We start from the raw sequence: 576,716 nt of genomic DNA on the forward strand, positions 1-576,716 counted from the left end.
GTGGAAGGTGCCCCTGGGGGCTGGGGTTGCAGGGGGGCATGCATTGGTGGGCAGTAGTGCAAGGTGACATGTGGGTTGGCTGGGGGCATGGGCATGGTGGATTGGCTGCCTGCGGGACAGGTGCAGGGTAGGCCCCTGTGGTGTGGGCTGCCTGCAGGGGCCGTGGAGGGTGTAGAGGGAACACCTGGGAGGACCCACACGTGCAATTCACGTGTGGTGCTCCCTGCGCACCCCTGGAATACACGTACCCTGATGGAATCGCGTGTGATACTTCCTGCGCACCCCTGAAATACACGTACCCTGCTGCTTTTGCGTGTGATACTTCCCGTGCACCCCTGGAATACACGTACCCTGCTGCTTTTGCGTGTGATACTTCCCGCGCACCCCTGGAATACACGTACCCTGATGGAATCGCGTGTGATACTTCCCACGCACCCCTGAAATGCACGTACCCTGCTGTTTTTGCGTGTGATACTTCCGCGCACCCCTGGAATACACGTGCCCTGATGGAATCGCGTGTGTTACTTCCCACGCACCCCTGATGTACACATACCCAGGACAATCGCGTGTGAAACTTCCCGCGAACCACTGAAATACACGTTCCCCGCTTGGCGTTTGCTGTTTGGCAGCCCTGTGAACTGGTCCAGGGTTAGCGCAGCCCTTTGCGATGATTTGGGAATTTTGAAGGCTTTTCTTTGCGCGAGGGCGTTCTTGGGGGCGTAACTGGCGCTGCTGCAGGGTCGCTGCACCACTCTGCGCCACGGCTGGTTTCGGAGGCTAAAATCCATGAATACGCTGTGCGATGAAAAGGATTTTTTCGCACGCGGCTGGCGCAGTGTATCGCACGGGGACACTGTGCGCCAGCCACGTGCGCCACTTTTGTGGGAATTTCTATGAATTACCCTGTATGTATTGTTTGCATCATGCTTTGCTGTGAATAAATAAATGTATTCTATTATTATAATTGAATTGATTCATGTGTTTTCTTTGTGTCTTATGTTATTGTGTCTATAGGAGTATGTTAGGAGTAATCTAGAAGTAACACAGTGCACAAAGGCCCTGAGATACGAAAGCAGGGGGGTATAGTGATCCATCCCCCCATAGGAGATTGTCTAAGATTGGCCAAGACCAGTGCATGGTTGCCCAACGGGGGCTAGACCATGGTAGGATTTGTTTTAGGACTAACACATCCATCTCAAAGGTGCAGCTATCTCGTCTTAAAGTACTCCGAAGCTAACCTTGGCTCTATGGGCCAGCTGGGGGTCTCCCCAGTACACTTGGTAGCAGAGATTTGATGGTTACCGACTATCAATTATTGATTAAAGTAAGACACCTATTGACCGTCGACGTAAAGTAATTCTAGGTCTTCGGCAATATCACAAGTCACTTTCCATTCGGCTGAGTACACCGTGAAGCTCTCCGTAGACAGTGGTAATTTATTTTTTTAAAACCTGCAGAAAGGGCCTGAAGGGAACCGTGTTCCCCACACTTCCCTTCCCATTCCTACGGGCAGCTGAGCAGGCAAAAAGCTGAAGAAGGCAGTAACAAAGGCGGTGATCCCGAGGGTCCAGAGAGGAAAACACAGTAAGACACCTATTGACCGTCGACGTAAAGTAATTCTAGGTCTTCTGCAATATCACGAGTCATTTGCCATTCGGCCGAGTACACCGTGAAGCTCCCCGTAGACAGTGGTAATTTACTTTTAAAAAACCTGCAGAAAGGGCCTAAAGGGAACCGTGTTCCCCACACTTCCCTTCCCATTCCTACGGGCAGCTGAGCGGGCGAAAAGCTGAAGAATGCAGTAACAAAGGCGGTGATCCCGAGGGTCCAGAGAGGAACCATGCGAATGGTAAGTGAAACAAAAAATGCAATGTTTTGGCAAATATTGCATGCCTTAGAACAAGTAAAGGGAAAAGGTAACGGAGGGAGGAGGGAAAACAAAATATAGTTAGAAGTAGAGAAGACTGAATATATATAAAGGGATAATAACTCGAGAATAATAAAAAAGGTTACCGGGGAAGACACCCTAGAAGAGAGAGGTTACCGGGGCAGACACCCGAGAAGTGAGAGGATTAGTCTTATTCCTACGCTTTAATATAGTGGCTAGAAGAAACATGTACCCAGAGTTCCACATAATGGGGAACAAATAGACTACCACAACGTTTAAAGACGCCGTGAAAGGGGTAAGTTTACACTCCATGAAGGGGTAATGATTAGAGGCAGAGATATGTGTCCAGCTGGTGTCCCTCTAGTCTGTCAAGCGTCTGTCTTACATGTTTTGTTGTGACGTCATATGTAAAATATTTTTCTTAGAGAACTGATTTAAATTTTGTGCGATTTAATAGCTGAGATAAAATGGCATGTGAATTGATGTTTTTTGAGTAAATCAGAAGATATAACATTTTGTGGAAATTTGGATTGGAGCTTGCAGTGTTTGGTGCTCGATCATATTTTTAGAAGCTGTTTAAACCACACGAAAGCCTTTACAGGTGTTATATAAGAGGAAAGGGAACAGATTTAAGCATGGAAGACATGACTCCGTTGGCACACTTATGCAAACAGTTGCCAAAACACGCACCCAAGCTAAAGAAATATAGTACCGAGTGGGTTAAAGGCACCGCCCACAAGATGTTTATGCCTTGGCCACAAAATGGGTCTTTATCTAAAGCCGTTTTACAACATATGATAACATATTTGCATGCCACATATACAGGCAAGAAGTTAGAAAAATGCCTTGCTGTTCTCGAGTCATGGAAAATGTATGAACAGGGAAAGGAGGAAGAGCTGCCAACGGATTGCATACTTAATGTATGCACAGAGGGGGGTGAGACGCCTACCGCACCACCTGCCCTACCCGAAACGAAAGTTGAAGAGAGTAAGGACGAGGAATTATACCTGTTGAGGGAACTTAAAGCAGCCACGGGATACAGCAGCCCCACATATGAATCACCTACACATAATAGTGACGAAAATCAAGGGAAAGATAAGGACAAGAATATTACCTCTGCAGTCCCAAGGGACAAGGGGAGACGCGATGACGAAAGAAGAGATCAGGCACAGAAAAATGCATCTCTCGACAAAGAGAGAGAAGGGAAGAGATGGAAGGGAAGAGAAGACAGAACTGATGAGATAGCATTCGCAAAGGACGAATGGATGGGAGGACACATTTTATTGCAACTCGATGGCAAAGGCACCGATGACGCGGAACAAAAGGAGAGGTTAGATGAGATATGGAGAAAGTAGAGAGAGACGAAGTTAAGAGACGAAAAGGATATGGAAGAAAGACAGACAATGCAAGAACAGCTATATCGCGAAGAGCAAGAAAAACAGCTCGATCGCAACCCAAGAGCAGCCAACGATCAAGACAGACAGAAACAGCAAAAGTTAGAATAAGAGCAAAGGATACGTGAAAAAAGAATAAGGAGATGAAGAGATGAGGAAATTCGAAGGGCAGATGAACTTATGAAAAGAGAAAGGAAGAAGATAGGGTCAGAGAAGAGGCAAGGAAATGCAAAGAATTCAGAATTCAATGACGATGTAGAGAGTAAGCAAAGACAGAGAGCATGCGAACTCGAATATCTGGAGAGAGAGGTTAAAAAACCCGCTCCAGTTGTAGACTGGGAAGACATCGAAGAATTTTTTCCTGCGTACGATTGAGTACCATGCACATCTAGGGCAAATATTGACGATGACTTTGACACCAGAAGCATCAGAGAAACGATCGATAGAATATATGATGAAATGGGGCTAAAACAAATACCCAAAGGGGAGGGGGAAGACGAGTGCCTAGTGAGCACCCAGCTCTATGACACTGAGGATGTCACCCAAAGTAGTGGGAATAGGGAACTATCCCTGGACAGATTAAAAATCAGTAGAAACAATGAAGATACAAAGAGTTGCGTGAATTGGGGGCAGAGAGTGTCTGACTCCGAAAGGGAAGAGCACGAGGAAAATGAAGAAGGGAGGCAAAATGAAAGACGACTCCCAAGGGAGAAGGAAATAAGATGGCAAGACACTAGTGAGTCTGCACCAAGAGCATCAGAATCAGTCACACAGTCAGACCGGCATGGAGAAGTATCTCACGGTCAGAGGGGGGTGTCTTCACTGCCCTACGTGGACCGACTTAGGTCCCTACTAGGCAGGTGACAATGTGGGAATATTACCCCTGCCTTAGATAGGAGAACCATGTGGGAAGAAAGAGAGAGCTACACATTCCAATTTCCGTTGCTCGGGAAAAGGGGGAATAAGACTGCAATATATCCCATGGTCACACTAGGATCGAGAAAATCTGAAAAACAAACTTCCCATGCTGACATCGGGAGCCAGAAAACGGATACATGAGTTAGAAAAAATGACAGGAGGAAACATGCTAGCCATAGGGGACATCAAAGGTCTCCTGATCGCCATACTTGGTGAGAGAGCAGACGATGTGTGGGCACGAGCAGGCTACCCTGGCGTAACCACAATTAATACCTCGCAGGATGGAGCTCCATTTAACAATTGTAGAGCCGCACTATGGAAAGCTCTACGAGTACTAACCCAGATAGTTCTGATATGGGGGCTATAATGACGCGAAAGATGAAGGAGTCTGAAGATCCGATAATTTATATACAGAATTTCCAAGACGCATGGGTGCTCGAGACTCATGAATCATGGACGAAATCTATACCTGTGTTTTACCATATACTGTGCCAAGGGCTGCCAGAGCCGGTGCAGAAACAACTCAAGAAATTGGTGGGAATTGGAGCCAAGCTTTGGGCTGAAATACAGTTGACCATCACACATTATTGATACTGTTGCAGGAAAAGAATCGCAAAAAGGAAGCAACTCGAAAAGGTGAGGAAGCGGAATTGGTTCAAAAGAAATGGTCAAAATATGCTCTTGAGGGAGCCATGATAACTAGTACAGCTGAATCAAGCATGCAGCAGGTGGCTAGTCCACAGCAGAATAATCAGGGCAATACTGGATTTTGTCCAAGGGGAAGAGGATTTAGGGGAAGAGGATGGCAGAGCAATCAGGGAGGTTTCAAAAACAACCAAGGAGGTTTCCAAAATATGCAAAATGGTAACCAAGATATGTCAAATGGGCAAATGATCCGACACCGCCAGTTTGTTGGCTGTGCAGAATGACAGGGCATTTAGCGCGCACATGCAGAAATCAAGGCATGATGCAGAATGGCCAAGGAACAGGAGCAGGCATGGCAAATCCACCTGCAGTTTTACAGCAGGGTGTTGCACAGAATCACGCGGTGCAACAACAAACACAAGGAGCGCAGCAAGGGGTTCAGCTACAAGGACAATCCCAGCAGGCACCACTGCAACTATCACAGACCATGTACCCTGGAATGGGAAGTAACAATGGGAATGGGGGAATTCCACAAGTGCACAGTGAGCCAAATTTGTATATAAACTAGGACAGCTCACTGGGAACCCTGATGTGTTCTATCCTATCAGTGACACCAGACCCTGACAGGGAACCTAGGGTGGATGTCGTTATAGGGGGGTAAAGAATATTTCTTCTTAGTTGACACAGGTGCAACACGCTTGTGCATACGTGAAAGCAAATTTTCCTTGTCCGGCGAGGCCATAGATACTCAGAGTTTTACAGGAGCTACCAGTCGAGTTCCCTTCACAAATGCACTTCCAGTCTCTATAGGATAATGTGAAATGAATGTGCCTTTATTATATTCTCGGCAGACCCCGGTAAATATTTTGGGCCAAGATTTAATGACAAAGTTGAACATGACAATCTCGTTCACAGAGGAGGGCATAGTATGTTCCACCCCATTCATGCACTACTCAAACGTATGCGAAATGATTAGAGCATACTCAGGACACATAGCCATGAGGGCCATACTATTAGAGCCAGAAATGTTTGCATATGGTATGCATGTGCTTATGGCAGGATTGCCAGGCCTCGGAGACAAAGCCATGAGAACCCCTAATGAGTTCCTATTTAGACCAACAATACCAATGCATGAGGAAGAGGGACAAGTATTTCTCTTAATGATACTCACAGCTGCAATACGAGGGAAAGTGGCCTTGGTTGATGGTTACGATGACGAGGGAAGACAATGGTGCGCGATAATTACTATTGAAGAGGGATATCGAGTGACTGACGTCACCGATGACGATCTGTTTGAAGAACAATCAGAAATGGGAGAGACAATGGTGGAAGTAAGTCTCACCTTTTGGGTAAAGATGATTAAAAGAGAAGTACATCAGAGAATGATGTTGGCACTAAAACGTCCTGAATATTTTGATGACGACATATCCAAAGTGCCTGTCTCAGTGTGGACTATAGGACCCTATGACATAGGCCTCTTGAAGGGGGTTGGAGAAGTAACGATTAAACTGAAACCAGGAGCAATTCTACCGAGAGCCCGACAATATCCCATGTCCAGAAAGGCAGATGAGGGGATTTTCAAGACAATTTCTGCCATGATGGACCAGGGCATTTTAGTGACATCAGAGTCACCATATAATATGTCAGTGTAACCTGTGAAAAAAAGTAAAGTGGTGTCATGGAGGCTCGTGCAAGACGTAAGGCCAATAAACGATATTGTTGAGGCCGTGTTCCCTCTAGTCCCGAACCCGTCTACAAACCTATGTCACATACCCGTTGAGGCAAACTATTTCATGGTGATTGACTTGAAAATTTATTTTTCTCAATCCCGTTGCACCGTGACTCCCAAGATCTGACGTCATTCACGTTCAGACAAATGCGTCTGAGAAGCACAAGGCTGGCACAGGGGTACTGTGAGTCTCTGTCTATTTTCAACAGAGTCCTGCAGATGGATTTAAGCAATATTGCATTAAAAAGTGTTGTCCTGCAGTACGTGGATGACATCTTAATCTGCAGCACAACAGAAGAGCAAGGCAGGCACGATTCTGTTCAGCTATTGACTATACTGGCTGAAAAAGGATATAAGATTGACAAGGAAAGGTTATGATATTTTCAACAAGAAGTGCTGTACATAGTTCAGCCGATCTCACATGAAGGAAAGAAATTGACCCCAGAAATGACTGAAGCCATACTGAACACAGCTGAGCCTCACACGATAAAGCAGATTCAGAGCTTTCGAGGCCTATGCAACTATGTTAGGGCATGGGTCTTTGACTACAGCTCCTATACTAAGCCTTTACTTCAGGCCCTAAAGAAGGCCAAAGTGACAAAAGAAAAGATTGAATGGTCTGAGACCATGGAGGAAGGGTTTGCTGAACTCAAAAGAGCTATTTACACAGCACCAGTTCTCAGGATTCCCAATTATGTAGAGGAATTCTACCTGTTTTCACACATGAATAGCAGCGTTATGATGGCAGTACTCACACAGAGAACCACATTGGGGTACAAGCCCCCCTGGCATACTACAGTGGGAATTCGGACCCAGTAATGAGAGGTCATTTTCCTTTGCGAACAAAGTTTAGCTGCCGCAGCGTTCGCCATAGAGAAGGCTACAACCATTGTGATGGGATGCTCAATGACGTTGTATGTCTAGCACTCGCTATTTGCCATTCTAGAGAAACCAAAGGGCACACTGACATCTCAAAGAGCTTCTGCTTGTGAAGTGATCATATCAAACCCATTGATTAAAATAGTCTGATGTAAAATAGTAAACCCAGCTACGCTTATAGCAGAGCCAGTCACTGAAGGGGAGCCGATACAGGACTTTGCAAATTATGAAGAATTCTATGATGAAATCCCCAGGGTGAAAGAAAATGCCTTGGCAGAAGGAGAGATCGTCTTTATTGACAGGTCTTCGAGGATCGATCAAAGTGACGGACAAAGATATACAGGCGTTGCTGTAATGAAAAACACAGCAAATGGAGAATTTCGAGTGCTTCTTAGTGCACGAATACCATCTCATTATTCAGCATAGGCTGCAGAATTATTGGCGTTGATACTCGCCATTGAAAATCACACAGACCAGGAAGTACCGGTGTACAGTGGCTCCGCCTATGTGACGTCAACAGTGCATGCAGAACTAGTGTGCTGGAAAAGGAGGGGCTACCTCTGAGCAGACGGCACCCCAGTGCAGTACGTGGCCTTACTGGACAGGCTGATTAAGGCACTACAGCTCCCAGTGGGCATAGCGGTCGTGAAATGTACCACCCACACGAAAGGGACAGATTTTATCTCACGCAGAAATCAAACAGCAGACACGGAAGCCAAGCGTATGGCATCCAAAAGTGAGACGATTATGGAAGTGGAAGTTGCCCATACCAATGAGAGAATGATGGTTGCACGAATGACACCTGAAGCCTATAACAGTATTGGGCAAACGCAGTTAATGGCACTCCAAGTGGAGGCACCACAGGAAGAGAAGAACCTGTGGCAACATCGAGGGTGTTCTTTAAACCCCTCTGACAGCTTGTGGTGACAAGACAGCACTGGTAAACCAGTAATGCCTGTAGCCCTATTGAAAATACTGCTAGAGCAATTACATTATCCGGCGCATATGACAAAAGAGAATCTAGCAGCAACGCTCGCGGAAGACTGGTTCATACCGAACTTAGCTGAGCATGTTGCATTCTTTATGATGAACGGCATAATCTGTCAGCAATTCACAGCTGGGCACACACTAAAAGTAATGAGATGGGTCATCCCAAGGCCAAATGGGCCTTTTCAGCACTTGCATGTCAACTACGTCGACATGATTCAAGTATGTAACGGGTACAGATACTTAATTGTTGTGGTGTGTCCATTCTCTAGATGGATAGAGGCAGGTCCATGTACACACCCAGACTCAACCTGTGCGGGCAAATTCTTAGTGAGGGAAGTTTTCCCAGGGTGGGGGTATGCAAAGTCATGAGATCAGATAATGGCCCTCACTTGGTTAATTCAATATTTGAGCAGATTAGCTTGCTGCTTGGTATAAAGCACAAGTTCTCGTCTGTGTATCATCCGCAAGGTAATGGGATCTGTGAGAAGTTCAACGGCTTGTTAAAAGAGAGAATAGCCAAGTTGAAGCTACTCTAAAGAAGGGATGGTTGCACTGCCTTCCACTGGCACTGTATGCACTTCGGAACCAACCAGGCTCCGACCATCATCTTACGCCACACGAGATAGCCACGGGAAGAAGAATGAGAACTCCCCTGACACCCCTAGATAGAGCTAGCTGTGAAGCCCAGTCAACAGGCGAGGTTTTAGGGTCTGAAATGCAAAATTATTTGAGCTGCATGACATCTTGCCTTGCTGTAATTTCCGACCAGCTGCAGCGACGAAGAAAAGGGTACAGCGCAGCAAAGAAAACAGAAGGAGACACTACAACAGACCAAGTTCAAGGTCTACGTGTTCCACTCATCTTCCCTGGAGATGCCGTCCTTGTGACGAACCATACAAGAAAAAGTGGAATGAGCCAAGATTCAACGGTCATTTTATAGTGGAGGACTGCACTCCGTCTGCAGTGAAACTACAAGGCAGGAGAGTTTGGATTTTTCTCGGTGATATCAAACCCTACATCGGAGAAGGCCCCCCTGCCTGCACCCCAACGAGAGGAACCGACAAGCGACGGGGAAGAACCACAGCAGGGACAGACGAGATCCATGACGAGGAAGAAGGACGCATGACCAGCAAGACAAAGACAAAGAACCTTTTGCAAATTGTGGCTTAAATTGGACACTTCCTCTAAAAAAAAAATTAAAAAAGGGGGATAAGGACATAAAAAAGGACACTCTGTGTATTCTAGTTGCAGGGTGAAGAAGAAGATTGCATGTATAAGCCACAACATAATCTGTTGATTCGAATTTTGTACTGAGGCACACTTAAGCCTTGTTGAGAAAAAAATATGCCAAATTTTGACCGAGGACACTTACATTGGAAGCAAATACAGTATCCCGACTCATTCCACACCGAGACCCTATTCGGAATCACATATGGTGTCCCACAGTAGAAACATCACAAAGGACCTAGTCACCTATTTCGACCTAGTACTAAGATCATACCCGTCATTGGTAGGGAGGCTCAGCAGCGTCACAGACTTTTTGCAAGATCCTGAAAATGAAAAGACAATAAGACAACTCCTCATTGTCATTGCTGAACAACTTATCCTATTCCCTGAGTACAATGAGAAAGAAACAAATGTTCCCAACACAAGCAGAAATAGATGAGCTTATCAACACACTGTTCTTTCGCATAATCGAAGACTGTCTAACTCTTATCGGAAGAACGACACACACACTTACGTTTCTTTTTAAACCCAGCAACTGAACATTTAAGCCATGTTTTAAATAAGACCGTAATTCTAGTCGCACTCCACGCGACCGGACTTTGCAGACATTGTTCACATCAAGGAAAAAGCATATAATCCTGAACCCAGCAAGACAGGACAGATGTCCCTATCACCAGAAGACAGCAGATTTGAACACAATGTCCGTTTTCGTCTAGTCACTGACTTTCGTGAGCTAGTTGGGAGACCTTTCGATGTTGACGTCCTCACATTCATCAGAGATCTAGCTAATGTCGCACAGATGGGGAATGCTCCTGCATGGAATCGTGCTTCAAGTGGAACTTTCTAACCATCAGAGGAGCTATCTGAGGAGATTCTAAAAAAGCCTTCCTCCGAGGGACAGATCGAGGAAGCAGTGTCAAGAACTTCACGTGTTATATTTGTTGTTGTTTTTCCCTACTTCTTCATACTGATCATAGTACAATATGTCCTCAGGATTGAAACAAATTCGAGGAGTGGATTGGGAGCTTACTTACTTTGAACATGCACAGTAAAGGGACTTACTGATATGTTATTTTATTCTATTTTTCCCATAGTCTAGCAAAGGAAATAAAATAAGAGACAATTTGTCACTCCCAAGAGGGGGGACACTTGTGGAGCACCTGACACTCTTAACACAGAACTCGAAGGACGATATTGGGTGAGGGAATAAAACATTGACATTTGGCGAATGATCGAGATGGGGGTCCAGAGCAGCAACCTGGTCCTCCCACAAGAAGAGAGACACCCCTGCTTCTCTGGATAAAATGCTGCCGCCTAACGTATAGAACCGTAATGTACCTATGTATCATATTCATCATTATTTTATTGTCATTAACGATCAGAGCTGCATTCTTTATTGGTACACAAATCGTTCAAATTTCAGTACACCCACCTAATGATGTACACATGAAACCCACAAAAGCCCCCAAACCTAATATAGTCATTCCAGTCCCTAGAAGATCTGATGGTGGAGTGAATTAACTCGAAATGGATTTAATTAGCAACGATACACACACACTTGTGGTAACAAATGAAAAGGAAAGCCAGAGGCAGGGTTGGCACGGAATGAATGAAGTCAAATCACTGAAATCACTGACACGCACACAAACACTGAATATACACGGAACAGGCCTAGTGTCAATGACTGCAGAACCACAAACCAAAGCAGCAGAAAAGAAGAGACTGCCCGCCATAAGAAACTTCACAGAAGATGTTATGGGAAAACAAGAAGAGTTACGAGGTAAACCAACAGAAGCAGTCATATCAGAGACTCTCCAGAAACTAAGGGCCAACTCAGAAAAACTCTCTGCAAGGACACAACTAATAGTAGACTCATTATTTCCACACATAGCCAGAGCAAGGAAGCTGCATGAGGAACTGAAAAACAAAACCGCAGTGACTGTATTGCCAAGCATATATGTTCCCACACAAGAGTCATGTACCAGTTCCACAATACAGCCATATACCGGACCAGCGTCAGGCTGGTTGGCGTGGCCATTTGCATCCAGCAGGGAAAAGATGTATGAAGAGAAGGAAAGAGCTGCCAGACTCTTGTCCACTCAAATGGCACAGGTGAGGAGGCTTGCAGCATGGACCGGAATACCTGAAACTCCCCCAGCAAGAAAAAGCCATATAGACGCATTCAGAGATGTAGTAATAGCAAACTACATGAAAACCTTAAGAATCAAGAGAAGCATGCATGGAGATGACAATGAACTGAATGACTACCTGGATAGTACAGCACATCTGGGAAACAACATTTGGTACCAGCACATGAAGGAAGTTGGAAGACAAAATTCTGAAGGAGAATGCTTTGTTTACGCACTCGTACCGTACATCATGGGGAAGTCCAAGATCTTCGTGGCTGTAGAAATTGATGTCCCAACAGCACACTGTCTTTCACACATAGCAATGTGCAAGATCAGAGGCCAGTTCATGGGAAGTGATGCCTCACTGATATGGGCAACTGAAACAGCTTATCCCCATGAAGGTGATTATGTCCAAGACATTAAGACAAGAAACAGAGCTCATACTAGGTACCATTTGATCAGGTACGAGAAGCCTAGAGTTAAAGGAGCAGGAATAAGATGGGAAGGTAACCCGAGACTAAATGTCCAAGGAAAAACCCCAGAAGAGGCCAAATGCAGATTTGGGGAACAGTGCTTTCACCAGACGGATGGGAGAAAGGAGTAGTGATCTGCAGAGCATGGATGGTCCTTGGAGCCTGCAAAGAAGCAATTGAAAATTCACAAAGACTGTGCAAGCCATTATGGCTGAAACTTGAAACTTGCAAAACTGCTGACATGGGTCAAAGACAGAGGAGGACCCTTGCAGATAGTGCCACTAGAAAGCCAAAAATTGTGCTTCAGGAACAATGGCACAAGGAAGATGGGAGGAATGGTACATGGAACTGCAGTGATCATGGATCATTATTGGGTATGTGGATCCAAAGCAAAATCAGACTGCCGAAAAATTGGGGAGGCATATGCACAATAGTGACTGTCCCCGTTCCAGCATTGGTGATCCCAAAAAGTGATGTGAATATTGACAGTTTCCCAAAAGCAGATGCTCACCTAAGAAACAAGAGTCTGTGGAACTGATAACTCGAATGAAGAGAGAAAATTACTTCTCTGCTAAATCAGAAGAATCATTTCATGCAATCCCATATGAACACAGGCTGTTCAGCCTCACCTCATCAGTGTTCACGACGCTCTTCGTGCCAAGAATCCAAGTTGGAGTAAATACTAAATGCTTGCAGAAAACCAGATGGGAATTACTACAGACAATCAACACGACCATAAAAGGATTCAATGCGACTAAGGAAGAGTTAAAACAAATCCGACTGATGACTCTCCAGAACAGATATGTCCTTGACATGATGACAGCTATGGATGGAGGAGTTTGTGCAAAAATTGGAGAATCATGTTGCACATTTATACCATCTCAAGAAGAGGAAAAATGGAACTTTAACAGAAGCAATAGGTATGTTGACAAACTTGCAGAACCAGATGATCAATGAAACAGACAAAGTTGACGATGACAGCTGGTTTTGATCACTGTTCTCATGGGTTCCATAATGGATGGCAGATGCATTCAAGTTCTTAGGAGCCCTGCTAGTGATGATATTACTAGGATTTTTTGCGTTATGAAGATAATAATCTCACAATGCCAGAAAACTACAAAGAAAGCAATAGGGATGACGATCATGATTGATGTCAAGCCAGGATGGAAGCCCAAAGATCTAACTGATGAAGAAATAAGAGACTTTGTGAAGGCCAGCAGGCACGCACCAGAAGGTACAACGTTTCTTTATCCCAGGAAATGCAGAAATTATGTGGGAAGATGGATTTACTGCAGCCCAAATGGACAATGTCAACTGATGACATGGAATAAAGACAAACATGTAAGTACAGCCGGAAACCTAAAAGGAGTAATAAAGATATGGACTCCAAAAAGACACTTCTTCACACCATCATGTACAGACCCAGAAGATGAAGAAGGAATGAACCCAGACAACAAAGTGAAGATGAATACAGAGGAACAAAGTAAGATGAATCCAAAGGAGAGGTGAAAGTGGTCGATGAATCGCCCAAAGGGGGAGTGTAGAGGATGTCCCAAATAAAGCCTGCACTCCCATCGCCCATTATGAAGTACCAGGAACGTTCACACCAAAATATGTGACATATGATGAGCAAATAAACCAGCAGAGAGCCGCAGTAGGGCTCTGCCCAGTGTCTATCAGAAGAACAACACCTGTTGAAGTACCAATACCCTGAAAACCATGGACAGTAAGGTATCCATTGAGAAAACCCTACCAGCAAATGAGATGAAATGAAGATTGCCCAAGTACCGCCCCGGAAGAAACCAAAAAGGTCTTAATGGAAGACGAATGGTGATGTCACAAGAGCCCGGACGGACTCACAGATAGAACAAATGACGAACCAAGAATGACACAAGGAGACGAAACGCCATGATAAAAGAGATTGTGAGCTTAAGGTGATAGAAAACTATCAAAGTGTAAGAGAGTTAAGCTGTAAGCAGGATGAAGATATTCAACCAGCTAACGCCTGTATATATGCTTGAAACCGCAAGAAAGCTAAGAAAACAGTGCGGCTTGCTATGCTAAGTAGAAGAATAGAGCGGCAAGTGCCATTATACATAATCTACTTCAAAACAAAGCACAGTATTATAAGTGTAAGTCCACTTTACACAAAAAGCAGAATCAACTCAGGTTACTAGAGGCCAAACAGGACAAGATTCGTATTCCACCTAAACGAGAAGAGACGGCTGAATCGAAACTCAGCAGAGGCAACTTGCGCAAGGAAGAGTCAAGGCCAGACCGATAGAAGGAGCGAACAGTAGCTTCATATAACTGAAACTTAAGAACAGAATATCCTGTCTTTGGAAGGTCGAGATAAGGAGGCGTAGGCAGGTGGCTAGCCGAATAAGAATTAAATGCACAAATTGAGAGAAACTCGGAAAATCCACGGTGTGTGTAGCACCATCTTCTTGGCCAACCAACAACCGGCAGGTGTTAGCCAGCCTCCACCACTAAGGCCGACACCAACAAGGCGTTCGGCCTGTCCCTGCCTGTGCATTGCCTGACAATTGCCCCTTGGCCAAATGTTCTGCGTGTTCAGCACACAAAAGACTCTTTACATAAGGTACTGTGATTCTGTTCTTTTGTGACTCAACACTATCAGTCATCCACTACTACTTCTGACTAGCTTGTCTTACTGTATACTCCCTACAACCACCAAATTAAGACAATTATACACCAATTACCTTCTGTATGTTATTATCACCTTGCCGATTACCTGCACTTGCTTTATGCACTTCTCAGCATGTAGCCTCTCTATTTTGTGCGAGCTCGCGCTCAACCACGCCTCTTAAGGCATTGCTCTGTCTTATCCTCATATGTGCATGCGATTCAATGCTTACATCCCCTGCACTGCCCGGTATCCGTGCCTACAGCTGCCGGTCGCCATCTTGTATAACATACTAAACTAAGACTGTCTCAGGACGCCGTATTCCGTTGTACCCTGCGCATGTTACCCAACCTGTACTGTACCATTTTACTATATCCCCTTCCGCACTGTATCGCTTTCCTGGGACACCATGCTCACACAATTGGGTGTCCTGCCTCTAGTGGCGGCACCACCATTGCCCATCCTCATCGGCACCCTACTAGTCCATGCCTGATACTTGCTATGCTAAGTCGGCAGATCGCCCCATCAGCCACTGTTCCTGCGTATCAAAACAACTAGCGGACACAACTCACTGGCACCTCACGGCAAGTAAGCCCTTTTAGCCTGGATGCCTGGCCTTGCTATGTATTTCTATCCACACGCTGTCTGCCCTTAGTCGGCCCCTACGCCCTGCCCTGTTTCTCCAAACTATCTATTTAACCGTGAGTCACAGCTGCGTTCACCACCCCTAAAGGAGCATCTGAACCTGTTAGGTCACTCCTCACCACATTTCTCTGCGGAACCACTGCCTGCGTCTGGTGCAGTACCTTGCCGGCATACCAATCACACTCCACCTGCACAGACGCACACACGTATTTCACACCTAATGCCCAGGTGCTTACCTTGGCCTACTGCGCTTTCAGTACACAGCAACTTAACACCCAATATGATTCACACTGCTGATACGTACTACCCCAAACGCTCTATGCAGCCCAGCACTCCCAAACCCGCACACCAGCCATTGCCTCACACTGGCACACATGCACTGATCACGGTTCTAGTCCTAATTTGGGCACTGTCTAGCACCAACGTTGTGCCTTCATCAACATCCACCAATACTACATTACCTGTCCAACGGCACGTTGCCACCATGACGGACCCTAACCCTTACCTTAATTCGCCAGCCCTCTGGCTACACCACTTCACCACCAAACCCATCCCTAATCAACTGTGCACGACTCGCGTAAGAAACACGAGGCTCGGCGCTCGGCTACACCACTCAACCCCTTCCACTTGGTCTCAGGGTCATAACACCACCAATTGCCCTACACAGGCTCACTACGATATGTCATCTGCAGTTATACAAACTAGTTCACCTTGTGCCTTAACCACTAGGAAACAAAGACTAGCCTCTAGATGCCCACACTGGTCATACCATACCAACAGACTTGCAACTGAGAACACTTGTAACGCCAGCATGAACAAAGCACATCCTCTCCCGACTCTCATTACTAATAGCCAGACACGCATCACTAACATTGCCCCTAAACTTAAAGGTGCCCTCATTAACGCACGCTCTATCCCAGCTCACGCCAATCGATATAGCTGATCTCATTGTCACAGAAAACTTAGACTTGCTTGCAGTCACGGAAACCTGGCTGCATGCAGCCGCAGGTCCCACTCTGTCACTGGCCATTCCAGACAACTATTCCATAATCAGGTGTGACAGGGTTACCAACCAAACTAAGGGAGGCAGTCTCACCATCATATTCAAGACCACGCTCAACATCAGAATCGCCAATAGCCTACAGCTACCCTCCGCTGAATCTCTATCCGTCAAACTGCCTATATCACCGAATCACACAGCCGCAGTCCATCTCATATATAGGCCTCCTGGCTCAACCTCGTCTTTTGTAGAAGACATCTCATCTATCCTTGCATCTAGCTCTAAACCTAGCTCTCAAATTATTATCCTGGGCGACCTTAACTTAGGCTATCTGGACAAAAATGACGCCAAAGCTATAAGCTTAGCAAATGTTCTGACTTACTTCGGCCTCACACAGCATATCAAGGAGCCAACTCACATCAAGGGTCGGACTCTCGACTGGGTCGCCGATATGAACTGTGCCCTCAGCGATATCTCAGTATCACCCTGTGCATGGTCAGACTAGCATATTATCTCATTCTCCATTAACAGTAGACAAACCTAGCCTCGCCTCCCCTACTTACACACGCAACAAAAAAGACAACACAGTTGAGAAACGTATACCTCTCATCCTCCCTTTACTGAACTCGGCATCCGAGTCCTGCTCTGACCCCACAGTGCTAGTAGACACCTATAATCGTGTCATGCTAAAAGCCCTCAATACTATCGCCCCGAACAAATTGCACAAGCAAAAACTGAGACCCCACCTCAACTCTTGGTTCACACCACATTTGCGCGACCTCCGCAAAGAAAAAAGAAAATCTGATGCTTTTTGGAAAAACGCGCCCTCCCCAGTAAACAAAAATAACCTCACGTCAGCCTCCATTACCTACAAAGAAGCTATCTTCAATGCAAAAAAGGAAGCATACAATAACAGGATCACCCAAGCCCAATCCAGTACCAAGGAGCTATTTAAGATACGCAAGGAACTTGAGTCTCCAATTTCTCCCCTTGACACATGTACACCGGACAAGGAATGGTGCTCAAACATCCAAAAAGCACTGGACAAAATCTCAATGCTCCAGGTTAAAATGAATGCAAAAAAAACCACCTGCTATACTCGTCTGGTGCCACCCCTAACTACAAAATCCACCCCTCCAAACACGACATCAAGCCATTCTGCTTCTCACCACTTACCATTAAGGAAGTAGAAAACATCATAAACAAGCTCAAGCCTTCCAACTGCCAAGGTGATGCCTGCCCCGCAGCTATCAAGAAAGAGGCAGCACCTGATCTTGCCCCTTTTATTACCTCTTTCATAAATGCTTCCTTTGAATCAGGCACTGTGCCCGATAACCTCAAGGATGCGTGGGTCATACCCCTAATTAAAAAAACTCAATCTTGACCCTAGCAACCCTGCCATTTATAGGCCCATCACCACGGTGCCATACTTGCTTAACATCCTCGATCGCGCAGCATATCTCCAAATCCAGTATTATCTCGAGTTTAACAATCTACTTGGGCTCAGACAGTCTGGCTTCTGCCCCAGGCACGGCACAGAGACAACGCTTTAGATCTAAAAACCCAAATCGAAGACCTGAAAGACAAAGGAAAACTGGCGCTCCTGCTACTCCTTGATCTTTCAGCAGCCTTTGATTTGGTCGACCACCAAATCTTCTGTCACCATCTCAAAATAGCCGCCCACTTTTCTGACGCAGCTGCATCCTGGATCAGCTCATTCCTGGCTAACATAACCATGAAGGTTTTCTCCCCACTAGCTGCAGCTGATCCAGCCCACGTCCCGTGTGGAGTCCCACAAGGATCCTGTGTATCCCCCACTCTATATAACGTGTTTATCAAACCCCTCTTTGATATCCTCGACTATCTGGGTGTCACCTACACTAATTATGCGGGTGACACCCAGATACTCATCCCTTTCACTGGTGATTACGTAACTGATTCCAAATCTCTTAATGCAGTCTATACCGTCATCCAGGCCTGGATGGCTAATCATGGACTTTGCCTTAATGATGAAAAAACTGAGTTAATCATCCTAGGCTCACAAACAAAATTTACTAATCTTGACCCTATCTACAAGTCCTTCTCCATTGACGGGAATGATATCAAAGTTGCCACTGTTACCAAAACTCTAGGAATATACCTTGACTCCACTCTGTCCCTTAATCGTCAAACTAACGCAGGTGTCTCTGCATCATCTTACACCTGCAAACTGATTACAGCCTGCCGGCCCCTCTTGACACCGGACAACTGCCTGATACTCTCCAGAACCCTCATCCTCTCAAAAATTGACTATTGTAACGCCCTCTACTTAGGGACCAGCCAAAGAAACCTCGATAAACTCCAGATCACGCAAAACAATGCCATAAGGGCAGCACTCAACATACCTAGACAGTGTCACATCTCTAGTACGAGACGTAACATCCAATGGTTACCTATCTCGCATTGCATATCACTTAAATCCTTGGTACTTACCCACAAGGCACAGAACCATGTTGCTCCTGCCTACCCAGTAGCTCGGTTCACACAACATACAGCCACCAGACCTTTGAGATCTGCCCTGTTACACACTCTGAACATCCCCAACTTCAAACTCAAATCCGCAGGAGGGCGAGCTTCCCTGTCCTGGCCGCTAAGCTTTGGAACTCCCTTCCCAATGGCCTAAGGAACATTCCGCACTGCCACGCCTTTAAAGCCAAAACCAAACTTTGGTTACTTGAACAAGATGCATCAGCATCTTCCTCGGCAGCTGTTAGCGCAACTCGTTTGCTTCTATATGTGCACAACCTGATTGTAATTTATTCTGACCTTGTTGTAAATATATCTGGTAATTTGTAACGGCACACTACTTTTTACCTTCTGCTGTAAATTGTAACCTAACTCTGTTGTAAATATAACCTGTAACGTTTGTATTCTTTTCCCGCTATGTAACTTCCCTGTAACCTAAACATGCGCCCGCAAGCCCTTGGGCAAGGTGCGCAATACAAATAAATAAATACAAAATACAAATACAAATACGTGACCATCTGAGCAGGAAGGAGCACGGGTTCACACCCATGCCTGGCATCCGCCCAGACAAAGATATCAGAACTTTTCGAGACAAGAAGATGCAGTTTCGAGGCCAACCAAAGTGAACTAATTGACACATAGCCACGAAAGTAATGATTGATTGAAGGAAGGCCGGGTGAATCAAGGGGCACCACGTATTGGCTGACAGTTCTGCGTGCTGCTAAGTGGAAATTTATGCATGGGGTTGATGCCAACCCAATCACAATGGACCAAATAATCTAGGGTCCTATAGATAGTAGAACCAATTGGACGTCGTACTCTTAATGCTGTCTACGGTAGTCATGTTTGAAGAGAGGGCTGAGATGCCCAACTAATAGTGTTTATCCAATCCCCTCACTCCGGTATCATATACAGATAAAGCACCTATATTAAAGTTACCTTTTCCTAACCAATAGAAATGCATATTAACTTTTGAGTGTTAGACGTCACATTATGACGAGTTTTGAGTATAAATGGCACTGTTTGTATGAAGTTCATTGGAGTTAAAGCGAGACGGACTATCACATCACTGCTGATTTCCATGACTCTCCGTTTTTTGTTCTTGTCATTAAAAAGAGTCCCAACCATTGAGTTGTCCTTATTGATTGGTGTTGGAGAAATAAATCTGCACCGCCATCCATCTGAAAGGTGCAGCTATCTCATCTTAAAGTACTCTGGAGCAAACCTCGGCTCTATGGGCCGGCCGGGGGTCACCCCAGTACACAGTCTTATAGCTTGCAAATCTTTCTCATCTGGCCCTGAGTCTGCCTGCGCTTTCCCCTAAAACCCACTGTCTCCTTTGCTTCTGTTTCCTAGGACCCCTATCTCCACATGCTTCCTCCTATGGCCCCTAACTCCCCAAAGTTTCTCTCTATGTCCTATAGCTTGCAAAGCTTTCTCATCCGTGGTGGCGCGCGCCTGTAATCCCAGCATGACTACGGGAGGCTGAGGTTGTGGATGGGGGTTCGCGGCTGCTGTTCGTATCCACAGGTGATATGTGCTAGAGCTATCCTGAGTATATTCTGTGTAACCCCAAGTCAAAATGCCTGTGTTGTGTTCCTGGTGAACCCTAAGAGAAGGGGACTTGTTTCTGTGTCCGGTGGGATCTACAAAGTACACGAGCAGTGAGCTGCGCCTCACAGACATAACCTCCACAACAACAAAAAAAGCTTCCTCACCTGGCCCTCTATTTGGCTTCCTCTTCTAGCCCATCTTTTCCTCCACTTTCTCCTTGTACCCATATTGTCTCCATGCTCCTTCCTTTCGCCTTCTATCTCCCCACGCTTCCCTTATCCCCAATGTCAGCATATTTTCTCCTCCCGTCACCTCTCTCCCAAGCTTCTGAATACAGCCCATATCTTCATAATATTCTGCTTCCAGCCACTATGTCCCCATGATTTCTCCTTGGGTCCCCTGTGTCGCCATGCTTTTTCCTCTGGTCCCTATCTTCCCATGCTTTCTCTACTACTTTCCCCATCCCCCCATGCTTTTCTTCTAGCCGTCTATCTCGCCAAGCGTTCTTCTCTGGACCCCTATCTACGCAGGCTTTCACCTTCGGCTTCTATCTCCCCATGCTTTCTCATCCGGCCATTATCTCCCAATGCTTACTCTTCCAGCCACTAGGTCCCCATGCTTTCTCCTCTGGTCCCCTATGTCCCCATGCTTTCTCCTCTGGTCCCCTATGTCCCCATCCTTTTTCCTCCGGCCATTATCTCCCAATACTTACTCTTCCAGCCACTATGTCCCCAGGCTAGCTCTTCCACCTCTATATCACCTGGGCGTCCTTCTCTCACCTCCTAACTCCCCATGTTTCCTCCTTCAGCCCCTATCAGCCAGTGCTTTATACGTCAGCCTCATCTCACCATGCACTCTTCTCTGGCATACCATCTCCCCATGTTCCGGCCTCCAGTGCTCTCTTTTTCCATGCTTCCTCTTCCAACCCACTATCTAACGATACATATAGCTGCCACTCCTTGAACTCTTTCTCCTTTGGACTAAAATCTCCCTATGCTTCTGCCTTCTCTGACCCACGTATCCCCATCTTTCGTTCGCAAATCCCATAGTTCCCCACACTCTCTCTCCATGCCCCTATTTTGGGAATCTTCCTTCTTCAGCTTTTCGTCTCTCCATGTGTCCCCTGTTGGCCCATTATCACCCAATCATGTAGCCCCCCATCTCAGCATGTTTTCTTCTCCAGGCACCTATCTCCTCTGGCTTCCTACTCTGACCACTATCTCTGCATTCTTTTGCCTCTCGAACCCTATCTCTATGTGCTTTCTCCTGCGGTCCTTTATTTCCTAATATTCTCTGCTCTAGCCCCCTATCTTCCCATGCTTTCTTCTCCCGTCCCCTCACTCCCCATGCTTTCTCCACCTGTACCCTATGTCCTCATGATCTCTCCTTTAGTCCTCTATCTTGCAGGTATTTCTCCACCATCCATTGCCCCATACCTTCTCCCTCTGTTCCTTTATCTCTCCATGCTTTCTCCTCTGTCTCCCTGTGTCTTCGTGCTTTCTGCTCTGGTTCTCCTATTCCTCCATGGTTTCTCAGCTGGCTTCCCATCTCCCATGCTTTCTCTTCTGGTCCCTGTCTCCTTGTGCTCTCTACTCTGATTCCACATCTCACCAGGCTTTCTCCTCTGCCCTCTAGCTCTCCATGCTTTATCTTCCAGTCCTCTAGCTCTTCATGCTTTCTCTTCTGCCCCCTTGCTTTCCACCCCAGTCCGCTATCTCTCCATGCTTTTCCCTATGGTGCCATTTCTCCCCATGCTTACTCCTCTGGTCCCCTTTCTCCCAACACATTCTCCTCTGGTCCCCTATCGCCCCATTCGCTCTCTTCTGGTCCCTACCTCCCCATGCTTTCTCCTCAGGACCCCTATCTCTGCATGCTTTCTCTTACTGTCCTTATCTCCCAATACTTCCTCCTCTGGTCCCTTTCTCCCAATGTTTCTCCCCCGGTCCCCTTTCTCCCAAGGCTTTCTCCTCTGGTCTCCTATCTCCCCATGCTTTCTCTTATTGTCCTTATCCCTCCATACTTTCTCTTCTGGCCCCCTTTCTCCCAGTGCTTTTTCTTGCAGTCCCCATCTCCCAATGCTTTCTCCTCTGGACCCCTATCTCCCCATGCTTTCTCATCTGGTCCTCTATCTCCCAATGCTTTCTCCTCTGGACCCCTATCGCAGAATGCGTTCTCTTACAGTCCTTATATCCCAATGCTTTCTCCTCTAGTCCCCTTTCTCCCAATGCTTTGTCCCCCGGTCCCCTATCTCCCCAGGCATTCTCTTCCGGTCCCTATCTCCCCATGCTTTCTCCTCCGGTCCCCTATCTCCCTGTGCTTTGTCCCCCGGTCCCCTATCTCCCCAGGCGTTCTCTTCCGGTCCCTATCACCCCATGCTATCTCCTCTGGATCCCTTGCTCCCAATGCTTTCTCCTCTGGTCCCCTATCTCCCTTTGCTTTCTCTACTGGTCCCTATATCCCTGTGCTTTATCTTACTGTCCTTATTTCTCCATGCTTTCTCTTCTGGCCCCCTTTCTCCCAGTGCTTTCTCCTCTGGTCCCCTTTCTCTGCATGCTTTCTCCTCTGGTCCCCTTTCTCCCTGTACTTTCTCTTATTGTCCTTATCCCTCCATACTTTCTCTTCTGGCCCCCTTTCTCCCAGTGCTTTTTCTTGCAGTCCCTATCTCCCAATGCTTTCTCCTCTGGACCCCTATCTCCCCATGCTTTCTCATCTGGTCCTCTATCTCCCAATGCTTTCTCCTCTGGACCCCTATCGCAGAATGCGTTCTCTTACAGTCCTTATATCCCAATGCTTTCTCCTCTAGTCCCCTTTCTCCCAATGCTTTGTCCCCCGGTCCCCTATCTCCCCAGGCATTCTCTTCCGGTCCCTATCTCCCCATGCTTTCTCCTCCGGTCCCCTATCTCCCTGTGCTTTGTCCCCCGGTCCCCTATCTCCCCAGGCGTTCTCTTCCGGTCCCTATTACCCCATGCTATCTCCTCTGGATCCCTTGCTCCCAATGCTTTCTCCTCTGGTCCCCTATCTCCCTGTGCTTTCTCTACTGGTCCCTATATCCCTGTGCTTTATCTTACTGTCCTTATCTCTCCATGCTTTCTCTTCTGGCCCCCTTTCTCCCAGTGCTTTCTCCTCTGGTCCCCTTTCTCTGCATGCTTTCTCCTCTGGTCCCCTTTCTCCCTGTACTTTCTCTTGCAGTCCCTATCTCCCAATGCTTTCTCTTCTGGAACCTTATCTCTGCATGCTTTCTCTTACTGTGCTTATCTCCCTGTGCTTTCTCCTCTACCCCCCTATATCCCCAGGCATTCTCTTCCGGACCCTATCTCCCCATGCTTTCTCCTCTGGTCCCCGTTCTCCCAATGCGTTCTCCTCTGGACCCCTATCTCCTCATGCTTTATCTTAGTGTCCTTATCTCTCCATGCTTTCTCCTCTGGTCCCCTTTCTCCCAATGCTTTCTCCTCTGGGCCCGTGCTTTCTCTTATTGTCCTTATCTCCCCATGCTTTCTCCTCTGGTCCCCTATCTCCCCAAGCTTTCCCTTCCAGATCCCCATACTTTCACTTCTGGTCCTCTGTCTCCCGATGCGTTCTCCTCTGGACCCCTATCTCCTCGTGCTTTCTCTTACTGTCCTTATCTCCCTATGCTTTCTCCTCACCCCTATCTCCCAGGATTTCCCTTCCAGTCCCTATCTCCCCAGGCATTCTCCTCTGATCCCCTTTCTCAAAATGCTTCCTCCTCTGGTTCGTAATCTCCCCATACTTGTTCTTGTAGTCCTTATCTCCCCATGCTTTCTCCTCTGGTCCCGTATCTCCCCAGGCTTTCGCTTACTGCCCTATCGCCCCACGCTTTCTCCTCTGATCCCCTTTCTCTTCATGCTTTCTCCTCCAGTTTCCTTTCTCCCAAAGCGTTCTCCTCTAGTCCCCTATCTCCCCTTTCTTTCTCTAGCAGTCGCTATTTCCACATGCTTTCTCCTCTGGACCCCTTTCTTCCAATGCTTTCTACTCTTGTCCCCCATCTCCCCATGCTTTCCCTTCTGGTCCCTATCCTCCCATGCTTTGTCCTCTGGTCTACTTTGCCCCAATGCATTCTCCTCTAGTCCCCTATCTCCACATGCTTCCTCTTGCAGTTCCTATCTCCCAATGCTCTCTCCTCTGGATCCCTGCTTTCTCTTACTGTCCTTATCATCCCATGCTGTTTCCTGGGGTCCACTTTCTCTCGGTGCTTTCTTCTCTGGTTCCCTATCTTCCCAGACTTTCCCTTTCGGTCCCTATCACCCCATGCTGTCTCCTCTGATCCCATTTCCCCCAATGCTTTCTCCTATGGATCCCTATCTCCCCATGCTTTCTCCTCTGATCCCCTATCTCCCCATGCTTTCTCCTCTGATCCCCTATCTCCCCATGCGTTCTCCTCTGGTCCCCAATCTCCCTGTGCTTTCTCTTGCAGTCCCTATTTCCCCATGCGTTGTCCTCTAGTCCCCTGTCTCCCCATGGTTTCTGCTCTGGTCCCCTATCTCCCTGTGCTTTCGCCTCTGATCCCCTATCTCCCTGTGCTTTCGCCTCTGATCCCCTATCTCCCTGTGCTTTCTCTTGCAGTCCCTATCTCCCCGTGCTTTCTCCTCTGGTCCCCCATCTCCTTGTGCTTTCTCTTGCAGTCCCTATCTCCCCATGCTTTCTCCTCTGATCCCCTATCTCCCCATGCTTTCTCCTCTGGTCCCCTATCTCCCCAGACTTTCCCTTCCGAGCTCTATTTCCCTATGCTTTCTCCTCTGGTCCCCTATCTCCCCATGGTTTCTCCTCTGGTCCCCTATCTGCCCAGACTTTCCTTTCTGGGCCCTATCTCCCCATGTTTTTTCCTCTGGTCCCCTATCTCCCCATGCTTTCTCTTGCGGTCCCCATCTCCCACTGCTTTTTCCTCTGGTCCCCTATCTCCCTGTGGTTTTTCCTCTGGTCCCCTATCTCCCCATGGTTTCTCCTCTGGTGCCCTATCTCCCCATGGTTTCTCCTCTGGTGCCCTATCTCCCTGTGCTTTCTCTTTCAGTCCCTATCTCCCCATGGTTTCTCCTCTGGTCCCCTATCTCCCCAGACTTTCCCTTCTGGGGGCTATCTCCCCATGCTTTCTGCTCTGGTCCCCTGTCTCCCCATGGTTTCTCCTCTGGTCTCCTATCTCCCCAGACTTTCCCTTCCGGGCCCTATCTCCCCATGCTTTTTCCTCTGGTCCCCTATCTCCCTGTGGTTTCTCGTCTGGTCCCCTATCTCCCCTTGGTTTCCCCTCTAGTCCTCTATTTCCAAACGTTTTCTCCTCTGCCCCTCTTGCTGTGTTCTCATGTCCCCCATCTCCCCATGCTTGCTCCTCCAGTCCCCTACCTTGCCACTCCTCCTCCTGTTAACTCCAGTTTTCCGCTGCTTCCTTAAAGGGTCTCCCTCCACTGGCTCCCACCGCCTTGGTTCCCTTTTTTATCCATACATTACACCCTTCACTGACTGGAATACACACCTGTCCATTCCAGAACCCGTGCGCCAGGTCTTTTCTTGCGCCGGTCCTTGCATGGCAGTCGCTCGGCGTTCCGGCATCTGTCGTTCTCCCTTCCCTGGGAGGGGAGTCGGCATCGAGCACCAGCCTTGCGAATGACAGGCGGACGGTGAAAGGCTGTGACAGGGCCTGAAAGGGGTCCGGCGGAGGTCGGGGCTCCGGTTTCCAATAGTAAAACTGCCGCTTTCAGTGTGTCCTGAAGCAGGCGATATCGAAACTCTTTGATGACAAGCCAGGACGCTGTCACCCATGCTTAAGGCGGGAACACCTGGGGCAAATATGGCAGGCCAGGCTTGTACAATGGGCACCTGGGCTGTCCCCGCTGAAAGGGCACCTGGCATAGAGGCACCCTCTGAAACAGAGGCCCAAACAACCTCGTAATACCCATACGGGTCCATGGGGTGTGTGAAGGAGAGGGCCCGGGTGGACTGGGAACCACAAACACGTAGCACAGAGGAACCATCCAGAGTTTCCTGTAGGCCAGTGCACGACTGGCAGAGGTGAACTACCTCTGTGGAAGAGCCTGGCACATACCTTTAAGTTCAATGCACCCAGGAGTCCTGGCACTGAGCGGTGGCAGGTCAGCTGACCCAAAAGGAAGTGGGGCCTGGCACACGAGCACACCACACACAATTCTAATCCTGTTTACCTCCCAGGGTCCATGCAGGGAAGCAGGGCCGGGGGGTTAGGCTGAGCTGCTGTGCACTCACAGCAGGGGTACCCGGCGCGGACCCTGGGTCTGAAACACTGCCAGGTGCGCGCAGTGACGCAGGGCCCACAGGACCGACAGAGCTATTCCCAGTGCAGAAGGCTCTGCAGACCACGCCGGGCTGCCGAGTGCAGAGCCAGGAAGAGTTGCTGTTATATAGTGCTTCGTAGTGAATTTCTTCTGCTTCTAAGTGCTGTAATAACAGGTTTTATTGTTAAAGTGCTTGTTAATTATTTGTGAATATCTAGATTAAGAAACACAAATACCTTTCCTTTGGCCAGGCAGATGTCCACGCGTTGCAGTAAACAAACAGCCTAATTTTTAAATAAATTGGAGCAGGACATTTATTTAGTTTTTTATTTATTTTAATTGTTTTTTTTTTTATAACGCACTTAATATCGGAGTTCGATTTCTAAGCCCGGATCCGGATTCGAACCTCTGTTGCTCTGCGTGGTCTTGCTCGTTGCCCCTGTGCTATCCGTTCAGCGTAAAAGCGAGGCATAAGGCGTCTACTCCTCCATGTCCTGGTCGGCCCCATTTTGCAGCAGTGACGAGGTGGAGCAGGAGCATGGGCCAGAGATAAGATCCCTCCGCCGTGGAGCAGGAGCATGGGCCAGAGATAAGATCCCTCCGCCGTGGAGCAGGAGCATGGGCCAGAGATAAGATCCCTCCGCCGTGGAGCAGGAGCATGGGCCAGAGATAAGATCCCTCCGCCGTGGAGCAGGAGCATGGGCCAGAGATAAGAGATCCCTCCGCCGTGGAGCAGGAGCGTGGGCCAGAGATAAGATCCCTCCGCCGTGGAGCAGGAGCATGGGCCAGAGATAAGATCCCTCCGCCGTGGAGCAGGAGCATGGGCCAGAGATAAGATCCCTCCGCCGTGGAGCAGGAGCATGGGCCAGAGATAAGAGATCCCTCCGCCGTGGAGCAGGAGCGTGGGCCAGAGATAAGATCCCTCCGCCGTGGAGCAGGAGCATGGGCCAGAGATAAGATCCCTCCGCCGTGGAGCAGGAGCATGGGCCAGAGATAAGATCCCTCCGCCGTGGAGCAGGAGCATGGGCCAGAGATAAGATCCCTCCGCCGTGGAGCAGGAGCATGGGCCAGAGATAAGATCCCTCCACCGTGGAGCAGGAGCATGGGCCAGAGATAAGAGATCCCTCTGCCGTGGAGCAGGAGCGTGGGCCAGAGATAAGATCCCTTCGCCGTGGAGCAGGAGCATGGGCCAGAGATAAGATCCCTCCGCCGTGGAGCAGGAGCATGGGCCAGAGATAAGATCCCTCCGCCGTGAAGCAGAAGCATGGGCCAGAGATAAGATCCCTCCGCCGTGGAGCAGGAGCATGGGCCAGAGATAAGATCCCTCCGCTGTGGAGCAGGAGCATGGGCCAGAGATAAGATGGGCCAGAGATAAGATCCCTCCGCCTTGGAGCAGGAGCATGGGCCAGAGATAAGATCCCTCCGCCGTGGAGCAGGAGCATGGGCCAGAGATAAGATCCCTCCGCCGTGGAGCAGGAGCATGGGCCAGAGATAAGATCCCTCCGCCGTGGAGCAGGAGCATGGGCCAGAGATAAGATCCCTCCGCCGTGAAGCAGGAGCATGGGCCAGAGATAAGATCCCTCCGCCGTGGAGCAGGAGCATGGGCCAGAGATAAGATCCCTCCGCCGTGGAGCAGGAGCATGGGCCAGAGATAAGATCCCTCCGCCGTGGAGCAGGAGCATGGGCCAGAGATAAGATGGGCCAGAGATAAGATCCCTCCACCGTGGAGCAGGAGCATGGGCCAGAGATAAGATCCCTCCGCCGTGGAGCAGGAGCATGGGCCAGAGATAAGATCCCTCCGCCGTGAAGCAGGAGCATGGGCCAGAGATAAGATCCCTCTGCCGTGGAGCAGGAGCATGTGCCAGAGATAAGATCCCTCCGCCGTGGAGCAGGAGCATGGGCCAGAGATAAGATGGGCCAGAGATAAAATCCCTCCGCCGGAGCAGGAGCATGGGCCAGAGATAAGATCCCTCCGCCGTGGAGCAGGAGCATGGGCCAGAGATAAGATCCCTCCGCCGTGGAGCAGGAGCATGGGGCAGAGATAAGATGGGCCAGAGATAAGATCCCTCCGCCGGAGCAGGAGCATGGGCCAGAGATAAGATCCCTCCGCCGTGGAGCAGGAGCATGGGCCAGAGATGAGATCCCTCCGCCGTAGAGCAAGAGCATGGGCCAGAGATAAGATCCCTCTGCCAGTGGAGCAGGAGCATGGGCCAGAGATAAGATCCCTCCGCCAGTGGAGCAGGAGCATGGGCCAGAGATAAGATCCCTCCGCCAGTGGAGCAGGAGCATGGGCCAGAGATAAGATCCCTCCGCCGTGGAGCAGGAGCATGGGCCAGAGATAAGATCCCTCCGCCGTGGAGCAGGAGCATGGGCCAGAGATAAGATCCCTCCGCCGTGGAGCAGGAGCATGGGCCAGAGATAAGATCCCTCCGCCGTGGAGCAGGAGCATGGGCCAGAGATAAGATCCCTCCGCCGTGGAGCAGGAGCATGGGCCAGAGATAAGATGGGCCAGAGATAAGATGGGCCAGAGATAAGATCCCTCCGCCGGAGCAGGAGCATGGGCCAGAGATAAGATCCCTCCGCCGTGGAGCAGGAGCATGGGCCAGAGATAAGATCCCTCCGCCGTGGAGCAGGAGCATGGGCCAGAGATAAGATCCCTCCGCCAGTGGAGCAGGAGCATGGGCCAGAGATAAGATCCCTCCGCCAGTGGAGCAGGAGCATGGGCCAGAGATAAGATCCCTCCGCCGTGGAGCAGGAGCATGGGCCAGAGATAAGATCCCTCCGCCGTGGAGCAGGAGCATGGGCCAGAGATAAGATCCCTCCGCCAGTGGAGCAGGAGCATGGGCCAGAGATAAGATGGGCCAGAGATAAGATCCCTCCGCCGGAGCAGGAGCATGGGCCAGAGATAAGCATGGGCCAGAGATAAGATCCCTCCGCCACGTAGTCCCCCTCCGCCGCCTCGGTGCGCTTCGTTGTAAGCCAGCACGAGAGTTTCATGCAGGTAAATACCCGGTGCACCCAAGAGGTAGACAGCTGAAAACCCAATGTCCCCCCCATGTACCACACACGAAACATTGGTTGAGTGTTGGCAATAAAAAAGGCTGTGGGTTTTTATTGCACACCATTATGTGGTAAGAAACAAAATGGGCACTTTTGGGCACAAGGTCCTGAGGTGGGGCCCTCTGCCCTGTGCCACCTTCTTGGTCCCATGACAGTGTGGGCCCTGTACGGGGCCCTGTTCTCACTTCTCCTTCTCCTCTCCCTTTTTCTTGGGTGGGAGGATTTCGGGAAAAGAAAAAGTACGCTGCATTAGCAAGATACTTCTTTGGTGCTCTGTGCAGAGTCCCAAACAGATTTGTGGTTTTTGGCTGCAACTGCAGCTCCTTATATTGTCCAAGAGGCTGGCCCTGAGCTTTGTCTGCCTGTGTGGGGGCTGTGTTCGGCTGGCGCCAACGGAATTTTGCACCCTGAGGGGCTTCTTTTGTTGTTACCTGATGTTTACTGCCTGCCCTGCCCTGGGGTGCTTACCACTACCTTGGTGGACTGACCACGGTGTTGCTGCCACCTTGCCCCTCATCCTGCCTGGCTCCAGGAGTGGGGGGGGGATTGAGGGGGGTATGCCTTTGCTTTCCCCTAACTTTGGCTGTGCTGTTGACAGCCACTGTCCTGACCCCTCTCCCTATTCTGCCTTTCTTGGGGCACAGGTTACTGGCCCCCACTTTCGAGCTGTGGGGTTCCTCCTATGCAATGCTGGCTACAACGAATGGATTCCTATGGAATCCGCTGCAAGACCAGGCGTATTCCGTAGGAATCCATTACTGAGACAACGCCTGGAAAGTGCCTTTAAAGGCAGCGTTGCCGTGTCCACGAGATGGAGAGGGAATTGGGAAGAGTAAGAGAGAGTTCACCTTGCTTTTACTCTTTCCGTGTTCAGTCCAACTTGTGGCCCTGTAAAATTGCATGCAGGAGACCCCGCAGCACGTCAGTGCTAACTGTGGTGCCGGACTGTCCTTAGAGGCCGCAGCGCCCTGGGCAGCAAAACTCAAATTTGGTGCCCCCCCGTAGACACCTGGTCAGGGGGGGGGGGCACTATTTTCAATATGTGCTGCAGTGGCGTATTGTTATTAAATGCGCTCCGCTCCAGAGAGCGGGACACATTTAATTTCAATGGGGCGCCTGCCACGCAACCTCAGGGGAGACCTTGAAACACTCTCCCGAGCTGGCGTGGCGGGTGCTATTGGTGCCCCGAGAGGTCGCCGGGTGGGCTTGCCCTAAACGCGGGCTTGCATTGTGGTCCTCCATATGTACTTTAGATCTTTTCTACAATGCCACCCCCCCTCCCCCCTGTAATACTACTTGAAGTGCATTGTGCGCAATCTAATGTGGCCAGGCTCCCACCAGACTCCTGAATCCCACGTCCTAATTCCCATAACAAATCATTGGAGCCCAGGCAGCAAAATAAAAATGCCAGACACCTGAAGACAGTAGATGCCTGCGCTCCTCTGGCACCAACTCCTTGCGTGTGAAGTGGTTTGCTAAACATAGGGCAGGTGGTCGATCGCTTTGCTCAGCAGGCTCCCTTCTTCGGAACAGCCTCCCCCTCCCTCTTCGTCTTGAGCAGCAACTCCTTAAATTCGGAAAAGCCTCAAGACCTTCCTCTTTACCTCCTCCTTCCCTCCCTCTCTGCCCGACTAATCGCACAGTAGCTTGACTGGTGTGCAGGGCCCTTATGCATCCTCAGGGCCCTGATCCCCCACATTTTATCACCCCTGCTGCTGTCTACCCTCTGCACTTGCCACGGCTCACCCTCCACCACTGGAGGATGCACTTACCTTTCTTCAAAGCACTTCACCTGCTGCTCTCCATGAGCTCCGCAGCACCTATCCCATACCCCTCTCCCTCCTGCATTTGCACGTTCTGAACACTCACAAGGCATAGTAGGTTTGTCCCCCCCCCCCACTGGCTCTTCTTATATTGTTATATTTAATTATTTAACAGCCTTGTAAGTACTTTGTCTATCATCCCCTGTCTCCTCCCCGTTGCCCTGCGGGCTCTTTGAAACAATGTTCTTCGTGTATAAGCGCCTAACAAGTGAACAATAAAATGAAAAATAAATAAATAAAATATTAGTGAGCCACATACATATAGTGACTCACACAAAAAAACTGTATCAATATTCAACAGCTTAAAATAAAGGGCAGGTGTGATTGAGGACTTAGGGGTGTGGCAGGCACCCTGGTACACACTTTGGTGCAATATGGCCCCAGTTGTGCCAGGCCACCACGCTTGATCCAAGGGTTTGTATTTTTCAGTGTCGGGAACTCAAGGTCCCAAGTCATTTTCCGCATGGGGTTCAACGTTATTTAAGTAATAAGCCCTGAAGTGGGTGAGCATTACTGGTCAGGTAATGCCCGCCCACTGAGAGGTTTATATCTATTAGCACCCTGCCGTGTTTTCTGGGTGGGCGGTGGGGGGGGGGGAGGGCTAATAGGTTTTTTAAATTTGTGAACCGGTATGGTTGACGTTTCTCAAGTTACAATAAATTACAAAACCAAATGGCCACCATGAACGAAATCCCTTCGCCCTATCCATGGTGCCGTTTACATGGTGAGAAAGAGGAGGGTGGACAGCGTGGGAAGCCGGTGGGTTGCAAGGTAAGTGGGTGCGCGTGTGTGTGATGGGGATGCGGGATACGTTTGGTGGAAAGAGGGGAGACAAGGGGTGGCAAGAGTCCAGAGCATCGGGTGGTGAACTTGGAAAGTGGGCAGTCCCATGAGGTAAAGCCCGCCTCTCAAGCTCCCTAATTGACTGGGAGTTCCAATGACATCTACAACCAGATACTCATGTGACGTTAAGCCCACATTCCAAGGGCTGGAACGGAGGGGTTAATGACCCCGGAAGCCCAAGTTATTGGCCTGAGTGAAGATATAGACATCAGTAGTGTATTTACATCTGCAAATGATCCACTAACTCTCAGAAGACTGCTAAGAAATAACACTGGCAGGCCAAAGTTTCACGTTCCTGCTCGATAGCTCAAATAGACCCTGGGGGAGGTGTTTCAGCAGGGAGGGGCAGCTAGTGGGTGGGATTGGTCATAGGGATTAGCATCGCCATGGGCAGTCAGGAGGTGGTTAAATAACCAAACAACACCCACAATCTCTGTGTCCTTCTTCACCTCCCATGTCATCTCCCTCCTAGATGTACGCCGATATAATAGTTTCAGCTTATTGGTTGGCACTTCTGCACCACTTAGAAGCCAAAACTAAAAACACTGACTTAACAGGTACTCTCAGCTGTGATGTCAAGGAGAGGTTGTTATCCCCAAAATACCCAGTTTCTTTACTGTGTCTTCAAGCTTAATATTGTCACTCGAAGTAAGAGAACCTACAAGAGATTGTGTTTGACCTTTGGCTCAACAAAATAAACCGCCTCCGTCTTCCTGGACTTCAGTTGGACATGATCCAGTACATTACAGAAGTCTGCAATCTGCCACCAGGAAGGCAAACTTCCTTCAACCATGAGTTCCGAGCACAGATTCTTGCTGACCAGAGTCCCAGGAAGTGGCGTCGGTTCGGCATAGAGTGACATACTGTAGGCTGCGTGGGTGTACGCGTGTGCATAGTCTTTAACCTTACCCTGCATGCTCCCTCTCTTAGTGTTACAGCTAGTCTCTGTGAAAGGTGCCAGCCAGTGGAGAGGGGGCACCATTTGCATGCCAATGATATCTGGCCTGGCAACATTCTTCTGCAACCAGCAGACCACCCAGCCTGTGGTTAATCTAAATATCAGATAGCTCTCATCGCAGATTATCCTTCTGGAAGATGGGTCCCAACCATGGGTGGCCTAAAAGGCTCATAATATGGTGCTCTGAAAAGGTAATAACAGTGGCTCTAGCCTAAGAAGATCATTGCTGAAGACGGGCCTCACATGTGACATGGGATGTCCATAATAGGTCCTATGAAAGGGTATTACCATGGCTGCAATCAACATGATCAGTGCTGAAGATGGCTCCCACACATAGCTTGGGAGGTCCATACATGGTCCTACGAAAGGCCAAGAACTTCAGGCATAATCCAAGATGACCATTGCTGAAGATGGCTCCCACACGTAGCATGGGAGGTCCATGATAGATCCTACGAAAGGCTAAGAACTTCAGGCGTAATCCAAGATGACCATTGCTGAAGATGGCTCCCACACATAGCATGGGAGGTCCATGATAGATCCTACGAAAGGCCAAGAACTTCAGGCATAATCTAAGATGACCATTGCTGAAGATGGCTTCCAGACGTAGCATGTGAGGTCCATGATAGATCCTACGAAAGGCTAAGAACTTCAGGCATAATCCAAGATGACCATTGCTGAAGATGGCTCCCACACGTAGCATGGGAGGTCCATGATAGATCCTACGAAAGTCTAAGAACTTCAGGCGTAATCCAAGATGACCATTGCTGAAGATGGCTCCCACACATAGCATGGGAGGTCCATGATAGATCCTACGGAAGGCTAAGAACTTCAGGCGTGTTCCAAGATGACCATTGCTGAAGATGGCTTCCACACATAGCATGGGAGGTCCATGATAGATCCTACGAAAGGCTAAGAACTTCAGGCGTAATCCAAGATGACCATTGCTGAAGATGGCTCCCACACATAGCATGGGAGGTCCATGATAGATCCTACGAAAGGCCAAGAACTTCAGGCATAATCCAAGATGACCATTGCCGAAAATGGCTTCCAGACATAGCATGTGAGGTCCATGATAGATCCTACGAAAGGCTAAGAACTTCAGGCATAATCCAAGATGACCATTGCTGAAGATGGCTCCCACACGTAGCATGGGAGGTCCATGATAGATCCTACGAAAGTCTAAGAACCTCAGGCATAATCCAAGATGACCATTGCTGAAGATGGCTCCCACACGTAGCATGGGAGTTCCATGATAGATCCTACGAAAGGCTAAGAACTTCAGGCATAATCCAAGATGACCATTGCTGAAGATGGCTTCCAGACATAGCATGGGAGGTCCATGATAGATCCTACGAAAGGCTAAGAACTTCAGGCATAATCCAAGATGACCATTGCTGAAGATGGCTCCCACACATAGCATGGGAGGTCCATGATAAATGGTCCTACAAAAGGCTAAGAACTTCAGGTGTAATGCAAGATGACCATTGCTGAAATGGCTCCCACACATCGCATGAGCGGTCCATGAAATGGTAAGAACTTTAGGCGCAATCCAAGGTGACTGTTGCTGAAGATGGCTCCCACAGGTAGCATGGAGCTCTCTAAAAGTACAAAGACTCTAATCCATTCCATTGCCAATGGCATCCATGGCATGTAGAGTAGGCTGAGCAGGAATATAGAACCTCTTTGGGCAAAGTGGAACCATGCTATGGCCAGGACTGCAAGGCTGCACCTGGAGAATTGACTATGCTGTAGAGAGTCAGATGTGCACGTCATCTATAGAGCCCAACCCCTCACCTCTGTCATTTTGGAAGAACAGCAAGAGAACATTGTGCATGGAAACTGGTATCATTCCGATACCACATTGAAGGTATGAGAGATGTTATGCACTGAGATAATCATATCTAATGTATCCCCAAACTGATGCGGTAGACATGAGCCTGCAGACATCACTGGATATAGAGGAATTATAAGTAAAGTCTGACAGGTGTGAAGTGACGACATGAAGAAGAGAAGACACATGGGAGCACTAAACCTGATGTATGGATATCTAAAGGATGAAGATGTGACGAGGTAAACACATTTGTGAACATGAAGAAAACCATATACACTTAGAAGATAAGTAACAAGAGATGCAGTAGATGTATATACACAGAAACGCAAGGTAGATAATACAATGTAGAAGCTTGCTAAGGAACAAGTTACTTACCTGTAACTGTTGTTCTCCAGCATGGGGTCTGGCATGGATTCACATGCTCATGAATATTCCCCGTCGTCAGGCTGGGAATCCTCAGTAAAGAAAAAATCAGTATCAGTTTCGTTTCTGATCTGTCTTTCGTAGTAGTAACCAATCACTGATCTATGCGTCATACTGACCACAGCCAATGACTGCCATCTCCCTAAGCCCCGCCTCTGGCAGCCATCTTCAGATTTGGTAGCACGTGAAGTGGCAGTATGACCAAGTGAAGAGCCGCAGAGGGGTAGGCGGGAGGGTTCGCATGTGAATCCATGCCAGACCCATGCTGGAGAACAACAATTACAGGTAAGTAACTTGTTCCTTCTCCAGCATGGGGTCTGGCATGGATTCACATGCTCATGAATAAGAGAATACATAGCAGTACACACATGCACAACCACGGGAGGTGGCAAAGGCTCAACATTAAGCAATACAACAACTCAACATTAAGCATCTCTTACCTCCTCACCAGGCTCACCTTAAGCGAACAGGTTGCGCAGCACTGCTTGGCCGACCCTGGACTCCTCCCTGGAATCCCGATCGACGCAGTAGAATCTCGTGAAGGTGTGCGTCGATCTCCACATAGCAGCCCTGCAGATGTCCAGCAGGGGCACACCAGATAGGAACGCCGTAGTAGCAGCGATCGCTCTGGTCGAATGGGCTCTCGGACGGCCTGGCAGCGGTCGGTTAGCCAACCGGTGGCAGTGCATGATGCAGCCGGAGAGCCATCTGGAAATAGAAGACTTCGAGAGAGCCTTCCCTTGATTCACAGGTCCAAAGTTCACAAACAGCTGTGATGTCCTCCAAAAACTCTTTGTGCGGTCCACGTAGAACTTCAGCGCTCTAGCCACATCCAGCGAGTGCAAAGTCCTCTCGGCCAGCGACGAAGGAGACGGGAAGAAAACAGGTAACACCAGGGGCTCGTTAAGATGGAAGTCCGACGGCACCTTGGGCGTAAAGGAGGGGTGCATCCTAAGCACCACCCTCAGGCATGGAAAGTCAAGTACGGTGCTTTGCAGGATAGGGCCTGGATCTCTCCCACTTGTCGTGCGGAGGTAATGGCCACCAGGAATGCAGTCTTCCACAACACAAACTTCATCGGTGCGGAGTGCATCGGCTCGAATGGAGGCCCCATGAGCCTAGTCAGCACCACGTTAAGTTCCCACGCCGGGGCCGGGGCCTTCACCGACGGGAACGACCGGAACAGTCCTTTCATAAACTCTTTCACCAGTCGATGGGACCACAGGGACGTCCGTCCTGTGGTTCTGGTATATCTGGAGATCGCCGCCAGATGAATCTTAATGGAGGCATGGGCTAGCCCAGCCTTTGCCAGCGATAGCAGGTACGGCAGCACCTGAGGGGCCGTAATCCGTAGGGGGTTGATCTTCTGTGCTCGGCACCAGATAGAGAACCTCTTCCACTTGTGACTGTAGCATTTGAGAGTCGAGGACGCCCTGGCCTTTGCAAGAACCTCTCTGCAGTCGGCCGGTATATCGTACCCTCCAAACTCTAATGCTGCAGGAGCCAAGCCTGCAGGTTCAGCGACGCCGGGTTGTGGTGGAAGATGGCGCCTCCTTCTCTGGAGAGAAGATCCGCGTCCGCCGACAGCTTGATGGATGGGGACGTTGAAAAGTCCAGAAGGTCCGGGAACCAGATCTGCCTCGGCCACGCCGGTGCGACGAGGATCATCCTGCACCGGGACCTCTTGAGCTGGTTGATGAGTCGAAGCAGCAACGGTAACGGAGGGAACGCATACAGGTATAGGCCGTCCCAGGGGAACGAGAACGCATCACCCATGCTTCTCGGCTGGGGAAACCTGCTGGCGAACCTCTGGCACTTCGAGTTTGTCGCTGTTGCGAACAGGTCGATTTGGGGTTTGCCCCATCTTCGGAAGAGTTGATCCACCTGATCCTGGCGCAGCTCCCACTCGTGACACGCACGCAGCTCCCTGCTGAGCGAGTCGGCGATGGTGTTTCTTTCTCCTGCAAGGTGGAAGGGAACCAGGAACATCCCCTGGGCGACCGCCCAGTGCCACAGATCCTGCGCCTCCTTGGATAGGGCTGGGGATCTGGTACCTCCCTGCTTCTGTATGTAAAACATTGTCGTGGTGTTGTCCGTGAAGATCCACACCACTTTGCCCTTGAGCGATGGGAGGAACGATTTGAGAGCGCAGAACACGGCTCGGAGTTCCAGGATGTTGATGTGCAGGAGCTTCTCCTCCGCGAGCCAGAGGCCTCTTGCGTGGAGATCTCCGGTGTGGGCGCCCCAACCTTCCAGGGAAGCGTCCGTCATCACCGTCTCCTGGTACGCCGGCGTCTGAAAGTCCTTGCCCGCCGTGAGGTGCGCTCGAACGCCCCACCACTGAATCGCCCGCCAGAACACCTCGTTGAGGGGGACCCTATCTTCGAAGGTGCCCGTCACCTGGATCCAACGGGCGTCGAGAAATTCTTGAAGAGGGCGCATGCGTAGTCTGCATAGGCGCACCAGGTAGATGCAAGAGGACATCATCCCCAGGAGGGTCTTGATGGACCTCACCCTGGCCACGTCCGTGGCTAGCAGGCGCTGCACTTTGCCCAGAATGGTTTTCGTCCGTTCTTCCGACGGTGCCGCCAGGCGCCTCACTGTATCGAGCTTCGCTCCCAGAAACAGGGCCACCTGCGACGGCACCAGGTGGGACTTTGGGTAATTTATGGCGAATCCCAGGTCTGTGAGTAGCTGGACGGTCCTCGCAGTGTGTTCGACGGCGAATTCCCTCGTCCTTGAGCGGATGAGCCAGTCGTCCAGGTAGGGGTAGACGTGAATCCCCTGCAGGCGCAGCCGCGCCGCCACAGGTGCTAGGCACTTGGTAAAGAGCCTGGGGGCCGACTTCAATCCGAACGGCAGTGCTCTGAATTGGCAGTGGCGTCTCTGGACGAACCTGAGGAACTTTTGGTGACTTCTGAGGATGGGAACGTGGAAGTATGCATCCTCCAGGTCCAGCGACGATAGAAAGTCACCTTCCTCCAGCTGTCCCAGCACGTGCTGGAGGGTGACCATCCTGAACCTTTGTGACCTGATGTATTTGTTCAAACGTCGAAGGTCCAGGATGGGGCGCCAGCCGCCAGTCTTCTTCCTGACGAGGAAGTACCTTGAGTACTCCCCGGAGCCCCTGAGCCTCTTCGGGACGGGCTCGATGGCGCCTTTCCTGAGCATCGCCCGTACTTCCAACAGCAGTTGCGGGACGTGATTTTCCTTCCTGGCCACAGGTGGAATGTGAGGGCACTTCTTCAAGAATTCGATAGTGTGTCCTCTTGCCAGGGTATCCAGCACCCAACGATCGGTGGAGATGGACTTCCACACGCCGACGAACTTCGTCAGCCGGCCTCCCACCGGGGTGCTTCGGTGGGGGCCTGAGGCCACGGCCGGTTCAGTCCTGCTTGGAGGTGGTGGCCTTGCCGCCCTGGCCACCTTGCCGACGGCGGCAAGGCGCTCCCTGCTTGCCGCGACCCCTGTAGGCCTCCTGAGACGAGGAGCGTGCCGCCTGGCGGTAGGACGACGAGCCACCGCTGGATCCCTTGGAGGCCCCCTGTCTGCCTCCGGAGCTCCGAAACGGCCGTCGTTGCTGAAGGGCTCCTAGGGCGCGGGCCGTCTCCGTGTCCGTCTTTATGGCTTGGAGGGATTCGTCCACGGCCTTCCCGAACAAGTTGCTGCCGTCGAACGGCATCTCCAACACCCTTGTCTGGACGTCCTGACGGAAGTCGGTCGCCCGGAGCCAACCCCGTCATCGTAGGCAAACTCCGTTGCCCAGCTGGCGGAACCCGGTATCGGCAATATCGGTTGCCACTGTTATGGCGTGGTCTGACGCCACCTCGCCTTCTTGAAGTATTTCCAGGGCCTCGGACCTCTTGTCGTCCGGTAGGAAGTCCAATATGGGGGCCAGCTTAAACCCGAGCTCCCTGTCGTAACGGGCCACGATCGCCAGGGCATTGGGCGCTTTGATCGTCGTCGTCGCCGACGAAATGACCCGTCGCCCCATGGCGTCCAACTTCTTTCCCTCGCCGTCCGGAGGGTAATTCGACGTTGAGGCTCCTGCCCCCGCCGCTTTCTTCTTCGCCGCCGCCGAGACGACCGAGTCTGGTGTTGGCTGGGCCCTGAGGCACAGGGGAGCGGTCTCGGGGACCCGGTACTTCTTCTTGTACCGGTCCCGTTTGGCTGGTGCCTTGGAGGGGTTCTTGAGTACCGACAGGCCCTCCTCCCAGATGTCATCGATTAGAGGCACCGCGATGACAGTCTTCCTCTTGGCCTCCCGGCGCTGATAGAGGAAACCGTCCTTTTTCTGCTCCTCCGGGCAGAGCTGGAACAATTCGGACGCCCTGGCGATCATGGCGTGGAATGAGCCAATCTCGTTGGGCGGAGATGCCCGTGCGACGGGAGACCCGTTCCGTCGTCGTCGCCCTCAGAACCCGTCGTCGAGCCCACCGCACCGTCATCTCCCGATTCGTGGGAGGTTGAGGAGGGAACTGCAGGCCTTACGGGGGCGAGCGGAGGAGAGGGTTGGGTCCTCCGTCGTTTGTTCTGAGGACTTCTCGATGGGCCAGGTTGCGGGTCCTCCGGCCTGGGCCGTGGTAATCTCGTCCTTATCTCAGAGCATAAGGACTGGATCGCAAACAAAATGGCCGCCGAGCTATCCTGAGGCCTAGGTTCCGGCTGCGCTGGAAGGGAAGGCTGCTCTTCCTCGCCATCGTCGTCTTCCTCGGTTATCTCCCGAGGATCTTCCTTGCGGGACCGAACCTTCTCAAATTGTACTTCGAGATTCCTCGCGACCTCGGTCAGTTCCCCCTCCAAGGCTGACTCCGAGCTCGAGGAGGCTACCGTGCCCCCCCCCCCCCTTGTTCCATCATGGGGGCCATGACGATGGGCTGAAAAGAGGATTCCCTCCTTGGCGGCAGGGAAACTCTAGTCCCGGAGGCAGTATCCACTGGCGGGGTCTCTGCCGGCTTGGCCAGAGTCGCCACTATCGCCTCGATAAAGGCCTTTGCCTGCTGGGTAGGGGCCTTCACCACCTTAGGTGCGTCCTGGGCCTTCTCCTTAGGGGGAGGGGCGACGCCTCGCTCCCCCTCTCCTGAGATCGGAGGGGGCTTCTCCCGAAGCTTACCCGGGGTCTCGAACTTCCTCTTCCCCAAACCGGAGTGCTGGCTCGTGGTTGACAGTGCCGGGGAAGGTGCGCCCTGCCTGGCGACCGAAGAGCCTGACCTTTCGGCGCTCCCGGAGCCAGCGGACTTGCGGCGCTTGGCCTGGTGTTGGGCCCCCGTCGCCGGGGCGCCCCACAGGACTTAGAAGCCCGCTCGGACCCTTTCTTCTTCTTCTCACCCGTTGAGCCCTTCTCCAACCAGCTGGCGAGACGAGATCGACGGTCCCTCATGGTCCGCTCCGACAAGTTCTTGCAGAACTGGCAGTCCTTCTCTACATGAATCTTGTCCCCATGAAGACAGTAGAGGCATCGCAAATGTTCGTCCTCCTTAAACACATTCTGCAGCCCGCATCCAGGGCAGCTGCGAAACAGCTTGGGTCCGGGTGACAAACTCGCGTCCTGGGCCATCTCGAAGTAGGCCGCGAATCTTCTGGAATCCTCCAAGAGGTTGATTCGACAAAATCTTCACCCTTGAGGGGCGTAGGAAAATCCCGCAACGGGTACCCGTTAACGGGAGTAGAAACGGTGGAGCTTGAGGCTCGATTAACCGAAAAAATGTGAAAATTCACCTGAAAAAGCGCGAAACACGCAGTAAAAGCTCGAGAGCTAAGCACGAGGACTCCCAACACTTGAACGTGCGGTAAAAATCTGAAGATGGCTGCCAGAGGTGGGGCTTAGGGAGATGGCAGTCATTGGCTGTGGTCAGTATGACGCAGAGATCAGTGATTGGTTACTACTACGAAAGACAGATCAGAAACGAAACTGATACTGATTTTTTCTTTACCGAGGATTCCCAGCCTGACGACGGGGAATATTCATGAGCATGTGAATCCATGCCGGACCCCATGCTGGTAAAAGTAGGAAATATAACGTGAGTAAAGAAAGCCATGTTGAGAAAATGGACGTTAGCATTGTATAATAGTAAGCGAGAAGCCTTGAGAAGGGACACCAAGGATGCAGAGCTGGCAGGCGCTGCAATACAGAATTGTACAAGAATAAAGGATATTTGCTTGGCTTAGAATCAAGGATGCCGCGCAAGAAGCAACTGCAAGTCACGAAAGGAGTTGAAGAGGATAAACTACATACACAGGACATATTTCTCTTAGATTTAGGAAAGGAGTGAACATTTGTGAGTGCCAAATATTGAACAATCAAAGATGCATAAAAGCACATGCAAGACAGAGCACCAAGTCTCCAGATGCCAAGTAGGGTAATAGCACCCAATATCATTGAATCAAATTGCACTAAATATAAGGACACAATGGACAAAATCATGGTTTCCTCACACATGGTGTAGGATCAGAAGACCAGGCCTATTCATAAAGCACCAGACGAAGATAGCAATGTACCTTCACTCCCTTTTAAATTTCTGCAGAAGAGAACAGTCAGCAAGGTCAACTACAAAGAAGCCTTGGCTTAGGGCCTAACTGATGAGAGATGGTAGGCTAATTAGCTAAGAAGGGCAGTTGTCTAACATTGTTCCCTTGCACCTGGGTTTCATTGCTTACGTGCTGTCAACGAGCCAAATGTCCAAGGTAGGAAGAGAGTGCCAACCAATCATAAGGGCCTATGTAATGGTGGACTTTACATTGTTGCAGAAGCCTATCTGCTGCTGGTATTATTGAATTATCAGTATTTTACGTAGTTAGAGGTTGGTCAAAGTGTGCCTACCAGATAAGGGGCAGCCAATAATGCTACTAACACTTACATAAATTATTGGTATATATGTTCCCTCTGCCCAATAGGTTTTTAGGGTTTGCCACGTAGGATGACATCAGAGCTGACGTACATCGAGGTATAAAACCTTTTGAGTAATTGAAATGCGTTGAGAGTGTGTGAGCTACAATCTGTTTGTTTGCCAGGTTTCCATACTTTACTGAACTGACAATAAAGTTGTATTTTGCCATATTCTTTGAGTCTTTCCAGCTGTCTGGCCCCGAGATAGCTTATTTGGTCATCCCATTCGGCACTTGGAACGCTCAAGGTGCTACTGCACAGCGCCTTCATTGTACAGTAGCAAGTTAGTAAAATGGAAGTGAGATGGGGAGATAAATAAGCAGTGGACTATCCAAATGGATAGACTTACGGGTACAGGAGAGAAGGAGGTAACCTGGCCACCAACCCTTAAGTTCAGAAATCTGCTGAGAGTTCTACCCCACTGCAAGGGTCCCAACAGTTCCCAAAGTAGATTCAAGGTTCCAAAGATTCTAAAGAAATCCAAAAGACCAACCCTGGGCTGATGGCAACAGCAGAAGATCAAAAGTAGAACATGAGGAGAATCCAGTAATCTCCCAGGCAGTAGGCCAGATCACCTAAAGGTAAGATGAGGTCAAAATAACTCACCTAGGAGATTCTGAAACAACCCCATAGGACAGGCAGACATCAGGACAGGCTGTTTCAGGGAGTGTCTTCAAGGTTTTCACAGCCCTAACTGGAGCATAGAAAATGGAGTGCCCTCAACTCTTTTGTTTCACGCTGCACGTATGGCCAATGCCTTGAATATACAGGCCTTAGGAGAGGGCCGTCACCATGACTTTGGCAGGACCTCTACATTTGTGCCAAAGCCCAAAACAGCGACGCTCCTGTGCCAGCAAGCGAGAGGAGTCCATAGCCGAAAATGGGACCTCTCACTGCAGAGTTAGGGCAGCCCTGGTCCACCAGGACGAAAAGAGCGAGTGGAGTGACTTATTGGCATGGACAACACGAGGGCGGGAAGTCGTGGAAGTGGTTGAATTGTGAAAGAGAAGGATGTGCTCACAGGCGGCATGAAGAAAGGAGTGTAGTAGCAACAGGTAACCCAGGCAGAACGGGAAAAGGTAGCATTCATATAGAACGGGTATTGAGGGAAAAGGAAGTTAAGCAAATGCCAGAGCTCCATAATTGCAACAGTTTAAACAACTGTTCCAGGAGTTACAACACACATCATTGCTACTGTGCTAGTCAATTATATACATTGACAAAACATATAATGCAGCAGAAATGACTGTTGTATGCAATGGTCCTGTAAGCACATGTTAGGGTAATGTTACCATGATTTCTGTAAAAGTACTTCTGTTAATATCAGGGCATTGCTCACATTTTCCAGGATGCTGCTTGTAAGGGGATCCTCAATGTGCCATCCTGCCTGGGATGCTGCTCAAAGAAGGGAAGGTGCCAACCTGATAGGCATGCTGCTCAAATATACCACAGTATTCTAAATAAGACCATGTGCCACCCTGCCAGGAGTTCTGCTCAATGTGCTAACCTGTCAGGGGTGCTGCTGAAATAAGTTAATGAGCAGCTCAATGTACTACCTGTCAGGGGTGCTGCTCTAATAAGGCAACGAGCAGCTCAATGTGCTAACCTGTCAGGGGTGCTGCTCAAATAAGGTAGTGTGCTGTACAATGTGCCAACCTGCCAGGAGTGTTACTGAAATATACCACAGTACCCTAAGCCATGTGCCAACCTGCCAGGAATGCTGCTCAAATATACCAAATGATCTATAGATTTTTGTGAAAGTGAGTTTGTATGTTCGGGGGTGGCTCCAGCTCCATAACAGTTGGTGGGCGAACATTTTGGCACAAGGTTGGCATACCAGTCTGGGGTGTACTGGTGAAAGTGAAATTTGACCAACCCCACCCATTCGCCTTGTGCAGGGGGGGAGTGAGGTCCGGCCCTGTGCTATCAGTATGGGAGATTTCGGGAGATTGCTGAATTTGCAATTTCTGAAAATAAAACATACACAAGGCTATAGAAGACCCCCACGTGGATGTTAGCTACAGACCTGTGCAAAGCCGGGTGGCACCGCTAGTTCTAAATAAGACCATGTGCCACCCTGCCAGGAGTGCTGCTCATATAAGGCAATGTTCAGCTTAATGTGCCAGCCTGCCAGGAGTGCTGCTCACATAAGGCAATGTTCAGCTTAATGTGCCAGCCTGCCATGAGTGCTGCTCACATAAGGCAATATACAGCTTAATTGTCTAGCCTGTCCGTTTAAACATTGCCAAGCAAGTTTCAAGCGGCGCCAGTAAGTCACATATTGTCATGCTAGGTTGAACCTATCATTCTAGTGTTGCTCTAGTTAAATATATTGTTATGCTAGTTTCCAGAATATTCCTGAGAATACTTCACCATTCCTGTTTCACATTGTCCCTCACTCACTCCCCCCTCCCTCCATTGGCATACTTGCCAACATTCTATGACCAAAAAGATGTAGGATTTTTCAAGTTTCAAAAATAATACTTTGCATAACAATGACATCACAGGAAAATACGAAACATACATTGTTGGCACCAATGGAGCATTTTAAAATTCACAACCCATCAAACAGCACAACTTAGAAAGATGTTCAAATGTTTAAAATGTATCATTGTGAATGGTAAGTTATCACCGAATTCAATTACCTAACTACACAGAAGGTAATCACACAGAGCTGGTAGGCAATGCTTGCCACTGCCCTGTAGCAGCAGCCCGGGCAGTACATATTTATTCCTGATACCCTCCTGTCTGAAATGCAGATGCTGTGTGATGGTGGTACTTTCTGCCACTTGCCTTCACTGGATTCACTTAAGGCCCGTCCCGGCCAGAGTGCAGGGCAGAGTCACGTAGCTGTCAGGTCAGTGGATTGGTCTGAGCCCATCACTCAAAATAAACTCTTACCCACCCACCGCACAGACAGATTAACTAATGTGTTGCATGCTTTGCCCTGCAGCCTGCCTTAGAGTCACATAAATGACCCGCCACTGTAAAAAGCAGTAGGATCTGTCACCCAAATCTGTAGGCGGTAGGACTGCTTAAAAAGCAGTAGCCTACTGCCTGACTCTGTAGGGTTGGCAAGTATGTATTGGATGGCTTCCACACCTGAGGTTTGGCTCCTTGTAATCCAAGCATCCCAGACCCCCTCCCCACACACACATTTTGGCATGTGTTGTGGTGAGTCGGTTCCTGTGGGAGCCAGGTAAAAACACAGACACACAACAAGTCATGTGACACTGCCTAAAGCATGCTAAAATGCAGTGTGACACAACACTATGCACATACAGGAATACCTGCACATTGTATGCAGTCAGCCACTTAGCGCCGGTGGCAGTTGGGCACCAGTCCCTCTACCAGGTCCAGGGGAGTCTATCGCCTGCATCACTATGGTGCGTGAGCGTGCACCAGCCAGCGACTACCTTTAGACACGTCCCAAGTTGGTAATTCAGCAGACCGCTCACGCCTGTCACAGGCAGAGACTGAAGTGTAATATACATCATTGGCAAGCCGTATGACTAGTTTGCTTGCTTTTTCCCGAGCGTACCTTTAGTTCAAAGGCTCAAGAAAAGCGTTTGGACACTTTCTCTTTCTCCCGAGCCAAATATAGAATCGGTTCAGGCCGGACATTCAAGCACTGCCCGTTTCCCAGGTCTCAACTATGCAGACACACACACAGCGTCCTGGTTCTGCATGTCATTAAGGTGCTCAGGTTACAAACACGTTTCCATTATCAGTGGCAGAGCCTTTCATATGCATTGCATGGTGGAACATTTCCAACTCAAAGAGCTCACAAAGCACCAATTACTTGGCAAAGCGCCCATTTAAAGATTTGTTTATGTCCATGATGTCTACTATCTTGATATGCAAAACAATAAATTTGCTCTAAGTCACTACTCAAATGTTTTCAATATCATGAATAACAACGAGCTGGAAGTTTGTGACAAAGAATCTGCAGATCTATCTTTGTTTATTCCACAACTTCTTTTATGACACGTCTTAAATCACTGAAGGTGCCGTGGGGTTAACTGGAACTTTCAGGTTGTCATTAACTTGCATTCTGGGACTTTGAGTTTACCATTCAGCAAGTGACAAAGCCACAATGCTATTCTTTTGGCTTAGCATGTTGATATAAGTATTTACATGCTTTTGTGTGGCTTTATTAAGCAATTTGTTTTTTGTAAGTAAACTCGAATAAGGCATTATTACTGTAGAGCTTGAAATCCAACTATTTGAGCCAAAGTTTGTGATCCTGGTCCACAACCTCCTCAAACCCTCCTTACCCCCACCCCCCTCCCCAACTATCCCACTCCCTCCTTTTTGAAAGCAGCCAGATTACCACTAGTTCCATTTTTTCCCACTTCCACCCCTGGTCACAGGACAGTTTGAGAGCTCTCTCGAAGCCAGCAGGGTCACACTTCTCCAAAAAGACCATAGGCAGCAAGCAACACGCAGCCAACGGTACAAAGAAGGGCTAAGCTGCGTCTTTGTTAGTTACAGAGAAAAACTAACCATCGTCGAAAAATCCAGATTTCGACTGCTGCATTTCCTGCATTTTTAGGCATTTAATGAAATGCTTTAAAGGCATTTCCTGTTGATTTAATGTGTGTTCTCATGACAGGTTTTTGGTGTATGCATGCAGAGGTGCTTTGACAGATGGTCCCCCACTTCTATTGCTTTTGCTCTCTAGGAGTTGTAGTGCTTGGTTTATAAGGGGGGCATCAAGTGTGATGGCTGCCCCTTTAAGGGCGTACACATGCGGTGGAGTGATGCCACTCCGCTGCGTGTGCTATAAATAAAAGGGCGTTCCCGGCCGCAGCAGTGCGACCGGGGAGCCTGTGTGTGTCTGTGTGCAGTGGGGAGGTCACAGGGGGGCTGGATCAGACTGGAGCCTTGTAACGGTGGCGACGAGGCGGGACACCAACCCGGTGAGGGGCGGTGAACTTTTTTTCTTTGTTCTCTGCATTCCAAATGCCACGAAGACGGTGGTGTCCACGCGGCTTGTCCGCCATTTTACACACATGCTGATAAGGGTCGCAGCTCTGTTCAAGAGTGCTTGTGCGCACATCCACATGTAATTTTTGGATTCCCTGCTGAGGGGACAGCTGATGCTGCATTTTTATTACCTTTGAAGTGCTTTGGGCACTTTCGTTATATCAAGTGTGAGGCGAGAAGCTGGGGTAGGCCTACCATCTTTGTTCTGATCGCCTGGGTCCACCCCACTCAATTTCTGGAGCCACTAGTGTGGCATGGATGATCCTTCTTGGTTATTTTGGATATTGGTGAAGGAGGGCTACTGTGTTGAGTTGGAGGAAAGTCATCAGAAGTATTTGGGAAAGGGTGCCTGGCCAACATTATCACACTCAACATCTGTGTGCAGCTGTGCCTGAAGAAGCATATCAGTGAGTTGCGGCCCCAGTTTTTTTTTTTGTGGGGGATGCCTGTGCACTTGCTGCCATGGATGCCGCTGCCCAGGCTGCTGCAGGGTCCGCTGCTTCCCAAGCACCACAGGTACCAACACAGCAAGGGCACTTACACCAATGCCCAAGTTTGACATCTCAAGGGCCCCATCCAGCCTGGGACTCAGATGGAGGATGTAGATTGACAGGCATGATATGTACTTCGGGGCTATTAGGGAGATAGATGAGGACAGCAAGGTGGCTACGCTCCTGTACTCGCCAGGACCAGCAGTTCATGAGGTTTTCCAGTCCCTGCAGCCGGCAAATGCAACCTATGCCGCAGCTAAAGATGCGCTGTTGGAGTACTTTATGCCACTGGCTAATGCAGATTACGAGCGCTTTGTTATGTGTAGTGCCCGTCAAAAGGAGGACGAGTCCCTGGACAACTTCTACAGCAGGCTGCGCCGCATGTCTTTGCCGCGTGCCTGGGATAATGTGGACACGATGATACGGAACCAGCTAATACAGGGATGTTCGTCCGGCAAGCTGCACAGGCAGGTTCTGCGAGAGCCTGGAATCACACGGCCTAGCATACTGGAACTCGGACGCTGCCAAGAGGTGTCCGAAGTGAGGGCATCAAGAATAGAGGCGTCTGTGCGCCCAGGGAAAGTGGAAGATGTGTGTGCTCTCGGCCGTGGTGAAGGTGGTAGAGGAGCAAGACATCCAAGCGGCAGTCAGCGAGACCGGAGTGCGAGAGCCATGGACTTGTGTAGGAAATGTGGGTACGATCTCCCACACCCCGCTGAATGCCCAGCACAAGGGAAGTCATGTGGACGCTGCGGGGCACTGGACCACTATGCCCGAATGTGCAGAGCGCCAATGCCGGTGGTCATCCCAAGGGGGCCAGTAAGAGGGGGTTCTTCAGGTTACAGCGCCCGCCCAATGTCTCCCAGATCGACCAAGGTGACGATGGTGCCCCTTACAAGGAAGACAATGAAGAGGAGGAAGAGAACATTTTCTTCATCTCAAGTGTCAGTGCTATGCGGTCCACCAACAGGAGACAGCCACAGTGCTTTGTGAGGGTAAATGAGTCAACGGTGCCGGTGCTGGTGGACACAGGGGCATCTCTCAATGTTATGGCGAAGGTGCATTACGATACCATGGTGGTGCCGCCCAAGCTACAGAAGCCAAAAGCATGCATCTTTATGTTTGGCGGTGAGCAACCTATCCAGCTGGCTATGGCATTTGTAGCAAACGTGGAGCATGGGGGGTCAATCATCAAGGACCGGTTCTATGTCGCAATGGTCAGCAGCAACACCCTATTGAGTTGTGCAGCAGCGAAGGCATTTGGAATTGAGAGCTTCGCGTATGCAGTGTACGTTAGGATGTGCAGGGGCTCCTGGCGAAGTACACCCAGCTGTTTGATGGCATTGGCCGCATGGCAGGACATCCGATGAGGCTCCCCATCGACAAGTCAATGCAACCCATCGCCCTGAAACACCGCAGAGTTCCATTTCATCTGCGGGACCTAGTGGACAAGGAGCTGGACAGTCTGGTAGAGTTGGACATTATCCAGAAGGTTGATGGCCGAACCCCTGGGTGTCTTCTGATCATCATCGCCAGAAAGCCTAAACAACTGTACTCTGTGCATCTGTGTGGACAGGAGGCTCCCGAATAAGGCGATCAAGCATGAACGTCACATCACCCCCACGATCGACGACATTATCACTGGACTGCAAGGGGCGCGTTTCTTCTCCAAGCTCGACCTTCTGGCTGGCTACCATCAGGTGGTGCTATACCCGGACTCTTATATATAACAACTTTCACCACACACCTACAGGTACAAGCGTCTGAGCTTTGGTGTGTCGTCAGGAGCAGAAGTCTTTCAGAACATCAGTGACGACATCCTGGTGTTTGCAAGGACGGAGGCGGAGCACCTGGACAGGCTGATCAAGACATTGGAACGGCTCCAGACTCTTGGATTAACGTTGCACAGGGACAAGTGCAAGTTCCTTAAGAAGACTATTAAATTCTTTGGGTTTTGGTTTGTGTTCAAGGAAAGGGGCATGTCGCCGGATCCTCAGAAAGGTAAAGGACATTGTGGAGGCACGGCCCCCGGAGAGTGTATCGTAGGTCCGAAGCTTCTTAGGAATGGTCACATATTGTGGCTGATTCATCAGGAACCTCGCGTCCCGGTCAGAACCATTGTATGCATTAACCAAGAAGGACATTGCGTAGCAGTGGAGACCCCATGAGCAGGCTGCGTTTGAGGACGTGAAGGGGGCGCTGACAGCAGAGGACACAATAGCCTTCTTCGACCCGGCCCTATCATCAGAAATTGTGGTGGATAACAGCCTGTTTGGTCTGGGGGCAGTTCTTACACAGATTGATGCCAACGGTGAGGTCTGGCTGGTCGACTATGCAAGAAAGGTGCTATCAGAGACGGAACAGCGGTATTCCCAGATTAAAAAGGAGGCCCTGTTGGTCCTGTGGGGTGTCGCCACGTCCGCCTATATGTGCTGGGACGGCCGGTGACCGTGGTCATGGACCACAAGCCCCTTCTGCCCATCTTGGCTGGGTCGTCGTCTAAGCCTCCAGCCCACATCGAAAGGTGGATGTTGGCACTGCTTGAATATGGGGTCTCCCTGGTATACCGTCCCGGCAGCAACAATGCAGACGACTACTTGTCTAGACACCCGCGGTGCGAGCAGGAGGGACAAAGTAACATCAGTGCGGAGGAGGCCGACGAGCATGTGAGACTTGTGGTGGAGGCGGCCACTCCTAACTCAGTACTTATCCACGAGCTGGAACAGGCGGCAGCCAAAGACCAATGCTTCAGTAACCTGAAGGCAGCCCTTCAACAGGGCTCATGGAAGTCGGTTGTGGACATGCTGGCTCTGAGGACCCAGGAAGCGAGATAGACGCTGGAACAGCTATGGAAGGTCAAAGGCGAGCTGGCGTTCGTCACGGCTGTTACTACGAGGGGAATGAATAGTGATACCGCAGTGTAAGGTCCTCCAGGTCATTGAGTTGGCACACCAGGGGCACCAAGAAATTGTCAAGATCAAGGCTTGCCTGTGGCAAGTGTAGTTCCCAGACCTTGAGAGGCGGGTCGAGGAGTTTGTTGCGGCCTGTGTGTGGTGCCAGGTGGCATCCCCAGCCCAGATGGAGCCCCCGATTGAGACCATGCAAAGAGGGACCAAACCCTGGGAGATTGTCCACGTCGACTTAGGGTACACAGGCTGGGATACGCACTTCCTGGTGGTCGTGGACGAATGGTCCAGATATGCGGAGGTGGAATTCATTGAGTCTGTGTCATTCGAAAAGGTGACCATGGCGTTGGAGAAGATTTTTGCTACCCACGGCCTGCCTCAGACTTTCTGTTCTGATAATGGATCACCATTCCAGGGGGGACAATTTCGCCCCAACTGATGGAGGAGTATGGTATCCAGCGCCGTAAGATCACCCCTTGTTGGCAGAACGACTTATGAGGATGCTAAATAAGGTCTTCTGCATCGCTCATGGCCAAGGACATGGTTTGCAGAAGGCATTATATCAGTTCGTAAGGGAGTACAGGCCCACCCCACATTCGTTTACAGGAGTGGTCCCGGCTGAAGCCATATTCAGGCAATCTCCGAGGGTCCTTATCCCGGAAGTGGGAGAGAGAGAGAGCCGGCTGTCATTGACAATGTGCAGGTAGAATGGGAGAGGAACCTCAGGATTGAACAGGAGGACATCAGGAGAGGACTTCGCCCCCAGCAGCTAGCCCCGGGAGATGAGGTGCTGGTAAAGAACCGGCACCCTCAAGGCAGACTGTCGTTAACATATGAGCCTGGTCCGATGGACGTGGTGGCGGTGCGCGGCTCAATGGTGACTGCTTCAGATGGGACTGCCTCTGTCATCCGCAATGCCAGCTTCTTTAACAATGTCAGAGAAACCAGGCCGGAGGTGTTGCAGAGAAGGGACTTCGGTGACATGCCGGACCAGGGTGGTGGCCTGGCCCATCCTCCGAGTCTCCCAGATCAGGGGAACACAGGTGAGGAGGGCCCAATCCGGGTAGCGGGCAGGAGGTATCCCCAAAGGGTCAGGAGGGGGAAGCCTGACCACTTGAGTGACTATGTTTGGGACCCCTGAACTGGTGGGACCAGCCCATGGACTGGAAAGTGACTCATGGGTCTAGAGGTGGCTGTGATTAAAGGGGTCGTTTATTTTGTGTGCAGTTTGTTGTTATGCCTTGTGTGTACTTTCCCTCTTTGCTGTTTTTGTTATGAAAAAGGAGGAGTGTGGTGGCTGCCCCTTTAAGGGCGTACACACGCGGCAGAGTGACGCCACTCAGCTGCGTGTGGGCTATAAATAAAAGGGGTGTTCCCGGTAGAGCGACCGGGGAGCCCGAACCGTACGCACGTGTCCAGTGTGTGTCTGTGTGCGGTGGGGGGCACACGGGGGCGCCGGATGAGACCGTAGCCTTGTAAAATCTAGGACTACAAGCCCCAGAATGAAAAGTAAAAATCAGAACTGGACTTGCCTGAGCATCCCCCAAATGGAATGCTGTATGTTGCCATGTTTGATGATGTTAGTTTCTGTTAGTGGAATGTATACATCAAACCCCAGTCAGTTGGATGGTCTCCAGGTGCTCCGGTGGTCGAATGGCATCTATTGGATGCCATTTGCATTTTTTCTTTCACCCCCAGGAAGTGTTTTTTTCAGCTGGGTTTACAGACTCCAAAAGCCCATACGCCCAAACAATCCAGTATTAACAATTTGCAAATGGACCATGGGCTGGGCAATTTTCTGCAATCTCATTTAGAATGTGCAGGCTCTTGTTTTCAGTGACACGTGCTGGGGAGTCCTTGCCGAGTTCCAACAAAAACAACAACGGCTGTTTGTAAAATGTTTCACAAGGCATGCTGTGCACCCCACCCTGGCCCAGGTATGCACCCTGCTCCGACAGATACCTGAGCCCAGAGAGGGGGCTGGGTATCCAAAGAGCACATGGCCTGTCCGGCTCTCCCCAGCTGCTCTTATCACCCCGTCGAGCACGACGACGGAGTTACCTCGAAAGGCTTCCCCCAGAAGGAAGCACGCGAGCAGAGCTTTCAGCGCCCCCGGGAACTGCTGCCCTGAGGACAATTGCTCCGTTTAAGGGCCCCGCTGCCGGCTAATCCCAGCGAAGACAGCTTTATCTCGGGGAAAGGAAGCGGAGGATGTGGGCGGGGAGCTCTGACTGCACCGGACAGGGCACGAAGGGAGGAGGGTCGAGAGACTGCGGCCCACAGGTGCCGGAATGGACTGTCAGGCCTCTGAGGCGGCCATTGGAAGCTGTGGCAGTCAGACACATGTCTACCACACCCTGCTTTCACTCTCAGTGCACACACCTGGAGTGCACTGTCAGGCCTCTGAGGCGGCCATTGGGAGCTGTGGCAGTCAAACACATGTCTACCGCCACCGGGCTTCCACTATCATTGCACACACCTGGAGTGCAATGCCAGGCCTCTGAGACGGCCATTGGGAGCTGTGGCAGTCAGACACATGTCTACCGACTCTTTGCTTTCACTATCAGTGCACACACATGGAGTGCACTCTCAGGCCTCTGAGGCGGCCATTGGGAGCTGTGGCAGTCAGACACATGTCTACCGCCACCCGGCTTTCACTATCATTGCACAAACCTGGAGTGCACTGTCAGGCATCGGAGACTTGGAAGCTGTGGTCGTCAGACACATGTTTATCAGCGCAAAAACCTGGAGTGCACTGCCTGGCCATTGGGAGCTGTGGCAGTCAGACACATATTTACCGACACCCTGCTTTCACTATTAGCACACAGACCTGGAGGCACTGTCAGGCCTCTGAGACTTGGGAGCTGTGGCAGTCAGACACATGCCTACCGACACCCTGCTTTCACTCTCAGTGCACACACCTGGAGTGCACTGTCAGGCCTCTGAGGGAGCCATTAGGAGCTGTGGCAGTCACACACATGTCTACCGACACCCTGCTTTCACTCTCAGTGCACACACCTGGAGTGCACTGTCAGGCCTCTGAGGGAGCCATTGGGAGCTGTGGCAGTCAGACACATGTCTACCGCCACCCTGCTTTCACTATCAGTGCACAAACCTGGAGTGCACTGCCAGGCCTCTGAGGGAGCCATTGGGAGCTGTGGCAGTCAGACACATGTCTACCGACACCCTGCTTTCACTCTCAGTGCACACACCTGGAGTGCACTGTCAGGCCTCTGAGGGAGCCATTGGGAGCTGTGGCAGTCAGACACAGGTCTACCGACACCCTGCTTTCACTCTCAGTGCACACACCTGGATTGCACTGTCAGGCCTCTGAGGGAGCCATTGGGAGCTGTGGCAGTCAGACACATGTCTACCGACACCCTGCTTTCACTACCAGTGCACAAACCTGGAGTGCACTGTCAGGCATCGGAGACTTGGAAGCTGTCGTCGTCAGACACATGTTTATAAGCGCAAAAACCTGGAGTGCACTGCCTGGCCATTGGGAGCTGTGGCAGTCAGACACATGTCTACCCCCTGCTTTCACTATCAGCACACAAACCTCGAGGCACTGTCAGGCCTCTGAGACTTGGGAGCTGTGGCAGTCAGACACATGCCTACCGACACCCTGCTTTCACTATCAGTGCACAGACCTGGAGTGCACTGTGAGGCCTCTGAGACGGCCATTGGGAGCTGTGGCAGTCAGACACATGTCTACCACACCCTGCTTTCACTATCAGTGCACAAACCTGGAGTGCACTGTCAGGCATCGGAGACTTGGAAGCTGTGGTCGTCAGACACATGTTTATCAGCGCAAAAACCTGGAGTGCACTGTCTGGCCATTGGGAGCTGTGGCAGTCAGACACATGTCTACCACACCCTGCTTTCACTATCGGTGGAGAAACCTGGAGTGCACTGTCAGGCCTCTGAGACGGCCATTGGGAGCTGTGGCAGTCAGACACATGTCTACCGACTCCCTGCTTTCACTCTCAATGCACACAACTGGAGTGCACTGTCAGGCCTCTGAGACGGCCACTGGAAGCTGTGGCAGTCAGACACATGTCTACCTACACCCTGCTTTCACTATCAGTGCAGAAACCTGGAGTGCACTGTCAGGCCTCTGAGACTTGGGAGCAGTGGCAGTCAGACACATGTCTACCACACCCTGCTTTCACTGTCAATGCACAAACGGTTTGTATCCAGTTGTTCTTCAAGCAGAAAGGCTGCACTATGAGGGTCTTCACCAAATGGCAATGACCCTCTGCCTTTAAAAGGGGGCCAAGAGATGTGTTGCCCTCATAATGGCTCTAGGGGGTAGGGCATTATTGCTATTAATTGAACACATGCCATTCAGTGAAAGGAAAGACAAATTAATAATATCAGAACGTTGGGACAGAAGGCGTGTCCCAGCCATTGTCCCTCTGCCACTGGATTGCCTGCAATGAAACATTCCAGTATTGTAACCAAGCGTATGCAAGCGTTGGATTATGGGCCCTGAAGACCCAATTAAAGGCCCTGGCGCATCGTGGGAATTTAGCCAATTTACAGGAGCGTAATGCCCAGGAAGGCTGGAGGGTGGAGTCTCTAAAGCTACCATGACCTGTGTCACTTGTTAGCATGGTACATAAATCCACCCCGACGGGCCAGGGACACGCTCCCCCTGCTAGTAGCCTTGGCATGCAGTGTTCTTAACAATATGTGGGCTATACCAGCCAACCTGCAGGCTATACTGCTTCATAAAGCCCGGAGGTTGTCCAATGGAACACTCTATGATAGGTTATTTATAACGTGCTTAATACTCAGAGGTTTCTAAGCAAGGACCCGGGGATCGAACCTGTGTTTCTGTGTGTCGTCTTGCTTCCATGGCGAGCACGTTGCCCCCGAGCTATCCTCCCGAGACAATTCCTCTATGGTCATTTCAGGGAATATAATATGGAAAACCTGAGCTGATTTGTTTTTCTGGAACAACTGCTAAGTAGCCTTGAATGGCCAGCCTCCAACAACCCTCGACTCTTATGCGCTCTTAGGGAAGGCCTTGTTAGCAAATTCTCCTGGATACGTCCACCTGGGCTCCCTTCTCGGTACACATTACCCACACGCCCTCACAGAAATGCACCCGGAAGCATACATGGCCTCCTCAGGGCACACCCAGACCGCGTCTCAAAGGACTATGCACCAAAACACCCAGAAGAATAGGTCTACTCAGAGCCCATTTCCTTCCAATCTGCACACATCAACACAACAGCGATGCAGTCTTCAGCGCTGCCTCTCGTCCCATACTCTTACCACACCAAGAGCAGGGCATGGCCTCAGCAGCGGCAGCGCTCTGGGCGGCTAAACAAAAATGTGGCACCCCCACGCGCCCTTGTTCATGCTGGGGCACATTTTTAAAGAGGCGCTGATGCGGAAGTATCAACGCCCTATTGTTATTAAATGCACCCTGCTCTCGTGAGCAGGGTGCATTTAATTTCAATAAGGCGCCTGCTGTGCCTTCTCCCACCACACCAGCTCAGGGGAAACCTTGAAAGACTCCCCCGAGCTGGTGTGGGGCTAATGGCGCCCGGGGTGGCCCTGTCCTAAGGCGGCCCTGGTGTGGGGCTCAGTAGACTGCTTAGTCAGTCCGCATTGCTGCGCTCTTGCGGAGCAGCGGCCATTTTGTCACAGCTGCCGTAAAATGAGCTGGAGGGCATTTCAAGGAGCGGTTTCAATTGCTTCTGTCCGTGAACCCCCCCTCGCCCTCGTAGTCTGAGCTCAGCTAATGTTAGACACTTTCAAAAGGACATTTTTTTTTTAATGTTCGATGCTCTTTCTCGATAATATGAAAAACGTTATTTGAACCGACTATGTGGAGTAAGGCCCCAGCAGAGGCATTGGCTAGGCCGCCCCCCTCAGCCCAAGCTCGTGCACGGCCTGAATTCCCACCAGAAGAGCAAGCTGGGGACCTTTCTCACAGGCTGCAAATCTAGAATGTTCTGGGCCCGGCCTGGGCCAGCTGCTCCCTGCCTCCCAGGGAGAGCGGGAAACGCATGTTAGCCACACAGCCTGGAGCAGGTGGGCCTCGGGGGCTTCACCCGTATCCTGCTCGGTCAGCCGTGCTGCTCCTTGGGAAGAAGGCTTAACACGATGGTTGGAGGACCTCTGCGGGGGCGGGGGGTGGAGGGGGTTGATGGGGTCAAAGGTCGGCCTCTGCTGTGCATGGGGACCGTGAGGAGATTGTGGCCAGCAGAAGCTCTATAGCAGGAAAGATGATGGAGTCCATGCCAGGCAGCAGGGCTCTCTATAGTGCTTGGAGGGCGTCTGTGCTATACAGGGCATAGAGCAGACTATTTGCTGGCCATTGGGAATGCTGATAGGGGGTGCTTTGCACAGGGAGGCCACTAGTTTGTATGGGATATGTGTTAGGGAGACCTGTGCATGAGGGGGTTCTGTGCGCAGGAGAGTTGTGCTGTGTAAGGGACACATGTAGGAGAGCTCTGTGCTGTGTAGAGGGCACGTGTGGGGGAGGTCTGTGCTATGTTTACCTCAGAAACATAGTAACCACCTACTACGGACACCATCTCTGATCACCAACCCTAGCTTTACACGGGCTTTGTCTGTCCTTTGGAACTCACTTCCCCCCAGGCCCTGAGACAGGGACAACATATCACAAGATTCCGACAACAGCTAAACATCTTTCTCTTTAAGCAATGCCTCCCCTGATGGAAATCATGACCTCACGCGGCTGCTTTCTGTCCCGTCTTCTCTTTACCCCGGCGCCCCAACGCCTGCGGGCTTTCGGCGCCAGACACAAATAAGGTAATCCCACTTTGGGAGGGGTAGGACCGGGATGAGAGAGTCCAGAGTCCCCCCACGCTCCCCCATTAGAGATCGGGTTTCAGAGGTTCTGTCTCTCAGCACCCATAGAAGACAAAGACTGCAGAATGATCTGCCTATGTTTAAAGCTGAGGAGACCGCTGTTCTCTCTAAAAACCCAGCACAAGAACCTTCACATCAAGAGCCTGATAAACTTTCACCAAGTGCTAACCGCGCTGCTTCTATACTCCCGCAGACTACCTTCATAGCTGACAACTGCGATATCCATCATACCAGGAAGCACAACCCTACTCCCTGCATCTTGGGCCCCGGAAGGATCCAAGAATCACCCAGGTGACAACACAGATCATCGTCCATTGCATAACACTACTCCGAGAAGGGGTATATCTGATCCCCTCTTGCGAACAAAACCATCTGACCATGTTCACTGGCAGGATTTTATGGCCAGTATAGCTAAAGAACTACTTTTATGCTGAAGCTCTTTTGATTTGAATCTACTGGCGGACTCTCTCAAGAACAGGGCAGTGGACCTACTCTCATCCAAAGTGAACGTTGACCACCTAATAAATGATTCCGGCAACCGTAGTGATATGATTCAGGTATCCAACTTGGATAAAGCTGTTCAAATTAGCTCACATAAGGAGCAACTAAATCACGCCACACAAAAGAACTCCTGGAGTGAAACCACTAATATGGATACTATTGTCCCGGTAGTGGAATTACGTGCGTCCACCCCAGAACTGGCTCAAGGCAAGATCAATTATCCTATATCGACGAGTATTACTCCTAAACCAGGATCCCTACTGAACATGTGCACAATAAAATGTTTGATGTCTAAAATTGAGGACACGAGTACTCATGACTTTGTGTGGGACCAGAGAAACCTTATCACAAACATTGCTAAGGTCAATGGTAAAGAATCTAAAAAAGCCTTGCGGTACAAGGTCCTAGCCGGGCTTAGACAAAGAACTGGGCCGGGGTGGTCAGACTTTCGGACCGGAAGATTGTCCGCAGGATTGACTTCAAAGACTGGTGTTCGCTACCTAGTAATGATTGTGTCCTAGTGGGTAGCGGCACTAGCACATTACCTGCATTTCTAAGACATTGTCAATACCTGCCCAGAGGATCTTCTAGTTGTAATTTAATTCTCTGAGGCTTCTAGTCATGTTCAAATCATCGTTATGTCTTTTTATTTTGGCTTAAGCATAGCTTACTTTTTTAATTTATTGTTTCTCCCTAGCACTTACATTTTATGTCAATGTCTATTTGTTTCCTGTATAATTGTTCTATGAGCGCCCCTAAGCCTTCAGGTACCGTGGCGCACTCTACAAATGATTAAACATAAACGTATGTGTGGGAGAGATCTCTGCTATGGATGAGTATGTGAGAGTGAATCTTGTACTATGGAGGAGGTATGTGAGAGGGAGTCCTGTACTATGCAGGGGGTATGTGAGAGGGATATCAGTGCTATGGAGGGGGTATGTGAGAGGGAGTCCTGTACTATGAATGGGGTATGGGAGAGGGAGTCCTGTACTATGAATGGGGTATGTGAGAGGGAGTCCTGTGCTATGGAGAGGGTATGTGAGAGCGAGGCCTGTACCATGGAAGGGGTATGTGAGGGGGAGGTCTGTTCTATGGAAGGGGTATGTGAGGGGGGGAGTCCTGTTCTATGGAGGGGACATGTGAGAGGGAGTCCTGTGTTATGGAGGGGGTATGTGGGAGGGAGACCTGTGCTATTGAGGGGGTATGTGGGAGGGAGTCCTGTGCTATGGAGGGGGTATGTGAAAGGGATATCTGTGCTATGGAGGGGGTATCTGAGAGGCAGTCCTGTACTATGGATGGGGTATGTGAGGGGGATATGTGTGCTATGGGGGGATATGTGAGAGGGAGACCTGTTCTATGGAGTGGGTATGTGAGAGGGATATCAGTGCTATGGAGGGGGTATGTGAGAGGGAGTCCTGTACTATGCAGGGGGTATGTGAGAGGGATATCAGTGCTATGGAGGGGGTATGTGAGAGGGAGTCCTGTACTATGAATGGGGTATGGGAGAGGGAGTCCTGTACTATGAATGGGGTATGTGAGAGGGAGTCCTGTGCTATGGAGAGGGTATGTGAGAGCGAGGCCTGTACCATGGAAGGGGTATGTGAGGGGGAGGTCTGTTCTATGGAAGGGGTATGTGAGGGGGGGAGTCCTGTTCTATGGAGGGGACATGTGAGAGGGAGTCCTGTGTTATGGAGGGGGTATGTGGGAGGGAGACCTGTGCTATTGAGGGGGTATGTGGGAGGGAGTCCTGTGCTATGGAGGGGGTATGTGAAAGGGATATCTGTGCTATGGAGGGGGTATCTGAGAGGCAGTCCTGTACTATGGATGGGGTATGTGAGGGGGATATGTGTGCTATGGGGGGATATGTGAGAGGGAGACCTGTTCTATGGAGTGGGTATGTGAGAGGGAGTCCTGTGCTATGGAGGGGGTATGTGAGAGGGAGTCCTGTGCTATGGAGGGGGTATGTGAGAGGGAGTCCTGTGCTATGGAGGGGGTATGTGAGAGGGAGTCCTGTGCAATGGAGGGGGTATGTGAGAGGGAGTCCTGTGCAATGGAGGGGGTATGCGAGAGGGAGATCTGTACTATGGAGGGGTATGTGAGAGGTAATCCTGTTCTATGGAGGGGTATGTGAGAGGGAGTCCTGTGCTATGCAGGGATATGTTGAATAGAGTCATGTGCTATGGGGGGGCATGTGTGAGGGAGTCCTGTGTTATGGAGAGATATGTGGGAGGGAGTCCTGTGCTATGGAGGGGGTATGTGAGAGGGGGTCCTGTACTATGGACAGGGTATGTGAGAGGGATATCTGTGCTATGGGGGGGCATGTGAGACGGAGTCCAGTACTATGAAGGGGTAGGTGAGAGGGAGACCTGTGCTATGGAGGGGGCATGTGAGAGGGCAATCTGTGCTATGGAGAGGGTATGTGGGAGGGAGTCCTGTGCTATGGACGGGGTATGTGAGAGGGAGACCTGTGTTATGGAGAGGTATGTGGGAGGGAGTCCTGTGCTATGGACGGGCTATGTGAGAGGGAGTCCTGTGCTATGGAGGGGGTATGTGAGAGGGAGTCCTGTGCTATGGAGGGGGTGAGAGGAAGATCTGTACTATGGATAGGGGTATGTGGGAGGGAGTCCTGTTCTATGAAGCGGGTATGTGGGAGGGAGTCCTATGCTATGGAGGAGGTATGTGAGAGGGAGTCATGTGCTATGGAGGGGGCATGTGAGAGGGAGTCCTGTGCTATGGAGTGGGTATGTGAGAGGGAGTCCTGTACTATGGAGGGGGTTTGTGAGAGGGAGTCCTGTTCTATGGAGGGGGTATGTGAGAGGGAGTCCTGTGCTATAGAGGGGGTATGTGGAAGGGAGTCCTGTGCTATGGAGGGGGTATGTGGGAGGGAGTCCTGTACTATGGAAGGGGGTATGTGAGAGGGAGTCCTGTGCTATGGGGGGTATGTGAGAGGGAGATCTGTACTATGGAGGGGGATGTGAGAGGGAGTCCTGTGCTATGGAGGGGGTTTGTGAGAGGGCGATATGTGCTATGGAGGGGGTATGTGAGAGGGAGTACTGTTCTATGGAGGGGGTATGTGAGAGGGAGTCCTGTGTTATGGAGAGATATGTGGGAGGGAGTCCTGTGCTATGGAGGGGGTATGTGAGAGGGAGTCCTGTGCTATGGAGGGGGTATGTGAGAGGGAGTCCTGTGCTATGGAGGGGGTATGTGAGGGGGAGTCCTATGCTATGGAGGGGGTATGTGAGAGGGTGTCCTGTACTATGGACAGGGTATGTGAAAGGGATATCTGTGCTATGGGGGGGGGGTAATTGAGAGGGAGTCCTGTGCTATGGAGGGGGTATGTGAGAGGGGGTCCTGTGCTATGGATGGGGAATGTGAGAGGGAGTCCTGTGCTATGGATGGGGCATGTGAGAGGGAGTCCTGTGCTATGGGGGGGGCATGTGAGAGGGAGTCCTGTGCTATGGAGGGGGCATGTGAGAGGGAGTCCTGTGCTATGGAGGGGGTATGGGAGAGGGAGATCTGTGTTATGGTGGGGGAATGTGAGAGGGGGCTCTGTGCTATGGAGGGAGTCCTCTTTTATGGAGGGGTTATGTGAGAGGGAGTCCTGTGCTATGGAGGGGGTATGTGGAGGGAGTCCTGTGCTTTGGCGTGGGTATGTGAGAGGGAGTCCTGTTCTATGGAGGGGGTATGTGAGAGGGGTCTCTGTGCTATGGAGGGGGTATGTGAGAGGAGTCCTGTGCTATGGAGGGAGCATGTGAGAGGGAGTCTTGTGCTATGGAGAGGGTATGTGAGAGGAGTCCTGTGCTACGGAGGGGGTATTTGAGAGGGAGTCTTGTGCTATGGAGGGAGTCCTCTTTTATGGAGGGGTACGTGAGAGGGAGTCCTGTGCTATGGAGGGGGTATGTGAGAGGGAGTCCTGTGCTATGGAGGGGGTGTGTGAGAGGGAGTCCTGTGCTATGGAGGGGGTATGTGAGAGGGAGTACTGTTCTATGGAGGGGGTATGTGAGAGGGAGTCCTGTGTTATGGAGAGATATGTGGGAGGGAGTCCTGTGCTATGGAGGGGGCATGTGAGAGGGCAATCTGTGCTATGGAGGGGGTATGTGGGAGGGAGTCCTGTGCTATGCACGGGGTATGTGAGAGGGAGTCCTGTGCTATGGACGGGGTATGTGAGAGGGAGTCCTGTGCTATGGAGGGGGTGAGAGGCAGATCTGTTCTATGGAGGGGGGTATGTGGGAGGGAGTCCTGTGCTATGAAGCGGGTATGTGAGAGGGAGTCTTGTGCTATGGAGGAGGTATGTGAGAGGGAGTCCTGTACTATGGAAATGGTATGTGAGGGGGAGTCGTGCTATGGTGGGGGTATGTGAGTGGGAGCCCTGTACTATGGAAAGGGTATGTGGGAGGGAGTCCTGTTCTATGTAAGGGGTATGTGAGAGGGAGTCCTGTGCTATGGTGGGAGTATGTGAGAGGGTGTCCTGTACTATGGAGGGGGTATGTGAGAGGGTGTCCTGTACTATGGACAGGGTATGTGAAAGGGATATCTGTGCTATGGGGTGGGGGGGTAATTGAGAGGGAGTCCTGTGCTATGGAGGGGGTATGTGAGAAGGGGTCCTGTACTATGGACAGGGTATATGAGAGGGATATCTGTGCTATGGATGGGGCATGTGAGAGGGAGTCCTGTGCTATGGAGGGGGTATGTGAGAGGGAGTCCTGTGCTATAGAGGGGGTATGTGAGAGGGGGTCCAGTACTATGGAGGGGTAGGTGAGAGGGAGACCTGTGCTATGGAGGGGGCATGTGAGAGGGCAATCTGTGCTTTGGAGGGGGTATGTGGGAGGGAGTCCTGTGCTATGAAGCGGGTATGTGAGAGGGAGTCTTGTGCTATGGAGGAGGTATGTGAGAGGGAGTCCTGTACTATGGAAATGGTATGTGAGGGGGAGTCGTGCTATGGAGGGGGTATGTGAGTGGGAGCCCTGTACTATGGAAAGGGTATGTGGGAGGGAGTCCTGTTCTATGGAGGGGGTATGTGAGAGGGAGTCCTGTGCTATGGTGGGAGTATGTGAGAGGGAGTCCTGTGCTATGGAGGGGGTATGTGAGAGGGAGTACTGTTCTATGGAGGGGTATGTGAGAGGGAGTCCTGTGTTATGGAGAGATATGTGGGAGGGAGTCCTGTGCTATGGAGGGGGTATGTGAGAGGGTGTCCTGTGCTATGGAGGGGGTATGTGAGAGGGTGTCCTGTACTATGGAGGGGGTATGTGAGAGGGTGTCCTGTACTATGGACAGGGTATGTGAAAGGGATATCTGTGCTATGGGGACGGGGGGGTAATTGAGAGGGAGTCCTGTGCTATGGAGGGGGTATGTGAGAAGGGGTCATGTACTATGGACGGGGTATATGAGAGGGATATCTGTGCTATGGATGGGGCATGTGTGAGGGAGTCCTGTGCTATGGACGGGGTGTGTGAGAGGGAGTCCTGTGCTATGGACGGGGTATGTGAGAGGGAGTCCTGTGCTATGGAGGGGGCATGTGAGAGGGAGATCTGTGCTATGGAGAGTGTATGTGAGATGGATTCCTATGCTATGGAAGGGGTATGTGAGAGGGAGTCCTGTGCTATGGAGGAGGTATGTGAGAGGGAGTCGTGCTATGGAGGGGGCATGTGGGAGGGAGTAATCTACTATGGAGGGGGTATGTAAGAGGGAGTCCTGTGCTATGGAGGGGATGAGAGGAAGATCTGTACTATGGAGGGGGGTATGTGAGAGGGAGTCATGTGCTATGGAGGGGGTGAGAGGCAGATATGTACTATGGAGGGGGGTATGTGGGAGGGAGTCCTGTGCTATGAAGCGGGTATGTGAGAGGGAGTTTTGTGCTATGGAGGAGGTATGTGAGAGGGAGTCCTGTACTATGGAAAGGGTATGTGAGGGGGAGTCGTGCTATGGAGGGGGTATGTGAGAGGGAGATATGTGCTATGGAAAGGGTATGTGAGGGTGTCCCATGGTATTGAGGGGGTATGTGAGTGGGAGCCCGGTACTATGGAAAGGGTATGTGGGAGTGAGTCCTGTTCTATGGAGGGGGTATGTGAGAGGGAGTCCTGTGCTATGGAGGGGGTGAGAGGCAGATCTGTACTATGTAGGGGGGTATGTGGGAGGGAGTCCTGTGCTATGAAGCGGGTATGTGAGAGGGAGTCTTGTGCTATGGAGGAGGTATGTGAGAGGGAGTCCTGTACTATGGAAATGGCATGTGAGGGGGAGTCGTGCTATGGAGGGGGTATGTGAGTGGGAGCCCTGTACTATGGAAAGGGTATGTGGGAGGGAGTCCTGTTCTATGGAGGGGGTATGTGAGAGGGAGTCCTGTGCTATGGAGGCGGTATGTGGGAGGGAGATCTGTGCTATGGAGGGGGAAAGTGAGCGGGAGATCTCTACTATGGCGGGGTATATGAGAGGGCGGATAGCTCAGCGGCAAAGTGCGCGCCTTGGAAGCAAGACGACACGAAGCAACAAAGGTTCGATCCCCGGGTCCGCACTTAGAATCCTCTGGGTGTTTAAGCGCATTATAAATAACACAACTAAGACAAAAGAAACAATTATGCAATTAAAAAACAAACAATTCCTGTAACAGCGCCTCGATTCCTGTGGGCTATGTGAGCGCTTTAAAAATGCTAAAAATAAAAAATAGGGAGTCCTGTACTAAGGAAAGGGTATGTGGGAGTGAGTCCTGTACTATGGAAGGGGGTATGTGAGAGGGAGTCCTGTGCTATGGAAGGGCTATGGAAGGGGTATGGGAGAGGGGTCTCTGCGCTATGGAGGGAGTCCTCTTTTATGGAGGGGTACGTGAGAGGGAGTCCTTTGCTATGGAGGGGGTATGTGGAGGGAGTCCTGTGCTATGGAGGGGGTATGTGAGAGGGAGTCCTGTGCTATGGAGGGGGTATGTGAGAGGGAGTCCTGTGCTATGGGGGGGGGGGTATGTGAGGGGGAGTCCTGTTCTATGGAGGGGGTATGTGAGAGGGGTCTCTGTGCTATGGAGGGGGTATGTGAGAGGGAGTCCTGTGCTATGGAGGGGGTATGTGAGAGGGAGTCCTGTGCTATGGAGGGGGTATGTGAGAGGGAGATCTGTGCTATGGAGGTATGGAGGGGGTATGTGAGAGCGAGTCCTGTGCTATGGAGGGGGTATGTGAGAGGGAGATCTGTGCTATGGAGGGGCTATGTGAGAGGGAGTCCTGTGCTATGGAGGGGGTATGTGAGAGGGGGCTCTGTGCTATGGAGGGGGTATGTGGGAGGGAGTCCTGTGCTTTCGAGGGGGTATGTCAGAGGGAGTCATGTGCTATGGAGGGGGCATGTGGGAGGGAGTCGTGTGCTATGGAGGGGCATGTGAGAGGGAGTCCTGTGCTATGGAGGGGGTATGTGAGAGGGAGTCCTGTGCTATGGAGGGGGTATGTGAGAGGGAGTCCTGTGCTATGGAGGGGGTATGTGGAGGGAGTCCTGTGCTATGGAGGGGGTATGTGAGAGGAGTCCTGTGCTACGGAGGGGTATGTGAGAGGAGTCCTGTGCTACGGAGGGGGTATGTGTGAGGGAGTCGTGTGCTATGGAGGGGCATGTGAGAGGGAGTCCTGTGCTATGGAGGGGGTATGTGAGAGGGAGTCCTGTGCTATGGAGGGGGTATGTGAGAGGGAGTCCTGTGCTATGGAGGGGGTATGTGAGAGGGAGTCCTGTGCTATGGAGGGGGTATGTGGAGGGAGTCCTGTGCTATGGAGGGGGTATGTGAGAGGAGTCCTGTGCTACGGAGGGGTATGTGAGAGGAGTCCTGTGCTACGGAGGGGGTATGTGTGAGGGTTGGAAGATAAATGTACTGGGTCCAGGACAGGGCCCAGGTGGTGCACCAAAGGATATTGAGGTGGGCGAAGAAGAAGGTGCAAATCAGGCTTCGGTGGGTTTGGCCAAGTGAAGAATGGAGTGAGTTCAGGAGCTAGGGCGGATGGGAACGTACTCCACTTCAAGGCAAAACCTATCATTTGGCGTGACGGCATTACTACCGCAGTGCCAGATGTTACGGAGTGAATTGATGTTACGCATGCGTGACCCAGAACGAGGGCGCGCATGCGCATTGGAATAAAGAGGATCCCTTGCTCGGCATTTGCCGCCAGTTACCCGTAGCAATCAGACCTGTGTCTGCGAGTTCTTCAAGGTACTGGGGCTGGGGGCCTGACTACGGAGGGGAACCGGGGCTCTGATAACCCTTCAACACCAGATATGTAATGAGGCGCTATGTGCAGTGATTAACCACACATTGGCGAGGGCCACGGTGCCAGGCAGCGCGCACTGCAATGGTGCTTGTGTCCTCTCTTTGCAGTGGGGCAGCTATGCCGCCCTCCAGAGTGAGCAAGCATGCGCTCCTCCAGGCAGGGCACGCGGGGAGTTGCTCGGGAGCGGGCCGCCGGGGAGCGCGCAGCTCGACAGGATCAATAAGGCATAGTAAGGACTGGCCTCCACGCTTCAGGGGCGCAGCGCAGCGAGGCAACACAACGCCACTTCGTCTATTGCATCTTCTTTGCTAGTCATCCCTCTTGCGTCAACATCCATTAAAGTGACAGAGACCTGTTGTATTGTAAGTCTTGTCCTGTCACTGGCCTGGAGTGCTTGCTATCAGAATGTTGATGTATGAATGAGCAGCTCAGTAGAATGTTGTGTGGATCTGTGAGTGAATGTTCTAGGAGTGTCAGTTGGGGCCAGAACAGGGTATGGTAGGATGGCCGGTGGGTCTACTCCTCTGTATGCAATGTTATTACCCATCCCTGTTCCTGTCCTAGTCATATGTTACTGTATATACTCAAGAGTAACTGGATTATGTACATACTGTACATTCTGTATAATAAAGCTCTACCTGGACCAATCTGAGACTCCACAGCCGGTCTGTGTCTGAGTGCTGAGCCGAGTGACTACAGAGAGACTTTATAACAAGACCCAGGGTGCCCGTGCGCAGGTGGCGTAGAATTTGTACAGGAAATGATTGAAATGCTGCACTTGAAATCCTGCTGATGTGACAAGTACAACAGACACTAACAAATACAACAGGCCTGAGGTTTTTGTAAAGATAAAACCATGCGTGTATTGATGTTGAGTACGTCACCAATAGTTGTTGAAAGGGACAGACCCAACCAGCGCGGGGACACGTTCCCTTTTTTGCGCCTTTTCCGCACATGGCGCCGAGAGAATCCCTGTAGACAAAACCGTACTTCTTTTTAGCTGTCTGATAAAAGGCAAGGAAACCCTTGGAAAAACCAGCCGCAGAGATGGCGGTGGAACATGCAAGCCAGAGGTTCAAACCCTAGCAGGACCGCAGAGCAAACCCCTTGGAGTTTATGTTAAGTGGTGCAAACATTATCTCTTCTGAATGATACTCATTTCATTCACTTTCCAAGGATAAAATGCTGAGCCATCCTCAAAAGTTATACGTAGATCTTTGGAGTCGGTGCATTCGCCAAACTGTCTTACTAAAGAAACTCACAGCAAGAAGAGTGGGAGTGGGTTATTGATAGAGCAGGACGTGGACTGGATTTTCACGGGTTCGGGTTAAAGAACGCACTGACCCTGAATCCGGGAAAACAAACAGCGGCCCGATACTGCCTGTCCTTTTCTTTCTCGTGTTTTAAACATAAACATGTAAAAGTGCAGTAAAGGTTAGATGGATGCAGACACAGCAGCAGCAGTGAATGATCAGAAGTGGCTATTGCCTCTTAATAGGTGCAATTGGTGGGTGATTAAAATATGCTTAATGATGAATGCTGTGGGACACCAGGAAGGCCTAAAAACAGTGGCTTTTTCCTGCACTTTCTCTCTAGATTCAGAGACGCACAATCTGCCATAGGCCTCCATTTAGAATGCGAAAAACAGTATTGTCAGCTTGGTTTATTATGTGATTTCAACATATTTCAAGTCCTCCCTCTTATTGTAGTTCTGTGTTTTTACACTGTTTACAAGCCTGTCCCTGGTCTACTAGGACTCCCCCTAACCCTGGTCCATCACAGCCCCGTGTTCCCCCTCATGGGTTCCCACAGTAATTGCTTCAGAATTCCAGCACTGGACATTGGCACTTATGTAGTGCTCATTAGAAAGGAATTGTCTTTGGTGTTTTTAATAAAGTTGTTCATTTGACCCAACTGAATCATACCCCAAAGTTGAACTCTTGAGGTAGATAGACTCAACCAACATGTGACTGACTCTTTGCATCTCAGAAGGGGGAGGGCCAAAACCTTCCTCCTGTCATTGTAGGCCTAATTAACTGTCAAAGGCTGCATGGATCCGCCATGTCTGTTTATTTACCCTCTGCATATGGTGGTGGCGATTAACATATTTAACATACTAATTGAGTATACTTCAAACAGGCCCACATGCGCCTGGCTGCAGAGGCTAAAACAAAAGAGACAGGAAACCCCAACAACCTTTTATATGCACAGCGTCAATCTGAAGCCAGCTCCCGCCTCTCAGTATCAAGGGCGGTGACCTGTCAAGTCTGGGACTATGTGTTTATAGTAGGCAACCCCTGCAGGGGGACCCCATTCAGAAGGTACGAGTATGTGAATTGATGGAGACAGAAAGTCTGTTCTCGCGATAGCCTTAAGGGAGACCTGCTGCTTTATTTGGGAACCACAGGGAGCTCCATTATCTAGAGAGACCCTTTGATCCACAACTTACAGGAAGATGGGAGGAACTTAGTATTACATGTTTTCACCCCTTTACCTTTTCTGTTGCAAAGCACTCTGGTTATGACCTCATGCATACAGGAGATTGTTGGTGGGGGTCCATGATTGGTTCATAAAGGTAGGCTTAGCCTACACCAATCACTGTGGCGCATTTGGCTTTAAAAGAGCTCTGAGCCTCTCTTTTGGAAGATCATCTGAAGGCTTCACCAGAAGCAGAAGGAACAACTCATCATTGTACCCTGGCTGAAGGTACAGTCTGCCTTGCAGCCTCTGTGAAGAAAGGCCAGGATTTCTAAAAAGGGAAGCAAGATCCCTCTCCTAAACATCTCCTAGGGAGCAGAGGCAGATACTGAATCCAGAGGACCCTCCAGCAGCTCCAGAACCAGTACCCCGCCAGCACACACAGTGCCCCGCTACACTTGCAAGCAAGCTTCCTAGGTGGAAAGTGCCAGAGAGTCTCTGAACCAAACCAAGGACAAGGCTGTTGGCTGTAACACTCTCAGCTTTGGGCCGTCAGCCTTAAAGGACGACACAAGCCCAGTGAAGAAGCTAGGAGGAGTGCATCGACAAGCATCAACCAGCGTGCACCTTAAAGGGCATTTTTGAGACAGTCCAACCCCTCGAGATGCAACCGACTGCACTGCTGACTGTTGTTGCACTGAGGTAGCTCACGCTGTCCGAGATGCCTCGACCAGTGCTTCAAACCCACCAACCAGCACTGAGACCATGATTCCTGACCCAGAGCCGCTGTGTAGGCCAGCCTGCAGCCGTCCATCCACCCTCGCTCACGAACTGCCTGCTGCCTGATACCTGCAGCTGTCTCCCTTCTTGAACTGTGTCGCACAAGCTGCAAAGTGCCCTGAAACCGATTTGACGCTGTCAAGCACCAAGAACCTCTACAAGCACAAGGTACGTTGTGGTTCTGTCCCCATGGTCCTTCTCCGAAGGCCCCTGGTGAAATTTTAAGACCCATTACTCCCTTTGTGCTGAAGCCAAGTATCCCTGAACTGTTGCGATTAATTACTTTACCGACTACCCTCCTGACAGCATCCAGAGTGCATTCCCTTTCCTTCTTGAAACTGCCTGCCCTCTGCATTCCTTTACAGGGTGAGTTGTATTTTGTAGTGTGCTAGAAATGTCTGTCTGTTGTGATAATAATAAAGTAGATATTTGTATACAACCTTGACTGGAATGTCCCTTTTATCATTGGGTAATTGTATTTTTGCTGTGTTGCAACTAACCAACAATCCACGACCTTGCAGCGATAAGCCTGCCGTTCCGTCCACGTTACCAAAATTGGACAAGGAGGTTTATAATTTTCTTGTTTTTCCAATCTGTTCGGATGCCTTCTGGTGTACTAGAGGTGCAGGGCAGATTGATGGTTTAGAAACCGATATTTATCCCTGGAACACTGGTGCCCGGGAAGTTGATTTGTCACAGTGATATCTCTCGATTTAATATTTGCTTCCCCAGTGGTAGTTCTTCTGTTGCTCTGCAAAGCTTAAAAGATTGAGCCAGGCACCCATGAAATACAACTTCTTTTGTACCAGCCCTCCACAGACGCAAGATATTTCATACAACCATTTCAATGGCACCAACTGTATTACTGTATAGCTGAATAGTGTCTGACTCTGCCCCAGCTCCAAGGGCCTTTATTAAGATATGCCATTATTTATTAAATATTGCAATTACATATTATCCACCTAATTAATACTCCTTTGGTCCACCTGAGAAGGGTAAAAGGCACACCTGATATGTGATTACTCTTCCCCAGAGCTCCTGCGAGGTAGCGGCCATTTATAATACCTCTCCATATTCACATTAGACATTTCACTGCTTAACCCCTTTAGAAGGATTGCCAAGATCATAACAAGGACCCAGAACATCTTCCAGTGTGGAAAGCACCCTGTCTTTGGGGGGGCTCTGGGGGAAGGGATCCTGGTAGCAGCTCCCCAAGAGCGGGGAAAGGGATCCTGGTAGCAGCTCCCCCAAGAGCTCCCCAGTTGGCCCAGGTCATGGTGAGCCGTTGATACAGGCCATGCACATTGAGAGCCCACTAACTGTCTAGTCCAGTCGTCTGCAACCTTTGGCTCTGCAGATGTTTTTGACTACAACTCCCATGATCCCCCAACATTGACTATGCTGGCTCAGGCCAATGGGTCTTGTGGTCCAACTGAACAGGACAGCCAAATGTTGCACACCCTGGCATAATCCCTGAGCCACAGCACGAGGGCAGAGGGAGATAGGCCCACAGGACACCCCAGCTCACTCGGACTGGCCTGTAGGGCAAAGACCAAATGGCCGCCCAACAGCCTAGTCTGGACTCGTTTTGTTGGTCAAAGAGTGCCAGTTTATTTAGTTACAGCTCTGTGCAGCTGGTAGCTATGCCTAATGTTACTGACGAATACGTGTTAAAGGGCAGAATTTGGAATGCATTTTATCAAAATGTCCACTTTGGGTAGTACTCAAGTCTGTCACGATAAGTAAAAATATTGCCAGCTTTCTGTGGGTCACTTCTTCCATCGGTGCCCGGGCCGACTTTATGTCCTCGTCTGAACCCGCGTCATCCAGGGAGATTGTTACTACAAAGCAGTCATATGCAGCTGCTGGTGCCCCCTGCAGCGGGGCTCCATTTTGAACCCGTGGATCTGCTGTATGACCTTTCATTTCCATAGTGCTTTATATCTTGGTGCCGACTTCTAAGCGCTTTCGGTACACACAATGGTTGTTACACAACGAAATTGGTCATCATTTTACCGACTTCAAAAGGATGATAAACAGAGTTGAACCCACGTGAGAAGACTAGGTTCCGTGGTCTGCCACCCTCTTAGCCGAGCTAGCCTCCTGGCATTTAAAAACATCAAATCTGCCCTCACCATATTTTAGCCAAAAAATAAACTTTGCTCAGGGCAGCATAAACCTGTACACTGGCCCTGCACTCGCACAAGGACTTTGCAATTATACACCTATAAAACAGTGACAGGTTTAGGCTGAATCCAGTGAGGTATAATTACTTTTGATAGTTTTAAACTTCAACAAAAATCAATGTAAAGCTATGCCAAAGGACCAGGGTTCATGCTGCACAGTCCCCGTGCGGCAGAGTACCCAGGGCCCAACGAACCCTCCCCCGGCAATGACAGAGGACCCAGCCAAGGGCCAATTAGAATGGTCCTTTATTTTCCAAAACAGACAGGGATCGTACAGGAAAAAAAAAAAGAATATCTCCAGCAATCCCAGTTTCTGAGCCTGTGCCACAAGCCAACCTCTCCCCAAAAACCTAAGAGCCCATTCTATTGGGTGGTTTGAGTGGTGTTACCGACGGAAGTAGCCTATATGAGTGGCCTAATTGGTCAAGTGGCCTCGCCTGAGACTTCCCAAAACACGATCTATTACATTGTTGCAGGGTCGCAGGACTGTCATTGGCCCTTGCCCTTTACCCACCACTCCCCGATCGGCTGGGCCCTGCTCTGTTCACAGCGCTCAGTGTACCTTCTCATGGTAATGAGAAAGACTGCGTCCCAATTGTTGCCACTGGTACAACCACCTAGCCTGAGAGAGTGCCTGCAGATTGCAATGTTTGTTGGGCAACACATGCATCAGTTCTTGTCTGCTTCGCTGGGAACTGCTTCTCTTCCCACCATGGGTAAATGCTTATTGTTCGGCTTGGCCATGTCACGTGGTTGAGGACAGCAAAACTGAACTTTTCGGTCTTTAATTAGTGAGGATTTATTCTGTCATTTTGCAGGAGGCTCCTTGCCCATGGAGTCAGGAATGTTCAATCCGCCTTTGTCCTTGGCTGTGAGCACTGGACCTGCGCTTAATGTTGAAGAATCTGCTTCTCTTCGTTCCTTATTCTCAGGCCTATGGCTTGATGTAATTTCACTACAGCCATTCTATGGCTTCTCTCTATATTTATATTGTAGCATTCTCCTTAGGGGTAGTAGTATTTGGCTCTTCCACGCTCCTTATACGTCCTCGAAGTTCCATATGGTTACTTGCAATAAACGCTTGCAAGCCTGCTCTGTGCGACTCTTGCTTTCTTGCGTTTCTGTGTTTGGCTAGTTAAAGGAAAAAGGCTTCCGATAGAATGTACATGTATCTGTCCTCTGTCTATATAACTGTGTATGCATGCTCTTTGTATGTGTGCATTTGTCTGTCTGTGTAACTTCGTACAGGGATGCAACTTCATGACTAACATTACTATGTTTTGGTGTCACTAGTGACGTCAGCACAGCTGGATATTTATCATTAGTCAACCTGGTCTAGTGACATGGCACCTGTATCCGCGAAGACATCAGCTGGATAAGGTTTGAATGGTTGTCTAAGAGAATATCTGCTTGCATACAAAGGCTATACTGGCCCACCTGGGGGCTGGCCAAACAACAATGGGCATCTCTCGTTTCTCAGTCTTAGGGCTACGATGAGTATAGGGGACACGAGGGCCATTCCAGAGACCCTCTTTTCATCAAGTTAAGAGTTAAGTCTTAAGGTCGAATTTATGTTCCAGACCCCAGAATGGAATGTTTATTGCTCGGTTTGGAAGAAAGACTGACGGAGCAGCCAGGAGTTATTGACCTACAAGGAGTTACTTAGCGGCAGGCGAAGCAAGCAGGCAATTGTGGTGGTGGAAAGTAATGGGGAGAAACATATTTTGAGGCTTAAGAGGAATTCTGGTGTCTGCATTGCTGCAAGGGGGTGATGGACACCTGGTCAAGGTGCATAAACAATTGACTAAAGAGGTAGGCTCAAACCTTGACAATCTTACAGGAAAACCTCTCTATGAAGTGCCAAGAGAGAGCACCAGCCTTAGAAGCACTGGGGGACTGTGTCTCCCTGCAAAGATAAGAGGCCTTACTTGCAGTGCCACTCTGGTACGAAGACTGGTTTTCAGGGCACAGGGATACAACATCCTGATTGTCCTCAAGCATAGTGTGGCCCCTACAACCCGGGTAAGATCAGAGCCTTCCTCGCTTATTGGTCCTGAAAAAAGAAAAGGAGAAATAGGAGGGAGCATGAGGAAAAAGAACACAAGACAAGAACTGGACGAAAGAACAGAAGAGAGAGAGAATAGAAAGGATGAGCCGATATTACCTGTGGCAGCAGGCTGTCCCCGTTGGTAATAGTCTATTGCCTCACTTAAGGACAAGAGCAAAGAGTCAGGTAGTCAGTGGCTCACAGCAGTTCAATACATCTTTGCACATCAAAGGTAGCCACAGGGATCCTGGTCTCAGCTTGAAAGCCGTTTAAGGTTGGAAACAGAGCCAGGGCTATTCCTTGGCTTCTTGGTTGCTGGGGACCCGGTTCAGGTTCTCTGGGAATAAGAAAGGCCATTCCTCTGTCCTGCACAGCCAGGAATGTTGCCAGGCAGCACTTACAGGGGCAGCCTTCTCCAGTGAGTAGGATCCTGTTTACCAGTCTTCAGGCTGCAAGAAGGCCTTGTTCAAACAGCAGGTTTGCGCAAATGGTGCTCTGTAGTCCAAAGATGGTGCAACTAAGGTGGGGGGTGTTGCACCGTCCCTATGTAGTTATTTTTCCACAGCAGATTGATCAATTTCAAGCTTCTGTAAGGGTCTAATCCTAGTTGCTGTGACAAGAGTATTTTCTTTGTGATGCCAGTCCCAGAGAGTGCCTTGCCCACAGGAAGTGGGGATGGGGTACAGAAAGTGTATGTGGCCTCAGAAAGTGCAGGATAGTGGAACAGCTCTCTTCCTTGTAACGTGTCTCCTCGTCAGAAGACTACCTGGCGTCAGGATAATTGGCCTTGCGCTAATGCACTCAAAACTAGAGAGATCTAAAGGACATCTTACTCTGTATGAACATCCCGGAAGGCTGTTACTGTAAAGAGAATATCAACCCAAAATGCGGGCGACAAAAATAATCCAAGAGATCAAATAATTACTGCACCTCTTTGCAAGGGAAAACAAGGTTTGTTACATGCAACAGGTCTCAGACGGCCCCGTGGAACCAAACTGACACAGAGCACGTCACTTCTCAAGAACGTACAGATTATATATTAGAGAAACTCACAATTTGAATACATAGGTTACAATGTTATCCCACCACCCTCATTGGCTACCACCTATAGAACATGCTAATATCCCTCTATAGTCTCTGGACCAATTGGCAACACATTATCTAAACCCCATTTCCCTAGACACGTGGCCCACTACATCGTCACTACTGAATTCAGGTACGGGATTGGTAACTAAGATATTGACACACTAATAAATCATGACCATCACTTGATGTGCACCCCTCCGATCCAGACGCGTTCAAAGTAAACTGGCAATGCCAACTCTGCATAGGCACAAGTTGCACCCCAACCTTGTACTCAATTTATTGGCATCACCTCTGTTCCTCCTATCGCAAATCATGGAACGCTCCAGACATGGCTCCCCTATTCTCATGAATTTGTCCTTCAAAGGGCACATCCCTACCAGCTCTCAAAGCAGCTAACATTCCATTCCCAACACGTTCAGGGCCTGCAGCCGGATACAATTGGCGTTTATCAGTGCACCACAAGTGCCTCTTCCCTAGACTTCTCTCTTGGTGGACGGAAAGGGGATTTGTCTTAAGACTGAGCTGCTTCACATCAAGACCTGCGTTCTTCTATTCTGTTCATGGTCTACTAGGCCTTAAGCTCCAATATGGTGCTACTATTGCCATGTTAACACACTGACCCCGCTCCTACCCCGGTATCTTTCTGACTCCATCTTCCACCTGCTTCAGCCCTTTCCTCGAACCTCACTAAAGAACATAACATTTGTATACAACTGCTAAACACAGGGCCTATTCTCTGCCCTATCTATGACCTCTGCAACATTAGTATATGTGTTGCTCCTTCTGTGTTGCTATATCTGGGTATCTAATGTGTGCCAAAGCTAACTACAAGTGGTGCGTGCACCTTCTGTCATGCTAAACTCGTCCTGCTCACACTGTGGTTCACGCTAATACGTTTTTCTCAGCCTGAAGCTTTTTTTCTGGCTGGGATGCTGTACACGCATCCCAACATTACATAGCGTACGGATTAGACATTTCTACGATTCGGAGTGTGGCTCAATAAAAAGTTTAACATTTTTTTACTTCTTGTGTTTTTCTTATGACATAGGCAGCCCGTGACAAGTAGTTTATCCAAATGAAAGATAGCTGCTCATCCATTAAATTATCTACATGAGATATCAGGTCATAAACGGGCCCCTTTATTCATTGTTGTTTTCACTAAGTGACATAACCTTTATTACCCTGTGTCGTTTGCTCTTCTGTTATGTTGTAAAGAATAGATGTTATTACCATAGGGCCTTCACCACAGAGGCCTATCTGATCAGCCTTCTAAAACGGAATGAAAGTCATCAAACTACCTCCAGAACAATTGGCGTTTATCAGTGCACCACAAGTGCCTCTTCCCTAGACTTCTCTCTTGGTGGACGGAAAGGGGATTTGTCTTAAGACTGAGCTGCTTCACATCAAGACCTGCGTTCTTCTATTCTGTTCATGGTCTACTAGGCCTTAAGCTCCAATATGGTGCTACTATTGCCATGTTAACACACTGACCCCGCTCCTACCCCGGTATCTTTCTGACTCCATCTTCCACCTGCTTCAGCCCTTTCCTCGAACCTCACTAAAGAACATAACATTTGTATACAACTGCTAAACACAGGGCCTATTCTCTGCCCTATCTATGACCTCTGCAACATTAGTATATGTGTTGCTCCTTCTGTGTTGCTATATCTGGGTATCTAATGTGTGCCAAAGCTAACTACAAGTGGTGCGTGCACCTTCTGTCATGCTAAACTCGTCCTGCTCACACTGTGGTTCACGCTAATACGTTTTTCTCAGCCTGAAGCTTTTTTTCTGGCTGGGATGCTGTACACGCATCCCAACATTACATAGCGTACGGATTAGACATTTCTACGATTCGGAGTGTGGCTCAATAAAAAGTTTAACATTTTTTTACTTCTTGTGTTTTTCTTATGACATAGGCAGCCCGTGACAAGTAGTTTATCCAAATGAAAGATAGCTGCTCATCCATTAAATTATCTACATGAGATATCAGGTCATAAACGGGCCCCTTTATTCATTGTTGTTTTCACTAAGTGACATAACCTTTATTACCCTGTGTCGTTTGCTCTTCTGTTATGTTGTAAAGAATAGATGTTATTACCATAGGGCCTTCACCACAGAGGCCTATCTGATCAGCCTTCTAAAACGGAATGAAAGTCATCAAACTACCTCCAGAACTCTTGTCCTAAATGCTCTTATAACAGGTATGATTCTCCACTCTCTTTAACTGATAGGTATGGCGCGAATGCCACAACACAATAACGAGGCCAAAGCACATGGCACAGCGCACTGCGTGCCAAGAAACAAGCCTCTGGCTCCTAGAACCTCTTTTCAGCTTCGTTTACTGTCGGCAGGATGGAACTTACACTTGGGACATATGCTAAGAGCAGGTTGGAGAGGAAGGTGGAATTACAAATAAGCATAAAAAAGCCATTTCTGTAACCTGTTATTCTGATGTCCAGCTACAGGTACTTAATAATGTGAGAGAAGATTGCAAAGCATAAAGGCACTTTGCACTTAACCCAGGGCCCTGCTGGAGTGGACGCACTTGTTCCCTTCCGCCTCCCTTTCATTTTCTGTCTGTGCACTTACATTACCCAGAATGTACTATGCCTAGTTCGCCAGGCCAAGTACGGTAGTTTTTTGTTTCTGTATGTTCTTCTCCCACTCCTCCCCCCCCTTATCACCTCACTCTATGTCACGCACTTGCACTATCTGAAACGTAGTTGGCCTACTATGGTAGTTTAAGGATTGTATGTTCTTCTCCTTATCCTCCCCCCTTTTTCTGCTCCCTTATTGTTATGCACTTGCACTAGTAGTAATGCTAACAGGCCTAGTTTGCTAGTCATTTTTTGCTAGATCATTTGGAAACTTCAAGGCCTAAGAATGACTCTGTATTCCCTGGTTCCTTGTGTATAACCGCTTAACAAATAAACAATTACAATTACTTTGGGAATCGCAGGAATGGCAATCTGAAAGACGATAGCAGAAGGTTTTCCGTAATATGATCCAAATACCCAAAGTGAAGGCTTTTGATCTGCCACCCATAAACAGTGTGTGTAATGGGTGCAATTGGAGCAGATCACTTTTAAAGCACTCCCCAAAGTGCACTTGGAATTGGCACGCAATGAGATGAAAGTGATTTGCCTGGGATCACAACAGTGTTGAAGCAAGTATTAGAAATAAGGTATTCTAGCTTTAGAGCATTTGCTACTGGTCCACCGTCATTAAAGGGACACGTGGTAGATTGTCTCAATCGCTCTAACACCCATTAGCTTGTTCTGGCAATTCCTTACAATCTGCTTGGGTGAGAGCTATGTTATCATCCAATGGGCATAGCACAGTTGCAGATTAAAGGCTGAGAGACCAGGCTTCCAAGTTTATGAATAAGTGGAGAAAGCCCTCATGCTTGAGGTGGTCATTCCTTAGAGGTTTTCCTCTGGCAGAATAAGTGGTTCTTGAAAGTGAATTGGTTGCATCAAGGGGTGCTACCAGGATCACTAAACAAGATGGGCTGAATCTGACATTGTGGAACCCATTTCAGAGTAACAGTGTTGATGGCAAGGCACATTGGAACGTCCCGGACCAGAACACACTAAAGAACAAGTTACACTCTTACCTGGTAACGTTCTTTCGATGGGATGGTCCGACGACGTATTCCATATCTATGACAGGTAATCACCAAGGCTGTGCTGCTTTGGCAAATTTTCGGCGTCTGCGTCGATGACGTTGATACGCTGTCCTCGAAGGCCTCCGTCGAGCCGACGTCACCGGATGTTATAAGTAGGAGGCACGACGCCCGTAGCCTCAGTTGTAGTTTTTTCCCCAGAACGTGTGCCACCAATCTTCTGCCAGTATGACCACAGAAAGTCTTGCGGAAACGTAAGCTGTAATCGCATAAGAAATTCTGTAGCGGGGCAGGTAGGGAGCGAGCGATATGGAATACGTCGTCGGACCATCCCATCGAAAGAACATTACCAGGTAAGAGAGTAACTTGTTCTTCGAGAGGATTGGGTCCTCCGACGTATTCCATATCTATGACAGACTCCCAAAGCAGTACCAACATATGGAGGAGGGAAAAGAATTTAGAATATAGCAATTTAGAATGCCTGTTAGGCAGAATCCTGTGCATTGCCCTTAGGGACCACTACACACAATTAAGACTACAGGTGGCAATACAAGGTTTACCTTTGGTACAAGCCTGTACCGCTTTGTCAGAGTGGTAGCAGTGGCGGAGCAGCCAGGCTTATCTCAAGAATATATGAGCAGTAGCAGAGATTACACAAAGGGACCACAATTACTGTGACTCAAGCAAACACTGACTGAAGGTTTCAGGTAGAAAAATAGAAGTACATTTATTTTTAAACCATTCGTTATAAACACAACACTTCTATTAAACTTAAACAAAAACCACACGTTAAATATACTACAACTAACCAATTCACTTTGTACAGTATGTCTCAAGGTAAATACCCCGTGTTTGAATGAACCGGTGTTACGAACAAAACACGTTACCGCGAATACGATTGCGATCACTTTTTGACAGTTCAGTCTACTAAATAAACACGTATCCGTGACATGAAATGCTACCGGGGGAAAAAGACACTTAGAACCTGAGATACCCAGAGGGAGTTGGAGGCAAAAATCACAGGCAATATTTTTGTTAGGCAGACAGAATCGAGAAACACTCAGAGACAGGAGTTCAAAAGTCAAAGGGCTGGAGCCAGCGTCAAGTGACACCGGGGGCCTGTTGCCGAAGATCACACAGTCAGACAGTTCACTATTCAACGTAGCCAAAAGTACTTCGATATTGTCAATGTTCGGAAGCAAAAGTTATAAGAAGGAGGGAAGACAAGGGCAAGCCTTGGAGATGAAGAAAAGGGGTTCACCCAGTTTCCTCAAGCAGAACACAGTACCTTATTCCAATGATGAAGCTGGTGCCCTGGCAGTTGTTCCTGTTGGTTTCCCGCAGACCCACGTTTCCTGGAGCTTCGTTGTGAAGGAGGACGTCTGAAGGGGGTCTGCACCACACAGGGATGAAGCCAGCAGCAGCGACAAGGAATAAAAGGATGAGCTACTTAAAAACAGGAGAGGCTCTTCAGGTGGCTATCCGGATCACTACAGCAGCGTGCAGCGATTTCGACCACGAATGCGATCTCTGGCTGAAGAAGATGAGCTGGTTATCCCCACCAGGCTCAAGGGAAGACGACTCCGGACTGGATCTTCCCTTAGTCGTTGAAGGGTAGATAGCTCAGGACTGCAGCAGGGCTTCACCGGGACGGGGTAGTTGCAGCAGCCGTCGGTCTCTCCGCTTCTCTTCGGTTCCTTGTAGTTCCAGTGGCAACTCTCTGACTTCTAGCCTAAGAGACCTGCCTTTTATGTGCAAAACCCCCATTCACACGGCCTGGGTGTCAATCACCCAGCAGGGGGTTGTCCAGCCTGGACACCCACCTCAGCCAATCATGGCAAAGTGCGACTTGGGTTTCCTAGGATACCCTGTGCAGGGGGTGACTACAGCCCTCCTTCACATTCAGCCCACCTAGACACCCAGGCGCTTGGTGGAGGGCTTCTGAGCAGAAGCCCGCCAAAAGAGGGTGAACAAAGAAGGCAAACCTAGCTTGCAGCGCAAAGTAAAACACAAGAAGGACTAACAAAAAGAAATGGCGAATAAACCCAACCGGAGCCAAAAGAAAGACGATTTGGTCAAGCGGGTTTATGTTCGAGGCTAATATAATAGCCAAGAACAATACCACGTTTATCTAATATAATCGCGGTAGAAAAGTTAGGGTAGATACCACTGCCACCAGCCAAGTCTAAATGTTAAAAGAGCGAAACAATGCTCTAGGAGGTACAGATAAAAAGGTATACAAATTAACCCTTTCCAGCACGCCATGGAAGATGGGGTGTACTGGATCTGTGGTAGAATGGCAACTTTACCCTTTTCTGGGGGACTGTAGTCAGCCTCAGAAATGGAGTCGGGTGAAGTCTCAAAGACAACCCTGTGCCACGGCACTGAAGGTGCTGTGTGACGCACAAAAAAGAAGGGGGCTACTGAAGTGGTGTACTTCAGAGTCCACAATCACAAAAACAGAGAAATACACATGGCAAAACACAGGTAAGAGTGGGGGAAAAGCTCACACTCTTACCAAGTGGAAAGAAATAAACTCCAGAAGTCCAGCAAAGCTGCTGGGGGACTCACTAGGTGAGGGAAATTAGCCATAAATGAGAATTCTCCCTAACAATGCCCAATCAAATTGCAGAGTAAAGGACTGCCTTGCCAAAGGCCAGATCCTGCCCATGGATAGAATCTAGGGAGTAGTGTCTTACAAAAGTATGGACCGAAGCCCAAGTGGCTGCTTCACAGATGTTATGAATAGGAACACCCCTCTGCAGGGCAGTAGAGCCAGCCATACCCCTAGTAGAATGGGCCCGTAAGCCTACCGGAGGGTCCTTACCCGCCAAGCGGTAACATTCAGAAATTGCCAAGGTAATCCATCTAGACAAAGTCTGCTTAGTAATAGCTTGTCCCAAACGCCTTCCAGCGTAACCAATAAAGAGCTGATCGTCCACTCTGACCCCGGACATGCGTGAAATGTAGAAACTTAAAGCTCTCCTAGGATCCAACCTATGGAGCCTCTCCTCGTCCCTACCAGGATGCGCAGGAGGATAGAATGCCAGGAAGAATGACCTCCTGGCTTAAATGAAATTCCGATACAACTTTCTGAAGAAACGAAGGACGGACTCTAAGGACAACCCTGTCCTTATGAAACCCCGTGAAGGGTGGCTTAACATGAAGTGCCTGCAACTCACTCACTCTGCGAGCGGAAGTAACCGCAACTAAAAATACAGTATTAAGGGTTAACAGTCTCAAAGGACAGGAGTGTAAAGGCTCAAATGGAGCCATTAGGAATTTTAGAACAAGGTTCAAATCCCAACCGGGCACCTGGAAAGGTGACGGTGGAAACATATTAGTGAGCCCTTTCAGAAACTGAGAAATTAAAGGAATTTTGAAATAAGAACACTCCTCAGACGAGCGCTTAAATATGGACAGCGCCGCCAGGTAACCTTTAATGGTACCCACTTGCAGGCCCTTGTGGGCTAAAGAAAGCAAAAAAGACAGAACCATAGGAATGTCACACGAAAAAGGATCCACATTCTTAACCCTGCACCAGTCACAGAACTTTCTCCAACGGCAACGGTACAGGGACTTTGTTGCAGGCCGTCTGGCCGAAAGCAACACCTCCATCACGTCTTCAAGGAGGTCCCAATCCTTATACCTCAACCTTTCAGAAGCGAAGCATGAAGGTTGAGAGATCTGTACTCTGGATGTAGAACCTGACCCCCCCCCTCCCGTGAGAGCAGATCGTCTCGGTAGGGAAGACTACGTGGAGGGCAGATGGACAAGTCGAGAAGGTCCGGGTACCACGTTCTCCGGGCCCATGCCGGAGCAATGAGGATCATCTGGGAACCGAACCTCCGTAACCTCTGCAGCACTTGCGGGATGAGGGGGGCTGGAGGAAACACGTACAGCAGTTGGAAGGACCAATCCACCACGAACGCGTCCCCTAAGGCTCCTCTTGGAGGAAATTCCCGCAAGCAGAACCTTTCGCACTTCCGGTTGACACTGGAGGCGAAGAGATCCACTTGTGGGGTCCCCTAAAGGGCGAAGATCTCCAGGAGAATCTCCTGAGCCAGCTCCCACTCGTGAGAGATCACGCTCTGCCTGCTCAGAGCATACGCCCTCTCGTTTTCGTCTCCGCCAGATGAACTGCTGAGATCAAAATTTCCTGCTGGATGGCCCAGAACCAGAGCTGCATCGCCTCCCTGCACAGAGGAAGTGACCCTGCCCCCCCCCCTTTTTGTTGAGGTAGTGCATGGCCACTGTGTTGCCCATCAGAATCAGGACTTCCTTCCCCCGCACAGTCGGCAGAAAAGCCTTCAGTGCTAGCCTGACGGTCCTCAGCTTCAACAGATTGATATGCAGTCTGGACTCCGATTGAGACCAACGACCGCTGACTGTCAACTCGATGGCATAAGCTCCCCATCCCGTGAGGGATGCGTCCGTCACGATCGTCACCTCCGGCCAAGGTAGCCAAAATGGAGCCCCCCCTCATCAGATTGCCGTCGATAGCCCACCACAGATGGTCCAGGGCGACCGAGGCCGGCACCTGAACGGGGTCCGACATCCTGCCCGAGGACTGTGACCACTGCATCTTGAGAGCCCATTGCAGAGATCTCATCTGCAACCTGGCCTTCGGCACCAGAAGAATGCAGGATGCCATGAGGCCGAGCAACCTCAAGAACTTGAACGCTGGGAGACTCTGGGCATGTTGATACTTGTGCACCATCTGCTGAATGTGATGAGCCCTCACCTGGGGAGGGAAACACTGCCCCAGGGATGTGTCGAGCACTGCTCCGATGTATTGGAGCCGCTGTGTTGGCATCAAGTGGGACTTCTTTAAGTTGAGGGAGAAGCCCAGCTTGTGAAGGGAGTGGCAGGTGACTGACAGATGATCCAGGACTTGCTCCGGAGAGCGCACCCTGATCAACCAATCGTCCAGGTAGGGGTAGATGTGAATCCCCCCTTTCCTGAGATATGCTACCACCGCCACCATGAGCTTGGTGAAAACCCTCGGGGCGGAGGTCAATCCGAACGGCAGAACCCGAAACAAAGTGCGAGTCGCCAACCGCGAACTTCAGGTACGTCTTGTGCTTGGGATGGATCGGCACATGAAAGTAAGCGTCCTTGAAGTCGAGAGACACCAACCAGTCCTGGAGTTGAAGGGCCTGGAGGACTTGAGAAAGAGTAACCATCTTGAACTTGTCCTTCCTGAGGAGCTTGTTCAAAGCACGCAAGTCCATGATGGGTCGCAATCCTCCGTCTTTCTTCGAAAACAAAAAATAAGGGGAATACCATCCCTTGTTCCTCTCCGCTACAGGCACCAGTTCTATGGCGCCTTTCTCCAGCAGGGATTGTATTTCCTGCGCAAGGAGCGGATCCGGACTCTTCAAAGAGAGATTCCCTGGTGGATTGTCGTGAGGCCTCTGCCGGAAAGGAAGACAGTAGCCGTGGGCTATGATCTCCAGAATCCACACATCTGAAGTAATGGCACACCATTCTACAAGATGCTGCGCCAGCGTTCCCCCAACCGGCGAACCATGGGACATGGCCTCATGACTGAGCTGAAGCGGCATTGCCTGAGGGTAAAGAGGCAACTGCCCGAGCGGCCTTGGCACCTCGAGTACCTTGTTTTCCACCTCTGGCACTCCTACGGTGGCCCCTTTGACTTGCAGCTCCTCTCGATCTACCAAAGGATGAGTAATATCGAAAGGAACCTCCCCTCCATTGCTGTCCCCTAGGACGAAAAGGTGGAAGTTGGCGAACTGCAGCGCTCAACGACTTCGCTGCAGCCTTTGAGGTCTGCAACCTCTCTTGGCTCTCGTCAGCCTTGCTGCAAAAAAGATGTTCACCATCAAAGGGCATGTTGAGAAGCCGGGCTTGTACATCAGGAGCAAACCCCGACTTCCGCAACCACGCAAATCTGCGCATTACGGTGCTCGCCGCCATGGACCGGCTGACGCAATCTGCCATGTCCAGACCCAACTGAACGGATTCACACATGGCGTCCTTGCCATCTTGAACAAGAGGAAGAAAACCATCCCGTTTCTCCCCTTCGGGAATATGTTCAGCCGCCAAAGAGACATAATTCCACAGAGTAAGAGTGAAACATGCTAAGGCACACACAGAGTTGGCTGCCTGTAAAGCCATACCCCCAGAAGAAAACACTTTCTTTGCCCAGCCATCAAAACGTTTGTCGTCCCTATCAGGAGGGATGGTAGGGTACGACGCCTGTTTTGCCGGGGCCGTAGCCGTCTGCACCACCAAACTCTCCGGAGTGGGGTGCATAGTCAAGTAGCTGAGGTCGCTACTGGCTGGACGGTATTTCTTCGGCAAAGACTTGCTCACTGCCGGGACTCTCCGGAGCAGTCCAAGCCGCTGCCACCCTTCTTTGCAAGGCCATATGGAATTGCAGTACCGGATCAGTTGGTGGACCTTGGTCAAGGCTATCAGTCAGGTCATCCTGCAGAAAATTCACTGGTGGCACAGACCACCCCAAATATTCCGCTACCCTTGACATAAGGTGCCGATACGAGGACTCGGCGTGCGTGCCAGGCTCAGGCCTACCGAACACCACCTCCGGAGAGGTGTCCAGACCACTGGCGTGGTGCAATGCTTGACGCAGGTCTTCAATCTGGCTATGACCAGACAAAATCTCGTCAGGCACCTCATCAGGAATCAAACCTTCTTCCTCAGACCCTTCTTCCACCTCAGAAATATAATCCATAGGCTGGAATGGGGGCACAGAAAAAGGGACAAAGACATTTTTAGACTTGACCAGAGCCTTTCTAGGAGGTTCCACCGTGCCACGGGGTACCTCTGACAAAGCATCCTCGAAAGGCTTCGAGGGCGTCAATAGAATCGGAATCTACGTCGAGCGTGGCGCCGACGGCTTCAACACAGTCCTCGAGGGCGGAGCCCCGAGTGTGTCCTTCGACAGCCTGGGACCCGATGACATCGACGGCTTCCTCAGAGGCGGAGCCTCGAGAGAGTCCCTCGACGACCTTGCGGCCGTTGTCTTCTTCGAAGACCTCACAGGCTCCGACGGTCTCGAGGTCGTCGAGGACCGGGACCTGGAGCAGGCATGTCTAGAGCGATCCGCCTCGACCGATCGAGACCTCGTAGGTGCTCGATGATCGCGCCGACCACCCGAGCCCGAAGGCGTACGAGTGGTGGCCCTAGCACGGTCACGGCCGGCGTCTTTCAACGGCGCAGACGGAACTGTGCCCCGCGACTGAAAAATCACCATCATCTCCTGACGAAATGAATCCCATTCCACAGGAGTCGAATGCTTGTTGGGACAAGCAACCCGCTGACGGGCAGAGTCCTCGGACGAGGAAGGGGACCAGTGACGGCGCTTCCGTGAGTGCCTCGAAAAGGCAGAGGAATGGCAGGATCCACTCCGGGACCGAGACCCCCCTGGACATACGACGACAATGCGGAGAGTCGCCCCTCGAATCGTCAGTGGAACGTCCAGTGGATTTCGACTTCCGGGGCTTGGCCGCCTTACCGACAGAAAGCTTCTTCTTATGATCCCGCAAGGCCTTCGAAGTCAACGACTGGCAATCATCACAATCGTCCATGGCGTGGTCCTCACCGAGGCACCAGAGGCAGGCGTTGTGCGGGTCCATCAGCGACATCTTGGAACCGCAGTCGCGACACTTCTTGAAACCCGGCCGCGGGGTAGAAGAAGACGAAGACATCATGGAAATCTTCACAAACAAACCGGTTTGAAGAACCGAAAGAATAGAGCTCAGAAGAACCGAGGCGCGCCGTGAGCTCCGAAGCGAACACGTTCGTGGAAAAAACGGAACTGAGGCTATGGGCGTCGTGCGTCCTACTTATAACATCCGGTGACGTCGGCTCGACGGAGGCCCTCGAGGACAGCGTATCGACGTAGAAAATTTTCCAAAGCAGCACAGCTGTGGTGATTACCTGTCATAGATATGGAATACGTCGGAGGACCCAATCCCCTCGAAAAGCACATACTACGACCACCTAACCTTTAACTAACCAGAAGGGACATTAGAACTTCATCCGCAAGCAAAGCAGAGTCCCTGCAGTCAACCCCATTCGGCAAACACCTTCTCCATTTCTGTGGGTGGAGAAGCAACACTGTGTGTAGAAGGTGGAGCAGCCACATCCACCCGTATGTTACCCCCCACCCCCATGCCCCCGCCAGGAGAGACATGGCCCAACTTGCATGATGTGAGAAGTGCAGTATGAAAAGGAACTGAAAATGTGCAACCTTCTCTTAATAGCAAAACATGAGATACACAGGGGTTAGCTGGGTTACGCAAAGATGGGTGGAAAGATCAAGTGGAATGGGGGCTATGTTGGGGCAACCACCCTTTACGAACAAAAGCAGGGTGCACATTTATACATATCAAATTTCACAGATGTCGGCACAGCCTGATAGGTAGGGCATACATAAGGGTACAAGGACTACTTTCTATACCATTCCTTTTGCTTCTCCACCACCTTGGCATTAGGGCAGTTTCCATCATGAGAATACCTAATGGATTGCGTGCTTTTCCCTTCAGGTGCTTTGACCGTCCCGGTTGTATACTAATTGACCTTTTCACAATTGACCTCGGGAGAATTGACCTCGGGAGAATTTACCTAATTTAGAAGGTCAATTAGGACATATGCGGGGGGAAACCCTCCCACCCAATCCAAAACCTCCCGCAATTCCCCATCCAATCCCCTTATATTATTTTTAATCTAAAACCAACCCAATACATATATAAAATAACTAAAATAATATAAAGGTCAATTGTGCAGGTCAATTAGGACCGCTATAATTAGGTCAATTGTGCAAAAGGTCAATTGTAAAAGGTCAATTTGGGTAATACCACCGTCCCATCTTATTCCACACAATGCAGAGCCATGCTACACCTCTGCACACGTGTCCTCGATTATCGTACAGGCGTTTGAAGGGCCTTCCCTTTGCAGTTTGGCAGTTATGTGACTAGGTGTGGCTTATTTAAGAAAGTGTGCAACAATAACAGTAAATAAAGTTGACTGTTATTAAGTATCAGTCCTTAAAGCACTTCATGAGGAAGCCCCCTGCGAGAACCTAGGGGCTGCCAAGGAAGGGACTCTAGGGGCGGGAACCACAGAGGGACTGTGAATAGTGGGCTCTGTGGTGGAGTGAGGATTCCAGGGTCACTATGCCTAGTGCTCCATCGCACAGCAGACGACAGACATATGCTACCAAAGTCCCACCTTTACCCATATAGGGCCCCAGAAACATGGTGGGTGAATGCTCCGGGAGTCCACGGATCATTAAAACTGATTTGGCAAGTCCAACAAAGCCTCTTGGACCAGTTTGCATCTATGAGCCCGGCCTGAGAGACCGGGGATGTGCCAAACAAGCACAGATCTTACCAGGAACCCAAAGCAGGGTTACAATCATCCTAAACCTCCCCACCGTAACTTGTCTGTGCAGCGTCCCCGTACAGGCTTGTTTCTCCCTCATGCTACTCTTCCGGACTCTGCCTATAAACAATTGCCATTCAAGATTGCCACCAGGGTTCATATAGGCTTATACAGGCTCCCTCAGCCTCATTCTGAAACTCAGGAAATGAAGGGCCAGAACAGTCTCAGCCCTCAGACTCTAGCAGACCACCTGTGCAGGTCCTCAATCCAAGTCCCTCCCTGCAGGGTTTTGGGCGGGAGGTAATCCCCCCAATATAAGATAGGCAACTCACTCTAAAGGTATGGGTTGTTGGAGCGGGTTGTGTCTAGCAGATAGAAGACCATTGAGGATGCTACAAGCATGGCTGAGGAGTGCAGGCTGCTGCAGGCGGGAGGGTGAGAAGAAGCCAAGAGGACGACGGAGATCAAGAACTGGAAGAGGAGGCCGCGTTAGGTGCGCGTGACCGTTTCGAAGAGAGGGGTAACATCAGGAGGTGGTGAGACATGGAAGCAGGAGAGGTGACATTAGGTGAAGGTGGTGAGAGTTTGGAGGCAGCATCAGGAGGAGATGGAGGCCAGAGCAACAGCAGGAAGGAGGAAGGTCCGAGGAAGCAAGGGTGGGCCAAGACAGGTGAAAGAGGCAGGATGTGGCATGAGCTCCAACCAGGAAGATCAGAGCAGTGAGGATTCTAGAAGCTACAGGAACCTAAGGTACTCTCTGAAGAATGGAGGGGGGAGGCTGGAAACTAGAGAGTGGTGCAGAAGCTCCCAGCTCCACGTGAAGTTGCTGAAGGAGATACAGAGGTGCCTCAACCATGAATTCCAGGGAAGCGATCACCGCACTGCTGAAGAGCCTCTTGGTATCTAGCCACGTGTACGGTACCTAGGAACGCCTGCATAGAGGTAGTTGGCCAAAGCAGCAGCAGTAACCATGGGACAAGAGGGTGAGACACGTGCGTGGTGGTCCCAAGGAGCTCTTTCATTTGTTATGGTCTTTCGTTTTTGTGCACCATGTGAATACAAATACTGAGACCATACTTCTTGGATCCCGTCATTTGTGCACCACAATTGGCCGTCCGCAACACTCTTGGAAACATAAAAGCAGTGTTCCACAAAGCCACTGATCCTGCTTTTCAATAAACGACAAAGGCAAATTTACATTCTGTTCTACAGCGTATCCTTTAATGAGCTACATTACCGTGTACACTTCTTACAACTCTTACACGCAGGTCACAAAATCACATAAATGCTGGTACAAACTATTGTGGTAAAGTCCAACAATCCCTCTGCACCGCCATTTATTTCCGCCCTGGGCCATGAAGTGCTACAATACACATATGTCCTCAGAGACCAGGAGAGGAGCAGATCTGGGCTCTTGTAAGTAAAGTACATCGGCTGCATCATGCAAGTGTATAGGGAAAGCCTCTCATCCTATGCTGTGGAGACATCGATGATCCACCTGCTGCTGATACCATTGATTATCCTTCATTCTCCTATGCAAAGTTCCCATCCGAGTAGAGAGAGAAATCCTCCTTTGCAAAAGGGATCAACACAGCCATATGGAGAGTAGAGTTCTGTGTTGATCCACACAGACCCTGCGCCTGCCCAGAGCCCGTGTCTGGTAACAGTGGCTGAATAGCATTGAGCCCTCTGGAACATTCAACACGGTCCATTCTGCGATCGAGTCTCTCTCCATGAGACGGTGCAGAAGCAAATTAGCAACAGACACATGATTATAAAAGATCGAGAACATAATTACGAGAAACATTTACATTCATGTCAAGATATACATTAGCTTAATCATCTGGAACTAGTGCTCAGGAACAGTCTGCTGGTGTAGAGCACTGGAAAGTTACCTTGATGTTCGGTCATTTGTTTTTATTCTGCGTGGATCAACACCTAGTGGTCGTAAAGCACTGAAATGTGACCCCACCAAGAGTGAAGACCCGACCGTGGTCTGTGGGGTGAAAAAGAAACTGGGAAAAAGTAAGGGAGAGATAGCAAAGAGGGGGTGAGTCAGAGTACATAACTGTCAGACATAGGTCACACCACTGGGAAAAAAATAACATAAGGTTGAGTGATAGTGACTGCTGGGATACATGTATAGAAGTATGGGTTCAGACCAAAAAAGGTCATGAAAGGAATCAAGAGAGGTCCATATTGGACCATTTCATTATCTGATCAGTTAGCAGTGCAATGTGCCGTTGATATCATTGCAAACCCAGTTACGTCTGTGTGATGGCCTTGAGATGAGCTCAAGAGTTCCTGCGACTTGTGGAGGCATTTGCAATGAGGACATGATGAACGGAATCCTCTGGGAAATAGACGTTGCCAGCTACTTGCAGGCTTCTTGGAGATACTTCCTCTTATAACAACCTCCCTCAGCTTCCGGAGAGAGTTCAAAGAGGCTGCTCCACAGACAGGTGACACAGAAAATACATCAATGGGATCCCAGTTCATGCAGCACATTTAGTTGATCCGACCAAGGGGATAACACTGGAGGAGTGTGCGTCTAGTTAAGGGGAAACTGCCTTGATCCAAAAGGGGGGATTATGATATATCTCAGTTCCGCAATGCGAAAAACTGGGACAACTTAAAATAGGCAAACTGCCAATATTTAGCGATAGATAACAACTGAATCATCTCCAGACCTAGCTTTAAAGTGACTGCGGGATGCGCGGAGAAGCCGGAGGAGCACATTGAATTCTGTGAGCCCAGGCAATCCCGAATGCCACCTTTGGGAGACTGATTGGCCCTCAGGATTCCATAGCACCACTCTGGCTGCTAACGTGAATGCTATATTATACATTAAGACTCATTTTTTATCCCTTTGACTGCCGGCCACTCTAGGCCACAGCCCAAAAATATGTGTTGGCCATGGGTCTCTGGGACTTGGACGTAAGTAGATCAGCCCCCACCCAAATATATTACAGAGGGCAAAAGAGAAGCACCTTATGATGGCTGTCAAAGGGTTAACCCCTAAGAGACAAGTTAGTTTCTTGTATGTGTTGTAGAAGTTCAGTCTATGTATAAATAACTGTTTCCATTTGCAAGGGGAACATAAGGCATTATTGTCTCCGTAATAACACTTGCCGTGCCTCCCTTCCCACCACATGAGGTGGAGGTCGCGCGGCATGCACATAACTAGCTGCAGTTGCGTGTATCGAAACTTGCCATGAATACGTTCGGCCAGTGGCCTGGACAGGATGAAGGCGATTGTGTAGCAAAGACATTTGTGCAAAATAGTAAAATGCACAGCTTCAGGGCCAGGGTTAGAGTCAAGGTTTGCAAACCTGACAAAGAAGATATTCTGCAGCCCTGCCACAAGCAACGGAACCCCAAAGCTACCCCAAAGCATGGGCTGAAATAATCCAGACGGTCCCTGGGGAGACATTTGGTTCCTATCCACCAGGTACAGAATCTTTCCATTTACGCAGGAGGACAGCGAGCCGTCTCGGCCTCGGCAAGTATATGTTCTCTTACGACAATGGAAGGACCACAAGGATACCCAGACTCCAGATATTCTGGTACACAAATGGTATTTTGCCAGATCACTATATCCGTATTATATTGAAGAAAACATCAAATGTTTGATAGCGGGAGGCGTGCAGGAGGCAGATGGGGTGAGAATGCAAAATAAAGGGGCAAAGCCCGAACCTGGCTAGCACACACCACTACATTTCTTCCAGGATGAATAGAGTATTCCAACAAAAGGCCTTGGATAGGAAAGAGTAAGTAAGCAGACAGCAGCCCAGATAAGCTGGCAAAGCAACCCCGAGCTATTTTGGAATGAGAAGTAAAATTGGGGCTGTAGGGAAAAAACAGATACATGTTGAGCTTGCAATGGAATACCACAATGAAGGTATAGAACGGGAAATTGGAAATGAAACGCAAAGATAGATTTAAACAATTTGGAAAAGGGTGCGATTCAGAAGGAAATACATAACAGCACAACTTGAAAGGGTTGAGGTATGATGCAACTGTGTTAGGCTCACTAAGGTTTAACAATAGCACAGTGCGAAGTAGGGCACATACATGTTAAAAGGGGGAGAACACTGCAAATGTTGCTTGCAACTGAAATGCAGCAATAGTTTTAATGAGGAAAATGTTAATAGACACGTGGGAAAACGCACAAGTCAAATGTGTTGTGACTGATCAAAACTTGTTACACATGGCATGCGCCTGACCTGCAAAAGTAAAGGCGATGCAAGGAGCAGCGAGACTGGAACGTGTCTTGAGCTGTAGGAGTCACGCTTGCATGGCTTGGTGAAACGAAAGATTAAGGTCAAAGACACAAAACATTTCCTGAAATGAATCCCAATGGGACAAAATGGAGCAGCCACTCCTGGAAGAAAGCGCAGCTTCCTGGTACTGCTAGCCAATGCATGGAACTGGAGCGTAAAGCTATGGCGGGCTGGTAGTGCATAGAAATCTGGACCAATTGCCGTGAGGATAGCTCAGGGGCAACGTGCTCGCCTTGGAAGTAAGACGACACGGAGCTCCACAGGTTCCATTCCCAGGTCAGCGTTTTAGTATTAAGCGCGTTATAAATAACCAATTACAATTATAATGTCATAGAAAGCAGGCAGTGGACCTTGAAGGCTAAATGCTTTTCAACTGGGGCCAATAAGCGGAAAGATGACCTGTGGATGCATTCTCATGAGAGGTCAAATGCACGCTTCCGGGAATGTAGTCTCATGAGAGGACAAATGCACGCTTGCGGGAACGTAGTCTCATGAGAGGACAAATGCACGCTTCCGGGAATGCATTCTCATGAGAGGACAAATGCACGCTTCCGGGAATGTAGTCTCATGAGAGGACAAATGCACGCTTGCGGGAACGTAGTCTCATGAGAGGACAAATGCACGCTTCCGGGAATGCATTCTCATGAGAGGACAAATGCACGCTTCCGGGAATGCATTCTCATGAGAGGTCAAATGCACGCTTCCGGGAATGTAGTCTCATGAGAGTACAAATGCACGCTTGTGGGAACGTAGACTCATGAGAGGACAAATGCACACTTCCGGGAATGCATTCTCATGAGAGGACAAATGCACGCTTCTGGGAATGTAGTCCCATGAGAGGACAAATGCACGCTTCCGGGAATGTAGTCTCATGAGAGGACAAATGCACGCTTGCGGGAATGCAGTCTCATGAGAGACAAATGCACGCTTCTGGGAATGTAGTCTCACGAGAGGACAATCTGCTCTTCCCCATGTCTTTGGAGCATAAGTGGCAGTCAAAGGATTGGAGGACGCGCTAATCTACTTTTAAAAAAGGGTGGCATATAAAACAATGCCCACATCTGTAGCGTGGCAAAGAGGCTCTGGCCAGGGAACCAGGATTCCAAACCAGGAATCTGAGTTCCTGATGTTCTCAGCCCTTTTAAACACTGGTATTTCCAACTCAGAGACTTGGAAATGTAACCTGTTGTGGGCAATACAAGTAGCCTCTTGAGGACTTATGAGACTACGGAGTTATATTTGGGCACACACGTAAAGCAGAGTGAAGAACTGATTGCCAGATGGCCCATATGCACATTGAAAAGAAGTGGTGACAGGGCCGAGGATGTACACGCGCCATTTTCTGTACCGACTTAAATGAGGGTAAAGCTACCAAGGAAACTTTCACTCCAGAAGGAAGCTACTGGTTATACGCAAGTGTCCTCGGTACCAGTTTAAGCTAATCCACCCAGGGGGATAAGGCACACCAGTGTCTAGTGCTGCAGACAGATCCAAAAGCAGCTGTGAACCAACACGGTCTACCTCTGCCATCGTCCTGATGCTGTTCACCAGCTCCAACAGATCCAACTTCATGTTTCCGCCTTCGCCACCGCCACCTGAACCGACCTCATTTACTTTGCAGAGGCTTATGATTGGGAAGACATTTTGGCAGGAAAGAGAAGCCAATGCATTGGTCTTAGAAGGATTTGAAGGGTCCGAAGACTGTTCATTTTTAGAAGTGTTCAAGCACTGCCTGTTTAATAATCGTCTGAACTGAGTGCAACGCCGACCAACAGCAATCCCATGGTATCCCCCCCAGGTGTAGAGGCTCTTGGTCCTGCGCATGGACAGACGGGGACAGCAATCCATGGTATCCCCCCCAGGTGTAGAGGCTCTTGGTCCTGTGCATGGACAGACGGGGACAGCAATCCCATGGTATCCCCCCAGGTGTAGAGGCTCTTGGTCCTGTGCATGGACAGACGGGGACAGCAATCCCATGGTATCCCCCCCAGGTGTAGAGGCTCTTGGTCCTGTGCATGGACAGACGGGGACAGCAATCCCATGGTATCCCCCCCAGGTGTAGAGGCTCTTGGTCCTACGCATGGACAGACGGGACAGCAATCCCATGGTATCCCCCCCAGGTGTAGAGGCTCTTGGTCCTACGCATGGACAGACGGGACAGCAATCCCATGGTATCCCCCCCAGGTGTAGAGGCTCTTGGTCCTACGCATGGACAGACGGGACAGCAATCCCATGGTATCCCCCCCAGGTGTAGAGGCTCTTGGTCCTACGCATGGACAGACGGGACAGCAATCCCATGGTATCCCCCCCAGGTGTAGAGGCTCTTGGTCCTACGCATGGACAGACGGGACAGCAATCCCATGGTATCCCCCCCAGGTGTAGAGGCTCTTGGTCCTACGCATGGACAGACGGGACAGCAATCCCATGGTATCCCCCCCAGGTGTAGAGGCTCTTGGTCCTACGCATGGACAGACGGGACAGCAATCCCATGGTATCCCCCCAGGTGTAGAGGCTCTTGGTCCTGTGCATGGACAGACGGGGACAGCAATCCCATGGTATCCCCCCAGGTGTAGAGGCTCTTGGTCCTGTGCATGGACAGACGGGGACAGCAATCCCATGGTATCCCCCCCAGGTGTAGAGGCTCTTGGTCCTACGCATGGACAGACGGGAACAGCAATCCCATGGTATCCCCCCCAGGTGTAGAGGCTCTTGGTCCTACGCATGGACAGACGGGGACAGCAATCCCATGGTATCCCCCCCAGGTGTAGAGGCTCTTGGTCCTGTGCATGGACAGACGGGGACAGCAATCCCATGGTATCCCCCCCAGGTGTAGAGGCTCTTGGTCCTACGCATGGACAGACGGGAACAGCAATCCCATGGTATCCCCCCCAGGTGTAGAGGCTCTTGGTCCTACGCATGGACAGACGGGACAGCAATCCCATGGTATCCCCCCCAGGTGTAGAGGCTCTTGGTCCTACACATGGACAGACGGGGACAGCAATCCCATGGTATCCCCCCCAGGTGTAGAGGCTCTTGGTCCTACGCATGGACAGACGGGACAGCAATCCCATGGTATCCCCCCCAGGTGTAGAGGCTCTTGGTCCTACACATGGACAGACGGGACAGCAATCCCATGGTATCCCCCCCAGGTGTAGAGGCTCTTGGTCCTATGCATGGACAGACGGGTAGGGAAAGTCTCAGCAAGACGTTCAGCGTTCAGGCAGAAGATGCATCTCCCTGATGGCATCAGCACCCTGGCCATCAGCAATGGAGTTAATTGTGAATACAGAATTTGGACCGGTACACGCTTGGCGCTGTACGACACATTCCCTATGTGCCACGTTAGGGAAAACGTCAACTCCAGCTTTTTGTCTTGCCTTTGACTTTCACCGTTGAGTCTAGATTTCCCTTTGGTGATCTGGATTGCGACTCAGGACGGTTTTCTTTTTTTACACTTCTCTTTCCTGTATAGGTCCAACAGCATTATAACATGAAGGTATGGTCTTTGCTCAACATCAGGCGTGTGGGGGTCCTTTTCGGCAGGAATAGAACCGCACACCTACCAGGGTGTAATCCAGAGCCAGCGCTACCCCAAAGGGGGACAGTGGTAGTTGTCCTGTCTGCTTCCCATGAGCCACTTTGTTCAAGTGCAGTACCAAACCGCAGCCACCCATGCATTGGTCCCTAAATGCTGGCAGAGATTTCTCTTCTCATTTCAGAGAAACAACAAATCAGAAAGGACAACACATACGAGGCAGAGGATCAGCACTGCCCCATGTGGAGACTCCTGAACATGTCAGTGGAAAAAAAAATCAAATGGGACAGAGAGAGGGAGAGAAATAGCTGTCTTATCAGCAAATCTACGTAAGCAGGATGCAAACAGAGCTAAACGAAGGGAAGCAAAAGAGACAGGAGCTGGGACTCGCAGGAGACAGTCTCCGAAGCCATGCACTGCCCGTTAGCATCAGGACAGTAGAGAAGGAGGGCATGGAGCATCCCACCCTCCCAATATTCCCAAGGACTTGAAATATAGTGGAAGAGGTTCCAACCGACTATGCTTACTGTGACGATTTGTCACTATTCCCCAAGGGGAACCGCCCCATGTGAGGCGAGTCCGCTCCGTAACATCCTCTCTAGGGATCGAGGCAAGTGGGACCTCAACTGGAGAGACTCCCACTTTGGGGGAAAGGATTCCCCTTCCAACGAGGAATTCCCAGATGCCCTCCATGTGGTGGCCTATATGGAACTATTCAATACACCCAAACAAGTTCCATGACTGGAGTGAAGATAAAGTGAACGTATGCTGTTCCCAAGGAGAAGGCTAAACTGTATCTTTAAATTAAAATCTCCAATGGAGTGAGCCGGGTTGGTTGAAAAGGGATGACAGACTAAAGACACAGAGAACAAGAGCAGAAGGCGGAGAGAGAGATAGGGTAAGCCCCCCTGTTCGTAAGTCAGCTGTACCAAGTGTAGCTGACGTAGACCGCGGAGCCCAACGAATTCAGGATGGTTCTGAGGTGGAGCGAGGAACGCTGGAGTCCCCGCGTGTGCGCGAAGCAGATAGCTGGGAAGGCTGGACCGCAGAACTCAGTGGTGATGTGACCAAGCAGAACTTGTGGTGGGCAGGTCACCCTCTCATCTACACCGATACCACCTCAGGGAGAAAGCAACTCCTGAATCGATCGCCCGCCGCGATACAGAGAAGTCAAGAAAGAGACGAAGGGAACGCGCATGAAGCAGACGTCGCGAGGAACGAAGCAAGAAGCAAACCGAAGGGAGAAGAAGGTTTTCAATACCCACAGGCATTTCAGACATTCCCCTACATGCATAAGGTAATCGGGAGAACAGGAAAACTGGGAAGCCACAGTGAACTCATCATAGACTCAGATAAACTTGTCCCAGTACTGATGATGAAAGTGTGGAAAGTAAGTGGATAGCTTTGAACTTTGTTGATGTAATAAAGCGAACCGCAGAGAACACAGAGTGGGAGGAGTAGAATTGGGTTACTACTACCCTGGGAAAAGGGGAAAATCATCCCACGTAAAAGAAACAAGGAGTCGAGTCGAACATGAGAAAGAGAGACACTTGTGTAGTAAAGACCAGAGAGGTCTCAAGGATAAACTTTATACAATAAAGAGTACCACAGGAAAAGGTGAACTATAATGACTTGGCCAACACATTTATTTATTTGTTTACATTTATATAGTGCACAGACAGCCCAGGGGCATTGTGGCGCTGTTACTTGTAGGAGACTTAGTTACAGTAGGCATACGTTCAGTGCATTAGAAAGCAGAGATGTTATACATGTTATGCATATAAAAGCATATACAGTTCATCGTATCTCGGGGAGGGATGGAGGTGATATCAGAGGGTGGGGTGGTCAGGCAAACAGGGTGGTTTTCATGGCCTTACGGAAGGCAGTGAGTGATGGTTCGGCTCGCAGGGCAGTGTGGAGGGCATTCCAGTGCAGTGCGGCTAGGTAGGGGAAGCTGGTGCCACCTGCTCTAGCTCTTTTTACCATGGGTACGGTGAAAGGTCCAGAGAGAGACAATGTACAAGAGTTTTCCAAGAAAGAGAAGAGGAGTCTCATAAGAGCAAGAAAAGCCAAAAGATAAGAGGAGCAAAACACAGTTAATCCCTAACCCCTTAAGCGCCAGGCTATGATGCAGGTCTATGCAAAAAGGAAAAGCATACTTGTCCTTGGCACTTAAGGGGAACTTCAGAGGATAAAGAGACTATTTACAAATAGGATATTGAGCAGGATGTAGGATTAGGAGAACATCAGTGCAAGATCACAGCCACCAGGAGAAAGGAGTCATTCTCCTGGCCTTGGTTGATTATATTAGTGCTAGGGTCAGTTAGGTCACTTCACAGCGAAGGCCGCCATTGCTGCCGCATGGTGACCCAGTGTGGAGAACAGGGGCAGGGTTTAACTGGCATTTTGAATCATTCTGTAACTCTGATTCCGCTGTGGCGAGGAAGACTCGGCCAGATTGGCCAGGGTCAGAAAACCATACACTGGACAAAGAGGGGATTAAGAGACGCAGTAGAAAATAGTAAGACGTGGGTTGTTCGGGTGTGGCCAGGAGAGGAGGTGGGAGACCAAGAGACCAGCGGGAGGAAGGTTCATGGAGTGTGTAGGCAGGTTTTGGAACAGGTGAGGCTTTGGCTACTGAGTGCAAGTGGTACTGCACTGTGAGTGTGCATGAAAGAATAGTAAGTGCATTTTAGAAGGGTAGTGAGTGTGAAGTGCTTGTGTGATTGGAAGGAGAGTGTTAGAGTAGCATGCTGGGTGTGGTAGTAGCAGTAGTGTGGAGGAGGGAGTAGTAGTCCGGAGGAAGGAGTAGTAGTGTGGAGGAGAGAATAGTGTGGAGAGGAGTAAAGGAGAGCGGAAGAGGGAGAAGTAGTCAGGGGGATGGAGTAGTAGTGTGGAAGAGGGCAATAGTAATGTAGAGGAGGGAGCAGTGTGGAGGAGGGAGTAGTTTGGGGAGGAGTAAAGGAGAGTGGAAGAGGGAAGTAGTGCCATGGTGGAAATAGTAACAATGAAGAGTGGAAGCAAGGCTTAGAAGGAGCGAGAGACATCAGAGGGACAAGGGAAGATGTAAGGAGTAGAAGAGGGGGAGGGTGGTGTTAGCAGAAGGAGAGTAGCAAAACGAAAACTGCAGGAAGGAAGAGAGGAGAGTGTGGGCATGACAGAGACACGCAGAGTGTGTGAAAGATAAATGGAAGTTTTGGAAGCCCCTGAGGGAGATTATTCAAATAAGACCCTCTGGAGAGAGAGAGGAAGAGAAGGAGAGCGGGAGAGAGGGAGAAAAATAAAAATAAAACACAAATGAATACTCTCAAACCGTTTCTGCAACTCCTTTCTTGGGCCACATTTGACACAGTGTGCCACCAGTTTTCTCCTGAGACGCTTACCTGATGTGTATTCCTTCACACTTACCTGCAGTGCAGATATTTCTTATCTGTAAACGTTATAGGATTGAGCATGTAGATTCTTGAACCCCTGGGCTAGGTTCTATTAGCGCTTGATGGAAAGGATTGAGCATGTAGATTCTTGAATCCCTGCGCTAGGTTCTATTAGCGCTTGATGGAAAGGATGAGCATATAGATTCTTGAACCCCTGCGCTAGGTTCTATTAGCGCTTGATGGAAAGGATTGAGCATGTAGATTCTTGAATCCTTGCGCTAGCTTCTATTAGCGCTTGATGGAAAGGATTGAGCATGTAGATTCTTGAACCCCTGCGCTAGGTTCTATTAGCGCTTGATGGAAAGGATTGAGCATGTAGATTCTTGAATCCTTGCGCTAGCTTCTATTAGCGCTTGATGGAAAGGATTGAGCATGTAGATTCTTGAACCCCTGGGCTAGGTTCTATTAGCGCTTGATGGAAAGGATTGAGCATATAGATTCTTGAACCCCTGCGCTAGGTTCTATTAGCGCTTGATGGAAAGGATTGAGCATGTAGATTCTTGAACCCCTGGGCTAGGTTCTATTAGCGCTTGATGGAAAGGATGAGCATATAGATTCTTGAACCCCTGGGCTAGGTTCTATTAGCGCTTGATGGAAAGGATTGAGCATTTAGATTCTTGAACCCCTGGGCTAGGTTCTATTAGCGCTTGATGGAAAGGATTGAGCATGTAGATTCTTGAATCCCTGCGCTAGGTTCTATTAGCGCTTGATGGAAAGGATTGAGCATGTAGATTCTTGAATCCCTGCGCTAGGTTCTATTAGCGCTTGATGGAAAGGATGAGCATATAGATTCTTGAACCCCCTGCGCTAGGTTCTATTAGCGCTTGATGGAAAGGATTGAGCATTTAGATTCTTGAACCCCTGGGCTAGGTTCTATTAGCGCTTGATGGAAAGGATTGAGCATTTAGATTCTTGAACCCCTGGGCTAGGTTCTATTAGCGCTTGATGGAAAGGATGAGCATATAGATTCTTGAACCCCCTGCGCTAGGTTCTATTAGCGCTTGATGGAAAGGATTGAGCATTTAGATTCTTGAACCCCTGGGCTAGGTTCTATTAGCGCTTGATGGAAAGGATTGAGCATTTAGATTCTTGAACCCCTGCGCTAGGTTCTATCAGCTCTTGATGGAAAGGATTGAGCATTTAGATTCTTGAACCCCTGGGCTAGGTTCTATCAGCTCTTGATGGAAAGGATTGAGCATTTAGATTCTTGAACCCCTGGGCTAGGTTCTATCAGCTCTTGATGGAAAGGACAGCAGCAATGGCGCAAGTATGGTGGCTATTTTTTGCTCAATGCCACAATCAAGAGCTACAAAAGGTGATGTGTTTGTGCCTCGTATGCACCCATGTCCCATTCACTCTCAGGACTGGCTCTATATTACATGTATTCTCAAATACACATTATTTTGTCCAATTGTGTTTAATAGTACTATTGAAGTTATTTGTACCATAAAAGCCAACACGTGTTTCGAGCCAGGCGGTCTTTCGCATGGCTTAAATATTTTCAAATGTGCATCAATTAAAATGATGCTGTAATCGTGATCATTTCCCAAAATCAAGCAGAGTAGGAAGAGAACATGTACATCATTTGGGCGTCCATAGTGGATAACATTTTGTCCCAAATATAAAAAAATATATTTCAGAATTAAAGTCAAGTTATGAGAAGTCAAAGGAGACTTGCATAAGTCACATTGGTGCGGAACAATGTCTGATGAAGTATAAAATCAAAGTCAGACCATATCCCAGAAGCAAAAGCCAATATCAGAGAGAGCAAGAAGAGAGAAAAAAGAAAGTGATCATTAGTGGTGTCCATTTCATATTCACGATAATGTGTTCAAACATGCCGGACACATGGAAACCATTCCGCTGCGTATCCATAGAGCGCTATGAACACCTGCGTCAAACAGATACCATGGAACGAACACCCAATAGGGATGTTTCCAAAGAGGACCCAATCTTAGAATCCATGAAAGAACACATTATGATACATTTGAAATGGACAACACTAGTGTTCACTCTCTTTTTTTCTCTCTTCTAACTCGCTCTGATATTGGCTTCTATTTCTGGAATCTGGTATGACCAATGTGGCTTACGCAATTCTCATATGACTTCGCATAACATGACTTTAATTGCGAAATATATTTTTTGATATTTGGAACAAAATGTCATCCCCTACGGACGCCTAAATCATGTACATTTTTTCCTCTTTCTCTAGGTTTGAGTTGGGGGAAATGATCACAACATCATTTTAATTGATGCACATGTGAAAAGATTCAAGCCATGAGAAAGACTGTCTGGGTGGAAACACACATTTAATAGCACTATGAAGCACAATTGGAGACATTCATGTGGTTTTGAGACTAACTTGAATATAAATCCAACCATGAGAGCCAATGGGGTATGAGCACATAGGACCATTTGCAGATATTTCTTAACCTTTGACTTAATAATGAAGAGTAGATTTTCTGCAAGTATAGACTGTGTAGACTGGCCGTCGTCGCGTGCTGCCCTTAGTTCCACCTCTCTGCCCCTACTACAAGTAGAATCTGTCTACCACTACCATTGTGAGAGTCAGCTCGCACCCTGTGGTAGCCCAGCCTAACACTACAAGTTGGCTTTGATAAGCACTCGCCAGGGGGCACTTGAAAGATCAGCCTAACAGTCGCCAACCCATGGCATGCCTAGGCGGGACTCTCCAGGAGTTGCACCTCTAAAAAGACTTAGAAGCTTAGCCACGCGCATACGCCAGGTTCTTCAGCCCTGAACACAACACTGCAGAAATAGCACCCATGCTTTCCTCTTTCTACTCCAACTAATAGCCCATCTCAAACTACATCTCTTGCAGCTAGCCTAGCGCCAAGAAGCCATGAACATTAGAAAAACTGCATTATATAAAAGACTCCCATAAGATAACATCTATTCCTGCTGCATCCCCCCCACACCTTGGGTTGAGGGCTTTTCTCCTGGCTCCAGATTCTGGACTCTGCCTCCATGCCTGTACAGACATAGTGGGACTACTGGGGAGCTATGCTCTGCTTTCTTCTCTAGGTCTTCTTGTCAGTAACATCCCCTTCTGCAAGCTTCTGCTGTGGAGCAGTTGGGTGTTCCATGGGCCGGACCCCACTTTACTGCTAGTGCACTATTCAGGTGCTGATTTATACAAGCATGTATGTGGAGTCGTTTTTTCTTCATCCCACAGCATGCATCTGGCTTTTTGCTGCAAAGACATATTGATCCCTGGGGTAAGGGAGACATTATTTAGCACTAGTCCTGTGGGATGGAGTACTTCCAACACAAATGGTTAACAAGCCAGACTACAGAGACGAGTTTATTTTCCTCCTCAAGTCTTCAGAGGCTAAATGGCTTATTGGTTTTAAACCATTTTCAAAAACAAAGATCTCACTGCATGAGCTGGTTGCCTTACACAAGACACCATGCCAAAGTTGGTCGGAGTGGCTATAGAAGTGTTCATTCTGAATAACAATATTAAAAGATAGTTATATGCGGTGGGGGCTTGGATATGCTGCCTTCCTAAAGTTGGCGATGCGTTGTGACAACAAAGGTAGATAGATCACATAGGACTTGGAGGGGAATAACGGGGCAACAAATGAACAGAAGAGTTCTCAGGACTGCAGCTCATTATACCAAACATGTCTTGCCTAGCATATTGGAAGAGAAAATATTTACCATCGTATTTTATTTCGGGTGAATTTTCTAAAAGTCTGCATTCATTTGAAAGGTGAAGGATCTATTCAATTTTCCCAAGACAAGATAAGGCGTGTTTACAAACGTGTGTCCACAATGTCATCCTTCCTGTTGAAGGAGGCATTGATTAGCCTGCATTAAAAGGAGAATGGGATGCTTGTGTGACAAGTAAACAATTACAAGATGCGCTATAAAAGAGCTTGGAGTATTGGAAAGAACTAATGACGAGGCATCCAAGAAACTAGCGGGGTGGGGGAGAAGACTGGGGCAGTGGATCCCACAATACAAAACAGAAGACAGTAAACATATGCGATTGCCCCATGGAGATACTGCAACTGCCTATATAATGTTAGACTTGAAGCGAAGTAAATTACAGAACAGCCCACGCAATAGTGAGTTAATCGACTATTATGTTATATCAAATCTGACACTTCAATTGTTTTCCTAAATACATTTTTGGATGAATGTTCACTACTGCACTTTAAGTTTCTGCTCAAACGTTAATAAAGCCTCTTGCCACAGACACATACAGGGAGTGGTTGGATCAGAAGGCAGATATATTCTAACACACAGAATCTTACAGACAGATGGAACCCTCCACATTAGAAGAGTGACTACAAGTAAAAGGGGACTTTCGCAGACTTAAGAAGGGTCCCATTCTTGGGATGGCTTTCTGGGAGTAAGACACTGGTTTTGCATGCTAACAAAAAAGGGATGATTGATAGAAGAGGCAGCGGGTGTTCAAAAGAACTTGAGCACTCAAAATAACTATGCTCTGTTTGACTCCAAGGGGCTTTATCTCTGAGTTCCAGGATGAGGTGCCTGCTTGCCTATTCTTTCAGGGAATCAATACGAGAAACTCTGGAAAAGTCAAGATTGGGTAGTCCCGCTTTCTACTCAAATACCTAGCTCCTAGTCCTGGTCCTGGTTTAATTCGGCAGCGAGAAGATGGCAGTCGGTTTTGTCTCCACCCACTGGATAAATATTGGATGATTCAATAACTAAACATCAAGACAAAGAAAACAAAGGTCTCGCTCCACCAAAGGCCGGTGACGTCAGCACTGGGTTAGCTGTGTCAAACCTTTTGACAAGGAACAATACTAACAGGAAGGTGAAAGCCAAGTGGCAAGGTGGTAATTGAAACATCTAACCAACTCTTGATCGAAAAGGCATCGATTGTGGTATGGAATGAAATTTCAAATGTCCAGGTAGAGGCCACAGCAGACTCCTGGACATTCACCCACAACCCCTGCAGCTGAAACGCTAAACACAGACACGTCGGCAATGGTGAATGGCCCAATCTGATCTGCGTAAGTCTTCTGGAGGGTAACTATGCAGTTTTAAGAAACCCATAAAAAACGACCCCATGTGCACTATAAGAGAGAGCCATAACTCACTCACTTGGACTCGCAGAAAGGAGGACGGCAAAAGAAAGAGGATCAATACTAATGCAGTGAACACAAACAAGTTACAGGGGTCAAGTGGACCCTTGCTGGATGATATGATATGATAGGTTATGTATAACACGCTTAATACCCAGGGGTTTCTAAGTGCGGACCAGGGGATCGAACCTGTGGTGCTCCATGCCGTCTTGCTTCCAAGGCGAGCACGTTGCCCCTGGGCTCTCCTCCCGAGACGATGCTCCATGAAGGTCTGTACAGCTAAAATATCCAGGACAAACAGGATTATTTGATTAAACACCAATGATGTCCCAGAAATCGCTACTCTGGTCCTTTCGGCTGCTAAGATGAGGTACTGTGAGGCTTATCCAGAAAATCAAGTTACATGTAAGGGTAGCAGGTATCTATATTTGCCCACATTTTGGTTTCATAGAGTCCCACCAAAGCTTGCCTCTTGTGCCTTGATTCTCAGGAAAAATCTTCTAACAAACGATTGCATGGAGGGTAGTTTTTTAAAGCAGATGTCTCGTTTCTGATTCTTTTATAAAATAATGTCAACGGTGCTGTATGTGAGGCAGATGAGCAATACACCTAGCCAATTGTTGCGCAGCGGCCAAGGAGCCTCGCAGTGGCAAATAGGTTGGCTCAGTCAGTGCACATGAAAGAACCATGAAAAGGCAGAGGACCTACACAACGTGGGCCAAGCAGGAGACTGTGGCCATGGACTACAAGTATTTCATCTGTTAAAATACTGAACATCTAAAAGCTATTTAAATTATGTTTAAAAGTAATCAACTTCTATCCTTTTCCTCGAAACTGACAACTGTGCTCAGAGAGGCTCAGCTTCACCTCACTGATGAGGCCCAACAAGGCTGAAACACGTGTATGGGGTTGCTTTTGGTACTCTTGTTTAGAGAGGAATTGCTATAGCATTTCGGTGCTGGACTGCCCATGTGGGCGGGACAAAGACTGATATGCGAATGGATATTTCCCATCTGTGAAAGGTACAGTGAGCAAAAAGCGTGTGCTGCAAACTCTCACCTCAGAACAGGTTATCATGCCATGTTCTTTCTGGAGAGGAGCGCCTGCTACCTTTTTTGAAATACAAGTAATGGATTGAGATGGGGCAGGGACAGGTTTAATTTTGGAGAGAAAACACAACCCAATATGCCGAGCTGATTTGGAAGCTCTAAGACACTGTCACAAGGCCTGCAATGGTTTCATTGAGAAAGTGTTCAGGTTTGATTAGAAGCAGGAAGCACAGTCCTCAGAGGAAAGGCATAATCCTGTCCTCAAGGCTGGGGAGCTGATGAATAACACAACCCTGCTGAGGACCAGCTTTGGGGGGAAAACTTTCGTCATTCTGTCGCTATTCTGCAATAGGAAAGGATCAGTCAGGCTAGAACATAGAAGGTGGGGTTGAAACACCCCCAGAGGAACGGGCAGAAAAACTGGACCAATCAAACATTTCATACAAACCATCAAACACTACCCTACCATAACGGAAATAAGAGCGGGACCAAACAGCTTCTATACTCCTTCAAACGTCCCCAAAATAGTGCAGGTAAGAGCTTGGTCATTCAAAGAGCTTCATTAGTCCTTTGATAACTGCTTCATGGCCAAGAAAAACACACCTTTTAATTCCTTCTGCAATCTTGGAAAGACTATTTGCATAATTTCATGGTGAGAGCCCTGGGTATTTTATAGTTTCGCTTTGCTTCCAAGTATATTGGATATGTAAGGGGGTGCATAGGCTCTGAGTATTTTTAAGTGGAGGGCCACAGTATTTCATGCAACCAGTTATCAGAAAGCCGGGCCTCCCATACAGGAATAACATGTTGCTGCTTGTCAAAAGCATCAGACATGTTTGATGTTATTATGGCAATTATCAGTGAGGGTGGGGTGGGGGTTGTGCAACAGTGGGGGGGGGGGGCAAAATCACTGCTGATGCAGGCATGCTGACACCATTGTTGAAAAGGTGGGTTCTTCTCTGCAGTTTTAAGGATTTTACTGACAAGGCCGGCAGAAAGGAATCAATCAGTGATATCAGTCCTAAACCGGTGACCCAATTGTTGGAAGTACTGAAAACACAAATGAAACTGACAGCTGATGTACTGCCGGGGATTTCGCAGCTGGGATTCGACAGAAGAAGTAGTGACATCAAACTGTATAGTACATTGCAGGCACTGGATGTTTACGTATAACCAGGAAATAAGAAACTGATAACGTTTCAGAGGCAGTGTGGCCAATACTGCAACAGCAAAAGGATTTCTGAATCTGGGATTCCATTGCTGAATTATTTACAGCAATGTGGAAGCCGTGATTCCAATGAAGAAGCATTGTCAGCAATGCTGAAGCAGAGATCACAGTGCTGAAGCTGGCATTGCATTGCAAATCAGCAACAGCAATATGGAAGCCACGATTCCAATATAGAAGCAGCAACAGCGAAGCAGGGACTGCAACATAGAAGCAGAGACAATAGTACTGAAGCAGGGATCCTATTACAGCAGCAGCAGTGAATGCAGTACTGAAGCTGTGATGTATTTGCAGAAGCAGAGATTCCATTGCAGAACGAGTGGCAGCCATACTGGGACTCAATTCCTTTTCTGACGCAGTGGCAGCAGTGCTGAAACCATGATTACATTGCAGAGCTGCAATACCTTTGCCACAGCACTGTTGGTAATACTAAAGCTTGATTCCATTGTGCAATTAGTGCGATCAATACTGAGGATGTGACTCCACTGATGAAGGAGGAAGTTCAGTAGTGACAGCAGTGCTGAAGCTGTGAATACACTGCTGAAGGAGGGATTCTATTTCTGAAGCAGTGACAGCAATGCTGAAGCCATGACTCCACTGCTGAGGACGGGAATCCATTGCAGGAGACTTGACAGCAATCCTGAAGACATGACTCCACTGCTGAGGACGGGAATCCATTGCAGGAGAATTGACAGCAATATTGAAGACATGGCTCCATTGCTGAGGAAGGGAATCCATTGCAGGAGAATTGACAGCAATACTGAAGACATGACTCCACTGCTGAGGAAGGGAATCCATTGCAGGAGAATTGACAGCAAGCAATACTGAAGACATGACTCCACTGCTGAGGGAGGGAATCCATTGCAGGATAATTGACAGCAAAACTGAAGACATGACTCCACTGCTGAGGAAGGGAATCCATTGCAGGAGAATGGACAGCAAAACTGAAGACATGACTCCACTGCTGAGGAAGGGAATCCATTGCAGGAGAATTGGCAGCAATACTGAAGCCATTACCCCACTGCTGAAGAAGGGATTCTATTGCAGAAGTAGAGATAGCAATGCAGATTCCATAACTCCACTGCTGACACCATTCATTCATTGTTAATGGGGGCAGAAGTGCAAAGCCTGTGATTTTATTGCTGCAGAACGTCACTGTTCCTACGGAGATACCTACTCCACTGAAGCAGAACATCGGCCCTGATGCAGTGATGCCAATAAACGGATGAGTCCAACGACGACATCCTGATGTCGCAAACGACGTGGTCATGCAGTCACTAACGTGAAGGTTCAATCACTGCATTAGGTACACTTTAAAAACACTGTGGTGTAGTGTCACTGGAGGGATGTGGTCATACAGTCACTACGTCAGTGATGTGATAAACAACACTACAGATGTAGCAGGAGTGACAGGAGATTCTCCCGGAGGCGTGGACGGCTCATGACTTGCAATGCTCGGAGCATGGCTCAGGTCTGGAAGCTGCATGCAGGCACATGCTACCATGCTCAGAGCTCTTCGAGGGCAGCAACTGTCCAAAGGCAAAGACTGACGCATCATGCGCCCTGAGATAGGAAGGGGTGATAGAAAACCCTGCAGTCCTCCCTGCTCAGACATCATTGCCCCTCTGGCTCGGACCTTGACCTTTCTCTTGCGGCATCTTGAAAAAGTGGCTCATGGTGCTGGCGGGGGGCTTCGCTGCTGTCCCTTGGCTTGCTCGGCTCGGGGCGTCTGGATGTAGGGCCCTTGGAGCCACTGTCCCAGGCTGTATCTGGTCAGGGCAGGACATCTGCGGTGATAATGCTGGAAGGGAAGAAGAGGATAGGATAAGAGAATTAAAGGCACAAAGACCTGCCTACAGAGTCCCAAACACATACAGACCTAAAGACACAGCTGCTTGATGGGAGCCAAAAACAAGCCAATAAGTGACTCCGGTGAGTGCCAAGTAGAACCAACTGTATATACATGCATATTTATATATAAGAGATGCGCGCCCCCGCGCGCACACACCCTTCAAAAGAAAGTTGCCAGTTATTATCCCTAAAGTAACTAATCATGGAATCATTAGGTCACGACAATACACATTGTACTGACAACGGATATGGTCTGTTGGAAATACTTTTTACAGCTCATTTAGGGTTTATTTTGTGTTGGGCCTCCACTGCGGTTCATGGTACTGCTGTGTTTTCGTTCGCTCTTTTTGTTGCTCAAGCTGCTGTGAGTCAAGGTCAGCTGCAATGTCGGGTGTAGTGTCATGAGCAGAGCATGCCAATGGCCGAGGTATTGTTACTTAAACCACAACTGGCCCCTTTTTAGGGAATACGGGCACGCATTCTCCTCATCCCATTTTTAGGGAATACAGGCACACATTCTCCTCATCACATGTTTAGGGAATACAGGCACACATTCTCCTCATCACATGTTTAGGGAACACAGGCACACATTCTCCTCATCACATGTTTAGGGAAAACAGGCACACATTCTCCTCGTCCCATTTTTAGGAATACATGCACACTTCTCCTCATCCCATTTTTAGGGAATACAGGCGCACATTCTCCTCATCACGTTTTTAGGGAATACAGGCACACATTTCTCCACATCCCATTTTTAGGGAATACATGCACACTTCTCCTCATCCCATTTTTAGGGAATACAGGCACACATTCTCCTCATCACGTTTTTAGGGAATACAGGCACACATTTCTCCACATCCCATTTTTAGGGAATACAGGCACACATTCTCCTCATCACGTTTTTAGGGAATACAGGCACACATTCCCCTCATCCCATTTTTAGGGAATACAGGCACACATTCTCATCCCATTTTTAGGGAATACAGGCACACATTCTCATCCCATTTTTAGGGAATACAGGCACACATTCTCCTCATCACGTTTTTAGGGAATGCAGGCACACATTCTCCTCATCCCAATTTTAGGGAATACAGGCACACATTCTCCTCATCACGTTTTTAGGGAATACAGGCACACATTCTCCTCATCACGTTTTTAGGGAATGCAGGCACACATTCTCCTCATCCCAATTTTAGGGAATACAGGCACACATTCCCCTCATCCCATTTTTAGGGAATACAGGCACACATTCTCATCCCATTTTTAGGGAATACAGGCACACATTCTCATCCCATTTTTAGGGAATACAGGCACACATTCTCCTCATCACGTTTTTAGGGAATGCAGGCACACATTCTCCTCATCCCAATTTTAGGGAATACAGGCACACATTCTCCTCATCACGTTTTTAGGGAATACAGGCACACATTCTCCTCATCACGTTTTTAGGGCATACAGGCGCACATTCTCCTCATCCCACTTTTAGGAAATACAGGCACATTCTCCTCATCCTATTTTTAGGGAATACAGGCACACATTCTCCTCATCCCATTTCTAGGGAATACAGGCACACATTCTCCTCATCCCATTTTTAGGGAATACAGGCACACATTCTCCTCATCCCATTTTTATGGAATACAGGAACATTCTCCTCATCCCATTTTTAGGGACTACAGGCACACATTCTCCTCATCCCATTTTTAGGGAATACAGGCACACATTCGCCTCATCACATTTTTAGGGAATACAGGCACACATTCTTCTCATCCCTAGGGAATACAGGCGCACATTCTCCTCATCACGTTTTTAGGGAATACAGGCACACATTCTCCTCATCACGTTTTTAGGGAATACAGGCGCACATTCTCCTCATCACGTTTTTAGGGAACACAGGCACACATTGTCCTCATCCCATTTTTAGGGAATACAGGGACATTCTCCCCATCCCATTTTTCCGGAACACAGGCACACATTCTCATCACATTTTTCCGGAACACAGGCACACTTCTCATCCCATTTTTAGGGAATACAGGCACACATTCTCCTCATCCCATTTTTAGGGACTACAGGCACACATTCTCCTCATCCCATTTTTAGGGAATACAGGCACACATTCGCCTCATCACATTTTTAGGGAATACAGGCACACATTCTTCTCATCCCTAGGGAATACAGGCGCACATTCTCCTCATCACGTTTTTAGGGAATACAGGCACACATTCTCCTCATCACGTTTTTAGGGAATACAGGCGCACATTCTCCTCATCACGTTTTTAGGGAACACAGGCACACATTGTCCTCATCCCATTTTTAGGGAATACAGGCACACTTCTCATCCCATTTTTAGGGAATACAGGCACACATTAGCCTCATCACATTTCTAGGGAATACAGGCGCACATTCTCCTCATCACTTTTTTATCAGTAATTACAAACCAGCGGGCACAAATCAATACTGATTAAGAAGGATTTCGAAAAAAATTAATTTGTCCAAATTATATTTTTTTCTTACAAAAAGCTAACTGCAGTACATCAAACTGCACCTTCACCCCAATACAAATATTTACTTTACGGCCTCGGCTAAAATATATCCCCTCACGCTTTGTTGCACTCATTTGAGTTCCTTACAGTCGCTTCTGGGGTCTAATCGCCTTCAGCCTGCGCCCGCTCCCAGCACTTGCCTTGGCATCCACTGGCCTATGCCACCACAGGTCTGCACTTATTTATTGGCAGCTGACCACTCCCTAGCACTTTCCTCTTGGTACGCCCGGCACTTACCCCCCACTCCCTCATCCCTTCTCTGTCTCTGCACTTTCTGAATGCTCACAAGGCCTACTGGGTCCGCCTCCATCTTTAAATATTAGATTTGCTTTCTTTCCCATGTTCCCTCCCCGCTGCCTGCAGGCGCTTTGAAGCACACTTTACCTGATGTATAAGCGCCTTCCAAATGCACAATAAATGAATACAAATAAATGCCATGGCCCCATTTGACAATGAGCCTTTTTGACTTGGGCAAAATGAAGGTTACCGTAGACAGGAGATGTGGGGGAGGCCCAGAGCCGTTCATGTTTACAAAATGTTACACTACATAAGGGGTACAGGCTACTTTTTAGTGCGGCCTCATGGGGGGGGGACTTCACATTGGAATTATTTTCTGAACATGTTCTATATTAATGTGTTTGAAATGTGGGACTTTCTCGTGGGATGTCTGCCGTGGTTGTGTCCAAGGACATTGGCTATCCACAGGACTGTACGAGGGCGGCCAAGATCTGGCATTCTGGGCGAATCCATTCAGCAAAGATGTGAAATAGTTCTGCGTTTCCGTTTGTGTTCCCATCAATCACTGTTTCCTTGCACCTCCATGCCTCCGGCTGGACCATGGCTGGAAGGCCCAGTGAACGGCCTTTTCTTTGATAAAAGCAGCTGTTAAGAGCATGGCAGTATGCGCTGCCCGGCTGATGTGGCCTTTCCTAATGGTTAATTCATACATTGAATACATACATAGGCTTGCTGGCGAGATCTCGAGATAGCGGGATACATATGCATGCGGCGGCGGAGATAGCATCACCCGCCAGTGGGCCGCTACAGCGGCGCTCCATCTGTCCATACGTCACTTCCTGAGCGATGATAGTCACTGAGGAAGAGAGCGACGTCACAGCACCTGAGGAGGGCAGATACCGGCTGCAAACAGCCAATGTTACGCTCAAGGGCAGACTAGGCTGGGGATGGCTGCCACCTCTGCGGCTGGCTGGCAGGCTGGGCTGGGCTGGAGAGCCTCCTATCTGCGCATCCGTTTCCACAGGGCACTGCCAGGACTGGGCAGCTCAGTGCTCCCAGTGTGCCCGAGGGCACAGAGAAGGGCTCTTGGGAATGGCAGGAAGGTGCAGAACTTGGCACTTCGAGAGCTCGATACGATTAGAGGGAACTGGCCTAGAATAGAGAGATGGTCACCTCCAAAAAAAGGGGGGCGGCGGGCTTTTAACAATATAGAATTGGGTTTGGAACTTCGCTTGTAATGGCGCTGGAGATGGCAGTTGCCAAGAGGTATAGTATAGCCTGTTGACATGCAGCCAGCATATAGATAATTGGCAATTGTAATCATATATGTCTGCTCACACTTGGCAGTCCTTGTGAACTGCCCACTACACCAATAACATCAGACTAAGCTCAAGGATCTGTGTCCAATAACCATTGGAAAGTCTAACTAGGGTACTAGTATACCTCTTGGCAACTGCCATCTCCAGCGCCATTACAAGCGAGGTTCCACGCCCAATTCTACATTTCCAGAATCATTGGGACTTCAGGAGCTCTGTCCCACTGGGACCTCAACACCAGGCTGCAGGAAGAACTATCCTCAAAACCTGAGAAAAACAGATCCGCGCGAGGGCCCACCCTTCCTAGAAGCTCCTACCATTCTCAGGCTTTTATCAATAGCACAAGGAAAGTGAACCTATTCAGAGTATGGGCAAAAGGATACAGAGACTATAACTAACAGTATGTGCAAAAGGACAAACAGGCGGGCAGCCCAGGCATTCCAGAGAACAGGGGCCAACCTGACCAATTGCAACCAGAGATGGGCAACAGGGTGAATAAGACCTGGGTGCCATGCACCGAAGTAAGCAGCAAACCAAGATGGGCACAGCGAAAGCAGTAAGTGCCGCATGCTAGGAGGGTATGCCGTGATGTTAACAAATGAAAAACAAATTCAATTTGTAACAAACCCAAAACACCTCATAAAAATATGAATTTGTTAAAACTATATATATATGTGGTTGGGAGTGGGAATAGTAGTTTTGGGGGTGAGGGGAAAGTATTAAAAAAAAACAGGGTTGGGGAGGGGACACACCCAAAAACAAGGGGAATTTATTTGAGGTATTTTGGGTTCGTTAAAAATGCATCCGTTGTTTTGTGATTCATTAAAATCACATGTAACCGCTAGAAGGCAGTAAGCTTGGGCACCTGGGATGAAGGGACCAATTGTGCGCCCATGAAAGCAGAAAGGCTTTATGGGCGCCCTGAGAAACAATGAACAGCAACCCGGAGACCAACGACGGTGGTGGGGAAGAAGAGAGCAGGCATGTGAAAGCAAGCAGGAGCTGCCGGGCCAGCAGAGAGCCAGCAATGATGCTCTGTCAAGCGGCCAGTAACCCTGGCTATCCAGAGAGCCAGCAATGACACTCTGGCAAGCGGCCAGTAACCCAGACTATTCAGAGAGCCAGCAATGACACTCTGGCAAGCGGCCAGTAACCCTTGCTGTCCAGACGGCCAGTAACCCTGGCTATCGAGAGAGCCCGCAATGACACTCTGGCAAGCGGCCAGTAACCCTGACTATCGAGAGAGCCAGCAATGACACTCTAGCAAGCGGCCAGTAACCCAGACTATTCAGAGAGCCAGCAATGACACTCTGGCAAGCGGCCAGTAACCCTGGCTGTCCAGACGGCCAGTAACCCTGGCTATCGAGAGAGCCAGCAATGACACTCTAGCAAGCGGCCAGTAACCCAGACTATTCAGAGAGCCAGCAATGACACTCTAGCAAGCGGCCAGTAACCCAGACTATTCAGAGAGCCAGCAATGACACTCTGGCAAGCGGCCAGTAACCCTGGCTATCGAGAGAGCCAGCAATGACACTCAGCGGCCAGTAACCCAGACTATTCAGAGAGCCAGCAATGGCACTCTGGCAAGCTGCCAGTAACCCTGGCTGTCCAGATGGCCAGTAACCCTGGCTATCGAGAGAGCCCGCAATGACACTCTGGCAAGCGGCCAGTAACCCTGACTATCCAGAGAGCCAGCAATGACACTCTGGCAAGCTGCCAGTAACACTGGCTATCGAGAGAGCGAGCAATGACACTCTGGCAAGCGGCCAGAAACCCTGGCTATCCGGAGAGCCCGCAATGACACTCTGGCAAGCAGTCAGTAAACCTGGCTATCCAGAGAGTCCGGGATCCAGCATGGGTCCCTCAGAAAAAGAATGGAGTATTTAGGCACCTTCTGAAAAAAGAAGATAGCAAGAGTCAAAAGAGGACTTTCGAAGAAAGAGCTGAGTAGGAAGGAGCTGGTACAGAACATGAAATGACATGCAGGCGGCAGATATGAATACATATGCATGGAAGCCACCAGGATCATGCAGGCAAATCTGCGTACACGGCAAGCAGGGAACTAGTATTATGCACCCATGCAAGCCTGAAGTCCATAGAGGAGGGCGACAGTGAGCAGACTCTGCTTTCACCGCATCAAGACACTAACCATGCTGTAAGTTTTGGCTGGAGATGCCATAGCATAACATGTACACCTTTGTAAGAAAGGAGCCAGTGTGAAAACCTGGGAAAACAGAGAACAGGTATGGACCAGGAGGAGCAGCATGGACACCAGGGAAAATCTAAACTACGAAATGGGTTCCATTGGCAAATGGAAGGCTGCTTGCACACCCAGAAAACCACTAAGCAGGCATGCGTGTCCAGGCAAGCACAAGTGAGCAGAGCCATGTAGCAAAACAGGGAGCAGGCATGCACGTCCATGCAGGTAGGATGCCAGAACAATTTCCTGGGCAAGCAGAGGGCCAGCAAGGGTATCCAGAAGAGCCCCTCGCAGCTAGGTAAAGTCAGGCCTGTGAGAGGCCGTCACCGAGCACTAAGGCCAGCAAGAGCTCGCGCACGCATACACACACACAGCGAGCCTCCATCATCAAGCTGACCCTGTAGGGTTTGCCTCTATGAGCTAGGCTGACATAACTGAAAGCAAGGTCTATTCTCGGAGTACACCTGTTCCGTACAGCCAGTGGTCACCGTTTTCTTTTTTAAAAGAACAACTTGCCGCTGGTTGCAAATGTTTTATTTTGCTTTGTGGTTCTTAAGCCACTTATGGTGCGGGATACAATCAAACATATGATTACAGATTTTAACCCGTTTACTTTGGTTTGGCTGGTAAAGGTTCTGTTCAAGAAGGCCTTTTTTGTGTGTGGTCATTTTAGCATGATTTAATCCCCCTTCTATTTTATTTATTTATTGTGCTTTTGTAAGGCGCTTATACAACAAGAAATTGTGTTTCAAAGCGCCCACAAGGCAAGGGGGGAAGGGAACACGGGAACAACAGGTGGTTATGATATGATAAGTCGTTTATAACTCGCCTGTACACGAGTGTTTCTAGGCGTGACGAGACAATGGAGGGAAGACAGAGGGAGGACAAAACAACGATCTAACTAGGCCTTGTGTCATTCTGATCATGCGAGAGCGAGAAGTACAAAGGGGAAGGAGGTGGTGTAAGGGAGAGGGGAGGGGAAAACAGGGCAGCACTGCTCTGAGTAAGTGCAGACAGGGCAGCGCAAGGAGAACAAGGGACTGTAGGATTACAGTTACAGCCCCTAAGTGGAAGGTCTGGAGAGAGTGCAGGGGTAACTGATCATGAAAGAGCTTGGTACCCAGTAAGACACTGAGGGTAGCCAAGCAACCAGTCGGTGCAGCAGACAGGTAGGACAGCAGGGGAGGCTAAGATAGAAAGCAGAGGAGAAGAGGCAACTTTTGAGCTGCTTCCGGAACTTCAGGTGGTCCAGCTCAAATTTGAGAGGGGCTGGGAGGCCATTCCAGAGGGAGGGACCTGCAGAGGAGAGAGATTCTAATCTGATCATACTTGAAGGCAAGCCCTTTCAGGTGGAATTCATTCTTCCAGTGCAAGCTCTTCCCTGCTCTTTCTCCAGTTCTCAGCAGCAGAGCTTTGAAGTGGCCTTTGGGTGATACAAGTGACAGATAACATCATTTGAAGATCATTTACTTTTGAACGCAGCCGTGTGTGTGTCCACAAATGTAAACCATTCTGTTCATTCCTCAGTGATGATATGAACACAAATCAACAATGTGGCCACTTCTTTCCTGCAACTCAAGCTTTTTCCCCTCACCACGAAATCCTGGAGTGCATCCAGTGTTTCATTCTCGTGGGAATCCCAAGTCTCTTATTAGTCCAGTTGTAGTCATTTGGAATGTGGTCACTGCAGCTGCTTGATGCAAGAATGGCTCAGGTCAGCAAATTATCACAGGTATCAGAGTTTGGTGCTTCCCTTACCTTTAAGAGGACATGCAACCAATGGACTGTAAACAATCATAGCAACACTGTCTGCAGCCTTCCTACACTACACAGGGGCAGGCAATGGGCCCATTACAAGCCTGGCGGTCCGGAAATAAGGGTGCTGTTAGCAGCGCACCTGCACCCTCTCCAGACCCCCAGGTGACAAGTATACCTCCCGACAGTTCTGACCTGCCGGCAGCACCGGCCCCAGCAGGCAAGGATTTCACAGAAGCATCGGCACCGTTGGCAACGCTGCTGGTGCTTCCGTGTCCCCATACCTGTGGAGTCGAATGGGGACTTACACTTTCCGCCGCCAGACATCCCGGGCCACAGGGACTTGTAATGTCCCTCTCAGGCGGCGGAACAGTGTTACGAGGGTTACCTCCGACCTTGTAACGAGGCCCAAATGTGTCCTGGTTGATAAGCCGGTGACTGCCAGCACAGAGGACTGGGTTCATTTATACCTGCCTGCACCATATATGCTATGTTTATCTTAACATACCTCAGTTTCCTTATCTGTTAACACTGCAAGTGCTTAGAGGCAGGCTGAAGGCAATAGCAACATACATATAATGAATAGGACTTTAAGAAGCAGAGACGGCTGCTGCACCCATCAGGCGGTGGGCAGATGCACTAAATACAAGCCACTTGCTTTTTGTCTTTGTGGATTTACCAATGATAATCTTTTTTACGCTTTTATAACATTTCAATGGTATAGGTCAATATAGAATTATATTGCCAAAAGCCTCCTGGCCGGAGAGAGAACACATATGTTTGTTTAACAGTTTGGAACTGGAAGGACAAAAGAAGCAGCACATATCCAATTCTTTGGGATAATTCTCTGGGAATAGAAAGCCTTCCTAGTTTTGAAATAGAAAAAAACACCAGACTGAAAACAAACAAACCAATTCTACACTCCCTAAGGAAGTTCTTGGGAAATGTTCTTCCCCTCTTTCACTCACTTCAAACGACATCCACTAACCCATGCATCCCACCGGTGGTCAGGGTGGCAGTTTCCGATTTACTGGGAAGGATGTGGCTAGGGGAACAGCATGCTAATAACCAAACCTACTAAAACCTCACCCTCTGCATACACCTCTCAAACTCTAACTAAACACAACCACACCTCTAAAACCACAGCAACCCGCATGCACTTCACTACACTGCACCAACAAAAAAAACACACATACCCTTACACAACAGCACACAACAGATACCGACCGGATAGCACACCAAAAAGCTCAGCGAACGGTGTTAACCGAACTGAAGCTGCCAACAGCACTTCACAGCTCCCTTGCCCTTTCTCCAAACTTTGTCCCACTAACGTACCCCAACTGACCGCCTTTTTTTCAAATCTGCCGGAGCGCCAGAGGACCACTCCGGTGGGGATAGTGGGCGGTATAAATATCCTTTAACATTAGCATGTGTGCAAGCTGATGGGTAAAGAGGCGAGTCTCCCGTTTAGTATGACGAGAAGCCCTATAATAATGAGTGGCTGGATGTGAGGAGAGGCTTAGAGGTGGGGGAACGCATACAAGTGCAGATGGCACATGTAAGAAGGCACTGGAGGGTGCGAAGAGGTGCGGCGGGGGCAGTGGCAGTGGAATGAAAGTATCGGAGTAGCCAGGGAGAAACCAGATACCCAAGCCAAACTAGCATCTGAAACTTGAATCTCACTGCATTTTAAACAGGTTGCGTTGCATCTTGGAAGGTAAACTTCTCACCATATGTTTGTAACATGCCGTATAAGACATTGATATTCATGTAATGGTGTGCACATATGCATGTAAAACGCTGCCACAAGACAGTGGGCATCATTACGAGTTTGCCTGTCCGATACAACGGTAAGCTTACCGGTACCGTTGTGTCTGGACCGGCAAACTCGGAGTTGTGCTCGCGGGTGCCCTATGGGGCTCAATGGGAATGGGGATCTACCGGCTCTGGCACCCGCGAAATGGCAATTATGGGGTCCGGCGGGGCAGGAATACCCCAGTAATTGGCCATTCGCGGGTGCCGAGTTTTCTTGCCAGTTTGGAGGTAGCCTTGCCGGTTTTACCGGCAAGGCTACCTCGAACCTTGTAATGAGGCCCATTGATATTTACACAATTATGCAATGGAGCGGTATCATAATATGTGACACCATTGCGTATAAGGCTGCACAAGGTGAACATACATCGTGAACCTGGTGTTCTCAATCTTTCCCCTGCAGCATTTGGATGCGAGGACAAGTTAAGCCTCCTGGCGGTACTTACCATATTACAGACGAGACAGAAGAACAAGTTACTTTCTTACCTGGTAACGTTCTTTCGATGGGATGGTCCGACGACGTATTCCATATCTATGACATGTAATCACCACAGCTGTGCTGCTTCGGAAACTTTTTTCGGCGTCTGCGTCCTGCGTCGATGACGTCGATGCGCCGTCGTCGAGGACCTCCTCCGACGTCATCCGATGTGATAAGGAGGACGCACGACGCCCGTAGCCTCAGTTGTAGTTTTTTCCCCCAGAACGTGACACTAGCCAACTGCCAGTCAGACACAAAGCCTTGCGGAACGTAAGCTGCAATCGCAAAGAAATTCTGCAGCGGGGAAGGCAGGGCGGGAGCGATATGGAATACGTCGTCGGACCATTCCATCGAAAGAACGTTACCAGGTAAGAAAGTAACTTGTTCTTCGAGGGGATTGGGTCCTCCGACGTATTCCATATCTATGACAGACTCCCAAAGCAGTACCAGAGCAAGGAGGAGGGAAAGAATTTAGAATCAAAATTTAGAATAGCCAATCAAATAGCAGAGCAAAGGACCGCCTTGCCAAAGGCCAGATCCTGTGCTCGGATGGAATCGAGGGAATAGTGACGTACAAATGTATGTACTGAAGCCCAGGTGGCTGCATCACAGATGTTGCGAATAGGAACACCCCTCTGCAGGGCAGTAGATGCAGCCATACCCCTGGTAGAATGGGCCCGCAAGCCAGCCGGTGGGTCCTTACCCGCCAAGCGGTAGCACTCCGAGATGGCCAAAATAATCCAGCGAGACAAAGTCTGTTTCGTCACAGCTTGCCCTAAACGCTTTCCAGCGTAACCAATAAAGAGCTGATCGTCCACTCTGACCCGGGATATGCGTGAAACATAAAAGCTTAAAGCTCTCCTAGGTTCAAGCCTATGGAGCCTCTCCTCTTCCTTACCAGGATGCGGAGGAGGATAGAATGCCGGAAGAACAACCTTCTGGGCCAAATGAAATTCCGTCACTACCTTCGGAAGAAAAGAAGGACGAACTCTAAGGACAACCCTGTCCTTATGAAACACAGTAAAGGGTGGCTTAACTGAAAGTGCCTGTAACTCACTCACTCTGCGAGCGGAAGTAACCGCAACTAAAAACACAGTTTTCAGAGTTAACAGCCTCAAAGGGCAAGAATGTAAAGGCTCAAACGGAGCACCCATAAGAAACTTAAGAACAAGGTTTAAATCCCAACCGGGCACCAGGAAAGGTGACGGAGGGAACACATTAGTGAGCCCTTTCAGAAACTGTGAAATTAAAAGGGATTTTAAAGTAAGAACACTCTTCAGACGAGCGCTTAAATATGGACAGCGCCGCCAGGTAACCTTTAATGGCACCCACTTGCAAGCCCCTGTGGGCCAAAGAAAGTAAAAAGGACAGAACCATGGGGATGTCACATGCAAAAGGATCCACATTCTGAACTCTGCACCAGTCGCAGAACTTACGCCAACGGCAACGGTACAGAGACTTTGTTGCTGGCCTTCGGGCCGAAAGCAACACCTCCATCACGTCTTCAGGGAGGTCCCAATCCCTATACCTCAACCTTTCAGAAGCCAAGCGTGAAGGTTGAGGGATCTGACCTCTGGATGGAGAACCTGACCCCCCTCCCGTGAGAGCAGATCGTCTCGGTAGGGAAGACGACGCGGAGGGCAGATGGACAAGTCGAGAAGGTCCGGGTACCACGTCCTCCGAGCCCACGCCGGAGCAATGAGGATCATCCGGGAACCGAACTTCCGTAACCTCCGCAGCACTTGCGGGATGACGGGGACTGGAGGAAACGCGTACAGCAGCGGGAATGACCACTCCACCACGAACGCGTCTCCTAAGGCTCCCTTTGGAGGAAATTCCCGCGAGCAAAACCTTTCGCACTTCCGGTTGACACTGGAGGCGAAGAGATCCACTTGAGGGGTCCCCCAAAGGGCGAAGATCTCCAGGAGAATCTCCTCAGCCAACTCCCACTCGTGAGAGATCGTGCTCTGCCTGCTCAGAGCGTCCGCCGTCACATTTTCGTCTCCGGCCAGATGAACTGCCGAGATCGAAACTTCCTGCTGGATGGCCCAGAACTCGAGCTGCATTGCCTCCCTGCACAGAGGAAGTGACCCTGCCCCCCCTTTTTGTTGAGGTAGTGCATGGCCACTGTGTTGTCTGTCAGGATCAGGACACTCTTTCCTCGCACAGTCGGCAGAAAAGCATCAGGGCAAGCCTGACGGCCCTCAGCTCCAACAGATTGATATGGAGTCTGGACTCCGACGGAGACCAACGACCGCTGACTGTCAGCCCGTTGGCATGAGCTCCCCAACCCGTGAGGGATGCATCCGTCACGATCGTCACCTCCGGCCAGGGAAGCCAAAATGGAGCCCCCTTCATCAAGTTGCCTTCGATGGCCCACCACAGAAGGTCCCGGGCGACCGAGGGCGGCACCTGAATCGGGTCCGACATCCTGCCGGAGGACCGCGACCATTGCGTCTTGAGCGCCCACTGCAAAGATCTCATCCGCAGGCGAGCCTCTGGCACCAGAAGAATGCAGGATGCCATGAGGCCGAGCAACCTCAAGAACTCGAACGCTGGGAGCGTCTGGGCATGCTGAAACTTGTGCACCATCTGCTGAATGTGAAGAGCCCTCACCTGGGGAGGAAAACACTGCCCCAGGGAAGTGTCGAGCACTGCTCCGATGTACTGGAGCCGCTGTGTTGGCGTCAAATGGGACTTCTTTAAATTGAGGGAGAAGCCCAGCCTGTGAAGGGAGTGGTGGGTGACGGACAGATGATCCAGGACTTGCTCGGGAGAGCTCCCCCTGATCAACCAATCGTCCAGGTAGGGGTAGACGTGAATCCCCCCTTGCCTGAGATCCGCTGCCACCACCACCATGAGCTTGGTGAAAACCCTCGGGGCGGAGGTCAATCAGAACGGCAGGACCCGAAACTGAAAGTGCGAGTCGCCAACCGCGAACCTCAGGTACTTCTTGTGCTTGGGATGGATCGGCACATGGAAGTAAGCATCCTTGAGGTCGAGTGACACCAACCAGTCCTGAAGCTGAAGGGCCTGGAGGACTTGAGAGAGAGTAACCATCTTGAACTTGTCCTTCCTGAGGAGTTTGTTCAAACCGCGCAAGTCCATGATGGGTCTCAATCCCCCGTCTTTCTTCGAAATCAAAAAATAAGGGGAATACCATCCCTTGTTCCTCTCCGCTATAGGCACCAGTTCTATGGCGCCTTTCTCCAGCAGGGCTTGAATTTCCTGCGCAAGGAGCGGATCCGGACTCTGCAAAGAGAGGTTCCCCGGTGGATTGTCGCGAGGCCTGTGCCGAAAGGGAAGACAGTAGCCATGGGTTATGATCTCCAGAACCCACACATCTGAAGTAATGGCTTGCCACTCTACAAGATGCTGCGCCAGCCTTCCCCCAACCAGCGAACCATGGGACATGGCCTCATGACAGAGTGGGAGCGGCCGCGGCGTTACCTGAGGGCAAAGAGGCAACTGCCCGTGCGGCCTTGGCACCACGGGTACCCTGTCGTCCACCTCTGGTACCCCTGAGTTGGCCTCTTTGACTGCCAGCTCCTCTCGCTTTACTGAAGGACGAGTAATAGCGAAAGGAACCACCCCTCCACTGCTGTCCCCTAGGACGAAAAGGCAGAGGTTGGCGAACTGCAGCGCCCAACGACTTTGCTGCAGCTTTTGAGGTCTGCAACCTCTCAAGGCTCTCGTCAGCCTTGCTGCCAAAAAGGTGTTCACCGTCAAAGGGCATGTTGAGGAGCCGGGACTGCACATCAGGAGCAAACCCCGACTTCCGCAACCAGGCAAACCTGCGTATTACGGTGCTCGCCGCCATGGACCTACTGACGCATTCAGTCCAAACCCGACTGAACGGACTCACACATGGCATCCTTACCATCCTGGATCATAGCAAGGAAACCATCCCGTTCGTCCCCTTCGGGAATATGTTCAGCCGCTAATGCAACACAGTTCCACAGAGTGTGTGTGAAACGAGACAAGGCACAAATGGAGTTGGCCGCCTGAAGCGCCATACCACCAGAAGAAAACACTTTCTTCGCCCAGCCATCAAAACGTTTGTCGTCCCTATCAGGAGGGATGGTAGGGTACGACGCCTGCTTTGTCGGGGCCGTGGCCGCCTGCACCACCAAACTCTCCGGAGTGGGGTGCCTGGTCAAGTAGCAGGGGTTGCTACTGGCTGGACGGTATTTTTGCGACAAGGATCTGCCTACCGCCGGGAGACTCTCCGGAGCAGTCCAAGCCGCCGCCACCCTTCTCTGTAAAGCCATATGGAACGGCAGTACCGGATCAGTTGGGGGACCAACATCAAGGATGTCCGTCAGATCATCCTGCACAAACTCCCCTGGGGGAGCAGACCATCCCAAGTACTCAGAAACCCTAGCCATAAGGCGCAGGTACGAGGAATCGGCATGAGAGCCAGGCTCAGGCCTACAAAACTCCACCTCCGGAGAGGTGTCCAGTCCACTGGCATCATGGAGTGACCGTCTCGAATCGTCAAACTGACTATGGCCCGAGACAATTTCATCTGGAACCTGACTAGGAACCAGGCCATCAGAATCCTCATCCGCCTCTGAAATATAGTCCAGGTGGCGAAAAGAAGGCACCCGAGAGTGCTTGCTCTTAACTAGAGCCTTCCTAGGGGGTTCTCCCGTGCCACGGGGTACCTCCGACACGAAAGGCATCGATGGCGTCGAGCGAATCGGCGCCGGCGTCGGGAGAACCAGCATCGGCGCCGAGAGGACCGGCGTCGACGTCAGATGCAGTGCCTCCAGCATCGGCGGCGTCGACACAGCCCTCGAGGCCGGAGCCCCGAGCGTGTCCCTCGACGACCTGAACGTCGACGGCTTCGACGACTTCCTCAGAGCTGGAGCCTCGAGAAAGCCTGTCGACGCCCTCGACGCCTCAGACGTCGATGTCTTCCTCGAAGACCTCACAGGTGCACACGGTCTCGAACGCGTCGAGGACCGGGACCTGGAACGGGTACGTCGAGAACAAGTCTCCTTGTCCGAACGGGACCTCTCCCGTGACTCGTGCCGACCACTCTTGCAAGCGGTGTCTCTCGACCTCTCACGACCGACCCCACTCGGGGGCGCGGACGGCTTAGTACCCTGCGACTCAAGCATCGCCAGCATTTTCTTCCCGAAGGAAGCCCATTCCTCCGGCGTCGCACGGCTGGTGGGGTAAGCGACGTGCCGGGCAGAGTCCTCCGAAGAGGACCTGGAAGACGACCGGTGTCGGCGCTTCCGAGAATGCCTCGAAGAGGCTGAGGAGTGGGGAGACCGACGCCTAGAAGGAGACCCACGAGACTTCCGACAATGACGCGGAGAGTCACCCCTCGAATCATCCGTCGAAAGCCCCGCAGACTTCGACTTCCTGGGCTTGGACACCCGACCTACCGACAACTTCTTCTTACGTTCGCGTAAGGCTTTGGACGTGAGCGAATGGCAGTCGATACAGTCATCCTTGTCGTGGGCCTTCCTGAGGCACCAGAGGCAGGCGTCGTGCGAGTCCGTCACCGACATCTTGGACCCACACTCCCAGCACTTCTTGAAACCCGGACGCGGGCTCGAAGACGAAGTAGAAGACATCTTCACACGAAGGATTTTCACAAAACGAACAGGTTCGAAGAACCGAGAACAACAGAACTCTAAAGAGTCGAGGCGTGAACTGAGAATCACGAAGCAACACGTTCGCGGAAAAAACGGAACTGAGGCTACGGGCGTCGTGCGTCCTACTTATCACATCAGATGACGTCGGACGTCGGAGGAGGTCCTCGACGACGGCGCATCGACGCAGGACGCCGAAAAAAGTTTCCGAAGCAGCACAGCTGTGGTGATTACATGTCATAGATATGGAATACGTCGGAGGACCCAATCCCCTCAAAGTAAAAATATTACATAATCTCTATTCGACTCCACAAGTGACCATACAAATCCCTTGCAGATGACTATGGTCACAAATGCATCAATGGCACTATACCTCAAATATGAACGATATTCAACGGCGTGATATATGGTGTATTTTATGGTGTGCAGTCATTTTTTCGAATGCAATATTTTCAAAAGTCATAATTTCGAAAATATTTATTCGAAAAACAAATGTCGAAAATACAAAATGTCGAATTTTTTTCTACTTTTTTTCGAAAAATAATAATACATGCAATACGAACATTAAGGATATACAAGGTAAGGTAAGTATTTATATTTTATTAAGCATATGTAATTTAATATTGAAACATTGCAACATAGTATTACAATATTTATGTTTTTATAATTATTTCTTTAAAAAACTTTTTAAGTTTAACTGTAACAATAAATATTAAATAAATAGGTACAATGCATTCCTGATGTTGAACATTCAGGTGAGGGATATGGGGGGGAACCCCCCCCCATTTAAACGGTACTATTGATGATACTTTACATTTGTATATTACCATTGTTGGTCGACTTTTTTTTCGGCCTTTATTTTTCGAAAAAATGACTTTCTACTATATGTATATGTTTTCGATTTATTTGTTTGACATTTTATTTCGACATTTTTGTATTTCAGCATTATTTTATCGATATTTTGACTATAAACTGTATATTATATCAAAATGTGCGAGAGCTAGGCCATACTCTTCACCATTAAGTAGAACATTGGTAACGGTACTTCCAAACAGCATTCAATGTCTGCGAATTAACGAAGCAAGACATTACCACTTTCCTATAAACAAACAAATAATGCAAATATGATGAGGAAGAAGTACATTTGGTCTATCTTCTCCCCGCTGTAGGTGTGAATGATCTGAACTCCCCGGATAGCACCATAAATGGGGAATCCGTGAAAACTACTTTACACACTATCAAGAATTGAAAGGTCAGTCAAACGGGAATACAGCCCATGTCAACACAATACAAATGGTCTAGGTTTAGCCTCTTGGGTTAAAAGAAGGCTTTTTAATATATGACCCTGTTATTTTTCATTGGAGTATCCTTTGCCCGTGGTTACGTGCGCATGGACATACGTGCTATCAGCTCACGTTCCATTTACAGCAAGTGTCCTGAAGACGGGCTCGAAGGAGCACATAAAATAGATTGGTTCTTGACGGTGCTCTCTCCGAATCCAGAAACACTAATACATGTAGACGCCACATAGAGAGGGCTAATGCGTGTATGTGTGTACATCTATGTGGAAGCAGCCCCTCACTTGTGTCCCTAATCTCACAAAGTCCTCTTTCATTAAGAGAAGATGGACAACATGTTAGTCTGTACTGTGAGACATCAACTGAATATGTTTGTTTGGATACAATCATTTCTCTGTGTATTATTTTACCTTGTTTATATTATGATTTTTACATGTGTATCTTAATTAAAATGTGTATATTTCTACTGATCTGTTATACTGCTGCTTAATATGTTGCAGATCTGTACAGTGTGACCGGTGGCCCCCCCACGACCTAAGTGTGTAAAAGCAGGGTAGCTATTTCAGGAACCTGTATGTTGGCTGTACTCTAAGGGAGGCATGGGGAGGTCACACCCTGTGAGATCCCACTTGCCCTGTCCCCTAGGGAGTGTTAAGCTTAGCAGGCTCACCTCCTTAGTCCCAAAGGGGGTGCCTCCCCCCACCCCCCCTGGTCAGACGGAGCACATTCCCAGGATTTGTCAGAGCTGCTGATAAGGAAAGGTAGAAACCAAGGGAATGCTTGCAAGTGTGAAATGACCGAAGGATTGGGGAGAAAGAGGAACCCCTAAACATGCTCAGACATTACCTATGGAGGTGGAGCTGGTGGGGGAGGGGGCCGGCGAGGCTAGAGTGGCAGTGGCGGCGGGCTTCCGTTTCCGCTTGATGTCCCTGGAGCAAGGTGGGCCAAGGTGAAGGTTGGCTTGTCTGAAAGAGAATTGCAAAATAAGACACTCCGTCAGAAGCTCAGCCAAAGGAACACAGCACAGTGTTAAATCATAGAAATACATGGCATGAAAGGTACAGTACAGGTTCCAGATGGCACTGTGTCTCTGCAGACATGAAGCTTTGCTGTGCTATTATCAGAAAGTCTGCCATGGACATAGCGGGCACACTCTGCCACGGACATGCAGCTCAGCGTGACAGCGGGGCAAACTGTGCCATACACAGCTTCGAGGCAAAGTAGCCATATAGCCAGCTCAGTCTATGCTACAGACATATACATTTTTTAAATCATTGCAGGGACCTGACTGCTGACCTGTAACACCACCAAAGGAACCTACCATGAGGATCCTACAGCAGAATTCATGCGACTCCAGCAATCCGGACATCCACCGGTGACAGTGGACCTTAAACTGTGATATCAATTTAAGACGTGGATGTTCAATCCAGGAACTTCAGAACTATGGCAACTCTCCAAGAACATGGCACCCAACTTAGAAATCACTCCATGATATTGACATTATAATATAAGAACCTTAAACCATTTTGTAAAATCACGGTAGAAATCTGATCAGAGACAGACATAACTCCATGAACCTGATGTCAAGTGACAATCACATCAGAAGCCACACTCATCGAAACTAGAGGAAAACTTGGAGGTTAAAACTAGAACTGCAATCCGGGGTATCCCGGAGTGCCAACACATTATAAAGGATGAAAAAAAGAAATATAAATGTGACCTTAAAGGTCTGCGAGTGATGGAACTTCAGAAAGAGGGTGAGAGTGCACCGAGCTGCATATTGAAAAAGTCTGAGAAGGACTTTTGACAGATCCTGAATGAGAGGCAGATCTCCCAACCGAAACATGCAAGAATGTCCCATTGTGAAGAAACACGGCAGCCCATTCCCCTGGGATAGGTCCGTAAGCACTATACCAATCCGCATCCCCCTGGGATAGGTCCGTAAGCACTGTACCAATCCGCATCCCCCTGGTATAGGTCCGTAAGCACTATACCAATCCGCATCCCCCTGGGATAGGTCCGTAAGCACTATACCAATCCGCATCCCCCTGGGATATGTCCGTAAGCACTGTACCAATCCGCATCCCCCTGGGATAGGTCCGTAAGCACTATACCAATCCGCATCCCCCTGGGATATGTCCGTAAACACTATACCAATCCGCATCCCCCTGGGATAGGTCCGTAAGCACTATACCAATCCGCATCCCCCTGGGATAGGTCCGTAAGCACTATACCAATCCGCATCCCCCTGGGATATGTCCATAAGCACTGTACCAATCCGCATCCCCCTGGGATAGGTCCGTAAGCACTATACCAATCCGCATCCCCCTGGGATATGTCCATAAGCACTGTACAAATCCGCATCCCCCTGGGATATGTCCGTAAACACTATACCAATCCGCATCCCCTTGGGATAGGTCCGTAAGCACTATACCAATCCGCATCCCCCTGGGATAGGTCCGTAAGCACTATACCAATCCGCATCCCCCTGGGATATGTCCATAAGCACTGTACCAATCCGCATCCCCCTGGGATAGGTCCGTAAGCACTATACCAATCCGCATCCCCCTGGGATAGGTCCGTAAGCACTATACCAATCCGCATCCCCCTGGTATATATCCATAAGCACTATGGGGAGTTGGGACCTGCTTTTGGATCAGGAAGACATTGACCGGCGGATTCGTCATCTTAGTCAGTCTAGAGCTCTGGAACCCAATGGTCTTCGTAATGCTGTTCTGAAAGATCAATCCTCCTTGTTGGCCTCTCTATTGGTTGGGACGTTTGAATCGGTCCTTTCTCATCAAAGGCTGCCAAGTTTATGCCATTCAGCTCTAAGTGTCAAAAGGTTTAAAAAGGGAGATACGCAGAGCCCTCTTAATTTTAGCCCAATCACTCTCCTTGACGTGGATTTCAAAACATGTGCATCCTTAGTCCTGGATGAGCTATGGTCTTGGGCTACCAATGCAGGAATTCGTAAACCAAATCAAATAGGCTTTAGAAAAATGGTTGGGACTACAACAGTTGGCTTCAATATTGATTATTTGCAGCAGGCTTCCTGGCATAAGCGTACCCCAGAGATCTATGAAGTCTCGATCGACCTGTTGATGGCATTCGACAAAATTAAAGAAATGGGGGCTTCCCAATCACTTGCTGTTAAACTTGATAGAATTACACTCCTATATGACATTAAGAATAACATTAAGTCAAGGAGGCAATTTGTCCTCAGCCATTTGTACACCAAATGGTCTGTGCCAGGGCTGCGTTCTGGCACTCTTATTACTTAACATCTATGTTGGATATCGGAGTGGCATTGACAGGGGAGGCATTAATTTAACCCCTTGGTGTTGGGTATTAAACATCCCGTCTCACCTATGCGGATGACATCCTGCTATTGGATCAATCCAAGTGGGTATCCAGCGCCTCCTGAAATCTTTTGGCTGGTATGCAAAGGAAAACGCCCCCATAATTGGCACAGGAAAATCTAAAATGCTGGTAATACAGGCGGGCCGTAGGAAAGCCTGGCGAAGCCGGACCATAAATGCCCAAGAAATTGAGGAGGTCTAATATTTGGGGTTCCATATTTGTGGAGCACAAAGGAAGGCATTTCTGAGGAAGCATATGTCTAGCAAAACTAAGCAAATGGTGTGCCAAACGAAAATCCTACATCAGCGCTATGGTACATTTTCCATTAAACCTGTGCTTAAGTTCTAGAAGGTGAAGGTGGTCCCTATGATCGTCCATGGCCTGGAAATACCCTGCGCCCCGAAGCTCAGTGCTGGAACATTTAGACCAAGGTAAGCTGGGAAGTGACGATCTACTGGTGCAGCACTGTGGAGCTCAATTGCAGAAGGCCTTTAGTAGTATTGGAAAGGCAGCCTTAAACTCTAGACTGGCAACACAAATCATCTTCAACCTTGCCCAGAATAAGACCAGTGACAAATCGTATAGTTATAAGTAATATAAAGACCTAACCCGGGCAAATCGGAAACTAGGAAGATGCGCTTTGTACCCGTTATTGCATCCTACATGGTTCTTTATGCGCTACTGCCTAAATCTTCTGCCAACTAGGGAAAATTGATTACGTTGGAAAGGCAAGGAAGTGAGGGGTGCAGCATGTCTATATTGCAACACGAGTGCAGAATCACTGAAGCACTTAGTGTGTGAAGGCATTGAATTGTTAGTATGGAGAAACTGCATTCTGGGCAATTAATTGAGGGTATAAACTGGACCCCCGAGATCGTATTTGGGATCGTTTTTACCAGGATTACTGTTCAAAATCATTTTTAAATTGCACGGTTTTGTTATCTGCCGAAGCTGGGTTTCTTTTAAATACGCATGCGTTTTTAAATGTAATGAATTTGCATGGATTGTATTTATGATATTGGGCCTCATTACGAATCTGGCGGTAATCGAGCCGGAAAAACCGCCAGGTTACCGCCGGACTCGTATTAGCATTCCGCCTCCGTGATTCCCGGAATCACCGGGGCATTACGACCCCGGTGACCCGGGAATTCCAGGGGCGGAATTGTGTAAGTCCCCATTCCCATGGAGCCCCATAGGACTCCATGGGGATGGGGACAATGGAAACACCGGTTCCGTCTATGACAGAGCCGTTGTTTCCATGTCCACCTGCAGACAGGTGGTGTTAAATCCGCCAGGTCAGATGTGGCCGGAGTGACAGCTCCCGTCTGCAGGGCTCTTAATCAGCCAGTTCGGAAAGACTGGTGCCAGAGGTTTTACCACCACCATTCTTTCTGGACCGGCAGGGTCGTAATTAGGCCCATTGTATTTACTATTGTATGTAAATGAGTGGTGTTAAAGGTCTATTCTTTTAGACCAGAAACACAAATAAACAAATACAAAACTAGAAAAACTTTTTGAGGCGAATGTGGACCTGTGCGATTGTTTTGATAGTGGAACATGATTTATATATTAAGCACTAGCTGTTGCCCGCGGCTTTGCGCATGTGGATTTTGGGATTTGGTACAATTGTTTTCAAAAGACACGAGTGTTTTGTTCAAACTGTACGAAATATAATGTATAGGTTGATGCCTTAACGTAATAAGCAATGTTCATGGCAGACGTTAGTCGGGGCATATTGGCTACAAAACAAAGATAGTTGTTCCATTGATGTGCATCCAGAAATGTTTTTGTGTTGTAATTATAAACAGACAATGAGAGAGACAAACACACATTACTTATTTGGCATCTGCAACCTACAAAAAAAAACTATTTGAGTATTTCTTTATGAGCTACATTAGTGGTTCTCCCTTCAGGTGCTAGGATTATCAGAGAGTTGAGTGAGCTCACTATGGAAGAGGCCACATAAAACTGCCCATGCGAGAAGCAGTCTTCCCAGAGTTTAATCCTTGCTACCTTTAAAGTCTGCCCCTGAGATTTCACTCGCAATCTGGAGCCATTGCAGAGCTCAGGTGGGTTGAGGTTCCACAATAATATCACAGGTGTTCCCACATGAGAAGTTTGTGTCAGGAGGATTTAAAGTGTTCAAGAACTCAACGGGGTTGTGGAATGCGTCATCACTTTGAACCACTGAGTTTACAGATGTGTACTCCATTTGGACTCCTCTGAAAGAATGAATCAGTATCTTATTGATTACGTCAGCGATGCTGTTCTTTGGCGTTAAAATGGCATGCTGTCATCGCCATTCTGCAGATTTCGTCATCAGATTTTTTATGTCAGGGTGCGTTTTGAATGTGAGATCTGCTAGGGAATTGGCGACTGTGCCTAGGTCGGAGGGGATACCAATTTTGCTCTCAAATACAGGATACTCTCTGTTGCCAATTTTAAGACGCTGTTTGGAAAATTACTTTATAATGAAGATTTAAAATGTGAATTTTTACTTTTATAACATCTTTGGTTTGTGAGATATGGGCATCATTAAAAAAAAAAACTTCACCCACCGCCCCCTTTCCACCTCCCTTAACTGGACTTTGGAAAACGATGAAACACGCGTTTCTCTACTTTTTAAAGAAGAATCTAAATACCAATTTTCACATCTGTAACATCATTTTCATGCACTTAGGGACAGAATTTCCCAAAATCCTTCCTTGGTGGGTGCCTACGTCATGTAAACAATGTAACTTCCAAATTTCATGTTCCTAGGTTAAACCTTTTGAGCTGGGCGTTGATGAGTCAGACAGTCATTCAGGACAACTTCTTTTATATATGTATAGATTACTTACCTGTAAAAGTATTTCTGCACTTTGCCCGTTGTAGATTTCCATACTGTGCATTGAATGCTATCTGGTTGTTGTCCCGGAATGTTACAATATCGCTAAATCCTGATATGGCTGTCAAGATGGGTGCATAAGTAAATAGATGCAATATGACGTGGGTGATCCTCCCATCTTGATCCCCTAAGTAGACGTCATCTTCAGATCGTATTTTACAGCTACTTTAGGTCAATCTAATTTCTACTTTTTGCCTTTTTATTACATATGTATATGTGTATATATATATTTTCGCACCTCTAGAAAACAGAAATGATCAAGTTTTTGTTTCACATCTATTAAATACTAATAATATGGGACGGACATATAAACCTGTAATATACATATATAGCTTAACTGCCTATCTTATTTGGATTGACACAACAACAACAATATATAACATCTCAATATCTTAAATTACGTATATTAAAATGTGCAACTTCCCAGGTAGATCCGCCAGTGTCACAGTATTTGGATTTGGATTTCTTTATTTGTAAAGCATGCCTGGCCCGAGGGCATCTGGGCGCATATCTTAGGTTACAGGAACCAAATTAAAATGCAGTTGCAGAGCATAAAGTGCAGAGACAAATAATTACATGAAGATTTACAAGATGAATTTACAAAAGATCTATACAATGGCAGGCACGCAGTGCAAGGTTACTTGCAAGTACAGATTATGAATGAATTACGTGTTGAACTGAATCTACAATACATCTATATATGAAGGATAAAAGGCAGGGCAAGGTGCAGGGCACACGTAGACTACTACTAGTGACGGTGTGGTGTATTGGGCTGGTCTTGAGCGAGGAGCAATGATTTGGCTTTATTCTTGAAGGCAGGGAAGGAGGGTTCTAATTTGAGTGTAGTAGGCAGAGAGTTCCAAAGTTTTGCTGCGAGGACAGGGAAACTGGCGACCCCAGATTTCTGTAGTTTGAATCTGGGAATGGAAAGGCAGTGTGTTTGAGCTGATCTTAAGTGTCGGACAGGGGTGTGTGGGGAGATCCGGCTTGCCGGGCAGTGGGCCGCTTTGTTAGCAAGGCATTTGTGTATGAGGGCGATGGAATTCAGTTATGTGTTGGTTTCTAGGGATGTTCAAGGCGGCTCTGATAGCATTATTTTGGGTAACCTGAAGTTTTCAGAGGTTGCGTTGGCTGGTCCCAAGATACAGGGCGTTGCAATAGTCTAGCTTGGCCATGATTAACGTTCTAGAAAGGATAATGCAGTTGGTAGTGGCAAAGAAGGGGCGGCAAGCTGTAATGAGCTTACATGTGTAAGCAGAGGCCGATGTCACAGCATTGGTTTGTCTCAACAAGGGTTGAGGAGGAGTCAAGGTAAATGCTAAGAGTTTTCGTGACATTGGAGACCTTGATGGTATTGACGTCAATAATGAAGGTTTTGAAAGTGTGGTTACGTTTGCTAAGTCAGTTAGAGGAGCCCAGGATGAGGAGCTCCGTCTTTTCGTCGTTGAGGCAAAGCTCATGTTGAGCCATCAGGCCTGGATGACCTGATACACGTCATTTAAGGCTTTAGTGTCTGCAGTGTGATCACCCGTGATAGGTATGAGTATCTGGGTGTCGTGCGCAGCAATTCGTGTACGTGACATCCAGATAGTCAAGGATGTCAAATAGAGGTTTTGTGAACACATTGTAGAGCGTGGGTGATACACAAGAACCTTGGGGGACCACGCAGAGAACTGGGGATGGTTCGGCGGCGGCGGCTGTAGGTGAGAAAACCCTCATGGATCTATCAGCCAAAAATGAACTGATCCATGAAGTAGAATTGTCGGAGAAGTGGGCAGACGATTTAAGGTGTTGACACAAGATTTGGTTGTTCACAAGGTTGAAAGCAGCTGAAAGATCAAGAAGAAGCAAAAGGGCGATCTTGCCTTTGTCTTTCAGGTCAATAAGGGGAGTTTCGGTTCCATGCCTGGGACGGAAACCTGATTGTCTAAGACCTAGGAGATTGTTGCATTCAAGATAATCCTGAATCTGTAGGTAGGCTGCACGATCGACGATTTTGAGAAGGAATGGCACTGTTGTGATAGGCCTGTAGTTAGAGGGTATGTTTGGGTCCAGTGTAGTTTTTTTTTTTTTTTTTTAGGAGGGGGTGACCCAAGCATCCTTGAGGTTCTCAGGTACAATTCCAGTACTGAATGAAGTGTTTATTAGCGCAGTAATAAAATGGTGCTAGTTTGTGTGCGGATTCCTTGATAATAGGTGCTGGACATGGGTCTCCCTGACAGTTCGAAGGTTTAAGTTTGCAGATGATATTTTCTACCTCAAGGACAGTTAAGGGCGAGAAGCTGAAAGGTTTGTGAGTGTGATTCGTTTTGATGGGTATGTGGTTGACCTTGGGGTTGGATTGGAGACTCATTTTTTTGGCATTCATTTTAGTCTGCGGTGTTGAAATTTTGTCCAGGAGTCCATTTTGGATGCTCGAGCACCATGTACTGTCTTCGCTGCAAGCATCTGGAGATGAGGGCGTTTTAGTTCCTTAAGAATATTAAAGAGCTCTTTAGTATTGGATTGAGCTTGCACAATGCGCTTATTGTAGGTGTCTTTATTGGCTGATAGGATTACTACTTTATAGTTAAGAGAGGCAATGATAAGGTTGTCTTTATTGGCCGCCGAGGGATGACTTTTCCAGGGGGTTTCACTTGTTCTTTTTTCTTTGCGTAAGATCCTCAACTGTGGGGTATGAAATACATTAATACTGCCTGCCTGACCACAGGGCTTTCTATAGTTTACGCATCAATACAGTAATGTTTTGTGGAAGTGTGAGCGGAATGCCACGTGGTTGCTTTGCATATATTTAGCAAAGGCACACATGAAAGGCAGACTTGCCCTTGAAGAACGAGACGGGACACTAGCGTCTTGTTTGATAGTGCATAATACAGATGTGCACATTTAACTATCCACTTAGCTAATGTACCCTTAGTTATAGCTCGCCCTAACCTTTACTGACTGTGGGGTACGCCGATGACTTGTCTTTATAAATGTACATTGTTTTGTATATATAATACATAAAAAATGATCTTTGTACATCTGTGTGCATAATCTTTTCTCTGCTTCAGACTGCAAATTTGTAAAAACCACACGAGGCTGGTCACTTTCATTTACATGCAACCTAGCAATGTACGGGTGAAAACCACAGCTGCATTATACGCATCACCTGATTCGAGTGGATGTTCATAAATGCTCTTCCAACAACAGATATGGTAGTTTCCGTACTCTTAAGTGATCGCCATCAGAAAAGCCACCTTTATAGCAAATCAAATTTATGAACTTGTAAACATGGTGAAAACATGGGTCTGTTTAAAACCCCATTAAGGCTCTGTAATTTGCAAGTCTGGCTATGGGTATGTTCATATTTATAACCCCTTCTAAAAATGCTTTAAACACTGATATCTTAGACCACGATACCTCTAATGTGCCAATGAGGTTATATGTATCTTAAGGGACTTACTTGACATACTCTGATCTGATGGTTACGATAAATACAAATGACTGACTTTTTCATGGCATTGTAGTGGATTTACAGACCTGTTTTACACCAAAGAACAAGTTACTTTCTTACCTGGTAATGTTCTTTCGATGGGATGGTCCGACGACGTATTCCATATCTATGACAGGTAATGTCCACAGCTGTGCAGCTTCGGAAAATCTTTGGCGTCTGCGTCCTGCATCGATGACATCGATGCGCCGTCTCCGAGGACCTCCTCCGACGGCCGACGTCACCCGATGTGATAAGTAGGACGCACGACGCCCATAGCCTCAGTTATAGTTTTTTCCCCAGAACGTGTGCCACCAGTTTTCTGCCAGTCAGACACACAAGGCCTTGTGGAACGCAAGCTGCAATCGCAAAAGAAATTCTGCAGCGGGGAAGGCAGGGAGGGAGCGATATGGAATACGTCGTCAGACCATCCCATCGAAAGAACGTTACCGGGTAAGAAAGTAACTTGTTCTTCGAGGGGATTGGGTCCTCTGACGTATTCCATATCTATGATAGACTCCCAAAGCAGTACCAAGAAAGGAGGTGGGAAAGAATTTAGAATACAAATTTAGCATGCCCAATCAAATTGCGGAATAGAGAACTGCCTTGCCAAAGGCCAGATCTTGCCCTCTGATGGAATCGAGGGAGTAGTGACGTACAAAAGTATGTACTGAAGCCCAGGTGGCTGCATCACAGATGTGACGAATAGGAACTCCCCTCCGCAGCCACGCCCCTGGTAGAATGGGCCCGCAAGCCAGCCGGAGGATCCTTACCCGCCAAGCGGTAACACTCGGAGATAGCTAAAATAATCCAACGAGACAAAGTCTGTTTCGTCACAGCTTGTCCCAAACGCTTTCCAGCGTAACCAATGAAAAGTTGATCGTCCACTCTGACCCGGGACATGCGCAAAATATAAAAGCTCAACGCTCTCCTAGGATCAAGCCTATGGAGCCTCTCCTCTTCCTTACCAGCATGCGGAGGAGGATAGAACGCCGGAAGAACAACCTTCTGGCTCAAATGAAATTCCAAAACCACCTTCGGAAAAAAAGAAGGAAGAACTCTAAGGACAACCCTGTCCTTATGAAACACAGTGAAGGGTGGCTTAACTGAAAATGCCTGTAACTCACTCACTCACTCTGCGAGCGGAAGTAACCGCAACCAAAAACACAGTTTTCAGATTTAACAGCCTCAAAGGGCAAGAATGTAAAGGCTCAAACGAAGCACCCATAAGAAACTTAAGAACAAAGTTCAAATCCCAACTTGACACCAGAAAAGGTGACGGAGGGAACTCATTAGTGAGCCCTTTCAAAAACTGCGAAATTAAAGGAATCTTAAAATAGGAACACTCTTCAGACGAGCGCTTAAATATGGACAGCGCCGCCAGGTAACCTTTAATGGTCCCCACTTGCAAGCCCCTGTGGGCCAAAGAAAGCAAAAAAGACAGAACCATGGGAATGTCACATTCAAAAGGATCCACATTCTGAACTCTGCACCAGTCGCAGACCTTTCTCCAACGGCAACGGTACAGAGACTTTGTTGCCGGCCGCCTGGCCGAGAGCAACACCTCCATCACGTCTTCAGGGAGGTCCCAATCCTTATATCTCAACCTTTCAGAAGCCAAGCGTGAAGATTGCGGGATCTGACCTCTGGATGGAGAACCTGACCCCCCTCCCGTGAGAGCAGATCATCTCGGTAGGGAAGACGACGTGGAGGGCAGAGTCTAGAAGGTCCGGGTACCACATCCTCCGGGCCCACGCCAGAGCAATGAGAATCATCCGGGAACCGAACCTCCGTAACCTCCGCAGCACTTGCGGGATGACAGGGACTGGAGGAAACGCGTATATCAGTGGGAATGACCACTCCACCACGAACGCGTCTCCTAAGGCTCCTTTTGGAGGAAATTCCCGCGAGCAAAACCTTTCACACTACCGGTTGACACTGGAGGCGAAGAGATCCACTTGAGGGGTCCCCCTAAGGGCGAAGATCTCCAGGAGAATCTCCTGAGCCAGCTCCCACTCGTGAGAGATCGTGCTCTGCCTGCTCAAAGCGTCCGCCGTCTCGTTGTCGTCTCTGGCTAGATGAACATCCGAGATCGAAACTTCCTGCTGGATGGCCCAGAACTCGAGCTGCATCGCCTCCCTGCACAGCGGAAGTGACCCTGCCCCCCCTTTTTGTTGAGGTAGTGCATGGCCACCGTGTTGTCCGTTAGAAACAGGACACTTTCCACGCACAGTCGGCAGAAAAGCCTTCAGGGCTAGCCTGACGGCCCTCAGCTCCAACAGATTGATATGGAGTCTGGACTCCGACAGAGACCAACGACCGCTGACTGTCAACTCTTTAGCATGAGCTCCCCATTCCGTGAGGGATGCGTCCGTCACGATCGTCACCTCTGGCCAGGGCAGCCAAAATGGGGCCCCCTTCATCAGATTGCCTTCAACAGCCCACCACAGAAGGTCCCGGACTACCGAGGGCGGCACCTGAACAGGGTCCGACAACCTGCCGGAGGACTGGGACCACTGGAGCTTGAGTGCCCACTGCAAAGATCTCATCCGCAGACGAGCCTCTGGCACCAGAAGAATGTAGGATGCCATGAGGCCGAGCAGTCTCAAGAACTCGGACGTTGGGAGATCCTGGGCAAATTGAAACTTGTTCACCATCTTCTGAATGTGAAACGCCCTCACCTGAGGAGGAAAACACTGCCCCAGGGACGTGTCAAGCACTGCTCCGATGTACTGGAGCCGCTGCGTTGGTGTCAAATGGGACTTCTTTAAATTGAGGGAGAAGCCCAGCCTGTGAAGGGAGTGGAAGGTGACGGACAGATGATCCAGGATTTGCTCGGGAGAGCTCCGCCTGATCAACCAATCGTCCAGGTAGGGGTACACGTGAATCCCCCTTTCCTGAGATGCGCTGCCACCACCACCATGAGCTTGGTGAAAACCCTCGGGCGGAGGTCAATCTGAACGGCAGGACCCGAAACTGAACGTGCGAGTCGCCAACCACGAACCTCAGGTACTTCTTGTGCTTGGGATGGATCGGCACATGGAAGTAAGCGTCCTGGAGGTCAAGAGACACCAACCAGTCCTGAAGTTGAGGGGCCTGGGGGACTTGAGAAAGAGTCACCATCTTGAACTTGTCCTTGGAGTTTGTTCAAACCGCGCAAGTCCATGATGGGTCTCAATCCCCCGTCTTTCTTTGAAATCAAAAAATAAGGGGAATACCATCCCTTGCTCCTCTCCACTACAGGCACCAGTTCTTTGGCGCCTTTCTCCAGCAGGGCTTGAATTTCCTGCGCAAGGAGCGGATCCGGACTCTTCAAAGAGAGGCTCCCTGGTGGATTGTCGTGAGGCCTCTGCCGAAAAGGAAGACAGTAGCCGTGGGTTATGATCTCCAGAACCCACACATCCAAAGTAATGGCGTGCTACTCTACAAGATGCTGCGCCAGCCTTCCCCCAACCAGCGAACCATGGGACCTGACCTCATGATTGAGTGGTAGCGGCTGCGGCGTTGCCTGAGGGCAAAGAGGCAACTGCCCGAGCGGCCTTGGCTCCTCGAGTACCTTTGTTTCCACCTCTAGCACTCTTACGATGGCCTCTTTGACTGCTAGCTCCCCTCGCTTTACTGAAGGACGAGTAATAGCGAAAGGAACCTCCCCTCAATTGCTGTCCCCTAGGACGAAAAGGCGGAGGTTGGCGAACTGCAGCGCCAAACGACTTCGCTGCAGCTTTGGAGGTCTGCAACCTCTCAAGGCTCTCGTCAGCCTTGCTGCCAAAAAGGTGTTCACTGTCAAATGGCATGTTGAGGAGCCGGGACTGCACATCAGGAGCGAACCCCGACTCCCGCAACCACGCAAACCTGCGCATTACGGTGCTCGTCGCCATGGACCGGCTGACACAATCTGCCAAGTCCAAACCCGACTGAATGGCCTCACACATGGCATCCTTGCCATCCTGAACCATAGCAAGGAAACCATCCCGTTCGTCCCCTTCGGGAACATGTTCAGCCGCTAATGCAACACAGTTCCACAGAGTGTGTGGCCGCCTGAAGCGCCATACCCCCTGAAGAAAACACTTTCTTCGCCCAGCCGTCAAAACGTTTGTCGTCCCTATCCAGAGGGATGGTAGGATACGACGCCTGCTTTGCCGGGGCCGTAGCCGCCTGCACCACCAAACTCTCCGGAGTGGGGTGCCTGGACAAGTAGCAGGGGTCGCTACTGGCTGCACGGTATTTTCGCGACAAAGACTTGCCCACTGCCGGGAGACTCTCCGGAGCAGTCCAAGCCGCCGCCACCCTTCTCTGCAGAGCCATATGAAACGGCAAAACCGGGTCAGTGGGGGGACCGAGATCAAGGATGTCCGTGAGATAATCCTGAACAAACTCCCCTGGGGGAGCTGACCAACCCAAGTACTCGGTGACCCGAGACATAAGGTGCTGATATGAAGAATCGGCATGAGTGCCAGGCTCCGTCCTACAGAACTCCACCTCCGGAGAGGTGTCCAGTCCACTGGCATCATGCAGTGACTGGCTCAGGTCATCAAACTGGCTATGGCCCGAGATAAGCTCATCTGGAACCGAAACCGGAACCAAGCCGTCATTAGAGCCTTCATCACCCTCTGAAATGTACTCCAGGTGGGGAGAGGAAGACCTCTGGGGACCAAAGCAGTGCCTGCCCTTAGCCAGAGCCTTTCCAGGGGCAAACCCCATGCCACGGGGCCCCTCCGACACCACCGCCTCGAAAGGCGTCGAGGGCGCAGAACGAGTCGGCGTCGACAGAAAAGGCGTCGACGTTGAGCGAATCAGCGTCGACATCAGCTGCAGCGCCACCAGCATCGGCGGCGTCGACATAGGCCTCGAAGCCGGAGCGCCGAGCGTGTCTCTCGACGACCTAGGCGCCGACGGCGTCGACGACCCCCTCGGAGGCGGAGCCTCGAGAGAAATCGTCGACGACCTCGGCGCCACAGGCGTCGACGTCTTCTTCGAAGACGGCACAGGATCACGCGGTCTCGAGCGCATCGAGGACCGGGACCTGGAACGGGCATGGCGAGAACGGCTACCCTTGTCCGAGCGAGACCTCTCCCGCGAGCCGTGCCGACCACCCGAGCCCGAAGGCATACGAGGGGTGTCTCTCGACCGGTGCCGACCGACCCCACTCGGAGGTGTGGACGGACCGGTGCCCTGCGATTCAAGAATCGCTAGCATCTGCTTCCCGAAGGAAGCCCATTCCTCCGGTGTCGCTTGCATGGAGGGATAAGCGACCCGCCGACGGGTGGAGTCCTCGGAAGAGGACGGGGAAGGCGACCGATGCCGGCGCTTCCGGGAATGCCTCGAAGAGGCGGAGGAGTGGCGAGACCGATTCCTGGAAGGAGACCCACTGGACTTCCGACGATGACGCGGAGAGTCGCCCCTCGAGTCATCCGTCGAAAGCCCTGCAGACCTCGACTTCCGGGGCTTAGACACCCGGCCTACAGACAGCTTCTTCTTGTGTTCCCGCAAGGCCTTTGCCGTGAGCGACTGGCAGTCGACACAGTCGTCCGTACCGTGGGCCTCCCTGAGGCACCAGAGGCAGGCGTCGTGCGAGTCCGTGACCGACATCTTGGACCCACAGTCCCCGCATTTCTTGAAGCCCGGACGCGGGGTTGAAGACGAAGTAGACATCGCCACGAACAGGTCTTCACAAACCGAACAGGTTCAACGAACCAAGAATTGAAAACAGCAAACTCCAACGAGTCGAGGCGTACCGAGATTCACGAAGCGAACACGTTCGCGGAAAAAACAGAACTGAGGCTATGGGCGTCATGCGTCCTACTTATCACATCGGGTGACGTCGGCCGTCGGAGGAGGTCCTCGGGGACGGCGCATCGACGTCATCGACCCAGGACGCAGACGCCAAAGATTTTCCAAAGCAGCACAGCTGTGGACATTACGGTCATAGATATGGAATACGTCGGAGGACCCAATCCCCTCGAATAACACATGTCCACGTATTTGCATGACAAATATCTGTCTTAGGTGTCTTAGCTTCTCTGTGGACCTTACTGGAATTAGCAGGGGCGAGTAATTCTTAGGTGAACATGAAGGGCATGCTTTGTTATATATCTTTCTACTACCATTTGCATTTGATGGGAGTAACAAACTGACTGTGCCCACGTTAGGGTGAAGAGGATCGATGTCCTACTGGAGCACATTATATTTTGCCTGATCATGTGAATCTCTGGATTTGGAGGATGCCCGTAAGGAAACACACTGCACTCATTTATCAGTTGTGCATTGTCCTTGAACACCCTTGAGGGTACATGGAAGTGTGGGTTTGGGCATAGTCACTTCTCCCTTGGAAATAGATCTGCCTATGTTGTGCGACCACTCTGGAATATTGTCTGCAGTATCCCCTTGACCAATCCATATTTTGGGTTCATCCATTAGCTAGTGACTACATTTGTAGGCCAGCTGATGGTGCATTCCTAGAAGGGGTTCTGTTATTACATTGATCTCCCCATGAAGGCACCATGTCCATATTGCTTATGCTATTTTGGAAATCTGTGGGCAGTGTCCCCCCGCTCTTTGTTGATGTAGAGTATCCTTGCAGTGTTGGCTGTTCGGATCTGTGCATGTATGTGTGTTATTTGGGTGTGAAAAGGACTTAGTACCAACTCTACCATCAACATGTGTAGGACATTGATGTTTCAACTCTTTGCGGTGCTCCTTCCTAACTGTCCTGTAGTACTGGGTGGTTTAAGTGTACTATCTATCCCTATTGGGATGCATCTATTGTGACTGAAACTTGGGTAGAAGGGTTAATGAAAGGCCAGCCTATGTGTATGTTCTGTGCATTCCTCCACTGTACCGATTTGATGACCCTTTTGTCCACAACCAATGGACCATTACAACTCCTATGTGTAACCTTTGACCTGTGAGCCATTCCAGAGTTTGTCTATTTGTAATCTGACATGTGGACTAAATTGATCCATGAAAGCATCATTCCTGATTACTTCATCACATTCATTATTGCACGACAAAGAGACTTCCGTCAATCATGTAAAACTGTGCTCAGCCTCATTGATGCTGTGTGACTTCCCCCAACTGAGAATGGAAGAATGGAAGTCTTGCTGCTACAGTGATGCTTGGATGGAGGGTATGTGACAGTGATTGTTTAGAGTAAAAGGCTCCTCATCCACAATCCTGCTTCCAGCAAAAACTTTGTCTAAAGGTCTCATAAAAGGCGGACTATAATCTTGTTGTGATGATGTTGGTTTGACCCTCCTTTAGTATGCGTCTGTCGCAATCTATGAAAAAAGGTGTACTTTTAATGCTATACAAAAAAGGGACTCCCTCCAGGATTTACTTTTAGCTGCAATAAATTCAAAGCATTCCATTGGTGTTCATGATTCCGATGTGATGGGCAACCTTTCACTAGGACCCGTTAGAATTTTCAAAATCAGGAATTCTGGCAACACACACATATATTTTGACGATGGCTTGTTATTATTGCTTTTTGCCTTGCAAACTGCAAACCTTTCTTATTGCAGAATATAATCTCTTCATTTCTTTTCGTTTGTAAAAAAGACAAACATCTATAAAAAAAAAAAGAACTATTACTCAATGTGACAACATAAAAATGCTTAGTGCATAAAAAGAAATATCAACTAGTTGTAGGAGAGGCAATATAGTGACAGAGTCTTCCTAACTAAATAGCTAGATTCAAACATTGTACAACAGAAATCCCATCGACAAATTCAATGACTCCGGGGTCTACATATATTGCTGTTATGTTCCGTATGACTGCAAAGCCTTGCAGTGCGGATTCCATTACGCTATACGTTTCGGCAGATATGTAACTTGACTCTGCCTTCATCAGGAACATAGGAAACCCCCTAAACCTACTGAAGGGTTAGAGTCTTCTGATTTCGGAAAATAATGAACAAATCATTGAATTGTCAACTGAGTTATAGATATACCAGGTTTCCTAGCTCTCCGATGTCGGTGTAGTTGCATGCTTCTCCTCATAACAATGGATTGGCCAAGTGTTTTATGGCTTCCCGATCGTCGTTAATGGACTCCCAGCCAAAGAAAATGTGCTGATCCAGGGGACTCAAAGCCCTTATGCACCGTAGCTTCCTTCTGAGCTCGTAGCTCACTGGCTGGAGTGGCAGTACTTGTAATGCTGCCACTGCTCTTGGGGCCTCATTTTATTTTTAGATGACTGATTTGACAAAGATCTTGACCCTCACAAAGAATATCCGATGGCTCTACTTGTGTGTCTGGTTTGAACCTAGAGATGCTTTTCCATGAATGTCTCTTGATAGTGAACCATGTACACATTTTTCTTCCAGTTGTCTGCAGCCTCCAAACCTGCCTCGATCACGGCATTAGGTGCTATCTGGTCTTCCTGCACAATGATATGATATGGCATTTATAACGCGCCTATACACAAGTGTTTCAAGGGTTTGTGCTGTTGCCCTAGCCTCCTCTGGAAGTATTGTACTCACTTCTTGCATCTCAATCATTTCCTATGGTTATACTGGGCTAGCATGACGGTTGTATTTGCAATTTTCGATTGTTGCATGCAACAGAGAAAGTAACCTTTCATCTAGTTGAATACCATCTTTTTCTTACCAGAATAGGCGGTGCTACAGAGGAGATGGACCAACTGCATATTTTCTCTTGTCATTTCTATCGAGGAGTAAGGCTTAGGAGGTCCTCTCACTACATGTCTTATTTATTTATTTCTAGCATTTATAGAAGTGCCCAAAGCCCATAGGCATCTAGGCGCTGTAACAGACAGTAAGATTAGGTATCAAGTAAGAACAGGAAAGACAGATGATCTGAACAGAGGAAGCAGTTAGTTAAACAGGTGAGTTTTCCGTTTTACCCGGAATAGGTGGAAGGAAGGATGTTCTCGTGGTGGGAGATTGTTCCAGAGAGTGGCAGAGTGCACTGGGAAGCTAGCGTCGGCAGCTCTTTTTCGCTTGAATCTCGGTATGTAGAGGCAGCGGTGGTAGATCGGAGGGGTCTGGTGGCCGCAGGTCTCTTGAATGTTCGGGAGAGGTATGAGGCATTGATGGACAAACATTGGTGAGCGATGGTGAGGATTTTGAATGTGATTCTCTCTTAGACCGGGGGCTGATCTTCTTGCCTCTGATATGTGGTCATGCTTCCTAAGGTCAAGCGCAGCATGGAGACCATTGGTTTTAATTATTTGTGGCTTGGACAAGTTTTTATCCGAGGTGCCGTAGAGAAGTGTGTTGCAGTAGTCTAATTTAGACAGGATGAGTGCCCGTGCAATGGTAAGGTGGTTGTCAGAGGAGAGGTATGGCTTACAGGCGGTGATGAGCTTTGTGGCAAACGCTGAATTATACTGTGAGCAAAATATAAGGAAGTGAATTAAATCCTCTTTGATTTCTGGGTGGAACTTTTAAAAAGAATCTGTTTCCCATTTTCTCCTATTTAACAGGGTACCCAACCTCATCTTCTTGTAGAGATGGGTAGCCAAGAAATGTTCCACGTCATCTAAATATTATTCCAATCCGAAACTATTTTTCATTAACAGGTAGTGTTGCAGAGATTCTTTGGCCAGCAAATTCTTTATGATATTAATGTTTGTTGCAATGATACTTGATCACACCTGCAGTTGCTTTCCTTTTAATGTTGCTAGGGTCATCCCAGCGATAGGCCATATCCAGCACTGTACTCATCTCACGCATTTCCGTAAACTATGGCAGTGACAACGACCCTTGGCACCGGTCTACATCTTCCATATCATCCCTGTAAGAGGTCTAAAATGGCAAACGCTATACTTTTACCCAATATAAAAGGGGTTTAAGTCTTGCCTCATGCCCAATTCAATGCTCATTTCAGCATTTGGTGCACTTGCGGGGAGGGATAGCATTGATTTTTTAAACAAAATCTGTCATCTCAAGTGGATTCACACGGGCAACACCCCAAATCTCTGCCCCATTTCTGGCATGCCTGTAACTGGTTCTTGGTCATTAAAAGTCTCTTGCTTACTGAACTGCCCGGAAAGGGGACTTGCACAACATGGAGAGGTCATGTGCCTTGCCTGTGGAGGGCTCCAGCCTACCTGGAGAAAGTCCTTGCCTCCAAGGATTTGGAAACGTGCTTGGTTAGACTGGAGAGCTGAGGGCCGACCTGTTTAAGCTTGTTGCCTTCTTAGAAGAGTCTTGTTATTCCGCTTGGGAGAAGGATGTGGCCATCCCAAAGAAAGTCTATGGGAATGATCATGAAATGGCCTGCCTGGAAGTAGGTGATTTCGCTATGAACCATTGAGAAAGCTGCTGGGCTTGGCAAGGGCTCCTGGTCTGCTAGGGAAGTTCTTGGCCCAATGACAGAATGCTCTGCACAGATCCACAGATCTATAAAGACTTGGATACTGTCTGGATAATTTTTTTTTAATTTTATTCAATAGGTCATTTGGTTTACAATTCGAAAACCTTTAACCCTTTCAACCATTTACCACAGTCTCATCAAATCCAGATCACGTTGGAGTCTCATTTCAGTTTCTAAGAGAATGGTCATCCCATGCTCTGTTACATCTTCCTCATACCATCTGAATCTGATACCTCTAGTTTCTTGAACATTCTAATTATCAACTTTACGAGGGCTATGTTGATTTTGGTTTTCCCTCCTTCGATCAATGTTATCCACCAATCGTCCATACTTCTAGTCGGATAGCTTCTAAAAATGTCCCCTAGACAGTACTCTCGTTCCTGCTTTAGGCCCCGACAGCTTAGGGTTAGATGTTTTAAAGATTCTATCTCACCAGGGAGTTCACACAATCTACACCCTATGTCTCTACTCATAATGTTTCTTCTTTGCAGTATTTCTCCGGTCGGCAAGACATTAAATCTATATCTCATTAGGAGTGACCTAAAATACCAGTTTGGAAACAATGTCAAGTATCCTGGTAACAAGTTCAGTTTCTTTGGCTGAGCCCAGAATTCTTCATAGTTCTTATATTTCCCGTTGTGCTCTTGGGTTTCTATCCAATCCATTGTATACAGTTTTTTTTTGTTTTATCTGGATTGTTTAGCAAATCCTCCTCCGTTTCATTGAGAATTGTTAGCATTGCTTGACCGGTTTCTTGCCATTCCACTAACACGATGTCCGTTTGTTCTTTCAAAGATGTTTTCAACACACTAAAGCCTCCAGACGCATTCTCCTCCAAACATTTACAGTAGAAGGACACTTTTTTCCAATCGGCTATGGCTTTCAGCGACGTCAGTGCCAGTTCTCTCTTTATTACTTGTATTGGAACAGATTTAGGGAGTTGGAGCACTTTCCGCCAAAACATGCCCTCCAGGCTCAGCCATACTTGTGCCGGAAAAGATGTTGATGTTTCGGCTCCGTAAGTCAGTATGGGTACTACTTTCATTCTGTAAAATTTTATCAGAGGTATTATGGTGAACCTACAATATCTTCTCAATAAGCTTTTCCCCTGCGCGGCTAGATTGATTGCTTTCCTTCTTAGCCCTTCAATTCTTGGGGCTTCACTTTTGGTGGTGTTAATGCAAACTCCCAAGTATGTAAATGGGTTTACTTCCAAAATGTTCTCTTTTCAATGTCCATTCCATCTTCCTGTTTTTACAATTATTCCCCCCCTGGGGAAACCTCATTGTTCTTGAATTTTCTGGATTAATTATTATGACTGTAAGGTTGTTAACTGTCGTTGCAACCTATCGGAGTCTGATCTATCAGAACAATATCGTCTGCGTATAACAGTCTCCCTATTGATGACCCCGCAACTTTTGGAGGAAAACTGCGTGTGAAATCAAATTCTTCTCCCATGTCTGATCTAAACAGATTATAAAGTTCTGGCGCTAGGGGGCAACCTTGTTTCAGCCCCGTTTTGATGGAAATTTGGTCCGACAGAGTCCCTGTCTTATCCAGCCTTACTTTGATGTTCTCGACAATGACTTGAGGACATTCCCACATCTCAAGTTTGTCCCAGAGTTTCTTTCTTCTAATTGTATCAAAGGCCTTAGACAGGTCAATAAAGGCGATGTACATTTTCTGTTCTTTGTTTTGGGCGGTTCTGGCTTTCAGTAGGTTAATCAAAAAGATGTTTAAAGCGGTTCCTCTTCCCTTAACAAAGCCAGACTGCCAAGGGTCTCTTCAACCTTTCTGGATGCTCCATTCTGTTAGGGCCTTCAATAATGTGGACGCAAACACTTTGATTGCAAATATGATTGTCAGCATATGCCACACTTAGATGGAATTTCAGAAATGTTTGTTAGCATATGTGATTCTTAGCATGCACCACACTTAGAATTCCGAACCTAGCTTGCATCTCATCTAGATAGAAATGTGACTGTTCGCATGTGCCACACTAGTATGGAAATCTGAACTTTAGCTTGCGTCGCATCTAGATAGAAATGTGATTCTTAGCATGCACCACACTTAGAATTCTGAACCTAGCTTGCGTCGCATCTAGATAGAAATGTGACTATTAGCATGTGCCACACCTAGATGGAATCCCACAATTGCAAGGACAGCAATGCCAACTAACCAACCAACAATTCCATCCCTCTGCATACACCTCTCAAACTATAACCAAACACAACCACAAGCCTAAAACGCAGCAATCCGCACAAACTTCACAACAATGCAACAACAAAACAAACCACACATAGACTTGCACAACAGCACACGACGACTACGGACCATAAAACAACCCAAGCCCAGCCAACGGACCCACCGGGCTGAGGTTGACAAAAGCACATCACTGCTCTCTTGCACTTTTCCAGCTTATTCCCACTAACCCACCCCCTTTTTCAGAGCCGCCAGTGCGCCAGGGGACCACTTCGGTGGTGATAGTGCGCAGTACAAATGTCCTTTAACATTAACATAGTTGTCAGGAGAAGTTCTGAATCCTTTTTTATAAATGGAAACGACCACTGCTGTCTTCCAGGACTCCGGGATTTTTTCGGTACGTAACACGTATTTCAACAATTGATGCAAGAACCATGCCCATTCTGGTATATTACTATTTAGTATGGCATTTGTCAGCCCGTTTGGTCTCGGGGCTCTAGAGTTTTTTAGGGGTTTATAGTCATAATGTCGAAAACAATAATGTCGAAAAAAAAATGTCGAAAACAATAATGTCGACATCCTATACATATAATGTAAAGAGTCATTTTGTAGAAAAAAAAATGTCGACAAAAAAATGTCAATTAGAACTATCAACACCTCACCCAACACCCCCCTGCCACCCCCCCCACACCACCCCCACCACCCTCTCACCCCTCATACTCAACACATTCTAATTATATATTTATTTATTCAATAAATAATTAAACAAAAAGAGTATCATTTACTATGGGGGGGGTCCCCCCCAACCCCCCCTCACCCAACACCCCCCTGCCACCCCCCCACACCCCCCCCACCACCCTCTCACCCCTCATACTCAACACATTCTAATTATATATTTATTTATTTATTTTTTTTTTCAATAAATACATAAACAAAAAGAGTATCATTTACTATGGGGGGTGTCCCCCCCAACCCCCCCTCACCCAACACCCCCCTGCCACCCCCCCACCACCCTCTCACCCCTCATTCTCAACACATAGTAATTATATATTTATTTATTTATTTATTCAATAATTAAATAAATAAAAAGAGTATCATTTACTATGGGGGTGTCCCCCCAACCCCCCTCACCCAACACCCCCTGCCACCCCCAAACCCCCCACCACCCTCTCACCTCTCATACTCAACACGTTTTAGTTATATATTTATTTATCTATTTATACAATAAATAGAAAATTTCGAAAAAATGTCGACATTGTTTGTCGACATTTTTTTTGACATTTATTTTTCGAAATTTTGACTGTTGACATTTTTACTGTCGACATTATGACTTCCCACCTTTTTTAGGTTCTTCAATATGATTTCAATTGACTCTATACCAATGCTTAGTCCGTCCTTCCTTGCATTTACCAAGGACCTACGTTGTAAAGAAGTCAAATTGCCCTCTTGCTGCAGCGTGTAAAACTCACACCACGTAGTTGCACTTATGGGGTCTGACAGCGACACATCTTGTCTAGTGTCTGTTTCATTGATAATTGCCCATATTTCTGCCGTATTTTTTTATCTTATTTTATCCAACATTCTCTCTGTCTTGATTGAGCATGGTTTTCTTATGTAAATATAGCCAGTTCCGGTATCTCTTGTTTCAGCTTGTGGATCTCCTTGCTGTTATCCGGGCACCGGATCTTGTTTAAACGTGTAAAGTTTTTCTTCAGATCTTTTTTCTTTTTCCATACCATTCTATCATACATATGGGCATGGACCTTAGTCAGTTGGTTTTGGTTGATTTTTCCTTCTGCTCTATAACCTTTAAATAGCGGGATATAATCAATTCTTTGGTTTTTTTGTGTTGTGTTCCAGGTCCGCAATCAAATCTTTTAATTTAAGGTTTAGCCCTTTGATGTTAATCGGGACGGATCTTACGTTTTATTCCTCTTCTTAATGTCAGTATGTCATGGTAGTAAGTAATGATCTTATTGTTGCTGATATTCCTACAGGTGAGTTTCATCAGGTTATGGTCGCTGGCGGTAGTTGTAATCACCTCCAATGTTAGGATGGAACAAGTTACTTACCTGTAACTGTTGTTCTCCAGCATGGGTCTGGCATGGATTCACATGCTCATGAATATTCCCCGTCGTCAGGCTGGGAATCCTCGGTAAAGAAAAAACCGGTATCAGTTTCGTTTCTGATCTGTCTTTCGTAGTAATAACCAATCACTGGTCTCTGCGTCATACTGACCACAGCCAATGACTGCCCTCTACCTAAGCACCGCCTCTGGCAGCCATCTTCAGATTTGGAAGCACGTGAAGTGGCAGTATGACCAAGTGAAGAGCCGCAGAGGGGTAGGCGGGAGGGTTCGCATGTGAATCCATGCCAGACCCATGCTGGAGAACAACAGTTACAGGTAAGTAACTTGTTCCTTCTCCAGCATGGGGTCTGGCATGGATTCACATGCTCATGAATAAAGAATACATAGCAGTACACACATGCACAACCACGGGAGGTGGCAAAGGCTCAACATTAAGCAGTACATCAAACTCAACATTAAGCATCTTACCTCCTCACCAGGCTCACCTCAGGCGAACAGGTTGCGCAGCACTGCTTGGCCGACCCTGGACTCCTCCCTGGAATCCCGGTCGACGCAGTAGAATTTCGTGAAGGTGTGCGTCGACCTCCACGTAGCAGCCCTGCATATGTCCAGCAGGGGCACACCAGAAAGGAACGCCGTGGTAGCTGCGATCGCTCTGGTGGAATGGGCTCTAGGACGGCCAGGCAGCGGTCGGTTTGCCAACCGATGACAGTACATGATACAGCCGGAGAGCCATCTGGAAATGGAAGCCTTCGAGAGAGCCTTCCCCTGATTGACAGGTCCAAAGTTCACAAAGAGTTGTGACGTCTTCCGAAAACACTTCGTGCGGTACACGTAGAACTTCAGCGCTCTAGCCACATCCAGCGAGTGCAAAGTCCTCTCAGCCGGCGACTAAGGCGACGGGAAGAACACAGGCAACACCAAGGGTTCGTTGAGATGGAAGTCCGACGGTACCTTGGGCATGAAGGAGGGGTGCGTCCTGAGCACTACCCTCGTGTCGTGAAAAGTCAAGTATGGGGCCTTGCAGGAAAGGGCCTGGATCTCTCCCACCCGTCGTGCGGAGGTGATGGCCACAAGAAACGCTGTTTTCCACGACAGAAACTTCAATGGGGCCGAGTGCAGAGGCTCGAACGGAGGTCCCATGAGCTTGGTCAGCACCACGTTGAGCTCCCACGCCGGGGCCGGAGCCTTCACCGGCGGGAACGATCTGAACAGTCCCTTCATGAACTCTTTCACCAGACGATGAGACCACAAGGACGTCCGGCCCGTGGTTCTGGTGTATCGGGAGATCGCAGCAAGATGAATCTTGATGGACGCGTGTGCCAGTCCAGCTTTGGCCAGCGTCAGCAGGTACGGCAGTACTTGGGGAGCCGTAATCTGTAGAGGGTTAATCTTCTGTGCGTGGCACCAGACAGAGAACCTCTTCCATTTGTGTCCGTAACATTTAAGAGTCGAGGACGCCCTGGCCTTTGCAAGAACCTCTCTGCAGTCGGCCGGTATGTCGTATCCTCCAAACTCTAGCGCTGCAGGAGCCAGGCCTGCAAGTTCAGCGATTTCGGGTCGTGGTGGAGGATGGCGCCTCCTTCCCTGGAGAGTAGATCCGCGTCCACCGGCAGCTTGATTGGCGGGGACGCTGACAAGTCCAGAAGGTCCGGGAACCATATCTGCCTCGGCCACGCAGGTGCGACGAGGATCATCCTGCACCGTGACCTCTTGAGCTGGTTGACGAGCCAGATTAGCAGTGGCAAAGGAGGGAATGCGTAGAGGAACAGGCCCTCCCAGGGGAACGAGAAAGCATCGCCCATGCTCCTCGCCTGGGGAAACCTGCTGGCGAACCTCCGGCACTTGGAGTTCGTCGCCGTCGCGAACAGGTCGATCTGGGGTGTGCCCCACCGTCGGAAGAGGCGATCCACTAGATCCTGCCGTAGTTCCCACTCGTGGCACGAGCGCAGCTCCCTGCTGAGTGAGTCGGCGATGGTGTTCTTTATCCCTGCCAGATGAAACGGCACCAGAAACATCCTTTGGGCGACGGCCCAATGCCACAGGTCCTGCGCCTCCTTGGACAGCGCTGGGGACCTGGTTCCGCCCTGTTTCCTGATGTAAAACATGGTGGTGGTGTTGTCGGTGAAGATCCTCACCACCTTGCCCTTGAGGGACGGAAGGAAGGACCTGAGGGCCCAGAACACTGCACGGAGCTCCAGGACGTTGATATGGAGGGACTTCTCCGTCGGGAGCCAAAGGCCTCTCGCGTGCAGATTTTCGGTGTGCGCTCCCCACCCTTCCAGGGAGGCATCCGTGGTCACTGTCTCCTGGTGGTCTGGGGTCTGAAAGTCCATGCCCGCCGTCAGATGCGCGCGGTTGCCCCACCACCGGACCGCTCGGCGGAAACTCTCGTCGAGTGTGATCCTCTCCTCGAAGCCGCCCGTCGTTTGGATCCAGCGCGCGTCCAGGAACTCCTGCAACGGGCGCATCCGGAGCCTGCACATGGGAATGAGGTAGATGCAAGAAGACATCATTCCGAGGAGGGACTTGATGGACCTCACCTTGGCCGCGTCGGAAACCAACATCCGCTGTACCTTGCCCAGGATGGACCTGGTCCTTTCCTCCGACGGGGAGGCCAGAAGGGACACTGTGTCGAGCTTCGCTCCCAGAAACAGTGCGTTTTGCGCGGGTACCAGGTGGGACTTGGCGTAGTTCACGGAGAATCCCAGGTCCGTGAGAAGTTGGACGGTCCTTGCCGTGTGCTCCACGGCGAGCTCCCTCGTCTTGGCTCGGATGAGCCAGTCGTCCAGGTAGGGGTAGACGTGGATCCCCACGCGGCGCAGCTGCGCCGCCACCGGTGCCAGGCACTTGGTGAATACCCTGGGTGCCGACCGTAGTCCGAAGGGGAGGGCTTTGAACTGGTAGTGACGCCCTTGGACCACAAACCTGAGGAATTTTCGGTGCCCCTTTAGGATGGGAATATGGAAGTAGGCATCCTCCAAATCCAACGACGACAGGAAGTCTCCTTCCTCCAGCTGCCCCAGGACGTGCTGGAGGGTGACCATCCGGAACTTCTGCGCCTTGATGAACTTGTTCAGACGTCGCAGGTCTAGGATGGGGCGCCATCCTCCCGTCTTCTTCTTCACGAGGAAGTATCTCGAGTAAACTCCGGAGCCCCGAAGCCTCTTTGGGACGAGCTCGATGGCGCCCTTCCTGAGCATCGCCTTTACCTCCAGGAGAAGCTGAGGGACGTGAAGCTCTTTCCTGGCCACGGGGGGGACGCGCGGGCACCTTCTTTGAAACTCGAGCGCGTGGCCCCGGGCTAAGGCGTCCAGCACCCAACGGTCGGTGGAGATGGACTCCCACACGCTGACGAAGCTCGCCAGCCGGCCTCCCACCGGGGTGCTTCGGTGGGGGCCCGACCCCACGGCCGGTTCAATCCTGTTTCGACGAGGCTTTGCCGCCTTGACCTCCTTGGCGACGACGGCGGAGTCCGCCAGACTTGCCTCATCCTCTGTAGGCCTCCTGAGACGACGAGCGGGCCGCTTGATGGTAGGTGGAGAAACCGCCGCCGGAACCTTTGGAGGCGCCCTTGCCTCCGCTGCTCCGAAAGGGCGTCCGTCGTTGCTGCAGAACCCCAAGGGCCCGGGCCGTCTCAGTGTCCGCTTTAATGGCCTGAAGGGAATCGTCCACTGTTTTCCCAAACAGGTTGTTCCCATCAAACGGCATGTCCAGGACTCTGGTCTGTACGTCTTGACGGAAGTCCGTAGCCTTGAGCCATCCACGCCGCCTAAGGCACACGCCGTTGCCCAACTGGCGCAACCCAGTGTCGGCGATGTCCGTCGCAATAGTGATGGCGTGGTCCGACGCCACCTCACCCTCCTGTAGGATCTCCAGGGCATCCGCCCTCTTGTCGTCCGGTAGGAAGTCCAGCAGGGGAGCCAGTTTGTACCATAGCTCCCTGTCGTAGCGGGCCACGATAGCCAAGGCGTTGGCCGCTTTAATCGTCGTCGCTGCAGACGAGATGACCCTGCGTCCCATAGCGTCCAATTTCTTTCCCTCGCCGTCCGGTGGGGAAGTCGATGTGGAGGCCGCACCCCCCCCCGCTTTTTTCCTGGCCGCCGCGGAGACGACGGAGTCCGGGGTAGGCTGCGCCCGGAGGCACAGGGGGGCCGCGTCCGGGACCCGGTACTTCTTCTCGTACCGGTCTCTTCTAGCTGGCGTTGTGGAAGGGTTCTTGAGGAGGGCGAGGCCCTCATCCCAAATGTCGTCCAGTAGAGGCACCGCGAGGACCGTCTTCCTCTTGGCCTCGCGCCGTTGATAAAGGAATCCTTCCTTTTTCTTCTCCTCAGGGCAGAGTTGGAAAAGCTCGGATGCCCTGGCGATCATGGAGTGGAACGATCCAATCTCGTCGGGCGGAGAAGCCCTGGTGGGAGGTGACGACGGTAGATCCTCGTCGTATACCTCGTCGTCCGTACCCGTCGCTGCCGTGTCAGTCCCCGTATCATCCCCTCGGGTGGACGGGGAGGAGGGCTGGACGGGGCGCGACGGCTGAAAAGGAGGTGGAGGGTGAATCCTTCTTTTCTTGGGCGGAGGAACACCAGAAGGTCCCGGTTCAGGATCCCCCGACGGGAGCGGTTCCTCCGTCGGCAACGGTAGTCTCGTCCTTATCTCTGAGCATAAGGACTGTATAGCCAACAAAATGGCCGCCGAGTTGTCTTGCGGCGCTGGCAGAGGGGAATCCGACGGGCGATCAGGGGCCCCGTCGGCACCCTCGACGATGTCGTCGTCACCTGCGTCGGGATCCATCCCGACGGGCCGGTCTTCTTCCACGCCAAGGCCGTGGCTTAAGACCTCGATCAGCTCTTCCTCTGAGGTTGAGGCCGAATCTACGACGACGCCCTGCCCCCCCTTTTTATTCCCCGCCGGGGATTTCACGGGGGTCCTATCGATGGGCACAAAAGAGGACTCCCTCCGAGGTGGCAGGGAGACTCTGAGCCCCGAGGTCGCCACCACTGGTGTAGCCTCCACAGGCTGAGCCAGGGCCGCCGCGACAGTATCGATAGAGGGCTTGGCCGGATGGATTAAGGCCTTCACCACCTTAGGTGCGCTCACCGCCTTATCCTTGAGGGGGGGGACACTGCCTCGCTCCCCCTCCGATGGGGCCTTCGAGCTCGACCGGGGCCTCTCCAGGAGCTTCGCCGGGTGCTCGCCCTTCCTCTTACCCGACCCAGAGCGTTGGCTCGTGGTTGATGGTGCCGGGGAGGGTGCGCCCTGCCTGGCGCCCGTAGAGCCCGACCGTTCGGCGCTCCCGGTGCCAGCGGACTCGCGGTGCTTGGCCTTGTGTTGGACCCCCGTCGCCGGGGCGTCCTCAAAGGTCTTAGAAGACCGCTCGGATTTCTTCCTCTTCTTCTCGCCTGACGGGCTCTTCCCTTCCAGCCAGTTGGCGAGACGTTGATGGCGGTCCTTCATGGTCCGCTCCGACATATTGCCGCAAAACGCACAGTCCTTCTCCACGTGCGTCTTGTCCTCATGTAAGCAGTAGAGACAAAAGGAGTGTTCGTCCTCCTTAAAGACGTTCTGCAGCTGGCATCCAGGGCAGATCCTGAACAGCTTTCCGGGCGTCGAGCTTCCCTTCTCCTGGGCCATGTCCGGGCCTGAGAAGCTTCTGGAGTCCTCCAAAAGCGTAGCTCGATGAAATCTTCACCCTTGAGGGGCGCAGACGAATCCGACACGGGTCCCCGTTGATCGGATGGAGAGTCGGTGGAGCTTGAGGCTCTTTTGACCGAAAAAACGAAGTATTTGAGAAAAAACGTGAAAAAATTAGCACCAACGCTCGAGAGCAATAGCACGAGGATCCCAACACATGAACGTGCGGTAAAAATCTGAAGATGGCTGCCAGAGGCGGTGCTTAGGTAGAGGGCAGTCATTGGCTGTGGTCAGTATGACGCAGAGACCAGTGATTGGTTATTACTACGAAAGACAGATCAGAAACGAAACTGATACTGGTTTTTTCTTTACCGAGGATTCCCAGCCTGACGACGGGGAATATTCATGAGCATGTGAATCCATGCCAGACCCCATGCTGAAGAAATCTGTCGACAGATTACTTGATGTACATATGTCATCTAGTATTTCATTTGTTTGAGCCCCCTTCCATGTTATTTGGGCATGAATGTACCCTTGGACCATTCCATTTAATATCCAACAATCTCTGGATTGTATCATTTCTCTCCACCTTATTCCTCTTTTTTCTTTTGTTGTTGCCAACAGCAGATCGTGTACCAGAGCCTGATCGCCTTTATCCAGGCAGGTGCAGTTTAAATCGCCCACCATTATACAAAGCGGATCCATACACTTCTCCCGCTTTTCGTCCAATAAGCGTGCTATTTGTTCCGGAAAATTCTCATTAGTTTGACTTGTAGGATTCCAGTACAAATTTATTATGATCAAGACTCTCGTTTTGTCACCTTCAGCTTTGTCCAGTTTTACGACTACCGTCTAAACAAAAGGGGAGGGGTTCTTGATCACCACCACCCTCCAATTTAGGTCGTTTTTAATTGCAACCTGAAGTCCTGACATAGGACGACCTCTTATTCCTTTCATTGCTGGATTATCACCAAATAACCTTCCAGCATAGGCGGTTGTTGCAACCAGGTTTCTTGCAAACAAAGGACTTTCAGGTTCTCCTTTTGTAGTTCTACTGGAGTGAAGAGATGGTAAAAGTCTCTTGTGTTCCAGCTTCCAAGCAACCAAAAACCATCCTTCTCGTTTTCTGTTATTGAGTGTTCATTTTGTCTGCAATTAGGTTCTTTAACCCTTTCCATCTAACTGCTTCGTTTTCATTCCTAGTGCTTGTTTTTTCCAAGTTTTGACTCCGACTGCCATTATTATGGTTTTCTCTTGGTAATGACCTGTAGCTCTCCGATATTTGGTCTCTTTGCCTTTCGTATTGTTCGGCCTGGGCGAGTGCTTTTTTTGATCTTTTAGTATCTCAGCACTTTCTGGAAGATCAAAGCCCATTGGTCTTAACTGATGTGCTTCCTCCAAGAGCAATTGCCTCACCAAATTTGACACGGTGTGTAAGATGACTTTATATGTACATGCTTCGTTGACGAATTCCACTATGGCAAAGTCAGCTGTATCTCGCCTGCCTGCACACTGCCACTTGTTAGTTGCATTTAGCCTGTCTGCATACTTGATTCTCTGTACTGTACTGCATCCTTGTACTTATTGCCACTAATCTGGGGCATTAACCTGTCCGCTCTTCATTAATAGCGCAAGACTAGTGCCCTCTCCGGCAAGCCTGCTCGATCTCTTCTGTGCATGTACAAAATCAGCCTCTTATTTGTACCCAAAATTGTACCGTTCTCCACTGCCTACCTGGACGAGGCCTTGCTTCCTCCCCCTGATCGCCTCACTTCCACACCAGCGGCCTGTACTGCCTATGCCTAATTGCCTTGCTGATTTATTGTTAGCTCTGTACTCTGACAGCTAGTGCCTTTCGGTGCCCCACCCCATTGGCCTAGAATTACTGGAGTCTTGTATGCATTATATTACTAGCTCAAGGCCAGTGCCCACAGACGCCTGCTCCCTTTATCCTATGTTCTTTCTTGCATACCTTTTGTGCACTTCTGAACGAGGTTAGTACCTCTTGCAAACGATTGCTACTGTGCTACCCTTGGGATCCTGTGTTCTCAGCCTACCTATCTAGACTTATTTTTCAACGCCATATTCATCTGACTGCAAAGTTATCTGCTGTGACCCTCACTACAAGTGGGTGCCCCCCTGGGTCTCATTAATTGCATCCTGAGCCACTAGCGCCTGACCTATTCGTCTGGGCCACACTCAACTATTCTTACAAGACACTAAGGCTCTGCCAGGCCCCGTTAACCAATTATCCTATGGAACCCTGATCCCCCTGCAAATGCTGTGGATCATAATAAGTGTTACTCCCCACTACCTTGGCACTATTGAAATGACCCCAGCAAAGTACTGCCTTGGCTATCTTTTAATATGCTTTACTTAGGTTGCTATACCCTGTGCATCTGAGCTACTTGTGCTCAGCACATCCGCCGGCAAGCGGTCACGCCGGCCATTGGCGAAGGCCAGACAAAGGCCCTGGTTGCCGCTGTTCGCCGCTCGACACGGTATACTGCACCCTATATTTGTCACCATATGCTTCTGACTGGCAGCACTGAATAAACAACCTCAGGTAGGAGGTTATGGTATTTGTAATTGCACAACTTTGTAATCTAACCACCGTTTACTGCTATTTTGTCTCACTATGTCCAACACCTCTTAAACTGTCTTTCTTCCCTATAGTTATGTCCTTAGATATATGACCCATTGCCAGATCTTAGCAGTATTACGCTCCTTGCTCCCCTGCCCTGTGCTCTAACGTCACCTTACTTACTGTGCCCAGCGCCACCCTACCTCCTCTCTGGTTTAACTACATTGCATAATCTGCCTGGTCATGTTGGTCTTCTGTTTGCTCACACTGAATTAGCTGCACTTGAACATGTCTAATAATGTCTTACATTCTACTCTGCTGCATCCAACTCATTTGCAATTGCTGAAATAGACCCTCCCTACCTACTACTGTAACCCACCTGACAGAACCCGAAATCTCCAGATCCTAGCTATCCTAGTATTAGCAAGCCTACCCTAAGATTGCCCACTATCCCTACAGTATGCAGGTGTTGCTAACCTTAATTATGTGCCCCCTTCTGTATAATACCCCATGCCACCCCCTGCACCAAAGGTCACTACATTAAGATTGATGAAGGGGTAGGGAGACTGAGATGTCCGCGCCACTACCCCATCCCTTGCCCTACACCATTCCTCCCCACACTTCCCACTTTTCCCATACTAACGACACCTAAATCATATCCAGGCACAACCACATGCACTACACAGGTTAAGTTAACCCCCCTGCCTATAGTCTCACCTGCCTCAACTCCTGACATTCCTAAGCATAACGAGAGACTAGCCAGTAGACTACCGTCCATCAGCCACTCAGTAGTAGAACACTCCCATAAGTTCACATGCTCAGATCGCTCTGGATCCACCTTCAATAATCTCAGGCGAAAAAACAAAAGGCATACAGTCGCACCAAATAACCAAGATGACATTAGTCCCTGCTTACCATTGAAGGGCTCACAGATACAGCCCACCAAAGGAGCACTACTGAACGTTAGGTCCCTTGTAGCTCACGCAATAGAGATCGTCGACATTATTCCAAACAATAACCTCGATTTTCTTGTAATGACAGAAACTTGGCTGCACGAGGCAGCAGGCCCTTCTATTGCCCTAGCTGTCCCGGATAATTATTCCATTCTCTGTGCAGACAGACCCACTGCTTGTGGAGGAGGAATAGCCATTATCTTTAAAGCCACTCTCAATATAAGACTTGCCACCCCTACGTTGCAGGCATCGTGTGAACTCCTTTCAGTCAAGTTCCAAACTTCACCAAACAACACTATCACACTACATATCATTTACAGGCCTCCAGGACCTCCTGGATCCTTCGAAGAAGACATCACAGCCCTAGCAACTGACACCACTAAACCTATGGCGCAAAACATCATTCTAGGAGACTTTAACCTTGGTTATAAAGACACTAGTGAGCCACACGCCACCTCCCTAGCCTCTGCACTATCAGAACATGGCTACACCCAAATTAGCTCCAAACCCACCCATGAAAAGGGCAGGATAATTGATTGGGTAGCCGTTCTCAACTGTAACACCACCCTATTAGATTTCACTCCATTAGTATGGTCAGACCACCACCTTATCACCTTTGAAATGAACATCAACAACTTGGAAAAGAAAAAGCCCATTATTGCTCCCCCATGCCTCACAAGAAATAAACGCAACATCACAGCAGAAGCCTTGGTTCCTTTGGTAGCCCCCCTACTCAATGCCCTACCGGACACCAATGACCCTAACACTCTGATTACCGCCTATAATGAGACCATGACTAAAGCCATTGATGCTATTGCTCCGCTAAAATTGCGCAAAAGTAAACCCTTAGCCCATCTCAACACGTGGTTCACTCCAGAGCTAAAAATACTTCGTACTGAAAAAAGAAAATTGGAATCACGTTGGAAATCCTCCCCCACACCGGAAAAAAAAAAAACTAACCTTGCCATCATCCCTGCCACTTACAAAAATAAGATAATCCAGTCCAAAAAAGAAACCTACAACGACAGAATAGCGCAAGCCAGTTCCAGTACTAAAGAATTATTCAACATCCTAAGAGAACTAGAAAACCCCAACCCCCCCGCCAGACACATGCACTAAGGATAAAGCCTGGTGCACCAGTATACAAAACGCCCTTTCCAACAAAATTAAAGGGCCTCAGACCAAAATAGCCGACAAAAGATCCCAACTTATAGTCAACACTCCAGTACCTACCCCCACCTCACACATTAACTCAGGCTTCATGTTTAAAAAAGTTACCATACCCGTAGTTCAAAAAATTATTGCGTCTCTTAAACCGTCCAATTGCAAGGGCGACAGTTGCCCGGCTCAGATTATAAAATATGCAGCCAGAGACCTAGCCCCATTCATTACTAAGCTCATAAATTCCTCCTTTTCTAGCAACTCCGTCCCAAGTAACCTCAAACAGTCCTGGGTTCTACCGCTACTAAACAAACAGACCCTTGACCCGGCTATACCCACCAACTATAGGCCAATTACGACAGTCCCATTTTTACTGAAAATCTTGGATAGAATTGCTTACTTGCAAATACAAGACTATCTTGAAACCCACAAATTACTCGGAATCCGTCAATCTGGCTTCAGACCTTAGCATGGCACAGAAACCGCCCTTGTTGACCTCAAGAGCCAGATCGATGAATTGAAAGATAAAGGTAAGATGGCCATCCTACTCCTTCTGGACCTCTCAGCGGCTTTTGATCTGGTGGACCATTCTATACTTTGTGACCACCAATCATCAGCAGCTCACTTCTCTAGTTCTGGAGTCTCCTGGATCCCATCTTTCCTCGCAAACAGAACAATGCGTGTGTTCTCACCTTCGGCAGCTGCTGATCCCATCCCCATCACCTGCAGAGTCCCCCAAGGATCATGCGTCTCGCCCACTTTGAATAATATTTTTACAAAGCCACTATTTGACAAATTGAACCGTCTGGGTGTCACCTACACAAATTATGCGGATGACACCCAGATACTCTTACCCCCATCAGGAACTCATGACTTAGATGTCGCAATGATCAATGAAGTCTACACCATCATTCAGGCATGGATGGCCACACATGGCCTCTGCCTGAATAAGACAGAGCTACTCCTAGTTGGCTCACCTAACAACCTGCTCAAACTAAGCCCCTGCTAAACAAGCATCCTCATTGATGGGAATAATATACCCGTAGCCAAACATGTAAAAACTCTAGGCTTTTACCTCGATGCCCAGTCTAACCTAACTAAACAGATAAACATGACCTCATCCGCCACTGCCTACACCGGCAAGCTGATTAGAGCCTGCAGACCTTTACTATCTCCCACCACCTGCCTTACACTGGCGAGAGCGCTTAAACAATCTAAATTGGATTACTGTAACAGTCTCTGCCTAGGTGCCAATAAAGCCATTCTAAATACATTGCAGATCATGCAAAACAACGCACTCAGAGCAACGTTAAATATTCCCAAGAGAGCACATATCAGAAATAAGAAATCAACATAAGTGGCTGTCTATACATGATAAAATTGACCTAAAAACTATCTGCCTCACTCACAAAGCGCTTAACCACCAAGCCCCCCCTATTTCACAGACAGGTTCACATGGAAAGTGTCCAACAGAACCACTAGATCATCTAACATACCATGCCCGGTGGTGCCCAGATATAATCTAAAAAGAGTTGGTGGCACTAGCTTCCCGGTATTAGCCCCCCAGCTATGGAACAGTCTCCCTCGGAATATTCAAACGATTCAAGCACTCAACAAATTCAGAAGCCATGTTATCACATGGTTACTCAATAAAACAAACACCACAGTTGAGATACCACTGACCTTGTGGGACTGCTTAATGTGTACATATGTTGCCCTGTATTATTGCTATGATCTTTAATGTCTATTGCATAATATGTATAATATGTATATACCTACCTTTGTAATCTTACTGTTGACTGTTTAAACTGCATCTCTCATGCACACAACCGTCTATACTTTGCCATGTAACCATTAATGTCCTACCAGCGCCCAATTACCTCTGGGTCAGGTGCGCGATTTAAATAAAATAAACAAAAATACGTCACAGTATATGGCATAACATCCCCTACTCCAGCAGAATGCATTTTAGCACGACTATCAAAATGCATCCCACTGCTGTTACTACAATTAATACTGGTAACTATGGACCAATTTAAACACGTACCCTGCCCTACCCTCCATAGAAACTCTAGGCTTCGCGCCAGACTCTCCACCCTCTATGAACCGCAGTTACCTAGCAATGCCTATTTGAACCGTCGTACTCTTCCCAAAAACCAGACTAGGAACTCAACGCATCCTAACCCACAATTACCTGTTAGCACCTTAACAAAAGAACCCATCCCGGTTACCTCTAACACCAACTGTCTACCTAAAACAACCTCCATAACAGGAGCACTGATCAATGCTAGGTCAGTCGTGGCCCACGCCACCGAAATAGCCGACCTCCTTACACTAGATAACCTCGACCTCCTAGCAGTCACAGAGACCTGGCTACATGAAGCAGCAGGTCCAGCCCTCTCCCTAGCAATACCCAAAGAGTACCAACTACTAAGACTAGACTGCCCAAACGCCAGAGGTGGTGGCTTAGCCATCATTGCCAAATCCAACCTGAATGTTAGATTAACAACACTGCCCACCCTAAAATCCTGCGAACTCCTGATCGCTAAACTACCGATTTCCCATGCCAAACCTTAACTATCCATCTCATTTACAGGCCACCAGGGCCCTTAGGCACATTCGAAGAGGAATTATCTAGCCTCTAAGCGAGTAACACAAAATCATCGCAGACAATGAACCTTGGTGATCTTAACCTAGTTCTTAACGACCCAGACGACAAACAAGGGCAAGTTATTGCTATCATGCATGAGGGACATGGCCTCACTCAAAAAGTTCCACCTCCACCCACGACAAAGGGAGAATATTAGACTGGGTAGCCACTTCCAACTACCCTACTATTAACAAAATGACACCCCAGCCTTGGACTGGCCACTTCCTCATCAATTTCTACTTAACATTCAATAAGATGCCCAGAATTGAAAGAACAATTGCACCATCTGTTCCCACTAGATCCAGAAAAAACATCACCCCTGACAATATCTTACTCCTGCTTCTCCCTACCATTAATGCCTTGCCAACTGATTCTGACCCAGACACCATGGTCAAAATATAAAACAACACCATGGCCATAGCCATGGACACCGTTGCCCCACTGAAGAACCCTAAAAGTAAACAATCCCACCTCAATACCTGGTTCAACCCCGAACCTAAAAGAACTGAGATTCGAAAAAAGGAAGCTTTTAAAACTGTATGGCAACACACCCCTACAGCTGAAAATAAACAAACTCAAACTATGCGCTACTAACTACAAGAAAGAAATCATCCAAACTAAAAAAGACGTCTATAATGATAGAATCTCCAAAGCATGTTCCAATACAAAGGAATTATTTGCAATCCTGCGAAAACTTGAATCTCCCATACCACCACCCGATAACGTACCCAAAGACAAGCAATGGTGTACCAATATCCAAAATGCACTCTCAAATAAAGTGAAAACATTACAATCCAAAATTACTATAAAAAAAGCTTTGCTCCCTCTTAGCGAAACGCCCAGTACGCCCACGCCCAAACCTAGCCTAACACCCTTTAAAATCTCCAAAGTTTCCACTCATGAAACTGAAAAAATCATTGCCTCACTAAAACCATCCAATTGCAAAGGCGATCACTGCCCGGCCCAGATAATTAAGGATGCCGCTAGAGACCTTGCCCCCTTCATTACTAAACTCATCAATGCCTCCTTCTCATCTAGCACTGTCCCAAGCAGCTTAAAAGAGTCCTGGGTTCTCCCCGTGCTAAAAAACAAACCCTAGACCAATCCATCCCCACCAACTACAGGCCCATCACTACTGTCCCTTTCCTCCTGAAGATAATTGACAGAGTGGCCTATCTCCAAATCAAAAAATACCCAGAGACTAACCAACTCCTCGGCACTCATCAATCGGGCTTCAGGCCTCAGCACGGCACTGAGACCCCACTTATAGATCTTAAAACACAAATCGACGAGCTCAACGACAAAGGAAACACAGCTATGCTACTCCTCCTTGATCTGTTGGCGGCTTTTGACCTAGTGGGCCACGCAGTACTCAGCAAACACCTAGCGTCAGCCACCCACTTCTCAAGTGAATTTATAGCCTGGGTCCAATCCTTTCTCGACAATAGAAGAATGCGAGTCTTCTCCACCATAGACTCTGCAGACCCTATCCAGACAACATGTGGAGACCCACAGGGCTCCTGTGTCTCGCCAACGATGTACAATATCTTTACTAAACTTCTATTTGACAAATTGGACAGACTGGTGACACCTACACAAATTATGCAGACGACACCCAGATCCTCATCCCCCTTTCGGGCAATTTCACTACGGACACAGCTTTAGTAAATAAAATGTACACCCTCATTCAGGCATGGATGATGAAAAAACAGAGGTCCTTATTCTAGGTTCACCCAACAACTTAAAAAAAACTTGATTCCAACTACAGCTCCTTCAATATCGATGGCAATATAATCCCTGTCACCAAAGAGGTGAAAACCCTCAGTTTCTATTTGGACTCCACTTTGTCCCTAAGAAAACAAGTAAACTCCCTGGCCTCATCCACCGCATATACTGGTAAACTTATTAAAGCATGCAGACCCTTCCTCTCACCAGCTAGCTGCATTATCCTAGCCAATGCACTGATACTCTCAAAATTGGATTACTGCAATGCACTTCATGCAGGCACAAATAAATACATCATCAATAAACTTCAAACCCTACAAAACAACGTGCTCAGAACAGCCCTGAACCTCCCAGCCAGAGAGCACATTTCGAATGTACGTAGACATTACAACTGGATAAAAATTACCGATAGGATCACCTTCAACATTGTCACACTAACATTCAAATGCCTGAACAATGCAGCCCACCAATACCCCAGGGACAGAATAATAAGAAAAACCTCTGCACGACCAACCAGAACAGCCAACTCTTTCCGCCTCCAAACCCTGAGATTCCAACTAAAAAAAACAGGAGGCAATAGCTTCCCTGTGCAAGCAGCTCAGTACTGGAACGCCCTACCAGTTGAACTAAGAAGGGACCAGTCCTACAACAGCTTCAGGCACCATACCCACACCTGGCTTCGACGCAATGACCTTTGAAACCTGCGACCATGCGTATTGTGATCTGATGCCATACGTACCCCTGCACACTCACTGGTAAAATGTACATTATTGTATCTACTGTTATAATATGTTACCCTCTATCCTTACATGTAAGAATGTACATAATGTAATTACTGTATTTAATATATGATACCAACAACCTGTAATATGCAACCTGTAACCAAATTCTAAGCATTCTTATTATTCTGTGCGTCCAGCTACCCAAGGGTTTTCTGGCACCCTATAAATAAATAAATAAACAAACAATTAGCCTTAATGTCAGGATATGATGTAACAGGTGTATTACATTCACCCTATTTAGGATCAAACCATCCTCAAAATGTAGTATATGCTCCAGGATGAGCCCAGGTTGCCTACAGATCCGATTGTTGTCAAAATTGGCCCGCTGTCGCTGTTGGTTTGCGATTTCCCCGAGGTTAACATCCGTCCCTTGCCCCTTCACTTGGGCCGCCGATTTATCATCGGAGATCGTTGGTGAAGGGACCAGCCTCTTTTTTAGGGTTCTGTCCCTCAAGGGTAAGTTTGCCAATCCTGGATAAGGCACTTGGGATGTCAGTCATAGGATCTTGGGGTCTGTCGGAGGAAGCAGCTGCACTGCACCTAGTACATTCCTGATCTGCACGATGACCATAGCTGGCCTACCTGCCGGAGGAAGGTTGTTGTCCCGCCAGGGAAGTCTCTTTGGCTGCTTGCCCGTGAACATGCTTGTGATGCGTGGAGAAGGCTACAGGTCTTCCTAGGGAAGTGATGCTGCATCTGCACTTTTTATTAAGATCTAGCACCTTTTCCTTCGTCACATCTTGAGAAAAATATTTTTATTAAAATACCTTTTCAGTCCTTTCCAAAAAGAACTTTAATAAGGTCAATTAGGGGAGAGTGTTGCAGGTGCAGGAAACTGCATCCATAGATAGAAGGGGCCAAAGCAAGGAACAGGGGAGGTGGGACAATGGCTTCCCGGTTGTCTAACTCTGTAACTGTGACTTTGCAGGCACAGGGGTCACAGTAAAGGACATTTCTCCAAGATGACACCCGTTGAAAGATCAAATCCTTGCACAATTGACAGTGGAACCGACACGTTCGACAGCTGTGGCTTGACAGCCGTTTAGATCACCGACTAATGCAAATGTCTCTCTCTTTCCTCCCTATTGATGTCGGGCATTGCAGGTGGTAAATCGGCCACATATTGATTCCCTCAAATGCTGGGGGCGCGTCGGCTAAGACCCACCTGAGAATTAAGGCGTCCTTAGGAACGGAATCAGGCAGCAACATGAAAGACGTCAATCCCGAGGCTGGCCTGCATTTGGAGAACATCTGCACAAAATGCTTTTCTTCACGCTGGCCCCCTTCCTCCATTTCAGCCACCTGTAAAGGCATTCGCCTCCTCTGCTTCTAGCTCCGCTGCCATGCTAAAGTGCTCATGTATCCTATTGTCCTCGCAGCAGCCATGGTTTATTCTAGGCAAACTAAAGCCAAAAGACCAAATGCATGGTGGGAGCCTGAGCCCTCCTTGAAAAGGATCATCCTTGAGAATAAAGGATGCCATGAAGACCCAAGCAGAGGGGGTGTAAAGTCTAGCGGGAAGCGCAAAGAAGGGGAACGGGATGTCCAGGTGGTCTCTGGCAAGTTGCGGTGTGAGAGGGGTAAAAGGCATGCGGTATCGAAGGTGTGCCCGGTGGAAGGCGGAGTGAATGCTGGATATCATGATTTACAGGAAAATTGCCAATTTTTAGAGAGACTGCTTTAGAAATAGACATTATTTAGATCAGCTTTATTTAAAGGTATATTTATGTCAACATTTTTTAAATGAAAATAATCAAGCAAAATGTTGCAATTGAAATGACAAGTAACCGAATGAACACAGAGATCGCCCTTGAGCCTATGAGAGCGCAAATTGGGGCACCGTGCCAAAGCTGGCATCACTGTATAAATGGCGCTTAAGCAAGACGTACAAGATGGTGAAGGATCAGTGTGATGAACTATGGCAGAAGTGCCAGCCAGGTGCGAAGACAGTTTGACTCTGATGCTTAAAATGGCCCCCCCATTGTCTCAGTGTCAATCCTCTTGACACCCATCAGCCACAAAGTCAGGGTGGCTTTGGAGCTCCGGGAGCAGGCCCCTTGGAGCAGGTGTGTCAGTTCTTCGGGGTCCTAAGTGCTCCAGCATTAAGTGCAGACACCACAGCCTATCTTTTACCCTTGCTGTTAGCCTGGGGTTTCCTTATTTCAGACAGTCATTTTCTGGCATAATTCTAACACTTCCACCTACAGCTGTATCCCACCCACGCAACATGGCTAGGGTGCCCCACACTTCCCTAATGCACCGAGACACTTTCATTATGCCTTTGTTTTTTTTTTACTATTGGTTAATTCACTTTATTTTTTTTTGTTGGCTTGCGTTCAAGTGGAAAGCTACCCACTAGTATGTGGTATTACACAAGCCCAACCTGCAGAGGAAAGTAAGCTGTTCTCCCCGGATCCGTGAGAGCAGAGAAATGCTGAGGGGCACTGAAAGTCAAAAGAGGGACCCAAGGCTCTGTAATACACACTGAAGCCCAGGTGAGGCACAGTGCACGGGCAGGCTTGCCGGCCGCCCATGCCTTCACGCCCCCGATCACTTTATTCCATTCATGGAATGATCCAATCACTGTTTAGAACGTAGGGGTTGCTAACTGCTTCCTTCTGAAGAGAGGTCCTACCGTGGGCAAAGGTGCCAGTAAAGAGGCATTGATCACGGGGTGCCACCCTTGTCCAGCCTCTCACTGGATCCTCACACGGCTGGATTGCACAGGACGCCTTCCCGGGCCAGCTGTCACTCCTGCTGCACGCACTGACACCCAGTGATGGCCGGAGGCACTTTCCACTGCTGCATGCATGCACTTTCCTGAGCACAGTTGACAATGCTCTGAGGGAGGGAGCTGGTACTGCCCACGCTGCCTGTGCCCGAGCATGGCTAGGAATATATTCCTGAGGCATCTGAGTAAGCTGCCACTGCGCATGCGACAGGCCGAGGGAGTGGGCAGTGCCCGGCCACAAGCTTGGCTAGGGGTGCATTTCGGGGGCCGCCTCGGCAAGCAGCGCGCACCGTCACTGCGCACGTTGTGCATCAAAGGCGCAGGGCTCATTCACGAGGGCACATGCCCAGGACAGTGACCTGGGTAGCTGACAATGCATCTGCCATGCTGTGCCCTGCGCACAGCTGAAGAGTCAATGCCAGGGCAGAGTGTGAGAGCTGGAAAAGTCGCCTCGTGCACTGCGGATTTCAGTGCAGCGCAATGCAGCCTCCACGGTGCCCACTGCATTTACCACTTCACGTTTCACAAACCAACACAGAAGAACGCGATAAGTGATAGGGAGGCCGAACACGAGGCCTGAACAATTTCAAACAAGTGGCACCTGAAAGCAGTGCAAAACGACCATGACACAGATGTCACACAGCACCCACAGGCCATGCTAAAGCTATAACGCGTGGAATGGAGCCGTGTCAGATGGCTGAAGTCATGCCACAGTGACTCGCAGTGCCAAGCACGGCGACACAACTAGAACAGGAAAGCAACCAACGCGGGCTCCCAGTACACTGGACTAAAAGAGATCACCACAGAACGGGAAGTGCCTTTTTTATGTAGGCGTGAAACAGGCACTTGAAGGACTACAACTCCCATCAGCCCTAGCCAGCATATTCAATGGTAAGGGATCATGGGAAGTGTAGGCCAACACACATCTGGGAGCCACAGGCTGTAGAGGCCTGAACCGCTCAGCATTTGCAAACGGGCATAGTTTCCCGGCTCTATTATGCCCATGCACTCATCTTGGTGGCCAGAAGCAAATGCCACAAACCCACAGCATCCATCGCTTGCTCCAGGGTGTGCCCTTCAGCCTCTGAGATGTCGACCAATGGGGCTTCAGGCCTAGGTACTTCTACGAGATTATAGGCGTGCTCCTTACTGCACAACACACCAATCACCCCCCAGGAAGGTAGACGGACTTCCTGGGTTCTCTCAAGCATAGGTTAAGCATGTCTTTTTGCTTTCCCACCCCTTGCATCTATAAAAGATCGGGCAGGCCAAGATGGGCACAGGATCGAAATTGTAGACGAGTGGTTGGAAAGAAGCGCCCGCGTGTGCCTTAGGCAATACCGACCTTACACTATTACCCAGGGAAAAGAGGATGCTGACAAAATGCCCAGAGCAACTACAGACTGTCTGAGGAATGCACTCTGCACTTGTGAACATCCCTGGACCCTGCCACAAGACAGTCACACATGGGCGGTGCCAGCAGGATTATACCAGGTCATAGTCGTGGCTGGCCTACCGAATCCTTTAACCAAAGAAACAGTGGGTCAGTGCCCAGTAAAAGGCAGCAGAAATCTTGACTGGCCAAGCTGTGGGGTGTGACACAGGAGTAAAAGAAGCAAAAGACACAATCTCTGCATTTAGTTGTCTTTTGTTTTTATACATCAATGTAGGTCAACGTGATGAATGGGGAACATCTTCTGTTTTGAGCAGGGTGCTCTGTTGCTCAGTAGTAGTACCACTCTCCAATATGTCTCTAACTTTCTTCTGCAGATGTCAGGTTCTCTCAACATTCTCCTCTCAGCATCTCAGACTAAGGATGCTGCGCAGTCTCCTTCTCAGAGCATCCAGACTTTTGACATGTAGTCACTGGATCACCAATCCCAACACAGATTGGTTGGATCCCTTGTATCACAGCGCCCTTTAGGGTTCCAGCGCCGCTAGAGTTAGAAGTGCTCCCAGGTTCCGGCACCGTGTCAGGTGGGAAAGCCCTCTCAGATTTAAGCTCCACTTCATGGTGCAAAGGACCCTGTCCGCATTTAAAGGGCTTCACAGGATTAGGCACCACGCCAGGGTTCAAAGCCCCTCGCAGGTTCCAGCACCAACTCTGGGTTCAAAGCCCCTGGCAGGTTCCAGCACTTCTTCCGGGTTCACGTCTTCTTCCTATATCTGTTGGTCTGCAGCTTTCCCTTGTGGTCTGTGCTATGTCTTTTGGCAGTGCCCATCGCCTGCTACTGGCGCGGCTTTGTTGTTTGACCGATGGGAAATCTCTTCTTCTTTCCCCAACATTGAAAACACGGGTTAAATGGTTTCAAGTCCAGCCCTTTACCCAACGGGCACTGAGGCCCACGGGCGTGTTGCACTATATAAGAAATAAACTAAACTAAAGGGTTACTAAGGAGCCGCAATAAGCTATATAATGAGTATCCGCCATTTTGTATCTTCCTCGATCTCTTGACACTTGGCACGCATGGTCCTTCCTTCTCCTCCTCGCTCGAGCGAGGTCCCGCAACATCTCAAGTAGTTGCATCGCATAATCACTGGTAGACTACATCGGGATATTCATGTCCTCACAAGCATGTTTCTTTACTGAGATGCAAGGTCCCGGAATTGACTCCAGGCCTTAATAAACCTAGCACTATACACTTGTCGGTCAGCAGCACCAGTTGTGTCTTCTCAGTTCTGCACGACTTCCTCACGGGCCATTAGGTGGAAAAGACGGCTGTCTCAATCACAGGATCTACATGCATACTAGCCTCATGGGGGATAGCCGACACCAGCTGTGACTTCCTCACAGGGCATGAGGTGGATAGGCTGGCTGTCTCAATCACAGGATCTGCATGCATACTAGCCTCATGGGGGTCATTCTGCACCAGCTGTGACTTCCTCACAGGGCATGGGGTGGAAAAGCCGGCTGTCTCAATCACAGGATCTGCATGCATACTAGCCTCATGGGGGTCATTCTGCACCAGCTGTGACTTCCTCACAGGGCATGGGGTGGAAAAGCCGGCTGTCTCAATCACAGGCTCTACATGCATACTAGCCTCATGGGGGTCAGCCGGCACCAGCTGTGACTTCCTCACAGGGCATGAGGTGGAAAGGCTGTCTGTCTCAATTGCAGGACCTGCATGCATACTAGCCTCATGGGGAGAGGGGGGGGGGGGGGGCCAGCCGGCACCAGCGGTGACTTCCTCACGGGGCATGAGATGGAAAAGCCGGCTGTCTCAATCACAGGATCTGCAGGCATACTAGCCTCACGGGGAGCAGACGGCACCAGATGAGACTTCCTCACGGGCATGAGGTGGAAGGGCTGGCTGTCTCAATCACAGGACCTACATGCATACTAGCCTCATGGAGGTCAGCCGGCACCAGCGATGACTTCCTCACAGGGCATGAGGTGGAAAGGCTGGCTGTCTCAATCACAGGACCTGCATGCATAATAGCCGCATGGGGGTCAGCTGCTGATGTTTGATGTTGTCAGCGCCTTGATGCCTCTTCCGAGGTGATGAGTTGCGCTCTACATATCTACTACTACCATAGCATGTGATGTTAAAGCTCTTGGAAAGGAAGGGTGCTGAGCAAGGCTTCTACAGGACATTCTGCATTAATTCCAAAGGGACCGTTCTCATGGCTAGCACAAGTCAGTTCAGTCACACGTCTGCCAGCAAATAATCAACCACCGTGATAAACACTGTACCTCTCAGAGCAGGGCTCTGCAACCTTTGGATCTCCAGATGCTTTGGGCTGCAACTCCTCCCAGCCCTAGTCAGCACAGACAAAACCATGGTGGCGGGTCGGGAGAGCATACAGTCCAACCCATCTGGAGAAGAACAAGTTACAGAACCCTGTCTCAGAGTATTCGGACTCCGTATTATGCAGCTGTGGGACGTTGAGGGGACACAAGAGGAGGAAGCGAAACATCATCCCAATCTTTCACTTGGACACAATGGCCATGCACATTTTCCCCCACCCCTCAGAGCTCGCCAGCAAAGGTAATATTGATTTGCTCCCTGGGGCATTTTAAGTGCCTTAAGGTCAGGGCACACCATGCACCCCGTTTTCCCTTGTGAAAGTTTCCTCATAAAGCTGGGTGCGAGGATCCAATGATTGCCAGCTGCCCTTTCTCAATTTCAGGGGGTTCATTCCGCCTGTATGCCTGGGATATATCTACTGGTGATGCCCATGTACAACTCAGTGGAGAGTCCAGCATCCAGCCAGTCCTCCTATATGAGGAGACTTAGAAAAGGGGCACGGCCAATATTGCATAGCTCTGCTGTCTTCTGAATTAAATGAAGCAGTAGTAGCAATGACCAGTGAATGAATGGATGTCTAGGCCTCCGAGCGGAGACCAAATCCCGGAGATTTTCCCAGGGAAGAAATTGACAACGTTATGTTATGTTATGTAACTGCTTGTAACGCGCCGAAAGCCCGCAGGCATCAGGTCGCGGGAACCAAGAAAGATCTAATACACATAGTTCTCTTCTTTGAACTAAGGTTGGATACTGGAGAGAAAAGTCTGCTCTACTCATTGGAACAAGGTTTTAAGCAATTTCCTGAACTTCTTCAGTTCACTTCTTGCCGTAATACCATTGGCATTTTGTTCCAGTAGTTTACTGCTTTCACTGGGATGGATTTACCTTGCCCGAGTGCACGCTTGGCACAGGGTACATTCAAGGTGCCCCCGTCGGCTGATCTTAAGCATCTTCCGGGTGTATACAAGGAGAAATGTGTTTTAAAATAGCTTAGTGCCTCTCCGTACAAGCATCTATGGATTATTGTCACGGCCTTAAAGTTAACTCTGTCCTCCACTCTTAACCAATGGAGTGCTCTTCTCCCTATTGATGCATGTTCTCTGTTTTTAATATTCTTAACTATGCGAACTGCATCATTTCCCATGACTTGGCACTTTTGGATTTTCCTCTTCGTAGTTCCCAGCAGTAAAGCATTGCCGTAGTCAAGACGCGACAAAATGATAGCTCTAGCAATTGTCACGGAGTTAACTTCATTTATGAAGGTCTTATCGCTCTCAAGAAGCGCAAATAGTAGGTGTTGCAGGTAGCTTACCTGTACCTCAGATCCCACCGAAGCTTCCACCATCATCCCGAGAGTTTTGACATGCGGCATCACTGGGACGATGATAAAGGTCTTCTATTCCATCCCCAACTTTGATCTGGCCTGTCGCGTTCCGAAGATCAATTTGGTTTTGGTATTGTTTAAGCACATCTAATGATGTTGCATCCAATGATCTATAACCTGATATACCTCTGTAATTTTTGCACTGTTGGTGATATAATCGCCCTCGAGTTCGAAAATGAGCTGCGTGTCATCAGCATAATTTGTGAAGAATACGGCAATGTGTTCCTGGAGTTCACAGAGGCTTCTCAAATATAGATTAAACAGTAAATGTGACAGGCTAGCTCCCTGCAGACGCCATATAAAATGCAAACAGCCTTAGAGAAATGATCACCCCAATGCACTCTAGCACTCCGATCTTTCAGAAAGGATGACAACCAGGTCAGCGCGTTGGAAAGTGGCTGGCAAAATGCCTGCATGCATGACGCACTGTAATTGGGGATGGCTTCCCTGGCCCTGTTCCAAGCCTCAATCCCCAATAAACATGGAGCACAAAACATCTTGAATCGGAAGGCAATGGTGACCTGAAGATTTACACGTACTCACACGGTCTCTGCAAGACCAGCCTTGACGCAAGCTTCAAACCTTGCATCTTGTGCAAGCCTGGCTTAATCTGGCCACTGCGCTGACCCAGACCATGAAAAACTGAGAATATGTTCACAGATATGCCCTCTAGTAGACAGACACAGAGCCTGGAGTTACACGACCTGAACTACGATTAGCAAAATGTGAGGGCACTAAGGCATGGTGCCTGAAACAGCCTTTGTTTGCCAACTGGTGGCACTCCCTGGTATTTGCCCTCAGCTTGAGTAACCAGATTTGATGAAAAATATTTAGTGCCAATGCTCCGGTACCCACATTGCACCGACTACAACCACATTGTGTTCATCTCTGCTAGGTCACCTGCACTGAAGCCATTAGTCAAGGCAGATCTTCCTTGCAACTGTATGGCATGCATCACGCTTCAGCCCTGGCAAACACCTGCCTGTGACCCAACCACCACCACGATAGCAGCAACCTGCGCCGCCAGTGAACCAGAAGCCAACACGCCCAGCAGACTCCCAAAACCGCCTCTGCAAACTCTGAAATGCATGTTTGGTCATCAGGAGACCTTCCGACATCAGCCCTGTGAACCCCCCTAATTTCACGGTCAGTTTATAAAAAACACACAACCTAGAAACCTGTATGGAGGCGAAGCCTTGCAATGTGCATATTGCATGCACCGTCCCCAACACCTCTTGGTGGCATTCTATTTTATTTTAAGAGGCAATAGCAGTGCCCTTTATCTCATCCACCCTCCTCTTAAGAACTAGGTCTTGATTGCTCAACACATCTGTTCTAGGCGAGTGAAAGAAGTTAAAGGGAAGTCTGTTTTGCCAGGATCAGTACAACCCCAGTTTCAAAGCATACGACTAATCAAAAACTCTGGCCAGGAAGTAATCCAGAGAGGGCATGAATCGGTCCAGCGGTTTCTCTGTATCAGCCATTGGGGGTTAGAGGGGCTAGAAAGGCTTGCTGAGTCCAGCCTTAGTGCTGATACACAATATTGTCCTCCAGTTGCTCAATTGCCACAAGCGTGACCCACACATCAGACAGGTAGAGTCAACCTATGGAGAAAGGGCCCTGCAGACCAATGAGGGCATCAGGAAGACAAGATGAATGAGAAGTTATCTCGGGAGGTAACCCAAAAAATCATCCAATTCTCAGCCTGCAGGAGTGTTCTGCGCCGGCGTACGCTTGCACTTACAGCAGGAGTCCAGCGATCCCGGTGTGTGATGGAAGAGGGCCTGAAGGCTCTACTCTCAATGGTGCCGCTGTTGTGGAGTCCAGTCACGAGCTTCGGTGCTATAAAAACCTCATTGAGTTGCAGCTCCGCATGTCTCAATGTCTCTGGTTGTGTTTCGCTCCTGTTTCTTTCCCTTTCCTCCATCTCCAGTCTGGAGCTCTTCCTTTTCTCGGTCAATCCCTATTTGCCGATTTGTCTTTGCTTGATTCACTGCTTCCTGTGTTACCCGATATGTTTTACTCTGTTCTCGCCTTACATTGATTTACTAATTGGTACCATTGCTTTCCTGTGACTCCCTCAGCGTCCCTTTCCTTTGCTATCACATGCCTTCAGGCTCAGAGCATTGTGCTGCCTTTGCACCGTCAACTCCTGGGGCACACTTTGCACGATGCAGGGGGACTTGTACGGAATCCCCTCAGTGTTCCCATTCACTGTTGGGGAACCCGTGCTGTCTTCCTGACCGCACCATCATCAACCTTGTAAGGGCGGGCCCCTTAATCACCTCAACCAAGCAGGCCCACCACTGATTGAGTACATGTTTTGTACATAAGGCAATTATCCAGGGAGCAGTTAGACGGTGTTGTAGGACCAAACTAAACCATGTCCCAACAAACCACATCAGTTGACATCTAATACACATTTTTGCAACAGTAAAAACACTCCCAGATACTTTATTACAATCTGCTCCCGACACGTGATTGGACAAGACCCTCTTCGAAGAAATCTCATCTTTCTCCAATTCCTACGTTTTCATTGGTAGCCCTTATCTTAACTATCAACTTCGGCTCATGTGTAGAACACACCTCTTCTTAGGATTCGTTGTGGTGGGTCATCATGACATCATCATTCAGTTAAACATTTGTATGCAAACATAATTCATTACAAGCAATAATTGGCCTAAGCCCTTTTAACCTTCATTTTTAATTTCACATGGTTCGCGTAAATATTTAAAGGGATAAGAAGAAGGTTGGGTAAATAACTTCTCTTTGAGATAGCAATACTATCTCATTCCCCAGGCCACTGGTTTTATTGGAACATTGTAATCTAAATGACTACCACTTCATCGCACATAATACACCTGAAAATACAATTGAAACTCCTGGTTTCCCATTACGTTAGCCTTGGGCATTGACTCACCCAGTGTTTTACTGCTAGCCAAAACAAATAGTGAAACTCCTTCTGTCACGCTCCCATGCATCAGCTACGTACTCTGCCGTCTGCGATATTTATCAGACCATAAAACCCATGGCCAGTTTCTGCAGCTGAGCTGACCACAAAGGATGAGAAGTTACTTATTCACCCATCCCCTGGCCTCCGAAACCTCACAGAACCTGTTTCTCAACAGTCAAAGTTCACTTTTCCAACAGCCTCGACTACCGTGTTCTTATTCATTTGTTAAAAAGCCCACTATATTGAGATTCATGATTTCCACAGGTATTTGTATCAATGTGAATGTATGTTTAATACCCTTCTCTGTCTCTTAGTTTCCATGTACTTCAAAGCACCCCATGTGTGAATCATGTTTATGTTACATTTGGTGGTTTTAACATTTTATCTTCTGCACGCTTGCAAGCTAATATGTATCAATTCTAGACAAACAGTAACACTAGAAGTAACATATCCCATCCATAATTAACTACACTCGATACATCTAAAATGTCAACATCGCACCCAGTACGCCTCCACCCCCAGTCATCAATACGGCCCGTACAGCATGAACCGCTCGTAATCATGGGGACCCTTTCGGACCAACCCAACAACCCCCAGGCGTACGTGGAAATCTGGCGCAGCATATACCTTGTTGAGACCAATATCAGGTATGAGACAACAGCACTCTACGATGCTTGACAAGGATCCATGGATGGAGATGCCTTTAGCAGAAATCTTGTAAGAGCTTCATGGCAACCATTTGCAGTGCCTGCCCGAAGGGGCAATGCTAGAGGGTAATCTTCACATCTACAGTTGAAGAGATGAACTTGTGGTGCCGTAAGCCATTGGATTCCAAGTTACAAAACTACAAATGAAAGAGGAGAACCTCCCAGATCAGGAATAAACCACTGATACCACAAGGGTTCCACTCAACAGCGTTGGTTCTGAGGCAGTCATAAGATATGGGAGACACTGCCCTCTTGCGCCTTTGACAACTTGGCTGGGGACCAGAGGACAAGCAAAGTTTTATTCCAATTACTGCTTTCCTCGCACTGTACTCGGTTTATTTTTGAAGGTTAAAGTAGAAGAGTATGTTTTGAAGGAATTCACCTAAAAAATGACTGGGTTGATTTGGGCAAAACCTGGTCGTCCTTATGGAACAATCAATAGGTGGGCAGTAATAGAACCGTTGCCAATGGAACAGGCCAACTGATAATTAGGCTGCGGCACAACCACAAGCTCGAGGTAGGGACTGAAAGGCGGGTCTAGCCCAGCTTCTGCATGGAATGCTTTGTTGCCTAGACAGACACTAGACATTGAGATCAGGAAGGACCAAAAGAACAGCAACAGGTTTGGTTGGTAGAACACCTACATGAAAGAAGGAGCCGAGTCCCAGATACAAAATAGAATGGACCTTCTGGCTTGGATTGCTCAAAAGGTACATGGATAGGGATTACACCACACATTTTCTGATTTTCCTAGTATAACAGTCCCACAGGATTCCCCTAACCGCCAGTTCCCTGGGTTTAACAACAATTTCTTGCATGGGTCCCTTACTCGCACTTCCAGTTCTAATCACTTTCCAGGGATGGAGGCCTAAAGGTAGGAAGGGGCCGAAACTCTAATCTAATAGGGAATACTACTCTTAAAGTGTTTGGATTGGAAAGAAGATGAGTGTAAGGAGCTATGTAAAGGATCCCCCAGTCTTTGTTAGGATTTCCCTGATCTAATGTGCACAATATCAGGGTTATAATGCCCAGGTCACTTTGTGGTTAAACAGATAGTCTGTGGGACATAGTGTCCAGCTCCCTTCTTGACTTTCCTCATACTGGAGGACTCTCCTGGCACAGACATATCTAACCTCTGTACGCATCATATTCCTAGGATTATTGATGTAGTAACAGCACACTGCTACCAGCAGGAATTTCTCCTGGATCCTCTTGCAGCTTGTCAGTAAGTATGTCTTTGTCTTGCCAGGGTGATTTCCAGCTGCATTACAGCCACCCACCATCTCGGGTTTGCTCTCTGGTTTCTGCCAGGACCCATCATCCAGGCATCTGAAGACTAACAGCAGCATGTTCTTCCTTTGCTCTGGACTCATCCAGGGTCTGAGAAATGGGTCTCGGCAGGATGAAGTCTTGCTTAATCATGGGCTCTTGATCTTGAGTTCTAGCCCTCAGCAGACTTGTGGTCTCGTTGGCTCTCTGGTCACTCCTCTCGCCAGGATTGTCAGTCCGACTGACTCATACCCTGCCCTCACTGTCCAGGCACGAATAGGACATGAAATAATCCTGATAGCCAAATTACCATGAGTTTGCTATTCTGCCTCAATCCTTGTGGGTTGCGTGATTGGTCCACCCTTTCTCCCTTCCTCCCTTTCATCCTTGAGATACTCAGGTGCATATCCTTTCCTTCCCCTTCTTTACGACTGGCCGACTGACTTCCAATCTTGGCAGGGACCGAGGTCTTAAAGACCCACTCTGCCATTTTGGAGTCGAGCAGGATGGTCATCCAGTGCACAGCTCCACCCAACACCACCCAGCTCGGGAGTGGTGTTTCATGCAGACGAGGAACAGATCAGAGGGGCATCAGAGTATTGCAATTGGCGGAGCTGAGGGCATTCCCCAAGTACTGTGCTTTCTGTAAGCATTACCTCATTAAAAAGGGGCAAATGTCAGCCTTTTGGTGGACCACCAGTTGCATTGTATTCCCATTTCAGGGTCTGAGCTGAGATCTGGATTAGACCAGACACCGGGTTTGGAAAGGGGTGGGGGGGTTAAGCAATCAGATGTCTATTGGCATACATGTAACAGCAATTGCCTGCTATATATGTGGTGTGCTGGTACCATGTGCTAACAGATCGTCTTTTCAGAGGGTGCTGAATCCTTATCTGGGTTCCCTTCCAAATATGCACAACAGCTTGGGCAGTGAGGGTAGTGACCCTGGGAGAGGCCTAGTCTATTTATGTATGTATTATTTATTTACATACATTAGGAACAATGTTCTTTTGATCACAAAAGGATGTGCAATAGATAAGAAATCAGATGTGACGGGAAGCAGCAAGCGTCTTACAATGGGGTGAGTTTGAGGGACATGCTGACCAGGCCGTGGAGGGGAGTAAATGGAACAGTCACCAGGGACAACACATAAGTAGGCATACACAGATTAAGGACAATGAACATTGGACATTTTTAAGTACTGGTAGGCGGTACGGCCAGCTGTGCTTGGGATGTGACCATAATGGGTGAAGTGCGAGAGTGGAGAGAGGCAGAGAAAGTGAGGGGCAGAGGCACGTTAGAGGGGAGGCAACAATGTTAGCTAGCAGACAGATGAGAGGTAGGTGAAGAGGATAAATCGGAGGCGACGTGGTAGGCATTTAGTTTGGTTGTGAACAAATCTGTGTAGACTGTTTCTCAGATGTCCGGCAGAAGCGAGCCCCATGCAAGAAGAGCAAATAAAGAGAAGGAGCGGAAGCGAGACGAAGCACATGGAGGAGGAGGAGCCGCAAGGGTAGTTGAGGGGGCAGGGTAGAGATTATGAGAAAGCTTGTACACTTGAATAGAGGATAGTTAGTGGTGCCTTACCGTGGATAGATATGTGAACCAAGAGAAGAAGTTTAAATCTGGCACTGCTTTGCATTGTCAGTGAACCAGTCTGGTGATGGTACGAGGAAGTAGGTGTGAAGTGAGGGAGTTCAAATAGTGTCCTGGTAGCGAAGTTAATGATCTTGTCGAGTGGACAGAAAGCATAGTTGGGGAGACCAAAGAGGATGCTGGCACTGTAGTGCAGTTTAGAGACGACAGTGGTTAAGAGATGCTTGGCTGTGTTGAAAGGAAGCAGGATCTCGATTTCCCCAATATTTAGGAGGTTGAGGCGAGCTGCTGTTCCAGTTTTGGAGATGAAAGTAGAGAAGGTGTGACAAGGGTCATAGATGACACAGAGGAGTCTAGCTGAAGAAGAGTAGGGGAGTGTGTGTCAGGTGAGAACTGGATAGGCAACAAAAAAAAAAAGACGAGAGCAAGCTTTTGGCAGGGAAGAAGAGCACCTCTGTTTGGTACAGTTTAATATCGGAGAGTGTGTAGTAATCCAATATTTAATGAGACATTTTGAAATTTTGATAGAGGGATCAGTAGAGAGTTCTGTAAAAGAGAAGAAGATTTGGGTGTCATCTACGAAGAGTTGGTATGTGAACCCAAATGAGGAGATCAGTGACGCAAGAGCAGAGGTGTAGAGTGTAAAGGGGAGCGGACCCAAGGCAGAGCCTTGTGGAAAACCAACAGTTGGAGGAGTGAGTTGATGGGTGTGGTTGCTCCAGGAAACAGAGTTGGTGAGGTGCAAGGTAGGATTTAATCCAGGCAAGGGCTTGATGGCAAATCCCAAGAAGAAAGAAAGTACTAAGGAGAACAGAGTGATCGACAGTGTCAAAGGCATCAGACACGTCAAGGAGAATTAAGTTAGAGGATAGGTTGGAGTGCTTAGCAGAGACAATGAAGTTGGACACATTCATGAAAGCAGTTTACGTGGAGTGACAGGAGTGGAAACCTGCTTTTAGCACAGTCTTGAAGGTTGTGGATATCTAAGAAATTGGTAAAATGGTTCAACACAACCCTTTGGAGCACTTTAGAGTAGAGCAGGAGAGACACAGGGTGCAAGTTAGCCGATAGGTTCGGGTCAGACCCTTGCTTTTTTAGGAGAGGGATGACTGTGGCTGTTTTGAAAATAGAGGGAAAGAAAGTGGAGTCCATGGACAGGCTGAATAGTTAAGCTAGGCAAGAGGCCATAAAAGCCAATAGGCTCGACTAGCTGAGGAGCAAGGGGGTCTGATGGGGCACAAGAGGTATATAGCATTTTGCCAGTATTAGTGTGACTAACGTGTGAGATAGAGGCAGAGGATGATGGTAGACTAGGTGGAGTGTAACATGTAGGAGGAGGGAGTGTGAGGAAGGTCAGGAGAGAGTCTCTAACTTTGGAAATGTTTGCAGCAAAGTATGCAGCTAAGTCATTAGCTGTGAGAAGGGAGTTGATAGTCATAGACTTAGGAGGAGTGAGTTTAGGGTGCCCTGTAGCCGGTGAGGATGGTTGGAGTGAGAGTCAGTGAGGGTTAGGTAGAATTCCCTTTTTGCTCTATCAACAGTGGACTTCAGAGAGTTCAGGGCAGAGAGGTAGAGTTGCAGGTCTTCATGCGAGTTGGTACGCCATCTGCGCAGCAGCCAACGCATGTCTTTGCAGAGAAAGCGCATGAATGGGCTGACCCATGGCTGAGGATGCTGAGACTTAGGGTTGAAAGTAAGCAGTGGGAGTGAGAACTGTAGGTTGGAGAGAAAGTGGGGAGTGGCAGAAGGATTACATTTCCTTTTAGTAATAGGTGAAGCAAGTGATGAGGAAAGGCCAGCGGGTGGAAAGGAGATGGTGGTGGAAACAATTGAGTGATCAGATATGGATGGTGTGACAGTAGTATTAGGGGCTGAGAGAGAGGTGGAGATGAATAAGATTTCCAAAGAGTTACCCCCTTTGTGGGTAGGTAGATTATGGATAGAGTGGAGAGTGTGGTCACTAAGAAAAGAGAGAAGTTCAGATTTCTGAGAATTGGTTGGAAGGGGGAGGCTAAAGTCACCTAAGAGAATGAGGTGCTGTTTTAGTGGAAAGAGAATCAAGGAGTTGCCCAAGATGATCAAAGAATGGTCCAGTGGCACCAGGAGGGCGATAGATGGAGATGATTTGAACCGGTGAGGCGGAGCAATAGTAGAGATGGTGAATTCAGAAAAGGTAGGATAGGACGTGGCATTGGAGATTTGTGAGGCATTGAGGTGGGAAGAGAGTAGGTGCCCGGCGCCACCACCTCTGCCAGTCAGTCGAGGAGAGTGATTGAATGATAGCTTGGAGTCGTGTAGGGCTGCCAGAGGGGCAGTGTCAGGTGGAGAAATCCAGGTTTCAGTGATAGCAAGAGGTTCTAGGGGAGGAGAAATGGACTGAAAGTAGTCCGTGATAAAGGAAGTTTTGTTGCATACAGGATGAGCATTCCAGAGTGCAACGTTTAGTTGATGCACTAGGGAAGAGAATATACGTTGAGCGTCAGAGGAAGAGAGGCGAGGTGGATAGGTGTTAGAGGAGGTATGGTTAGCGTGTCGGCTTTGTTTGTTGGAAAGAGGTGGGTGAGAGATGGAGTAATAGGAGTTTTGAGTTGTGAGTTTTATAATAGGGATAGGAAAGAAGGATGTTGTAGTACGATTGGAGAAAAAATAGGGAGAGCGGAGTAGGAGGAGCAGCAGGAGGAGCAGAAGTGAATACATTATAGAAGAGTAGCACAGTGTAGAGAGACAGTCCAGTAATTCTAAAGCTATGGGTCCAGGTGTATGCAAATAGTGGTTTCAGTGGAGTGTTGGAGTTGGATTTGAATGTTGTTTGTGTGCTGTATGCAAGGCATTTTTGTCGCAAACAGGATAACAAAGAACACAGAATGAAATAGAGAAGGATTTAGTAGCAACCCTTAGCTCTGTCTTCCCTTTACACTTGATGCCCAAAGGACAGTGCTTATATACGCAAAGAAACCCAGAAGTAACTTTGTCAGAGGTCACAGGGGCCGTCCCTAGATGATCCTGGATACTTCTCTTGGGTCTCCTGACCTCTGCAAGCAACCTCAGGCAGATGGAAAGAGGGCTTCTGGTGGTGTTGGGGTGAGCTACGTGTTGCTCCCAGCCCAACTGAAGCCCCTTTTGGGAGGGTGGGGGGGGGGAGACCTTGCAAAGACAGCAGTTTTGCAGTTGGAGGTCACAGGGGCAGTCACTTGATCGACCCTGTATACTTTTGGGTCGCCTCAACTCTGCAGGCAGTTGGTCTACCACCTACTGGTAGTAAATCATGACGCTTGAGGGTGCTCAATGTGTACAGCACCTCCCAACCTCTGCATTTGGTGCTCCGAATGTGACTGTCACATCACCCATTCATTTCCTGTTTATTCTTTGCCACGCTTTTGTCCACTGCCCATAACAGGGGAAACCCCAAAACTCCAGAGGGTGCAGATGTGTTACCTGGACCCAAGGGGATCTTCTATTGAAGCAACAGTAACATCTAGGAGCTGTGCGTTTTAAGAGTCCCATTCACCATACGAAATTGTAAACTGCTTAACTATTAAGTATCCTCCTTCTTAGGGAACTTCATGAAAGGCGTCTTTCGGGGGAAGCATCTCATAATTTACTAAGATAATTGCCTGTACTTTACAGGCGCCAACCCCTCAAGCAGTGCTGGGAAGCCCTGTTGATGATCAGTCACAAATAACTGGCTCACAATAACATAATGCATGCAGTAAAAGCAGGCTTTCCATTCTATGTTTGAACCTGTATACGGTACCAACATACCAACATTGGTAACTGTATGGCATGACAACCAGAGACTATATAGACTGAAACGCAGGGAAGAAACTGCTTAGGTGAGACTGCTTAATAGACAGGCCTCAAGATACTGTACACAAATGTGTTCAAATAAGACCCCATGAACCAAAAAAGACCTCTCAACTGATTAAGTAAAAAAAAAAAAAAGAGACCATGGCTCAGACTAGGAACATCGGCAGAAAACAATGATCTGAGGATCAAAGTCACACGTGTGTGGGTACGGCCTCTACAAAGCAGGTGTCATACACATGCAAGAGGGGTGCACATCACTTTGCATAAACTACTGGGGCGCAGTATGCGTTTACAGGACTGTCATCTCGCAGCAAGACCATCGTCAGATTGGAGGCTAGACTGGTTTGCAAGGGCACAACCTGGCAACAGTCATTCTAATGCTATGCTTAGGTCCTCTAGAACTCAGTCACTGGTGGCGACAGACTGTGCCCAGTCCATTTCAATCACTGGTGGCGACAGACTGCACAAAGTCCACTTCAATGCGCCCAGTGCACTTCAGTCACTGGTGGTGACAGACTTTGCCCAGTCCACTTCAATCACTGGTGGTCACAGACTGAGCCCAGTCCACTCCAATCCCTGGTGGCAACAGACTGCCCCCAGTCCACCTCAGTCACTGGTGGCGACAGACTGCGCCCAGTCCACCTCAGTCACTGGTGTCAACAGACTGCGCCCAGTCCACCTCAGTCACTGGTGGCGACAGACTGCACCCAGTCCACTTCAGTCACTGGTGGCGACAGACTGTGCCCAGTCCACTTCAGTCACTGGTGGCGACAGACTGAGCCCAGTCCACTTCAGTTTAGGAAACAACTGAAGACCTCGCTGCTTCGGGCTAGCTTTGAGCTATAACAATATATAATAATGAACAGAGTACTTATGAGCCAGAAATTGAAGGAAATGGACACACACACACACTTATAAAAACAGACCTGCAAACTCCAAGCCAATTGCAAACCAATACACAGATACAAAGTAAGGTTTCAACAAGGCTCAGACTCACACATCCACAAACACAAAACAATAGCACATATAAGAATGGATAAACAGGCAACTCATTAACACTGAGATACATGAAAACATAGCAGCTCACAAGCACACCATGCTCACGGAGAGTCAAACACAAAATGTCAATGCAGGATCCCAGTAGCTTCCTTAAAGGGAAGCACACAGCCGGAAAGAAGGGTTTATGGTCTTTCCATCGAATGTTTTGCATCGAGGGACATTTCCATTGAATATTTTGCAACGAAAACATGTGCATCAAATACATTTTTTTTTTATTATCTTTTTTTTTTTAATGGGGGGGGCTCCCCCCAAACCCGTTTTTTACCCTTTACCCCTCAAAAACATGCATTCAATGCATATTTTTTCGATGAAAATCCCTCGATGCAAATTAATTTGATGGAAAGTCCATCGATGGATATACTAGATACCGGAAAGAAGTGCTGAGGAACACACGCATGAGCATTTAAAAGCCGCCTTCGGCCCAGGGCGCTCAGACACGCGTACACCTGGACGCGCGACTGCCTCGGCGCTCGCAGGGCTCTTTTTCTGTTTGTTGAGACATCATTAACACACTCACGGTGCGCTTGAAGAGGAATAATTAGAGTAAAACGGAGGAGGGGTGAGCCGCTCTCCCCGGGGTCCTCTTTCTCGTGCACCTCTCGAGAGGGACACGCGGCCATTAATATTCCAGGATAAAGAGAGTGGTAACAGCCAGGAGGCATCGCAGCAAATTAATACACCACGGGTCCCGCGGGCCACCATGAAAAGGCTGCGTCCGTCTCATCGCAAAAGAGCATTAGACTACAGAGATGAGGCCGCTTACAGCAGACAAGCACCGCTTTACACAAAGAGAGCCAAAGTGGGAACACTTTGCAAAGCCGAGAAGCTTCTGGAATGGAGGGCGATGCGCACACAAATTGCCAGCCTCACAAGGAGTCCTTCTTCTTTCTCACAGGCCTCCTTCATTACAGCTGGTCATCACGTCTTCCTTCTCCTTAGTCACAGTCCTTCATCACAGCCGGTCATCACGTCTTTCTTTTCCTTAGTCACAGTCCTCCTTCATTATAGCCTTCCTCACAGGTCTTCCTTCTCCTTAGTCACAGTCCTCCCTCATCACAGCCGATCACCACATGTGTTCCTTCTCCTTAGTCACAGTCCTCCTCCATCACAGCCGATCATCACATGTCTTCCTTCTCCTTCGTAACATTCCTCCTTCATCACAGCCGCTCATCACATGTCTTCCTCCTTTCTCACAGGTCTCCATCACAGCCGTTCATCACGTCTTGCTTCTCCTTAGTCACAGTCTTCCTTCATCACAGCCGATCATCACAGGTCTTTCTTCTACTTGGTCACAGTCCTCCATCACAGCCGATCATCACTGCCTCCCTTCTCCTTAGTCACAGTCCTCCTTCATTATAGCCTTCATCACGTCTTCCTTCTCCTTTCTCACAGGCCTCCTTCATCACAGCCATTCATCACATGTCTTCCTTCTCCTTAGTCACAGTCCTCCTTCATTATAGCCTTCCTCACATGTCTTCCTTCTCCTTAGTCACAGCCGATCACCACATGTCTTCCTTCTCCTTAGTCACAGTCCTCCTCCATCACAGCCGATCATCACATGTCTTTCTTCTCCTTAGTCACAGTCCTCCATCACAGCCGCTCATCACATGTCTTCCTCCTTTCTCACAGGTCTCCTTCATCACAGCCGTTCATCACGTCTTCCTTCTCCTTAGTCACAGTCCTCCTTCATCACAGTCGATCATCACATATTTTCCGTCTCCTTTCTCAGAGGCCACAGTCCTCCTTCATTAAAGCCATCATCACGTCTTCCTTCTCCTTAGTTACATTCCTCCTTCATTATAGCCTTCATCTCATGTCTTCCTTCTCCTTAGTCACAGTCCTCTTGCAACAATCATTCAGCATAGTCATTCTCCCTCGTCACCGTCCCACACATTACGACACCCTGGGACGGTGTACCAATCACTTCTAGCCCAGTCAGGATCCTTGGCGCTATATTCTTCACATTCTCAAAGCTGAAAAAAAAGTTTTATTTTGATGAAACGTCTTAAAAAGATTCTTTGTTTCCGTCCAAACAGGATCACAGGGTAATAGTGGGAGCTATGATGAACTCTTGTCTAGATTACTGTAATTCTCTAATTACAAGCCTTCCTAATTCCTCTATAAGTGAGCTGCGCGTTTCCCAGAATGTGACAGTGTGACAAATCAACTTCTGGGGCACTAGTGGTCCAGAAAATATCAGTTTCTAAACCATAAACCAGCCCACACCTCTAATACACCAGAAGGTATCCGAACAGATTGGAAACACAAGCAAATTATAAACCTCCTTGTCCACTTTTGGCAACGTGGACGGAACGGCAGGCTTATCCCTGCAAGGTTGTGGATCGTTGGTTAGTTGCAACACAGCGAAAGTACAATTATTACCCAATGATAAAAGGGGCTGTCCAGTGAAGGTTGTAGAAAAATATCTACTTTATTATTAGCACAACAGACAGTTCTAGCACACTACAAAATACGACCCCAGCCTGTAAAGAAATGCAGAGGACAGACGGTTTCAAGAAGGAAAAGGGGTGCACTATGGATACTGAAAGGTGGGTCATTGTTAAAGTAATTAACCGCAATAGTTCAATGATACTTTTCCCCATCCTGCCACATAGAATACTCGGACACTACACTCCCCTTTTCCGACACGAACACTTTCGCACACCACAAAAGACAACGGACTAACACCAAAGCCGTTTACCTGACATGTCCCGACACAAGGGTCAGGAAAAGTCAGGAAATTGACCAGAATCACACACAGCTGATGGCCCTTTGCCTTCCCCACAGGAATAAAAGATGGAGCACGAGAGCACACTAGGAGCAAGGCAGACCGCACAACGAGACAGCTATACTAGGGTGGCAATTCAAGAGGAGGAGAAAGGCAGCGAGAACCGAAGGGGAAACAAGGAGAGAAGCGACCTTGGCCTTTCCGACCCAGACCCACAAAACCTCTGTGGAAGGAATCATAAGACCGCAAACAATAGCCAACGTGTGTTTCAGAAGATGTCAACGGTACATGGAGCACGTCTACATTGATAATCAGGACAGAAGGAGACGCTTACTACTGTGGTACCGTCCTTGACTCCAAATACAAGGAAAGCCAAGCGGTTCATCACAGCCGGTGTATCGAGGAGAGAACTGATAAGAAACCGAACTGTGTTGAACAAAAGTTGCAAAAGGCAATTTAGGGGAAGTTCAAAGAACTGTCAACATCTTAAAGGGGAAAACCAGCTGCAGAAGGGTCTGCCACCACGTGGGTGCTCATCGAGAGACTCTGGCTGATTCCCCGTTTTGTTGAAACTACTGATACCAGAAGGCCTTAGGAGAGCCGCAAGAAGAAGGTCGAAGTGTTCATACATGGGTCTAGCAAAAACCCCTGTAAAGTCAAAAGTCTTTGACCTACACGTAATTGGAAAGTTAAGGGAGATGAAGCCTGCATAGTGAGACAAGAGAAGGAATTGTGTGTTGACAAGAGTGAACCCGACAGAAGGATGTCCAGAGTGAACTGTTTAAAAAGACATTAAGACTTGTGGATGCCGAAGGTGAAATTGTTCTGGGAAAAGACGTAGTGAACCCGACAGAGGGGGGCCAACATTCGAGAACGGTCTGAGCCTGGAAGAGGGGGATCCAGGGGTGAAAAGCCATCACCCAGCGACACGTGAATGTAACCGATTGAATAGTTTGAATACAAGCCATAGTGAACACGACGGAGGGAGATGGTTATTCAAGAGGGGTCTGAGCCCGGAAGAGGGGGACCCAGGTGCGAAGAATCATCACCCCAAGTGCAATCAGAAAGGAAGTGTTTTTGTTTATTATTTTGGACACGTCAGGTCCGTCCTCCGTCAGGTCCTCGGAGTCAAGAGACTTTTTGTAGAAAAGAGACTTAACCACCGCGGGTCCGGATACCCGAGAGCGGGACTGTAGTCTTGTGCTGGGAAAGCTCGAGCGTGTGCTGTGGTCCGGAGTCCTGCCTTCTCCTATGCTCAAAAGTGAGGAAGGGAAACCCCTGGCTACCACATCCTGACTTATCATTTGTGAACACGTCTTTCTTTTTGTGAATCTTATCCCACACTCTTTGTATTTAGTTGTAAGGATTGGCAATCATTTTTATTTTAGTATGGTCCCTTTTATTTGAAAAGACGCCACTAGGACTGCCTTATTATTATTTGATGGTCGTAGCTTGCTCCCATCCTAGATTTAGGTTTAGATTAGGCAGTTTTTCAACCTACCTATACAGTTTAATAAACACCCTTGAACTGTGATCACGTGTGTCTGTATTTACTTTTGCCACCATGAGTTCCTTACAGCCTCCTTCCTGAGATTGCTGTTTCGTTGTCACAGTCCATAACTGACCTTCGTCGCAGTCCTTCCCCCTCGTACTAGTTGAAATGAGTCGGGCACAGTCTCTTAGTCAGTCAGCCCCCCCCCCTCTCTGGGCCCCCTCTGTATTGCTTCACTTATCTTTACTTATTTTCCACATCCATAGGTCACTATCTCTTGCTCACTTTTTGCCTGCAAGCACTTTCTCTCATCAGCATCACTTTATTATGCAGCAAAAGCCATTACAATAGCACAATATGATGTCACCATCGTCGCAGCTCTCCCTCAGTCCGTCTTTGCAAGGCCTGCAAATCCAGGATGCAAGTACCAATCTGCTTTCGTGCCATGCTGCAGTAAGAGTGAGCCACTGCTTCCGACACCCCCTGACCTGTAGTGGATGTTCAATCTTGTACTGCTTCCTTAATTGTTTGAATAATTCTGACCTAGAGAGGGATAGGAGCCCCTCTCCGTCTCCACCTTCGATAACGCAGGTGTAAGAGTAAGAAGTGTTTCACAGTATCAACAATCTTATGACATCCCCAGAGCGTTACACAAGGTGACTCACACCATTGAAACATTAAGACAGCCTACAGGGAGGCATCCCAGTCTAAACGGCATAAACAGCGTCCTGGACTCCTTTTGTATACTGGGGGCCACATACGCCCCATCCCCTGTATATACGTATCTTTCAAATAGAACAGCAAGGGGCATTTGACCAGGATACCCAACATCGCCTCCACTCGGACATCCCAAAATCTCTCCCTCACCTCTATATAAGGGAATCACTGGTAATCAAAGTTGATTTATTGTATCATGTATTTGCAAGGTGCTATCCACAGACATGGCCATTTCATAGTGCTCCAGGAGCAAAGGGAGCGGGGAAATGGGAATCCGATCCTTCACAGCCTTAAGGAACATTCACATTGGTAAAGGTCCAAGGGAAGAGAAGAAGAGCATGGAACAAGTGCTGCATAAATGAGAATTGCTATGCTGGGATAGCAAGCAGACCGACCAAGTCTGGGTGCAGGTCAACTGTTAAGTAGGCAGGATTTCCTGAAAATCAAAGTCTTTGGTATTTTATTGAAGTATCGATGGGCTATAACTTCTCTGGTGCACACAGACAGGTTATTCCAAAGGCAAGCTCCTGCTACTCCCGAGCTTCTACCAGAAGTGAGCAGTGACTAGGGATTTGCACTAGACAATCTGAGGGGTCTTGAAGGGCAGTATTGAGTTAAACTACCATAGGGTTGCAAAGCCCTATGCATACAAACGTTTTCTTCACCCAGACTAGCCACAATATGCGCATACAAACATCCAAGCCTAAAATACCCTTGAATGTGGCTTGGTAACACTCCAGCCTCCATCTTACTCCATAGACGAATGCAATATACAATTGGTAAGCGATATGAAATGTCCCGTTCTCTAGACGCAGGAGTGAGCTAAGACATTCTTTAGACACTGAAAGGCAATGAAATGTAAGGCATTTTCAGCTACAGTTACCGCAGCACACGGGAAAGAGCCAAGAACCTCCCCTAAACTGCCTGTTAAACTTCAGAAGCTCGCTGGCAGATTGACCCAGGTTATTCAGACTGCTTTCCGCCTGCGACACCCCTCCTTGTTTTATTATCAAAAATGAACGATCAAGTAGGCAATGTGAGATACTACTTGTAAACATCTACCATTTACCGAAAAGCTTCTCCTGGGGCATTTAGCTGGGCGGATCACCACTGCCTTAGTGTTGCTCTCATGAATGACAGGCTTCCGGCGAACACAGCAACTAAAAAAGGCGCTCTGTAGCTAAGCATTGCTATTTCTGTGCGACTGTTGCACAGCACCATCCCCAAATAGCAGGAGAGGAATGTCCTGGCCTCCCACCTCTTGCACATCCAGTTACTTTCCCCCCGGAAACACCTGGTGGGAGCCGGCCGACACCCCTATCTGACACCCATTCCTATAGAAGATTACCCCCGCATATCTCCTTCCAGACCGTATCTTGACTCTTGCCACATTACCATTGTGAAGTGCCACTAGTTTCTCCAAGGAGTCCCACATCAACTCCCTATTCACGGAATCGAAAGCCACTTTCAGGTTCACACATGTCTGTGTCTCACTTTCCCTTCATCTCTCTGGGGAGTGTGGCGCCGGTTGAGATGGAAGTAATACATGAGAAGGCTATGCTTGAGTTATTGGCAGAATGGAGAATTTGTAGAGGGACTAAATGCTGAAAGCAGGGACAAAATCTGCATTAGACACTAGCCATTGGCAAGTGAAATTTGATGTGCTGTCTGTATGTATAGAAACATGTTTAAAGTATTTAATTAGCCAGCAGAGGCTAACAGCTCAATTATGTGACAAAGTCACAGTGCCAACATCGCTTTCAGTCCCCGGTCCAAGGACGGGACCAGTCCAAACTCCCCGATAGAGCAAATCATTAGAAACTTTTTGGGCCCCACGAAACAGGGTATTCTGCACTGTATCTCCCAAGATGTATCAGGCTTAGGGATCGAAAACCCGGAGCAGATTCCAGAGTGGTTTTCAGGGATTATGGGAAACATTTGCTATGGGGAAATATTAGCATATCCAGATTGACCCCTTAGTGAATAAGTGTGGATCCCGAAGGGAAAAACCTACTTTATGCCAACACCCCTACAGCAACTGCACGTGTGAAGGAGAACTGTTTTCTCCATCCACTCCAGCTACAGCAATTAAAGAAACACTTCCTTCAACCTCACCAAAGAAAAACTATTTTTGCACTGGTGGGAACTTACTAGAGGTTTGCCTGTCCATTGTGAGGATCTTTTTAACATCCGAAACCCTGAAAACAAACTTTTCTTCAGGGCGACACGCAGGAGGCAAGGCAGAGGAGAGCATCAGACAAACATCAACTTCGGCACTTGGAAACCAACTGAAAGAAACCCAAGACGGTGGCAAGCCTTTTAAGTACTTCCTTCCCCTGGCTTGGAATAGGAAGCTAATTAACCAATGAATTCAAATGTTTGACCAGTGAGGGCTTTATAATTGAGGCTAAGAAACACAGATCGTGCGTTTTGGGCTGGGACCTGAGGATAGGAGTTTGCGGAGGACCTGCAAGCACCAGAACAGAGGAGCCCCTTGAGCCCAGAAGAGGGCTGTGCTCTGGTGATGGAGAGAAGAGCCCCCTGAACCCCAGAACAGAGGGATGTGCTCCAGTGAGGCGGATAAGAGCCTCCAGAACCCCAGAAGTAGGGTTGTCTCCAGTGAGCAGGAGAGAAGCCCCTGAACCATAGACAGGGTGTTCTCCCCAATTCTGGAGAAGAGCCTCCTGAACCGTAGAGGGGTGTTCTCCAGTTGGCGGTTGGAAAAAGCCCACCTGAACCCCAAAAGCCCTCTTCACTGAGGGGGCAAAGAGCCCCTGAACCCCAGAAGTGTAGTGTTCAACATTGAGGGAGAGAGGTGTCCCCTGAAACCCAGAAGAGTGGTGTCGTCCTGTGAGGAAGAGATGAGTCCCTGGACCCTCAAAAGAGGGATGGGCTCTAGTGAGGGGAAGGAGAGGCCCTTGAGACCAAAAGAAAGAGACTCCTGAATTAGTAGATGGGAGGGGCTAGAAGTAGTAACAGAGGGTGACTTTGAACCTAGCAGAAGAGATGTGTAACAGAATAGCCACTGGAAGCTAGAAGAGAGGCGTGCTACAGTGATGAGAGAGAGAGATAAAGAGAAAGAAAGAGAGCTAGAGAAAGAGGGAGAGAAAGAGAAAGAGGGAAAGAGGGAAAGAGGGAAAGAGAGAAAGAGAGAAAGAGAGAAAGAGAGAAAGAGGGAAAGAGGGAAAGAGGGAAAGAGGGAAAGAGGGAAAGAGGGAAAGAGGGAAAGAGGGAAAGAGGGAAAGAGGGAAAGAGAGAAAGAGAGAAAGAGAGAAAGAGAGAAAGGGAGAGAGAGAGAGAGAGAGAGAGAGAGAGAGAGAGAGAGAGAGAGAGAGAGAGAGAGAGAGAGAGAGAGAGACAGTATATGCCTTGGAGAGTGAGCAGGGCACCATATCTCAGAGAACCCCATTGCTCTGGAAGAGGGGAATAAGTAACCGAGAGAAGGAGAGTCTAGTGAAGGGAAGGACCTTTGAGACACTTGGCAAAGGGAGGAAGCCGAAATCCCAGAGAGACAGAGAGGTCATAGGTTCCCCAGAAGTACAAAGACTGAACACGAGAGCTACCTAATCAAGAGACATTCCTATGGAAATGTCAAAATGCCTTTTTGTTTGCCGAGTATAATCCCGCGTTAAAGGACTACGACACCCAAGAATCTTTAGAGCCAATATGAACCAAGGTCATGCAATAGTCTCCAGGACCAAGAAAGACAGCCTATTTTCCAGTCTTTTCTGGCTCCTTGGTATCCTTGGCTGCATATTGTATGTTGTTAAATTGTGGAATTTGACAATAGCACTGGGTCTCCATGGTTATATATGATTTTACCGACCACAATTACAGAGTGGTACATTTCATCTCAGTCGAAACACAGTAAAACACTGATTTCTTTGTTTTTTTTTTAATGGGGCGGTTCCCCCCCAAACCCTCCTGATTTTCCACCCTTATAACGCCACCCCAACCCCATCCCGACCCATTTTAACCCCTTACCCCACTACCCTTTACATATTTATTTAAACTTTCCGGGGGTTTTCAGTGTTATTGTCCGCTCTGTTGTGTACCACTCGGTAATGTTTGCAAAGAAATGACTGGATACCTGTCTCCATCTCATGGTTTATAAACATTACATGATTTATTTCATTTAAATTCGAATCTTAAATGCAGAAAATCTGAGAAGTTAAAGATGAAAGTATTACATCTCTTCAGTATGCTTCTGCCTGGTAGCTTTTGACATGTTTCAATGGTTAAGGTCTAAATCAGAAAGCGCATGAGGAGCGATGCAGAGACATGCACATGTCTCTGCATCGCTCCGCAGACTAGGAAGGTGCTGGAGCGAGCTGTAAGGGATCCTCTGACATCTCTGAGCTCGAGACCCCTCTGCCTACTCCAGCAGCTTCAAACACAGATCCCTGCGGTCACTAGGAAGGGGGCAGAGTACCTACCTGGCAGTGCAGTGTGCAGGAAAGCATCTCCGGTGCGAGGCATCAGCGAGCACATCCAGGGAGTACAGGGGCGATAAGGGGTTCATCTGCAAGACACAAAGCACAGCATGCAATGGGGGGTCAATTCACAGGCGCAGCTTCTGAAGGCCAGCAAGGGTCAGGTGGCAAAGGGGACGCATGCACTGGACTCCATTGCTGGGGTGCAATGGCCAGAAACGTACACAAGAGTCCAGGCTCCCAGGTGTGAACCCTGAAGCAGGACCAAGACAGGGCTCCTCCAAGCAGGCTACATTGGGTGTCTGTGAAGGGAGTGCCCGAGACTGGACCTTTGCATGTGGGGGCATCAGATGCCGACTGCTGGCACCGATCCATGAGAGTGTGTGCTGTGGGAGTCAAGGTCAGTTCAAGGTGTAGGGCTTCGAAGGACAGTACGGTCAGTGCGGTGCTTCTGGAATGGTCATTGAATGAGCTCTGCCTGTGGCTGTTGAGTGCTTCTCAAGGTCAAGGTATTCCCTCTACTGTCAATACTGTCCCCCATGTTCAGGCCAAAGGCTGTTCAGGAGGTCCCCTGAAGCCACTTTGAACTGTTATGTCTGTTATTCTATCTTACTGTCTCACTGGTACCATGGTAAGAGTAGTTCCAGAGAAAGCAATGGATTCCTTCCAGCCAATGGGAAAACACTTCTCATTGGTGAGGGGGGATAGCTCAGGGGCAACGCGTTTGTCTTGGAAGCAAGAAAACACAGCGCAACACGGGTTTGAATCCTGATCCCATGCTTAGAAACCAATCTCTGGTAATAAGCGTGTTATAAAAGGACAATTATAATAATTGCTAGTGCTGCTGCAACTCTTAACTCGACAAGCACTAATCACTGGGAAAGTCTGGGCATGCAGGGTTCTGTCGACTGTGCCAGGTAGACACGTGTTGTTGCCACATGTAACCTCTGTGCCAGATATCACCAGATGCAGTGAGGGAACACGCAAGGCAAGAGTTCGGTGGGGGTTGTGGGGAGTTCACAGGATCTCCTGCAGCGCTGGTCTCTGCTGACCCTACTTTGCACCACAGATTCATACCCCAATCTTCTGCAACTGCCCAGTCAAAAGACAAACCGACCCAAATTTATCTGTGTTCCCCCTCCAAGGATACTCCCAACGCACCTGCGGCTCTCCACCAACATCTGAATGGACAATCCCTTGCAAAATCAAATGTTCTCGATTGTCCCATTCATAAATGATTCAAACAACAGCGTGTCCATTTCTTTTTTAAGAGACTAGAATTGGGTGTTTGGTCTTTGGTTGCGCCACCGTCAGCAGTGGCCGGCTCCCTACGCCAGCAGTGGGCGGTTCCCTACACCAGCAGTGGGCGGCTCCCTAACACCAGCAGTGGCCGGCTCCCTAAGCCAGCAGTGGCCGGCTCACTGACTCCTCACGCCAGCAGTGGCCGTGTCCCTACGCCAGCAGTGGGCGGTTCCCTACTGCCGGCAGTGGCCGGCTCCCTAAAGCCAGCAGTGGCCCGCTCCCTAACGCCAGCAGTGGCCGGCTCCCTAACGCCAGCAGTGGCCGGCTCCCGGCTGCCTGCGCCCATAACTGAACCTCTTCTGGATTCAGCAAGACTTCTTTACTGATTTGGGACATATCTTGCTGGCCCCCTTGCTAAGGCCTGCAAAGCACAGTCACAGTGTTGAATGGGACCTGCAGCCTCCACACGGGCCCAGTGCTTTTTCATGTGCTGTGACTGCATCACAATAAAGGGACGGGCGCCCAGAGCTGCTCTCTGGGGGCCGTTACCCATTAGGCTCCTCTGCCTGGATCCTATCCAGAGATAGGACGGAAGGTCAGGCAGGATGGAGTTTTACATCTGGTCTCTACTCGCAGCAAATGGACTCTCGGCAGTCGAGTGCGGCCAGTCAACCTTTTGCCCCTTCAATACAGACAGCACACATACAAATCAATTTTGCTCTTATTTAACATTGAGATGAGCAAACTACAGGCGCAGTGCACTACTGCGCTAACTCAGAGCTATGTGCTTCAACTACGGTGTGCGCTGCCAGGCAACACTGGAGATGCACAGTGTACAATAACAGGCAAGCCTGGGAATTCTGAACCACACTACACATACAAGTTAATGCTGAACTACTGCAGATGTTACCTGCACTACAGACCCAAAAATATTCAACCTGAAAAAGCGCTAGTTACGCACAATTGCTTTGCTGAATAAAAACACGCCCCCGCCCTTGCAGGGTGCAGCATCTTCTTTGCAGAACAATATCAAACTACACTGCAGATACTGTGTGCGATACTGAACTGTAATACTCGTGGGAAGGACTGAACTGCACTGCAGGTATGGGTTCAGTGTTGGACGAGAGGGAACAAGTTACTTACCTGTAACTGTTGTTCTCCAGCATGGGTCTGGCATGGATTCACATGCTCATGAATATTCCCCAGCATCAGGCTGGGAATCCTTGGTTTCAGTTTCACTTCTGAACTGTCTTTCTCCTAACAACCAAACACTGGTCTCTGGGTCATACTGCCCCCAGCCAATGACTGCCCTCTACCTAAGCCCTCCTCTGGCAGCCATCTTCATATTTGGTAGCATGTAAAGTGGCATTAGGACCAAGAGAAGAGCCGCAGAGGGCCAGGCGGGAGGGGTCGCATGTGAATCCATGCCAGACCCATGCTGGAGAACAACAGTTACGGATTTAAGTAACTTGTTCCTTCTCCAGCATGGGGTCTGGCATGGATTTGCATGCTCATGAATAAAGAATACATAGCAGTACACACATGCACAACCACTGGGGTTGACAAGGCTCAACATTAAGCATCTCAACATTAACCATCTCTTACCTCCCCACCAGGCTCACCTTCAAGCGAACAGGTTGCGCAGCACTGCCCGGCCGACTCTGGACTGGAATCCAGGTCGACGCAGTAGAATCTCGTGAAGGTGTACGTCGACCTCCACGCAGCAGCCCTGCAGATGTCCAGCAGGGGCACACCATACAGGAACGCCGTAGTTGCAGCAATCACTCTGGTCGAATGGGCTCTCGGGCGGCCAGGCAACGGTCAGTTTGCCAACTGGTGACAATGGGTGATGCAGCCAGAGAGCCACCTGGAAATGGAAGCCTTGGAAAGGGACTTCCCTTGGTTTACAGGGCCAAAGTTCACGAACAGTTGTGACGTCTTCTGAAAACTCTTTGTGCGGTCCACGTAGAACTTCAGAACTCTAGCCACATCCAGCGAGTGCAAAGTCCTCTCAGCCGGTGACAAAGGCGTCGGGAAGAATACAGGTAACACCAAGGGCTTGTTTAGATGAAAGTCCGACGGCACATTGGACATGAAGGATGGGTGCGTCCGTAGCACCACCCATGTCTCGTGGAATGTCAAGTAAGGCAGTTTACATGAGAGGGCCTGGATCTCTCCCACTCATCGTGCTGAGGTGATGGTCACAAGAAACGCTGTTTTCCACGCCAAAAATGTCAGTGGCGCAGAATGCGTAGGCTCGACCGGAGGACCTATGAGCCTAGTCAGCACCACATTGCGCTCCCATGCCGGGGCCGGAGCCTTCACCGGCGGAAACTAACCAAAAGGTCCTTTGATTAACTCCTTGACCAGGCGGTATGACCATAACGACGACCGTCCCAGAGTTCTGGTGTAGCGGGAGATAGCCGGCAGATAAACCTTGATGGAGGCATGAGCAAGCCCCGCCTTGGCCAGGGATAGCAAATACGGCAGCACCTGCTGAGCCGTAATCCATAGAGGGTCAATCTTCTGTGCACGGCACCAAACGGTGAACCTCTTCCACTTATGTCCCGTAGCATTTCAGTGTAGACGAAGCCCTGGCCTTGGCAAGCACCTCCTTGCAGTCCGCCGGGATATCTTATCCTCCAAAATCTAGCGCTGCAGGAGCCAGGACTGCGAGTTCAGCGACCCTGGGTCGTGGTGCAGGATCGCGCCTCCTTCTCTGGCGAGAAGATCTGCGGCCGCCGGAAGCTTGACTGGAGGGGACGCTGACAAGTCCAGAAGGTACGGGTACCATATCTGTCTCGGCCACGCCAGTGCGACGAGGATCATCCTGCACTGGGACCGTCTGACTTGATTGACTAGTCGAAGAAGCAACCGCAACGGAGGGACCGCATACAGAAACAGGCCGTCCTACGGGAATGAGAATGTGTCTCTCATGCTACCCGGCTGGGGAATCCTGCTGGCGCACCTCCAGCACTTGGTGTTCATAGCTGTCGCAAACAGATCGATCTGGGGATTGCCCCATCGACGGAATAGAAGATCCACTTGGTCCTGCCGAAGCTCCCACTCATGGCAAGAGCGCAGCTCTCTGCTGAGGGAGTCGGCGAAGATGTTCTTCACTCCTGACAGATGCAACAGGACGAGGAACATCCCCTGGGCAACGACCGAGTGCCATAGGTCCTGCGCCTCTCTGGAGAGCACTGGGGATCTGGTGCCCCCCTGCTTCCGGATGTAGAACATCGTGGTGGTGTTGTCCGTGAAGACCCATATCACCTTGCCCTTCAGAGATGGAAGGAAAGACTTGAGGGTCCAAAACACTGCCCGTAGCTGCAGTACGTTCATATGCAACGACTTCTCCTCCGGTAGCCACAGGCCTCTTGCGTGGAGACTTCCGATGTGCGCACCCCATCCTTCCAGGGAGGCGTCCGTCGTGACCGTCTCCTGATGAGGTGGGGTCTGGATGTCTGCGCCCGCCGACAGATGTGCGTGGACTCCCCACCACCGTATCGCTCGACAGAAATCCTCGTTGAGACATCTTGTCCTCGAAGCTTCCTGATACTTGATCCAAACGGGCGTCGAGGAACTCTTACAGTGGCCACATCCGCAGCCTGCATAGCCGAATGAGGTATATGCATGACGACATCATACAGAGAAAGGACTAAATGGACCTCACTCTTGCGATCTTCAGGATCAACAGCCGCTGTACCTTGCCCAGGATGGCCGCTATCCTCTCCTCTGACAGAGACACCAGGCATGACACTGTGTTGAGTCGAGACCCCAGAAACAGTCCGTCTTGCGATGGCACCAAGCAAGACTTTGCATTGTTCACCGAGAACCCCAGCTCCGTCCGCAGCTGGATGGTTTCCGCCTTGTGTGCAACGGCGGTCCCCCTCGATTTTGTTCAGATGAGCCAGTCGTCCAGATAGGGGTAAACGTGGATCCCTCGTAGACGCAGCTGAGTTGCCACCGGTGCAAGGCACTTGGTGAAAACCCTTGGCGCCGACTTCAATCCGAAGGGAAGGGCCTTGAACTGATAATGTTGCCCTTGAACCAGACAGGGCAGAAACTTGCGGTGTCCCTTGTGAATGGGAATGTGAAAGTAGGCATCCTCCAAGTCCAGCGACAATAGGAAATCCCCTTCTTCCAGCTGTCCCAGCACGTGCTGAATGATGACCATCTGAAACTTCTGGGATCTGATGTACTTGTTCAGACGGCTGAGGTCCAGGATGGGCCTCCAACCATCCGTCTTCTTCTTGACGAGGAAGTACCGAGAGTAAACTCCGGAGCCTCTTTGGAACAAGCTCTATGGCGACCTCTTCAGCATGGCCCGCACCTCCAGCAGAAGCTGTGGAACAGGGGTTTCCTGCCTGGCCATGGGTGGTATGCGTGGACACTTTCATTGGAATTCCAGGGTGTGTCCGTGGGCCAGAGCGTCCAGCACCCAATGGTCAGTTGAGATGGACTTCCACACGCCGGTTGGCGAACGCAAGTTCGCCAGCCGGCCTCCCACTGGGGTGCGCGCCCGATGTCACGGCCGGTTCAATCTTGCTTCTCATCGGAGGCGCCACCTTGGGGACCTTGGCGACGATGGCGACCTTCTCCGGACTTGCTGCGGCCCCTGTAGGCATCCTGGGCCGAAGAGCGGGGCGGTTGACGGTAAGATGATGATCTTCCGCTGAAGCCCTTGAAGGAACCTTGGGATTTTCCCACTGAGGTCTGGAAGGACAGCCGTCGCTGTTGAAGCGTGCCCAAGGAATGAGCCATCTCGGTATCCGCCTTGGTAACCTGAAGGGATTCGTCCACAGTCTTTCCGAACAAATTATCCCAGTCTAGCAGAATCCTGTGTCGGCAAGTCTGTGGCCACTGTGAGAGCATGGTCCGATGCCACCTCGCCCTCCTGCAGGATCTCCAATGCTTCCGCTCTCTTGCCATCGGGAAGGAAGTCTAGGAGGGGAGCGATTTTAAACCAGAGCTCCCTGTCGTAGTACACCACAATGGCATGGGCGTTGGCCGCCTTGATGGTCATCGCTGCCGATGTGATAAATCGTCGTCCCATGACGTCCAACTTCGTCCCCTCACTGTCTGGGGGGGTTGGGGGGAGAGGTCGCTGGCACAGCAGAGCCAGAGGATTTCTTCCTCGCTGCAGCTGAGACTACTGAATCCGGGGAAGGCTGGGACCTTAAACACTTTGGTGCAGAGTCCGGTACCCTGTACTTCTTTTCTTATCGGCCCCTTTTCGACAGGGCCGAGGACAGGTTGTTCATAAGGAACAGCCCCTCGTCCCAAATGTCAATCAACAGAGGAATCGACAGCACGGTCTTCCCCTTTGCCTCGCGGTGTTGATATAGTACACCTTCTTTCTTCTTTTCCTCTGGGGTCAGCTGAAACAGGTCAGAGGCCCTAGAGATCATGGCATGGAATGAGCCGATCTCGTTGGGCGGTGAGGCTCTGGACGGCGGACACAGGAGGTCTCCTAACCCACCGTCATCGTCCGTGCCCATTACTGTTGTCGCTGTGTCCGTGTCTGTATCCTCCCTCTGTGGTGGGGAAAGGGGAGACGGGTGAAAAGGCAGTGGAGGTTGAACTCTCCTCTTCTTGGTAGGGGGCGCACCTGATGGCCCCGGTGCTGTGGGATCTTCCGTCGGCAGAAGGGGCATTCTCGTCCGAATCTCCCTCCAACTCCTCCACGACCTGCTCCTCCTCGTCGGTCTCATCGCCACTCTCGAAGTCTCCCACGTCAGGGTCCTTCCCGTAGGCCTTAGCCTCGACTAATTTCTTCTCCAAAATGGTCTGGCGAGTAGAAATCTCCTCCTCAGAGGAGATGTCCATGCCCTGTAGGACTACTGTGCTCCCCCTCTTTTCGTCCAGGGGAGACGGCTTCAGGGAGAGGATGGGCATCGCCTTCTCCGGTGTCTTCTCTATGGGCTGAAACAACGATTCCCTCCTGGCAGGCAGGGAAACTCTCGCCTTGGGGGCCGTACCCTACGAACCCACGTCCGGGCCTTCGCTAGGGACGCCACCACGCCTTAAATGGAAGGCTTTGTCGGGTGAATCTGGGCCTGCAGGATCTTGGTCAAGCTAGGGGCCTTCACCTTGGGGGGAGGGTCAGCGGCCCGCTCCCCTTTGGCCTTCTCTGGCTGGTCTGTCCAGGGCTTCTGCAGAAGCTTACCTGGGTGGGCCGACTTCCTCTTCTTAGCCGAACTGGAGCGTTGGCTCGTGATCGAACGTGCCGGAGACGCTATGCTCGCCCTGGTCGCCGGGAAGCCTGTCGCAACAGCGCTCCCGGTGCCCGCAGACTCGCGCTCCTTGGCCTTCTGTTGGGCCCTCGTGCCGGGGCGCCCCCAAAGGTCTTAGAAGACAGCTCAGATTTCTTCTTGTGGCTGGGGGGAGTCCTCCTGCCTGGTCTAACCGTAGCAGAGGCCTTGGCCTGGAGCCACTCGGTGAGGTGCCTGTGCCGTTACTTCACGGTGCAGGGGACCATCTCCTGGCAAAACGCACAGTCATCCTCCAGGTGCGTTTGGTCTGAATGCAGGCAGTAGAGGCAAACGGGGTGCCCATCATCCGTATATTTTCCGTAGGCCGCATCCTGGACAAATTGACAGTTGAGCCTTCCTCCTCCTCTGCCATCTCCTCGCGGGGTAGGCCTTGAAGAAGCTTCTGGAATCCTCCAAGAAGAAACTCAACGAAAAATCGCCCTTGAGGGGCGCTGAAGAATTAGAAAACGCGTCCCCGTTAATCAGAAGATGGATCGATGGAGCTTGAGGCTCGATTGAACGGAAAAATAGAGTAGAACTCTTAGAAAAATCACAAAACGCAGTAAAAGCTCGAGAGCTATAGCATGAGAACTCCCAACACTTGAACGTACAGTAAAAATCTGAGGGTGGCTGCCAGGGGAGGGGCTTAGGTAGAGGGCAGTCATTGGCTGGGGGCAGTATGACCCAGAGACCAGTGATTGGTTTCTAGGAGAAAGACAGTTCAGAAGTGAAACAAAAACAGATTTTTTCTTTACCAAGGATTCCCAGCCTGACGACAGGGAATATTCATGAGCATGTGAATCCATGCCAGACCCATGCTGGAGAACAGAGCTACTCTTTCATTGCACTACACATGCACTGTAGTCGGGGGCTTAAGGGCGTCACAGATGTGAGATGCAACACTGCATCAATCGCTGATTGGCCTAACAGCCACGTGCAGGGATCAGGTGCAGGTGCGCATTTTTAAAGTAATCCGGTATTGGTTATTCATCACGTGCAATGCAGATATTGCCACAAGGCCTTCACACATGCCCCAGAAATGACGTAATATGGCTGGGATATCTTTCACATGACATGTACCTGCAATCAGCAAGGAGAAAGGGGGAGAGGAAGGACTTTCGACCCTTACCTCATGCACAGTGCTGGGTGTGTGTGGACAATCACAAGCCGTCCATTTCATTCTAAAGAGAAGGAAACCACATGAGAGGGTAAAAACAGGAGGAGTGCCGAGCTTACCTGGTTCCGGCCTCTCTTCCCGGCAGACGGTAACCAGAAACTAGGGAGAGAATAAGGCAGCAGAGAAGAGGGGCCGGGGGGCACAGCCCGGGGTGAAGCGCATGACGGAAAATGGAAGGGACAGAAGGAAAGGGACAAAAAAGGTGCACAAACGAAAGGAGGACAAGAGAATGTTGAAAGTGAATGGTGAAACAAAGGTTAGAATGAGAAGAAAAGAGTGAGCAAACGAAAGTGTGGAAGGGATAACATAACATTACAAAGTATGCAGAAAAGAAAAGGCAAATGGAAGAATAGAGATAACAGAAGTGCAGAAGTAAAGAAGATTAAGAAGCAAATTAAAAAAAAAAGATGGAAAAGAAGGGAGGGGGAAATGTGGCAGAGGAAGGAGGGACGAAAGACGGATGGGGAAATAAGGAGAATAGAAGGCCGGAAAGAGGAAGACATTAAACAGATTGAAAAAAGGAGGAAAACAAACAAAGAACAGGATAGAGGAAGAAAAGGTAACCAGTAGCAGAGAAAAGAAAATGGAATGGGGAACAGAAAGGGGGGGGGGGGGAGTCCGTGAGACAAATGAGGGAGAAAAGATATGAGGTGGGATTGTTGGGAGAAAGGCATGAGGGAAAAGAAATGGGAAACGTGGGAAAAACAGCAAAGAAAATCAAGATAAGCAGACATGTGAATGAAGAGGGGAAAAGGAAAGCAGGGCAAGAGCAATTCCAGAGGATGAGAAGGGGAGGAAGGAAGAGCACAAGAAACAAGTTAAACATCTGCTTCATTGATACACTGAATACAACATACACCGGGCACGGAGCAATGGTCTGAAGATGGGGCCTGTCTGCTATGGGGCAGTCCCACTACTGGACGCACCGAGACCACCAGACCACAATAGCCGCCTTCTCCTTTATTCTAATGATACCCCACTATATTCAACATGCAAATGATTACACTCCGCCCTCCCCTTCCTATCACCCCATTCATAGCAATTTTCCAGGTGCTCGTCCTCACTTACCCTCATGGGAGGGGGCTGTGACATGCACCCCCCTATAGGTGGAAGCTCTCTTCACTTACATTGCCCCGCCATACTTTGAACACCCTTCCTTTTGCTTACCCCAATTGTATTCCTGTTGGTGGGGATATATCACACCTCCTTCTGCCTGTGGGGCGTTGGGGGGGCCGCCCTTCCGCGCTATAAACATGGGATCGTGCATACTCTCCTGCTACTCTGTCACCTCACAGTCCTTGTCTCCAGTGATGCTTCCATCCATAGGGTCCACTATCCCTTACTTACTTACCCCATTCGGCTCTACCCCCCCCCACCCCCTGATTTACCCCGACGGCGGCACATCTGCATCTCTAAATGCTGAAGGCTCCTTGCGCACATGGGTGGGGTGGGGCATCCTTCCCCGTATTACCCTCAAAACCTTTTACACTAACAGTGTCTTTCACCTGGGATGTGATGCCCCCGTCCCTTTCTGTGGAAGTCCACCACACATGGCTACCTCTGTTACATGTTGCATTACATGGATAGGGTAACAGTCACAATGTTTGGAATCATATCACCTGCCAATGCATGCACCGGTGAGATGAACCCCTTCCTGGCCTACTCTGGTGGCTGCTTTATCTAGGACTGGAGCCTGCAACCTGCGGCTCTCCAGGCGATATGTACCTCAACTCCCATGATTCCTTGCCAGTGACTAAGCTGTATAGGTCTGATGGGATTTGTAGTACAAACCACGCTTAGAGCCAAGGTTGCCGAGTCCTGATCTAGTAGATGTCACTCCATCCTCTTATAACGAAAGAAGATGCTGACCATAAGCTCGCAGCAGAGCAGAGATGTCCAACATACAGCAATGGAATCAATGAAGCGAAAAGCAAACATCCTCATTGGGTTGGGAGCAATGTCAATAGATGGGGACGCTTGTATTGGGGTAGTGATGAGGGTACATAGCAAGAGTGTGTGCGTGTATGTCTATTGCATCATGTGACCCACTGGCACTGTATCTGCAGCACCATCTTAAGGCGGCAGGTGGTGGCGGATGCATGCCAAGGAGGACCGACGTAGGCCTGGTGACACCGGTGGGCTCCTGCTTGGTTAGTAGGGGCAGAGCTGAGGGTTCTTTCTTCCTTAACGTGTGCTAGTGGTGAAGCCAAAGAGCCATTTAGGCAACCAGCGCCTTCTGCCCACTGTCCCAGGTGCCCGCTCTTGCCTCAGCGAGAGTGGACCCCGGCTGCACTCCAATGCAGCCTCTAGCCTCAGATCCAGCTTTGCTAGTCAAGAGGGCAGCAAGCAGCAAGGAGGGATGGTGCGGGAGCTAGAACACAAGAGAAAGGTTTGCACTGGATAATGCCAGAGGATTATTCGCAATAGGGTCAACTGGAGGAAGATCAGTACTAGGTAGGGTCAAATGGAGGAAGATCAGTACTAGGTAATATAAAGGACTACTTACACAGGTGAGCAATGGAGGGATAGCTATAGTGGCCGATAGCTGAGGAATGACCAGACTGGTGAATAGCAGAAGAGCAGCAGCAAGGTCAATAAAAAAGAAGTCCCCTATCGATTGATCTCGTGCCCGCCAGCTACTATCATGGTCAAGCATAGCTCAGCAATTCATGTGAAGCATCAATCAGGCACCTCAATCGGCAGCCCGTTGGATTAACTGGGCCGGATATGCGCAGATGTGCAAATTTAAGAGTACCAGAAGCATCGAATTGTAACCTTTCGCTAAAGTTTCCTCTTAGGCTTTCTCCAATTGTCGACCAAAAGGAGGGATTTGCAAGGAAGGACTACACCAATGGGCAACCAAGTCCTAAGGAGAAGATATTTCAACGGTTCTCCTTGGAGGAACCTAGCATTACTCTCGAAGATGAGCCGAGAGCTCTATGCCAGCAGAAAGCAAGTGTGGTGGAGCTACCCACGTACGCTACTAATGGGAATATCTGTGAAAATAAGCCACTGCGGCCTTAGCTTTCCTGGAATACAAAGGTATCCTATGTGGAGAGAGCAATGAAATGTAGACGCACCCCAGAGAGAGCAATTAGACTAGCATGTACCCTTTACGGAGAAAGCAACGAGATGCGGATGTATCCTATGCAGACAGAGAAATCAGATGTGCATGTATTCTAGGCGGAGAGAGCAATGACATATGGAGGCATCCAATGCCGAAAGAGCAATGAGGTGTGCACGTATCCAATGCAGAGAGAGCAAGAAGGTGTGCACGTATCCTAGGCAGAGAGAGCAAGAAGGTGTGCACGTTTCCTAGGCAGAGAGAGCAAAAAGGTGTGCACGTTTTCTATGCAGAGAGAGCAATAAGGTGTGTTCCTATCCTATGCAGAGACAACAATAAGGTGTGCACCTATCCTATGCAGAGAGAGCAATAAGGTCTGCACGTATCTTATGCGGAGGGAGCAATAAGGTGTGTGCGTATCCAATGCAGAGAGAGCAAGAAGGTGTGCACGTATCCTAGGCAGAGAGAGCAAATAGGTGTGCATGTATCCTAGGCAGAGAGAGCAATAAGGTGTGTGCCTATCCTATGCAGAGAGAGCAATAAGGTGTGTGCCTATCCTATGCAGAGAGAGCAATAAGGTGTGCACGTTTCCTAGGCAGAGAGAGCAAGAAGGTGTGCATGTTTCCTAGGTAGAGAGAGCAATAAGGTGTGCACGTTTCCTAGGCAGAGAGAGCAAGAAGGTGTGCACGTATCCTAGGCAGAGAGAGCAAGAAGGTGTGCACGTTTCCTAGGCAGAGAGAGCAAAAAGGTGTGCACGTATCCTAGGCAGAAAGAGCAATAAGGTGTGCACGTTTCCTAGGCAGAGAGAGCAAAAAGGTGTGCACGTTTCCTATGCAGAGAGAGCAATAAGGTGTGTTCCTATCCTATGCAGAGACAACAATAAGGTGTGCACGTATCTTATGCGGAGGGAGCAATAAGGTGTGTGCGTACCCTATGCAGAGAGAGCAATACGGTGTGCACATATGCTATGCAGAGAGAGCAATAAGGTGTGCACGTTTCCTAGGCAGAGAGAGCAATAAGGTGTGCACGTATCCTATGCAGAGAGAGCAATAAGGTGTGTGCCTATCCTATGCAGAGACAGCAATAAGGTGTGCGTGTATCTTACGCAGAGACAGCAATAAGGTGTGCACGTCTGCTATGCTGAGAGCAATGAGATGTGCAAGAGACTATCACGTATTACCTGCCACCTTCCCGCGCACAAGTAAAGAATGGGCACTGCAGGGATCTGAAGGACTGTGCCCATCTGGCGGCCAGCATATAGAAGACAGAAGAAATCCCAGACTAGCTAAAGTCTTCATCCAGATGACAATCAGCCAGGATCTTGAGACCAAACGAGAGCAGCTCTGAGGACCACCTCGTCTACATGAAAACGGCCCAGGCCTGGGTGGAGCCTGGCGGAAGCGGCTCAGAGGGTTCTACCAGAGCCATTGAGACCGCCGAGCGAGCTCCCCACTTGGGGAAGGATGCCTAGCGGGTACAGGCTTGGGTGGAGCCTGGCGGAAGCGGCTCAGAGGTTTCTGCCAGAATCATCGAAACCACTGAGTGAGCTCCCCACTTGAAGAAGGATGCCTAGCGGGTACAGGCCTGGGTGGAGCCTGGCAGAAGCTTCTGCCAGAGTTCCTTCAAGAAACCAAGCACAACGTCATTGAGACCGCAGAGCGAGCTCCTCACTTGAAGAAGGATGCCTAGCGGGTACAGGCCTGGGTGGAGCCTGGCGGAAGCGGCTAAGAATGTTCTGCCACTTGGAGAAGGACGCCGAGCAGGTAGAGAGAGGAGGTGGCGGACACACAAATACTGTTGCAGTAAATGCCCCAGTCAATTTGCATAAATATGGCAACTAGGTAGTTGTTGCAAGTGCCAAGCTCGACTCCTATCCCTGAGGGTCTAGAAACATACATATGGTTGCTTACGTGGCAGATGAGAATAGGTGCCCTTCTCTCCAGGGCACAGTAATACACCCGACTAATGTACTCTCCTACCGAGCCCTTGTGATGGCAGAGTTTGACAGATTCACAGGCTGGTTTCACAAGGTGCTCCAGCTGAGGGATGGAAGGGGTGAAGTAGCCTGTTCCCTCTAGTGGCAGACTGGCATGGAACTCTGACGCGGAGCCCAGATGACCAGGCAGAGGGGATACCCACTGCAAAGAGCAGAGCGCCCGCACTTCCCTATACAGCAGGTTATCTAAGAGAGAGACAGAAAAGGCCTGGTCCGACGTGCATTCCAGAGATATGGGGGGAATCGTCTCCAGTTCTTTGGCCTCCTTCTTGGGATGGCCATGGGAAAATAATGCAAAATGCCATGTGCTGGCAGATCCAGACTGGCGTTGCCTGGCTTCTAGATGCAGCGTGGCATTATAATATCCTTATATGTGCCTTGCCCAGGTCTCCCTTTCACGCGGGTGGAAGATCTTAATGGGGGGCTTGGGGGGGAAGTGTCTGAGGATACTTATGTGAAATTGTAGATGCTGGCCCCACCCAGCCAGGTAAAGGAAAGGTTTCTGCAATGAGCCCAAGGGACCACCAGCACCCAGATCTGGGGAGGCTGGAGGAGCCCTGAAGAATGCATCTGCAGTATTGGGGTCCCTCATTCGATCACCAGGTCCTAGAGGTCAAAGAGAGGGAGAGAGAGAGGAAAAGCTGAACCATATTGATGCTGAAGCCTAAGACCCACTTGTCATTCTGCCAGCAAATGCCCACCTGCAGGGAACCTCGGCTGGGGTTCACTCTTGAAGGGTGGGGGTGCTGAGCATAGAAGGGCCTCGGCGTTGGATCTTCTTGGAGATGTTTACTGTGGAACTCTGTGCAGGACTCTGCAGGCTTCTATGCAGAGAAGGACGTGGACTGCATGACTATGGTGCAAGACGGTGACCGGACCGGACCTTACACTCGGATGAACAGCCCCGGCCCTGGGTTTGGAACGGAAAGAGGATTCCATGACACCTTGATGGCTAGGGGTGTCACAGAGGGTCTCCTGGAAGTCCCAGGGCAGCACTGCCACCAGCATCCATGCCACCTCGTGAGGGGTCATAGAGGTGAAAATAGGCGTAATGCTCCTTTACTAATTGACTAGAACGGCAAGAGAAGAAAATCCCTGATCTTTTAGTCTGGAAGAACTGACAATTGTACCCAAGGACAAGGGCGTCATGGTTGTCTTTGAAATCACCACTTGTGTTCGTAGCTCGTAGTGTTCGACGGCCACCTGCGACAAGGGGTATTAGTACATTTGTTTGTTTTAATTGGGCCGAATGGTACATTTGACTGAATTTGGCCTATACCATATTACCGAATAAAAACGTATGGATTGGCTAATACATACATCATGTGGAGCAGGGGTTGCGGGGGTGTCCCCTGCTCCTATGATCGGCATGTATTAGCCTTAGGGGGTTGCAGGGTGTCCCCCGCTTCCTCAATATTGGAAACAGGGGACCCAAAACATTTTTTTTTTTTAAAGGGACCCTGCAGTGTCGGATACGACCCGCGTTTGAGGGACGATCTGACGCTGCAGGGCTGCAGTCAACCACGGCGAGCGAACAGGTAAGTAGGGAAGGAGGTTTGGAGGTGTGGGATTGGTCTGAGTGCGTTTGATCCTCCGATAACTGATGGCATGCAGGCTGTTTTTTTCAGTTCTCAGACGTCAAACACACCTAAACCGCTAAAAGGCTCATCCTCATATCGCTGAATAGAGAAAAGTGTGTGTGATTGAACCGCTGCAACAGTCTACTCCTTCTTGATCTATACGCAGAGGAGAGAGGATTACAGTCTCCAAAAGCCAAATGCACCTGGACACGGGGCTCCTGCTTTGCAGAACTTCTGCCCTATCCTCAGGGGCCAGCCAATAAGTCCACGACTGAAGGGCACCAGGAATGCCATGCTTGAGTGCGTGCCTACATCTGGGGCATCCCAGAGCATGGGCACCTGCTGGAATCTGGGCTCCTTCGGCGCATGGGTGTCTGTGTTTGAACCTGTATGTCTGAGTGAAAGAAGCGGGACTGCTTGTTCCTTACTCTTTCTGCCGAGGGTCGTTCATGATGCGACTCATCCGGTCCGTCCCGAGGGCGCCCATGGCACTTTCCTGAACAAGAAAGACACGCAATCAGACACTGCACAGGGCTGCAAGGTCCACTCTACCAAGTCATATCTCAAAAACAGCCTCTCCATTCATCTCAGCCTCCACCCAACTCAGCGTTTCATAGAGTAGCCCCATCCAGCTCAGTGCATGCCCCACGAAGACCCTCTTCACACTGCATCTTGGAATGAGCCCACACTGCTCCCACCTTAAGAAGGCTTCTATTGACTCTCCCACCTTGCAATCAATCCAGGCAACCACCTATTAGGGGCTGAGTCTGTTTTAACCCATCCCTATCACTCAGGAGTTGCCGCACCCACTGCTGTCCTTTACTCCTGACCTCAATCTCCTACCCACCCCCATATAGCACGCAGAGGCCCCTCCTAACACAGCCTGACCCCAAGGTGGATTAAGGCCTGCTCCCAACCCACCTTTCATGAATATTCTGTTTATTACTCTATCCCTCCCCAAAAGGTCTGTCTGTGACCCATCGGTCAAGAGGTTGCCACTGCCCTCCAGATATCAAGCAGAGTCATCCATACCTTAACCCGCAAGCCTTTCGAAGGTGCTACCCTCCCCATGCAACCCCAAGAGTGATGAGGAGCCCTGCTCATCTTACCCCACCTCCATAGAGACACTTTGCACATCTCCCTCTATTGCTCAGACTTCCTGGGCACCGTATAACACTTTTCAGGAGCACTACACACACACACCCCCCACCATTCTAATGTCTCTGTAGGAGTCAAAAAGCCCTTCACTCAGGGGGAGACTTAAGCCACCTTATCCCCACCTCAAAGGACAATCCATCAACTACATCACCCCGTATGTCCTAGGAAAAAAACAAAACCCATGTCAATCATTTTAAGGGGATGCCTTCAAACACGCCATCCTCCCCTTTATGGAAGATTCCACAAAAGCCCCTCCCTCATGTTCCATTGTAAGGCCTGTCCATCCATCTCACAGCATGCATGATCAGCCAGCTCACAGGATGATGTCTAGCCAATCACGCAACACCTCTGACAAACAGCAGCCACCCTTCCCAACCAACACCATCATCATCATAGGGCGCCGGTGATCCCCGCCACAGGAAAACAAAGGGTACGCAAAGAACTATGAAAGCCAAACTCATTCTATTAGGAGAAGATGGAAGGACGTTTAAGGAAAGGAAGAAGCAAGAGCGGGTGATGGAGAAGAAAGGTGTGAAGTAAACAGGTGGTGAGATACACAGAGTAAAGGAAGGAAGCAGAGAAGACGGGACAGTGGGGTGTGAGGAGGGAGGGAGAGCAGGAAGAAGGGAAGACAGAAAGAAGATAAAAGAAGAGCAGGAAGTAAAGATGGAAGGAATGAGGGAATAACTTGGGGGCGGTTAGGTAGCGAGATGGTGGCAGGTAATGAGAAGGGCAGCAGGAAGGAGGGAATAAAGGAAGGAGCTAATGACTAAAGAGGGGAAGGAGAAAACAATGGAAGAACAGAATGAACATAGTAAGAATGAGAGAATAAAATACGGAAAGGGAATGGAAGTCGGAGGAAAAGAGGTATCAGGCAATAAAATCGCAGGAAAAATGTTGCAGGAAAAAAAAAATTGCAGCAGAAATGCCGTTGTTTGACCCGGTAAAGGTGTACCCCATTATACCAGTTAAGGGGAGCGAGGGTTGCGGGGGTGTCCCCTTAAATGGTATAATGGGTCGTGGGGCTGTCCCCCGCTTCCTTTATATGATAGTGGCGCAAAAGACCACAGCATTTTTGCTGCAATATTTTGTATTCACAGCCATTTTTGCCACGATTTTAAGACATGGAACCAGAAAAGAAGGATGAAGAAAAAGAAAGGAAGATGAAAAAAGAGATTGGAGGGTGAATGAGTGAGATGCGACTGTCAAGACATGTGCGGCTCTCAAACAGATGCATAGACCCAAACCTCTCTGCCTTCAATGGATTGTGACGAATCACTGCATGTCGTCACTTCTCCCCAGGGGGATCCCTTTACCACGAGTCCAGGGAGGTGAGGCCGCTACCCGATAGTCCCCCTGGGGGAAGGACGACCATCTAGGGTATAGCCCTAATAAGAACTTCACATCCCCACGCACTCTAGCCTCTCCTTCTGCCAACATCTCTGTAGACAGTAGGCCTATGTATTGTTATAAGGTGGACTACCTCAAGGATCTAGAAAGTACTGAAATGAGGAATAACATCAGGGACATAGTCCAAGTACTGGGAGGAGGTGGGACACAGGAACAATGAAGAGCAATACCAAGAAGGAACAGCAGCAGTATAGACTTCCACAGAGGCGTGGTTCCTCTTAGGCCATAAAAGCCAAAGAAGGGCTGCCTATTGGGAAGACACAGCCAACCAGGATTAGAAACTGTGAAGCCCGGAAAGTACGAAGGATTCTCAGAGAATGCCAGAATGGACCGAGAGCACTCTGCTCCCGGAGTCAAGAGGACAAACGGGACTCATTTGCCCAACGGCACCCAGACAGTAACAGGAGGCTGGCAGATGGTGACGCGAACGCAAGAGGCAGCGTCCATACCATTGGTCCAAGGGCTGGGCAGGAGATCCATGAGCTGAAGGCACCGAGACACGGAGATGCCCGCGCCGCACACAGAGTAGAAGAGAGACCCTGGATAGAACTGACCGCACATCCCGGTAACAGGCAAGGTAAAGGGAGAGTTGTAGGGACCAGCAGTGCCTAATAATAATTTAGCATTTATATAGCGCTACGAACCCTCAGGTATCTGAGCGCTGCTTATTATTACCCAAGGTGTGTGGTGCTCATTTATCGACCTCGGAAGGATGAAAGGCTGAGTTTGGCCCTGCCGGGATTCAGACCTGCGTCAGCAGGCTCGGCACAGATGACAAAGCAAGCGCTCTACTCGCTGTGCTGTCGGACCGTCCTGAAGGTAAAGGCGGCAAAAACCCTGTACGGATATAACAAGCAGAACTATCCCCCTCGTGTCAGTACTTGACAAGCAAGGCAGCCAAGAGGACATAAAGAGAAGGGGAGGGAAGAGAAACCAGGGTCAAGGACCCAAACCAGGGGAGTGATGCAAGTAATCTTCCTTGTGGCAGTACTTGGCAGGGAAGTGAACCAAGGGGGCAAGAAGAGAACTTTGTGTTGGGGACTCAAACCAAGAGAGTGATATGAGTCATCTTCCTCATGGCAGTACTTGACAGGGAAGTGAATCTAGTGGGCCCAATCAAAGAAGAGAAACCTCGGCTGAGGGACCAAACCAAGAGAGTGATACGAGTCATCTTCCTCATGGCAGTACTTGACAGGGAAGTGAATCTAGTGGGCCCAATCAAAGAAGAGAAACCTCGGCTGAGGACACAAACCAAGAGAGTGAGCCGAGTCATCTTCCTCATGGCAGTACTCGACAGGGAAGTGAATCTAGTGGGCCCAATCAAAGAAGAGAAACCTCGGCTGAGGGACCAAACCAAGAGAGTGATATGAGTCATCTTCCTCATGGCAGTACTTGACAGGGAAGTGAATCTAGTGGGCCCAATCAAAGAAGAGAAACCTCGGCTGAGGACACAAACCAAGAGAGTGAGCCGAGTCATCTTCCTCATGGCAGTACTCGACAGGGAAGTGAATCTAGTGGGCCCAATCAAAGAAGAGAAACCTCGGCTGAGGACACAAACCAAGAGAGTGAGACGAGTCATCTTCTTTGAGGCAGTACGTACCAATGAAAGAAGAAGAGAAGCCAGTGTTGTGGACCCTCCTAACACTCAGAGTTGGGTGTTGCAAGTGAAACCTACTAAAAAAAGACCAGAGGAAGGCAGTAATTCTCCCTGGTTGTTAAGAGATTGTTTCATAATTACCAGCAGAAGGGAGTCATTTTCTGGGTAACTCAGACCAGGAGGACGGTCCAACAGGCCTAGGGTAGGGAGTCATTCCCCGTGGGTTTTATTTGGAGACTTAGACCAAACGCCAGGAGAAGTTAGGCATTCTCCTGGCCCACCGTATTACTTAGAACTTTGTGACCCTGGCAAGGACGTTGTTCCCCTGGGCTATTTGAGAAAGAACGACAGGAGAAAGGAGGCATTATCCTGGCCTACAAAGTCAATATGTTTACAACTTTTTGACCTGAGGAAAGGAGTCATTCCCCCTGGGGTATTTGAGAAAGAACAACAGGAGAAGTAAGGCATTCTCCTGGCCCACCATATTACTTAGAACTTTGTAACCTTGGCAAGGACGTCGTTCCCCTGGGCTATTTGAGAAGAACGCCAGGAGAAAGGAGGCATTATCATGGCCTACAAAGTCAATATGTTTAGAACTTTTTGACCTGAGGAAGGGAGTCATTCCCCCCTTGGGGAATTTGAGAAAGAACGCCAGGAGAAAGGAGGCATTCTCCCGGCCTACAAAGTAAACATTGTTTGGAACTTTATGACCTGAGGAAGGGAGTCATTCCCCCTGGCTATCTGAGACTGAACATCAGGAGAAAGAAGGCCTCCTCCTGTCCCACCAAGGAAGCATTGTGTGGAACTTTGCCCATATCCCAACATTAGGGAGTCATTCTCCTGGGACCAGAACAGTGCTGCTTTATTCTTTAGTTTCCAGTGTAAGGTACAGAAGTAAGGTTTTCCCGACACAGGACGGTGGACACTTTGTACATTAACAGACATCCTGACAGACACCATAGATCTTTAGTTGAGGAAGATAAACCCCTCTTAGGAGTAGGGAAAGACAGGTTCTCTCTTGCTTTATTATCTAATAAAAGTCTTTAGCCCCAAACATGCCAGCTTTGTGTCAGAGTCCTTTTTCTGCACTCTTACAGGACCCAAAACCTTCCAATAAACCACACATCTGCATATTTATCATAACTTGGAGAAAAACAAATATGTGATTAGACAAAAAACAGTCCATTACAAAACAACTGTGTACACCTGGTTTGCTATACAATTTAACAAACTAAAATTATGAATGTGCGCTGAATTAAAATGCAAAATATACATGCGTAAAAAGCAAGTGTGGTGTCAAAAATCTCCCACGAGACAATGAGCTCCATAAATAAAATGTCCAGACTTCATTATAATCTCTATAACCGTGGCCAGCCTGTTCAAGGGCCAGCCTGTTCAAGGGGCAGCCTGTTCAAGGGGCGGGCATTTCACGGCCTCATCTGGCCATCTACTTGGATGTGTGCTATAACCCGGCACCAGCGCCACACGGCCACCAAGATGCCAGCCAGTTACTTTACTGAAAAAAAAAAACAATCGAGGAGTGCAGACAAAACAGGGACTACAGATAACCAGAGATAAATGACACATTCTCAGCCATCTAAGCGTGGAAGTCTGCAGAAATGTCACGGTATTGAATGGGGGGGGGGGGCGATTCTGGAATTCCAGATATTAAAGGCGGTATTCTTCCATCCTGGGATACCCCAGAGTTCAAGGCGACCCAGTGCTTGTGTTTTGCATGGGTTTATGGTAAAAATACAGAGTTGCTCTTTCTGATGTAAAGGAGGAGAAACTGCCCTATTCCCTTCATGTCTCTTTTTCTTGTGGGGACTTCTGCACTCCAAGTCGCCACTTCCCCCCACTCCTGCCCTCTAGCCCTCCCCAGCATGACATTTTCTTCATCCCGTCTTGCCCTTCCCAGAACCGTTTTTCTATCATGCTTCGGGGCATGTCGCTGGGAAGCCACTTGGTAAAGGGCCGTTTTCTGTCATGGCCACAGGTGTGGGTGAAACTGACTAACACCAGTTTGACCTCCATTAGGAGCCCTGCTGAAGGTTTTCGTGTCCATTAATTCCTTGTGGGCAGAGGAATGCAGTTCTTGGGGGAGGAACATAGGACTCTGGACGTAAGCAGTGCGAGGAACAATACAGAGTGCTCGGGAGCCAGAGCAGGGGGACCAGGCTAGAGCGCTCGGGAGCCAGAGCAGGGGGACTGGGCCTAGAGCGCTCGGGAGCCAGAGCAGGGGGACCTGGTGCCTAGAGCGCTCGGGAGCCAGAGCAGGGGGACCGGGTGCCTAGAGCGCTCGGGAGCCAGAGCAGTGGGACTGGGCCTAGAGCGCTCGGGAGCCAGAGCAGGGGGACTGGGCCTAGAGCGCTCGGGAGCCAGAGCAGGGGGACCGGGTGCCTAGAGCGCTCGGGAGCCAGAGCAGTGGGACTGGGCCTAGAGCGCTCGGGAGCCAGAGCAGGGGGACTGGGCCTAGAGCGCTCGGGAGCCAGAGCAGGGGGACCAGGCTAGAGCACTCTGGAGCCAGAGCAGGGGGACTGGGCCTAGAGCGCTCGGGAGCCAGAGCAGGGGGACCTGGTGCCTAGAGCGCTCGGGAGCCAGAGCAGGGGGACTGGGCCTAGAGCGCTCGGGAGCCAGAGCAGGGGGACCTGGTGCCTAGAGCGCTCGGGAGCCAGAGCAGGGGGACCGGGTGCCTAGAGCGCTCGGGAGCCAGAGCAGTGGGACTGGGCCTAGAGCGCTCGGGAGCCAGAGCAGGGGGACCAGGCTAGAGCACTCTGGAGCCAGAGCAGGGGGACTGGGCCTAGAGCGCTCGGGAGCCAGAGCAGGGGGACCTGGTGCCTAGAGCGCTCGGGAGCCAGAGCAGGGGGACCGGGTGCCTAGAGCGCTCGGGAGCCAGAGCAGGGGGACTGGGCCTAGAGCGCTCGGGAGCCAGAGCAGGGGGACTGGGCCTAGAGCGCTCGGGAGCCAGAGCAGGGGGACCTGGTGCCTAGAGCGCTAGGGAGCCAGAGCAGGGGGACCGGGTGCCTAGAGCGCTAGGGAGCCAGAGCAGGGGGACCGGGTGCCTAGAGCGCTAGGGAGCCAGAGCAGGGGGACCGGGCATAGAGCGCTCGGGAGCCAGAGCAGGGGGACCGGGCCTAGAGCACTCGGGAGCCAGAGCAGGGGGACCGGGCCTAGAGCGCTAGGGAGCCAGAGCAGGGGGACCGGGCCTAGAGCGCTAGGGAGCCAGAACAGGGGGACCGGGCCTAGAGCGCTCAGGAGCCAGAACAGGGGGACCGGGCCTAGAGCGCTCAGGAGCCAGAACAGGGGGACCGGGCCTAGAGCGCTCGGGAGCCAGAGCAGGGGGACCGGGCCTAGAGCGCTCAGGAGCCAGAGCAGGGGGACCGGGCCTAGAGCGCTAGGGAGGCAGAACAGGGGGACCGGGCCTAGAGCGCTAGGGAGCCAGAACAGGGGGACCAGGCCTAGTGGTATATGGTCCCCCACCTTGATGGCAGAGCATTGTTATTGCTTTGTAGACATTGCAGCTGTAGCATCATGTCCTTGGGGAGAGCCTCCTAGTCCTCAAGCTCTCACCGCTTAAACTCTCTGGGTCATAGTCAGAAACCCAAAGATAGGATTGGTTATTTATAACGCGCTTAATACCCAGAGGTTTCTAAGCACGGACCCGGGGATCGAACCAGTGACCATGTTGCTTTTCGGGGTTTGGTGTTGGTTAGGTATTCTGTCTACTAACGATAGGTTTGAGAGATAGATCACATCATGAGAACACAGAAGTCGGCCTGCACTTGCACATTCTTTCAAGGTGAAAACATAACCTGGCCTCTCGGCCTCTTTGAAGAGACGCGGCGACTGCACTTGGCGCACTTGGTTCACTTGGCGCCTGCGTAAGTAATGCAGCACACCCTTCACATATTCATGGTGGAGTGCAGGGCTCGATGAGCTGTGAGGCCCATCCATCATACACACATTGGCCAGCACTAACACCTCAAAGGGTTACTTTGGTAAGTCAAAACACATTTTCAAGGTCCTGGTTCTCACCAAGTTGAAGTATATGGATGGATTTTATAAAATGTCATACTGGCAGAGAAAACACAAAAAGATGAACCAAGGAAAATAACAAAAATAACAAAGGATTAAAAGTGCACAGACATGGGATGGAATATTGCTATGGGATGGCAATCGGCGGCTTCGACCCCAGACCACTTTATTTCCTCTGGGGGCCTTGAAGCAGAACCCTGCAGAATAGGGCCCCTCATAACGCACAAATAAACCAAATGAAATGTAACCTGACACACGCTGGCATCTGCGTGACCACCACAGCTCACTGTGCTTTAGCATAACAGAACAACAATGTATGTATTATGCATTGTATAGCGCACACCAGACACCTGCTTACCTCTTGGCACTACAGCTGTGATAGCAATAGCTGGGCTGCACCATCACGTCATCACGGCATCCCACTTTAAAATCGCTGAGCTTCCCTTAAGTTAAAGGAGAGGACACTTACGCTCCCCTTTGTAAGCCAATCTCAAAGAACTTGATTCTTTCTGCAATCGTTTACGTTGGCGGTCGCCCCACAGCGTGTCATTTATGTGTGCAAAGATGGCCAATTTCATCTTTACCAATGCCGCAAACTTATTGTTACAAATCAACACTTGCTGATCATTGCAAGTGCCTCATTATTGTGGCATCATTCTGCTTTCGTGTCTACGAGGGGTGTGTACACAAGGTTTTGGAAAACAACTCGCATCAGTCCTAGCCAACATAGTCAAAAGGGTACAACGTCCTTGAATCAACACCCGTTTTTACAACGGCTGGTATCGGGAATAACAAAAAATAGGTAGAGGGTGGGGGGGGTTTGGGGGTGGAAATCCCCAAAAAGTATATTAAAAAAGGTGTTTTTTTGGGCAAAAACTCTGCATAAAAACACCCGTCGCAAAAACGGGTGTCGATGAAATGACATAGAACCGCTGAAAGTGAGGGATGATGGGGCGCCCCGTACGTAGTCTACAGCGTGTAGAGCTGCAGGGGGCAGATCCCTGTCCCAGAGGAACCAGCAGCATAGATAGATCACTAGATCCCTGTCCCAGAGGAACTTGCAGCATGGATAGATCACTAGATCCCCTTGCAGCATGGATAGAGCATGGATAGATCACTAGATCCCCGTCCCAGAGGAACCTGCAGCATAGATAGATCACTAGATCCCCTTGCAGCATGGATAGAGCATGGATAGATCACTAGATCCCCGTCCCAGAGGAACCTGCAGCATGGATAGATCACTAGATCCCCGTCCCAGAGGAACCTGCAGCATAGATAGATCACTAGATCCCTGTCCCAGAGGAACCTGCAGCATAGATAGATCACTAGATCCCTGTCCCAGAGGAACCTGCAGCATGGATAGATCACTAGATCCCTGTCCCAGAGGAACTTGCCGCATGGATAGATCACTAGATCCCTGTCCCAGAGGAACTTGCAGCATAGATAGATCACTGGATCCCTGTCCCAGAGGAACTTGCAGCATAGATAGATCACTAGATCCCTGTCCCAGGGGAACTTGCAGCATGGATAGATCACTGGATCCCTGTCCCAGAGGAACCTGCCGCATAGATAAGATCACTAGATCCCTGTCCCAGAGGAACTTGCAGCATAGATAGATCACTAGATCCCCGTCCCAGAGGAACTTGCAGCATAGATAGATCACTAGATCCCCGTCCCAGAGGAACTTGCAGCATAGATAAGATCACTAGATCCCTGTCCCAGAGGAACTTGCAGCATGGATAGATCACTAGATCCCCGTCCCAGAGGACCTTGCAGCATAGATCACTAGATCCCATCCCTGTCCCAGAGGAACCTGCAGCATAGATAGATCACTAGATCCCTGTCCCAGAGGAACTTGCAGCATGGATAGATCACTAGATCCCATCCCTGTCCCAGAGGAACCTGCAGCATGGATAGATCACTAGATCCCTGTCCCAGAGGAACTTGCAGCATGGATAGATCACTAGATCCCTGTCCCAGAGCAGAGGAACTTGCAGCATGGATAGATCACTAGATCCCTGTCCCAGAGGAACTTGCAGCATAGATAGATCACTAGATCCCTGTCCCAGAGGAACTTGCAGCATAGATCGATCACTGATCTCAGGGCTTTTGCATTTCACTGACACCCTATTTTCTGGTTTCAGATTGCGCTCGAACGTGGACCTGAACACACTTTTTTTTCTGGAAACGGGAAATGAAGTTTTTGCCGAATTACGTTTCATAATGAGAGACGTGTGACAATGCACTCGAATTTTCCTTGAGAGGACCTTCGAAATGTGTTTGTTATCAAGTTGTATCTAAGAAGAAAGCACGCGACCTTTTGTGCTGGAATGCCCTCTGGCTCTGAGGACGAGGATACCTTGCCTTTAGAACTGAACTGGCTGAACGTTCTTGAATAAAGTGCATACTGGGTTGGCACAATACTCCTGTGACTCACATGTGTCTGATGCAATGTTTTATCCAGGGCAGAGCGTTCTTTTGGCACCTGAAGGCCAATGGGAATAGTGTTTAAGAAGATGTGCCCACTGGCCTTTCAGCTTTCAGATAACTGTGACTGGCCTGATGGAAGGGCGGTCGCCACCATAGCATTCATGCGCGAGGCCTTGAAGGAGAATAGGGCTTAGTAGCCGAAACATGAAGGCTGTGCCAGGGGAGGGTGGCAGGAGAAAGAATGCTCTGGCAAGAGGATTCCTGCTGCTTGTAGGCAAGGCTAAGCCTAAAAGGTCATGCAGGCCCAAGTCTCTGAGCCGACAACTGCCACCATCGGGTAGGTTGCAGTTTAGATGTGACACTGGAACGCATTCATTTAGAAAAAAAGAAAAAGAGTAGGGGCCGGGCCAGAAATGGAAGAGCGCCTCTGGGTGGCGGCCCTGTCCGTGGCTAGAGAGCAGCGGTCCGCCGCCGAGCTGGAAGGCTTTGCTTATATTCAAGCCTTGCTTCCTTCTTCAGGGGAAACGGAGATGTAGAAGGGTGGCGGAAGGAAGCAAGGCTAACAAAAGGAACGAGTTCCTCACTCAGAAAGCTGCGAGGAAAGGGACACGAGAGTTTTAATGAAAGGGATTGGAGGGGGAACACCGTTGCAATTACTTGCTCTTCAATGAGCAGACAGCATCAAGGAGCAGTGATGGAGGGTGCATCTAAAAACAAGGGAACAGTGACTTGCCTGTGGCCAAAACTAAGGCGTCTCTAATACAAAAGGCTGCATGGCCAGCCCTGCATTGTACAAACGAGTACACACGAAAGACTAAGCCCCCCGTCCTCCCACTTAAATAGATCCCTGAAAATATTGCAACTATTCACTCACTTGCAGGTCATCTATGACAAAAGAAAGACAAAAGAGTAAGAGACGAGGGTGAAAGAGAGACAAATAGCATTACACAGCCTGGGAAGAGGCTGTCCATCCATCAGGGGAAGAGGCTGTCCATCCATCAGGGGAAGAGGCTGGACGGCCCATGGGGGGGAAGAGGCTGGACGGCCCATGGGGGGGAAGAGGCTGGACGGCCCATGGGGGGGAAGAGGCTCTACGGCTCATGGGGGGGGAGGCTGTACGGCACATGGGGGGGAGGCTGTATGGCACATGGGGGGGAGAGGCTGTACGGCCCATGGGGGGGGAGAGGCTGTACGGCCCATGGGGGGGGGAGAGGCTGTACCGCCCATGGGGGGGGAGAGGCTGTACCGCCCATGGGGGGGGGAGGCTGTACGGCCCATGGGGGGAAAGGCTGTCCGGCCCATGCGGGGAAGAGGCTGTCCATCCATCAGGGGAAGAGGCTGTACGGCCCATGGGGGGGGGAAGAGGCTGTACGGCCCATGGGGGGGGGAAGAGGCTGTACGGCCCATGGGGGGGGGGAAGAGGCTGTACGGCCCATGGGGGGGGGAAGAGGCTGTACGGCCCATGGGGGGGAAGAGGCTGTACGGCCCATGGGGGGGGGAAGAGGCTGTACGGCCCATGGGGGGGGAAGAGGCTGTACGGCCCATGGGGGGGAAGAGGCTGTACGGCCCATGGGGGGGAAGAGGCTGTACGGCCCATGGGGGGGAAGAGGCTGTACGGCCCATGGGGGGGGAAGAGGCTGTACGGCCCATGGGGGGGGAAGAGGCTGTACGGCCCATGGGGGGGAAGAGGCTGTACGGCCCATGGGGGGGAAGAGGCTGTACGGCCCATGGGGGGGGAAGAGGCCATACGGCCCATGGGGGGGGAGAGGCTGTACGGCCCATGGGGGGGGGAGAGGCTGTACGGCCCATGGGGGGGGAAGAGGCTGTACGGCCGATGGGGGGAAGAGGCTGTCCATCCATCAGGGGAAGAGGCTGTACGGCCCATGGGGGGGGTTTAAGAGGCTGTACGGCCCATGGGGGGGGTTTAAGAGGCTGTACGGCCCATGGGGGGAAGAGTCTCTACGGCCCATGGGGGGGAAGAGTCTCTACGGCCCATGGGGGGGGAAGAGTCTCTACGGCCCATGGGGGGGGAAGAGTCTCTACGGCCCATGGGGGGGGAAGAGTCTCTACGGCCCATGGGGGGGGAAGAGTCTGTACGGCCCATGGGGGGGGAAGAGTCTGTACGGCCCATGGGGGGGGGAAGAGTCTGTACGGCCCATGGGTGGGGGGAAGAGTCTGTACGGCCCATGGGGGGGAAGAGTCTGTACGGCCCATGGGGGGGAAGAGTCTGTACGGCCCATGGGGGGGAAGAGTCTGTACGGCCCATGGGGGGGGGAAGAGGCTGTACGGCCCATGGGGGGGGGGAAGAGGCTGTACGGCCCATGGGGGGGGGAAGAGGCTGTACGGCCCATGGGGGGGGGAGAGGCTGTACGGCCCATGAGGGGGGAGAGGCTGTACGGCCCATGGGGGGGCTGTACGGCCCATGGGGGGGAAGAGGCTGTACGGCCCATGGGGGGGAAGAGGCTGTACGGCCCATGGGCAAAGAGGCTGTACGGCCTATGGGCAAAGAGGCTGTACGGCCCATGGGCAAAGAGGCTGTCCCGGCCGTGGGGGGGGGGAAGAGGCTGTCCAGCCATGAGGGGGTGGAAGAGGCTGTCCAGCCATGGGGGGGGGTGGAAGAGGCTGTCCAGCCATGGGGGGGAAGAGGCTGTCCAGCCATGGGGGAACACCAACTGGGGTAAGCATGAGAGTGAAGGGAGACACTGGGAGCAGTGGAGCTGGAAGCACAGGCCATACGGCTGCAAAACAATTAGGCCGTAGAAAATTAATTTGAAGCCGAGCATTGATGGTCTGGGAGGCAAAGTGGAAAGCCTTCGCTCTCCACCATCCGACCGCCTCGCAGCCATTTCACCCAGGCCCAAAAAACACACGAGGTGGGGGGAGAGTCGATGGATGAAAAATGAATCATTTGTTACAGCGGAGAAATTATTATTAACTTAAAGTGCCGTAATGTTTAAATTTACAGTTTATTACTGCGTAAATTACAAGCCACACTTCCTTTAATTAGCAGCCGGCCATGCCGGGAGCTGCGGATAAAGCCCATTATTTATGATTACAATTTAAAGCGGGAGAGGAATGGGGAGGGGGGCAAGATTAGGCAGCTTTGATTTCAAGCATTATTTTAAGGTGGTGAGGATTCATTAGGTAAGTAAACACCAACATAGACCCCAGGATCTTGAGGCTAGACCAGGGCTCCAGTTATCTGGTTGGCTCCATTTACTCATTAAAGGCCAATCTATACGAGGACAGGCAAGGCATGGCATGGTCTACCGGCCTCGCAAGGGTCCCGTGCCTCTTGGAATGAACCAAAGAGGGTCTGGAGTGTCTGTACGAGTCAGTGGGCTCGCCTGGAAACCAGCAGCTCACATCTCAATCCTTGCTCTGCCACCCTTTTCACCAGCCCTATTTCCCTATGAAGTGCCATGCAGGGGCACATCTGTGTGCACTGTGTGACCAAGGTGCCCTGGAAGCTGGTGTGAAAGCTCAGCAAGTCAGGCTTTTATCTGGGTAACCCAGTCAATGGTTGCAATTCTATTAGGGTGGACTGGACCCTTCATTGATTACCTTAACATTGGGTAATAACAGCACTAATCGGAACCGGAAGGCAGCGGTATATATAGAAAGCTATTCATATTCATACCCTTCCGGACACATGGAGGGGTTCGCACCATAAATTGCCAATCGGGTGGAATCCAAGTGCGACGCGTGGGACCCAATACTGGAAGGGCCCGGAATGAATGAGTGGAACTTCATGCAAGTCCCAGTACAGACCTGGAGTGTGCAGGCTGGGCCGGACTGGCCCTGAAGTGTAACTTTAAGTACTGGAATAACAAGAGTGATGTAGAGCGGGATTAGAGTGCCTCGCGAGACCAGTATGCAGGCTCTCGGCGCAAGACCCGCAATAGTGCAGCAGATCACATCATCCTCCATTTGCTGAGCTTCCTAAGAGGTCTCATTGGGCATGTCCAGGATAACAGTCAGTATAGAGAAAAAAAAGATCCGGCTGCTGACTACGAGGTTCCCTAGCTGGAGGGCAGGCATCCGCACATACATTTGGGCCTTAAAGAAAGCAATTGGTATTCCAAGGCAGGGTTCGACATTGAGGGGAGCGGGGAGCTATTTAGCCCCCTGATTGTTGCCTAGAAGAGCCTGGTTAGCTTAAAAGCAACGGCTAGCAGGAGCTACTTTTGGCTCCCCAGGCCAACGGATGCCGAACAAACACAACTATGTGAATTTAACTCTGTGCATTTGGGCCAATCTATAAATAAACAATAGGAGGCATTTATATGACATGTAAAGCATAAGGGGTCATAAATAATGGATACAATTAGATGTCTGCATTTTATGTGGAAGTTAGATTTGCCGAACGCTATGTACTAGCTCCTCGTTCCCCAGCGGTGGCTCCTGGTGAGCGGTTACTGCTGGATACCCAAGAGCTCCTTGTACCTCCTGCTTATCCAACCCTAATGTCGAGCCGTGCCAAGGCATTGGTGCAGTTCTCCATAATGTGTTCAATTGTATAATGTGCATATGCAGTCCGCGTGCTGTGTACAAAGAAGGACCAGACAGGTCTGTCAGCGCAACACCTATTCTTCGGAGCCCTGACACGCTGCAACAGTGAGCCTTGGAAAGGAAGGTTCACGACGCTCATTTAACATGGGCAGTACCTTGCCGACGAGCCTCCGGCGACCCTTTCGGATACAGCGTGCAGCCGCTCCTGGCAGGCGGTTCAGCCGAGCATGGAATCCTGCAGAAGAACAGACAGCAGTTCAAGAAAGCACTGGCCCAAAGGATTCGACACAATATGCAAGCTGTCGACATAGCGACTCATGACAAGGGACACCTCTATTAGGAGGCAGTGCTGAGATACTGCGGGAAAAAAGAGAAAACAGACAAATGAGTTCCAGCAACATGCAAACAGAGGACCACAGTCACGTGACAGAGGCCTCCTCGTCTAGGAGGCACCGCTAAATTAGCTCTAGAGTATTGGCATCCTGAAAACCTCTAACGAATACTCCAGCCAGAGGCGTTGCCAGGAGGTGGGGGGCCTGAGGGGTCTATAGCCCCAGGTCTTTTGGCTGTAGCCCCTGATAGAAGCTCAGGGACTACAACCAAAAGGCGAGCTAGCCCCCAGTCCCGACATTAGCTCAGCCCCAGATCTTGTCTAGACCCAGCAACACCCCTGACTCCAGGTATGAACATCTGTTATCGAGTGGGGCGCCAAATGAGTTAAGTGGAACCAAAGGAACAGCCCCACGGTAATGGTAGCTCCAAAAACATGAGCTATGGTGTACCCCGCCAAGGGCTTCAGGAGTAATAGGGTCCGCTCCTAGGTGGCCCAGCACTAGGAAAGCAGCAAGTTTATTCATGGAGCAACGTTCGCTTAAGAGTTGCTATCCAATGTCATCCTAGGCTGTGTGTGAGTGTGTGTGAGAGTGCACTGAGCATTACCCGACAGGATAACTAGATACCTGGGTGCTCTGCAAGGAAGGATACGTTATGTGGGAAGATATCGGGGCAATGAAAAGGTATCAACATCGCCGATGTCTCCAAAGAGAGGCAGATCCGTGTAATCTGGCCGGAACGAAGGCTCGCAGAAAGAGAGCAAAAGAAACCTTCATGCACACAGCAACTACACTTGGACGGCTCCACAGCTTCTGCCGGGCAATGTAACTTTGGAGAAGCCCAAATTGGCTGGGTCACAAAAGCTCAATACTGAAGTATTGTTAGCATGTTTGAAGAACGGCGTGACAACACGTAGGTGTTGCGGAGATCGTTCCGCAGCAATCTGGCAAGGGATGTAAAAGCATCTAGCCTAAAGGCAAGGGAGAGCACCCTTTCTTGATTGCTAGCTCTGGCACCGCAGCCAGGCTGGCAGTAGAGTGGTGATCCTGATAGTTACTACTGGAGAACGCGCCACACGGGTATACTGCAAAAGATACAGCACTTTGTTATAACATTACACATGAATTGTTGGGTTAAACATAACTCATAGTAAGACATAGTGCATGCGTTAAAACAGTAAAGGGCCCCAAGAACACCCCCCTCCCCAATCCTAAGATAAAAGGTACCCCTGCCTGGTGATATGCACAATACCTTTAAAGCCAAGAGCTGGGGAGAAAAAGGGAACCCTACACAGTAACACAAATGCATGTATAGAGTCACAATCAGGACCCAAAAGACCAGCACAGAGACAGTCACAGTAATAGCACAACCTCATGAATACACACGCAGACCATATTCTACTCGCAGCACCTCGAGGTTGTAAAAGGTTTAACACTTTCCTAACAATGTCCAGAGGAGCATCAAAACATAGACGAGGACCACCAAACCAGACCTACATGGTCCCATTGCACTCCTTGAAAGAAATGGACACATGCATAATCAGCACTTTTACTAAGTAACTCATTACATTTCAGCAGATGGGAGGGCAATTCAACAATTAAATAAATACATTAAACAATCTGTGGTAGGAGTTAAAGGTTCAGTCTTTAATAGAAAACTTCAGGGACTGAAGGGGCCGGGGCTGGGGGCGGAGGCACAGAAAATGTCAGTGTTCATTGGAGAGGAGACCCCCAACTAAGAGAGCCAGCTCCAGGTTCGAGACCTAAAAAAAAGGTAGAAAAGTAGAATTCAGGCTAATGGAAGTCAACGGAGAAGAACGGTAGAGAAGGACCTGCGGAACATCATTAGTACAGGACCCAGAGGACCCCTAACTAGAAATTGGACTAATAACCCAGCAGCTCAGGACCCGCGGGTAAGTAACGACAGCGCCACTTTCCAAGATCCTGGCTCACGAGTAGCAAAATAACCTGCAGCGTATAAAACTAGCGAGTTACAGGATCCGGTACATAGGGACTTGCCCCCCGGATAAACAATGACCCAAAAGAAGAAGAAGCCTTTCCAGGAGGGTGACCCACGGGTCAGGCGCACAAGCAATGATGAAGGCAACACCAAGAAGTCGTAGGGACCTGAACCAGCCAGTCAGGACATCCTGGATGTTATACTGGAGCAGCGAGTGAGCAGACGACGGTCCCATGACGAGGGCAATAGTGGCAGCGATCCAGGGCAGCCCAGATGCGCAGAGGCAGGAATGCGCTGTCCCGCCCCCCCCCCCCCCCTCTAGACGATGGAGGCACCCTAACCTTGAGGCGGCGACGATGGTAAAATGGCCCAGAAAGGATTCCTGTACGGGACATCCGATCCGGCTGTGAGGACAGCAAGGAACAGCCCAGGAAAGATGTCCAGCAGCCAAAAGAAGAAACAAAAGCTAAGGAGAAAGGACAATGAGCCCAGCCACCATGGCCAAGCCTGGTTCAATAGACTCAGCAGCCCATCGCCACGGCGCATCCTCCAGCAATTCAGGTAAACATCTGATTGAAACCGTCACTCATGGGCTGGCCTAAGCCTGCCTTCCCATCATACACCAGACAGGCAGAGCCAGCTAACCCCGACTGACCCTTAAAACACACTTAGGGTTACCCATGTGTTCTCTGTATTGGGCTGTCTGGGGCCGGATACCAGCACAAACTAGACCACCACCAAACTGGGTGCAGGGCTGGGCCCACAATGAGGCCCGATTTTAACTTTGCATTCTGGGACTTGCAGTCCTGGGTTTTATATCCCCACTCCCTTGCTACGCTGCTTTTCTAATCATGCTCTTCCTCCTATGATTGTAAAGCGCTCTGTTGCTTCCCGGAGCTAGGTCTGCGCTCAATAAATAACCTGATCGTCACCATCAAAATCTTTACCAGGGGACAGAGCTAGACTTCCTCTTTCTCTTGGACCTGGGCAACCATCCGGGCTTAGGGGAAACCCTTTAGAAAGATGAGGGAGTGAGGTGTACCCTCAACCCCTGGGATGAGACTGGTGCCTCTATAAACACTTCTCTCTTCCAATTCATTCCAAAGTAAAACCTTTCCTTGGGCAATGTCTTGGTCACTGACATGTCCAATTAAACTCCTGTCAGCTATCTGAAGGGGGATATCTACAATAGGGAAAGTTCTCAAGAGGCCACTAGATAACCTAGGGGTATTTCAGAGGTCTCTTTACCAGACCCTGCGGCCCAAAGAATGGAATGTCGACAGCAGTCATGCTGGCAGCAGGGTCCTTATTTCCAGTGGCTGACTTGGCATCCACCGTAATGGAATGCAGGCACTGCTAGTTATTCTGAGGAATAACAACTTCTGTTTTTGGACTTTAAGGGAGCCTGTCATGACAGAGTCTGAGGGCATGCATAAGGCGCGGATGCCCCCTGCCTTCTTTGGATAGGATGGGCAGACTTTCCACAGTCCCAGTAAAAGTAGGATCTTCGACTCCAAGAGCCGGGAAGAAAGCATACCTCTGGGTGGGGGGGGGGGGGTGTAATGGCGTGCCTCGTTTGGTGCGGCACTGATCTTCCTGGCAACCATGCTGTGGGACAATCATGGCAGAGCTCAGTCTCCAACAGACCCCCCAGCCCCGGTGCAGCCTGAGAGGGCGTGATGATTTTATCATTTGCTCCCGCAGAAAGGCGTCATGTTTTTGCTCAAGGGTTTGCAGAATCCACACCCATCATGCTATGTGGCATATTAAAAATAATATTGATGTGGGCAAAGATGGGGTTTCAAAATAAGTATAGGGGTTCAGGGACAAAAGACAGAGCAGAGGATGGACTGTGAGCTAATTTAGCTCATCAATATCTTGAGCAACTCCTTCATGGCGTTTGACTTCCAAACAATAATTAAGATCTCAGAAGTGGTCCATTCCAGGGGGGACTAGGCTCTCAGGAGTATTACTGTGGGAGGGAGTGGAAGGCTACATTAGAGAGTGCCCAGGGAATAGTAACATTGGCACAGTACTACCCAGCTAGGTTCCGTTCAGCAGGAGTGGCGGGAGAGGATGCAAGCAGATTGGTGCTAGCCTTGGCAGCCGTACGAGCATCACTAGATGGGGACAGGAAGGAGATGCCAGGGAATATCTGTTACTTACCTGCAACAGTAGTTCTCCAGCACTGGCATCTTTCATAGAGTCATATGCGTAGATAAGTGTCAGGATGCGGTGAACACACAATCAATATGACACAATCACATAATGGCAAACTAATCGGCACACTTTCAACGTACAGCCTAGCCACCTCCTTTGGTCATCTTTCCAGTAACAACGAGGGGGTGAGGCCAGTGCTTTATAAACGTGCTGGTATCTGCTGTGGCAATTAGATAGTTTGTACCTGCTTCAATTATAGTGTACAATTCTGTCACAACAGGAAGTGGCAGGTACGGTTCCTCTACAAACTTTTGCTTTCAGGTTTACAGAAGATGACAGAGGTAAACGACGCTCTAAGAAAATGGTCAAGGGCCGGCAAAGTGCAGTGGCAGCCGGCCGCAGAAGGGTGGTCAACGGCGGCTATGAGCAGCACCTCCTTTTAACATTACTAAACGAAATGGAAGATAGTGCGTTTTTGCTGACCTCATATGGCGTGTGGCTATCCTTTATGCGTTTCCATAAGAGAGGGGCAGTTCCTTACTGGGACCTGCAACCTCCTCTGCCCCCACAGTGCCCTACTCAAGGGCAAGCACGCTAGTCCGGTATACCCACGTGCAGTCTGCAGTTTGCGCAGATTTCTTACTTACATGGGATTATAGTAAAATGCGCTTATTGGCAAGATTCCACGGTACTCCGATTTGGCAGTAGTGAAATGACTAATAACGTTTCATATTTGCCAACATTATCCATTCCAGTCTGGCGAGTGTAGTCCAGGCCGGATTTTAACTTTGCATTCTGGGATTTGTAGTCCTTGAGGGCCCCATTATAAACCCAGGACTGCAAATCCCAGAATGCAAAGTTAAAATCGAGACTGGACTACCGTCTCCAGAATGGAATGCATATAGTTGGCGTGTATGATGTTTAGGAGGAAGCAGTCCGAAGAAAGTGTGTGATTCTTGCTTTTAGCCCCCTCCTTTTGGTTCGACCCGACATCGGCTATCACAATGCCTTAATGATCTCAAGTGTCTTCCAAAGATTCAGAAGAAAAATGTGCCCGTGTCATTTACTGTTCCTTCCCAATGTGCTGGATTCTTCCTTTTTACAGAGGAGTTTCTTAGAGGCCTGCAGCCTGCCAACACAGGCTCCCATACCGATCGTGGAGCTAGTAGTGTGTATAGAGGTTGGGTCCACGTCACAATCCTGTCCTCCTGCCACCAGGGGGTGCTCCAGAGCGCCCTGCCCGCGGCCTTTCGTTCTCCTCAGACATGCAAGCGTCCTGCCACTGATGGACAACCTCCTGGGCGAGTTCCACAATTCCATGATCTGGTTCTGATCTTACAGAGGCAGGGCGATTCACTGTGATCACTGCAGAACGTGCCTCTGAGACAGGGGCCACACAGCACTAACAAGACCGGCTGCAGTTCTCGCCTCAGCGCCCCAGGCCCGGACACAGCACATGACTCCTGTCCCTTGCCAGCATACTTCCCTGATGAACGCCAGAACCAAACTCCAATCCACAAGCTGTCCCCTGAAACCATGCAATGGCCATAGCCAGGGTAAGCGGTCACACTTTCCCATGTCTGTGGGTCTCCTGCATAGGACAGCAATGGCCTTCCTGTTCTTGCAGCTGCAGTTCTCCCTCCCAGTTTCTGGCGACTGTTTAGGAGCGTTGGAAGCCTCTGTGCGCCTGCCTCTGCGCTCCTTTCCCGCTCCACGCGTATTCAGCGGCTCTCTGTTCTTTGACGCCATTTCAAGGGGACTTCTTTTTCCTGCCTGAAGCCTTTGCTTGCCGACTCTTTGTTCTGGTGCGTCTTGCATGTTATCCTGGCTTCCTTTGTGCCACTTTCTTGTTACTAGTTATTTTACTTAGGCGCATATAACACCCTTGTTCCAGAGTCCATATGGCTGCTACGCATACTCGAGTCCACACAGCTATGCTCGTGTGATTGCTTGTGCTTGCTTTAGTCCTGTTTCTAGTTTCTTTCATACAGTGGATTCTAGTTCTAGGGTTGGCTTTGCTTCTTGCTTTAGTCCTGTTTCTAGTTTCTTTCATACAGTGGATTCTAGTTCTAGGGTTGGCTTTGCTTCTTGCTTTAGTCCTGTTTCTAGTTTCTTTCATACAGTGGATTCTAGTTGTAGGGTTGGCTTCGCTTCTTGCTTTAGTCCTGTTTCTGGTTTGTTTCATACAGTGGATTCTACTTTTAGGGTTGGCTTTGCTTCTTGCTTTAGTCCTTTTTCTAGTTTGTTTCATACAGTGGATTCTAGTTGTAGGGTTGGCTTCGCTTCTTGCTTTAATTCTGTTTCTGGTTTGTTTCAAACAGTCGATTCTACTTTTAGGGTTGGCTTTGCTTCTTGCTTTAGTCCTCTTTCTAGTTTCTTTCAATCAGTGGATTCTAGTTTTAGGGCTGGCTTTGCTTCTTGCTTTAGTCCTGTTTCTAGTTTATTTCATACAGTGGATTCTAGTTTTAGGGTTGGCTTTGCTTCTCGCTTTAGTCCTGTTTCTAGTTTCTTTCATACAGTGGATTCTAGTTTTAGGGTTGGCTTTGCTTCTCGCTTTAGTCCTCTTTCTAGTTTGTTTCATACAGTGGATTATAGTTTTAGGGTTGGATTTGCTTTTTTCTTTTGTCTAGTTTCTTTCATACAGTGGATTCTAGCGCTAGGGTTGGCTTTGCTTCTGGCTTTAGTCCTGTTTCTAGTTTGTTTCATAGAGTGGAAACTAGTTTTAGGGTTACCTTTGCTTCTTGCTTCAGTCCTGTTTCTACTTTCTTTCATATAGGGGATTCTAGTTTTAGGGTTGGCTTTGCTTCTTGTTGTAGCTCTCTTTCAAGTTTCTTTCATATAGGGGATTCTAGTTTTAGGGTTGGCGTTGCTTCTTGCTTTCGTCTAGTTTCTAGTTTTTTTCATACAGTGGATTCTAGCGTTAGGGTTGGCTTTGCTTCTTGCTTTAGTCCTGTTTCTAGTTTGTTTCATACAGTGGAAACTAGTTTTAGGGTTAGCTTTGCTTCTTGCTTTAGTCCTGTTTCTACTTTCTTTCATATAGGGGATTCTAGTTTTAGGGTTGGCTTTGCTTCTTGTTTTAGCTCTCTTTCTAGTTTGTTTCATACAGTGGATTCTAGTTTTAGGGTTGGCTTTGCTTCTTGCTTTAATCCTGTTTCTAGTTTCTTTCATACAGTGGATTCTAGTTTTAGGGTTGGCTTTGCTTCTTGCTTTAGTCCTGTTTCTAGTTTCTTTCATATAGGGGATTCTAGTTTTAGGGTTGGCTTTGCTTCTTGCTTTAGTCCTGTTTCTAGTTTGTTTCATACAGTGGAAATTAGTTTTAGGGTTAGCTTTGCTTCTTGCTTTAGTCCTGTTTCTACTTTCTTTCATATAGGGGATTCTAGTTTTAGGGTTGGCTTTGCTTCTTGTTTTAGCTCTCTTTCTAGTTTGTTTCATACAGTGGATTCTAGTTTTAGGGTTGGCTTTGCTTCTTGTTTTAGCTCTCTTTCTAGTTTGTTTCATACAGTGGATTCTAGTTTTAGGGTTGGCTTTGCTTCTTGCTTTAGTCCTGTTTCTAGTTTGTTTCATACAGTGGATTCTAGTTTTAGGGTTCGCTTTGCTTCTTGCTTTAGTCCCGTTTCTAGTTTCTTTCATACAGTGGATTCTAGTTTTAGGGTTGGCTTTGCTTCTTGCTTTAGTCCTGTTTCTAGTTTCTTTCATACAGTGGATTCTAGTTTTAGGGTTGGCTTTGCTTCTTGCTTTCGTCTAGTTTCTAGTTTCTTTCATACAGTGGATTCTAGTTTTAGGGTTGGCTTTGCTTCTTGCTTTAGTCCTGTTTCTAGTTTGTTTCATACAGTGGATTCTAGTTTAGGGTTGGCTTTGCTTCTTGCTTTAGTCCCGTTTCTAGTTTCTTTCATACAGTGGATTCTAGTTTTAGGGTTGGCGTTGCTTCTTGCTTTAGTCCTGTTTCTAGTTTCTTTCATACAGTGGATTCTAGTTTTAGGGTTGGCTTTGCTTCTTGCTTTAGTCCTGTTTCTAGTTTCTTTCATACAGTGGATTCTAGTTTTAGGGTTGGCTTTGCTTCTTACTTTTGTCTAGTTTCTAGTTTCTTTCATACAGTGGATTCTAGCATTAGGGTTGGCTTTGCTTCTTGCTTTAGTCCTGTTTCTAGTTTCTTTCATACAGTGGAAACTAGTTTTAGGGTTAGCTTTGTTTCTTGCTTTAGTCCTGTTTCTACTTTCTTTCATATAGGGGATTCTAGTTTTAGGGTTAGCTTTGCTTCTTGCTTTAGTCCTGTTTCTACTTTCTTTCATATAGGGGATTTTAGTTTTAGGGTTGGTTTTGCTTCTTGTCTGAGCCAATGTGTTTCTTCTAATTGCCTTGGTACTCTTGTTTCCTGTTCCACAAGCACCTGGTTGAACTTCTCTTATTCCAGTCCTAGGATATAAACTCAAGTCTGGATACAAGTCCCATCCATAGAGGCCACATCTGTGTTTTCCCTGCATAGTCATTCTGACATTTCCTGGCTTCCAGTAGTAGTAGAAGAGGGGATAGATGACCAGAATGCAAATATCTAAGAGGGCACATACGACTGTACAAAGAGCACACTCTCGCTGGAATATAGGTCTCGCGCACGCTTTCAGTGCACCAGCCACCTTTCAGAAAAGGTGCCAGAGTCAAGGGTGCCCATGAGACTCAGGGGCCCAATGAGTAGGGACATATGGGGGTCTTGCATACCGGGAAGACTTTTCTTCCCTTTCCCCATGGATCTGTTAAGTCGCTCCATTATGTTTCATGGGCATCTGCCAATGCTCTCATCCCCTGCTTTGAATCTTGGCTGCTGTTCCTGTTTTCAGTCTTTATGCCACTAAGCCATAATAGGATCACTGCTGCAGGTGTGCCTCTTCTTTGAACGGCATGTCCTAGCCCCCGCCAGCCAGATACTTCAGCCCAATTCCTATCCCTGCCCAGTCCACAGGTATTGTACAGTCACATAACGCCATCCTGTTCGCCACCTCACTGCTCTGCCAGTGTTGAATGTAACCTGGTACACAAAAAGAAATGCTGCTGACATTCCCACGCTTACACTCTGCATGGGAGGGGGTGGATCTCATCAGGTATGTCCCATGGGCCCTGAGAGTCAATTCCTCGCACAGTGTCAAGTCCAGGGAAAATAAAGGAAGGATCCCAGGTCCTGAGCTGGAATAGCCCCCAGGCTTCTTCAATGGCTTTCATAGTGAATGGATTGGTAGAGTTCAAGGATAGATCCTGCCGTCCTTTTCACTTTCCAACTCGGGCATGTCTAGTGAAAGAGTGATTTGAGATACCTTAGTTCAAAGGGCCTCAGGAGGCAGCGGCACCTTTGAATGGTGAAAGGACTGGTATGCAACCTGAGAGCGGAGATACAGCGCCTCACTGTAGGCATCGCTACCCGAGAACAACTTCCAGCAACACCACATTCTAAAAGGCCATCCTGCCTCGCCTGGCACCCAGCTCACCCAGAGTGGGACCCTAGCCTGCCGGGTCTAGAGGCCCAAGACACACCTCACTGATGATGCCTAATGTGGCCGAAACATGTATGGGGTTGTTTGTGGTCCTGTGCAGAAAGGATGTGGCCCAGCAGTGGTTTGTGGCCCCGTGCAGAAGGGATGTGGCCTAGCAGTTCGGGCTGGGCTGCCACCTTTTGGGCCTGGGGTTGTTTGTGGTCTTGTGCAGAAGGCATGTGACTTAGCAGTTCGGGCTGGAAGGGATGTGACCCAGCAGTTCGGCTGGACTACCCCTTTTGGGTCTGGGGTTGTTTGTGGTCTTGTAAAGAAAGGATGTGGCCCAGCAGTGGTTTGTGGCCCCGTGCAGAAGGGATGTGGCCTAGCAGTTCGGGCTGGGCTGCCACCTTTTGGGCCTGGGGTTGTTTGTGGTCTTGTGCAGAAGGGATGTGACTTAGCAGTTCGGGCTGGAAGGGATGTGACTTAGCAGTTCGGGCTGGAAGGGATGTCACTTAGCAGTTCGCACTGGAAGGGATGTGACCCAGCCGTTCGGCTGGACTACCCCTTTTGGGTCTGGGGTTGTTTGTGGTCTTGTGCAGAAGGGATGTGACCTAGCAATTCGGGCTGGACTGCTTCTTTTGGGTCTGGGGTTGTTTGTGGTCCCGTGTAGAAGGGATGTGACCTAGCAGTTCGGGCTGGACTGCCTCTTTTGGGTATGGGGTTGTTTGTGGTCCTGTGCAGAAGGGATGTGACTTAGCAGTTCAGGCTGGAAGGGATGTGACCCAGCAGTTCAGGCTGGAAGGGATGTGACCCAGCAGTTCAGGCTGGAAGGGATGTGACCCAGCAGTTCGGCTGGACTACCCCTTTTGGGTCTGGGTTTGTTTGTGGTCCCGTATAGAAGGGATGTGACCTAGCAGTTCGGGCTGGGCTGCCACCTTTTGGGCCTGGGGTTGTTTGTGGTTTTGTGCAGAAGGGATGTGACCTAGCAGTTCGGGCTGGACTGCCTCTTTTGGGTATGGGGTTGTTTGTGGTCCTGTGCAGAAGGGATGTGACTTAGCAGTTCAGGCTAGAAGGGATGTGACCCAGCAGTTCAGGCTGGAAGGGATGTGACCCGTTTGTGGTCCCGTGTAGAAGGGATGTGACCTAGCAGTTGGGGCTGGACTGCCTCTTTTGGGTATGGGGTTGTTTGTGGTCTCGTGCAGAAGGGCTATGACCTAGCAGTTGGGGCTGGACTGCCTCTTTTGGGTCTGGGGTTGTTTATGGTCCCATGCAGAAGGGATGTGACCTAGCAGTTTGGTCTGGATAGCCCCTTTTGGGTTTGGGGTTGTTTGTGGTCTCGTGAACAAGGGATGTGACCTTGCAGTTCAGGCTGGACCGTCCCTTGTGGGTCTGGAGTTGTTTGTGGCCCGTGCAGAAGGGATGTGAGTGACCTAGCAGTTCGGGCTGGAAGGGATATGGCCTAGCAGTTTGGGCTGGACCGCCCCTTTTGAATCTGGGGTTGTTTGTGGCCTGTGCAGAAGGGATGTGACTGAGCAGTTAGGGCTGGGCTGTGCGCCTTTTGGGTCTGGGGTTGTTTGCGGCACGTGCAGAAGGGATGTGACCTAGCAGTTCGGGCTGGACCGCCCCTTGTCGGGCGGGACCAAGCCTGATGTTTGCATATAGTCCTTCCCCTTTCTGTAATGGCTTGGCAGTCTAATAACTATGGTCTGGAGTGTTGCCCACAGCAATGCCAGCGGTTAAGATGAATTGGAAATCTTGCAGCCATCACCTCTTGTTTTTATCTAGTTTCTTGTTTTCAGTGTCCTGGGGGGGAAGGCGGAGGAGATTATACCTTCTTTAGCTGCACCCCTTCTAGAAATGATGCTGTGAGGCCTTATTTTGAATCTGTTGCACACTGACCTTGCAAAGGGATGAAGATTGGAAAGGGCAGGCAAGCCACATTACAGGTAATATCTGCAGCAGAAACTGTGGAAAAAGTAAGTATTTGCAAATAGTGGTTCAAAGGGTTGCACTTGGATTAAATGCCTTGAAGTGAAAGCCAAGGCAGTGGGAGGAGAAATCCCGGGGAGAAGTCCAAGATGGAGAGATGGGTTGGGGGGACCCTCAGAGAGAGTGCTTTCAGGCACCATAGCGCTTGACCTCACAGTGTCCAGTGTGAGAGCCTTGGAGTAGCGTTTTAGGGGGGTGCAAAGGGATTGGTCAATGAAGGATTTGTTGCTGAACACTGATCTGCAGTGCTGTTTCTAGTGCTTGCGGCGACAGCTACAGAAGGATGGCGACACGGCTATACAGGTGTGTGCAGCTACAGCATTTACACTGGGTTTATTTCAGGGAGCGGCCAAACGGATGTAAGGCAGTAGAGAAAAAAGGCAGTGGTGTGTTTATTTCTAAAGAAGCAAATGCAGCAGCTACAAAAGCCAAAGAACAACGAGGCCAGCCCTTGCACCTGTATTCAGAAAGAGGGGAGCTATGACCACCCTCCAAATATCTGAGGGGTGCAAGTACAGCTGTGCAAAGGCCATACACTAGAACAAGGGGTCACCCCAGGTGGCTTGCTGGGAAGACCCAGTATAGACTAGGTGCACAAGTGCCTTATGAAGAACAGAGGGGCACAGGACCAAGACAGTGCTGGAGACTAAATAGGTTCTAGATGGGCTTGGTGTTAGAAATGCGACACGGATCTACAGGCTGCAGGGCAGAGCCTTCCATGACAAGTGCCGCGCAGAGAATGGTGATGCAGTGGTCGGTGCCGCGCAGAGCCCGGTGGGGTCAGAAGCGGTGGGAGGAGTCCGAAGGGAAGTGACGTGATTCGGTGCCTGTTATGAAGGGGGGTTATTATAATCATAACACGCCCTCACGGGGCAGCCCTTTGCTCCGTGTTCTTTCAGGTGCAAAGGATGTTTCTGCGGGTTGGAGTTTTGGCCACTCTTCATCAGCGGCTTTGAGGTTAAGGACCACGTGTTATCACCGATTTGAGAGGAATGTTTTAGACGCTTTGCTTTTCAGCTTCCTGTGGTTCTTGGGGTTTAGTTTTTTGTTCTCCAGCTTGGGAGTAAAAACAAGCATTCATTCATTACCCTGGAGTCCCGGGGGGGAAACCCCGTGCAAGTGTGCAGCGAGGAGTGGGTTAGAGGGGGTGGCATGATAAACCCAGGGGGCATACCCTGCACATAGGTACACTCTTCTCACCAAACAGTCCTATCTATGGAAATATTCAGGTGCATGGCGTTAGTTTCATCAGTCTAGAACAGGGGTCTGCCATCTATGGTTCTCCAGAGGGTCCCCATTAGATTTCACCAGCACAGTCGATGCTGAGGGATCATGGGAGTCGCAGTCCAAAAGATAGGGCCAGCCAAAGGCTGTAGGCCCGGATCTGTAACTTAAACCAGGAACATGATCTTCAATAAACTGTATGCAACGCATCATACATGACCAATCTGGCCTCCTGCTCAGTTCTTTCAAACTTGTGCATATTAGTGAAGATGGCCCTTTTGATTAGATTGTTCCAGTCTCTAGCAGATTAGCGGGCATTTCACATCAGCGGGCATTTCATATTAGCGGGCATTTCACAACAGCGGGCATTTCACATCAGCGGGCATTTCACATCAGCGGGCATTTCACATCAGCGGGCATTTCATGTTAGTGGACATTTCATAATAGCGGGCATTTCACATTATTACACATTTCACATTAGCGGGCATTTCACATTGGCGGGCATTTCACAATGGCGGGCATTTCACATTAGCGGGCATTTCACAATAGCGGGCATTTCACAATAGCGGGCATTTCACAATAGCGGGCATTTCACAATAGCGGACATTTCACAATAGCAGACATTTCACATCAGCGGGCATTTCACATCAGCGGGCATTTCACATCAGCGGGCATTTCACATCAGCGGGCATTTCACATCAGCGGACATTTCACATCAGCGGGCATTTCATATTAGCGAGCATTTCATATTAGCGGACATTTCATATTAGCGGGCATCTCACATCAGCGGGCGTTTCATAATAGCGGGCGTTTCATAATAGCGGGCGTTTCACATCAGCGGGCGTTTCATAATAGCGGGCGTTTCACAATAGCGGGCATTTCACATCAGCGGGCATTTCACATCAGCGGGCATTTCATATTAGCGGGTATTTCATATTAGCGGGCATTTCATATTAGCGAGCATTTCATATTAGTGGACATTTCATATTAGCGGGCATCTCACATCAGCGGGCGTTTCATAATAGCGGGCGTTTCATAATAGCGGGCGTTTCATAATAGCGGGCGTTTCACATCAGCGGGCGTTTCATAATAGCGGGCGTTTCACAATAGCGGGCGTTTCACAATAGCGGGCGTTTCACATTAGCGGGCATTTCACATTAGCGGACATTTCATATTAGCGGACATTTCATATTAGCGGACATTTCTCTCGTCAGACACAGACGCCATCCTGCTGCTGGAAACCGAAACACTAATCTAAAAAGGACAATATTTGTTTTAAATGACTTCCTCTGGACCTTTCCACCAGCTCTATTGGGCCAAATGCACGCCCTAGCGCCATTTCAATTGCGGTGACTTAAACAGCTTCCCAATGTATTATCTCCAAGCAGCACCTTATACAAAAACCAACAAATGGCCAACCGTATTCAGAGCCTGGCGACATCGTGGCTTCACCGCTTCCTATCCATTTCCCTCCTTTCACTACTACCCAAAATCTATCCCCAGAAACTCAATTTGACCCCCCAATTGTACAGAGCTTGATCTGCAGTCAACAGCACCTTTACAAACAATCTGCAGCCACAGTTTTGAACCCCCACAAACCGAAGTCCACCCTTCACCCGCCCACGGTCAACGCACGGTGCAGCATTACAGCGCCTATTAATGCAGGAAACATCGAGCACTACATGGAAAGTTACGCAAAACTACCAGCATCCATCTGTCAATGCAGGTGCCATGCAGTGACTGAGGGATTCTGCTTAGCAGCCATGCAGTGACTGAGGGATTCTGTGGAGCGGTCGTGCAGTGACTGAGGGATTCTGTGGAGCGGTCGTGCAGTGACGGGCGGATTCTGTGGAGTTGTCGTGCAGTGACAGGGATTCTGTGGAGCGGTCGTGCAGTGACGGGCGGATTCTGTGGAGTTGTCGTGCAGTGACAGGGATTCTGTGGAGCGGTCGTGCAGTGACTGAGGGGTTCTGTGGAGCGGTCATGCAGTGACTGAGGGATTCTGCGGAGCAGTCGTGCAGTGACTGCGGGATTCTGCGGAGCAGTCGTGCAGTGACTGCGGGATTCTGCTTAGCAGTCATGCAGTGACTGAGGGATTCTGCTTAGCAGTCATGCAGTGACTGAGATATTCTGCTTAGCAGTCATGCAGTGACTCAGGGATTCTGTGGAGCAGTTGTGCAGTGAATGAGGGATTCTGCGTAGCAGTCATGCAGTGACTGAGGGATTCTGCGTAGCAGTCATGCAGTGACTGAGGGATTCTGCGTAGCGGTCGTGCAGTGACAGGGGTTCTGCGGAGCGGTCGTGCAGTGACAGGGATTCTGTGGAGCGGTCGTGCAGTGACTGAGGGATTCTGTGGAGCGGTCGTGCAGTGGCTGAGGGATTCTGTGGAGCGGTCGTGCAGTGGCTGAGGGATTCTGTGGAGCGGTCGTGCAGTGACTAAGGGATTCTGCGTAGCAGTCATGGCGTGACTGAGGGATTCTGCGTAGCAGTCATGCAGTGACTAAGGGATTCTGTGGAGCGGTGGATTTCACAGAGGTATTATCCACTGAAAAGAAGATCCAGTAGGGGTGCCATGCAGTAACTTACGGGGGACTGGATGAGCGGTACAGGGGGTGTTATGTTGGGATTTGCGACTCCACGAGCTGCCACTCAGTTGCTGGGACATAGTATAGTCATGCTGTGATGGTTGGATACAACAAAGCTTGCCTGGAAGTGATAAGGACATTTTATAAACGCAAAAACAAAGCAAGTGCAGTGATGAGGAGCTACCATAGAGGGGTGCTGTAGTGACAAGGGGACAGTGGAGGGGTCATGCAGTGACCAAAAGATTGTGCGGAGAAGGGTCCGGGACACTAGCGCAAGTGAATCGAGCATCAGAGGAGAACTTCCTCGTCGCAGTGATGGCAACAAGCCCACTGACCACCAGAGAAGAGCCTGGGACCCTAGCGCAAGTGAATCGAGCATCAGAGGAGAACTTCCTCGTCGCAGTGATGGCAACAAGCCCACTGACCACTAGAGAAGAGCCTGGGACCCTAGCGCAAGTGAATCGAGCATCAGAGGAGAACTTCCTCGTCGCAGTGATGGCAACAAGCCCACTGGCCACCAGAGAAGAGCCTGGGACCCTAGCGCAAGTGAATCGAGCATCAGAGGAGAACTTCCTCGTCGCAGTGATGGCAACAAGCCCACTGGCCACCAGAGAAGAGCCTGGGACCCTAGCACAAGTGAATCGAGCATCAGAGGAGAACTTCCTCATCGCAGTGATGGCAACAAGCCCACTGGCCACCAGAGAAGAGCCTGGGACCCTAGCACAAGTGAATCGAGCATCAGAGGAGAACTTCCTCATCGCAGTGATGGCAACAAGCCCACTGGCCACCAGAGAAGAGCCTGGGACCCTAGCACAAGTGAATCGGGCATCAGAGGAGAACTTCCTCATCGCAGTGATGGCAACAAGCCCACTGGCCACCAGAGAAGGGTCTGGGACCCCGACATAAGTATACTAAGCATCAGAGGAAAGCATCCTCGTTGCAGTGGCAAGAAAAAGTCAGCTGATGACCAAGAAGGATTTGGGACTTTGCTAATTCGATGAGAAAGGGGTGAAAGAAATATCAAGTTGAGAGATACAGAAAAGAACTCTCAAACACCAAGAGAAGGGAGTCATTCTCCTGGTGAAGAAACAGAATGTCCTTTTGATACACTCAAGAGCCGCCAGAGGAAGGGAGTCATTCACCCTGGCTCTGGTGTGAACTAAGTTGGAGTGCATGAACCAATACAAGAAGAAGGGAGTCATTCTCCTGGTTCTGAAAGCTGATTGGTGCCAAGGCTTATTGGAACCACAAGCCAGAGGAAGGGAGTCAATACCCTGGCATCCTTTTGCCAAAGAACATTTCTGGGAATACCAGAAGGGGGTCATTTTCCTGGAGAAGGAACTTTCTGTTGGCGTATTCTTTAGTTGTAGAGTAAGGGATTGAAGTAGGTTGTGACACAGGACGGTGGTCTCTGATTTCCACAGACATTCTGACAGATCCTTTAGTATCAGTTTGAGGCGGGAAACCCCTATTAGAAGATGGGGAAGTGAGGGTTGTATCTTTTTGATAAATCAAAGTCTTTACCAACCAAAATGCCACCCTTGTGTCGGCACCCTAACAACACATGGATTCTTGGTTCCATACCGGATATTGGGAACTGTACAGATTGATACTACATCCCCGAGTTGGGTCTTACCTCTCTGCGCCGGCCGCGTGGGCAGTAGAAACGTAGGGTCGGGAAACTTTTCCAGGCCAGAGTCCATCCTCTCCACGTCCGGGCGGTGCTCAGCGCCCCACTTGGGCAGCAGGTTGGGGACGGTGAATCCGGGCACACACTCCGCCTCATAGAACCAATCGCTTTGCTCATCGTCCCCTGGAAGGGAAAGCAGTAGTGTCACGCGCCAGCCAGACCCTCCATACACATGTGTTCACAATGCAAACATCAGGATCTAGTTTACGGATTGCAGTAGAGACTTCCTTTTGGAGTGGGTAAACCACTAACCATCAACTGGGGCCTTGTTTTACAAGCCCCATTTCAAATTAAGGTTAAACTACTGTCCTCATTTCTCTTACATTGCGTTCATTATGGGGGTGGAGCATGCGCCCCCCACAATGCATCAGCAGTAACACACTACATGGCTGTGGAGCAGCAGGGAGAAGAGTTGTAGGGAGGGTTTATAGGCCTGTAATACATAAGAGAGAGTTGCAGGCCTGGAATGATCGGGAGAGATATTAAGAGGACTAGATAAAGAGAGAGATTAGAGGCCTGGAAAACGAGAGCGGTTACAGACTTGCAGAGCAGCAAGGAGATATTGCAGGCCTAGGGAGTGGGAGCAGAGGATAGGGGTCTGGAGAGCAGCAGAAAGATCTGGTGATGGATCAAAGTAGTAAGGAATGGAAGCAGGGTTAAGAGGCCTGAGGCAAGGATGCAGGGTTAGAGGCCTGAGGCAAGGATGCAGGGTTAGAGGCTTAGGGCAAGAATGCAGGGTTAGAGGTCTGGGGCAAGAATGCGGGGCAAGAATGCGGGGCTAGAGGCCTAGGGCACAGAAGCAGGGTTAGAGGCCTGGGGCAAGAATGCGGGGCTAGAGTCCTAGGGCACGGAAGCAGGGTTAAGAGGCCTGAGGCAAGAATGCAGGGTTAGAGGCTTAGGGCAAGAATGCGGGGCTAGAGGTCTGGGGCAAGAATGCGGGGCTAGAGGCCTAGGGCACAGAAGCAGGGTTAGGGGCCTGGGGCAAGAATGCGGGGCTAGAGGCCTAGGGCACAGAAGCAGGGTTAGAGGCCTAGGGCAAGAATGCGGGGCTAGAGGCCTGGAGCACAGAAGCAGGGATAGATGCCTGGGGCAAGAATGCATGGTCGGAGGCTAGGGGCACGAAAGCAGGGTTCGATGCCTGGGGCAGGAATACAGGGCTAGAGGCCTGGGGCAGGAATACAGGGCTAGAGGCCTGGGGCAGGAATACAGGGCTAGAGGCCTGGGGCACGAATGCGGGGTTAGAGGCCTGGGGCACGAATGCGGGGTTAGAGGCCTGGGGCACGAATGCGGGGTTAGAGGCCTGGGGCACGAATGCGGGGTTAGAGGCCTGGGGCACGGAAGCGGGGCTAGAGGCCTGGGGCACGGAAGCAGGGCTAGAGGCCTGGGGCACGGAAGCAGGGCTAGAGGCCTGGGGCACGGAAGCAGGGCTAGAGGCCTGGGGCACGGAAGCAGGGCTAGAGGCCTGGGGCACGGAAGCAGGGCTAGAGGCCTGGGGCACGGTAGCAGGATAAGAGGCCTGGGGCACGGAAGCAGGATAAGAGGCCTGGGGCACGGAAGCAGGATAAGAGGCCTGGGGCACGGAAGCAGGATAAGAGGCCTGGGGCACGGAAGCAGGATAAGAGGCCTGGGGCACGGAAGCAGGGCTAGAGGCCTGGGGCACGGAAGCAGGGCTAGAGGCCTGGGGCACGGAAGCAGGGCTAGAGGCCTAGGGCACAGAAGCAGGGCTAGAGGCCTGGGGCAAGAATACAGGGCTAGAGGCCTGGGGCAGGAATACAGGGCTAGAGGCCTGGGGCAGGAATACAGGGCTAGAGGCCTGGGGCAGGAATACAGGGCTAGAGGCCTGGGGCAGGAATACAGGGCTAGAGGCCTGGGGCACGGAAGCAGGGTTAGAGGCCTGGGGCACGGAAGCAGGGCTAGAGGCCTGGGGCACGGAAGCAAGGCTAGAGGCCTGGGGCACGGAAGCAGGGCTAGATGCCTGGGGCACGGAAGCAGGGCTAGAGGCCTGGGGCAGGAATACAGGGCTAGAGGCCTGGGGCAGGAATACAGGGCTAGAGGCCTGGGGCAGGAATACAGGGCTAGAGGCCTGGGGCACGGAAGCAGGGTTAGAGGCCTGGGGCACGGAAGCAGGGTTAGAGGCCTGGGGCACGGAAGCAGGGTTAGAGGCCTGGGGCACGGAAGCAGGGCTAGAGGCCTGGGGCAGGAATACAGGGCTAGAGGCCTGGGGCAGGAATACAGGGCTAGAGGCCTGGGGCAGGAATACAGGGCTAGAGGCCTGGGGCACGGAAGCAGGGTTAGAGGCCTGGGGCACGGAAGCAGGGTTAGAGGCCTGGGGCACGGAAGCAGGGTTAGAGGCCTGGGGCACGGAAGCAGGGTTAGAGGCCTGGGGCACGGAAGCAGGGTTAGAGGCCTGGGGCACGGAAGATGGGTAAGAGGCCTGGGGCACGGAAGATGGGTAAGAGGCCTGGGGTACGGAAGCAGGGTCAGAGGCACTGGAAGAGTAAAGAGGGGGTGTCATCAAGTAGTGACAGAAAGTGGTAAGAGAAGGCTACAGGGCCAAGTAACTACAGGTTGACTTTAAAGGGCAAGGCAAGTGGGATAACACATCTAGAGGTTTGAAGACGGACGAGGGGGTGGGGGGGGGGGGGTTACGAGTCAGGAAAGTGGAAAGAAAGGGGTTATACAGGCTGGGGTAGGCGATGGGATGGGGAAGATGGTGGTCCTGCATTTTACTAGCAAGCGGCGTCCTAGTAATGCCTGGCTACATGCCTGGCTACCAGGAAAGCTGCCAATCAGCGCGGCGGAACACTGCCAGGATGACAGGAAGCGGGGCTGAATCCTTTGACCTTTCGCCCTGAAGGGTTAAACGATGCACCGCAGCCACGAGGGCCAGCTCCAGGGCCCCGCGGGAGCGATCCGCGGGACCTGTCAGTCACCCAGGCCCGTCGGGCCACGGACCCCTCACCGTCAAGCCATAATGACAAGTGGCAAATGAGCGGCGCCGCCACGAGCAGCGGCACTAATGCGATTATCAGCGCCGAGGCCAGCGGAGTAAACACAACCTGACAACCTGCGACACCCCCCCAGCCTCCCACCTCCAGGGGCAGCAAGAACCAGAGGACGGGCGGGCTCCCTGCCCTGAGATACAGGGGACCGGCGGGTGCCTCCCCCCTTCCTGCAGGGGGGCTGAAAGGCTAGGGTGGGTCCCAGGCAACCAGCAGGCGCCTAGCCCTTCCCCTCTCTGCAGGCTAAACGGGGAACCAGTGGGAGGACTCGACATCCCCCTCCACACCCCCAGAGGGCTTGAGAACCAGAGGGGTGGCTCAGAAGACACTCGACTCCCTGCCCTGCGATGCAGGGGACCGGCAGGTGCCGCAGCCTCCCCCCTTCCTGCACGGGGGGCTGAACAGCTAGGGGTGGGTCCCAGGCAACCAGCAGGTACAGAGTCCCCTCATATCCCCAGAGGGACTGAGAACCAGAGGGGTGGCTCAGAAGACACTCGACTCCCTGCCCTGAGATGCCGCAGCCTCCCCCTTCCTGCAGGTGGGCTGAACAGCTAAGGGTGGGTCCCAGACAACCAGCAGGTACCGAGCCCTTCACCTCTCTGCAGGCTACACAGGAAACCAGTGGGAGGACAAGACATCCCCCTCCACACCCCCAGAGGGATGGAGAACCAGAAGGTGAGCTAGGAAGTCCCCCCCACTCCCGGCCCAGGGCTGCAGGAACCAGTAGGTGAAGGCCTCCCTGCAGGCTTAAAGGGAGCCAGAACCCCCTCCACTCCCAGAGAACCCCATGATGCTGTTGGAAGCCCCTCTACTCTCCATCCAGGGATGCAGGGAACCAGTAAGTGAAGTATTGAGGCCCTCCCTTGCAGGCTTAAAGGGCGCCAGAACCCCCTACACTCCCAGAGAACCCCAGGATGCGCCAGGAAGCCCCTCTACTACCCGCCCAGCGATTCAAGGAAACGGGAACTGAACGATCAAGTCTCCCCCTCCCTGCTGGAGAACAAGAAAGCATCACTCCTTCCCCAGGGGCGCAGAGAGTCAGCAGGTGAAAGACTAAACACCTTACCCCAGGGGTACTAGGAATTAGCAGGCGATTTAGAAAGCACCCCCATGGTCCCTGAGAACCGGGCAGTGAGCTAGGAAGCCAAGCCCCCCTCCCCAACCCCACCCCCACCCCCACCCTGCAAAGACATACAGGGAGCCATCAGGTGAAATACTGAGCCATTTTCCTCCATGCAGGCACAAGGAGAGCCAGCGGGAATGCTAGCAAGCACCCCGCCCCCAGTCCTAACAGCCAGCAGGTGAACAACTGAAAGCCCCCCACCCCAGAAGAGACCTTCCATAGCAAGCACCTCCCAAGGCACCGATGAGGAACAAGGGGGAGAATATAGAGAGCGAGAAGCTGAGCTTTGGCCGACTTCCCCGGCTGGGCCATGAAGAAGGCGCAGAGGAGTCAGAAAGGTCATCCTTTCCCCCAGACCTGAAGATCCAAGCTCATGTCTACCCAGCAGGGCCTCGGCTGGGTTCTGCCATGTCCCTGCTGCTGATTACACACCCTTTGGACTGTGGTTCCTGGAAACAGGGTGGTCAATTGATCATGTGTGCCCTGATAAGCCCAGGTCCCCAGGCTGTGAATAGTACTGGGCTGCTGGTAGCATTAGTAGGTTTAGGGGATAAACCGAGGCTGGGCCAGGATCAGATGCCTACAGGCCACCCCTCTACCCAACCGCAACCCAGAAGCTGGTCTATGCAGTGAAGGAGCGGTCTTGCCTGATGCAGAGCCCCTCTGACTAGCCCTGCAGAGTGTTCATCAGGGCCTGACTTCCTTGCTGGGGGTCACACACAGCGCAAGGCAGCAGATCCTGTAGGAGAACGACTGCAAAGTGTCAATGGTGATGCCGGGCTCCGGCTGTGTTTGAAAGAGTGCACCCTGAGAGTGGGGCCTGAGACTCCCGATCGCAGTCCCAATTCCCCACACATACTGGGAGCTCTGGGGGTTGGGAAACAGTCCTGAGAGGAAGCTCGGATTGGCGGGATGGATCTTAACGACCATGGAAGGCTTTTCTAGAATGACTTCCAGGGTGAAACAACAGCCTGTTGGCCATCTCCTCCTGGGAAGGAAAAGATTAAGAATTGAAAAGGTGCCACGTACAGACAGAGCAACTGGCACCACATGGGAAGATGCCATCGCCAAACCTGGTTACTTTGCACTGCCATTTCAATAGCTTTGAAACCTGGGGCCTCAAGTTTAGACATTAGGTGGTTTACTGAGGTCAAAGGCCAACACCTTGAACTGCTACTTAACCTCTGTGGTCAGAGAGCATATACAAGATGGATGCTGGACAGAGATGGGACATTCTGCGTTCGTGAGCTGGGTGGCAATAAAACAAGTCACACACTTGGTGTACGGAAATGATTTCGCCAGTGGCACCAGCCTAAAAGAATAATTTTAAAAATGCAGTCTCTGCTCGCAGGACCCTCGGAGCGCGCAGTTCCCCCTTGCCTAACCTACATTTTGGGCGTTTCCCGTGGGCCTGTGGTGTAGAGAAGAAAGGGCAAGACGGACAGTGAACTCCCGTTTGACCCATCACTTAAGGGTTCCATATGATATTTTGGAATATTGAAGGGCGCACTTTGTTCCTTCAATAAACGCCAATTTCACTTTTAGCTGAGGTTTCACCTCTCCCCCAACCCCCTCAAAGCCACCTGGAAACTGACCCGCTGCCCGCCCTCACCCTTTAGATCGGGGTGTTTCACCGCTTTGTTCCCCTGCCCTTAACAGTACTACCTAAAGCCCCTCCCCTCACAGGCAGAAACAGAATGCCCACTGAATCCCTGGCTTCTGTGGGATAGTCCTTCAAGCCTGGGTCCCCTCGCCCCCATGGTAGGAGGGGATCATATCACAGGGGCCACACAGTAACATTCGGTCTGCTTCCTTAGTTCAATGGGACTGGAGGAGGTAACCTACACCGTTGGGGAATGTTCGTTATGTGCACTTCTGCTCACTAGTTATCTGTTGTGTCTTGTCTTGCACACTAGCTGGTAAGGCCCACATCTGACAGGAAGTCTGGGACCCGAGTTGTTTGGAAGGCGCGACTGCTGGGGATGGGTGCACTGGAAGTAGACTGTGCCCACCCGATGCAGTTCAGGTAAGTCCTACAGTTACTTCAGAGTGGCTTGTTGTTTCTGTATTATTATTCCCTGTCCTTTCCGCTGGTAGAAAACGCTGGCATCAGGATGTGCAGGCTGCCAGTGCTCCTGGATGCTGCCGATTCTGCCTCTCTGTGTAGGGTCTCCACAAGGACAGGGCAGCAAGACTTCCAGAAAGCGGGGGAGTCTTGAGGGAATGACGCTTGGCTGTGCCTGCTTAATCAAAAGGGATCACTCATTTCTTGGGTCCATTTGGTTGATTGAACTCCAGTGCCACAGACAGTTGTGATGAATGCAACTGAGTCATCGTGGATCCCCCCGGCGATAACCTCTTCACATGTGGCCAGGGGATGGCAGCCGCTACCTGATCCTAACCCTGGGGGAGGCTATAGGAGGGAGGATCTCATGGGAGGAGATAGCCTCGGGGGGGGGGGGTTCTGGAGTCATGGCTTCATTGGATGCGACATGGTATCATCCATTTGCCCATGAAGAAAACCCCTACTGCCATGTATCTATACCGCCCTTTAGGCCAAACTTCCATCCCTGGTCTAAAAATTAAAAGCTCCAAGAATACCTTTTCCAGTTCTAATTCCCCTCCAAATACACTGGCTTATCATATGGAACCTTTGAAAGTGATTTCCCGAGAAATCTGTATCAGTTAACATCAATGGACTCCATTTCCCTCAAATACACAAGTACTGGGATGACGAGGAAGAAGGGAACGGTGCGGAGCAGAAGAAGCCTCAAGCTCAATGATTGTGCTAGTTGTTTTCAGAATGCACCTGTGCGCAGCGGGATATTGAAAGATGAAAAACAAACTCTAGGAGGCTGCTATTTGGGAGAAGTCGTCACACCTCTCTGCGAGGCATGTGGACGCTGGAAGCACAGACCGGTGTGGCAGAGCCAAGGGGCTTGCCAGCAAGGAGGCAGACGATCGATGTGTGAGCAGGACGTGCCGCAGACTCACCACGAACCGAGGGAAGATTCCTGGGCGCTTGGCAACCTGAGAAGGCAATGTTTCACCTACCGGGACCCGAAGGAAGACAGGCGTGCAGAAGTGAAGCCACGAGAGGAACCAGAACGATGTGGAAGCAGTCCAGAGTGGAACGCGGGCAGCAGAGCTCTGCCGCGTAAGCATATAGAGGACCGAAGATGCCACACAGAGCCAGTGAGTCAGTTCAAGCAAAGTGGAGACCCCGGGGCATTTCGGCAACTACGCCAAACATATTTTGTCAACTTTAAAGCCACAGAGACTAAGAAGATTGTTTGCAAACCAAGAAGCCATATTGCAAATGCAAACCCCAGCCGTATATGAGTGTATGGAATGCAGATATGGGGGAAAGACAGAGCAAATGTTGAAACAACCAGATATACAAAACCAAGGAAGATATATGCAATTATGAAAGTAAAAGAGGAACGGTTATTTATGAATATAAGAAGTTCTGGCAGGCGAGTGCACCAGGCAGCTACAAGTATATGAGTAAGTCCTGGCAGGGGAGTACAAAGGCAAAATAATTCCTGGTAGAGTATACAAGGCAGTTGCAAATCTACAGGAAGAAGGAACAAGGCTAAGAAGCTTTGTAACTAACAGGATTGATGTGGGCCAAGAAAACACACAAAGAACGGTTAGACCAAGAATTGTTGTCTTAGTGTTTCAAAAATCCAGGGGAAGGGAATCACCCTTTGGAACCAAGGTTTTTTCACCTTGGAGAACATTTATGTTGGAGCTGTTCTATTTTTCCTTTATTAACTCTTTTGCAGTCACCAGGTTAAAGACATTTCCCTTTTCACCTTATAATTTGGTTTGTAGTGTGAGGGTCAGGATAGAATGTTTGGACAGAAGGACAGTTTTTGATTTTGAGAGCCTGACACAGACAGAACCCTAGTTTTTGTTTTCAGGTAGGGAAATTCCACTTAGAGCAGGGTCAGAGAGGCATTTGCCAAACCCTTCTTATGTTAATAGAAGTCTTTGGGCATCATCACGAGTTGGGCGATGTCCCGGCGGTATTACCACCGGGATACCGCCCGGGCTAATAGCGTTATCCCCACTCGGTCCGGCGCCATTAGCGCCGGATCAAGGGTTGGGCGGTAATGGTTATTCCCCATTGGACCCAATGGGGTCTTTTCGGCGCAATTAGCGTGTGCGAATAGCGCCACGCTAATTGCGTCCGAAAATGGGTGGGGGTAAATGCTGGCAGACCCGTGATTGGGCGGATCCTTAAATGGGGTGGCAATAGCGTTACCGCTGCATTTAAGGGCTACCACCCAACTCGTAATGAGGCCCTTTAACCAAAAACATGGCAACTTTGTGTCTGACTTTCATCTCAGACTCCTCACATTTCTCCATCAGATTGGGTCTTGAAAAAGTGCAGTTTGGCAGTGCTTCCTTGCAATATTTTCTTAAGTACTTTATTGGCATTTTCATCAGTGTATTACACCCCCCATCACCCTCCCCATACACCAAGGACAGCTAATTTCCTCCTCAATATACCCTCCTGCCAACTTCAAACCAGATCCAACACCCAAAGTCTTTGTGGGCTGAATAGGCCCCACGAGTCACTGTGGAGAAAAGATAGGACCACATCCCATTTGCCCCAAATTTTTGCAGATCTCTCTGCACAGAATATGTAACTATTTCCAGGGCAACAAAGTTCCAGATCTTGGATAACATTCCTGTTCAGTGGGCACAGCCCTGCTTTTCCATTTTCGGGCCACAAGTCGTAATGCCGCTAAGGTAAGGATCATACAGGCCTTCTTCTGAGCTTTGGTGGCTAAGGTGTCCAAAAAGTCCCCCATTCCTAGAATGGACTCACCAATGTCCTTGCAGGCCAGTATACCAAATATTCCTGACGTAACAGTTTGCACATAGTCCCAGAAGGGCAGTAGCTTCCCACACGACCACCATATGTGCTTCCAAGTTCCTGGCGAGTCACATATTGGAAACCGCTGGGTAGCATTTCTGTAGCCTTACTGTGGTGAGATGGCACTTCACCATGACCTTAATCCACATTACCCTAACTTCCACGCCATGATCGGCTTGGCAATGCTCCGCCATAGCCGATCCCATTGTTCCACCTCTATTTCATGTATGGCCATCTCACTTCCCCCTGAGGGATGGAAAATATCCTGTAGAGATCTGCCAGCATATGGGAATCTCCGGCACTACTCGTTTTATATTTTTCTCGAAAAGGGTGAGATCCCTGGTCACAGCCTTAAGACCTCGGCATTCTTTATCCAGTGACAAAGTTGAGAGCATCTGAACCTCTCGCCCTCTCCCAGATTAAAGTGTTGTTTACACTGTAGATACGTTTTGACATCCTGTTCCTATATTATGTCCCGCAGCATGCGGCACCCCGCTGTCTCCCACGTAACAAAGGCTCCCGCCTCCCGGCCTGGGGTAAATTGTGGATTTCGGAGAATTGGCATCAGTGGGGATGGGAAGGTTGTCAGGCCCACCAGGGAGTCCCACACCTCCCCCACTAAAGCTGGTATCTTACTTATGTACATGTTCTTGGGTCTATCAGCCTCAGGGCTTCAGAGTACTTTGTGTAAGGACTTCCCCACCACTGCCCTGTCCATATCTTGCAATTTTTCTTGATCAGTGATTTGGTACTCACCACAATTTCAATAAAATGCGAAATCCGAGCCCCAGGTTCATTTAGTACTTAAGGGCTGAGTGGCGGCAAGCTCCCAATCACACGCTTTCATTTTTGGTGACCCCCTAATCAGCTGGATCCCTCGCGTTCAACTTTAAGGTTAGGGGCTCTTTCAGGACTTTCTTTGCAGGGGTGGATTCAAGCCCAACTCTGTAAACAGACTTGGCACACTTTGTAGCATGAACAAACACCCACTTAGTAGGATTAATGAATTCAGTGAATTTGAAACTAAGGGCCCCTGTATTGCAGTCCCACATGGTACAGCAAATGACAACTTCGTACAACCGTAGGTCCTCAAAGGAGCGGATGCCACGAACACCAGGATGGCAAGCTTTCTGAAGTACTCCTACAGAGGGGAACTCCACCCCACTAAAGGAATGACCTGTCTGTCCAAACTCTGAGCGGCTGACCAATCATGGGCAGCAGGTCATGTACTGCAATGACTCACAGAAGGTTTGGGTTGGATTTGTGTATTGGGGCAGTCAGCAGCCCCTCAACAAAAACACCCAGTTTCTGACACACTAACGGCTTACTGCCCGGGCTCTGGTGAGCGCCTGCCAAGAGAAATGACCATATAGGGCCAGCACCATATTTTACAAAAGGCTGCCAAGTGACAAAAAAAAACAAAAAAAGAAATCGGGGCACAGGAGTGCACACAAAATGGTTAAAAGGTACTTCCACTATTAAGTCATCACTGTGTAAAAAAATGTCCAAAAAGGAGGCGGTTCCCCTGCAATAGGGGGGTAGTAGAGCCATATCTGTGATATAAATGAGGGGAGGATGCCTCCTGCACCGTTAGCCTTAAAGACTGACCAGGCCCCCAAAACAAATTAGCTAAGCAAGGAGTGAGGTTGAAAGACCTCACTCGGAAAGAAACGTACCTGGATCTCGCAAACTTTTTGTAGGGCTCAGTCCCTCCAAGGTTCAACATTTTTCTCAATTCAGACTTGGAGTAGCTCCTCTCTTAGTCTGAAATCATATAGCAGCTGCTTATTCCAGGCACACTATCTTCAGTGTCAGTAACCTGCCGACTACAGGATGCAATTCCATTGGAGAGTGAGACAGTGAGGAGAATGGTATAAGCAAGACATTGCAGTGCTGTTGTAGCCGTAGGGTCAGTTGAGGTGAGATAATTACCAATTCCACTGAGCCATGTGAAGGGCTACCCTGGAGCAGATCAGGCCGAGGTTCACTCTCTTCTTCCTCCATGTCACAAACGAAGAGTAAGGATCTCACGTCAACCGTAGGGATGAAAGCCTTCAATCCATTTATGTGGAAGACTCTTGGAGCCTCATTGTGAATAGTCAAGTCCACTAAATAGTTTGCTAAACCAGGTTTTGAAATAACTTTGGAAGATCTGTGCCATTTGTTGTGTAAAGCTCCAGGCTTTAAGTACTCCAAGACTAGTACTTTAATGCAAAAGTAGAATCCATCAGAGAAGCCTTCTGGTCATCCCATTACCTGCCTTCAGATTGCTGTTTGCCTAAGCCATCCTAAGTGCCGTCCTTTTTCCAAGGCCCAGAAAAGAATCCACCATGTTTAAGGTGGGAGAAGGAATGGCCGATTCAGAGTCTTCTTTCACCAGAGCCAAAGATCCCCTGACTGGATGGCCAAACGTTCAATGGAGCTGAAATTAACTCCCCCTAGAGCAGTTCTCATGGCAAAACAAGGTCCTATTTCCGTCTCAAGGTGTCTTCCAGAGCACAGTCGGGGAGAGAATGCAGTTGAAAGATCCTATGCTTGGTGTTTAGACGTTTGTATGAATTAACTCCAATCTACTTGGCTAATATGATCTCCTTTTACCCACCTTCACATAATCTCTGCTCTTCTCACACACTTTTGCTTTCATGTCCCAAAATCAGATGTATACCATGAGGGGCAAAGAGGACTTGCAGTTGAAGCCCCACGTTTATGGAATACCCTTCCCTAGAATATATGGGACCTCCAAGCACTCAAGACATTTCTTCCTGATGGCTGTTTTCATCCGTTACACTCTGCGTCCAGATACAGTTCCATTTGTACAAATTGTTTGGTTGCTTGGGATATGCACATTAATACCATCAGTCCCCCGTCATGCTTTTTGCGGTTTTGTTGAATCTTTCAACTAACCATTGACTTGGTCGTAAGTGGTTGAAAATGTATAAGTGACACCAGATTTCTTCTCACAGCCTTATTATAGATGGACACAATGTGTTTCCACAGATCAGGCAACCTCTTTATGAAAGCCAACTTAGCTAGAGGTACTCAGAAAAGGCTATGCAGCTGACTTCGTCAGTTGCAGCCCTTAAAGGGAGTTCTTCAATGTTTCTAGGGCATATGGTTAACTAAAATAAATCAAGTCTCTAATGCAGTGGGAGGGTCAGAGGGAACAATAATAATGATTCCTAGCTTGTCAAAAGGGACTTCCACAACAAGGAGTGCCTGAACCTTTGCAGTACTTTTGGTAGACATGTGAAAAATTGTACAACACATGAAGTGGCCTCCCAATTGGACCCCAATCTTGGGCCAGTAGGAATGAAGAGGCTACCTTTCTATGACTTTGCCAGTTCAAGGAACCTGCTAAAGGCACCTCATGGGCCATCTGCAGTAGGAACGGCATAACTGCTTGGGGTACCACCAACCTCCTGGGGTCCACAACAGTAGTATCTGTGGGTTTACCATTAAAGTTTCCACCCTCCCAATACGTTCTGCCTTTCCCACATTCTTCCCCTGCCGCTGGGAACAGGCATGCATTCTCAGGGCCTCTAGGCGGGGACACTCCCTCTGACCCTTACTGAAGTCCACCTTCTGCAAGTAAACTCCATGAAGCAGGATGGTTGTTATGGATCAGATCTTCAATAGTCACAGACATCTTCTCTTCCTTTCCACCAAAAGTAGGATTTGGAGTAGGGGCAGGCATTGTAGGTAAACCTTTCTGTACTGAAAAGGCAGATGACTTCTTCCCCTCTCTTTATTGTATTGTTTATTTATTTATAGAGCGCACCGGGCCGTTAAGCAACTGGGCGCTTGCAAAAAGTAGAATCTTAGGTTACAGGTACACAGATATTATACATTTCTTATGTTACAGGGTCATATATACAGCATTTTTTATGTTACAGTGTCATATATCTTACAAATAGGATATGTTACAGTTTCAAATATTTTACATTAAATATACAGAATATGCGGTACCGTTGAGGCTTTAGCAGCCATTGGTGTGAAGCCAGTGTTTGACATTAGCTTTGAACACATGGGATGAAGGAGTAGCTCTAAGTGAGTCTGGGATGGAGTTCCAAAGATGAGCTAGTAGGACTGGGAAGCTGGACCCTCCAGTTCTTTTCAATTCGAAGTTGGGGATCTTAATACATCTGATTGAGCCTTTCTGATGGGTCGTTCAGAGGTGTACTTTGTGAATTTCTCTGTGAGGTATGCAGGTGCTTTATTATTCACACAGTTGTGTGTAATATTCAGAGTTTTAAGTTTGATGCGGTCATTGATGGCCAGCCAATTGACGGCTCTTCTTTGGTCAGATATGTGTTGTCCTTTGGGAATGCCTAGTGCTGTCCTGAGAGCATTGTTTTGCAGGGTTTGGAGTTTGTTAGTGTTGTGTTTACTGGTGCCTAGGTACAGTGCATTGCAGTAGCCTAATTTGGAGAGAATAAGAGCTTGCGCTATAGTGGTACAGCTGTCTGTGGATAGGTATGGTTTGCAGGTGTGAATAAGTTTGCAGGTGTAGCTAGTTGCTGAGGCTGTATCATGTACTTGCTCGTCGAGGTTAAGAGCTGAATCTAAGTAGAATTGGCAGCGTTGGTTTTTCCCTTTGCGTATGGCTTGGTCTTAGGCTTGGCAAAGGCTTTGCCTTTTTGGTCTGAGGCCTAGTCTTAGGACATTATTCTGAAACTTTTGGCCCTCGAGATGCTTTGGATTTCCACACCCATCTGCCCTAGCCTACACAGTAAACGGTGAGGGATTATGGGAGTCATAGTCCAAAACATTTGGAATGATGCAGGTTGCAAACCTCTGACCTAGGAGGAGGATCAGCTGCATCAGAGACAAGCCCCAAAGGTTCACAGTCATTGCCTAACAAAACCTTTCATGAAATCTCTTTCTGTATGCCAACAGGTATGGAGTTTCAGTGAATTGAATGACTAAGAGGAACAGGCATTAATGGGGCCAAATGGGTGTGACCAGACAGTTGAGCAAGCCTCATAAGAGCCTTAACAGACTCCTCTGGGCTGATAAGAGTCTTGTCTACTAATTAAATGATGGCCCCAAAGTATCTAATGTCAGAGGTCTCCTGGCCATTGATAAATTCACCAACCTGGAAGAACGAAGGGAAAGGCACTCAATTCCATCTAGGACAGTACAATGATAGTTGAGGTTTGGTTTATAAAAACACTTGTATTATCATTTTCATATTATATTTAGGTTACGATTTATTTCTGTAAGGAAACCAAGAGATGGAATGTCAGTGTTTCTGCAGAATGCTCAACATGTAAAATACTGAAAATCATTCTATATAAAGCTCATAGTGCTCCTTTTGTTAACTAAATGTTAATGTTAGAAAGCAAAGATAATGGTGATGTGATTATAGGAAATTGATACATGATCATCGATCACATTCCTACTTCTGGTTAGAATTGAATTATACAATATGTTCTTAATTTCACTATATTGTCCAATTATTATAAATACTCTATAGTGCCTTACATGGAGGCTTCCCTCCCCATGAGATCACCCGCTGAGTGCCACCCCCAGGGGGAGTATCGGGTAGCGGCCTCACCTCCCTTGCCTTGCGGGAAGGGGCTCCCGCTAGGAGAGAAGGGACGACATCTGGGGATTTGTCACAAGAATTCGGGGTAGTATTTTCTAAGACAAGGCAATTCTGATCTACCTTTTCTCCTGGCACTTGAATTCTGTTGGGCGGTCCTCCCACCACCCCATTTCCGCACAACCCTTCCCCTGCATTTTGCTGCAGGACATATCACTGCAGTAAAATGTGGTAAAAGAAGGCAGGTATATGGGAAAATGGGGGTTGTGGGATGGTAGGGGCCAGGGATGGTAGGGTATAGGGGTTTGGTGGCCCAGATATTTTGTACTATGCCTCCATGATCCCTCACCATTCAATACGCTAGCTGGGGCTGATTGAAGTTGTGGTCCAACACATTTTGAGACCTGCAGGTTGCAGACTTATGCTTTAGTTTGTACTCCCTTCATAAACGGTTTGGGGTTGAAAGACCTAATCAGAAATGTTTGAGGGAGAAAAGACTGAAGATTATTTTTCAAAATAATCTTTGGTCTTTTCTCCCCTGAACATTACTGACTTGCCCACACCCCTACCCACACCCCCAACACCCCCCTACTTACCTTACATTCCGTGTCCCTGCGTTGCCCATTCCCGTTCACTACCGTAATGTTTTCGGGAAAGCTGTGGGGGTGTCCCCTGCAATCCCTGCTCACAATACAGTGAACAAGGGTGCAGGGGAAACACCTGCAGCCCCCAGCACCGAATGCGTGATTTGGTTGAACTTTCCGGCCATCAGATTTTTCAAACGTCTGAAATTCGGCCAAATCGCGCATTTGGTATTCTTTATTCAGTCATTTGGGCCGAAACCATCATAACCAACGCTCATCAGTGTATTCTCCTATATACTGTCCCTTGCCTTGCCAGGGTTCTTCTTCTTCTTCTTCTTCTTCTTCTTCTTGGGTCTGTAGGCTCAGTTTAGGGAACTTGAGAGGCATAGTTGTTCGTCCCTGTTTGGGTCTCTAGTATTCATTGGACTGCATCTTCGAGAACCATACCGGTCATCTTGGAGTGCCTAGTTCCCTCTTCCTCTTTAGGTCACTAGTACAGGTACTGCATAAAGAATGGCTCCTAGTTCTGAGTGGGACTTGGGGCTGGCTATACCCCCTCTTCGGTGATTCTCTCTCTATTTGTCACGCCCTAACCCTGCCCTTTGGGTGGACTCCATGAGCAGATGCGTTCTCAATCGGACAGTGGAGGTCTCGGACAGTTGGTGGCTGGGTGATTGGCGAGTTTCCATTCCTAATTCAGGTACCTCTTCTTCTCAGTGGATAGCATCCATGCAACTGTGCGAGGGGTGCAGAGGTTGCCCGCGTGGCCGATCCATCGACCCAGAATTGCCTTAGAGGGTACATAGCTGCAGTCTCACCAGCTTCAGCAGAAGCGAAAGCAATGTGCTGAGAGGTTGGCCACAGCTGGAGTTCCCTGATCCCCTATAGTCTCCACATCCCAGGTGCAAGGGTTGTGCCACTTAAAGGGACCCTGTCCGTAACTGACACCCTGTGACTGTTCCATGCTCTGAGAAGTGTGCCGAGTGTGATCAGGGGACTCCCCCCTCCAATCCCCCGCATCCCCACATAGTGGCCCTGATTCACCATCTGCTAACTTGGTGAGGCATCCAACCCCGTTGGTTACCCCACTGGAGACCCTCAGAGTGAGGCTGGAGACTTTGACACAGAGGATACATGCACTTTTCACTACACACGTGAGGCTAGCAGCTACCGTGGCACTTCTTGAAGTTTTGGTTTTTTCCAGGGATCACTTTTGTAATCCTCTCTAAAGTGTACGTTTTTAGTTGGTGAGGGATGTGGCATGTGCTACTAGGTATAGTGCTTGTTAATTCTACTCAATATCCTTTTGAAGGTGAAAATGTACACATTGTCCACGCTTACCCAACAACTCTTCATTCAATTGCACGCACTGCAATAAATAAAAACGTGCACTAGAGCAATCCCGTTCTGCACAGAGAAAAATAGAGGGAACCTTGCTCATTAGGAAGGAGAACACTGACTGCAAATGGAACATATCCTTTACTCGCCTTACACCTTCTTCTCAAGGTGTTGCTTTCCGTGCAGGTGCAAAGCACAATAGAAAGAGGACATGTGCCTTTACCTTGCCTGCCTTCATCGTTGGTGAAGAGGCCCGTGTCACTGCTACTGCACACGCTGCTGGTTTCACTGCAAACAAACAAAAGAAACAAGCATGAACTGCAGACCCCACACCATGGCTTCTCCTGTTAAATGACCCTGGGATGAAGACTGCGCATGCGGATCGCCTGTAACTGGGGTACTGCTACCCACACCAAGCGCACCAATCACTACCTCAGAGCAGGCTGCACAATGTGCCATTGGCCGGTGTAGATTGGCTCTTGGCGAGTCAGACATAGTGCGCTGTTTGTATGTGCAAAACTGAGATTGCTGGTGGCGATTTCCGACTGGCAATTACAACTTTTGTCCACGGCCTCAGAACAGGTATACACCCTGGCTTCCGGGAGTCCATGGGGCGTTTTGTCCTTTTCTTGGAGTTACTAGAGGAAGCTGTCAGGCAATTAAAAAAAAAAACCTTTGAATTTTGTGGGCAATTCTAGATTTATTGGTGAAATTATTCTAACCTTGAAGAAAAATTGGACACAAGCATTAAGAAGGTGTCAAACAAAGCATGCGCCCAAACCAAACACTGGACTACTACGGCACAAAGTCAGAAGAGTGTTTAATCGGGGTTTCATTCATTTTGCTGGTTTTTAAGGTCAGTAGTTAGGGATAATTCAATTCCCTATGTTTCCTCGGAAGGTTGTACTTGATCTGGAGAGAAACTGGGGCTTGGCTACCCATGAGGATGTCACAACAAGCTAGAAAGTAGCATGTCGACAAGACATTGAGTCACCCGCCATTATCCCATTTCTAATCTTTACACTACTGTTGCCTTCGAGTGTCTTTAAGAATACAACACAGAACCGTCTTCTAGAACCTTTGCATCACTGAGCTGGAACCTTTTCTTTCACAAAATGAAGAGAGTATTCTATTTCGCACAGGAGTCCCGCCATGGAAAACTGGAGGATGGCATCTCCATTTCCCAAACTCCCGAAGCAAGCTGGCAGTCAATCCCAGCCAGATACAAAGTCTTGTTTCTGGGTTGCCATCAACTGTTTAACAGAAAAACGGACTTTGCAAAACCTTCTCCCATTCGGATTACACACAGCCAGAGTGAATTGAATTTTGGCTCGAATCTTGAACAGCTCAGTGTAGCCCATAAGCAACCCTCTCCAAGCCACCAGTTGGGAAGACGATTGGTTTCTAAACCATGCACTGGCAACATACAGGCGCTCTCGAATTGCAAAGGGTCAGCAATCAGACTCTCGGCGGTTCAACTCACAAGGACTGAAATATCCCACTCAGATCAGTGTTAGTCAGTACAAAAAAGAAGGCTAAAGAACTAGCAAAACGCATCAGTGTAAGATCTGTTTGCAGAGGTCTTTAAGAGACAGGACCTCATTACGAGGCCGGCGGTAAGGGGTTAATGGCACCAGTAAGGATGCCGGTGCCGTTAACCCCCTAACGTGGCATTCTGAGGTCCCTTAGCGGGTCCCACTAAGGCCGGCTGGTTTTACCAGCCGCCCTTAGCGGGAGCTGCTAAGGGACCAGGGAGCTAATAAACGGCCCGCTATTTGAGGGCCCGTTATTAGCTCCTTCCCCATTCCCACTGAGCCCTATGGGGGCTCGAATGGGAAAGGGGAATGGTTCTCAGAATGGGACTTACCGGGTTCTCCAAGGTTGGAATGACCCGGTAAATCCCCATTCTGACTAACCGGACCCAGACACGGGTTTGGAGGCAGCCATGGTGCTAATAGCACCATGGCTACCTCCAACCTCGTAATGAGGCCCACAGTCACACTGGGTCTACCCGGTTGCAAGCGCAAGGAAGTGCTTCCTGACCTTGGCGTCAGAGTTGCATATGGGGCCATGTTAGTCCCAATAAATAGAGTAAACAGAAGGTCCAAGCAAATGTCTTCAGGGGACGGGGCTTCGAGTCGTGCAAGCCCATTATGCAATCATTGATCAATTTCAACAATTAACACAAACACATCTTTCAGGGTACATGGAAATGAAATACTAAATGTCCTTTAAACATTGTAATTTGCACAATTTAAACAGGGAAACATTCTGGTTAGTCCCCACCCTCTTGCTCCAGTATAAGGAATGGATGACAGTTATTCCAATACACCATTCTCAGTAGGTCGGGGTGACGCTTAGACACCCCGACCTGTCTGAAAATGACTACCTTTCTTTCCGGTATGTCTTGGACTTCCTTTTGTAAACTCAGGTCGTTCTATGTAATTTCATCGACACCGGTTCTTTCCGATGGGTGTTTTTCAAGCAGAATCTATGCCGAAAAAACTGTCGAAATGGTTTTTAAATTATTTTTGGGGAGGTTCCCCACCCAACCCCCCTGTCATTTACCTATTTCTTTTATTCCCGACCACCTCAACCCTTTATATGCCCTTTCCCAGCCCCCCAAAAAAATGCAAAACTTTTTTTCAGCAAAAAATCTGCAGCAAAACACCCATGGTATAAACGGGTGTCGATGAAAGGGAATTGCACGAACGGACCGAAAAAAAAGTCAGAACGCACAAAAAGTCCAAAACATGCTACCACCAAAGGTGTTCAAAGCTTTGGTGGTAGCATGCATTGAAGGCAAGTTAAAAAAAAAAAAAAAAAAAAGACTGCAAGGGCTGCGGAGGTGTCCCCCGCAACACCCCACTCACCATACTTTACACCAACCCCCGCTTTACAGTATAGTGAGCGGGTGTTGGAGGGGACAACCCCGCAGCACACCCGAAAAAAAAAAAAAACGGGGGCTGCAACATTCTGTTTATCAAAAAAAAGTTTCTAAAAAAAGAAAAAGGACCCTGCAGCGCCGGCCGGTTCCCGATCACAGAAGTGAAAGGGAACTGGCGCCACAGTGAGACAGCCTGAAGAAAAGGTAATTAGGGTTTGTTTATGTTGGGGGTGTGCGTGTGGGTGTATTGAGGGTGTGGCTGGGGGGGGGTGTTTTGGGTGTGTTGTGGGTGTGGATAAGGCAGTGATGAGCGATGTTTGTTTGGTTGTGCGTACATTTCCCATGCAAACTTTTCCGTCACAGACATTTCCGTGATGGAAGGATCGCACATATCCGATGAAAGGACGTCGTACCACTCAGCTTCATGTTTTCAGGGCCATTTGTGCTACGTTGCTGAAGTGCACAGGCTTAATTGTGGAAATGGACAAACAAATACGTAAAGAGGATTTATGTTGCTTTCCTCGTTACAGACCACTTGACAAAATAATGAAATGGTCCCCAAACATGTTGTGGATGTACGCCATGGAATGTGCAAGCTATAAAGTTGAATAAACAATCAAGAACATGGGAGTAATATGTTCCTTATGCTAATTTGAATGCAAAAACAGGGTAAATAACCATGAACCCAAATATGTACTTGTGGGTCAGAGGTGTGAAGTGGGAGAATGGAAGACCAGGCTCCCGTCCTTCCCCTCTCGCGCCTGGCCTAAAGGATCACGGCCCAGGCACCCGCCACGAGAAGAGTTTGCCCATCTACCAGACGACCAAATACCCTGGTACAGGAACATACGGATGTGTCCATCTGCCTGCCCAGCAGCCCGCCCGGTCCATGCCGACACCTGCGGCACGGATCAACTAGACTAAAACCTACATGTCGTTAGAGATGCCATGACGACCTAGCCAACGGTCAGCACACCTGTGCAAATATACACACCGGACACTCCCGCACCAATCTACACGAAGAATATACTCAGTGCTATGACGTAGGCGACAGACATACTCACGGACGTGCATCTTTATTATTTTCCACATAGGCTCTCAAAATGCAGAAACGCAAGACGCATCATGAACTCATCTAAAGAGCTTGCTTACGCTTCTCCTAAAACCAGGTGCCATAATGAGAAATATAACGAAGACACGATACTGGTCATAAGACAATATGATACTATAACCTAAAGCGCCTGTGCACCCAACGGTTCCACCTATACACCAGGCCTAAGTAGGCCGCAAGCAAGAGCTTCCATGGACGTTAACAGAACAAGAGTCAGGTTGCTGATCCTGCAGAATGAGCCCGGCGAAAGCAGACAGCCAAGGTCGCAATGTTGCAAACCCACATTCCGAAAGCAGACCATCAAGGGCACGATGTTGCAACCTCGCACGCCGCACACCAACGTTAAAGTCACACCTGCAAATTAAACCAGGCACCCAGTGGAAAAACAATATTAATTGTGCAGAATTCTGCCTCAAACACGGTCCCACCTCACGTGACCAAGCCGAACCTGACAGGATGCCACGCCCAGGAGGAAGAAGGCGTCTGGATCCCTCGTTACAAGACACAGGCAGATACAATTAAAAGGCTCAATGGACATCTGCGACAGTGGGAGTAGTCGGCTTTCCAGCTTATGAATAAGTCCTCACATTGTCTGCACGTACTCATAGTGAAACATTGTTGCAAAGGACAGGTACACCGAGAGCTGGGAACAGCGATGGTCCCAGACTGGGAAGCTCGCGGGCGCACCAATCAGAACATGGGGCTCTTATCACTGACGCCATTAACATTAACCAATCATCAGGGGTCTTCATGTAACAATTCTCATGTATCTAATTGTAGGGACAACCCAGATATATCACCTGACTAACCCTTGACCACTAATATTGTTCTCTATACGTATTCTATACTAACCCTACCACTCAAGCAACCAATTAAGAGTGGCGATAGGTTTTTTGTTAACTTTCCAAGGTGACGCAAGTAGCGCGTCATACTAAGGTAAAAAGGGCCTGCGAGCCCCACGATTGTGTGTGTGTCAGGACGGACGCGTACGATCCATGACCTATCCCTGCCGTTTTTGTCTAATAAACAGCAGAGTCACCTTGCTTCTTGCGTGTGTCTCATACTCTCTCTCTTTTTGGATATACAGGAGGAGTTGGGGCCTCCCTGCCCGGAGGTCTGCGGACGGCCCGGCCGACCCCGGCAGAATTTCCCCCCGACAAGTTGGAGGCACTGCTGAGATCTGTTTAAGATCCGCTTTTTTATTTTTACTTTTTCCAGGTACTCCCGTTGCGGGGAGGCCCGGCGGCGCGGCCCCCTCTGCCGTTGCCCCCTTCTGAGGACTACAGGACCATCGCGGAGCTGCGAGAAGACCGGACAGTGCAATCCGGATATTGGCCCTCGGGAGCCGGTTGAGAAGTATCCCGCCCGCGGTTGGCGAGTGTCCACACGTGGTCCAAACGAGGGGAGGTGGCGAGCCGCTTGGAGAGGTGCACGCAGTCGAGCGGCCCCGCATCAAGAGAACTTGGTGAGCATGCCACGCACAACAAGCAATGTGAGATTGTGAGGGAGGGGGGAGGAATTAAATACGGGAGGTGGGAGGTGTTGCACAGGTGCACGGCGAAGGTTTGACAATTTAGTGTTGGCAATGGAATGAATGGTAGCCGAATAAGTGCGAGAGCAGTCGGCTACGTTACGCGAAGGGGGGGCGGAGCACGGAAACATCACGTGCGGCCGCTCGTAGAAACTGATTGGCCTAGGTCGCGACTACGTGTAAGGGTGGGTGTGTGTGGTTTCCTACGATTTGGCATTTATTGATCAATGAGTAGATGAGGATCCCTATTGTTCGAGCAAGACACTCGATAGGTAGATGACGTTTCCCTGTAGGCGGTAGCTAGTTAGTTGCCCAATACGGAAGATAATTGGCTGGTTAAGCCCTCCTGTCGAGGGGCGTATCACACGCGGGGCGACGCAGCGTGCGCAGTCCGATTATATTATTGATTTGATTACCTTGTTCCAGGAGTGACAGGAAGACAGCTGTAAGGTTAACGGGGGTAGATTGCAAGTGTATTTTGAACTTAAAGAATATATGAAGAACGTACCAGTAGCTCGAAGAGATCGGTGACGTCACCAGTAGGGCTTTCATAGGATATCGCGAGCACAAGGCATCTTCGTTTTGAGAGTGGTGGGGAAGAGAACTGTGGTAAGGGAGTGGAAACGGAGATAAACGGTAAATGAGTTGATCGAGGAAAGGCGAAACGGGGGACGTGGCTGCGCACGGAGATCGCCGGCCACGGCAAGTGTAGAAGAAGGAGGAGGAGCACGTGAAAATAAGACGACTGTATAAGAACGTCATAAGGGGTACGCAGCCGCAGGGGGCTACGTGCGCCTCGGCCGCAGGGGGCCGTAAGGGTGTCGTATAAAGAAAGAAAGACAGAAGAAATATACAAATTTAAAATACTATATTTTTGTAATTTTCCTTAGCGGACTATCGCAAGTCCCCAAACTTACGGGGCCAGGTAACGATATAAGGTTGTATATTGTACACTGCTAGTGAGATAACCACTACCAGATAGGGGAAGGGTAACAAGTGGAGCGCTATTATGTCATACGGGACAGGATCGGGAGGGTGGGGGAACACCCTCACTACCCCACTACAACACATATGTACCACACTGCCACCCCATAGGGAGAAACTGATTAAGTACAGCATAGAATGGACCCAGGGGACGGATAACAAAATGATAACACCATGGCCGCCTAATGGTAGCTTCGATCCATATGCCCAACATTCACTATTAAACCATCTGCACAATACATACAAGGGGAAGAAGTTGGCAAACCACGTGGAGGTGTTTAACTTATGGAGGATGTTCCAAGGGTCCCGACCAGGACCAAATGGAATGTTCACTGTGGGGGAAATACCGGAAGGAAAAGAGATTAAGGAGGAAGGAGAGGATGGGAAAAAGGGGAGTGAGGACCCAAAGAACACGGGGAACGGAGGAGAGGGAGGAGAAAAGAATAATACATCAGATGAAATAAAAAAGGAACCGAGCAACGATATACCCCTAGCAAAGGGAGTGAAAACAGAGGGAGGGGGGTTGTACCCTTTAAGAGAATTAGGAGAAATAGAAAGAGGACAGTTAAGGGCGGCTGAGGGATACTCGAACCCGGCATACAGCCCTCCACCATATGTGGCTCATAGGAAGATGCCAGCAGGGGAGGGGAGAACTGGAGAAGAACAAACTGTGGAAATAGGAAATGATGAGTGGGTAGCTGCACAGATATTATTAAAATTACGAGGTTCATTAACAGGAGAAGAGAAGGAGGTAGTAAAGAAAACAGACGAGGATAATACCAGGGAGAGTGAAATGAGTGGGGGAAGAGCTGTTACGACAAAAGGAAGAGATTTTGGAGGAACGACTAGCAAAGCTAAGGGATGAGCAGAATGAATTGATCAAGCAGCTCGAGAGGGAGGAGAGAGAGAGAGCGAGGAAAAGGAAAGAAGGTAAGAACGAATTGGAAAAAATAAGGGAACGAAATGAGGAGCAAAGGAGAGAAGCTGAAAGGGTAAAAGCAGCAGCAGAAAGGGTATCAAGAGTAGTGTTGGGAGAAAAGAAAAGGGAAGAAGAAGAAAAAGAAAAAGAAATGGCAATGTGGAAGAGGAGATTACTATCAGAAACAACTAAGAAATACGAAGAAGGGAGGGTGATAGAGAGTATAGTAGAAAGAGAAAGGGTGAAATGGGAAAGGAAGAAAGAGGATGAAAGAATATTGGAACAGATGAGTAGTGAAGTGATGGAGGAATTAAAAAGGAAAAGGGAGGAAAATAGTAGGGAGATGGAGGAGAGAAATGAAGGAGAAAGAGAAGATAGGAGAAGGGAGAGTGAAGAATGGGGGGATGTATATAGAAACACAGAAGTAGCAACAACATCAGCACAAAGGGGAGCGGTTGATAAAGGAGAAAAAGGAGAACTGGACCTAATAGACTTACAAACAGTAACAATCAAGGGGAAAAAGACTGAGTGGGGGGTGCCGTTTATGACTGACTTTTGTAGGGAGGAAGAAGAAGGAGTGGAGAAGGAAGGAACAAACAGTGAAAGGGAAAGCTTAGATAAACTATACATCACCCGGACCAACACAGACTCACCATGGATCAGTAGGAGAAAGGATGAGCTGGAGAGAAGTGAGGAGGGAGAGCAAGGAATAGCGGAAAGACAGACACATGAGGCCGCACCATCCCCATCACGCCCTCCCCCATCGCACCCTACATGCTCAACCACCTCACGCTTGTTACGCAAAATAAAACTCGCGCCCTTCACAGACGAACTGACACCCTATGCATGTCGGCTTAGAGACCTCCCTAGTCGCAGGCAGGAAAGACGAATACACATGCCCACATTAAATACATGAAATGATGGAAGAAGGGGAAAAGATGGAGAAAAAAGAGTTACGAGCAGGGGAAATACGGACGAAATTGAAGATGTAGAAGAAAGGGAAGAGGAGGAAGGGTGTGAGGACTCGATATTATGGAACACAAAGGGTAAAACGAGACATAACTTAATGCCACTTTTGGAGCGAGGAGGGGTTAGACCACAGTATGTCCCTTCGAAGCACACAGATAAAGAAAATATAAAATGCAGGCTCCCATCATTAAGTGGAGGTGCGGGTAAGTGGATATATGAAATGGAAAAACACACCGCAGGACAGAAACTGGCAGTAGGAGATGTAAAGGGCCTTTTAATATCGATATTAGGGGATAGAGCGGATGACATTTGGAAGAGAGCGGGATTCCATGGGGTAACAATAACAAACACATCGCATGATGGGGCACCATTCGCAAACTGCAGACATGCACTATGGCAGGCACTGAGGGTACAGTACCCAGACACATCAGACATAGGAGCAATTACCTCCCGCAAGAGGCGTGAGAACGAAGATCCTGTTGATTATATCCAGGAAATCCAAGAGAAGTGGCGCATGGAAACTAGAGAACAATGGGATAAAACATCAGCAATATTTTATCATATACTAGTACAAGGGCTCCCAGAAGGAGTTCAGAAACAACTAAAGAAAGTAGTGGGAATGGAAGCAAAACCATGGCCAGAAATACAACTGACTATAGTGCATCATTGCAGGACATGGCAAGGAAAAATGAAACAAAAGGAAGAGGACAGGAAAACGGAAGAGGCTAAACTAGTACAGAAAAAGCTTACTAAATACACAATGGAAGGGGCACTAATAACTACGCCTACAACAACGACCCAAAGCCCCACACAAGTAGTGGCTGCACAAGATTCCTCCCAAATACCACCTTCACAGACTATAACACAACAGGCGCCGCCACTCCAACCATACACGACCAACATCGGAGGAGGACACCCAATGGCAGGAGCTGGGTATTATAATTATAACAGGGGGAGAGGAAGAATTATGAGAGGGAGAGGATACGGATATAACACCCAACAGCAGGTGGGAGGACTTAGAAATTCCTACCCCACAGGGCAACCAGTATACCAGGACAACACAGGGAGCTTTCCATGGCAGAGTAGGGAACCACCGGTGTGTTGGAGTTGTGGACTATTAGGGCACATGTCACACACGTGTAGAGTTAGACCAGGAACACCATCATGGAGTGAACAGGGACAACCAAGGCCCTCACAGGAACAGCAGGGCATACAGCAACAGCAGACGTTGCAACAGGGAAATGAACAACAACAACTAATAACACAACAACAGCCACAGACATATTCACTGCCACAACAACAGGTAGCGATAACACAACAATGCCAAGCACAACAAACACAACTGGGTAGGGTGACAGTCTTGGGACACAACCCTTACACAGGAAATGGCCAATCGTTGTACCCTCAATAGGACAGCCCACAGACGGCCTTGGTGTGTCCCATCCTGTCAGTAACACCTAATAGTGCGGAGGAACCACGCATAGAGGTAACGATAGGTGACAAAAAATTATCATTCCTTGTTGACACCGGGGCGACCCGGTCTTGCATAAGGGAAGGTAAATTTAAGATGTCAGGCGAAGCCATGAACACCCAAGGATTCTCTGGGGCTAGAGGATTGGTTCCCTTTACTGATAACATTCCCTTATCTATTGGAGATTATGACCTGTCAGTTCCACTTCTATATTATAGTGCCTCACCGGTAAATATACTGGGGAGAGACATAATGAACAGGTTGAATATGACGATCTCCTTTACTGAGGACGGCATAAGTTGCTCTACTCCAGGGATTAACATGCTCACAGCACGACAGATTATGCAAGCATACTGCGGACAGGCAGCGATTAGGGCGGAGCCAGTAGATGGCGAACTATTCCAGTATGGAACAGATATGGCATTTGCATGGATACCAGGGATAGAAGGGAAAATATGGAGGAGGCCAGCAGCCTATCTGTTCAGACCAGAAACACCTGTTAATGAACCAGAAGGAAAGGTGGTTCTAATGGACATTGAGAGCATTATTGCAACAGCTGATTACATTGCTGCACATGCCCAAGACAGAGAAGGAAGAGCATGGAGGGCAGTGATAGCATTAGCAGAAGGATGTAGGCTCACCCAGGTGTCAGATGAGGAGCTGTTCTCAGAAGAAAAGGAGGAAGGTGAAATGGTGTTTATGATGAGTGTGGAAATATGGCTAAGAGTGGCTTACAAACAAGTAGCACAGAAAATTGCAATGGCACTTGAGGCACCCGCATGCACCCCAGTCCCCTTCTTTAAGGAGGATATGTCAAAGGTACCCAAATCATTGTGGACTACTAGCCCCTATGACGTGGGGTGCATAAAAAGTATAGGGGGAGTAAGGATAAAATTGAAAAAAGGTGCAATACTCCCCAGAGTGAAACAGTACCCACTATCAAAAGAGGCAGATGAGGGCATATATGAAACCATAACGGCCCTTATAAATAATGGCATATTGGTCCCCTCAGAATCACCATGTAACACGGCTGTGTACCCAGTGCGCAAGGCTAAAGGGGGGTCTTGGCGCTTCATACAGGATCTCAGGCCCTTGAACAACATAGTAGAAGCAGAATATCCCGTAGCAGCAAACCCGGCCACAATATTGTGTGGCATTCCAGCAGAAGCATCACGATTTACAGTGATCGACCTTAAAAATGCTTTTTTCTCAATACCATTGCACCCAGACTCACAAGATCTGACGAGCTTCACTTACAGAAACACAAAGTGGAAGCACACCAGATTCCACAAGGGTATTGCGAATCACCCTCAATTTTCAATAGAGTAATACAGATGGATTTGGGTAACATTGAAGTGGAAAACACAGTGTTGCAGTATGTGGATGACATAATAATTTGCAGTACAAACGAAAGAACATGCAGAGAGGATTCCTTAAAGATGTTGACAATATTGGCTGAAAAAGGTTACAAGGTAGGCATGGAAAAGATACAGTACTGTCAAGAACAGGTACTTTACATTGGTCAGCTTATATCCCAACATGGAAGAAAGATTGCACCACAAAGAGCACAGGCCATTTCAAACACTCCAATGCCACAAACAGTGAGGGAACTGCAGCAGTTCCTGGGGCTGTGCAACTACTGTAGAGCATGGGTATTTGATTACAGTTCGTACATAGGACCCCTGCTTGAGGCGTTAAGGGAAGCTAATAAAGGGGAGAAAAAGCTGGGGTGGACGATGGAAATGAAAGAGGCTTTTGATGAATTAAAAGATGCGATATCAACTGCTCCGGTACTGGCATCCCCAGACTATGAGCGACAATTTTTTATATTTTCACATTGCGACTCAGCTGTAATGAAAGCAGTGTTGGCTCAAAAAACAAGCATGGGCTACAAACCAGTAGCATTTTACAGCGGCCACTTAGATCCTGTGATGTTAGGTCATTTCCCTTGCGAACAGGGTCTCGCCGCAGCTGCTTTTGCGGTAGAGAAAGCATCAGCAATCACCATGGGGTGCCCAACTACACTGTTTGTGGAACATGCACTATTTGCGATATTGAATAAACCTAAGTCCACCCTAACCACGCAAAGAGCATCAGGTTATGAGATCATTTTATCCAGAGCTGAACTATCAATTGTTAGATGTAGCACGGTCAACCCTGCAAGGTTCCTAGCAGAAGTAATTGAGGAGGGAGATTATGCCCATGACTGTACGCAAATAACTGAAATGTACTCATGTACTAGAAAGGTTGAAGAAAACGCACTAGAGGGAGGTGAGCTCTTGTTTATTGATGGGTCATCAACTATCGATCAAAGGGATGGTATAAGGAGGACTGGGGCAGCAGTGGTAAAAATGATGGAGGTAACGGTGTGTGTGGCAATGAAATGTGTACAATTACCACAGCATTACTCCGCTCAAGCAGCGGAATTAGTTGCACTGATCTTGGCGTTGAAGGAAAGCTTTGACAAACGAGTGACCATATACTCCGACAGCGCATATGTTACATCCACTGTCCACTCAGGGCTGTCGAAATGGAGAAGAAGAGGGTTTAGGAGAGCTGATGGCACTCCAGTGCAACATGCCCTCTTATTGGCTGAACTAATTGAAGTAATAAATGACCCCCAAGAATTAGCTTTAGTAAAATGCACCGCACACACCAATGGTGAAGACCACATCTCGAAAGGGAATGCAGCAGCAGACGCACATGCGAAGTATGCTGCATACTTTGGTGAGATATGGAACCCCCCAGAGTCACAGAGAGGGAGAGGGAGGGGAATGGCTAAGGAGATATTGATAAGAGAAGGGTACACCCATCTCCCAGCCACACAGATTATGGAGCTACAAGCGGCTGCACCAATGGCCGAAAAAGAAATATGGGTAAAAAGAGGATGCACAATGTCACCAACCGAAGCACTATGGCGCTAGGGTGGCACTGGAAAGGTTGTAATACCATTGGCACTTTTGAACACCGCCCTGAGCCAACTACATCATCCAGCCCACACAGGCAAGGAAGTAATTGCAGCACGAATTAGGGAAGACTGGTTCTGCCCCGAGTTAAATTCTCATCTGTCAAATTTTATCAGCAATTGTCTCACATGTCAACAGTTTACGGCCGGCCATACTCTAAAGGTGATAAGAGGTACTATACCCCGGCCAGAGGGACCTTTCCGGCATCTCCATATTGACTATGTTGATATGATCAACATATGTCAAGGAAATAGGTATATGATTGTAGTAGTATGCCCATTCTCGAGGTGGATTGAAGCAGGGCCCTGTTCACACCCAGATGCATTTAGAGCAGCTAAATTCCTAGTGAGGGAGGTCTTCCCCAGGTGGGGAGTGTGCGAGGTGTTAAGGTCAGACAATGGCCCACATTTCGCAAACGAAATGTTCCAGCACATCACATCCTTGCTGAACATCAAGCATAAATTTGCATGTGCATACCACCCACAGGCCAACGGTGTATGTGAACGCCTGAATAGCCTATTAAAGGAGGCAATTGCAAAGATACAGCAAACAACAAAGAAGAGTTGGTTATATTGCCTTCCATTAGCCCTATTTGAGCTAAGGAATAGACCAGGGTCCGACAACCACCTCACCCCTCACGAGGTGGTTACCGGACGTCAAATGCGCCTTCCCCTAACACCAACATCAAGAGCATTTACCGACCACGAGAGTACTGCGAGTGTTCTTGGTGATGAAATGTACCAATATGTGTCTTCTTTGATTACTAGTGTAGTGTTTGTGTCTCAACAGCTCGAGCGCACGTGGGGCGGTTCTAACAGCAATCAACAAGAAGACGTGGATAAAGAATTGGAAAAGGAAAGACTGTGTAAAGTTGCTAAAGGTGACCACGTACTACTTCGTAATTTCAACAGGAAGTGGAACAGTCCACGATTCACTGGCCCCCATCTGGTAGAGGAGGTATCAACGAGAGCAGTAAAGCTACAGGACAAGCGTGCCTGGAACCACCTACATGATGTAAAGATCTACAAACTCCAGACCCGCCCCAGCGCCACCGACAGGTCCATTGGGAGAACAACAACAACATCACCAACGGAGGAAGAGAGTTCTACCGCAGCTAACGGCCTAAGTGTTCCCATACCCTGTCACTCCCCAGATTCCCCAGAGACAATAACTGAAGAAGAAAGGGGTGATCCCCATACTGCCCACCCCATGGTCACACGCTCAAAGAGTAAAGATACTTCCGCCAGTTGAGCCCCAAACCCCCTGCCCATTGACCCCTACCCCCACTGCAGTAATAACTGAACTGAAGGACATTGTCTTGCACACGTACACATGTAAACACGTGAATGCTCTCTTTTCTTTTCTCTCGCACATGCAGGAACTGTGTATTATTGTACTGCTAAGAAAATAGATAACTAACAAATTCACTGCCCAGGAGTAGATGGTACCCTCAGACGATAACTACCCAGAAGAATTGTCACACCAATTTGTATATGAAATAAAAAGGCCAACGTACCTGAAAAGAAGAAGGGTACGTGTCTACTACACAGCATTCCTCTTGGCCATAGAATATTCAATGCCCCACCTCCACCCATACTTGCCTGTCCCAAGAGATAGATCGCTTAGATTAGCGTGGGAACAGCTCTTCGCCTGGGCACTGAATGACTATTTGATAGGGAGAGCTTAAAAAACAACAACTAACATTTAATAACCAGCATATTGAGAATTTTCAGGCGGGCAACTTTAACGTCGCAAGAATACGCTGCCGGACTGCAGCAAGGTAAGAGCAAAATGCCGGTGAAATTAGCATGTGTAATAAAAATAATAGGGATTTTGATGATCACCGGGTTCTTGGCTGCCTCTGTATGGCAGTACAGCTATGCTATCAATCTTATTGCTGTACCCAAACCTAATACACCCCATCCCCAGCTGCAACAGGTGTTACGTCAGGTGATACTAGTAAAATTGCACACAAGCAAAATAGAGTTCAACGCAGCACATACTCAGATAATAAAGGTATTGACAATTATATACAAGATTCAGCACACGTCTCAAACAACATATGGTACCAACACATGACCCGCATCGGTAAGCAGACAACAGAAGACAGCTGCTACGTTTGCTCATTTATACCATACGCCATGAGCGCTTCTCGAACATTCGTTGCCACAGAAATAGATGAAGACAGCACAATGCATAATATACTTGGCACTGTTCCAAACGAAAGGAAGATTTCAAGGGACAGTGGTGCATATGGTGTGGAAAACACGAGACTCATACCCATATGAAAACAATTTCCTCAAGACTTATTTGAGTTACCACAAGAGCAGTTTACATGCTGAAGCATTCAGATACATAACAAGTGGTTCTGAAAAAGGGGAAACAAAGAAAGTAACACTGCAGTATTTACCATGTGATTGGTACGCCACTGAAGTTCCTGGTAAACCAGGATGCTGGGAGAGGCCACTGGTGACGATAACGGGGAAGGTGTACCTGGACAACAAATGGGAGATAGGAGTGATTGGCAGCAACATGGTAACAAAAGAAACTATTTCAACTATCGATGCACACAACCACAGATGTTGGACGACTTGGATCAAGTACGTGCCCATGCTCACGTGGATAGAGACGGATGAAGACCCAATAACAATACTGCCGCTGACTGCGCCTAAGGTATGCTACCAACATAAAGGAGAGGTGGACGTAGGATACAACACCAACTGTGCAAGCGTGATGGAGTTACCTGAGGGGGGAGCAGGAACAGAAGTGATAATGGACCATTACTGGGCCTGTGGAGAAAAGGCATACCACACACTGCCCCCTCTGTGGAATGGTGTATGCACGATGGTGCACGTCAATGTACCATAACTAGTGGTACCCCAGAAGCATGTGAATGTGGCGAACTTTCCCAAAATGGTTGAAGGGGACAAGAGGAAGAAGAGATCTGCACCACCTCAGGAGGAGCCAGGGAACAGGACCAATGGCAATAATACTGTCCTAAATAGAAGGAAAAGACAAGGAGAACCTCTGACAGGAAATTACCTATGGGGAAGGTCGGAAACGGCACTCACTTCAATTCCGCCAGAACACAGACTATTCAGCAGAGCAGCAATGTTCTTCTCCTCAATAATACATCCGGGACTGCAGGCTTACGCAAACGCAAAATGGCTACAGATAACTAGATGGGAACTAATGATGACCATCAATTCTACAGTAAATGGATTTAATGCAATAAAAGAGGAGCTGCGAGCTATAAGGATGGTAGCACTTCAGAACAGATATGTATTGGACCTCCTCACAGCCATGGAAGGAGGAGTCTGCGCAAAGATAGGACAATCATGTTGCATGTTCATTCCTGCCAACGATGCTGACAACTGTACACTGACAGAAGCAGTTTCACAATTGGCCCAGATACACTCCAAAATGATGGATGAAAGTAAAGGTGTGAAAAAGGATGAGAGCTGGTTTTCAATATTATGGTCATGGATGCCATCTTGGCTGTCAGATGGACTGAAAATTATAGTTGGTTGTACTATTTTGGCTGGAGCTACACTGATCATAATAAGATTTTGGAAGGCCCGGAAGGCATGCACCACTGACGAGTTGCTTGAAATGGTCGGTATGCACCCCTTGATGCCAGCAGATGACGGCCAACACACAGGCATAATCATACAAGAGAGAGAGAAGCTGCGCAACCAGATCATCACCAACCACCTGGACCCACCATCTGTGAAGATCGAGAACCCAAGAAACCCCAGGAGTTACATAGGGAAATGGGTATACTGTACTCCTGGAGGAACCTGTGAATATATGTATTGGTCATTTGAAGATCATGTGAACCACTATGGACATTTAGGAGGAATAACTAAGATATGGAGAGTAAGAGGAGATAACGAAAAGGATATGTTTGTGGTCGACAAGTCGACCAGAGGGGGGACTGAAGTGGGAGAATGGAAGACCAGGCTCCCGTCCTTCCCCTCTCGCGCCTGGCCTAAAGGATCACGGCCCAGGCACCCGCCACGAGAAGAGTTTGCCCATCTACCAGACGACCAAATACCCTGGTACAGGAACATACGGATGTGTCCATCTGCCTGCCCAGCAGCCCGCCCGGTCCATGCCGACACCTGCGGCACGGATCAACTAGACTAAAACCTACACGTCGTTAGAGATGCCATGACGACCTAGCCAACGGTCAGCACACCTGTGCAAATATACACTCCGGACACTCCCGCACCAATCTACACGAAGAATATACTCAGTGCTATGACGTAGGCGACAGACTTTCTCACGGACGTGCATCTTTATTATTTTCCACATAGGCTCTCAAAATGCAGAAACGCAAGACGCATCATGAACTCATCTAAAGAGCTTGCTTACGCTTCTCCTAAAACCAGGTGCCATAATGAGAAATATAACGAAGACACGATACTGGTCAAAAGACAATATGATACTATAACCTAAAGCGCCTGTGCACCCAACGGTTCCACCTATACACCAGGCCTAAGTAGGTCGCAAGCAAGAGCTTCCATGGACGTTAAAAGAACAAGAGTCAGGTTGCTGATCCTGCAGAATGAGCCCGGCGAAAGCAGACAGCCAAGGTCGCAATGTTGCAAACCCACATTCCGAAAGCAGACCATCAAGGGCACGATGTTGCAACCTCGCACGCCGCACACCAACGTTAAAGTCACACCTGCAAATTAAACCAGGCACCCAGTGGAAAAACAATATTAATTGTGCAGAATTCTGCCTCAAACACGGTCCCACCTCACGTGACCAAGCCGAACCTGACAGGATGCCACGCCCAGGAGGAAGAAGGCGTCTGGATCCCTCGTTACAAGACACAGGCAGATACAATTAAAAGGCTCAATGGACATCTGCGACAGTGGGAGCAGTCGGCCTTCCAGCTTATGAATAAGTCCTCACATTGTCTGCACGTACTCATAGTGAAACATTGTTGCAAAGGACAGGTACACCGAGAGCTGGGAACAGCGATGGTCCCAGACTGGGAAGCTCGCGGGCGCACCAATCAGAACATGGGGCTCTTATCACTGACGCCATTAACATTAACCAATCATCGGGGGTCTTCATGTAACAATTCTCATGTATCTAATTGTAGGGACAACCCAGATATATCACCTGACTAACCCTTGACCACTAATATTGTTCTCTATACGTATGCTATACTAACCCTACCACTCGAGCAACCAATTAAGAGTGGCGATAGGTTTTTTGTTAACTTTCCAAGGTGACGCAAGTAGCGCGTCATACTAAGGTAAAAAGGGCCTGCGAGCCCCACGATTGTGTGTGTGTCAGGACAGACGCGTACGATCCTTGACCCATCCCTGCCGTTTTTGTCTAATAAACAGCAGAGTCACCTTGCTTCTTGCGTGTGTCTCATACTCTATCTCTTTTGGGATATACGGGAGGAGTTGGGGCCTCCCTGCCCGGAGGTCTGCGGACGGCCCGGCCGACCCCGGCAGAATTTCCCCCCCGACAGGTGTACTCAAGGACGATGGCATAGGAAGAGTGGGCAATGAGGTGCAGAGTATTGGGGTCTGAAGGCAACATAGGAAGGGAGAATTGAAGCCAATGGAGGCTTGTCATTGGGCGGGGAAGAGAGCTAGGAGAGAGGACCGAGCTTTCTCTAGGGTGGGTGCTACTGAATCAATTTTCAATGTGCACTTAGGGAAGAGGGAGGTGAAGAGGGACAGGGGGATTGAAACAGACAGAAAAGAGAAGGAGGGAGTGCCCAGAGGAAGAGAGATTAATACATGTGGGAGTACGAGGAGAGGAATACAAGCTTGAGAGAGTTACCAAGAATATGTGTGGCTTGTTGTGGAGGGAAATCAGGGAGTGGTAAGGAAAACCCCTGCCCAAAACCTTCTTGGAGGGAGAGCTGCTAAACATCTTGAAGAAGAACTGCCCTTAATCCACCTGGGGGACAGCTGCCTGACTTTACTTGGGTGGAGAGTCCTACATTGAGATGCCTTAAACTTTGCATGGGAGAGAGAGAGAAACTGGGAAATCCAACAGCTGAGTGGGCCCTGATTCTTAAGGAGAGCCAACTGAGGGATCGACGCTGGGACTATCTTTGACAGTAGCCTGTGACCAGACCCGAGCTGTTCCCCCAGAGGAGCCTAGCTGTCTTTCCTGAGTGCCCCAAAACAGATGTCCAATGTAAGTAGAATTGATCTATTTGAAGCCAAAGTGTGTGGGGGGATCTGCCTGCCTTACTATCTTCCCTTCATAGTGGGCAGGGAGGGCAGGGGTGTTGCTAGGTCTGGAAAATATCCAGGGCTATGCTAATGTCGGGACTACGGGCTAGCTAGCCTTTTGCTTGTAGCTCCTGAGCTCCAATCTGGGGCTACAACCAAAAGACCCGGGCCTATAGCCTCATCAGCCACCCCTTAGCAATGGCTCTGAGGGAGGAGGCACATTGTGTAGACCCCTAGCAGATTTGACTGTATATTAATTTAATTAACTGCCAAATAGATTGACGCAGGGGGGAGCTTGGAAGAGTTTGAAACTTGCACCCTATTTCCTAGCGGGAATAAAAATATAGTCGCGGAGAGTAATTGGGTGGCTTAATTTTCCTGTCCACTCCAGATTGATCTAGTGAACAGGGGTGTCATTGCCACAAAACAAAATTCCCAACTGACACCATCCCAAACCTTGTCCTTAAAACAGAAAGCTGCTGGTCCCGAAACAAAATTCCCAAATGATCCCACTTCCCCAAATCCTGCCTTTCAACAAAAGGTGTTTCTGTCCCACAACGAAATTACCAATTGTCACCACTCCTTAAAAATCGTATTTAAACACCAAAACGATAATCCTAAACTGTCCTCACTCCCTAGACCTGGCCTTTAAACAGAGGGGTGCTGCATATAAATGATGCCTGTGTTTTTTGGTGTTTGGGCAGATAAGTGCTTTGCAAAAGTGAATCCCAGTGTAATTCTCCATTGCAAAATATACACTCTTTCCTGAGAGTAAGGGAGTGACCCTGATAGCAGAGCGATGTTTGCATTGCTCTTGGGGTGAAGGGAGAAAGATCCTATAAATAAAATAAATATCTTCACACTCTGTGTGATTGGAAACTGCTCGCATTTTCAAGCATGTCGGGAAACCCCATGTATCTAACCCACGGGTAAAGTGTAACTTGGTTTCAAATCGAAACCGTGCTTTACGTTCAATCTAAATTTTATCAACTAATATTTGCCTGTTTATTACGAAACGGAAAGTGCATGTGGAGTTGAAGCGTTGTTTCTTGCCCCAGAGAGGTGGCGTTTGAAGCCATTACAAAATGTACTGAACTTATTCTTTAAATAAATATAGATTCTCTCTATACCGCGGCCTGGTGCATGGCTCATTGTTGGTATAGGGGAAGGATCTATGTGGCTCTATATGAGTCATAGATCAGGCTTACCGAATCCAGAATTAATGGTATATTGTGAGCTCTCTTAATTGGGGGCGTGGGGGACTCCCTATGTTGAACGTGGTCTCCCAATATATCGCCACAAAGTGGGGACTCGTCTGGGATTTAGCTTACTGTCTTGACTTGTGACAAGTGCATTGTGACAGACTATTCATTCTGGTCCAATTGTAATGAGGTGGATAGAAAGTAGGGGTGTCACGGTATTAGTTTTATGACGGTACAATAACCTTCTTGCCAAATGACGGTATATCATGGTTATCGCGGTATAGCAGGTGGAGTTAACTAATCTTAACCAATATTTTCTAAAAGGTCATACATTGTCAGATTTATCATCACAAACAAAACCAGGCACCCAGGACCTGAATTGGGCTTTTCAATATACTTTCCACTGAAATGCCACCCCTTGCTTCCACCAAACTCAAACACATGTGTGGAGAAGAGGAGGGGCGGGGGGAGCCCTGCTGCGACTGGCAAAGCAAACTGAATGGCTTTTCTTAAGTGGTGATTTAGGCTTTTAGCCCCCCCACTGGCTACTGGTGAACATGTTGCCATTTTGATAACCTGCATGCCACAGATCAATGGAGTCTGATGGTAGTATACGCTTGTGTGCATACACACGAACACGCACTCTCTCTTTATGTTACAGCCTTTAGTTTACTTGCGGGCCAATTGGTGTTCAGTAATCACGGACATGTTACACCTTGGTATGGCAGCAGGGAATACCCACAGAGATGAGTAAATTTCGCAGTGTGACTTATTATATGTAAATTCAATGATGGAACCAGGGAAATCCCCCATTGTCATATGTTTAGAAAACTTTATCCATTATAAATATATAAACCTCAAAGCCGCCAACCCAAAATAAACCCTTTTCCTTCTTGGCACTGTATTTATTCTTCCTATTGCTAACCTATCGATTTTGTGTCAGGCACGTGTGGTTTATGGAATGGCATTTAAAAATTGCTCCAACTGAAACTACTTGGCAGATGGCACATCCAACACTGCAAGACCAAGACTGCAAGACCAAGACTGGGCAGCACTTGCTTACTGCAGCCTTTCCAAATCAGATTGAAAAGCACACTCAACGGTATGAACGGTATACCGGTATAAACAATGTGACGGTTATTATTGTTCAATTAGGTGGTTCACGGTATCTTTAACGGTATACCGTAATACTGTTACATCCCTAATAGAAAGTTGTTTTTGCTTTGTTAAAGTACCACAAGGACCTGACCCCTGAGTTCCAGAGAGGTGTATAGGTGAAAAATTAAGATTGAGTAGAATTGATTTCTGATTTGGCATTGTGTGTCGAAATCAAGCAGGAATAGGGTGATTTTGACCCTGTGCAAAGAAAGTTTTACAAAGTTGCTAAAAGCCATTTAAAAATGAGCATCATAGGAGGTGTGTGATGTGAGGAAGCATCTCCTGGCAAAGCTATTCATTCTAGGAGAATGAAGTGACGGCAAAGCCGGGAGCTTGCAAACCAGAATGGTGCAGGAGGTTACATTTGTCTTGAAGGTGAGATATTACACAATGCTTTAGCAGTGTTTTACATGACCCATTGTGAAATCAAGAGGACTGCTACTTTCACAAACGTGCTTTTCAGGACCCATATTATACTGCGTGGACTTCATTAACCAGCAGGTGATTACTGCCGCGCTGAAATAAGGACTGATATATTGCATTTGACTACAGAGTATAATTGTATTTTCCTTGTTTGTGTAGGCATTGTGCTTTCTACAGACACACCTCTTAGAAGGCGCAAGTACCCTCAAGTACCGCTTAGCCGTGTAGCTGCGGCTCTGCGCTCCACAATACACGGTACATAACCCGAAGGAGCACAGTCATTGATTCTTCAGTTGCTATTACACACAAGGTTTGAAGAATTTATTCGTAAGTGAAAACAAAATGCTTTTTTACACTCTTTAAAGTTGTTTTTCACTGAACCTATTAACATTATATTTTGTATACTTGAAGTGTTTGGTCGTGAGCATTCCTTTTAATTTTTCTCCAATTTTCCTCCATGTGTCCATGTGTATGGGTTTAAATTGCACGGTTAGGATTTTATTTATTTGGTAAATATTTACCTTTCGTTCTGACTCAAAACCGCGCACTGCGCACGGTGTACAAAATAAAACAAAAAAACAACATAAAGAGGTTTGTAGGCAAACCCCTTATGCAAGTGTACACACTGAAATCAAATATGCCAGAGCAAACAGCACTTGCATTGACCCCGATAGCTAACCAAGCTAAATCATCAGCAAAAACGAAACGGGTGTCTTCACGTAAATCAATAACATTGACGCCTGTTTCACACCCGCCGACCTCTACTAAGGATATTAGGTCATTTTGTGCCAAACCGAATGCTAATGAAAATCCAATCAAAGAAGCTCAAAACATGGTTGACCCTGATCCTAATTTGACCAACTGCAATTGTAAAATAAGTTCTCAAACAACAGAAATGTTGTCAAATTGTGTGGAAAATACAGCAGACGTAGAAAAACGTGTCAATGACTTACGACCGTTGCCCCAACCAGTGGCTGAAACAATCTTGCAAAATTTAAACCAAGCCATATCGGATATTACCTTATTACAAGCAGTAAAATCACCGACAAAAACGCAAAAGGCGCAGCTACCATGTTTAGAAGAAATTACAGAAAGTGATGAAGTGTTTTCAAATGTTTCAATTCATGCAAGCACTAGAAACATTACAACTTCTTCCATTACTATTTTTCCAGGTTATAAGGCACAATGTTCTATGGATTCTAGTATTTCTATTGCCGCCTCCTATTTACAACCTACTCCAAGGCGAGTACGAGCTCCTATAGAGAATACCCCAATACAATCCAGTACTGGACTAATGGAGGTCACTCAATATGGTGAGCACAACAATCAAAAGCCTATATAAGCTCTTCGAATCGCTTGGGGCAAAACTCAATGCGCAATCAACTCAAATTGAAAGACTAGTGGAATGGATGGAAAAAAACTCTGTTTCACCCAATTCCACAAACTCAACTACTCAACAAAGTGCTCCGCGAACCACGAATACTCAGCCTCCACAAAACGCTGTAGAGGATGCAACGCAATCAGCTTTACCAATCTTTACACATATAATCCGTCCGCTAGAATGTGGTGATGCTGCAGTAACCGTACTGGACTCATCATGGATCAGTCTAGAGAAAGAACCAATTGTCATATCTTCACCAACAACCAAAGAAAACTATGATGTGTTTCATCAACACCCTCAATCCAAGAGTCGTCCAAGACACTTAATGTCAAAACCATATCAGAACAATCCAAAGGCAAAAAGAAACGTGAAGGGCAAAACACGAACATCAGTAGCAGATCCTACACAACTAGTTCCAGCACTCAATCATCTTAATGCAACCCGAAGTGTGACCCATTAGAAAATAACACCTTGCCAGGTTGCAAGAATAAACTTGTGCTCAAAGACCCATCTTCAGTAAACATCTTGCCACCAGTAAACCTACCATTGGATCAACTTGTGGAAATGGCTGAGAATGTAGTTGGTGAATCATCTAATGCCTCAAAGATCACTGTTCTACCGCCCCAGACAACGAGTATACAACTGGCAACATCTGCCACTAATTCCCCGGCAGTATCTCAAACTCCAAACAAAGGTTCTACCGCCTCAGGCAATGAGTTTGCAATTGGCAATGCCTGCCACTAATATTTCGACAGCATCACAAGCCCCATCAATGGTAAACGACTGAGCGCACCATATTAAAGCAGCAGTTGATGCCTACTTGCGACAACAATTAATGGAGGTTCCACTATCAACCGACTCTCATTGTACTTTTTCTGGAGAATCACAATCAAGTGGTAGAGTGGATCATAGAAACTTTCCAACAAAGACTACACAAGAACAGAACCAAATCAACCACTGCACAAACCTTCAACAATCACAACAACAATCCAACTTGCTGGCGACCTGTACTCGTGATCATACAAACAAAGTGGGCGATCCAAACAGATTGAACATGATGGTGAAACATATGCAGGACAATTTAGGACCGGATGACACTGCAGAGATTTTCAAGAATGAACAAAAAATAAGAAATTTTGCAAATCATCACACGTTGATACTTAAATGTCGTGAACTTCCACATGCAAAGTATGATCTGCGTAGAAGCAACATTTTTATTATTTTCAATGAAATACATCAATTAGAAGATATTTCTTCTGCTGACATTGATCAGGTTGAATTTCTCTGCGATAATAATCTATCAGTGGTACGTTTATGGATTAAGTCAGGTCTAGTCAGGACTACTATTTGGAAGGCTAAGATGATTTTGCTCGAGATGGGTTTCTTATTAGCCCAGGATCTGGAACGATTAGTCCAGCAGCCGAAGGATCAAACATCTAAGGGAAACCAGATCCAACCGATACAGAAGCTCCGGCAAAATTGCCATTGTGCTTGCTGTGATCATCCACAACAAACATAACCATTACCAGACGCACACAAGTCAACTGTCTCTCTACTTAGTTGGAATTCTAGAGGGAATTGTGACCTGCAGTCAACTGTAAATAAAGACCTTAATGAATTTGATATCATTACCCTTCAGGAAACATGGATGATAAAATATCCAATTTGGGATGACCATGACATTTCCCTGGTACCAGCAATACCTGCAGTTAAGGGCAGAACCAAGGCAGGATTGTTGGTTGCAGTTAAAACAAGTGCGGGACTTGTGCTACAGCCTTGGATGTCAAGTTTCTACAGCTGGTTAAAATCTCAAATGGCGAGCAAAATCTGGCATTGATCAATTGTACAGAAACCCAGCGGCTGTTGCCGATAATGTCTTCTATAAAGACCTGTCTATCTTACTGGAAACCATAGCCAAAACAGATAACATCATGGCAACCATAATAGTGGGTGATTTCAACCTCAATAGCATGAGTCTTGCAAAAAAAAAAATTTACTTTCAAGGTATTGAAAGTTTGAAAAATTTCATGGAAGATGGATGCTTCCGAATGGCCAATGGCTCATTGCCAGGAGATATTCCGGCTCAACTAACCTGGGACAGAGGAAATTCGAAAAGCATCATCGATTATATATTCCTATCGGAAAATCTTTTCATGTAAGCAACAACATTTGAAATCCTAAAACAGGTTACTAGTTACCATCTTATGCTAATTTTAACCTGGCCCTGGGGTAATGACTCCCCCACCGATCGACACAAACGGATGCCAAGGAACCTAATTATCAACAATGCAAAAACCCGTTTTAGGTGGACACCTGACAAACTAGAATTGTTGAATACAGCCATACAAAGTCATCAGGCTGAGTTTGGTTATGAGTCCTGTGTAGGCACTCTAGATCCATTTAGAACCAAGAAATTCATGCATTCACAAGATCTTTGTACAAAGTCTCATTGTCACACCTATGATTCTTATCTTCAACAAATGAAAAACCATAGGAAGGCATCAAGAGCTGTCATCACATTGCCGATTGAGGGAAGAAAAAAAGCCAGACAATCCATCAAATGTAAATATAGGAATTGGATTTGTGCTTACTAGGCAAATATGTTCCAAAAGGACAGCGAGACGTTTAGGTCTTTTATTGCGGAGAAAAACAGTTCACAAATTTGGATGCTTTTAAATGAAAGAACAGGCCAAAAGCAAGTGGACTCGCAGCTGAATGGCGTTTCCGAAACTAACTGGGTAAAACATTTCTACACATTATATGTGGATGAAAAATTAAAAACCTACAATTACATCATGCAACCCGACTCACCATGGAGGTTGGTCTGTTCAGAAGATATTATTGACAAACTTATCAGCAAATCCTCGAGTTCACGGGCAGCAGGTCCAGATGGCACACAAACTTCATGCTAAAAGAACATCCAAAGCAATGGGCCATCATATTGAATAATATCTTTCAACATATTCTGCAAACTCGAAAGATCCCAGATTCATGGCGAACATCCCCGATTATCCCCATTTTTAAAAAAGGGCGATCGAGGATTGCCTGCTAATTACCGCCTCATCGCTCTCCTCGATATGCTGGGTAAAATCTTTGCATGCCTTGTCTTGCGTGACTTCTATCAATGGCTGGACGAATTCAAGCAAAAAGGACCCTAATCAAACTGGTTTTGTCGCAGGTATGGGGACGGCGATAAACCTTTTCACTTTGAATGCATTGTAAAAACAAGCACACAATTCAAAAGTACCAATTTATTTTGCCTTCATCGACCTGAAAGCGGCCTTCGACTCGGTTTCGAGGGTTAAATAAATAGACAAACTCATTGGAGCGCATTGCCCATCAAGCTTGGTCGACATTATTTATCAACTGCATTCTTGCACATCTGTACAAATTAGACTTTCAATGGCTGGTCTTCTATCATCAACAATATGCACTGCAAGAGGGCTGAAGCAAGGCTGCACACTTGCTTCGGCCCTCTTCAACTTCTTCATCCACAATGTAAGATTCTCTTTTATGAATATTGCTACTGACTCACCTAAGATGAATAATGTGACAATACAAGCTCTCTGGTACGCTGACAATCTCGTCTTAATATCCAAGACTCCATTTGGGCTCCAGCGACTAATCACTGCTTTAACGCAATATTTTGACGAAAATTAGCTTGTTATTAACATACAGAAATCTCAGGTTGTTATGTATGCACCTAAATGTTCAGCAAGAAATAAAATGGAATGGAAAGTTAAAAATGTTAATCTTGCAATTGTACCGAATTACATCTATTTGGGTCTGGCTTTTGATGGTCATCCTGTTGCTCAATCACAAATGACAATCATTAAAAATAAGCTTACTTGCGCCATATCTCAGACCAAGCTAATTTTACATAAGTTTGGAAAATTCTCCATTTGGCCAGCAGTTATCTTCTGGCGTCAAAAAATTACTCCCACACCATTATATGGGTTAGAAGCAACTGCCATTATGAAATGCAACTTTCTGAACAAACTTGAAGCCAAATACTGGCGCGCAATTTTAAATGTCCCTCAGTCTACCCCGGGACCATGGCTGAGATACGAGTTAGGACTCTCTTCTCTACAAGCCAAATATCAGTGGCAACCTTGTGCCTTATTGTGCAAATGTTTGACATATTTAAAGTCTGATTCTTTACTAACAATACTTGCCAAGTACATGTTCACATCTAAGCATCACTTGGTGCAAGAGTGGTATAGCTATGTTGCGGAAATAATGGCAACTGCTGAGATTACCTTGGAAATCTTGATCAATGACCCAGATAGAGCCAAAAAAAAAATGTTCAAGATTGGATTAATACATGATCCACTTGTTTAATATTTAGACATTTTGATCAGCAACTTTTTGGTGAAAAGAAAATGGGGACCGCAGAACCATATTTGTGTAAGGCTCCTTATCCCCAAATACAGTCCGCTATTCGAAGGTTATGTTTGAATGTATGGCCTACCCGTGATCTTATGGCCCAAAGGAAAGTGATTGGCCAAGGCGACATTTTTTGCTGATTCTGTGTTAATGCACTACACAAAGAAACACTGGAACATCTGATCACAGATTGTATAGCGCTCTCTGCTGTGAGAAATAAATACTTTGCTAAACACATGGTCACAATTGCAAGCATTCCCCCGGAACATAGGTGGGCTACGATTATCGCAACAACTAATACGAGTATACGCATAGCAACAACTAATTTCCTTAGTGCTCTGCAGCTCTCTGATGTGCATAAAACGCTGCTGACTTGTGAACAATCTTGAGCATCTAAATGTCTGCACTCTATTTGTTTTGCTCTGGTTTGTTTTGTTTTGCTCTGCTGTCATGTTGTTGCTTCTGAATTATGTTCTTAATTATGTTTGCAACTTTGTTCTAAATGATGTTTGTAATAATGAATCTAATTATGAAATACGTTTTATATAAATCGTAAAGTTGAGAAATCAAATAAATCAATTAAAAAAAGGAAAAAATACATGACCCAAAATGCTTGTGAAGAACAGAATCAAATGGACCAGCTCACATCTTATGTATACTTCTACTTGCAGTTAATGGAAGAGCGAGTGCAAAATAGTGAGGCCTGTGTGCCGAATCAGACTGAGGTTTTGAATGAGGCCCGGAAATGTAAGAGAGGCATGGTATCACAAGTATGACACTGACACAAGAGCTACAAGTTTCAAAACCTTTATTCAATTCTTAGGGTGTGGAAAACCTCCTACTTTGCCCTATAGCTATTATGGGAGTAGTCTCTACCACCAAATAATAAATAAAACACAGTTAGTCAGTGTACGTCAAATCAAAATGGCCTATACCAAAAAAAACAAATCCCTGCCCTATCTCTTATACAAAAAGAGTGTGTAAAGTGTAATGTGTATGCAACGAAAAGTCAGTGTTATAACATAAAGGTTCAAGGTGGCGGATTCAGCTCTCCTCTCCGCATTGGACAGCACAGAGTAAGGCAGCCCCCGTAAACAGGATGACACACTCTGGCTCAGCTTCTCAACAAAAAGGCAGTTAAAAATGTGGGCCGAGGCCCACTTGTCCTTCCACGTAAAGTCACTTATTCCAGTTTTACAAATGTTCTTTCACAATTTAACAAAGGTTCACGTAGGTTTCCCTCTGCCGGGCTCGGAACTCGCAACACAAAAAGTACCTGTGAAAGGCACAGTGAGTAAAAGCAGTGGCTGCAAACTCTCAAGTGGTTAATAACCACTGAACAGGTTATCAAGTCTGTTCTTTCGAGAGAGGGGCGCCCGCTACCTTTGCAAAACTATTTTTCAAGGAACCTGGGATTGGTAACCCTAGGTCTCCTGGGGGCAACCAGACGTGGTCTCCCTCTCACTGTGCTTAGAGAGGCATCAGCTTCACCTCACTGATGATCCCCAACAAGGGTGAAACACGTGTATGGGGTTGCTGGTGGTACTCTCGTTCAGGTTGGAATTGCCATTGCATTGTAGTAACAATCCCCGCAGATGAAAGGAGAAGGTGGAAGGTATTGAAGTGCTCTGATGCGGTTAAACATTGTGAAGCAGTTGAATAATCACTAAAGTGTTTTGGTGACTTAAAGCAGAAGCATCCTGTCAAGTTGATAATATTGAAACAAAAAGTGTATGAACTGCTGCAGATGTATTGAACATTATCAACCAATTGGGTTTGTATACTATGTGTGAGAAACCAGAAGGTCTCACCCACTAGTCCTCGGGGATCTGTCCTCCAGGTGGCCAGGACACAGCCATCACTTTTGGATCCAGTTCCTGGGGGGAGGATCAGTGGGGGAGGACCACCTGGGTGAAAGGTCTTGTGGGAGTGGGACACCAGATGTTGAGACACCGTATCCCCTTCCCTGTAACACCTTTACCCCATTATACCAGTTGGATACACAACACAGTTTCTCACAGACAGCCCGCTATGAGATAAAATGGACTAACACCTGAGCCGTATACCTGATGTGTCGCAATACAATGGCCAGGCAGGGTCAGGGAATTATTTAACACCACGCACACCTGACTTCAATTACACTTCCCCACATGGATAAAAGGCGGAGCACAAGAGTACAGAGTACACTCTGAGTGAGGCAAAGCACATGAGGAAACAGTAGTTCCAAGATGGCAGTTTAACTCGAGGAGAAAGACGGCAAAACCAAAGGAGATCACAAGGAGGGAAGTGCCCTCGACCTTTTCAACAAGGAACCGTTACTTTTGTAAAGCCTCGAGGACAGAAAGCGTAAGACTAGGAAACCAGGCTGAGGAAACCTGCATTGTGTGTCGGAGGCACTCGGTGTCCTCCTGCGTCGATAATGAAGGCAGGGAGATCGCCAGCTGCATTGAAACTGTCCTTGGCTCCAGCAACAAAGCAGCGTCAGTGAAATCAACACAGCCTGTGAGTTGGTGAGACCGATATAAGACCGGTCTGTATTGAATCCAAGGTTAGAAGGGGCAACTTTGTATGGCGAGCATTAAAACGAATATTGTATGAAACGCATGTGATAACCAACACGAGTAAAGTTGAACTGCAGATGAGTGATTGAACTTTGAAACCAAGATATACGATACCTTTGACAGAGTGGTCCGGCACAACATGTATGCTTTATCAAAGGTCTCTGTAACATGTTCAAATGAGAGTTGACAAAGTGAAGGAGTGGCAAATGATTGTGAATTGAAGTGGTCCTGCAATGGGTGAAGACAAATCCTGTGCACAATCGAAAGTCTTCGATGTTGATACAGTAAAAAAATTTGATGGCAAAGTAGATAAAGATGGTCAGAGCCCAACAGAGGGAGATCAATTGACAGCTATGCGTTAAAGCAAGTTTGTGATACAATAGATAAATTGGTCTGAGCTTTGTGTTAGAACAGGTTTGCGCCCCCGGCAGAGGGGGATCCAGGCTGAACCTTGAATCACCCAAGAAATTGGATACATGGAAATCCTAAGAAAAGTGTGTGTATGTGAAAATACAAACTTTGTGTTAAAGTGGATGATAGCTTGGCAGAGGGGGATCCAAAGTGAACAGAAAATCACCCAAGAAGTTGTACATGAGAACCCCGAGGAGAAAGGAACTGTTGAACGGTTGTTTGTCGTATCAGGTTGTCTGAAGTAAGAGACTTTGAATGGTAAAGAGACTTTGGCAAATAATGTCCTGATACTGAGATTTAAACTGAATCCTCATGCAAGAGAAACCAGAGACTGTGCCATGCTCAAGTCTGCCGCCTTATGCTGTGCTGAAAAACGTGGGGAAGGGAAGCCAACAGCTTCAATATCCAGACATTTCATTTCTTGAGCACTTTCCCTTTGCATACAATTGTTTCCCACACTATTTGTATTTACAGGTAAGGATTGGCAATAGATTTATTAGTATAGGCCCTTTTATTTTGACAAGACACCACTAGGACTGCATTATTATTATTTGATGGTCGTAGATTGCTCCCATCTTTAGATTCAGAATTAGATAGGAGGATAGCACAGGGGCAACGTGCTGGTCTTTGAAGCAAGACTACGCAAAGCAACAACAGAGGTTCGAATCCTATATCCACGTTTAGCAACCAAACTCAGGTATGATATTAGATGCGTTATAAAAACAACAAATTAAATAAATGAATCAGCGTTTTTCAAACCAAATTAAAGTTCAAAAAACACCCTTGAACTAAGGTCACTTCTGGCTGTCTTACTGTTGATACCATGCCTTCCTTACATATGGCTGGAAATTGATACCAGAGATATTTTTCTTGTTGAAACCAATGAAGCACGGAATTATTGTAAGCTGAAGAGGAGATGTTGGTTAAATGTTTTGATATAAAGAGAAGAAGAAAACTTTGTTGAGCACTTGTGAACTGTTGGTAGAATACTATATTGGAACCTTTACTAACTAAGTGGAACAAAGAGACTTGAACTGGAACTGTGTTACTAGACAGGATTTCCTGATCTTTTGTTTGGAACATTTTAACAGCATCCTGCTCAAATTTGGGGAAGGAGAAAACATGTCTATGATTTGAAAATAACTATTGCATTGGTTATTAATGAACTGCCATATATTGCCTTGTTAAGTTGTGTATGTTTAAGTGTGAGGGACAGAATCCCTTTTGTTAAGAGTGTTTCCTTTAGTTTTGAGGCAGGGAAAAACTCACTAGGGTAGGGCTACTGAGTAGTTTATCCAACCTTTAAGTTAATAAAATGGTATCTTTGGAAAAACCTTCACAAAGTATAATCCACCTGCCAACAAGCAAAATAGAAGGCAGAAGTGACCCCCCGCCCCCCCGCCCAATCGAATGGTGTCGGGCAGAAATTCTCAACAATGATCCCTCTGACCGTGCCACCTATGTAAGCCCCAGGTACAAGGGTACCAAACCAATCCTGGGGTATATATACATTTCCCCCGCTGATGGAGGTGTGGAGGACACAACCAGGTAAGTACTGCCCCGGGAAACTTTGCTCCAAACTTCCCTCAGGAGAGAAGCATGACTCCACTCCCCAACCAGAACAGTTTCCCCAGATATCCCCCGAATCAGAACTTCCAGAACAATTTTCATATATATATATATATATCTCACACTCACACTCACACTCTCTCTCTATAGATCCATGAACCAGGGAGAAGGGAGACTCTGGATGGAAAATTATGGGGGAAATTTCAAGTACCCGAGATACTCCAGGAGAAGGGACAGTTGCCATTTTAGGGAGCATAAGAGTTATGACTTGAGACGTCCCTACAACCCAGAAAAGGTCTTGCAGCTGGAGCGACAGGTCCAGCAACTAACCGACGATCTGGGGCGCATGCCGAGGGCTCAGTGTAACCATCAACCTAACCCTGATTCCCAGAATTTCCCAATACCCAGGTCTGATGCCCCAGGGGGGAAATAACAGGAGAAAATGTCCGACAAGCCACTGGTTCCTGAGTAGGGGGGGCCAGTTGGAGGGGAGATGCCAAGCCCCAGAGGGAGCTTCCTTTCTCACCCAGATAGAATACCTGGAAACCTCACAGATTGAAAGTGACTCTTTTGTAGGAGAGGCCAAAGAAGAAACCGCTTTGTCGAGGAGGTAAAGATAATTCCCTTTGAAAGAGAGGAGTCCCCGGAGGATTGAGGGAGGCAAACCTCTTTCAGGAAGGGGGGAATCCCTCCCAAAGAAAAATGGGTCCCAAAAGTCCTTGTGTTGGACAGGGTAAGTGTGGAGACCAGATCAAGAAACTCTTCAACCCCAAAAATATGAGCCAGACAAGGTAGAAACAGTGGGTCCTTCCCCAAACGGGTTCTGAGAACTGTCTCTAGGTAAAGGGGGACAGCAAAGAATCAGGGGAGAAAGAGCATCAATCAAATCCATCCATTGTTAGTTCTAAACCTATCCTTGCGAATTCCCGGTGTTGGAGTTCCATATCAAGAAAATGGCCGCTGGGCTGGCAAATAACTTGTACATTCTTTGACCCGTGAGGAGAAGGAAGGCAGATTTGATGTGCCGGTCAAGGTGCAGGGTCAGTGTGAATTATCAGCTGTGGTAGATACTGGGTCCCAAGCCACGCTTCTGTCCAAAAAAAGCCTTTGACCAACTAAACTCAGGAAGGGGTAGGGTCACCAAATCCCCATCACACATTTTCCCGAACAACTCCAACATTTCAAAGGGAATGACATTCCAGTGGAAGGGACTGCAGATCTAGAAATAAAAATGGAGCAGCATCATTTGAAACACCAGGTGATACTTGTGACGCCAGAGGGCACACTTTGTCTACTGGGGAACAATCTCCTGAGGAAGTTATCACCTCTGAAGGACTGTGTAAACAAGGTCCTCTGGACCCAGAATAACCAGCCTATAAAACTAGACATGAGTACCAGTTATGTAAGAAAGAAGGGCACCTGTCAATTAATCGAACTACGGTCTGAAAACAGAATTCCATTTCAAGAATAACCAGGTCCCAGACATCGCGTCATCTCTGTGGGAGAAACTGGTGATGGGGACACTTCTCCATTATTGAAAATCAACCTTCTTCCCAATTTTAAGTGGAATTCCACACTGGAAGGCAAAACTTTGAAATTTCACACCAGTCCAAGGTCAGAAGAAACATTGAGTTCGTGAAAAAAAAGACAAAGAACCAACTCACAATCTGATGGAAATTCAGAAAAAAGGACGAACAGTTGTTTTCCCCCATTCAGATGAATGAGGGGGAGCAGCCTGTGCTCGTCAGAGTATGCCTGAATAATGGAAGACACTTAATCAGCGAAGGATTATTCAGGAAACTGCCAAAAGATCAGACCATTCTCACATTTAAATTGATTGATAAATGGGAAGTGGGTCTGGAAACCCTACATTTTAAACATCTCCTGCATAGCAGGTTTATGCATACATTTTCATTGGCAACAAAAGCATAGAACATAATTGTTGGGTCGTGAGAGATGTCCCTTCCACCTACCTTTTACTTAGGTAGTGACATTCTCAACCAAATTTGCATTTAATTATTACTAAAGCCTGGTCACGCCTCGGTGGTAACCCCATGGGCTTGCACGACACCGAAAAAGCATTCCGGTCAGCTCAGTTGCTGCCTTATGCTGTTGAAGTTCAGGTTACCATCCCAGGACAGGTGCAACAATTCTCTATTCCCCTCCAAATTAAGTGAGGACGGAACCTCAAACATCAGGACTCCTGTATACATTTTAGTTCCCATCTCCAACAACAATGGTTGTATTAAAATACGACACCTCTACTGGATATAGAAAATGCACCATTTGAATATTGGTGCATAACTGCGACCCTCAGTATCACTTTGGGCACAGATACCTTTATTGGAATGGCAGTAGATGCCCAACATTATTCTATTGATTTAGGTAATGAAATCATTGGACCAATTCAAAATAACTGTTTCAACACCAGCAACAGTATTCCTCCAGAGAAGATCTTTACCAGGCATGGGGGGAATTTCTTGTTGTACTCTTCCTGCCCTTATGTGGTGAAAGAGGTGACCTGTGACATCAGGAGGGATGAGGTAGTATTCAGGGTGAAGAACCACTACCTCAAATCCTTTGAAACTCCAGTCCAGGTTAACAGCATAAAACAAGATTTCTCCACACAACAGGAGGATATTGCTGAAATTGCCATGCCTTAGGTCTTTCCAGGTTTCAAGCAGATGGTTGAAGAACAGATCAATCTTGCTGATGCCTGTGAGACTGAGGAACAAAAACAAAACGTCCATGGAGTCACTCACAGAGATTATTAAAAACGTAGAATCCTGTGAGATCATTTGACCGATCCACAGTACTTTTTACAACCCAGTGCTGGGGATACTAAAACCAAATGGCCAATGGACACTATCTACACACCTGAGGGAGTTGAACAAAAGGGTCCACATGTCAAGATGGCCACTTCCCTACAACGATAAAGGGCTGGCACAGATCCAAAGGTCAAAAGGTGTACAACCCGTGGGTAGGGAAGACCAATACAAACTTGCCTTTACCTTCGGGGGCAGCGATACACGTGGACCCAAACCCCCTTTGGGTACATAAACTCTAGCAATGAGTTCAACATCTTTCTGCATAAGGCCATGCCCGATGAGGCCGAAAGAGGAACCTGGCATATATAGATGAAGTTCTGATCAAGAGCTCAACTGTGGAGGAACATATAGCAGAAATCTGCTATGTTCTGACCTAGTTGCAGAATGCCAGAGCAAAACTGTCCTTTCAGAAGGCACAGTGGTGGAAGACCCGAGTGAACTACTTAGGGCACGCGATCACACCTAAGGGTCTTAATCCCCAGACGAAGAAGGTGGATGCCATAATGAAATAAAAATACTCTACTACTCCGTGAGAATGAAGAAACCTTCTTGGACTCACTAATTAAAGTTGAAAGTTCATTAAAGACCATGCAGAGGTCACTCTACCATTGATCCATTTATAAAAGACCGGAGTGGGGTCCCGAAAATTTGAGGCAGTTAAACAACTGAAAAGAAACCTTTCCCAGGCTCCTTGTTTGGCTTACCCCATAAAGGACCAAGGAGTTATTTTTGGAGACAGGGTTCTCAGATAGTTGCCTAACAGCGGTGTTGTATCAAAAGCACAACAAGGTCAACAAATAAAACTGTCCTCTGTGGAGGAAAAATTCAATAACTGTTAAAAGGCACTCCTGGCAATGGTGTGGGCATTCAAAAATGACTCCCCATTTATCCAGGGGGAGCACATCATCGTCAAGACTCCTCCTCAACCCTTGCAATTTCTACAAAGTGACAGAATCCCAACAGGGAACGTCAATAAATCCAGAATTACTTCCTGGATTCTATCCATGCAAGGCTTTCTTGTAGAGGTCAGATATGGCCATGACAAGAAGAGCCCCCGGCGCAAAGGTTGGCAGACTTGCATGATTGTGGACGAAAGTCTAATGGCCAACAACATCATGGAGGTGTAATCAACTTCCATGCACATGGTCTATGAAGACGACACAGGTCAGTTTTAAAGAAGGCATGGTATCAACAGTAAGACAGACACATGGATGGGACCAATCTACACCATATTCGCTCTAAAACACACCACCTAATAAAGACCACCCCACTACCTAACTTCAAGAATCATTCTAAAAGAAGTAAGACCACTACTAACTCACATGCCCCCCTCAACTCACTCAAACTACTTCAGTCAGGACCAGACCTTAAAGGTGCCCTAATAAACGCTAGGTCCCTAGTTGCCCACGCAACAGAAATAGCAGAGGTCATCTTAGCACATGACTACAACTTCATTGCCATCACTGAATCCTGGCTTCATGAAGCAGCAGGTCCTGCACTGACCCTAGCAGTTCCCGACAACTATACCATTCTTAGAGCGGACAGACCAGATTCACACGGTGGAGGAATAGCGATCATCGCCAAAACCAACCTCTCCATGAGAATAACCTCCATGCCCGATCTTAAATCCTGTGAATCACTATCTATCAAACTACCTACTGCCAACTCCCAAACTCTAAACATTCATCTCTTGTATAGACCACCAGGCTCTATCAGCTCCTCCTTTAATGAAGGCATTTCGACCATCATCTCAGAGAATCTAAAAAATACCTCACAAACCTTATTGCTAGGAGACTTTAATCTAGGATTTGATGATATCAATGACCACCAGGCCACTTCTGTAGCTAATATCCTGACTGAACTTGGCTTCATGCAGAGAGTGAACGAACCTACACACATTAAAGGGAGAACTCTCGACTGGGTATCTAGCCACAATTGTAGCGTCTCCATCTCCTACATCTCCCCACCAATCTGGAATGACCACCACCTTATATCCTTTACTCTGGATACTAAAAGACCAACCGTACAAACACCACCACCACCCGCCCCCACCACCACATTAACTAGAAATGAGAAAAACATTACAGCAGAAAACCTACCCCATATCTTACCCATTCTTAATTCTCTACTAGACTATTCAGACCCTAGTCTATTAGTAGAAGAATATAATAATGATATGACTACTGCTCTCGATGTATCGCCCCCCCCCTAAAATTTAGGAATAGCAAACCTAAAAATCATTTCAACTCCTGGTTTACACCTCACCTAAAAAACCTAAGATTAGAGAAAAGAAGATGTGAAACAGTGTGGAAACTACATTCCACAGCAAAAAATAAAACTAATCTAATTGATATCTCCACTCAACACAAAAAGGATATCCTCATGGCCAAACAAACTTATAACGACAGAATCACACAAGCCAACTCTAGCATGAAGGAGCGCTTCATCATTCTAAAAGAATTAGAAACTCCCATCATAGCACGGGATGATTCTATCAAAGATAAAATATGGTGCTCGGACATCCAGCATGCTTTAGTCAACAAAGTCACCAACCTCCAAAACAAAATAGCTCAAAAGAAGGCCTTACTAACTGCTCAGACTCCTCTTAATAAAACACCTCTGCCCAAGCCCAAAGACTGTACTCAATTTAACTTCTCCAAAGTCTCAATTATGGAGGTTGAGAAAACAATTCTTGCTCTCAAACCATCCAACTGCAAAGGTTACCAACGGCCACCTCAACTGATCAAGGAGGCTGCCAGAGATCTAGCTCCCTTCATCACCAAACTCATCAACGCCTCCTTCACCACTGGCACCATCCCCTGCATTCTAAATGAATCCTGGGTACTCCCACTACTGAAAAAACAAACATTAGACCCTAAAATACCCAACAACTACAGGCCCATCACCACTGTGCCTTCTCTATTAAAAATCTTAGACAAAGTAGCATACACCCAAATTCAAAACTTCCTAGAGCTTAACCTGCTTCTAGGCTCACGCCAATCTGGTTTCCGGCCACAACATCGTACAGAAACTGCACTCATCGATTTGAAGGCCCAAATAGACACACTTAGAGATAAGGGTAAACTGGCACTTCTCCTCTTAGTTGTCCTCTCGGCTGCATTTGACTTGGTGGACCACAAAGTCTTATGCAGTCACCTGGACTCAGCAGCCCACTTCTCGAACGAAGCTATAGCATGGATACAGTTGTTCCTCAATGACAGGACTATGAGGGTCTTTTCTCCATCAGCAGCAGCAGCAGATCTTATACCCATTACTTGCGGAGTGACCCAGGGATCATGTGTCTCTCCAACGCTCTACAACATCTTCACCAAGCCACTCTTTGATGATCTTGACCATCTGGGTATCACCTACACTAATTATGCAGATGATACCCAGATCCTTCTACCACTCACTGGGGATTATGAGGATCTGGCTTTGGTGAACAGAGTTTATAGCATTGTTCAGGCATGGATGGCCAATCACGGCCTGTGCCTGAACGAGGACAAAACAGACCTCATCATCCTAGGCTCCGCATCTCACATTACCAAACTCAGTCATCACTACTCGTCCTTCATCATCGATGGGAATATCATTAATGTCGCCAGAGAAGTAAAAACCCCAGCTTTTATTTAGACTCAACCCCATCATTCACCAAACAAGTAAATTCCCTGGCTTCGTCCACAGCATACACATGCAAATTAATACGAGCTGGGAAACAACTCCTATCAGCTGACAGTTGCCTGATCTTATCTAGAGCCCTCATCTTATCAAAACTTGATTATTGTAATGTCAACAATTGTGAGCATCTTAAAGAAATGTGTGGCAAACTCTGGACCCAGTTGGGACATTCGATTATTGCTTGTCCTGATGGCGATTAGGTCTACATCATCTGCTGCAACTAAAATGTCTCCATTTGAGCTTATGAACGGATGAAAAATGGTGTTACCTCAGCATCTGCTCTATAGAACTCAGGAGCAGACACTGATAAATGCATCCACCACTCACGAGTACATTTAAAATTTAAGGAAGCACCTCCGGGGCACTTTTTCTTATGCTCAGAGCAATTTAGAAAAGTCCTCGGAAGGTATGAAAACACCATCATCTAAGGGGTATGAGGTAGGCGACAAGGTTTACTTGTACAATTTTCTGAGGAATCAAACCAAGGAGCGGAATTTCCTTACGTCTTGGCATGGTAGATTTGAAATTGTAGATAAAGTATCACCTGATGCCTACAAGATCTGCATCCCAAAAGGAGAACAGACGGAAGAGAAATGGGTCCACATCAATCAGCTGAAAAACTGTCATCCCAGAAAAGCTTTACGACTGATTGAGCAGCCCAATGAAAGTCGAGTTAAGGAACCATCTGAGGAATGAGAGGCGAGGATGAGAACCCCGGATGGAGACTGATGACAGGTGAGTAGTTTCATTGATATTCATTGGAAATGTTAAGAAGGAAGTTGGAAAAAAAAGGTGTGACCGGTCAATTATCGAAATGTCATCTCTTTCTATGTAATGGGGATTTTTCTAATGCTATGTCCTATCTTCCAGGGAAATATGTTTTGGATAAAATACTGAAGCTCTCTTTTTCTTCCTGTGTATAGACAAATAACCTCATTCCATTCCAGCCTGGGTAACCCGGAGGAGGGGAATCCAGGGGGAGGAGGGTTCCATACCATACCCAAACTATGAAATCCAGAAGTGGAGGCCAGAGCACCCACTCCCTAATGAAGGAAAATGAGCCGGACGGGCTCCAGAAAAAAAAAAGTCTTCGGCGGAAAACCACACTCTCCCCTGCCCTTGCCCACAAATGATCCATAAAAGAGCCAGGTAGGGTATGTGGGGTTTAATGAAAGCCCTAGCACACAAAAGGAAAGGCCTGGGTAGGCCTTCTCATTTGAAATACAAGGTTCATAGGGCAAGGCACACTAAACAAAAAAAATGACAGGCCTAAAACCTTAACAAAACGAAGGGGCCTGGTGAATGCAAAATGCATGTCTTGCTGAAAATGACACAAGGAACAGTGTATTATTGAATATATGTGTCTTGCTGAAAGTTGACACAAAGAAGTATGTGAACATGGAAAAGGCACATTGTTGGTTGAGAGACAAAAAGTGGCATTTGTCATTGAAACTGCCGCACATCAAAATGCTGTGCACCCTGAAAAGTAAGCAACACAGGGAGCATTATAACATGATAAATGCCCATTGTGAAGGATGAAATGAAGAGCAGCCTTTCACTTTCAGTTTGCCACCTTAATAAAGTGCTGCACATGGAAACAAATGCAATCATTGATAAGGCTATTTTGTGTTCAGATACAACATGTAAAGCTCTTATGCGCCAGAGGAAAACATGCATTTATTTTGGTTTGCTAGGCAGATCTCCCATGTACATTCCCCCATTGCCAGATCTGCACAGCTCTGTTATTTCTTTGAAGCCTAGCAGAAAGATTTGGCTCTTGCATGACATGTATGTGACCATCTGGGTAGAGAGATACCATCTCTGCTGTACACATGAGCTCAGCTATGACTCAACTAGAATGATTGATAATTTTATTGCAGGCTAAACCAACAGTCAGTTCAGAGAATGTAGATGCTCTAGACCACTTGGTTTCACATAGGAGTCCAACCCCAGGAACTGGATCCAATAGCGAATTGCCGTTTCCTGGCCACCCAGATGACAGATCCCCGGGGACTAGCGGGTGAGACACCTTCAGGTTTCTCACATACCCTTGCCCTATGCAAGGTGATATGCCTATTCTTTGTCCGGGTACCTCGTTGTTAAGACCTGGAATGGAAAAGGGACGAGAGATGTCCACGAACTCTCGCATACTCAACTGATTGGTTTTGGTCGGTGTAGGTAGAGGTGGAGTGGTTTTACCGGTCTCTTTACAATAACCTAAGAACTTGGTTTCAAGGGTTGTTTTGGATTTCATAGGCACAAAGGGTTCCCAGTCCCATATTGGAGAGCAGTAGATTGCCTGCCAGGATCTCTGGGGTAGACTGTAAGAGAGTAGAGAAGATGGGGAAGTCTCATCCCAGAATAACTTCTTCGGGGAGCCCAGGAATTATGACTGATGATACCTCACAGGATTCACCCCGGATTTCAATGCGTATTGGTATTTTGGGGTAGACTTCATTGTGTCCATGTACATATCACTCTAACTAGGGCCGCTTGGTCTAGGTCTTTTGTTGTAACTAAATTGGCCTGTATAGCGGTTTGTTTACTCCCTGAGTCGATCAAGGCCCTTACTTGCCTCCCATTTACCAAGCTTTTTTCATATGTGAACATCAGTAGGAGTTTGACATAAAAAGATGCTAAAAGGTGTCTAGCTCTTCCTTCTGGATCTTCCCACTCTTCGCCCTTCAAACGGCCTATTTCCATAGGTTCATCTTTATATTCTTTGGACAGTGCCTACCTAAATGTCCAGTTTCTCTACAGAAAAAAAACAGACCAGAGGAGATGGTTTGCTCCCTTTAAATTCCTCCCTTCTGTTTTCAACCTTGACCTTCAGATCAGTTTCCCTGATTTCTACTCTCTCTCTCTTGTGGCATCCTTCCTTGACCCTTTGCAACCCCCCCCTCGTTTACCTATTCCATGGGGTTTAGGTTGATGAACAGGTTAATGATCCTTCCGATCTTCACGTCGATGGGTCAAGTGGAAGTGTTTAGCTGCATACAAGTGGTTTTGTGCAGCCTCAATGGCCATGGCTAGGGTAGGTCCATTTAAATGAAGAACAGATTCTTGCAAAAAAAAGGGGGTAAGGAGTTAATAAATTGTTCTACGGTAATCATCTCTGTTAGTGTTCTAAGGATTTACTATTAGTCCATAGGGCCACTGTGTTTTTAACTCATTCACTCAGTTCTAAAGGAGTTTCTCCCGGGTTTAACCTAATGGCTTGTAATTTCTGCTGACAAAAATTGCAGGTCTGCCCCACGTTTTTTTATTTTATTTGTCATTTATTCGCTATTTCATTAGACAATACAATCATGTTAATAAAACCCAAGTAACATCAACAACCTTATTTATCCACACCCCCCTGCCCTTAACCGACCCCTCTCAAATGTGCTACCAGGACCTTCCATCCATTGGGACGTTGAGGCGACTAGTCACATCCGTAGGTTCAGATATTTCTGGCGATGTGGGTTCTGCATATAGTGCGCTGGCCCATCGGCTAGCCTATTCAATCGGAAAATCCAGGAGGACAACAGACCCCACTTTTTCAGTCAGTGTCAGAGATTAAGGTTTCCACCTCCCCATTTCAGCATGAAAATTCCCCATTCGATCGAGAAACTTTCCATCCTGTCATTTACCATCGCGGTCAGCTTCTCATACGTGAATATGTCTCACAGTTTAATTGACAGTCATTCTTAGTTGGGGCGGTTTTGTCTTTCCATTTCTGGGCTAGCGCAACCCTTCCAGTTTTCAGGAACCTGTGCGTCCCAGAGTCAGCCGCTAGGATGCCTAGCAAAACCTGGAGAGGGCACAAAGTGGGAGTCCCTACGACCAGGCCTTTAATCCAACTAAGGACTTTGGTCCAATATACCTGAATATTCAGACTCTCCCATCACATGTGGTACCACGTTCCTGGCTGTCCACACTCCCTAGGTCAGAATGGGGAAGATCCCACAAACATCTTGGAGGGTCTCGCAGGAGACAGATGCCAACAGTGTAAAAGTTTAAAATTGTGTTCCATAGCTAATGTTTGAAGGTTGCCTGCAAACATTAACTTGTAAATTCTCCCCCAGGTGTCGTCAGTTATCTCTACCCCTGCCCTTGCCTCCAAGAATTGCCTGAATTTCTATATTCCCTCTAGCTCTGCCGTGATCAACACCCTATATATTCTGGACAGCACTCCCTTCCTCGTAGTGGATTCACAATGGATTTATCAAAAGGCATGAGGTCGCGGGAGGTTTTAGTATGCCATTTAGAGCCAGTCATAATAACCTTCAGGCAGAGGTATTCAAGGACATTTATTGTAGGAATTCCCAGGGCCTGAGACAGGGCCTATAATTCAATAAAGTGGTTTCTCCTGAATAATTGGGCTACTCTCTCCAGGCACTTGTCGGACCACAGCTGCGGATCTCAGAAGCCTTTGTTTCCCATGTCCAATGGGTCGCCCCACAGTGAGTTCAGGGGCGATGGCCAGGAGGAAAGGTGAGAATTCACGGTTATTATTCCACAGGTCCCATAGCACTGTGAGGGTTGGGTGGGTTCTAATATGTGCAGGTATCTCATTGCTATGGGCCCACAACAGGTCCTTGACTTTTTAAGGATGGGTATGTAGGTCCTCAATGTACATCCAGTAGGTGCCCATATTGTCCCGTAAATGCTCTAACATAACTCGCAGCTCAGCTGCCTTATTATACAGTCTAAAGTCGGGGAGGCCGAAACCCCCAAAATCCCTTGGAAGAGTCAACGTGGCGTGTTTAATTCTAAGCCTCTTCCCCTTCCATATAAACTGATTCACCAGGGCCTGCAGTTTCGCAAAGAAGGTTTCCGGGAGGGGTGAGGGTAGGGACGTGAACAAATAAAGGAGACGGGGGGAGAATGTTCATTTTCAATACCACCATTCGTCCAATGGGTGAGGGGCGCCCAGCGTAGGAGGTCCAACATTATTTTTACTAGAATGAGAGTGTAGTTGAGCTCTACTAATTTCATCAGGTCTTCTCGAGAGATGAATGCCCAGGTACAGGGAGAACAAGCATTCAACTCTCATTCCACCTACTGTTTTCTTACCTCTGGTTGCAGAGTCGTCCATCCCTATAGGCATCACGTTGGATTTGGAGGTGTTAATTTTCAGGCCCGAAAACCTGCCAATTCGCTGTATCTGGTTTAGGAGCTCAGGGAGGGATTCTACTAGGTTTGTCAGATATAAGCAGATAACATAGGCAAACAAGGAGAGCTTGAAGTCTATGACGCTACACTGGATTCCCGTTATCCCTTGATTCTCTCCAATAGCTATTGCCAGGGGCTCCATGGCCAGAGCATACAGTAGAGGGGAGATGAGGCAGCTCTGCCTCGTTCCTCTGGTGAGATGGAGGGGGGGATGAGATAGTGCCATTCACTGCCACTTTTGCTGTAGGGCTATTGTATAAAGCAGAGATCCACTGCTTAAAGTTACTACTGAACCCCATCCTCTGCAAGACATTTCCCATGTACCCCCATCCGACTCGGTCAAAGGCCTTTTCTGAATCTATGGATATCAAATATGATTCTAGACCCTTATGTTTTGCTTTGTGTATTATGTTTATCAACTTTCTTACGTTGATGGCTCCCTGCTGTCCCGGGATGAACACTACTTGATCTCCATGAACCAGTGAAGTCATCAGGTGACAGAGTCTGTTGGCCAGCACTTTTGCCATTATTTTAACATCAGTGTTCAGCAGAGAGATGGGTCTATAAGACTGGCACTGGACAGGGTCTTTTCTTTCTTTTGGAATCACTACTATCAAAGCTGCAAGCACAGACTTTGGGAGGGAGCCTGTCTCCATTGCAATTTCAACGCACCCCCAGTAACAGATAATGCGTGTGCAATATGAACCCCTCTTTCTCAGTGGGGCCTTTTCTGAGCACTCAACACACCACTGGCCAATTTGGTGTATGTTCTGAACTCTGTTGACCATTTCTTTCTCCCCTTTGCCACCTCCACCTCACTTTTCCCCTTCCTCCAGCTCTTCTCTCTCAGGCCTCTCCCATTCACTCTCTTTGTTACCCTGCCACACTCCCAGTTCCTCCACCCTGCCTCTGCACATCAGTACTTCATACTGTCTTATTCTTTTTGCTGCCTCCATTCGTTTGTCCTCCTGTTACTCTTCCTCTCACATCTGCTCTTCTGACTCCCTCCTCTCTTCAACTCTAATACTTTCTCCCTTACCGACTCTTTCTTTCATTGACTCTCCTATTCTCTTCCCCACTCCTCCTGCCACCTCCACTTTTCTTCCATCACCTCCGCTCTTCCTGTTCCCCTCTCTTCTCCTCCTTTTAGCTCCACTTCACTGCTTCTATTGTCTCTCCTTCATTCCTCTTTTAACCTCCACTCCTGCTCCCCTCTCTCCAGCCTCCATTGCTCATATGGTCACCCGTTCTCCTTTTCGTCCCCTCTATGCTCCTCCTTCCACCTCATCTCTCTAGTCTCCCTTTTCATCTCTCCTCCTCTCTCTCTGTCATACCGCTAAACTCAGAACTCTTTTTCCTCCCACACTGCTTCCCAATTCTCGCCTGCTCCGATTTCCCATGTATGCAGGCCAGCGAATGCACAATTGCTTACATAGTTTCAAGGACGGTGAGCATGTTAACATGCCTGGGGATTATGCACGTGGCACTGGAACTACAAATGTAGCAGCTGCTATAATGGGACAGGCAGTCCACCGAGCGGAGCCACCAGCAGAGGCTATTTCAGCATCCTCCACTAGCTTGGCTTACAACTGCCTGAAAGAGCAGGTTTCTCTTTTGCCAGTGAATTGGGTGGGACTTTAGATTTCTTACACCTGCAGGTCTCCTCAAAGCTCAATGGACAAGGCTTGCAAAAATCCCCATGAGAAGCACTGACGGGCATGTATTTCTGAATAAACCTACCATCTTCATGGGTATATACTGCGTGAACTGCCTGTATTTTGCACACCATTCTGTTTATTTGTCCAATTTGTGGTTGACCCTCGTTCTGCTCTCAGCGTGCAGATTCAGTATTGTGCGGTACCAATACAAGGAAAGGTATAGACTGGAAAGCCTTGCAGTTCTTCCCTTTACATTGTCTGAAGCCTGTATCATGGCGTTGGTGGTTGCCGCCAGACCCCAGAGTCACCAGAGCTCTGATGTATAGCCTCCAGCATTGGGCTTCATCACAGTGTGCTCTCCAGTGAGACCACTGTAGATTGAGGGCTGCTCTGGCTGGTCGAGAAGCTACACACCCAGCCCTAAGGCTGAAACTAGCAGTCTTCAATTGGTGATCTACGTTTAGGCAGTGTGGTGTAACAGATTTACTTACACTCTGAGGCAGTAAACTCTCTCGCCCCCCACCCCCCCCCATCTACAGATCAATGGGCTGATTGAAGTCTGGAAGCAGGATGCAACCCCCCCATACACTATAAAGGTGAGCTATGCAATGAAGACGTAGCAGCCTCCGCATGGGGATACCTCCATCCTCTCAAGACTGCAGAAAAAAGGTAAGGTGGCCTGTGGAACCAGAAGGGCAGAGAGAGAGAGAGAGAGAGAGAGAGAGAGAGAGAGAGAGAGACAGAGACCTGCATTTGGAGTTCTTTGTTTTGCTCTAGAGACCAACATTTTGAATTCGGCCTAAAATGTGAGTTGCACCATATGCACTATTGTATTAAGTTCTGCAGGGGACACATCTGGATGGATTCAAATAGAAAATGTGAGAGGGTTTGAGCGAACCTATTTAAAAAAGAAATACAGCAAGAGAAACTGTGCATATGTGCGCACATGTGTGTGGGTTTGTAAAATAGTAGCAGCTACTGTTTGTAGCCGCTCTTCTACTAGTAGACACCCCTCTCTATACTCACTCTGACCCCTGGTTCTCACGGTGTCCTGACTGCACAGCAGTGTACAGGATAATTTCTAAAACAAGCCCTTGACCCATACATACTTCTGCCCGTGCACCACACACTGCGCCCAGTGCAAGGTGGAGATGGTGGCCTGCTTGACTGGTGGGCTACTATCCTATGTCCTTGTAATTAGCTTTACGTTGGGACGACTGTACGTAAAGTGGAGAACAAGGACCACATATTCTGATTGGTGTACCCCAGATTAAACTAATGAATCTCTTTCTGGAGATTACACATATTAACACTGACCTTAGATGGCTGAGCTTATACAATGGTAGCTTTTTCTAAATATAAAGGCCACACAGTCCGTATTTGTACTGAAAGGAATCAGGAACAAGACTCAGACACAGGGCTTATTCTAGTGGTCGTTATAGACTTTTATTTTCTTTTAAAAGATGGTCGGAGAAAGACTTATCTCGCTCTATCACTAGGGGTGGGGGGTTCCCTGCCTCAACGAAACTAAAGGATGCGGGTGTAAGAATGTCCAAATGTAAAGAGTTCTCCGTCCTGTGTGCAAAATCCTCACCAGACCCTTACATGCTAAACCCAAAATAAAGTGCAAATGGACAGTCTTTCAACTGGGCATATGTAGCTTTTTCCAAAGTTCCAGCACAACGTTTCAAAAGGTGCATAAATAAACAAATAATCGAAGTTCCACAATTCTAAGGAGGCGGCCTGTTCCCCTAAGTTTCTCAGATTCTTTTCAGTTCCCACTCACAACTCTCAAGAGGTGTTACTACTCTTCCACTGAGTTCTTCAGACACTTGATGTGTATTTTGTCCGCCCTGCAGCCTACGGGCGTGTGGCACTATACACACATTTTATAATAATAATAATAGTTTACAAACACAAAAGTTCAAGTGATATGGTTCCTCCCTTGGTTTCTTTCTCACGGTTTCCTATTTTCTGGGCCAATGGGTATGATTCCCTTTCCGCCTGGATTTCCCATATTCAAAGTTATTCACTTTCACAGTCTATTGTGTATTTGGGTGCAGGTCCCAGACTCAATCTCAATTCACCCAATGTATTCTCCTGCCAGGACTTTCTTGCTTTCCTTTTCCCAATATTCAACTTCCCAACCCAGGTGGTATGGTTCCCTTCCCCTGGATTTCAAACACTCAAGGGGGTTTTCTTTCTCTCCTTGATTTTCACTATTCCACAATCATAGTTCTTTTTCCTAAAATATGTAGTCTTCCAGTCCAGGGGGTATGGCTCCATTGCCCAAAATACCTTCAGCTATCCCTCTGCAAATACCTCCCCTCTCGAGCTCTTCGCTCTTCTACCTCTACTCCTTCAGGGTCAGTCATTTTTCTAAGAAATTAGCTGAGGGTAGATCTCTTTCTTCGGCTGGGGCCTCCCTCTGGAACAGCCTCCCTGCCACTCTGAAACTTGAGGAGAACCATCTCCGGTTCCAGAAGCACCTCAAGACCTTCCTCTTTGCTTCTGCCTTTGTCCGCCCCCCCCACCCCCTCTGCCTTGCTATCTTTTCTCTCTCGGCACCGCGCACCTCTGTCTTCCAGGCCCAGGTACCTGCTCCCCCTGCCACCCCCCGGCACTGCCTGCAGGCCACCCTTTGCACTGGGGTCTGTAAGTGTACCCATACAGCCACCCTCCCCCATTTTCTTCCTGCACTTATCTTACATACCCTATCTGATGACTTAAACCCAGCACTTGCCGCTTGCTGGCTGCACTACCACTGTTTGCTGTCTTCAATTTATGTTATTTATTATTATTCATTTGTCTTCTCCTTTGCGCCGCACTTTCCACTTCACTTCCCTCCCATGCACTGCTCCCCTCTCCCTCTCCCATGCACTTGTGTGTTCTCAATGTCAATGGGCCTAGTAAGATCGTGGTTTTGTTCTCCCTTGTTTTCCCCTCCCATGTCTGGTCGCGCTCTGAAACACGTGTGTTTGAGTGCGATATAAATAAAATATCATATCATATCATTTCACACAGTCAAGGGGGTTGTCTTCGTCTCCTTGGCTTTCACAAAGTATTCAACTTTCCAGTCTAGGGGGTATGGATCCCTTCCCCTGAATTTCACCTAAGAGGTTGTCAAACCCCTTCTTGACTCCCACAGTTTATTCGCAATAAGGGTATCAGTCTCAGACTTGCGATCACATTGCCTGTATAGTCTCCTGTCAGGGCTTTCACAATGTTCACTTTATGATTGGGAGCGGGTCCAGGTTGCTTGCTATACTCTGCTGCCAGGGCTTCCTCCACATGACTCATTCAGCCACCGGGTCTTTAACCCCCTTTTATCAGTTTCATTCTGTAATGTAGTCGGCGTCCCAGCACCCTTGCTCAGGTTCGCACTGTGAAAATCACTGTCTCTCCTCGGCATGCGGTACATGCTGCAAAGCACCCCAGTGTCCCAATTCCTTTCTCTTGGCTCACCGGTCTCTTGTGGCGACTTTGGCGTTCTCTGCCTTCTTCATTTTTTCCAGAGGGGCACCTCCTCCTTCTGTTGGTGTCCCATCTGCTCTCCGGTACCAGCTAGGTCTTGGGCCTCCACTCCACAACTTCTCCTGCTGCAGGGCTCCGTGAGGCGTGGCTTCGAGCTCCGAGCTTCTCGTGACGGCACCGGTTGGAGCTCTCCTGCTCCCCACTACAGCTGTCTTCTTCCTCGCTTCCCGACTGGCATCACCATGTTCCTGCCACTGAGTGTCTTCCTTCCCCTGAGGGTTGTCTCCCCCATACGGTCCTCCCTCAGGCAGCCACCCCAGGGTCGGGTCAGGTAGCGGCTGCCCTTCTCTGGCCATATTGGAAGAGTTTTTCCCTGGAGAGGGAGTGATGACATTGCTAGATTCACCACATTATCATGCCATTTTCAACCACATTCAGTCAGAATGACCAATGCGATCTCTCAGTACAAGCTCGGCACCCACTGTACTAGATGTGATCATCCAGATGGGATAAATCTACCCCACTATTGCAGTTCTAGGTCGTTAACTTCCCACCGTGATCCATGATGCCATCAGTACAATAGCATAAAACCATTCTCAGCAATTAAAGAGTTATAAACCCATGTTTCAGACAGTACCTCACTGATTTTGTAGTTCTCCTTATCAGGTAAACTACACATCCTATTTTTACCCCACACAAGTTAGGTCTAATTCTTTTCCTAATCGAACACTCGCCACCTTTCAAAAATGTAGTCTCAGTTGACTTGAAACTGGTTGGTGGGGAGGAACCAGTAAAACATGATCCTACTCGCTGTTATCAGACCACTCCAACATTTGGTTGCTCAGAGAAGCTAAGCGATCCGGTAAGCTTGTGTGCAACCCTGAGAGTGTGCTGCTCGCTGACTCAACTTCTTTTAATCAATTCACAGACTCATTCTGCAAGCCTCAAATAGTCACCAATATTTTAATGGTGTTCTCTTGATTTTCTTTGGAATAAAGATATCTAGGATTTGCATTAGACAATTCATGGTTTTCAGGATGTCAGCTTTAATTTTCAGCTGAATGAGAATGCATTTTTAAGAGTACATATTGGGAGTAGAGACGCGACCACAGGTTGTCAAAGATATTCCTTTGGAGACACCATTACCCAATACAATTGTTCTGAATGAGTTGTGATCAATTTGACATAAGCCATGGCCAAACGGGGTATTTGTATATTTGATCATCTTATCACGGGGGACCTATGACGAGAATTATACTAGAGAATACTTCATATTTAGGTTAGACCGGGAGGTGCTCATTTGCAAGCGGTCAGATTTGGTAATTTTTTGGCAAATTACAAAGATGTAAAACATTTTGATCACTATATACCAGTTCGGATCTGGGGTGTATCAAGTATCTTTTTTTCCAAATATATTTTTATTTATATTGTATTTCAACCAAGTTAAGTAAACAAGAAACAGCCCAATACACAAAAACACTGGTGTCAACCACAAGTGTTTGTTCGAATACAAAATGAAAACCTAATATTTTTTGTCACAAAACCCCCTGTCCCTCTCACGAGGGAGCTGCACAGTTCTACGTACTCTTATTTTCTCCACCCCTTGTCCACTCACAGTAGTTCCTAAGGTGTTAACTTCTTTTGATTAGCCCTTTCCAAATTAGCAAGATTACTCACACCAGCCCCATCGCCTGTGTGCCTCCATCTGTGTTCTCCTGAACAGACGTATATCGCACCACAAAAGGATATCAATCCATCTGGATGTTCCTCCCAGTTTCATTTAGCATATGCGTTGGGGATTCCATCAATAATATGTCCCTGGCTTTGTTGATCCACTCCAGTTCCGAAGGAAGGGCAGGGTGCGTCCACCCTGTAGTAATATTCACTCTGCCCACAAGTAATAAGATTAGGTACCATGTGACCTAAGCCTTTTTACTTCTCGCCCTCTCTAGTTATACCAAATAGAATTTCAAGCGGCTCCATTGTTCTATCAATTCCATCCAGGTCCTGTATTCACAACTGCACATACCTGCAGTACATCTGTATATGCCATTAGGCCTCAGGGTGCAGTGCGAAACCAAAGGGTGTCTCACCTACTAGTGCACGGGGATCTCTCAAGTCAGGTGGCCAGGGCACGGCTTTCACCTTTGGATCCAGACCCTGGGGGTGGGCCAATGCGGGAGGATCACCTGGGTGAGGGGTGTTTGGAGAGTGGGGATGAGGCAGCCGATGGTGAGACGCACTATTCCCCCCTTTTTTGTACACCCAACCAATCCTTATTTTTTAATCTCTGATGTCACAACTCCCTCGTCCCCTTTCTACACAACAAACAGTGGTCAGAGGAACAAGACTAACTCTTATACATTGCACTTGACATGTCCCGCTAATCGGGTCAGATAGAGTCAGGCACTTGACTTTAAGTGCATACATCTGATGCCAATTAGCGATCCTCACACAGATTAAAGGTGGAACATAGAGACACACTCTGAGCAAGGTGGAACACGAGTAAGAGCAGAACTTCCGGGGAGAAGGCAAACCTACTGGAGCAGAGTTATGGACCAAGGGACGAGAGCAGCGGGTCGAGAACCCCAGGAGTTCCCTACCGGAGATCGTTACCTCCAAATGTCAGTGAAAGACAAGTGGAGAAAGCAAAATTCTAAAGCAGAAGGCTGCGTTGTGTTTCAAGGACTCCAGCGACAATGCCGGGTGAACGGCAGAGTTGTGGAGGTGAGGCCAAGCCTGTGGTACTGACCTCAACTCGTGAATTGGAAAACCGTAAAGGCAAGAAAGAAACACATACAGCCGGTGAGTTGGCAAGCGACCTGAGAGACCAGTGTGTGTTAAGGAAAGATTGAAGTTGCAACAATATATCCCAAGTGAAGGCTGTACGCGTATGGATGAGACGCGAAAATAGCAGACCTGTGAATGAACTTTGAAGTAAAGACAGCTTTGGAACCAGCAAAACTAAGTAACGGAATGGTCCGGCGAAAGGAAGTAGCCCACCCCAAAGTCTCGGTGAAAGATTAATTGTAGCGATAAAGTGAATGAACTGTTAAAAGCAAAGTGATCAAAAGTAACCCGGAGAGAAGGGGAGAGTAAAAAAACAGAACATTGAACGAACATTGAACTTTGAGTCGAAGTGGTCCTGCGGAGGTCTGTAGAGAAAGCCATGCACATTCAAAAGTCTACCCAGCAGTATAAAATACAAAACTAATCTCAAAAGAAGCCTAAACAAAATGCCACTTTCAACCACTGGGGTGTGGGAGCAATGCTTGCCATGTAATTGTGGTCATTCACTGTCTGAACTGGACACTGAACCTAGCCTGAGTGATGCCGAAAGAGTGTCGGGATTAAAGGCAAGATTCCAGCCAGGCAGTGAAAAGAGGTTCCTCGGAAGGGAACGTTATATACTGGACCACAGATTGAGATTGTGCGGTTTTTTCTTTTGTTCAGTACTTTGCCGACGTAGTTCTGTATTACATTCGATTTGGGGGGATCTACTTCTGAGCTTATGGGGTTTTGAAGTTTTGTTGTGCACCTTGTGGTTTTATAACCTCTTGGGAATGAGAATAGTATTTAGATTCCCTTAGAAGTGTTTCTATTGCTGTCTGAAATTCTGTCTATTTATGTTGACTGGGATGGGAATAGGGGGATGGGGAGGCTGTCCTAACTGTGCATATTCCATGTTTGGTGATGTTGCTGTTGGGTAAGGACTCAATTGGGGAGGTTGCTTGGGTCGTTAATGGAGAGATCGTTGGCTAACTTTGGGTTGGGTTGAGACCAAGTCTGGATTGAAGATTTGGAGGTGATACTGGGGGTTTTGGTTGAACATGTAGGTTTTTTTTTTATTAGGATATTAAGTGTTGGGAGGGGTTAGTGACACTTGGAGATAGAAAGGTGGAGATGATGTGTTATTTATGAGTTGGGCATAGGTCCCTAGGGTTGCAGTTCAGTGGTGAGGTTTTGTGCTTTTGGGGATTATTGTTTAGTCCCGTTGATGGACTCTTTGCGGTATAAATGTTTTCTTTGTGTTGAGTGTTGTACGTCTGTGTTTATTGTGATGAATGTCCGTGGGGGGGTTGTTTTAATATTCGACACCGACTTTTCGTTGGATCTGTGGGTTTTGAGGATTTTTAACTTTTTTTGTGATTCCCGGTTTTTGAGCTGATGTCTTGGAGGATTTGTGTAATAGTCTAGTGTTTGTGCATGATTGTAGTTGATGGGGTCTTTGAATTTTGTGACTTGGAATGTTGAAGGACTGAATCGTCCAAACAAAGGAAGGCATGTGATTGACCGGTTACGACATGAGCAGGCGAATATTATTTTCTTGCAGGAAACGCACTTGATAGACAATCTGGCAAATTTTTTTGGGGCATCAGAATCTATGAAGGTTTTGTTGAATTTTTACTCCGGAAGTTTGATGCTTAGGAAGAATTTGGGAATGTTGGTTGAAAATGTACTTATGGATGATGGTGGACGGTACATTTTAGCGGATGTTAAGTATGAAGGAAGAATTATGACTTTGGGATCGGCGTATGGTCCATGCTCAAATGTTATTTTTTTTTTAAGGAATTGACAGATTCTTTGAAAAGGATGAACAGTGAGTATATTATTATTGGAGGTGATTTCAATTGTGTTTTGGATGATGCCTTGGATAGATAATCAACATGCAGGTTCACAGGTCAGGGGCTGAGTAATGCCTTTCCTGGTTTAATGGATACTTTTGATTTGGTGGATAGTTGGAGGTCACTTCACCCCACAGAGAAGGGTTTTTCATTTTATTCTGCAGCTCACAATTCTTATTCTAGACTGGATTATTTGTTGATTTCGGATAAAATGATTGATGTTGTTAGGAAGGCGGAAATTGGTGAGCGGTGTCTTTCTGATCACTCGTGGGTGAAGTTGAACGTGGATCGATCTATACCTAAATCTACCGGGGGTAAATGGAGACTTAAGACTTATCTTACAAGAGGAGAAAGTCTGTGAGGCTATTAATGTTTCTATCGTTCATTCTTTTTAAGACAATGTAGGTTCAGCGGATTTCATGATTGTTTGGGATGCGTTTAAGGCAACTATAAGAGGGGAACTGATTAATTGGACTGCTAGAGTCGGGAGAGAAGGGGAAATGAGTATTAGAAGGTTGGAATTGGAACTCAGGGCACTGCAGTGGGGACATGCTTTGTCTGGTAAAGGGGAGGATAGATTGAAGATGGAGGTTGCTAGGAGCAAATTAAAGAAAATGGTGGAGGAACAAGCTGAGAAAGGTCTATATTTTATGAGGCAGAAATATTGGGAGGAGGGGGATAAGGGAGGGCGATTACTTGCTAGGAAATTAAAAAGTTTGTCGGATAGGTCGTTTGTGCAGAAGATAGAGGATACAGTTGGGGATGTAAAGGTTAGGAGTATGGATATTTGTGAGTGCTTTAGATCCTATTATGCTTCTCTTTATGCGGATGCATCGCAACCTGAGGCTAGCAGACTAGTGGAGTTTTTTGACAGGATAGATGTTCCTTCTTTATCTGAGGAGGGTAGAGAGGCGCTTGATGCTTGTATTTTGGAAATGCAGATTGTGGATGCTATTAATCAACTTAATAAGGAGGAGGACATATTTTTGATTTTCTTTGATGCTGAAAAAGCGTTTGATTGTGTGAATTGGTTGTTCCTGAATTTTACACTGCTTTGGATGGAATTTGGTCCGCAGTTTTTAAATGCTATAGGTGCGCTGCAACATAACATCTCGTCTAGAATTTGGATTAATGAAGTTTTGTCTGAGGCTTTCAGGTTGTATAGGGGAACTAGGCAAGGGTGTCCTCTCTCGCCTCTTTTGTTTAATTTGGTTCTGGAGCCGCTGTTGGTATATCTTAGGCAGGAGCAGAGCATCTGTGGATGGAAGCTTAAAAATGGGCAGGTGAAAGTTCTGGCATATGCTGATGATTTGACGGTGGTCTTGAAGAACCCAGAGGTGGGCGGGCCTTTATTGAAATGTATGTTGCAGGAGGTGGGGGAATTGTCTGGCTATAAGGTAAACTGGGGCAAAACTGTAGTTTTCCCTCTTGGGATGAATCCGTTGAATAGGAGGCTATTGGATTGGAATTGCCAATGGGCTGATGTTTCAGTAAAATATTTGGGAGTCTTCTTGGTGCGTGATGTTAAGAGAACAGTGGAATACAAGGTTGACAAACTGAAGGAAATTTTGCTGAAGGATGTACAGAGATGGAAAAGGTTAACTTTAAGTATTTGGGCAAGGATCAAGGCCATCAAGATGATGATGTTGCCAAAGGTCCTATATTTTATTCAATCACTTCCCCTTCATTTTACTAAATGGTAGGATTTTCATGGACTTCCTATGGAGGGGGGGGGTAACAAACCGAAAATTCAAAGGTATATTTTGGTGCGTAGTGTTAAAGATGGGGAGTTTGGTTATCCGGTATTGAAGAATTATTGTAGGGGCTTTTTATTAAAGAAGGCTTCTTATTATTTTAAAGAGAGGCAGGCATCGGACCCATATTGATTGAATGATTGATTTATGTATTTATAGAGCGCTTTACACCAAGGCAATGGACAATGGAACAACAGATTACAGTATAACAACAACACTTAACAATGGGAGCAAAATTTACATCTTGAATCATTCAACAAAACAGTGCAAAGAGCAATTAACTGAGGGGGGGAGGAAAGGGGGGTGGGGAGAGGTGGGGGGAGTAGGAGATGGACAGGGCGGGGGAAAATGGAAGGGAGAGAGAGAGGAGTAGGAGAGGGGAGAGAGGAATCAGGGAGGGGGAGGAGGGGAAGTGGAAAGGACAGAGGGGAAGTTTTCAAGGGGGAGAATGGAGGAGGAGGGATTTAAGGGAAGTGCGAAATGAGGGGAAGGTCGTGGTAGAGCGGATTGTAAGAGGGAGTGAGTTCCAGTGGAGAGGTGCAAGGAGTTGGAAGGAGCGGAAAAGGGAGGAAGCACAGGGGGAAGGAGGTACAGAGAGAAGGAAATGGTCAGCGGAACGAAGGGAGCGGGAGGGGGAGTAGAAGGAGAGAAGGGAGGAGAGATAAGGAGGATCAAGACCATGGAGGGATTTGAAGACACGGCTGAGAAAGTAAAATTTTAGTTGTAAGCGGAAGGCTAGCCAGCCAAGGTGAGAGAGCGAGGAAGAGATGGAGTCACGGGGGGGAAGAGGAGACAGAGGGTACGAACAGCAGAGTGGTATACAGATTTAAGGGGGGCAAGCTGTGATGCGGGAAGTCCAAAGATTAGAGAAAAGCAGTAGAAGAGGCGGGAAAGGATGAGAGAGGAAATTAGGAGTTTGGTGGCATGGAACGTGAGGGAGGGACGGATTTTGCGTATATTGTTATGGTGGTAACGGCAGTTGCGGGAGGTGAGCGAAATGTGTTGTGAGAAGGTGAGAGAGGAGTCAAAAAGAACGCCTAGATTACGAGCTTGGGGGGAGATAGGGAGATTGGAGGGAGGAAAGTGAATGAAGGGGGGAGATGGAGGGGGAAGAGAATTAGAGGGGAAGAAAAGGACTTCAGTTTTATCAGTGTTAAGAGAGAGAAAGCAGGAGGACATCCAGTTCTTGATAGCAGTGAGGCAGGAGGAGAGCTTAAGGTGGAGGTCAAGCGAGAAGGAGGAGAAAGAAAGAAAGAGTCGAGTATCGTCAGCATAGAAGTGGTGGGAAATGCCAAATGAGGAGATGACAGGGGCCATGAGGGAGATGTAAAGAGAGAAAAGGAAAGGACCAAGTACAGAGCCTTGAGGAACACCATAGATAAGAGGAAAGGAAGGAGAGGGCTGGCCTCCCCAGGATACTGAAAAGGAACGGGAGGAGAGGTAGGAGGATAACCATTTTAGAACAGGGCCTTTAAACCCAAAGGAGGAAAGAGTATGGAGCAGGAGTGGGTGATCGACAGTGTCAAAAGCTGTGGAGAGATCAAGAAGAATAAGAATAGAGGATTGCTTGGCATGCCGAGCAGAGAGGAGTGAGTTGATAGAAAGGGAACTGCTGTATATTTTTTGTTCATGTTCTTATGGGAGATTGCCGAATTCTGGTGCCAAATTGGAAGCTTTAGTGGTTTCAAAGTCGGCTTTGGTTACTTGGATTCTGGGGTGTGGACAATCCTTGTACTTGTATGACTCGGCTTCTATTTGGTTGAATCCGGGTCTACTGATTAACAATAAAATGCTTAATTGGAGGGGTTGGGCAGATAAGGGCATTTTGAAGATTGGTGATGTTTGGAGGGGGGGGGGGACGATGGTTCCATTTAGAGAATTGGTTCATTGTTATGGGTTGCATAACAGAGAAGTGGGTAGATATGGGCTTTTAGAGCAGTTACTTGTAGAAAGAACGCAAATGTTGAGTGAACCTTTGAGTGTTAGTCCACGTATTTGTGAGATTTTTGCTGCATCTCCTAAAACGGTTTCTTCGTATGTTCAGTTGATGCCTTTACAGGACTGTATGAGGAATTCCTGGGACCAGTTGCGAATGAAGTGGTTGTGTGAATTGGGAACTGACCTTTGAGAATTTGTGGGACAATAGCTGGAGGGCTCCAGTGAGGGCAAAGGTGGACTTAAATCTGAGGTATATTCACCAACGTCTTTTGGGCCATATTTACTGGACACCAGGGAGGTTGAAAGGGAGAGGTTTGGCTGATGTGGACTTATGCTGGGAGTGTGGAAGCTTGAGAGGGGCTTATTTGCATATGCTCTGGAAATGTAGTAGGGAGGTTGACTTTTGGAGAGAGGTTATAGATTGCATTGATATGGTAACTAGTATGTTATTGCCTCGTACCTTATCAGCGATTTTCCTTTCAACTGATAGTTGGAATGTGGAGTTGTGGGACTGTTCGGGTTGGACTGATAGGGCATTGTTGATGGCCATAAAACTGATAATGAAGGTGTGGAAGTCTAGGAAGTGTCAGGTTTCCTTCCCCTATTCAGGCTATTTTCCCTTATTCAAGTTTCTTTCCCATTATTTCTCTTTTATTATCCTTTCTTAGATTAGCCTTGTGTGGTGGGAAGTTTTCTATTGTAGTTGGTTTGGCCTTAACTTCCTGATTCAGAATCCTGGTTCTGACCCAAAGCAAAATGGAGTTTCACAGTGACAGCTCTGATTGGTTAGAAAACACTGCAGAACAACAATGAACATTCTAAACTGTCACTCTTTGCTTTTCATCATCTAAGCCCCAGCTGAGAGGACGTGTGTAGTGGCTGCTCCTGCTCAAGACTTGGGCCTGGTGGATTTTATCCTTCAGGCGCTAGCAGTTGAGCGGCTACTTTCTTGGGGGTTTCAGGAGAAGTTCTCAGCTGTCAGGAATGCGATTTGAAGACAGGAAACTCTGAAGATCTTTAGGAAATTTTTCTGGAGATAAGTGACTTTGTTTAGAGATTGTTAGACTGCCGCTCTGTTTATCTTAAAGACATTTTAGTGAGAACTTGTAAAATGTTTTCTTTGAATTTATATTTTGAACTGTTTGAGTGCGCTTGAAATTTTGCGCGAGGTTAACGGGTGAACGCTATTTGTTAAACACGTACTACGTGTAATCTGAAACTAACCGTTGAACCTTTGCACGTGTGAGTGAAAATAGCGCGTGTGTTTTCAAGCGCGTTGTTTCGGCGTGAGAATTCAACTGCGCGTGTGTTTTCCAGCGCGTGTGCTTCCTAGCGCGAGAATCTGTTTGTCGCGTGAGAACTCTATTGCGCGTGCATTTTCAAGCGCGTGTGCTTCCGTGTGAGAACTCTATTGCGTGTGTGTTTTCAAGCCCGTGTGCTTCTGCGCGAGAACTCAATTGCGCGTGTGATTACCAGCGCGTGTGCTTTTTAACGCGTGAACCTGACCGCGTGTGAACTCTTTTGCGCGTGGGTTATAAGGCGCGTGTGAATAGGCGCGGGAGTTCAACAGCGCGTGTGTTTACAAGCGTGTGTGTTTTCTGCGCGTGGACTTTTCTTACAGTGCGCGTGTTCTTCAGCGCGGGAAGTTCTCAACGTGCGAATCTTCAGCATTGAGATCATCTGCGTGTGTGCTTAGCACGTGTTTCTTCAAGAATTCTCAAAGGTTTTGGAAACTAAAGAAAAGTTTGAAAGAAAAAGAAAGAAAATTTTAAAGACAATTTAACTGGACAATTAGTGAATTTTGGAAAAAAAGGCAGAGAGCAAAACTTTCCAGGTTTGCCCAAAATAAGAAGTTGCTGTGAATTTCAAGAGACTCAAGTAAGAGAGTTTTTCAGCTTCTTTACAAGCTTCTCTAAGAAATTTCAAGAGAAGAACCAGTTATGATTCTTACTTATTAGTTAAGGATTTAAAGTCTTTCCAACTCTAAAGGTAAAGTAAGTAATAAAAGGATTTGTATCTGCTTTTCTTATATCCTCTCCAGGTTCAGCTTCGGTTAGCCTTGACTCAGTCAGCCCGGTGTTGTTATGTTATCCACTTCCCCCTTTCCCTTTGGGGTGTAGTTTGCAGAGCTGAATTAATATCTAGTTCTGGGAATTACATTTCAGGGGGATTGTCGGGGGTTCAGCTGCTTCCACGGACACAGGACCTCTCAGCCTGACAGAAAGAAGTCGCATTGTGAAAATTGGGTGGCGGATATGCGTACGCTCTCTTGGTATGAGAAGACTCAGGCAATTCGGCATCATAGGGAAGTTGAATATGAGGAAAGGTGGGGGTCATTTCGTTGATCTTTTCGGATGAGGTGTAGTCTATGTTTTTTCTGTTAATGGATTTTGAGACTGGGGGGTGGGTAGGGGTGTTTGTTTGGTGGTTTTGTTTTGTGTTGTCCTGTCTTGTTATGGGGTCGGTGGGTGTTGATGATCTATGATTTCTTTTTATTCTTTAAATTGCTGTTAACTTAGTGTGTAATTTACATTTCAATGAATTGCTGTATATGGTGTGTTCTTTCGCTTGTTCTCACTCTGATATCTTTGATGTTATTCAGTTGTATTGTATATTTTTATTAAATAAAGTTGGTAAAAAAAATAAAAATAAAAAAGTCTTTGACATTCAGAAATGGTCTGAGCCCGACAGAGAGACCCGAAGTGTAAGGTTTGGGGAAGGGAGTGCACTGCAAGTATTTTTGAACTTTTGTTGTGCAAGGTCTGAGCCTGATAGAGGGGGACCAACATGAACTTTTTGTTAAACGTTGTTTGGAAGATTGGAAATGGGAACGTGGAAGGCCATACTGGCCTCAATACACATTTTGAACTGTTTTAGTGTTAACAACCGGAGCCAGAGTGTGTGATCCTGCCTACGAGGACCGCCTTACTCCGTGCTGTATTGCGTGGGGAGGAGAGCGGATTCAGCCACATTTATTCTTTATATTTGAACACTGATTTTCCTTCACATACATATCTCTTTTATACACATTTTGGTACAAGAGATAGGGCAGGCATTAGGTTTTGTTGGCATGGGCCATTTTGATTTGACAACGCCACTAAGACTTTTTTTTTATTTGATGGTCGAGACTACTCCCATCCTAGTTATAGGGCAAAGTAGGAGTTTTTCCGAACCCAGAATCTTAAACAAGGTTTTACAAATTGTATCTTTTGTGTCAGTGTCATACTTGTGATACCATGCCTCCCCTAGAGTGCCTAGCCTCCGTTGCACGCTGTATCTTCGTTCAGCTGTGCAGTTTTTTCTCATTGGAGACTCATGTGCACTCCTACTTCAATCTTTCTTCACTGCTTACACACGGCATCACAGGTTCACCCATTTCGGGGCTTATCTTTCCGTTCCACGGTCAATCCAGTGGATACTTTCAGGTAAGGCTCTCAGGCTCCTGACTCCTTGCCAAATAGGTTACTTTTACATTAACTGCACTTTAATTTATTTTCCTTTCAGACTCCGGTTTATTACACGGGGCCGTGGCAGTTGACTGGATGCTTACTTTGATTTCTCACGATTATTTTTATTTGATTTTCAGTTCCTTGTATGCCATTAGGGCTGAGGGTGCCTGCCTTCCATCGCACGCTGTTGCTTCGCTTAGCTGTGCACTTTTTTCTCTTTGGAGACTCGTGTGCACTCCTGCCGCAGTCTTTCGTCTCTGCTTACACGCAGCATCGCAGGTTTGCCCTTGGAAATACTACGCGCCTATGTAAGGAGCCCTTGGGCAGGAAGCAGAGCAAACGAGCGCAGCAGGAACACACTTGTCGCGCCAAAGTTGCGCCAAAGTTAAGCCCGTCTGTAGTCGTCCGTGCGCAGGACGGGACATGGGCTATCAAATTGCTGGTAACACCATTAGGAAATGGTCCTGTGAGTATCTTCTCTTTTCAGCCCAACAAGACATGGCTTTGCACTGCCTTAGTACTACCCCCATCCAAGTCAAACCTTTGGTAGATGATTTTTTAAAAGGACTGTGGATTAACACATGCTCCCTTATCTCTCATGCAGCATTCTGTCATGATTTGATTAAGGCGCTTCGCCCAGATCTACTGTGTGTAACGGAGACGTAGTTTAATTAATCCTCAGGGGCCCCTTTGGTTCAGATACTCCCAGTGGCCTTTGATACTATTCGTCTCGACCGGGTGTCAGCTCACCCTCCAAACCCTGGTATAATGATAACCTGAAAGCATTGTGCTTAAAAAGTGTCACGCTGAGCATGAATGGGTGTCTTATCTAGGGGCAGACAAGGCCAGCTTTGCACAAACCTCCAAAATCTACCATCAGGCGATTCGCCTTACTAAAGCCACCTTTTCTGCCCCAAGAGATCAGAGTGCCCTAAAACCAGCCCAATTAGCTCTCCAGATTGGTATGCCTGCTCTCTGCCAAAACGGATACACTGGCTAGCTTGAGACGATTTATCCCACATTTTCGTTAAATAAAAGTCAGTGATATACGCGACCACATTCATCTGAGCAATCAAGAGTACGGATTCATCTAACCAGTTGACCCCCCACAGTGCCCTCCCCCACCGGGTTGTGGTCTACTATCCCCTTCTCCTCCCCTGCTGACATTCTAGAAGTGACCAAACTGCTTAAATCTGAGTCGCCCCGTTGATTTCTCAGGCAGTCAATCTCTCCTGTTCACTGGGATTTAGTCAGGTAGAACTAAAACAGTGCCTCATTATTCCACTCTTGAAAAAGCCCTTTCTTGATCCCACTATCCTTACTAACCTCAGACCCATCTCTCTTCTCCCATTCTTCATGAAATTATTGGAATGTTTAATCTCTCCTCTGCTTACCCCTTTCCTGACCTAGCCACCTATATCACTAGGTATCTAACTGTATCCACTATATAGTGAAACAGGGATTATATCAAAAATGTCCCCTCTGTTGGTGACAGGGTACCCATGGGAAAAAACTACTGACTTGGTGTAGTTCACCCTGAATCCTTAATATCTCCCATAGATCACCAGCTCCCCCATAATGGCCACCCTGGCTGTTCGCCAGATCTTTTGCCATCACCAAAACATCATCTTCAAACAGCGTACAGTTATACTCCTGCCCCTGCATTGTCAGCCCCTGTACTGCCTCACCGCCAGAAGCTCCATTCACCAAAGCATACAACAGGGGAGACAATCTGCACCCCCGCCTCGTTCCTCTGCACAAGGGGATGGTCCGCGAGCAATGCCCAGCAGTTGGTTGACAGTATAGCTTGCTCAGCCAGGTTAGCCAGCCATGCCCAAATTCAGCCTTGTGAAGCACTCTCTAACGAATCCCCAGTCAATCCTGTCAAAGGCCTTTTCTGCATCCAGTGTTAAAATGAACACGTTTTACAGAGATGTTCCAGGGTTGCCAGTAGGTTTAGCACTTTCTGAATACTATCCACCCCCTGGCGGCCTCTGACAAATCCAGCCTGGTCAGGGTGCACCAAGGAGGGGAAGAATATCTCCCATCTAGTGCCCAGTATTTTAGTCAGAAGCTTAACATCAAGGCGGCTCCTCCCAAAAGGTGACCATTATAAAGCCTTCCCAGAAAAGGGGGGCCCACATAGGTTTTGTAAAATGTTGGGGTGTAGACGTCTTCACGCGGAGGCTTCCCGTTTTGAACTACAGAAATAAAAACACTAACCATGCTTTATATCCCCCGTTCAAGCACTGGTGCTACCCCACCTGAATGGGAGCAATCCCTTCTTCAAAGGCCTCCTGTTGCCCTCCCTTGTGCTCCTCAAAAGTGGCCTACATGTGGCTGCATGCTTCATCAAAGGCTCTGACTGGATGAACAAATCCCCTTCAAGTCTTGCTGCATCATCTATAAGGCAGTCACCCACAAGTCACCCAGCTACCTGAGCATCTCTGGCAGACAGCGCACCACCAGAAGCCAAGAACCGTGCAGATTTCAAATCCGCTGCTGAAAAAAGGAAAGGATCAGAAAACAAGCCTTCTATGCCTAAGCCCCAAGACTATGTTACCTCCTCCCTGCCAGCATCAGACTCACCCCCATGCTAACTCAAGACTCACCTCTCCTCAACATCTAGGCACTCACGTCACCCCCACGACACCTGACTCGCTAGACGATATCCGCCCTTCTCCTCCCTACCACCCTGCACAGCTGTACACCTCCTCTGTGCCCTTCTGTATCCAACCCCTGCTGTCTATCTGCTCTGTTACCTCTGAAAAGCACCCCATTATTCATCTGTACTGTTGTATACCTTTGTAAAAGTGCTCTGTTGTGTATTTGTTTTACTATATACCTCTGTAAAGCACTCCGTTGCTTCTCGAGGCTAGGTCTGCACTCAATAAATACAATAATAATAATAATAATAATAATAATAATAACTAAAACTGAATATAGGACCATAGGTTCATTTTCAAGGCCCAAGTACTGCCTGGTAATTCCCAGGCTGCCATTCTCGCACTGCCTTTCGCGCTTAAATTTTGCCCCCTCGAAATTCCCTAAAAGTTCATCCATCATTCACAATCTCCTAATCCCTTTCTGCCCAATTGATTTTTTGGTACACGGGCTGCTCTTGTGCCCCCTTTCCAAGCTGCCCAGTTAAGTATGCCCCCTTTGATGTTTAGGGAACTGAACTGCAACCTTCCTGAACATCCTCATGCCAGACATCTTCCTCCTCGTTTCACGCATGGAGAATGCCTTTAAAAACATCTCCCTCCGTGCGTCACTCTCTGAACCCGCGCTCAGATCCACTTTTCCCTATAGTTCCGCCAACAATGATGGGATATCTTCTGTGTCATCCATCAGTCAATTGTCTATATCTTTATTTAAAAAAAAAATAAATAAAAAAAAATCAGGGAGAAGGGGGAAGCCCCACCGATGTCAGACTGCCTTTTCGTTCAACCAGGATGTCAGGGTTTGCACGGTTTGTGGCTTGCCGGTGTGCCGCTCGACAAGTCTTGGAACACTGATTTTCGAGCCCTCATGCACCAGGTCCACCCTTTGCTCTTGCTTTACTAAGAATGTCAATTTTTACCAGAGTAATAGTGACATCTTGCTAGTACTGATTGTGGGCGAGCAAGAGGCCCTAACCGCCCTATGGAGTACTTCCTTTCCTCGCGTGGGTTTGTGGAAAAGCCACAGCCCCTTCCTCAGTTTCCTCTCCAAGATCTTCCGTATCCCCCCCCCACAATCTGATTGTGGGAGTCCACCATACCTTTATATTATAGCGCCTCTCACGATCTTCCATGTCCTCCATCCGTCTCATCAGATCCTTGTGCCTCGATTCCAGTTCTTTGATTTGGCAGTCAAGGTGCACCTCCAAGACAGTTGGCTGTTTTCAAAAGCTTCCAGCCAGTCTTCGACCTTGTCGGCGTGGCCCCCGCCTTCAGAGTGATACACATGCAGGTCCATGTGTAGTGCTCTTATTTCTTGTAGGATCATAAGGATGTGCGCCTTAGTTGGGGTAGTCGCGCTCTCCCAGGGCGCCCTCGGATGAGCCACGGCTGTCTCTCCCTTCAGTCATATGAGTGGTGAGTTCCACACCAAGGAGGCATTCCTCCAGAGTCTATGGGTCTGGTGTTGGATGGTGGTTGCAAGGAGGGGAGGGGGGGGGGGGGAGTTGACTTACTGCTACCCGAGATCTGGGTTAATGCCACAAAATGTTTGCCTGAGGGTCTTTCTCATTTGGTAGCCCTTGCTGTGGACTGTGCAGGGTGCTCTTCCATCGCTGCACTTTGCCCGGTTGTCCTTGTCTGCCACCAGCTCTGCACCTCTCTTCATGCTGCCAATTCCCCGGCCGTTGTCCTCACGAGGCATCAAACCTGCATGCTTCCTCTCCCTATGCTCTGGATCTCCTCTTGCTGTTCCTCTCCATAAACTCTCGTTGTTCTCTCTGTTCCCCAGCGATTCCTCCCCCTCTGCCCCCTCCAACAATTTCAGGCTCTGTTGAATGTCCGGTACAGGCCTCAGCATAGATATCTAGAATGCCAGCCGGGAGATGTCTCTCTCTCTGTCTCATTGGTGCGGCTCACTTTTAGAGGGTCAGGGGCTCAATCAAGAAATCACTCCAGGCGTGGTGGAAGAAGCAGGAGCTCTGCATTCAGGCAGCCATCTAGCCTGTGCCCCCTGACAGTCCTATCACGTATCTTTAATAGACACCACAGTCTTTGCTTGTTGCAAGTTCAGATATTGCATTTGCACCAGAAATTGCTTATCATTTTTCTCCAGTTGCATAATCCAGCTGAGTCATGTCTAAATAAAGTTATTCAGCACAATATTTAGGCATTGGATATTTAGTAACTAATCTTGCTTTAGATCAGGTAGATACCAATTTCCTCTTTCTTGCCTATTCAACAGGAGCAGGGAGTGTACCGTCTCGTTATTATTTCCACTTTTGTACAGAAGGAAATAATGAAAAGCTATTATGTCTGATTCATTGAGATATGTGTTGAAGCCCGTGTAGACGATCATCACCCAGAGAAAATGGTGCGCCTTTCTGAAGTTTGTTTATACCGATCTTCGTTAAATTACCACTAGTTGCGTGATGTGCATAATTGCAGTTCAAATTGCTACTATCTGTGTAATATTTATGTGCATGTTGTTCCTGCAACGTATTTTATTTTTGGGATGATAATGATTCATGAGTGATGAACTAGGTTTGAGATATCGCAGGACATATGATTTTGTATGAATTGGCATTGGGCTGTTTATTATGGATATTTTTGTTGATCTATTACTTGGTCACGTGATTTTTGTTTTCTTTAATTTGTGTTAATTGATTCCCTCAAACCCTCTTACATTGCCTTCTGGCATTAGAGAAAGTAGCTTCCAACATGCATCTCTTATTTGGTTTCAGTGATTTAATCAGCACTCCTGGACTTGGCTGCTGATCTGGCAGAACCAAAATTTGTCAGCGGGTGATCGGTGGTCCGGCCTTAGGTTGTTTGAGCATGAGAAAAACTCCAATAGGCAATGCTTCTCTGGATCAGCTCCCTGTGTCAGCACCACTACCCTAAATCTGTCTAGTCTCTAACCACAAATGCCAATAATCAATGCTTCTCTGAGTCACTTGGTTCAATTCAATGGACGCTTGCTCTTCTAGAGTGTTGCTCAGAAGTGAATATTTCCTTTGACTTAACTAGCCCGTTATGCATTATTTTACAACTTTATTGCTAAGTTAATTCTCTCAAGACAAAAGTATATTTTCTATCATTCCAGCGCTATCACACGTAGATCAGGCATGTATGCCACACTCTACAGTCCCCATTCTGCTGTCCTTTGAAATCTACTGCATTTTCATTGTACAGTCCACTCTGGACTCTGTCACTTGTGATGACTCGCTGGGCAATGACCAATCTGCAAACCTTATCCCTTCTGCCGCTTAACTGCAGCCTCGAAAGGTTTATATCCCATCCAAGAAAGTTAAGGGCTGTCTTATTGGTACATACAGAGTGTGCCCACATCTATTAAAGGACTGTTCCAAAAGAACCCTAAGCTATCTGTTTAAACATAGAATCTGTCCATATCCTCCTCTACGCGCCATTTAAGAGCGCTTGAGTAGATCGTCTCATACATGCAGTATATACCCATCTAACTCTCTGGCAGTGCAAAGAGCCCCAAAAGAGAATCATAAGATAAACCATATCAGCAATCCTTTCTGAGTAATAGAACACCCAGGGTGTGCAGCCACATTGCGCAAACCCCCCCCCTAGACCTCTCTCCCCCGCAGTCTCTTGCTTTTTGGATACCCTCAGGGTGGTTGTTTATCACCTTCTCTGTATAATATTTTTACTACTCCCCTTGTTGAGATGTTAGACAAAAATCAGGTAGAATTTACTAACTACGCGGATGACACACAAATGTGTCATCCCGCTGTCCTCTGTAAGATTGAACAAAGTTTATGACATCATCCAAGTATGGATGGTTGAAAACGGACTCGCATTGAAGAAAGAAAAAACATAACGTATGGTTGTTGGAATCCCTAAGAGAACATAAATGGTAGGGTGAAAATTACAAAAATGTTACCTTGGCAGGACACCATATAGAAACTAAAACAAAAGTGAAAACATTAGGCATTGTATTGGATCAGCATCTCAACATGAGAGTGCAAGTGAGCCACTTGGTAGCCTCATCTGCATACCATCTAAAATTATTTACACAAATCCGTCCCTTTATTTCAATAGCCAACTGCGAAATCATAGCTAGAGCGATTATTGGATCTAAGATGGATTACTGTGGCCGTCTTCTCTTGGGCATCAACAAAACAGAGTTTGTAAGACTACAGGTCATTCAGAACAGGGCAGTAAAAGGAGATCCAACCATGTACCCAAAGCAAGAAGAGACTTACATTGGTTACCCATTGAAGATGGGGTACAATTTCAGGTACTTGGTATGGCACACAAGTGCATCGCACACAACAGACCTGTATATCTTTCAAGGGACCTGCATGTGAAGTCGAATACAAGAACGCTCAGATCAAATGGCACACTACAGCTCAAAGAGCAGAGATGCACACTCGCACAGGTTAAACAGAGTGCTTTTTACGCAGCAGCCCCAAAGGCCTGGAACTCTCTGCCAGAAGAAATTAGAAAGATCAACTTGGTTGACAATTTAAGAAAACATTTCAAACATATCTTTTCAACAAACCTGCTAGCTGCCTCTTTGATTACCATACCACCCTGTTTCCCATAAGCTGAGCTCCATGTTTCTATGTTTGCTAGTCCTTGTCGTGCCCACATACCCGCGGGTTCGGAGGAGCGCGTTATACATTTGTAAAGTAAAAGTAGAGTAATATAGTCTTTACCTCTTCAAAACCTCTGGGATTGCCTGCTTGCACACAAGGTGCCCGCTGACTTAATCTTCTCGTTTTTTTCAACAACTTGCCTTCGGCTACACCAGTCCACAGAGCACATGAGGAACCAGTGCTGAAGGCCATTGACGGACCACCTAACTTGAAATTCAAGGCCCGTTTGTATTAAGTACACAGAATTATCAGTGTGACCAGACTAAATTAATTCAAGAGATCATTTAAATGCATACATTCTCAATAGCTACAAATTACAAAAACACAGCCTACTTGTGACTCCCTCATATCCTCTTCTACAATGGTCACATCTTCCCAGTGTTTGCACACTCACACTGTGGATCTCTCAGTCACATTGATGACATGTTTCAATTTCTCGAGGCGGTGTAAACATGGCTGCTTTCCGATTAACTGAGCTGCAGTGCTACTATCAAAATCTGTCGCTGAAGAGTGCCTCATCAGTACAGAATATTATACCTTTTTTACAAGCATCTGGATCTCTGCAATTACCCCGAGGATGTATTCATGGCCTGCCAAAAATCATCCCTTTATTTTGGATTGATTACATCTTGCATCTAAAAGGCAGTGGTCCATTGTACAGGACCACCCAAAAAGTATACAATGAACATCATAAACTGCATACATGATCGCACACAAATAAAGGAGGAAAACGTACAAATCCATTAATAAAACCACGCAAAAGATAAGAACCTGAGAGGAAGACCAACAAAGCTCTGTTAGCACGGGAAAATAGAAGTGTGTTGTGTCCCGTCTAAAACAGGAGCTTCAAATGATAATCACAAATGGGAATCCTGTGGGATTGCTAGGATTCCCACAGGATTTGTGATGGAGACAAATGTGTGATTCCCAGGAACGCCTGGGAATCACAAATCTGTCAGCATCAGTGCTACAAGCTGGTTCTATTCCTGTTCAATGGATTCTAGCATCAACACTATTGGGAATTCCAATGTCTGAGCTGTTCGTCATGTTTAGAGCCCTAATCCTCAATAACGCCTACCTTGCCAAGAGCTGAAAAGTTGGTATGGACAGTGCCAGTGCACCTCAGCTTCTACACCCCTGCTCTACTCACGCACATAGTGGCTGTTTATCTGCCCTTCTAGCCCCCACATACCCCCCACCTTCCTGCCATGGTCTTAGCAGGCCTGCCGGTACAAGTGGTTGCTTCACAACTGAACGTCTACACTCACTTCAGGAGCCTACGGTTCCAGCATATGATACAACTGGTGTCTGCCTATCTCTTCCTCTAAATTGACTCCAAAAGCACCGCTTGGTGAAAAGCGATCATCGTGGTCACGAGAGCAATTAGCATTCATGACACCTTGCCATGAGCTTATTCGAGACAGAATAAAGGGGACTACAGAAAAAAACTGTACGCAAAAGATATTAAACATCAAGGATCGGAGCCTGTGGGGCCAAGGCTTGGTGCCCCAGCTGTGGCACCTGAGCTTGTCAGAGCACACCTTGAGCTGTAATCATACTCCATAGCTGGGGTAAACTGAGCCAGCTGCACAGGAAGCAAATGAACAGCATCAAGCTGCCTCTGGGCCACGCAGCAGGGATCGCCTCATTCTGGATGTAATGAGCACAACCGCTCAAGTGGAAAATCATCAGGACGGGAAAGGCATTCATCTGCCCAAGCTGCAGTAGTTAGCAGGCTGTTCCGCGCATGACGCAGTTGCACTGCGCGAGTAGTAACATGGGAATAGATGGTCCTCGCACACTTCCTTGCTTTCACACTAACTCTCTGCTACTCTCCCTTTCTCTGTCCGATTCAGCCCATCCTCCCTTATTTCATAGCTTTCCAACTCAACCTCACCATCATGGTATCCAGCTTGTGTTTTTTTCCTAATTATTATAATTATATTGTGAATAATTCCCTTGCAGTCCTCTGTGGCTATTCCCCATTCTTACGTGTGCCTCCTCTCTGTCTTTCCAGCTGATTATTCTACCCCACTCTTCAGCTTATCGATTGTTCCCACCACACTCGCCATCCCTTAATCTGCCTCCTACCTTTTGTAACTCTCCAGCTGCCCTTCCCTTCGGTCCTTCGCTAATCACCCTCTTACTGTTTGCCTGGGTTTATTTCTCTATTGCTTCTCTTTGTCTAACCACTCCGTCACCCCCTGCCCTCACATTTCTTCTACCCCTTAGTCTCCTTACTTGTGGCACTGTGCTAGATTGACGCCTCTTATCTAGCATCTGCATGAATTTCATTTCAAAACATTGGTCACCGCTCCTCTCTCAGTTTCGTTAAGACCAGCCATGGATGTCAGACCTAATCATAATCACAAAGCACAATTTAGGGCACTAAAATGAATGGACTACTGCGCTAATCAAGGGGTATGGGGTATCAGTGGTACCCTGCTGCGTGTGAGGGTTTAGGTGAGGCAGTGCCCTTCCGTCCCTGGTAAGGTGTCCACAATTCTAAAAGAGAACCCTTATCACATGCGCTGGATAAGTATTTGTGTATGCCATAAGTGTCTCAGTTCATAGCAACAGACGGACTCTGTTTGTTCTAAGCAAACAATATTTCTTGCTGTAGTCAACACGTGTTTCGACCTGCCTCTGTCATTTTCAAGGCCAAGTAAGAAAATGATTAAACACGCAAATTGTGTGCTTCCCAAATGAAAAGACCCAATAGCCAAGCTCAGTACGCCAGTAATTATGCAAAAATTCATATCGTATATGTGAACATTAGACATCCCATAGTACGTACCACTGTTGATGGTAACATCCAACAACAATATGTCAATAATAACAGTCAGTGATTCATAAATCACAAGTGAGAACAATTTGATTTTCACATGGGGAGAGAAGGGAAGAGACAGGGCAGTTAGTTAATATGAAATAGTTGGGCCCATCCGGGCCTAATGCAAAGTGCAAGTATGAACTATGAAGACATGGAGGACTGGGCTTACCAATCTTAATTTGCAGGGTGAGTTATTCGATGTGTTTGGTGAAGGACAACAACTTAAGAAGGTAATATGTGAACCTGGCATTTTATAATCTAAATGTAAAGAGTGGTATAGGTTACTGATAGAATTATAGAGGTTAAGTAACCTTTGTCGTGAGTAATACCTACAGGTAGTGCAGAAATAGGGGGAGTTCCAGTACGTTTGGCAGTAAAGATCACTGTTGGAGAACCCTTCAGGGAGGACCAGGGTCACAGGATTGGCAAGGTGGTCCCCGGTGGTGATATATATTCCATCAGTGGATGAAGCACTGAGTCTGTGGGCGAGAGAGAGCAGGCCGATCTGTATGGCGTGAGTGTGGCCTGTGTATGCCAGCTCAGTTGCAGCATTATTAGCGCCCAGGCATTTCCGTTCAAGCTAAGAAGCTCCAAGCATTAGGTGAGTAAGAAATATGTGGAGTTCTAGTTAGAGCACAATGACAAAGTAGTGATTGCAGAAATCAGCCAATGCTGGAGTAAGGGACACAATGTTGCCCATAATAGTTCTAGAGGAGCAGGGGAGCACCTGTTTGGAGGAGTCTTTCATAGAGAGGACTTGTCTCGAGACCTCATCCGGTGATATGGGTGTGAAAGAGGAGAGTAGGAGGGAAGGGGAGAGGGGTGACAAGGGAGGCGTGAGAATGGTTGAGGGAGAAGTGTAGAGGAGAGTGAGGACAGGATGTCCTGAGCTTTGTTATGAAATGAGAGGCCAGTGCAGTGCAAAGGGTCAGGGATGGCAGAGGAGAAGAAGTGGAGACTGCAGTAGGATTAGAGAGTTCCTTGCAGATTTTAAAAAGTTCAGCCGTGTTATTAGTAGCACCAGAGATGCAGGCTTGGATACAGGCCACCTTCTTCGAGCGGATGGAGCGTCTGTATGCCTTTGGAGCAGGCAGCAGGCCAGCGTGTCAGAGGATGTGCTCGTAGCCTACCACTTCCGCTCAGCAACTCTGCACTTGCATTTCAGAGGCTAGGTCGGAATCATGCAAGGTGTTGCGCTTGGAGGCATGCTTCATGTGGATTCTCATGGCAGGGTCAAGGATGTCTAGAGCGTTGGAGATGGAGAGGTGAAGGTTGGCAAGGGCTGTGTCAGTGTGAGAGTCAGAGGCCGGAGGGGGAGGGGAAATGAAAGTGGCAGTAAAAGCAGCAACTGACACTCGCTTCCTCGAACGAATGACAGAGAAGGAGACTGGCAGTGCGTGCAGAGGCTTAGCCGGGGGACCCAAGAGATCCAGGTGAGAGGACAGGAGAGCATGATCAGACCAGGAGTGAGGGGGTAGGAGATGGGAATGTCTGCTGAGATGAGAGCATCCAAGGTGTGTCCGGCTGAGTGCGTTGGACCGGAGGGAAGAATGGTGAGGGAGAGAAAGCCACAGAGGCTGCGGAAGAGTCCAAAGGCCGCTTCAGGGGAGTCAAGGCGAATATTGAAGTCTCTGACGAAGAGAAGCTTGGAGGTGCAGACAAGGAGAGAAGAGGTGAGGTCCAACCACTCAAAGGAAGAGGGAGACTGAACCAGGGGTCCTGTAGATGGCGGTGTTGAGAAGGGGGGCGACCCCGTCCCAGCCCCCTAAGCGCTTTAGAGTAAGGTGAGCGGCATTCAAAGCATTATTATGGGCCAGGGGGTAAGGAGTACAGTGGTAGGAGCCCACCCCAACATAATCAACCCACATAGTGTAGTCCAAGGCACGAGCAAGACTGCCATTTTGTATATATGTTAATGCATTCTGTGTAGATGTTAGTGACCATCCTTTGAAGACAAGGCCTGCGCGGCGAATGCAGCATTTCATGCACTAGGCCATAATTGCGAGACAGAAATCTCCAGCTGTGCCAGAGCTCCCATGAGGACAACCCACACCCCCAACCGCCATAAAGTTCATTCATTGTTCTAACAGTGTTGCAACAATGTTTTTCTATGTGCAAGGAATGTGCTCTAAAAGGCTGTGATCATAGACCAGCACCTGGTGTGCACGTTATCTCACACTGGCCAAAGAATGACCCAGTCCATCCCCAGCTGACCACGAGTTATAGCCCATATAAGTGAATAAACCTCAACATCCCTGAATTCCATGGCACCAAGTGCCCTTTGCCCACCAACCCCAAAGTAACAAGTCCTGAAAGGTTCAAAGAGGCGGACATAGCATGTCTTTGAGCTACAATTATGTGATTTGTATTGCAAGGTGCTGGGAGGGATACATTATAGTTCAAAACGCGGGTAGAGAATGTGGAACCGGATGGCGTGGAAGGGAGGGAGTAAAATGTGTGTGTGAAGCTTAGAGTGCCACAGAACATCCTTTGTGCCTGTCTTAAAGCCTGCCAGGTGCACAGTACAATGATAAAGAAGCAGTGTGTTAGGAGTGTAATTAATTTGTTCTTTGACCGTCGTCGGTGAGAAGATGATCTCCGCAGCACCCACATGATGGAAGATGGACGAACTGGGCTGGAACCAATGACCTGGAATCCCTTATGGGGCAGGCGGATCCTGTATAGGTGCTCACCAACCAGCTGCGCAGGTTTTTACTGTATCTATGGCGTCACAATGTGTCTCCTCTTAAGCCTCTGCTTCTATTGTTTTTCAGCAGATCGTTCTTAGCAGCAGAGTTCTTTGCTGTTGCTCTCATCTGTGTGTGGGATTAAAACTTGTTATCCTTAAAAGATTGACTTGGGCCTTTCTTCCCTAGCGGTTGTATTCTCTCTGGTGTGAACGTTCAGGGGCGTGCTTTCAATTGGTGACCCCCAACAAGCTCCCAGCACCCCCTCTATTTGCAGAGACTTCCAGCCTGTGTCACCAAAAGGAGCCGCGCACACCTATAGCGACTGGTCCCGAAAAAATACATGTGTTCCGAGTGGTTCAGCAAGAGCCATTTTAAGAGAAGTCCTCTCTGCTCTTTGAAGAAGGGCGTGGCTCCGAGGAGAGTGCAGACCGGTGATGGAACCCTGCGAGGGAGGAGTTTGGGTGAGCACGCACCTGTGAGTAGACTCTTGTAAGTGATAACAAGTAAGGAACAGATTTATGGGGAAGTGTGAGAGGTGTGCACAAGTGGCGAGTGAGGTCGTTGATGTGACGTAGGTGTGGTTTGTTTTATGTCTTATCGTAGTTTGTAATGTGAAGAGATTATTTCAGTATGGCGTTATAAGGTTAAGGCAAAGGTATGGCAAAGGGGTTCCATGTAATAATGTTGCCACAAAAATCTCGCCATGCAAAAATATCACCGCAAAATGGCTGTTTTTTGTGGCGCCATTATTGCATGGAACATGCGGGGGACAACCCAAATTTTTTTTATTTATTTCTTTTTTATTTCTTTTTTTGCCCCGTCCTCATATATATGGTCACCCATATAATATCGCCACAACCTTTTCCCGGCGATATTATTCACGGTGACCATACATATGGGGACAATATTACCTGATACCGGCAAAGGTAAGGCAGAGAGCCCCTCCTCGGAAGGGGAGGGAAGGTGGTACCACAATAAAATATATTATATAAAGGAGGAATACAGAATTAAAAGTAGTGGTCCTGGGTAAGTAGTAGGCCTGGAACAAGAAGTGGTTGTTATTTTAGCTTGTTATTTTAGTTTATTGTATTCTTGTTTGATTGGATGAAGAACAGGACCTAGGATGGGCAGTAATTGTGTGTGTCGCGGCATGGTGTGCATTTGAATCATTTTGTGAAGTTGTGTGTCTGCATGCTCGGGAAAGGGGACAGAAAAGGGAGGAGGGTGATTTTCTTTTTTTTGTTGTCAATTGTCACAAGCATTGGCAGCGTGCGCAGCGCGTCAGCGGGGCTTTGCGTGGTTAGTAGGACATAGAAAGCACAAGCATGTGGGGAGGAACACCAATATAGTACATGTACAAGGCCCTGCCACTGTATCATGACAGGGTGGAAAAATACCATAAGCAGTGGATCGCTGAGACAGGAGGAGGGGGATACCCTGCCCGTGGCCAGAGCAGGGCTCCCACAATAAGAGCATCTTGGAACATATGTCCACGTTTTTAGTAGCTAGGTATAAGGGGAAGCAGCTACAGAAGAGAAAATACATTTTAAGCCTCTGGCGACTGTTTGAGTACACGGAAGACCAAGGGGACAGAGCGGGGGCACAGATACAGATACAGAAAGATGAAAAGTACCAGAGAGGAGAAGGAGAGGGTGGGGCGTCAGCAGAGCGCGGGGGATTATATCCCTCGACAGCATGTCCCGCAGACAGTTTCACAAATCTAACCTATGTGCCCACAGTGATAGGAACCCCTTCGCAACCCCTTGAGCGCCAGTAACACCACAGGCTGCCGCTCTCCCGTCCCCATAAGTGCACCCGCCTGAAGTAGCGGCATCCGTGGGTGTCGGGTCAAGGGAGTTCGGAGATAGGTTGGCAGAGTTGCTAGCAGAGCTGAACAGGACACAGGCATCCTCAAGAGAAGTAAGGGATGTAGGGGTGTCAGAAAAAGGATCGGAAGAATGGCGATCAGGAGAGGTGCTGCTGAAGATGGATACTGAAGGAATCAGAAGCGTATGCGTTGGAAGGAGGGAGGGATGGGTGAATGGACAATCTGGGGACCGAAGAATACGTTGTTCGGGAAACGATGAGGGGGGAGGACGACAATGGCACGTTTGATGTGGGACAGGGTAAAGATGAAGGAAGGGATGAGGAGGCGGCTGAGAGTACCCCCAAGTAGAATGCTCGTGGGGCGGGCAGGTTGAGGAATAAGGTCGGCTAGATGGCAGTAGCAAAGAAAAGGGGAAATATGAAGAAGGGTGTGGGAAATGGAGCGAAGATGCAGCTGCCCCTCATACATAAGGGGGCAGGGAGGGCACAGTATGATTGATTAAGGCTCTCCCACAGCTCCCAGCAGGGGCGAGTAAGTGAATATATGAGTTTGAAAAGCAAACAGCAGGAGTGCCCCTGGCAGTCGGGGATATCAAGTGCTACCAGGTCGGGGATATGTGGATAAAAGCTGGGTATCCGGGAATAAACAACTCTGTGGGACGATGGAGCATCCTTCAAAAGAAGTAGAGCACAAGTGTTTGACGCGCTACAAAGTGCTTTCCCAGACACCCCCGATTTACAGTCCCTGATGCAGTGTACAATGGGCGATGATGAGAACCCAGCTAAATTCATTCTTAAATTACAGGAGATGTGAAGAGCTGAAACTGGAGGACCGTGGGATCGTTTGATACCATTCTTCTATTTTATCGTAAAGAGGGGTTTGCCAAAGGAAGTGCAGAAGGCGTTAGATAAGATTGTGGGTATAGAAGCAAAGAGGTGGCCGGAGATACAGAATATAATAGTGCACCATTGCAAAAGAATCGAGGAGCAGGGCAGGGAAACAGCCCAAAGGCGTCAAACGGATGAAGTGAAATTGGTAGAAAAGAAATTGGCAAGTTGTCCAGGTACCAGTGTCGACACTAATACAGGTGGAGGGCACAAAGAGCACCCAACAGGTCGTGAGCGACACCGTTGCTGCGCTCTAGGCTGAAGGAGGACAAGGACAGTGGGGTAGGGGCAACAGTATCCCGACCCACAGTGGCATCAAGGAGGACCACAGCAAGGCCATCGCTTTTGCATACAGCTCCTGGGGAGTGAACCAGTGCAGGAGGATCACCTGGGCATGGGGTCTTCAGGGAGTGCAAGTGGGACACAGGATGGCGAGACGCAGTATCCTCTTCCCTGTAACACCTTTGCCCCATCCTACCAGGTAGGATACTTAGGGATTCAACCCCCCAACCCCTTTAACAACATAAACACTTTTCCACGGACAACTCCCTGTGAGCAAAAACGGACTCACACCCGAGCCGTATACCTAACATGTCCCAATACAATGGTCAGGCAGAGCCAGGCAATTAATTACCATTGCACACACCCGACTTCTATCACCCTTCCCCACACTGATAAAAGGTGGAGCACGAAAGCAGTCTGAGCGAGGCAAAGCACACAAGGAAGCAGCAGTTCCAAGGTGGCAGTTTAATACAAGTCAGAACACGGGAAGACCGAAGAGGATTGCAAGGAGGGAAGTGTCCTTGACCTTTTCACCGAATGACTGCATCTTTCATGAGCCTTCAAGAGTAGGAAACGTAAGACCTGGAATTAAAGCTGAACAATCCTGCATTGTGTGTCCGAAGTACCCATGGCTCTCCCACATCGATCGACAAGGTGGAGAGAAGCATGTGCCGCTGTGGTACTGTCCTTGGCTCCTACCACAAAGCAGCACCAGTGAAGTCAGCACAGACGGTGAGTTGGGGAGACTGATACCAGACAAGGCTCTGTGGAAACCAAGGTTGCGAGCAACATTGATATATACGATATGATATGGTATGGCATTTATAACGCGCCTATATACAAGTGTTTCAAGGCGCGACGAGGCAAGGGAGAGGGAACAGAGGAAAGACAGACAGCGATCTTACTAGGCCAGGTGACATTGAGATCGCACATTGTATGAAGAAGATTATTAAAACAGCGGTTGAGCAAATGAACTTTGAAGCCAAGATACGATACCGTAGACAGAGTAGTCCCGCACGATGTGGGTGCTCATTCGAAAGTTTGTTAGGTATTCAACCGAAAGAGTGCGAACATTAAAAGAAAGAAAAATGTGAAATCCTGCAACAGAACAAGCCAAACCCTGTGCACATTCAAACATCTTTGATACTTGATGTAAAATTGACATTGGTCCGAGCATGGCTGAGGGAGACTAATTGTGTGAAGGGATCTGAGCCCAGCTGAGGAGTATCTGGGGTGAACCGACAGTCACCCGAAAAAGAATAACCTACGAACATTGTGTGATAAAGTGAAAGGAGAAAGAGCAGGAAGCCTATGCAGAACTTTGTGCTAAAAGGATCTGAGTCCGGCTAAGGGGTATCCGGAGGAATAGTGAATCACCAATGTGAATACTGGTGAAAATATAAAGAGGAAAAGAACTTGTTGTTTATTTGTTTGCATCAGACCCTTTGAATAAAGAGACTGAGAAGCAAGGAGGCTTGCGCTCTGAAGGCCCTAATGCTGATGACTGATATGTGACCGAGTGCTAAGGAAGCCAGAAACTGTGCTACGCTCGAGTTAACCGCCTTGTTCTGTGCGGAAAACGCGGGGAAAGGAGGCCAACAGCCTGAACACCTGACATATCATTTTGAACACCACTTTCTTTTTGCCAACATTATTCCCCACACCATTTGTATTTAGAGGTAAGGATTGGCAATATTTTTTTTTTTTAGCATAGGCCCTTTTATTTTGACAAAAACACTACTAGGACTACATTATTATGGTTTGATGGTCGTAGCTTGCTCCCATCTGTAGATTTAGGATTAGATAGGCGTTATCATACCCTTTTTGAAGTTCAATAAACACCCTTGAACTGTGGTCACTTGTGTCTGTCTTACTGTGGATGCCATGCCTTCCTTACACCAAACAGTGTTGGTGAGTGACCACAGATTCCATCTTTCGTCCAATTGTGTCACATGAGGTGGTGGCGGGAACAATATTGTCGCTGGATTTACATTGATTACTGGTCTCTGACAAGGGGGTTGTCATGCTAGGAATTGACAGAGATGGGTGTGATTGGCGCCCAATGCTCTGTATAGATCCAACAGTACAATTAAAGGAAGGGACGGATGATGAGCTGTTTGAGAACAATGACAAAAATGGGGAGATAATATTAATATTAGAGATTTGTATCTCCTGCGACATAATGGTACAGTACCGAAGGGTGCAGTGCCCCGTGATGGCAGTACTAACTACACCTCTATTTCTTGACAAAGACTTATAACACATGCCTTCACATTTGTGGACTACAATTCCACATGATGTGGGATTACTAAAAGACGCGATCCCTGTGCGTATAACACTGAAGCCAGGTGCAGTGCTACCCACGGTAAAACAATATCCATTATCAAGGGAGGCGGAGAAGGGTATTAGAAATACAATACAGGCCCTACTGGACCAGAGGATTATCGTGCCATCTACGTCTCTGTGTAACACAGCGATATACCTTGTCAAAAAATCAACAGGGGGCAAGTGGCAATTTGACTCAGGACTTGCGCCTGCTAAATGACAGTGTACAGAAAGAATTTCCAGTTGTTCCTAATCCTGCAACAATTTTAAGCAGTATCCCCAAAGAAGTCACATACTTCACTTTAGTGGACTTGAAAAATGCATTATTCTCGATTTCACTACATCCTGAGTCGAAGTACCTCACAGCACTTACACAGGGCCAGATGCGTTTCGAACATACTAGATTACCTCAGGGGTACTGTGAGAGCACGAGCATCTTTAACATAATACTGCACACTGATTTAGAGAACATTCAGGTACCCAGCACAATTATCCAGTACGTGGACAAACTGCTAGTGTGTAGTGAAAGTGAGCAGTACTGCCGAAGGGATTACATTGCACTCCTACAAATGTTGGCCTATGAGGGGTACAAGGTCGATAAGGTTAAGTTGCAATACTGCCAACAGGAGGTGCTCTATCTAGGGCAGTTCAAATCAGCAAATGGTAAAAGAATACTACCAGATAGGACAGCCAACCCCAGACCCGGTTCAGTTAAAGAAATGCAGAAGCTTTTGGAGCTGTGCAACTTCTGTAGGGCATGGATCATAAATTACATTGGACTGCAGATATGATCACACAGTTCGACGATCTAAAATAAGTAATTAGTTCAGCACCCGTACTGGTCACCCCAGACTACACACAGTCATTTTACTTGTTCTAACATTCAGATGGCCTGCTCATGACCGCCGTATTGACAGAAAAGAGCACTATGGGCCATAAGCCGTTGGTCTATTACAGCAGCACAGTGGATTCAGTGATGCCAGGGCAGTTTGCTTTAGCAGTGTCTGCATTTGCAAGAGAAAAAAGTTCTACTATTATAATGGGGTGCTGAGTTATTTTGTATTTGAAATCCTAGAAAGGTCAAAGTCCACCCTGTCTACACAGAGATCTTCGGTGCACAAGATCATTACTTCAAAGCCCCACATTAATGTGGTTAGATGCTAAACAGTGAATTCTGCCACCTTCCTAACAGTTATGGCCACTGCTAAAGATATGACGGTGCACGACTGCGCCACATACGAGGGGGAGAAGAATGACATCCCCAAAGCGAAAGATTGCTCATTGACCGAGCGTGAGGTGCTCTTCGTTGATGGCTCATCCACAATTGACCAGGAGGATGGACAAAGACATACAGGGGCAGCGGTGGTACGACTTGAGGAAGGGGAGTACGGGACAGTGGTTATGAAAAGATTGCCCATGCATTATTCTGCACAGGCGGCGGAACTCGTAGAACTTATTTGAAGCATTGAGAGCATCCCAAGGGTGCCATGTCACAATATATTCAGACTCAGTGTACGTCACAACAACTGTGCAATGCTGGTCTATTCTGCTGGAAGAGGAGGAGGTTTCCGAGGGCAGATAGATCTTCGGTACAGCATGCGGCACTGCTAGAAACACTGATCGAAGCATTATCCCAACCATCTGTTGTGGCGGTCGTCAAGTGCGCCACCCACACTAACGGGACAAACAAAATATCTATGGGGAGCGCGGCAGCCAAAATGGCGGTGTATTTGCCAAATAAAATGTACATTGTGATCACCCCACCAGCCAGCGAACATCCAATACCTTATGCAGCATTGCCTATCCCTCAAATCATTGAATTACAAGGAAGGGCACCAGAAAGGGAGAAAGAATTGTGGTTACGGGGGGAGAGCAAGCAATCCCCAACAGATCTATTGTGGAGACAAGAGAGCTCAGAGAAGACAGTAATGCCCGGGAGCTGCTAGCAGTAGCCTTTATACAGCTACATTACCAATCACACAGTTCGAAGCAGCACATTGCAGCAGATATACAGGAGGACTGGTTTATACCAAATATTCAGGAGAGCACCACATGTCAAAGTTTCAGTACAGGGATGACACTATTGACGTTACGGGACACATTGCCCTGCCCTATGGGGCCGTTCTGTGAATTACACCTAGATTATGCTGATATGGGTTAGCGTTGCAATGGCTTCAGGTACCTCGTAGTAGTGGTTTGCCCTTTCTCAAGGTGGGTGGAAGCAGGGCCTTATGCACATCTGGATGCCTAATGTGCTGCTAGATTCTTGGTACGTGAGGATTTCCCTCGATGGGTGTGTGCAAGGTTTAAAGGTCAGCCACCAGCACATGTTTTTTCAATGCACTGTTTCAGCACCCCACAGCACTACTTGGCATTAAGCACCGGATGTGTTCAATTTACCACCCACAGGCCAACGACGTTGTGGAGAGGATCAACGGGCTCCTCAAAAGCAAACTGTCCAAACTGTGCACTACGTTTAAGAGGAACTGGGTGCACGGTTTGCCCCTGGCCCTCTTCAGTCTATGTACAGAGACCAGCAAAGACCACTATTTGTCACCTCACGAGGTGGTCACTGGTCGGCATATGCACATCCACATATCCCCTGCAAGAGGAGCTTCAGACGCACACAGGACAGCAGCGGTGTTAGGTGATGAGTTAAAAGATTATTTTACCACATGAACATGTGCAAATAAATGCGTCTCCCGACAGATTGCACCTCCCAGAATTGAGACAGCAGACACACCGGACGTAGCAACCATGACGGCGACAGATCCTGAGTGCGTGACCACACAAGTGCTGCTGCCTGGTGACCTTCTGTACATTTGCAAATTTTGTGTGTAGGTGGAACAACCCTTAGTCCACGGGCCCTATGAGGTGGTGTTTTGCACTCCCCTCGCTGCAAAGGTAAAGGGGTTGCGATATTCAGGAGCTCTCTCTCCCTCTTTTTCTCTCTCTCTCCCTCTCTCTCTCTCTCTCTCTCTCTCTCCCTCTCTTTCTCGCTCTGTGTAAAAGGTACATCTTGTAAGTTTCTCCTTTTCTTTGTTTTGTGTCTTCTGCTTCCATTTCAGGAGAGAAGATGATGAATCTCACCAATGTAATGAATTGTTCGTTAAGTGGGGTTACGAAGTGTAGATGCACAAATGACAATATGTGGGCCTATGCCTACTATTATGGAATGACCATAATTGCAACTATGTATGATATTGATGGCACTATTGGGGCGAGTATGTTATAGGGGGAGGTCCTATAAAGGGGGGAATGGGCTGTATATTTAAACAGGACAGTACATATAAATATTAATATTAGTGGATGTACATATATTAGTAGCAACATGAATGCTAACAATAATAATAGAAATGCATATAGGAATAGCAATAATGTTCATACAAGTATTAGTGATGATTATAGCAGGAATAACACAACAGCAAGTCGAGGATTGTTTAATAATTCAAAACAATATGATATTTTCAATTGTACTGTTAAAGCTGGCACCCCTAAGAGTGGGCATAGAATATTGAAAAGAGAAGCACGAAAGAAGTATGATACGTATCAAGGTCTGGGTTTGGATGCGATTGAGGATATCCTCCATCCCGAGTTTACCAACAGCTGGCATACTGACATGAGTGGCGTGGGAAGAAATGGAAGCTGTTATGTGTGTTCACATATTCCACACTTGTCAGAGGCTCCCAAGGTGTTAGTACCGCAAGCAGTCCCAATTATAGAGGGACAATGCCTAGTTCATCTTGAGCTATGCAGAAAAAAAAGGAACATTCCAGGCACACAGTGTGCAACTGCAAATGGTGGGCCTAGATCTGGTGAAGTGCAACAACAGTCCAAAGAACCTTGAGTGTGTGGAGCTACCCAATTTGAAAGGGTGTAAACATGTCAATAACAAATGGCAGCAACCCACACTATCTTGACTGGTAGAAGGACTGGTAATATATGGCAAGGAAGCGATAGTGCGATTGGACAAGTTCTGTGCACAAATATGGACAGATCATATCACAAAGCTGACGTGGATTGCAAAAATGGAAAAGCCGGTGCGAGTGCACAGGGAAGAAGTATATGGACTTTGTTTTTGCAGCAAGAGTACGGAACGAACTTTGCAATAAGACTCTCCCGATTTTAGACATGAAGAAGGGAACAGCAGCTGTAATGGATTACTACTGGGTCTGTGGCTAACAATCTTACTTGCAGCTCCCTGGAGGGGCTGTTCGCTAGCCACGCTGCACTCAGCGCTACTAGTAATCCCAGAAGAAAAGGGAGGAGCACTGCCTGCCGAGTAACCAACTGGCCACCCCGTATTTGAAAAAGAAGAGAACCCGTTGACCACACAAGAGCTCTGCATCCTGCCAGGGAAAAGAGACAGTTCCAACAACTAAAGAGTATGACAAGATCGAATTACATATCCAAAGACACTTCTGTACTGCTTGCTGAAATACCAGAATACCTGCTCTTCAGCTCAGCAGAATCCTTTTTCGCATCTCTACTGTTGGCGGGAGTGCAGGCCGCAGCAAACACCAAATGGTTGCAAATTGTGCGCTGGGAGCTGGTCCAGCTAGCAAACGATAGAGAACGGGTTCAAAGTGATCATGGTTCAGTTGCTTGCATGGAGACTTATAACGATGCAAAACCGCTATGTGCAGGACATGTTAAAAGCAATGGAAGGCGGGGTTTGCAAAACGTTTGGCTATTCCTGTCTCACATTCGTGCCTACAAAGGATGCAGAGAACTCGTCATTATCCCACACCATTGCAGCCGTCCATGGCCCGGGTGTTTGTATGAAGAAGGCGGGAGGAGTACAGGAGAGTGACTGGTTTGCCATGGCATTTGACTTGGCCACGTGGTGGCTCGGAGCGATCGTGAAGAGGTTGATGGCCATCACAATGTTCATCCTTGTTATCTTCTGCACCTGTCAACTGGACCTTCAATGTTATGCCAATGCAGCACCCAATAGCGCAAGAATTATGGTATCAATTGGGGTTCCAAAAGCACCTCGCAGGACAAAAAATATTGAAGCACACACTGATCTCCCACCGTGTGGCCCTAAGCATGAAATGCTCCCCACCCGGTATGGAAATTAAGTTGACCACCTATACCACACTATCATTACTCCACCCCCTGATAGAGAATTATACAGAGATGTGGGTGGACCTGGCGGGGGATGCATCTATATGACTTGCTCAGCTGAGGAATATGCGTGTAGGGGGGGGGGGGGGGAAAGAGTTTGCAGTCAGTATGCAGGAAGTGGGTACCCATAAAGGGAACATATCCATAGGTGGAAGCAGAGAAGAGACAGCAGAAGCGCAGGGGTATTAAGGAGTTTGTTACTGTAGAAGTAACGTAAGAGGGGAATGTTGGGAATGGGGCGACCCCATCCCACCCCTTAAGCCCTTAAGAGTAAGGCGAGCAGCATTCAAAGCACCTTCAAGGGCCAGGGCCAGGGGGGCAGTGGTAGGACCCCACCCGAATATAATCAACTCACATAGTGTAGCCCAAGGCACGAGCAAGACTGCAATTTCGTAAAGATGTTAGTGCATTCTGTGTAGATGTTAGTAACCATAGTTTGGAGACAAGGCCTGTGTGGCGAATGCAGCATTTCATGCACTAGGCCCTAATTGCGAGAGGAGGGAAATCTCCAGCCATGCCCGAGCTCCCATGAGGACAACCCACACCCCCAACCACCATAAAGTTAATTTATTGTTCTAACAGTGTTGCAAAGATATTTTTCTGTTTGCAAGGAACATGCCCTACAAGGCTCCCATCATAGACCGGCGCCTGGTGTGCATGTTATCTCACACTGGCCAAGGCATGACGTGGCCCATCCCCGGGCAACCACGAGTTATAGCCCATATAACTGACTAAACCTCAAGATCCCCAAATTCCATGGCAACAGGTGCCCTTTGACCACTAACCCCAAATTAACAAGTCCTGAAATGTTCAAAGAGGACAACATTGCATGTCTTTGAGCTACAATCATGATTTGTATTGTGAGATGCTGAGAGGGATAAATAATAGTTTGAAACGAGAGTGGAGACCTTGAAGCTGGATGGCACGGAAGGGAGCGAGTGAAATGTGTGTGTGGTGGTTAGAATGCCCCAGAACCTCCATTGTGCCAGTCTTAAAGCCTGCCAGGTCCCCCGTATAATGATAAAGTAGCATTGTGTTAGGAATGTAGTTAATTTGTTCTTTGACCTTCATCGGTGAGAAGAAGATGATCTCTGCAGCACCCATGTGATGGAAGACGGACGGACTGGGCTGGGCTGGAACCAATGACCTGGCATCCCTTATGGGGCAGTCGGATCCTGTATAGGCACACATCAACCAGCCGCGCTGATTTTTACTGTATGTATTGCGTTACAATGACGATGTGTCTCCTCTTAAGCATCTGCGTGTACCCTTTCTCTGCAGAACATTCTTAGCAGCAGAGTTCTTTGCCGTTTCTCTGATCTGTGTGTGAGATTAAAACTTGTTATGCCTCCAAGATCGACTTGGGCCCTACTTCGCAAGTGGGTTGTATTCTCTCTCGTGGGAGCGTTCTGGGGCGTGCCTTCAGTGGTAAGAGTCAGCAAGAGGATTGGAGAAACACCAAGCCTGCAGGCAAGGCAGTCGAAGAATAGGTCTGAGTGGGTATGATAGTAGCAAGGACCCATTAAAATCAGGGCCACTTCACTCCCGACCGGTTGGCTTAGAGAGGATGTTGTACCCACTGGGAGGAGTGTCAAAAATAGCGACAGAGCTGGCAGTGTACCACGGCTAGGTGAGAGCAAGGACATCAAGGTCAAAATCTTCAAGGAGGTGGCAGATGTCAGGAGTGTTTTTTCTTTTTCTTTTTTTTCAATGTCAGAGGAGTGTTTAACAGCAGAGCGAGAGTTGAGGGTAGCTAAGTGGACCCAATGACCACCTTTGAAGGTCTTCCGAGTAGGGGTACAGGAAGTGGTACACACGTTGGTGCTGGCGAAGGGGCTTGAGGGGTGGAAGGAGCAGTGGCAGGTGAAGGGAGGAAGTTGATGAGAGATGGAACACACCTATCAAGGAGGAGGAGGTTGGGTACTTCTCGATCGGGTTCCACCATTAATGGGCAAAGAGGAGAAAGGGGAGAGCACTGAGACCATGTGGGGAATCCAGAGGTCCAGAGAAGGAACGACAAAGAGGGTGTCAGTGACGGTTTCCCTGGAAGAAGCGTTGACATAGGTGTCTCCCCCATTTGCAAATCAAATTGTTCTCACTTGTGATTTATGAATTACTGACTGTTATTATTGACTTATTGTTGTTGGATGATACCATCAACTGTGACACTATGGGATATCTAATGTTAACATATACAATATGAATTGTTGAGCAATTACTGGGGTACTGAACTTGGCTATTGGGTCTTTTCACCTGAGAAACACACAATTCGGGTAATTTTTGTCACATATGCTTGCTGTTTTAAACAGGTTTACTGGTTTATAGTCATAATTTCGAAACCAATAATGACGAAATTCATTTTTTCGAGAAAAAAAAAGTCGAAAAAAGAATTTCGCATTTTTTTTAATGCATTTTTTTTCGAAATGGGGGGTTCCCCCCAACCCCCCTTTTAAATTTTTTTTTTTGTTTTACCCATTTTTTTTATCCCGAACGCCAAAATAAATATATAATTTTAAAAAACGGAATTCAACATTTTTTTTCCGACATTTTTTTTTCGAAAAAATGACCGACCACCATGTTTACTATAGCCTTGAAAGTGGCCCAGGTGGGTCGAAACATGTGTCGGCTACAGAAATAAATATCATTTGCTTAGAACTAACAGAGTCTGTCTGGTGCTATGAACTGAGACACTTATGGCATAACAAATACTTACCCAGCACATGTGAGAAGGGTTCTCTCATAGAATTGTGGCAACCCAATAATAATGACATGGTTGGCGATCTCAACGAGCAAGGATAGTAACAGAAAAGCAACAGGCTTAAGGGACTAGAGTTGAGGCTTGATGCAGACTGACGAAGCAGCATACAAGGAAGAGATCATTTTTGGATATAGGCACCACCAAACAATACTAGGGAACACACTACCAAATAAAATACAAACTAAAATCGGAAACGTGGCAAATGGAGTGGACAAATTGAAACTGCACAATTTCTTGGGAATCAGTAGCCCTCTAGATAAGGCTAGTGGCACCGATAGGTGTGATGAAATCCCTGGCCCTTGGACAGTGGACAGTCATGTTCACAAAAATGTCCCATTGGCATTCTAAGCAGGCGGAGCTGTTGGGGGGTCGTGGGGGGCTAAATCAGCTATGAGGCTCTTGCAGGCAGCCCTGGGAGTAGTCCATGTGCTCAGACAGAGATGTCACATGCCACCAGGCACTCCCAGACATGTGCAGTGGGAAATGGTGTGTTCTGCATTAAGGGAACAGAATTTCAATGCTTTGAAGGTGCCAACAATTGTCCAGATACATTTGTCCTCTGTAGCATTGGCAGAGGGAACTGGAAGCAGGGGAGAGCATTCTGATACACTCTGTCCTCCAGCAGCATTACCGAAGGAAATTAAAAGGACAGGCAAAAGATTTTAGACATTCCTTCGTGTGGCAATGTTGCCAAAGGAAATGCACAAACAAATGCGGCAGACCTTGCATGGTCCATGTGATGTCTGCAGGTACAAAGTTGCTCCTGGAATACACACAAAAGAGGAAGAAACTGAGACAAGTCTACCGAGCGCAAGTTAAAATGAACAATTTACTCTTCTAGTCAGGCTCACATTACAGGAGTGTTAATGTTGTTATTCTCCTGCAACAAGAGCACATTAGCAAAGAAAAATACTTTCTTTTGCTTGCCTAGAGTTTCCCTTACTGCGTTTTTATTTGATGGGGAAACAGAGATGCACATCTGAATGCAGACTGCGAGGGCAGGGCGCCCAAGGGAAGGGGAGGACATCACACCTATCCAGAGTCCTTGTGAAATTCAAGATGGTGGCAGCACGCAGCACCTGATAAAGATCTCATGCCCTGCCCCTCACAATCCACATGACCTTAAGCACGTGGCTCAATCACAGGCAAGCCCAGCCCATGCTACACAAGTGAAGACTGTACCCCAAAGCACCACCTATGGGGAAAGAAGACTGGCCTTTAAAAAGCATCCAGCACAATCAGTCAGGGTAACACCTGAGAACACTGGGCTGGAGGAGAGCAGCTGACTGTGGAAGAAAGACCACAAGAACATGAGGGTGGAGATCCGGCAAGCTGAATGTCATAAATCACCAAGGTATCTTATGCATATACGGTAACCAAAAAGGATACAATTGGAAGGGCTCTTCCGGATCCTTGAATTCACACGGCTTGATAGTAGTGAAGTCAAATTAGACCTTCCAAATGATACAACTCTCTGACTAGTAAAACAGGCAGAGAGAGGGATCACTGGAAAGGGCGTGGGAGCATTATAGGAAGTCAGCCTAGGATAAATGAAGCATCATGAGAAGTTGTCCAAACTAAAAGCACTAATTACAACATTAACCTGTAGGCTTAGAACTGGAATCTCCACCAACAAGTGTGAGAAGAAATCCAGGAATTGAAACAACGACAAAGGATGGGAGGTTAGTAAGGGAGACTTATCCCGAACGGAACGAGGCTCACACTAGATACCGGGTTGGTGCACCACAGCATAGCGTCGAAAGTTCTGTGCACAATCACCTTCAAATAAATATTTGTTGATAATACTTCCTTTCCCACGTAAAACAGAAATGAATTGAGTCCACCTGTCATCTCCTCACAGGTGCCAGGGATGCGTGTGAAGTTACAAGTTTCAAAAAGTTCAAAAAACCGTGAGCAGATTTACACACAACAAAAGTTCACGCAGCCTGAACAGCCACGCTTGCAAGTATAGTAGAAAAGCGTGCGGATTTACACGCAGCAAAAGTACACGCAACCAGGAGCACAGTGTGTAAAGAGTAGAGTAGACCGCGTGTGATTTTACACGCAAACAGAAGTGCACGCAGCCAGACAGCCGTACCTGAAGAGTTCCAGAGTCCGTATGGGGTTTTACCCGCGAACAAAGTACACGCAGCCAGGACAGCCACGCTTGGAGAGTTCCAGCGTCCGCGTGAGGTTTTACCCGTAAACAAAGTATACGCAGCCAGGATAGCCGCGCTTGGAGAGTTGCAGTGTCTGCGTGGGAATTAACATGCAGCAATTTACACACAGTCAGAAAAGTAGCATGCAAAGTTATCAGGAACCCGCGTGTGAGGATACACGCGACTGTAGTGCACGCAGACGGTGCTGCCAAAACTCATGTGTGAAGGAAAGCCAGCTCCAGGAGTTTGCGTGTGGAAGAAACACTCCGAAGAAAGCCAAGGAAGTAACTGACAAGATGCGGGGACGCAGATCAAGGGTCCAGCTACCAAACGCCATATTGGTTCAATCAGAAGCAGCAAGCAACGTCTCCACGCTGCTTATGAACGTACTGCAGTAACACACGTGACTACCCTGAATCACGTGAATTCAACGACGTGAATAATGTAAACGTCATTTTCCCGGCAGTACATCAAACAACCTCCATTTAGAATAGAACGGTATAGCAGTTGTATGAGCATAACCCGTTCTGCGTGAAGATGGTTTTCCAGGTCCAGAGGTAATATGTCCAGCATGCATGACACTGAAATACTGGTGTGTAGTATGGCGAGAGAAGCATGGCGTCGCAAGGAGGGAGAGATTGGCCTGCAGAATGAGCTTTTAGTGTTAGAGAAGGGTAAGCAGTGGTAGTGTGGAGGTGGTGAGAAGTCCTAGCAAACTAGAGACAGAGGGATTGTTTGGGAGCAGAGAAAAAAGGGGGTACCAGCTGAGAGGAAAGCAAGGGTCCACCTGAAAGAGTAGGAGGAATATTGCACACAAGGGAATATTATCTGGAAGGTGACAGCGAATCGAAGGAGGATGGAGGTATTAAGTTTATAGAGAAAGGAGGGAGACGCATGTAAGAGAACGAAAAAAGGGAGATGTTGATTAGGACAGAAAGAAGGGAGACCTCATTTAAAAGAGAAGAAAGTTGGAGACCAGATTGGAAATTTGTCTTGGGTAGCAAGAAAATCAAGTTCTAGGAGGACAGTATTACTGGAGAGGAGCAGATTTGGGGGCAATTGAGAATTATATAAAGAGAAGAAATACCATCAGAGGTGAGAGCGTTGTTGGGAGGTGGAGGAAAAGGAATACGATTAGGAGATTGGGTTGCTGCAGAATTGGAAGCGGGGGAGAGTTGAGCCGGATCATCTTGGCCAAGAGATACCACCCCCTTCTGTAGCGATATGGAGGTTCCAGAGGACTATCGTAGTCCAGTGGAGAGTGCAGAGATGGGTGGAAAAGCAAGACGGCACCACCACCACGCCAGGGATCAAGGAGACAGTCTAAAGATAGCCAGGATGGGGAAGGGCCAGAGAGAGTCAATTGAACTTGGTGGATTGTGAGAGTAGTGCCACGCTTCTCTTCCAAACCTCACCAGGGTGCACTAGATCATCAAGCAAGCACAGACCTTTAGCCCAGTCTGGCAGAAAGCCTTTGCTGCTCTACCAGAAGAGAACCAGAGAAGAACTAGGAGGCAGTGCCAGCTGTGGGTCCTCTGCATGGAAAACCGTACAGCTCAAGTAGAGTGTCAGAGGACCATATGGTCATGTTCCCACAAGTCTGAGGAGCGAGAGACTGTCTGGGAAGTTTGTCTGTTTTGGGACCAAGGAAGAATGTTTATGTTTTTATTTGCAACTGCCAGCAGACCTTAGGATATAGTGAACTTTGGAACCCTTTGGAGACAGTGGGGGCATCTCAGTTCTTTTGAACCCTCGTTTCAGAACCCCACATGACCTTCTCTTACATTATACCTTATTTTATTGAGCCCTGCAAACATCCCGACACATCCGTTGTTCTTTGAGCACTTGTGTAATAAAACCTGTAAAACCTGATCTGACTTTCACTGTGTTCCCATGCAACAGGCTTTCTACTGGTCAGTCACATGGGCTGCATCACTACGTGGCAATGACAGCCATACCCACATGCATCGGAAATATGTGGGTTGGACTGTCAATGTTCTCTGGCACCAACATTAACAAAAACCGTCCATGATGAGCAATATTTTCTAGGACTAAAGGCTATGATTTTCTGGGAACGTTTTGACAATTCATTGCTGTCTCTGGCACAGACAGACAAGATTGTAGGACCATTGTAGCCACCAGTATCTGACTTCAGTGATCGAAGGCCAGGCAATGGTTGACAATAATATGCAGTGCTGGTGGGCAGCATTCAATGCCACTGGTAGGCAATATTCACTGCAGAATATTCAACATGTGTTCTGATCATAAAGGTGGGGCCTCTGGCTATTGGCTAGTAATAATTGACTCTTGGCAAATAAGAAATGGTGTCCATGTGCATGTGCAGAATTAACGTGGCAACTGACTTTTCATGCCTGGCTAGTAGCTTGCAACTTGCAGCTTTTCCCCCTGATGTAGGAATGTGTGTGGGTCGTGAACATTTTTATCATGACGATAGGGATATGTCATGGTAAATTTAGGACACTTTGTGGTGGTTCTTGGTCATTTCTTGAGGATTCATACATTATGTTTCATGTACAGTAAAGAATTATTGCTTGATGATGTGGGAGTCATTTTAAGCAGCTTTGGTTGCATCAATTTCAAGTGGTTTACTTACTCACAAACCTTTCATAACATAGCACCTTGCTTCTTTTTCGTAAATATCTCTAAACATTCCAAAAGGCCTGTGGCAGACGTTTTACAACAACTCATTTAGGGATGTCGACCAAATCTATAATAATAATCTGATTTAACCAACGAAGCAGGCTCTTGCGGTTTTAAAAAAATGCACCAATGGAATTGTTAACAAGCAGCAAACTGAGAACATGGAGTGCAGGGAAATCCTGATTCTTTACACAAAACTCACAAAAGGCACCTTCATAAGCCACATGTTCTGGGCAGCTTGGTAGGCATGCTCAACAAAAGTGCCAGGGACAGAGGAACTGCCCAAGCCTAGAGAATCTGCAGACTGACCCAGATGACACTGCCTCTGCGTACAGTACATTTTGAGAAGGTTTCTGAAGATGAAAACAGAAGTGGTTGGACAGTGCAGAGTCTCCTGTGAAAGAGCATGGGGGGCGTCTACTAGAGAGGTGTCCAAAGCCACCCCCCCCTAGATTCAGAAGAGTAACTGATGCAGAAGTTCTCTGGAAAAGTAACGAAATCCAAGGAACGGCCAGAAAACACATTTACCACAACAGAAATCGGTTCTCATAACTAGCATTGGTGGCTCTACAGTCGTTTCTTGGGAAGAAGATCAGGGGCATTAGGCCCCAGAGGCAAATCATGTCACAGACCTGAATCCACCGCATTTTGAAGTTGGATAGCACTTGACTAAACTGCCACAGCTGTTGGGAGCTCACCAAAAATGCAATACGAGCCAGATTATAATTTCCACACACATGGCATCAACCTACTCCACACATTTGAAGAGCAGTTTGTGACAGGTCGGAACTTTAACTTGGAATTCGATTTAAGTGCTGGTGGTTGTGTCCAGCAGTGCATGTGGGCCTGTGTGTGAAATGTTAATGTTTTGGATGATTTCTTGTAGATAAGCTACACTCCGACATATACTCAAAAAAGGGCATCATGAATTGACTCAAATATTAAGTTATTGAGGGCAACATGGCATTAGAGCATCTACAAACGGAGGGTCGGGGGAACGATTAGCCAATTGGGGGAGCACTGCTTAGCCAGGGAATCCATCGCAAGCCTTGCTAGGTGAACGACAGGACACAAATGAGGGGAACCTTTGCAAGCGGAGCCCTGGGAGCAGCGCCAGCCGAGCCATAGTAAACACAGCCATCTGAGAACTTCAAGCCATGTCATGAGGATAGAGCGCTAATGCACAAGTCAAACTCATAGCATATCAGACAGGAAACTGCAGAGAGGGTCAGGCCATGAGAATGGCAAGCACAGCAGGAGATTTCTTGTCAAAAAGGATGTAAAAGCTATATATATATGTTTTCTTTGAACTATTTAAATGCTTCCCTCGTTCACCAATTCGGTTCCATTTCAATGTTTCACATCTATTTATTCAAAGAGAATATAAAGTACCTAACCTCCAAGTATTTGTGACCCTCGCTGTTTAAAGGGAAACTTCTATTGCTCAGCCTTATCTAACATGTACTTGGGTTGAATAGTTCACAATTATTGGCAGGCAAATAGTTTAATTTACCTGACTGAATTTGAAGGTGGTTAGCAATATCAATTGTCTAGTTTCTAAACTGATTAAGAGCAAGCCATACTATGCCCTACTGTTCTTAAATCTCAATCATCCCAGCACCCTCCTGTTGTAGGATCCCAGATTCCTGACACTAACCCCAACAGGACTCTTCTAATGACTGATGGCATGGTCCTGCCTAAACCCTATGTTGTGGTATCCCTCCAGTCCTGTCCAGACACTGCTATTAGGAGAGATCGCATAGCCTCTGTTGTGGGATCTGAAACTACCAACCCCCCCATTTTTCCTCCACCTATTTTTACCTATTCACTACCTACCCAAACACTTATCTGCCTTTTCCCACCCCCCCTAAAAGAATTGATGGACATTTTCATTATAATGTGCATGTTTAAATGCCATGCTTTGAAATATACGCCGATGAAAGGACGTCGTACGTCCATGAACACATAGTCGGGACCATAGCCTCAGAATTCTCTCGCTCCCATTCGATCAGTCGCTTGCTCTCGCTCCATTATAGTTCCAGCAAGATCAAAACTGATGGATCCAAAAGTCTTTCAGTTTCTGTGAAATCCAGCCTAACAAAACCTAACAGGTGCATTTGAGGGCACACGTTCACCCCTAGCGGGGTATCTTGGCGCCATTGACTGAAAGCAGATTTATTATTACCCAACTCAATGGTACTCATTTTAATCAACCTCAGAAGGCCGAAAGGCTGAGTAGACCTGCTGGGTTTTTAATCTTTGGCCATGCAGTCCAACACAGGCCCCTGTAGTGGATGCATTAGTCCACTGAGCCACAGACCTGGCATCAGTTCTGAGCACTACTACTGGATGTTTGTGGAGTCATGCATGGAGATCCGCTTACGTGGGAGCCGTAGACATTGATCACCATTTCTACTGGTATCAGAGTATCCCCGTGGCAGATCTGAAAGTCTAGGAGCATTTCATAATTCTTATCTTAATCAGTCATTGGCGACTCAATGCAACTCCCTAGCAAACACTTAGATGTACATATCACAAACAGTTACAATCCTCACTTCACCAGTAAGCACCATCTAATGTAAAGGCACTCAGCTATGAGCCACCACACATCAGTTCCCTCCCGAAAGCATTGCACCCTACCAGAAAGATTGATGTTCACTTCGGCTAATGAAGCATGGCCTCACCATTCAGACATGTTTTCATCGGACCCCTGCTTCTGCTCATCAGCTTCACACTCCATCCGCTCTTTCCTCACTTCCTTTCCCAAGAATGTCCTGTTTTCTGCGGATTCACAAAGGCTGTGGCCAGAGGACCCCCATGGAGCATTCTCTTTCCATCTGGACAGCCGTTGTTTTTTTGCTGATTTGAACCTGCAGCCCCTCTCACAGCCCCACTCGGACACTTTGAGCTTCTGCTGGAGGCTGGTTGCCACTTCTACTGCCACGCGCTTCACCTTTCGTCGCCGCCTCGAGGGCCTGCAGGGAGCATTCTCTGTGAATGAGTCTGACTCATGCCAGGTATGTGGCTTGCTCTTCAGGGTGGTTCCGAGCGACGGGTGCCTGCTTGCCACAAGCATATCATCAGAGTCACTGTAGTTCACAGTAACCACCTCCCGGCAGTCTTTGCCAGCTGTCTCTTCCAAACTGGACTCGGATGCCTCACTGTAGCCGTGAGCATGCTCCTGTGGGTGAGTGAAGTCAGAACGGCGCTTTCGGCCTCGACGCTTACGCAACTGGCGGCGCTGTTGCCTGGGGCTGAGGGACATCTCCTCCCAAAGATCATCCAGCTTGTGCTGCTCAGATGTCTGCTCCAGGGCAGAGGCCAAATCATGAACAAGTTCATCCATTGCGGAGGTCTGCAAATTAAAAACACATCAAACAGTTAGAGACTACCCAACAGCTATACACATGGAGTAGATAAGGAGCAGGGATGGAGAGAACATAGTTAGGAGTGGATGGACAAAATGATGGGGGCAGATGAATCCTTGAGACAAATACCATGTCACAAAAGCAATGAAGCATCTAAATGCATTATGAGACATGGCGATGAAGTGACCTTTAAATCCTGAATCCAAACCCAACGCTCTAGTGCATCAAAAACACATCTCACACTCTGGTACTCAATTTAACAGCTATGACAAATGTGCGCTTGTGTGCATCATTAGAAGCCAGCCAAAATAATATAAACGCTGTCTGATAAAAAAACAAATTGGTTGGAGGCATTTATGTAAAACGCAAGGTGAAAAGCAAAGGAATATTAAAAGAATTGCATGTTGCCAGTTGGAGTCCAGGTGCTAGCCCTCTGTGCCCGACCTGCCAGTGAAACGATTTACCTCATTTAATCATGTTATTTTCTGAAACAGACACAAACATGGATAGCCTGAAATTCGGCAACTATTTGCCTGCGTGGACGAGGTTCTGAGCTTGTTGTGAACTGTTTACCTCCTGCTTATAAACATGAAGACCCTGGCTAGCAAAGAACCAGGCATTTTTCACTCCCCATGCCAACGGGTGCGATACACACATATGTAGGTGGCATTAACTCTAGCTTATTTGGGGGTGCGTACTAAGGAGCATCAGGGCAGACATTTCAGACAGTTGGGTCCTATACAATGGACAAAAAGTTATAGTTTGCAGCTCATGGGGAATTTGCTTTGCTGTATGCTATGTAGTAGCCCCTCGTTCCCCAGCGGTTGTTCCTACTTACTTGGAAATACCTGAAACCCAGGAGCTGCTTTCAGCTGCTGAGCCTCAAATCATTCTCCCGATCCGCAAACTTGCTGTGCCTCGTCTGAGGTGAGAAAGAGGAATTAGCAACAATTGTGTTCCCCAAATGTAGATCGGGACAGACATAAACGAGTCCTGCGTGGCCAGGCCCCCCTTAAGAATTTTGCAGCATACCTCTTGCAGGGTTCAAAATATCCATCACAACACCCAGTACATATTCAGATGAGGGTACGCCCAAACGGTTATCCAACACAACACATGTCTACGCTGTGCAACATCATCAATAGTGGTCAGATCCACCTCAAGACGTATATCTGCATTTGGGGCACCAGAGGATAATCCAAAGACCTTTTTATGAACACATGTTCTAAAGTCCTTAGGCTTTTTACAGTTTTGATAGCCCCACATTCCTGCTCAGTGTGCAAAGAGGGAACTGCCTGCATTTTATAAGTGTTTGTCTTATCCCAGGATTGCCAAAAGAGGCACTAAACCTATGTAGCTGAGCTACTCCACGCTAATGGGAGTTTACTCCTCTCCAACGGCTATTTCCATGAACCCACATTCATCAATCACAGGCCCAGATAGTCAAAATTATAAACCTCTTCAGTTTTATCATCGACATCTGCTAAATCCATTTCACATGCCTTATAGCAGTTTGGTACACATACCATTGTCTTAGACTTCTTCCCATTAACACTAGACCTTTTTCCATGGCTATGGCTTTAGAAGGGATAAACTGTTGTTTAAACCTAATGAAGTGATATTGACTGTGCATAGTAGAACTGGGAGTTTTTCCAGATTGACAACCAGTGCATTGACAGAAATTGCTGTAATTTCGTCAATGAACACATGAATATAAAGAAAGAATAATGCAAGTACCAAGTAGCAACGCTGCACAGTTTAAAAGTTGGTAATAGATGTGGACCTTATGCGCGCTGACCCAGTTAATTGACAGAATAAAAATAATTAAGGAGAAAATTGATGATCTTAGGGAAAGCACCTTTCAACGTAACTAGTACTATTTAGTTGTGCCATAGCCGAAATCCACTATTGAACACCCTACTGTTACAATGTTTTAATGAGCAGGATACAAAATGTAACATTAATAAAAGTGGGCGATATTTGACCAGTGGTAAAGCTACAAACGGTACTGAATATGCTGATGACGGGGCGTCTGCCACAAATAACCACGCTCAGGCTGTCTGATAGTCCATGGGTGTTCATTAAACTTGGAATGGCCTTGGGCGTTTATTAAACTTGGAATGGCCTTAGGTTCCTAAAAAGAGAACTTTAGGGTTTTCCGTCTTCTTAAGCGTGAGGGTGCTTGACGCTAGGGCCGTCCCTCTCTCTCTCTCTCTCTCTCTCAACTTTCCCAGTCTTTCCGACCTCCCTAATCCAGGTGTCCATAACAGGAGGTTAGTAGCTAGAGTAGTACTACTCCTGTGAAGGCTCCATTTCTGGACGCTGTGGTGACTTGAAGAGTCTCTGTGGCTTCCCTTAAGGCGGCCGGTATTGTGCTGCTCATGGCACCCCTCAGTGCTGCACAGTCTGCTGCGGCGCAGTTCATGACTACGGCTTTCTTCCCTGCTCTGGCGGTTCCCGCAACAAGCCCGCCATGGCCTTGCCAGGTAAGAAGGATCAGGAAGGGGGCCTGCTGAGACTCGCTCGAGCACCCAGGTGGTTGTTAGGGTTCGGGCTCCCTTACCCTCTGACAGGGCCGTGCCCATGGCCCAGTCCCAGCTATTAACAAAATAAAAAGCTAAATGCCATTACTCATCTGGGGCTGGGGAAGAGGGAGTAGGCCAATGGTTTTCAGGTCTCAACCATTATCACCATAGTAAACTACTAACCCCCTCCCCTGGTCCCCCACTCCCTTTAAAAAAAAAAAAAAAAAGATTGCCTAGGAAGGATCGAACTGGGCAAATATATGGGGTTAGACAGATGATGTCCTTCTATAGCCTCAACCAGTTCCCTCAGACAACTAACAATCTTCTTGAATATGAATATGCACAACAGTTTTTAAAAAACTACTATAGAGTAAGCGTTTATATTTCGAAAAATATCATTTAATATGGATTTTTTAAAAATCGTTTTATTTAATTACCCATTTAGATAGACTGCTCTGATACCGCTCTGATCGGTCTTTCTAAATTGAACTGCCAGACCCTGCGACGCACGCAAATGTGCGCAGGGGCTGACAGGCCTGGCGGAGCCAAAAGAGGGGAGTCGCTGGCGGACCATGTAAGTGTTTGGTGAATGTTTTTGTTCATGTTTTGTTTGTGTGTGTCTGTGTGAGTAATCTGTGTGGGGTTCTATGTGATCTTTTCAAATATTACATGCCAAAAGCAAAAATTGCCAATTTTTTTGGCCGATTTGGTGCTGCCTTTAATATTCGACATTTATCACCATTTAGCCTCCGACCCCTATGAAAACCAATCTCCTGCTTGCCCTCACGCTTACAATCAGGGGGTTTCTCCCCCAAACCCCTCTTTAATCCCAGGCCCGCTCCCACCATAACCATGTCTGCCCATCACCCTCATAGAGAGATACACGCACACTGGCAAACACACACACACTTACTCACCCACCCACCCGCCCCCCTCCATGCAACAAACACTCCTCCACACAAGCACACACCATCTCCCCAGTCCTCTCCCCTCCACACTTCAAACATTATCCAACAACATATACACAGGCATGCAGACAATACCCACCTCACAGCAGACTTCCGTCTTCGCCTGCCCGTCATGGCAGGGGCACAAAATATTTTGAAAGATCACTCCGAGTGGTCTTTGTAAATCAGTCTTTTAAATTTTCGACAAAGTTTTAAAAAAACTTTCACTTAATACCATTTTGGGGGTGGGGCGAGGAGCGGGTAAATGAAAGTGCATGTGTTTTTTGTCAGCCCGCTAATGTGTCTGTGGTGGGAGGGGAGAAAGGCTTTTGGCTGGGTAGGTGGGGATAAATGGGAAGAAAGGGAGGCTCAGGGGCTGAAACTCCCCGATTTACAAAAAAAACTCGGGTCCGGCGGGGGATCGGATTTGTGAGGGGGTTGGGGCTCTGGTGTTGAGCTGGGGAGTTGGGGGGCACGTGGCAGGAGAATGTGATCATTCAGCATTTTGGAGACCACCCAAAATAAATCTGTTTTGTGTTCAGTCTTCAACATGCTGAATTATCACATAGAACCTTTAACATTTACTTGTTTGTTGTAATGGTGCTGTCTTTTTATATCTTGTAAAATGGCTGAAATAACAACAACAACAAAAAGTTAAAGAAGGCAATAGTGGTGAGGCACAAGCTCCCGACGCGCGGCTTCTTGATGGTTAAACAATTCTCTGGATAGGACGTGCACCAGAGCGCTTTTGGGCCCGTGAATTGTGTATCCATGTTCATTGTGGAGAGGTCATTCATGTGCAGGAATGAAGACCCCTGTTGAATGACAAGGAGCAACTGAGTGACAAAACGATGCAGCGCCTTGCACAGCTCTATCGGTTACATCTATGAGAACTTTTAGAGACAAATGTAGCGAAATGGCTGTTTATGGTGTGAAAAATGAGTCATTCGTCAATTTGAAGTACATTAGTTGAATGTGTTCTTTTTACATTAAGTGTGTTCATTTATTTTCAGAAATGAACAAATCATTGGTGAACCTACAATAATTTGTCCTTTCTCCAGAGATCACCTTTTTTGATATTCACCCTCAATCTATTCAGCTCTGCATGATACCGAAGGCCTGGTGCCACGACAAAACCTGGCGAGTTTGTGTGTGTTGATGTCGATGCAGGGAGGATTTTCATTCTGGACTGTGTGAGAATGATTGGGGTCTGAAGGGGGAAACAACGAGCAAGACCCCTGGGCGAAATGAGCAGGGATTCTAATTCCTGCCCCGACCAATGCCTGCAAATGTCTTCTTGCCCTGGCCACGACAGGCAGAATTCCCAGCAATGGCACTGAGCACATCACCTGGGCATGGTAGAGTGAGCTCAGGCATATGTCAGCCAGCATGCTAAGGAAAGAGAAATAGGAGACTTTGGCTCCGAATTCTAAGTAGCCCTTTCTCTGAACCAAAGGTTCTTGCTCCCATAACAGTCGGCTTTAGCTTATGGTAATTGACTGGAGTTAACAGACTGCCCCTCCCCCTCACCTACCAGCTCTCAGATGCTTGTCTTGTTGCACATGGGATACAATGTATCGATGTGAGTGAAAGGGAGCATGATTTACAGGGACAGTATGAGCTATTGAAATGCCTCCTGTATGCAAGAGTTTAAAGTGCTGAGGTGGGTACCACCTAAGTGCAGCAATAAATTGATATTTTAAATGTAGATGATTATAAAGTATAGAGCACTGCAGAGAGAATGTCGCTGGTACCAGGACAATAGTACAATCTGCACTGTAGGTGTAGCTGAGCAAGCAGCACCCAGGGACATTCTCTGGGTATATTGCTGCGACTGGACCTGTATGCAAGAGGCCAGTGGTGGGAGTACAGGGTTGCAGGTTGGTTAACGTTGCCGACCACCCCATTCCCCAGACTAACCGTATCCCCTCCAATATCTCCTACCACCTTACACTACAGACACAGCCTCCCACGACAGGCCTAGCCGTGAACACATCGACACTAACCAAGTCACGACTAAGCTCTCCTCTTTAGCCCTTTCGCTCGCTCCCACAACAGCGGCGATCTAGACACAAAGCTCTGTTGTCTTATCAGATCTTGGGATCTTCCTTAGGGTTAACATACAGTCAAGCATTGTTGCCAAACCCATAGAAAGCAGATTGGCACGGATACTACTGCCATCACTCTTTGATGTTACTACTCCTGCCTATACTCTACCACTCCCCCTCCAAACTACTATGCCCTCTGGTACACTACTACTCCACCATCCCAACTTCTCAGGCACCCCACTTTCATTCTCGCATTCACTGCCTCTCCTAATCACATTTGCTACTCTCACCTGTTCTACAATTCTTCTCCACCAAACAACCCGCAACTTTCAAGTTCTTCTGTGTTCTTCGATCCCCCTCCCGCTCCTCTGTTGGGCTCTCTGGCCTTATCTTCTCTGCCCGAGAGGGATCAGAATTATAGAAGGATTCAAAAAGACAGTTAAGACCAGACCCTTTTCTTTGTGTGGGGATGCCATGAGGCAACAACAGCAGCCCGAGATGCAAATTGACAAAGTTCGTTTTAGGGTACATTGGCACTGTTCCCCTTAAGGAAAGTTCAGTTTTTTTAGTAAGCTGTTGCGACTCAGCTTCGAGTCCCTCGTGGTCTAGGGCAGCTGCAGCGTTTCTCTACCGTGCATGCCGAGCCTGGTGATTGGTGTGCGGTGCCTAACACGCCACGGAGGAGCTCTGGCTCCTTATTCAGTTGTTCTCTCCCTTGTTACACTGATCACATAGGGGTTGAACCAGGTGTGTCGGAGCTCTGGCTCTCCCCAACTGAGGTCTGGCATTGGATTGTTTGGGACACTGATGGGCTGCAGTCCTGCCGGTGGTCTTCTCTTGCAATTGGTGTTTTGGCTAGCATTTCTAGAAAAGAAAGCAAGAACTTGGCCAGCACTTTCAATTCAATTTTTTATTGTGTGACCTAGCTTCAACAAGTGAAACTTTACACACCTCAAGCAAAGATATAGCAACCAGAAAACATATAATCAATTCATACACAGAACACACAAAATATATTTTTAAAACAACTAGCAAAAAGAGAGAGAGTAAAATCGCATATACAATTCCGAAGATTACATTCTATTAAAATAGTCTTAGAGTCCATCTCTATATTGTTTTACTAAATTCATCATAGTTATAACAAGTTAATCAGTTGGCTCTAAAAGACATTTCCACCACACGATGTTCCATGTAAACAATGGTCTGGGTTTAAAATATCATTTTTAACGAGGGCTGGACAGTCAATAATGACATGCTTTAAGGTTTCGTTACAGTTCTTACATTAGGCGGCACACTCGTTGTTCCTTCGGCAATCTGTTCCTTGCACCTAAGACATTGTTAGTTAACAGTAAGTTTAACTTTACAGGTAAGCAGAATTCCCTTGCTTGTTTGGACGGATATCTTCCCATACATTTCTGTATTTGATTGTATGGTTTGACAACCCAAGAGAAATGAGCAATAATTGTATAAGTCTCAAGATAGTGTCTATTTAGAACCCAAGCATTTTAAAATAATGTCTTCTTGACCCTGGATGGTCTATACTCCAAATCTTCCCACGGTATACCATTTACTTCCAGGGCAGCTAAAACACCTTCATTCGAGGAATTCAAGGAGACGCAATCGCACACATTAACGAGGGCATTAAGGTGCACAAAAGGAGAAAAAGCTGGAGGGAACAGAATACTTCTTACTAATAAAATTCTACCCCAGGTAGTACTTTCAGCGGAACAGGACCCAAAATATGGCATAGGGCTGCCATTGGAGTGCCTATGGGAAGTGCCAGCACTCGCTTTCATTTGAACGACTAGAGCCTTGGCCAGAGTAGCCATTCCTCTCACACCTCCGGTCCGTAGATCAATTTTAGAACCAAAATTTGGTTGTACATTTTCACCACTGGTAAGAGGCAGAAGCGCCTGGATTTCCTATCCAAAACACGTAATATAGTTGTTGCTGCAATTGCTTTGAGTTTAAGAGCCTGGTTCGCTAGAACCAGAGACCTTTTTGCTTGCAAGACAACACCAAGATATTTGAATTCGTAAACCTCCTCCATTCTGGAACTATTTATGTACCACACAAACTGAGGCCTCCATGCAAGAGTCCTACGTCGATTCATAGCAAGTATCTTAGACTTTGGCACATTTATGTCCAAGCCCAAATCCCCAAAATAGTCAGCCACCATCTTTAATGACCGAAAAAGGGAGATTGGGCGGTAATTCGCAGGTTCCGACCTATCTCCCTTCTTGAAGATCTCAACTACTATTGCATCCTTCCAAAACTGGGGAAACCGAGGAAAAACAAGGATATTCTGGACTAGGACTAAAAGGACTGCTGCCCACAGCTGGGAGCAGATTTTAAAGTAAGGTTAGAGAGGCCCAGGTGCGTTTGTGGACGTAGCCTTTTTAATAGCTAACAAGATACCCTCGATTTCTATATACAGAATTTCCCAAGATTGAATCCCATTAGGAGCAATGTTGCACTGCATCGGGCAGATGACCACCGAGGGATGACCAGCATACAATTTTCCAAGGTATGACACCCAAATTGAGCTTGAAATAGGCTGTAGCTGCAGGGTAGATTGCACATGGCCCCCTCTTATTAATTTCCAGAATCACAAGGAATCTTTATTAGAAAGTGCAGACAACATATGTTCTGCATCTCTTTGAAACAGTATGTTTCTATAACCCCTCACCCAGTTTCTGTAGGCTAGCTTGGATCTTCTGATGATTGGAATTCCAGTCTCACCCAACATCCTTGCTTTCGGAATCTCTCTTCTAAGTTGTTTCGTCCTTGAACTGATCATTAGATTATATTTATGATCTAAACGGAATGCTTCTCAATGACCCATCTTGGCATTTTGAGAAAGTGAGCCCTCGAAGGATAACCTGTACATAAGATCCAAAGGACTGGGGCGACATTAAGGAGAACGCATCAAACAATTCCCAACCGGCCTTAATGTTAAAGCGCGTAGCTATACTAGGTTGCTATAAAATTACATGCTCTCATCTCAACTGGAACTGGTACATGTGTCCTTAAGATAGAGACACAGAACCCTCTTAACCAGAACAAACAATTGGGAGTGATCACTATACGAATATATAGAACCCCTGTCATACCAGTGACCATCTAAACACTCTGAGTTAAAGTCTCCCATAATAATAAAATGAAAATTATTAAGTAAACTATGGGAGTCAATAACATTGGTTATAGCAAGCAAAGAATCCTCCAAAGATGCTGCAGCAGGGTTAAAATAGATATTCAACACGGAATATCCAGGAGCTTACGCCCACGTCCCACCATGAAATGCTTGTACCCAAACTATCTGCACGGCCCAAGGAGAGATTTTCAATATCAGACCCTGGATAGACCCGCCAGGCACTAACAAGACTCCCAATGGAGCTACTCTTGTGCCTTTCCTGGCAGGTACATGGATAATTGAGAAGCCATCAACAAAAGGAATATCTAGCATGAAAGTTCCTGTAAACATATCAAGTCCGCTGTTTTCCAAATCACGTCATTAATATAGAGGTGGTTAACGCCACACGTATTCCACGGTATGATCCCATTGGAATTTGTTGAATTTGAGCCCCTTGGCACACAATTTTGTTCACGAAGAGAAGTTATGTGTGACCAATCATAGACCACAGATCGTTTGCCTGAACGTGGGTGACTTGTACCCTTAACACTAGGTGCGTCCAATTTTAAATTAATAAGCAGGGGTTCTCTGGGATTACAATCAGGCCCACCACCTCTGTCTTCGGACAGTTGATAACCCAAATTTAATAAACTTGCTGACTCTGATACCACCAGATGTATAATCAACATGGAGTAAAAGCCCACTTTAACCATGTCCACCGGTCTAAAATCATGAAAAATGATTTGGGCAATATCTTTAGATGTTAATAAATGAAGGGTGTGAATTTCTCTTAACAAAGCTAAAATACATTGCCAGTTAAGTGGATAAAAATCCTTTACCCTAAAAGTGCGTTTTCAAGCATAGATAAAATCATCCGCTGAGTGCACCCCACACTCAGGCATAACCTGCAGTTGATCAGTTTCTTTTACCTCTTCCTTCCGAGATAATTTAAAAGTAGAAGCCTTATTCGGGCCTTTATGGGCACGTAATTGATTAAATTCTGCAGCTCTGGGGTGGGGGGGCTGGAGTGCTAGTCTCCTCCTATCTTCTAATGTACAGAAATGTGGGGATTCCACCACTAAGGCTGGTGATTTTAAATGAGATGGAATACAGTAAAGGCTGTTGGGTGCAATCCCCCCAATGATATTGGAGCCACTAAAGTAGAGGAGACAATTTCCTCTTCCTCGTGTCCATTACCCATAACTAGCGACACTTCCAAGAGGGCAGCTTTTACCCTATCAGCGGGTTCAATCACATCATCCTCGAACTCCAGCTGAGTAGGTAGAAAGCAAACTTATATTCAAGGGGACAGTCACAGCAATTTATAGTTTAGGTTTTAGATATTTCGTTATTAACGGATTGCTTCCCTTTACAGAACCAGCAACAGCATTTAGCTTAATGCCATTCCCAGATTTTCGAATAGATGCCAATCTTAGATTATGAATGTTACCAGAGACAGTTGTCTCAGCACTGGATAACCCTGAGGCATTGCAGTCTTCCGAAAGGACTTCTGTCTGAGCTTTGATCGATCGCAGGAATTTCAAAGAGATTTTTTTACTCTGAACAAGTGATCCATTCACTTTTTTTTTTTTTAACATTTTTGATCTTGTTTGCCGACATTTCTGGAGGGGGCAATAAGCATGCTGTAGGAGCAAATATAACATTTGCATCAACCTCAGTGGAGTCAATGTCAGAGGTTGGGGGAATGCTGTTATTCAGAACTGGAGCACTATTGCCTCCTTCTGTCGCGCTTGGTTGAACCCCCACTGCTGACATAGGGGCAGTGTTAACGGACAAGCAAACTAGATCGCACTTTATCTCATTCGCAACATTAGGCTCAGTGAAAGATGTTTGACAAGTAATAGATGTTACAGGTTTCTGATCACAGCCTACACCATATTTTGCTCTAATCGGATCAGTCATGCCCAGCATGGGCACAAACCCTTCAATGAAATTCACTTTCTCTACTAGGCCCCTTAATAAGAAGTGAACCTCCTGCATTTCAAACAGTGTTACATCATGACCATGGAGTCCAGGAACTGAGACCACACCCGGAAAGAAAGGGCATAAATAGCAGGTATGTCCTGGGGAACATGAGCTTGAGAAAATTATGAAGTGTGCTGATCCTGATGATGTATGGAAGCCTTTTGGGACATAGGAGAAGAACAGTTTGAAAAGTCAGGACCCGGCTGGTCAAAAAACTTCTGCACATCAGCGCGGTTTATAGAGCTAAGGGAACGCAAAGGGGATTCAGCATCCTGATGAAAGGGAACTGGTGTAAAAGTTCAAGCAGATCTGTACAGCTGAACCTACTCTAAATTGAGATTAGGGCAGGAAAGATGTCCTTGTTGAGGCTGTGTAGAAACCCTTAAAGAAAGGGAGACCCTTTTTGCCAATTCTGAGGAAATTACAGGTGCTAAAATTGAGACATCAGATATTGGGTTGGAATCTACGCAATCCCGCAGATCTTCTGGGTCAATGTGGGTAAGAGAGCAAGATCCTTCATTGAATTTCTGTGCACCAAATTTCCCTAGAGATTCCGAAGAAAATGGACCACCAGAGTCATTTGGTGGAGATTGATTTGGCCGTGGGTGCCAGGGTTTGTTCCAAATTTACAGGGGCAGACAGCTGCTCCTGAGCATCGGTTTATATAGAAGGAGGAACTATCTTAGAATCGTCGAGCAATCCTGTCAAGTCAGAGGTCGATCCTAAACGTTTCTGACTATGTAAACCACGCATATTGATGGGGAGATTAACAGCCCAGGAAGAAAAAGGTGTACCTTCTTATGATGATAGGGTCAACTGAAATGTTAAACTTGCTTTGAATCCGAAAATGATGCAAGTCAGCTGCTCCTCAGCACCGCCAAGCAACAGTGTCCACGGGAACACGGAACACACAGGGCACATTGTGCGCTTTGCGTGTAATGGGGATTTTAAGCACTGCCTCCAGGCTGCCTCCTGGCAATGGAAATGAAAAAAAAGTCTCTGGCAATTCACAAGCTCTGCTGACAAGAACCAGAGCACAGTGAGAGGAACACAAAGCACCAGCACTTTTGTTAACAGGTATAAGGTGATGCGAGTGGGTACTGCACATGTAAAGATTGGCACTTGGGTGGGGACAGGATTTGGGGCCTCTGAACTACCACCAACCCACTGAGGGGTAGGAATGGGTCTGGTTTACACCTAAGTAGGCCTCCAACTCCAGACTGAGAGGGGTTCCCATTCCATATTGGCAAGGCCAGGTTACTGAACAGATCACACAGTGTGAAAGACAAAATTGCAATCTATTATTTTGCAGGAAGAGACAATACAAAACTAGACTTTGAGCAGGCAAACTTTGTAACAACCAACAGCACCGGCCTCCGCACCACAGACACAAATGCTACGTTACCCATGTGAAAATGGTACCAGTTGAAAAGCGGCCAGCCTGAGGGTTAAGATGGCTAAAACCCTTCCTGGAGAGGATGAATGAAGCTGCTCCATCCAGTGGAGACCATCTTGCTTGGGCTTAGCTACGGCAGCCTGGGGAGAGAGAGAGAGAGAGAGAGAGAGAGAGTGGAGATCTGGCCACACATAGACAAGATCTTGAGTGGCAAACGGGCACGGCCCACTGATGGCTCCCACTCAAACACAGGTATGCTGTGGGAGAGAATGTTTCAAGTTGGGAGTCCAGATGTGACCTCTACAGCACCAGAAATGTTTTCCATCTGTAGAAACTCCATTTTCCAGGGGAATTGCATCCGATCATTGCAACTTTGCATTTTCTCTCCTGGTTAAAGATGTATGCACATAAACGCTTACAGACACTTGTCCACAGGTTTTGTTTGGTGAAGGGTTCTTCCGGGAACCAAAAATGTCAAATACTGATTTTGACCACATCTTGACATGTATTCAAGTACCGAAAAACGAGGAAAGGTGTTGTGTATTGAAACAACTATGGAAAAAAACACGAAGGGTATGGGTTGGTTAGCATGGATTTATACAGGCTATGCCCAAGCACCATTTAGTAACACGAAAAGAGGGTGGGTGGGCAGGCAAACCCACACTTTTTTGCTCATCCGGGCAGATATAATGCTTGTGAGGGATCCAGTGATCTGTGGTGTCTCGGGAGGTAAAGAGAATTGAAGTAGCTGATTCTATCCTGTCACAATTCTAGAAAACAATACTGGCTTTCTAAATGGTCTATGGATTCAGACTGGTTGCCTTAGCCTGTAGTCAACCAGGATTCATTATTGGCTCTACTGAATGTTGCCGCCCCTGCCACACAGAGCAGGATATGTGCTTAATGCATGATTTGTAAGCCCCATCCAAGATGGTGGGCCGGCTACAACATTACCCAGAGTACATGCCCAGACAAACGCCATAGTGCGCATGTCCGGTATCCATGGATATGGAAAAAACATGAAGGCACTTTCGATCCCTATCCAGCGGTAACTCGCGTGGATTGTGATAGGTTTGCAAGAAAACCAAAGCATCTGCTGAAAACAGATAAGCTGACATGAGACGCGGAGGTTTCACGCAACAGCAATCATGTACTTACATGCCTTTACCTGCACTTCATGAGGTATTCCTGACACAGGATAGGAAAGCCGCGATGCGAACGCGAAGAGTTAGTGGAAAGGTACTGAGCTATGGGTAGAACCAGCCTTGCTCGGGTTCCCTCCATCGCCTCTGCAGCAGCCAGTCGAGTGTTCTTGACTAGAGCACAACCATATCCACAAAGCAGATAAACATGTTCTCTACAGCTGAAATGCCAGGCTATCCTTAATATGACTGGCACGATTCAACTTGATTAATGCATTGAACAGGAGTTGCCAGTTATGGTGTTGCTGGACCACATGTGTGTCTAACAGACCATCCTAGATTTAATACCCATCGTCCACGATGAATGCAGTGCGTAGAATTGGGACATAATACATATATATGCCAAGATACCATAACCACGGGTTGTCGCACTAGATGCCACCGCAAGACCACAATACCCATCATGAATACCTAACAATGAGGAAATTAGCATAAAAAACGTCCTCCACGCTAAATGTGTATTTTGTTGTACACACATTGACATCAACAATGACTTAATCCAACTGCATTCTATTGCTTCCTCTTTAGGTGACCCACAACACAGCAACGTGTGTGACTCGCCAGATTCAACATAACTGATATGCTTATAGTCACAACTGTGACCTGTGAGTATTTTTGTAAGATATCTGTATGCTCCAAATGTTGCACAAATATTTCATAAGATTTAATCTGATTGAATGCTAGTTTAGTGCAACTAGTATTGATAGTGTACCCTCGGTTTCTTTACAGGGTCAGTTTGAATGTCTCCTTAACCAGTTCGAAGTGAGAATGTTCCATTGTTACAACTGAATATTGCATATGTAGTATGAGAGACCAATAAATGTATAGCCACACCTCAGAAGCAGATAAACCTTGCAAACTAATTACAAATACAGTCCTGAAGAAGGTGGCACCAATCACTCGGACCACCGAAACCGGTTGACACACACACGGATCCGGCAGGAAGGGTCCTGCTGCACACCACGCCATAGCCACAGGGAGACCAAGAAGTGTTAGTGTCTCCCCTCACCCTCAGCTTAGTCTTCACAGTATAACGATTCTAGTTTTTAAGTCAAAACTTTTTAATTGGGGTTCATTCACACTCTGTAGTGGCCAATAAAGTGAATTTTCAATACTGTTCGGGAATTAGCTTTACCCTTTATTTTAACATTTTGAAGCAAGGTATTTGCTTCGTGCTGAGTTGTCCTGATCATACCACAAGTCCTTACCAACAGTACAATGCCTGGGCTATCAGTCAATTAAGTATCATCAAATGACAGAAAAAAAATAAAAAAATTAAAATAAAAAGAGTTGAAATATCAGTAATATGTTTTCTTCTTTTTCTATCCACTGTCAGACAGGCGGTACACCAGCGCGGGATAGGGTCTAAGATAAGCAGGGACAGATGGAACCTTCTCGGCCCCTTTATGCCTTGTTGCTCTTCTGGTTGACGACAGGCCCAGCAAATCAGTCAGAATCCATAGACAATTTAGAAAGCCAGTATTGCTTTCTTGAAGTGTGACGGGATAGAATCAGCGACTTCAACTCTCTTTACCTCCCGAGACAAGACAGATCACAGGATCTCTCACAAGCATAATACATGCCCAGATGAGCAACAATGTGTGGGTTTGCCTGCCCCCCCCCTTCCCCGCACTCTTCTCGTGTTATTTGAAATAACTATGCATAAGAGGTAAAACACTTCTCTTGCACAACGCCTTTTAATCATATAGTCATTGTGGCAAAACTTACTTCTACAGATTTACGGTAGTGTAGTATCTCAGTATTTGTTTTTTTTTTTTAATGACATTACTGAAGTCTCGTGGTGTAATTCGTTCATGGCCCATCACGATATGATATGATAGTTTACTTATAACGCGCTTATACCCGGAGGTTTGTAAGCGCGGACACGGGGATCGAACCTGTGTTGCTCAGTGTCATCTTGCTTCCAGGGCGAGCACGTTGCCCCTGAGCTATCCTCTCGACACTATCCTCTTGTATAATGACATCAATAAATGTCATTATACAAGACAGGCAATTTTTGTTAACTCTGCAGGTTGTAAAACGTGTTCCTCTAAAAAGCTTGTGTACTATCACACAAAGATAATGGGGTACCCAGTTTTATGTGGCCCCTTTTGTGAGTCAAACAGCTGAATGTAAATGGTCAGAAGAGGCTCAGATTACGGCAGGTGCTCCTCTGTGGCAATTAGTGAACCAGCCTTGCAGCCGGGACAGTGGTTACATGAAAGGTTGGTCCACTGGAAAAAAAACAGTGTATGCTCATTATTGATAAAGAAGTCATGTCCCTGCGTGAAACAGGGTGAGTGCACAGACCCAACACAATCTGGAAACGTAAGAGCCTTCTATTAGGAGGAGGAGAAAAGCCAAAAGCGGCAAAAATCCTTGTATGGTAGCAAGAAGGAAAACTGAGAAGACGCATTGTGGAGCAATGCCATGATATGTTGAGGCCCGACAGTGGCCTTTTGCTGGTGCAGAATGTGATTGTAGTACACTTGTGTGATGCAAAGTACCATGCTTCTGGGCATTTCCTAACTGAACTTCAACTTAGTGATTTTCTGGTCCCAATTTGGATTAGTTCTGGAGCAACTGCACAGTTTATGGATGTAGGCTATGTTTGAAAGAGAAGATCCCCTCTGAGGGATGACCATTTCCCAAGTGGTTTGAACGATGATGGTCTCGAAAAAAACGTCAACTCTGATAAACGATTATACAGTCAGACAATGCAACCTGCGAAACAGGTGAAGATTCAGTTTGATGTTTAGTCAGTCCTTGCTTTTCATATGCCATTGTGAACCATTAAGAAGCTATAGGATAGGTGTCATTACTATTGATTGATTTTCGACAGAAACAGTTATCCTATTAAAGGAGTTATCAAAATGTGTGCATAGCGAGAAATTAGATTACTGAAGGAACAAAGGTTTAAATTCCAGACGAATGGCAGAAATAAAACGGTATATCATTCGCCACCTTTTGTACCTCCCTTCACCTTAACATTTCCTTAAGAACACTCCTGTTGTTTGACCTTCCTATCAAAGGTCGAGCAAGATTGGAGACTCTTCTCTGAGATGGACAGTAATCAGAGTGCTGAGTTCAAATGGAGCTTAGATTATGCCATTAATGGAGCTACCCAAATCTCACTTATTGTTGTAGCTTATACAAACCCGACAACAGGTACATACACCTGGTGAAGGTGGCACCCAAGGGACAAAATGATTTTTACTGAGAGAACCACCATTTACAGAGGGGTCTGCTGGAAGGCAGTGGGCCCTGAATTGCTGCAGAGAAGGAAGAGTGGAGGGTATGAATTAGAAAAGTGTTCACCATCTAGACTAGACAAAAATTGATAAGCAGCGAGTACATAGATCTTCAGGTGACTAGATGGACAAGTTATGCTCATTCGCATGGATGGGTTCATCAACCAGTTAAGTGAAAGGAAGACAGTCTGTGTCAGGACTTGACACTTGTACAAGAGCAATGCTTAGGGTGGCCTTCAGAAAGACACGGAAATGGATGGACCGGAGGTCGCGTGAGGTCAGCAACGTCTGCAAGGAATGAGCATGTGTTATAGGACTCAAAAGAGGTGCTGGTAATTTCATGCAGCTGATGCAACTGGTGAGTATGGCATCCATGCCGCAATCCCATTAGAGTGCTATGAATCGAAATAAATGGCTGCTTCTCGCACGATTTCCATGAAACATGTTGTTCTTATCCGTTTGTCAGGCAGCAACAATCCAAAATTCGCTTGCATGCTAAACAATGGATTCATTACTTGCAAGCTGGCTGTCGTCTTCACTCTTTTCTCCTGAACAGAATAAACCAAACACTCAGCAGACAATGCATCACAGCAGTGCAAGGTTTGGTTGTAGCCCATTCGGACTATATCAACAGAAAATACTCACGACTCTCAAACTATGCAATGAGTAGAATGCAGGCCATTTAACCGACAGCAGCTAAAGTGCTCCTTAATCAATCACGGTACACCTCCACCACAGGAGAACGCCATTAGTCTTTAAGGTAATGGATGGAATTCACAAATGCATCTATGGTAAGATTAGTCTCCTCCAACAGGCAGATTTATTATTTTTGTACCAGCACAGTTTCGATGCTACCACTCCAGAACCAAGAACAGTACTGACCCACCTAACCATCAGAAAAGACACACAACGTATCGCTAAACTAAAACGTTCTTGTAAAATGTTCATTGAGCTTCTCAGATTTACCTATACTAGTGCCAAGATGCTCCTATTGGGGGGAAGTTATGCTTAAAAGTTGCTGATAACTTTACAGAAAGAAGCAGATAGAAGAGTGTTAGGGTGTCTGGAGTACCCGGTGGCAGAGAAATTAAGCATCTGAATCTGACCAGCCACACACCGTTTCCCAGTTCTGGAGATCCTGTGGAGCAAATATTATGGGTGTCAAAATAGTGTCTACATGTAAGAACACCACTCTACAACTCAGGAGCACCCGTGAGGTACTGCAGTTTGTATGTAGTTATAGCCACTACATGAACAAACACCCCTTGGATCACTTGTGGGGAACTCCTAGCGGCAGAGCTACTATCACCTCCTCATAACCAGTAGTACTCTAAAGCTCACGAGCATCAGGGGGCACACCAGTAAGTGCACAGATATAGCGCCTACATGTAACATTACCAGCCTTTTCTCTAAAGCACATGTAGGGCACTTAAATGAGTGGCACGAGGGTAATGGCTCCCATACCCACTGCTGCTCTACGGGTAGAAGCACCTCTGAAGGCACTCCATGATAATAAAATCATGGTAATCAGGGACAAAGGTTCAGCCACCAGGCCCGATCATGAATATAGACAAAAAAACACCCAAGTCTGCTAAGAGCCATATTTCGATGGAGCAAGATTACAAGAACTTAGTGCAGTCTTCAGGGTTTGTAACATCCCTCACCTAAAACCCCCAAATTCCTTTGGCTCCACAGACTAGAGGCTTGTAGACCATTACCTATAACAAAAAACAGGATGGGTGGAAGATTGTAAAACAATCTTAACTTCTGCCACTGATCTCTGCAACCCACACCACCTGTTTTTAACACTGTTGTGTTGTGGGAAGGACACAGTTATCCGCGTAGATAACATCCCCATTACCGTGTCCAAAGCCATCAAGACTCTAGGCGTATACCTGGAACCTAGCAAGACCATGGACAGACAGGTGAATGCCGTCGCTTCCTCAGCTGCATACCACTCCAAACTAATCAATGGAGTAAGGCCATTCTTGTCTCAAGACAACTGCATCACCATTGCAAGGGCCATTATAGGATCAAGGCTAGATAACTGTAACATACTCTATGCCGGCACATCCCAAAAGAACCTGTCTAAACTTCAAGTTGCTCAGAACAACTCCTTGAGGGCCGCAACTGGTACAGATCGCAGAGAGCATTTCTCTGGGGTAAGAAGGCAGGTCCATTGGTTGCCCGTCAAAGAAAGGATCCTCTTCAAAACACTGGCCATTGCACACAAATGCATCCATGGATTGGCACCTACATACTTAGCTCAGAGGATTACCAAAAAAACACCCTCCAGACCGTCTAGGCCGGCGTATGCCAATCGCCTCATTGTTCCTCATACATGAAGAGTTAGAGCTGGTGGCTCTAGTTTCACTACCTTGGCTGCAACTCACTGGAACACCCTCCCTTCCCAACTCAGGATGATCGAATCACACACAACCTTCCGTAAAGCCTTGAAGACTGAGCTTTTTGCCTAAGCTCATCCCCCAGCGCCCAGTTTATGGCTGTCTCTGCCTACTGCACCCGAAATGTAACCCTCTGTAATCGATGTAACTGTCTTATTTATTGTACTGGGCCGCTATCTTGTAACCCTTAAGCAAGCCTGCATACATATCCTTCCCAGCGCCTCTATGCCCATGGGTTGCAGAGCGCTATATAAATACTAAAATAAAATTAAAATAAAGTATCCCACACTCAGGCAGCTGCCGGAGCAGAGAATTAAGAATGGTTATAACGTTCTCTGGCTCTGTGTGATCGTTCCCTCTGCACAGGGATAAACCCCCGGTTTCCCCCAGTGTTTGTAGCATACCTTCATGCCATTTCTCACACGAAGGGCAGGACAATGGCGACAAGGATATGATTCCAGTAAATGCAACCCAAGTGCATGAAACTTCCTGACAACTGAATTTTGAGGCCGTCACAGGGACCATCACTTTACACAATGTCAGAAGGTGAGCTAAATGAAGAAGATGCGCGCGGTACAGCAGCTTTTCGCCGACCTGGGCCGTTCGATATGAATGATCAGCAAGCTCGAGGACCTGCATGTGACAAATTCACCAGAAGGCTGCTAGTGAATGTAGTCGGAGATGAGGCAGAAGACCTCATACCCACGTTCCTGCCAGAGGAAGATGAGACTTATCCAGGCCTCAAGAAAGCGCTGAGTGCGTATTTTGACCCTGAAGGTAACATCGACAATGAAAGACACCTTTTCAACACAACGTGCCAGCTGGTGGGTGAATCAATGGATGCCTTTACAACTAATCTTCGCAAATTGGTGGCGCACTGCAAGTTTCACACGTTCTCAAATAAAGAGGCTATTCGGTTGAGAATCATAGGAGGATGTTTGTCATTATCATTTAGGAAAAAGTTGCTCCGAAAACCTGTCCCGTTAGCTACCATATTGCAAATGGTTAGGACAGAATCCAGGGTTGACGCACAAGCATCGCAGATTGAAACCTCTAAAGTGCCTGGGAAAGAGCAAATCTGTCATCGGCAGAGGGGGACCTGCGTCATCTGGAAGATTTTATCGATGTGGCCTTCCATTTCCCCATCAAGAAGGAATGTACTGCATTTGGAAGTGCGTGCACCACGTCCGGCGAAAACCACCTGACTGCCGTCTGCAACGCTCCGCCTGGACTGTCGCCGGGGTACAGTTCTACACTGTCAAAACAAAAGTTCAGTGCACGCAGTAGTGGTCCATGGGGAGACGCCAGTGCGAGGCGAGACCTTGTATGCCACGCGAGACAAGTAACAGGAAGGTCTCCTTATCTCTAACGCCCCAGAGAGCAAACTCAGCCAAATTACACCTACACGATGAACGCCTTAACAACGCCTCCTGAAGGCGACCTCATCCTACTGGTAGGAGATCATCAGGTTAAATTCCTCATCGACACCAGCGCCAACATTATGTGTGTGTCAGAATCCCGCAAAAAGATGACTCGGGCACAGCTAAATCCTTCTGACCGGAAGGTTTGCCAGTGGGCAGCGAGAGGCCTTGTACAAAATCATGTGAAGTTCACCGCAACATTACAATACAAAGAGAAGTGTACCCAAGCTGAGTTTCACATGCTCAAGGAGAGGTTCCCGGAGCAACCTACTTTGTCGCCCCAAGGCCATTGAGATGGAGATTGCAGCGGTGGCATACAATATGCAGTCCAGGTTCTCTGGCAGACAACTGTTTCCAAACCTATTCGAAGGCATTGGGTGCTTGAAAGGAAGTCCTGTGACGCTCAGCATCGACAAATCAGAACCACTGGTCGCTCAATATCCGAGGAGGTTTCCACTACACCTGCAACCGCTGGTGGAAGAACAAATACAATGCCCATTGAGTGACGGCATAATAAAACCGGCTGATGGCCCCACTCCATGGGTGTCTCCCATAGTAGCTGTTCCCAAGAGAGGATCCACCAATAAGCTATGTGTCGACATGCGGCAGACGAATAAGGCAATCAGGCGTGAGAGGCATCCCGGAATGCACCAGGATGATATAATCAGCCTACAAAAGGGATCAAAGGTGTTTTCAAAACTTGATCTGAACAAAGGTTATCATCACATTGTGATAGATTAACAATCCAGGTATATCACCACATTTGCCACGCCGATTGGACTCTTCAGATATAAGACTCGCTGCCGAGATATTTCATGAGAGGGGGAGGAGAGTGATTCACCTTGTGAATAACTGCTCCAACTATAGCGATGACATTTTGATATATGGGGCCACGCTGGCACAGCATGATCACGCCTGCACCAAGTCTGCACGGCACTGATGGATGCCGAGCTGACACTCAAAAGCGAGAAATGTGTCTTCCACAAGTCGCATCTCAAGTTCTATGGACACATCTTCTCATAAGAGGGCATGAGCCCAGATCCGAGCAGGTTTGCTGCCATCTCAGCGATCTCACCCCCTAAAGATGTTAGTGAAGTCACATTTCTGAGAACTGCCACCTACAGTGGGCAATATCTCAGAGACTTTGCGACTACCAGTGCGCCCCTCAGAGAGCTCACTCAGCAAGGCAGACCATTCCAATGGTCACAACACCGTGGATGCGTTTGCACAGATCAGAAATGACATTGCATCAGCGGAACACATGGCCTATTTTGAACCGAGTCTGTGCACAGAATGGACTGTCATTGCCAGCCCAGTTGGGCTGGGAGCAATTCTGGCACAGCATCAGCCGGGACGGGAATCTCCCCCAGACAGCCATAGCCTACGCCAGCAAGAGCCTCTCCGAGGTGGGAACCAGATACTCACAACCAGAAAAAGAAGGCCTTGCCGTCATCTGGGCCTGCAAACACTTCCAAATGGTTCTCCGGGCAAACCATTCACAATCGTGACAGATCATCAAACTCTGGTAACCGTCTATGGAAGTTCCTGATGCAAGATGCCCCCCTGAATAGAAAGATGGAGCCTGAGATTACACGACTTGACTTCACGATCGTCCACAAGCCAGGCAAGGAATACAACCCGGCAGACTTCATGTCGCGACACCTGCTTCCAGGCGACTCCACCGACAAAAGCTTTGCGGAAGAATACGATAGTTTTCTCACATGCCATGGCCCTCCCAGGGCAATCAGATCTGAAAACACCCAAGACACACAAAGGGTGACATTGCACCGATGAAAGCACAAGAACTAATCCGATCTGGGAGATGGAGAGATCCGTACAGCACCAGTGAAGTATGAGAAACCCATCTTGCTGTGGAAATGCGTGCATTCAAGAATGTAAGAGAAGAACTGTTGATATTGGTGAATGGTCACTGTGGAATGGTGGCCACGAAATGACAAATTAGAGACACCATGTGGTTCCCGGGACTGGATCAAACGGTAGAGCGCACCATCAATATATGCCACCTATGCCAGAGCACCTCCAGACCAAATAGAATGGAGCCCTTGGTGATGTCAGAAATGCCTGAACAGACGCGGACCCACCTCGCAATCGACTTTTTCGGCCCCTTTGAGGAAAATAAGTATTGGCTGGTCATTATGAATGAGTTTTCTCTGTTTCCTCTTGTGCATTATATCGTCTACGACTGCCAGCATCGTCATACCACTACTGGACAACCTTTTCTCTGCGTGGGGTATTCCAGAAGTCCTAAAGTCGGATAATGGCCCACCCATCAGCAGTCTGGAGTTTCCAAAGTTCATGCAGTACATGGGTATCCATCACAGAAGAATCACTCTGCTATGGCCACAGGCCAATGGCATGGTGGAGTGATTCATGGGCAGATTGAAAAGAGTTATCCAGCAAAACGAACTAAGACAAATGTCGCTCAATCAGTCTGTGCACAACATGCTCAGGCATTATAGAAACTCGCTGCATGGCACAACAGGGAAATGTCCCTCAGAACTACTGTTTGGGCGGAAAACAAGAACCAGACTGCCTCATGTTGTGGAAGAAGCGAGCGATTATGTGAAGCAGACGAAAGATGTAGATGCCCGCAGGAAACAAGAGATGGAGTATGCTGACAACAGACGGCGAGCAGAAAGCTCTGACCTTCAAATAGGTTACCGAGTGCTCGTGTGCAGATGACAAGATAGAAAGACAGATTCAAAATTCGATCGAGAACACCTGACGATATTGCATGTCAACAGAACAATGATTACTGCTTGGTCCCGAGGAGTGGTTAATCGGAACATCTCTCACTTCAAACTATACAATGAAGAAGGTCTAGAAGGTCATGGGGAGGAAGGAGCTGCTGCGACACATGAAGGGTCGATGAGAGAGGGAGAAGACGAGCCAAGAGACCAGCAGGAAGAACGTTGGACCATGTCCACAAGGTGTATTCGAAGGCCTGTAAGTCTCATTGAAGAGATGCTTAAAAACTGAGCAACTTTTTGTTTGCCTAAAAAGGGGGGATGTGTCCTGGCAAGGACACAGTTAAAGGAGCGTCTGAGTTCCACCACAAGCGGCGCCAGCAAATGGGGATGAGCGCTGTACGTGCATCCACGTTAGAGTATCCCGCGCTCAGGCAGTTGCCGTAACAGGGAATAAAGAATGTTTATAACATTCTCTGGCTCCGTGTGATAATTCCCTCTGCACTGGGATTAACCCCAGGTTTCCCCAGTGTTTGTAGCATACCTTCATGCAATTTCTCACACAAAGGACAGGACAAGCCGTCTGTGTCTCTGCAGAAGTGGATGAGCCATATGCACATCAGTCCAGGGGGCAATCGGAGCAGTCCCGCCAGAACTACCAAGCCACGTCCCCTCTGAAAGGAAACATATGCTCGTTAACCCTCTTGGCAGAGGCTACGTCAGGCTGAACTGAAAAAAACATGCCAGCGATTGGCTCCCTATACTGTCACTCAAACCTGGGTCATAGTCAGGCACACAGTAACAAGTGTGCAGCATTGCCTGCTGCCCCCCAGAATGTGCCATTGCTGTGCTACGGACTAACCCACAGAATGTCACACAATGGGAAGAAAGAGAAGACAAACCAGCTGATCTAGGGGAGCCGCTTAAAAAAAAAAGCAGACATAAATGCAGAGGTTATTTCTTCACTAGGGGGATTCGACCTGGAACCCAGCTGAGACAAGAATTAAGTTCAAAATTCTCTGTACAGGTAGCAATGCTTTTGGTGACAGTAATCCAGAATAAAAGCGAAAACCGCCAGCCCCAGCCCAAACACTAAGACGACCCACCCCACTAATTCCACATCATGTGGCAGATCTACCCTACTATGAGTGGCCATGCGAGGTGACTTGCAGCAATATGGGGGCGTGCTGATAAACAATAAAACAAGTTAAACCATACATAACCATCCTGCAGCCCCTGTCCTCTAGCCCACACTGCTTTCTCACCCCTGGTCTAAAAGGATGACTTTAGAGACCATCCTGGGGTCATCTGATGATCATCGAACTACACTAGAAGGCATTCCCACATCATCAGACGTCATCATGCTGTTAAAGTCATCAGCAAATATCTCAGAATGGTGGATGATGATTTGGGGATGAGCTTAGGATGACTTAATGAATATGCTAACATTATCCCCATTTTAGAAAACTCTTTGTTCCTGATGCTTTTAGGATGACCTACTGATCACTTCGAGATTGCACGTTTGTCCCTGATGATTTGGGGATGATTCTGGGATGACCTGCTGATTACTTCAAGAGCATTGCCATGAAACATGTTTGTACTTGATGATTTGGGGATGACTTACTGATTAGTTTCAGAACCTCAGAGTTTGTAGGATGATATGCGGACGAATACAGATTGTCAATCTGCTTTTGCTTAGTGGCAAGTGTAAAGCTCGAGACTATGTTGGGCCAAAGTGGAAGCCAGAGGCCTAAACATAGCATGCACCCCCTGGGTGAGAATCCTTTGCCATCCCAGTCAAAAGCAGGAACCCAGCACCCTCACAATTAAAACATGTCCATGCTGACTTGTTAGGTAAGAATTGGTGTTGTCCCACTGTGTGAGACTGCACAACACTTATCTGCTTGGTATTAGGTAAGCCCACCTTTTGGTATAGGTCTGAACTACACAGGTTGGCAGTGTGACTGAGCAGCCAGGCCTATCTCAAGAGGGATAACTGTGAGCTACAGAGATGTACAAATGAAATCTGTAAATACAAGTAACCAATAACACTTACACTCAAGGTTTCAGTTATAAATAGTTATTTAATTAACGTCATTTTTTTAAATAAGCGTTCTTTAGAAAGGCAATTCATGGAACAATGTAAATATACTTTATTACTTTTCAAAATCAGAGCAAGTTAGTGGATAATCTTTTGATATGCTTCATACACAATTTCTACACCGTGGGGTGACTTCAATCACAAGGACAGTAACGGCATTTATATATCACACTAGTTATAATTTGCAGATTCTAAGGTTGCAGAAAGGAAAGGTTTATGAAGGAAAAAGGTTAAACAGGTTCTCAGTATATGCGAGGACAACTAAATCTCCCAATGAAATCTAGACAGGCCTTTCCCAGCAGTAACAGTCTAAAACAAGTTACCACCTATGAGGGACAAACCATATCAAAGTCCGTGGGCTAGAAGAGTCGGGACAGCCAAAGTCAATTTAAACAGTCTATGGTGCTGAGGCACTGCTTAGAATCAAAAGTCTTTCACAACTTTAGACAGTTTGTTAGAAAATCACTTGTAGGGTCACAAGCTGTGAAAACAGAGTTGGAATCAACGAAAAGTAAGCCACTGCATTTCCCAACAGAGAAAAGCAAGGCTACAAGACAGTGAGGCAAGTACCCCAAGTCTAAACAGTACCTCTGGTTTGAAGAAGAGTGGTCCGGCTGGCTTCTGTCCTGCTACAGCGTTGCAGACCCTGTGTTCCTGAGCCTTAGTCGTGGGGACAAGAGGGAGGACATCTGTAGGGCTCCTGTGGTGGTACTTCAGAGGTCATTGGCGGCTATGGGCTCTTTTTGGTTCAGAGGCACTTTGCGGTTTCAGCGCTTAGTAAACAGCACTGTTGCGGATCTCTGGTAACGGTTGGGCTTCCTTCACTTCTTGGGTCTGGTGAGGGGACTCTAGCTCTGGTCGTCCTGCTGCTGGAGGGTCCTTGGGAGACTAATGCAGCTTCTAGCCGGATTTCAGACGTTTCACTCGACTATGGATTACTTGACCCCTGGCACTTGGTTCTTGCAGCAATGAAGAAGTACAGCTAGACAGGGAAGATGGTGCAGTGGAGTTAGTCTCTGGGTTAGTTGGTCCCACTAACCCAAGACGAGAAGTCCATTCCAGAGCTTCTCTGTCTGAAAAGGGAGTTTCAGCATAGCAGCAGGGCTTCACCAGGCAATTCAAAGGTCCAGGATGATGCAGCAAGCTTTGTTCACGGTTTCTTCGTCAGGTGTTTCTCCCAGTTGTTGACTCTGACTCTAGTCCCAAAACCCTTGTCTTTTAAGCAGGTTTCTCCCATTCATGCACAGCCTATGCTGTCAATCACATCAGGGTCGCTGTCCTGAAAGGACAGCCAGCCAGCCATTCAGGACTGGTTGCATTCAGGCATTCCTAGAGACAAAGGACAGGGGAGTTTTGGGACCCTCTCTCACATCCTGTCCTTCCAGACACACTGGAGCCAGAGGAGGGACTCAGGGCTGAAGTGCGCCAAAGGCAAGACAAACAAAGGGCTTCAATCTGTTTGACGCACAGAGTACAACCCAAGAAAGACCTCACAAACAGAAAATGGCAAAAAAAGAAGACAGGGGCCGTTTTGATAAAATGGTCACCCCTGGGTGCTATACTGCAGTTGAGGATTCAGCCTGCGGTAGAAAAGCACAATGGTAGGAAAAATTAAACCACTGCCACTAGTCATTTAAAAGTAGGGAGGGCAGCATACAAATGTTACATGAGAATGTAGGATAAGGGGCTACTAGGTAACCCCCCCAGCACTCCACATAAGATGGTGTGTGCTGGACCCACAAAGAGAAAAATGTAATGTAAGTAAAGTCATTTTCACTTTACTATTCTTGGGAACAGTAGTTCACACAAGAAAGGGTATTTTAAACCGTATGAGAAATCTAAAGGATTTCTCAGTGACACTGCCCTGAAGTTGATGTGTGTCACCATACAAAAAGTAAATGCATATGGAGTTTGTCAGACTCCCAAAACAGTGAAAACACATAATGCAGTGTGAAAAGGGTCTCACTCACTCCAGGGGTAAAATCTAAAAGTCCTACAGTCCAGCAAAAGAGCTGGGGGTCTCTAAGGTTGAAGGGAATTAGCACAGAAATTAGAATTCTCCCTAACATGACTGCACCAATATATGCCAGTATTCACATGCACTCTTTCACACAATATTCATGTTTGCTTTGCGCAAAATCCAATAATCAACAACCATAAAGAAAAGTAGCTGCAGGATAAAAAAAATCTAAAGAAAAGGATCCAAAAAAGAAAGAAGCAATAAACAAACGGAACCACAAAGTCCCATCAACTACCCACAACCTACCAAATACAAGCAACAATAAACCACAAACAGCAAAGACTAAACGCAAAAGACCATGAAAAACACCAATCGAAAGAGGACGCCCACTAAGGAACACAGCCCACGCATCATGCCTCGCCACAAGAAAGACAAAGAAGCCAGAAAAGACAACAGAAATAATAAGAAATCCCAAACCACTTGTGAAGGCACGGACCAACATGATCCCACAACCCCAAAAAACTCGACAAGCATATGAGATGGCCCAAGGAGACATACAAATAACAGAGCAAAGACAGACTACAATGCTCGCTCCCTGTTCACATACGACAACGTGGTAAACAAAAACAGCACAGCAACAACGAACTGACAGCCAACACGCTTCACGAATACAGACCCAACCAGGACACCAAACGGATGACAACTAATAAAACCATCCCAACCCGGGCTCCACCATGGACAATACCCCAAACAGAACAAGGAACAAATTGGAAACCATCACACTCACTCTACACTCCCTATATCACCAAGGCTGGAACAACAGAGGGGTAGCTAACCTATTTACCACCCGGAAACGAACCAACCCCAAAACCAACCCCAACCTCAAAACCCACCTGGAACGGAAACCCAACCAACAACACACCGGTCAGAACAAGCAATACTAACAACACAAAAGGGAAATCCAGCACTACACTGCAACCTCCTCAACATTAGATCCATGGCAAAACACTCAACAGAAACCAATGACCTCCTAAGCTAAGGAGGCACAGACGTGCTCTTCCTTACACAAACCTGGCTATCAGACAACTATAAAGCCATCGTAAACGAAGCAATATCCGACAATTATAAATTAATGCACGCCAAAAGAGAAAACCGAAGAGGAGGTGGAATCGCAATTATACACAAAAAAACACGCCTGAGCACCTAGAATCATCACAACCAACACGGAAGACTATGAATCACTCCTAATCAAGATAGAACTCAACGACCATTCCAACAAAGTATTCCTACTGATCTACAGACCATCTTCTTACAACCCCAACTTTGCAACAAAACTAGCGGACGAGACCGCCATGCTATCAACCCACCACGACAACCTAGGTGAAAGAGATCCCACCGAGACAAGCATAGATACAACAGAAGACACACTGAACAATTGGATCACCAAGGCCATTGACCAATTAGCACCAGCTAAAACATTCAAAGTAACACCAAAAAAACTGGCAGCAAAACTTACACCAAGATCACGGTCTGTGTAGTCGCTGCACAGCAGTTACTGCGTCTGCGAGCATTGCAGAACCTGAACCGTACCATAAATGAGCTTCGGAGCAGCTACTGTGTCTATGCTGTTACGGTGCGTATTAAATGTTTATGCACAAGCCTCGTTCCGGCTCGCGCATGCGAGTTATAATAAAGAGGCACTGGAAGGCGTCATTCGCCGCCGGGACCCTAAGCAAAGCAGATGTGTCCGCGTATTCATTATACAGGTGCATGTGTGAAGTGAGGGGCGGCCTGGGGCAATCATCAAGTCAACATATGCCAACAACAGGCTGCCCTGTGTAATTTCAAAACCAGATGTTTAGAAAATAACGTACTTACAATATTTAATTTCAACAAGTAATAAATACAATACAAGGAATTACAGCTTCAACGTGCATTCCTAGAGGTTGCAAAAGGGCTCCTCTTAAAAATATAACAACAAAGGGGGGAGAACAGTTGATGGGTGCTAAAAGAAATGCATATAAAATTCACTGCAAGATCTGGATGGCATGCACTCACCTGATGCTGCCTGAAAACTGGACATGCGCGTTTTGTAAAGGGTAGTGTCTAGTTCCCATTCGAGAAACTGACAATAACAACACTCCGCCTCCACTTCATCACGTGAGCTGCTCTGCATCACGTGAGTTTCAACGTCCGCTTCATCACGTGGGCTGCTCTGCATCACGTGGGTTTCAATGTCCGCTTCATCACGTGGGCTGCTCGGCATCACGTGGGTTTCAACGTCCGCTTCATTACGTGGGCTGCTCTGCATCACGTGGGCTTCAGCCTGCATGTCATCATCATTTTTGCACGAGCTGGAAGGCAAGGCGTCGCGAGAGAGCGATTCCTCCTTTGCAAAACACATGTTGTATCGTTTGATTGCTATTTGGTTTTTGCTAAGTCTTAACGTTTACTTTTGCTGATTGTCACTTTAATGCAGAGCGGCAATATTGGGAATGGAGTATTTCTGTGTGTTTTGGTGGTTTATAATGTGCATCGGGTGGGATTTAGTGAAAATACAGGCGGATTCCTTTTTTTCTCGTTATTTCAGTGTATTTTTCGGGATACGTCACGTGCATCACAGAGGAAGGCAGTATTGGGGAAGGGCTATTGTGTATTTTGGGGGTTTGTCACGTGCATCACGGGGGAGGCAATATTGGGGAAGGGGTATTGTGTATTTTGGGGGTTTGTAATGTGCATCACAGGGGGGAGGCAGTATTGGGGAAGGGCTATTGTGTATTTTGGGGGTTTGTCACGTCCATCACAGGGGGGAGGCAATATTGGGGAAGGGCTATTGTGTATTTTGGGGGTTTGTCACATGCATCACAGGGGGGAGGCAATATTGGGGAAGGGCTATTGTGTATTTTGGGTGTTTGTGGTGTGCATTGGTTGAGATTTACTTAAAGTACAGGTGGATTCAGTTAGTTTTGGTGTTTTCTCATGCAGATGTGCAACTTGTGTTTTATGGAGTGGGGACAGGCACTGTGCGTTGCTCCTTTCCCAATGGGACTTCCACTGCACCAGTGAACAGTTATCCTCCCCGATGGAGGGGGACGGAGGGGGTTGGAGGATTTGGTATGGGCAGCAGATGGGAATATGTGTCTTATGCAGACAGACGCGTTTGGGTACGAATTTCTAACATAACTGTTCAGTTATTTATTTCTCCTGCAGGGGGGCGGGGGTGCATTTGGCATTCCCTGGGGAGGGGATTTTTCATTTACCCCTCTGCAATGTGTGGAAGAGAAGGCTAAATGGATGCCTTGTATTGCTTTCTTTATCAATCGTACATTTAAAGTTCCTACGAGACCCGATAGCATTGTGTGTTTGTTTAAAAGTTTGCCGATATTTTCTGAAATGCCTTTATGGGTTAATGACAGGTATCTGTTACGTTGTTTTGACGTTTTCACGTGGGGCGTCTATGTGCCTAGGAAGAGGATTACAGAGGAAGGAGCGCTCCCCGCCTTGCACGGGAAGGTATTTATTTTTTATTGTGCATTTATAATTATTCATCTCGGAGAAGTGCCAGGTATATTTAATCATGATAATGATATTTTTAATTATATTGCGCTCATACACAGGTGTTTCATAGCATGGCAAGGTAGGGGGAACTGGGGGAGAACAAAACACTGATGGGTTTGTTTTTCCTATTTTGATTTTAGTTGCACCAACAGTGGATCTTTGTGTGTCTTCTTGGCTGGTATCCCCATCCCCGGCTCCACCCACCCCCAAACAGAAGTGCTTCATGGCCGTGCTGCACACGCCGAGAGAATTTCAGGGCAGATTCGGCTGCCAGCAGCAAGTCGGGTTGTACCGCCATCTTCACTCTTGTCCAGTGTTGGAAATTGAAAACATTTGTTGGGGGGTCCCACAAAGGCCAGGGTGGGGGCGGAGTTGAAGGGCGGTGGCCAAAGAGGCGGGGTTTGGGGGGCGGCGGTGGCAGTTGACCTCAGATCAAAGGAAATGTCCTAAATAATAGTTTAAAACGGCACAATTTCTTTCATGCTGCTTCCTTTCCAAACTATGGGACTGATTCATGGAATTATGTGCGCCCAAAAATGGGCTTTGTGCTCCATTCTGCTTGCAAATCCCCATTTGTGAAACAGGGATTTGCGGGCAGAATGGCGCACAAAGGCCGTTTTTTGGTGCACGTAAGTCCATGAATCAGCCCTTTAATATCAATTCCACTTCCCTGGTGATGAGTTACTCCACTATGCGAATAATAGTTTTGACCAGTGTTGCTGAGTAAATATTCTTTAAAATGCACAATTTGCAGCCCATTTTGTAAAAAAAAAAAAAACTCTCCTTTGAGTACTATTCAAACATAGTCAGAAAAGGAATGAATTGCCATTTACAACTATGGGCACTTTTTCATTGGTGCCCGAGACAATATTATGGCCCAGTCCGACCTGTACAAGGGAGCAAACCGTAACAGTAGCTGTTTCCTGTGGTGTCATTCTCAAATGTTGACTTTAAACACCAGCCAACAGAGAACCCGCGGTCATTCTACACCGACGCGAGAAGTTGAATCTTTGCAGTTGGGATTGACCCCAGTAATATCCAAAATGTTTTGTCACCATCGCAACATTTGAGAATGACACCACAGGAAACAGCCCTGGTTTGAGAAAGGCAGTACGCTGAAAGACGTGTTAACCACGAAAGGGCCACCAATAACCCTCAACACTACTTTAACCACTAAGAGTGTTTGGCTTAAGCATCATAATTTTTTTTGGGTGCAGTAATGAGGTGTGCTCAAAGTGTTTTTCTGCACTTTTTGACTAACTCAGTAGGGGAACTCAAAGTCTGTTTTCTTTGAACACACCAATGCGACAGTGAAAATGTGCAAAAAACTAGGTCGCGAGGTCTACAAGTGATATCACCTAAAAAGTTTCCCAAGCAGTATTCTACACTGTGACCTGAGCTCATACATTTTAAGCAGACTGTTAAAGAATCATTAAGAAAAGCAATTACTCTAGCTAATGGTGAAAGAACAGATAATCTTTGGGGAAATCCTGGTTTAAACCGAGGGATTGTCCTGCAACCTCATTCTTAAAACCTGCTGATTTCTGTCTGCCATAAGCAACGTTTTCTTTTACTTGCACCACACCCAGCACAGCTCCTGCAGCTCCCCTCTGAAAGCAGTTGGGTGGCTGCATCGTGTGGGATAGTTTCAATGATAATATGGGTATTTATTTATTCATGCAATGTTTGACGGCTACCTGTTTCTTTTTTTTTCTATGCAACTGGGTCGTGGCTGAGGACTGTAACTTCCTCTGGTGACCCTGTGCACCCTGCACAAGGTCACCAGAGGAAGTTGGGTTGCTTTTCCTGCAGCTGTGACCTGTATCAAAGTCCTGCTGTGTACACATAGGGGGGGGTGAGCCATCAGAGCGCTCATGGCGGCAATGAGCTACTCCGCCCCCTACTCCATGCCGCCGCGAGCGCTTTCTTTTTTTTCCAATGTAACCCATCGCAGAGCATGGGTTTGGGGTTTGCGGCGGCTGACTCTGGCCGGAACCCGCAATCTCGATCCGACGAGTGCTGGCCCAATGACCAGCGCTGCACAACACAGCTTTCACTGTTAAAACAGCAATGAGCTCACTACGATGGGATGGAGTTCCCTTGGTATGATTTCTGTAACTTTAATGCCTTCACGAGGTGAGGGGTTCTGAACATTGCAGGGAGATTGCTTGACTTTACCGCTTAGTGCTGCCAGGCAGTGCGTTGAGCTGTACCAGCCAGAGTCTGTACCACAAGATGTCTTTCTTGACCCTCCCACCCCCATATTTCTTTCTTTCTGTATAAGGCCGACTTCCTTCATTTCCCTGCGACTTGCTTGATTTACCTGTGTTGTCTCACTGACTAGGTGCCTGCATGTTGCTTTGCTAGTATACAGTGAAAATGCAAACTCCTATATAGTCTTGCCAGCAAGATAACAATGAGTATTTAGCCCTAAAAAATAGCCATACTGTAGGCAGAGGTCTTCAATCTGTGGGGCATGTGATTCAGGACAGTGAGAAAAGAGAAAATACATGCTCAGTCAGTGCAACATGATGAGGGCGCGGGAAATAAATGCAGCCTGGATGTGCACTTTCCTGAATTTGGATCCTGTGTCCATGCTCCGTTGTTGCTACCTGCTGGTGACGCCAGCGTCTTATTGCCTGGTAAGGGATGCCGCTTCTCGGCTCAGACCACCACACCACAGTTGGAGGAAGTGCCGGGAAGCAAGCGTTTCAGGCCTTTGGACCCACAAAAACTAACGTGTGGGGAAAGATGAGCAGGGGGGCTGGATCACTGCAATGCTGGTTCCCCCTGCGCCCGTCTCCCTCTGTGCCCCCACCTTGCTTGGCCATGGGGGAAGAAGAGATGAGTGGCGACAGAAGCACGCATTGCTAGTGTTGTATGATATCCAGCTCCCCCACAGCAGATCACCCCTCTGGTCCATGGGACAGCGCTGGCCGGGTCTGAGATCCGGCATCAGATCTCTGGCCGGATCTCGGGACCCGGCCTGCCTCATCCATGACCAGGCTTTATCAAGCTCCCAGCTTTGCAGAGGGAAGCTGGGAGCTTGGTGACCTGATCTAAGCAGTGCTCCTTTCCGCAGCTGTCACTTGTGTATTTCCTGGGTCTGTTTGCTCATCCCGTTTGTTTTTTCGGCCCTGAAAGGGACACCATGGAAATCAATGGGCCATGAACATCACCGTGGCGGGGAGGGGGGGTCACTGATGAAAGTAGGCGTTCTACATGCTGGACACATTATTGTTCAAATGTGCGTTTTACACATTCAAAGGAAAAAAGTAATTTCCAAACTCAAAGACGCTGCAGAAACCTGCGTTCGCTAGTTTTCTTTCAGATGTTTTTTTTTTTTTTTTTCCTGAGCACTACACCAATACAATTTGTGTGCCCCTTGCTTTGTGTTTTATCACAGGTTATATTCATAAAGATGTTATGTTTACAAATAAATGCTTCCATTGTGCTGACAGCAGTTATTAGGAAATTAAACGGGGTTCATGGGTGCCAAACGGAGGCAGAAATACCCCAACCCATCCCTTGGCCAAACACATTTTATAGTATTTCCTTTTTATTATAAGTAATTGCAAAAAGTATAGTTTTGCATATTATTTTTTGTTTTTATTGTTCTGGCTAAATTCAACCGTAAACACAGTCTCAGCAATGGTTTTGTCAACCTGCTGAGCCCCCCTGGAGCCATCTACTATAGAGCAAGCATCCCATGATATACTGAAATCACTGCATTACCAACAGTACGTTGGTTTCACAGCTGCCATAGAAGTGATTTAAAGTGGAATTCATGTGGCACCATATGTTGCAGAGAAGCCAGGGGCCCTCGTGTCTAACATGGCAACGGTGGCAGTCTGCTGCTACATCAGTGCTGTCACCTAACTGCAGTATAAGCTACATGGCTATTACTTGATGTTTCCGAAAGTTGGCTTGGTGAGTTAAGAACTACTGCGTCATATTCTATGTAAAATATGCACATGAATGATTTTAATGCCAGCAGGCTGGACTTCCCAACTGTTAAGGGTAACCTATAACAAGCTGATGGTCTTTCTCTCGCTCACACTATTATTTTTTTTGTCTCTGACTGTGTATGAGTCACGTTTTCAGGTATGTGCTCTTGACTGCTCTCTCTACCAGCTGGGGTGGACTGGCCTATACAGAACCTTGGAGATTTCCCGGTTGGACCCTGCACCCTAGGTCCCTTTTGTGTGCGGGGTAGGATGTGTGCCGACTGGCAGAGTGTAGTGCGCACATATTGGTACGGTCAATCTGGTACGTTTATAATATATATTTTTTTTATTGTACTTTTTCAATTGGAGGATCACAAATTGGCTTAATCATCCCATCTTAGACAGCAAAGTCCCCAGCAACAATGGCACCATAAAAAATCCTGACATCTCTATTAGGACTTTCAGACGGTAGGAATGTCTTTTTTAAAACGACTATTTTGCTGTGGGTGATCGTGGGGTAATTTTAAAGGTATAGTAGGAGTCACAATCGGGGATTTGAAACCTATTTTTGAGGCTGTTCCTTTCTCATGTCCAGTTTGGGGCGGTACTGAATGTTCACGTCTCATGTGAGAGTTGCATTTACAGTGCACTGTGTACTCTCTCCTGGTTTCCCACCATAACGTCCTGCTTACTATCTGATTGATGACTAACACCCAAGAGCTGGTTTTAACCCATGCTCATTTTTTGAAGTCTCAGGTAGACCCATGTATCCTTGACTGTTTTGATTGCAGCAGCATCGCTCCAAGCGTCGGTGAGTCAACCTAACCACCTGTGTCCCAGCAAACCAAATCCACTGGAGCACTTGACCCAGTCACATAGGCAAGTAAGGATTTCTTCTCCCTTTGTAATATTGGTTGAGTAGAAATGCTGAAGGTTTATATCGGCCCTGTGCAATGTGCATCCAGGTGTGGTTTTCACCGTCCTGTGGCCTAGTCCCGGACCACACTTCAACAAAATAATCAAGCTAGAACTTCACGATCTGAACAGGGAGTCTTCTGAAACTTGTATCAATGTGGAGTTTTTTTAAATCCAAGCAGCATTTGTGACCCATTTCTGCTGAGTTTGTTTTTTTCCCCCAAGCCTTTTCACGTGGTTCGTTTTAAATCTTATGTGGTGTTTGTCAAATTTAAATCTTTTGAAGCATTTTTAATTTTTGAAAACTTTAAGTGGTTTTAAAAAAAATAACATGACATAAATTAACGTGGGGGCTTTGCAATGTTTTAAGAGTCAGGCTCCATTTTTAGATGGATCATTGGTACTAAGTGAAAATATCTTTTTCACTGTACCGAATGGGTGGGGGGGGTGTTGATATCGAAAGACGGCTCTGTGACCGCTCAGAACGATCATACTTGCCAAAGCCCTGTCACACATGAGTGCGTGCAGGGGCTGACGGGCGCTGTGAGACCCAGCAGAGTCGTTAAGGAAGAGGTGTGTTGTGGACTCTGTGTGTGCATGTGGGTAAGATGCGTGTGTTGGGGGAGGGAAATTGGGTGTTCAGGGGACCCCCCCGATTGACGAGTTAATGAGCGGGTGGGGAAGGAGGGGGGCAGTATGGGAATTCCGCACTCTAAAGTCAATACAAAAACGGCCGGGAAAAAATCCAGTCTTTTTTTGTGTTCAGGCTTTAAAATGCAGAAATAACATATAGAACTGTTTCCTAGTGCCCAAAGATGGTAGGAATCTCAAACAAAAAGCAGAAGGAGAGGTGGAAACGGACACGAGAAATGCAAAAACACAGAAATATGTCTTTTTTGCATTTTGGGTTCACATGGATCGCAGTTGCTGACAAGTTAAGCTGCAGTGTGTGGTTTGTGGCGCTACATTAGCAAGCCTGAAGCCAACACTTAAGGCCCATTTGGAAACAAAACCTTAGCAAAAAAAGACCAGGGATTTGTTTGTACGGCAGCTACAAGGCATACACAAGCAAAAGACACTGTTAAAGCATGGCATCAGTACCTGCAAATGCTTTGGAAGCTTCTTACCACATTATCTGGGGCATGAGGGGGCCTTTACAGATGCTGAGAGTAATTCTGCCAACAATTCTCACTGTCAACCAGGTAATGCTTAGTGACGGTGCAGCAGAAAAATGCAAAAGTATCTTTGTCTGACACCACAATTTTTCACCGCACCACTGACCTGTCCTCTTCTATCAGTACAGAATTGATATCGTGCTTGAAATATTGGAGGAATATTTTCTAAACCAATTCAGGGAAGAGCAACTGCATCTATAGTCATTGACATTGTTAACCACTTCCTAAGTTCCCACTGCCTAAAGTGGGAGGCGTATGTTGGTATTTGCTTGGATGGTGCTTTTTCAATGTCGGGTGCTAGACACACACTGCGTGATCCCCGGGAAGCTTTGCCTGTGCGCAATATGGGCAATGGACTCTCAGATGTGCTGACTTCTTTTGCATTTTATTAGGATGCACCGCACAAGAGCCCATCTGTTTTCCACATTATGTGCAGAAATGGGAGCTGAACATAATTTGTTTCACACTGGGGTCAGGTTGCTCTCCAGGGGGAAAGATTAAAATTGTGTTTAGCAACTCTAGAACATAGTGAGACGCTTTCTCCTTGGTTTAGAGCAGACGAAAGAAGAGCCTCTGTGTGATTCACACTGGCTTGTACTGTTAGCTTACTATGGCGACCTCTTTGAAAAGCTACATTTTCTAAACCTCTCCCTGCAAGGCACAGAAAAGAAACCACATCATTGGCTATGAACGCAAAAATGTCAGCATTCAAGAAGAAGTTGGAGCTTTGGAGGAGGAGGGTTAATGTCTGCATTCCGACACGTTTCATTATTAGCAGATGCTCTTGAGGAGGTGGAGTATGATCTTTTCATGTGTTGCTGAACTATCGGAAACCATCTCAGAACCACTCTCAAAAGTACTTTCCAGAGGACAATTGTAGCATCAATGACTGAGTGGTTCAGCCTTTCCTATCGGACGAAGGGGCCCGCCCACATCCCAATACACCTCCAGGAGGAACTAATGGAACTTCAAAGTGACCGCCTACTGGAGAGTCAATTCCAAAAATTGGCCTTGGGTGGATTTTGGCAAAATGCAGTTTCCTTCTTTATCCAAATGCAATCAATGTACTGTTACCTTTCAGCACCTCATGCCTTTGCAAGATTGGATTTTTAACTTTTGCAGCCCTAAAGACTAAATATCGGTGAAAGCTGGAAGAAAACCTGTGGTTGGCTATTGCAAAAATTGAACCCCATAGTGATGGCTGGCTGCTGAAAGGCAGGCCCACCCTTCACACTAGCTCTCAAGTATGCCACGGTCCAACTTGCAAGTGACTGCATTGATAGTAATCAAGTTACTGTAGGAAATAAATATCCAACGCTACGTTTAGTTGCGTCCCTTGTAGCAAGAAATTCTGAATGCTGCGTTTACAAATATTTGCCCTCTAATTTGAGTTATTGCAAGCAATGATTTTGAAAGAATGTTGTATGGCACCCACACCTCCATTTGGCACCTTTCTACACCCGATAAACATTTTGGAGTCCATGTGGATAGAGGGGCCCAAGCCAGGTACCTTTTTCTTAAGGAGGGCTTGGGGGTCAAACAAGTTTGAAGGCCACTGCCTGTAGAGTGACTATCTTGTTATCAAGAAAATGTTTTTTAAAAAAAAGGCAAAAACCTAATTGCTATCTTGCTGGCACTGCTATATGTTAACATACATTTTGATTGATAGTTTGGATGAGCACTTATCCTCCCTGGTCCCTAGGGGACAGTGTGCATGTGGGCTTGAACAGCAGAAGCTTAATGTACTAAAATCCCTGGTTGCTTTAAAGTTGTCCATTATCCACATGCTTGCTGTGCCCTTGTGTGCGACGTTGCTATGTGTCCGGTATAGTGCATATACAACTCGTACACATGACCGCACCATCAGTGGGTAGGAGCGAAATCATTCCGGTGCTTTACTGTGAAGGAAAGAGTTGCACGGACCCAGTGATACTCAAGATTTGACTCTCGTCTGCTTAAGAACATTGCAGTGTCGCGTAGCCCCTGTGAGAATGTGTCTCTTGTATATGGAGTGCACAATGCTTGCAATTTTCAATAAGTTGCCCAGACAGCTGCATGCTAGTACACAGACACTGGCTGGCATAGCTTTCCCTTGTGTGGGGATTGTTGTGTGGCTTGTGGAAAGCGTGTGTGACTTTCGAAGCATCTTTAATATTGCTTAATTCCGAAGCAGGGTGCCAAGTGACAACATTTTGTTTGGCTAGCATGAAGGCTGTCTAAGTTCTGAAGTGTGTGGCGGACTGTTTGAGCCGCTGTTTGGTACAGGGTGTGCTGCACACACACCAGGTGTAGTCTCAGGCTGGGGATGGTTGAAACGCCCTGATGAATGAGTTCTTTGATTCCTGCGTTCCTCCTTCTGGTGGAACAGGGTGCTTTGGGCTTAGATTTGCTGTTTTGATTCTGCGCACAGAGAATGGTTGCAGATATTGGCCATCCAAGCTCTCATGAAGAAGGGAGAGAAAAAGACTCCTCTAAACGACAGTGGACAGATGCACCCCCATCTAATTATTTCTCTTAACAATGCTTGCAACCGGATCGTTGCTTTCACTTAAGCCATTGAACACCAGCCAACAAAAAAAAGTAGCATCCATTAATTGTCCAGCAACTGAATTTTCATTAAAGGAGTCTCAACTCGCCTCCACCCCCCCACCCCCTCCGTTTCAAGCTGGGGGAGATTGGTGAGATTTGTGTAATGTGAAAAGTGTACAGGGCAGGTACTCTGTGAAGTTCAAGGTCAAAGCACCCCTAAAGAGGTTCTGTAAAGCTGCCCCCCCATAAAAAGCGAACTGTCTGGCATTCAAAGACTCATTTTATATTGTAATGCTTTTGAATATTTTTTCACTGCTGGAAGTTACAGATGCTATACCCGCGAGGCAGAGCTTTTTACGCCATTTATTTTAAAGGGCACATAGATGGCTTGTTCACCCCCGTTTTCCATTGCCTTTTTGGTTCACAGTAGGGCTAGTTGTACCAGCCTTTATGCGCAGGGGACCATGTTCTAATTCCCCTCATGACACGTGCTCTACGCCAGCTACGTTTAGTTTGTTCAACACTTTGGGGAAATCGCTACATGATTTAATATATACAAATGTAAGTTTCAGGGACTCTGGATTACTGCATGTTCTAGTTATACTTATGTCACATTCTCTATGTAGGTTGACAAGGTTCCAGGAGGGATTTTATTGCCCCTTCAATGTGTTTTCTTTGTTTTTTTCCAACCACTTGACCTCAGCAGTTAATTGAAGATAGTTTGCCTGCAAACTTTATTGAATGCCTGTTAGGGATAGTGATCCCTGTCATTAATTTTGAAAATATATTTTTTGATCATTGTTTATGTTGATCTGGAGTGAATGCTTTTTATGGTTTTTCTTTTTATCTAATGATGGGACCCGTTCATTCTCGTTGGATGATGTTGAGCTATTTTCTTGCTTGTCTGGATTTTTCAGCAGCCTTGTCTATCAGGACTGACGCAGTAGCGGGAGTTTTCTGACCTTGGCGTGAAAGGAGTGCTGTGAATAGCTTTGCTCTTTGAAAGTGGGAGGTCACTTTATTCCCTTAACCCCTTAAGTGCCAAGGGCGTGGTATCTTGTCCTTGGGATTACCTCCCTGTTACCAAGGACAAGATACCTCGTCCTTGGCACCTAAGAGGTTATGAAAACGTTAAACTGCATTGAATGGTGAAATATCAAAATACCAAAAGGCCTTGGCACTGGGGGGAACCCATGGCATTTAAATGGTTATGGCATTGGTCTTCAAGCCTTTTTATGCTGAGCCCCCCCCTTGAGTAAAATAATTTCTGCCCCCCACCACACATTCTTAAATTTTCTAGTCACCATAATCCTTCAAGCCCCCCACCAACTGGCATCCTTTGGGCCCCCCACTTTGAAGGCCTCTGCCGTAAGACGCCCTAGCTGTTCAGCATACAGATGCCCCCTTTTCGTGGGTGGGGCGACTCCTTCCCAGTTCCACACAATGACCGTTATACGTATCAGGCTGATTGCTTCAAACCGTTGCCAAGTAGGGGATACGTGCTGCTACTGGCTGCCCCTCTCTGGCTTTAATGCTGTTGCTGCTCCTATGCCCCCACAATGTTCCACACAAATAGTCCATGCCTTCCTCATATAGGTGCACCGACCCTCTACGTAATAGGTTATCTACATGTATCCAGCCGTGGTGCATGTGTGAAAAACCATGCTTCTGCAAAGTTTACCCATGGCTGGGTTTACTTTTTTTACAGGATGTTTCCGCTGCTATGAGCGCTGCACTAGTTCAGCTGTAGTGCATAAGTTATTGCACATAGCGATGCTTATTGGGGGTGGGGGGACTTCTGACCCTTCTGGAGGATTGTCCCTGACTCATATTAGCAAAGGATTTCCTGCTAAGGTGTAATTACTTTTTGTTCCCCCAGTAAAGATCACTTTGGTCATGGGTTCTGTCACTGCATACCCTCCTATTTTCTGTATATGTTGCTGTCTGCAAGGTCGGGCTCTCTATGGTTGATATTTACATTTAAGAAACTGAAACATGTGTTTGTCTTTTAAAGGACACACACAAAATGATTGAAGCATTTTAGGCACAAGAGCTCTGTAGTTAAGAATGCGTTGCCTCTCCAGAACACACACACCTAAATTTGTGAACAGATGCAACTAGCTAAATCCACAATGGGTGGAAGTCTTGGGGGAAGTTAACCAAGCCCCAAGAGACGCTTCACTTATAAATCGGGACACATCAGGCAGGAACATCCATAGCAAGCCCACTATAAATTAATGGTTTTGGGTACAGACCTGGTTCACAAATACTTGACACATACTAAATTTACGTATTTTTTATTTCTTCTTTTAGACAACTCCAATCATCAAGGCACTCTTTGATTCAGACAATTCTCTGTGCATTTGAAAGGATGGGGAATTTGAGCCTTTGCAATTCCTGGTGAAGTTAATTGGAAATTGCTGATAGAGGGTATCGATGAAAGTAGAAGAGAAATAGGTGAAGAAAAGATTTCAAGGCAGTCATGCTTTTCTAGTTGGATAAGCCATTTTTTTTCCTCATCCTTTTGATTTTTGGGGGAGGGTAGGGTACATCTGACGTCCCTATGTGGAGTCGTTCCCCTTTTAAATACATACAGATGAATGCTACACAATGCCCACCTCATTTACAGCATCTCTTTCCTCTAGAGTAACTATAGATGGTCTACTGATTTCTCTTATGTTACTGGCAAAGCGATATGGGTTGAACGCGCTCGGGGACCGTAGTCCAAGTCAGAATATGTGTGCAGCTAGGACAGAGAATGGATTGCTATTGGCGAATCGCACTCTACCTCTTTAAAGTTAGGTATGTAGTCTTTTAGAATGAAAGTAAAACAATATCATCAGGGTATTCATCTGTAGGTGAATTTATTCCCATAAAGTCAGCCGACGCATGTTTCGACCAAAGCAGTCTTCAAGGCCTTGAAATTGAACACTTGGTATGGTGACCAGGTTTGGAAGTTAATTGTGAAAATATCTTGAAACAATTTTCTGATAGTACTTGATGATTAAAGGGTTGAGTCCCGAGAGCGTTGTGCTAAAACTCTTTAGTGGTACTTGGACATCTTGGATTGGTTCCCCTAATCGAAATTCCTAAACTATCCTTTTTTTTTTTTTAAACCTTAGATGGAATCCTGAAAATGTAGTCCACGGTTTGGGGAACTAATCTAGGATGTCCAAGGTAGAGCGCGATTCGCAAATACCAATCCGTTTTCTGTCCTGTTCATTCAAGGTCTTTAGGTGTAGACCTTGTGGAATTGGTAATGCAGCTCACCACTATTTATAAATTATAGTGGTCACGGCGCACTCTCAAGGGTATGTACCCATACACACTTTTATGTGTGCAGCTACACTGAGTTGTGGGTAGCTTCATGTGGATGGAGGGGAAAGCACCAAGGAGAACAAGAATAAGCAAAACTCCAAGGGGGCGGCTAGGGTTACGCTTAAGGGGAGTCACCCCAGTGTACAGCTCAGGCAAAATGTTTGTTGTATTGGTAGTCACATTATGAAGATTCAACTTGCCTTTTTCATACCCGCAGCCAAGAAACCGTATTAAGACACAAGAAACATTTGATGAAATAACGAAAAGCTATAATTGGGGCTTTAAAAAGAAAGTTGGAGGAGAAAAAGCAGCTACTGGTGAAATCTGGAAAAAGAAGATGCAGTGAAAAAAAACAAGAGAATTATATTGTAAAAGCTGACGGGTGAAAACTGACTGTTCCAAAATGTATGAATGCCTGTTCACAAAAGCTGGAAAACCTTTTCAGCTTCGATGGCTAGTGTTCTTCATTCCTTCCTCAGAACCTGCCTCTTACTTCACCTGGACAATTGATTAACACAGCATTAAATCGGCAGATGTCTTTGTAATGTTGCAGTTCCCAGAGATATAGCTGTGCAACAACTGCAAAATATTGGACTATAAAGTAACCCGTCAATTGTCTGCTACTAATGTTTTGTCGGACAGATCTAATTTGACAAGCTCAACTCTATCACCACGTTTTAACAGTGTGTTCTTGTTACAGTATGACTGGCATGCCTGTTTGGACCATGAAATGACACCTACATGTTACCACACACCTGTGCAATTTTACAGATTACGATTTTTAAAAAAAAACAATGGAATTGGAACATCCCCACAACCGAGTTTGGTTGCTACGTCAGCCGCTGCTACTAATCTACGATGTAATTGTAGCTCACATGCTGCTCTGTGAAGCTGAAGATGCAAGTGCTCTTGTGTGTAGAACTATTATAGTTGATCTGGTGAATTTGTAGGGTGGTTCCAACTTGTAAATGGTACATGTTTTTGTGTTATTGGATTTCTGTTGGGTGTCAGCTAATGTTTTCTTAACCAATTGCTAGCTGCTCATAGTGATATTGGATGAAGTGATCGGCAGTCTTGTCATGCAGGTCGACCTTTAACGAATTCTGTTGAGGTCACTGAAAGTGTTTATTTTAGTGCAGTGATTTGTAATTGTGGGAGTTTATTGGGTGTGATGCCATGTTGGCTAGAGGTGAGATATGAAGTTTAGAAGTTGGTTTGTGGCATTGTGGGGTGGATTTGTAGTTTTGTATACTACATCAGCAAACCTTAGTTAATTGAGTGCTCTAGCAAATATGGCAAGTAACGGCTGCAAATCCCATGTTTTCCAGTACACTATCCATAAGTCTAACCCTATAGCAATACCACCCATCTTACACACAAGGAGCCTCATTATGAGTAGTGCGGTATAAACGGTGTCATACCGGCATGGAGGACGAGCGGGTCAGTGCTCTTATGACGCTGCTAATAGCGGATGATTACGAGTGCGCGAGCATGCACGAACCCCCATGCCAGTAATGGCCATACTGACATGCCGCTAAAGGCCCTCTAACCCCCCCAATAGCGCCATCATGGTACCCGCCGATTCCGCCTAGGAGGAACCCCTTAATACCGACCCAGTAATAACAACATGCTAATACCGGGCTCGTAATACCGAGCATGTTGACCAGGAAGGACAGACGCATGTGGCATGTCCACACTCCCCAAGTCCCATACCCAAACCACATTCAGCCCACGTCCACCTGCAGCAGTGCGGATCTCTGCCTGCATGATTCCGACCTGAGCAGCATCCACGAGGACAGCACTGCCATTGCAGCCCCCATCACAGCACCCTCGACCACTGCTGCTCCCACCATCAACCTTGAGGCACGGCTGGCGAAGGTGGAGACCAGACAGGAGTCTGTTGGACCTGCTCCGGCAATATATTGCGGATGGGGAGGACACCAGGCGTGGGATAGCCCAAGCCATAGCGGGGACCACATCCGCCAACACAGCCGCTGTCAACACCTTGGCTCTGTTGATGAGAGACTGGGGGCCATCACGCAGGTCCTCACATCCATCCTGCTGCACATGCAGCAGCCGCAACCTGCACCAGGTGTGCAAATGAGCACAGCATCCTCCCCATCCACCACACCTGCTTCCTCTGCCCCTGCTTCCTCTGGAACCTCCAGCCCAGTCCGTCAAACACGGCATAGTGCGAGGCACACTGAAATGGTGCCCCCGGACAGCAAGAAGTCCTGCAAATAGTGTGGGAGAACAATGGGAGTGTGTAAAATGGTGATGGCGGTGATTGGGAGTATTAGGGGTAGTAATTTGGGGAGTTTTGGGAGTTCACTGGGGGATTTTGGGAGTTCACTGGGGGTTAGGGGCGGTGGGGTTGCACTTTCTTCAGTTGATATAAATACACCCGTTGTGTTAAAAAAATTCAATGGCTGGACATTCATCTTTTAGTGTATCAATTTAATGAATGATGGTGTACAGTGGCCAACTCCCCACATTCCCTGTGTGCATGTCCACATGGACACAGTGTAAATGTGTCACTGACACATATCTATCAAGGTCCCTGTGTATCAGAAGTATTCGTGAATCAGTGATTGGTGTACTGCACGGCCATCCTGTGCATCACGTACTGGCAGGGGTGCTGCTTCTCCATCTTCATCCTCATCATCCTCACCGGGTGCATGCATGTCATTTTCAGGTGGCAGTGGTACATTTCTCCGGACGCACATGTTGTGCAGCATGACACAGGCCATGATTATCTTTGCCACCTTCTCAGGGCCATAAAGGAGTGCTCCACCAGACCTGCTTAGGCAGCGGAACCGCACCTTCAACAGGCCGAAGGTCTGCTCAATCACAACACAGTTACTGGTATGTACCCGATTGTACTCCTCTTCATGGCTGTTCCGCGGGTCCCGCACAGGGGTAAGTAGCCACAGCTTCAAGGGATATCCTCCATCACCTACAAGAGAATACAGATAGGCCTATGTGAGTCACTCTGAGCTGCCACCTTCAGGATACACAGTCATGGGCACAGCTATTTGCTGTGGACCTGCACATCTCCCTGTACGTATGCACCAATATTGTTTGGATGCATTCGATACTGCAATATGGTGAGGTAGTCTGGATGGCGTTGAATAGATGATGCAGGGTGAAATAATGCATTCTGAGGCGGATGTACTGTGGTTGTACGACAATGTTTCACCTCCCATTTTTGCTGTGTATACTACACTGTGCATGGTCACACTAGCCACATTGGCACAATTGCGATCCTGTTTAGTCATGCATTGCTTGACATACACATGGTGGCCAGGTTGTGCGTCTTACGTGTGGTCGTTTATATACTTTAATGGTCAGATGTGTGCCAATGATGTGTCATGTTGGGGTTGGGGGTTCAGGTCAGGAGTCATTAGCTCTGCGTGCATTCTCCACTCACTGTCCATTCCCACCCAGGTGGAGTATGCATCCCTCCATTCCCACCCAGGTGGAGTATGCATCCCAACACATCACTACCCCGATGCACTGCCATGGGCCAGTGAGGCAACTCGCCAAGCAGCCAGGCACGTGGTCCAGCATGTCGCTCCATGTGACGGGGTAGCGTGGAGTTGCGCAGCACCATGGCATCATGTGTTGATCCGGGAAATCGGGCACAGCAATGTGTGATGATCTTGCTGGAGTCACATACCATCTGCACATTGATGGGAGTGGTATAGCTTACGATTGCGGTAGACCGCCTCTACGGCATGGGGGACTACCAATTCTACATGGGTGCAGTCCAGGGCACCAACACAATTGGGCATGCCTGTCAGTGCATGGAAGCCTACTTTGGCGTTGGCTATCTCCTGGGCAGTCCGTGGTAGGGATATGTGGGTGCTAGCGTGCTTCAGGAGGGCATCCAGCACTTGGGTCAGCATGCATGAAAATAGTGGTTGGGAAATGCCATGCAGCTGGCCCACTGTGTGCTGGTAGGTGCCTGTTGCCAGGAAGTGGAGCACAGACACCACCTTTAGTAGCGGGGGGGATGGCAGTGCGTATTTCTATGAGGCTGGCAATGTCGTTGCCTATCATGTCCACTATGGTGGTGATGGTGTCCCGGTCCAACCGGTACAGGGTGTGGATCTGGTCCGGGGTTAGATTGAATGGGCTGGGTCTGATGCGAGGGATTGGTGGCTGCATATGAGGTACTACTGGCTGCAATGGTGGTAATAGCTGGCCCTGTCTCAACCTCGTCCTCCTTCTGTGTCTCCTCTGTGCTGCCTGTTGTTGCTGCTGTAGTTGTTGTAGTTGCTGTTGTTGCTGTAGTTGTAGCAGTATAGGCATGTCCCCCAACGCCATGATTGCAACAGCTAGTGGTAGCATTTTGGTGTAGGAAGGGGTGTGGTGTGTGGATGTACTCCTTTTATACTGGCCCAGACTCCATTGAGTCCACCTCTGGTGATTGTGTGCACCTGTGGCAGTTGGCTTGATTGCTGTTTACGGGTGTTCCACGATGCTGTATGGCCGCCATCGTGCAGGCCCTGATTACCTCCTTCGGGATGCCGGTATTTCTATGCCCATGTGGGTTGTGATGTCCTCCTATTACCGGCATGCTGGTATTTACTCTCCGAATGGGCGCGTGTACGTGCCCAGGCCTGTATGAGGGGGCATGGTACGGGCGGTGCCGGTATTGGCGGGTTGTCGGGTCGGAATGCCCCGGGCCCGTTAACGATGCCGCTATTAGCATTGCGCCTTTTTATTTTTTCATTACCTCCATTCTCGTAATGAGGCCCAAGGAATCAAAACCCTTTTCCTAAATCGTTTGAAAGCAACATCCTCCTGAAGTTGTCTGCAATAATTGTTCACAATTTCAAAGCCATCCTGAAGTTGTCATGGGGGGTCATCCTGGAGTAATACAAGATCATCACTGGGAGTAATCAGAACTCCTCTTGGAGTAGTTTCTGTGATCACTCTAGAGTAATCTCATTTGAATATTTCAGCCTATACACATACGTAAGGATGGTTTCGGATGATCTCCCTGAACTAGCCATGGATGACTCTACGATGGAGTCACCTGATGACTCAAGAATGATTCCAGGAAGATCTTCCTTTTTGACTTGGGACACTACACTGTTCTTCCTACTTCTTGTGCCTGTCTCCCACACAGCACCCCCTTCTTTCTGACCCGTGCCCCTCATCTCATTGAACCCATGCACTCCAATTTCTGTCCGAACCCTGTTACCGTGTTTTAACGCCCCCTTTCTTCGTCTACCACCAACCAATACCTTCCATTCACTTTTCCATTACCAGACTTTACTCCTTCCCTGACACCCGGGGTCGGAGCCTTTGGCTCTCCCGGTGTTCTTTACTACAAATCCCATCATCCCTAGCCAGCAAAGTCAATGGGACACAGATCAGGGGACTTGTAGTCCAACCCGTCTGTAAGCCAGCAGGTGGCAGAGACCCCATGTCTTACACCATTCTTTCTACCTTGCTCCATTTCTATTGCTTTCTCCTGCCCCATTTGCTGCACCCCTCCTTTCTTACACACCACCTACCCAGTCTTTTCATCCCTCCAATGTGCACCCTACGTTCTCCCCAACGCCATCACACCTAACCTTTCTCTTCCATCATTTACCCAAATGCCTAATTCTTCCTTCGTTCCCCCAGTCGACCATCAGAGCCAGCTTCCTCCCCAAACATGTCCCCCTAAACCTTCCCTCTCACACCCTGCTTCCGATCTAAGGATGTAGCACTCATCTCCTCCCAACACCTGTCTCCCCTTGTTTTCACGCTCATCCAGAAATTCTTGTCACCTGGACTCTTATGTCCCCGTCCCCACAGTGATGCTTCTGGTACTCACCCTCCTGCTCTCAATGTTGTGTTTGTCTTTTCTCCTTCCACTGACGTCCTTTCCGGTCATTTCCGCCCTGCACATAGGAGAGACTCTCAATTGGCCTCCGCCCCGCAATGATGTCACCCATCGCCCACCCTACGTGGCTATGTTTACCTCGCCCCATTAATTCGTCTCTGGGCAAAAGGTGAACTGGGGGCGGGGCCACGACGTGAGGAGGCAGAGCCTGCCAAATAAGGAAGAGGTGGCAGGTCGTGTCCTAGCTGACTTACTGCGTAATGCTTGGTTGAAGGGAAACCTATTTGCGCATGCACGAGGAACATCTGGACGCTGCACTACACACATGGGTGGGCAGTGCCTAGAAATAGTTGTTCTGCACTGAAAAAATATTTTTGTGGCAGAAAGTAAAACAAAAAAATATATATATCTTCACATAGTACGGAAGGGATTTGCCCCAGTATATTTCATCGAGGTATAAATCAGCGAATTGTTTACAAAGTATTTTGCCACAAATGTATGGGTGGGTTTAGGTGAATAATTGAGGGAGGGGACTGCGGGGGTCTCTGTGGTGGCCTTAATGAAGACAGGACACCTGATGAGGTAACTGTGGTATTTATTGAACACTTGGTGTGAAGGGATTAACTTGGGATTGCAGTGTCCAGAGGCAAGGGGTATACTTGTACTCACAGTCCTGTAGCCCTTACTGCAGTAGTGTATTATCTGGTGCTATGAAGTCCCTGCAGGTGAGGCACACCAATTACACCAGAGCCCCCAGCCAGAAGGCTGTCCCCAGCCATGGTGATACGCTCTGGTGTGTGTGCTGAGAGTGTAGGCCTGTGAGCCTGCTGACTCCAATCTTCAGGAGGAGCGTGGGGGCAGTCCTATCGCTGCGCTCTCCAGCCCGCTTCTCCTAGCTGCGCTTTACTCACGATTCGCGGGCCTGAGATCTCGTGAGATCGTCTTCCCGTGAGATCTCGCGGCCGGAAGTCCCCAGACACCTCCTTTGGTGGGAAAAGGAACGGGTGATCAGTGCAAACCAAAGTCTGAGAACTTGCTGGGTTTCCTCCTCTCGCGCTGGGGTCTTCCTTAATCAGTGGGTGTATCTGATTTGTGACTTGGGACATGGGGAGATTCAGGTGGATCGGGTTCTTGTGTCGTTTCTCTCTGCTTCCTCAGGCAGGGACAACGGGTTAATGCTTCTGGGTTCTTTGTGATGCAGCGTTCCTGATGAGTTCTCCCTAGCATGATGCAGGTTGCTGGACTGGCCTTGCTGGGACAGTCCTTCGCCTGCTTCCTCGGATGGGTGGTTGGTGGATTCTCTTCTGCGGTACAAGGCCACTCTTTCCCAGTACCATTGCTGGTGCATATATGGTTGGGCCCCTTGACAATGACTTCTGTGGGTCTACTGTATTTGGATCCGGTCATGGTGTCTTTATGGGGGAAGGCGTATTTTTACCAGGTCGCCTTCGCTGACTGCTGTGCGTTGAGCGGCCCTGCGTTTGTCCCCTTGAGCCTTCATGACTTCCTTGTTTCTTTGCATGCAAAATACTATGTCCTGCATGTCCACATCTACATCCGCCCTTGGTGTAGCCAAGGTGGTACCAGCGTGGACGCTGCCCTTCTCCCTCTCAACAGTTGGAAAGGTGAAATGCCTATGATTGCGTTTGGTGTGATGCGGTGGGCCGCGACGGCCTCTTTAACAACTGTCTTTCTGGGGTCTAATCCCGATGCATGCGCCAGCTGTAGCGCTCCTTTGATGAAGTGATTTGCTCTCTCGACGAGGCTGTTGGCTTGCGGGTGGTACAGACTCGCTCTCAACTGTCGAATGTTGTGTTTTTGGAGGAATCTCTCCATTTCACGGGAGACTAGTTGCATTGTTGGTCACTATTTCTTCTGGGAGGCCTTTGCACTGGAAGACGGCGGTGACCGCCTCAATGACCGTGCTTGTTGTGATGTCTGAGGTGAATTCGACCTCCACCCACGTAGAAAAGTATTCCACCATGACGATTCCATACTTGTGCCCTGAGGACATGCCGTCCAGTGGGCCTATGAAGTGCAGTCCCAGAGTTCCAGAGAACAGGCCAGGGAAGGCTTCTTTCCAACTCGGCGCTCCTCCTGAAGAGACTGCAAGCATCTCTTCTGGTGTGCTGGGGTCTAGCCTTATGCTGAGCCTGTGCTGATCGTCCTACCCTAGTACGGTGGGGCCTTGAGAAGCGAAGTAGACTTTTGTTGTGGTGAACCTGCCTTTGAACTCAATCTTTGCTTTAACGTAGCTGGGTAGATCCACGGTGGGAACTCTGGAGACCGTGTTTTTTTTTCTGGTGGTTCTAATTTCCACTTTGTCACGCCCCATCATCTCTTTATCGGTGTTGATGGGCAGGATGGGGAGGTCTGAGCATGAGTCGGCCATGACTCATGTTTCCATGCAGTCCACTTTTATTGTACAGTGGGGCTTTTCACTTCTTGCTTGGGGGGCATTGACCATTATGACCATGGGTCTGTCGTGTAACTCGTCGTCTTCACTCGACTCTGTCGCCGTCGATGGGGGTGACTGCTTTTCCTGTCTACGTGCAGGCCTGGGCCACTTGGCCGAAGCATCTACATTTTGAACACTCCTTGTTCCTGGCGGGTTATTCGGGATCACTGGCCATGTGTTTGGTGCTGGCACATCTGTAGCAATTCGGTGCATCTCTTTTTCTGGGACCTTTGTCTCTGGGGTTTTCGCTGTGCTGTCTTTCCCTGCGTCCTCTCCATTGTAACGCCGATATGTTGGGTGCCGGCAATGGATTCCCGACCTCATTGCGCCTGCTGGTGGTTTCTTCTTCGGCTCTGGCTATTTGGATGGCCTTGTCGAGGTCTACTTCCTTCTCCTGGATGAATTTATCCTGCACTTTTCTGGAATTGGTGTGTACCACGAGCATGTTGCAGATGACTTATTCTGCATTGTCACCGAACCCGCACAGGGATGCTAGTTCCCTCATCCTGGTAATATAGTCGTCGACAGGTTCGTTGCCCTCCTGCTTGCGACTGTAAAACCTCAGTCTGTGCAAAACCACATTTTCTCTGTTGGTGAACTTCTTCACGATGAGGCAAATTGCCTCCTGGTATACATTGTCATCTTCGCCAGCATCTGGCATGGCCTTTAGTCCCGCGAATATGCGCTGCCTCTCAAACCCCATCGCGTTTAACAGCATTGCTTTCTTCCTGGCCGGTACGTATTCCGTTCCGCCCATCGCTTCCAGGTATGTGGCAGAAAGTGGTTCCCACTGCTGCCACAATATTGCCGGGGTCCCTGGTGAGGTTAGGAATGCAGGAGGGGGGGGCGGGGTTTTGCTTTGCATGGTGGCTGCGTTGGGTTCTGGATCCTCGTCACCAATTATGTGGTGGCCTTAATGAAGACAGGACACCTGATGAGGTAACTGTGGTATTTATTGAACACTTGGGGTGAAGGGATCAACTTGGGAATGGAGTGTCCAGGGGCAAGGGTATACTTGTACTCGCAGTCCTGCAGTAGTGTATTCTCTGCTGCTATGAAGTCCCTGCAAGTGAGGCACACCAATTACACCAGAGCCCCCAGGAGGCTGTCCCCAGCCATGTTGTTACGCTCTGTTGTGTGTGCTGAGTGTGCAGGCCAATCTTCAGGAGGAGCACAGGGGCAGTCCTCTCGCTGCGCTCTCCAGCCTGCTTCTCCTAGCTGCGCGTTACTCGCGCTTCGCGGGCCCGAGATCTCGGAAGTCCCCACAGTCTCCCCCTTATATATTTGTGGCAACATTTTCCAGTAAAAAAATAAAAATTCCGATGAAAAAAATGCGCAGAAATCACATAGACCCGTCCGGAACCTTGGAAGTTATGTTCAAGAGAAGCAATTCCTACACCCACGTATTTTCATTTAGGCCATAGAAAGCACAGCAGTTTCAAAGTGAGGTGCCAGATTTAAGTGAAAGATTTTCTCAGAACCATTTTCGACAGCATCTGCTGTCCCGGTTTTCTTTCTGGAAGGCACAGAGTTCTCTTGAAAATCCCACTTTACTGTTTCCAAATTTCTATTGGTGTCTTTGCAGATATATGGGATTTCGTAGCTGCTTTGAGGAAAGTTTTAGTGATGGTTTCTGTCCATCACTGGGCACTGCTCCAACCTTATATACTAATGTTGCCTTTCCAGCGCTACTCTTTCCATGCTCATTGTGGTGTCCTGGGCACAGGATCCAGGACACCGTGACTGGGAGCACCAATCGAGATCACCTTCAGCGGTCATGGCGGGCCGGCTCATGAGCCAGCTCGTGGAGTGGTGGGGGCACCCACCATACTTAGTTGCAGGGGTCGTCCCGATGGGTGTGATCACACAGATCCAGATAATGGCCTGGGGCACCCAGGCTATCGGAGCCGGAGTTGCCCGGCAGGGGCTCCGGAGCATGACAACAGAGTTGCCCAGCAGGGGCTCTGTTACACCCGAGCGCCAAGGGCACCAGGGACAGCGTTGCCCAGCAGGGGCACTGTCAGGCATAGGGCCCTTCTGCCTGCCATGCAGTGCCAGCATCGTGCTGCTGTAAGACCCACACAGAAGGCGGGAGTCAAGTTGCATCGACCGACGAGCCGGAAACGGGCCGTCCCTTTTATTCTCCCCTGTCACATGACCACAACATGAGACCTTGGCACGAGCCCTGGGAGGGACCATTCTCCCAGGAGGGGTGAAACACTAAACTCGTCACATCCTTCTTTCCCTCCCTTTTCATCGCTGCGCCTAGCTAAACTCGCCATGGGCCTTCCCAGCAAAGCATGTACTAAAGTCCAAACTATTGTCTTTTGTCTGTGCCAATGCATGTTTCGGTTTTATATAGCGCTTCTTAAGGGGTTAACTTTTTTTATTCACTCCCAATTTTGGCAATTAAGCGGACAGAGACACAGAAAGGGAGTGTGATGTGCCTGCACAATTGTGTTAATATGGGGCACCCAGCTCTTTTTTTTTGTTTGTTTTTTTTTTGTTCCAATTTATACACATATGCCTACAATCGTTAGACAGAAATATGTATTGTCATCTCAAGCCAACTTAACAAGCTTCCCAGCCAAATATCTATTGTGAGTTGGGTCGACATGATTGGCATAACTTAGATGGTTTAACCTGTGGACCGCAACCTACGTACCTTTCAGAGCCAGATCCCTCAAGAAATCTCCCAACCCACAGAAAGTTGTAGGCTATGATTTGTTTGACTTCTCTGTGAAATAATTGAAGCACGTAAAAGAAAGATGACAAACTATAAGCAGTTATTGTAAAAACAAGTTGGGCTAAGCAAGCCTTGCTCGCTTTTAGAAGAGAAAGACCACAGCAGGGAATGCATATCTTTAAAAATTAATGTTGTAAAATAGGTGGATTACAACAGAAATGCATGTGCAATTGTACAAAGTGTTGTTCTCTTACACAGATTCCGATCACGGTCGACTTTCTTTTTCCCTTGGGCGAGTCCACAGTAGTGATGTGTTGTAGTTAAACTGTTATCTGCACGTCTGGCACCCTTATTGTGACTAGTAACAATATTAGAAAGGAATGCTCAAATTTTGTATGGTACCTTTGGACTGTGCGCTAACAATTCAAAATTGAAAATAGTTTCAAAAACCACATGTGTGCTTGATTTTGTACTTTTTTCTGTTTTATTTAATTTAGCTTCAGTTAAGTTGTAATAATTCCACACAGTTAACTTTCTTCAGTTACTTTTGTATTGGTTTTATACACGTTTTCTCCAGTTGTATTGATTTGATACAATTAGCTTTCTTCAATTGCTTTTGTATTAATTTCATACACTTGTACCTCAGTAGTGTTGGATTTGTTTCATACAATTTACTTTCTTCAATGACTTACTCATACACTTGTTCAATTATCTCTCAACATGTGTTTCCCCATCGTGGTTCCTATGGTTCTTCAGGAGCGATACCGACAGGTTTTATGCTTCTAAATGATACTTAGAAAGCTATCCTCAGTATTTTCCATGAGATTCAATTGTATCTTCTATGTCTTGTTTCCTTACTCCTTTGATGCTTCTAAGTTGGAAGATTCGATTGTCTTCCCCTCAGCGCCCGGATTCCAACAGAAATGCATGGGCTACTGTACAAAGTGGAATGCAAATGCAAAGAAGGACACATGCTGCAAATGAAGATTTGAAAGTTAATAAAGTTATATACTTTCATATTATAGTAGAGGTGATGGACTTCTTCATATGAAAGGAAAGGGGGGGGGCACTCATAAAAACCTGCTCCTAGGTGATCTGGTTGCAACTTGTAACGCCACTCCAATGAATTCTGCTCCCCGGGCTAATGGTTGCAAGGTGAGACTGGCCTAGCATAAGGGCAGGTGTTAAATCGACAGGTGAATGGGGGCAGTTCCAGGTGCCATGTCAAGTCCGGCGTCCTGTGCAGATGCCCGGCTTGCCCTTGCCTAAGGCTGGCTCTTTTAGTGATTTATTCTCAGGGTACGACGTCCTTTCAACACGGGATGTTTTTTCGCAGGTTTATTTTTCTCGAAAGAACCCATCGAATTTATTAGGGGTGGTTAGTAAATTATATATATGGGGTGTGGGTGTTTGGAAATAAATACAAATTAAAGAAAATGGGGGGATTGGGCGAACCCCCCCCTAAAATAAATGTAAAAATTCGATGGGTTTTTTCATTTAAAAAATCGCAGTAAAAAAACCCTTTGAAAAAACATCCCGCGATGAAATGACATGGAACCATTCTCAGATGGTATAGTACGATTGGATAGTACCTCAACACACCAATTCACTGAGTTTTCTTGTAGTCAAAATGTATTTATTTTATTTATTGGTCATTTGTTAGGCGCTTATACAATTAGCAAAACCTTTTCAAAGCACCCACACAGCAACCGGTTGGGGATAGGGGAAGGTAGACAGTGAATACAACAAAGATAAATAATTGAGTTAATAGTAACAAACAAATAATGAGAATAACAGGGAGGTGAGACAAACCTACGATGCCTTGTGAGCGTTCAGAAAGTGCACGTGCAGAAGGGAGGGGGGTAAGGGATAGGTGATGTGGTGCTCATGGAGAAGTGCTAAGAAGAGAAGAATGTAAGTGCAACCTCCCGTGTTGAGGGTGAGCCTAAGTAAGTGCAGTAAATAGACAGCAGCTGGGATGAGAGATGTGGGGGGTCAGGGCCCCGAAGATACGTAAGGGCCCTGCACATCAGTCACACTACTTTATGCTTAGCAGGGAAGAGTGGAGGAGAAGGAAGAGGTAAATAGAAAGGTCTTGCAGCTTTTTCGGAAATTAAGGAGGTCCTGCTCAAGAGGGAGAGGGAGGCTATGCCACAGGAGGGAGCCCGCCGAGGAAAGTGTTCGACCACTGTTTAGCAAACTGCTTCACACGCAGGGAGTTGGTGCCAGAGGAATGCAGGAGTCTAGAAGGGGAGGATTTGATCAGGAAGCGTTGAATATAGAGTGGTCCCCGGCCCCAGATAGCCTTGTGGATGATACAGAGGGATTTTAATTAAATCCATGCTGAGACCAGGAGCCAGTGAAGGCTTTGTAGGGCAGGAGAGATGCGGTCCCTGGGCTTGAGGCCAAGGATAAGTCTTGCTACCCTATTCTGGGTTAGCTGGAGGGGTTGCAGGGTGGACGGAGGAAGATTAAGGAGCAGGCTATCGCAATAGTCCAGCCTGGAGAGGACCAGAGCACAGGTGACATTGAGTCTCTATGGGAAGGTGAGGAAGGGTAGAGTTCCTTTGAGAAGGAAGAGCTGAAAGTGGGACTTCTTGACAATGTCCTGAATATGAGGGATGAAGGAGAGGGAACAGTCGAAGATGACTCCGAGATTCCTCGCTTCAAAGGAGGGGGCAGGGGTGAGCCCATGGAGGAAGGCCAGAGTGAAGGGAAGAAGTAGGGTGCAGTTGACCCAATAGGGAGAATCTCTGTTTTGCTGCCATTGAGGCAGAGGTCATTAGCAGTGCACCAGGCCTGGATGGCAGAGAGGCAGTCAGGGATGAAGGAAGGTGCAAGGGCATCAGTAGGAAATTTGAAAATGAGTTGTGTGTCATCAGCGTAGCACTGGAAGTAGGGGAGAAGGAGAAAATGAGGCATGCCAGCAGATAAAGGTACATATTAAAGAGCCAGGGCGAAAGAATGGAGCCCTGGGGGGCGCCACAGGTAGCAGAGGAAGAAGGGGAGGAGAAAGGGCCCAGAATGATTTTGGAGGAGTGGTCAGTTAGGAAAGAGGTAAGCCAGTCCAGTGCCCACCCCGAGATACGAAGGGTATCGTGGAGCCTTTTTATGAGGATGGAATGGTTCACTCTGTCAAATGCAGAAGAGAGATCAAGGAGGATGAGGACAGCAGTGGAGTTGGAATCAAGGGATGCAAGCAGTTCTTCACAGGTGTTCAGAAGAGCAGTTTCCGTGTCTCTGGATGCTCCGAATCCAGACTGGTGGTCGTGCAGACTGCCAACAAGTTCGGTATGAGAGTTGAGTTGGGGAGGGCTTACTTCTCAAGCAGTTTCTCAAGGAAGGGGGTGATGCAAATGGGGTGGTAGTTGGCTGGCAGGAAGTGTCTGCAGAGGGTTTTTAATGAGGGGTCGCACAAGGGAGTGCTTGACGGAGGATGGAAAAGAACCAGTAGCAAAGGAGTGGTTGCAGAGATCAGCAAGAGCAGGGGCGAGAGAGGAGATGTTGTCCTTGAAGGTTCTGGAAGAGTATGGGGCAACCTGTTTGGAAGAGACCTTCATGGAGTTGACAACTCTGGTGACTTCTTCAGGGGAGACAGAAGTGAAGGAGGGAAAGGAGGAAGGAGGAGGATGTGTGGTGGGAGGTCAATGGGGGAAGGGAGTGTTGGAAGAGTGTGTGACAAGGCTGTTCAGTATGACCGGGGTTTTGGAAGTGAAGTGAGAGGCAAGTAAATTGCAAAGGGCCTAGGAAGGCGTAGGGGCAAAAGATACTGCGGGCGGGTTGGCAAGTTCCCTGCAGATTTTGAAGAGTTCAGTCGTGTTGTTGGATGCATTGGACATTCATGCCTGAATGTGGACTTTTCCTGGCATGGTGGAGAGTCTGTATTGCCTTTGGAGCAGGCGGCAGTCCAGTTTGTCAGAGGGTGAGCCTGAAGTGTGCCACTTTCGTTCAACAGCTATGCACTTATGTTTTTGGTCTGCAAGTTCGGAGTTGTACCAGGTGTTACGCTTGGAGGCAGGTTTCAGGTGGATCCTCATGACTGGGGCAAGGATGTCAAGGGTGTTGGTAATGGACAGATAGAGGTTGCTGAGGGCAGAATCAGTGGTGGAGTCAGTGTTGGGTGGGCAAGGCGGAATGAAGGTGGAAGAGAAGGCACCAGCTGACACTTGTTTTATCGGACGGATGTTAGTGAACAAGGTTATCAGAGCTTTGAGTTGTCACGAGGCCATAGGGACCCAGATAAGAAGAGAGTGGTCAGACTAGGAGAGAGGGGTGACCAGGTGAGTAGAGAGAGTGAGGTTGGAGTGGATAATGGCGTCTAGCATGTGTCGAGCAGAATAGGTAGGGCCAGAGGGAGGAATGGAGAGGGATGGGGAGGAGCAGAGGTCAGTGAAGATGGTGGTTACTGTGCAAGGGGAGTCTAAGTGGATGTTGACGTCACCCAGTAGAAGCAGGTTGGAGGTGGTAGAGAGGGTTCCATGTGTTAAAATCGTGGCAGAAATGGCCGTGGACACAAAATATTGCAGCAAAAAGGCTGTGGATTTGCCCCGCAATCAATGTAAAGGATGCGGGGGACACCCCTGGAACCTCTGCTCCCCTTAAATGGTGTAATGGGGTACACCTTTAATGGGTCAAACCACGCCATTTTTGCCGCGATTTATTTACATGCAACATGTTTGCTGCGATTATATCACTGCATACCGTAGAGAGTAGGGCGGAATAGAGATCTTCTCGCTCAGAGAGGAACAGAGGAGGAGTGCCTGGGGGCCGGTAGATGGTAGCAATGGTCAAAGTGTTTGAAGGAGAGTTGACCAAGTTGCATACTAGGCTCTCAAAGGACAAGTAGGGCTGAGTGGGTAGGATGGAAGAAGGAATCCACTCTGGGAAGATTAAGGCAACCCCACCACCAGCATGGTGGGGTCGAGGCTTTGAGGGGATCTTAAAGCCGTTGGGAAGGAGTGAGTCAAATGAAGTAACTGAGATGGCATTGAACCAAGTGTCAGTGAGTGCAAGTATGTCAAGGTCAGTGTCTTGAAGGAGAAGGCAGATGTCAGCATAGTTTTTGATGGAAGAGCGTGAGTTGACGGTTGCCAGGTGGAGACGATCGCTGTTGTTGAACGTTTTTTTTAAGCAGAATATCGGGATGTGGAGCAGAGGGGTGAGAGGCAGGGGAAGGCAGACATTGATGAGATGAGAGATGGTAGGATCCGGTCAAAGAGAAAGAGGTTGGCCTGAGGGGCGTGAACCAGGACTGTGCCTGTGAGGTAGATATTGATGCAGCAGCGGGATGAGAAGAAGCCCACAAGGAGGACTTCCCACTTGGTGCCGCCATTAATGGAAGTGGAAGAGTAAGGTGAGAGAGTGGCAGTGAGGTGAGAGGTCCATAGGTCAGAAGATGGGACAGAGACGAGGATGTCAGTGAGTATTGCTCTTGAGGATGGACTGACATAGGTGTCTGTAATTGGGAGCCCAGGGTTTGCACCAAGGGTTTCTTTTTAATGTTTTTTTGTCCAGGTTTTGTAAGAGGGAGGATAGGTGATGGTGTAGCAGTTGGAGTAGATTGGGGAGATGGAGAGTGCCATCTCGGAGCGAGACGAGGAAGTGAGAGGGTGTTGGGGGTGTGTGTGCTGCAATGCACAGTTGTGAACCTGATGCACAGTTGGCTAAGTGGGTGTTAAGAGTGCAAAACAAAGCAGTGTAGGATGAAGGCACAACTCAATTCGAGTTTTACACTAACACACAAGTACAGGCAGGATGAAGGCATGCCTAAATTCGATTTTTACACTAACACACAAGTACAGGCAGGATGAAGGCACACCTAAATTCGACTTTTACACTAACACTGGATAAAGGCACACCTAAATTCGATTTTTACACTAACACACAAGTACAAAGCAAGCTGAAGGCACACCTAAATTCGATTTTTACACTAACACACAAGTACAGGCAGGATGACAGAGGAATTGCAGCACAGCAGTACAGAGATGGGGTCACTGGAAATGTAGGTCAGGGCTTGAAAGCAGAGTGAAGTTTCACTGCGGTACAGGGGACATCTGCAATGTGAATGACTGGAGAGGCAGAGTGAGTCAAGTAACTACGGAGCCACCAAGCAGCAGACAGTACTCACATGATGGCAAGAGGGGGGATGTCACAGTCCAGAGGTGCATGGGTGGAGAATCCACATGGCAGGGCATCTTCACATGTAGCTGTAAGAGGGTAGGGCTCAGAGGCCCAGCCAGGCACTGACAGGGGCCTTGAGGGTGGGCCTTTAGTGAGGGCTGGCATTCGCTACTGGCTCCCTGATTGGCTTGGTAAAGGTGAAAGCAGCCAATCACAGCCACATCAGGCTGTACTCCTAGAGCACTCCGGTGCTTGTGAGTGAGGCAGCCATTTTGGAGAGGGTGTTTCTCCACACACTAGTAAGGCCACGTGGCAAAACAACGCTACAGATGGCCCTCACACTTCAAAGTAATGAAAATAAATGCAACAATTTAAAAATGGAAGTCGCACTTTGCATTTAAAGGAGGTACCACTCGAACTGCATTTATCCCAAAAAGGGCTTACCTTCAGTGTAGAATAGGTGAGGTACACAGGCCAGCTGCTTCCAGCGCCGCGTGAAAGATAGGGAGGCTCTGCAGCAGGCAGCTGCGGTGAGAGGAGCCAACCTCAGATGCTGCCGTAGAAGAGAGAATGGAGTCGTTACATGTGTTCAATGGAGAGCTTTAATATGGCAGACCCATATGTATTTCCATTGTGGTTGATGGTTGGCATTATGTGGCAATTCCTGTTGATGGTTTCATTCACCAGCCGCCTTACAATGCAGATTCACACCTGTGCAGGTTGATTAAGCTTCAGAGGCATCCCTGGTGGAGAGACCAGTGATGTGGCTCCATACACATTCCCGCTATATCATTCTTCTCCAACTCCCTGTTCACCTTCTGGTGCATGCATAGCGCAGTTTTGCAGTTTTGGTGGCCTCAGTGTGCGTGGCACAGCAAGAAAAGATGGCTTGTTAATGAGATATAGCGAGCGGCAGATGTGCATCCTGTTTCTGATGCTTGCAAGCCAGAAGTACCAGAGACTTGAACTCCAGTGTTATTCCAGGTGGCTATTGACCAGCAAGCCCTTTAGTGTGTGTTGTGTATGGAAGATGGAGCCCAAGGCTGATCATTTGCAATCCGCTCTGTGAGGACCTAGTTAGCCACTGGTCTGGGGTTCTGTATGATAGTGAGCAGTGGGATTCTCCAGATAGTGTGTTGTATTTGTGGGCAGTTGTTGCTGTGTGTAAGGATACATTGTGTCAATTGCCATCCTAATTTCCGCACTCATCTGTCTCCTTTTGTACTGTTTCCCAGTAATGCATTGATCGGGTTGCATGGTTTTCCTATCAACCTGGAGGGCGGCACAGGATGGGTCGGTGCGCTCTGGTTCTATCTTCTTCCCATGTGTTTTCCCTTTTCTGATCAGTATTTTCACATGGTGCGGCTTTCTCAAATTGGCGTGATTTGTAATGTCTTGAATGGAAATATGCAAAACAAAAAATCTGAAAAGGGCAGGGAAACTCTAGCCTCTGGACCAGAGTATTACAATTGCATAGAACAACAGAAAAAGATTGTCTGGAGAAACAAATCAATTTGAAAAAATGTGTATCAAAATTTATTGAAAGTGATACCAACAATTTAAACAATGGTGAGTCAATCACAAATAACACTGATCACTTTAATACAGCAAAACAGCAGCAACCGTATGCCTAAAGTCAGCTAAAACATTGTCACACATACTTGCCATTCATAGTGAACTCATTCAAACCCAACTCAACATACCGTGACTTACATCCAAAAGCTTAAAAAACAAAAGAATCATGCTACAAACCTGTGGGGAGAAGGAATTCATGACTGGTCCCCATCAAACAGACATCATTTTTATGTTCATAATCAATAGAATTAATTAATAAATAATCTATTGTCAGGGTGGATCGGAAGGAAAAGTGCAAAAGATCACATCCCTGTAGGGTTTATCTCTCGACCGGTTTCGACGTGTAGTGGTAGTAAACACAACGTCTTCCTCAGGAGGTGGATGTTACCATTCTGATGAATGTCGAATTGCTATGGTGGCCGTAACGAAGTGATATGGTCAGTCACGCTGGGGGAAGCCAGGACCAAATCCTAACCTGAAAAGGCACCCTATTGAATTAGGGAAAGCCAAAGTTGCAGATGTTGGAAGTTGAAAAAACAGCACAGCTTAACCCGAAACACCAGTATCGTCTGTAGATCACTCCATCAAACAATTATCCATCTCTGTCAAGTGGATAATAGAGGTCAAGAAGGTTGACTCTGTGAACCGAAATAGATATCCTCACTCGAAACGTCACGCATCCGTGTATGCACTCTGCATGAATGGAATTATGGCCACTGACTGAGGAGTAAAAAGCTACCACTGCTGTCTGAGGGTCAGGAGGCATTGGCATGACGCTGATGCGGCCTGCTACCTGCCGGCTTACTTGCTTGTGATTGTCTTCTTGCAATAACTCCTGCAGATGTGGTTTGTTGGTTTTGCGGCTCCCTAATCCTCGAGGACATGTGATGATCAAGGTTTTCTGTGAATTGGTTATTTATAACAGACTTAATACCCAGAGGTCTCTAAGCGGGGGCCCTGGGATCGAACCTGTGTTGCTCTCTGTTGTCTTGCTTCCAAGGCGAGCGTTTTGCCCCTGAGCTATCCTCCCGAGACTAGTGTCTCTAATGTGACTAATGTGAGTGGGTTTGCAAGCTGCTTGGTCACCTAGGTGTAGAGAGGGTGCTAGAGTGGGTTTGCAGGGTGCTTGTCCTTTTTTATTTTTCATCAAGCATCCACTTTTTACTGCATCTCTGCCACTGTGGTCCTTTGGCCACCGGCACCATTGTAGTGTAGCCTCCATTGGGGAATCTTTATACATCTGCTGGAGGAGGGGAAAGAGGCTTTGTGGTATACACCCAATACCAGCTCTGGGGATAGTTTCCCATAGCAGGGGGCTTTTCCTTGGCCATATAGTCTCCTGGTCCATCCCAACCTGCTCCTCAAAGGTGACTTTGCCACATAAGAGACCATTATAAGATAGGCAAGTCTGCTAAAGAGAAGTCTGACCTCCCAGAGACCAACGATAGGTGAGGCGGGTGTAGCTAAGTGATCACTAGGTAGCATACTGGATTTGATGCTCCATCCCTCAACGACACTCGCAGATATGGAACGAGATATGCTATAAAATGAGTAATCGGGGGGTGCATTGGGGACAGTGTTTAATTACAGAGTGATATCTGACAACAGAAAAAATATAAGTGGCTCTGTTGCTGAAATTATTTTGTGCCTAGACATATAAGGGGGTGTCTATGGTTGCGTACGATGACTGATAATTGATATTATAGGTTATTTATAACGCGCTTAATACCCAGAGGTTTCTAAGGGAGGACCCGTATATCGAACCTGTGTTGCTCCGTGTCGTCTTGCTTCCAAGGCGAGCACGTTGCTCCTGAGCTATCCTCCCGAGAAGAATGAATATGTTCTAATGGGAATGTTGGGAATACACCAAGCTTACACATACAAATTGGGCAGCTAGATGTGATTGTCTCTAAGGAGTAATACATGCCAACTTATATAATATCTATTAACTTGTACACTGGGACCCCCAACCGGCCCATAGAGCTGGGGTTTGCCCAAGAGTACTTTAAGATAAGATAGCAGCACCCGTGAGATGGATGGGGGTGCAGATTAATACTCCAACACCAAATCAATAATGACAACTCAACGGTTTGGCAAAGGGAGTCCGTTTAATGACAAGTAAAAATAACGGGGCGTCTCATGAATATCAGCGGACGCGTGATCTTCTCTCTCGCTTCACAACTACAACGAACTTCATAAAAAATACATCATTTATACTAAAATCTCATCATCATTGACTTGTAACGCTTAAAAGTTGGCATGCAATTCTATTGGTTCTAGAAAGGTAACTTTAATATAGGTACTATATCTCTAAATGCTAACTGAGTAAGGGGATTGGGTAAACACTGTCAGGTGGGGCATCTAAGCCCTTCCTTCAAAATGGCTACTGTAGACGTTACTAAAAGTACGACGTCTCATTGGTTCTACTAGCTATAGGACCCTAGATTACTTGGTCCATTATGATTGGGTTGGCACTAACCCCCACTCATACTTTTCCACTTTGCCTAGCAGCACGCAGAAGGGTCAGCCAGGTGCAGGGTGCCCCTCAGCACCTCCGACCTTCCTCCAATTATTGTTGCAATCAAATCATCTCTTTAGTGGCTATGTGTCAATTAGTTCACTGTGGTTGGCCACGAGACTGCATCTCCTGTCTGGAAAAGTTCTGATATCCTCGCCTGGCCCACTGCCATGTATAGGTGTGAAAGTCTCACTTGAATTGCTCAGCTGGGCACGTGCTTCAGACACTGTGAATTTGCCTCTTCTTCATACAATTTGTGTATTTGATTTCCGTTTCACCCACCACCTGCCTTCAGTTTCTTATCTTGACCTTTTAGAGCAGGATATTCTTTTCTTCCTTCAATTAATTGTAGCTACTGTTCATCTATTTTAACTGATCCGACCTTGGCTTCTTTGGCACGATTTGTCTCTGCTGAGTTTCAATTCTGCCTTTTATTCTTGATTTGTTAAATATGAAACTCTCCTTGTGTGGCCTTTAGTAACCTTTGGTTGATTCTGCTTCTTGTGCATAGTGGAAGTATACTTATATAACGTGCTTCATTTGAGGTAGATATGTATATTGGCACTCGCCGCACTGTCTTACTACTAAGCATAGCAAGCCACACAATTCCCTTAGCTTTCTTGCGGTTCGAAGCATATGTACATGCGTAAACTGGTTGAATATCTTCGTCATGCTTACAGCTTGAGCTTCTTACATTTGACAACATCCTTTCTTTTTAGGGTCACGATGTGCCTTGTCCATGGCGTTTCGTCTCTACGTCATTCTCTGGTCGTCATCTCTTCTATATGCGAGTCAGTCCAGGTGCTTGTGTCGTTGCCATTTGTCTTCCATCTTCCATTAATGCCTTTTTGGCTTCTTCAGGGATTGCACTCAATGGGTACCTTACTGTCCATGGTTTCTTAGGTATAGGTACTTCAATAGGTGCTGTTCTTTTGATAGGTACTGGACAGAGCCCCACTGCGGCTCTCTGCTGGTTTATTTTCCCATCATACGCCACATATTTCGGCGTGAACGTTCCTGGTACATCAAAATGGACGGTTGGAGTGCGGGCTGTGTTTGTGACCTTGTCTACACCCCTCCCTCTGGGCAAATCATCGACCACTTTTACCTCTTTCTTTGGATCCATCTTCTTTTGTTCCTCTATATTCCCTTTTGCTTAATTTCTTGGGTCCATTCTGTATTCATCTTGTGGGTCTGTACATGATGGTCTGAAGAAATGTTTCTTTGGGGTCCATATTTTTATGACTCCTTTTAAACTTCCTGCTGTTCTCACGTGTTCGTCCTTGTTCCACGTCATCAGTTGACATTGTCCATTTGGGCTGCAGTAAATCCATCGTCCCACATAATTTCTAGGTTTCCTGGGATAAAGAAACTTTGTTCCTTCTAGTGCATGAATGCTAGCTTTCACAAAAGTCTCTTATTTCTTCGTCAGTTAGGTTCTTGGGCTTCCATCCTGGTTCGACATCAATCATGATTTTCATCCCTATGGCCTTTTTCGCAGGTTTCTTGCACTGAGAGATTATTATCTTGATAACACAACATCCAAGTAGTATCATCACTAGCAGGGCTCCTAGGAACTTGAATGTGTCTGCCATCCATTGTGGAACCCATGAAAATAGTGATCCAAACCAGCTGTCATCGTCCACTTCGTCGGTCTCATCAATCATTTGATTCTGTTGTTTTGTCAGCATATCTATGGCTTCTGTTAAAGTTCCATTTTCTTTGTCGTGAGAAGGTATAAATGTGCGACATGATTCTCTGATTTTTGCACAAACACCTCCATCCATAGCTGTGATCATGTCAAGTACCAAGTACATATCTGTTCTGGAGAGTCATCAGTCGAATCACCCTTAACTCTTCCTTTATGAAGTTGAATTCTTTTATAGTTGTGTTGATGGTTTGCAGTAACTCCCACCTGGTTATCCATTTAGTATTTGCTCCAACCTGAATTCTGGGCATGAAGAGTGTCGTGAACACTGATGAAGTGAAGCTGAACAACCTGTGTTCATATGGATTGCATAAAAAGCTTCTACTGTTTTGGCCAAAATCTAATTCTCTCTCTTCATTCGATTCAGCAGTTCCACAGATCTCTTCTTCTTCAGGTGAGCATCTGCTTTCGGGAAACTGTCAATGTTCAGGTCACTTTTCGGGATCACAACGCTGGAATGTGGACTTTCACTAATGTGCATACACCTCCCCAATTCTTCGGCAGTCTGATATATGCTTTGGATCCACATGCCCAGTAATGATCCATAATTATTGCAGTTCCATGTACCATCCCTGGGGCATCAAAAATTCGTCCAAAGTTCTAATTCTCTCCCATCTCCCTTGTGCCATTATTTCTAAAGCACAATTTTGAGCTTTCCAGTGGTACTGTCTGTAGGGGTCCTCCTCGATCTTCGACCCATATTAAGAGTTTAGCAAGCTTTGGCCACAATGGCTTGCACAATCTTTGTGAATTTTCAATTGCTTCTCTGCAGGCTCCAATGACCATCCATGCTCTGCAAATCACTACTCCTTTCTCCCATTCACCTGGTGAAAGCACTGTTCCCCAAATCTGCATTTGGCCTCTGTTCTTCCAACTTCGAGCCTCTTCTGGAGTTTTTCCTTGGACATTTAGCTTCTTATTCGCTTCTCTTTTGATGTCTGCTCCTTTGACCCCAGGCTTCTCATATCTGATCACAATGTGTTTTGTCTTTCCAGTGTTTCTTGCCTTTATGTCCTGGACATAATCGTCTTCATTCGGATCTGTAGGTTCAATTGCCCATTTCAGTGAGGCATCACTTCCCATGAACTGGCCTCTGGTCTTGCACATTGCTACTATGATACAGTGTGCTGTCTGGACATCAATTTCTACAGCTACGAAGATCTTTGACTTCCCCATGCTATAAGGTAGGAGTGCACAAACGAAACATTCCCCCTCTGAACTCCGTCTTCCAACTTCTTTCATGTGTTGGTACCAGATGTTGTTTCCCAAATGTGCTTTGCTGTCAAAGTAATTGTTCAGTTCACTGTCATCTCCTTGTATGCTTCTTTTGATTCTTAAGGTTTTCATGTAGTTCGCTATAACCATATCCCTGAATGCATCCGTATGGTTTCTTCTTGCTGGAGGATTCTCAGGTGTCCTGGTCCATGGTGCAGGCCTCTTCATCTGCACTAATTGAGTAGGCAAAGGTCTGGCAATTCTTTCTATTTCCTCATGCCTCTTCCTGGCCCTGGCTAATGACGGCCATATTGATTCTGCTATCAGCTATGCTTGTGAGATTTTCTCTGGACTTGCCTTTGTCTCCATCAGTGTTGTATCAGGGGTGTTCATTAGTGTTATTTCTGTTGGTTTTCTCACCACCTCTTTTTGTAGATCTGCTTCCTTCCTGTCGCTCTTAACTTCGCTAGTTGAAGAGCTTCTCATTGTTGGTTGTCCAACCTTCCCCTCTTCTTTGGCCTGTGGTTCTGTAATTGACACTAGGCCTGGCGTATCTGCATTCAGTGTTTGCATGCATGTGGTTGACCATAGCCTTTTTCCATTCATACTCTGCTGACCCTTTCTCTGGCTTTTCAATTTGTTTATTACCATAAGTGTGTGTGTGTCATTGCTAATCACATCCATCTCAAGTTCATTCATTCCGCTATTGGGTGTCCTGGGGACTGGAATGATTATGTAAGGTCTGAGTGCCTCTTCGTAGGCTTCCTGTGTGCATCATTAGGTGGGTGTACTGGAATTGGAACGCTTTGTACACCAATAAAAAATGCAGTTCTAATTGTCAGTGACAGCAAAACAATGATGAATATAATGCATAAATACATGATACCCCTGTAGGTTAATCTACAGCATTTAGTTCTGGAAAAAAACAAGCGTCTCTCCTCCTGAGGGAGGACGACATTTCTCTTTAGGTTACCCATCTCTATCATTTTAGGGAAAGAAAACTGCTTTTAATACATTTATGCAATAATATCTCTGGATTCTGCGGTTTGTGTGTCGGTTGTAGGTATGGGAACAATTGTCCTTCTTTGCTTACGTAATATATTGTCTCTTGTCTCTGGAAACAGTTCTTTTTTCTGTATAAGAAAATGTCAAAACCAGGTAATAATTCAGCAGGTCTCTTTACTGTGCATGTTCAAAATATACGAGTTCCAAGTCGGTGCCTCTAATCTGCTTAATTCCCGAAGACATGTTGTGTCCTTGTCAGTATAACAAAAAGGAAGGTTCTTGCACTGCTCTCTCGATCTGTCCCTCAGCGGAAAGTTTAAAATCTTCTCAGATAGTTCTGCTGGTGGTTAGAGAGTTCGACTTGCATCACGATACCATGCAAGAGCATGCCTATCTGCGTAAAATTAGCTGGGTCTCTGATGAATGTGAGGACATCAACACCGGCGGGTCTCCCCACAAGTTCTGGGAAATCTTCAATTAGGCGAAAAAAGTAATTACTTGCCAACCTGCTGCCTTCTGGTGACAGGACATTTGTCCTGCCCTTGCTGAAGTTTGGACCTGTTTGGCCCTCACTCACTGTGAACAGTTTCCACAATTTCGGTGTGCATGGAGAGCAACTTGGATGACAATTCCGTTCAGAATTATACTTAAACGTTCTGTGTTTGCTGGATTTCGAAGAAATGTCAAAACATCAGTGGTTCTCCTGACAAGATCTGGGGAGTCTTTAATTGGGTGAAAGAATAGTACGTTGATAAGCCTATTCGCTGCTTCTTCTGCTTGGGACGTTTGGTTTTTCCTCGCTGTATTCCAGAAGCAGGAGGAACTGCTCAGCAATTACAATTAGCATCCTCCTTATAGTCTTTTCATTCTCAGGATCTAGTCTTTTCATTCTCAGGATCTTGAAGAAAGTCAGTGATACTGGTGAGTCTCCCCACCAACGACGGGTATGATCTCAGTAATAGTTTGAAATATATTAATATGTCCCTGGTGATGTCACTACTGTGGGACACGATAAGTGATTCTGAACAATGTCTCTGTGTTGCAATAGTCTGGCTATTGTATTTTCTTCCAATTTATGTGTCCTCGATCAAAATTTGGCATATTATTTCTAGTCAAGGCTTCAGTGTGCCTCAGTCCAAAGTTCAAAGTCGACCGATTAGGTTGTGGCTTATAAGTGTACTTTCCTTCTTCACCCTGCCACTAGGATGCACAGTGTCTGTTTTTTTTTCTGTTGTCCTTATCCCCTTTTTGCTCAGAGGACTGTCTCAAAGGAAGCCACAACTTTGCACAAAAGTCCTTTGTCTTTGCTTAGATGGTCATGCATCCTTCTTCCTTATCATGGATCTCGTCTGCACATGCTGTGGTTCTTCCCCGTCGTCTGTAGTCTCTGCCTTGGGGTGCAGGCAGGGGACCTTTTCCGATGTATGGCTTTATGTCACCCAAAAAGATCCAAGCTCTTTTTCCTTGCAACTTCACTGCAGAGGGAGTGCAGTCTTACACTGTAAAGGGACCGTTAAACCTTGGCTCGTCCCACTTTTTTCTCATGTTATTCTTCACCAGGATTGTGTCTCCAGGGAAGATTGATGGAATACATAGGCTTTGAGCTGTGCCTTCAGTAATATCTCCTTCTGTGTTCCGTGCTGCTGTGCGCCATTTTGTCGTCGCTGCAGCTAGCCTGAAATTACATAAATGCAAGATGCCATGCTATTCAAGTGATTTTGCATTTCAGACCCTAAAATCTCTCTTGTTGGCTGGGCAGCACATATAGCTCTGTTTCAGGGGAGTGTGCATCCTTCTCCCTGTTACTATTTCATGCGGCGTAAGATGATGGTCAGAACCAGGCTGGTTTCTGAGTGCATACAGTACCAAAGGAAGGCAGTGCAACCATCCCTTTCTTAGAGTAAGCTTCAACTTGGCTATCCTTTCCTTTAAAAAGCCGTTGAGCTTTTCACATAGTCCGTTACCTTGCGGGTGACACGCCGATGACAACTTGTGCTTTATACCAAGCAACAAGCTAATCTGCTCAAATAAGTGAGGACCATTGTCTGACCTCATGACTTCACATACTCCCCACCTGGGAAAGACCTCTCTCACCAGAAATGTGGCCGCACAGGTAGAGTCTGGGTGTGTACATGGACCTGTTCTATCCATCTAGAGAATTGGCACACCACAACAATTAGATACCTGTACCCGTTACATAGTTGAATCTCATCGATGTAATCGACATGCAAGTGCTGAAAAGGTCCATTGGGCCTTGGGATGACTCCCCTAATTACCTTTAGTGTGTGCCCAGCCGAGAACTGTTGGCAAATTATACAGTTCACCATAAAAAAATGCAACATGCTCTGCTAAGTTCGGTATGAACCAGTCTTCAGCGAGTGTTGCCGCTAGATTCTCTTTTGTCATATGTGCTGGATAATGTAACTGCTCCAATGCTATTTTTAACAGGGCTATAGGCATTACAGGTTTACCAATGCTGTCTTGTCACCACAAGCTTTCGGAGGGGTTTAAAGAACACCCTTGCCGCTTCCAGAGGTTTTTCTCCTCCTGTGGTGCCTCCCCTTGGAGTTGCATTAACTGGGTTTGTCCCATGTTGTTGTTGCTTTCAGGTTCACTCCGTGCGACAATCATTTTTTCATTTACATTAGTGACTTCTAGATCCATAATTGCCTCGCTCTTGGATGCCATACGTTTGGCTTCTGTGTCTGCTGCTTGATTTCCATGTGAGATCAAATCTGCCCCCTTCGTGTGGGTGGCGCATTTCACGACCGCTATGCCCATTGGCGTGCCATCCGCTCGGAGGTAGCCCCTCCTTTTCCAGCACGCTAAGCCTTCATGCACTGTCGATGTCACATAGGTGGAGTTACTGTACACTGTCACTTCCTGGTCTGCGTGATTCTCGATAGCGAGGAACAACACCAATAATTCTGCCGCTTGTGCTGAATAGGGAGATGGTAATCGTGCACTAAGAAGCACTTGAAACTCTCCATTTGCTGTGTGCTTCATCACAGCAGCGCCTGTATACCTTTTTCCGTCATTTTGATCAATTCTCGAGGAACCGTCTACGTAGACAATTTCTCCTTCTGCCAATGCATTTTCTTTTACTCTGGGGATTTCATCATAGAATTCTTCATAATTTGCACAGTCATGCATTGGCTCTCCTTCAGTGACTGGTTCTGCTATGAACATAGCTGGGTTCACTATTTTGCATCGAATTATCTGATTCGATGGATTCGATATGATCACTTCATAGGCAGAAGCTCTCTGAGATGTCAATGTGCCCTTCAGTTTCTCTAGAATAGCAAATAGCGAGTGCTCGACGTACAACGTCACCGAGCATCCCATCACAATAGTTGCAGCCTTCTCTATGGCGAACGCTGCAGCAGCTAAACTTTTTTCGCAAGGGAAATGACCTCTCATCACTGGGTCCAAACTTCCACTATAATATGCCAGGGGCTTGTACCCCAATGTGGTTCTTTGTAGGAGCACTTCTGTCATAACGCTACCATTCGTGTGTGAAAACAGGTAGAATTCCTCTGCATAATTGGAAATCCCTAAAACTGGTGCCATGCAAATGGCTCTCTTTGTCAGGTTTCATGGGGTTTGGTTGAATGTGGTGAAATGAGTGTATGATTAATATAAAGTATGGTTTGGGCCTTAACTTTTAGTGCAGAGTGTGGAGAGCTTCCCAAGCAATAATGGAGACTTCCAAAAGGGTCAGTGATTGGTCAGAAGTAAAAGAAAGGCATTGTTGGAACATTCTAAACTGCCTTTCATTGTCAGAAGCCCAGCTGGAAGGTCTTATGTTTGAAGCTCATAAGATTTAGAAACTTTAGCTAGGCCTTTGTGCCTAAAATGTGTTATTTGGATCAGGAAAGTTTTGGAGAATTTAAGAAACTCAGAAACGTTTCGGTGAAAGAAAGAAGCAAGTTAAGTGAATTTATTATCTTTTTTCGGAACTTTGTGAAATTCAAGAAGGAGTTAAATTTTAATACTATTTATTAACTTGATCCTGTTTTCTTATTCTTTGTTAAAAGAGTAGTTTGTTTTGTTCTTTAAAGACTTTATTTTTGGATCTCTTGAACAGTACTCTAATTTATTGAACTGCGTCACATATTTTGCACTTGGCAAGTTGGTGTGTTGAAGGTCTGTTCATCATTTCAGTGTCGTGTGTTTTTTCGGCCGTATAAAAAATTGAGTATTGTTCCTTTTAACGGTAACAGTGCTTTCTTTTTACATCGGGCTAGCGTTAGAAATCTTACACTGTCTGTGCAAGTGACAGTGTTATAGACACGCAATCCCGAAACGTTATGTTTTATTTACTAACATTCTAACCTGGCGCGCGTACCTCATAAAGTTGCCTCTTCAAGGATTAGTGTCCGAAACTAAGTAATTTCTTCTTTCCTGTTTGAACAAATAACATTAAGGAGAGAGAAAACTAATCCACTACGCATGCGCATAAGCCATTTATTTTTTAACTCTATTCTCTGTTCAAGTGCGCATCCATTTTAGAAGAAAAAAGAATATCTTCATGCATGCGCAAAACTCTGGTCAAGTGAACGCTTCTGTGAAGAGCGATATTCTATGCAAGCAAAAGATCCAATTAGTGAACACTCTTATCTATCCACAGGAACAAACAATTTTAAATGGAACAAGCTGGAGTGTCATTTTTGGAATTTGTGTTAAAGCTAGAGATGCATACAAAAGATGGATCTAGCATGTCCAGGTGGGCGTGTGTGTTTTGAAATTTGAACTGCTAGAAGATTAATTATGAAACTGAGAGATTAAGCTAAAGATAGCAGTTTTCCAATACCAAATTGAAGACGTTAGTAAGAGAATCTGAGACTCTATTTTTTCTTCAATAGAAATCAAATACATACTCTACGTTATTCATAGAGGATATTCAGGTATGGTGGTGTGTTAATTTACTTAATTTGATAAAGAGAAGTCAGAGCCTAGGAATAGAAAGGTTAGTGACTAAAGTGTATTTGTTGTTATTTTATATACAGGTTAACAGATAAAGAAGCTGAGCAAAACCTGAAGTTTATTATTTTGTCCCATTTTCCCCCTTTCCCTTGGGGATTCTCTCAACTGAACTGTTTGATACCAGTTAAGAGGTTAGCATCCAAAGGGGACTGCGGGGGTTCAGCAGCTTCCGGGGACAACATTCAGATTGAAGATAAGCCTGACACTCTTGAGTTCAACAAACCCTTCCTCCATGGTCTTAGACCATTCAATCTTTTCTTTTGTCACATGTGCCTTCTTTAGGTCCTGTAGCAAGGGCTTGGTATATGAGCTGTAGTCGAAGACCCACGCCCTCACATAATTGCAAAGACCTGAAAAGCTCTGCATCTGCTTTATCGTGTGTGGCTTGACTGTGTTCAGTATGGCTTAAGCCCTTTCTGGGGTAACCCTTTTCCCCTCATGTGAGATCAACTGACCTATGTATAGCACTTCTTGTTGACAGTATTGGAACTTTTCTTTGTCAACCTTGTACCTCTTTTCAGCCAATATAGTCAATAGCTGAACAGAATCGTGTCTGCATCTCTCCTCTGTCATGCTGCAAATTAAGATGTCATCCGCATATTGTAAGACAACACTTTCTAATGCAATATTGCTTAGGTCCATCTGCAGGACTCTGTTAAAAATAGGAGACTCACAGTACCCCTGGGGTAGCCTCGTGCTTTTCAGACACATTTGTCTGAACGTAAATGACGTCAGATCTTGTGAATCTCGGTGTAATGGGATTGAGAAAAAAGCATTTTTTAAGTCAATCACCATGAAATATTTTGCCTCAGCAGGTATGTTACATAGGATTGTAGCTGGGTTAGGGACTAAAGGGAACTCAGCCTCAACAATATAATTTATTGGGTGTAAATCCAGAATTAACCCCTTAAGTGCCAAGGACAAGATATCTCGTCCTTGACATTACCTCCGTAATGCCAAGGACGAGATAGCTCGTCCTTTCTGGCACCTTGTTTTGAGCGATCTCTGCAAAGCAAAACAGGTAGGGCAGTAGGTTTTGGGCACCCTGGGGGCAGATTGGCACACTAATGGGCCCATCTGTGCCAAGGGGAGTTGGGTCACCAAAGGAAAAAAGTGAAAATGGGAGACAGAATTTTAGGGGGGCTGTGGGGCACCCTATTCTGACAGGGAATTTTCTAATGGGAAGGGGTGGTGACCCCCTCCGCCACACCCACAATGGAGTGTGGGTCATGTCATGCAGCCCTCCCAGGGGCCAGATATCAGCTCCTAGGAAGGGACAGCTGAGCCCAGGTAGGAGTGCAGAACTACCCCCCTTATCTGCCCCCAGAGAGGACTACATGGGATGTGCCACCCCTCCAATTGGGGTGGGGGTGGAGAGGTGCACCCCCCCCTTCACATTACAAAATTCCCCGGTGGTGTAGGGTGCCCCTCGGCCCCCCCCTAAAGTGCAGTCTGATTTTTTTCTTTGTTTACCAAGCTTGCCTTGGTGCAGAGGGGCACATTGGTATGCCAATCTGGCCCCAATGTGCCCAAACCCTACTTGCCCATCCATTAGGGGCCTGTCTGACATTTTGGGGTGGGCTTCTACCCGACCTCAAATGGAGTGTCGGGGGACACCTCATGCAGCCCTCCCTGGGGGCAGATATCTGCCCTTAGGAAGGGGCAAATGGGTTGTCACTGGAGGGTCAGGTTCAGTTGAAGGGGGGGGGGGGGGCATTCTTGGAAAGTAACACATGTTTTTTGTTTTGTTTACAGCTTTTTCTATGCGAGCAACTGCAACGTTATGCGAGTACTGTTTTTCTATTATTCTGTGGTTAGGAACCCCTGTCAGTGGGGTGGGTGAGACTGGGGCTGGATTGTTGGTGGTGTGGGTGGGAATGGGCCGTCTGGGTAGATAGTTTGGTGGGCTGGGCCACAAATTTCCCCCCATGCCAGCAGAACATTGGTGTTTCCCTGCGAGCGGATGCCTCCCATATGGGTTGTCTGTCTGCAAGCCCAGCTGCAGTTCTTGCTCTGCTGCGTTATAGGTGTCACGTCCGGGGGGGAATGGGGATCCTGCCGGGGATCCCTGGAGCTGCTGCTGTGCTTAGGGGACGGTACACCCCCATTGTGCATGGATGTCCAAGGCCGGGGACATCATCTCCAACCGTCCTGGGGTTTCGGCTGGGCTGCATTACAGCTTTTCCCTTCGGGGAGGTATTGGCACACTGCTGATGGGGAGAAGCTGTAACGCAGGCCAGCTAGAGCTCCAGCAAAGTCGGGGGTAATATCCCTGGCCTTGGGCACCCATCTTTGGTGGGGCTTGTGGGTAATACATTCTGGGGAGATTTGCGCAATTCAGACATCTTTCGATTCCCACAGGTGTCTTCTTTTCAGAAATGTATGGGGTTCCCTGTTTTGCTTGCTGGCTTCGACACCTTAGGCCCAAATCTGTAGGTTGCCCACACAAACAAAATGTGCTGTGCCGAAAGGCCTGGGGTTACCAGTGAGTTACCCTTTTCCTTTTGCCCCCCGGTAGGTGCACCCACACATGTGAGGTACCGTTTTCGTCGGGACAACTGTGGGAACGTATGACATCTGTTGTTGGCGACGTGTTTCGGTGAGTGGACAGAGGGAAATGTCTCTGAAATTGGCTAGAAATAAAGACCATTCTCAGATATTTCGCTCTGGCCACCAACCGAAACACACCGCCAACAACACATGGCCAACTTCCCGCGTCCCCACACGTGTCCCGATAAAAACAGAACCGCACATGTGTGGGTGCACCTACCTGGGGCGCAAAAGGAAAAGGGTAACCCACTGGTAACCCCAAGCCTTTCGGCACAGCACATTATGTTTGTGTGGGCAACCTACAGATTTGGGCGTAGGATGGCGAAGCCAGCAAAGAAAACAGGTAACCCCATGCATTTCCGAAAAGTCAGGGATTGTGGCTAATAAAAACTGGGGCAATTTGCGCAAGGCAGACCTCCGTGGATTCCCACGGGTGTCCTCTTTTTGGAAATGCATGGGGTTCCCTGTTTTCCTTGCTGGCTTCGCCATCCTACGCCCAAATCTGAAGGTTGCCCACACAAACATAATGTGCTGTGCCGAAAGGCTTGGGGTTACCAGTGGGTTACCCTTTTCCTTTTGCCCCCGATAGGTGCACCCACACATGTGAGGTACCATTTTCATCGGGACACCTGTGGGAACGTGGAAAGGTATGACATTTGTTGTGTTTGTGTGGTTTTCATAACGTTTCGACCCATTTGCTGGTGCCCTTTGTCACACAACCCTTTCATTTCCCAATGTGCCCTACATTTACTCGCTGCTTTAGGCACCATACACCTTTGTAACCTGCACAAGTCACCTACCCTTGAAAAGGTCTGCCTGTGCTCTTTCAAAACATGTATTCTCGCCGTTCCTCACCACATTGGTTTTCCTGATTTACACATGCTAAGTATGTCTGTTCAGGCTATAAGCATAAAACTCCTGTGTACCATGGCTCAGTGTTTGGATTTTGGTATTGCTTGTTTTGTGAAACACTACAAAATATGTGTGCTTCCCTAACTGCAAGAGTCAGGGGAATGTAGCGGAGCATTGTTTCTCTCAAAATTCATAGAAGCCATTGCTGCACCGAGCCAACCATGTCCACCACATACCTCACAAAACGGTTGATAACCACATCAAAATAATTTGTTTTCGTTTCCACTCAACCTGTTCTTGAAAACCAGGAAATTGGGGAATTCAGCACAGCAAACCATTTGTTCTTAGTTCTTACAAGGAAAAAAAACACAGGCTTCTTTGTACATCATTTTATTGACATTTTTTGAAAAAACACAACATTTTCACCCTTTTTGGTTATTTTCTCTCACCCCCCTACAGCAACCTAGGATTCCTGGGTGGCGTTACGACTGCCTACATGTGGGAAAAAAGGGCCAAATTTGGCCGAGTTATCTCATGTAACAAAAAATTTACAAGGCATTGAATGGCGACGTACCCGAAATCACCAAAAAGGCCTTGGCACGGGGGGGGGGGACCCATGGCACTTAAAGGGTTAAATGCCAAAACCCTACCTTGGATTTCTTGATAGGGTAAACTGCAGTATTGCATGACGACTCTGACCTCACTAAGATGCCCTGCTCCATCATAGCCAAAATGTTCTTAAAAATTCCTTCATCTGCCTTCCTGGACATGGGATATTGTCGTGCTTTTGGTAGAATTGCTCCTGGCTTCAATTTAATTTTCACTTCTCCGACTCCTTTCAATAAGCCTACATCATAGGGGCCTGTGGTCCACACTAAGACAGGCACCTGAGCGATGTCGTCCTCGAAATATTCAGGATGATTCTGTGCGAACATCATTCTCTGAGGCACTTCTCTTTTGATCATTTTCACCCAAAAAGTGAGGTTTACCTCGACTGTTGTTTCTCCCCTATGTGTTTGCTCGTCAAACAGATTGTCATCAGTGACGTCAGTAAATCTTCAATGGCGATTACTTTGCACCATCATCACAACCATCAATCAAAGCCATTTTCCCTCGTATCGCGGCTGTATATATCGTTAAGGGAAATACTTGTCCCTTTTCCCGTGCATAGGTATTCTTGGCCTAAATAGAAATTCGTCTGGGGTCCTCATGGTTTTCTCAGCTAGGCCTGGCAGCCCTGCCATTAGTATGCGGACTCATACGCAAATATTTCTGGCTATGTTACAGCCCTCATAGCTGGTTGTCCCACGTATGCTCTAATCATTTCGCATACCTTCAAATAGTGCATTCCTGGAGTTGAACATACCATGCCCTCCTCCGTGAACGAGATTGTCATGTTTAACTTCGTCATTAGTTCTCGACCCAAGATGTTTACTGGTGTTTGTCACGAATATAATAACGGTACATTCATAGCATACTCTCCTATAGAGACTGGAAGTGTGTCTGTAAAAGGAACATGACTTGTAGCTCCTGTGAAACTCTGAGTATTTATAGCATCGCCGGACAAAGAAAACTTGCCTTCACGTATACACGAGCGTGTTGCACCTGTGTCAACTAAGAAGGAATACTCTTTATCCCCTGTAACGTTCTTGGGAGGGTCTGGTGTCACTGATAAGATAGAGCACATCAGGATTTCCAGTGAGCTGTCCTAGTCCATATATAACTTTGCCCCACCTTGTACGAATGGACTTCCCCATCACCAGTGTTAGCTCTCATTCCAGAAGTCACATTCTGTCCTGTATTTACTGTCTGACAGTTGCATCGGCGCCTGTTGAGACTGCCCTTGTGAAAAACTCATCGAATTCTGAGGTTGCAAGCTTTGCTGTGCTTCCGGCGTTTGTTGTTGCATCGTGTGATTCTGTGCAACTCCATTTCCTCCCTGTTGTAAAGACACAGGTGGATTCACCATACTTGCTCTTGCTCCTTGGTCGTTTTGCATCATGCCTTGATTTCTGCATGTGCGTGCTAGATGTCCTGTCATCCCACACAACCAACATATTGGTGGTGGTCTGATTATTTGCCCATTTGACATATCTTGATTGCCATTTTGCAGGTTTTGAAAGCCTCCTTGATTATTCTGAAAACCTCCCTGATTACTCTGCCATCCTCTTCCTCTGAATCCTCTTCCCCTGGTATAAAACCCAGCATTGCCCTGATTATTCTGTTGAGTTATCGACTCGCTGCATGCTCCACCCATCTGTGCTAGTTATCATTGCCCCTTCAATGGCATATTTTGACAATTTCTTCTGCACTCATTTTGCCTCTTCACCCTTTCTTGCAGCCCCTTTTTTGCGATTCTTTTCTTGCAGCAGCCTGCAATAGTGTGCTATGTGTATTTCAGACCACGGTTTGGCCTCGATTCCTACCAATTTCTTGAGCTGTTTCTACAGCTGCTCTGGCAGCCCTTGGCATAATATATGGTAAAACACAGGTGTAGATTTCCTCCAAGATTACCGAGTCTCGAGTACCCAAGCGTCTTAGAAATTCTGGATGTAAATCAAAGGGTCCTCTGACTCATTCATCTTACGTGTCATTATAGTGTAACGCTCACCTTGTATCCACAGGGATGCCACCCGACTGGTCTGGAGAGCTTCTGGGACGGATTCGCCTTCCCCGGGGACTCGCGCTGCCGTGGGCTTAGTCTGGAAGATAGGAGTTCAGTTTTAGCCACAAACACCTTCTCTCGGGGCCCACCTCCCAAGTGTTCCCCTTGCGACCCCCTTGGAGCCTCTCTCATCTTGTTTTTCGATAAGGTGCGCTCTCCGTCCAGCCGTTCTGTGCAGGGGCGCGTTGTGGCTTGGCACCTTTCCCCCGAGTTACTTCACTGGTGTGGGCCCGGGAGTCCAGCCCGGCTGTGACTCCACTCTTGAGGAAAGTCTTTAGCTTCTGAAAAGAATGAGTGTCCGCAATTGTTATTGCCCTGTTGGCCTTCTCCTTCTCTCGTTGATGCAGAAGGGATGATGGAGACGTCGAGCTGATGGAGAGGGCAGTGCTCGAGTAGGTAAGAGAATGCGCGAAGCGCGGCGCTATGAGCGTCTTTGAATAAGGCTAACCTGTGCTATCCTTCCTTGCAGGTCGCCGAGAAGTTCCGGGAAGAAATGTGGCCTGATGGAAGCGGAGTGTAGAATGGAAGAGGTGCGGGCAGCGGTAGAATTTCCAGGAGAGCTTCGGTAAGTAAGCGGAGACCGGAGGCGATGGAATAGGAAGATATGCTTACTAATTGTCCTCTTCTTGTCTCTCCACTCTAGGATGTTGCTAGTGGAAGAAGACGAGTTCCAGGGGAGGTTCCGGATTGATCGAGGAGCTGGATGCAGAACAGGTAAGGATGAATAACAGTGTTCTTCTTCTACCTGAAGATGCAGGCCGAGGATGCTGCGAGCAGGTCTCGGTGAACGTCACACTGCAAGTGCAGAACAACGTGAAGCGCGTGCCTCAGTTCGGGCGTGGCTCAAATAGCCAGCAGGTTATCCCAGGTGCCTTCAGGGTGGACCACGCCCTGGATGCTAGACTGCATGATGCAGTTCCATGTTGGTCCTTGTGGGGGCAGCCATGTTGGTCCATTGCCCAATGGAAGCTCCATCTATCATATGAGCCTGGCCCCAACGGTGCCGGGACTGGCTCCAGGACAGCCGAGAGGGGCATGAATGGGCCCTTGGGGCCTTGTAGGAATACGGTGGGAGGGCCAGAGGCCCTGAATTCCCAGGCCAGGGGTTAAGGTTGTGACATATAGCTCCCATGTCGGAAGTATTGGATATAGTAATCGTAATGCTTTTCATACCACGGCTCTGCAATTGTTAAATGGATCTGCGTCATGCACAGTATTAACTGTGGTCACACCAGGGTAACCTGCCTGTGTCCACACATTATCTGCTCTATCACCAAGTATGGCGATTAAGAGACCTTTGATATCCCCTATAGCAAACGTGTTCCCTCCTGTCATTTTTTCTAGATCATATATCCATTTTCCGGCTCCCGATGTCAGCATTGGAAGCTTATTTTTCAGGTTTTCCTGATCCATGTGTGGCCATGGAATATACTGTGGTCTTGCTCCTCCCTTCTCGAGCAACAGAAATTGGGATGCATGGCCCTCTCTCTCTCTTCTCTCATTGTTCTCCCGTCTTATCGCAGGAGTAATATTCCCGCATCGCTGCCGACCTGGCAATGTCCTTAGCTGGCTCACATATGATGGTGAAGACACCCCCCTCTGACCACAAGATACTTCTTCATGTAGTCTGACTGTGTGGCTGACTCTGATGTCTTGGTGCAGACACACTAGAACCTGACCATCTTATCCCTTTCCCTCCTGAGAGGCGTCTTTTGCGTCTTCTCTCGTCTTCCTTTTCTCATATTCCTCTCCTTTGGTGTCTGACATTGTCTGTGCCCAACTCTTGCAACTTCTCACATCCTCTTTGTCCCTACTGATTTCCAGCCTATCTAGGGACAGTTCTCTATTTCTATTACTTCAGGAGATGTCCTCAGCATCGCACAGCTTTGTGCTCTCCAGGCGCTCATCTTCTCCCTCCCCTTGGGTTACTTGTTCTAGCCCCATTTCATCATATATCCTATCGATCGTCTCTTCGATGCTTCTGGTGTCGATGTAATCCTCGATATTCACCCTAGACGTGCCTGGTACTGAATCGTATTCAGGAAATAATTCTTCTATGTCTTCCCAATCTACTACTGGCTCAGGTTTTTTAACCTCCCTCTCCAGATATTCATGATCGCGTGCTCTCTGTCTTCGCTTACGTTCTACATCATCATCGAATTCTCTGCGCTTCCTTGCTTCTTCTCTAACCTTTTCTTCTTCCTCTTTCTTTGCGTCTCTACGTTCATTTGCCCTTCGAAATGTCCTCATCCCTTCGTCTCTTTATTCTTTTCTTCCTATATCCTTCTCTGCTCCTGTCTGTCCTGATCCTTGGTTGCTCTCTGCTTACGATTGTGTAACCTTTCTTGCTCTTCGCGATATAACTGCTCTCGTCTTTGCCTATCTTTTTTCCTTATTCTTTCGTCTCTCAATCCTTTCTTTTTCCTTCTCTTTTCTCTGTAAATCATCTAGCTTCTCTTTTTGTTTCACATCATCTATGCGTTGACCATCGAGTTTTAATAAAATATGCCCTCCCATCCATTAATTCTGTGCGAATGTTCTCATCAGTCCTATCCTCACTTCCTTTTCATCTTTTGCCTTCCATCTCTGTGTCGAGAGATGTACTTGCTTGTGCCTGCTCTTTTCTCTCGGTCTCGCATCTCTCCTTGTCCCTCGGGACTTCAGAGATGATATCTCTATCTTTATCCTTGTCTGGGTTTTCATCACTACTTTGCGTAGGTGACTCATATGCCGGATTGCTATACCCCATAGCTGCTTTAAATTCTCTTAGCGGGTATAACCCTTCGTCCTTACTGTCTTTAATTTTCATTTCAGATGGGGCGGGTGGCGCTGAAGGCGTCTCACCCCCCTCTGTGCATATGTTAAGTATCCAGTCTAATGGCGGCTCCTCCTTATTCTTTTGGTACATCTTCCACAACTCTATACTAGCTAGGCGTTTGTCTAACTTTTTGCCAGTGTATGTGGTGTGCAAATATGTCGTCATATGCTGAAGGACCGTTTTAGATAATGATCCACCCTCGGGCCGCGGCATAAACATTTTGTTTGCGGTTCCTTCAACCCATTTTGCACTGTTTCAGCTTAGATGCATGTTTTGGCAACTGTTTGCACAGATGTACTAATGGAGTCATGTCTTCCATATTTAAATCTGTTCACTTTCTCTTTATATAACACTTGTTATTGTTTTTCGTGTCTCAAACAACTTCAACCATATGAGCGAGCACCAATCGTCGCAAGCTCCAATCCCGTTTTTCCACAAAAAGTTTTTTAATTAAAAAACCATCAATTCATGCTCTACAACATGTCAGTTACTTAATCCCGTAATTTATATGCTAGTTCCTCGAAGAAAAAAATGTATGACGTCACAACACATACCACATAAGACAGACGTTAACAGACTAGTCGAACTCCAGCTGGTTACACAGACCTCTGCCTCTAATATTACCCCAACATGGAATGTAAACTCATCCCTTTCACAAGCGTCTTTAACTGCTGTGGTGACCTATTTGTTCCTATTTATTTATGACTATGGATGCAAGTTTCTTCTAGCCGCTATATTAAAGCGTAGGAATTAGGCGTATCCTCTCTCTTCTCGGGTGTCCTCCCCGGTATCCTCTCTCTTCTACTTAGTCACCCTTTGAGTCACTATTTCCTTCCATACATATATATATATATATATATATACTACTTCTGACTATATTTTGTTTTCCCGCCTCCCTCAGTTACCTTTCCCTTACTTGTTCTAAGGCATGCACTTTTGCCAAAGCATTTAGTCTTTTTCACTCACTGTTCGCATGTTTCCCCTCTGGATGCTCGGGATCACCGCTTCTCCTGCCGTTTCGCCCGCTCAGCTGCCCGTAGGAGTGGGAAGGGGTTACGTGGGAAAACACAGGTCCCTTCAGACCTTTGCCTGCAGGTTCTGCTTTTTACTCTATACACTGTCTACGGGGAGCTTCACGGTCTACTCAGCCGGATGGCAAAGGAATAGTGATATTGCCGAGGACCTAGAGTTACTTTATGTCGACGATCAGTGGGTGTCTTATCTAATCGATAACCATCCGATCTCAGCTACCAAGTGTACACTGGGACCCCCAACCAGCCCATAGAGCTGGTGTTTGCCGAAGAGTACTTTAATATAATATAGCAGCACCCGTGAGATGGATGGGGGGTGCAGATTAATACTCCAACACCAACTGAATAATGACAATTCAACGGTTTGGCAAAGGGAGTCCGTTTAATGACAAGTACAAAAAACGGGGAGTCTCATAAATATCAGCGGATGCGTGATCTTCTCTCTCGCTTCACAACGCAAACTAACTTCATAAAAAATACATAATTTATACTAAAAACTTGTCATCATTGACGTGTAATGCTTAAAAGTTGGCATGCAATTCTATTGATTCTAGAAAGGTAACTTTAATATAGGTACTATATCTGTATATGGTAACGGAGTAAGGGGATTGGGTAAACACTGTCAGGTGGGGCAGCTAAGCCCTTCCTTCAAAATGGCTACTGTAGACGTCACTTAAAGTACGACGTCTCATTGGTTCTACTAACTATAGGACCCTAGATTACTTGGTCCATTATGATTGGGTTGGCACTAACCCCCACTCATACTTTTCCACTTTGCATAGCAGCACGCAGAACAGTTGGCCAGGTGCAGGGTGCCCCTCAGCTCCTCCGACCTGCCTCCAATTATTGTTGTAATCAATCATCGCTTTAGTGGCTACGTATCAATTAGTTCACTGTGGTTGGCCTCGAGACTGCATCTCCTGTCAGGAAAAGGTCTAATATCTTTGCCAGGCCCACTGCCATGTGTAGGTGTGAAAGTCTCACTTCGTCTTGCTCGGCTGGTCACGTGCTTCAGACACCATGAATTTACCTCTTCTTCATACAATTTGCGTATTTGATTTTCGTTTCACCCACCACCTGCCTTCAGTATCTTATCTTGACCTTTCAGAGCAGGATATTCTTTTCTTGCTTCAATTAATTGTAGCTACTGTTCATCTATTTCAACTGATCCAACCTTGGCTTCTTTGCCACGATTTGTCTCTGCTGAGTTTCGATTCTGCCTTTTATTCTTGATTTGTTAAATATGAAACTCTCCTTGTGTGGCCTTTAGTAACCTTTGGTTGATTCTGCTTCTTGTGCATAGTGGAAGTATACTTATATAACATGCTTCTTTTGAGGTAGATATGTATAGTGGCACTCGCTGCACTGTCTTTCTACTAAGCATAGCAAGCCGCACAATTTCCTTAGCTTTCTTGCCGTTCCAAGCATATGTACATGCGTTAACTGGTTGAATATCTTCGTCATGCTTGCATCTTGAGCTTCTTACATTTGAGATCATCCTTTGTTTTTAGGGTCACGATGTCCCTTGTCCTTGGCGCTTCGTCTCTTTACGTCATTCTCTGGTCGTCATCTCTTCTATATGCGAGTCAGTCCAGGGACTTGTGTCGTCACCATTCGTCTTCCGTTAAGACCTTTTTAGCTTCTTCAGGGATTGTACTCAGACGATCTTCATTTTGTTTCATTTGTTGATATGGTTTTCTCAATGGGTACCTTACTGTCCATGGTGTCTTAGGTATAGGTACTTCAATAGGTGCTGTTCGTCTGATAAGTACTTCAATAGGTGCTGTTTTTCTGATAGGTACTGGACAGAGCCCCACTGCGGCTCTCTGCTGGTTTATTTGCTCATCATACGTCACATATTTCGGCGTGAACCTTCCTTGTACTTCAAAATGGACAGTTGGAATGCGGGCTGTGTTTGGGACCTCCTCTACAGGCTCTTACTGGATCCTCTGTATAGTTGCTCAGTGCGCTGACAGTGAAATGTGTTCAGGCTTATGTGTAGGGTCCAGGCCCAGTGTATTGTGGTGGAATGACAAAACAAGTGACACAGAAGGATATGTCTTTAAGACTTTATTTCTTGTCAATATATGGTTGGGATAATTGCCTATGAGAAACTACAACTTTACTTTGTGTTCCTTTCTTGGAACTAAGTAGGATGGGTGTGGATGGGTGAAACTTAAAAGGTGTCAGGAGTCTCTTCTTAATAGGAATACTGAGGAGCCTCAGGACCTGTATGCTCAAAACAGCCTCAGGGCTATAACGCCATGCTCCCTACTTAACCCAAATCCCAGTTGTAGGCATACAACTCCCAGCTGGCTCCTTTAACCAAATTACAGTTGCGGGCATATAGCACCCAACTGGCTCCTTGACCCAAATCGCAGCTGCAGAGATCTAGTGGCCAGCTGTCTGTTTGTAAACCTTCAGGAAGGTAGTGCTTGGCTCATGTCTTCCTTTCAAGGTATCTCCAGTTCTGGTGCTCACATCACGTATAGGGGATAGAGGGCCCCTCTCATAGTCTGTAGTCAGGTTTGTAAGGCATTTGAACTTTCCAACCTCTCTGGCTCTTCAGTTGTCTCAGGGTTACCTGCGCAGTCAGGCTTATAAGCACCTTCAGCAATGTCATCAGGATGCCCACTCATCAGGATACTCACTGCCCTGGCTGCTCCCACGCACTTTGCTGACTGCTTACCGCATCATGATTGGCCTAAGCTCTTCTTCCCTGGCCCATTCTACCATGTGCTCTTAAATGGATTTCCATGTTTGTGTCTGCTGCCTCTGGGCAAACTCTGGCCGCACGCATTTGTTTATCTTTGCCTCCACTTAAGTAGGCCCACAGAGTACTAAATCTTTCAAATCGAAAGCAGACATCTTGGTGGTGGGCAAAAAATCTTGTCCTCCATCCACAGCTCTGCTCTGGTCGATTGCGGCCATTCACTGTCATTCTGTTCCATTGCTGCATTGCTATCTTCCAGACCTTGACTTCTCTTTTTTGTGGGTAAGTGCCCGTGGAGATCACTCCTACCACAGGGGAGCCTGCACAGCAACTATGTTGGCAATAACTCTCCATCATCGCTCTCGGATTGCAGGTCCTTTCCCTCATCTCCCATGTGGGTCCCTCCTGGACGCAGGAGCCCATGGCATCCTAGCAGGTTGCAGACTGTCTCCCTGTCTCTCTATTCATTCTTTGTGGATGTTTTCCATGTTGGCTCCCACTGACCAACAAGACCCTTTACGAAGGAGCTTTCTGATTTAGAACTCTATTAATCTGCCCCTGAGCTTTCCTGAGAAGTAGCAACGGCTGGCATTGCGACCATCTTCCTCTCACCTCTTACAAAAGCAGGGCAAATCTGATGCTAGATCATAGGACCAAAAAAGGCATTGGCAGTGGGAGGGGGCGGAGATGCTCTGCAGCACCCACCCAACACTGCATTTAAGTAGCTTACAGCTCTGGTACCATGGGCTGGTAGATGTAGTTTTTTGAGTTCCCAAAACGGGGAACTTTCGTCTCCTGCACCGTATCTTAGACTAGACGTCAAGTTATTTTGTCTATATATTCTCATATGTATGTACAACAATTAATGTAAGAATTTATAAAGAGATACATAGTAGTTTTTAGGAAAGAACTACTTTTTAAGTATTTACAGTAAACACACTAATTAATCCATCAATTGTACTAGTTTGTACAAAGGAGATATTTTTAATAGCCAATTGTCAATATAAGAGAAAAAAGGGTTTGTGTCCCAATGCGTTTCAAGATAGTCTCTCTTCATCAGGTGAAGTTTTCATCAAATTATTCCAGAAACAACCCAGAAAGAGAATGTTGTAAATGTTTTCCATTTGTCAACTGATGTTTAATACAATGTCATACTATTTACATCATGTGCATTGGGTAATCTTATAATTAATACCGCTTGGTTTCCAGATTCTTCAGAAATACTCAATCATGCAGATATTCTACTCTTTCTTTTGAACAGATGTCCTTCCTGATGTAAATACAATACCCAAAATGGAAGGTATGAGAAACCCTTATAAAGACCTTGATATGTGAGCAAAAATGAGATTTTTATCAGACCCTGTATCACCTGCCTCATCTCTGCGTTGAAGTACTTGCAAAAACAGCAATGCCAGCGAGCGTCCCCTGTAAAAACAGATACCTTTCTGTGTGCTCTATATGATATCCCATGCTCAATTTTATGAAAGATATTAATTTCGGTATCCACTCACCACACTATGGGTCTGAGTTACAACTGGTTCTCAACTAGGTAGCTCCTTGTAAAATGTGTCTCTTCCGTTCTAGGAGTGAATATACCTGAGTCTATTAGACAAATTTTCATGTTATATTCATCAAATTATATAGATCTCCTAAGCATGAATGTACTGAATATACATGTGAACATGTAATCTGTAAGTAGCCTGTCCACTCACCTCTTTAGGAGGTCAGTTTGTGGGTGTCGGGTGATGGGAAGATGATGTTTCCCTCATTTGTCCAAGGATAGTATCCAAAAGTGTCTAGGAATTGATATGTTGAATATTAGTGGCAGGTTCGTATGGTTAAATGCATGCATAGCTCCCATCCCTTGTTAACTTACTGTTTCCTGGTCCAAAGGGATTCAAAGTCTGTCATCCGCCGTATTTCAAAGGAGTGACTGGCGCTACTTCAAAAATGGCTGCTATTTATGATAGCGTACTTCGCTGTCGTGACGTCATCGTGTTTGTGACGCTGAAGCATCACGCTGGTAAATAGACCATTTTTTGTTTGTTATATTGCTCTAAAGTTCATGCATAAACTCCCCAAATACTGTTCAAATTCCAGGTATTTTTTTTTTAAAGCGAAACTGTACTTGCTGGTCAATACCATGATTAAGGGTATATCATGGTGCAATAGAAGTACTATGTTATTTTAGTTGGGTCGCTGTCTGTTCTCTTATGTTGGTGCCATACCGACCAGTATTCTGGGCATTAAATCCCCATTTACTGTTCATCTTCTGGGTATATTTCAAAGCAAAACCAAACTTGCTGGACATGACCATGTTATAGTATGTTGTACTTAATACACTATATTCTTTTAATGGGGTCGCTGCCTGACCTCTTATGCTGGTACTCTACAGAAGCTGTGTGAAATAGCTTGAATAGACATGTGATGGCTCCCTCTTCTGTGTAACTACCTATGTTCTAGAGGATGGATGCACATATTGATCTTCCTTATCCTCGGTGACTAATGGTCATAATTTGTTAAGGAGTTGATCATCATATAATACATTATTCTTAATTGTACTCAGGTGACTTGTGCTACCTCCTGGCCGGGTACATTCTAATATTAAGGTATGCCATTTTTTAATAAATCCTTATAACGTTTCCTCAATTTGGTTCTTACTTATCCTACTCCATAAAATGTACAGTGTAATGGCCCTTAGTCTAATGGTCCTTAAATGTGTAGTACAGTGAATCAGATAATAAAACTAGTCATAAACTGTTAAAGAGTTGCACCAATGGTTAAAGGTACCTGTTCCGAACTGAGAGCTGGTATGGGTTAGATTCTTTAGGTTCCCTCATGTTCATAGAAAATGTCCAAAATAAAAGTCCTCATTCATCCCCAGTGGGGCTATTGCATCCAAATGATGGATCCAAAATAGCTATCTGAGCCAATTTTTTGCTAATTTCTCCTGCCCTAGGTAGAGGATGTACAATCACTAAAATGACACATTTCATTTGGGCTGCTTTGTGTCTGTTGTCATGCAAGTGCCTGCACACTGGTGATTTGTTATTTGCAGTCCTGATGTTAGATTTATGTTGCGTCCATCTTTCTTTCACTTTGCTGATAGATTATTTCAAAAAATGAAAGAGGGGGCATGTCCGGGTTATATTTTGGCGATAATCAGTTGTACTCGCAAACATCTATCCAAGTCAGATTGAACCAACAGGGGCTCTTATCAGAACCAATTATTACAAATAGTGGTTTGAAGCATGGGTGTATTCTTGCCCCTGTCCTTTTTAACTTGTTCATTGCTGGGGAAAAAATTGATCAAGGTTAATTCTTATCCACCGAAATTCTTAGTTTTTTTGTTTTTGGTTAAATAAACCTTTACAAAAAAATATTCATATTCATTTTCACATTTCATATATTAAAATTCTCATTTAAGCAATTCTCATTAAAATCTTATTAAACAACTTTGCATCTTATCAAGTTTTACAATTATCAGTTGTAATCGGGTATCTATTATACACTATTGACGTTGGTGGCGTGCAACAATATTAGACAATTTCCTCTTGAATTTCAAAACGAATAAGTTCTCGTTCCACTATCTTTAGAAATGTTCCTAACGCTAAAATTAATGGGTTATGAACACCGTACATAAGTCTAGTCCATAAAATTTCAGTACAATCCACAAATTCAGTATTAATAACATTTTGCAAGTAAAATGTACGTGATCTTGTAGAATGACCGCATTCCAACACTAAGTGTTTTAATGTTTCGTTTGCTTCTTTGCAGTGGTGAAATCTGGATTGCATTGATTGCATACATAATGACATACCAGACCAATGCTGGCAGCCTTCCTTGGTGTGGAATTGATTCATTTTAAAACGCATATACAAGCCTCTAATAACAGAACAGGGAAATATGGCAACATATGGAGTGCATGGTAGACGTTTTCTCAAGTATTTTGCGTACTCTGAGTACGTTGAGTAAAAGTTTCGTTGATCCATTGTGCAAATCCAGTCATCTCGAACAGTTTCTTTTTGACAAAGGCAGGTCAGGTCGAATGCATAGATCATTATGCGTTACACTAAGTTGGTCTAAAATCGCATTCATCCTAGTTTCAAACCTCTTAATTGTATCCACTGAGTTGTTTACCATTGCATTTTGAAGATCTTTATATAAGCAATTTTTCGGTGGATTTAAGAATTTGGCATAGTTTGATAGCATATGCCATATTACTCTGCAGGATAAAGAGATAAGACTAAACTTGTGCCTGATCACGCAATTCGGAATTGTCATTGCCATGTTCAAGGCACTTTTAAATAATCGACCTTGCAAAGAGTCCAACAAGTCGCTTAAATCAAAAGGACACAAGTCAAGAATGTAGATGAGCGTAGCTTGCACTTGCATTGTTAAGAAATCGCAGAATCGGAGAATTGGCAATATCTGTCAAAACTTACAACTTCCCCTTTCTCTATGCCCAACTCCTCCTCACCTGAATCTCCGGTGGAGCTAGTAGAAGTCGACCAATCCTGTCTTCTTCGGTATTTCTTTGATTCCTTCTTCTTTTTGGTTCTCTTTTGACGTAAATAAAAGACGTGGCTCCTCGGAGGCCACCTTGACTGGATCGGTACCAAATCCAGTGATCTCCCAGGAGCCAGTCCCAAAACTCCAGGGAAAAAGCCCTTGGCAAAAAACCCTGTGCAGCAGATCTTCTTCAGGGTACTGCCGGAATGGAGAAGTACCAGTAGAAAGACGTAATCCTATCTGTTAACTGTGATTCCCGCTGTGGTGACAAAGGCTTTTAGGAGTTGTAGATATGCTGAAGAAGGTGATGCAATCAAAGGACAAGAACAGACTTGTAGTATGGGAGAAACTACAAGATCCAGCATGCACCGCAGGAGGCAGACACTGTTCGAGGAGAACTGCAATCCAGAAGGCACTGCAGAAGGCAGACGTTGTCTGGGGAAACTGCAAGATCCGGCAGGCACCGCAGGAGGCAGGCGGTGCGTAGGACCAGCGGCTCCGTAGGAAACTGCGGCACCAAGAACTGCGGCACCGAAGAATAATTGCAGCGGCGAGAGAGAGCACTGGTAGAGGAACTGGAAGCAGACAGAGCCTCGGAAAGGCGAAAAGGCAGAACAAGAAGGAAAATGGAAAAAAGGTAGTAGATAAGGCAGAATTAGAAAGATAGTAGAAGGTAATATACAAGTAAAGGGACAGAAAACCGAAGAAAGGAGAAAAGAAACTCCCGTGAACTTACCAGAATATACCGCTGAATGAGTAATACACCTGAAAGGGATAACACCGCGAGTGATTGCAGAAAGGGAAAAAAAGGCTAAAGGCAAGGGGGAGGAGGTAAGGTTTTCTGTGTAACAGAAGAACACGAGCAAAAGGGGCAACAAACAAAGTTAGTAGTTAACGATGATACAACGCACCGTTGTTACTGTGCGTGATGCGTATATACGCTCCGGACGCCATCTTGGTGGAAGACTAGACCGTTAACTGGACATAGAAGGCATCCATGTTAGGTGTATCTCCACCTATACCATAACTTCCATGGCTGGTGCATAACAGTATGCCCCCTTCGATGCCGGAACCCTCCCGGTTTACTGGGATACAGTCTGTGAAACTTCTCAATTAGTTCTGGGGCATGTATATGCGACCTAGGCTCCCAAGTTCTTTCGGAAATCGGGTAACCCTTCCAATGGACCAGGTATTGCAATGTCCGTTGTTTGTAAAGTGAATCCATCAATCTGGCTACTTCATACTCTTCAGAAATCGGGGACGGCTTGATGTCCTCCTTCCTAGTTCTTCTGTGAAAAGGATCCTCGATATGTTCCTTCAACAAGGAAGTATGGAATACAGGGTGTATTCTACTGAAACGAGCAGGTAGCTTTAGTTTGTATGCCACAGGATTGATTTTAGCCTCTATCCGAAAAGGACCGATATATCTTGGGGTGAATTTGCCTAACCTCGCCCACCTGGGTAAGTACCTGGTGGATAGCCAGACTAGTGACCCTGGACCCAATTGAGGGACTGGTCTTCTCTTAGTGTCAGCGTACTTCTTGGAGTTCTTTCTGCTCTCTTCCAAGGTATGTAGGGCAGAGGCATATATTTGTTGGATCTCAGCCAATGGTTTGTCCATAGACGGCGCCTTGGTATTGCTAAAACCGATCTTGGGAAAGAAGTGAGGGTGATAGCCGTAGGTACACAAAAACGGACTCATACCGATAGATGTGTGATAAGTATTGTTGTATACAAATTCTGCCATGGGGATCAAAGAATCCCAATCGTCCTGTTCCTTATTACAGAAACAACGGAGGTACTCTTCGGAGAGAGTCTCTCCGTCTGTCCATTTGACTGCGGGTGATAACCCGGTGACATTGCTCTATAAATTCCTAGCTCCTTACAAAGTATGGACCAGAACTTTGAAGTGAACTGAACGCCCCTATCAGAAATGATCACTCGAGGTAGTCCATGTAGCCTTACTATGTCTCTAAGAAACACTGACGCAGTTTCTGCTGCCGAGGGTACTCCTTTCAGAGAAGAAAAATGGGCTTGTTTGGAAAACGAATCAATCGTTACCATTATTGCTGTCTTTCCCTGAGAGGAGGGAAGGTCCACAATAAAATCCATAGAGATGTTTTCCCAGGGGCGAGTGGGCAGCTTAGGTTGTTGTAACAGACCGATAGGTTTCTGCCTAGATACCTTAGCACTGGCACAAACTGAACAAGACCGGACATATGACTTAACGTCAGAATTTACCGAAGGCCACCAGAAACTTCGAGTTAGTAGCTCATGTGTGGCCTTCTGGCCTCTATGTCCAGCCAGTGGAAGGTCATGACATAAACTGAGTGCTTGTTCTTGAAGTTCTGGAGTGGGTAGAAAAAGAGCTGACTTGTAAAACCATAACCCTTCTATCTCTTGTAGATCATTGGAGGTAGGTGTCCGTTTCGTGCAGGATTTATAACCTTCCTGTACCTTTTGGAGATAAAGATTGATCACGGCTATGAATCTTTGTTTGGGTAACAACTTCTCTTCATTGACCAACACAGTCCTCTCCTGTCCGGGCTCAGGCCAACTTCTGGAAAGAGCATCAGCTACTCCGTTCAATGTACCTGGTATGTAGGTAATCTGGAAATCAAAGGTCGAAAAGTAATAGGCCCACCGGGCATGACGAGAGTTATGGCATTCCATCTGCTGAAGGACTCTTAGGTTTCTATGGTCGGTACGTATGAGGAATGGATTGGTTGCTCCTTGTAAGAGGTGTCTCCACTCTTCACAAGCCATTCTCATGGCCAACAACTCTCGCTCAAGTACAGAATAATTCCGCTCACAGATGTTAAGGGTTCGTGAGTAATAGGCGATAGGGTGTTCCTGACCTTCTTTGTCTTCCTGTAAGAGTACAGCTCCCAGAGCGCCGCCGGAGGCATCAGTCTCAACTATGAAAGGCTTCGACTGGTCAGGTTGTGTAAGAACAGGGGCTGTAGTAAACAGTTCCTTTAGTGTGGCAAATGCTTTCTGGGCCGCTAATTCCAGGAAAAAAGAACCCCCTTCTTAAGGAGTGAGGTTAGAGGTAACACTATCTCAGAGAAATGTGGAAAAAAGCGGCGGTAGAAATTTGCCAGTCCGAGAAAGCGTTGAACCTCCTTGACAGATGAGAGATCAGGCCATCTGAGAATGGCCTTAACCTTATCTGGAGCCATCCGTATACCTGTAGATGAGATTTTGAATCCAAGATAAGGTATCTCTGTAACCTCAAATGAACACTTCCCAGGTTTGGCGAACAGATCGTTCTCTCTTAGCCTACGAAGAACCTCTTTAACCTGAGTACGGTGTTCATGTAGTGAGCTGGAAAATACCAGGATATCATCCAGATATACTACAACAGATAGGTTGAGCAAGTCTGAAAACACCCGGTCCATGAATCTCTGACACACCGCTGGGGCATTAACTAGACCAAAAGGCATTACGCAATACTCAAACAACCCGAACGGTGTTCGAAAGGCGGTCTTCCATTCATTGCATGACCTATCCTTAGCAAATGATAGGCTCCTCGTAAGTCAATCTTAGTGAAGATTTGTGAGTCCTTAACAGCTTCTAGGATATCCCTGATGAGGGGCATGGGGTATCTGTCCCGAACAGTAATACTGTTCAATCCACGGTAATCGATACAGGGGCGGAGTTCTTTGGTACACTTCTTTGCTACAAAAAACAAAGATGCACCGCCCGAGGACTTCAAACTTCTTATCAGTCCGTTGCTGAGGTTGGAATCGAGATATTCCTTAAGCGCAGTCCGTTCCAGTTGGGATAATGGAGACATCCTTCCAAAGGGCAAGGGTACGTCTTCTTTAAGCTCGATGCTGCAGTCCTCCGGGCGATGAGGTGGGAGGAGTTTAGGCAGAACATCTTCAAATACGTCCTCGTATTCCTTGTATTGCACCGGAATAGCTAATATCGTCAACTGTGGTTGGGCTACCAAGTTGGCGGATTGTACCTCTGGTTGTGGTACCTTGATACAGTTGTTACCGCAGAATTCAGAATCAAAACTCAATCGGTTGGTACTCCAGTTGATGCACGGGTTGTGAAGTCTCAACCAAGGTATTCCCAGTATGAGAGGGAAGTGTGCTGCTCTAATCACATCAAAAACAACCTCTTTGTGATGGTTACCCATTGATATCTGCATGGTTAGCGTTTCCATGGTGATAGATCCAGAGGATAAAGGACAGCCGTCTACTCCCTCTACTGGTATTACCTTCTTCTTGGGTTGGAGAATGATCATGTTGTCCTTAGCCCAGGAGATATCAATAAAGTTGCCTGCTGCTCCGCAGTCCAACATGGCTAGAACCGAAATACAACTTCCAGTTGTTATGGTTAACGATACTTGAAAAATCATTAAACTGTTATCCTCTACTCCTTTTCCAGATCCTGTGGGGTTGCAAGGACTTGTGCTAATCTCCCCGTTACCTCCCTTGCAGAGGGACAAGGTTGAGCGTTTCCGAATGCCGGAAAGGAATCTCGGTACAGTCCTTCAATTGATGTTTGGAGGACCCACAGTACATACACAAGTTTAGTTCACGCCTGCGTCTTCTTTCGTCTGATGTCAAAGGTCCACGAGTAGCACCGATCTGCATTGGTTCCTCAGTGGAGGATCTATCCTTTGGAATTGAAGGAGAGTTATAGTTCAGCTGGCCTCCTCGGACTCTCTTCCTCTCATGGCGTCTCTCATTTATTCTGAATTATCCGTAGATCCAGGGTTACTAGTTCAAAAAGTGTCTGGTCTGGCTACTCGAGCTAATTCGTCTTTTATCACCTCTTGGAGACCTCTACGGAATATTGTCTGCTGAGCCGTATCCGGCCATCCGGCCAAGGTAGCCAACCCTTGGAATTGAGATGCGTAGGATTGCACATCTTGATTCCCCTGTCTAACATCCAACAGTGCCTCATATGTTGAGTACTGGACTTCTGGCCTCTCAAACCGTGCCTGTAAATTGCGAACAAACAAGGCATAGTCGTTCACTGACGGATCGTCAGCCGTCACCAAAGGTGTTGCCCATCTCAAGGCGTTACCTGTCAGGTTGGAAATCAAGAACCCTACCCGGGCTCTTCCGGACTCAAAAGCTCTCTTTCTGAAAGAAAAATATACTGAGCATGCATCAAGGAAATCCTTTATACCTTTTGGTTTTCCGTCGTACTTGGGCATAGAAAAAGGCATTGCCGGTAATTCACCTCTTCCTTCATCCCTGATTGCGGCTTGGTTACGCAATGCTTGATTTTCAGCCTGGAGTGCTTGCCTATCGACTCGTAGGCCTTGGATGGCATTGCGCATCTCCTGTATCTGTTCTGGCGTAGCCATTAGGGTTTTCTCTGGGCGTTGTATACTGTCAAAACTTACAACTTCCCCTTTCTCTATGCCCAACTCCTCCTCACCTGAATCTCCGGTGGAGCTAGTAGAAGTCGACCAATCCTGTCTTCTTCGGTATTTCTTTGATTCCTTCTTCTTTTTGGTTCTCTTTTGACGTAAATAAGGACGTGGCTCCTCGGAGGCCACCTTGACCGGATGGGTACCAAATCCGGTGATCTCCCAGGATCCAGTCCCAAAACTCCAGGGAAAAAGCCGTTGGCAAAAAACCCTGTGTAGCAGATCTTCTTCAGGGTACTGCCGGAATGGAGAAGTACCAGTAGAAAGACATAATCCTATCTGTTAACTGTGATTCCCACTGTGGTGACAAAGGGTTTTAGGAGTTGTAGATATGCTGAAGAAGGTGATGCAATCAAAGGACAAGAACAGACTTGTAGTATGGGAGAAACTACAAGATCCAGCATGCACCGCAGGAGGCAGACACTGTTCGAGGAGAACTGCAATCCAGAAGGCACCGCAGAAGGCAGATGTTGTCTGGGGAAACTGCAAGATCCGGCAGGCACCGCAGGAGGCAGGCGGTGCGTAGGACCAGCGGCTCCGTAGGAAACTGCGGCACCAAGAACTGTGGCACCGAAGAATAATTGCAGCGGCGAGAGAGAGAACTGGTAGAGGAACTGGAAGCAGACAGAGCCTCGGAAAGGCGAAAAGGCAGAACAAGAAGGAAAATGGAAAAAGGTAGTAGATAAGGCAGAATTAGAAAGATAGTAGAAGGTAATATACAAGTAAAGGGACAGAAAACCGAAGAAAGGAGAAAAGAAACTCCCGTGAACTTACCAGAATATACCGCTGAATGAGTAATACACCTGAAAGAAAGGGAAAAAAGGCTAAAGGCAAGGGGGAGGAGGTAAGGTTTTCTGTGTAACAGAAGAACACGAGCAAAAGGGGCAACGAACAAAGTTAGTAGTTAACGATGATACAATGCACCGTTGTTACTGTGCGTGATGCGTATATACGCTCCGGACGCCATCTTGGTGGAAGACTAGACCGTTAACTGGACATAGAAGGCATCCATGTTAAGTGTATCTCCACCTATACCATAACTTCCATGGCTGGTGCATAACAATATCTTTTAAAAATTATCTTCATTTGGCTATTTAAAGAGCGCGATTTAGTGTTAAGCCTTTCTTTCAAGATTGCTATGGAAGAGTTGCTGCTTAATTGGTATCCAAGGTAGCAAATTTCCGGTTGTATTTTCACTCCAAGACCACCAATTTTCCAGCTGAACGATTTGATTTTCCTACCGGCATGCAGGATCAAAATACATGTTTTGCTGATATTCGGAATGAGGTTGAGATTGTAGGCATATTTTTAGAATGCTAGCAATTTCGCCTGAAGACCAGATGGGGTGGTGTCCATTATGAGCAGGTCGTCAGCAAACGCTAGCCAGTGTAACCTTATCGTTCCAAGTCTTAACGGGTACATCCCCAGTTCATTCCATATCTATTCCAAATCGCAAATATAAAGATTAAAAAGCATTTCTGCAAGGTTACAGCCCTGTTTTAGGTCAATATAAGTTTTAATAGCTTCAGTTACAGCACCTTCTCTTGTCAGCTTTACCATATAAGCAGTGTTGGAGTGCAACATTGTTAACCAATATATTATTTCTGGAGGAATTCCCAATTTGAGTAATTTAAACCATAACTTCCTTATCACACAGTCAAAAGCACAAGATAGATCAATGTTTGCTATGTATATTGGATAGGTTCCTTTCTTTTTTGCATTCGCAATAATATGGGACATCAATGTTGCATTCAACGAGGTGCCCATTTCCTTTCTAAATCCTATTTGCGATTTCGCAAGTATGCTATTATTATAACAAACTTTTCCAATTCGTACAGTAGTAAACTACCAAAGATCTTTGCGCTTGTGTCAATAAGTGAAATGGGTCTGTAGTTATGGGGGTCTAATGCATTACCTTTCTTGTAAATAGGTACGATTATTGACGTACCCCATTGCTCCGGTATATTACCGATTTTTCAGAATCACATCAGATTTAATTTTGAGTATGGGTGCCCATACAGTTGGATCTGCTTTATACATACATGCTGGTAGGCCATTTGGGCCTGGTGCATTAGACTGTGATAATTTCTTAATTGCCCATGTAATGTCGGTTTCAGACCAATTCAAAGAGTCCCATTTCACAAAGGAATTCAACACAGACGCATTGGATCTGAAACGAGGCGGAATGGAACACTTTGCTGTTATATAAGCAACCCATGTGTTTGCCGGTATAATATTCTCATTCAAAGTATCCTTTGAACTGGTAATATTACGCATAATTGACCATATATGTTTAGTGTCATGCATACATAATTTACGCACAATCTCGCCATTAACTTTGTTGCTTGGTTTTTCTTTAGGATTCTCATTTTATTTTTTAACAAAACTAGGATTCGATTTGTAACATATTCAAACTGGGCGTTGGTGATTACTAGCTTTTTGGTAGTGCGCAAATCCTTATTTTTTTTTACATTTTAGAAGCTGTATTTCATAGTCAAAATTATTTGATTGATATGAACCAGTTGTCGAAGATTTAATCTGAACACCTTGTATAACACCACCAATTATTTTACCAATAGTTTCTTCTTTAACGAATGGTGAGACATCAGAATCCCAACATAGTGATTCCATAACATATGCTGTTCTGACTTTCTCTGAAATATGCTTGCACAACACAGGATTCCATCTCACTGATAATTTTAGATTGTTTAATTTCAAATAGAGGTAGCAGATGATTGATGCTATGACATTCATGTGAGGATGTTAAACTCAACTGAATTGGAGCGTGATCTCTGCTGGTAATGGGGTAAATCAGCACAGGTGAAACTGTGTGCAATAGTTCATTTGATATCACGAAAAAATCAATCATTGAGGTTGAATCACCATGACTCCATGTGTGCTGGGGGCCGTCTGTCTGATTGGTCACAAAGGATAACTCCCATGTGTCCAAATAGGCAACCCATTTGGCACCTCTATTCCGCGCTCCCATCTTCCTTGGGTTACCATAGGAAGTTGTTTCCTCGTTATTCGTATCACATAATGAGTTAAAGTCCCCTGCAATTATGATCTTTGGTAAGTTTCCTAAGTTTTGTATACATTCTAAGCATTGGTCCAGATCATCAAACATCTCTTCCAATGTAATTTTTAGTCGATTCCAACATAAGGATAGCATAAAAAAAACGATCCTCCACATTTTCACCAATAGCTATTTCAATCGCTACTACATTGGAAGAACGGTATATTTGTGGTGATTTGCATTTGAACTATTGCTTATGGCAATTGCAATCCCACCCAACGGGTGGCCCAGTTGCCCCCTCCTTGCATGGCTACAAACTGTATTGAACCCCTCTAAAATCAAATCCTGCGTGCACATTGTTTCCTGTAAAAAAAATATCAGGCTGCACATCTTCAAGAAGGGTAGTGAGCCACCTATCAAGAGCATGGTGGCCGCAAGAATTCCATGATATTAGGATTAGTCCTGCTTTCTTTATTTGCTAATCGGTAACAGGTACATTTTTAAAGGCAGAGATGGATCGCATTAGAGGCTCTATCCAAGCTAGATTTTGGTTCTCCGCAGTCATGGCTATGAGCTGTGATATGCACGTTTGTTCTATTGACGTGGCAGATGAAAGCTCATGCTGAGGGATCACGGATGGAATTGGCTTCTGCAGAAACTCCTGTGCCTCAATCTCACAGTTGAAGGTGTGCAGACTGAACCCCATCCTCTTTAATTCAGTTCTAAAGCTCCAGATCAATTTCAACACCATTGAGTTGCATACATATCCCAACATCCTGTAGTTGTTTACTAATGCCAAAGCGATTCTATCAAAGTCAGCAGTGGTTAGGCTACGTAAAGATGGTATCCTTGCTAGTATTTCCAAAAGGAGATTCTTATTAATCCGTTGGCCCTTGAAAACATCAGGTTTCCTTCTAGTCCTATAATGTTAAACTCTTCTGAGGAAGTAATCCCTTCCTTAGTTCTCTGTTCCTCAAAAGGTGTTTCCTGAGCAGTAGGACAGGGATTACTAGTTGATATAGCGATGTTAACGGGATCAGTCGGGGGTACGTTTTGGGCTTTTAAAGGAATAGAGTGATTCAACTTCTGGTCCTCAACTGGGGCCTCAAGTTGGTGTTCACTCCGTGTCAGTGGCTGTATGTATTTCGTCTCAGATAAATTAAATTCTCTTGCCAAAATTTTGGAAGAGGGAACATCTTTTTCTACTGCAGCATTTAAGGTCTGAATCATGCTCAAGATGGATAATTGGTCAGAAGGCGTTCCTTGTGGTCGATCAGCTATTGTTACTTGTGTAGTGTCATTATCTGTGTGGCCAGATGGAGTTCCGGATACCACTATAGGTCCTGACCCATGACTGAGATTGATAGGGTTTCATTGGGTATCAATCTGTAAGGGAACAATAGGCACAACATGTGGGATTGTTGGTGGCAAGCAAAGATCTATGTGCTTACCTGGGCCGCAGACAATCCATAATCATTCTTAGTGAGCGGATGCGTTGGTTTTGTGACAAGCGGATCAGAGCTACAGGCATCAGCATATGATGGACTGGCCCTAGTTCCTATGTTAGAATTGTCATTAATCTTAGAGACCAAGGGTCCCATAGGGTTAGTTATTACTTCGTCAATATCCGCGTCTTGTCTTTTATTCGCCATCTTCGAGGTGGATTTTGTACCCCTAGATGGAAAATAGTTGCCCAATTCAATTTTCATGGGTTCATGTATGGAATCAGGTGCCACCCCATTCTGTATACTAGGAGAACTAATCTTTTTCAGAGGTTTGCTTTTAGGTACCAAATTAGTAATGTTAGGGTTAGTAGGCTGGTTATCACTTTGATGGTTGCTAAGGGGTTCTTTGCAAATATATATACATATTTTCTTTTATTATTTTCGGAGATAAAGGATGCAATACAAGTGTGCAGCTTTCCTCAGACACTTGGTCTACATCAATGATGTCGTCTTCCTGAGGGGGAGGTGATGTACCTCTCACATCTTCATCTGCATCCTTATCATCGCCAGATGGATTACCATCTTTTGTTAACATTTGTTTGCTTTCCTTGCGTTTATCAGCACGTTTTTTGGCTTTCAAATGCATTTTTCTAATATGCCTTGAGAATAAACATAGGTTTGTTTTTTTTTCCCATCATTTATTTCATCTGCAGCATGTTCCTCCATAATTTTTAGCAGGACTGATGGACTATCAGGAGGTCCGGGCATGTTATGAGGCTTGGGAGCGGATGATTTTATATTTAAGGCAAGTTTTATCTCTCTGATATCAAGCCTGATGGAATCGATATCAGTACCATCCTTACCGGACGATACAGCCAAGTTAACGTGCCGGGTTCCTGATTGCCCTTCATTTACTCCCAAGAGCATCTCATTCTCATTTGGGATGTAACATTGGGACTCTTTATCTACAAGAAGAGGTCTGCCCAGGCTGTCAGATATCTGATGATTACTGACAGCACATGGGCAGAGCACAAAAGGAAATGTCTCTTTGGCTAACATAAAGCCCTCGAGGAGATTAAGTTTCAACAGGATCTCATTCGAGATGGCCTTCATTTCACGCAATTCCATATGTGTGAAATCATGACCTTTGTCAAGAAGGTCAAGAATCCTTATGATAACCGGAAAGGAATATGGACTTGGGGGTGATATGTTGGGAGGTATGTCAATGCCGCCTTCTTCCTGTGAGTCACTGCGAACTAAATTAGAGTCCGCTTCAATACAATTGGAATGTAAAGGCTGTGATGATGGCAAGGACGTGGCTCTTTCCTTAAAGTAGGGGAAAGGCTGCAGACTGATATCACTTGGAGAATCCTTAGAGTTTAGAACAGGTAGTCGCGACAGAGTTGGGGATATGGGACTAATATTTAGATCATATAACAATTTCTTGTCTATCAGTGGGGTTAAAGCAACAATGGAAGCCTGAATGCGTTTGTTTAATTCAAAAATTGGCGCAGATCCATCACCCAAATTGGAACTGCTGATATCACCCTCCAAAATAGGACTATCCATAATATCCCGTCTACCATTCGATGCTATATTACTGTTATTTAAAACATTATCCTCCTTTGCTGTTTTAGGTGGAGAGTTTGACAGCCTGGCAGTGTTGTTACCTTCAACTATGCTAAGTAGAGCATGGAGGAGAGCACAGGGGTCAGGTGAAGGGGGGGGGGAGTACTGGGGGGAGGTGCTGTACGTGGAACAAGGCAGTACTCCTAGAAATAGTTACTTTTTCTCAAGATGAATCACGTCACTGCGTGTGTTGCATTAAACACCTTCCTCCTGGTGGAAATACAGCTTCTACAAGGAAGTGGATCGGCAGTCAACGGTCCACCTTCTGCCACTTCCTGGTGCGCTGATCAGGAAGTATTTCAGCTTTCTCAGTGGGCGGGGGCAGGACTCAGTCTCATGAGAGGGTTTTTGCTCAAGATGAATCGCGTCACAGCGTGTGTTGCATTAAACACCTTCCTCCTGGTAGAAATACAGCTTCTACGAGGAAGCAGATCGGCAGTCAACAGTCCACTTTCTGCCACTTCCACCAAAATTAGGGAAGACTCCCATATTGTGGCTCCTTTATGCAGACGATCTTGTCCTCTTAGACCAGGTGCCCGTATGCCTGCAGAGACAGCTATTGGCCTTGGCGTAGTATGCAAATAAGAATGAACTACACATCAATGTGGACAAGTCAAATGTTGTGATTTGAACTCCAAAGAGGGTTTGTAGGAGAATTGCGGTAAATTGGTTTCTATGCAAATTGCCACCAACTGTACTTAATGAATACAGATATTTGGGAGTGAACATGAACAGCAATAATCAAGCCCCATATAGATCTGACATCACACGGAAAATTGAGATTGCGACCGCTCAGGCCCTTATCCACAGGAAGTATGAAATATGTTCTTGTCTTCCGACCATCACCTTTTATAAGTAAAAGGTGGTGCCTATGTTAATTTATGGGGCAGAGACGAAAATGGTACACTAGGCACCGGACTGGAATAGACTTGTAGGCTTGTTTTGGAAGAGGGTTCTGTTCCCCCCAGCAAGCCCGCCGATACAAATCATACGATTTGAGTTGAGGTACTATAGCTAGGAGTTATGAGCAAGTGGTGAGCTTTGGCATTGTTCAGAAAATGTATATTAAGCCAGGATACCATGAATTCAATAATCCCTTTGATTGCAGTTTCTCCAAGATCAGATTGATCGATCACTACATTCCTGGAAGGCAAGAGTGTTTGGAAATAATGTCTATAGCGGATATTACATTAGATTTATTGATGGCAGATCCTAATCGTGCAAAAAAAAAATTGCGTTTTTTTGCTTGGAGGTCAACGTGGGAGGAATGTAATTCTTATAACTTCTTTAAAAACTGTCAATTTGAAATGAAGCTTATGAATTGAATTCCTTTTTGTCTAATGAAATGTCCATGTCTTAAATATCGTGATTGGTTTTTAAGATTTCGTTTTAACCTGTGGCCGACCAGGGAGATTTCAGGTATAAGGTTAAAGTGGCCAATGAATCGGAAAGTTTGCCATTTTTGTCAGAAACAAAACAGTAAATTGTTTTTACGACAATATTTTATGGATTTTAGATTCCTATCAGGATCATTTATGGCTGATGATTTTTAGTGTACAGCACATGTCTTTAATTTTAGCTACTGTTAGATTTTTATTATCGATAAAGGTGCAGAGTTGTGGCACTGTGTTTTAGATGCGTAAACTATTGGAACTTTGATTGAGGGGAACATTAGAAAATGTATTTTTGTCCCTCTTTTGTTTGTGGTAACTTTTTCTTTAACTTGAGAATTGTATTTGTGAATTGTTAAAGTGAATGATTTTATTTGTATTGAAAGGTTGACATTTTTTCAGCCACAACACAACAATGAATAAAAATTAAAAAATCATACTTTCTCACACGCTGTCGGGGGAATGGCTTCTTACCCTAATAGTAAAGTTCCAAACAGTACTTTCTTGGTGGGCCAGGAAAATGTCTCCCTTCTCCTGATGCTCATTCTTAGATAGCCTGGGGGAATGACTCTCTTCCTGGGGCCTTTTTGGACCTTACTGCTGATCTAGATAACCAGGAGAATGACTCCCTGCTCCTGGTATCTTGTTATCAGTTCTTAACAAACAAGGTGTGACACGGCCAGCAGCATGGCACTGTCGGGAGGCGGTCTGATTGTAGGCAGGACCTCTCCCGACCCCTCCTTACCTACGATGAAGGCGGTCTGATTGTAGGCAGGACCTGTCCCGACCCCTCCTTACCTACGATGAAGGCGGCCTTCAGCCTGCTGATGAAGCAGTCACCCAGAGAAACATGGAGCAGCAGAACGCTCGAAGGCGCAAGGCCGGCATCCCTTTTGTGGGGAGGCCGCAGACAGCACAACACTGGCTGCAGGATGCAGAAAAGGTAGACGCAGCACCAAGGGGTGCTGCGTCCTTCACAACACCGGCAGACTCTGTCTGTTGGAGTCTGCAGTCAAAAGGAAGCCAACTCTAGCGCACCAGGGATTTCTTCTTAATAAAGGCCCCAGGAAGGCCTTATCCACTATACTACCAGGAATAATATTTTTTATTACTATCAATTTCAAAAGCCTACAGGCCTTAGAGAAGTCCAGCGTCCCGGGACCCCAGCAGGGGACATGTTGGAAAAGGGGCAGGGCTTACTAGCCCTGTTAAGCCCTCACATGGCCTTTCCCCGTCACACCCCTTGTAAGCAGATAAGTGATTGGACAGGGTAAGTAGTCTATCCTGGGAGGGGCTGGGGTATTTAACGAGGTGAGTGTGCTGGAGTGGGTTAGTTTGGTGAGGACCTGAGACAGTGGAGGACGTCCAAGAGACCAGTGGAGGCTAGAGTGTTTGGAGTGTGGGGGCTATTGTTCAGGGGGGTGTCTGTGGAGTGTTTGTGTGAGAGAGTGGCGAGTGTATTAGATGTAGAGTAGGAGTAGTGACGAGTGGGATAGTAGTAGGAGCGGAGGTAATAATAGTACTTGTTGGGAGTAAAGATAGAAGAGGAGGGAGTACCGAGGGACGACTATAAGTGGTAGTCGCTAGTGCAGGGGTGAGGAGGCCACCATATCACTGGGTGAGCAGGGCACCATATCCCTGAGTTCCGTAACGGGGAGAGCAGTGTGCAGTGCACCATATCCCTGAGTGTCTTGCAGCAGTCAAGGTAGTAGAGAGGTAGTGGTAGTAAGGGAATAGGAGCAGTAGTGGAGGGAGAATGGGAAGAGTGACAGTGAGTGGGGGAATAGAAGTAGCTATTGGCATTGAGTGAGATATAAATTATAACGAGAAGAATAACCAGAGGCGGGAGAGTAGAGTGAGAGGAAGGAGGGAAAGGAACTAAGGTAGAGGAATAGTTGGAAGTAAAAGCAATAGTAAAGCATAGGAGTGGGAAAGGAAGTAAGATAGAAGGGTGGAGGTGGAAAGGCGGAGTGAGAGATTGGAGGGATAGCGACATAGGGAGAGGAGAACAGTTGTTGGGATCAGTACAGCAAAAGCTCAGGTTTGAGAGGTTGTGAAAGGAGTGTGCATGACGCAGGGCGAAATAAGGCACCATTCCCTATTCCCGGAGATTAATCAACGATAGGAGAGGGAAAGCTACTACAAGTTCCCTAAGGAGTCAGATAGCCATTGTTTTAGGGCAAACACCTAAAGTGTAGAGAAGAGGAAAGACTGATAGGCGTTACCGATCAGAGAATCACTAATTACCGTGATATGGACGTCTGGGCTAGGGAGGTGGGAACCAAGTCCGGGGAAGTCGAGAGAGGAAAAGGCCAGCCCTAGCACCAAAATTCCCATCCCATTAGGCCCGAAGAACCAGAAGAGAAAAACAGCCATTCTGACAGTTAAGTTCAATAAACACCCATGGACTTTTCCAGAGTCAGCATGCTTTGTGGCGGGCCGCCCCATCACTCAATTCCCCTGGTCTTCATTTCATTAGGCTTCACACCTACAACACCCAATTCTTAGTGTCTGGCCCACTTCGTTCACTTCCCTGCCAAGTACTGCCACGAGGAAGATGACTCATGTCTTGTTTAGGGTCACTGACCCTCCGTTGGCTGTCAGTGGGTTTATCCCGGCCACTGTTGTGAGGGATTCTCCCTCTCAAGTTCTCTTTATTGTACTTATGGTCCTTGACTCTTCCCTGGTGGTCAACAGGCTTTGTTCCACCTCTGCAATGAGGAGGAGAAGGTTTATGGGCTTTCTGTTCCTGCCGTGCCACCCAAGCATTATGGTTGCAAAGGGGCCTCGGGACAACTGCATGAACCCTCTTGGTAAGCCACCCCACGTCCCCTCCGGATCTCCCGTGCCATCCTTTACCTTGTGGAGTTTTTGCCACGTCACTGAGGCTTCCTGGGATGGCGGGCATTCGGTTCGGCTTCTCCAGCGTCTTGCTTTCCCTGTGGCTGTGCGATGGCGTTCCCGGCTTGCGTCCACTTCCCGGCCTCCTTTTGACACTGCTCGTCACCAATCTGCTCCTGCAGACCGTCTGATCATCAGACGCGGCGGACTGCCAGGGTCCTTGGATCTCCCTCCCTCTCGATCAGCAACGCAGGTTTGTATCTCCTGCATTCGGTGTGCAGTCTTCCGCCACTGTCCGAGACCCAGTGTTTAGTCCATTGTCGTTTTTTTTTAAAAAAAAATGTTTTATACAATGCTGCCAAGCAGTGTGTGGGCACGTTGTATAAGTCCTTCGTCTCTTTCATAGGTTTCGTCTTCATTGCTCCATGGGGCCAACTCGTCCCAGTACTTGGATTACGTAGGTTCCTATCATTCTTCGTCTCAGCATTTTCAAGACTCTTGAGATAGTCTGGCTTATAACAGTACATAGGTCTACTGTCTAAAAAGAGGTTAGCAGAGGAAGGAGAGGCTAGAGTATGTGGGGGTATGATGTTGTCTTAAGGACTTTACCCTAGATGTTCCTCCTTATCCCAAGAGGGGGAGTCCCTCACCATGAGATCCTCCCACATTATACCAACCCCAGGGGGACTATCTAGTAGCGGCCTGGCCTCATGGAAAAGGGCTCCTCCTCAGGGAGAAGTGACATCTAGTGAATCGTCACAAGAAAAACATTTGAATGGGTTCCGTCTCATGAGTAAGGCAGTGTGACCAGGTAACCATGCCTTTGCCTGGGGTCCGGCGATAAAGAAGTCACAGGGACTGAGTGCTGCCACCTGATGAGTAATGCTCGGCCTAGAGCAGGTGTGTTGCCCGGGCCCAGCAGGAGACCAACAACGACAGTCTAAACTAAATTCTCCTGCCCTTTTAAGGGTCCCTGAGGTGCTGTAAGCGAGTAAAAACCAGACGGGCCCTATGGGATATAACCCCACGTGGTGGCAGCTTAAAGGAAGAGAAACCATTGCAGGTCTTACTATTGTAGCTGTAGCTGACCATGGCATGCTGAGAGCACCCGGCGCCCCGGCAGCATGGCTACTGGAAGATCTGGAGCAGTGAGTGTGTGAGGGTGGTCTGCTCAGCAGTCTGCTGTGCACATGAGTTTATTTATTTATAGCGCGCGCCAGGCCCGAAGGTACCCAAAGGGATCTCAAATGGCAGCTGAGACTGAAGCTCATTTTATTTCTTCGTTCAGCAGAGCGGCAGCAGTGGTCGGGAGTGGTCGAAAGCAGTGCTCCTCTACTTTTTAAAATTACATTTAGCCGTTCCTATACTTTTTTATTCTAAAAAGAAAGTGTTCCGGAATGGTTTCGTTTTAAAATAAAAGTATAGGAATGAACTGAAATTTGCACTATGTCCCCTTAAACAGCAGGTTTGTGTTCGTCTTACCGGGAATTCGAACCTGGGACCTGCAGAATCATCTCTGACCTCACATCATGGTGAGCTATCTTAGAACTGCTGGATTGCTGTTTTTTTCTTCAGTGGCCTGCTTGGGGTAAAGCACATTCCCAAGCCCCATCATAGCCCTGCTCCCGCAGTAACCCGAATTTTTCTTTTGCATTTAAGCAACTTAACGTGAAAATACTACAGGCACAGCTGTGCGTGCAATTAATGGTTAGGTAGGAAGGGTGGCTTTAATCTTTAGCAGGACCCTTACGAGGTGCGAATGGTGGGTGATTAGAAAGGGGAGGGTGCGTAAAGTTGCATGTTGTGGGGGCCATTAATAAAGGTAATGGTGGTTGTTTAAAATGCATGTTGAATTTTCTTTTACTGTGTTTCGTTCAGCCTTTACACTGTGGTAGGTGCGGAATGGGAATAAAGGCGGGACCCAGGTATGGGGTTTGTAATGCACGTGGGGAGGGAGTGGTGGTGGGGTTTGTGGGGAGTGGGGCCAGCCAGCAGGGGGCATAGTTCCACTACTTCTTTTCCTACACTTCGACCACTGAGTGGCAGACACGCATTGCTGGCAGGGGAAATCATTGCAACGCGATTGCTGACCCAATCCAGTAAGCCCTCACAAGTATGCCCAGCTGTCATTTCTTCCAAAGAGGGCAGCCTGGTGGAAGGACATAGACTTAAAAAAAAAAAAGGAGTAAGCAACCTGATTGTGGCGTGGGAGCGCGCTGTGAAGGCTACTGGGAGTTAGAGGGGAGGAAGGAGAGTGCACTGTAAGGAAGAAGGCTGCGGAGAGTAAAAAAAGGGAGGATGAGGGAAGAAACTGGGAAGGTAGAGTGAACAGAAGGTGGAGGGACGAGGTTGGAAGGCATAGAAAGGATTTCAAGAGAAGGTTTGTAGAGGAGGTTACAGTTGTGGAGAGGAGGGGGGGATGCCCATAGGGGCGAAGAAAAAGAGAGCGATAAGAGGGACCTGGAAAACCTGAATTGTTCTAGGGGATGTGCCCAAAGGGGTGAAGGAGGTACCCAACAGAGTGAAGGAGGTGCCCAAAGGGGTGAAGGAGGTGCCCAAAGGGGTGAAGGAGGTACCCAACAGGGTGAAGGAGGTGCCCAAAGGCGTAAAGGAGGCAGTGAAGAGAATAGACAGCTGCTGTGCGAATATAGAGATGAGAGAAAGACCAGGAAAAAATCGGAAATGGCAGAAAGTTGAGCATGTTGGGTAGAGGAAGTGTTGAACGAGGTGAAGGAGTAAAGAAACTTCCAGAAGCTGGAAGAGGAGTTGTCATAAAGAAGTGGGGGGGGAACACCTTGGGTAACCTCCAGTAAGAAGTACAAGCAAATAAAGAGGTTGCAGTGAAGGAGGAGGTAGTACAGAAAAGTGTGAAGGGAATTCTGGTGAAGAGGAAGTTGTAGACCCAAAGACCAATGGGGCTACCCCTAGCAAGGTCGCTAACAGAGGAAAAAGCTTTGTGGGACCGCAACTTTAGGTGATGCGCTGGGGAGGAGATAAGAGATTGAAACAGATAGCGGGAGGAGCAGATCCCGGACAGAGAGCAATGAAGTGGGGAACCTAGTGAGAATCCTGTACATGTGTAAGGGTACCCTCCCGTCATCGTCGGCCTCTCACCGCTCCACTTAAGGAATCCACACACAAGCTGCAAGTACGGCGCTAAGATTCAAGAAGGAAAGATGCAGAGAACTGTGGAAAACCCAAGACTGAGGACTCGAGAGAAGAGATCCCAAAAAATGTGGGAAATAGGGTGCAGGAGCCCTTTTTAAAACTCGTGACTGTGAGCTTTCTTTAACCCAACTCTCTGGTCTGGCCGGTTTGGGGGTCAATGCCCGCCAAGTGACATTGTCGCTGTTGAAGTTTTGCTGTGTATCGTACCTTATCTGTAACTTTCTCTAGTAAGCCTTTGCTGGTCTGTGCCTCCTATGGATCCTACTTGGCTACTCGGCTGCATGGAATGCAGGGCTTTGATGACACTGTTGGCAGAGAATATTGCATGCAGATTTCTTTTTATAGAAGCCTACATGCAGTATTCACCACCTAATTATAAGTTTGAAAACTGCCAAAAATGCCTGAACCCCTTTGGCACCAGCCAAAGGGTGGTAATGGCTTCTAGGTGGAACAGATCGTACAAATGCAATACACTACCAGAGGTAAATGATGTACACAAGTGCATCTGTGAAAACTGAAACACGCATGAATGCAAGACCGCAACAATGGGGAGTAACTCATTGAGCAAATCCATCGGATCAGTCGATGGACGGCTGAAATGGACATCTGCATGGCATCGTAGAGACGGGTACATGCGGCAAGAGCTTGTCCCTCAAAATTTCAGAAGGTATGGAGCAAGTGGGAGCAGTGAGACACATTGTTTCCTTTACCTCTTGGTCCCAACCTTCTCTGGTTGTTTGAACCCGAAAGCGTAATTCCTTGGTGTACTCACTGTAACTGAATTCTGTTACCCAACCAAGCACCATTTTGTTTTCTGTTTCTTTGTTTTGTATTGTATGTGTTCCTTGTTGCAAAATAATAAAAAAAAAAATCATTAACACAATGGGGAGTAACAAATGTAGGAGACACTGATACCCTCATATTACGCACAGCCATATTTCCCACAGCCAAACTCCTAGCACATGTTTGAAATATAACACCATCACATCAATGAAGCAAAAACATATGAAGATAATCAGTGGGCGGTGAGAAGAAACAAGGGCCAGGTGCCACATTAACATGAAGACAGGTATTAAACGAACACTTCATCTGATGGGGACGCAGAGTGTTAGGAACGATGGCCTCCTGCCCGGCACACCTATGGACTGTTGGTCATGCTTTTGGCGAGTGTGGGAGCCAGGGCTCAAGTCGAGGGTACACACGAGTGGACGGAGATCCCCCACTTTCTTTAGGAGCCCCCCACTTTTTTCAGAGGGTATCTTGATATGCTAATTTCTGGTGACGCCACATTCAATTGGTATGTTAATTAGTCCCCCCCTCACTTTTTTTTAGGACTTGACCCCTGGTGGGACCAATATCTGAATGAGCTACCCATCATCAAACTACTAATTATAACTTTTTGTTACTGTTTCCTTTTTCCGCTCCCAAGGAGTAATGAATGGGTCTGTTTAGTTTGGTTATTCCTTGGTGGGTGGGAGGATCGAGGCTTGTTAGGGAGGAGCCAGGAAACCAGGAGCCCTAGACACACTTTTTGATAGGATATCAGACTATTGGCCTTACAGTTGTCTGTGGCAAACTTGTACTATTGACAAAGAGCCTTTTGACCTGTGCGTTGATTATTCTTCCGCAGTGTATTGTCCTTCTTTTGTGTTTATATTTTGTTGTCAATAAAAAGATTTGAATCAAAATGGTTATTATAGGGCAGAACCCAAGAAGCACTCCATAGCCGGTCATTCGTGGGGCAAGTCTCCTTACTGACAAGTGCAGGAACTGAGGATCTTTGAGGAGCCGAGAGAGCCCCAAAGGCAGACAAGAGGAGAAAGATGGTGAGAGGAAAGGGACAAGGAGGCATGCCATTGCCCTGGCAGCTTAGTAATGAGTGAATACTGACTTTATACAGGCTGGACAATGAGTTCATCGCCTTCATTGTCAGGTTCACTCAGTATTGGAAATGCCCCTCCTCTTCCAAAGCTGTTGGCATCCCTGCGCTTCTGTGCCATGGGACATTGCATCACCCCACGGTGCTGCTCCATGGAATGTCCCAACCATCATTCTAGGTGGTGCTCTGCCGGATCGTTTATCCCTTCCTGCCCGCACCGATCCACATTTCCCCCTGTCCCCACAACATAGTAGGAGACCAATCGAACAAAGGCTGGTTTCGGTGCCGTTGATAGCTGGCTTCCATAATGTTTTTGGGCCAAGGGCAAATTCTTCCCCGGCCTAAGCTGGCCAGATGGATCCATGTCACTTTGGAGACCAGGTATGACTGGGCCTTCCTGTCACTTGAGTGGTCCTTTAGTTCGTTATACCCAGTGGATCAGACCCAAGACTACAACACCCAGAATGTACATGATTGAGAAATGAACGGACTGAGGCTTGGTGTCCCAGTGACATGGAGTAATCTGAGTTGCAATAATTGTAACAATGTGATGAAGGGAAACACAATAATGCATCCTAAAACTGGCACAAAAATTAAGTTGAGGTTCCATGCTACCTGTTTGTCAGAGAACGTTGTCTATGCTATTAGATGCCCTTGTGGCATCTATTATGTAGGAGAAACAGCACGGAAAATAAGGATAAGAATAAATGAACATAAATCGTGCATCCGCAATAACAACATGACTTCGGCTGTGGCCAGACATTTTAAAGCAAAAGGACATTCTCTCGCACAATTGAGATATGCAGTATTGGAGGTGTTACCCACGAAAAAATATAACAGAGATATGAAGAAATGGAGGGCACAGCAAGAAGCTTTTTGGATTGATAAATTGGACGCTCTTGCTCCTGATGGAATTAACGAGGAGTTTGATTTGAGTTGCTTTCTATGAGAATGTTTTCATTTTTGAGATGCTATAAATATGTGTTAGAATTCTTTGAAAGTCCAGGCTAGCATATATATCCTACTCTCGCATTTTCATTCTTGATCTTATCACTTTTTTCTTTTCTTTATTGTATTACATGCACGTGACAAGCGAGTAGTCATTTTTCTTCTTCTTCTTCTTTTTCTTTTTCTTTTCTTTTTTCCGCTTTTATATATTGAAGACTCATCACTATATCAGTTTGGTCAAGTATAGTTTTTATTTTATGTAAGGAGATTTTTCCTGAATTTTGTAAGCTATATTTCAGAATCAGAACGCATTGATTTATGTGTTAATCCTAAATTAGATGATTTAGGTAGTGTTACGATGCACATTTGAATTTTCACTAATATTTACTCTAGATAGGTAGCGAACACACCACTCTAATATGGCCGCCATATTCGGTTGACTTAGCAAAGGTACTATTACCATGGGGACCCATGGTTACCTTTAAACAACATTAGATATTCAGTGAAAGGCGCGTTTCTGAGTTTGATTTGAGTTGCTTTCTATGTGAATGTTTTCGTTTTTTGAGATGCTATAATTATGTGTTAGAATTCATTGAAAGTCCAGGCTAATATATATATCCTATTCTCGCATTTTCAATTTTTGATCTTACCACTTTTTTTCTTTATTGTACTACATGCACGTGACAAGCGAATAGTCATTTTTCTTCTTGTTTTCCTTTTCTTTCCTTTTTTCTGCATTTGTATATTGAAGACTCATTACTATATCAGCTTGGTCAAGTATAGTTTTAATTTTATTTTATTTTATTTTATGTAAGGAGATTTTTCCTAAATTTTATAAGCTATATTTCAGAATCAGAACGCATAGATTTAAGTGTTAATTCTAAATTAGATGATTTAGGTAGTGTTATGATGCACATTCGAATTTCCACTAACATTCACTCTAGATAGGTAGCGAACATACCACTCTAACATGGCCGCCATATTTGGTTGACTTAGCAAAGGTATTATCACCATGGGGTTCCCATGGTAACCTTTAAACAACACTAGATATTTAGTGAGACGCGCGTTTCTGCGGTTTCACCGTGTATTGAGACGAGTTTGTATACAGCACTAGGTAAGCTTGTGCCTACAGCCGTAAGGATGATAACTAGAGTAGACCTAGAGTACCACCTAAATGATACATATATTTACAGATTGTTGTTTCGAGAATTGTTCGTGTCAGAGGAAATACTGCGATCTCTGCTAGCGAACGCGCAGCCATTTTTGGAGGCTTCATTTTGTTGCAGGGAGACCAGGTCAGTGTAAATATCAGTTCCCTAGCATTATGTCTAAGTGATGTGACTCTGGGTAATGACTAAATGACATTTCTGTTTTCTCTCCATTGGTATGGTTATACGCTTAATTTCTCAACATTCCAATTTTCCGTACGTATATTTAATATTTTATCTGGTTTGTGCACTGATGGGCATGAAATGGTGGCACTTTTTATTGGTGATGCATATTTACATTTCTTTTATACGTGGGATTAATGCTCTGGAAATGTGGTATTTATTGACTGCTATGTTTTGCACATTCGTGCATACTTGCCAACCGTGACTATGGACTTGATATTGCTTGTTTGATAATTCTTTTTGGTGTTTTCGTGACTTTAACTTGTGTGACTTATGATTATATACAGGCCCTGATGAAGGATCTAGTCCGAAATGCATTGGCCTATCCCAGAAAGCATTTGCATTAAGAAGAAATATTAATTGATGACATTTGTTTGTTTTTTTGTTCGAATAAACAGTATATATATAATATAAGCATTTTGCATCAGATTGTGAGTACTAGTGAGATGGTTTTTTGACTCACTGAAAATAAGCCACTTTGCAGTGGACATAGGAGTGCAGCCCGCACCGCTGGCCTCACGGCCAAGGTCTTTGAACATGGAGTAATCTGGTAACATTGCCCTCAACGTCGCATCTTTGCATCCCCACATGCCTTTCCATTCAAATACCTCCTCACCACCCATTGCGTGGAGTGAACATGTGCACAGGGATGAGTGGTGGAATATAGAAGGTATTCACTGTTGCTGCATGCATAATACCTGCATAATACCCTTGGTCTGGAACCCATGTTTGTGTATTGCATCACCATTTGCCTTTTGAACCTACAGGAGGTGCTGGACACCCGCTCCTGCCATGACTGTAGCCCCGTGCAAGAGCCCAGGACCCAACGAGAGGCAAACTACAACCTTTGCGATGAATCCTGCAGAGTCATCACTAATTCCCAGCCTAAAGTCTCCTCCCTTGTGGCAAAGGGAAGGCATCCGCTACCTGAGCCTGACTCTGGGGTGTGGAATTCTGAGAATGGATCACATGGGAGGAGATGGCTGTCGGGGGGGGTTGCGGGGGAGGTGATGGCTCTGACAGGAGGGACGCAATATTCTTCGCTTGATGGTGAAGAGGAAACAATAATCCCAGAGTTTCTAATTGCATGCTGCCAGAACCCATTAACTGGGAGGTCTTGAAATCCACTTCTGCTGAACATCTTACACAGACCTTTATATATCCGTCACATGTATATAGCCCCTCTAAAAATCCTTTAACATTTGATGTCGATGACTGTTACGTAGATAACAATGGGCAACAACAGAACTTAAAATACTGTGGTAATCTTCCGGACTTCAGTTCTGAGCAGGCTCTAAGTACTGGGACAAAGAAGAGGAGCAAAGAGTTAATGCGGATCAACAGTATGGCCAATAGTAATGTGCAGTCTAGTTCTTGTCCCTTTAATCAACTGGGCAGTATATTAAAACGCAAGAAACGCCAGCAAGCGAAAGAGGAACGAGAAAGTGAAGGAGAAGCCAGGCCGGGCTGCAGATTACGCAGGGCTGGAAGCAGAGCCATGGAGAGAGGCAGACGTGCGGGAGAGCACCCGGCTGAAGTAAGGAGGTGCACCCAGGCTGCCATTTGTTACCCCAACATACTGGAGTGGTGAGAGACCCAACAAGGGTTGGAGGGCTCCAGAGAAGTGCAGCAGGGGTGTCGGCAACCGCAGACAGGTTGCCTGCAATGCTACCAAGCCAGAAAGCTGTGCCTGTACCAGCGAGGGACCACAAAGCAGGCAGAGGACTTGAACGAGGGTCTGACAAGCCTCTGATGTCAAACCCAAAGCAAAGCTCTACCACTACAGCAAACTACGTGTCAGAGATGCCAAGAGGAACCAGTGAGTTGGCCCTTTGATAGTGGTGACCCTGGGGTGTTCCGACTGAGACATGAACAAGTAAGTGGAAGGCTTAAATACCTGCCAAATAGAATTTATAGAGAGAACAAGAGGGCAAACATGGTGCAATGCTCCTGACATGAGATGTCAGTTGCGGGAAACCTGGAACCAGCATTGCCACAAGCCAAAAGACATTAAGGAAAGAACAAGAGGGCAAACACTGGGCAATTCTCCTGATAAGAAGTGTAAATTGGGGGAAACCTGGAACCCGCATTGCCATAAGCTGAAATATATTGCAAGAGAAACAGAGAGGCAGAACATATACAATTCTCCTGACATAAGATGTCAGTTGGGGGAAACTTGGAATACGCATTGCCAAGAGCCAAGGGACATTGGAACAGAGGTTTACAGAAGGAGCTTGAACAAACCTTCATATAAGAGATGTCAGTATGAGGGAAATTGGTGCAAGTACCAACGGAAGTCAACAAGGGTTGTGCCACTGAAGAGGTGCAATTGTAAGAACATTTAAGTGAAAAGTGAATGTTGCGAAGAGACCTGACAAGAGCACCAGGTAGTGAAACCTTTTTGAAAGAGATACCTGACAGGGTACACCAGGGGATCTGTGTGAGTCAAAAGGGGAATATTCCTGGCAGGAGAGTAAACCAGGATGTCCAGAGCTTTTCAGTTGAACCTTCTTTGGAAAAGCATACATGGTAGGAGTACCTGGCAGGGGAGTACAGCAGGAAATGTAATGTTGTGTTGGAAAAGCGTTGTTGTTCTATTAAGCCGTTGTTGAAATTGGACATTTCAGAGGAGGAGTTCCTGGCAACGGCTGATGCCAGTTAATCAAGATTTTGTTGCAAAATAACTTTTAGTATATCAAACCTTCGTTAAGACTGAACATTTCTGCTTTGGCCATCCTAAAGACTATAAAAGGCTGTATTTTAATATATGCACAAACAACGTTAGTGAGTGCTTACTGTGAATTCTATATATTTAGTTAACGTATCAGTAGATAATGTGTGGTTCACGCTTGGAGTGCATACCCTTTCAAGAATGCCTCCGTACGGGGCATTAGAAATATGGCAGTGATGTGGACCTAGTCTAACTAGCCTGCGATGAGGGTTGCACACCCTTGGTCAAGCTATTTAGCTAGAAGAACATTTGTTGCAGTATAAACAAAAGTTCTTCTAGCTGAATTGCCAGACCAAGGGTGTGCCACCCTCACCGCGGGCTATTTAGCCTTGGTCCACATCACTGTCTTTTACTATATCTCAACCCCATATTGTAAAAACAAAATTTGCTTTGCCATCTCAAGGGAAATGCCCAGGAAAGAGACATCCTCATTACCCTTAATGAAGCTTTGCGGAAACTGAGTTATTTTCATTATCCTCAAAGGAACTTGGGTGAAACGCAGCATTTCAAATGCCTTTTACCTGAAACCATTCAAGGGAAGGGAAACTAAATCCTGGAGGCAAGGGATGCTTTGTTGAAACTATATATATATATATATATATATATATATATATATATATATATATATATATACATATATATATATATATATATATATATATATATATATTAGTGTTTTAACTTTTTTACTTGGTTGAAGTAACCCAAGCCTCATAAAAACAGGTCCATCCCTGTTCCTCTAAAACCATTAAGGACCACATCCATACCTTTGCTCCAACCCTTGCCGATTTCTGCAACCTCTCCTTTGCCTCTGAATTTTTCCCCGCCCCTCTGAAGCACTCCCTTGTGCATCCTCTCCTCAAGAAACCCACAGCTGATCCTTCTTGTCTGGCTAACTATCGCCCAATTTACATTACTCCCTTTTTGGGTAAGCTCCTGGAAAAGCTGGCCATCTCAGCTTGACCTTCACTCTGACTCTGTTGGCTCTCTTCATGACCACCAATCTTGCTTCAGAGCTGCCAGAAGCATGGAAACTGCTCTCCTGAACATCCGTGAAGACCTGCACTCCAACCTTAACTCTAACATTCCCTCTGTCCTCATCCTACTTGATCTCTCCTCTGCTTTCGACATGGTCAACCATACCACCCTGCTCAATTGTCTCAGTGACAACCTGGGTATCACCGATCAGGCTCTGGCATGGCTGACTTCTTTCCTCTCTGATCGACCTTCCCAGGTACAACTTGGGTCCTTCCTATCTTCTATCTCCTCTCTATCTGTGGGGTTCCCCAGGGGTCTAACTTCTCGCCGTGGCTTTTCAACCAATACCTTGCAACTCTTGCCTACTGCATTTCCATTTTCTGCTCAAGTTTTCTGTGCTATGCTGATGACACCCAACTCATTTTCAGGCTTCCTTCAGCCACCTCCTCTCCTTCCGTCATCTCTGACTGCCTAATCGCCATTCAAAATTGGTGTGTCGCCATTGATCTTTGTTTAAATGCCAACAAGACAGAGATCCTCCTCATTGGAACACCCTCTCCATCCTTTCCCACTCTCTGGCCAGCCTCCCTTGGCCCTCCTCCTGCCCTTACCTGCGTGGCTAAGAACCTTGGTGTCATCTTTGACTCCACACTTTCCTTCTCCGCACACATCTCTGACGTCTCTAAAAAGTGTGACCTCTTACTGCACCTCCTTAGCAGTACTGTTCCTTTCCTCTCATTCCCTCAGAATCTCCCTGTCTCCCAAGCTCTGATTCTCTCTAGGTTGGACTAATGTAATAGTCTCAATCTAAATCTACCTGCCTCCATTCTCCACCCTTTACAACTATCCAGAACAGGACTGCGAGACTTGTCCTTGGCCTCAAGCCCTGGGATCGTATCTCTCCAGCTATGAAATCCCTTCATTGGCTCCCAATGGATGCAATAATTACATTTAAAACCCTCTGCATTGTCCACAAGGCTTTCAGGGACCTGGGTCCAAAATACCTTCATCTATCCCTCCGTAAATACCTCCCCTCTCGAGCCCTTTGCTCCTCTACCTCTAACTCCCTCAGGGTCAGTTGTTTTTCAAAGAAGCGAGCTGGGGGTAGATCTGTCTTCGGCTGGGGCCTCCCTTTGGAACTTTCTCCCTGCCACCTTGAAACTTGAGGAGAACCATCTCCGGTTCTGGAAGGTCCTCAAGACCTTCCTCTTCGCTTCTGCCTTTTCCCCGCTTCTCCCCTGCTGATCTGCTTTCCCTCTCAGCACTGCGCACCTGGCCACCCTCTGTCCTTCGGGCCCAGGTACCTGCTCACCCTGCCACCCTCCTGCACTGCCTCCTGGCCACCCCTTGCACTGGGGCCTGTATCTGTCCCCATACAGTCCCCCACCCACTCTTCCTCTGCACTTATCAGATACACCCTATCTGACTAACCTAGCACGTTGCCACCTACCGGCTGCACTACCACTGTTTATCACCTTTATTTATTTGACTTATTATTTATTTTGTTCTCTCCTATGCTCTGCACTTTCCAATTTCTCCCCCCTTCCATGCGCTTTCCCCCTTTTCCCTTCCCCATGCACTTGCCCATTCTTAATGTCACTGGGCCTAGTAAGATCGTTGTTTTTGTTTCTCCCCTGTTCCCCTCCCTTCGCCTGGTCACGCTCTGAAACACATGTGTACAAGCGCAATATAAATAAAATATCGTATCATATCAAGAGTATGTATATGGGGGATCCTCTTAGAGGCAAAAAGGTACAATTCATGGAACAAGATGGCGAAATTTCTATTGATATTAGCTAAACGCTGCATGGCAATTTCTTGGAAACATCCACAGGGGCCGTCAATAACGTTATGGCAGGGAGATACCCGTAGATGGGGAATAGCCGAGTTGGAGATATTAGAGGCTGATAAGGTTCACACGGAGGGAGGAGGGATAACGGTAGACTGGGGTCAGCTGCTGAATGATCTGTCTTTATCCAATGATCTGAAACCACCATGAGGAATGGGGAAAGGAGGAGGTGAGATAGCAGGGAGAGGGTAGGAACAGGCCCTGGGGAACCTTCACAGGGGTATCCGTAAGTGGGGTCTGTTAATTAACGAGAATGGGGGAGGCTGATGGAAGGGGAGTTGGGGAGGAGGTGCTAGGAAGGTCATGGGGGAATTGGTCAACAATGGGGAGTTGGAGGGTTTGGGGGGCAAGAGGGTGGAAGGGAATGTTGGGATTGTTAACTGTTTCTGATTTGTTACTACAAAATGCCAATAAAGAGTGTTTAAAAAAAAGAAAACTTGGTTGAAGTCACGGTAGAAATTGAATCATACCTTTTATGATTGTGTATGTTCATGTGAGGGCTAGAGGCATTGTTTGGACAGAAGGTCAACTTATTTTAGTTTTTTTCATAGGTAGGAACGTTCTCTTTTGGTTAGGGCAATATAGGCCTTTTTCCAAAACCATTTTTCTTTTCAATATAAATGGTAAATATTGAGAATATTTCAACGGTGTTTCCGTTTGTCTTTGCTGACCCCTCACACCTCAACGACTTATAGGTTCATGCCAGTGCCTACTGTAAGGGTGCAGAGGGAGGAGACTGACACACAGGTGGCATAGTGATTGCTATACTTTATTCAGTATACAAAGAAAGAGAAAACCTATCTTTCGCTATATCTTTCCCTATATCTATGAGGGGTTTTCCTGCCTCAACTAACGTGCTAATGAGTCTGTCAGGATGTCCTTTTAACTTAAGAGTCCACCGTCCTGTGTGAAACGTACCTATCTCTGTCCCTTACACTTATAACTAAACTAAAGGTTGCGCCAATGTTCTTGGTCTAGGGGAATGACTCCCTCCTCCAGGACTGGCTGGCACAGTTCTGGTTGCAAGCTCCTCACCAGGGGAAATAACTCCCCTTCCCTGGTTTTAGTATTTCACAAACAAAGGACCGCCGATCCTTGAACACTCTGCATCAGAAGGTTCACTATTTCTTCTCTCCAGAGGGAATGACTCCCTTACCCTGGATCACAGATTTGATCCCTCTTGCATTGCAAGTACCACTACCAGGAGAATGACTCCCTTCTCCTTGTATCCTACTCTCACTGTTTTTCTAGTCAACACCAGGGGGATTGACTCCCTTCCCCTGGCCTTTCTCTCACTTGGTTTCAAGGTTCACCAACACCAGTGGGAATGATTCCCTTCCCCTGGCTTTTTTTGACTTTACTTTGAGGGTCCCTGAGCCCGTCGTCCCCCTCTTTAGACTTGGGCAGACATGGTTTACTCCCCTGCCAAGTACTGCCACGATGAAGATGGCTTCTATTGCTCCTTTCTTATAGGTACGGGTCCCAGACCCGTGTTTCTCTATGGTTTGATTCTGGCAGACCTGGTTCACTCTCCTGCCAGGTACTGCCACGAAGAAGATGGCTTATATTACTCTTTTCCTCGTGGGTGCGGGCCCCAGACACGTCTCTGGTTGTTCCCAATATCATTTCCTGCCATTACTGGGTCTCCGGAGAACCATCCTAGCCTGTGTGTAGCCCCCTCTGTCGCCTTTGGCTCGTTCATATCCCCAAAGCCCAACTACACAATACCTACTAACATTTCCCAGCTTCCTAATCCCCAACACACAGACATCCTAATCCCTAACAATTTTCTCATTTGAACAACAGCAACTGACCCCTACCTGAGGTCCAATAGTCCATTCGCCCCTAGTAGTTGTAGCAGTGCTGCCTTCATGGCCATTGGCCGCAGCCAGGTGGAGCGTGGGATTGGATGGCAGCAGCCGCACGGATAGAGTGGGTGGGATGTATGTGCATGCTTCGGCCTCTCCAGTTTGCAAGACGTGTGGCAAAATCATCATTTAAGGCCTGCCTTGTGGGTTGGAAAATTAGTTTGTGGATGCAGCACATACCTTTTTCTTCTCCATCTGGCCCTCTGCCTTCTGGAGTCCACATGGCTCCTTCGGTGCTGTGGAGGCCAGAACCTCCTGGGCTTCCTGCTTCTGTCCCACAATGTGGAGCCTCTGCAGCACTGCTTGTGATTAGTAGTAGGAGCAGTATGCCCCTTGGCAGCACTAGGTGGTGTTCCTCCAGCACATGCAGGTGGTGGTGTTGTGCCATGAAGGAGGTGCCTACACCAGCAGCACCTCTGAGATAATCCCCATCATCATCATCATCATCATCATCAGTGCTGTAATGGGTGTCATTGTGATGATGGTCCTCCTGGATATCCTGCACCTTGATGGTGTGAGTTGCCTGCATCTGCTGCAGCCCACAACTTCTCCAGGCTAAATACTGCTTGCAAGCCATGCAGTGGGGGAGTTGCGGATACAGGGCTGGGAGTGGATGGGACCTACTTAGCACATGACTTCCAGGGTGACAGCCGGCTTTAGTGAGGTTTTGTGGCCCGTGCTGTAGCGGTTACTGCCACGTGTGTAGATAGAGGCAATGCAGATCAGAACACACGAACTGTGACTGTGGACAAGGGCCTCGTGACTGTGATCACTGTGGCACCGGTAGCGCTGGTGGTGTAACTGACGGTCAACACAGCTAGTGGCTCCACAGTCCCAGTGGTTGCTGGTGGTCCATCCTGTGTCACTTAATTTCAGGGAACCTATGGCTCAACCTCTAAAAACCTGGGTTTATGGTGCTGCATAGCCCCACCTGCACCTCCTCCATAAACGCGAAGTCTTTGCTCCCTTTATTTATCCTTAATGGCAACTATAAACTGGTGATTTCAACTGGATTGCGTTTTTCAAAATGGCCACTGCAACGCTTCTGCTTGCGTGAAATAATGGTCTTATAGGGAATGGCTGCATGCGGTAATGCTCTTTTCCTTTTACTTCATGCAGAGATGTTTAGGTTATCCCCACTTGGATATACTTCGTTACTTACCACAAACCCATCTGAAAGCTCTTAATCGGGTATATTTGCTCCAAACTCTGCATGCAGTACAGGCTTTTGTCCATGCAGTTTTCAGCACAGAATCTGTCTAACAGGCCTGTGTTATTACTTGGGGTCTGCAAACACTTTATTCAAACACATGTGAATATACACACCTTCCTACCCTGACGTATACTCACAGCCTGTAGATAAACCTTCTCTGTATCCTCCACAGTCCCTGCCTTACTACTTTTCCCATGTCACATAAATCATCCAGTGTCACTAGGGCACTACACAGGGACTTTAACTGGATTCCTAGCTGTGCTCTACATGTTGTAGCCATGATGAAATAATGTTAAGATTGTTTTTCTAATTTGTGCCTAGCCAGATGGAAGCCTAGCCAGATGGAAGCCCCATTCTTAATAGCAAAGCAATTTGAACACAACATATCTGTCAACTGAATACATTAGCATAAAGGCTGTCCCACCAAGGTGCACATGGGGTGGGAGGTCCTAAATTATGATCCAAGCTCTGTGCTAGAAAAGTCCTTTTTGGGGTCACAAGCAGTGGAACAGCTTGGTCTCAGTAGTGAAGCTGGGGCATCCTTCAGCAGGCTGGCCTGGACTACAGCTAGAGTTCCAACACCTGGTTTTCAGAACCTTGATGAGTAAATGCTGCTGAGGGTACACCCACATACATGCCCTTGCTTCAGTTCTGACTTCATTCTAGGGCACTGAAGGGACGTATCACTTAAGGAGAAACAGAAGAGGAGGCCAGGCAGTGTCTACAAATATTGTGGGGAAGGGAATGATTTGAGATTAAGCACGAGAGTTTAAGAAACAGTTAATCTGGGCTTTCTAAATCCAGCTCTAGTTTTTTTTCATAGTCCCCTAGATCAGGGTGCAACATTTGCACTCACCACTAGCCACTGGCTAAACTGGCTAGTGTTACTTGACTCTTGGCGAGTACGAAATTGTGTGCTGTGTGTATGTATAGAATTGAGGTGGAGAGTGACATTTTGGATGTCTGGCTAGTAGATTAAGGACCATGGGGGATACTGCTTCAAAGAAAACAGTGGACTCCGTACTGAACGGTGACAAAAAAAGAAATGGAAAAAGACAGGTTTCGCAGAGTTCAGTACTGACCCCACTGTTTTCTTTGAACCTGGATCCCCCATGGTCCTCCACAAGAATTTATCTTGGTATAATCTTGGTAGTGGAGAATAGCCGGGCAGATTTTGCTGTAACGTGTATGCGAGTCCAGCACAATAATCTTGGTAGTGGAGAAAAGACGGCAGATTGCTGTAACGTGTATGCGAGTCCAGATGGATATCCAGCTGAATAATCTTGGTAGTGGGGAATAGACGGGCAGATTCTGCTGTAACGTGTATGTGAGTCCAGATGAATAATCTTGGTAGTGGGGAATAGACGGGCAGATTCTGCTGTAACGTGTATGTGAGTCAGGATAATCTGCAGAGATGAATGTTTGTTTATTAGGTTTATATAGCGCTTTAATCCAAAGCGCTTTACAATATAACAACAAGGTACAATGATGAAAGAAGCATATTTACAATCATGAAACAAACCAGTGAAACAATATGTAGAACAATTTACTTAGATGGAGGAGGTGAGGGAAGGGTGAGGAGAATGGAGAGGAGTAGTCAAGGGAAAGGGGAACAATAATTCAGTTCTCTGATTCAAATTCAAGTGGGTGTGAGAAGGAAGGGGAAGGGGAAGGTATAAAGGGGATAGGAGGGGGACAGGGGAGATGGGGAGGAGAGATGGTAGAAGGAAAGTCAAAGGGGGGAGTGGAGAAGAAGGGCTTTCAAGGAGGTGCAGAAGGAGGTGTAGGTGGGGATGGAGCGGATAGAGAGAGGTAAGGAGTTCCAGTGTAGGGGGGCTAAGAGCTGAAAGGAACGGAAGCATGAAGAGGCACGTGGTGACGGGGATACAGTGAGTAAGAAGAGGTCAGCTGAGCAGAGAGAATGGGAAGGAGTGTATAATGAGAAGAGCGAAGAGAGAGATAGAGGGGAGCCAGGTCATAGAGAGATTTGAAAACCAGACACAGGAATTGAAATTTAAATTGGGAGAGGAAGGGAAGCCAGCCAAGGTGAGAGAGCAAGGAGAAAATAGAGTTGCGAGGACCGAGGAGACAGAGAGTACGGATAGAGGAGTGGTAGATGGATTTGAGGGGGGTCCGATAAGAAACAGGGAGTGCAAAGAGGAGAGAAGAGCAGTAGAAGAGACTGGAGAAGATGAGTGGAGGAGATTAAGAGTTTAGAAGCGTGGAAGGTGAGGGAGTAGCGGATATTACAAATGTTAAAGGGATTAATAATCTTGGTAGTGGAGAATAGACGGGCAGATTCTGATATAATGTCTATGCGAGTCCAAATAATCTGCAGAGATGAATACTCTTGGTAGTGAAAAATAGACAGGTTGAATAATCTTAGTAGTGGAGAATACACAGGCAGATTCTGCTGTAGCGTGTATGTGAGTCAGGATAATCTGCAGAGATGAATAATCTTGGTAGTGGAGAATAGACGGGCAGATTCTGATATAATATGTAAGCGAGTCCAAATAATCTGCGGAGATTAATACTTTTGGTAGTGAAGAATAGACAGGCTGAATAATCTTGGTAGTGGAGAATAGAAAGGCAGATTCTGCTATAGCGTGTATGTGAGTCAGGATAATCTGCAGAGATGAATAATCTTGGTAGTGGAGAATAGACGGGCAGATTCTGATATAATATGTATGCAGTCCAAATAATCTGCAGAGATTAATACTCTTGGTAGTGAAGAATAGACAGGCTGAATAATCTTGGTAGTGGAGAATAGACAGGCAGATTCTGCTATAGCGTGTATGTGATTCAGGATAATCTGCAGAGATGAATAATCTTGGTAGTGGAGAATAGACAGGCTGAATAATCTTGGTAGTGGAGAATAGACAGACAGATTCTGCTGTAACGTGTATGTGAGTCAAAATAATCTGCAGAAATGAATAATCTTGGTAGTGGAGAATAGACGGGCAGATTCTGATATAATGTCTATGCGAGTCCGAATAATCTGCAGAGATGAATACTCTTGGTAGTGAAAAATAGACAGGTTGAATAATCTTAGTAGTGGAGAATACACAGGCAGATTCTGCTGTAGCGTGTATGTGAGTCAGGATAATCTGCAGAGATGAATAATCTTGGTAGTGGAGAATAGACGGGCAGATTCTGATATAATATGTAAGCGAGTCCAAATAATCTGCAGAGATTAATACTCTTGGTAGTGAAGAATAGACAGGCTGAATAATCTTGGTAGTGGAGAATAGACAGGCAGATTCTGCTATAGCGTGTATGTGAGTCAGGATAATCTGCAGAGATGAATAATCTTGGTAGTGGAGAATAGACGGGCAGATTCTGATATAATATGTATGCAGTCCAAATAATCTGCAGAGATTAATACTCTTGGTAGTGAAGAATAGACAGGCTGAATAATCTTGGTAGTGGAGAATAGACAGGCAGATTCTGCTATAGCGTGTATGTGATTCAGGATAATCTGCAGAGATGAATAATCTTGGTAGTGGAGAATAGACAGGCTGAATAATCTTGGTAGTGGAGAATAGACGGGCAGATTCTGATATAATATGTATGCAGTCCAAATAATCTGCAGAGATTAATACTCTTGGTAGTGAAGAATAGACAGGCTGAATAATCTTGGTAGTGGAGAATAGACAGGCAGATTCTGCTATAGCGTGTATGTGATTCAGGATAATCTGCAGAGATGAATACTCTTGGTAGTGAAAAATAGACAGGTTGAATAATCTTAGTAGTGGAGAATACACAGGCAGATTCTGCTGTAGCGTGTATGTGAGTCAGGATAATCTGCAGAGATGAATAATCTTGGTAGTGGAGAATAGACGGGCAGATTCTGATATAATATGTAAGCGAGTCCAAATAATCTGCAGAGATTAATACTCTTGGTAGTGAAGAATAGACAGGCTGAATAATCTTGGTAGTGGAGAATAGACTGGCAGATTCTGCTGTGACGTGTATGGAAGTCAGGATATTCTGCAGAGATTAATAATCTTGGTAGTGGAGAATAGACAGGCTGAATAATCTTGGTAGTGGAGAATCAACGGGCAGATTCTGCTGTAACATGTATGTGAATCAGGATAATCTGCAGAGATTAATACTCTTGGTAGTGAAGAATAGACAGGCTGAATAATCTTGGTAGTGGAGAATAGACAGGCAGATTCTGCTATAGCGTGTATGTGAGTCAGGATAATCTGCAGAGATGAACTATCTTGGTAATGGAGAATAGCCGGGCAGATTCTGCTACACCGTGTATGTGATTCAGGATAATCTCCAGAGATGACTAATCTTGGTAGTGGAGAATAGACAGGCTGAATAATCTTGGTAGTGGAGAATACACAGGCAGATTCTGCTACACCGTGTATGTGAATCAGGATAATCTGCAGCGATGAATAATCTAGGTAGTGGAGAATAAAAGGATTGAATAATCTTAGTAGTGGAGGATAGACAGGCTGATTCTGGTGTCAAACTCGCTGTCTGAGTCTGAGCACACCCCCAGCTCCTCACCCTGATCTGCTGGAGTTATTCACTGGTGTCTTCTTCCGTCCTCGATTTCGGTAGTCCTTTTTTTATAGAGATATGGTCTACCTCGGGAATAACCAGATTGGGGAAAAAGCCTGACTAGGCACAAACAAACCCTTCATGGATTGCTTTGGTATAGTAATGTGGAGTCCTTCCCAGTATTTGAAGATTGTAGGCCGTAGATCCAATTAGGTGAATTCCACAGCGTAAGGCCCCACAGAGGAGACCGAGTTCCGGATCTGGTTGAGCGGGTAGCAGGCTTGCAGCCGGATTGTCAGCGGTAAGGATGTCACAAATGCAGGAGTCCGTAAACTTCAAAGATAGAGTCAGCGTAAGGTAATCCTAGCGTGGGAAAGGATAGGAAAGGAGAAAGTAGAGGAAAGCCAGGTGCGGGACTGAGAGGCACATAGAGCCAGGGCGAGGAGAAAGAGGAAGAGCAACCCCGCGGAACGCGGGACAGGAGAATGCAGCGGAGAGCGGTGGAAAAAGAGAGAGAGAGCGGGAACAGCGCCGCAGAGGTGCAACAAGGCATAGAAAAGAGACAGGGCTCAGCGGAGCCAAGAGGAAAGAACACAGCATGTTAACCCAAAGCGCGAGTGGAGACACAAGGTTTGCAACGCACCGCCAGCCAGGAGACAATGGAATATGAACCTCCCGTTGGCGGCCATGTTGAAAAAAGGACTTGACCGCACAAGCGGTGCAGGGACAGAATGTGAAGGTGAAATCAATGGCGGTGAGCTCGCCAACGATCCCATATGCACTAGGTGGGAGAGCGCATGACATCTGGCCACCTAAAGATGGTCTGCTGTGTGAAATGAATTGGACCTGATTTCTTGCCATTCATCTCTGGAATACTTTTGTTTTATTTTGTGGACAATCGTCGGCTGAAATTCATGTATCTTGTTTAAAGGGCTAGAATTTGTTTTTCTGATTAACTCAAGCATAAAAAAAGGAAAATGAAATTGACTTTGAATATTCTGTGTCGTTTCACACGAGAGGTCCTTCCAATTGCCCTGGGTTATCAAACCTAGTATCAGTTCATATTCTCTACGCTTGGCTCCCGAGTGCAAGGGGAGTTCTCTTGGCAACAGGACCACACTCTCAAATATGATCTGTACAAACCATTCACTTTTTCATTCATTGTTCGCAGGGCCCACTCCATTAGGTTTTGCGAGCAAGAACTCATGTCTCTTAGAATGTTGTTCAATGGCTAATGGTTATTAATATTACTTGGTTTATGTAATTATTAAGCGCAGTCCTAGCTTTGTGAAGCAACAGAGCCCATTACAAGTCATAAGGGGGAAGTACACGGTGACAGGTGCATAGATACAAGGGAGCGGGTAGCTAGCAATGGGGAGGGCAGGCAATTTGTCAGCAAGGGATCTGCAATCAATTAGGGGAGGAAACTGGGGTAGCAGATCAACCAGTCTCGGTTAGGGTGTAGAGTGTGTATACATAGGTTTTAGGGAAAAGCCATTCCTTGATGAGGTGGGTCTTGAGCTCCTTCTTAAATGTAGAAGCGAGGGGGGCTCGTCTGGTGTTGACAGGGAAGGAGGTTCCAGAGTCCGGGGTGTAGACACAGAAGGCCCGCCTTCTGATTCTTTCCTTCCTGCACCGGCCTGAGCTCAAGCCTGCACATGGATCGTAGGCTTCTGGAAATGCTGGGTTGCTCAGCAAGGTAGGTTGGGTACTTCAGGGCAACAGCCTTGTAGGTGATGCAGCAAGATTTGAAGATGATACGTGCTTGCAGTAGAAGCCAGTGCAGTTTGAGGAGGGTTCAGGTGACATGGTCAAATTTGCGGAGTCCTTTGAGTTGTGCTGCAGCATGTAGGGCACATCTCACCAGTGCCATAGTAGTTACTGGAACTCCTTCCAGAAGGACATTGCCACCATCCAGGTGGCAGAGGACCAAGGTTTGGACAGCAGATCTGAAGTTGTTTTCTGGGATGAAGGGCTTGATTTTCCACAAGAGGGAACGTTGGTACCAAGCCATTTGTGTCTTCCTTGCTATATGCTCCGCAAAGGAACTTCTGCAAGGGATTTGGAGCAGGTAGCGAGCTGTGGTGTGAAGCCCTTGAGGTTCATAGGTCAGAGCCAGGTCTGGATGTTAGGGAGGTCAGTGTTGTTGGTCAGCAGCAGGAATTTGGTCTTGTACGTGGGGGGGGGTTGTGTGTCAGGTAAGCACTGGACATCCAGGACAGGATCAATGTGAGGCAGGCCTTGATCCTGTGGATGTCTTTGATGGAGGTTATCTTGAGGTAGAGCTGCGTGTCATCTGCATTTTGGTGGATGTGGATGTTGTGTGGAGCCAGGAAGGTTCAGAGCGGTTACATATAAAGGATGAACATTACTTGGGAGAGGATGGATCCTTGCAGGAATCCACAGGTGATGGGTAGAGTTGGTGATCAAGAGGAATCCATTTGGACAATTTGGTGGTGGTTAGCAAGGAAGGATTTTAACAAGTTGACGACGATCTCACTGATCCTCATGTGGCGATGTGGAAGTTTGGTGAGTATCTGGTGGTCTACTGTGTCGAATGCAGCTGGGAGGTTGAAGAATATGAGGCAAGGATGGCCATCATCGAAGATGCTAAGGACATCATCAATTACCTTGATGGTAGCAGTTTCTGTGCTGCATCTGGGTCTGAAGCCAGATTGGTAGGACTGTATGAGGTTGTTTGCTTCAGTGTGTTGAAGAAGTTGCGTGGCTACTGCTTTCTCAAGGATGTTACCTAGGAAGGGAAGATGGGTGATGAGGCTGTAATTGCTGGCGCCGTCTAGGTCCAGAATTGGTTTATTGAGAAGTGTGAGGATTTGTTTGGTCTTGAGGGTCGAGTGAAAGGTTCCTTGAGTGAGGGAGCTGTTGATGATGGTCAAGAAAGAGAGGGGTGCTTCAAGTGGAACATTGTTGTGAAGGGTGGCAGGGAGGATGTTGTCCATGTACAATGTGTCTTTGAGGGATGCTAGGGTCGTAGTGAGGTCTTCCATGGTGAGTGTCTAGAAGGTTGTTCAGTTAATGGTAGCTTTTGGAGAACGAGATATGTGGCATGCTGCCAGTTGTGGTGTTGGTGTAAATGTTATGTTTTGGCAGATCCGGCTGATCTCGTTGGTGAATAAAGAGTTGATGCAGTGGATTATTCGATGGAGTGGTTACGGGTGGGTCAGGCAGAGGGTAGACATGATGGAATGCTTGGTGGCTTGGAAGTGGGCGCTCCCTTCATTGTTGGCCTTGACTATGGCGTTTTGGTAGTATTTGCCTTAGGCAGTGGTGAACAGCCGTCTAAGTACATCGCAGAGTTCTTTGGGCAGGGTGAGATTGGATGCACCGCTGGATTTTCAGCAAGACCTTTCTTATATTCTGATGGTTCTTTTGTTGAAGTTGAGTTCTTGAGTGTACCCAATTGCATTCAATGGAATCCATACACAACAAGTAACTCTTTCCATCTCTACTGAAGGCTTCAATGTGTGGTTCAGCGATAGCTTACAATGCTGGAGAAGATCTCACCTAATGACATACTATATCTGAGCATGTCTGTTCACTGCAAAAGCATGTCTACCACCCCAGGACTCTAGCACTTAGTGGTTATGAGAAGTCATAATTAAATAGCAATTCTACACACTGCTCTGCCAGTGTACCTCAATCTTGACTTCCGTCACCCTCAACTGTTGTTTTACTGAAACCCATCCGTATCTCTCTCAATTCATCCTACCTTTGTCTGGATGCAAGCTCTGCTGATCCAGAACTGAGACCCAGCCGGAGCTCTGAGAATGTACCCCTATCCCGGACTCCAGTGCTCCTGTTATTCTAATAAGGAAACTGACCCATTTCACGGTGACCACATTCCATTGGTGATCTGTAACAGCGATACTTTAGGACTGGGACCCTGACACATTTTGCCAATGCGCCACATTTCTAATCTGCAAATCCTCTATTCTGAGACTGAAAATCACATTCACGTTGCAAATACACCACAGTTTTGCCCATGGAACTCCATCTGAAATTTCAGTGGGAGGTGCAAACACGATTTTGTTAGTGCAACTCCATCCAACCTGTAACAATTCTTGCCCAGCTAATACTGAAAATACACAATGTTTAGCAAATGTCTGTTATTCCCTCACTAACATTTTGGGGCGAGGAATATTCCAACTCTGAAAATTTGGACATTATTTTATGTTTTTGGAAGTCAAATCCTTCCATTCCCAAAATCCTGCGTATAAAGGACTTCCATGGCAAAAAAGGAAGCCAATTGTTCTGTATGGCAAGTGCTAGAATTCTCCTGCCATGCGCAATTCTAGTCTGAGAACAAAATGGAAGAAAATTCCAATCTGGCAACAAGGTCACATCCGCACTGCTCCCTCCATCACCACTTTCAGAAAACCCTCAAACCGTACCTGCTTCCCCACACATAACACCACCCTTCCAGCTCCCCTGCTACCACATGTCCATCTGAACCTCAGAACATTTTGCTAGAACAGGCCGGGCTTAATACCAGCGCAATGTACACATATACTGATCAATAAAGCTATAGATTTTACTGGCACTTATGAATGGGAGCACTTAACATTTTCCATTAGTTCATAGTCTTCCACAATACGCAGGACCATATTTACTGTGCATTGTGTCCTCCCACAGAGTCCTCATCTTAAGTATATTCATATCCTGCTTTGCTGTCTTGGAAATGTTCCCACAGCAGAGGGCGTTAACATTACCACGACCGGACGTGACATTGATGACAGTATAAATAGCACGCATTGCACCCATTGCCTTAGTTCCATTTTTCTGCAAGCACAGCATGCTCTCAGAACGGTTCGACTCGCCTCAGCAAATCTCTTTGACTAATGTCTTAATTCTTTTTGGTAAATCTTCACAATGTCTATGCTGAAAATAGGCTTTAAGAGATGTGCGGACTGTGACTCGAAAATGTCGATAACTGATCTGCACCGGATTTGCCTCTGGTGCCTCGAAGAACACAGTCATCGAGTGTCGCTCCTACCAATCGATGACCAGCAAGGCCTTGAAGGAGAGAAGATTGTAGCTCACCTTAAGTTGGTCGGTTTCCAAGTCTCTGTCTTCCACACATTTGAAGAGAAAATCTTCTGACGGTAGAAGCTCCACCATAGACCAGTCTCCAGAAAGGCCAAAGAAACGATCTAGACATTCACAACAGTTAAGATTCAGGAGCGATTTCCGTCACTCTTCCTCTTTATCGTCACAGAAGACGTCAAAGAAACAATGCCATTGTTCCTCAACTTCCGACTCCTCGCCCGGCATGTGTTAGGAATGTTTTCCAAATAAGACCGCTTGAGCTTTTTGAAGACAGCCCCTCTTGGTACCTCTAAAGAGCTGAAAAAAGCTGGTGATCTCTCTGCGTCTTCCAAGGTCAACAGGGAATGGAGTAAGGCATCGACCTGCATGCCCAAAAGCCTGAGTCTGAAGACCTCCTGGATGTCGTCTTGCAGAGCATCGACAGCCTCAAACAGGGAGACCACATCAAAGCAAAAAGCTTCTGTCACTTCTTCCATGAAGGAGTCGAAGTTGAAGGGCCCTTCAACGTCAATTTCAGACACAACTTCGAGATTTAAGCCCAAATCCAAGGCATTTCTTAAAATCCTGTGGGTCAATTTTTGAGGAAGACTACTTTTGAGCTCCCATTGTTCCAAAAGAATTGGTCTCAGATCAATCCCGGCAAAAAGACCTAGCCACTTGTTTGAAAGAAGCCAGAGGTCTGGATACCTCGCCTGAGGTCGAATTTGACACACCAGATATCCATTCTCCCCCAAATGTGGCCTACAGAACGGTAATGAATAGCATGATTTATACAGGTTTGGGGCGCCCTGCTAAGGAGCCTGTGCTGTCCTTTCATACAGCGCTAAAAAAAAACTTCTGGAAAACGGGCGACACCCTAATACCACTCTTCCTGTCAACCAGGAGTTTGTGAATAAATGCAGACCTTCTGTGGACCCTGACTTCCTTTTAGAGAGGCATCAGCTTCACCTCACTGATGATCCCCAACAAGGGTGAAACACGTGTATGGGGTTGCTGGTGGTACTCTCGTTCAGATTGGAATTGCCATTGCATTTCGGTGCTGGACTGCCCCTGGGCAGGACAAAGACTGATATGCAAATGGATATTACCCATCTGTGAAAGGCACAGTGAGTAAAAGCAGTGGCTGCGAACTCTCAAGTGGTTAATAACCACTGAACAGGTTATCATGTCTGTTCTTGCGAGAGAGGGGCGCCCGCTACCTTTGTAAAACTGTTTTTTAAGGAACCTGGGATTGGTAACCCTAGGTCTCCTGGGGGCAACCAGACGTGGTCTCCCTCTCACTGTGCTTAGAGAGGCATCAGCTTCACCTCACTGATGATCCCCAACAAGGGTGAAACACGTGTATGGGGTTGCTGGTGGTACTCTCATTCAGATTGGAATTGCCATTGCATTTCGGTGCTGGACTGCCCCTGGGCAGGACAAAGACTGATATGCAAATGGATATTACCCATCTGTGAAAGGCACAGTGAGTAAAAGCAGTGGCTGCGAACTCTCAAGTGGTTAATAACCACTGAACAGGTTATCATGTCTGTTCTTGCGAGAGAGGGGCGCCCGCTACCTTTGTAAAACTGTTTTTTAAGGAACCTGGGATTGGTAACCCTAGGTCTCCTGGGGGCAACCAGACGTGGTCTCCCTCTCACTGTGCTTAGAGAGGCATCAGCTTCACCTCACTGATGATCCCCAACAAGGGTGAAACACGTGTATGGGGTTGCTGGTGGTACTCTCGTTCAGATTGGAATTGCCATTGCATTTCGGTGCTGGACTGCCCCTGGGCAGGACAAAGACTGATATGCAAATGGATATTACCCATCTGTGAAAGGCACAGTGAGTAAAAGCAGTGGCTGCGAACTCTCAAGTGGTTAATAACCACTGAACAGGTTATCATGTCTGTTCTTGCGAGAGAGGGGCGCCCGCTACCTTTGTAAAACTGTTTTTTAAGGAACCTGGGATTGGTAACCCTAGGTCTCCTGGGGGCAACCAGACGTGGTCTCCCTCTCACTGTGCTTAGAGAGGCATCAGCTTCACCTCACTGATGATCCCCAACAAGGGTGAAACACGTGTATGGGGTTGCTGGTGGTACTCTCGTTCAGATTGGAATTGCCATTGCATTTCGGTGCTGGACTGCCCCTGGGCAGGACAAAGACTGATATGCAAATGGATATTACCCATCTGTGAAAGGCACAGTGAGTAAAAGCAGTGGCTGCGAACTCTCAAGTGGTTAATAACCACTGAACAGGTTATCATGTCTGTTCTTGCGAGAGAGGGGCGCCCGCTACCTTTGTAAAACTGTTTTTTAAGGAACCTGGGATTGGTAACCCTAGGTCTCCTGGGGGCAACCAGACGTGGTCTCCCTCTCACTGTGCTTAGAGAGGCATCAGCTTCACCTCACTGATGATCCCCAACAAGGGTGAAACACGTGTATGGGGTTGCTGGTGGTACTCTCGTTCAGATTGGAATTGCCATTGCATTTCGGTGCTGGACTGCCCCTGGGCAGGACAAAGACTGATATGCAAATGGATATTACCCATCTGTGAAAGGCACAGTGAGTAAAAGCAGTGGCTGCGAACTCTCAAGTGGTTAATAACCACTGAACAGGTTATCATGTCTGTTCTTGCGAGAGAGGGGCGCCCGCTACCTTTGTAAAACTGTTTTTTAAGGAACCTGGGATTGGTAACCCTAGGTCTCCTGGGGGCAACCAGACGTGGTCTCCCTCTCACTGTGCTTAGAGAGGCATCAGCTTCACCTCACTGATGATCCCCAACAAGGGTGAAACACGTGTATGGGGTTGCTGGTGGTACTCTCGTTCAGATTGGAATTGCCATTGCATTTCGGTGCTGGACTGCCCCTGGGCAGGACAAAGACTGATATGCAAATGGATATTACCCATCTGTGAAAGGCACAGTGAGTAAAAGCAGTGGCTGCGAACTCTCAAGTGGTTAATAACCACTGAACAGGTTATCATGTCTGTTCTTGCGAGAGAGGGGCGCCCGCTACCTTTGTAAAACTGTTTTTTAAGGAACCTGGGATTGGTAACCCTAGGTCTCCTGGGGGCAACCAGACGTGGTCTCCCTCTCACTGTGCTTAGAGAGGCATCAGCTTCACCTCACTGATGATCCCCAACAAGGGTGAAACACGTGTATGGGGTTGCTGGTGGTACTCTCGTTCAGATTGGAATTGCCATTGCATTTCGGTGCTGGACTGCCCCTGGGCAGGACAAAGACTGATATGCAAATGGATATTACCCATCTGTGAAAGGCACAGTGAGTAAAAGCAGTGGCTGCGAACTCTCAAGTGGTTAATAACCACTGAACAGGTTATCATGTCTGTTCTTGCGAGAGAGGGGCGCCCGCTACCTTTGTAAAACTGTTTTTTAAGGAACCTGGGATTGGTAACCCTAGGTCTCCTGGGGGCAACCAGACGTGGTCTCCCTCTCACTGTGCTTAGAGAGGCATCAGCTTCACCTCACTGATGATCCCCAACAAGGGTGAAACACGTGTATGGGGTTGCTGGTGGTACTCTCGTTCAGATTGGAATTGCCATTGCATTTCGGTGCTGGACTGCCCCTGGGCAGGACAAAGACTGATATGCAAATGGATATTACCCATCTGTGAAAGGCACAGTGAGTAAAAGCAGTGGCTGCGAACTCTCAAGTGGTTAATAACCACTGAACAGGTTATCATGTCTGTTCTTGCGAGAGAGGGGCGCCCGCTACCTTTGTAAAACTGTTCCTTTTCAGACACCCTACACTAAAGAGTTTGGTGGTGTAGGCGGCTACTTCCACATCACAGGCAGCAGCTTGTCCGACCATCCCTCCCGGATATGGATGATAAGAGATACGATGCACTGGCTAAGAGAATATTCTCTGCTGGAAGCATGCTATTAAAAGCCATTAATGCATCTTGTGCTTTGGCAAAATGCTCATACACATTGTGGGATGTCATTTCTCAGGCTGCAGAAACTATTCCTGAAGGAGAGGTGAGAGATCGATTCAATATTCTCATCAATGATGGTAAGGAGGCCTCCTGCCAGTCCCTTTTAGTCAGGCCTCACTGCGTCGGCCAGTGTAAAGGGATCCAGTGCGGTGTTGGGAAGATGTGCGTCGTTATTTAAGTCTGGGTTTGCCCAAGATGTGCAATCAAGACTCCTGAATGTGCCCTTTCATGGGTCCACCCTTTTCGGACCAAAGGCGAACAATGGCCTGGAAAAGCTACAAGCTTCAAAGGCTGCAGTGAAATCCTCGGGGGCAGCAACATCAGCCACAACAACATCCGCCTACGCAGGCTTGGAGAGGGCGTTCCTTTCAGTACTACTCCTCTTTTGGACAAAGGGGAAGAGGTCAAGCTACCCAGAGAGGACAAAGGAGGTACACATACCCCTGTAGGATCCATTCAGAAAAGACAGCTCAGGCAGCAACCGCCTTACTGCCCTCTGCCACAGCCCCAAAACCTATCTGTGCACTTTTCTCTCAGAACCCTTGTGGGAGGCAGGTTGACTCAGCATCTGCAAGAATGGCATCTCATTCCGTCAGATGCATGGGCACTACAGACAATGGGCCAAGGGTACTGTCTCCCATTTCTACAAAGCCCCCTAGATTGTCCCATTAGCAAGCATTCTCTTCTGGACCCAGATCCGCTCCTTCTACAGGAGATTATTTCCCTGTTGGATAAAGGTGCAATGGAGAAGGTACCTTTAGCGGAACAATACCAGGGTTGGTACTGCACCCATTTCCTGGTTTCCAATAAGAACGGAGGACGGTGACCCATCCTGGACCTGAGGCGCTTGAACAAGTTCCTCAGGAAAGACAAATTCAATATGGTCATTCTTCCACAGATCCTTCAGGCCCTCCAGCTTCAGGACTGGATGGTGTCACTCGATCTTCAGGATACTTACTTCCATGTGCCCATAACTCCCAAGCACAGAAAGTACTGAGGTTCGCCATTGGCAGTGAGTTGAGTGCTCAACATATCTTTCAGATGGTAACAAGATTTCAGAAAGCCTAATATCTACCGGCATTCGATTTTCTAAGGTTGCTGTGCCTCATGGCAACCTGCATTTTCCTGGTGCCAGTAGCCTGTCGTAAGGAGGAGGTCCCTCCAGTGGGCCCTCGGGTCCCAATGGTCACAATTATCAGGCAGGAAGACGGACCTTCTTCAGGTCCCGATCAAGGTCGCACAGGATCTTGCGGGTGGGCCTGTGAGAAGAATGTGATGATAGATATGGGAACCTTTTTTGCCAACCCCTGCCGGAGATGACTGTAGTCACGGATGCTTCCGTGATGGAATGGGAAGCGCACATGAGCAATTTGGCGATCAGCGGACTTTGGTCCCCATCAGAATCATGACTACACATTAACCTTTTAGAGCTGAGGGCGAACAGACTGCTGCTGATTGCCTTTTTGCCGTCCATACAGCAGAGGATTATCCTGATAATGACGGACAACACAGTGGCCATATGTTACCTCAAAAAAGACGAGGTGTAGGGTCACTGCTGCTGTGCAGGGAGGCAATAGAGCTCTGGTTTTGGGCACTACAAAACAGGCTGTCTGTCGGATGTTCACCTAGCCGGGGAAGAGAATATGAAGGCAAGCGTTCTAAGCAGGCAGAGGACGATCTCACACCAGTGGGAGTTGGCTCAGGAAGTCCTTCTCGAGATCTTCACCCTTTGGGGGACCCCACAAGTAGGTCTGTTCATGTCTAGTATCAACAGGAAGTGCAGCCTGTTCTGCTTCATAGAATTTCCTCAGAGCAGAGCTCTGGAGGACACCTGCATGCGAGCCGAAGGCAGCCTTCCGGGCATGCGTGATGTAGACGCATTTACGCTCCCTATGGCAACAGGGAATGCGGGAAGCACAGATCCCATTTCCGCCATGACAGGTATTTCTGCCTGGCTGTTGAGGCTGCCAGCCCTGCCCGTTGCCTGGTCCTGTTCCTCTGCCTTCAGTCCTGGGGTGGAGCATTGTTGTTTGGATCCCTGTTGACCAGTCTTCTCTTGTTGCCATTCCATCATCGGACACCTCCTTCCAGTGCCTTGAACTGTCTCCATACCACATAAAGAGGGAGGTTTCGCCTCCTGGTGTGGATACCCCACCGCTTACTGAACTCAGTTTTTGCTTCCTGTGGTCGGTGAGGTGTTGGTTCTTCACTTTAAACACAGCTTTGGCCATTGTGGATCACCGCAGAGACCAACATCAGACGTGCTCAGGAAAACTTTATTTACGTGATCACCTACTTCACAGATTGAGATGCCTCAACAACGATTCCGCCATAGAGGCCACGCATGAAATACGTGTTGAGTTTCAGGCTCTTCAAATAGAGGTGGCAGCATTACCTCAGGAGAACTCCATGCCTTAAGGATTCAGTACTACAGGACAAGTTCTCTACCTTAAACGGAAACCTTGTTAGGTACCTCTGCTTCAATGTGTTTTGATGGAGACTCTCATAGGCTCACCGAGTTTTGCAATCATTGCCGGCTACAGTTTCTTCTATGCCCCACCTATTACTTCTCGGATAAAACCAAAATAGGTTACATCCTTGGGAATATCACCTGGAACGCCATGACCTGGGCTATCCCTTATGTTGCTGCAGAAAGCCCTTTGTTAAGACTTCACCCTGTTTGAGAAAACCTTTATGGAAGTGTTTCAGTTACCTTATGTATCAGCTGCTGCTCAAAGCCAGATGTTGGACCGTAAGCAAGGACACTTGGATTTGCTTGCCTACATTTTTAATTTTCATCAGTGTGCACCTGACTCCCAATGGACAGAAGTTAACCAGAGAACCCTTTTCGGACAAGGTCTTAGGGATTAGTTTAAAGGTGAACTCTTGCATATACCATACAGAATCTTATCAATCAGACCATATACGGATCGACCACCGGCTAGCAGAGTGATGTTGGGAACACCAGAGACACGACTATGCCCATCCTGTGCCTCGTCCACTGCCTGTTCCCACGGTTACGGGAGGAGAAGCATAGCCAGAACCCATGCAATTGGGCCCAAAACGAGGGTCTCTGGCAGAGGCGGAAAAGGTGCAGACAAAATCATGTATGCCTGTACTGTGGTTCAGCAGGCCATTATCTGACCTTCTGTCCAGAGACCACCGACACCAATGGAAAACTAACAGGCTTGCTGCAGAGGAAGGCGGCCGCAAGCCCAATTATCCTTCAACCCCTTCCAGCTGAAATATCAGTGACTCAGCCACTCAGGGCCCCTGCTGCTTTTTTCATTGTGCCAGTATCCCTGGTTTTGTCTGAACCTAGTGCTCCCTTGTCTACAATTGCCTTGGTGGCTTACAGTGACATGGGTAATTACATGGATATCGCATTTGCCCGGGATAACACTATTCCTTTGTTACCCTGTCAGGAAGCCGTACAAGTAGCAGTAATAAATGTTGGCATCTGGTCCGATTACGCAGTATACTTGTACCCTTGACATTCGTATCAATCAACATCAGGAATTCTTGGCTTACAATGAAATCCAGACTCCTTCTTTTCTGGTGGTGTTGGGCCTACCCTGGCTCCTGCTGCACAACCCAACCATTAATTGGAAAACGAGAACTATGATATTTGGATCCGACTGTTGTACTTCTCATTACTGTGCCAGCTTGTGTCCTGAGTTAGTTTCTACCTCTGTGCTTGGATTAACATCCATGGCTAGACAACACATGGATAGTTACTGTACAGTGCCTTCCGAGTAGCTGTTGCTCCAGAAAGTGTTTCATACACCAGACGATATTCCTCAACCCCTGCATTGACCCTACGATCGTGAAATCAACATATTGCCAGATAAACTGATTCCTCACGGGATGAAATATACTCGTTAACGGTTACTGAACGACAGGAACTGCAGTGGTACATAGACCATTTGTCATGCCAAAGGCTAGATCACGCCATACAAGTATCCAGCTGGGACCCCTTTGTTTTTCATGCCTAGGGAGGGCACCCTCTGGCTGTGTATTGACTACCGTGACCTCAACGCCATCACAATTAAAGATTGATATCCCCTGCCACTGATATGAGACATCCTCGAATCCCTGCATTTGGCTATGACTTTCTCCAAGATGGCCCTTGAGAGGGGCTTATCACCTGGCTCCTAAAAGGAGACCCGTTGAAGACGGTGTTCAAAACCCCACTCAGACAACATGAGTATTGAGTGATGCCTTTTGGACTCAGCAACATCCAGCAACCTTCCATCTCCTGGGTTATACAATCTGGGTTTACTTAGATGACATTTTGGTGTTCTCCTCCAATAACGAAGAACATGTTCTTCATGTATGGGAAGTTCTTCGTTGGTTACAAGAAAACCATCTGTACACCATGCTGGAGAAATGTCAGTTCCATCAGGAAGAGATGTAGTTCATGGGGTATGTCATCAATAAAGCCGACATCTACATAGACCCATGAAAGATACAGGCCATACTTGATTGGAAAAGCCCCCACGATCTCAGAAGCACGCAAATGCTCATGGGATTCGCCAACTACACAGGCGCTTCACACCAGGGTTTGCGCAGCTGTCATTGGATATTACACTAGAAGCAGATGCATCCAACTATGCTGTTGGGGCAGTCCTCCTTCTGGAAGCAGTGGGAACAGGATGTAAACACCTGATCACTTATTGTTCACACAAGCTCATGCCCAGCTAGTGTAACTATTCACCAATCGAAAAGAGCCCCTTTTCATCAAGGAAGCCATGGAGGAGTGGAGACATCATCTGCTTGACACCCAATCATCATCCATACTGATAAACTGCAATCATTGGCCTGTAAAAACAGCTTGCAGGCTCATTGGGCCTTCTTTTTTACTCAATATGATTTCACGATTACTTACATTCCCGGCTCCCAAAACCTCTGTGTTGATGCCCTGTCTAATTCCATGGAGGACTCCCTGGAACCTACAGCTACCCCATTAGTGTTACCCTCTAAACTTTTCCTAGTGGCCCATGTTCCTCACCTCCTGGCTATACAAGAGGAAACATGCATAGGCACATTGTGTGACCAGATTTGCAGAAAGTAAGGCGTAACTGAGGTGGATTGGTTGTTGTACTACCAGCAACACATATATATTCCTACACAGACTCGATGAGTAGGTCTCTTGCAAAACTTCCATGATTCTCTAGTTGCTGGCCATTGGAGAGTCAAAGCTACCGTGGAAGTAATGTCTCGCCAGTTTTGGTGGCCAGGCCTGGCTACTCAAGTATGGTCCTATGTTTCCCCCTGTCCAGTCTGTGTCCAAATCAAGAGCAGTCTGGAACAACTATCAGGACTTCTGCAGCCCCTTGACATTCCCCCTTATCCCTGGCACGCAATAGCCACTGACTTCATAGTTGACTTACCCGAATCTCAAGGAATGACATGTATTCAGGTGGTCATCGACTGCTTCAGCGGCTAGTCCATTTTATTCCGTATCCTCGATTGCCTACAGCTGCTCAAATGGCCTCAGGAAAAAATTATCAGTGATGAGGGTACACAGTTTGTGTATCATTTTTGGTCTAGCATTTGCTCCCATCTCCGTATCTGCATTGCTCTTAGCACTGGTTATCACCCTCATAGCAACGGACAGACCAAGAGGCCAAATGTGAGGTGCAAGAAATGTGAGGCGGACAACTTTGTAATGGATTTTCAACTTTAGCCATTTTATTAATTAAAAATGCTGGATAAATGACTCGCTATCCCTATTGTAAGGAACTCATGGTGGCAGCAGTAAAGACAGACACAAGTGATCACAGTTCAAGGGTGTTTATTAAACTCTATAATGGGTCAGAAAAAAACACCTAATCTAAACCTAAATCTAAAATGGGAGCAAGCTACGACCATCAAATAATAATAAGGCAGTCCTAGTGGTGTCTTGTCAAATAAAAAGGCCTATACTAACAAAAAACTATTGCCAATCCTTACAACTAAGTTACAAAGTAGTGTGAGATAATGTTCACAAGAAAAGAAAGAAGTGTTCATCAAATGATAAGTCAGGATGTTTTTTGCCACGGGACAAGGCAGGGGACTTTTGAGCACAGCACACTCCTGGGCCTCACCAGCACGAGGTTACAGTTCCTTTCAATTATGCCAGGACCTTGTGGGGGCCATGTCTCTTTCCTCCAAAGTCTCTTGCCTTAGAAGGCCTGCTGGACCATAAACAATAAACAAAACAAAAGTTCCTTTCAAATCGTTCACATTGGGAGACAGCTCTTCGCCCCTTTGGATCATAAAGTGGGAGATGAGGTGTCTGCCTGTGGGGCAGGGAGCCTGCCCCTTGCTCAACCCAGTGTATGCTTTTGAGATCGGTCAGGTATTGGTTCTTCGACGTTCACTTTAAACACAGTTTTGGCCATTGTGGATCTCTGGAAGGATCGACGTCAGCCGTACTGAAATGAACAGGATTTAGGTGATGACTTACTTGACAGCAACAGGGGCAGTGCGTGCTATTTATGCTGTCATCAACGTCACGTCCGGATGCAGGAATGGAAACCGTCGAGTGACATAGAGTCGATCCGGCACAGCACCCTCTGCTGTCAAAAATATTTACAAAACTGCAAAGCAGGATATGAATATATCAAAGATGAGGAGTCCGTGGCAGGAACATCCATCAGAAAGAATATTACCAGAAGTAAGTCATTTGTTCTTCTCCTCATCATCACACATGCCCACCAGAAGACTGTGCCTGCAGAGAAATCATGGGATATGCAGCACACAATTATTTTCTATCACATAACTAAGCCAGTTTATGAGGCTCTGAAACCAGGCCACCCATAGCAATAATACAAAATGATATGTTCATCATTGTTCAGCTAATATCAGCCCATCAACATGTATGTGGCATAAAATGATTTTAGTTTATTCCCGTGGGGGGCATCATATGCCACAGTGCTATAACAAATGATGTGATACAGTATGTTACATGATACTTCATTTGCTTTCAATTAGTAGCTGCACCCTCAACACTGTCTGTGTGCTTTGTTAATGGGTGGAGTTCTGGTGCCCCCCCCACCTCCCCCGACTGCCAAATTGGGTTGTAAAATGGTTATTTTCTGCACTTTACAGTTGTCCTTCACTCGGGGCCATCCTTAGCGGCAGCAGCGCCCTGGGCGAATTTGCGCCTCTCCCTCCCCGCACGCCCTTGGTCAACAGGGTGACTGGAGAGGTTGCAGGATGCGCCACATTTTTTTCTACCTCCCCGCACCTTCTCCCTCTACGCCTGCTCGGGGAAGCCCTTGAAAGACTCCTCCAAGCTGGTGTGGCAGGAGGCTAATGGCGCCCTCGGGGGCATGGCGCCCCGGGCGGTTGCCCGGCCTGACCTGCCCGAAGGCCGGCTCTGCCTTCACTACGTAAACAAGATAGAACCAACTCTCAGGGGATGTGACCGCTTAAGGGCCTATGCCGCGTCCCCTCCTGGACGACTCTCCCTATGTTTCCCTGCCAAATGTACTTGCCATCCATGATAGGAGTCAAGACTAATGCCATTGAGATGGATACTGGAATGGGCAGGCTGAACTCACTGGGAGTGCTCTTGGAAAGCAGATTTTTCCAGAGGGTTCCAGGGGATACAGGGATCTCGCTGCAGGACCTTCGCTTTGGCCAGTGTGGGGAAAGTCCATTACCCTGTGGATGGCTGGACTGCCACACACTACATGCTAGGAACACACACCTCTCCTAGTTGTCAGTGCCTCCCAATGATCAGCGATGACTCAAAACATGAGAACCAATACTGGCTGCCTGCCCCACTCTTTCGAAAATCTATGTTTCAGGAGAAAAACACCCTGCCCTAGAAATGGTATAATGTCATCTGGCTGGAGGGCCAGTGAGTCAAGACCCTAAACCAGATGCAAAGGGAGGACTGGCTTCGCCAGACAGGAAAAAGTCCCAAAAACATCCACCAAGCCTGATGCAGAATAGCGTAGGAAGGGGAGCCGGGGGGAGGCGGGGTGGGGGAGAGGGGGAGAGGTGCTATAAGAGGTGTGGGCTATTTAAATGTATTTCTTTTCCCAGAGGAAGCATCCAGAAACCGTGCAGCAGGACGGGCAGAAGGTGGTTTAATCTCCCTCTCATCGCCCTTATAATAGCTGAACGCTCTGCTGTGGCCCCGCGGGGGGGTCTCTCGCCTCGGGCTCTCCCTTATCTCACCCTCCATATTTCAGCGTCGCCTGGGCTCTGGTCGCTGCGCCGCTCGCAGCCCATCTCTCGCGGGTCCGCGGACCCACTGCCTTTGTTCGGGGCGCACGAAGAGGCGCCAGGGGGGGATTCAAGGCGCAGCAAAGTCAAGCAAGCCTCACTGCGTCATTAGCCCCCGTCCTTTCAGCTGCGCGCCTATCAGAGACATGTCTATTCAGAGGGAGTAATTAGTCAGTGAGAGCCCACTCCCCTCTGGAGAGTCCGCCTTCACCCCGGCACAGTCCCTCTCTCCACTCTTTCAGGCTTTTTGTTTTTAATTTGCGCCAATTTCCCGCCATTGTTTGGTCCAGCTGATAAGTGCTGCTTTCCCCCCCATTCATACTTGGAATGGCTTCTTTTAATTACTTTGTGAATGATAACTCCCTGGCTCCACCCGGGAGCATACGACTCGTGCAGAGTGCACAGGAGTTAGCCAAGAGTGGCAGGCCTGGTACCAGAGCGTGCCACGAGGACTATGCTAGGTAGTGCCTGCCACGAGGACTAGGCTAGGTAGAGGGGAAGGGGTATCTATTTAGCCAAGAGTGTCAGGCCTGGTACCAGAGACTGCCACGAGGATTAGGCTAGGTAGAGCCTGCCACGAGGACTAGGTCAGGTAGAGCCTGCCACGAGGACTAGGTCAGGTAGAGCGTGCCACGAGGACTAAGCTAGGTAGAGGGGAAGGGGTATCTATTTAGCCAAGAGTGGCAGGCCTGGTACCAGAGACTGCCACGAGGATTAGGCTAGGTAGAGCCTGCCACGAGGACTAGGTCAGGTAGAGCCTGCCACGAGGACTAGGTCAGGTAGAGCGTGCCACGAGGACTAAGCTAGGTAGAGGGGAAGGGGTATCTATTTAGCCAAGAGTGGCAGGCCTGGTACCAGAGACTGCCACGAGGACTAGGCTAGGTAGAGCCTGCCACGAGGACTAGGCTAGGTAGAGCCTGCCACGAGGACTAGGTCAGGTAGAGCCTGCCACGAGGACTATGCTAGGTAGTGCCTGCCACGAGGACTAGGCTAGGTAGAGGGGAAGGGGTATCTATTTAGCCAAGAGTGGCAGGCCTGGTACCAGAGCCTGCCACGAGGACTAGGCTAGGTAGAGCCTGCCACGAGGACTAGGCTAGGTAGAGCCTGCCATGAGGACTAGGCTAGGTAGAGCCTGCCACGAGGACTAGGTCAGGTAGAGCCTGCCACGAGGACTATGCTAGGTAGTGCCTGCCACGAGGACTAGGCTAGGTAGAGGGGAAGGGGTATCTATTTAGCCAAGAGTGACAGGCCTGGTACCAGAGACTGCCACGAGGACTAGGCTAGGTAGAGCCTGCCATGAGGACTAGGCTAGGTAGAGCCTGCCACGAGGACTAGGTCAGGTAGAGCCTGCCACGAGGACTATGCTAGGTAGTGCCTGCCACGAGGACTAGGCTAGGTAGAGGGGAAGGGGTATCTATTTAGCCAAGAGTGGCAGGCCTGGTACCAGAGCCTGCCACGAGGACTAGGCTAGGTAGAGCCTGCCACGAGGACTAGGCTAGGTAGAGCCTGCCATGAGGACTAGGCTAGGTAGAGCCTGCCACGAGGACTAGGTCAGGTAGAGCCTGCCACGAGGACTATGCTAGGTAGTGCCTGCCACGAGGACTAGGCTAGGTAGAGGGGAAGGGGTATCTATTTGGCCAAGAGTGGCAGGCCTGGTACCAGAGACTGCCACGAGGATTAGGCTAGGTAGAGCCTGCCACGAGGACTAGGTCAGGTAGAGCCTGCCGCGAGGACTAGGTCAGGTAGAGCGTGCCACGAGGACTAAGCTAGGTAGAGGGGAAGGGGTATCTATTTAGCCAAGAGTGGCAGGCCTGGTACCAGAGACTGCCACGAGGACTAGGCTAGGTAGAGCCTGCCATGAGGACTAGGCTAGGTAGAGCCTGCCACGAGGACTAGGTCAGGTAGAGCCTGCCACGAGGACTATGCTAGGTAGTGCCTGCCACGAGGACTAGGCTAGGTAGAGCCTGCCACGAGGACTAGGCTAGGTAGAGCCTGCCATGAGGACTAGGTCAGGTAGAGCGTGCCACGAGGACTAGGCTAGGTAGAGGGGAAGGGGTATCTAACAGGGTGTCTTTTTAGGAAGACACCTACAGGGATATGTTTCATGTTTTTGCATGTTCTTTCTAATGCATTATTTGAATCTTCAGGCCTAAATACCCTCAAAGTCCTGTTATTTGTGTCGTGGTGTAAGTGTAGGTTAGGGTTAATAGCTAGGAAATGTTACCATTTAGAATGGCTGGGAATGCCGGTGTTAAAGCTTAATATATCATTCAACATAACATGAAACCAACATTGCTGAAGCCTTAAGCCGCCCTCTTCTTTTTTTAGATTGTAAATCTTTTGATATGCTAATAATATTGTGTGTTTAGTTTGTATATACATGGGTACTTGGTTAGTTGTTATTTAGTGTGGTATGAAAATGTTATTGAGCGAATATGTTGCAGCGAATGATTTTAGTCATTGTTGTTGTGTTGAGGTCATGTTACTATAAAGCGTGATATTAGGTGTATACTATGAGGTCATTTTAGTATAATTGTTTTTTATAACGCACTTAATACTAAAGAGGTTTCTAAGCGGATCCGGGTTTCGAACCTGTGTTGCACTGCGTGGTTTTGCTTCCAAGACGAGCATGTTGCCACGGAGCTATGCTACCCATATCGTATAAGGTGTGATTGTGGGTGATGTTTGAGGGTAATGTCATAAGCAGTGCATATTATTTGTAATGCTTTTAAAATGCCACTTTTGTTTATTTTCAGAAAGTATTGTATGTTTGCTATTAGGTTCTTTGGTGGGTGTAAGCTGTACATTTGCTAATGTTACCTTTTTTGTTAGTTGTCAGGTTGTGTTCCAATAATTATGGTTTTAATGTTGGTTATAATTTGTGTTTAGTGATTAATAATTTGTTAAACTTTAACTCTAGCATTCCCAACATTTATAGATTTGATCTTTTTTATACGTATTAACATTAGCTTTTCTATGCAATTATTTTCCCACTGCCCTCTTTGTTTTTACGAAGCCCGTATTGTATGATTTGTACACGAGTTCTGTTATGCCAAAGGTTCTTATACAGAGCGCTGTGGCCGCCTGCGTGGCCTCTTGGTGCTCTATGGGCACCAATCTGTGTTGCGTGCAGGGGATCATCTTATGCCTTTTGCAGAATGTTTTCCATGTTGTCCCTCTGACCCCACCAGGCATGCACTGTGGTGCTACCGCGTGTTTGGTGCAGCAGGTCATCTATGTGTGGGTGTGTGTGTGGGGGGGGGGGTGCCTTTTGCAGAATACATTTTTTCTTTTGCTTTTCACTTCCTCTGACCTAAGCGCACATGAGTGAACAGGCATGTGTGTGTTTTTATTTCTTCTTATCCCATGTACGGTGGCCTGACTGTGTGTATGGTGGGGAAGATCATTCTTGCCATTTTATTTGATCTATTAAACGTTGTGGTATATTTTTAATTACATCTTCCAATCAAATCTACCAAATGGGGAAAGCCACTTTAACTGTGGCTTTTTGATTCATATCACATGTCACACTTTGTGTTTCGGCCTTTTATGAGGGGGCTCTTTAGTATATTTACGGAACAACCTTCATCAGGGCTGCTATTTCTATCACCCAGGTATACAGTTGTCTGCCACCTTGAGAACTGTCTGTCTTGGGTTGATTAAGCTGTGTATCAAGTAGCACAGCCCTCTGAGACAAAGACAATTTCCTGGAGCTAAATGCTTTCATTTGAGCTAATTTGCATACCCACAATGCCTTGCTGATGTGTCTCTTAACTGGTGGTGAACGTCTGGTGAAGCCAACTGGGTGGCACTGTGGCGTGTGTGACTTGGCTCAAATGACTTATTCTTCTTTCACGCTATAATGTGTACACATGTTCTTCACCATACGAGCGCCTGATATTTCAGCATAAGACTTGATTCTTCCATGTAAGGACAACATCTCTTGGCATGATTAAAAACTCTGATTAGAGGTGTGGAAGAATGCAGCCTCCCAAGTGGGTTGAATGATAATAATTTGCCGATCACAGAGTTGAGGAAGGACTATGAAATACAAGGGCTGGTCCAGGATGGATTTCCTTAAACAAAATAAAAAGGAAAACAAATGTTTTCCTCGTCATGAAGTCACCTCTATAATCTTAGTGTTTATTATTTTTGCTTAAATCCTAGGCGACTTTTATTAGGGTGACCCGCACCAAATAGTGCTGGGTTGTTATATTCGAACCTGCGCATGTGTGCTCAAACTGCTGACAATGAATATTTGGCTTGCCTCGAGCGTTTGTGGCACGGTCATAGACGTGCCAATTGATCGCATTGTTCTAATCCAGCTCAAACAAAGGGCTGGTATTCTACAGCGGAAGGTGTCACGGGTTGAAGGCCCTATGCCCCTTGCATGAGGAGGATATGATCAGAAACACATAAACACTGCCATGATTCACACTGAAGAAGTCCAACATGTCACACCTTATGGACATGAAGGAGGGACTACCCTCCTCTATGGACCTAAAGGAGGGACTACCCTCCTCTATGGACATAAAGGAGGGACTACCCTCCTGAGACAAGTAATGTGATTGTTCTAAGGAAGGTGGGAATAATGTACCCGAAAAGCTAGGTAATTAGCTTTCAACGTTGTGGGTATGCGCATCTGTAATGTCATAACAGTAGCGAGATTCACAGATTGGTGCCACGACTCCGACCTGTCGCGCAGCGCGGTGCAGCATCAGACTGGTGGGCACCCTCCTCTCGAAGACCACAAGAAAAGGGAAGGACTCCTTATTTAAAACTCCATGGGTTTATCAGAAGGAGGCATTGCCCATAAATGGATGGCGTCCATGCATGGCCACTCAGGGGAGCTGATGGCTTTCCTAATACAGAAGAACAAAAGGCTGATGTGTTTAGCGTATATGGTAACCTAGGATGGATCCTCTGTGGGCTATGCTGCTCTTATAATTGGTTTTGCCTGTTTTATTGCTGTTGTTTTTTGGCGACTGTCTACTTTTTCCACCCTGAAATAGATCTGGCAAAATATTGGGATTGGTCATTTAGGTATGCTAGTTTTGTAGTAAAACTTTGTAGGTCTTGTATAAACGTATACAGCTGAATTCGAACAGACTCTGGTAGGAGTGGCCCTCGGAAAAGAGTCTTCTCTGTCTGTGTTTCTGATTTAGATGGGATAATCAACAGCATAAATAATGCAGGAGTTGGTTGAGGGAACAGTAAGACCCAACATAAATAGGGAAAGACAAGCGATTGCAGGTTGAGTGCCCCTTAATCCTTTTTAGGACCACTCTGCAAAGTCTGTGGTAAATCCCCCTTCTCCTCTCACGATGGCCAAAAAGTGGAGTCCAACAGTGAATGGTACAGGGGCAAGTGAGCGTGGGGTCCCTTAAAGATCTATTATTAGAGACAGACCTAGGCAAGGGTCAGTCCATGCAGGCGGAAGCCCTTCCTAAGGGCTTGCCTGTGCAATATATGTTAACTAACTTTAATCGTACAACTTGTGACTTTCTAAACTCCCAGTATTTCTTGATGCCACTCAGTGAACCCACTCAGACGTGACTTTTAATCTGGACAAACTGAGAGCGTTTAGATATGCATCAGAAGATCAAAAGACTAAGATAGGCTCCAAACATTGGGGTGCCTTTGTGACTTGGTTAGATGAGGGTACACAAGGCACAATTACTGTAAAGTGAGGGAACTAAGGGAGGTTAATGACAGACGGCAAGGACAGGTAAACTACCTGAGGGTAAGGGGGGCATCAAAGAAATCGACAAACATCCCTGCCCCCACAAAGTGGAGGGCACGACTGAATCTGAGCATGATGAGCAGGATGGGGAGATGGCTGGGGATGTAGTTGACATTTTTATTAGTGTCCGCACTGCAGCGAGAACAGGTCAGAGACTGGCAGTGCAGGGAGCACGGGCAGTGGGAGCAGATCAGCCCCCTGCTGCGATACCGCAGAGCCTTTTGAACCGGCGCATCCTGGACCGAGTAACGTGGGAGCCCAAAGGGAGACCCCACTGTCTGATGCACCTCTTACACTCTTGTCTGTGACGAGGAGAGGCACGGCATAAGGGAAAGACTATGAGGTCCTCCAACCGCCCCTCAGGGACAAATTCTGTCTGGGAACGAGAAGATGGAGGGCAACAGAAGACCCACCTCGTTACTGTTCATGTTCTATGGACTCCAGGCGACCTGTGGAGCCTGGCTAAAGAATTCCCAAATATTAGAGAATAGCCACAGTGGTTTATAGAGGAATAAATCTGCTCATGAAGTTGATGATGCTACCGAAGTGAGACATTATCTGGTTGCGAGGGCTTTATGGCCTGATACAGATCTCAGGACCAGAGATGCCCTTGTTGCATCTTGGTAGGCAAACTTGCTGCCATCCCTGAGATTTGCCCCTGTAAACCTGATTGGGCCAAATACCCCCAAAAACCTGATTTATCCAAAATGGGGAATTGCAAGCAAAATAAAGGTGAATCCCCCGCTGATTTATTTAGACCGACTTAAAGTAGTATTTGTCCAACACTCTGGCATTTCTGGGTCCACCATGCTCGTCCCACTGAAACAGAGTAGTAAAAGGAAAGAGGATCATCACTGTGGTCATACTCGTCCCAGTGAAACACAGAGTAGTAAAAGGAAAGAGGATCATCACTGTGGTCATCATACTCATACCAGTGAAACACAGAGTAGTAAAAGGATAGAGGATCATCACTGTGGTCATCATACACGTCCCAGTGAAACACAGAGTAGTAAAAGGAAAGAGGATCATCACTGTGGTCATCATACTCGTCCCAGTGAAACACAGAGTAATAAAAGGAAAGAGGATCATCACTGTGCTCATCATACTCTTCCCAGTAAATAGCAAAGTGATAAGAGGATTGCGAATTCTGATAAGAACCAAAATTGCTTATGATACCAAAGGTACAAGTTAGAAGTAAGAGAAAGAGAGACTTTTAAGTTTAGGCGATAAAGCCAGAGTGAAAGAAGATTACGGAAAAGAAAACCCTTTAAAGAGACTTAAAAAGGCAGAAGAAGAGAGATCAAGAGAATTGGAAAAATCCTCTCAGAGAATTAAACAAACTGATACAAGTGATAGCCACAAACTATCTAAGCATTCTATATTAATAGAAACTTGCTGCAGAAGCAGCCCCAGGAGAAGGGAGTCATTCTCCTGGACTTTCATTGTTTTGTATTAGTGGTAGGGTCAGAGTAGGTAAGATTTGGACGGATGACTGATGATTACTTTGGACTTCACAACGGACCGACGAGCACCCCACTTAGTTTTGTTAGGTAGGGAAACCCATAGTTTAGTGTAAGGAAGGCATGGTATCGAAGTAAGACAGACACAAGTGACCACAGTTCAAGGGTGTTTATTGAACTTTCACAAGGGGTTGAAACCTAAATCTACAGATGAGAGCAAGCTATGAGCATCAAATAATAATGATGCAGTCCTAGTGGAGTCGTGTCAAAATAAAAGGGCCTATATTAAAAGAAACTATTGCCAATCCTTACCGCTAAATACAAATAGTGTGGGGTAGTGTTCATGAAAAAGAAAGAAGTGTTCACAAAATGATATGTCAGGATTTTCGGGCCGTTGGTCTCCTTTCCCCACGTTTTCAGCACGGGGCAAGGTGGTTCACTCGAGCGAAGCACACACTCTGGCTTCTCCGACACGAGGATACAGTTCTATTTCCAGCATCAGGGCCTTCTGTGCCCAAGTCTCTTTTCCTATCAAAGTCTCTTGATTCAGAGATCCTGTTGTGCAAAACAAAATATAAAGTTATTTTCTTCCTACAGTTTTCTGATTTGGGTGTCTCACCCTGGATCCCCTTCAGCCGAGCTCATATCCCTTTCAAAAACAAAAGTTCAATGTTGGATCTCCCTCTTCCGGGTTCAGATCCTGTTATTACAAAAACAAAGTTCAACATTGGATCCCCCTCTTCTGGGCTCAGATCCACTTCTTTGCTTGGGTGACTCACGGTTAACCCTGGTTCCCCCTCAGCCGGGCTGAGATCCTTTCTTTGCATTCAATTATTCTCCCTCAGTCGGGCTCGGACCAATTGCAGTTCACTTTACACTTATCGAAGACTTTCGAATGTGCAAAGGGTTTAGCTTGACCCGTCGCAGGACCACTGCGATATAAAGTTCGCTTTTCACCATATAACTGCCATTCATTTCGATGCCTAACAGAAACCTTCGAATGGGCGCCCATGTGACGCTGGACCACTCTGTACACGGTATCTTATTTATGGCGTTCAAAGTACATTCACTCCTTTGGTATCCACTTGTTCGTGCTGCTCATCACATACACTTCAAACACTGTTCTTTGTGGATTTCTTCATGCAAGGTTGCCGCTTGCAACCTTGGTTCAAACATAAGCTGGTTTCGTATTAGCCTTCCCGACTCACCGGCTGTGCTGCTTTTACTGGTGCAGCTTTGTTGTAGGAGCCAAGGACAGTACCACGGCGGCAATCACTCCTTCCTGCCTGGATTATCAACACATGAGCGTCCCGGATACCTTCGATGCACAGCATAGGTTTGTTCCGCTTCGTTTCCCGGTCTTAGGCTTCTCGCTTACCAAGGTTCATTAAAGTAACTGTTTCTAAAGGTCAAGGGCACTTCCCTCCCTGCAACAGTCTCTGGTCTCGCCGCCTTTCTTCTTGAGTTAAACTGGCATCTTGGAACTGCTGCTTCCTCATGTGCATTGCCTCGCTCAGAGTGTGCTTTTGTGCTCCGCCTTTTATCCGTGGGGGGAAGTGTGATGGGAGTCAGGTATGTGTAATGATCAGTAATTGCCTGACCTTGCCTGACCATGGTGTTGGGACATGTCAGGTATACGGCTCTGGTGTTAGTCCATTGTCGCACACGGTGAACTATCCATGAGAAAGTGTTCATGCCGAGTATGGGGGGAGCTTCTAGGTATCATACCTGGTCGGATGGGGAAAAGGTGTTACAGGGAAGGGGATACCGCATCTCACCCGTCGGTGTCCCACTTCCACTCCCCGAAGACCCCTCATCCAGTTGAACCCCCCCCCACACTGGTCCACCCCCAGAAACTGGATCCAAAAGCGATGGCCGTGTCCTGGCCACCTGGAGGTCAGATCCCCTGAGGACTAGCGGGTGAGACACCTTCAGGTTTCTCACATTAGGGTAAGTGAGGCAGTTTTCACATTATTTAAAATAAAACAAGTTCAGAGTGGACAATTCTAGTCTGTCTCCTTCTTCTGATCTTCCACAGAAAGCTGTAGGCATAGCTACCACTCCAGTCAAACATCCAGTCACATGGCTCCTCCAATTACACTAGGGCCTACTTCTTATTAAGCCCCTCAGCAACTGTGAATTTGTTAGGCAGGAATTTGCTATGCAAAGTCGGGTGTGCTGTCTATTGCACCCCCAGATAGGGTGTTCCTGAGCAATCCTTGTGCTAATGCCGAAACTGTTTTAGCAACACTCCACATAGGCTGAAGGATTTGATTAATTTCATACCTGTACGTTTGTGGTCGACCCATGACAACATGGTAGGATACATCCTCATGGAAGCCCCAATCATGATAAAAGTCAATCCCTTTAAGAAACTCCCCAGAATCCACCGGTGCCACATGAAGCCAGAAGCAGCCGAGCAGGGTATTACTTGCGTTATTGAAGCACTCCAAAGCCAATGTATAATCATCCCCGCTAGTAGTCATGCCACAATCCAAAACTGCTGGTTAAAAAGCTGAGAAAGACCACCTATCCTTTTGCTCAAGACCCGAGGGCAGTCAATGCAGTGGTCCGGGTGTGATATTGTCATGCATTGTTATGTATTCTATGAACACTACCCATTTCACAGTAGTAGACATATGCTCTGCATTTTTACTTGTTCCCCTACATAAAGAAAGTACTTGTTCACATTTTTTAGCAGAGGAATGCAGTGCACCTAGACCTGCTTGCCTCACAGGTACACATAATTCCCTGCCCTTTTCTCCCAACAATTGAAGAATTACCAATATAACTTTCTGGAGGATCAATCCGTGTCCAGTATGTGGACTACTTTGTCACCTCACCATCATTCAAGGCAGGATACACAGGTCCTACTAACTCATGTTGCTTAGAAAGGACATACAGTAGCTAAGATAACCTTACAGCTATGGGACCAAGCGGTTCCTCAGGGCTGTTGCTTGATGGCTTCCTCGAGAAAGGAATCAGTGCTCAGGATTCCAAAACCTCAGACTATCACGCAGATGAGGACATTCTTGGGAATGGCCGGGTACTGCGGACAATGGATTTTAGGGTACTGTGAGGCATCATGAAGAAGGACACAGACAATGGATTCACTTCTAAAAGTAAAGGTTTATTTCTTAAATGTCAGGATGGTGTTAAGGTCTAACTTGCCCTATACAAAGGTGGGATTTCCCTACCTAAAAAACCAAGGCTAGTGTGAGTCAGTAAGTTCAACAAAAGTCTGTCTGTGTCCAAAACCTATACTTGCCCTCACAACTAAAGCTATACAATGTGTAGGGAGGTCAGCAACCAAAGAAACCGTATTCAAAATAATGTTTAGAGCTTCTTCCGCTCCTGCCTTGCTTTCAGCTCTGCCTTTCTCAAGTTCAACACAGTTCCACAAAATGTCCTCAGAGCTCCCTTCCCCAAGTCCAGCACAGTTCCACAAAATGTCCTCAGAGTTCCCTTCCCCAAGTCCAGCACAGTTCAACAAAATATCATTGGGGATCCCTTCTCCAAGAACAACACAGTTCTCTTGACTTTCAATTCACAGTCAATTCAACTTTCTTAGCAAAAGTACTTTATAACCATTCAGGCTTTTCACCAGCTTTCTTTATTCACCTTCTTTTCGGTTTCTTGAACATGTATTAGGCCTATCAGCTTCAGCCTCTTGACTTTCCTTGGTTCACTCCAAGTTGGCGCAGTTGTCGGGGCACATGGACCACCCATCCCAGGTCATGCAACAAATAACCCTTGACACTTCATAATATTCAGTGTTTTTCCTTGGACTTCCTTGCCAACACAGGTTTCCCTTCTGCAACTGTGTCATTAGTACATGTACACTTTTGTATTACGTTGGCAGTCTTTTGACTCTGCCAACATGTGACTTTTACACACTTCACTTTGTGGTATTTCTCCTTGTCACCACCTTCCTTTCACACTATCCTCTAATGCTTCTCGATTGCTTTTCACTCGCTTCCCAGGTTTTCTTTAATAGCTTAGACTTGATATGCACTTTCGTTCAGTTCAAAAAGGCTTTTCACTTGGTTTCAATGTGTTCGGAAATTTACATCACTTTCCTTTCAATTGTGCAGTATTTCATAGACATTGTAAATTTCTTTCATTAGTTCGGTATTCAATAATTCAGTAAATACTTTGCCGCTTTTCGGGTTTCAATATTTCCGCTCTTGGCAGAAAAAGGGAAGAAGGGGAGAGATCAGTGAAAGGGAGAGATCACCCGGCCTGGGTTATCTCTCCCTTTCACTCACCGGTGTTCAGCCGCTCCTCCGGGTGCTTCGGCTTCTCTCTTCAGTTCTCGCTCACTCCTTTCTCTCCAGAAGCTCTGGGGAGCCGCGCTCGCTTCCTCCAGACTGTGCTACAGCTGTCATCAGCGTATGGGAGACTTCTGTGTCCCGCACTCCCAACAGGGGACACATGACACAGGGCTCTGCAGAGCTCTTGCCCCCCTCGCAGCCCGCTCTGGCCTCGGCATCTTTCCGGCTTCCCTGCAGTAAATGGCGCCCTTTTCCCCGGCCCTTCTTCTGCCTGCTTCACCTCGGGTTGCCACACTCTCCTACCTAGCTGCATCTCCCATGTCTCCTCTGGCCTCTCGTTATATGAACCTGTGAACAATGCATTGGTTGTAGGTGCAAGTCCTTTGCCTGACCATAATTACTTCTGTCACTGGGACATGCCCGACCCTCATAGTAGTGTTATCCAGTCCTCTTCCTCATTCCAGTACCAAAGTGGTGTGCAAAGAGGGTACTGTGCATTACTCCCAGTTGCTTCTTCTTTGTCCCAGTCTTAAAGGGATATGCATATGGGACAGTTGGAGTGCATGACAATGGGGAAGACTGATAATACCCTACAAGGGTAGAGGGGTGGGAAAAGGGTGCATTCTGACAAGGGAAAGGGGGATAGCATGTCTCGCCTAAAGGCACCTTTCCTCCACTCCCCAAGGCCCGTCCACCCAGGTGATCCGCCCTCGCATATCCACCCCCATGGTTGGGATCCAAGAGCAATGATCCTTCCCTGGCCCCCTGAGAGGAAGACCCCTGAGTAGATGGGAGGATGCCCTCAGGTTCCTCAAAGTACTCAAACATTGTTAAACTTTACAACAGTATACCTGAGTGAATACCATGGTGCCACTAAAGTGGACCCCGGAGGCTGAAGAAGCTTTCACCAAGATAAAGAATAGCTTGGCCAGTGCACCTGCCCTCAGACTTCCAGATTACAAGAATGGGGGCACCTTATGCTGCCAGTAAACATTGGGGTTTCCCCAGCAGTCCTGACCCAGAAACATGACATACACCATAAACCAACAACTTACTTTAGCAAGGCTCTAGACCCCGTTGCTGCTGTAATTCTGCCTGGCCTGAGGTCAGTTACAGCAGCCTCTGTAGCAGTGGAACAGTGTAAAAACATCATACTAGTGTCCCCACTAGAGGTTGCTGCACCTCATTGAGTTGTCGCTCTCTTATTGAAAGCTAAAACTCAGCCTATATCAGCAAATAGAAGACCCTTCTCTTGAACGCTTCTAATGTCACGCTGAGCAGAGGCTCTGTATTGAATTCAGCTTCTCTGCTCCCCAGACCCTGAATTGGGGAACCACACATTACAGAACCACATGATTGTGTAACCATCACTGATTGTTTGACTCCCTGAACAGACTTAACCGATGCACCCCTCCCAGAGGCAGATCTCGTTTGTTTTGTTGATGGGTCGTGTTATCGAAATCAGAATGGGAATTTAGTTGTGGGGGTATGCGTTGAGTGAGCAGAGGCAGTTGCGGAGACTGGGAAAGGACCCCAGGTCACCTCTGCTCAGGTTGCCCAATTAATAGCATTGCTTAGAGCACGCAGCCTGGCCGCTCAGCAGTCTAATATATACACTGACTCCCGCTATGCGTTTGGAGTAGCTCACGACTCTGGTCAACTCTGGAAGCAGAGTGGGTTTCTGACATCGAACAAATCCTTGTTAAAAATAGTCAACATGTAAACTCCCCTCTAGATGCCACCAGGTTACTTGAAAAGATAGTTATTAAGTGGACAGCTCGTCAGCTCCTAGAAGGCGGGATTACCTGCGGCAACCATTTTTCAGACCGAACCGCCAAACTGTTTACGATATGCAACTCAGAGAATGAATATATCTGCTCTGTTAAAACAGTCCAGCCCACTCCCTGTATCATACAGGGAGGGGGCTGGACTGCTGTAACTCTGGCTCTTATGCAAGAAAATGCCCCCTCAAGTGAAAAGGATAATTGGATATGAAAGGGTTTTCAATTACATGACAACCCTCGAGATGACCGTGGTGGCACCCAAGGTACTATTGTCAAACTTCGTTATGATGGTTCCATGGGATCTATGTGATTATTGCGACAGCCGAAAATGATGATTTTTTTTTTAACCCTTTACACCACATATATATGCGGGAGGAGACCCCCCCCCCCGCACCCCTGTATATTAATATTAGATTCTATACCCCCCACATATATATGTGGTGTAAGAGTGGGTAAAAAAAAGTCGTAATTTAGGGCTGTCACAATTGTCAGGTCGACATTTTGGTACGAGTCCGTTCCTTGTGTTACTATCCCCAAAAAAATATTGCCATACAAAAATATTGCCATATTTTTGTGGCAATATTAAGGCATGGAACCTGCGGGGGGGACCCCTGCAACCCCTGCATTATTTTTAAAGGAGCGGGGGACACCCCCGCAACCCCTGCTCCCAAAAACCCCAAAAATTACCCCCCAAAAAATATCACCTATGGCCGTTTTGGTGGGGATAATATGTAGTGATACCGTTATGATGTACTAAGGCCAGGCTCATGTGGGGAGAGAAGGAATGGTTATGGCACTAAACAAGGTGCAGATAGCTCAGGGCCAACGTGCTCGCCTTGGAAGCAAGATGACGCGGAGCAACACAGGTTCGATCCCCGGGTCCACGCTTAGAAACCTCTGGATATTAAGCGTGTTATAAATAACCAATTACAATCACCCACACATTCTGTAAGATGGCTAATGAATACTGTACCAGCCACCCAGGGAACACAAGCGCCCCTTATGGCCATGGATAGGTCTACGGGTAGACTTTCTCCAGCTTCTACGCTGTAATAACTGTTGTTAGGAAAGATTTCGTAATTGTAGGGAATTTTCCTTCCATGTGGCAACCCCTAAACTTTTTGCTATTGTTTTTAACCTTGTTCTTGACTTTGCCAGAGAAGTACAGCCTTCTGCCGCACTTCTCTGGGCTTTCGCTCCTTTCTTACGGGGAAACTGACATGCCCTTAAGACAGTCAGTACCGGGGAACGTGGTTTCCCGTAGTTTCTTTTATCGTGTCGCAGCTTTAGTGCAACACGACACAAGAGGGCACTGTAAGCTAAGTTACAGCTCTCTTGGGTCTCTAGCCTTCTACAGGCCCTAGATACTCTTTTAGGATGGTATTTGATCGGTGCAAGTCATTCAGGGACTGGAATGGTGGCAGCGATCGTTTTGTTTATTTTGAGCTCCTTTTGGCGTTCTGAGCACGTTTTTGCACTGAACCCAAAATGGTGGCCTGGCTCCCAAAATGGCCAGGCCGCGAGGCTCCTTTGTCCTGTCCACTGTCCGTCTTGCTCCCTTCACCTTCCCCAGGTCCGGCGACCCGGGGCCTTCCTTATTTGGGCATGTACTTTCCCGCGAAACGTGGTTGCTTTCGCGGGCTTCTACATGTCGTTTGTGTGCCTCCAGGGTGTGGGCTGGGATGTCTGGTCCCAATACACATCCTGGGTGCCAGAGAGTCTAGGGTGGTGTGAATGCCTGGGACCACCGTGGTCCGTGATTGGTCCACGTATGGTATGTGTGTTGATGTGCGGATCTCCCATTGGCTCCCCTCCGTTTTGGCGCGAAGGGAACCGTGGATAAGAGGGGGCTGGAAACACCACTACCAGGTCGATCTCCTGAGTTCTCACGAACGAAGGAATACAGGAGCCAAGTATCCTGCAACCAAGAGGCTGGACCGAGGAATCGCTGGTGACCCGCTGAAGGAATCCTCCTTTGCACTGCTGTCGTCCTGTGAAACCCTTTCCTCCTTTGATCGAACCAGAAGGCCTGTACTGGTGCTTCGACCTTTGGAATAGCAGGAACAGCTATTCCCGGCATCTTCAACCATCCCCTGCCAAGTAAGCCTTCGGAAGCGTCTCTGGGCCATCCAGTTGACTGACCAGCTTACAAAGGAGTTTGGCTCTGCAACCGCCGCCAGGTTGTGTTGTATTGCGAGTCCTTGTCCCTCTCCCACGCTTCGTGCACTTGGCGTTCCCAGGTCTGAAGGGAGGAGGGTTCATTTGGCTCGAATACACACGGCCGCTCCGTTGTCCTGTGCGGCAACAAAACTGTGCCGGTTTCGTCGATTGGGACGTCTTTTTGCTCTACACGACTACAAAGCGTTCCCTGCTCTTCTGAACCTGCCAGCTGCTGAAACTATCGTGGAGAAGCCTGGGTCTGCTTGCTTCGGGGACCGGTGAGTAGTATATCTAGGATCTGGTCGCCCTCCTGCAGTATCCCATTGCTTTTCCCTGCTGTGTAAAAACAGCACCCTTTTGCCGCGCTCGCGCTCTGCTTCTGCCCGCTGTGGAGGCTGCGCTTGAGTTGCGGAACCTGTTCTTCTTCTGCTGTGCACTAACGTGAACCGCCTGACTTCCTCCGAAGAGCTTCCCCTTGTGCCCGTCGGCACCGGCGTGGCAGGTACTTTGAGCACAAGGCTCCACTCTTCGCAGGGCTCGGACTTCCATCTAGTTAGGTGCCTATGAAGGCGAACTGAGTCGAAAGCATTATCGCACTGCCTGTTTTCCTTCCCTGGCAGGTGGACTACATATTTCGTGCTTTAAACGCTTGCGACTGTGTATTTGTATATATATTGTGTTGATATGGTATGTGTTGGTTTAATATTGTGATATTGTGATTTTCTCGCTACGGTCATTATTTTAAAGGCCTTAAAATAAATGTGTATCTATTTTTGATATAACAACTGTTTGGAGTAGTTTGTAAGCGCTCTTGCTTTGTGTGCTCATTGCGGGCTTTCAGTCACCCTCACCCCTCTTGAGACCTAGTCTTGACCGCCGCGATCGCTACCTTGATTGGTCTGGCTTGTCCAGAGGTTACCCTGTTCCAAGTAATTAGGTTGGCCTTCTGAACTTCTGCGCCACCAGGACAGAGTTCAGAAATCCGTCTTAACAAATTGGTGTACAGCGGTGGGATACGACTGAAGGTATCCAGTGTTGCGCTCGAACTAAGGCATTTCAGGTTATTCCAAACAGTGCACGTAGTAAATTGTTGTAATATAACTTTAAAAAGGCCATAGTCCTATCAAACAGTATGGAAACAAATACGTTGTTAACTTTAAATGCTTCCAAATCAGAAACGCTGAAAAAGATGTGTGCGGAGAGAGGTGTTTCCTCTCAAGGCACTAAATTGGAAATGATCCAGAGAATCGTGGCGTGGCAGGAAGCGCAGCTTGACGCTATAACTTCCGAGGACAGTGCAGAAGGTGGTGGGGCTGCTCTCACTGGCAGAACCGACGGTTCTGCCGCTGCACTGATCCATCGCGACCACGAGGACAGGGAGGATGTAATGTCTAATGTTTCCTCTGCCAGTGCTGATGGGGAGGCTATGCTTGAATTCAAGAAGCAAGAGCTGCGGTTTAGGCAGCAGGAGCTTGAATTCAGCATAGCCAAACTAAAAATCGAACAGGCAGAAAAACAAAAAGACAGGGATCACCAGTTGGAACTGGCCAAGCTTCAGGTTGCAAATGGATCCAAGGGTCCTGGACATGGGTCTGGGGCCTCCTCTCATCCACGGTTTCCAAAAGATCTGCTCAGTGTGTATGAAGAGAGGAATGACATTATGGACTGGCTGAATGCGTTTGAGTATGCATGCGAGGTCCAGGAAGTTGACAATGCTGATAAGATTGCGTGGTTGCTCAGTAGACTGCCCCATTCTGGCTGTAGTGCCATTATGGAAATGTCGAAGGCTGAGCGGGCTGATTTCGCAATGTTAAAGCAGACTCTCATTTTAAAGTTTGGGAAGACTCCGGCCCAATATTTAAAGCGTTTTCGAGAGTATAAGAAAAAGGAAGGTGGTACTTGGGTATCTTATGTCGCTGAATCTTTGAAAAACTTAACTGGCTGGGTCGAAGGCTATAAGGTTTCTACCTTCGACGGCATGATAAATCTTGTCATGCTGGAACACATTTTTGCTTCTTCTTCCCCGGAGCTTAAGCAGCATTTGGCCGATTCGAAGGAGATAGATCCTAAGAAGCTGGCCATTGCAGCAGACTTATGGGTGTCACATCGAGTGTCCCATAAGGACAAAACCCATCCTGGTAAGCAGGAGGAGGGGAAAAAGTCCAAAGATATGGAGGGTGGGGAATCTGCTAAATCTTCTTCCCAAAAGGGCCACAAAAAGAAAAACAAGGGTAAGACACAAGAGAACTCACAGGGTAGTGGAGGTGCGCCTCCGAAACAGAACTCTGGTTACAATAAACCTCCCTACGTAAACAGACCCACTGGGGCTTGTTTTTCTTGTGGAGCAACTGACCATGTGAAGGGGGATCCCCGTTGTAAGGTTAGACCTTTGGGGGTCCACTCCGCTAATCTGGCCTTCTCCTCCTACGAGGAAGAAGAGATTACAGGAGCATCCTTCTCCTCGGACTCATTTCCCAGCGGAATAGAGGCCGAGGTAGTTTTAGTGTCCCTGGGTTCCTGGGAGCCTAAAGTCGCAGAGGCGTATGCTAGGATTCCGGATAATACCAAGCACTACTTTAAAGACAGTGTGCTGATCAATGGAGTGGATACTCCAGCTCTTAGGGATAGTGGGTGCAGTCGAACTGTAGTGGATTCTACCTTGGTAGACTCAGAGGAAGTTGCCAGAGCTACTCTGATGCCCTCTAAGTTGGCTGACGGCCCCCTCCGTATGTTTCCCGTGATCCCTGTTAATCTAACTTTAAATGGTACAGCTGTCAGGATTCCAGTGAGCATTCAGAGAAACGTCCCGGGAAAGGTCTTATTAGGTAATGATCTCAGAGCTTTAGGGCTCGTAGGAGACACTGCCGAACGACCCTACACACGGTCTCAAGCACGGGCAGCATTGGCCAAGTCCAATACGCCGCCCCAGCCGAAGGGGCAACCCAAGGCGAAAGGAGTCTACAAGTCAAGACGGGGGAAAGAGAATATTCCCCCGAGCTCGCCTACCACTGCGGTGGAGGAAGTTGGTCAATCGCCCGAGCCTGACGAGGAGGTGGCGATGCCTGAAGTATTCGACCCCAACGATCATCCTGAACTAAAAGACTTGTTAGTTGAAGGAGGTCCTGATAGGGACGAATTCAGTAAAGGCCAACGTGAGTGCCCATCTCTGGAAGGCCTAAGGAGACAGGCCTGCTCCCAGCTTGAGGGTGAACCTCCTGGGAAGCATAGGATTTATTGGGAAGGTGGACTCCTGTATAGTGAGCCCACAGAGTCTACAGAAGGAGACCATAGGAGGTTGGTGGTTCCCCTTGCTGTTAGACCCTTCCTCCTGCAGTTGGCGCATGAAGTTCCCCTTGCTGGTCACCTTGGTATGAAGAGGACCAAGCAAAGGTTATCCATGCACTTCTACTGGCCCAAGATGGGGGTGCAAGTAGAAAGTCACTGCAGGAGTTGCGCCTCCTGCCAGTTGTCTGGTAAGGTTGGCGCGACAATCCAAGCTCCGTTGGTACCGCTCCCAGTTGTGGGGGTACCATTTGAAAGGGTAGGGATCGACATCGTCGGTCCCCTTGACCCGCAAACATCCTCGGGCAATAGGTTTATCCTGGTGCTGGTCGACCATGCAACCAGGTATCCTGAGGCCATCCCATTGAAAACTGTAACTGCCAAATCAGTTGCAAAAGCTTTACTCGGCATATTTACTAGGGTTGGCTTCCCTAAAGAAGTTGTGTCAGATCGTGGCAGCAACTTTATGTCGAAGTATATGCAGGCTATGTGGAAAGAATGTGGGGTCACCTACAAGTTCTCTTCTGCATACCACCCCCAGACCAATGGTCTGGTGGAACGTTTCAACAGAACGTTAAAGAGCATGATTGGGGCTCTGGAGGAGCCCCAGAGAAGAAAATGGGATCTTCTTTTACCATGCTTGCTGTTTGCCTACCGAGAGGTACCACAGGAGGGTGTTGGCTTCAGCCCCTTCGAACTTCTGTTCGGTCATCCTGTACGGGGACCCTTAGCCATTGTCAAGGAGGGGTGGGAGATGCCCACTCCCCCTGTTACTACCCATGTAGTTGACTATGTGCTAGGGCTCAGAAAACGGATGGTACTTCTGATGGGCTTGGCTAGTGATAAATTGAAGGCAGGGCAAGCGCTGGTGAAACATTGGTACAACCAGAAAGCTTCCCTCATCAACTTTACACCTGGTCAGCAAGTCCTGATCATGAATCCAATAAGGCCTCGCGCTTTACAGGACAAATGGTCAGGCCCTTACACAGTGGTGGAGCCCCTGGGTGAGGTGAACTATTTAGTGGACCTTGGAAGGCCTGGACAGGCTCCAAAAGTGTTTCACGTGAATAGGCTGAAGGCTTTCGTCCCAAGAGTCGAAATCGCAGCACTGCTGCTGGCGTCAGACGTTGAGGAAGAGGAGTCTGAACCTCTCCCCGACCTGTTCCAGAGCGGTCCTTCAGATAGCTCCGTTGAGGGTGTCCGAGTGGCCCCTCACCTGACTTCTGATCAGCAGGCGGAGGTGAAAAGTTTGCTTCGGCAGTTTTCCCCCCTGTTCTCACAGTCGCCTGGTTTGACACCTTGGTGCAAACATAACATTGACACAGGAGACAGTGTACCTACCAAAAGTAGGGGATACAGGATGTCGGATAAAGTACGGTCTTATATTAAGACTGAGGTCAACAAAATGTTAGACCTTGGGGTGATTGAACCCTCTAGTAGTCCTTGGTCCAGTCCTGTGGTGTTGGTTCCAAAGGCAGGCACTTCTGAATGGAGGTTCTGCGTGGATTACAGGGCTCTGAATGCTGTCACCAAGACAGACGCACACCCCTTGCCTCGAACAGATGAGCTGGTGGATACTTTGGGTGCCTCCAAGTACCTCAGCACGTTTGACCTGACTGCTGGCTATTGGCAAATAGCTTTAGCAGAACATGCCAAGGAGAAGACAGCATTTTCTACTCCAGACGGCCTTTACCAATTCCGGGTAATGCCGTTCGGGTTGAAGAATGCACCTGCCACTTTCCAGAGGCTTGTGAATCATGTGTTGAATGGGTTGGACGAATTCTGCCTTGCATATCTGGACGATATAGCAGTTTTCAGTGCCACCTGGGAAGACCATGTGAAACACCTCGGGATTGTGCTCCAGGCTCTTCAGAAAGCCCACTTGACCATAAAGGCTAGTAAGTGCCAGATTGGACAAGGCTCAGTGGTTTACCTTGGACATGAAGTAGGTGGAGGGAGGATACAGCCTCTACCCAGTAAAGTACAAGCAGTACAAGACTGGCCTACCCCCACTACGCAAACCCAAGTGAGAGCCTTCTTAGGACTCACGGGGTATTATCGCAATTTTGTGGCAGACTATGGCACCATAGCTGCTCCTCTGACTGCCCTCACAACTCCGAAGAAACCCAAGAAGGTAACTTGGACCGACAAGTGTGAGAAGGCCTTCAATGGCTGAAAAGACTCCTTGTGCCAGGCCCCTGTGCTCAGGGCCCCTGATTATCAAAGACCTTTTATCGTGCAGACGGATGCCTCTGACACTGGGATAGGAGCTGTACTATCACAAGTAGATGAGAAGGGTAAGGAACACCCTATCGGTTTTATTAGTCGCCAGCTTAAGGACAGAGAGCTCAGATGGTCCACGGTAGAGAAAGAATGTTTCTCTGTTGTGTGGGCCCTAAGGAAGCTGAGGCCCTACCTCTATGGGACCCACTTCACTGTGCAGACTGACCATAAGCCGTTAAAGTGGCTAATGAACATGAAGGGGGAGAATCCAAAGTTGCTTAGGTGGTCCATAAGTCTTCAAGGCTTCGACTTCACTATTGAGCATAGACCAGGTGCCCAACATAGCAATGCTGATGGGTTGTCCAGAATGTTTAACCGACCTGAACAAGAAACTCATCCAGGGGTGGATTAGATCCCCCTGTCCATAGTCTGGGAGGGGCGAGTGTTAGGAAAGATTTCGTAATTGTAGGGAATTTTCCTTCCATGTGGCAACCCCTAAACTTTTTGCTATTGTTTTTAACCTTGTTCTTGACTTTGCCAGAGAAGTACAGCCTTCTGCCGCACTTCTCTGGGCTTTCGCTCCTTTCTTACGGGGAAACTGACATGCCCTTAAGACAGTCAGTACCGGGGAACGTGGTTTCCCGTAGTTTCTGTTATCGTGTCGCAGCTTTAGTGCAACACGACACAAGAGGGCACTGTAAGCTAAGTTACAGCTCTCTTGGGTCTCTAGCCTTCTACAGGCCCTAGATACTCTTTTAGGATGGTATTTGATCGGTGCAAGTCATTCAGGGACTGGAATGGTGGCAGCGATCGTTTTGTTTATTTTGAGCTCCTTTTGGCGTTCTGAGCACGTTTTTGCACTGAACCCAAAATGGTGGCCTGGCTCCCAAAATGGCCAGGCCGCGAGGCTCCTTTGTCCTGTCCACTGTCCGTCTTGCTCCCTTCACCTTCCCCAGGTCCGGCGACCCGGGGCCTTCCTTATTTGGGCATGTACTTTCCCGCGAAACGTGGTTGCTTTCGCGGGCTTCTACATGTCGTTTGTGTGCCTCCAGGGTGTGGGCTGGGATGTCTGGTCCCAATACACATCCTGGGTGCCAGAGAGTCTAGGGTGGTGTGAATGCCTGGGACCACCGTGGTCCGTGATTGGTCCACGTATGGTATGTGTGTTGATGTGCGGATCTCCCATTGGCTCCCCTCCGTTTTGGCGCGAAGGGAACCGTGGATAAGAGGGGGCTGGAAACACCACTACCAGGTCGATCTCCTGAGTTCTCACGAACGAAGGAATACAGGAGCCAAGTATCCTGCAACCAAGAGGCTGGACCAAGGAATCGCTGGTGACCCGCTGAAGGAATCCTCCTTTGCACTGCTGTCGTCCTGTGAAACCCTTTCCTCCTTTGATCGAACCAGAAGGCCTGTACTGGTGCTTCGACCTTTGGAATAGCAGGAACAGCTATTCCCGGCATCTTCAACCATCCCCTGCCAAGTAAGCCTTCGGAAGCGTCTCTGGGCCATCCAGTTGACTGACCAGCTTACAAAGGAGTTTGGCTCTGCAACCGCCGCCAGGTTGTGTTGTATTGCGAGTCCTTGTCCCTCTCCCACGCTTCGTGCACTTGGCGTTCCCAGGTCTGAAGGGAGGAGGGTTCATTTGGCTCGAATACACACTGCCGCTCCGTTGTCCTGTGCGGCAACAAAACTGTGCCGGTTTCGTCGATTGGGACGTCTTTTTGCTCTACACGACTACAAAGCGTTCCCTGCTCTTCTGAACCTGCCAGCTGCTGAAACTATCGTGGAGAAGCCTGGGTCTGCTTGCTTCGGGGACCGGTGAGTAGTATATCTAGGATCTGGTCGCCCTCCTGCAGTATCCCATTGCTTTTCCCTGCTGTGTAAAAACAGCACCCTTTTGCCGCGCTCGCGCTCTGCTTCTGCCCGCTGTGGAGGCTGCGCTTGAGTTGCGGAACCTGTTCTTCTTCTGCTGTGCACTAACGTGAACCGCCTGACTTCCTCCGAAGAGCTTCCCCTTGTGCCCGTCGGCACCGGCGTGGCAGGTACTTTGAGCACAAGGCTCCACTCTTCGCAGGGCTCGGACTTCCATCTAGTTAGGTGCCTATGAAGGCGAACTGAGTCGAAAGCATTATCGCACTGCCTGTTTTCCTTCCCTGGCAGGTGGACTACATATTTCGTGCTTTAAACGCTTGCGACTGTGTATTTGTATATATATTGTGTTGATATGGTATGTGTTGGTTTAATGTTGTGATATTGTGATTTTCTCGCTACGGTCATTATTTTAAAGGCCTTAAAATAAATGTGTATCTATTTTTGATATAACAACTGTTTGGAGTAGTTTGTAAGCGCTCTTGCTTTGTGTGCTCATTGCGGGCTTTCAGTCACCCTCACCCCTCTTGAGACCTAGTCTTGACCGCCGCGATCGCTACCTTGATTGGTCTGGCTTGTCCAGAGGTTACCCTGTTCCAAGTAATTAGGTTGGCCTTCTGAACTTCTGCGCCACCAGGACAGAGTTCAGAAATCCGTCTTAACAACTGTTACTGCCTCATTGTTCCACTTAACATATTTTCTGGGTGGGTGGGTGGAGGCTGCAGCTGCAGGAACAGTCTTGTAAATACTTGTGAGGGGCTTTGTGCCTACGGTCGGAGTACCTATCCGAACACGACTGCCACTTTGTAAATAGTGTGGTGGAATCACTCCTGCCTATTTATTTATTTATTTAGGATTTATAAAGCGCAAACTGTGGCCCGAAGGCATCAAGGCGCTGAATATACAGCATGCATTGCATTACCCGCACCATCCCCAGTCAGAAGGTGTGGCAGAAGCACTTCCTCATGTGTTGTTTAGCATGTGAAGCACCCCAACAGGAAATATAGTGTCCTCTCAGTCCCTATGAAGTATTATAGGGCAGGCATTTGCATTTGCCGCTGTCTCCCCCTGTTAAATGGACAACCAAGCAGGTTTTTTGCGTGAGCCCGGCCCAGATATCCGATGTAGAAATGATGGTACTGGGGTTATAGCCCAGTTTTATTTCGGTCGCGGTACATACTGTACTAAAAAACAAGAGGAAAGAGAAAACAATCGGAGACTATAATCTGCACATTTGAAGCATTTCAGTTCACAAGTGAATGGAGGATAGCACAGGGGCAACGTACTGGTCTTGGAAGCAAGACCACGCAGAGTAACAGAGGTTTGAATCCCGGAACCGAGGATATCACAGGGGCAAAGTGCTGGTCTTGGAAGCAAGACCACGCAGGCGCAGCAGAGATTTGAATCCCGGAACCGAGGATATCACAGGGGCAACGTGCTGGTCTTGGAAGCAAGACTACGCAGGGCAACAGAGATTCGAATCCCGGAACCGAGGATATTACAGGGGCAACGTGCTGGTCTTGGAAGCAAGACCACACAGAGCAACAGAGGTTCAAATCCTGGAACCGAGGATATCACAGGGTCAATGTGCTGGTCTTCGAAGCAAGACCACGCACAGCAACAGAGGTTCGAATCCCGGAACCGAGGATATTACAGGGGCAACTACAGGGGCAATGTGCTGGACTTGGAAGCACGATCATACAGAGCAACAGAGGTTTGAATCCCGGAACCGAGGATATCACAGGGGCAACGTGCTGGTCTTGGAAGCAAGACCACGCAGGGCAACAGAGATTCGAATCCCGGAACTGAGGATATTACAGGGGCAACGTGCTGGTCTTGGAAGCAAGACCACGCAGAGCAACAGAGGTTCGAATACTGGAACCGAGGATATCACAGGGTCAATGTGCTGGTCTTCGAAGCAAGACCACGCAGAGCAACAGAGGTTCGAATCCCGGAACCGAGGATATTACAGGGGCAAAGGGCTGGTCTTGGAAGCAAGACCACGCCGAGCAACAGAGGTACGAATCCCGGATCCAAGGATAGCACAGGGGCAACGTGCTGGTCTTGGAAGCAAGACCACGCCGAGCAACAGAGGTACGAATCCTGGATCCAAGGATAGCACAGGGGCAACGTGCTGGTCTTGGAAGCAAGATCACCTAGAGCAACAGAGGTTTGAATCCTGGATCCGAGGATAGCACAGGGGCAACGTGCTGGTCTTGGAAGCAAGACCACACAGAGCAACAGAGGTTCGAATTTCAGATCTGCACTTAGAAACCGCACTCGCATTGGTGACACTTTATAAGAAACCAATAAAATAAAAAAATGAACAAATGATGCGCCGTTTGCAATGGCTCACATGGACACGTAATGGGTGCCTTTGTATCTTTACAGCCGAATTGAACACTTAGAGGACTTGGAATAACCCTTTCCACCTGGGAGCCAAACCTAATGCATCTTCAGTATAACAACATCTCCTGATTACAGAAAGTGGCCATGCACATGCGGTTCTTTGGGCAGAGCGGCCTGATGTGGTGGTGGACAGAACTGAGATAAGAGTTTAACAGGTGGAGTCAAAGGCAAATGCAAAAGCTCACAAGAGAGGCCCTAATCCAACTGATCAGGGTCAAAGCTGCAGTAGGGCATTGTCTGTGAAGAGGCTGAAGGCCACCTGGATTCAGAACCCATAAATATTCATGATATTTTTGTCTCGGGAGGATAGCTCAGGGGCAACGTGCTCGCCTTAGAAGCAAGATGACATGGAGCGACCCAGGTTCGAACCTTGGGTCCGTGCTTAGAAACCTCTGGGTATTAAGCGCCTTATAAATAACCTATCATATCATGATGTACAGCACCACAACAGCTGGCCAGGAATTTTGGGAAACTGAAGACATGTTGCCCTGGAGAGACTTTTGGCAGTACAGCAGATGGACTTGTGGACACCAAGAATGCACCAGAACGGGAAAGGGGTCAAATCAAAGGTATCTTGGCTCCGGCGGTAAAATCGTAACAGGCCTGTGGGCTGAATGCAGTCGGGACTGGGTCACGGACAGAGAACTGTGGGATTCATGGTGGGGAAAGGTGTGTAGAGTTGGTTTCGATACTCACAACAGATTTACATTTTGTTAGACAGCAGCCGGGCAGTTCAACGTACATTGTCTAGCGATGGAAACGAAGTCTATGAGAGTTCTTGAAAGGTTGGCCCAAGATAGTGCCTAGAAGGTTTAGTGAGTTAGAGAAGTGCCCTAGACAGTGCCTAGAAGGTTTAATGAGTTAGAGAAATGAAAACCAGAAGTAAAGACAAATATTGATATTCAGAAGAGGTTGCCGGTGCTAAAGTGGTATTCAACGAAAATAAGAGGGCGTTCGAAGTAGCTCATCGTACAGCCACTCTGTGTACTCGTAGTGACATCATGTGTGCTTTTAATGAACAAGTCTCTGAACGATCCCTATGACCTGTGTAAAAGCATGTTCTTTTTCTTATTGGCAAGCCACTTTTCCTGCTGCCAATGATGTTGCAATAACAGGAAGACTATGACATGTAACTGCGCAGAAGGAGGAGACTGACACGCAGGTGGCATCCTTGTTGCCATAGACCTTTATTTAGGCAAAAAATATGGAGGAAACCTATCCCTCCCGAACAGTAAGAGGGGCTTCCCTGCCTCTAATAAGGAACTGGGGAATCAGCCAGAATGTCCAAGTAATCAAAGAGCCCACCATTGTGTCAAAATGTCTACCTCTGTCCCTCACACTTGGAACTAATAAAGAAAAGGTAGTGGATGTTCCTGGTCCAGAAGGAGGACTTCCTTCTATACAATGAGCCCCAATTCTAATGAAGCAGTAGAACCCAAGGAGGGGGGCATTACTGGTCGGGTATTCCCCCAGGGTGATAGTTAAAAGCCCGAGCTAAGCGTGGGCTGAAACATAGCCCCGCGGCATTACCTGACCGGTAATGCCCTCCCTCTAAAGGTTCTAATAGAATTTTTTCTCGAGTTGAGAAACGGTGTGTAAACCGTTTCTCAACTCGAGAAAAATACAAGCAAAAAAAATGGCCTCCATGGATCGGGGAGAAAAGACTGCATGTAGTCCCTTCTCCCTTTCTATGGTGGCTAATCGCGCGGCCGAAATGCACCTGGAACAGTACTGTTCCTGGCACCAGTGAGGTATAGAGCAGCAAAGGTAAGTGGGGTTGGGGTGGGGAGAGGAGTAGATATGTGGAAAGAAGGGGAGGGCCGGTGATGTAGGGAGCACACTTACCTTCCCTCCCAGTGAGGGAAGATGGCGGCCTACCGCTCTGAGGAAGTTCAGAGCAGGGTCTTTCCCTGTGTAGTAAGGACCCCGTCCCAAGCCTCTTCATTGGCTGGCAGGCCGCCACACCCCCCTCGCCGGGTACTAATCATAGGTGGGAACTTTGCCTGAGAGAATTGCTCCCTTCCCCATGTCTCAGTTTCTATCCCAGGAAACAAAGTTCCAACCAGTGAGGCTGTAACGGTCTCACTTCCAATTCAAAAGACAATGTTCCATCTCAAACATGATTCCTTAATGTCCATACTTTGCTTCATTACTGGGTTCCTGGGGAATGCTGCCCATCTCCAGGTATTCTGTTCCCAATGCCTCCACAGTGCCGGGGGAATGACTCCCTGCCCTGGACCTTCTTCTCTATGGCTTCACGATACACAATCTTCAGTAGTTGGGGTCCTGGAGAAGGCCTCCCTTCTCCAGGCATTGTATTCTCAATGTCCTCACAGCACAAGGGGATTGACTCCCTTTCCCAGGACTTCTTCTTGTTAGCTTTACAATATATACCAGCGGAGGCAGGGTTAGGGTTTCCTTCCCCTGTTCATTCATGGCTTTACAAGGAACAACACCAGGAGGTATTGCCTCCTTCTCCTGTTGTCTCTTGACTTCACTGTTCACAAAGTCTGGGGGAGGAATGACTCCCTTCCTGCACTGCCTAGCCCTTCTCAGGCTTTAATATGTAGGTCACACTGCCAGTGAGAATGCCTCCCTTCCCCCAGCTTGGTTTGCACTTCGAGGGTTCACAGTTCACACAAACTCCCAATCTTATGGTTGTGGGTCGCAGACCTGTGCGTTTCTCTTGTCTTTTTGCAGTATCCCCAGTTCACTATCCAGCCAGATACTGTGACTATGAAGATGACTTGGGTTACTCTTCATACAAGGGTACGGGTGCCAAACATGTGGGATTCGCCGCTCTTATTGCTAGGTACTGCGGCTATGAAAATTACTTGGTGGTTCTTCATAAAAGGATGCAGGTCCCTGACCCGTGTTTGGACACTTATCAGCTCTTCTGAAGGTCCACCAACTGCCCTAGCAACCCCGGGACCTAAGAAGGGCTTACCAGTGTTCTTCAGATGGTCACAGGCTCTTCCCTGTGTGCTTTTGGGCCTCTCACAGCCCCTGCTGCTTTCTGTGTACTGCTGCTGCGGCCCCACAGCGTTGGGTTCCTCACGTGCTGCATGTCTCGTGTCCAGGTGCTTCTTGCGCCTGGGTGCCAGCTTCTCCATGGCTCCGGTCGGTCTCTTCATGGCAGCTTGGATAGGGACAACTCTGCCTGCAGGATGCCGTCCCCAGCAACAACCTTCTCTGTTCTCCGCTCCGGTCTGCAACCCGTCTCGCGGTTCCTTCAGGGGGGGCTTCTCTCCCCTTCTTGGTTTCCCTCTTTAGTTATGAATGAAGTCTGCCCAATCAGGTTTCAGGAAACACACGACCGTCCATAGGTTTCGGGAACCACTAGACCGTCCGTTCAAGTTCTCGTGAGTGCTCTTGATGCTTCCACACTTTTTCTTTGTCCCAATACTGATTTTGAGGTCTTCCAGTGAGTCAATTGGTCTCTCTCTGATCTCAGTACTTAAGGGATACATGCCTCTCGAGGAGTCCACACTCTTCCTCGCCCCAGTACTTCCTGTTTTGGTGGTATGGCAAAAACATATAAGAAAATGAGTAAAGTGTTGGTAGGAGGGGGAGTAGGAAGGTGTGTTCGGCTTAGGTGGGCTATGGGGATACTATGTACTCCCCAGGTCATCATTAATCCCATAGGGGGTTTCCCTCCCCATGAAATCCACCAGCTAAGTACCACCCCCAGGGGGACTATCGGATAGCAGCCTCACCTCCCTGGCCTCATGGGAAGGGGCTCCCCCTCGGGGAGAAGTGACGACATCTACGGATTTGTCAGCTAATGAACACAGTGTTCTCCAGATCCCCAACTTTTACCCTTCATTTGAATTGCATGAAATTGATAGGGGAAAAAGACACACTCTAACAAGAACTGAACAACATAATATGAGAAAATGCCAAGATAATAAAGTTTGATTATTCTTGGATTGTAGCTTAGAGGAAAATGTAAAGGTGGGACGTTTGTAGCCGCAATTCTGCCACAACCACCACTCCTGTAAAAAGAGGAAAATAATATGAGGAAAATGCTTGTAGCTCCTATGTTGTGCTAGAAGCACAAAAGGGAAGTCTGTGGAAGACCACAGCCGCCAAGTGTGTTTAATAATATGCCGATTACGAGGATGAGGAGAGGATTATGAAATACGAGGGCTGATCTGGGAGGGATTTCCTTGACAAAAGAAAACAAGGAAAACATGTTTTGCCTCCTCGTGATGACATCTCTGTACCCTTAATGTTTATTATTTTTCCTTATATCCTAGCAGAGTTTTGTTAGGGCATCCCTGACCCCTATTGGCACCAGGTATTGCTGGTTGTTATAATCCATGCTGCGCATGTCTGCTAAAAATGCTGATTATGAACATTTGGCCTGCCTCAGGTAATGTGCTGGGTAGATTGCTGCGCAGGAGAACTCGTTGAATTCTATTTCAACAAATATTTTTAATCAAATTTTGACGAAGATATATTTAGGGGGTGGGTAAGTGTAATAATGAAGGCGGAGGGGTTGAGAGGAGGGCTGAGGGGGTCTCCCCCCTGCATATATTTGCAATAAAACGGTTATGATATTATATGATATGATATGGCATTTATAACGTGCCAATACACAAGTGTTTCAAGGTGCGACGAGGCAAGGGAGGGGGAACAGGGCTAAGACAGGCAATGATCTTACTAGGCCCGGTGACATTGAGATCGCGCAAGTGCAGGGGAAGGGGGAAGGGGAAAAGTGTAGAGGGCAGGCGGAAGTGCCGTACATGGATCAACCGTAAAAATAAATAGAATAAGTAATAAGTAAGGGTTGCGGCCAGCTGGTGGCAAGTGCAAGGGTAAGTGCAGACATCAGGTGTCAAGAGCTGGTAGGAGACTATAGGGATGCAGAAACAGTCCTCAAGCGCGGGGGTTGCCAGAGAGGAAGTGCAGGTGTGCAACTGGCAGGGCAGGGGAGGGGACCTGGGCCTGAGATCAGAGGGTAGTCAGATGACCAGTGCAGTTTCAGTATCAGCCAGGGTTCAGCAGGGGAGAGGAGGAGAGAAAGCGGAGGCGAAGAGGAAGGTTTTGAGGTGCTTACGGAACCGGAGATGGTTCTCAAGTTTCAGGGGGGCTGTTCCAGAGGGAGGCCCCAGCCGAAGAAGGAGATCTACCACCAACTCACTGCTTGGAGAAGCGACTGACCCTGAGGGACTTGGAGGCGGGTGAGCGAAGAGCTCCAAAAAGAAGATATTTAGGAAGAGAGAGTTGAAGGGTTTGAGGCCCTACGCCCTAGAAAGCCTTGTGGATGATGCAGAGGGTTTTGAACTTAATCCCTGCAGCGACTGGGAGCCAGTGCAGAGATTTCAGTGCTGGAGAGATGCGATCCCTGGGCTTTTGGCCAAGGACAAGTCTCGCAGTCCTGTTCTGGATGAGTTTCAGAGGGCGGAGAGTAGAAGCAGGCAGATTTAGAAAGAGGCTGTTGCAGTAGTTAAGCCTAAAAACATTAGTTGAAATCGAATTTGATGAATTCTCCTCTACCAAATCCCATAGAACCCATTTGATTGGGGAAAGGCCCTCGGTGTTGTGCCAAACCGATCGTGCTGGTCTAATCCAGCTTGAATAAAGGACTGTTCATCTACAGCAGAAAGTGTCACCAGAATGGAGGCCCTATGCCCCTTGCCTGATGAGGACGTGACCGGAAAGTGCATGAACACTGCCATGACTCGCCTTGAATGAGTGTAACAAGTGACTCATTATGGACTTGGACATAGAAGAGGGACTACACCCGGAGACAAGTCATTTGATTGTTCTAGAGAAGGCAGGAATAATTTACCGGAATGCACACTGAGTGTCTTTCGATTTTGTGGGTTCAAGCATCAGTAATGTCATGAAAGAAGCAAACTTGTAGGGCACAGTGTGAAGAAATCATGAAGTATGACACAGACAACTGATTCAAGATTCAAAATAAAGTAATTTATTAACTTGAATGTCAGGATGGTAGAAGGCTAAACTTGCCCTGTGCTAAGGTGGGATTTCCCTACCTGAACGAAACTAAGGACCGTCTGAGTCAAAGAGTTCAACTTAAAAGTCTGCCTGTGTCCAAAACCTATACTTGCCCTCACAACTAAAGCTAAACAACGTGTAGGGATGTCAATAATCAAAGAAATGGTGATCAACACAAAGTTCTGAGCTGCTTCCAGCTCTCAGCTTCTTCTTCAGCTCCCGCTCCCCACGTTCAAGAAAGTTCCATAAAAGTCTTGCAATTACCTCTCTCACACTCAAGGTAACACAGTTCCACACAATTCTCTGGGTTCCCTTCCGCAAGTTCTAAATAGCACAGTCCAAAGAAATGATGGTCTTGAGGCTTCTTCTCGAGACGACGGGTATACCTCCTTCTGTCTCAGGGCTCCCTTCCCCAAGACTTCAACTCCACCAATTATTCATCTTTCAGTCTTTTAAACAATGGGGCTATCACAGTTCAGGGCCCACTGGTCGAGGCGCAGTTGTGTAAGGATATTTGGCGTGTTACAACACAGAGTACAGCACTACTGCACAGGTAGCAAACAGCACAGAGTACAGCACTACTGCACAGGTAGCAAACAGCACAGAGTACAGCACTACTGCACAGGTAGCAAACAGCACAGAGTACAGCACTACTGCACAGGTAGCAAACATCACAGAGTACAGCACTACTGCACAGGTAGCAATTTTTTTTTTTTTGCAGCACCATCACAAGGGTGCGGTGCATTGCTATATATGTTACCAGATTAACAAGGAAAGACAGGCCATTCAGTCAAAAACGATTTTAACATATAAGATGCAAATCTATTTTTACAGTTAAAAGCACACGTGCACATTCAAAAATGCACACTATTTTTCACCTGAAATGCCTATGGTGCGAGAGACACATTTGAAAATAATAACTAACATTACTTATAACTAACCTGACTAATGAAACATAATCCACTAATAAAAATGTGTCTCCACTGCAGAATTAGGCCTATTCGGAAAGTGAACTTTTAAACGCACATCCATTTTTTTTTTCTTTTCTCTGCTGCCCTGTCCACATAAATTCAGGAAGCAAAAGGGCTCGAAAGAACAGGAAATCAGTTGGTTACAAAGTATTACTATAAAAAATGAGCCATTGTGTAGAGAAGGAGGAGATGGCATGATTGATTCTGATTGGAGCAGCGTCATAGCAAGTATCATGCTAGAGGGAGTGATCAGAGTTTTGCTGGGGGGAGTTGGAGGAGAGAGAAGGGCAGTCAAGATTTGGCAGAGCTGGGAGAAAGACCTTTTCCTGGTTGGAGCATTCCTATCTGCAAAAGCTGAGAATTCCAGGCAATGACCCCGGTTTGAGAAGGCAGGCGTTCCTTTTTACTGGGGTTAATCTTCAAGGGAGCCACATTCAGAAAGAGAACAGCTGAAGAAAACTCTGAACAGATAAGGTAATTACATAAGTGTGGGAGCTGAGTGTGTACGAGACGAGAATGTTCAGTCAGAGTAGGAAAGGAGATTCCGGTGCCTTAATCACACGTTAATGTTGCAAATTGTGTTCTGTTCTCCGTCAGTTTTTTTTTCAGTGTATTACAGACAATGCTGTTAATGTGCTGTTTTATTTATTTCTGTAAAGAGTGAGATCGTGTTTAAATGCAACTTTTATAATACAGAAAAATATTTGAAAGCAGACAGGTGGTGTGTCTTCTATTTACCAATACTATGCTGATGATGAGGGGAGATTTTTAAACAATACAATTGTCATTTTAAGACAGATGTGTGCATGACATATTCAGTATGGAGAGTTGAGAGTGATTGTTTGTAGCATAGCTCGTTGGAGGAACATGAGCCAACGGGAAGAGGGACTCTCTGAACATAGTTCCCTACCGTATATAAGGTAGTGGAAATTACCACAAAATTACCACATATAGCTCTCTGTCGTAAATAAGTCAGTGAGATCGCCCATGGTGGCACACTAACACTAACACTGAAAATGTGGTATTCCTAAAATGTAGGTCTGAGGTCTCTCTAGTGATTACACGAAAAATCTAAGCAAAGATAAGGGATTCTGGACATTGGGGCCACAAATAAAACAAGGGAATTATGCTCACCAAAATACCACCAACCACGCATACCAACCACGCATACCAAATATGCATGTCTGGGTGCTGAAATAATGCATGTCTACTGTATTATTGTTGCACATGGCCAAATCTGAATACAAGCAGTGATTATTGCTAAGTTATTTTTCGGCGGTAATAAAATACCGTCAGGCCCCAAATCTCCACAAAATACCCTACAGTTGTCAGACTAGACGGTCCACCCATCACAGGGCACACAACCAGGATCCCTCTCTTTGTTGGCCTCTTGGCTTTGGCTGACAATATTCACCCTTCTCTGGCCTCTCCTTGGTAGCCTCCTGGCTTTACCAGAGAAAGTCACACACCTCCTGCCAGTCTTTAGCCTTCCCACACTTTATTTACAAAGTTCACTGTTTGGCTTACAAAGTTCACTGTTTGATTTTTGTCAAACCTGCCATGTTCTTGACTGTAAGATTTGAGCTAAATTGTTATGCAATATGTATTCAATAAATCTTCACAATGTGCCTTTCATTGGCAAAATCCATTTATATTTCTCTTGAATGGGTCCCACCATTTCTTTAGTTCATTTAACAAACACTCAAATTATGTGGCTTATGCAACGTTTCTTTTCCCTTTTCAGGTTTATAACACATTCTCTGTAAAGCCTTAATTGAATCACAATGAGAAAGTTAACTTGTGGATATTATTTCTCTTCTTAAGCCTTCTATACGCTTAGTTAGTATCAACTTGCGTTTGCAGTTTAACGGCACAGACAATGTGTTTGCTGATACTGTTGCTTTAAGGTATCGCAATTGCGTGCAGAGCTGCTTGGTGATTCCTGTGTCTCTGAAACTCACCGGCTGTTGAGCTCTTGGAGGCACACGCAGCATCGCTAAAGGATTCCTCTGCTTCCACTACTACCATGATTAGGGGTCTTCAGTCTGCCTCTAAGGTGCTCTGGTGTGGCTCTCAAGCCCAGAGTCAAAGAGTACCAGTCTTCGGGATGACGGGATTGGCCCAGCTCGGCACTGCTTCCCGCTGCGCAAACTCTGCACACAAGGTTAGGAGTTTTAAACCCAGTCTCAAGACACTTTGTCTTGGCGTGCTCCGCTCCCCACAGTTCGCCACCGCTCCTGCTGATCTTCTCGTTCTGCTGCTCCTCAGACAGGTCTCCCTGTTTTCCCTGTCGCTCACTCTCTTGCTGGTCTGGTCTCTCTTTATACACCTGCAGCCCCGTGACAGGCTGCAGGTGTGCATGCTTCATTAGCCCTGCCTGACCATAATTAAAGGGACATACCTGACCCTCAGAGCTCATTGCAAGCATCTTCCTCGTCCCAGTACCAGAGTGGTAAAATAGTATAGTCTTCATTGCTCTTAGTTGACTCTTCTTCGTCCCAGTACTCTCGAGTCAATTGTGGGGTAATATGGAGAGCTGGCTTCCAATAGCCCATAAAGTTTGTTGTCACTAGGAAAAGGGGATACCATGTCTCGCCCAAGGCAAGGGTTCCCTACTCCCAGTTCCCAAGAACCCTCCAACCAGGTGATCCTCCCTTGCTTCTCCGCCACCTCCCCCTCGGGTCAGGGCCCAATAGTGATGGCCTTTACCTGGCCACCTGCACAGAGGATCCAAGGACTCTAGGAGTGAGAATACTCACAGGTTTCTCACAAGAGCCAGTTAGTGGGTTGGGAATGGGCAACTTCTAGGATGCTGTCCGTTTATCTTACAAGGCTAACTGCAATAAACTCTTTTGCTCATCTCATTATTAGAGATAGACTATTGTTTTTCTTGACGTTCAGAGAGGCGTTTGACACTTGAGATGATTCAAATCAACCACTACGAGTGAGCCATAAACATTCCATAGATACTTTCTCTGATCACAGCTCTGTTTATCATCATCTTATCCAGCTATATGAGGGGATTTGTTCGCCCTACTTGGAGAACAAACTTCACCAGAACAAATACTATTTTCTTTACCATGTGAGAGCCTGATAGTTCACCATGAGACTTTTGATTCTGAAAGAGAGGACAATAAAAAGGAAACCATGTCTGGCCAGGAGTAGCATGTTGCAGAACTGAGCAGGCCCTTCCATTTTCTCCCTACTGGCCTTTTCACTCTGCCTACTGTGGTGTGGTGGGGTAAGGAGTCAGACAAAGGGGTGGCATGTTTCAACAAAGTTTATTTGAGAAATAAAGAAAAGATCCTATCTCTCCCTTTCTCTAAAGGGTTATCCATTGCTAAACAAATATCAACTCGGGTGCTCGTCGCCAAGATGTTTGTCCAAATAAAAAGTGTTTGTCCTCCGTCCAAAAACCTGCTCTAACCATACCACTAGTCTACAAAAGGGTTCAGCATCCAAATTAAAATAGTACCAGGAGAATGGCTCCCTTCTCCTAGTGAACTGCTTCAGTCTTTATCTCTTTTCCAGCAATCCTTTCCACTAGCTTCTGATTCAGCAAAGAAAGTATGGCCAGGAGAATGACTCCCTTCTCCGGACCCACCTTGCACAGCCTTGTGGACTGCCTTAGGATAGTCTTATGTAATAGTCCTCAAAAGTTTCTTCGCTTCTTGCCAAGGGCTCCTGGAAGCTTGCCTTACAGTTCCAGCACGTCTGCCCTGTCTTATGACACTATGAAGATTACTTCCACACAGTTCTTGTTGTCAGGTATACTCTTGACTCTTACTTGGATTACCTCTGTGACGAAGGAGATTCCTCCCAAAGCACTCCTCACTCTTAGATCTTTGGATCTCACTACTTAGACGAGGGAGAGCACTCCCAACGCTCTCTTGACTCTTGGTTCTTTGGGTTTCACTGCTGTGAGGAGGGAGATTACTTTTGAGGCTCTCTTGATTCTCTGGGTGTCAAGCCTGTGACAAAGTAGATCACTCCTGAGGGTCTCTTGACTCCTGAGATGCGTCAAGCCCCTACCGGGTCTCCTGCTCCTCGTGTTACTTGTTATGTCTCGGGACAGTGTCGCTGGTTCTTCCTGGTGGTGCTGGGCTGACTCACCTTGCTTCATCGCTTCTGGCTTTTTTCAGTCCACTCCCCACTTTGTCCTTGCTGCTCTCCTTGGGCCACACAGCTCCTGTGCAGTTGCACATAGCTCTCAACTCAAACGCTTTTGGCGGGTGTCACCTGCCTTGTAAAGGGCTGACCCACCCGCCAAGCCTTCTGCATGCCCATTCATTCCAATGGGCTCTCATCTGCCAAAAACTAAATCAGTGATTTCACCCGCCTTTGCGACAGAAATGGTTGAGAGCTATGAGTTGCAGGACCACACGGTCGACCTCCCCGAGGTCACGCTACAGCTGGCTTCTTTCCCACTGGTCAGGAGATTGGCTTCCTCCGCAGCGCCATTCTTGGATGTTTCCGACACTGGGGATCGACGTTCTTGCAGTTTCGTGTTCCCAGGTTCGAACTTTCTGGGCTGGGATGGCTTCATGAAGGCTGCTTTCCCCATTTCCCAGTCCTTTCTTGCTCTTTATTCCCTGTGGCTGGGTCCTCTCCAGCATAAAGACAAAGTCCTTCTTTACTGTTGTTGAGATAATCATTATACCTCTGTTAGGGCGTGAAAGGAGACTGACACACAGGTGGCATTGTATTGGCTATAAGCCTTTAGTGGCTTAGAAAATAAAGGGAAAACCCTAACTTTACCTATCTTCTAAGAGGGGTTTCCCTGCCTCAACCAAAAACACGAAGGTTGTCTGTCAGGATGTCCAGGAAATAAGTCCACCATCCTGTGCCAGAAAGCCATTTCCTTCCCTTGCACTTATAACTAAACTAAAGGATGGTGAGTCTTCTTGGTGCAGAAGAATGGCTCCCTTCTTCTGGAGAGCGGACTACGGTGCGAGGGGTCTGGGGGGACTAATCCCTTCCCCAGGCCGCAATCCACTTCAAAGGCACAACACAAAGTCCCATGTTGAAAGTCTCAGTTCACTTATAAACCAAGGTTCCAATTCCAGACATCAACGTTCCTTATTGCTCGTAGTGTTTCTTCGCCATGGGTGCCCTAGAGAAGGCCTCCCTTCTACAGGTGCCTTGTTTTTATTGCCAGGAGGAATATCTCCCTTTCCCTGGCTTTACTGAAGCTTCTTTCTTTACTTTGTTTCCTGAAATGCCAGGGGGAATGACTCCCTTCCCCTGGCCTCAGTGCTACAGATAAGATTTGGAAGTGGGAGTATTTTACTCCCTGTTTTTTAAAGTTGGGAGTACAATGATTTTTAGGGAGTAAAAATGTAAGCGGAATTTCCAATGAGTGTATTTTATAAGTGAGTGAACATGTTTCAAATGGAAAACGGAAATATGTTTGTATTAATTATTTCTTTGCACCTAGTTATTCATGCACATTAAAAGATACACGTTTACGTCTTCTGATGAGGCAGTTATAATAGTAGTTTCTTCCTGTGGTACTACGTGCACTAGTCCATTGAGCCTGGTGGGTGAAATGAGGGGCACAAAGTTCTACGTGTCTGTTTCCTATTTTTTGTTGGGAGTATTTGCACTCGCTATTTTAATTTTTTGGGACTATTTGCTTATTTTAGAGAGTAAAAGTGGCCGATACACCCCTTATCTGTAGGGCTGCCTGGCCTTTCTCAGGCTTCTCACAATGCCAAGCGAATGACTCCCTTGGCCTTTCTCAGGCTGCTCACAATGTTCACGATGCCAGGGGGAATGACTCCCTTCCCCTGGCCTTTCTCAGGCTTCTCACAATGCCAGAGGAAAAGACTCCCTTTCCTTTTCCTCTGGCTTTTTTCCAGCGTCTTGCAACACCAGGGGGAATGGCTCCCTTCCCCTGGGGTCTTTCTCAGGCTTCTCGGCTGAGCATGACTGTGAATGACTGCATGGCCTTTCTTGGACTTCTCATAATGAGACGTCCATGACTGCCTCCCCCTGGGCTTTTTTTAGGCTTCTCACAATGTCAGGTGAATGGCTCCCTTACCTTGGCCTTTCTCAAACTTCTCAGTGTTCACAATGCCAGGGGAATGACTCCCTTCCGCAGGCGTTTTTCAGGCTTCTCACAATGTCAGGCGAATGACTCCCTTACCTTGGCCTTCTCAGGCTTATCACAGTGTTCACAATGCCAGAGGAAATCACTCCTTTTCCTCTAGCTTTTCTCCAGCGTCTTGCAACACTAGGGGGAATGACTCCCTTCCCCTGGTCTTTCTCTGGCTTTTCTGCTGAGTTTATAGCAGACCTGGTTCACTATCCTGCCACGTATTCCATGAAACTATTATACTTTCTTTTCTGTAATTGGGGGCCCCAGACCCTTACTTCAGGTGCAATTATTCGTTCAAAGTATTTTTCCTAGGATATTCTCTCAGTCCTGTTCTCTATGGTACTTCCACCCTTCTTTATAGGGCCCCAGGCCCTTCTCCTGTCACCACCAGCTAGCCCCGGCAAGCCCTGACCTCCAGGGAGCTTCCGTTGGGCTCTGGCTTATCCCAGGACTCAATCTATTCTGTTGCACGCTCTCCACGTGGTCTGCTCCAGCCACGGCACCTCAGTAGCTGCTGCTCCTCACTGGCCTGCCTTTCCAATGTGGACCGCGTGGTCCCTTCTCTTCCGTTGGCAGCCTGCTTATAGTCAGGAAAAGGGTCCTTTCTCTTCCGATCCTTTTCGGAGGCTTCACCTTCTCGTCTCACGTCTCGGTTTCCCGGGCTTCCCTTCGCCACACCGCCAATCTACTTGTCCTCCTCGAGGGAGGGCTGAACGCCATTTCAGTCCTTCATACCGTTTTATGTTCCACTTACTCACATATTGTTCAAATTGACTAGAATGATGGTTTTGGTTCCACTGAGTGTTCTTCATCACTCTGCACCTCTACTTCATCTTGGTACTGATGTTCACATTCTCAACTGGGTTACTTGGATTCTTCTTCATCCTAGTCTTCACATATGACTCAAAAGGTAGTCCCTATTCTTCTTCGTCGCAGTACTTCTTAAGGAGGAGGTTGAGTTATCTACCCAACACAAGTACATGGAAGTGTGGGGTACTATGGTACCCTGTATAGGGTAGGAGGATAAGGGAGGTTGTGGTATAGCCTGGACATACCGTGTTCTCCCCGGATAGTCATCTTTAGTCCCACAGGGGAATCCCTCCCCATGAAATCCACCCGCTGAGTACCACCCGGAAGGGGGACTATCGGTCAGCGGCCTCACCTCCCTGGCCTCATGGGAAGGGGCTCTCCTAGGGGAGGATGGCCGGCATCCGAGGATTCGTCACACCTGCTAGGGGCCAACTCTTCTCAGTAATATGGTATGGAAACCTGTTATTGCTCTGCGGGTTTTTTTGGCTGTTCTTCATCTCAATCAGATTAAATTGTGGATCAAAGGCGGAAGAGACATTACCATAACAGACAGTATTGTTATCAGGGGGTTTCTGATAAGGATTTGGTCCTGTTTTCCACCACCCCTAGCAGGACTACTGGGTAGTGGGCTCACCTCCCTAGCATCACAGCAAAGGGCTCCCCCCTTGGGGAGAAGTGACAAGATCCTGTGAATCAGACCCGCCCGACCTAGTTGGATCCATCGCCTGCCCGGTTCCTTCCTGCTACCTCGAGCACACCTGGAGTTCTTCTTACCTGTGTCAACACTCTGTGTTCACCCTGTCCTCACGCCACAGTAATAACGGGTAAGTGCTCACGTGGTGTGGGGAGTTGAGGCGACGGCACCTGGGTCTCACCTTTCTGGGGCTGCAGAGATGATTCTCCACCCTACACTGCGTCCATATCAAGCCCATTACGGCCATGATGGATCAATGACAAATAAACAGGTACGCGGCAGTGGCGGGACCCCGTCCTTAACACATCCCTGGACATCTCCAAGTGGTGCCCAAGGCCACTAAGCCTTTGGATGGACACCAGGTATGGATCGCAATTGGCATAAGTCGCTTCTTATTGTGAGATAAGTGCCCATGTGTGCAGTTTGGGAAAAGAAGAAAAGCTCCTGTGCGGTTTCTTCCCTCTGTTGGTATAGGAGTGCCATGCTGAACTCTCTCTCTAGGGCAATATGCTTTGGAATTTGCATTTCCATCATCCAAGCTTTCCAGTAAGTGGACTCAACACCACTGTGCGACCCCAAAATCCCCTATTGTCCTCCTTTTAGCAGGTGAATGTAGCTTCGGCCCTGGTATGAAAGGTTGGAAAAGACGGATCATACAGAAATTCACCACGAGAGTCCAGCCCCCAACAGGCCTCAGGAAGTTCCAGGCAGCGAGGTCCAGCGTAGTGCTCTCAGAAGGACCACAGACCAAAGCCCACCTATTGTTAAAGAGTACCCTTATTTTGTCCAATCTTTTCTGTCAAAGAACCTGGTTGTTCAGGGCCTAGTGAAGTAGTAGGGTGTATCTTCTTTGCATACTTTCCTGGGCACTGGTAGAGCCAAGCACAGTCCTTTTTCTCCGCCTGTGCTAACGTGATCCTTAATCCAATGCCTGGAGAGGTTAGGAAATGCCCAACGTTGCATCTGTCTACCTTGACCATCAATCAGCCAATTTATTTATTCATTGGTGCATTAGACTGTGCTACATGTAGCAACCCCCAGTCTCTTCTTAGAACTGAAAACTAGAGGGCGTAGAGGGGAGGTGTAGTGATACACAAAATTGCAACCTTGCTAATCAGGGCTTTAGATGACAGCATTAGCCGCTGAAAGCCAATAGTGTATTCAAAGTATGTGCTAAAAATGCTGACAGTAGTCTGTTGTAGCACTTCCATTATGCAGTAGTGAGCTACAAGGAATATGCAGGCCTAGTATGAGTGATAGGTCACATTATGCATTGTTGATAGACAGGCAGGGAGAGGGCCCTAGCTCTGTAGCTAATAGGTATTTTTGGAGTGTTTGGAACATTATGGCACCTATATAGCGCTTAGATAGCCAGTCTTAAGCGCTATAAACACTAAGCTATGAGTGCATGCCTTTTAGAGCTTGCAGATGGGGTTAATACATCCCTGCTTCCCTTAGAATATTCTGCCTCACTAACGGTAGCCCTGCATGGCCCCAAGCTAATCTCCTTTTCTCTGGGAAGGCACTGATAAGACATTCCTGAGCTTTGGCAGATGGGCTCCAGGGAGCCAGGGAGGGGCTCAGAAGAAGGAGCAGTGGAAATTAACAGAGTTGGGTTTTTTCCATGAGCCAGCCTATATTTTGCACAGGGAAAGTTCTGGAACTGTGCGTCACGGACGGGCAGCACGAGATTATAAAATATACATGCTCACATGACTCGGGTGGGAGATCGTCCTGTGGACTTGGTTCGAGCCAGATCAAGTGCCCGGAATTGGAGCTCTTGACGGCATCCTGCAGCGCTGTTCTCTGAGCGGGGCTTGTTACAGCTAGCTTATGAGGGCCAGGGTCTCCCAGTGCTGATTGAAGGGGCGTAAGACTGTGTTTCTCTATGTTTCTCTATGTTTCTCTAAGTTCTATGTTTCTCTATATTTTGCATTTCTCTAAGTTTTGTGCTTTGTAATCTTCTCTAACTTGAATACCAAATGTATATGAAATTCACTGTTTAGAATAAATACTAAAACTTATTGAAGGTGTCATTTGTCACTAGCATGAGATCACTGCTCAGCACAATAGAACCTGTATTTTGGGCTGAATTGGGTAATTATTGCTCCCGAGGGCTGGTCCCGAGGACGATTTGGCCCATATCAAGACATTTGGTGGCAGCGGTGGGATTTGTGCAGAGCAGTGCCTTGCTGTGAAATGACAAATTGTGTGAGAGAACACAGTGCAGAGTGAGGAGCAGGCTGTCGCATTTCCTTGGTGGTCTCACTGCAGCTCTGAGACTTCAAAAGACAGCAATGTTGTGTCGGCTTGCCGTGGCCGATAGCTTGTGTGGTTAAGACTCCCTTCAGTAAATCAGTCGTGACTGACTTATTGCTTGGGAATGGAGCCAGGGAGTACAAGGCGATAAACAAGCGGGAAATGGCTTTGTTTAAAGCGCTCCGATGAATGGTCAAGAAAGATGTATGTTCAATTAGGAAAGAATTTTATCATGCGGTTTCCCCAGTTTAAAGTTGTAATTTGAAATGCAAAGTGAGACGGAGTTCTCATCTCTATTCTGTCATGAGGGCAGGGAAAAATAGTTGCAAGGATCTGACATGCAAATTGTGAATAGTATTCTAACCATTGACTCAGCCCCAGTGTGCTAGCGAGTGGGGGGCTGTAATGTTCGGAGGCGAAGGTTCGCTTTTTTGATGTATGCTTTTGAAGTGTTGACATTCCTGAAAAAAGATAACGTGGGGAATGAGCCATGCTTAGGAGAAAGAGTAACATCTGTGCTGAGAGCCTAAAGGGTTTGTTTTTCTTTTGGCAACTGTAAATTCCATGTGCTGGTGGCGAATTCTGTTTAAAGGAAACACACTAAAATGGTTATATTGCATTTTAAGCTGTGCCATGCTTATAATGGGTGAGAGACTCACTTAAAAAGGAAAGTGAGTGATGTTATTTGGATTTTCGATTTTTGTGTATTGATTTGAAATTGCAGAATCAGTTTGCAATGGTTTGGGGGGAAAAAACAATTTATATTTTTCTAAATTGCCTCTAAATTGCCCCTGGAGTATTTTTTGACTGTTCCCACGATATGCCATGGATTTGTACTGTTGCCTTATAAGTGATGCATGTTTGGAAATAGTGACCTGTTGACTGTGATACATGGTGAAAAATTTTGTTGACACATTTAACAGCCCACAAGCAATATAGAGTGTGGGTTGCTCTTGCAGAAAAACCGTGCAGGGAGCTGCACTAAATATGGCATTTTTTAAATGCACTGAAATAAGTGGTTATATTCTGGCAATGGTACAACAGAATGAAAAATCTGTGTGTGATAAGATAGCACAAAGATTTAGTGGGTTGCGGTTCTTTTGAAAGATCGCACATTGCATTGGAGTGAGCTCGTGAAGCCAAACTACAAGGTTACGAGGAAAAAGGAGAGAAAAAAAACCTATGCTTTTAAATGAGACATTAATCCGTTTAAAACAGGCTAAAAGACGCTTTGACATTTTGCTAAATTACATGGAGTAGAATCTGATGAGAAGAAAAAGTGCCTCTTTTGAAAATAAGAGTCTTGCTGTGTGTGCAGAGCTTGTGCCTTGAAGCTGTCTTGGGCGAGGTGCAGGAAGGTAAACAAAAGCAGAATACTGCACTTCTGTTTAATGAAATGGTGGCAGATATGAGAGCTTTTCTGAGTTGCTGGACAAAAGCAGTGCAAGAAAGAGTTAATCTGGATGAACTGTCTGAAACGAGTGCCTTCCATTGAAGCCGCCACAGTTTAAGAGTTATAGGCAAAGAGATAAGCTTGCTGCGCGAAAGATAAACAATGACATTACTGCATTCCATCCCCTGTGAGAGACACCCAGGGTGAGCAAAAAACTGAGGAGAGGGGGTGCAAAGACAGAAATGCTGATCAGAAGTAAAGAATTTGCCCAGTAACACTGGAAGGAAAACAAAGGCTGCATGCAGGATGGCAGACGGGCACATCACATTTGGGGAACTTGTGCATCTGTGAATGGGCTAAGAAAAGACAGCTGCCCATTCCAACAGACATTGCCATGCAAACCGCATTCCCATGCACCATGTGATGTGATGTGAAGTAAAGCGCTGTGCACTGGAGAAGAAACCTCTAGGCGCTTTGAGAAATGAAAATACACAGCTGGCAAAATGCAAGCTACATTGCCAGGGCTGGAGTAACTGACAAAGACATTATGGCATTCCAGATGGAAGCAAAACTGACAAAAGCGCTTAGCCATTTTGCAAGAGACAACATGCAGAGCGGGGCTTTGGAGTACAACATGAACACTGCACATTAGCCATGATCCAGAAGCCTCACGGCTTAGTGCAAGAATGAATGATTTGTTGAAGCAACAAAAGAAACTGACTTAGACTATCGCACTCAAAGGGGTGGGCCAAGAAATCAGCAAACACCCTTTGAGAAAATGACAAGTGAAAAAACCAGAGGCTTGGAAGACACTAGCTGTATGGAGAAAAATAAACAAAGCTGCTTGTGCAACTGCAGACGATATTGGACTGAAAGACTTTACCTTTGAAAAATGGAGTGATGCCAGCAGGGCAAACTAAATCAAGATCATGAGACACTGGAAGCAAGTTGGCGCCTGGCATTTGTGATCGCTTTGGTGAAAAAGAAAAGCATTGTGCGACCTGGGTACTTATTATATGGCTTTGGTAAAAGCACAGATCAGTCTGAGGTACCATTGACCAACTATGATCGCATTGCACAAATGAGTTTGTGATTAGGCAGTTACACCCCGTATGGTTGAGTGTAAATAAGCCCCCAGAAAACATGCAGAAGCGTGATAAATAATTGCAGTAGCAATGATAAAGTGTGTAGTTACCTGATGAGATGTCTGAAGATGGGGGTGGTGTTCAGGGAAGGGGTGGATAACGCTGATATTGAAGTTTTGATGAAATCCTAACATTTCTGTTTGTATTTTGCCTAGGCAAAAAAGCAAAATGCATTTCACCATCTACAGAAGTAGATGTGTGCAATTTGTGGGTGACACTGATCAGTCAAGCAAACTGTGCTCAGAGAAAGCGAGTCAACTTTAAACGTGTCCTGCACCGCACTCAATGCTGCTAACATGCATGACGTATGAGGACATTTGTTCTGCAACCTGCGAAAGGTGTCCAACAGAGTAATAACTTTTGCTGAACTGGCACGGTGCAGACCTGGATAGTTATCAAATATTTGATGCTACACATTCAAATGATTCAGTTGCTGGAAATAACTTAATTGACATGTCTTGCCTTTCTTGTTTAAAGGACTGTGGACAATGAGTTGTGGACTGTAACATCATGCACCACAAACAGCTGTGTGACACAGCACTTGAATGCTAACACATTGAAAAATGGTTTTTAAATGCACTTTTTGAGATGAATCTGAAAAAACGAAATGGTTTTGCTCTTCCAACTGAATTGCTTTAACCAGAGATGTTTTGCTTTTTGGAAAAAAAAACTTCTACGTTGCACGTAGGCAGGAAAATGATTTATGAATTGTTGGGGCAGCAGGATTATGCAAGCAGGAGCGTAATTTATTTTGAGATAAAATGAGTGCGCACATCAAAGTCACCTGTGCGTAGGTTAAGATCCTTAATTGAAGTAATGCTGCCAAGTGTGTGAGCTCTAATTTGAGATGGTAACCTTTGAAACACTGGATACTTTTACAGCCAGCTTAAGGCAGGTAAATGAAACCATGACTGACTTGATGTTTGATTTTATGACACAGTGTGTGACACGGTTTTTGTTAAACCAACCAGTTTCATGTTTTTGTGGGGACAGCTGTCTCCAGCACACTAATGCAAAGAGTCACCTTTTGATTGTAGACATTTGGAATAATTCTTTGGAAAAGCGCTACAAATGAGTATCCACATGGAATTGCTAGCGTACTGGCCTGGCACATTGTCAGACATCTTTTGTCACTGAATGGATACAACGATTTGTTTAATTTGTTTAATGTGATGTTGTTTTTCTGACCAAGAACTGCAGCGAGTGTTCTCGCCAAGATTTTATGGACTATAACTTGACTAAATGCATTTTACACAATGGTGTGATGAAATAGCCACTGCCGGATGGTAGTATGGTGTTTGTGGCAAAAACTAATATTGTATATGATAGATATCCCACTTGAAGAAGGGTATTCTCCAAGTCACAATAGGTAGACACTGTGAACATGTTAGATTTTCCAGTAGTAAGGCAACATTTAAATTGTAGGCTGGCAATGCACACCTCCATTATTACAGTGATACACTTAGACATAGATTTATCATGAGGCAATGTTTCCTTAGTACTACCAAGCTGCTACAAATGGAGTCCATTTCTATGGCCCATCACTAGAGTGCGCGTAGCTAGGGAGCTAGATTCATTATTTGCAGGAGCTTTATATGCTTGTGACATAGAAACGGTGCACAATAAGCTAGCCACTATGGGTTCTGATGCCAGCTCTGCTATAGAAATTCTGGCCTAGTGGGGCCTATTGATACGCCCAACACTGCTACAAGTATTGGCAACCACTGAAGATGGCAGAATTTTAGGTATGAAGACATTTCTTCTGCCATAGGGCAGGTCAACAAGACTGCTAAATACACACGATGCATTGTATGGCAAACATTTTTTAATCAGCAGGTGTTGGCTTTTTACTGAGTGGGGGCGACCACCCTCCACACACTGGCACGCAGAGCTACAGTTACCAGCATACATATGGATCAAATTGCTTGCTTTTGATTGCATGAATAACACATGCCATGCTTGATGTAAATTAGTAGAATTGTTTTTATTTAGATAACCTGGTGCACATGGGTTCACCTTATTCACGAAATTAGATGGTTTCTGGTTGGGTTCCACATGCATGGGGGAAGTGTCTAGTCACACAGCCCATAGTCACGTTTGAATGCCCTGGGATCAGGGGGGAGGGTAGGCCCTTAGAGTTAAAGGCTGCCAGGTTTTAGAATTGGTAACCATACATAAATGCAATAGTGCATTGTAGATTAGACTACACTGGATTGCCTTGACATTCTAACTGCATGCTGCTTTTTAACTGACAATCAGTTATACAATAATTATTTAGGTATTGTTGTGTAGGCCAGGTTTTGGCTAGAGTAAATGCCCATGTTCACTTTGTGTAGGTATTTTTGTGTAGGCCAGGTTTTGGCAAGGGTATATGTCACTGTTCACTTTGTGTACATTTTTGTTTAGGTAGTGTTTTACCTTGCATGCCACGCTGACTAACCGCTAGAAGATAGTTTGATTAAACCTCTTGCAAAGCCCCAAGGTCTTTATCACTGCACTAAATACTATATTGATGTGTATTAGTCAGCATTTGTCGCACACACGTTGAATAGGGGTGGAATGTAGTGATACACAAAATTGCAACCTTGCCAATCAGGACTTTAGATGACAGCATTAGCCGCTGAAAGCCAATAGTGTATTCAAAGTTTGTGCTAAAAATGCTGACAGTAGTCTGTTGTAGCACTTCCATTATGCAGTAGTGAGCTATAAGGAATATGCAGGCCTAGTATGAGTGATAGGTCACATTATGCATTGTTGATAGACAGGCAGGGAGAGGGCCCTAGCTCTGTAGCTAATAGGTATTTTTGGAGTGTTTGGAACATTATGGCACCTATATAGCGCTTAGATAGCCAGTCTTAAGCGCTATAAACACTAAGCTATGAGTGCATGCCTTTTAGAGCTTGCAGATGGGGTTAATACATCCCTGCTTCCCTTAGAATATTCTGCCTCACTAACGGTAGCCCTGCATGGCCCCAAGCTAATCTCCTTTTCTCTGGGAAGGCACTGATAAGACATTCCTGAGCTTTGGCAGATGGGCTCCAGGGAGCCAGGGAGGGGCTCAGAAGAAGGAGCAGTGGAAATTAACAGAGTTGGGTTTTTTTCCATGAGCCAGCCTATATTTTGCACAGGGAAAGTTCTGGAACTGTGCGTCACGGACGGGCAGCACGAGATTATAAAATATACATGCTCACATGACTCGGGTGGGAGATCGTCCTGTGGACTTGGTTCGAGCCAGATCAAGTGCCCGGAATTGGAGCTCTTGACGGCATCCTGCAGCGCTGTTCTCTGAGCGGGGCTTGTTACAGCTAGCTTATGAGGGCCAGGGTCTCCCAGTGCTGATTGAAGGGGCGTAAGACTGTGTTTCTCTATGTTTCTCTATGTTTATCTAAGTTCTATGTTTCTCTATATTTTGCATTTCTCTAAGTTTTGTGCTTTGTAATCTTCTCTAACTTGAATACCAAATGTATATGAAATTCACTGTTTAGAATAAATACTAAAACTTATTGAAGGTGTCATTTGTCACTAGCATGAGATCACTGCTCAGCACAATAGAACCTGTATTTTGGGCTGAATTGGGTAATTATTGCTCCCGAGGGCTGGTCCCGAGGACGATTTGGCCCATATCAAGACAGGAGGTACCATAGGAGAGGTCAGAAGAGTGCAGTGTAGGAATCCATCATAGCATTGCAGAGCTACACGCTCCATCCCAGAATTAATAACATACCTGTTGGAATTAGGAAAGGAAACTTGACAGTCAACTAGACCTCCATCGTGCAAGGCCTCCACTGTCATACTGTTAGAAACAGATACACTCAGGGGGAGCATCCAGGGGGCAAGGTTAGTCTGTGACAGCCCGAGAGAGAACTACGCAAGAGGAGGGACTAGGTAGCTCTCAAGTCTCAGATCAGAACAGGGAGACATGCTTGGGGTGGGGTTCATGAGACCCTCTCATTGTCAGATACCTGAAGAGACACTATTGTTCCTTTTACCAAGGGTGAAGCTGGAAGTCAGGACAGGGGTTTGGCAGACAGAGGGATGGGTCAATTTAAAAACCCACAGCAGGGCTGTGGTTCATCCGTGTTTAGGGGGCTGTGATGAATCAAGGGTATTCGTCCCTTCTCCCAAAGGGGGATCCATCCCCTTTGAGGCTAGGGAGGTGTGCCTGCTCTGCAAGACCCTCCCTAGGGGTCTGGGCACCTCCATAGGGGTCTGGGCAAGTGGGAACTCACTGGAGTGACTCCACCCTTAGGGGACAAGGACTCCCATTCCCACAAGGAACTCCCTAGACCAACAACCGTATCTGCCTATATATATCACTGCCTTCCAGGAAGAATACCGTGAACTCCTATTTGGCTCCGGGCAATGCTGAGCCAAACAAGCCATCCAAAGGAAAAGAGGATATCTATTTTAAGAAGAACGTTGTACATAAATGATACATGTGGATCACTGAGGAAGAGGGAGTATGGTATGCAGGGGAAGCCCCCTGACATCTTCACGCCTTGGAGAGGTGGACCAGAAAGAAGCTGCAGAATCCTGCGACAATTCGCCGGCTCGAGACGATGGAGGGCCGGTAAAGCAGACAACGGGGAGTTCATTGTAGAGACAGAGAGAGCAGACCCGTAGAAGGTGGTGGTGTGGCCACAGCCTTACCGTGGTGGGCCAAGCGCTGGTCCAACAACACCTAGACCACTTCTGCCAGGAGCGCAGTCAGCTTTGATCCGCCAGCGTTCGTAGTCGGCTGTATAATGCAGAGAAGCCGAGCCCGGAACGCATGCGATGCCAGAGAGGGAGAAGCCAGAAAGCAAATTTGATTATCCGAACAAGTGCCAAGCCCTGTGATGTTCCCCTGGACAGCCAATGGTACTGGGGTGAACGGGAGAAGCAGGAGCCCTCTGGGGCAAACTGTTAAGAGGAGAGAAGCTTGTCAAGGCCACAATGGCGACATTCAAACAAGATACCAGTATAACTGGACATACGAGGGACGTAGTGAGAAACAGATGAATAACGTGACGGATAAGGCTGCATGGGAAAGTGAAGGAAAGTGGAAACGAGCACCCAGGGAAGGAGGGGAAAAGACATTAGACGGCTGTGTTGAAGAATGAGGTAAACACTCCACACCCAACTGTAACAAGTGTTGTGAATTGAGACTGGCAAGTGAAACAGATAATAAGAAGCCGAACCTAGTAGAGAGAACCCAGGAGAGGTGGATTGATGAGTTGGGAAAGGTCACACAAAACCTCAGAAGGGTTGAACCTCAAGAAAGTGAGAAATACAAAATCGATGGAAAGAGTCTGAGACCTCATTTCAAGAAGAATCCTTATAAGCATAACATTAAGGGCGGTACAAGACCTAAGAATGTTTGGGAGGAGCTACACGAGCTCATGAACAAAAACCCAAGAGAATGTCTAAAAAGAGAATCCTAAAAAATGTATTTTCAACCAGAGACAATATGCATGGACAATGCACCAGAGACAAGATATATCCCTGAGAGAAAGCCGCCGGAGAGAAGGCGTCAACCCCCGTCCTAGCTGACACACCGGCATCCCCTTCAACAAGAGAGAGGCTTGTAGGCTTGGCTAAAGCCTCGTGAAAAGCCAAGGCCTCCGTCTGATGTTGTGCACGGTATGGGAGTATATCGCTTTGAATAAATAAATAAATAAATGTTTGAGTAAAGTAAGAGGGGTGGGAATTTCTTTTGCGGGTGGACACTTTATCATGAACTGCAATGATATTGCCCCACCCTTTTAATATCATATTCCCCTAGTTTTCTTTCTGGCTGACATTCTTAGTTTCTCTGTCCCTTTTGACTTTGTCATAGCTTGTTTTCTCTGTAAACCTGTAAGAGCATGCACTCTGATGGTCCAAAATGTTCTATTCGGTAGAAACTGGTGCCCGGGTCCCTGGCACCCAAGTGGATCTGCTAAGGACAATGGAACTGGCTATGTTACTGTTAATGTTAAAGGATATTTGTACCGTGCACTATCACCATCGGAGTGGTCCCCTGGCGCTCTGGCGGCTCTGGAAGAGGAGGGGTGGGGGGTGCGTTAGTGGGAATAAGCTAGAAAAGTGCAAGAGAGCAGTGATGTGCTGTTGCCGGCCTTGGCCCGGAAGTCCGTTGACTGGGCTTGGGGTGTTTTACAGTCGGTAGGCGTTGTGTGTGTTGTGCGGGTCTGTGTGGTTTGTTTATTGTTGCAGTGTAGTGAATTTTGTGTGGATTGTTGGGTTGTAGGCTTGTGGTTGTGTTTGGTTAGAGCTTGAGAGGTGTATGCAGAGAAAGGAAATTGTTAGTGGGTTGGTTAAATTGATCTCGTCAGGGTTAGTCCGCCTCTCCCCGCTCGAGACACCACATCTCTCTTAATTCCTTCCTGGGATTCGGTTTGCATAAACACACCTGTCGTGGTCTGTTCCTGGTGTGCTTGTCTTCAGGCACATCTGTGTTTGGTCGCCTCGTCGGCCGTGTCGAAGGTCCCTCCAGGGACTTTCAGCCTCTTGGTGTGCTTCCTCCACTCAACTCTCCCGAGCGTACACCTTGGGCACCTTTTCTCAGTTGCAGCTTGCCACAGTGTGAGCCAGCGTTCTCCCCGAGTTCCTGTGTCTTCCTTCCATCTGGTTTGAAACTCCTGGGTCTCTCTCTCTGATTCTTTTGGCCCGCCCACTTTTATCACGCAATTCTGAGCTTCCCTGGCTTCTGAGTGTAGTCATTCCTTTGTGTTGAAGTTGTGTTCTTTATAACTCCTTGTGGCTTTTTCATCTCACTGATTGACAGACAGGTAATTCTTTATTACTCCTAGGCTCTTACTCTTCACAGTAACAGGCTGATATGTTTCTTCTGCTATTGCATCACATTAACATATGTAAGAGGAGTCTGATTGTCTGTGAAATGGTAGAATGGTATTGGGTTTGTGAGGATAACGAAAAGGGTGTTCCTCATTGGAAAGGGAGGCCTTATTCGCAAGAGGGGAGTCTCTGCCTGTGAGGTCCTGCTTACCGCCACCACTAGGGGGAAATGTAGCACAGCGGGCTCACCTCCATATCCCCACAGGAAGGGGCTCGCCCTTGGGGAATGTGACTGAATCCCTCGATTCGTCACATTATGCACAAAATAGTTCTGCCCAAATTAAATGGGAACGGACGTGTCCCTATGACCCTACCACTTGGCAATGTCTCTGTAAAGCCCCTCTTGTCTGGACTGCGTAAGAGTGGAGTCACAGTATAAATAGTACAGAAGTAAATGATATTGTATGAGTGGTACTAAAATAAAGGATAGACATGGGCAAAGGACAATCTAAGCAGGTGGAGGTGGCAACTAAGGGTGCACCAGCTCATTTTATGTATGCTAACTTCATTAGTGCTATATGTGAATTTCTTGATGCCTGGCATTCTGCACACTCCGCTTTAAGACGTGTGCTAGATGATCAGAAAGGCAAAGTTGGACTGAGCCATTGGTGGGGTATATGCCACAGGTTTAGAGGAGGCAACAACAATGCTTTGAAAATCAGTGGACTGAAGGGCTCTAATGAGCAACTGAAAGGGTTCATCAAATTCTTAAGGAGCAAAGGGGCAAGTGATACTAGGTTATCTTATTGGATTGTTCCAAAAAATAGATGATAGACCAGAAGAATAAACAGCTGAAGACATTGATTTATTTACTAATGTGCGTCCATTGGCCCTGGGAGACCAGGCATCAATTTTGACTGCTCCGGGCCCGGTGATCACACAGGTGCTTCCTGTGCCACCTCAGCAGGCGCCAGTGCCGACTGCGAGGATGCAGAATGGAACGAGTAGTTTGGGCACTTTTGTCCAAATAAAGGGAGGTGGTGGGCGACAACTCCCCGGTTTGTACCGATACACATATTGCCTTCTCCTACTCCGTCCGTGATGAAGGGAGGTACACAATATTGGTTAGGCACCTGCAGTTTTCCAGGCACCTCTTGGAAAGTTTCCGCAGGCTGCAGCAGGAGAAGAGGAAGAACATCACCTGCTCTCTCTTCATGTTCCCTAGACTCTGAGAGATTTTCAAGGAGATGCGCAAGCACCCCTGAGGAAAAGGGGGGGTTTTGTGGGTTGGGCACAGCAGCCCCAAATGCAAACCAACAGGGCCAACAATACATAGTATGTGGATCTTATGGCATGTAACTTTTGTAAGCAAACTGGCTACTGGAAAAATGAATGCCAAGACCCCGGGGAGAGGTCAAAATCATTCTGTTGAACGTCAGGAATACGCCACCCATATTGAAACATGGCAAGTCCATTGCACCGCTAACTTGTTAATGAATGCGCATTCCAAGAATGGAAGAGGTGGAAACCCTAGAAGAGACTGAATGAGCAGAGGCAGGATTCGGAGAACTACCAAAGCCCAAGAAGCAGAAGAACTGCACAGGGGGCGGCCCGAGCTGGCTTCAATAGAAATGTGCAGAGGCGCAGAGAATGGATCCACCCCTTGAGCAAGCATGGAAGGACATTGTCCTGGAATCTGAGAACAGCTGGATCCACCCCTTGAGCAAGCATGGAAGGACATTGTCCTGGAATCTGAGAACAGCTGGATCCACCCCTTGAGCAAGCATGGAAGGACATTGTCCTGGAATCTGAGAACAAATGGATCCACCCCTTGAGCAAGCATGGAAGGACATTGATTGTCCTGGAATCTGAGAACAGATGGATCCACCCCTTGAGCAAGCATGGAAGGACATTGTCCTGGAATCTGAGAACAGATGGATCCACCCCTTGAGCAAGCATGGAAGGACATTGTCCTGGAATCTGAGAACAGATGGATCCACCCCTTGAGCAAGCATGGAAGGACATTGTCCTGGAATCTGAGAACAGATGGATCCACCCCTTGAGCAAGCATGGAAGAACATTGTCCTGGAATCTGAGAACAGATGGATCCACCCCTTGAGCAAGCATGGAAGGACATTGTCCTGGAATCTGAGAACAGATGGATCCACCACGTTAGCAAGCATGGAAGGACATTGTCTTGGAATCTGAGAACAGATGGATCCACCCCTTGAGCAAGCATGGAAGGACATTGTCCTGGAATCTGAGAACAGATGGATCCACCCCTTGAGCAAGCATGGAAGGACATTGTCCTGGAATCTGAGAACAGATGGATCCACCCCTTGAGCAGGCATGGAAGGACATTGTCCTGGAATCTGAGAACAGATGGATCCACCCCTTGAGCAGGCATGGAAGGACATTGTCCCGGAATCTGAGAACAGATGGATCCACCACTTGAGTAAGCATGGAAGGACATTGTCCTGGAATCTGAGAACAGATGGATCCACCACTAGAGCAAGCATGGAATCAGAGAACAGATCTCTGATGGCCCCTTATTTCATCAAAAAGATCAGACTCCTCTATCATGTCAGTGTTAATCCCAGCACGGATGGCATCAACTTCCTTCAAATGTTGGTTCCAAAACCCTCTTGGAAGGCGGTGTTAGAACTGGCACACTTGTATCTGACAGCCGGACACTTGGGACTAAAGAAAATGCAGTAGACACTGCTCAGCATGTTCTACTGCCGAGAGTGTAAGCCGGGACCAAACTATTTTGCACCTGTGTTCCTGTTTGACAGAAGACTTCACATGATGGTGATCAGAGGGCACCGCTCCAACCACTAACCATCTTTCACCGAATTGGCATTGATGTAGTCTGACCACTAGAACAATTATAATTAAAATTGGTTATAGATAATGCGCTTAATACCCAAAGGTTTCTAAGTGCGGACCCGGGGATCAAACTTGCGTTGCTCTGTGTCGTCTTGCTTCCAAGATGAGCATGTTGCCCCTGAACTATCCCCCAGAGGGGCAACTGATATAGCCTATTTATTATCAACTATGCAAACGCGATATGCAGAGGCCACCTCAATGAGGAGCAACACCACCAATGCGATATTTATGGTACTCGTCCCATTCTTCACAAGTGTGGCATTCCCTTCAGAGATCCTGGCAGGCCAGGGGATGTATTTTCATCTAAACTCTGGAGAGTACAGGAAATGGTCCCCAAGATACATACCCCTGGGAAGAGCGATCTGACTAAAACCTTATAGATTGCCCAAAGTCCCCCAAAAAATTATAAAGAACAAGTTGTAGAAAATGTTGGACATGGGTATCATCAAGACGTCCCATAGCGAGTGGTCTTCTCCAGTTGTTCTCATCCCCTCAGCCTAACTACACACAGTGATTTTGTGTAGATTTTATATACTCACACTGAATAAGCAATGTCCAGTCATGTTTGTTTGAAACACCAGGTGTATTGCATTAAGATGAACTATGTACAGATGTGTTTTATAATGCCTAACACTATCCCGTTTTATTTACCCCACACACCATCCCCAACTACCCCCTCCCCCACCACCCCAGAGCCTCTACCCCCACAGCCCCTCCCCCACCACCCCCACACCCACTACCCAAACACCCACTACCCCCTCCCCCACTACCACCTACACCACTACCCCCTTCCCCACCACACCCGGACCCTCTACCCCCACAGCCCCTCCCCCACCACCCCACACCCAACAACCCTACAACCACTACCCCCCACCTGCTACCCCCTCCCCCATTACCCGCACAACCCCCTTCCCAACTACTCCCTCCCCACATGTACTAGTAACATGGCCTATTTACGCCCCCTTTTTGTAGGATGGGTTGAGCCTCTGGCGGGCGATTGAGTCGCTGTGACCGACGCACAGGGCTACTCTGAATGGAACTTGTCAGTGTTGTGCTAGAGGATGGGCCGAGTGGGGTGGTGATGTGCCGTTGTTCAGCTATATTGTTCACCAACATGTTAATTGACACAGCCATAGCAAACATCACTCCATTTCCCTCCCGCACACGCCTAGCCAGGTGGTACACACCCTCCGTGGCTCTGCCGAGCATTCGCCCTGTGTGACGTGAGATGTCCTGCATAGTCTGCTGTGTCAGTTGTGCCTCAGTGAGGTACTGGGTGACCAAGGCGTGCATTGCCTGCTGCCGCTCTTCCATTCTAGTGAGGTGCCCCTCAATGTTTCTTATGTGCCGGAGTCCAGGTAGTGGCAAGGGAGTTGGCTCTGAGTGCCTGGGGGAGTGAACACAGCTTCGTCCTCATGGCCACCGTCGCTCTGTGTGTCAGGCCCACTGGCCTCCACAGTGCTGTGTGCTCCAGAGCCTTCTGTTTGTGTTGCAGGTTTGTGCACCTGGCTGAGTGGCAGGGATTCAGGCTCTTCCTGCAGCGTGTGGTCTGGGCATTCAGGCTCTTCCTGCCGCGTGTGGTTTGGGGATTCAGGCTCTTCCTGCTGATGGGCCGGCTTGGCCGCAGGTGTTGTTGCCTGCCGGGGCTGTTTGGCCACAGGTGTTGTTGGTTGTTGGCCCTGCTTGGCTGTAGGTGTTGTTGCCTGCCGGGGCTGCTTGGCCACAGGTGGTGTTGGCTGGTGGCCCTGCTTGGCCGCAGGTGTTGTTGCCTGCCGGGGCTGCTTGCCAGCAGGTGTTGGTGGCTGCTAGGGCTGCTGGGCAGTATGTGTTTCCTGGTGGCAGGGGGGGCTGTGCGGAAGATGTTGTGGCATGCTCCGGTCTTGCTGTGGAGGTGCTTGATTCCTGGCTAGAGCCGGTGGATTTGCTGCAGCAGTGACGTGGACCTGGGTGTGGTGGCATGTTAACCCTCACTGTCAGATAATGTGCCTGTGGGGGACAGTGAGGCAGGGCATCAGTAATGGGTGTGAATCCATCCGACAGACATCAATGCTAGTACATTCAGAGTCATGTGCATTGTCATGGACATGGTGGATGGCATGGCATGGTGCACACATGAATGTGCGGGGGATGCAGCGTGGGAGCATCTTTGTGGTGCGGCCATGGAGTGCACAGTGTCTGTTGGCTGGGGTACTGGTGTCTAGTGAGTTGGGTGTTGTGGCCATGTAACAGGTGCTGTGTGGCATGTAGAGTTTCATTGTGAAAAGGATGTGTTTCACTTGTGGACGTTGCTGCGTTGATGTTAACTCTGCGGAAAGGCACATGGTGGGTGTCAAAAGTGTGTGACTGGTGTCATTGATGTGTGCATCTTGACATGAGATGGCTTTGTCCATGTGGTGGCATGGCGGTGACGGCAGCAGTTGGACAGTGATGTGTTTGTGTGTATGCAGATGGTACTTGTGTGGTCAATACAGGGGACATGTGAGGTTTCAGTGGGGTTTGTTTCTTGTCTTCCTGCCAGGTACATTGTACTTGTGTGGAAGGAGGTTGTCGGTGGGTGGAATGGCAGCAGGGATCTGGTGCCACTTACTTGACATTTGGACTTGACCATTGGCATTGGGGATACAAGGTGTATGATGTGACTTTGGGATTCCGGTTATGGACACTCACCGGCATCATCGGAAGTCACTGCTCCTGTCTCCGCATCTCCAACTCCCTCTATGCTTTCTATGTGGAGGACAATGCTGCAGGTCTCCTCCCACGCCTGCAGTTTGATGGGGGATGGCGCGCCACCTCCTGTGGCCAGCCCCTGGCTGCGCTCTGCGGCGAGGAGGTAGTGGACACGGAGACAGAGGTTGTACCACCTCTTCCTGCACTCTCAGACCGTACGGATTGTTGTTCCCACCGCCGAGACTTGGCGGGCCACATCTTCCCAAACGGCCTTTTTTCTTAGTTGTGCTGGGCTCCGCAGATCAACACAGAACACCACATCAGCATGCTCCACAAGTGTGTCTTCCAGCATGTTCAGTTCCTGTTCGCTGAACCGTGGTTTGCGGCGACGGACGGCAGCTTGCCTAGCTGACATGTTCCTCTGTGTGTGTATGTACTTGGTTTTCAAGTAACACTCTTGTACAATGAGGATTGCAATAGATTGTGTTTTAAAGGCCGCCGGTGCATTTCCTGTCCCGGCGCAATGACGTTGTTTCTGGTGCTGGTAATACCTGCACGGGTAATTACAGCGTCGTCTGTGCCGGAGTAGATGTCTACGGCATCGACGATGCCGGTATCAGGGTTTTGGGGCCGTTACAGGCATGTCGGTGCTATCGTTTCCGGCATGCCGGAATGCGCGTGCATGCTCACTCGGAATCTGCCGTAGATTCCGGCAGCTGTGCTACACGGACACCATAGCACTGGCATGCAGGTAATTTTCTATTTTTACCGGCAAACGCGTAATGAGGCCCATTGTTTTGAACAAGGCATTCAAAGTGGGGATTTTATTCTGAAAACGCATACAAAAAATTACTTTGCATCCCAACTCTGAAGACATTGAGGACCGTTAAAATATGGTAACAAAAGAGTTCTCAACTATTTCTCTAGTTTTTATGTGTTCGCTTTTGATGTCTCAAATACATTTTTTTTTTTTTGTAAAATGTCACATTTCGCTCGCATCATACAAAACATGCCTTTGCCAAATGATACACAACACCTGGTTACCTTTTCACGTTATCTTTTGTTGTGAGTCTAAGTCTTGGAAGACAGCCTACAGGTGATTCTTATCATTTTGTTGAATTGCATTGTGGGATTTGTAGTCTTCAAGATTGGGTACAAATAACGCAAAAGTTTGACTATTTTTGTTTAACAATTTCTATAAGGATTCCTATATTGCTGCAGCACTTTTCAAGTCCTCTTTATAAAAGAAAGTATTTTTGGAAGCCAAACGTTGGGCTGAGGAGGGGAAAGGATCAGAGGGCAAATTGGTTGTGATGCTTTACCAGGTCCATGGGTGTGGGGCGCGGTTGCTGGACTGAAAAAGTTCTCCCTGGTCCTGTGCTGATTTTGACAACATCCACCCCCTTTTCACATGGTGTGGACGCTATTCCCTTCGGTGTATTTGAGGACAGCATGCAAAAAACAGCTTGTTTGCTCAGGTGTTCGGCCACCAGGATTTGAACCCAGGTCCTCAAGCACTAGGGGCACTCGCCCACAAAACCACATGAACGCGTCTAGAAAGCACATGCCTTGTATTGGTATTTTCCTTTCCGTGGAATATATCAATATAGATTTTGTGGTTTAAAAGGTGTGCACCCTTTATACTTCTCTAGCAGAGTTATAGGAAAATGTCCTCTAGTTGGGTATTTTTGAGGTATTGATTGTTTTTGAAAGACAATGCTCATGTGTATTGTGCATTTTCTTCTATTAGGAAAGGCCAGTTGAATTAAATGTGTGTACACTTTGAGATCTGTTGAGTCCCTGTTTCTATGTTAATGGGAGCCTGATTGTTTGGGGGCTTGTGATCCATTATTAACATTTGAAGACCTGCGGAATTGCTTACTCTGACTGCCTCGGTACCTTGTTGGTAATAACTGCCGCAGTACCTTCCCGGTAATGACTGCCTCAGTACCCTTACAGTAAATAGGCTTTGCTTCGATTGCACTTTAAGGCAACGCTGCAGCAAAGACACTTAAAGGGCCAGTCTGGTCAAGGGCACATCCCAGCTCTTACATCACATGAGGTATGCTTTGATTGCTTACCGGAGATCTTCATGTCTCTTTGCCCTGCTCTTCCTCGTCCCAGTACTTTCTTTTGAGGTACACAGCTCACTCTGCAGGCTCCTCCAAATTAAGCCTGAGTCCTGATATCACCGCATATATAATATTAACAGTTACAATTCAAATACTGATAGTCAGTTTATTTGATCCCACGGATAGTAATGACAAAATGTTGTTGCAAATAAGCGGGCCTCCCACATCTGTTGCAGGCCAGGGCCGGGCAAATCCTAGGGCCGGCTCTGTGCATATATACACGTGTGTGTTGCATGTACACTGTCCACTTTCGCCGTGTGCATGAACACACGATACACTGTCTCCTTTCCCACGTGCCGGCGTGTTGCACTGCCACGTGCGAGTGCGTGTGTACACTTGCCCACTTTCGCCACGCGCATGTCCACGCTGTCTCCTTTTCTGTGCGCAGGGGTGTTGCATGAACCCGTTCCACTTTGCCCGTGCTCGCTGCCCCCCTTGCTGCTGTGCAGACTTATCTCCCCCCCCCTCCACCACTCCCCCCCACACACAATCCTTGAGCTGCCCAGAAGGAAGCGCGAGCCTGAGACAATGGGCCGAGTCCGCGGACTCTGGCATTAATTGAACGGGTGCTGGGGGGTCTGAGGCGGCCTTATCGCCCCCTCTGAGAGCTTCATTGAACGCAATGCGCGTCTGAGGATTGGGGCTCTTCGCGGAGCTATCTGTGCGCGAGCGGGGGGTTAGGGGGGGCTCGGGCCCCGGGGACTCGGCAGACAGAGGACATCTCCGGCTGCAATAACTCGCAATTCAGGAAGATTGCGGCCCGAATTACCAGGCACTTTGCGCAGCTTCCGGCCCGTAATGAGAGATGACATCTCCTCAGCCTTCTCTGTCCCCGCTGCACAGGCGGCTCCTCGCCGGGGGTCCCCCGGGCCTCCCCGGACACCGGCCCTGAGACTTTCACAGCGTGTGGAGAAGCAGCGCCGGCCACAGGGGTGCAGTGGAGGGACACGAGGCTGAGTGCACGCTCCACTCCTGGGCCTCCACCGGGCCCTGGCGGCCCTCCCATGAGGCCCAGCCCTCCCCCACGCGTAAATCTGAGCTGAGTGCCTTCCCGTGCTGCCCCCAGCCGCCCGGGGAGTCTTCAGCCTGGCAGGAGCCTATGGAAAAATCAGGACTTCCCAGTGTGTGACCATGCTAGCCATCTCCATGGACTCCCAGGCCCTGCTCAGCACCCTACTGTCACCGCAGCAGTGCAGTAGTTGCAGCTGGTGAATTTGTCAAATTGAGGGGTGTACATGTTTTCCCTGAACTGAACCGAGCAAGTGCACCTCAGCTAATCCAGCAAGATTGCAGCTGGGCCTCCCATTATACATAAAAAAAAATAATGGCGTCAAAAGGTGCATTTCATTCTGAAGAATTAGTCAACAATGAGGAGTTTACACCCTGCTCTGCAGGGCACACATGCAACACTCGCAACAGATGCCGGGTCACAAACAGTGCACAGTAACATTTTGTGGATGCCCGCCCCAAAGAACTAAAGGAGTCCTCCCTCAACAGCATATGCCAGCTTTGCCTCACATTATAGTAGGGTCTGCCCAGGCCCTTTCATGCTTTGTGTGCCAAAGAAAGTAATGAGGATGGGACTCAACAATATATGCCAGACTTGCCCATGTAGAACACATTTGCATGCCGCTTGTGCCCAGAAAAGGCCTCAACAGTCCCAAAAAGGACAACAACAATGTCTCGACAATAAATACTGGGGCTGCCAACCTTTTTATGCTGTTAGTACCCATGTTAAATCTTGCCTTCTGTCTTAATATATGGACATTATGACCCTAGTTAAGCATCATGTCGCTCTCAGTGGCTACAAACTTCGTCTTTGCTCCAGACACACACAGGCCCTCCGGTATACACATATGTGCGCGTAAACACATACACGCAAACATGCATGCAAACATTATTTAAACATACCTTTTTTCTATGTTAGGAGCATTAAAGCCAGGGATAGCTATTTGGCACCTCACACTAGAAAACTGGAGCTCTCCTTAAACTGTCCCGTGCAGCTCAGTAAGTTCAAGTCTTGGACACCGTCAGAAGGAGCTTTGGAATAAACCCATCTGCATGCAGTCATTGTTTTTACGAAGGTATGCATCATGCAGACACCACTTCTGTAACACTTAAGGGGAGCTCAGATTTTTTGAGAGGAAAGGGTAGCCCTGCAGTGTTTGCCATGCCCTCTGCCAGGGACACACTACTACACTGAAACTTGGGGGGTGGGGCTCAATTAAGGCTTCATATGGTGGGTTACTCAATTGCTGGCTCATGGTCCATATCCATCTGCATTTCACCATAAACCCATGTGAGATTGAGTGGCGCTACAGTTGGAGTGTCACGAGGTTTCAGAAGGGGGCTCCCGGGTAGCGGAAGAGAAACTGGCAGCCCTGAATTTGTGCAGTGGCATAGTGTCGCCTTACGTAGCATCACTTTGCCTAATATTCTATAATGAAGCATAACAGCTGGAGAAAGAATGTTTTGCATGGATATATACAATTTACTACGGCCAACTGCAATGCTTCCAAAATTGAAAAAGGTTGTCGCCTGTTATTGGGCGATTTGTTGAGCAAGACATGGTAACAATACACACTTCCAAATCACGCTTCCTCCCATCCTGAGGGGCAACGCATCTCATCACCCATCTTCAGCACCAAAACAACACCGGTTACACAATGCAACGGGCACCGCTTGAAGACACGTGGCCACACTAAACATCCCTACACAACACGCTAACACACCACAGACAGATCAACACAACTCCCCACACTCCTTAAACACCCCTCTGGGCAGACATCTGGAAACTGCACAATATACACTGGCAACCTGGAGCATACATTAACCACTGCTCCAGACAACTCACAACACATCTAAAGCACGTATGCCACAGATAGCCCCATTTATTTATTTAGTTAGTGATTTATATAGCGCATCAAACCCTGAGGCGTCTAGGCCCTGTTCTTGCAGAAATCAGACAGTAACAAGGTAGCATGGTTGTTCTTGTAGGACATTGACAAGGTCATCTTTTCAAATCCTCACATATCAGCATTGCAGCAAAGCCACCTTGCCCTGCTCCCCCCTCGCTTCTACATTAGTTCCCCAGCCCCCCTCTTTCAGATCCCAAAGCTCCCAGAACCAATGAAAACAGCAGAAGGTGTGCAATGCTAGACTAATAGGAAAATGCAACAGGGCATATCAAAGAGTTTCACTCGTCTCCTCTGGGGCAGTACTCTGGATTGCCCAAGCAACTTCAGTGATTGGCAGCAACCAGGGCGCACATTCACACTGGTTCTGCCGCAGTCGGTCTTCTACACTAGAATTTCTGGTGCACTGACAGGCTGGCGTGACAATGTATGCCCCTGTCAAATCAAGATTAACAAGGGGGGGTCCTGGGAGTCCCTCTGCCAGACTTTGGTCCTGGTTACGAGAGACTTACCCAGAGTCTTTAGCTCACTATCTTTCACAGAGAAGAAATATCCCAAACATATCAGTCTTTGTCCTGCCCTGGGGCAGTCCAGCACCGAAATGCTAGGCAATTCCCCTCTGAACAAGAGTACCAACAGAAACCCCAGACACGTGTTTCAGTCTGGTTGGACATCATCAGTAGGGAGGAGCTGTGCCTCTCTAAGAATAGTGAGCAAGGGGTCCACGTCTGGATTCCCCTAGTAACTTAGGGTGAGACCCAAAGTTACTTAAATATGCAAATTAACAAGGGGGGGTCCTGGGAGTCCCTCTGCCAGACATTGGTCCTGGTTACGAGAGACTTACCCAGAGTCTTTAGCTCACTATCTTTCACAGAGAAGAAATATCCCAAACATATCAGTCTTTGTCCTGCCCTGGGGCAGTCCAGCACCGAAATGCTAGGCAGTTCTCCTCTGAACAAGAGGCCTTGTCAGGGGGGAGACCCATACCCAACACCGTTTCAGTTGCCGGCGAGCGTTCGGGACCCCCTCACTACCCTGGCCTACCCGAGGAAGTCAACTAGCAATACAGACACCATGAGAGGTCTGCAGCACCAGTGCCACAATGAGGGGTCGGAGTGCTGCACCAAGTCATGATGCCGGGCTGCACAAGATGGCCTGGCACAGCAACCTTCGGTGGGACGTGCTGGGATGCATCAGCAGGCACTACACCGGCTGCTGAACAGGGGGAGGAGCCAGTGCCAAGAAATTAGCCGAACCGGGTCAGCAAACTAACGTAAAAAGAGGAAAACGCAGTTCTGGCTGGCAGCATCCGTTGAAGCACACGCTCACAGTGGAAGCTCCACTAAACCACCACCAGGGGTTGATAATTATAAATAAAGGCCTCCAGAAAGCCGTTACATGGACCCACTAAACCACCCTGGGCTTTCGCCTTTTGAAAGGGGAACTTCCTAAGCCACCAGGGATAACTATAATGAAAGGCCAGAATAGCAGGTGCAAACTGCCCTCTAACCAGTATGGCAGTTTCCACACAATGAATGCGGCAGAACCATGGAGAAGGGGCGTAGTTTACAAGCCCTTTTAAGGCTTTTCAGCACATTCTAGTAATGCCTTTCTTGGTGATTTTAACGACAACCACACTCGAAGCACGCTTTTCGCACTGGCCGCTTCCATGGACCTTAAGAAAATTGTGCTCTCCCCCGCACACAACAAAGACAACACCCTATACTTAGTCTTCACATCATACCCCTGCATCACCTGTGCACACCCTATCCACTTAAATGGTTCCGAGCACGCCACCATCCCATTATCATTCACCCACTCGACTATGGCTCACAAAGTTCAGGCTAAACGACCCCTCGCTGAACGCTGCTCATTCAAAACCTTCCCGGTCAATGAGCTGGAACCAAACTTTGCACAATGCCTTGGGACTCCTGGAATTATTCAGCAACTCTGCTATGAAACTGGTGGACACTCATGCCGCCCTAAAATCAAGCCGGCCAAAGACCAAACCACCCGCCCCATGGAACACCCGAAGCTAGCCTCCAACAAACGCTCAATCAGAGCCCAGGAGAGAGGGTGTTGCAGAAACCATAACGCAGGAGACCTCACCAACCTCAAATCTCTCAATGCAAACCGTAGGATTCATATCACCAAGGCCAAAGCTGCTTACTACTCCACCACCATTGCGGCAGCCTGTAACAGGGCAGAGCCCTCTTTGAAGTAGTAAAGCATTGTACCAAACCCTCACCTGACCCAGAGGTACCAACAACTCAAAGAAAATGCGATGGAATCGACACATTTTTTGTTGAAAAAATAGTCAAAATTCGAGTGACCCTCGAATCAGCCTCTCACAGCATTAGCATGCCTGTACCCCGGCACACATATTGTCCCTTTGGACCAAATTCTCTCCTCTCTTTCCCCTGGATCTCCTAAACAATGATTGCCTCCCTCAAACCTACTTCTTACCCTGATGATATAATTCCGTCCCTCCATCATTAAACAATTGACAGGCCCGGCACTTAATGCGCTCCTCTGCATCATTAATGCCTCCCTTGCAGAAGGATAATTCGCAGACACCCTCAAAACTGGTCTCATACAACCTCTTTTGGAGAAAAAAACAACCCTAAATCCAGACAGCCTGGCCAATTACCGGCCCATTACGAAGCTCCTGTTTATTGGCAAAATCTTGGAAAAAGTAGTTGCTACACAACTATTCGCCAGAATCGAACCACTGTACCTCCTAAATGCTCAGGGTTCTGCCCCAAGTGTATCATCGAGGCAGTCACCATCCAGGTGGTGGATGATGCTCTCCGAATCATAGATATGGGCGATTCATGCCTCCTCGTCATCCTTCTCGCCTGCATTCGACACCGTTGACCACCGCATCCTTCTCTCCCTCCTGGCTGATGGGATGGTATTCTCAGATGTATACGGTTTGACCGTGGCACAATTGTTCACGGTCAAATTGACTGTGGCCAATTCAGCCGCGAAGCCAATTTTGCCGTGGCCATATTCACTGAAATTAAAAACACCCATGCATCCCCCTATTTACCTTTTAGCCGTCCGGTCATCTTCTGACCCTGCAGCGTCGGATCTGTCCCTCCTACGCAGTCGGATCCGATGTCGCAGGGTCGTTTTTTTTTTCCGTCCACTGTGGATAATGGCCCACTTGATGGCAAGGGCCTCTAATTCCAGCACAGAGTAATTTTTTTTTTCAGGTGGGAAAAGTTTGCGACTCGTAAAATAAGATGGAATGTTCCAGTCCATCGCAAATTTGTGACAAGACCGCTCCTAGCCCAGTAAGGAAGGTGTCTGTTTGTAATTCAAACTCCTTGGAGAAATCTACCTTTAGGATCGTGTTCTGGCAAAGGGTTTGTTTTAGGTTGTTATAACATATATCATCCTCGTCAGCGCAATGAATTTTCTGAGGCTCAGCATTCTTTAATTTGTCTGTTAGCCTAGCTGTTCTGTCCGAGAAATTTGGGATAAACCTACGGTAATAACCGATTAGCCCTAGGAATGCGCTGAGATCTCTATTAGTTTTAGGCGTAGGGGTATCTAGGACAGCCTTAACTTCTCGCGTTGAGGTTGGACACTGCCAATTCCTATAAAGAAGCAAAGGTATTTCACGGCTGATTTGGCAAGTCTGCATTTGGGTGGATTGGCAGTTAGGCCAGCTTCTCTGAGGGCTCTCATAATAGTAAAGAGATGGAAAAGATGGTCTTCCCAGGTTTTACTATAAATACGATATCGTCAATATAAGCTCCACAGAAATCATAGTAGGACTATAATATTCTGTCCATAAGTCATTGGAAAGTGGCTGGAGCCCTGTTTAAGCCAAAAGGGAGGACTTTGAACTGGAGCAGTCCAAGGTGTGTTTAGAAAGCTGTCTTTTCCTTATCAGGTCCATACACTGGGACCTGCCAGTACCTTTTTGTTAAGTCTAGGGTTGATAGAAAAATGGCGTTTCCGAGTTTATCAATTAGGTCATTGATGCGTGGCATGGGATAGGCATCAAAATCAGAAATGGCATTGACTTGGCGGAAGTCTATGCAAAACCTCCAGGAATGGTCTGGTTTTGTGATCAATATGATAAGGGATAATATTCGCTCTCAACATTTGATTCCCTTCCTTAACCACCATCTGTTTACTGGCTTCCAGTAGTCTATACATTTTCAGATGGACCACCTTTCCCTTGGGTGCTCTAATGTAGGGATAAGTGCCTTTCACTCCTTCCGGTTTCTCCGAGAATACATTGGGAAATGATTTAACTAAATCCTTTAAATCTTCCTGTTGTTGATTATATAGCTCTTGTGAAATCTATTCAAAGTTCTCTATTTTTTTCTGGCACCAAACAGGATAGTATTGTGGCATTGGTGGCAGACGGGTTTTCCTTCCACTATTTTAAGAGATTTACGTAATATAGATGGATCTTTTGTTTCCTGTCAGGTTGAGCTACTTTATAGGTACAGGTTCCTGTTCGTTCCACTATCTCATATGGCCCATGCCTCTTAGAGACGAGTTTGTTTTCCGAGGTAGGCAAGAAGACCAATACTTTTTGTCCTACGGAAAATTATCTTAAGTTTAACTTTTTGTCATAGGTGGATTTTTGTTGGATTTGGGCCTTTGCCATATGAGTATAGACTAGATCTCGAACAAGTCTCATATGCTCTTGTAACCTGTTAGCAGTTTGCAAAAGGGGAGTGGGTGCCTCTTCTCTTTCTTCCCAGGTCTCCCGTAGCATGTGCAGGACATCTCTAGACTCCCTACCATAAAGGAGTTCAAAAGGAGAGAATCCTGCCTGAGGGGTTTTTGTTACTGCAAATAGTGCCCAGGGTATCATACGGTCCCAGTCCTTCCCGTTCTTATCTACCAACTTTCTTAGGATCGGTTTGAGTGTTTTGTTGAATCTTTCAACCAAGCCGTCTGTTTGGGGATGGTAAACTGAAGTTTGTAAGGTGGTAATATGGATCTGCTCCTTGGCTTCACCCATGAGCTTGCTCATGAAGTTGGATCCTTGATCCGTTGGGATTTCCTTAGGAAAGCCAACTCTGGAAAAATATGGTAGGAGGTGCTTTATAATCTTCTGGGTGGTGTTGTTGCGCATAGGGAATGCCTTAGGGGTATCTGGTTGCGTAGTCAACAATCACAAGGACATATTTGTTACCCAGTCTAGATGTTTCTAAAGGTCCAATGATGTCCATTCCAGTTTTTAAGAAAGGGACTTTTGTTATAGGATAAGGATTCAGAGGGGCAGGCAATTGGATGTGAGTACTGGTTTTCTGACATATTTCACATGTTTGAATAAAGGGTTTTATATCAGCATGGATACCTGGCCAATACAATTTCCCACTGATGTGTGCAGCCTTGTCCCCTCTCTCCCTCCCGACTCGTTCCCCGTCCTTTTCCCACCTCCTCTCACCTCCCAACCCGCCCACCCCCCTGATTTGCTACTGAAATGGAGCTGGTGCAGGCCTAGTCACCGGCCACCTCACCGACTCGCCACTTTGTTTGTCCATGTCAAGTGACTGGAAAGGCCCCCAGGACTGCTTTGGGTCTGTTTTTATAAATTAGTAAAAGTCTCCCAGGCCCGAGTGCAGCCTTGTCCCCTCTCTCCCTCTCGACTCGTTCCCCGTCCTTTTCCCACTTGCTCCCGCCTCCCACCCCACCCACCCCCGTCGATTGGCTACTGCCATGGAGCTGGTGTAGGCCTAGTCACCGGCCGCCTCGCAGCCTCGACACTTTTTTGGTCCATGCCAGATGAGTGGAAAGCCATGTTCAACTCCAGAAAGAATAAACAGTTCCAATATGTCTTTCACTTGGCAAAGTAATTAATTGTCACGCCTGCCAGATTGGCTCCAACTGCTTCCTCACGTTCTCCTTTCAGGAGAATAAATGCGTTACTTTCCAAACAGCACTTTACACATAGAACAGTTGCCAGACCATTCTATTCCTCTTACAGACTCTCTGGGAGGTTTCCATGGAGACGGCGCTAGGTGCTGGGATGCCGCTCTAAATGTTAGGTTTTGCTTCCTATGACTCACACGTTACATGAGTCGGAACACATGTCTGGGGGCGTGGTTGTTCCCACATTAGCACTGCTGTGACGGGAGCCCGGTGCTTCTGATTAGTGTACTACCATTCAAGCTCCGGTTTCCCTGTGCCAGCCTAAAAACTTTCAAGTTGCCTTCTCCTACACCTAGGAAAGAATACTGCTGTTGTATTCGACATTTCACTCAGCTCTTAGTCTGAGCCTCATTAGCTGCCGTTTAGCAGCGCGTCTCTCGCCTGTGAATTCCAGCCTCAGCTGTTAATTCAGCCGCACGGAGCATGTGGTTAGTTTCAGCGTTCTTCTTTCAGCCGCCTAGCTTCCACAGCTGATTCCTATCCACCTGTATTCACAGCTGTTCTGTTTGCTGCTGCATTTCGAACTTCAAGGGCATTTTCAGCCGCACGGCTCCAGCGGCTGCTCATAACTCCATGTACAGTTCAAGCTACACAGCTTCTAGACCTGCTGTTACTGCATCCCTTCAAGTGTATACTTAAAGTACTGCTTTTCTATCTGTGTACGAACTGGGAGCACGCACATTGCAGTCTTAGCTAATATTTACTCTGCATCACTTGCTGCTTTTTACTCCTTACTGGGATACTCCTTCCATTTGATAATTTAGGATTATTTTGTGTTGCTACTATTTGGAACGTACTTCTTGATTACCTATATCACCCATGCACTGGATTTATAGACGCTTTGCAGATAATTTAGTGCACCAGCCCGACACTAGTGTGTCCCTCGTGCTGTCCAGGTTCTAGTCCCTAACTAACCTTCCTTCCTGACTCGTTTCCCTGGATTCATCCAGTTCATCGGGGACCAATTCCTTCCATGCTAAGGTAGGAGATTCCTATGATTGGTTGTTCACAGAAAGGTTGGGGGTTGATTGGTTAGAGTTCATTACTAAGTCCATTCCTCTTCTTTTAGGAGAAGATACAATCCAGTAAGAACTTGCAGCACTACAACACTGGCTTTCCCCATAATAGGGAACGCCACGCCCTTTCCAGTGATTCACTGCACTAGCTTTAGGTTCCTCTCAGCTAGTGGGGTTGATCATTATTTTGTCTTACTATGTCAAAGGATCTTTATTCACACCAGGGCACGGCAACTCAAACCAGGACAAAATTGCAGTGCCGGTAAATCTTTATTATCTTTCTCATTGTATCTGGTTGTATTCTGTGTGCCTTGTGTAACATTCATTCAGTTCCAAAAGGCTCTTCACTCTTGAGATAATTGTTAAAGCATTCTGCTCAGAAAACCAAAAAGATTCTCTCTTCATACATCAATTAAAAATGTAAATGTCCTTTGCTCTGATGGCCAATCACTTTTAACACATTGCACTTCTTCATAGATAATACTTTTGTCAGGATGATTTCACAATATGTCATCAAAACACAGTACTGGAATTATCACTTCCTTTTCCACCACAACCTTCTACCACATTGAAATACTTCAAATCATCATCTTCGTGGTCCACTCACCTGCCAGAACTAACCACTATTTGTCCCTATCCAGGTGTACTCACCTGCCAGGCTAAAACTCTTACTACTTCTTGTACTCTGTGGTGAGGTTTGTTCCAAACTTTCCACACTTAAATCCTCAATGGGCAAAGGTGAATCAACAACAGCTTTTTGATTCAGTTTCTTAACTTTCAATACACTTGGTTTACAACCTTTCTTTTCTGTGTGTATTTTGTACACAAGAACAATGCTTCACATATTGATCTGTTTGCCTTGGGCAATGCAAGTTACACTTCTCCCCTCTTGATCCTTTCTCTAAGGGGGGCTTTTCTCATGCAGTCTCTGATTTCTTTCTACGCAACTCATTGGCTGCTAACAATATAGTTTACAACTTTCTCTCACACAGTATCTTGTTCTGGGACTATTCTATTCAAATGGTCTTGATGTCACTCTTAGCTTTCTTTGGCATTGGTAATACTAGTTATAATGTCCCCTTGTAAAATATCCCTCTTTAGGCCGGTTGTATCCCCTTTGCTTTATTTTTGCCTCTTTTTGATTTGGGCAGTGCGGGTTACAATGTTCTCTTACTCAACCTCTCCCTTTTGGGATGTTGAATTCACTTTCCATAATTATTGCCCCTCTTGGCTCTAGCAATGTGGGTCACAATATTCTCCCACTCAACTTCTCTCAATCTGAGAGCCATGCCCAACTTGCTTCAAATCAAAGGTTCTGTATTCAAAATGTGTATTCATACCCAGCAGTCTACTTCGGAGCACCCCGGGGTCACCTATGCCAGGCCAACTCACTGGTCTTTCCTGGAGTCTCCTTCAGACTCACTGCTTCTGCTTTTGTAATTGTCTGGACTTCCCTGGCATTTGACAGCTCTGGTCAGCCTTCTGCTGCTCGCACGGTCTGTCAACAGAGCTTCCCCTGCTCCACATGCGCTCTGGTGAACACTTCACACCGGGGCGAGATGTAGGGCACGGAGTGCTTCGCTCTCCCTCGGGACAGCTGGGCTCGACACTGCTTCCCGCTGTGTGTCCTCTGCATCTACAAGGAACCTTGACCACCACCACATTCTTGGCACAATGTACAGCCGCGGCCCCCACTTCTGCTTTCTCCTGCTACTTCTGCTGCTCCCACCGCTTTCTACTGACCCGCCCCTGAAAGTCCTTTAAATGATTAAAGGTCCCGCTCAGGTGTGGGTCATTAGAACAACTATACCGCTGAGTACGGTTTAGTAACTCTGTGCACCACTTCCTGGTCTGAGTACTAAGAGCATTATGAGACTTGAAGTTCATAATGTTCTTAGTTATTTTTAAGATCATTTAATCCACTCTGTTTGAGTGGTTCTTAGGGTGTATTTTTATGGGAAGATTTTCAAGGAGGTAATGGCTTTCTCTTAGATTGATCCAAACCCAATGTAGAATCATAACTACTAAGTGTAGTTGTATTATCTCCCTGTTCCCTATATACATCATGTTCAGGTTTACAAAAAAGGATCTCATACTTGGCACCTTGGGTAAGTCTGGTAGGGGAAGCCCTACTATGACAACAGGCCATTAGATATTCAGGTATTTGGGGTACATCGACCTCATACGGAGATACATACTGTGTCCCTCCTGACAGAGTCACCACATTCCCTGGACGGGCTTCTCCTCCCATGTGATCCACCCATCTAATCCCACCCACAGGGTCAGGATCAGGTAGTGGCTGCCTTCCTGTTGCCACATGGGAAGAGACTTTAGCCTGGGTTTCTGTAATGGCCCGGCAGAATTAATCACAATCCTTAGGAAGTTTGTGGGAGAGTTTAGTTTGAGAAGGCAATCTGCCTTCAGGTCCTCACATCTAGAGCAAGGCAGGCTTGGACAATAGGGGTCAATAAGGGGTCAATTGTCTGTATCTATTAACGTCTGGGTTAGGGAGGAGGTGCTAAACAATATGAGGGAGTGAGACCGCCCCGGGGCCCACAGAAATGTCAATAAAATGGCCCTTGAATCGTTTCTATTGTGTTAAGTACTTCTTGTGCCATCTGTGACCACATTGTGATATCAAATTATGTAATGTGACCTGTTGTAATTTTCATGTGAGTTTCGGTTTATTGTCCTTAAATCCACCACGCCTTTAAAAAACACACTAGACATTAAAACATGTGGAAAGCCCCCCACCCTTTGCTATATTTTTTCCTAGTGCACGTTTTTGTTTATTTTCATGTATACTGGAGAAAATGTTCTCAATCTTTCTTCTACAAGGAAGAAAAATGGAGGAATGGGTTCTGACAATTTCTTTAAGTGCTACAAAATATAGGTAAATGGTGCAGGTGCGACTGACCCCCACTGAGGCACTTGCCCCAAGGGAGCACTTTAGGACTTGCAGATTGATAGTTAAAGGGTCCATCTAGCGAGAACTGGTGCATCATGAACTATCGCCAAACGCAAAGCTATCAGAATGTCCCTTTGTTTGATGATATCTGGGGCGGGTTAGAAGGTTTCTGTAAGGCACCTATCGAAGCTGCATCACAAGCCTCAATCTAACAACTCCATGCAAACCCTGAGAGCAAAATTCCAGCTGGAAGCCCATGCTCGCAATGCTGGTCAAGAGGATAGCTCAGGGGCAACGTGCTCGCCTTGGAAACAAAACGATGCGGAGTAACACAGGTTCGATTCCCGGGTCCACGCTTAGAAACCTCTGGGTATTAAGCACGATATAAATAAACTATTACAATGACAAAATAATATCAAATTGCTTGGCAGGGACTACCGTGCAAAAAGGCCCCCCTTGTGCAATTTTCAACTTTGCCACCAGTTAGAGGTAAAGTGAAGAGTTAAACAGACGGTGGCCCTCCTTATGACCCAGGCGCTAAGTGTTTAATGGTGCTGTAAAAGGCTGCGGCGCCGTTAAACACCTAGCGCTTAATTACGAGGTCCCTTTGTGGGACCCGACCTTAACGGCTGGTAAAACCAGCCATTAAAGTAGGGACCCGCAAAGGGACCTTGGTGCTAATTATGGTACCGCAATTTGTGGTACCGTAATTAGCGCCTTCCCCATTCCCATTGAGCCCTATGGGGCAAAAATGGGAATGGGGAAGGGCCATGGTGGCATGGGGAATTACCGCCCCGCCAACCTTGGAATGGGGTAGTAATTCCCCATTCCGCCAAGGCGGACTCCGGCATCGACCATGGTGCTAATAGCACCATGGTTTTCTGCCGGAGTCCTAATGAGGGCCTAAATCTCCTATACTGTTCACTTTTTCAATACATTGGTGGAAAAGTACAGATTCCTCCTACAATCAACGATTGCGGGAAGCATTTGCAATGAAATCTGCCTGCTTTTTCCAGGTGATAATTTCAGGTGGATTCCATGGGAATCCATAGCATTACCGCCAACATGAAAAGCCATGCTGGCGGTAAACCAGCCGCATTTATTCATTTGAGTGGAAACCAGAGACGGACATCATAGGTCTGGCTCGCTCCACAACTGCGCCCAACGAAAGCATGACATTCTGGTGGTTCGGAAAGATCCAATTCACCCGGAAAATAACCTCCATAGTCTTTAACCTCTTGTTGTACCCACATTTATTTTGGTTCAGTTCGTTTATTGAGCATCGTTAAGAGATAAGAAACAGAATTCATATACAGTTTCTCGCCATGTAATCCCCACCAACCGATCGCTTTCACATAAATCGGAACACAGATTTCACCCAGTTCACAGAAGTTCTACTGATCCGCCCCATGTGTTCTCATACATTATAAACTTCTTTTGCTATCTGAAAATTACTCTCTCAGTTATAGACATCTTAAGAATTTCTTGAGACCAATCATGTATCGATGGAGTTTTGTCTGATTTCCCCTCCTGTAGAATACTAGGACTCTATTCATTTCTCCAGTTACTGCACCCCAAAAAGATCTAATCTTGCTGCATCCCCACAACATGTCTTCTAGAGAGCCCACCTTATGTCTATACCCCCAACAAGCCTCTGGGTCTATCATACCTCGCCTATGCAGCAGCCTTTCGGGTGTCCAGTCAACTCTATTAAGGATCTTCGGTTGCCGAACCCGTTTACCTAAATGCAAGGAAGAGAAAGCAATGTTCCTGCAGACGTCTCCCCATCGGACTCAGAACATTCAGAGTTTCCGGTATTTCATTTGTAGGCCCAAGTAGTTAGTAACTCATCGTTCAGACCTTTGCCTTTTTATTAAAGTGTTCTATATTTTCAAAGCTAGGTGACCCGCGGTGCGCTATTCATCTCCAAAGAGTTAACCTTGCCCCATAAAGACATCTTCGTCAGCGACCACAGATCTAAATCCAACTTCACAGTCGACATCAGTTCCATCGTGTTTTCTTTCATCGTTTGTGTCACGTTGTTCGATAGCAAAATCCCAAGGTACTTTGTTTGCTTCGGGCACCAGGGGAATCCCACATTTAGCAAATTATTGTGTTTAGTATTCTGTGATGCAGGCATGGCCCCGGATTTCTGGCGATTGAATTTATATCGTAAGACCTTATTGAATTCCTCAATTCTGTACAATAACCCTGGTGAAGGTGTATTGAGATCTTGGAGAACAGGTAATAATAGATCATCTGTATAAAACCAGAGTTTTTGTTCACACACCACATTCTTAACTGCTTGTATTCTCTCATCCGACCTCAGTGCGCATGCCAAGGGTTTCCATGGCGATTACAAAGAACAAAGAGGATGACGGACAACCTTGTCCCCTCCCTCTCCCCAGCTCTATCACCCCAGATGTAAGTCCATTCGACATCACTGTTGATGAAGGTTTGGAGTATAATCGTTTAATCCATTTCAATAAATTCAAATCGAACCCCACTTTTTCTACATTTCTGTATAGGAACGGCCATTCAGTTCCATCAAAATCTTTTTCACTGTCCAGAGATGGAGCAGCCACCTTGGCCTTTAACCTGCCACTCGCAAATAATGTTCGAATTTGTTTTCTCATATTTGTCGCCGCATCTCTTCCCTTGGTAAAACCGCTCCTTTTCTGGTTAATCAATTTCGGTAGCAACAACTCGAGGCATAAGCCAATACTTTTGGCTGACATTTTGATATCTGCATTGATCAGACTGATTGGCCCGTAACTCCTGGTGAGGTTTGGAGGGCTGCCTTCCTTCCGCAGCACTGAAATTGATGCGCGTCGTACAGAATGTGGCAGGAAACCATTCGGCAAAGAGGGGTTAAACATGTCTGCCATGAGATCAAGACACCATCAGGTAATATCTGGTAATGTTCTACAGGGAATCCATCTGGGCCAGGACATGGCACCCGCATTTAGATGGATCTCAGTGGACGTAGGATGTCGAAAGCATCTCAAAGCCCCCTCCACTACAAAGACATTGAATTGCGCCTGCACAATGTGCACAACAATAGCACACAGTCTATAAGAAAAGCGGGGGAATCGCTGGACGGGCTGGTGCCATGGAATTAATGAATTAGGCAGAGTCAGTTGCATCTCAGGCTGACATGCAACTGTCCTTTTTCTACCCACTCGGGCCTATCAGCGGCACCACTCTGAGTCAGGTCCCATTTCTCAAGAAGAAAAAACCGAGTGTCCTGTTCTTGACTTTGAAATATCTCTCTTTTGAAATACCCCACTGGGTTGCCTAGCAACCCAACAACACGAGCGCACTGCGCCTGTTTTGCACCCTAGAAGTAGGAGTGTGCCAGGCAAAGCACGGGTCCTGCCTTCTATTCCACTAGCATAAGAACACTGGGTTTTAATCTAGCAAGAGAACACTAGATTGCCTTGCCGTTCCCCAGCCTACATGCACTAGCCCTGCCTCGCACTCCACCATTGGATTGGCTTGCTGTACTGGTCCTGCCTTCTCTTCCACTAGCATGAGAACACTGGGTTTTAATCTAGCAAGAGAACACTAGATTGCCTTGCCGTTCCCCAGCCTACGTGCACTAGCCCTGCCTCGCACTCCACCATTGGATTGCCTTGCTGTACTGGTCCTGCCTTCTCTTCCACTAGCATGAGGACACTGGGTTTTAATCTAGCAAGAGAACACTAGATTGCCTTGCCGTTCCCCAGCCTACATGCACTAGCCCTGCCTCACACTCCACCATTGGATTGGCTTGCTGTACTGGTCCTGCCTTCTCTTCCACTAGCATGAGGACACTGGGTTTTAATCTAGCAAGAGAACACTACATTGCCTTGCTGTTCCCCAGCCTACGTGCACTTGCCTGCCTCTCACTCCACAATTGGATTGCCTTGCTGTACTGGTCCTACTTTGCACTCCACCAGCTCAAGAACATTGGGCTTTGCACTCCAGCAGACCCCGAACACTGAATTGCTTTGTAGTGCTGTGGGAAACCTGAGGGGGTTCTCACATGTATTCCACCTGAATCCCCTTCTCAGGTGGCCAAGGAAAGGCCACCGCTCTTGGATCCTGACACTGGGGGTGGTGAAGCACGGGAGGATCACCTGGGTGGAGGGTCCTTGAGGAGCGGGAATGAGATGTCCTCAGGTGAGACACAGTATTCCACATTTACATTTCAGGGAGAACCCTCTATCCCAGAGGTCGTTGTGAGGTGTTGTTATTCCTGTCCCACTGACCCGGAAATTGCCCAAAGATGGTATCACTCTAGAAAATTCAAGAGAAGGATAAAGAAAAGAAGGGGCAAGAATAAAACAGGGGAGACTTGGTATCCCCTTTACCCCATTAAAACCCAACCAAACTGCTATTCGACCTTCATGGGGTATTGTAAAACTGTTCCCCTCATTTCTTCATATATGACACTTAACAATACTGAGATGAAGAAGAAGCAACTAAGAGTAATGAACAACACACACTTGCACCACTTTGGTACTGGGACGAGGAAGATGCCTGGAGGGAGCTGTCAGGGGCAGGCATTTCCCTGTAATTATGGTCAGGCAAGTGTCATTGGAGACCCACACCTGCAGCCTGAAGGCAGCCATGGTGGGACCGGACGAGAAACCAGGACGCCGGCAAGACTTGCACAGCCTGTATCCAGTGGGCTCTGTAAGTGTTGTCAGGCTGGGAGCCTCTTTGACATGTGCTCATCAGCAAGAGTTGCGAGAAAGCACCAACTGAAGAGGATGTCCGGGAAACAGCATTGGCGAACAAGGCACGAAAGGGTGAGTTTCCCGATCTCTGCAGTGGAGGAGGAGAGGGAACCACCAGACTGAGATGCCACAAGCCGGTGAGTATCGGGGAGGATGTGCGTGCACCACTGCGCTCCTACATACATCTATCAAATACTGTATGACTGGAACTTTACAATGGTGTGAAAACAATGCTTATGGCATACTGAATTAAATGGAACTTAAAAATCAAGCGAAACCAATTCATATTGAATACTGAATCGAATGGAACTTTAAAAACAGCAAAACCAATGCATATTGAATACCGGACTGCATGGAACTTTACAATTAAGCAGCATAAACACTTATCGAACAATTAATTTACTGAAACCCTGAAATTAAGTATTCTAAGTGTTGAATGGAATACAACAAGTAAACAAAAATGAAAAATCACTTTGCCCAGGAGAAAATGAATAACAGAAAAGGGCACCAGGGTGACGGAGTCATGAGAAGGTGGTGTGAGCAAAACACCCTTGAACTGAACTTTTAGGAATTAAGATTGACATAGCCAAAGACTGGAAAGTATGTGTGACAAGTGATGGCAGAGCCAAGAGGCTGATAAGGAAAAGCCAGAAGACTGTAAGTCTACACATCAAGGCAAAGAGGCCGAGCGTTGAGGGTCCTGGTTGCGTGACGTTTGATGGGTGGCCCTAAATGTTGAAAAGCTAAAGACATTGTGATGAGGAAACTAAATCCTTGGGGAAGGGAACCCTGAGACTTGAGGGGCTGCATTGTGTGGTCTTCCAAACAGAGCCTCAAGACCCGTTTTCTGTGAACTGTGCTGCTTGGAACTTGAGGAAGGGAACCCTGAGGATTTGTTTTGAACTATATCACCTTGAACTAAAGAAAGGTAATCTTGAGACTTTTTCAGGGAACTTTCCTGTATTTGGGGAAAGGGAGCTGAAAGAAAGCTACTAGGTGGGAAAGCTCGGAACTTTGAGTTGAACACTGTTTCTTTTAGTGCTGACATCCCTACACATTGTTTAGCTTTAATTGTGAGGGCAAGTATAGACTTTGGACACAGGCAGACTTTTAAGTTGAACTCTTTGACTCAGACTTTCCTTAGTTTCCTTAGAAATCTCACCTTAGCACAGGGCAAGTTGGGGCTTCAATCATTCTGACATTTAATTGAATAAAGTATTTCTTTTTGAATTTTAAGTCTGTTGTCTGTGTCTTGCTTCATGATGCCTTCACAATGCCCGCCTGCGTGCACTATTCCTGCCTTGCACTTCACCAACACGAAAACACTGGGCCTCGCAATCCTCCAGCATGAGGTACTGGAATTCCTTGCAGTGCTTTGCAATCCACCAGCATGAGGCACTGGAATTCCTTGCCGCCTCGCAATCCTCCAGCATGAGGCACTGAAATTCCTTGCCACCACGCAATCCTCCAGCATGAGGCAGTGGAATCCCTTGCCACCACGCAATCCTCCAGCATGAGGCACTGGAATTCCTCGCTGCCTCTCAATCCTCCAGCATGAGGCACTGCAATTCCTTGCAGTGCCTCGCAATCCAACAGCATGAGGCACTGGAATTCCTTGCCGCCTTGCAATACTCCAGCATGAGGCACTGGAATTCCTTGCAGCCACGCAATCTTCCTGCATGAGGCATTGGAATTCCTTGCAGTGCCATGCAATCCTCCAGCATGAGGCACTGGAATTCCTTGCCGACTAGCAACCCACCAGCACGAGGCACTGGAATTGCTTGCTGTGCTCTAACAATTCTCCAGCATGAGGCACTGGAATTCCTTGCAGTGCCTTGCAATCCATCAGCATGAGGCACTGGAATTCCTTGCCGCCTTCAATCCTCCAGCATGAGGCACTGGAAATCTTTGCAGTGCCTCGCAATCCTCCAGCATGAGGCACTGGAAATCTTTGCAGTGCCTCGCAATCCACCAGCATGAGGCACTGGAATTCCCTGTCGTGCTCTAGCAATCCTCCAGCACCAGGCACTGGAATTCCTTGCCGTGCTCTAGCAATCCTCCAGCATGAGGTACTGGAATTCCTTGCAGTGCCTTGCAATCCTCCAGCATGAGGCACTAGAATTCCTTGGCGTGCTCTAGCAATCCACCAGCATGAGGCACTGGAATTCCTCATAGTCCCTCGTAATCCCTCAGCATGAGACACTAGAATTCCTTGCCATACTCTAGCAATCCTCCAGTATGAGGCACTGGAATTCCTTGCCATGCTCTAGCAATCTCCCAGCATGAGGCACTGGAATTCCTTGCATTGCTCTAGCAATCCTCCAGCAGGAGGCACTGGAATTCCTTGCCGTGCTCTAGCAATCCTCCAGCATCCTCCAGCAGGAGGTACTGGAATTCCTTGCGGTGCTCTAGCAATCCTCCAGCACGAGGCACTGGAATTCATTGCAGTGCCTTGCAATCCACCAGCATGAGGCACTGGAATCCCTTGCCGACTCGTAACCCACCAGAACGAGGCACTGGAATTCCTTGCAGTGCTTCACAATACTCCAGCATGAGGCAATGGAATTCCTTGCCGCCTCGCAATCTTCCAGCATGAGGCACTGGAATTCCTTGCCAATTTGCAACCCACCCGCATGAGGCATCGGAATTCCGTGCCATCCTCTAGCAAATCTCCAGCATGAGGTACTGGAATTGCTTGCAGTGCCTCGCAATCCATCAGCATGAGACACCGGCATTCCTTGATGACTTGCAATACTCCAGCATGAGGCACTGGAATTCCTTGCAGTGCCTCGTAATCCTCCAGCATGAGGCACTGGAATTCCTTGCAGTGCCTTGCAATCCACCAGCATGATGCACTAGAATTCCTTGCAGTGCCTCAAAATACTCCAGCATGAGGTACTGGAATTGCTTGCAGTGCCTCGCAATCCATCAGCATGAGACACTGGCATTCCTTGATGACTCGCAATACTCCAGCATGAGGCACTGGAATTCCTTGCAGTGCCTCGTAATCCTCCAGCATGAGGCACTGGAATTCCTTGCAGTGCCTTGCAATCCACCAGCATGAGGCACTAGAATTCCTTGCAGTGCCTCAAAATACTCCAGCATGAGGCACTGCAATTCCTTGCAGTGCCTCGTAATCCTCCAGCATGAGGCACTGGAATTCCTTGCAGTGCCTTGCAATCCACCAGCATGAGGCACTATAATTCCTTGCAGTGCCTCAAAATACTCCTGCATGAGGCACTGGAATTCCTTGCAGTGCCTCACAATCCACCAGCATGAAGCATTGGAATTCCTTGCAGCGCCTCACAATCCTCCAGCATGAGGCACTGGAATTCCTTGCAGTGCCTTGCAATCCATCAGCACGAGGCACTGA

General features: G+C 47.6%; 1 protein-coding gene across 3 annotated transcripts; it reads right to left on the bottom strand.

The window, feature by feature from the left end:
• Nucleotides 1–101,621: 101,621 nt before the first annotated feature.
• GPATCH2L (G-patch domain containing 2 like) lies at nucleotides 101,622–382,857 on the bottom strand. 3 transcript variants are annotated; one of them, XM_069638026.1, is made up of 10 exons: nucleotides 382,743–382,857; nucleotides 352,918–353,588; nucleotides 258,911–258,975; nucleotides 242,154–242,330; nucleotides 224,964–225,043; nucleotides 210,095–210,162; nucleotides 202,979–203,030; nucleotides 194,357–194,442; nucleotides 126,738–126,856; nucleotides 101,622–108,596 (listed from the first exon to the last, which is right to left on the bottom strand). In XM_069638026.1, exons 2-10 carry the CDS (start codon nucleotides 353,577–353,579, stop codon nucleotides 108,403–108,405), a joined length of 1,503 nt encoding a protein of 500 aa, XP_069494127.1. In that variant the 5' UTR covers nucleotides 353,580–353,588; nucleotides 382,743–382,857; the 3' UTR covers nucleotides 101,622–108,402. The 3 variants fall into 3 exon arrangements, with proteins under 3 accessions (XP_069494127.1, XP_069494128.1, XP_069494129.1); XM_069638027.1 differs by lacking the exon at nucleotides 202,979–203,030 and adding an exon at nucleotides 203,086–203,125; XM_069638028.1 differs by lacking the exon at nucleotides 126,738–126,856 and having other exon boundaries at nucleotides 108,444–108,596.
• Between the last annotated feature and the right edge of the window lie 193,859 nt (nucleotides 382,858–576,716).

This window comes from Ambystoma mexicanum, chromosome 14 (assembly GCF_040938575.1).
Source record: "Ambystoma mexicanum isolate Mex_15411 chromosome 14, UKY_AmexF1_1, whole genome shotgun sequence".
Taxonomy (NCBI): Eukaryota; Metazoa; Chordata; class Amphibia; order Caudata; family Ambystomatidae; genus Ambystoma; species Ambystoma mexicanum.

Coding starts and splice junctions, on each gene's coding strand:
- GPATCH2L (XM_069638026.1), bottom strand. CDS start 353,579: ATGGATGAACTTGTTCATGATTTGGCCTCTGCCCTGGAGCAGACATCT. Junction 242,331..258,910: donor CAACGATGAAGGCAGGCAAG/GTAAAGGCACAT, acceptor TTTCCCTTCCAG/GGGACGATGAGCAAAGCGAT. Junction 203,031..210,094: donor AACGACCCTCGGCAGAAAGA/GTAAGGAACAAG, acceptor CCTTCTCTTTAG/AATGAAATGGACGGCTTGTG.